The sequence below is a fragment of the Giraffa tippelskirchi genome, chromosome 6, assembly GCF_054371585.1.
Source record: "Giraffa tippelskirchi isolate mGirTip1 chromosome 6, T2T-mGirTip1v1.2.pri, whole genome shotgun sequence".
Taxonomy (NCBI): domain Eukaryota; kingdom Metazoa; phylum Chordata; class Mammalia; order Artiodactyla; family Giraffidae; genus Giraffa; species Giraffa tippelskirchi.
Window position 1 is genome coordinate 64258260 of NC_137280.1, and position 576716 is coordinate 64834975.

Consider the following 576716-nt stretch of genomic DNA (forward strand, 5'->3'; position numbering starts at 1 on the left):
AGAGGATATAATCTCATTACAAGCTCTAGTAGTCACCTAGATTACAATCTTAATTGCCAGTATAGGTAAAAGTGTAATAATATAAGTTTATCTTTTTTTTTTTTGTAACAGCATAATTAAAGAAGAAACTTTTTTCTGTAAGCAAGTCTTCTTGGCATCAAGTTATGCTGACTTTTCCCCACATTTAAATGTGAAATTTCTGTGGTATCAATTCTTGGGAAACTACACAGTATTTTAAGGATTCTCTTACATTTTAGCACAGTCATGAAGCAGATCACTCTCTCCGCTCCCAAATGCTCTCGTTCCTTCCTTCTCATCAAACACTGCCATGTAAACATTGACAGAAAATGAACTTGGGAAGCAGAAGGTCTGTGCTCATGGGTTGGAGTTTCATTGCTTTCTACTTCTGTTGACCTTGAGTCAGCAGAATGTTCAGAGACTCAGTTTTCTTCATCCATTATATGGGACTGTAAATGCCTACTATATATGTGGACCCAATGAGGAAAAAACATGTAAGTGTTCTTCTCAAATCGTACACTATTATACCACTCTAAAATGAGTTTTTTATCAAGGGCTGGCTACGAGTAATACATTGAGGTGATAGAGTTATCTACTTTTCACTCTTCTAATACAGATCTAGGAGTTTGAAGGGACCTTAAGGACTCTTCCTCTTATAGTTTCTTTTTTTCCTATGGGTTTTATTTTTAATTAATTTTTTAATTAATTTTTATTGGAGCATAGTTGCTTTACAATGTTAATTTCTACTGTACAGTACAGTGAATGGGCCATACAAATACATATATCACTTCCCTTTCAGACTTCTTTCCCATTCACAGTATATCCCACAGTATATTCAGTAGAGTTCCCTGTGCTATACAGTATGTTCTTATTAGTTATCTATTTTATGCATAATAGCAATAGTGTATGTGTGTCAATCCCAGTCTCCCAATTCCTCCCACCCCTTCCTCCCCGCCCTTGGTATCCATATATTTAAAGCCAATGTCAAGCTACTATAGCAGAAGCAATTTGAGAATGCAGCCTGAAATAGTAAGGCCAAAAATGGAACTCAACCTTAGAGTCTTGGGCAGGAAGGTATTAACAGGTATGAATAAAGTTCGGAAATGGAACATACATGAGCTAGTGATGGAAATCAGGTCAAGATGGAGGAATGAACATATGCTCAATACAGAGTATGAAGGTGATATCCAGGAGCTGGGAGTGGGTTAGAACCAGGGATCATGAGACAAGAGACACCGGGATCTGGATGGGAGAGGAAGATCCTCAGGACTTGGTAAAGTTTTGGAACACATCTGGGTTATTAAACTTTTGGATATTGAAGGCCCCCAGGTGAATCAGAACAAGTTCTCAAGTCATTAGTACTTTCTGTACACCCCTAGCTCAGGAAAGATCCAGGAGACTCAATTTGAATGACTGCATGAACTTTTAGTCATATAATTACAGATGACTTCAAATTTCTCTAACTGCTTTTCTTGCTCTTCCCTCTTTCTGACTCTAATACTGGTACTCAATGCATAGTCAGGATGGAGCACAGCCCCCAGCAAAAGATTAATAACTATAAACTTAAATATCTCATGTGCCATGCACTGAGCTTAGCAAGCAAAATATGAAACTGAAAAGACAGGCATGGCTCCTCTCTCACAGAATGCATGGCTGACCGTGGAGATAGGCACTTAGAAGCAATTCTTTTAAGTAATCTTTCACTACTGTTAGTAATCCACTGAGAGTGGAATGGGGTAGACACAAAGAGGAAGACAGTTCGCTGGGATGGGATTGATGGACACAGATGCAGCAGCTGGAGGATGTGCCTGGTTAGAGACCCCAGCCCTCAGAAGCATGGCAAGTACAGTCAAGCTCAATCCAGTCATTGGACCTAAGAAAGATTTTCACTGGGGATGAGCATGAGACTTCAGCTTATAGAGTGCATGTGTGCATGCTCAGTCACTCAGAGTCGTGTCAGACTCTTGTGGCCCTGTGAACTATAGCCCACCGGTCTCCTCTGTCCACGGAGTTTTCCAGGCAGGAATACTGGAGTGGGTTCCCATTTCCTCTTCCAGGGGATCTTCCTGACCCAGGGATCGAACCTGCAGCTCCTGCACTGCAAGCAGTTTCTTTACCATCTGAGTCACCTGGGAAGCCCCTTATAAAGGGTGAAGCAGAGCAAAGGTACCATGAATGGTCACATCAGGGAGCTCAGCTCCAAAGACCTCAATTCACAGCCTTGCAACCAAGAAGGCAGGGCAGCAGATGTTAGCCAAGGACCTAAGCAGTCCAGCCGAGAAAGGTTAGCTGTCCCTCCTCTCAGTTTGGGGATCAGTTAGGGCAGCTAAGTTAACCAAGGGGATTTTTCTAGGATAAGACATGGAGGGGAGAACAGAATTGAGCTACACCAAGGTTAAGCTGGCCTATATGGTTGGCAGTCATGTAGGAGAATCAACAATAACCTAACTAAGTTTTCCTGGACATCTACATGTCCTCAGCACTATCTTAAGATACACATATACCTTAAAATAAAACATATTCAACATGTATCTTAGATTAGATATTCGTGTGTGTGTGTGTGTGTGTGTTTAGGAGCATTCATTTAATCATCATAGCAAACCTATAAGACAGGTACTATATTATTGCCATTTGACAGATGAGAAAACTGAGACTCACAGAGGTCAGATAGCTGCCAAAGGTCAGATAGCTAGAAATGGGGCTGGGGCACAAACCAGGCAATTTAGTTCCAGAGCCCATGAGAACGAGAGCCTTGGGAAGCGAGAGACAGTTAATCACCAAGGACCTAAGCGGTCCAGCCGAGAAGGGTTAGCAGAAGTGTCCCTCCTCTCAGTTTGAGGATCAGCACATTTTGCTGTGCTTATGGGTCCTGGGGTATATAGCCATCCTCTCAGGAATAATGTGACAGAAACCTAATTCTGAACCCAATGGTTCATGAAACCAGGGCTGCTGATACCATGGCTTCTGTCAATCTAGAAAGCCCTGGAATAACCTACATCTCACTGGATGCTTCTGAGAAGCGACTGGAGTGAGGCCAGCTGACCGGTCTTGACAGGGGCCTCAGGCAGCATCAACACAAATAACAATTCTGAATTGGAGTTAATGTGCATCTAGCTTTGGTCAACTGTCCCAGAAATCGAATTCAGGTCCAAAACAACTAGCCTATATTAACCTTTTACATCTCCAAATTGTAGCCTTAATCTCTTTCCATCAGCTCACTTATAATTGCATCAGAGACCCCACAAACCTATCATTATTCCTCTCTGAGGCCCTGAGGCAAATCATTTGTGTGCTCTCTGATTGAGTGCCCTGCTAGTCAAGTGCAGAAAAGGGAAAAACCTTCCTCACCACAGTGCTGTGAGAATTCACAGGTTGCTTACATACTGTGCTTTGAAGGTATATTATTCCCTTCAAAGAAAACTTGCCCCTTGATTATCAGGCTGCATGGGGTGTAGGAGGAAAGGGAAAGCCAAGGTTTGTCACTGATTCTTGCTAACATAAACCTGTCATTTATTGATAATAATAATAATAATAATTCTTGCACTCTTATTATCTGTCAGATACTGTCCCAGATGCTAAGGAGACATCAGTGAGCAAATCTCATCTTCAAACAGCCCTGAAGCAGCTGATTGGCTACTCAGAGCAGTAGTTCTCCATCCTGGTTCCAAACTGCAATAGTCTTTTTAAAAATCCCATGCTCAGTGACCTCGCCTTAGGCCAATTAAGTCAGATCTATGAAAGTAGGACCCTGGCATTTGTATTTTTCAACCTTCCTAAATGAGTGTGTTCCCTAGAAAGGCTTGAGAACTACTGGTCTAGAACTAATGAATCATCCTTTCCCTCTGCCCTGGGCAGAGCATTTGTTCGAATACTTGATTTCAGTTGTAGGTGACCCTTGGCATCTGCGAGAAAGATCCCCTTGTCATTTTGTCTAAATAAGAGTCAAGTGGACATTTGTAGCTTCTTGAGGCATGGATTGGAATTCTGGAGTTGGAAGGCTGAGTGTAGAAATGAAGTCATCACCTAGTGACCCAGCCTGGGCAACTCTTGGGCATCCATGACTCTGAAGAAGGGATTCACATCAATTTTCACATTCTCTGTGCATTAGAGATCAATTAATACATAGGGGTGGGATGGACATGTTTTCCTTTGATTTACCTGGATTCTTTCTTGCAAGGATTCCTCTCTACCATTTGAAGAATTCCTCCTCCTCCCTCTTTATATATTCATGTGGTTTTTGATAGGGTTACCCTCAGCCTCTTGGCTCCAAAAGCTATAACCTGCCCCCAGGTCAGGCTAATGTGTGATGCTGTATATATACTCTGCCTATGACCTACACCAGGCCAGTTAATGTCCATTGTAAAGTTTTGCTAGAACAATCAGACATCATATTTGTCCCTGGTTACTCACCTGGCATATGGTAATAGAGTTGCTGGTTCTGGTGGACTTAGCCATCAACTGGGGAAATTCTAACTGAGAATAAAGTCAGAGCGTGTTCCTGATGATCTGATTTGAACACCTCGATCCAGATGGGCTTAAACATCTATTCTTGATCTTTTCATTTGAGTTGATAATTTTCCAGTTTTGGTATAGCTTATCTGAACTCGATTTCATCTCTTATAATCAAAAGAGTGCTCAGTATACAAGTGAATGAATTATCTGCTTCCTTACTCTTCAAGTTGTTGTTGTTTGATCACTAATTCGTGTCCAACTCTTGCGACCCCATGGACTATAGCCCACTAGGCTCCTCTGTCCATAAGACAATTCCATGTCCCATTCTTGTCCAGGCAAGAATTCTTGTCCAGGCAAGAATTCAATACTGGAGTGGGTTACCATTTCCTTCTCCAGTGGCTCTTCCTGACCTAGGGATCAAACCCATGTCTCCTGCATTGCAGGTGGATTCTTGACCACTGAGCTACCTGGGAAGCCCTACTCTTCAAGTAAGAAAACTGAAAGGAAACAAGCATGGCTTCCCCACTTGCCTTCAAAATTATTGAGGATATGGTGACAACTGAAAGCAGTCATCTGTTTGTTGAAAAAAACTTTTCCCAAAGTATGCTCCCCAGAATATTAAATTTTCCCATATTCAAACCAGTTTAGGGTAAAACTGTTAAAAGATATGTACAGGTCAGAATTTCTCAAAACTTAGTGTATCCATGAGAACCCTAAATCTGTCCCAAGAACTGGAATATGCTGCATTTTCCCAGTGTATTTAAGTACAGGGCTCTTTTCTGGTCCTGTGTCTCCTGGGACTAGAGCTTTGGAGGCAGGGTCACTCAAGCTGCAGCCTAAAGAATGTTCTTCCCTCTTCCCGAAACACTCTCTCCACATGCTCACTTCCAAGCCTGTCCAGTAACTACTCAGCCATCATGCCTCAGCTGAAATATTATTTTTTTCCAGAAAGTCTTTAACAGAACCGCTATTGTCACCACCCTCCAAATCCCAGGAGATGGTTATTTATACTTGTTTGTTCTCTTCAACTTAATACTTCCTCTTTTACAGTATTTAACACGGAGAGTTATTATTATTGAACCATTCCACACTTAGAATGCATGGAGTCCATTCTACACTATGGCCCCCAGTGTCCCTCAGCTACTTGTCTCCATGCCCTTCTATGGCACCTCTCATAATGAATCATGGTTGGCCCAATAAACTATGGCAGAAGTGAAGATATGTGACTCCCAAGGTTAGGGCATAAAAGGCATTGAGGTTTCTGCCTTAGGTTCTTGAATTGCTCCTTCCAGCAAAAGTCAGTCACCACGCTGTGAGGACACTCAGGCAACCTTGTGGAAAGGCACCAAAGTCCCTGGCCAAAAACCAGTACCACTTACCAGTCCTGTGAGAGAGCCAACTTGGACGGGGATCCCCTAGTAAAGACGTCAGAAGAATGAAGCTCCAGGCAACATCTGACTACAGTCCAGTAGGAGACCACTAAAAGATCTGTCTACCTGTGCTGGTGCTGGTGCTAAGTCGCTTCAGTCGTGTCCGACTCTGTGCAATCCCATAGACGGCAGCCCACCAGGCTCCGCCATCCCCGGGATTCTCCAGGCAAGATCACTGGAGTGGGTTGCCATTTCCTTCTCCAATGCATGAAAGTGAAAAGTGAAAGTGAAGTCGCTCAGTCATGTCTGACTCTTCGCAACCCCATGGACTGCAGCCTACCAGGCTCCTCCATCCATGGGATTTTCCAGGCAAGAGTACGGAGTGGGGTGCCATTGCCTTCTCCGCTGTCTAGCTGACTCTTTCCCAAATGTCTAACCTGCAGAAACTATGAGATTATAAATTCCTGAAAACTGAATTGCTTGCTATTGTACTACACTCTCCCCCACACCCAGGTGGCGCTAGTAGTAAAGAATCTGCCTGCCAATGCAGGAGACTCAAGAGACACGTGTTCGATCCCTGGGTCGGAAAGATCCCCTGGAGTAGGATGCGGCAACCCACTCCAGCATTTTTGCCTGGGAAATCCCATGGACAGTGGAGCCTGGCGGGCTGCAGCCCATGGGACTGCAAAGAGTTGGACACTACTGAAAGACTGAGCACACACACAGACACTCCACAACACACATGCATAGGGTGAGTGCACACACAATACAAGGATCCCGATTACAGCACTGGAAACATAGAAGGCACTCAACATTATAAACTGGATACGTAGCAACTAATGAACAAAATAAATTCTCTCTCTATATATATATAAATATATATATAGAGAGAGAATTTATTTTGTTACATATATACTATATATATATACAATTTATATATATATACATGCTGTGTGCTTAGTTGCTCAGTCATGTCTAACTCTCTGTGACCCCATGAACCATACAGTCCATGGAATTCTCCAGGCCAGAATACTGGAGAGGGTAGCCTTTCCCTTCTCCAGGGAATCTTCCCAACCCAGGGATCAAACCCAGGTCTCCCTCATTGCAGGTAGATTCTTTACCACAAGGGAAGCCCAAGAATACTGGAGTGGGTAGCCTATCCCTTCTCCAGTGGATCTTCCTGACCCAGGAATCGAACTGGGGTTTCCTGCATTGCAGGATGATCCTTTACCAACTGAGCTATCAGGAAAGCCTATATATATATATACATATATATATATCAATACACAAGTATATTGGCTTCCCAGGTGGCTCAGTGATAAGGAATCTGCTGGCCAAGCAGGAGGCATGGGTTTGCTCTCTGGGTCGGCAAGATCACCAAAGGAGGAACTGTCAAGACACTCCTTCTTGCCTGGGAAATCCCATGGACAGAGGAGCCTGGTGGGCCACAGTCCGTGGGGTCTCCAAAGAGTTGGCCATGACTTAGCAGCTAAACACATACACAAGTGTATACAGATGTAGTGGCTGACAGATAATTTGGATTACGAAGTAAGAGAGGAGAAACATTCCTTCTAAGTTATTCAATACTTAAATCCTTACAACACTCTCAAGTAAAAATTCAAATATCTCACTGTGACAATGCCCCAAACTAGGAAATCTGGGAGCCCTCATTTTGGCATCAGAGCTGCATGGTTCCAGGCAAGTATCATACCCTCCCTGGGTTCAGCCCCCTGTGATAGAAGCGAAGGAGTCAGACTAAGTTATCTTCAAAGGTCTTGTCAGCTCTAATATCCAATCATGCCAGCTCAGCGGAGGTCAGGCACAAATAGAGCCAGAGCAAGGTGGGAGCGGAGCTCAGCTTGACTTACACAGGGTCCTTTGTGACAGAAGGACAGAAGAATGGAAGGGAGACTACGTCACCTGCTAAAATCCCATCTGGGACTGGATTTCGGTCTTGGATTGGGCAGAACTGATAAATCCCCGGTCTGTAGGAAGCAGACAGACGCTGTCAGGACAATTGTCAGATCTCTGGAGCATGCCAGCCTCCCAGGCTTGTGTTGGTGGTGCTGGTGGCCTTGGGTCAAGGAGACGGTGGCCGTGTGGTCATCCACAGGCAGACTTTGGTGCCCTAAGTCTTGGGGTCAGTCCTCAGAATGGCTCCTGCCAACGGTCTCACACAGTCAGCTCTTAGCAGAAACAACAGCTGCTTTCTAAGAACACAGTGTAGCTTTTAGGCAGTCTGCCTAGAAATTCTTCTGCACCGAATTCCTGGAAGAGGCAGCCCGATTTTTTCCACACCCAAGGCTCAGAGGAGCCCAGCTGACCAGAGAGCCAAGAACTGCACCTGATGAAACGGCATCTGCACCACCCAGGCTGGCCTGGGGGTGGAGGGGGAGGTTCTGCAAAGATCTGGTGAATGTGACCCAGGGAAGCAGAGCCCACCATCTTCCTTCATGTTATATTGGGAGAGGACAGTGGGGACTAGAGTTGGGGGCATAATTTTTGCTGAGTACTTGCTTCATGTCGGGTCCATTACATTTGTATCTTGTTTAGTTCTTCTAAGAGTCCCAAAAGGTATACATATTTTTATTCATTTTGGGATTCACAGAATAGTGGATTGAGTACCCAGATGGTCTTGTCCCAGTTCGTGTCCTCTAAGCACCATTAGGCTATCTTGCTTCCTAAACAGAATCACTGAGGATGTGAGTGCATGTGTGGGTGTGTACATATGGCACAGAGAAAAGGGTAGAGAAACAGACACATTCTAGAGCAGAGGTTGGCAAACCATGGCCCGTGGGCCGATCCAGCAGGCCACTTGACTTCGTAAAGTTTTACTGGAATACTGCCATGCTGAGTAAAGTTACTGTCCTAGGGGTTTTCTCACACTGTGGCCTGAAGGAGTCAGTGGCATTTTAATTGAAAAGAGCTGCCACCCTAACCCATTCTGTGGGGTGATTGAACTACTCACTAGGGCAAGAAAAAATGTTGATGAAGCTGAATCAGTGGGAAGTGTCCCAATGCCCAGCCATCCTCCTTTCCACCGCTAGCCTGCAAGCCCAGAGCACAAAGCCCTCCAGCAGAATTCTTGAGATCAAAGTGCAAGGGAAGCGGGAATATCAGAGGTTGAAACCACAGAAGGACTCCAAAGATCAACATCTTTCAGCAGAAATAAAAGCTTTGAGAAGGCGAGCAACTGGCCCGAAGGCACATGGCCATGATGGGGCAAAAGCTGTCATCCACATTCCCAAAGCCCAGTGCAGAGCTTACTCCAAGTCTGAGCAGAGATGCTCAGAGGCAAACAAGAAACCTCTCAGCGGCACCTGATCTCTGCCCTAAAAGCACAATATGGGCCTGGGTCAGTGTTTCCCAACCTTCAGACATTTCTGAAACACCTTTACAATTTTGACAGATCTGTGACCTGCACATACCGGCACTGATTTCATATATTTGAGTCACTTTGGTCTTAATTTACTATATAAAAAAAAAAAACAAACCATTGCCATAAATGTAAAATCAGCAATAGTCACACTAAATAGAAAAGTCTATGTGAATACAGCAAAGCTATTCAATTCCAGGTGGATAACATGACTCGCTCTGCTCCTGAGACCTTTTCATTCCTCCTTTAGAAAGAATGGAGCAAATGTTGGAAAGGCTTTAGGAACAACACCAAACTGAGAATTTCTCCAGAAGGACAGAAAGAGAATTTTTAAAAGTATAACTTTCTCACAATCTCATACCATTAGTAGTCGTCTCCCCAGACATCTGGGAAACACTGAAACCAGACAGTCTGATTTCATGAGAATTACAAAGCCAGCCAAAGAGTTGGGAAGAGGGAGCAGAAAACAAGAAAGATTCCCTTCCTAAAATGGATTAAATCCCTCTAGCTTTCTTGTTGGAGCCTCATGCATAGCAGACACATGATCAATATTCGTTAACCCCAATGGAAATGACATTGTATACTAGGTGGAGTTTGGTCATCAGAGTCAGACCTAACTTTGGATCCTGATTACCATTTTTTGATTCCATGACTTTGGGTAGGCTATGTATCCTCTCTGAGTCTGTCTTCTCCCTTACTAAAAGAATGGGCAGATTTGTGGGGGAACGATGAGGGGAAGGGATATTAAGGAGTTTGGGATGGATGTGTATACACTACCAGGGAAGTGTTAGTCTCTCAATCATGTCCGACTTTTTGCAACCCGATGGACCATAGCCCACCAGGCTCCTCTGTCCATGGGCTTTCCCAGGCAAGAATACTGGAGTGGGTTGCTATTCCCTTCTCCGGGCGATCTTCCTAAACCAGGGACTGAACCCAGGTCTCTAGCATTGCAGGCAGATTCTTTACCATCTGAGCTACCAGAGAAGCCCAATGTATACACTGCTATACTTAAAATGGATAACCAACAAGAACCTACTGTATACCACATGGAACTCTGCTCAACATTATATGGCAGCCTGAATGAGAGGAGGATTTGAGGGAGAATGGATACATGTGTATCTATGGTTGAGTCCCCGAAACTATCACAACATTGCTTGTTAATTGGCTATACCCCAAGACAAAATTAACAGTTTAAAAAATTAAAAAAAAAAGAATAGGAGGTTTGTAGCCACATGGATGGACCTAGAGATGATCGTACTAAATGAAGTAGGCCAGAGAGAGGAAGACAAGCATCTTCCTTGTCCGATGTGTTTGATGCTACAGCCCTCTTCTTCTTGCTCTACCACAAAACAGCTGAATTTTATCTCCTTCACAGTCTCCGTTGTTGGGTCAGAGATCAAGCCCCTGCTTCCTGGCTAATGAGAATAATCGGTCCTCATCCCCTTCAGCACATCCTTGCATGTGTCTGCTACAGTCTGAACACCTCACCTGGCTCAGCCTTGTCTGTAGGCTCACAAGACTCATCTTTCTCAACCTCTGCACATAAATCCAACTCCCCAAACCTTTTATCACTCTCTACTGCTCTCCTTTGAACTGCTTCCAATCCCTCAGCATCTGCCAGGATGTCCAGGACCAATGGCAGTCTGCCAGAAGGTCCGGAACCCACACCAACACTGAGTAGAGTGCATTGTGAATTCAAGTCTGATTCCAGCGATGAGAGGACGCCAACCATGGTTCAAGGTGAAAAGGGAGAGCATGTGGAAAACCTTGAAAAGTGTTGCTCAACTAAGCAGTGGCAAGAAAGGTAGATGGTGGCTCAGTGATAAAGAACCTGTCTGCCAATGCAGGAGATGCTGATTCGATTCTCTGGGTCAGAAAGATCCCCTGGAGAAGGGAATGGCTACCCACTCTAGTATTCTTGCCTGGAGAATCCCAAGGACAGAGGAGCCCGGTGGGCTACACAGTCCATGGGGTTGCAAGAGAGTAGAGTATGACTTAGCAACTAAACAGCAACAAAGAGAGGTAGATAGAGGTAACCTGGCTTGTTCACAGGTGTGAACATGGAAGACAAACCCATGCAACAAAAGCACTGAATGCTAAGTAAGCAGAAGGCATGTCCTGGGTACAAAGATAAGTAGAATTGAGATACAAAGAAGAATAAAACACCTTTCCCTTCTATGAAGGAACTCACTGTCCAGCTCTCCACTGGCCAGCATGCCAAGTCACTTGCCACAGTTGGTTAGCAGAACCTAGAATAAGGCTGATTGAAATTGAGATGTGCTGTAAAGTGTGCACTCAGGTTTGAAGACTTAAGATGAAAAAGGTAGGTGAAATACCGCAGCAATAACCTTTACATTGATTACCAGTTGAACTAATTCATATTTTTAATATATTGGGTTAAATACATTATTAAAATTAATTTCCTCTGTTTGTTTTTACTGTTTTTTTAATATAAGGCTATTTGAAAATCTAAAATTAAAAAAAAAGAAAATCTGAAATTGCATGTATAGCCCACACTATATTCCTGTTAAACAGCACTGGTCGACTCAGCAAGGTCGGCATGGGGTCAACACACAAAACTAGTCAAATGATGACACATACGTAACTAGACACAATTCCCTATCGTGGGGGGAGGGCTGGCATTCCATGTGGGGAAAAGTACAGCATTCACTTATTTACATAATTCACAGCGTTTTCACAACTATTTCCTGCCAAGTTTTCTTTAACCCTTTTCTGATTATTTCCCTTATGTATGGTTAGATTAGTATTCTTGCCTGGAGAATCCCATAGACAGAGGAGCTTGGAGGGCTACAGTCCATAGGGTTGCAAAGAGTCAGACACAACTGATGCAACTTAGCATGTACGCACATGGCTAGATCAGAGAAAAAAACTGCACAAGATGGTATTGTCTTCATTTTCTAGTCACCCACCACCCAAAAGCTGCTACAATCCAAGGCACATAAGGAATGCCTGTAGAAGTGGATGAAGCCAATGCATGTTTATCTAGATCTTATTTCACATGAGCCAGTTTCTATGCAGACAAGTAACCATGTAGTAGAGAAAGACTATTGACTGGATGTAGACAGACTAGAGACCAGGAGTTTATCAAAGAGAGGAGCAGGGACATTTGCTGCTTATTATGCATTAGGCTCTTAGCTGGGTGCTTAGTGTATAATAGCTGACATGAGCTTTAAAATAGACCCTGTGAAAAAGCTAATCTCATCCTATTTTACAGATGAGAAAACTGAGACCTCAGAGGTTACACAACTGCCCTAAGAACAGTTAATAAGAGGGCAGTGCTGGGAAGAGATCTAGTCTACCTGACTTCAAAGCTCAGAAATTTTCCCTTGTGGGGCTCCCGACACAAGGATGTCAGCTTCTGCTTGGGATAATACTGCTGACTATTGTACAAGCAATTCATCTGAGTATTTGGGGAAAGGTGTATAAGCACCCACATCTTCTATAGGAGGAAAATGCAGAGGGATACAGGCAGGGTGACTCTGCTCTCTGCTGGGTCCAACTGCCAAAGAGTAGCCTTCCTTTGTGACTCCAAACTGTGCTTTATCCCACAGGTTCACAGGGTTTGGAACCCATAGCCCCAGACTTGAATACCAGCCAGTGGGAGGAGGGAGGAAAAGAATCTTTTCATAATTGCTACAAGAACTTTCCAAGAGCTATTCCTGGAGTTGGGGAGTGTTGACACCAGGCTGTCAGAGCGAGAACAGGGGAGGACTCTAATTTGGAAACATTTTACACTGTGTGCTTGACAATGCATGCTAGGTGTCAAAAAAAAAAAAACAGTGACAGAGACTCAGACTGGGTAACTGGATATGGGCTGGTTCATTGGTGGCCTGGTTAGTACAATAATCCCATCTAATGAAAAGTGAAGAGAGCCACTCTGTAATGACCTAAAGGGGTGAAATGGGTGGGGAACAAAGGAGGCTCAAGAAGAAGGGGATATATATATATATGACAGATTCTCACTGATGTACGGCAGAGACCACCACAACATTGTAAAGCAATTATCCTTCAATTAAAAAAAACATGATGTGGGGCATTGGTTAAAAAAAAAAGTGTTAGTCACTCAGTTGTGTCCAACTCTTTGCAACCCCATGGACTGTAGCTCACCAGGCTCCTCTGTCCTTGGGATTTCCCAGGCAAGAATACCGGAGTGGGTTGCCATTCTCTTCTCCAGGGGATTTTCCTTACCCAGGGATCAAACCCTGGTCTCCTGCATTGCAGGCAGATTCTTTACTGTCTGCACTATCAGGGAAGCCAAGGGTACTGGCTGATGGGGTTCAAATCCCAGTTTTGCTGCTTGCCATTCAGTTGATTTTGAATAAATCAAGCTCTGTATACCTAATTTCCTCATCTATAAAATGTGAACAATAATAATCTCTGTCTCATGGAGTTACTGCAAGATTTAAATCCATATATATATTGTACTTTCAACAGTGTAAGTGGTAGCTATTCTCCTTATCATCATTTTTAGTGGGTTATCCTAGCAGGTAGCTCCAGCATCTTCATCAGAGACAGATAAAACCAGGGTCACACTGTTCAAAACCATGCTCCTCGCAGTGATGGATGCAAATGGTGACATGGTCTTCTTGTATCTACACTTAGTAAGGAAAGAAGTAGAAAATGTTGGTTGACTATGAGAAAGACTGATGAAAACATAAAGGAATTAGAAACAAAAGAAAGGAATTATTAAGAATGTAAATTTTTTAAAAGGAATGTAAACTTTACATAAGATGGGCTCTTAAACTTTCTAGGTCAGTGTGATCACAATCTTTCCCCATCTCCATAACTCTTTTGGTTATTTTTCCCCTATACACCATGTTTTGAAATGATGGAACCTTATTAAGTAATAATTGCAAAGCTAAAAATACTATGTGTTATTTAGAGGTGGAACTGACTGCTCAAGAGAACTCCTGAAAAGACTGGAAGCACTAAGTTATCTTGAGTTGATAGAATTCTCTTGGAAGAATAGTGTGGTATCATGAACTGGACAAAATGCCCAGTGGATTCTTTAAGAATGTGAAGCCGATTAAATCCATCATGAACAGCAGGCTGAAATAGAATGTCAGGAACCACTGTATCTGGAGCTATTTCTCTTCCCCTGATTTATCAGAAAGAGCTCAGACACAAAGCTTTGAGTAATTGCAGAGCTGGACAACAATTTTCAGATTGATGGTGTTTGGACCCTAATCTGTAGCTATTTCACGAGCAATGTTTGCGTTGAACAGCTATTTTCTTATAAGGTAATTTTGTATTGCATCTCACTTGTTTTTAACACTGGAGAGAAAGATAAACGGGGGAGGGAACAAAAAGGAAATCACTCTCTCATGATTGCTCCCTCAAGTAGGTGTACACCTCTTCTGTGTGATTTGTGTTCAGTGGACAAATGGGACTTTCTTCAGTGAAATGCCATCACCACCACTCATCAAGGTGTGACCGTAAAACGTCCAGTTTCACCATATGTGAAATAAGGCTTAAAGCACTGAGTGTTAATATGAAATTTGAGGATCAGGTCTGCACCTTGAATCTATGTTTGTTCTTTCCCTCTCCAAGAGCTGCAACTAAACAAAAAAAGCAATCATGATTGAGATCATGGGATTTAAAATCAACTCTGAGGTCTGGATCCCAGCTCCATCATCTCATATCTGTCACCCTGGGGAAGTTTCCCTCTCTGAGTTTCCTCATCTCTAAGGTGGTATTCACACAGTTGTCATGAGGACTTCGAGAGGTGTTAAGTGATGGGCACGCTTTCTGACAAATAGTGAGCAGAAAATTCGTATCAGCTACACTCTCATTTTTAGTTGATGAATGAAGCTTTGAAAAGGTCAGCACGTCTTTCAAGGATGTCAGTAGAGACAATGAACCAAAGTATTTGAGGCATTGTGTGCTACAGCCCAAGGCAATGGTCCAGCAGGAGAAGTCCTTGATACAATTTCTTCTGCCTTTGAATGTCACAGGTCACCAGGCTACGTGACTGAAGCCCAGGCCAGCCAATATCTTGGCTTCTCTTGCTTGAACTTCCCCACTCAGGGGATGTTGAGGAAGAAAGTCACTTCCAGCTCTGTCAGAACTTTCAAATGTGTATGCTGGGAGGAGGGAGAGGTCCCATTTGTTCATCACTGTATCATTTCAGCCTCTTTCCAGAGGACCCTCCATCGCTGAGAACCTGACCTCTGATCATCCACACCCACTTTCCTACTGGAGGAGGTTGGCATAGACATTCTGTGTCATACGATAGGGCTCACACCAAAGAAGAAGCCTGAAGTAGGCTTGGGAGGCTGATTTTATTACCTAATTATGAAAGTGCTAGATACAAAGGAAGCTAGCACTGTAGAAGATACAAATGGATTCACCAAGTCAACAGTGAAAACAACTCAAAAGCCTCCCGCCTGACCCTGGGGAACCCGCATGCTTTGAGTCTACAGTCCAGAGTAATCTCCCGACCTCATGATCTCTAATCCCATGTGCAAACTCCCCTTTTCCATGTAAGGTTACATATCCACAGGTCACAGGGAGTAAGATGCTGACATCTTTGTGGGGGCATTTCTCTGCCTGCTAGTGATTGATGACAATCCAGGAGATAAATGAGATCATCTATCATTTATCATTTAGGGGATGTTTGCCTCTGAAAGAAGAGAACAGCTTAAGGGAGCATCTGAATGAAGGGTCAGCAGAGGAAGAAGAAAATGTTGAGGAAAGCTGGGAGAAGAGCTGGGTGGGTAGATTTCCTTTAAAGAGGGAATTTCCAAATTCTTGAGGCACAGAATCAAGTTCTCAGAATATAGGAGCTGGCAGAGGGCTTCCCACATGGTACTAGCGGTAAAGAATCTGCCTGTCTATGCAGGAGACATAAGAGACACGGGTCCAATCCCTGGATCGGGAAGATCCCCTGGAGGAAGGCATGGCAACCTACTCCAGTGTTCTTGTCTGGAGCATCCCATGGACAGAGAAGCCTGGCAGGCTACAGTCCATGGGGTCCCAGAGTCAGACACGACTGAAGTGACTTAGCATGCACATGTGGGCACCCACCAGTGACCTTAGTGTGAGGGAGGTTTGGGCAGGAGGTGGTGGCAAAATGTAAGCCACACTGCTGGTCAGGCTCAGCCCAAACCCTCTGCTCAAGGGAAGCCCCCCACCACTGCCTCTTACCTTGGACCATCCCTCCAGACTGTAAATACAGCTTATTGGGACACAAAGCATGCAGTTGTCATGCATGCCTGGGTGCTCAGTCACTTATTTGTGTCCCATTCTTTAAGACCCCATGGACTGTAGTCTACCAGGCTTCTCTGTCTATTGGGATTTTCCAAGCAAGAATACTGGAGTGGGTTGCCATTTCCTCCTCTAGGGGCTTTTCCCAACCAGGGAATTGAACCCATGTCTCCCGCAACTCTTGCATTGCAGGCAGATTCTTTACCGCTGAGCCACTGGGGAAGCCTGTAGCTGTCACCTGGATGTAATTTGAAAAGTCAGGAGTTAACCTTTGGAAAAGTTGCTTCAGACAGCAAGAATGTTTTAGCTCAGGGAGAAATATATTCATCTGATGAAAGGGGTGGGGACCGGGGATGGGAGGGAAGCAAGATCACCTCGGTACCTCCTGGAGCCTCTGCAGCCATTGTTTTATTTTATGTGGCATCACTGTCATCTTCTGAGACAAATGGCATGACTGTTCAATGCATATTTCATCGTGGAGGGGTTCTCTTCCCTGCTGTGCCTTCAGTCCCCTGGCTCAAGTCTTTCTAAAGTCAAAACTCCACTTATCAGACCCCAAAAGTGACAGCTTCTCCTCTCCACGCTGAGACTGTGGCACAGACTTCAGTTTGGGTTCTGAGCAACAGATGGCTGATTAGCAGCAAGGGACATTTTGCAAAGATACAATTGATGGAGGCCTAGATTATCCCCAGGGAAGACCATTAAACCCCAGAAGCCATTTGGCAGTCCTGTCGAGGCACCTGGACGCAGAGGTCGCTGCCAACAAACTTGTCTCGATTAGGTTCACGCAAAGCAATTTCTCCCTGCTGTCCTCATTGACCTGTTCGGAATGCCGAGGAAGAGCTCAAGGCACCCACTGAGTGATGGAGAGAGAAGCAAGTCTGATGAGATTACAGGGGAAATCTTTCCTCCACCTCCGCTTGGGCAGAAGAGAGGAATGCAACACCTCTTGCTTTAGGAAGGTGAGGAGGATCACTAACAATAGACAACTGGCATTACTCTAGTCCTTACTACACAGCATCCCATGACACACCCACCCCAGAGATGTTGGACTAGTTTTATTCCATTGTTAGGTAAGTGGAAATTCAGGCTTAGATAGGTTAGGCAAGTCTCTGAGTTCCCAAATATGATGAGTCACTGCATTAAGGTTCAAGGCTCAAACTTTCTCTATCTGATTCCAGGGTTGATATGAGTACACATCACAGTACATTGGTCCTTGTAGGGCCAGAATCTGAGGATGGAGCATGGGAAGGAGGTTCAAAAGTGAGGGGATATATGTATTCATATAGGTGGTCACCTGATGCAAAGAGCCAATTCATTGGAAAAGACCCTGATACTAGGGAAGATTAAAGGCAGGAGGAGAAGGGGATGACAGAGGATGAGATGGCTGGATGGCATCACCGACCCAGTGGACATGAGTTTGAGCAAACTCCTGGAGATGGTGAAGGGCAGGGAAGACTGGCATGTGCAGTCCATGGGGTAGCAAAGAGTCAGACATGGCTTGGCAACTGAACAACAACAAATAGCTGATTCACTTCATTGTACAGCAAAAACTAACACAATATTATAAAACGATTACACCCCAAGAAAAAATAAAAGTCCTTAAGCACAAGATCTCTGTCCTGTCTCATTTGTCATTTCACCTGACCAGCTCCCCACCCACCCACCCACCAGGCAAGCAGAGGACCAGGCCTGATGGGCAAGTTTCTTACCCACTCTGAGTCAGGATTTCTCCATCTGGAAAATGAAGGTAAAACACCCACCAGGTGATGCCCTAGATTCCAGTCCATCTTCATGCAAGATGACAAGGCTTGCATATCTATGCAACAAGCACTGAGTGAGCATAGCTGTGGGTGCTGGGCTGTGAGTGGTGCAGAGAGTTAGGAAGATGGCCATAATGAGAGGCTCAGCAGGAAGACATGAGCACTGTTGCTAAGCCCTGCCTTGTGCTTCTACTGCGCTTGTTGCTGTGCTAATCGCCTTGCATTGTTGTTGTTTTTCAGTCACTAAGTCCGGTCTCTTTGTGACCCCATGGACTACAGCACACCAGACTCCTCTGCCCTCCAGTGTCTCCTGGAGTTTGCTAAAATGCATGTTCATTGAGTCAGTGATGCTATCTAACCATCTCTTCCTCTGCCTTCTCCCTTTGCCTTCAATCTTTCCCAGTGTCAGGGTCTTTTCTAATGGGTCGGCTTGCATGCTTTATCTCATTTAATAGGGGTGTGCGTGTGTGTGTGTGTGTGTGTGTGTGTGTGTGTGTGTGTGTGTGTACATGTGCATGCCTGTTCAAGAGAAAGAGAGAGAGAGGACATTCCTGCTGGGTAAATAGGAGCAAAGTTTCCAAGGTAGGAACACGCAGTGCATGTAAAGAGGACTGAATAAGTTCAGAACATTCTTTCACTTCTTTGCTTAACAAATATTTACTGACATTGTCTATGTATCAGGCAGAATGAGGAAGGGCAAAGAATCAGATATGGTTCAGGAGGGAGATTGATAGCACTTTGATATCATCATAACTGTGATCAAATTACAAAGTTACTGGGTAAGAACACAAGATGGTGGAGAGGTAAGGGGTTCACCTTGTCTGGGAAGTTAGGGAAAGCTTCATTGACATGACAGTAAGTACGAAAATAGGGCTTTCCCCTCCTGGGTACAGGGTAAACGTTAATTTAGCAACAAGCTCCTGAGGGAGGTAAGTCTTGGAATCTGGCCATCCCAGCACTGGGGTGAAATGAAAAGCAGGAGCTAGCCTGCAGCTTCATCTGCAGTCAGAAGATATGGCATCAATCAAGTGAGACTCGAAGCAGGATTGGGGCTGCAGATCTCAGACCAGGGCCAAGAACACAGGCCTCCCAGGAGGGTGCCAGGCTCAGGGAAGAAGCACCGTGCATTTGAGTGGCTCCAGGACCTTTTCCAGACACTTTGACCCCGGATGTTTAACATGAATTATCTCATCTGAGCCTCATGACAGACAAAAGGATGTGAGAGTGACCAGAAGTGTCCTCACCTGACCCTGGGGAGCCCAGACAGGAGGGCTGCCTGGAGGCACTGCACTCCTAGGATTAGACATGGCCCTTTCGACCCTCAACCAAAACTCCAAGCGCAGACCCTGGTCATCAAGCTACTACTCAAACCCACGTGCTACTTTTGTTTTCTGTTAATAATAGCCACATAAACAACATTTGCTTCCTGTTTCACTTTTATTTTCCAAAGCACTCTCTTTTCCATTTTCTCACTGAAGCAGTCTCAACAATTCTGTTATAAAGGCTAAAAAACAACAACAAAACCCCACAAGGTTCAGACATGTAATTTGCCCAAAGCCACCCAGGTAAACCGAAAATGAAAAGAAAGTGAAAGTCACTCAGTCGTATCAGACTCTTTACAATCCCATGGACTATAACCAGCCTCCTCTATCCATGGAATCTCCAGGCAAGAACACTGAAGCGGGTTGCCATTTCCTCCTCCAGGGCATCTTCCCGACCCAGGGATAGAAACTGGTTCTCCTGCAGGGCAGGCAGATTCTTTACCGTCTGAGCCACCAGGGAAGCCCATGGTAAAGCAATGGAGAAAACAAATCGTGGATTCAGGCTCTTCCAGAGAACCCTTTGCTCTCTCTGATCCATCCCATCACACTGTCCATTTATTCCACAAACACTCATTGAAAAGCTCCTATGTGCCAATCGCTGTTCCAGGTACTGGAGATGCAATTCTTTTAAGAAATTCACAGGAGCAAACAACCTGACCCATTCCTGAACCACAAGGGTCAGGGTTATAACCAGGGTGGCAGCTAAGTGCTGAGGGTTGGGGTACTCCAAGGAAGCAGCAGCAAAGGCTGAGTGATGGGGGCACAGGGAAACCGGGAAGCTTCCGCAAAAGAGCAGGCACTGGGGCTGAGACATGATAGAGGAGGAGGAGGAGTGGTCCAGGCCAACCTAGCAGGGCAAATATTTGAGGCAGAAAGAACTAGGGCACCGTTGTGGGCAGGCTTGACGACGATTCCAGGGAACGTGGCTAAGAGTGGGAACAGGGGACTGGTGAGCTAAGAAGCCAGAAAGGAGGCAGCCGGACTTGATACCACAAGCAAAGGACAGCCACGGAAGTGTTTCCAGCAAGTAGCGACCACACTGGGCTCTGTGATTTGAGGAAATAGGCAGTGTGGAATTTGGAATAAACGGCCAGGAAAGAGCCTGGGAACTAAAAACTCGGGTAAATGATCAGGGAGCAGTACAGAAAGGGTATTGTACCTAAGAGAAACCTGGGACCGCACCGATCAAAACTTAGTGACCTGTTGGCTAAGGTTATGAGAGAGAAGTGGACACCAAGAGAAGTGACATCAAGCCTTCCATGAGAGGCTGGACAAGCAGCAGAGTCGCTGAGAAGACCTATTTCCTCAAACACATGCGCACAAGCACACAATACATAAATAAAAGGCAAATGGAAATACCTCCTCATGTTAGCTACACTTAGTCTTGAAAGACAAATATTTTCCAGAAATTTCCAAATGTTCTAAATTAACATGTGTTATAATCAGAAAAGATAACGTTATTTTTTAAATTTCTACCCAAAATAATAGCTACATTTTTTAACATCTTCTACATCCTCACATTTTTATGAGCTAAGAGCATTATCCCCATTTTTACAGAAGAAAATCTGAGACTCAGAGAAGCGAAGTAACCTTCCCGACCACATATACTTCTTAAGTGGCCAAGTCATGATTTGAGTCCACCATCTGTTTGACTCCAGAAGTTAGGGTCTGACAGAATACCCAGTGCTGCTGTATGAAGAACCTGAAAGTCATTTGCAAAAGGTTTGAAACAGCCCAGAGACAACTGGAGATGTCAGAGGAGCAGGTTAAATTTTGAACCTGGAGTTGGAGAGGAAATTCCTCGTTGGAAATGTGGACTTGGGAGTTATCTCCACAACAATGGGAAGAGAAAACCATCCAGGGATAATGGACAAGCAGAGAAGACTAAGAAACTGCCCCAAAGAGAAGAGAAGCAGCAGGACAGACATGGGAAGCTTGGAAGGGGAATTTTGGAGAGCTGAGAGTGTCACATGGAGTAGAGTGGTTTTTGGCTGGAGTCTCGCGATGAGCTTGACAGAGAACATCCTGTGGCATAAGCCAGACTGTACCAGGTCAAGGTGGGAAGGAGAGAAAGTCCATTCAAGAAAGCAATTTATTAGGGCTTCCTTGGTGGCTCAGTGATGAAGAATCTGGCTGCCAATGCAGGAGACACGGGTTCAATCCCTGGTCTGGGAAGGTCTCACATGACATGAAGCAACTAAGAGGAATACATTTCAAAGTCTCAGAAGTCGTTGTCTTTGAATAGTGTGATTTTAACTTCTATAACTTATCTATATATTTTGTTTGCAATTTACATATAATAAAGCCATTCTCAAAGCAGCTTAATCAGCCCTTGGACTTGACCTTTTTCAGGACAAGTCCAGGGGTGGCATCAGCTGGGTGGAAACAGAAACTAAACATCTGCCAGGCACGTACCAAGGATTGCATACTTGGCACCACCTTGTCTGAGAGATGAGATTCCCACACTGTGGGGTTGAATCAGACCTCATGCCAGGCAGAGGAACTGACATTGGCTGAGAAGGTCATGGAGATGCCACATCGCAGGGGGGGATGAGGAGACCCAAGGTGTCACTGAGCATCACGCCTCGGCATTGAGTGCACAGAACTGTGACCAAATGCCCCAGGTCAAAAATCTTGCCTGCCTTTCTTGATGTAACAAACTTGATGTTGGTTGAAGGTCCTTTCTACCTTCTGAAACTCCTCCAAGATGTTCATAAACCAACTCATACTTTAAACACAGTAAGTGCATCTTAGAACCACAATAGCCTCTCCCCTGAGATCACACCCCTAGCCTATAAAAATTTAAATTAGGGTTTTATTTGTGGAAAGGAAAATGTCATCATTTTAATGCAAGTTGAAATTTTTAAATAGCAGGTCTTGAATTTGCTTTCAAGGAAACATAAAATGTAGGTTCAAATCTAGCTAACCCTTATTGAGAACAGTATCTGGTACTGTGCCTGGTTGTTTGCCATAAATGTGTATTTCTGTCTTCCCAGTAATCACCCTACCTTCCTCTGTCAACCCAAAACCAGGCGGGGCCGGATAGTGTTGTCTGAATTCAGCGGCCAGGTTCACCCAGAATCTAGTTGCTCTTGGTTGCACAGTATATTGGGGTGAGGAGTCAGGAGACCAGCCTCCACTTAGATATTGTAACACAAGGAGAAAAGGCTGGGGAACTGGACCAGGCATCTCAAAGACCCTTCCAACCCTAAGTGTCTGTGCTTCTTCAAGTCACAGATACAAACCTGTCTCTTATTACATCATAGACGCCCTTCATCTGTCATCTGACAGCTACACACCCACAAATTACCCACCAGGAGACACACAAACACACCTTCACACACACACGCTGAACCACATCCCTGCAGCCAGCAGCCTCACCCAGGTTCACCCACCAGGAGAAACCACCAGCATCAGCAACCGACCCCAGCAGCTCCCAAGATGTTGCTCCTCTCAGTTCTTCCAGGTAGAGGAGACGTATTCCCCTCCCTGAAACTTCCTTCTCATAAGAAGAGGGTTGAAGCCCCCTCTACTCTCTGCCTCCTCCTTATCTGGAATTTAACCCTATTTATTTTAATTGCCTGTTTACCTACTTATATGTTTCACCAGACTGTGAAACCCACAAGGAAGAGCTGTGTGTCATTTTACTGAGTGTTTTGGCTCCAGTAACTGGCTTGGAGCTGGGTGTAGAGGAGTGCATGCTGGGTGTTGTCCTTACCTCTCCAGAGAGTGTTAATGGCTGTCAGGCATGTCCGACTCTTTATGACCCCATGGACTGTAGCCTGTCAGAGTCCTTTGTCCATGGAATTCTCTAGGCAAGAATACTGGAGTGGGTAGCCATGCCCTCCTCCAGGGGACCTTCCTAACCCAAGGATTGAACCTGGGTCTCCTGCATTGCAAACAGATTCTTTACCATTTAGGCCACCAGGGATGCCCCCATCACCTCTCAGGTCCACACTCCTTGTAGATGAAAGATGGCCCCGTGTTCTGAGACTTATCCCATCACGAGGTGGGGTCTCCGTCCTCTTCCCTTCAGTCTAGGCAGGCAGATGTCAGTCTTGTTATTCCTGGTCTGTAGACAGGAAACTGGGGCTCAGAGATGTGAAGCAACTTGCTCAGGGCCACTCAGCTATCAGGTGGTAGAGAGAGGATTTGAGCCAAGTCTGTCTAACTCCAAAGTTCAAGTCCTCTGTAACCACTCGGGTATCTCTCCTCCTAAACAAAGGTGCTGAGAGTGCATGTACATGTGACATCAAGGGAAATACAGAAAAAAATAAACACTTCCTACAGCAAGGGTTGACAAAGGACAGTCTCTAGGTCAAATCCAGCTCATGTTTATAGATAACATTTTATTGAGGTGCAGTCAAGCTCATTTCTTTACATACTGTCTGTGGCTATTTTCACATGGCCACAGTCAAGTTGAGTGGTTGCAACAGAGACCATGTGTTCTCAAAGTCCAAAGTATTCACTGTCTGGTCCTTTACTGAAGGTTTGCTGCTGCCTGTTCTCAAGGACCAGGGAAAAGCATCACTGACATCTCAGACTCGAGGGTACTACAGGCCTTGTTCACCAAAAGCCACCCTGTGCATGATTTGTTTTTAATTTTTATTTATTTGGCTGCGCTGGGTCATTGTTGCTTCACACTGGCTTTCTCAAAGGGGCTACTCTTTGTTTCGGTGAGGAGACTTCTCACTGCAGTGGCTTCTCTTGTTGCAGAACACAGGCCCTAGGGCTTGTTGGCTTCAGTAGCTGAGGTGCATGGGCTCAGTAGTTATGGCCCCCTGGCTCTAGAGCGCTGGCTCAGTAGTGCAGTACATGGGCTTGGTTACCCTGAAGCACACAGAATCTTCCCAGACCAGGGATCCAACCCATGGCCCCCACATTGGCAAGCGGATTCTTATCCACCACACCACTGGGGAAGTCTAGAGCATCATCTAGTGTATCTAGTGATCACCTTGTCCTAGTTTGCCTGGAACTTCCTTATTTTTCTTGGGGAACTCTCACCTCCAGCCCCATCCCAGGCAAACCAGGACAATTGGCCACACTCATTCTAGATCATGCAGCACAGACTCCAGGCAAGGGCACAACCCTGCCCCAGATGAAAATGCCCTACACGCTGCTTCCCTGCATGCTGATGGAGAATCCGTGCCCTGAGCCTAGGAAGGCATTTCCTCTTCTCCCCAAGTCCTGCCCCAGAGGTGACCCAAGGCAAGGCTGCATTGTTAATGAACTTAATTAGACTGTGCCAGCCGGGCCATGAGCTCATTGTCCCTGTCAATGCTTTGCCTTCAAGAGCCAAGAAAAATTCCTGGAGGAAGCAATGATGACACGCTGCCTGAGCCCTTCCTTCTCCCCTCCCTACCTGGCGCCTTCACGTAGCCCAGGACAATAGGACTGATTGTCACTGATGCAAACTTCTTAAGAAGTTGCATCTGAATAAACAACAAGGACCTACTGTATAGCACAGGGAGCTATATTCAATATCTTGTAAAAGTCTATAATGGAAAATAATCTGAAATATATATATGTATGTATAACTGAATCACTTAAGTTTAACTTAATACTAAAATAAAGTTTGGGGTTTTCCTTGTTTTTTAACTATGAAACTATTTTTTTAAGATTTTTTTTTATTTTAATGTGGACCGTTTTTAAAGTCTTTATTGAATTTGTTACAATATTGCTTCTGCTTTATGCTTTGGTTTTGGCCATGAAGCATGTGGAACTGAACCCGCACTCCCTGTATTGCATGATGAAGTTTTAACCACTGGACTGTCAGGGAAATCCCTTAACATGTGACTTTCGGGTTATTGGGGTATGTCTGATAGGATCAGAGTAGGTGGATGTGATTCTGAGTGATGTGTAGATGCGTTGTCTATGCAAATTTGTTTTCAGAAGCACAAATTCTGTAGGCTGAAAGCCTCGGGGACTGCTTACCTTTGAGATTTGCTTCTTAATGTGCAGGGATCGATATAAATGAAGTTGCGTAGACAAGCCACTGGTTAGTGTAATTGTCAGGACATGGCACTAACTAGCTGGGGGTGCCTGAGATTGGAGCAGCCCTGCCTGTGCTGTTAACTGAGGGAGTCAGAACTGTGTGACTAGGACCAAGAACAGTGCCTCTTGCCTCAAGTGCTAAGCAAGGGTGGAACTCTCAAAGGATGGGCTCAGCTTCTGCAGTCCCAGGGACAGAGCCCTGAGAAGGGAGAAAAACCTAGAACAGGGTTAACAGACCACAGACTGCAGGCCACATCTTGCCTGCCACCTGTTTTGGTACAGCCCACGAGCTAAGGCTATTTTTTTACACTTTTAAGTTCAAAAAAATTCAAGGAAGAATGTTCTGTAAAGTGTAAAAATTATAGGGAATTTGAATTTTATTCCCCACCAGTAAATTGTTATTGGAACACAGCCAAGTCCATTTGTCTTTGTTTCCCATTTTACAGAGGAAGAAACTGAGGCCCAGGGAAATGAAATAAATCAATTATTCCTAAATAATTTGAGCCTATATCTGCTTGTCAACAGAAACACTGTAACTCTGACAAGTCTTCTTCTTGAAAGAGTCAGAGAAGCTGGCTCTCAAATGAGTGGATGGGTGGGGAACGACCGACAAGAACACAGGCCTGAGATACAATTCAGCTTTAATGGCCATCTGAAGTGGTATGTTCAAACAGAAGAAAACCCAACAGACACAGAAAGAGACACTGAAAAATACTCCACACAAGCCCTTCATTTTATAGCTGGAGAAGGAAAACATGAGGGAATTTGCCCTAAAGCATCCAGGCAGTCAGAACAAGATGCAGAAACCACCTTATCATCAACTCCAAGAGGTGGGAGTTGGAAACCTGCTGCAGAAAAGGAGTCAGATAACAATCTACCAGCAGGCAAGTGCTCTGGCGGGCTGATTTCGTTTCCACAGGTGACCCTGGGCAAGGTAAGAGATAATCTGTGAGTCAGAGGCCGAACTGAAACAGAATCCACTAACCTTATTTTTCCAAGTTTCCAGAAGATAAAATAAATAATATTTGGAATAATACATGTGAAATAAATTGCATATGGGAAATGGTGATGTATTTGAAAAGGAAACGTCATGAGAAGGACCCCACTTCGGAGCCCACTATTTACACTTAGAAAGTGAGCGCCACTGACCAACTCCTCCCATGTGTGTGAATTGTATCATCTCCTTTTCCAGCTTGGACTAACCAGAGAATCAGAGGCTGGAGTGCAGAGAAGAAAGCCGTGTGCACAGGTCACCAACCCCAGGGCAGGCATCAGTTGTGCATTGGGTACCCTGGTGCAGTGTCATCGCTCATCCTGATTAGGATCCTGACGGGCAAGTGATTTCCATTTTAAAAGTGTTAGTTGCTCAGTCATGTCCGAATCTTCGCAACCCTGTTGATGATAGCCTGCCAGGCTCCGTTGTCCATAGAATTCTTCAGACAAGAATAGTGGTGTAGGTAGACATTCCCTTCTCCAGGGGATCTTCACAACCCAGGGGTCAAACTCCTGCATTGCAGGTGAATTCTTTACCATGGTGAACCACCAGGGAAGCCCCAATTTCCATTTTACTGACAGAGAAACTGAGGCTGAGAGTAGCTGTACTGCCACTAAAGTCATACAGGGAGAAAGAAGCAATGCCAGAAGCCTCCATACTGGGGGAGGGCTGTTGTTGATATTCAGTTGCTAAGTCACGTCAGACTCTTTGTGACCCCATAGACCATGCATGGATCCCTGCCTCATGGTGAAGGGGCTTGCGTAACTCAGTGAAGCTATGGGCCATGCTGTGCAGCGTCACCCAAGATGGGTGGGTCATAGTCAAAAGTTCGGACAGAATGTGGTCCATTGGAGAAGGAAATGGCAACCCACTCCAGAACTCCATGGGCATTATGGAAAGGCAAAAAATCAATCAATCAATAAATAAGACTCCATTCTCCCCTGTCAGCTGGAGTCCTCTTCACCTGGAGGACATTGCCAAATCTTGCCTCCTTGGCAGGATGTCCTCGGGATGTCTTCTGTCTAGAGCTGATGACTGAAACCAGGTTATTGGGGGGAGAGGTTGCAGCCCTGGAGAGTTTATGCTCAACGAAGGCAGATAAAAGCTCCATAATCACCATCAGATGACCCAGATTCCTCATCAAGGTCAAATGCCACCACAAATGTCTTTCTGATACAAGCTCAAGGAGCTGATAGTATAAACCTTAATAAACAGGGCAGGGCACTTTTCATCTCCCTGCAAGCAAGGACACATCCCAGGATGAAATGGGCCGCGGGGAAGGCTTTGCAACTCAACTCACAACTCCAAAGGTTCCGAAAGATAAGCTCTCGCCCTGTGCAAAGTTACGACAGGAAGCCCCACGGGGCCCTTGCGATAAGCGCTCCAAGCCCAAGACCGGGGACTGACATTTGTTTGACAAAGGGGTGGTGTTCACACTGCTTCAACTGTGACTTTGGACCAGAGAGTTGTAACAGACATGCGTGCCTTGCTCGGGCTGGTTAACAACGCCCTATCTGGGCTTAGGGCCTGGCTGAGATTGCTCCAAGAGGGAAATCGATGATGTGAAATCCCTACTTGCTGTGAGTGACAAGCTAGTGGCAGGTGACAGCCCTGGATGTGTGTCAGAGCAGTGAGGGGACACCCATTGAACTGACTGCAATTGGGTTCTGGGATGGGGAGTGGTGCCTCCACTTTGAGCTCTAGAACCAGGCTTTCCTATCCTATGTAACAAGTGACTCCCTGCTACTCCCAATATCCGGCATGTGTCTAATCTCCTCAGAAAACATCTGGGCATGCATTTGCCCAGAGAGCTTGTGGAATCCTGTTTTGCCCCCTTTGGGAGAGGAGTTACATTGGACACCAACTGCAGAGAAATGCTGAAGACCCTGGTATTGTAGATCATGGAAATCTGTCCAGCCCATTTTTCCAAGGCTGTCACAGCTGATCTCTTGGGTTTGGTTCTGTGCTTCAAGAGCACAAAATTTCTAGAAGCTCGCACACTTACACAGCATGCCCCAGGGCATTTACACAAGCTGCGCTTTCTGTCCGAAACTCTGTCTCCCTGCTAGTCCACTTGCCCATCCTCTCCTCCTTCACCATAACCTGGCCCATACATCTTCTCTAAACTGACCTTCTCCTGTACCTCCAGGATGAGCTGGTGGCCCTTCTCTGTGCTCTCCACCATGACCTCTGTCTCTCAGTACTTCTCCTCTGGAACTAAACTGCTTTTAGACCAGTCTTCACCACCAGACAAGCTTGCTGAGAGCATAGGCCTTGTGTTTACCATTCGCATAGCTGCACACGGGCACTTGGCCACAGGAGATGTTCAATAAATGCTTCCTTAATGAAACAAATGTGAAGAAATGAACTGAGATTACAGACCAGATCCAGAGTGATCCCTTTTAGAAATCATCTCATTCATTCATTCAGCAAATGTTTTTTGCACCCTTGAGGGGTATGCAGAGAGACAGCACCAGAACACAATGGTGGGCAAAGCAGGCCTGGTCCCTGCCCTCAGAGTGCTTCTGTGCAGGCAAACCACAGCACAGCTACTTCCTTCACTGGAGCTGTGATTCATGTAACCAAAGAGCCAGGCCATGATGAGAAACTAGAGGCACATTTGCTTGGGCTGCAATATTAAGGAGTTGTCAAGAAAAAAAAAAAAAGCTGCTTTAATGCAATATTTTAAAATCAAAATTGATACAGAAACATCCATACAGAACAAAATATCCAAAATGCAAACATAGACTAGCGTCACTGCAACCCTGACATGAAGTCCATGTAAGCAACAAATTAACTTTTTTCTTTGTTAAGCCACTGAGATTCCTAGGTTTCTATGCATCACCATAATGAGAAACCATATCTCCCTTTTGGAGCTGTGTGGTGACTGAAGGAGATGTTATTTGATGGTGATAACAGTATCACTGATCTATGAATATGTCCAAATTCTTCCAATTATATATCAATACATTAAATATGTACAGCTTATTCTGTTATAACCTACATGGGAAAAGGATCTGAAAAAGAATGGATATATATGTATAACTGAACCACTTTGCCGTACACTTGAAACTAACACAACATTGTAAACAACTACACTCCACTATCAACTAAAAATTAAATTTAAAAATATGTGCAGCTTTTTCAGCTATCAATTATATTGGCAATAAAGTTGCAAAAATAAATCTTTTGGAGAGTAAGTGATCAGAATAAAATTACAATTCATTAAAATTTTCATCTAAAAAAAATTTAAGCCAGTTATTGAAAGAGACACCACGTGCCTGGGAAAATATACCAAAGACAGCCAAGATAGTAACATGTTCTCATAGATCTACTGTTTTTCAAAAAAGAAAAGAAAAGAATTTGCGTACCCCCACCCAAAAAAGAGATGCTGCACTCAAACTGTTTAGCGCACAGTATGTGCCTGAAGACTGTTAGCCGTTATTAGTGATTATCACTTGTGGCAGGCGCTAGAGATGGAGAAATGGCTAATCTGCCCAGCTCTGCAGGGCTTCACAGTCTTGAGCAGAAGAAAGATGGAAACAGATGATGACAGAAGCACAGGAAGGGCTGTGTCTCAAACCGGTACAGGGGAGCTCACACCAGAATCCACCTGGGGATGGAATAAAATGCTTCAAGGTGGGAGTGAAGCTTGAGTTGACTTTTGAAGGATGAGCAGGTGCTCCTAGGCAGACAAAGAGGAGAGAAGCATTCCCAGCAGAGGGGCTGAGCATTTACAAAAAAGTAGGGCAACCATTCTCTGGGCTCCAGGGGTCCCTGGATGTATTCACATAAGGATTCACATTACCTGTTGTATCGGTGACCTCCAGAGTTTAGAGTCCCACCTGCCACCTGGCTGCATGGCCCAAGACAAACCATGAGACCTCTCAAACCTTGGGGTCTGCAGCGGTTGGGAGGGAATGATGGCATCTTGGGGTGAGAGTTTGATTTCAGGATCAGGCAGCACAATACTTAGTCACGGTAGATGTTGGATTCCTGTTAGCCCTTCCTCCTTCCTTCCATCCCCGCTCCATCCTACCCCAGGGCTTCCCTTCCAGAGAATCAGCTTCAGGAGCCCCTTGCAAGTGTGTGTGCTCAGTAAGTTCAGTCATGTTCTACTCTTTGCCACTCCATGGATTGTAGCCCACCAGGCTCCTCTGTCCATGGGATTCTCCAGGCAAGAATACTGGAATGGATTGCATTTCCTCCTCCAGGGGATCTTCCCTACCCAGGGATCAAACCCACATCTCTTGCGTCTCCTGCATTAGCAGGTGGATTCTTTACCATTGAGCCACCTGGGAAGCCTTCAGGAGCCCCTTGGCTGGGACCAAAAGTTTCATCTCCCAGCCTTCTTAAATGCACTGATTCCACCCAAACCAGAGCCTGAGCCACTTGCTATGGGTCAGGCACTCTCAACAGCTCTGTGACTATTCCTCTACAAGCTCCCGCTAGAAGTCCCTCTCCTTCTCCCCCTCCCCTCGACCTGCTCCATCCCTTAGAGAAGTTTGAGGAAGTATTGTGTATCTGATACAAAGTGAGTTCCAGTCCTCTGGTGGCCTGTCTCGCTTTTAGCAGTCCTCCAGCCTCTTGTGTGACTCTCCCATCGTCCTTGGCTGCCAGGTGTTATCAACAGCAACAGGGATGTGCCTGGATACAAGTCAGATATGCACTCTGAGTCCCTTTTACCTAAATATCTGTGGCTCCCAGCCAGCAAGTCCAACAGTCCAACCTTCTTTACGTGAACCTATTTCTTCTTCCCCATTCCCCAAACCCTTTCTTCCCCTATTTTTGGTTCACAGCCAGGAAGGATCATTTCCCTTTCCCCATAAACCAGCAGGGAGAAGCTCCCCTCTCCAAACACACGGAGACTGGAACAGGAGGGGTTGTGGGACTATATTGGGCATTTCAGCTCAGCTACTAAGAGAGAAACACACATACAAACATAAACACACACACACATGAGAGAAGGTTTAAGACTTTAAAAATTAAAATTTTGCTAAGAAACCACAATTTAGGGCTTGAGTCTTGTAAGTCACCTCGGCCCATCAAATTTGATGGCCATGGCTAAAAAGGGGAGCTGAGATCTGAGGCTTCTGAACCCCAAATGCAACAGCCAAGTGGTGCCCCTCAATACAGAGCATGTGAGGAAGCCCTGGCTGGGGAGTCAGTGCCAGATTTGGGTTCAAATTACTCAACCACTCTCTGAGCTTCAGTTTCCTCATCTGCAAAATGGGATTATGAGTGATGCCCTCCTTACAGTATTACTGTGGGCCTTTGATGAGGTAACGTGTGGAGGTTCTTCTCACTGCCCAGCTCACTATGAGCAAAGATAGCCAAACTGTTCATCAACAATGAACGGGTGAATGAACTGTGATCTATCCATACAATGGAATATTGTTCAGCCATAGCAAGAAATGAAGTATTGACATATACTGTCACTGGATGCGCCTTGAGAACAATAGGCTAAGTAAAAAGCATGAGTGCTTTTTACTTAGCCTATTGTTCTCAAGGCGCATCCAGTGCCAGTGATTCATGTCAATGTATGGCAAAAACTATTACAATATTGTAAAGTATTTAGCCCCCAACTAAAATAAATAAATTTATAAAAAAAAAAAAAAAAAGCATGAGTGCTTAGTCACTTCAGTTGTGACTAACTCTTTGCGACCCTATGGACGGTAGCCCACCAGGCTCTGCTGTCCATGGGACTCTCCAGGCAAGGATGCTGGAGTGGGTTGCCATTCCCTATTCCACAGGATCTTCTAGACCCTAGGATTGAACCTGTGTCTCCTGTGTTTCCTGCATTGCAGGTGGATTCTTGAACTGCTGACCTATACAGGAAGCCCAGGTTAAGTGAGAGGAGCCAGACATAAAAGGCTACATGTTGTTGTAAGATTCCATTAATTGGAACTATCCAGAATAGGTGAATCCATGAGACAGAACAAAGATCAGAGTTTACCAGGGATGGGGAAGTGGGGAATGAGGAGCAAACACTTAATAGGTACAGGGTTTGCTTTTAGGGTGATGAAAATGCTCTGGACAGAGGTGGTAGCTGATCAACACTGTGAATGTGTTCAATGCCATTGTATTGTTCATTTTAAAATGATTTATCTTATGTGAATTTTACCTCAGTTCAGTACAGGTGGTCAGTCATGTCCAACTCTTTGCGATCCCATGAACAGCAGCACGCCAGGCCTCCCTGTCTATCACCAACTCCTGGAGTCTACTCAAACTCATGTCCATTGAGTCGATGATGCCATCCAACCATCTCATCCTCTGTCATTCCCTTCTCCTCCTGCCCTCAATCTTTCCCAGCATCAGAGTTTTTTCAAATGAGTCAGCTCTTCGCATCAGGTAGCCAAAGTATTGGAGTTTCAGCTTCAACATCAGTCCTTCCAATGAACACCCAGGGCTGATCTCCTTTAGGATGGACTGGTTGGATCTCCTTGCAGTCCAAGGAGACTCTCAAGAGTCTTCTCCAACACCACAGTTCAAAAGCATCAATTCTTCGGTGCTCAGCTTTCTTTATAGTCCAACTCTCTCATCCATACATGACTACTGGAAAAACCATAGCTTTAACTAGATGGACCTTTGCTGGTAAAGTAATGTCTCTGCTGTTTAATATGCTGTCTAGATTGGTCATAACTTTCCTTCCAAGGAGTAAGCGTCTTTTAATTTCATGGCTGCAATCACCATCTGCAGTGATTCTGGAGCCCCAAAATTAAAGTCAGCCACTGTTTCCACTGTTCCCCCACCTACTTGCCATGAAGTGATGGGACTGGATGCCATGATCTTAGTTTTCTGAATGTTGAGCTTTAAGCCAACTTTTTCACTCTCCTCTTCCACTTTCATCAAGAGGCTCTTTAGTTCTTCTTCACTTTCTGCCATGAGGGTGGTGTCATCTGCATATCTGAGGTTATTGATATTTCTCCCAGCAATCTTGATTCCAGCTTGTGCTTTTTCCAGACCAGCATTTCTCATGATATACTCTGCATATAAGTTAAATATGAGTTAATAATTTTACCTCACTTTTTATTAAATCAGGCTTCACCTTTTCCTGGCCCTGTTTGGCTTGAAATTAGCCCTAGAAACCACAGTGCCAGGCCAGAGCCCTGGGCACCTATACGGCCTTTAGTTTCCAGCAGAAATGCAGAAGACCATCCCAACCCTGTGAAGTTCATAAACAGTCTCAATGCTGCCAAACTGTAGCTTCTTTGGATGTGCTCTGCTGTGTGCTTAGTCACTCAGCTGTGTCCGGCTCTTTGTGACCCCATGGACTGTAGCCCATCAGGCTCCTCTGTCCACAGGGATTCACCAGGCAATAATAGGTTGCCATGCCCTCCACCAGGGGCTCTTTCCAACATAAGGATCAAACCCAGGTCTCCTGCATTTCAGGCATATTCTTTACCACTGAGCCACCAAGGAGGACAATCCCGGATGACCTTCCCTTAATTAGTCCCGCAAAGATTCTTTTTCCAAATAAGGTTGCATTCACAGGTTCTTGGAATTACAACCTGAACCTATCTTTTGAGGGGCCACCATTCAACCCAGTATAGGGGATAATCCAGGTAAAGTTCTTTTGGAGTACTTGGTACATGTTAGATATTTCATCGTTGTCATCACTGTCATGGTTGTTATTATTATTATCAGCTAGGCCCTATCTCAATCCTCTCTAGGACAGTAGGACAGCAGCTGGTTGACATCTTCAGCTCACCAGAGCTCCTTTCAAGCTGCAAGCCTTCCACCTTCTTTGTGAGGTAGCTGCAGCTCTCCTGGTGTGCCCTTCCCACTCCACTCCCATTCCTAACTAGATTCTCACTGTACCTTTGCAACTTTTCTCCATCATTACCAACAACCAACTGAAGCCTTCCATTTCTGGGTCCCACCCACTATTGATGGAGTCATCCCAGACAGTGCTACTGGGTAGAGAATCAGCCTATCAATGCAGGAGACATAAGAGACTCAGGTTTGATCCCTGGGTCAGCAAGATCCCCTGGAGAAGGAAATGGCAATCAACTCCAATATTCTTGCCTGGAGAATCCCATGGACAGAGGAGTCTTGTGGATTGCCATCCATGGGGTCCCAAAGAGTCATAAGCAACTGAAGTGACCTAGCACACACGCAGGCACACACCCACTATTGAGATATTAGACCTGACATCCTGATCCTGGTTCATCCCTTGGACCCCACATCCTAGACCACCCTGATGCCCTTTCAGAGCTGACCATCTTCAGCCCCATAGCTTCCTCTGCCCCATTCCTTCCACCTGGGCTCTTGCTTTTCTCTTGGTTGCAGTTGAGGGACCAGCATGCCTCCAATTCTTAACAAGTTCAGTTCAGTTCTGTTCAGTCACTCAGTCATGTCCAACTCTTTGCAACCCCATGGACTGCAGCACACCAGGCCTCCTTGTCCATCACCAACTCCTGGAGTCCACCCAAACCCATGTCCATTGAGTCAGTGATGCCATACAACCATCTCATACTCTGTCATCCCTTTCTCCTCCTGCCCTCAATCTTTCCCAGCATTAGGGTCTTTTCAAATGAGTTAGCTCTTCGCATCAGGTGGCCAAAGTATTGGAGTTTCAGCTTCAACATCAGTCCTTCCAATGAATACTTAGGACTGATCTCCTTTAGGATGGAATGGTTGGATCTTCTTGCAGTCCAAGGGACTCTCAAGAGTCTTCTCAAGCACCACAGTTCAAAAACATCAATTCTTCTGTGCTCAGCTTTCTTTATAGTCCAACTCTCACATCCATACATGACTACTGGAAAAACCATAGCCTTTACTAGATGGATCTTTGTTGGCAAAGTAATGTCTCTGTTTTTTAATATGCTGTCTAGGTTGGTCATCACTTTCCTTCCAAGGAGTAAGTGTCTTTTAATTTCATGGCTGCAATCACCATCTGCAGTGATTTAGCTCATAAAAATCTAAGGTCCAGAATGGACACATGTATATGCATAGCTGAGTCCCTTTGCTGTTCACCTGAAACTATCACAACATTGCTAATCAGGTATACCCCAATACAAATGAAAAAGTTCAAATAAAAAAAAAAAGTCTAAGTTCTAGGCTGCATGCCCAAATCAATTACATCAGAATTTCTTAGGATAAACCATAGACATTCTACTCTAGGGCATAAGTACTCAGAATGGCATTGCCCCATCCCCAAGCACTTGAAATCCCCAAAAACTTCCATGGGGCTCAATCCATTTTGTAGATATTATACAGAAAGGCTGTGGTCACTGGATAATACTGGACCAGAAAGAGATACCATGAGAAAAGCTTGGGTTTTGATGACAGTCTTGGGATCAAATCTTGCCACCTACTCAGTTGTATAGTCTTGGCCATGACTCTTAACCTCTCTGCAGCTCTGGATTCTTGTGTTTAAAATGGAGATAATAATACTTATCTTAGAACTGGTGTGCCTAAGTAAAGGATATTAAAATCTAGCAAAATTTCTGGACCACAATAGAAGTGATCAAAATCTGTCTCCTTTCCTTTCTCCTGGAATTTGCAGTTTAAATCCAGTTGCAGATACCAAAGCTGTATCTTCTATGAATGGCTTTGTGGCCCTGGAAAGGGGTTAATTGTTTAGCTTAGATTCTTTAATACGTGTTCACTAGATTAGTTAATTCCAGAAATTGACTCCTGGGTGATTAAAATAGGGTGGGGGAACAGTGGAGCTGATTTGGCTATGGCTTCCAGCCACTTGGTGGTGATTTGACTAGGTCAACACAGGCTGCAGCACAGAGATCTGGCCCCATGACAGGCTACACAAGCTGCAGACGTTCTGAGTCTCAAACTCCTTGCCAAAACCCTTGTTTTCCTCCCAAAGCAGAGAAACAAGAGGCTCTGGTTCTCAGCTGCTTGGTCTTCCCAAGGAGCCCCAGAGTCCCTGCTCCTGACCATCCAGTGTTTTTTTCTGTTGTCCCTATGAATTGGGAGGCAAACTCCCCTGGGAAATCTGAAGCCACAATCCACTAGGAAGTGAAATCAGACTCTTCAAACGGTATCAGCGATGACAGTGCATTTTGCCCTCCCCATAAGCACCCTGTAGAATGCTGCTGTCAAAAAAAATAAATAAATAAAACACTCAAACCAAATGCCCTTTCCTCTGCACTTTCCACCTGTTCATTCTTCTTATAGGCAATTTGCAAATAATCTTACTACAGTCCCCCTATGAGATAATAAGGGCTTCTCAGGTGGCTCTAGTGGTAAAGAACCTGCCTGCAAAAGCAAGAGACATAAGAGACACGTGTTCAATCCCTGAGTTGGGAAGATCCCCTGAAAGAGGGCATGGCAACCCACTCCAGTATTCTTGCCTGGAGAATCCCATGAACAGAGGAGATCAGTGGGCTACAGTCCATGGGGTCACAATGAGTCGGATAAGACTAAAGTGACTTAGCACACACACACATGAGATAATAAAGACAGAGGCATCTTTATCTTTTCCCCGTTTCTTTCTCCCCCATCTCCTTTCCCTAATACCCAGTCGAATATAAGACACATTCAAACATTCATTTACTCAATAAGTATTGATGGAACACCTATTATGTGCCAGACACAGCCCTTTACCCCCTGTGCAGGCTTAGAAACTTACATACACAGAAGATGATCCAAGTAATCATTGAAGAGAACTAAACTTATTTAGCATCCAGTTACATGAATGAAGTGGTTGACATAATATGTTAGCAAAATGCCAATCGGCCATGACCTTCTCATATGTCTTGAGCAAAATGTGTGATCCCATAAGAAAGCTCACATTAGTACTTTCCATTTTCATTATGAAAGGAATCGGAGCACTCACTTTAGTCCATTGGATTCCAACTCTGGATCTCCTGGTGATTCCCAAGTACTACCAGGATTGAAAATCACTCATCATCTAGTCCAACCTCTCATCCATAAAGCATGTCCCTGATGAGGCTCCCCATGGCCCTTTTTATAAAGAACTCAGCTGCCTCACAAGTGTCTTACATGATCTTGCCCTTGTCTTGTTTCATCTCCAACTGCCCTGTCCCTCTGCTCACTAAGTCAACCACACTGGCCTCTCTTCCTGCTTGAGCCCATCAGTCTGGACTTTTGCCCTTGCTGGTCCTTCTGATCGTTCAGGACTTGCCTCACAGTTTATCTCCTCAGAGATACTTTATCTGACCATGCGCTGTAAAGTATGATTCACTCCACACACACAAGCACATACAACATACAGACACACAGAAACACACACACACTCATTCTCATACACCCTCTTCTTTTACTCTTTACACCCTCTCTTGTAACACCCATCTCCAGCTGCAACTATCTTCATATCTATTTATTCACTTCTTTCTTGACTGTCTCCACCATGAGAATGGAAACTGCATGAAAGCAAGGATCTTGTATGTCTTTTTCAGCATTTCATCCATGTATCAACCACACAGAAGATGCTTAAGAAGTACTAGTTAAATGAATGGATTGATCAACAAATCATTCCTTGAGCTGGAAAAGGGGGTTCCCTGGGCCTCTCCTTGCACACTTTCTTGCAGATTCTAGACAGAAGCTTCTCTCTCCCACCCAAGATAGTCTCCCTCCCTTGTGGACCAGTTGAGATTGTTAGAAAAGTTTTCCCAACACCAAGCTAACACGTGCCTCCCTCTCACCCCCAGCCACTGACCCGAATTTAACTCCCTATAGCTGGTCCCCCCACCACATGACAGTCCCTCAAATATTTGAAGACTGTTAACTGTCCTCCCAGACTTCTATTGTCCAGGTGAATGGCTTTCGGGAGATGTCGTCAAGAAATGCGGCCGTGTTTGCCCTCGATGACTGCACCTATAAAACACTTCAGTTTCCTGCATCGGTCAACGGCCTGAGATTTTATTTTTCAGAACAGCTGCCGATACACACCAGGGTGAGGCTGACACTTGCATTTTCTCATCTCAGAACTGTCACTAGTAAGGGTCCAGGTGTCCTCTTCAGAGGTCCCTGAGAAATATGCCTCTGGCTATGTCAATTTCTATGAGAGGTCTTGGGGACTTCTAACAGAAAAACAAAGAGAAGGGTGTGTAGGAGAGAAGCCCCTGAAGGAAGCCCCAGTACTGCGGGTGTAGTGAAAGGAGAGTAGGATATGTCTTCCTTCAACTTCTGTCTTGATCTTCTCCACCAGCCTTCCCATCTTCCTTCCCAAAACAGCACACACACCCCACCACTGCCGATCATCTATCAGCACTTTCCATTCAGCTCCAAAGCTTTGTTTTCTTTACAGCAAATGGCTCTGTTTACCTATTTGGTCTCTTGTTTACTGTTTGTTCCCTTAACTAGAACAGAAGCTCTATGAGCATAGGGACCTCACCTGTCTGGTGGAGCATGGTATTACCAGGCCTGGAATGGTGCCTGGTGCAGCATCAGTGCTTCATAAGCAAAGAGAGAATGAATGGAAGAATGCATAAGGGGTGGTGAGATCTTAGACACATCACTTACATTCTCTGAGCCTCAGTGTCCTCTTCTGCAGAATGGGGAGAAGGGACAGTAATTCCCTCCTCATTAAGCTCTTGTCAGGATCAACTCAGGTGATATCTGGAAGTCCATCACCAGCTAATAACTTCATCAAACGCTCATGGCTGTTGTGTCATATTGCTCACACAGGGCTGGTCCTCTAGTAGAGAAAGTCAGTGGTTGATTTTTGAATGTGATTTGAAGAGCCTGATTGCCCGGAAAAATTCGCCTTTCTAGTTTGACTGTCTGAAAACCCCACCATTAGACATTCTTTTCAGTAAAGGCAGCGTGTTTCCACTGAAACAGAAATTCTTCCCTCAGTTTGAAGATGGGAGGGTAGAGATAATGCAGGAGGACATAGCTTTCTTTCTCTTCATCTCTACTTCTACCTTTCAGCTCCCAAGTCTTGCTAATTTCTGCAGCACTTCAGAGTCAGGAGCCTGGATTACTTTCACTGCCAACTGTTCTTTAAATGGAGGGATCGCCCTAACTATCATCCACCTATCTTTCCAGCCTGGCTTACTTGGGAGGCTTTTTTCCATCTGGCTCTCAGTTCCCTCGCAACACACATTCCATGTGAGAGGAACCTCACCAGGCAAGTGTTTCCTGCTGCAGTTCTGCCAAAAGAAAACCGGACTCCAAAGATGGGACTGCAGGCAGAGCTCTGGCCCAGACAGGTCAGGCAGGATTATCACCGTCTGGAAGCAGAGGCGGGGTATCCCCCGTGCTTTCAGCAGTGGCAGGAAGAGGAAAACGTGGAAGAAGCATTAAACCAACTCCCCACGGGGACACCCACACCCCAGTCCACCCAGCTGCCTGCCCTTCTCACCGCCATGCTGCCTTCTCCTGCCTTCCAACCTCCTTGTAATCCAAGCATCCAAGGCCAGTCACTTATTTAACAAGCAGGGACTCAGCTCCTGCTCTGATCTGGGAGTGCCCAGGATGGTGTTCTCCAAAACCTCAGAGTCAAGTAAGAGGAGCAGAAGAAAACGGCAGGCAGAACGCAGGGCGATGCAGCTATTCCTGGGGCAGAGATGCTCAGAGGAAGAAAACTGAGGACGGTGAGCCAGGAGGGTCCCAGAAGGTCCTAAGATGCTTGTGACAAGAGGGATGAACTGAGTCTTAAAGAACAAGTGTGTGTTACATGTGCGCTGTGCTAAGTTGCTTCAGTCATGTCCGAGTCTGCAATCCCATGGACTGCAGCCCACCAGACTCCTCTGTCCATGGGATCCTCCAGGCAAGAATACTGGAGTGGGGTGCCATGCCCTCCTCCAGGGGATCTTCCCGACCCAGGGATTGAACCCATGTCTCCTGCGTCTCCTGCTTTGGGAAACGGGCTCTTTACCATTAGCGTCACCTGCGAAGCTCCAAATGTGCATCAACCCAGGACAAATGGGAAGAAGGGTGCTGCAGCCCCACAGAATAGAATGTGCAAAATGAAAGCAGGACATCTTCAGGGAAGTGAATGAGGCTGGTTTGGCTGAGAGAAGGGTGAGTGTGAGGTGACAGCCAAGAGGGGCTGGGAAAAGCTACTAAGGTCAGACGAAGAAAGCCTAGAAGAGTGTGCTGAGGGGTTTGGGCTTATGTCATAAAGCAAAGTGGTGTATCCTTTGGACCCTATAAAGGAAGTCACTGAAGGAATTTAAAATTGACCAGTGCTGCATTTAGACAAATTACCCAGCTGTAGTTTGGAGGATGGATTCTGAGGAAGGAGGTTTGATGAAAGAGTGGAAAAAAGGAAGGAGCTGTAATAAAAACACACCTGAATGATGGTGACAATTGGAATGAGGCAGTGGCCGCTGAGGGAAGGGGAGGATCTGAGCTAAGAGCATCTTTGGAGTCAGATGGACTAGGATCCTTTTCCCGGCAGTGCTTTACCTACTGGTGTGGCCCTGGGTGAGGCAACCAGTTTTCAACCCAGTCATTTTATCTGGAAAAAGAAGATGATAATGCCCATCTTGCCAGATTCTGAAGATATGAACTGCAAAGTGCCAAATGTCCAGAACAGTCAGCACACAAGAGGTCCTTGACACACAATAGCTCTTAGGTTTATCCCAACTGTTGAGGAATAGAAGACCACAATGCTGCATCGTTAATCATCTACTTTGGCAATGCCAAGTGCAGGGGTTATGGGCTACCCAACATTGTGTAAGTCTTGGAGCATCATCTGTCCTTATGAGGTGTGAGCAATTTATAAATAAAGGCATTGACTTAATAAGAGACTTGAACTACCAACAACTCACAGATATCCTGACTGCCTGGCCTGCCCTCAGAAACAACGGAGACCCAAAGAACACAACAAAGTGTTGGATGCAGCTGTTGACCTCAAGAAGTTTCCGGTCTGTTTGGGGAGATAAATCAGAAACCCATGAAACCACTGAAGAACAATATCTCTTTTCAGTCCTTATCATGGACTTCTTTATAGATTTTGTCCCTAGTGCCCTCGCCCTCCTTCCTGAAACTCACTTCACCCTTAATTTCCAGGGAACCACTCTTAATGCTGATGCATTTTTTCCCATCCTCTTTTCCTGGTTCTTCTTCCATCTGTTTTTAACAGTTGATATTCTCTGAGGTCCTTCGGCCCTCTTTTTTCATTGCACACAGCTTCCTACCCTATTCACAGCTACAAGTCCATGGGCAGCTACCTGGACCTCTGTACTGAGGTTAGAATGAAACTACTACCCCACCTTCTAGGCGATGATACTTGGGTACCCTACCCATATGCCAGACATACTTCCAAGGCTGACCCATGATTTTTCCCTCAAACCCATTCCTCCTTCATGCCAAACCTGGCTTCATGACTTTACTGTCCACTTAGCTGCCCAAGCTTTCTTAACCAAGTGGTAGAGATTACAAACTTGTGTTTAATTTGGTTAAAACACAAGTACTAGGACTAGACTATCTGGGTTTAGTTCCCAGCTCTCCTTTCCTGATTTCCTCTGTGATCTGTAAGTTAGTAAACATCTCTGTCTCAATTTTGTCACCTATAAAATGAACACTTTAGTAGAACCTATTTGGTAGAATTGTTGGGAGTACAAAATGAATTAACATGTATATAAAGTGCATTAAAAACTGTTTGGTACACAGAGAGTGATATATAAAGATTTACAATCATTATTATTATCATCAACATTATCTTAGATTCCCCTTACTCCTTCAAACCTCTACAGATGATTGGCTCTCACCCCCAGCAAATGCATCCTGTTTAGATTCATGCTTCTGCAGTCAAGGTGCTGCTGTCTGTGTTCAGGTCTTCTTTATCTACTGCGTGTGTGTGTGCTAAGTCACCTCAGTCATGTCCAACTCTTTGCAATCCTATGGACTATAGCCTGCCAGGCTCCCCTGTCTCTGGGATTCTCCAGGCAAGAATACTGGAGTGGGTTGCATCTCCTACTCCAGGGATCTTCTCAACCCAGGGATTGAACTCACATCTCTTAAGTCTCCTGCTCTTTGCCACTAGTGCCACCTGGGAAGCCCCACTTTACCTATTGTAGGAGTTCTCAAAGCAGCTGCCACTCATCCCACACCTACCCAGTGATGGGCCTCAGAGCTTGAGGCCCAGGTGTCATCTGGGTGATGCTCACGAAGCTATTGTCAAGACTTTCTAACTCTCAGGTTCTCTGGTTCTAGAGCCTGATGTCCGATCCAGGTAAGCATGTGTCAGTGTCAGATCAGAAAAGCCCCCTCCACTTTCCCCCAACGCCCCCACTTAAATCCACTCTCCTATAAGCGTTCTTCCTACTTTGCTTTTCTTCCTTCAGCCCTTTCTTTTTCCCTGGTCCTTTTCATTCTAAAGACCAGTGGGAAAAAGAAAGCAATCAGATCTTTTGACTCTGTCTTGCTCTCCCCAAGGCACCGCTCCTTCTGAGTTGATAAGGGTGAGAACATTCGAGCCACAGATAAGACTTCAGCTCCCCAGCTCCCTCCACTCCCTTGGCTCAGCTTTGAAGTTCCCCAAACCCTGCCTCTGTAACCTGATTGTGTTATCTTGGAAGCCAAGGTAAGAGAGCCAGAATGACTTTATGGCTTCCAGTAAGCAGTCTTCCCTGGAGCCATGATTTCTTATAAAGGGAGGGAAAGGAACTGGGGGCCAAGTACCAGGGCAGGGGAGACCAGCAGCTTCCTAGCAATTAGAGTACTGTCTGGCCTGGAGTAGGGCTTCCCTGGTGGCTCAGTCAGTAAAGAATCTGCCTGCATACTGGAGACCCCCTGCAGTGGAGACCCAGTTTCTGTCCCTGGATCTGGAAGATCTCCTGGTGAAGGAGATGGCTACCTACTCCAGTATTCTTGCCTAGGAAACCCCATGGCCATAGGAAATTGTCAGGCTGCAGTCCCTGGGGTCACTAGGGTCAGACACGACTTAGTGACTAAACCACCGCCGCCACCTGGCATGGAGTAGGGGCCTATAAGGGTTTAGAGAGTGGAAGAGAGGCAGGTAGCAGATACTCAATTGAGTTCAGAGCAGTGGTTTTCAACCAGGATGACTGCACTCCTCTGGGGAAATTTGGCAAAGTCTGAGACATCTCATCATTACAGCTTGGAGGATGCATGTCACTAGCATCTAGTGGGCAGAAGCCAGGGAATTCTTCTAAACATTCCACAAAGTATGGGACAGCATCCCTCATCAAATACTTCTCAGGCTCAGAATGGAATAGTGCTGAGTTTCAGAAGCCCTGCTTTAGAGAATGAAGGAAAAAGAAAAGGAAAGAGAGAAAGGAAACACATAGATCTCACTTTTACTGTACCCTCTTTAAAATTAGAGTGGGATTTGAGACCTCTTAAGAATGCATATACATGAAGATTAAAACATAGCAGAACAAAAATGCCAGGGTAACTTGCCTTTATATTAGTAGAAAGATCATCTGTGCTTACAGTCCATTGGTCAAAATTAGGCACCTGGCCACACCCAACTGCCCAAAGCCTAGGACAGGTAACCTAGCTGTGTGCTCCAAAGAAGGAGAAAATGTATTGCCAAGAGGCCATGGCAGGTTCTGTCACAAGGGCTTGGTGCTCTGTATGGGGTCCTTAACTTTCAGAGTGGCTCGGTGAGAGTCTGCCAAACAATCCTCGTGGTGTCAAGAGGAGGTCTGGCTGGCCCAGTCAGGATTCTGGCCAGTAGATAGAGGTCAAGGTCAGATTCCATAATACTGGAGCTGGGAGCCAGAGGAGCAAGCAAGCCAAAGGCTGCTAGGTAGGGGAAAGCTGAATTTCAGTCCTCCAAAGACCAGAGTCCAGAGGGAGGAATTAAAGTTGAGTGACAAAGCCAGAAAGTAAAAAAACAGGAAAAAGAAGAGGAACAAGAATGGGGAGGGTGAGGGGAGATGGAGAAGAAAAAGGGTAGAAATTGGGAGAAGAAATGAGAGCCATTCAGAAGGGAAAAGGGGGGAAGGATGCAAGCACAATGAGCCCCAACTCTAATGGAGGTTCCTGGGCCATATTTAGAGGCCAGTGGCTGTATAGTGTGGACACAGGTTGGATTGGCTCAAAAATCTAGGACCAAGAACTTTCTGGAAGAGTGAAGAGAGGAGAACATAGTTGACTATCATGGGCTGAATTGTATCTTCCTCCAAATTCATATACTGAGGTCCAGACCCCTAGTCCCTCAGACTGTGACCTTATTTGGATATAGGGTCATGCTATATGCATTAGTTAATTTAAAATGAGGTCATAGTGGAGCTGGTTGTACCACTAGTGCAATCTGACTGGTGTCCTTATAAAAAGGGGAAATTGAAACTCAGACACCCCTGCAGGAGGAATGTCATGTCAAGATCAAGGCAGAGATCAGGGTGAGACTTCTATAAGGCAAGGAATGCTAATGATAGCCAGCAAATCACAAGTCACTAAAAGCTAGGTTGTGAGGCATGGAACAGTCTCCCTCGCAACCCTCAGGAGGAGCCAAACCTGGCAACACCTTTATCTTGTACTTTTAGCCTCCAGACCTGTAAGAACATATTTTTTTTGTTGTTATTTCAGCCACCCAGCTTGCAGAAATTTTTTCCAGCAGTCCCGGCAAACAAATGCCTATGATGTTGCAGAGGGAGTGTCCAGGGAGTGCCGTGTATGTGTTAAGTCACTTCAGTTATGTTCCACTCTCGCGACCCCATGGACTGTAGCCTGCCAGGCTCCTCTGTCCCTGGGATTGTCCATGCAAGAATACTGGAGTGGGTTGCCATTTCCTTCTCCTGGAGATCTTCCCGACCCAGGGATCGAACCCATGTTTCTTAAGTCACTTGCGTTGGCACGTGGGTTCTTTACCACTAGCGCCACCTGGGAAGCCCCAGGGGAGTGCAGAGGAGGTGAACTCAGCCCAGGGTGGACACCATCTCTAGCCATCCTGGGACAGTAAGGGACAAAAGAGTGCTAGGGTGGAACCAAAGCAGGGCTACCTATTGCCACTGACTATGTTTGTTATACTCTGTTTTCTATCAATTCAGTTTCAGAATAGACTGTGCTCCCCGGCTGTGCCTGGCTCCAAGGATCTAAGGAAAGAACACAGCTGGTGCTGTGACATCATCTTCCCAGGTGCATCCCCACTGAAGGAAAACTGGCGTCTTCATAAAAGTTGTCATCTGAGCCTCTGAGTCAGCAGTGGTTAGCAGGAGGACAAGTACCAAATATAAAGCGGGGCTGAGTGAGTGGAAGGGAGATCAAAAGAGAGGGAACTGGCTGTGCCCAAGGCTGGAGGAAATGAGGACTGACCTGAGCCTTGAAGGTTGCGTTCATCAGGAAAGCAGAGAATAGAGACAGAAAATTCCGGGTGCTGTGGACCTCTCTGTAGTACTCTTGCCACACATGGTACCGCTTCCTCCTCCATCTCTGTTGTAACTATAACAACAGAGGATGCTGAACAAGCCGGCTTCATGGGGTGCAAGCAGAAAGTAACGTCATCATTCTCCTACTATCCGTTTAAAGTGTATCCAGGGACTTTCCTGGTGGTCCAGTGGCTAAGACTCCACACTCCCAATGCAACAGGTGGCCCAGGTTCAATCCTTGGTCAGGGACCTAAATCCCACAGGCCACAACTAAAACCTGGCCCAGGCAGATAAATATATAAATAAATAAATAAACTTAAAATGTATTCAGTTGGGGAAGGCAATCATGCTCTAGGAGGAAAACTTATACAACCCAATGAGTTTTCTGGTCACTCTTAGTTCATAAAAGTTGATGTCCCTTTACACCACCAGAGTCTGTATTCAGATATTGGAATGTCTTGTCGTACAACGATTTTTACTCCAAATTTGATTCCAAGTTAAATTGTGTCTCCTTCCCGAGGTAAGGTCTGTGCTAGACGAGAAGCTTAGACCTGGGGTTCTTGTTTTCTTCCATCAACTTGCTAAGAGGTTTCTGTCCCTCCAACCCCCACCACCCACCCAGAGTCAGAGGAAGGGGAGGAAGGGAGGTAAGAAGTGTATGAAAATTCTTGCTTGCCTGGTATTGCTGTAAGCTGGCTTCATGCTAACTGAGCCTAGCAGATATTTAACGCTGACTTGTTTTCCTTTTTTTTTTTTTTAATAAATTTATTTATTTTTGTTGGGGGTGTTTTCTTAAGGGATGCTTTAGTGAGTCCTTTGGTCCCAATTGCGGAGGAGCCCTGGCCCATCGTTCCCTTGATGCTGGACATGGAGTGCTTTACTTCCAGCTAAGGGGTTATTCCTTTCATGTGTCCCAGGAATATGCCCATAGTGCCAACTGAGGTCCTAGGCAGCCTTTGGGAACAGAATCAGCTACAATCTCACAACAGCTCTCTTGCACATGTACCCCAGTCTGGTCCATGAAAACAGTCATGAATCCTTATTGCTGACAACTCCCAGAAGACAGGCTGCCAAGTCAACAACCTGTCCTTTGCAAAGCCATCAGCAGCTGGCCAGCCCATCTCTAACCCCTCAGATGTCCCAGATGGGAGTCAGACTTGGGTCCAATGCAACCTTTAACTTCTAACCACTCTCCTGGTGGTCCTGCCTAAGCCCCCCTCCAAAGACATAAGGTGAGGCAAAGCACCTTGCCCCTATTGTTTCAGAGCATCACAGAGCTCAGCAAGCAAGCTGTTCCTGCTCCCTTCCCATTAAATCATCTCTTCTCACAACACTTTCATACCCTGATGTGGGTCAGGGGCTTAAGAGATAGCTAACTGACTCTTCACTACACACTTTTTACAAATTCTTTGGATGGTCCATTTCAGCACATCATGATGTATTGGAATCTATTACCTTAGGGTCTCAATCAAAACGTCCATGTTAATGTCCTCCTATAACTCTTCACTCTTCTGTAAATTCCTCACAAGCAAAGTCCCCATCTTTTCATCTTTGTAGCCCAGCCTCAGACACACAATTTGAGAGTCATTAGTTGAATGAATGAACTGATGGATATTGAAACGTTCTACAAAGCATGTTCCTCAAACATTAAGACAGCAACCTGGCTGGAGGAAAGAGTTTGTTTAGGAAGGATCAGGAGCTATGTTGAAAAGATTCAAAAATATTTGGAGCCTCGAAAACTATAGATTTGAGACTGAGGAGCAGAGCTGGAAAAGCATGGACTTCAGGAACAAATGAATGCAACAGGACAGAGCTCTGTTGCTGAGGTTAACTGTAGACCAAAGGCAAGTTACCTAACTTCTGTGACTCTCAGTATTCTTATTGCAAAATAAATACTACTGTTCCTATCTGGTAAGGTTGATATGAAGTTTCATGGAAACAGTGGGTACAAAGCACCTGCTGCAGGGCTTATCACAGTAAATGATTGACATGTGGTCATAATAACAATTTAAAAGCCATCTTTGAGTGCTTGCTATGGGTCAGAGACTGTGTCAAATGCTTTTCAGGCAGTATTTATTTAATCCTTATACAAAGCCCACAAGACAGGGAGCATGTTAGCCTGATTCAGCACCTTGCTCAAAGTCACCAAGCTAGTGAGAGTAAGACTTGGGATTCAGAGGCAGATCTCTCCTTCTGCAGAGCTGGCTGTCTGTCAGCCTGACATCCTCATGCATCTTTAACGAAGAATCACTGCATGTCTCCCATTTAGAGACTCGAGGAAACACATGAGAAACGGAGCCAGATCTCAAAGGAGCAGACATGCTTCAGCCCCCATGCTAAAAGCAATTATGAATTCTCTTTTCTTAATTAAGAACAGATCAGTGATGTTAGGACCAAAATATGTGTTGAAACTCTCTAAAGACATGGGACAATATTAGTGTGATTGAACCACACCCTGTGGATAGTGGCCCCTGGAGAGGGTCAGATGAGCAAAATGGGTTAAAATACTTGGAAATCTGTGAAGTGCTTTCAAAGAGGGAGGCAGAAGCTTTCCAGAAGATTTGGGAGAGCAAGATGACTCTCCTGCAGGCTAGAGTCCAACTCTCCCATCAAAATGTTTCTCCCACTGAAAGTAGAAGAAGTCAACACTAAGGGGAAAATGAAAGGCCAGGAGAGAGGAGAATATTGTGAGATTCCCTTTCCGTGCCTGCTATGCCCCAGTCACTGTTCTAGCTGTAGAGGATACAGCTATTATTAAAAAAGCAATCTCTGCCTCAGGGAATTTATAATATAGTAGCTGCAGATAGGTAGATAGGTAATAAATACTCATGTCAGGATCTGTTAACCTCTGCAGGGGGAAAAAAAAAAGCCATGAAAAGACACAGAGGAAACTTAAATGCATATTACTAAGTGAAAGAAGCCAGTCTGAAAAGATTACATACCATATGATTCCAACTATATGCCATTCTGGAAAAAGCAAAACTATACAGACAGTAAAGACATTACTAGTTGCCAGGGGGTGGGGGTAAAGGGAGGGATGAATAGATGGAGCACAGAGGATTCTTAGGACAATGAAACTACCCCGCATGATACTATGATGGTAGATACATGTCATTATTTATTTCTCTACATTCATAGAATGTATAGCATGTATAGTGAACTCTTATGAAAACTTGGACTTTGGGTTATAATGATATATCAATGTAGGCTATTTAGATGTAATAAATATACCACTCTGGTGAGCAATGTTGATAATGGGAGAGGCTGTGGGTGATGGGAAATCTCTGTACCTTCTTCTTAATTTTACCATGAATCTAAAACTTCTATAAAATAGATAGGTGAATAGATAGATAGATAATAGGTGGATAAATGGATGGATAGATAATAGATAGGTGGGTGGATAGATAGGTAGGTAGGTAGATAGTGCTGGAAAAGAGACTGAGCATGACAAAGAAAATAGAAAGTTCTTTCTTTTCAGGTGGGTGTTCATGGGAGGCCTGCCTGACAGAGTGACATTTGAACAGAGATGCATGAGACAGGATGCTCAGGGCCGGTACACTGGGATGACCCTGAGGGACGGGGTGGGGAGGGAGGTGGGAGGAGGGTTCAGGATGGGGAACACATGTACACCCATGGCTGATTCATGTCAGTGTATGGCAAATACCACCACAATATTGTAAAGTAATTAGCCTCCAATTAAAATTAATTAATTAATTTTAAAAAAAAAGATAAAAGTAAGCCACCCACATGGAAATCCAAGGGAAAAGTACTCCAAGCAGAAGGAACTGTAAATGCAAGGACCTAAGGAAAAGCAAGGAGACTGTGTGCAGAGTGAGAGCGGGACAGAACCATGAGTGATGAGATCAGAGGTGCAGCTGCAAGGGGTGTCCATCAACCCTGTAAACCACTAAAAATTTGGGATTTTTCTCTGAGTGAGATGAGATGTTCTTGGAGGATTTTGAACTAAGGAGTATGATAATTGAACATTTGTTTTTAAAATGTCATCCAGAGAATAGGCCACAAAGGAAGACAAATGGAAGCAGGGGGAGGAATAAAGAGGTCACTGTAATAGTTGAGGCAAGAGAGGAAGGTGGCTTAGACAGGGTGGTAACATAGAGGTGTGATAAATGGTCAGATTCTTTATGTATTTTAAAGACAGAACCACTAAAATTTACTAATGGATCCAATGTAAAGAGAAGAAAAGTCAAGGATGACTCTAAATCTCCAAACTGATCACTTGGAAGAAGGAGATAGTCATTTGCTAAAAAAGGAAGACTGGGGCAGGTATGGTCTTGGGAAAGATGGGGAGTTCAGTGTTGGACATACTAGGTTTGACACGACTATTAGGTCAGTAGTTGGATGTATAAAAGTCAGCAATCCAGAGGAGAGATTCAGGTTGGAGATAGCAATTCAGGGGTCATAAACATACAGATGACATTTTTAAATGTGCAACAAAGAGAAGAGAACAAAGACAAGGATTGAGCTCTCCTGAGGCCCTCTAACGCTTAAAGATTTGGAAGGCAGGGAGGACTTACCAAGCAAGACTGAGAGCAGCCTCGGAGGTGGAGGAGGACCAAAGGAGAGGGTGGTTCCAAGTGAAGAAAGGATTCCACAAACAGAAAAATCAACTGCCACTGATGGCCAAGTGAGGCCACTTTAAAGATGGAAGATAAAGCTGAGGCTGAGGGTGCTGAATCAATAAGTGGATTGAACAATGTGGAGGCCACTGGTGATGTTGATAGAAACTGCATTTAGTGGAATCATGTAACCAGGTTCTGCTTGGAATAAGTTCGGAGGGACTAGGAAGAGAGGAAATAGTGACAGTAAGTCTAGACAACTCTTTTGAGAATTTTTCCGCAAAGGTTTATAGAGAAATGTGGTGGTTGCTGGTGGGCATCCAAAGTCAAGGACAAATTTCAACGTCTTTTCATTCCATTTTCCGAAGACAATAATTGTAGAAAATAAACATTAATTTCTAAGGGTTAGAAATACTCTACTGATTGATCCATGCTGACTTTTTAATTATCTAGGGGTCTAGACTAATGAGACAGTTTCCTGGATGAGACACACTGGACTGCCCATATTTACAAAGACCGAAGAGGTCATATTGAAAGTGTCCCATGCTGAGGTGGGCACAACACCAATTATCTACAATATTCCTGAAGAGGAAGGCAGGAGCCCAGTTTTTGCTTTGTTTTTTGAATGGAGCGAATATATAGGACTAGGAACATATCAAGATCAAAATTCTGAAAATTTTATCAAATCATTGTTTAAAAAGAAACATTCTCCTCACCAATCTCCAGGCCTAAACTAGGCGAAGGAAGGACTCATTGAATCTAAAAACATCATTTAACATATATACACCATTATGTATAAAATAGATAACTACTGAGAACTTCCTGTATAGAAGTCTACTCAGTGATCTGTGGTGACCTAAATGGGAAGGAAATCCAAAAAAGAGGGGCTACGTGTATGAGTATAGTTGATTCACTTTGCTATACAGCAGAAACTAATGCAACATTGTAAAGCAACTATACTCCAATAAAAATTAAAATAAACAGGTAAATAAATGTCTTTTACATTTACATCTGTTAATGCATTAAAGCCACACAGCAGCCTGGTGATGTAGATTAACTGCTGCCCTGCATCTACTGCTGTGTAACAAACAAGCCCCAGTGTAGGGGTAAGATCACAGCTATTTTATTACACAAACAGAATCTGTGGGTCAGGACACACAGTTTGTAGTGTAGGATATGGCTTGCCTCTGCTCTTTATTGTCTGTAGCCTCAGGTGGGAAGATGCGTAGGGGCAACTCAAGGAGCTGGTGGCTGCACTCATCTGAGGCTTATTCATTTGCAATTCTGGCTGCTGGGCTGGGAGGACTTAAAGGCTGTGGACCAGAGGCCTCTTCAAACAGGCATTCTCATTGTTCTTAGTTTTCTTATATGCATCTCAGAGCTCCACAAACAAAAGTTCCACCAAATGAGACAGAAACTGCTTGACCTTTTAAATCCCATCTCAGAAATTATAGCCTCACTTCTTTTTTTTTTAAATTTATTTACTTTTTAACTGAAGGGTAATTGCTTTACAAAATTATGCTGTTTTCTGTCAAACATCAACCTGAATCAGCCATCACAGCCTCACTTCTGATGCACTGTGTTGGTCAAAGCTGTCATCCAATTCATCCAATTCAATTCCCCCAATTAAATTGAACTCTGCCCAAATTTAAAGGGAGGAGACAGACCTCTCAAAGAAGTTGCAGCCATGTTTTGAAATTACCACACTCTATTTTTGCAGAGGGAGGAGAATTAACACCAGGTGCTTAAGTAACTTCCCAAGGTCATAGAGCTGGGTTAAGTCTATCTGAACTACTCACCCTATTCCTTCCTGATCTTGTGCAAAACAGCAATCCCAGCCCCCTCCCCAAGATTTACCCTGCTTGCATCACTTTTTTTTTCTCCATAACACTAATCACCCTAGACATGACCTATGATCACAGGGACTTTGTCTCATTTATTCTTAACGTTTCTGTCTACCAAGACAGTGTCTGGCATGTCTGTTTTTTTTTTTTTTTAATTCTTTTGCTCTCATTTATTTTTTTCATGCTAGAGTTACTTGCTAATGGTGCTATTCTTTTTATTCTTTTTTTTTTTTTAATAAATGTATTTATTTTAGTTGGGGGCTAATTACTCTATAATATTGTAGTAGTTTTTGCCATACATTGACATGAATCAGCCATGGGTCTACATGTGTTCCCCTTCCTGGACCCCCCTCCCACCTCCCTCCCCATCCCATCCCTCTGGGTCATCCCATTGCCCCAGCCCTGAGCATTTGTCTCACCACTGCTGGGCATACACACCGAGGAAACCAGAATTGAAAGAGACACGTGTACCCCAATGTTCATCGCAGCACTGTTTACAATAGCCAGGACATGGAAGCAACCTAGATGTCCATCAGCAGACAAATGGATAAGGAAGCTGTGGTACATATACACAATGGAATATTACTCAGCCATTAAAAAAAAATTTGAATCGGTTCTATTGAGATGGATGAAACTGGAGCCCATAATACAGAGTGAAATAAGCCAGAAAGAAAAACACCAATACAGTATACTAATGCATATATATGGAATTTGAAAAATGGTAACGATAACCCTATATGTGAGACAGAATAAGAGACACAGATGCATAGAACAGTCTTATGGACTCTGAGGGAGAAGGTGAGGGTGGCATGTCTTTAAAAAATGATGCTTTTAAAAAAAATGGAAAAAAATCTTTTTATTTTACCAATACCAAATATTTAAAGAAACTCTAAAATTCCCAAGAAGGCAATCTTTCAAAATTAAGTTTTGCTCAACCACAAGCTTTAAAGATAGATATTATAAGCCTTTCAAACACTCTCAACTTTATAGACTCCTGGACTCATAACACTGAAAGGCTGCATATTTGTGGGACATACTTTTTTCTAGTGATAAAGAAAAATAGAAGCCACCAAAACAGAGACCAGTGTAGCTAGCCTTTGTAAGAGCCTGTGGTTCTACCTGCTAGATCATTTGCTGAGACCTTCTGATCTCTCATCCTCTCCCTGCATTCAGCATCAGTCCCTCATCTGTCCAACTCAGACCCAGTCATCCCCAAATCTTTGTAGTCCCCAGAGATATCATGTTTCACCTTTACCAGAATGTGTTTCCCTCCACTCTTCCTTGCTTTCCTGGCTCAAATGAATCATAGTCTTCCACGGTGGGCTGAGTGGTGCCCCTCAAAAATGTTAGTTCCTAATCCCTGGAGTCTGTGACTATTATCTTGTCTGATTAAAAAAAAAAAAAAATTTTGCAATTGCGTATGTGACTAAAGAGAAGATTCCCTTTTCATATCCATGAACGGATTACCCTAAATCATTCACGTGGGCTCTTCAATGCCATGATAAGTATGCTTATAAGAGAGAGACAGAGGGAGAACAGATACATAGAGGATGCAGCCATATGAGCCCAGAGGACAAATCAGAGTGATGTGTTGTAAGTAAAACAAACAAACAAACAAAATAGCAGCCGCTAGAAGCTAGAAGAGGCAAGGAGGGATCCACCCCTGGAACCTCTGAAAGGAGCCTGGCTGATGACACCTTGATTTCAGCTCAGTGCCCTTGATTTCCAACCTCTGGCTTCCCAAACTGTGAACTTCCAACCACAGCTCTGCCAGCCCCCAGCAGTTAGAGTTACCTTGACTCAGACTCCAGACACTAAGGAGTGAAGACCAGCCATCCCTTCTGTGTTCCTGTTCAGATTCCTGACCTGCAAAATCTCTGAGCCTAGTGAGATGGTTGCTTTATCCCCCTAGGTCTGGAGACAATCTGTAACTCTGTTTATAAGTCTCGAGAACATGCTGCTACTACGACTCAATGCCCTCTATTTTCCCCCAGTGACACGAGTGCCGAGATTAGCTGAATATTCTACTGTAAAAAATCCAGAGCTTTTCTTCTGATTTTTAAATTTTAGTAACTAGCCAAAACTTTTTATAAAATTCAGTGGACGGCGAAGAAATTCCATCTGCACTTCCCAATTGGCCCATGAGTCACTGATTTGCAAACTCTTAAACTGTAATTAAGTACTATCTGTCCTTCCCCCAGAGGTTTGTAAGCTCATGAATGTTTATCTTCATGTCCCTCACACTTTAAAGCCTGAAGATGAAGTTAACCAGGGACTTGACCTCCAAGCCCTGGATTAGGTCAGGAGACCTAACCAGCAGCCCAACCTAGGGCTTCCCTTCTCTTCCCTTAACTGACAAGTGGGGGCACAAGTATTGACCTTCACTGCTTCATGGGCTGCTGTGAGGTTAGTTATAAACAAGTGTGTGTGTAAAGAAGCAATTTGTAATGGATGATGTACTAAGTACTTTTAATGGGTGCATAGTGGATATGTGTCCTAATCCCCAGAATCAGTGACTGTGACCTCGCTTGGAGAAAAGGTTTTGCAGAGATCAACCAGGCCCTAAATCTAATTAGAACTTCTCATTATGAGAGACACAAAGGGAAACACACATGCGCACAGGAAAAGGCCCCATGAAGATGAAGGCAGAGATTAAACAGATGCAGCCACAAGCCAAGGAATGAGAGTGACCACCAGAAACTGGAAGAGACAAGGAATGAAACCTCGCCCTGGAGGTTCCAGAAGGATCACAACCCTGCCGATACCCTGATTTCAAATTTCTGGGCTCCCGAGCTGTGAAAGAATAAATTTCTATTGTTTTAAGTCACTTAGTTTGTGGTCATCATTACATCATCTTTTTAGAACATTAACCCAGAACATAGCAGAACAGTGGATTCCTTTGAGCGGTGCAACTTGTGGGCGCTTTGTAATCCATTGGTCATCTGTCTGACCACTCTAGCTTGAGGAGACTCCTCCCTGAAGTCCCCCATCTGGTCATTAATCAGTAATGCCTTGTGAAATCACATCCATTCTGGGAGGAATTACTCAAATCATGCATTGTTGTTCAGTATTGTATTTTCTCTCCTAGTGAGAAGCTCCTGGAGATGGTGAGTCATATAACATAGCAGACGTCCTGGAAAAGTGGTCCCCAAGCCACGCTCATCAGAATTGCCTGGAACAGGTCCTAGAAATGCTGAACCTCAGACCCTATCCTAGACTTAGTGAGTCAACTACCAGAGGTGGGTAGGATAAGAGGGGATTGAGAATCAGTAGTTTGAATAAGCTCCTTAAGTACTTGCTATGCTCAGTAAAATTTGAAAACCACTAACATAGGAAGGAGCTATCATGGCCTTTAGTCAGATAGCCTGGGACTGATTTCTAGCCCTGCTCCTCACTCTCCATAAAAGCTTAGGCTCTCAGGGACTTCTCTGGTGGTCCAGTGGTTAAGACTCCACGCTTCCAAAAAAGGGAGTCCAGGTTCAATCCCTGGTTGAAGAGTTAAGATCCCACCTACCTCATGGCCAAAAAAACGAAACTTAAAACAGAAGCAATATTGTAACAAACTCAACATAGACTTTAAAAATGGCCTACAACAACAACAACAACAAAAATCTTAAAAAATAAAAGTCTAAGGGTCAGTTTCCTCCTCTGTAAAATGGAGATACCCAGGATGGCCCATTGAAGGGTTGTGCTTGCATAAATCATGCGTGCAAATTTCCTAGTGTGGTTGCTTAATAAACTCCAGATATTGTTAGCCATGATGGGGGTGGCGATGATGACCCTGCCCCCGCTAAGCAAATAGTCTGAGGTCTCCCATATTTAATACCACGTGAGCCTCCTGAGTGGTCCCCCCTGTTCAAATCCACCATTTGCCATCATGAGTCATTCACTGCAAAGTTCTAATCTGATCCCATTTAACTGATGAAATCCGTATCACATTCTCCAAGAAAGAGGATGAATATAGCGATAATTCAAATCTCTCTCTTTTTAGATCTTCTAAGACTACTATAAGTCTTTGATATATGTTGCTGTGCTTAGTCGCCCCAACTCTTTGCGACCTCATGGACTGTATAGCCTGCCAGATTCCTCTGTCCATGGAGATTCTCCAGGCGAGGGTACTGGAGTGGGTTGGCATGCTCTCCTCCAGGGGATCTTCCCAACCCTCAGTATATGTTCTTAAGGGTAAAAGAAGAAAATCTTGACTTTGTCAATCTTTTGCTTAAAGTCATCTATCTGAGCATGGCACACAGTAGCCCATGTGACCCCTTCAAACCACTTTCCCTATCTCACCTCATTCTGCCTTCTTCCTTGAAACATTTGCAGTTTCTAAACAGCCTGGTACAATTTCAACCCCCTGTGCTTTTCTGCCTTCTCTCCTCTCTGCCTCCAATGCCCTCCTCCTTCCCAAGCCCTCTTCCATTCATCTGTAGCATTCGTATTCACTTTGCAGGGCTCAGCTAAACCATCACCTCCTCTCTGAAGCCTTTCCTGATTCCTTTATATTACTCCAATGATCCCCATAGCTGAGCTCTTCTTGCCTTCTCTGTTCCACCCTCTTCCCAGTACACACACTACATAGAACCTAGGGTCTAGGTACTATAGCATAGAACCTAGGGTCCCAGGCTAAAACCACAGACTACCTGTCTTTAAATCCTAGGACCATGACTTAGTAGTTAGTTGTGTGACCTAATCTTTCTGGGCCTCTGTTCCCTGATGCATACAATCTGAATTGTTGCAAACCTTCAATGAAGTGATTTTCGGTAATCATTGAACGTGGTGCCTGACACATAGTAAGTAACTAGAAATATTTATCACTCTGGCTATTATACTTTGGCATCATCTAAAAATGTAAGTAAAGTCACCTCTGTCTTTTGCTTTCCAGACACCCACAGAATAGTTTCAAAGACCATCAGTGATTCGATGTGTGCGTCATAGAAACCTGGGCTTGGAAGGAACCTCAGAGATCATTTGCTCCAACTCACTTTTAACCACAGTAGGTCAACGTCACTGTCACTCAGGGTAGAAGCCAGAGGGCTCTGTTTACGTGACTGACAGACCCAAGACAAAACAAAACACTGCAAGCTTCACCATCACAACTTCCTTGAGAAACAGGTGTGGAGCAAGGACTCAGAGCCCCAATTTCTAGATGAAGAAACAGAGTCACAGCGGTAAGGTGACCAGCAAAAGGTCACACAGTCAGCCAGGAGGGCCAGTTCCTAGAGGACTCCTCCACCTATCAGTTGACGATCTCAAGACCAGGAAGTTGTTTGGGTCACAAATAATGTTCTTGTGGGAAATGAATGTGAGGAGATAAACATGAGGTTATGAGAACCAGAGAATGAGGTAATGTTCAGGGTTTGGGTGCTGTTCTTTATTGAACTTTCATTTGCTTTCATTCCAGAAAAGCCTTGTAATGAGAATAGGCGATGAAGCATCTCGGGAAGCAGTATGGGCTCAGAGAAAATAGGGAAGAGTTATCATTAGACAGAGCTCTGCCTAAATCCCCACAATGTCTATCACTGGATGGATGGATTTGGCTCTATCCTGCAGGCTCTTAGAGCTTCATCTTCACCTGTAGGATGGCAGTAATGGTAATGCCTGCCTTATGGGGATGTTGGTAGAATCTTGGATGATGTATCTAGAACACTTGACACATAATAGGCGCTCTATAAATAGCTACTATTGCTGTGATTGGGGGTGTTAGGACACGTGTAAACTCTTTAGAAGGAGGTGGAAAGTGCTTGAAAAGACTGATGAGTGTTAGTGTTGGGGAGTTACTACCTCCAGGAAGTAAATATTTATGGAGCACCGGCTGTGTGCCAGGAGCTGTTCTAGAATCCTACAAGTGTGCCTTCATGTTTGTAACCTCCTCCCCAGGTACAGTGCCTAGGAAGCATTCAATAAATATTTGTTACTTATTGCATAATTTGAAGGTATGAATTGAATGAACCGTTCATTCATATAATCCCCACAGATCTACTAAATAAATATTATCATTTTCACCTTAAAAATTTAAAGAACAGAAGCCTGGAGCAGACAAGTCAGTTCTCCAAAGTCACATAGTAAGCAGAGGAATTGACCAGGTAAGGCCTCTTTCAAAAGTGTTTTTAACTAAAACCTCCGGTGGCTCAGACAGTAAAGAATCTGTGCGCAATGTGAGAGACCCAGGTTTGATCCCTGGGTCGGGAAGATCCCCTGGAGAAGGGAATGGCTACCCACTCTCATATTCTTGCCTGGACAATTCCATGGACAGAGGATCCTGACAGGCTATAATCCATGGGATCGCACAGTTGGACACAACTGATCGACTTTTACTTTCAGAAGATGAGATAGGTATAGCTAAGGCAAGAATACAAGGAAGAGAATTCTAGGTAGAGGAAACAGCCCATGTGAAGGCTGTGAGGTAGGCTGGAGACCAGCATGTTGGAGGAGCAAAGAGAATGCCAGTGTGTCCTAAGCATAAGGACTGTGGTCTAAGATGAGTTTGGAGGAATTCTCTCACGGCCCAGTGGTTAAAAATCTGCCTTGCAATGTAGGGGACACAGGTTCGATCCCTGGTGGCAGAACTAAAATCCCACAGGCCACAGGGCAACTAAGCCCATGAACCACAACTACTGAGCCCTTGTGCTGCAGTTACTGTAGCCCGAGCACCCTAGAGCCCAGGCTCCGCAACAAGAGAATAGCTCCCGCTCACTACAGCTAGAGAAAGCCACACACAGCAATGTAGAGCCCATGAGCCACTACAAAGACCCAGTGTAGCCAAAAATAAAAAAGAATAAGATGATTTGGGGGAGCAAGATGGGGGTCAGAGCAAGTAGGAGATTATGAGCTTCAGTTAAGACTTTTGGATTTCATTCCAGGCACAAGGGAAGCATTGTCTTTAAAGCAGAGAAGGGACATGATTCAAATCTCATTTTGGCATTGATTAGAGAATGGCCAGGAAGAGAGACAGGAATAGACTCCAACAGGTTGTCATAGCAGAAGCCCAGGCAAGCACTGCTGTGGCTGGTCCCAGGTTGAGGGGAGTAGAGATAAACTGGGCAGTCTGGAGGAAGCTTTGGTTAGTGTACCCAGTAGACCATGCTGATGGTTGGTGTGAATGGTTATGGGAAAGTGAAAAATGAAACACAATCCTCTGGCCTAAGCCATTTTTTGAGACTCTAAAGTCTAAATGAAAAGCAGATGGAGAGAAGATTAAAAGCCTCATTGGGGCGTGTTAGGTTGAAAGGCTTGTGAGACACCCAAGTGGAGGGCTAGCTGGAGACCTGCCTTAGAAAGTTCTTCACACAGGGATGATATTTAAAGCTATGGCAATTCAGGAAACCACCTGGGTTTGGAGTGGAGGACGGAGGAGTTCAATACAGCATAAGAAGTGGACCAAACCCTGGGGAGCTTTCCTGGTGGCCCAGATGGTAAAGAATCTGCCCACAATGCAGGAAACCCAGGTTCAATCACTGGGTTGGGAAGGTACCGTGGAGAAGGAAATAGCCACCCACTCCAGTATTCTTGCCTGGAGAATTTCATGGACAGAGAAGCCTGGCAGGCTACAGTCCATGGGGTCACAAACAGTCGGACATGACTGAGTAACTAACACTTTCACTTTCAAATCCCGAGGAACCCTAACAGGTAGAGGCTGGGAGGAGTGAGAAAAGGAAAATAAGAAGCAACTAATCACCAAGGAGGAAAACCAGGAGGGTCTGGGATGCTTCAGAAACCAGGATCAGTGAGAACGGCCATCATCAAAAAGCCTACAAATAAATACTGGAGAGGATGTGGAGAAAAGGGAACCCTCCTGCACTGTTGGTGGGAATGTCAACTGGTGTAGCCATTATGAAAAAGAATCTGGAAATTCCTTTTAAAAAATTAACAATAGAGTTACCAAATGATCCAGCAATCTCACCCCTGGGCATCTATTTGCAAAAGACAAAAACTGTAATTCAACTGTAATAAAAAGATACATGCATCCCAGTGTTCATAGTGGCAGCACTATTTACAATTGCCAAGACATGGAGGCAACCTAAATGTCCATCAACAGATGAAAGAGTAAAGAAGATGTGGCATGTATATACAATGGAATATTAGTCATAAAAAAGGGAAGTATTGCCATTTGCCACAATAAGGATGGACCTAGAAAATACTGTATTAAGTGAGGTAAGTCAGAGAAAAACAGGTGTTAGACGATATTACTTATTTATGGAATCTAAAAAAAATACAAATGAACTCATTTACAAAACAGAAACAGACTCACAGACATAGAAAACAAACTTATGATTACCAAAGGGGAAAGGGTAGAAGGATAAATTAGGAGTATGAGATTAACAAGGAAAAAAAAAAGAAAGAAACCAGGAGAAAAAACTGGCACTGACTCAAAGGACATAGAAGCCTAGAATTAGAAGGTCAGGTCAACTCGTTCAACTGCCTTGTTTTCATATGGGAATCTGCAGTACAGATAGGGGAAGTGGCTTGCCCAAGATCACACAATTAGATAACCTCAGAAGAACTTTCTAACAATGATAACTATCACCCTGTAGTGAAATAGACTCTCTCTCCTCAGGCAGTGGACCCTTTGCCACAAAGAGAAGCTGGCTGGGACCACTCAATGTGACAGAAGAGTCCTATGTGTTTTCAGGGTAAGGGGTGGTGGTGATTTCTCTCAATTTTAAGGTTGTAAAATAAGTGACTATCAAGTATAACTGGAAAGCTTTGGATCTCAGGATCCCAGAGGTTTCTTGCAATGAATGAAAACCTCAAGATCCATAAATGCAAATAAATGACCCTATTGATGAGCAATAGAATATTTGCCCAAATCTGTTTGCGAAAGCATACACCACAGAAGTTTCTGGCTGAGGCTCTCTAATGATGCCAGGAAAGAGACAAAAGGTATTAGCAGGCTTCCCTATGGTTATCATAGCAGAGATGGTTGGATGCCATCACCGATTCAATGGACATGAACTTGGGCAAACTCTGGGAGGTGGTGAGGGATAGGGAGGCCTGGTGTGCTGCAGCCTGTGGGGTCAAAAAGAGTCAGACCCGACTTGGCGACTGAACAGCAACCATAGGATTGTCCCCTCTGTTGGGGAATCTCTCTGTACCTGTGCTGTGACTGAAAAATATCAAGAGCTTAGAGATGGAAGATTGTGCATCTACAGTGTCCCATGAACTCCAGAGGGGAATCCCAGATCCCACCACTCCCGGGAGCCCAGTTGCACCCTCCCCACGAGGGTTCACGGGCTGGAGCTCTGCAGGCATCTAGGGAAGAGAGCACATTGCCTCTGTAAACGTTATCTTCTTAACTTCTTCGTGAGACAAGCCGGTGAAGCAATACACCCCCAACGTTTGGAGGGAAGCAGGTAAAGATAAGGCCACTGAAAGAACCCTCAGAAGTAAATCCCTCAAAAAACCCTCAGAACATTTTAGCTGAGGGGTTGGGGGGTGGAGAGGACCAAGCACCTCTCTCACTTTTCTTGCTTTTGTCATCACGTCTCCAACCTTCCTACGGGCTTTCTCTTTTACTCTGTCTCTTCTCTCTCCTCCTCTTCCCTTCCCTTCTCTTAGGACCCTGTGTGCATGTCATCTGGCCACTCTGTTTAGTCCCAGGTGCTAGGAGTAGTAGTTTCTGACATGACAAAGGTGATTTGGTCCCTGAAATTTAAAAGAAGGAGGCAAATGTGGGTGTGAATAAGACATATAAACACTATTGACACTACGTATAAAATAGGTAACTGATGAGAACCTATTGTATAGCTCAGGGAACTCTATTCAATGCTCTGTGGTAATCTAAATGAGAAGGAAATTTTTAAAAGAGGGGATATAAGTTTATGTACAGCTGATCTACTTGCTGTACAGTATAAAAGGACACAGCATTGTAAAGAAACTCTCCTCCAATAAAAATTAATTTTTAAAAAATTTTTAACCACGCAGGGGATGAAAGAACCAGAGAGAAACCACACTAGGGGCAGTGATTCTATTTTCTCACAAAGTAACGATACAGGGTGAGGAAGCTGAATGAAAGCTACAGAGGAGAATAGGAGTGAGAGCTGGCCAAGGGTCACCAAGAGGACTGTTAGAGGGCACTGGGCATCAGCTGAGTCATGATGCTGCGAGAGTGTGGTGGCACCAATCAGCCTAGTCACATGTTTTGCTCCAATAGTGCTCAGAAATCATGGTACAGGAGGCTGTACCCTAATTAGAAATGATCAGACTGGGGGTTTTGCTGAACAGTAGTGGCAGACAACCAAGGAAGCAAAGGTGTTATGCAGAGAATCCTTCTGATAATCAACCAGGTGGTCCAGGAGTGGGCAGGCAGTCAAGGTGGGAGCCACTGACTGACCAAGAGGAAAATGGAGGAGAAAACCTAAAGGCGCCGGACATTTGGAAGCCAGAGTCAGAGGAAGAGAGGGTGACGGTGAAGATTTCAGAGCTGGAGCCCTTTGGTGTTAACATGAGATGAAGTATGACTATGGGGTTGGGATGGAGCAGGTGTGAAGGCCACTGAGGTCAATAAGGTCAAGGAATGAGGAAGCAATGATGTTGAGGCACTGTTTCATTGCCACTGAGGTCAGTTGTGACGATGGAAAAAGTGAGATGAAAGGAAAGACACTGAGCCAGGACCAGTCTCCAGTGAATGGTGGGGAAGGGACAACAGCGGTTAAAGGATGGTGTGAGCCTCCAATGAGGAGGCAGCATGATAGGAGGAAGGAGCAACAGAAGTCTGAAAGTAATAGTGAGGGAGCTGGTCCACCTCTATGAACCCACCCAGGTGATGGATTCATGCCGGATCATTATGCTATTAGCCTCTCTGTTTTTGAATACATTGGAAGTCTTCCATAATAAAAAGTTGGTGGAAAATGGATTTTGATGGGATAAGACCAACAGGAAGATATTTTAATGGGCATACATAAATTCTATGTTTGAGCTCAGAATTGGGGAGGGAAACTAGGTTTCAAGAATTCCCATGACTATGGTCTGGAAATTATTTGGCCCCAAATCAATGGGTCAGTAAAGTGAGGCATCTGTTACAAAAGTCAATCCCCCTTTTGGCCAAGATCCCAACAGGATCCCCTGGGTCTAGGTTTGCTAAAGCATGTTTGGGGTAGTGTGCTCAATTCTGGACCCAGAACTTACAGGGGACATTGTCAAACTCAAAGCTACTTACTGCCAAGTTCAGCCTGGAGAAGAGAAGACTTGGTTAAGGACACATAAGGACACGGTGGTGGAGGGAGGCAGCTTTGGGCTACATAAAGGGATTTTTTTCCACATCAGGAAGTAGTCTGGGACATCACAGTGCTTCTTGACATTTTCCACTCTATCATCCCTAAGAATAGAGGAAGAGAATAAATATATCCCTGGAGGTAGCAGCACAGACTAGAAATGTCTCATAAATGTGTCTGGTCTTTAAAAACCATGTGGATTTGCATCCTATTCAATGATATCTTGAAATGGCAAAGATGGTGATCTAGAACCTTGCCTTCACCATGCAGCTTCCTCTGCCACTGGCTCATGATCCCATATTGGGATGTAAGTGGTGATTTACCCCAGGGTTAGATTCACAGAAGGGTAGACAGAGCTCCTGCCCCTTCCTATCTTTGTACTCTTGAGCACGTGAGTTAACCTCTTTGAATCTCCGTTTCACTCATCTGTAGATGAGATTCTTTATACAAACATTACTGGGTTTAATGAATGGATGAGAGATACCCTATGGAACAATTACTAGGGTTCTTCATTGAGCATTTACTGTGAACTCTATATAGTCAGTTCTGCTACAGCACTTTTTTGGAAACATGAATTTGTCTCAGCACAACTGATATATCAGAGAACCACTGGAGCATGGGGCAGAGTCTGTTTTCTTATGTGAGATTTCACCTGCAAGAAATGCTGGATACACCCCACTGAACCAGGCTACATCAGAGTGTGCAGAACACCTTTCAAACATCTGCCAGTGATCTCAGTTGTAAATACAGGGTGTGTGTAATGAGCCACACCTGTGCACATCTGGTATAACAACTTTCCTCTTGACTTCAAATAAGCCTCCTATCGCTACTCCACAATAACTCACAAACTGCAGGGCTTCTGACACCCCCTTAACCAAGTAAACTTTAGGTCTCTCTTAAGATAAGCATCCTACTTATTGGGGCTTCCCATGTTGCCCAGTGGTAGAGAATCTGCCTGCCAATACAGGAGACATGCAGGAGATGTGAGTTCGAAACCTGGGTCAGGAAGATCCCCTGGAGAAGGAAATGACAACCTGTTCTGTATTTTTGCTGGGATAATTCCATGGACAGTGGAGTCTGGCAGGCTACAGTCCACTGGGTCTCAGAGAGTCAGACATGACTGAGCACCCACACTGTATTTATTTTTTTTACAGTATTTAAGCAGTTCTTAGCCATTTAACGTGTAAAACTGTATTAACCGTTTTATTAGGTTTGTATATCTATCTCACTGGTGACGTTTTTGAGTGTTTTCCCTTAATCCTATTTTCCCACAAGCCCTGTGGTTTTCATTGTGTGATTTGTTGCATAGCACAGTGATTTTTAGGAATGCATATGTCGTGTTATAACAGAGCTGGCTGTACTAAGCAATTTGCATGCTTTCCATTTTCACTAACTCAATGAGATGGATGCTATTATTGTCTTCACATTGTAGGTACTCAGTAAATGACAGCTGCTGCTGTTACTAAGAATAACAGGAAGTACATCCAGGACTGTTAAAAAGCGCCCTTGCCAGCTGCTGTGGCATTTCCCCTTATTGATGGTCAAGCACTTGAATGATCAATGATGGATGATAATTTGGGTGTCTTGGGGTCTTCCATTTCTCAGTCTCCAGTTTTGGAGCTCTCTGATCAAGGAGCCCTAATCAGAGGCCTCGCTGAGCCAGCCCCTTGGCCGCCACTCACTCACCAGACAGGTCAGGCAAGTCCACAGCCGGGTGGCTCTCTCCTGTTCAGACCTGAGAGACGTCTTCCTAATCTATGTCTTCCTCTGTGACTCAGAACCTGAAAGATCAACTTGATCGATTTGTTGCAGGACCTTACTGCAACTCAGCCAAATACTTTCCATAAAATCTGCATGATTACTTGTGGCCCAGATGTCTGAAACATCTGTCACTTCCTGCCCTGTGTTCTCCGTTAAATGAAGACCCAAAGTGAGTCACTGGAAGATTCATGCAGTGGAGCAGGGTCTGCTCCAGAAGCCCGCCCAGGACCTGTAATTCCCAATGTCTATGTCTACCAGCCACCTTCTGGATGGCTTTGTTGGAATAAGTAACCTGTTGAAGTCAAAAGCTAAGAAGGTCGTTTGTTCATCAGTCAACACGTTTGATTGAGAGCCTCCTTCACGCCGGGCTCCATGCAGGGTCCTGGGAATGGAGCTGAAAGTAGCACAGCTGACACTGTCTACCCACCTGCAGCATACAGTCTAATGAGTTCATAGAAATAATTTATCACAGTCTACACATGTTAGGCATGTTTTCAATTTACACTGTGGGAAGGATGCCCACAACTCTTCTCTTCACTCAGATTTCTAAGGTAAAAAATTGCAAATTTAAAATCTCAGATTTGTTGTTTTCCAGATTTATCACCTTGAATAAATATTTGGGTTATTTCATCTAAGCCTCTGTTTTCTCATCTGTGAATGGGGACCATGCCTATAGTGAAGTGCTGCTGTTTCCATTACAAAGTATATGGTATACAAAGCATCCAGCAGGGCTTCCCCAGTGGTGAATCCACTTGCAATGCGGGAGAGCTAGGTTCGACCCCTGGGTCGGGAAGATTCCCTAGAGAAGGGAATGGCAGCCCACTCCAGTATTCTCACCTGGAGAATCCCATGGACAGAGGAACCTGGTGGACTCCATGGAATCACAGAGTATGACATGGCTGAGCGACTAAGCATGCAGGCACAAAGCATCCAGCACTGTATTAGATGAGATTGCAAACATGTTAGTTATCCTCCTCTTTCAACACAGTTGGCCCTCATCCTTTAGGGTAGCAGACAATTAGCGCAACGGCTCTAAGCCGAATTTCCTGAATGTTCATCATGAAGGAAGGCTTCTCTTAGGCTGGGAGCCTCAACCCAGCACTGGTTCTTGTGGACTGGGATTCAGAACACAAGGAAGTAGCCTCGGGCTACATTTGGGAAAAGCAATTCACCAAAACATCACGGCCTGAGATAGCCTCCCCACTCCACAGCCTCCCAAGCTGGGCCCTGGAAGAGCCTTCAGTGTTCTGGGTGTGATGAAAATCAACCAGTGGCTTGGACAGTAAACGAAGCAACAGAGGGACTTCCCAGGTAGTTGGAACTCTGTGCTTCCACTGCAAGGGGGTGCAGTTTCCATCCCCGGTCAGGGAACTAAGATCCCGCACAGCCACAAATAAAAAAAAAAAAAAGAATTTCACGATGGTGACAGCAGAACATTAAATCAAGTGTGGGGCTTCTTTTAAAAAAGAGTGAAAGAAAGAACAAATGAAAAGAAAGGAGCAACAGAAGCCATGGCTCTCCCCCTTCCCCATCTGCTTTTGTTCCTCTGAAACTGAGTTCTCTTCATCCCTCTTAAATGATCATTTTAATCTGTGAATCCACTTCTTAACTGTTTGCCACAGAAACATTTAGTTGCTGACTCATTTTTCGCCAGGGGCTAAAGAGGGAATGATTCTGATAGCCATCAAGTTCATCAAGTTCATCAAAAAATGAAAGTTTGTTTTTCCCTTTATGAAATAAATGATACCTTATTTTCCCAACATTGTCAGGAAATAAGTTGTGAGAAATTAACACCTGTTACTTACAAGCTGCAACTTTAGGTTTGGGTCTAGATCCGCCAACATGCGAGTAAATTCCAACGGCAGCATCATTCCACTTCAGTCACTTTTCCTGAGGACTTACCAGTTCTGCACTAGAAGATACTGAGTGCACTATGTTCTAGAAACTTTCAGTACCTTATCTGTAAGCTCTCCACAACCCTTGGGAATAACAATGATTATTTTCAGCTTACAAACAAGGAAATTGAAGTCCAGAGAGGTTGAGACCAAAAAAGAAATAAACGCTTACTGGCTCATTACTTGGGATGAGTCAAGAAAGAGATGGTGTTACTTGACTCTTTTGAGTCCCCAAAGAATTTGGGTCTAGCCCTCCCAACTATGTTCATATAATTAAACTCATCGAAATTGTGTTCAACAATCCATTTCATCTCTTCTTAAATGCCCATTTTCCTCCTGGTGAGCAAGTCTACATGGGTAAGGATGATGTTTGTTTTGCTCATTTGGTCAATAACTATGCGAGCCCCCTGGATGCCAAACTTTGGTCTCACTGCTGGAGACTCAGTGGTGACTATGGTGGGGTGACGTCCCTGAGACATTCCAGTCCAGCACTGAACACTGCAGCCCCAGCTCCCAGCCCAGAACCTGGAGCACAGTAGGCTTTCAGTAAATACTCTTCACTTCATAAATGCCTGGAAGTCAAGTTCCCTGCTTGAGTCCTCATGTGCACACACCTTCACCGACGTGCCTCTTGGTGTGTCCTTCAGTCTTTTGTGATCTGACTACTTCCTCCTGCTTCATTCCCACCCTTTACAGCCCAGTAGTGCCAAAGCAAACAAACCTTAATCAAATAAGTCTCTCTCATATCTCTCTGCCTTTGACCGTGCCATTGCCTCTGCATGGACTGCAAAGCCCATCTGATCAAAAGTCCACCTACGGGGCAATGGGATGACCCAGAGGGATGGGATGGGGAGGGAGGTGGGTGGGGGGTCCAGGAAGGGGAACACATGTAAACCCATGGCTGATTCATGTCAATGTATGGCAAAAACTATTACAATATTGTAAAGTAATTAGCCCCCAACTAAAATAAATAAATTTATAAAAAAAAAAAAAAAAGTCCACCTAAAGCCACCTCCTCTCTGAAGCCTTCCCTGACCTTATGTTGCAGACCAAGCTTACTCCCCTATGCCCTCCTGAAGCACCTGGTTTGCACCTGCATTCAGGTGTGTATCACATTGTGCTGGCATCAATTGCTTCCTTGCTACTTTTGCAAGGCTGTGAGTTCTTGGTGGATAGATGGGCTCCACATGTTCCTCACTTTTGCATCATCTTGCACGTATTAGAAATAGTTGTTCAGCTGTGTCCGACTTTGCAACCCATGGACTGTAGCCTGTCAGGATCCTCTGTCCGTGGAATTCTCCAGGCCAGAATACTGGAGTGGGTAGCCTTTCCCTTCTCCAGGGGATCTTCCCAACCCAGGGATCGAATGCAGGTCTCCTGCATTGCAGGCAGATTCCTTACTGTCTGAGCCACCATGGAAACCCTGCAAGTATTAGAGAGCTTCCAATCGTAATAGCCAATGCAACTAAGTGGCTAGAACAATAAAGACATTTCACAAAATAAGAAGCCTTACAATAAGAGACAGCTTAATTCAAACTCTCAATGAACCTTTTAGGATCTTCTCCAAAGACCTCTCTGTCCTCCCTGTCAGCAATAGATCTTCTTATCATTACAGGATGGTGGTCACAGCTTTGGCATCACACGTGGACACAGCAATGCCTGCAAAGGAAAATGTGGAGAATGTGGAAATACCACCTCCACACACCGATGTTTCTAAGACTGATAATTCTTTCTCAGTCATTCAAGAAGATTTCCCCTATTTACAGGCCATAAATATGTCATATATCCATATCCAAACCAGTCTCTGGCCAGAAGAATGAGACCACTCTGATGGCTGAAATAATTTTTTTCTCTCCTTTTGAAAGGTGAGTGAACGAGATTAGGGCTCTGCTAATAGGGAAGAAGGGATGAGAATGGATTAAGTTGACACACCAGTATGTGTCTGAAACACCCTTTATGACTTTTTACTACACAGATTCACTATTCTTTTAAATAACTCAGATATGCTGGCTACAATGAAACTCTTGCTTATGGTGGCATTGATTTAGCTGCTAAGTCGTGTCTGACTCTTTGTGACTCCATGGGCTGCAGCCCACCAGGCTCCTCTGTCCATTGAATTTCCCAGGCAAGAATACTGGAGTAGGTTGCCATTTCTTTCTCCAGGGGATCTTCCTGACCCAGGGATGGAGCCTGCATCTACTGCACTGGCAGGAAGATTCTTTATGGCTGAGCCATCAGGGAAGTCCTTTTGCCTATGGTAGACCCAGGTAAGAATTGGCTGGTTTATTGGAGAAAGTTACTCAGTCCCTTTTAGCTAGCCTCCACTATGCAGGCACAACTCCATCTAGGTCCTACGGCTTGCTCTGGATTTGTGCTGTGAACTTATTTGTTCGTTAAGCTGAACTGTGTTGAGTCCCATCCTTGCTCATGAACAAGGTGTTGGGGACTCAGGAAATAAAGTCACAGACTTCTCCTCAAGTAGCTCTGTCTATTGCTCAGTCTCATTTGGTTTTCCCTCCAAAATATGAGATAGGCAGTGGAGATATGACTTAGCAACTGAGCATGCAGGAGACAGGCAGGGAAGACACCCCTCCTTGTACAGACTAGCCTTGTGTGGAGTGTGCCACTCTCATGATAGAGGGAAAAGACAAGACAGCTCACAGAGGCACGTAGTGCTTCATAAGGTCTTCTGCTCAGACATGGCACACATCGCATCTACTCGCAATCTACTGATCAAATCTAAAGTCAGTCAAGAAGGCAGGGAGGTATCCTCTTTCCTCCTGTAGGAGTCGCTCATGGTCACATGGCATCGAGGAGGAGGGGTACATGCAATCCTTTTGTAGGTGAGGGGCAGGAAGTAATTGTGGATGACAACACAGTGACTTGGAGAAGAGAAGAACAGCAGTGTGTAGGGTTATAAGAATGGGCTCGGAAGCCAGATCGGCCTGAATTTGAGCTCAGCTCTGCCAGTGATTAGCAGGGTGATCTTGGGGGCATTAAATAAACTCTAATCCTCAGTCTTTTCATCTGTAAAATGGGAATAATGGTGTCTACCTCATCAGGTTCTGGCAAAGATTTAATGAGATAACTCTTCGATTCTTAGGACAATACCTGATATAGTCAAATCCACAGTGAATGGCACATATAATCATGTCAGAGTTTACTTTGCAAACTAAATCTCATGAGTGCTTATGATTCTTACCCCTCCTCACACCATTCTGACCTTCTTTGGCAAGTCTGCATCTCCTGGCCTAAAAGAGGCCACTGGGTCCTGGGCGAAGTGAAGGAAGAAAAACAAGGGAAAAGATAACAAGTGACAGATATGACAAGCTGTTTCTTTGGGAACTGCTTAATCATAGACAGATCAACCCTAGTGACATATGCAAATGACATGCCCAGGACAAGTAAATACACCTTGGCCTCCTGGTATCTAAATCTGGCTTTGGAAGGAGAAAAAAATTCTTTCAGGATTCAAAAAAAAAATGAGGAAGTAAAAGCTTGCAAGGGGAAGGTTAGTATGGAAGCCTCCATATTCTCTGCTACCAGGCTAGGTTATGGGGAGGACAGGCCATTCTCACCCTCTCTACTCAAGGAGGAAAAGCAGCCTTGTTCTCACAAGTTCTAATTGTTAGGGGCCCCGGCTGGGTGCGTCTCCTTCCTCTTTGATGAGGGGGGCTGGTTTCAGCAACATGAAGTCATGCACTCACAAACCACATCAAGGTCATTAGCAATGGAGGGGTTATGTCACCATGTTCAGTGATGACCCATTGAATCTTTGGGGTAAGAAACAATGTAAGAAGCATCTCAGGGAGCCCTGGGTCTCCTGTTCTCTCAGAGAGAGAGCAGGAGGTTCAGAGGAGCTGCTCTGCTTCTCTTGAGAGTGTCCACATGAGGTTCTGAGTGTCAGGAGTCTCACCCTGATGCCTCTGCAGAGCCATTTTTCTTTCTCTGTCCTGCTTCTAAGTGTGTGCTCAGTCGTGGCTGACACTTTGAGATCCCATAGACTGTAGCCCGCCAGGCTCTTCTGTCTAGGAGATTTTTCAGGCAAGAATACTGGAGTGGGTAGCCATTCCCTTCTTCAGGGGATCCTCCTGACCCAGGAATTGAACTCTTGCCCCCTGTGTCTCCTACATTGCAGGTGGATTCTTTATTCACTGAGCCATCAGGAAAGCCCCCTATCCTGCTTTTAATTCTGTTCAAATCCAGAAGACAAGTAATCTCTGCAACAGAGGCATTGCCTAAATGCTTACTGTGTGCAGAGCCCTGGGCTAAATCCTTCAAGTCTATTGTCTACCTGCAACCCCATGAGATGGCTGCTGCTATTGCTCCCATTTTCCAAATAAGGAGTTGAGGTTTCAAGAGTTGGAATAACTTGCTCTAGAATGTATGGGTAGCGAGTACCAAAGCTATGATTCAAAGCCAGCCCATTTGACTCTTGCCTGGTGACTCACACTGTAAAGAATCTGCCTGCAGTGTGGGAGACCCGGGTTCAATCCCTGGGTTGGGAAGATCCCCTGGAGAAGGAAATGCAACCCACTCCAGTATTCTTGCCTGGAGAATTCCTGGACAGAGGAGCCTGGCGGGCTACAGTCCCTGGGGTCACAAAGAGTTGGACACGACTGAGCAACTAACACACATACTTGTTGCACTATAAGGACTTGTGTTGTGGAGCCAAGGAGAGCACCAGCTGTGAAACCTGAGAGACTGCAGGAGCTGCTTCTCTTTCCAGGGACCAGATAAGTCCGGATCTGAATGTAGCCCGTCAGGTCACGTGGCTCATATGAAGAGACCCAAGTCACCAGCAAGAGGGACAGATGGAAGAGAAGCAGCATCTCCCAAGTCACCCTCATCCCTGCTCTATTTGTCATCTTCTGCAGTATCACCTCTGTCCCTTGACAGCAGCTACAGTTGATACCATAGCAGCAATAGCATCCATCAAGATCACTTAGGCAGGCCCCACCAGGACTGACCCAGATCATAAGAAACACAGAGTCTCAGGTTCTAGAAGGGGCAGAACAGGTGGAATCTAGACAAACAAACACAGAGATGCTCACAAGACAAAAGATAACCCTCTAGTTGCCATTCACCCCAATCTCTGTACTTAACATGAACTTTCATCTGTATGGGATGTTCTCGTCACCTCCCCTTTATTACACTATACCTCTTCCTACCCCACTGGACTGAGAAAATGAGTACTACAGGGAGTATGTTTTATTCATCTTCAGGTGCCTTGAACCCAACCCACTGTAGTACCCAGTGAGGGCTCTGTAACTATACAAATGAATACTATTGTTCAACGGAGTCCTGGAACTTCATATTTCCACAGCACTTTCCTGCTGCAAAATGCTTCATCTTTTTACTTCTCAATAACTCTGTGAGTCAAGCAAGGCAGGTTGTATTCCGCTTTTTCAGAGGAAAAATCAAGCCTCCAAGATGTCAAGTGACTTGGCCAAGATCACCAGTCAGCAAGGTGTACAGCTGAAAACCAGATCTTGTTAAACACACAGCAGGAGCATAATAAATACTTATTGGGGAGATAAGGAAGAGAAGAGGAAAAATCAACAGAAAGAGGAAACACAGGGGTGATTTGGATCCAACTCCAGTGCAATAGTCTGACCATCTGGCAATACCCACGTTGAGAGACTGAATCAATGATTGTTTTTATAGCCAGAGATAAGTGGACACATTTTCACTTTGATGGATTATCAAACGGCAATTTTAGTAATGTCGTTAGACTGCTGTAGAGATAGAATGCAATTTAGATATGCATATCCTCTTTCTAATCATCATTTATCCATCAGCTTTGGAGGTCAAGTTGAGTTTAATCTTCCTCAATGGCCGTACTTTCGGTTTCCATCTCCGCATAGTAACAGAACCTCCTGTAACTTCCATTCCAGCGCATAATGGGAAAGGCATGTGTCCAGAGTCTGAGAAGGTAGGGTGATTCGTCAAAAAAAAAAAAAGACAAGGAAGGTTTGTTTGTAACACTGATTTTCTTCAGATACCCAGCCTTGTCCACACCTCCATAGATAGATCCACTTGAATCTATCACTGTGTATTTTAGGAAACTCCTCATGGTTCTGCAAAAGGAGATGCCTGTTTGCATGGAGGTTTTCAGCAGCCTTGACAAGCATGATGTTGGAAACTTTGGAATCATCTATTTTTTATATGTAAATAAAAAGTGAGAGGAAAGGAGAGGCATCCATACAATTTTAATGAACAAGATTCTCATCGGTCATCAAAAGAAAACAAAAGACAGCTTAATGGGCACAAGGAAGCTATTTTTCTCGTAATTTTGTTGCTCAGCTCTCCTGGGATGAGGAGTGGCTTCTAAACTAAAAAGAAAAAAGAATGATGCTCTGAGTATATTTTTTTCTGTCATTTCATAGTCTTTGATCTTGCGTTTCCTAAGAAAGAAGCACTTAACCTCAAGTGTCAGATCAATGTCGGAAATGCATGCTTTATTTTAAGATCCTCTTCTAGTGCCTAGAGACTCTGTGAATTAGGTCAAATCTGTATCTTCACCTATGAGCTTAAACAAATTCAAACACTGGGTGGCATTCAAGCAACCAATATGCTTCAATCTATTGGCTGAATTCAAGCATATAACTGGATTTTTCATCCACTCAATGAATTATTTTTGAGATAGTAACTATCTTTCAATAGGCTGTATTTAACGAAATTTAACCAGTCAGAATGCTTTAAAACCAGTTCACATGTGAACACTAACCACGTGGACTCCCTCTTCACTGAAATAGCAGATTCTCCACCTATTTCTCCTGAAGGGAGGTGAAAGCCCCCTCCAGTTCCAGCAGTCTATCATGGATCTGTTTGAATTCCCTTTCCAAGTGAATGAAGTGTATTATGTTGCCAGAAGGATACTCCATCATCTATAATAAATATTCATCTGCATGTATCGTGCACTTGAGCTGCATGACTGATGAACTCCAGCTCCGGAAATGAATGGGAAACTCACTAAGACAAATGTCACCTTTCAGTAATGTTCTTACAGATAAATTGCAGTTAGATTTAAACAAAGTCAGTAATTTCATGCTTTCCAACTGGTACCTGATTCAGTTCAGGCAGCCCCTAACGCACTGTATAATGATGCTAACACCCAGTTTGATCAGTTGGGTCCTGACAAGCTCTCCAGGGAATGGTCAACAATTTCTGCTCAGTGGTCTTATTATTAAAATACAATTATGTTAAGTACACCTGTCCAGGTATTTATGCAATCTGGCTAGTCTAAAATTTGGGCAGTTTTCATTCATGGTTGGTAGGAGTATACAGATGTACAGCTCTCTTGGAAAGAAATTTGGTCACCATGCCATAAAATTACATTCACTCTATGACTCAGGAATCCCCCATGGGATTAAATCAAAGTGTTTCTAATGGAATCCACTTACCTCCTAGTCCTCTGGGTTCTTTTTATGGAAAGAAATTCTTACCCTAGAAGAATCAGCATCCTCTCCTTTCTTGTGCTCTTCTTCATGGAAGGAGAAGACTCAGCTGATGGGTGCATTTGGGAGAGTGGGTCCAACAAGACCCTCCTCACATGTCACACTCCCTTTCTCCAGGCTGCCTTTCAGGAGGTTTGATTCATTCTATGCTGAGCAAGAAGAGTTGTGAACTTCAACTCAGGGGAAAGTGTCTTAGGAAATCCACATGGCTGATGTGGATTTCTTCTCTATTCATCCAACTCTAGCATCTCTCTCTCCTTGTGTTGAATCTTATGAAAGGAAGAGAAAAGTTTCATATATTAGTTTTCATCAAACACCAACAAGCATTAAACTCAAAGACATCTGCTGTGGAGTTGTTTATTAACCAACAATGGGGAAAATGTAGGAGCATGACCCACTCCGTGTAATGCACAATGTTAAGCAGCCATTGCAAATAATGTAAATACAATGTTTAGAATTTGTTTTAAAATAATAAAGCAAAAGTGGAAGGATGGATAAAACAATACTGGCAAAACATCAGTAACTGTTAAAGCCATGTGATGAAAATGTTAGTGCTTATCCTACTCCCTTCCCTCTAAAAATAATCAGGATACAAATGAAACAAGCATCAAACTCATTTAATTTCTATGAAAACTATTTGAATATCTATTTTTAAATGAATTTTGGTTCATTTTTTATATACAATAATAAGTGGTTTTCTTTACCTGCAGAGAAAGTTTTATAACTTGTAGCAGGGCAGAATGGGCAAAGTTCACTAATGTGATTTAGTTCAAAACAGTGTGTACAGAATCATTTAGATGTGGAGAGTGCTATGGAGTGTACGTGCCAAGGTGTTCACTTTATTTACTGTTTCAAGGAAGTAGGAATTGATACCTTCCCCTCCAGGCACCTCCCATCCTGCCCCCATTGAAATGCTTCAGGTGTGATTGTCCTTGTGTAAGTTTGTAGAGAACTCTTAAAAATAATGTGTATCTCGATTTAAGTTAACGAATATAAAAGCAAAAACTTACACACAGTCTAACAGTTGTGTTCCTTGTTATCTACCCAAGTTAGTTAAAAACTTAATGCTCACAAAAGCCTGCTTGCAAATATTTATAAGCTTTATTCTTAATTATCAAAGCATGGAAGTAAACAAGATGTCCTTCAATAGCGAAGTCACATCTGACTCTTTGCGACCTTGGTAGGAGCAGCCTACCAAGCTCCTCCGTCCATGGGATTTTCCAGGCAAGAGTACTGGAGTGGGTTGCCATTTCCTTCTCCAGGGGATCTTCCCAACTTAGGGATCAAACCCGGGTCTCCCGCATTGCAGGCAGACGCTTTATCCTCTAAGCCACCAGGGAAGCCCTTTAATAGATGAGTGGGTAAATACACTGTGATACATTCAGACAGTGGAATATTATCCAGTGATAAAAATAACTGAGCTACCTACCTATGAAAAGACATAGATGAACCTTAAATATATATTGCAAAGTGAAAGAAGCCAATCTGAAAAGGTTATATGTTGTATTATTTCAACTATATGACATACTGGAAAAGGCAAAACTGTGGAGAAGTGAAAAATCAGTGGTGTGGCCAGGCGCTCAAAGGGAGAGAGGAAGGGATGATTACAGGACCACACAGGATTTTTCGGGCAGTGAAATTATCCTGTTTGATACTGTAATAGTGGGTACATGTCATCTGTTTGTCAAAACCTAGAATGTACAACACAAAGAGTGAACGCTAATGTAGACTGTGAACTTCAGTTCATAATAATATACCAATATCGGTTCATCAACAGTAACGAATATACCATACTAAAGCAAGAAGTTAATAATACACTGTGAGTGGGAGTGGGGAGAAATAAGGAACTCTCTACTGTCTTCTCAGTTCCATAGACCTAAAAATGTACTTGAAAACAGTCTAGTAATTTTTTAAAATGATAACTCTACCATGATGACGGTGATATCAACTCTGCAACCAAATACATAGAGGTGGCATCAGGTAGTTAAGAGGATGATGGAGTCAACCAGGGTGACTATCAGAGCATTGCTTCTCTGACACATTCTTTTCATGGCCAAGGCCAAAAGAAGTCCTCAGTGACATCTGAGCTTTTGCCTCCTTGGATTCTGCCAGCTCCTCCAGTTCCTTGAACTCTGGGGAAAACGTATACAGTTGGGAATAAGTCACAGTGCAAAACATTTGAAAGACATAAAGCCAGACAACTCAGATATTCAACAACAACATCTAATCAATGATACTAATATTATCTATTAAGACTAAGCAGTGACATCAAACTGCTTACATAGTACTGAATTCATAAAGAGAAACACAAGGACAGAAAATCTTGTGGGCATGAAAAAATGATGAGAGTGTGTTCTGAATTGAGTGTTACAATTAATATCTTATTCAGGACACCTGTGGTCCTAAAAAAATCATTATGTGTGCAATTTAATGGCAATTACAGTTAAAACTGCACTTGAAAATGTAACAGGGGAAAAAGGAAGACAGGAAAAAATTCAAAATGAGAGTTGTGACCTCAAGATGCTCGGCTGTGTGTGATGACAGCATGTCGAGACCTGGGCTCGATACCTGGGTTGGGAGGATCCCCTGGTGAAGGGGAAAGGCTACCCACTCCAGTATTCTGGCCTGGAGAATTCCATGACTGTATAGTCCATGGGGTCGCAAAGGGTTGAACATGAACTGAGTGACCTTCACTTTCGCTTTCATACAACTTGGACTGTTTAAGTGCATTTTGGGGGAAAGTTGATCATCAATCATTTGATTGTTAAACAATGCTTCTATATAGGCACTATGCATTCTTAAGAATTGAATCCTTGGGTATGGCAAACATCTTCTATGTTTCAGGCTCAAATATACAATGAGGAAATTAAGCCCAAAAGTTTGCTGAAGTCCTATTGTTTGTAGAACCAGTACTAAAATGTAAAGCTCAGTTCTTAATTCTTTTCTTGGGAAAACATTTTTAACACAGACTGTACCAGTCCTCGTTGAAACTCTTGTCTACAGACCCCACTAGATTTTTAGTCATGTTCTTCTGATTCATTTCTATGTCACTAGTTCTTAACATGGTCCCTGATATATAACAGTTGCCCAGTAAATGAACAAATGATTTCTATTCAGTAATACCCTGTCTTGTTTTTGAGTAGACGATTCCTCACCAAGAACTGTCAATTCTTTGACATCTGGAATGATCTCACCTTATATTTTTTAGCATCTTCCCAAACACACAATACAAGCCAAGTAAACTGTCAATGAATTGATTGGTGTTTGAAGAGAACTTTTAAAGCTGACCAACTTACCAATTCATTTGGACTCATTGTCAGTCACTGCCCTTGAACATTTTAAACTCAACAGAGTTTTAATAATGCTTCACACTACTATGCTCCAGACTGGGGCATTTTATGTACAATTTCTTAATCATCACAGTTCCATGCAGTAAGTATCACTCATGCCTCTATTTCCTAGTTGAGCAAAATGAGGCACAAAAGAGCTAAGTGTAAAGTTCACAGGAGCTAAGGTGTAAAAAAGCAATTCAAACACAGACTCCAGGGTCCAAGTTCATAGACATCCCTTTAGTCATACCTGTTCCTTACAAGTAAGATCTTGGGAAACACCCTGATGCTAGAAAAGATTGAAGACACAAGGAGAAGGGGACAGCAGAAGATGAGATGGTTAGATAGCGTCACCAACTAAATGGACATGAATTTGAGCAAACCCTGGGAGACAGTGGAGGACAGAGGAGCCTGGTGTGCTATGGTCCAGGAGGTCTTAAAGCGTCCAACTCTATTTAGCGATCAAATAACCACACCAAGATCTTTCCTCTTGTAGAATGTTCAGGACAGGAGTAAGAATTTTATCCACAAAAGATCCTGGTATGTTTCTGTGATTACCAGATAAATCTAACAGGCATTATAGTATATTTCATCCTGGTTTCCATACAGCATGAAATCTGCCAATGTGCTGCCATACTATTTGACTTAACATTGACACGGAGAGATGAGAAGTCAGATCACAGAGGTGACACTGTCTTGATTTCCAGACAGATGAAGTCTGGCAAACAATATATTTTTCCACTCAACACTGACGCCAACTCCAAAAATTTCTGAACCTGGCAGGAAAATGGCAAAACAAAATGTAAACATTGTCAGTGCGTTTAATAAATGATAGTTCATAAAACCTGAAAAGATTATAGCTCAGAAACTTAACCTCCTGTGTTTCCCATTATTTAATAATTTATTGTATGGAATCCATTGACCTTTCAGTGGGCTATTTTTTTTTTTAGAGGAAGCTGGAGCGTTAATTATGGTTTAGCTACTTTATCGAGCAACATTAGCATACAAATAGGACATCAATAACCAATTACAATCTCCATCTTGGCAAAGTAGGTCTCTTCCAGAGCCTCTGTGACTGCTAAGTCAGCCACTTAAAGGTCTCAGAGCTTAATGATGGTGGCATTCAGGGCTCTTCTCAATCGACCCCCAGGGACTATCTCCAACCTGATGTCTACAACATCCTGTTCCTCCCTCTGGCCAAGTGGGTCCACCTGCTACAACCAAGCAGAACCTGTGCTCACCGGACAGTTCCTTATCTCATGCTAACCCAGTTCATCCGATCTCTAACCCTTTGATTTTTTGGCTCCATGCACCTCCTCTCCCATTCTTCATTCATTCAACAGATGTTTATTGGATCCTGGCTAATACCAATCACTGGGTGACTTTGGGGAAACACCAGGAATGAAGTAGACATGAGCCCTCTCCCCACCCCAGGGCTACAGGTTCAGTGAAATTTCTCTCTAAAGAACTAGGTAGTGAATATTGCAGTCTCTACAAGGCCATACAGTGTCTACCCCAACTACTCAGTTACGCTGTTGCGGTGAGAAAGTGGCCATTGACAATACATAAATGAATGACTGCAGCTGTGTTCCAGTGAACTTTTAATTACAGACAACAGGTAGGATGCTGGACTTGGCCTGTAGGACAGTTTGCTAGTCTCCGCCATAGAGCCTGGACTCTGAAGTCAGAGAGAGCTGGGTTAGAAGTCCAGCCACACTGCCTACCACTGTGTGACCTTCTACAAGCTGTTCTGTTTCTCTGCACCTCAGTGTTCTCATCTGTGAAATGGGCATAATGAAACAATCCATCGCAAAGGCCTTGAGCAATGTTTTTCACCTATTTCTCTTAACCTGTTCATAACCAATCTCCCATCCTTGACTCTGTTTCTACCACGCTGATCTGCTTTCCCAGCCCAGGGCAACTCTAATGCAGTCCCCAGTGCCCAGGACTCTCTCCTTCCTACTTAGCACATGCTCAGCTCCCATCCACCAGAGTCCAATTCCCAGCACAGTTTCCTCTAAGGGGCCTAGGATGCCATCCCATCTAAAAGTTCCTCATTCACACAGGAAAATATGCCACGGGTCCTCTGCTGTCTCTGCCCCTCATTTCTCTCTTTTGGAGCACTTAATGCAACTTGTGTTTGTTTAATTCTTCATTTTATGTCCCCCCACTAAAGTATCAGTACCTTGAGCACAGAGGCTTCACCATTGTGTCTCCAGCATCTAACCCAGGGAATACCATGAATCATCAATCAAATAAATATTTGTGTTGATAATAAAGAAATCAATAAATATCAGTGGGTAAATGCATCTCAAGGAAGAGACCTGGTGTTTTTTCTTTCCCACTGTGACATCAAGCGTGGTAGACCACAACTCATCTTTCTTTAAAAACTCCTTTTCCATTAATGTTGATTCTACATTATTGCATGGCTATATTTTGATTTCTAGAATGATTAAATTACTGACTTGCAGCATTTGAGTGTGCCCTCAATGTCCCATGCTGAGCCACCTCTAGTGTTCCTAGGGCTATCTACTTATTTATTTCTGGTGAGATTCAAGGACCAGAAGGATCAAGGCAAGAAAAGTGGAGAGCCCTAGATTCTGGTACCAGCTCTCTCCAATTAGTTGCATGACCTTGGACAATTCAAGTAACCTCTCTGAGCTCAGCTTCTTCTACTCCAAAGGAAGACCATGAACAGTTTTACCAACAACAATCTAATATTCTCTGAAGCACCCCTGAGCTGTGGAGCCACTGGTGTGAGCAGATAAAAGTAAATAAGAAGAATGTTTGAACATCCCTGGTTCATAGGAACAAACCAATTCAAAACACTTATGCCAATGCTATCCACTCTTGTAGAGCTCTCAGGCAGAATGGACTTTCCGAGGCCAAGCCAGTCTCTGAAATGATTAATTATTGTAACAGCAGAAAGGTAGTTGAAGAAGCGACAGATGGCCTGTGTGAAATCATCTAGAATCACCTGCTATGAAATTAATTCCACATCTTGGAGGTTTGGGACTCAGAACACTGTGCAAAAAAATATGACTGTTGATAAATCGTGTGTGTTTGTGTGTCAGCCTCTCTGCAAACACCTAAATAATATATGTCATGTCATGTTTTCTTTCCCCCATCTCGTTTTAATACATTATCATTTATAGAAAACTGTGGGGAACTGTGGAACATCAATCAAGCCATTAATTCCTGAGATTATGCTAATGACATGCCTGGAGTGTTTGTTTCCGAGAATAGCTGCTCCCCTGGGGGAAGGGGAAGGATGCTCTCCTCGCTCCCCAGCTCAAGCCTCCCTGCTTAGATCAGGAGCCAGCGCCATGGTGTTCTTAAAAGGGCACCCAGCACGTCGGCGCTGGCATGGGAAGGGTTTACCCAGCCAGACAACAGAAGCCAACAGCTTCCCTGGCAAACTGAAGATGAAATGGGAACATTGGAAACACGAAGAGGAGAAAGATGTGAGAAACCAGCTAACGAGCTTAGGAAAGCCTCTGCCAGTTTGCTGGGGAGCAGAGTGGAGGAGGAAGACAAAAATGAAAGAAAGCCTCCCCAGAGAGATGCTCCGTCAGCTGGGATGGCAAGAGGAGACTACAACAGCCGTGAATTCTATCCATGCAGAAGAAGTGAGAGGGATGAGCCTGATGCCAAAGGAGAAAACCTCAATTATATTGATAGTAACTGCCACTCACTAGGCACTTACTGGTCGCTATGCCACAAGGCTGCACATCACAGCAAGTGTGTCACCCCTGCTTTTATCAATAGGGATTGCAGGGTGATACAAGGTTGCCCAGCTGTGAGGAGCTGTGCTGTTCCTCAAACTCAGGGATGCTGGAGTCCAGAGCTTATGCTCATTCTGCTTTATGTATCGTATACATATTACAGATGTAAGAGTTGGACCATAACAAAGGCTGAGCACCAAAGAATTGATGCTTTCGAATTGTGGTGCTGGAGAAGATTCTTGAAAGTCCCTTGGACAACAAGGAGATCAAGCCAGTCAATCCTAAAGGGAATCAACCCTAAGTATTCATTGGAAGGACTGGTGCTGAAGCTCCAATACTTTGGCCACCATGAAGAGCCAACTCATTGGAAAAGACCCTGATGCTGGGAAAGATTGAGGGCAAAAGGAGAAGTGGGTGACAGAGGATGATGGTTGGATGGCATCACTGACTCAATGGACATGAGTTTGAGTAAGCTCTGGGAGATAATGGAGGACAGAGGAGCCTGGTGTACTGCATGCAGTTCATGGGGTCACAAAGAGTTGGATACAGCTTAAAAACTGTTCAAGAACAAGAGAAACAGAAAATGGATTTAATGATCAACATATTTAAGATGCTTCAAAAGGAAAATCACAGACTAGCTAAGAGTAGCACAAGGGACCATTGTGGTGATGGGGCAGTTCTGTATCTTGACTGTGGTGGTGATGAATTAATGGAATCTGTATACATGATACAATTGCACAGAACTGCAGACACACACATATACACTCAGGAAGGCAAGTAAAATGGGTGAAGTCCAAACAAACTCTACAGATTGAACCAATGTCAACTTCCTGGCTTTGATATTGTATTTTAGTTGTGCAAGATATTACCATTGGGTGAAACTGGGTGTTGGGTATAGGAAATCTCATTCGTTACAGACTGAATGTTTATATTCCTCAAAATTCGTATGTTGAAGCCTTAAGCCCCAATTCGATAGCACTTGGAGGTGAGAACGTGGGGACGTGATTATGTTTCGATTAGGTCATGAGTGTGGGGCCCTTGTGATACAGTTGGTATCTTTATTAAAAGAGGAAGACACACCAGAGCTTCCTCTCTCTTTCTCCCTCCCCACTTCGTTCTTTCTCTCCCTGCCCCCCACACTTCTCACTGTGTGAAGACACAGTGAGAAGGCAGCCACCTATAAGCCAGGAACCAAATTTATCAGCCTCTTGATCTTGGGCTTCCAGAACTGTGAGAAATAAATGTCAAGTTTTCCTTTGCTTCAGCCTCCACTTATTCCTGTCCCCACTACTGCCTTTGCTGCCTTCTTCTTATCGGTACATAGATCAGCAGTAAGAATCACAAAAAATTTAAACTATAAAGGAAAAGATGGGAAATCTGACTCCATAAAATATATTTTTTTACACAGACACCATAACCTACATGAAAAAATAATGCATACACTAGAAGAAAAAGTTGCAGTACATATAAACAGAACAAATAATCCAGAGTGTATAATCATACATAGAAGACATGTGTATATCCAGAATATATGAGATACTCCTAGGCAATCAACAGGAAAATAGTACACAGCCCAATCAAAACTGAGCAAAGAATAAGAAAAGTCAATGGAAACACAACTGGTCAATAAACACAAATAAAGATGTTCACCCTGACTAACAGTCTGTGAAATATGATTTTTTTTTTATTCAACTATAGTTGATTTGCAATATTATATCAATTTCAGGTGTATAATATAATGATTCAATATTCTTATAGATTATATTCCATCTAAAGTTGTTACAAAACAAAGGCTGTATTTCCCTGTGCTATACAATATATCGTTCTAACTTATTTATTTTATACAGAGTAGCTTATAACTCTTAATTCCCTACTCCTATCTCATGCCTCCCTCCATCCTTCCCTCCAGTGGTAACTTCCCTCCAGTTTTTTGGTTATCGTGTCACTTCCCTGATAGCTCAGTTGGTAAAGAATCCGCTTGCAATGCAGGAGACTCCAGTTCGATCCCTGGGTTGGGAAGATCCCCTGGAGAAGGGAAAGGCTCCCCACTCCAGTATTCTGGCCTGGAGAACTCCATGGACTCTATAGTCTATGAGGTCGCAAAAAGGCAGACATGACTGAGCTACTTTCACTTCACTTCACAGTCAATTAACATAGGGACATCAGACAGAAAAATGCCAGGGGCAAAAGCATCCCACAATTGTTGGACTCAAACATGTGCAATGTTTCATTTGACCTTGACTGTAACCATAACCAGTGAAGGTCATCGTTAGACCCACTGTACAAGTAAGATAGCCAGAGGAACAGTCGCATGACAAGATACAGACCCATAAAAGGGAAGAGGTGGAACAGAAACTCAAGGCTACTGACTCCAAAACAAGATCCATTTCTTAAGCCTTATTATAGCAACTTCATTTCCAAAAGCACCTCTCTTTTCTGATCAATGATCTTTTCCACTTTTTACAGTTCAAACAGTTGATTCACTAATAAGTTTTAACTTTTCCCTGAACCCAAGCAATGACTTTTCCCCTTCTTGACAGCAGTGTTCAGCCTAGCCCCCCCAGCAAGCAAGATGCTTTTTTTCTCCAGATCGATAGCACAAACAAACCAGTTAGGAGGTAGGTACTGTAGAGTCCGGTCAGAGTTCACTTATTAATCTGCTGGATGGCTTACTTAGTTCTGCCTTAGTTTCATCATCTCCAAATGGGAACTCCAGCCCTTAACCATCTCATCAGGTTGTTGTGAAGACAAACTGAGATAACATATGTAAAGCATTTTGTAAACATTACAAGCACTATACAAATGTAGGCGTCATTATTACAAAGGCAATAAAAGGACTGATCTGATAAATAGTGAGCATGTTCTCGTGGCTGCGTAGTTTCCAAGAATGGCAGTAATTGCACTTGGCAGATAAATCCGTGGCAGTTAACCAAAGCCGAGAGTATTGGAGAAAGGCACAAGTTGGCCAAATCCAAATGATTTTAAAAGACTCTATAAAAATAAACACGTATTCCAATATAATTGATTCCAGTTCTGTCAATCCTGCCTGCTACTTGCAGCAATGTAGCTTGTTATGAAGCAATTATCCTCTGAATCCTTTTAATCCCTTCTGACCATTTTCAGCTTTAATTGTCTTGCTGGGTTTGAATGTTGTTATAGTTCAAATACAGCTGATTAGCACAGGCCTGGCCATCTCATGATGATTCTCGTGCAAAGAACACTCCTTGAAATCCCTGGAGGACTTTGCTCCAGATTTATCCGAGTAGCCAGAGTTTACACTCTCAGGTGCTGTTTGGGGGAGGAAGGGCCAGCACAGACAGAGAAAGCACAGACAGAGAAAGCACCAGAAGCAGCGGGCCACGTTCACTGAGGCTCAACAAAATTGCACAAAATTCCTATAAGGCTAGTGTCCCAGGGTATCTGGGCAGGATGCATGCCCTTGTCACTGGAGATGTTTAAGCAGATGACAGGGGAAGGATCTGAGCATCTAGTTGGGGGTATGGAGAAGCAGGAAGGTGACCCTAATGATCACAAAGATTTCTCCCTCCCCTTAGGATCTATGATCCAATGTGATCTGGTGAGACAACAAATACGGTGGAGAAAAATGGTGGAGAGCTTAAGAGTCTCAGTGTCAGATCTGCCATCTACTAACTGAAAGCATAAGATTCAGAGCAAGAGGGTACATCTCTTCAGGGCTTGTTCCATTATGATAGGAACAGTTGGTATTTAACCTCTCTGTGCCTCAATTTCCTCATCTGGAAAGTGATAATAGTAGTATTCACGTTGTAAAGTGGACCTTAATATTGAATGAGTGAGAACATGTAATACATTTAGCACAGTATCTAGCACCTAAGCGCCCAGTCCTGAAATCATCTCATCATCATCCACCTATTCTCTCTCTTTCAGTGGCATTATAATTGCTGTTTCTACTTCCTGCCCAGCCCCTGACCCCCTGCCCTCTGTCCTCCACATTGCTGCTGGATGCTCTCTCTAAGTACAACTCCAATCCTCTTCTTCATTTGAATAAAGCCCCTCTGTTGTTCCCCAGCACCTACAGGATAAAACCCATGTTCCTGCTGTCATTCATTCGCTAAGTAGTTGTCCGACTCTTCAAGAACCCATGGACTGCAGCATGCCAGGCTTCCCTGTCTTTTACTATTTCCAGGAATTTGCTCAAACTCATGTCCATTGAGTCAGTGATGCCATCCATGTTCCTGAGCCCAGTGAGTAATGCTCTTGAGTCAGTTCTGCCCCCTCTCTCATCATCATCATCATTCCTTCCCTCCTTCCTCCCACCTCCCTTGCAGCTTTTTTCCCAAACATTCACTGTTCTCCAAGTCTCCAGTACCTGCCACACAGTAAGCGCTTAACGCATGCTAGCTGTCTGGTTTTTAAGTCAATGATCTTGGCACATCATTGGGATACTTACAGAAGGAGTTTAAGTATTAGGAAAAGTATGAGTCCAAATCTCAGTTCTTCTGGGTGGCACTGGAAAAGTGTCTTAACCATTTTGAGCTTTCATTTCTTCATTAGGAAAAGATGGAAATGATAATTCCTTTGTCGTAGATTAATGATGAAGAATATATGGGATAACCTGTGTATTGGTTCTACTGTGATGCTTGGTGCACAGTGGGAGCTCTGGAACTGCTGGCTTTCCTCCTTTCATCCAAGTCTTCCCTGGAGCCAACGAGCAGAGCATCACCAGGAAAGACCTAAACACCCAGAGCAGCTTCACTTGGCAACAGATTTGGCTGTGAAATACTCAGTGGTCAATGACCAATACAGTCACTGACACATACAAGGAGCGTAGATGGGGCTCCCATTTTGGGGAAGTTTAGTTGCACTTGAAAGACCTCAAACCAGACCTGAAGTAGGTTATAGGGAAATGCTACTCACTGGCAGGCTCTCAGAGGGAGTGAGTTTGAAAATTTAATCCTTCTCCAAATTGGGGAGAATTACTCAAGCTTGCCATTTCCCTCATTAAAGGCCATTGAGAATGAGGGAATGGAGACTTGCCCAGTGGGCCAGTGGCTAAGACTCCTCACTCCCAGTGCAGGGGGTCTGTGTTCAATCCCGAGTTGGGGAACTAGATTCTACATGCTGTGCAGCTAAGACCTGGCACAGCCAAATAAATAAATATAAATAAACATTTTAAAAAAGAATGAGGGAATGATGGCAGTGACCCCTTCAGGGGCTTCCTGATGAGTGACATTGACAAAGGACATACTTTAAGACACCACCTTACATGCCACCCTCTCTAGCCATCTTACTCAAATCTGGAATAAACAGCAAGTTATAAAAAGACTAATGCTAAGTCATTTCAGTCGTGTCCAGCTCTTTGCAACCCTAGGGACTGTAGCCCGCCAGGCTCCTCTTTCCATGCAATTTTCCAGGGAAGAGCACTGGAGTGGGTTGCCCCAGTATTCTTGCCTGAGAAATCCCAAGGACAGAAGACCCTGGTGGGTCATAGTCTAGGGGGTCGAAAAGAATCGGACATGACTGAGGGACTAAAGCAACAACAGCAGCAATTCAAAAATCTATACTGCTGTTTCTGAAACACCAATATCCATACAAATACCTGACATCTTGATAAAATATAAGTTCTCATCCAGCCGATCTGGGGTAAGGCCTGAGATTCTGCATTTCTAATAAGCTTCTAGAGCTTGGATACTGAGCTGTGAGCCAAAATTTGAAAAGCAAAAGTCTACACAACTCATTATTATTTCAATTCAAAGATGCCCAGTAGACTTCCATTTCTGACCAGGGACCAGATTTACCTTCCAAATGTAAGTTAAAAGAAAATAGACAAAGCAATAATTTTCAAGATGTTGGCTAGCAGGCAGCAAAGGACAGTGATCCCTGGGAGGCAGAAAAACAAGATAAGCCCTTGTAATTGCCCCAGCTTATTGCCTGTAGAGAGCTTCCAGGTCCTAGTGCATGGAGGGACAAGCCAGGTGGAACCTGGTGCCCCTCCAGAGTTGAGGAGATGGAGCCGAGAATCCAGAGAGAACAGGGTGGCTAGACTTTGCAGGACTGAGGACCAGGGAGAAAAGATCTGCACAGAGTAAGAAACACAAAGAACTGTACAGGATTCCCTGCGAGTATTCAGCAAAATACAATTCAGCTCCTGTTTGAGGAGACTGCCCAAGTCCAGGGGAAGAACCACCTGCAAAGACGGGCGGGGACAGCCCACAGCACACAGCATTCTTACGGAATCAGAAAAAGTGCCTATTGGCACCAGCCAGACTAGAAAACTCCATAACTCACGGGACATTGCATGAAATACTCAGAAAGGTTTTGCTTCACTGGGGGAACATTAGCCTTTCACTAAATACAGCTCTAGTCCCACCAGAAAAATCTTAAAAGCTAGACCTGAAAGAACCAAGTTATCTCCAAGGACCTTAACTGCAACCCATGACCACACTCAAGAGTATTTATAGTAAAACAAAACTATCCAACACAGAACAAGGTAATACTACATTCACTATGTCTGGCATGCGATCAAATATTGTCAAAAATTACCAGTCAGACAAAGAAGCAGGAAAATATGACCTCTACTGAGGAGAGAGAGCATTAAGTCAAAGCAGACCCCAGGGACTTCTCTGATGGACCACCTACCAGCACAGGGAAAATGGGTTCAATCCCTGGTTGCAGAGGATCCCACATGCCGTGGAACAACTAACCCAGTTGTGCTCTGCAATTGCTGAAGCCTGACTGCCCTAGGGCCCGTGCTCCACAGCAAGAGAAGCTACCACAATGAGAATCCGCCAGTGAAACTAGAGAGTAGTTCCCCTTTACCACAACTAGAGAAAGTCTGCACACAACAACAAAGACTCAGCACAGACAAAAATAATTAATAAATAAAGAGTTTTTAAAAAGCAGACCCCAAACTGACACAGATACTAGAATTAGCAAACAAGAATAAAAGGATTTTAGTAACTGCACCCCCCTTTATATAAATTTTTAGAAAATGCAAACTAACACCGAGTAAAGCAGAGAGCGAAGAGAGGAGAGATTCCAAGGAGACACGATATCTGGGGGAGTGATGGATATGTTCATTATCATACTTGTGATGATGGCTTCATGGACCTGTACATAAGTGAAAATTTAACAAACGTATAATCTAACTGGGTCAATGTATTTTGTGTTATACCTCAATAGGGCTTATTGGAAAAGAAAAGATGCCTGATACACTGAAAACAGCGTCAGATGAGAAAAGAAACAAAAGCAAAGAGATACTTAAGATCATGTAGGGAGAAACCTGAGTCTTGGGTGCAGAATCCTTCTCCCCAAACCCTTTATCCTTTATTGCCAGAGTCAGACTTTGATCTGCCAGAATCAGCAGAGACAAAGCAGACTGAGAAAATGCTGAGAACAGATCAATGTGCTGCAGCCTCAGGTAAAATCCAACGTATACGGGCAGAGCCAGTCTCCTCAGAGACGTGTATGACCAAAAAATTTGGATGACTTATTTAGAAGAAGTACATACACACACCGTGTACACACACACACACACACACACACACAAGCTTAAAACAGTGCCAGCAACCAGTGTGAGAAGATGAGAATACATTTAAAACCAACGAATCCTTCTGTGCTTCTGTTCCTGCTGGTATGTCAGCCAGTGGCAGCTGGAAGATAGAAATGTGAGTTGAGAAACCAAAGAGGTCTCAGTGAGTCAAAGGGTTGGACCAGAAAGAGGACAGGAGAGGAGGCTGAGCAGGGGAACAGCAAGGGAAAGACCAAGCAGATGTATGTTCATTTCACTGCCCAGAGGCGCTGCTGAAACGATCAATGGATGATCATCAGAGGACTTCCCTGGCGGCCCAGCGGTTAAGGTTCTGCCCCCCCACTGCAGGTAGGGCAGGTTCAATCCCTGGTCAGGGAACAAAGATTCCTCATGCCTCCCAGCCAAACAAAACAGAAGAAGAAGGGTATAATTTGCAAAGCATTTTCACATCCATGGCGTCATTTGATACTCATCTTTTGCTGTGCTTAGTCATGTCCAATCTCTGTGACCCCGTGGACTGTAGCCTACCAGGCTCCTCTGTCCATGGGGATTCCCCAGAGAAGAATACTGCAGTCAGTTGCCATGCCCTCCTCCAGAGGATCTTCCCAACCAAGGTATCGAGCCCAGGTCTCCCACATTGCAGGCAGATTCTTTACCGTCTGAGCCACCAGGGAAGTTCAAGAAAACTGGGAGTAGGTAGCCTATCCCTTCTCCAGGGGATCTTCCTGACTCAGGAATCGAACTGAGGTCTCCTGCATTGCAGACAGATTCTTTACCAGCTGAGCTACCAGAGAGGCCCTTAATAAAATGGTAGAGAGCAAAGAAGAACTAAAGAGCCTCTTGATGAAAGTGAAAGAGGAGAGTGAAAAAGTTGGCTTAAACTCAACATTCAGAAAACCAAGATTATGGCATCCGGTCCCATCACTTCATGGCAGATAGATGGGGAAACAGTGACAGACTTTACTTTGGGGGGCTCCAAAATCACTGCAGATGGTGACTGCAACCATGAAATTAAAAGGCTCCTTGGAAGAAAAGCTATGACCAACCTAGACAGCATATTAAAAAGCAGAGACATTACTTTGCCAACAAAGGCCCTTCTAGTCCAAGCTATGGTTTTTCCAGTAGCCGTGTATGTATGTGAGAGTTGGACTATAAAGAAAGCTGAGTGCTGAAGAATTGATGCTTTTGAACTGTGGTGTTGGAGAAGACTCTTGAGAGTCCCTTGGATGAGATCCAACCCGTCCATCCTAAAGGAAATGAGTTCTGAATATTCATTGGAAGGACTGATGCTGAAGCTGAAACTCCAATACTTTGGCAACCTGTTGCGAAGAACTGACTCATTTGAAAAGATGACAGAGAATGAGATGGTTGGATGGCATTACTGACTCAATGGACATGAGTTTGAGCAAGCTCTGGGAGTTGGTGATGGACAGGGAAGCCTGGCGTGCTGTAGTCCATGGGGTCTCAAAGAGTCGGACATGACTGAGTGACTGAACTGAGAGAAAAAAACACAGTGTTCTGGAAAAATGAAGCATGACCTTCATCTTAACATGCTTCATTTTTCTCAGAACACTATGCTTTTTTTCTCTACCATTTTACTAAGGTATATATTTCACAGATAAGGAAAAAAGAGGCACCAAGAGCTTTTGAGGTGTCTTAATCCAGGTCACTGGAGAAGGAAACAGCAACCCAATCTAGAATTCTTGTTTGGGAAATCCCATGGACAGAGGAGCCTGGCGGGCTACAGTCCGTGGAGTCACAAAGTGTCAGACATGACTGAACAACTGAACAACAGCAAGCTCAGGTCGCATGCCTGGTTAGCCACAGACCCAGGACTTGTGCCCCAGTTTCCTGGGACAGCTCTTCCTTGCTTTCACTTATGTACGACCCTGTCTTTCTACCCACTGCCTTCACAGAAAGCTGAACTGCAGTTATTTGCCACTTCACTAAGGTTGGTTAGCAATTGCCCAACTTAAAATAATCCCTTTAATTTTTTCCACCCCCTCCCATCCAAACAGAGGGCTCCCATCAGCCATACTTGACAATATAATACCTTGCCGCTGCTGTGCTGAATTGAACCGGCTATGCGCTTCAGGCTCAAGCTGAGCTGATCAGATCTCTGCCTTAAGAATTTGGAATTACACTGAGAGAACATCTTTCCTCCGTGTGGCCAGAGCTGTCACATGTCTACTTGGAAGCTTCATCATAGGTAATAATAACGTGGAAATCATCACAGTGATGTTTGCCAAGTATTTCAAGCTCCCTGATTTTGGGGCAGGAGGAAGGATTGCATTTTCTAGGCCCCTTGTGATTGGGTGGGTCCTTGGGCCTCGTGCTGCCAAAGAGTCGTGAGTGGATCTGCCGCTTGTACTCCTGGGCAGGCTCATTTAATCGCAGCTTCATGACCTTCCAAAGTTCTCTCTCCCTCTCCCTCAGAGGCCAGAAATATTTGGCTGCCTTTTCAGCCTGGGTTTCAAAGCAAGGAATTATGGGGTGGAGCTCCCAGCCAACTCACAGTGGATATGCAGTGTGAGCAAGTACAAAACCCTTCTATGGATAGATCACTAAAGCTTTGGAGCTGTTTGTTAATGCAGCATAACCTAGCCTGTTCTGATGGATAATTATAGAAATAAGAGTAACCTTCATAAACCAATAAGCTTTGGGGATTAAAACTGCAGCATAACCTAGACTGAGGGTTGGCAAAGTATAGCTTGTGGGTTGTAGTTTTAGAAATAAAGTTTATTGCAACCCAGCCACGCTGATTTATTTACATATTGTCTATGGCTTCCTTCATGACATAAAAGAACTGAGGAATTGCAAAGTAGGCCTAACAGCATGGAAAGCCTAACAAATTTCCTATCTGGTTCTATCTAGAAAAAGTTGGCTGACCTTTGACCTAGACCATCCTGATCACAACAATTTGCGTGTGCTCAGTCATGTTCGACTCTTTGGGATCCCGTGGACTGTAACCTGCCAGGCTCCTCTGTCTATGAAATTTTCCAGGCAAGAATACAGGAGAGGTTTGCCGTTTCCTCTTCCAGAAGATCTTCCTGACCCAGGGCTCGAATCCGTGTCTCCTGTGTCTCTTGCATTGGCTTTTGTGCTGAGTCACTCAGTCATGTCCTAGTCTTTGCGACCCCATAAACTGTAGCCCACCAGGCTCCTCTGTCCATGGGATTTCCCAGGCAAGAATACTGGGGTGGGTTGCCATGCTCTCCTCCAGGGGATCTTCCCAACTCAGGGATCGAACCACGTTGCAGGCAGATTCTTTACAGTCTGAGTCACCAGGGAAGTCCCTACAACAACAGTAGGAAATACTTTATATCGTACTGTGACTATGACAGGTGCTATTGTATGCATCTGACATGAATTAACTCACTCCGTCCACACACTTACCCTGGCTTCCCTGCCCCCAGGCTTCCCTTCCTTGGCCTTCTAACATCCACTTATGGAAATCAAATCACATGGCTTTAAAATCACTCAAGATCACCACCTCCTACATGCTATTTAAAAAAAGAAATCCAAACTCCTTCCATTACATACAAGAGCCTCCATAATCTGAGCCTCTTTTCTCTCTCCAGCCTCATTTTTACCACTCGTGTCATGAATTTTACCCTCAATACTTTATGCCCCTTCTGTGGATTCTTCCTGGAGCATCTTTCCTTCCCCTCCTTCTTGGCATAATTAACTCCTCAAGTCTTGGATCAGATTCTACTTTCTCCAGCAATGATATCCTAAAATCTTCCACACTGACCCCTCCAAGACTGACCATGTGCCCATACTCCGTGTCCACGCTGTTCTGTTTATCTTCATCTTGAACACTTAAAACATTCTTTTTAAAAAATTAGTTCTTTACCTAGCAACCCCTTGGTGGACTGTGAGCCCCCTGAGGGCCAGTTGTGTCTTGTTCATATTTGTAACCTGAGATCAGGCACAGGTTCTAGCTGGGAGTAAGTACATGTTAAAGACTTACTGAAATAATATCGGTTTTCTTAGAATCCATTTTGATATTCATTTTTATGATTACTGACCTGAGGAGGAGAGGGAGACATTTCTTTTCCTAAGTTCAGAACCAATGGAGAAATAAGACATAGAAAACTCGGATGGAGATCAAACCATCTTCCAGATGGAGATGTGTTACTGATAAATCGAATAGGAGAATTAAGCTTTGGAGCTATAGCGTTACAAGCCAGTGTGTTGCTTTAGCACCCTGAGTTAGGCAGACTTACCACTTACCCTGGCTGAGTTGGAAAATTTGGGGTGTCCCTAGAGCAGGCAGAGCGTGCCCCATTGAGCTTACAGAGTGGAAGACAGAGAAGGTGGGTGACCTAGGCAGGCGGCCCCCAACAAGGCAGAAAGGTGCTAAGACAATGCTGCTCAGACCTTCTTCCAAACTGCCCTCCTTAGTGAGAGTGAGAGGGGTGCGTCCATGGAATTCCCTCGTCATGCAAACAGGAAGACTGGGAAATGGGGAACCCCAGTGTTATTATTTGCATCTACAGAGAAATTTGCAAGTAATGCAGTGCTATGAAATACACAGTCTTTTCTGCTCACAAATAGTATAAACTAGGGTGTGCCTGTAAGTGGATCCAACATAATTCTTCTTCCAACCATAGATGGGTTAGCTGAGGGGTGGCTGTGGCTCCTATGTGGCCTCCCGGCATGGATTTAGTAGACTTTTCCAAAGGTGGCAATGATGTTAGCTGACATTCTAGCCCTCAGCATGACCAGGGGCAGAGGGAGCAGGCAGGAGCTTTTGTAACCCTCCCCACTCCCCGCCACCATGAGATCTGGACAAGATCTTCAAAGGTTGAGGAGCTGAGGGGTGGGATTTGGGAACACAAGAGAACCAAGATTCAATCATGGCACTGCCTTTATTGGCTGTGTGTCCCTGGGCAATTGACATGCTCTCTCTGAGTCTGTTTTATTTTTAGCCAAACCATTTCACGGGCTACTGTGATTGTTTCAGGCAGGAATAGTGGGAGTCAGAACTAGGGTTATGATGGAGAAGAGGGAAGAAGTTCAAAAAATACTTCAAAGTAAATTCCACAAGATTTTGGTGGTAATGGTGAAGGTGAGAGAGGAGTCCAGACTTCAAATTGGGGGGATTGGATGATTGTGACTCTGTGCTTAATTAAGATTAGCAGACAAAATCAAACTGAGGTAGAAGGCACAATTTGTTGTTGTTCAGTCAATAAGTGTGTCCAAGTCTTTGTGACCTCATGGACTGCAGTACATCAGGCTCCTCTGTCCTCCACTGTCTCCCAGAGTTTGTGAAAACTCATGTCCATTGAGTCAGTGATGCTATTCAACCATCTCATCCTCTGTCACCCTCTTCTATGAAGATTATTAATTTGGTTTGGGGCGTGCGGAGTTTAAGGTGCCTGAAGACATCCAAGTAAAGGTGTCCAACAGACAGATGACCCTAAGGCTTAGGGAAAGAGGAGTAGGCTGGATATGGGTGTAGGCATCATCATCCCCCTGTGGGATTTACAACAATGAGTTAAATTCAATAAAATATGTTAATAGTAATATTTTAATACAGCCACCCCTCTCCTAGATCCCATTTTATTGTCTTCATATCATTTATTATCACTGATATACTATATATTTTATTTGAGTGATATTATTATTTGCCATCCTGCACTATGGAATATGACCTCCATTGGAACAAAGCTTTTTGCCCATATTGTTCACTGCTGTATCCCAGTGTCTAGAGAGTTACCTGGCACATAGTAGATGTTCAAGACTTTGGGATTTTTTAAGATTTTTTTTTTTTGATATGGATCATTTTTAAAGTCTTTATTCATATTGCTTTGGTTTTATGTTTTGGTTTTATGGCTCTGAGACATGTGGGGTCTTAGCTCCGCAACTAAGGACTAAACCTCCACCCCCTGCATTGGAAGGCAAAGTCTTCACCACTGGACCATAAGGGAAGTCTCTCAAAACTTTGTTGAATGAATATATAAATGATCCTACCACGGAAGTTCATCACTATACCAGTTCAGGAATGTAACAGTGCTAGCTGCTGTAGTAATTCTCAAAGTCTCAGTGATCCCATTGACATTTTTGTCCATATGCTATTTTAGTTGTGGGGTGTATAGCTGTATTCCTAGCCTCTGCATACTGGATGCCAGTAATATGTCCCATCTCCCATTTGTGACTCCAACAACATCTCCAGACATTGCCAAGTGACAGAGTTTATTTTTCAGTCACATCTCAATTCATTGTGTATGGTCCAGTAGACTCCAGGGTACCTATTTCAAGGACTAAGTCTTCTTCCATCCCTAGGCTCCACCATTCCCTAGGGCCTCACTCTTCCTTGTGGGATGCTCAACATTCAGCCAGAGAGGCAGAGAGGATTATGTGAGAGCCAAGCCTAGAAGTAGCACCCATCATTCCACCCACACGCCCCCACCTACCTGCAAAGAAGGCAGGGAAATGTGGTCTATCTCTGTCTATAATGGAAAGGAAATGAACTTGAATAAAGAACACTTGTACTTTGTTAGTGGAAATGTAAATTGGTACAGTAACTATGGAAAAGAGTATGGGGATTTCTCAAAAAATTAGCAATAAAATTACAATGTGATCTAAACATTCCACTTCTGTCTATTCATCCAAAGAATGCAAAAACACTAATTTAAAAATTATAGGGAGGGGGGTCCAGGAAGGGGAACACATGTAAACCCATGGCTGATTCATGTCAATGTATGGCAAAAGCTACTACAATATTGTAAAGTAATTAGCCCCCAACTAAAATAAATAAATTTATCAAAAAAAAAAATTATAGATGCACCCCTATGTTCACTGCAGCATTTTTTTACAATAGCCACAATATGGAACCAACTTAATCATCCATCACTGGATGACTGAATGAAGATGTGTTATATACATATACATACACACACATACACACACACACACACACTGGAATACTACTAAGCCATAAAAAAATGAAGTCTTGTCACTTGTGACAACATGGATGAACCTTGAAGATTTTATGCTAAATGAAATGTCAGACAAAAAAACAAATACCATATAATTTCACTCATTTCCCTCATGTGTGGAATATAAAAACAAACAATAAATGAATGAACCAAACAAAAGTAAAAACACAGATGTCAGAGACTCGAATAGTGGTTACCAGAGGAGATGGGCGAGTAGACACAATGGGTAAAAGGGGTCAATGGATGGTGATGGATGGAAACTAAAGTTTTGTGGTGGGCACACTGTAGAATATACAGAAGTAGAAACAGAATGTTCTTACACATGAAACCCCTATAATGTTATAAACCAGTGTTAGCTCAATCAATTAATCTATCTACCTATCTACAGTCCATGGAATCACAAGAGTCAGACACTATTTAGAGACCAAACCACCACCAACCACCTATCTATCCAGCTTTTAAATACTTGCTGAAGAACTTGGCAAACACAATGCAAAGGATTCCTGAAGCCAGCCACTGTGTAAGGCATGGAGACCTTTCTGTCCCTAGAAGTATTCATTCTCTCCCTAAGTCCACTGCAGGCTGTTTTTAAATTAAGGTGGATCATAAACATACGAGACCTACCTCAAAGTTCATTATTGGATTACCGCCCTTGGCATCAAGGGAGGAACCACACTAGTTAAAATGATCCGGTTTGCTCCACCTAAGAATCTCTGGGGTTTTATATTTGACCTCCAGCAATTTTCTTCTCAACCTTCCCAGAGGTACTATCTGACTTATCTTTAGAATCCTAGTGCTTCCTTCCCCAAATCCCTTTACATTTAACAAGTGAAAAAATACATACTGGCACAGCATGCCAGTACATACTAGGGGCTCAGTAAATATTTGTTAAATAAATGAATGTTTATTATTCTCATGCCTAATTCTGACTTCTGAAGACAGTGGTAGGTGTATCGCCTACTTCAGTCCATAAAGAAATATTGAACATCTCCATTTGCTTCCCTGATCACATGGATGCCATCAAGCAATTCCCTCTGAAGCCATTTCCACTGTTAGGATGCTATGAAAAAGGTTGTTCAGTTCACTATGTGGTAGCTGCCATGTAATTTTTAAGCAATGTATATTCTGAATTTCAAAGGAAACGTGTTATATAAAAAGGAACATTGTTTTGTGAATTTCCTCCAACATTATCTTATTTGCCTTTAAACTGGGCTTATGTGTTTAAACTTGTCTCTAGAGTCTTAGTCACTCAAAACACAAACACATACTTTGCAGAGAGAGTTTGCCGCCCATTAGATCCACAGGCATTTGATGATATTTTTTCTTTTTTTTTTTTTTACGTGCACTTTCCTTTTCTCTCACTCTGAGCTTAGCTTAGTTGTACCTATGCTCCCTTTTGAAATGCTATCTCCATGAATCTCATCTTGCTCATTCTTTCAAGCTGCTGTTTTTCAAGAAGCATTTCAAGGGAAATACACCCTGAACAGCCTCATCAGGCCTCAGTGATGTCTTCTGATTATGCATTTGATCAGTACGGACTCCATTTCTCTCTTCTGCTTTCCTCATCACAATAACTACAGTCTCTCCCAGATAACATCAACACACCAGCCTCATAGGGCCATAATGAGGAGCCCTTTCAGGAGATAGGACCAAGCATCTCTAGTTGGTCTGAATTTCATGACAAGAAGCAGAGGAGGGGAGAGAGGGTAGGAGGCTGAAAGCACCCAGGACTCCTTTGAACACCAGCCTGGGGCATCACTAGGAACAGAGACACGGTTGGCTAGAGAGCATGGGGTCCATTCCCAAAACACAGTCTCTGTTATTGTCACCTATAACCCATTTTGATGTGCTCATTCCCACAAAACAATAGAAACAGATGAAGCCTGGGGCTCAGAGGAACAGTAAGATAAGGGAAAGTCTAATTAGAAATGCACAGGCAGACAGGGAGGCCAGTGAAAGCTGGTGAACACAAGTCATCAGGCCACAGAGAGGAGCTAATATTATACAAGGCTCTGGAGTAGGGGGAGACAAAGTGAACAAGGATACCCAAGGGAACTTTGTGTTTTTGTAAAGATTTTTTCATGTGGACCATTTTTTTTTTTTTAAGTCTTCACTGAATTTGTTACAATATTGCTCTGTGTTTTATGTTTTGGTTATTTGACTGCAAAGCATGTGGGATCTTAGTTCCCAGACCAGAAATCAAACCAGCACCCCCTACATTGAAATGCAAAGTCTTAACCACTGGACCACCAGGGAAGTCCACCCCCTCCTAAATCATGCAGAAATGTATATTGTTGGCCTGGGACACTTACCATCCAGTTTTAGCCTTCTTAAAGAAAGTACCCCTATATAACAGGCATGAACAAGGATTCATTTACCAAACTGGGAGAGAGCAGCAGGTGCTTCACCTAGAGAGTCGGGAGGATGGGTCTTAGAATGAACATCCTGGTACGACTGGTAGAGAGATTAAGGACTCTTACCCATCCCGCTTCCCTGGTGTCTCAGAGGTTAAAGAGTCTGTCTGCAATGCAGGAGACCCTGGTTCGATCCCTGGGTCGGGAAGATCCCCTGGAGAAGGAAATGACAACCCACTCCATTTTTCTTGCCTGGAGAATCCCATGGAGGGAGGAGCCTGGTGGGCTACAGTCCACAGGGTCGTAAAGAGTTGGACATGACTGAGCTACCTCACTTTTTCACCCATCCGGATAACAGTACAGTGAAGGGGCATCAAGGGCTTCCTGTGGGCCTCCATGCAATAATTTCATTCAGACCTTGCAGACACCAGCTGAGGTAGGTGTCATTATCCCCACTTGATAGATAGGAAGACTGACACTCAGCCAGGTTAAGTGGCTGCTGGAAGACCACCTAGCTAGTGAGTGGTTGCCTGTTATCTCTTGCCCTATGTCCTCCTCGGCTGCCTGTGTTGCATGATGCATGAGAAAACATTTTGATGTGTGTTTCTTCTTCTTCAGTCCCTAAGTCATGTCTGACTCTCTGTAACCTCCTGGTCTGCAGCACGCCAGGTTTCCCTGTCCTTTACTATCTCCCAGAGCTTGCTCAAACTCATGTCCGTTGAGTCAGTGATGCCATCCAAACATCTCATCCTTTGTTGTCCCATTCTCCTCCTGCCCTCAATCTTTCCCAGCATCATTGATATTTATTTAATGCCTTGAAGATAGAAACAACGATCACTCTTCAGAACTCCAATGGCCAGAGGGGTCCACAGTGAAAAGTTGCCTCCAAAAGTTGTCTATTTGCCTGCCCCTCACTGACAGGTCACGATACGGAATATGACCTCCGGAGGTGGAGCAGGTACCTTCATAAACCCACCTCACTCTCGTGTTCCATCCAGAATGATTTGACTTCACCTGTAGTTCCTTGCTCCTCACCTCCCCCCACCATGCCAAGTCTCACGTATCTCTTCCTTCTCTCTTCTTAGCCCCTCCACTTTCAATCACTCTGCCTGGAGTCTCCCCACCCACTCCCACTCTGGGCAACCTCCACGTATCCTTCTGGACTCAGCTCAGAAGCCCAAAAACTCACTGTGGCTTCCACCGGTGGTGTCACGCCCCCTCTACTCCAAGGGTGTATTGGTGTTTCTCTCTCTCCCCCACTGGGCAGTGACTGGGGAAGCTGGGACTGCATCTCACAGGTGTATCCCCTAGTGTCCAGCACAGAGCCAGCCTTGTCAACACTGGCATGTTGATGCTACACTGAATGCACAATTACAGACAGAACTCAGGCAGTCCATGCTCGCTCTGGTGTCACTTCTCCTCTCTCAACTCCACAATTCTACACCCAGACTTATTAATAAAGATGATGTCAACAGCAAACTGCAGACCTCTTCTCCTCATCTGCCACTCTTCCAGAAAAGTTCACCCTCTGCAAAGTCCAACTTGCAGAGTGGTAGAAACAGGGAGATTCATGGCCAGTTCCTAGCTTTGGAAGGATCTGATGGAGCTTGAGGAGGCAGTTGGGTTCCTTTTTCTTCCTTAAATAGAATTTTTTTTTCTGAGGCCAGAGGTCTCCAGCTGGGCACTGGTTTGGTCAGGCATCTACCAGATTTCCTCTTGTCCCAGGGCCCCTGTGCCATTACATGTCCAGTCTGCATGTACAGTCCTGGAGATCTTCAGTCAAAATGAAGCCAGTTGGAGAGTCCTTCCAAGGTGGTGGTGGTTTAGTCACCAAGTAGTGTCCTATTCTTTGCGACCCCATGGACTGTAGCCCGCCACGCTCCTCTGTCCATGGGATTTCCCAAGCAAGAATATAGAAGTGGGTTGCCATTTCCTTCTCCAGGGGATCCTCCCTACCCAGGGATTGAATCTGGGTCTCCTGCATTGCAGGGGGATTCTTCACCAACTGAGCCACCAGAGAAGCCTGTCCTTCCAAGGAGCTTAGCCAAATAATTAGAAAGGTTGGTCTGGAAACACTTTGAACATTCTGACCTTTATGTTATTGGAACAAGCAAGAAGGATCCAGACTTCTAAACCTGGATAACCAGAGAAGGGCATTCCCGAAAGTCCACAAATGGAATATGAGCTATAGGTTCAGGATTCTACCTGGGAAAAAGAGACACGAGGAAAACCACAAGTGTATTCCACATTTGTAAAGTGAGGTAAGAAGGCACAGGCTGACTTTGGAAGGCAGAGAAGTAAGAAACTATCCTTTCCCTGGAGGAATCATAGTAATTTTGAAAGAGGAAAGTCAGAAGAATTACATAACTCAACATCCTAACTCTAGGCCCAGTAGACTTTCTCCAACTTACATACTTATCAGATGTTCATTCACCCAAGGCCTTTCAAATTTTTCACACTGTGGACCACTTCGTAAAGGGCAAAGATCATGAACCCCATCAACAGAGCTATAGGAGAAAAAATTACTAAGAGGTCTGGGATAAACTTACTTGCAATCCTAGTGAATGCTTTCTTCTTTCTATTAATGTTACAATTGAATTAATTGTTCATACTCAAAGCCAGTATGACAAGAGGCCAAGCCTGAGATCACCAAAAAGACTACAGTTGGAAAGCATTCATTTCTAGTTATCCTTCCAGACTCATGTGAGATTTCACTTCTTCCAGGAAGTCTTACTTGATTCCCTGCTTTATTCAACAGAATGAATTCCTCCTTACCCTTTGATCATGCTGCACCATCATTTCTCTTTGTTTATTTGTGTGTAAGTCCAGCCTTGAACTGTGAGCTAACTTCACAAGGGCAAGACTGAGTGTCTGCCCTTACCAAATCCCCAGGATTTATCACTCTGACTAATGGCATCCATGAGGCCTAGTAATGCTCTGTTGAATCAAACTGACATGTGTGTAGAAGAGAAACTCTGTTCACAGGTTGTGAGGTCTCACATATGAACCATTTGAATGCCTTACCCTCGTCCTCAGCACAAGTCAAGGTGCCTTGGAAAACCCATCAACCTGGAAAACATAGGCCAATTAGAGGGATATGTTGCCTTGCTGAGCCACCAGCTGAAATGCCAGCCAGCCTTCACCCCTCTGAAATTACCTACCTGCATGAAATTAAATTTTCCACTTCGTTGCTGTTGTTTAGTTGCTAAGTCGTGTCTGACTCTTATGTGACCCATAGACTGCGGCCCTCCAGGCTCCTCACTCCATGGGACTTCCCAGGCAAGAATACTGGAGTGGGTTGCCATTTCCTTCCCAATCCAAGGATCAAACCTGCATCTCCTACATTGGCAGGTGAATTCTTTACCACTGCGCCACGAGGGAAGGCCAAACTCTTCACAAAGACCATGGAAAAGTCCTCTGAGTCATTCTTGGCTGAAATGTGATTTCCAGTAACCTAAACTTCTTCCACAAAGAGGTGATCCATCACATACGCAGGCTCCTAATTCTCTCATAGGGAGTGTAAGAGATTGGCTATTGACCAGAGAAATCATCCAATTAACCCTCCCGCTCAGACCTGATTCATGCCCCATGACACCTGCCAGCGGGTCCCCTGACCTGGTTCCCAGGGGAGAACAGGGCAGCCTGAGAGAGTGAGGCAGGGAGGCAGGGTGGGGGCACCACTTGCCGGAGGGCAGGGAGGCTTCCTTGGAAGAGGGACATAAGCCTGGCTCCTGGCACACACCTGTGTACCTGGGAGCCTGACACTCCGTGTTGAAAGAGTTCCTCCACCAACAGATTGCAGCCTGCAGATTACTCAGCAGCGGCGTGGGGGAGCCTGAGGGGAAGCAACAGCCTTCACAAGGAAACCAGCCCACGCCCAGGTTGCACCTTTTACCCGGGGAACTCGCCCAGGGCCAGTTCCTATGCCTGCTGCCAACAGAGCAGGGTTGGCCTGTGCTTGGGGAGGCGGGGCTGGCTGGCAGAGCTTCTGCAGGTTGGGGATTTATGGCTCATCCCTTCTCCCTTCTTCCTCCACCAACTTTTCCTACGTATTCCTAGGGTCTCCCCTCCTGAGAGCCCAGGATGAACCAACGGAGACAAGAACGGAGGTCCCCACATGGAACTCTGCTCAATGCTATGTGGCGGCCTGGATGGGAGGGGAGGTGGGGGGAGAATGGATACATGTCTTTTGTTGTTGTTCAGTCACCAAGTCGGGTCTGACTCTTCTTGACCTCGTGGACTGCAGCATTCCAGTCTTCCCTGTCCCTCACCAACTCCCAGAGTTTGTGCAAATTCATGTCCATTGAATTGGTGATGATACATGTATAGGTATGACTGAATCCTTTTGCTACCCACCTAAAACTATCACAACACTGTTAATTGGCTCTGTTAACATTGTTATTACAAAATTAAAAGTTTCAAAACAGGAAAGTGAAAGTGAAAGTCGCTCAGTTGTATCCGACTCTGCCACCCCATGGACTGTACAGTCTGTGGAATTGTCTAGGCCAGAATACTGGAGTGGGTAGCCTTTCCCTTCTCCATGGGATCTTTCCAACCCAGAGATCAAACCCAGGTCTTCTGCACTGCAGGTGGATTCTTTACCAGCTGAGCCACAAGGGAAGCCCAAGAATACTGGAGTGGGTAGCCTATCCCTTCCCCAGGGGATCTTCCCAACCCAGAGATCGAACCCAGGTCTCCCACACTGCAGGCGGATTCTTTAAGAGCTGAGCCACAAGGGAAACCCAAGAATATTGGAGTGGGTAGCCTTGGGTAGCCTATCCCTTCTCCAGCAGATCTTCCTGACCCAGGAATTGGACTGGGGCCTCCTGCATTGCAGGCAGATTCTTTACCAACTGAGCTATCAGGGAAGCGCTCAAAACAGAAAGGTGGTCCCAAAGAAAGTTTTACCCAGGGAAGATCACAGCAGATGCTTGCCGCAGGCTTGACTGCGCTCCCCCTCAACTCCCATCTTGCATCATCCTCTCCATCTTCCTCGAAGCTCCAGAGTGAATGCTCTAGAAGGCTCATCAGAACCTCCCACTCATCGTCAAGGACAGCTTCAAAAGCTCCTTGTTTGCTCTCATCAGAACTCATTAGCAAGACAGACATGCTACAACCACCTCATCTGCTTTCAGTCTCCCCAGATTTGTCTCCAAGCTCAAAGGAAGCCCTGAGGAGCGAGAGGGAGCTGTGATCCCATCATCTCCATTAGTGGCACCCTATGCATGCTCGTTTGGTCTTTCTCTAATCCCACATAGAGGGCTGTGCCCACACAACTTCATGGTCCTCTCAGTTACCCCCCAAAGCCCCTCAAAAACAGAGAATTTGGACCCCTGAAATGGCTCATCGCATTTTAGGCTCCAGTTAACATGCACATGTGCTCAGTCACTCAGTCATGTCTGACTCTTTGCAACCCCATAGACTGTAATCCACCAGGCTCTTTTGTCCATGGGATTCTCCAGGCAAGAATACTGGAGTAGGTTGCCATTTCTTTCCCCCAGGGGATCTACCCAACCCAGGAATCAAACCTGCATTTTCTGTGTCTGTAGGCAGGCAGATTCTTTACTGCTGAGCCATCAGGAAAGCCCTTCAGGTTCAAGAGTATAAGCCAGTTTTCAGTTTCCCAAATACACCATGCTGGTTTTTAGCCATCAAATAGCAGTGTTTCTGGAGCCAGGCACTGGCAATACCATCAGGAACCACAAGCAGACTCAGTGTTCTCAGAGTCCCCAGAAGGGAAGATGACGCTGAACAAGCAACTACACCTTTGCCCAGTTGTTCCCTCTGGCTGGGGTGCCCTTTCTCCTCTGCTTCTTGGCCAGGTCGCAAACTCCCACTCCTTCTTCAAGAGAATCTAGAGACTTCCCTGGGGGTCCAATGGCTAAGGTTCTGAGTTCCCAATGCAGGGTTTGATCCCTGGTCAGGGAACTATTAATAGATCCCACATGCTACAACCAAGAGTTTGCATGCCGCAACTAAAGATCCTGAACGCTGCAACCAAGACTGAAGATCCTGCGTGCTTGCCATATTAAGACCAGGCACAGCCAAATAAAGGCTTCCCAGGTGTTGCTAGTGGTAAAGAACCCACCTGCCAATGCAGGGGATATAAGAGACATGGGTTTGATCCCTGGGTCAGTCCATGGGGTCGAAAAAGTCAGAAACCCTGGGTCAGTCCGTGGGCTCAATAAAGTCAGACACGCTTTACTGACTCAACACTCAGGCACACACAGCCAAATAAATAAATATTAAAAAAAAAGAAAGGAAGACTCAGCCTAAATGCCCTTCAATGTAGGTCATTCTTAGCCTTTTGCCTTCTCAGTTCTCATTCTATCTTGGTCCAATTTGCTGTGTGTCTCTTCCTGTTAAGAAGAATGCAACCTCCTTGGTGATAGAACCCACATGACCTCATTTCTGCCTTCTCATGATACCCAAAAAATACTGGTGGGTTGACAGAGCACCATATCATAGCCTTTTGGATCTCCTTCAAAATAAAGCCCCAATCTGACCAGCCCATCCCTCCACCCCTCCTGGTAGTATCCAAGGCCCCCTGGACCTCCTCAGCCACCCCCTCCTGGTGTCTCTGCTTCCGGTCTTGCTCCCTACAGATTCCCTATACAGAGGCCAATTTGACCCCTTGCAGCATAAATCCCATCACATGGTTCCCAGTTCAAACTCCCCCACACTTAGTCTTACCCTGGTTGCTGCCACCACCCACAAGACCCCATGTGAACGGGACCCCAGGTTATTCGGGTACCTCCCCTCATGTTGCCCCCACTTCCTGTATCTTGTGGCAGCCAGCCTGACCTGCTTCTGAAACCCCCCAAACCTGCCCCCACCTTCCTGCCTTTGCCCTGCCATCCCTACTGCCCAGACGTGTTTCCTTTGACACGCTCACACCCCGCTATTTCCTTTCCCCAGTTCTCTGCGGGCTTCCCTGGCTTTGTGTCTGAAGCATCATCCTGCGCCATCCCACCTCCCTGCCCCCTGCTTCACTGCTAATGTTCCTAGCATGTCTCCTCCTCATCGCTAGCACCAGCATTGTCATATGTGCTCATTGACTTGCTATTGGCTATTGCCCACATTCCGTGCCCCTGGGGGCGTGAGGTTGCCCCAGGTTATTTGTGCAGCAACACTCTGCTACACACAATCACTGGAAGCCCTCAGTCCCTCCCCGTGGGGGCAGACACTAGTGGATCTGAGGTGGGTAGACCACCTTTTCCTTCTCCCCTGTCCTGAAGCCATGATCATGGAGCAGCAGCAAGGCTGGAGGAGGCCACCCACGGCTTGCCGCCGACAAAAGGCCTGTTTGTGAACCCTCTCTCACCCCGCGGGCCCGCTCGGGACGGGGGGGTGTAACCCAGATACCATCGGGCTTTGGCAAAATCACACTCCTCAAACCATTTCCTGGCAGAATATGGGGCAACTTGAAAAGTGAGGACTAGACAGATTCACCAGTGTCTACACGGCAGCCAGGGCCGTAATCTGGTCAGTATCTTCCTCTGCTTGACAGCCCCAAAGAATCCCCGCTCTTTGCTTCTTTTCTGGGGCTTCCTGGAGCTGACGAGATTTTCTAGATATGGCTCCTGACTCCACACCCAGCTCTCTGCACACTCAGCAATTCTCCCCAGTCCTGACATTCACCCCTCCATACTGTTTACTCCAGTTCTAAGAACTGCGATTCCCTGAGGTTCCAAGCTCTCTCAAGCCTCCGCACCTCAGCTTAAGCTGGTCCTGCTGCCTGGATCACCCTTTCCTCTGTCTTTGGTGAATACGATCCATTCATCTTCCAAGCCTCAGCTCAAAGACCACCTCTATGAAGTGTGTCCTGACACCTCCTCTGAGTGTGCCCCAACCAGGCACAAATGCTGTTCTGGTGTCCTCCTGGAGCTCCAGGAGAGCAAGATCAGGCAAACAGATACTGTGCAACCAACAGTAGATTTTATTGGGACTTCCCTGGTGCTGGAGTGGTAAAGAATCTGCCTCCCAGTGCAGCTACGCAGGTTCAATTCCTGGTTGGGGAACTAAGATTCCACAGGGCAACTAGGTGCATGCACCACAGCTAAAGCGCCCTCATACCACAGCAAAGACCCAGCACAGCCAAAAAACAAAAACAAACAAAAAAAACAGTAGGCATCATTGGCGACTGCCCCACAGCTAAAGACTGAAATGCTGTGGGTTTTTTATAAGCAGATTCAATTTAGTTCAACAGGCATTTATTGTATAACTGTTTAAGGCAAACACATTCACAAATAACTACTGCATTATAACAGGTCCCTATACTTATTACCTGGATAACCAAAAATTGACTGTTTTTAAGGATCAAGACATTTAAAAAAAATATTCTTAGGCTCCTATCATCTTAGCCATGTCACTGGAGTCTCACTGTCAGAAGCATTTGATGGAAGGAAGGCTAACAGACTTTTCTGGAGTCAAAGCACAGATGAGCTAATTTATATCCTGCTTGAATATAGTTAGTGTTGGATGCAGGGCTGTAACTTTAAGCTTGTAAGAAGATGGAAAGAAATTAAGTGAGAATCCGCCCAATGCTGTGGTGGACACAGTCACTGACGCTTTATAAGTGTGGGTTTTCATAATTGAAGAAGACACAAGTATCCCATTGTTCACTGCAGCACTGTTTACAATAGCCAGGTCACGGAAGCAACCTGGATATCCATCAACAGATGGATGGATAAGGAAGCTGTGGTACATGTACACAATGGAATATTACTCAGCTATAAAAAGTAATGCGTTTGAGTCAATTCTAACCAGGTGACTGAGCCGAGAGCCTATTTACAGAGTTAAGTTAGTCAGTAAGAAAAAGACAAATATACATATATGGAATCTAGAAAGATGGTACTGATGATTCTAAATGTGGGGTGGCAAAGGAAACACAGACATGAAAAACAAACTTTTGGACACGGTAGGTGAGGAAGAGGGTGGGATGATTTGAGAGAATAGCATTGAAGCATACACATTACCAGAGGTAAACGAGATTGCCGGTGGGAGTTTGCTATATGACGCAGGGAACCCAAAGCTGGTGCTCTGTGACCACCTAGAGGGGTGGGAGGGGCAGGGAGGTGGGAGAGGGGTAACAGGGAGGAACATATGTATACCTATAGCTGTTTCATGCTGATGTATGCAAAAACCATCACAATATTTTAAAATAATTATCCTACAATTAAATTTTTTTAAAAGGTGGGTTTTGCCTGAGCTTACAGTGCACATTTGAGAAAGCATATGTTTATGGCCACCAACCTTCCAAGTAGAACAAAACCCAAGGAGGGAATTGACTTCTTCTGCATTGTTCACTGTACCATCTCCAGTAACAAAAATAGTGCTGGACGCATGCTAGATGCTCAAGAGATATTTGTTAAACCGTTGAATTCATGATGACACACTGGAAACCTGCTTAGGTCAAGTGAAAAATCCTCATTTTCCTGCAGGAAATACCTGCAGGCCCCTAGCTACTAGTATCAAAGCCCCGGTAAGGAACCTCTCACTTCATCATGAATAATCCAGTCCTTTCTCTTCTTATATGATGAGGGCCAGAGAGGGGGAGCGTATCATCTAACATAATGCAGCTCCCCAGCAGCAGAGCTGAGAGGGGAGGGAACCAGTCAGGAAGGCGTAGGCCTTCCACTAGTGCCTAGGCGTAATCTTCGGCGTACCACTTGTAAGCTTTCTGACTTCTAAATAACCAGCACAAATTTCTTAATCTTTCTGAGTAGCAGTTTTTTCATCAGTAAAAAGAGGATGGTATGGCTATTTCAACAAATTTAGGTGGTTACATAAAATAACGAGTAGAAAGAAGTTTGGCACATAGTATTCAATAGGAGCTCATCAAATCTCAGGAAACACTAAGAGACGCTCAGAAAAGACAACATGCTGACAATAATAACAGTCACATTTTGTTGAGGCTGACAATGTCCCAGGCACAATGGTGGGAGATTTCACCTGCAGTAGTTCACTTAATCCTTACAACACCCACTGAGGTTGGTACTGATTCTGTTCCACTTGACAGCTGAAGAAACTGAGGCTCAGAGTGGTTTCCTAGCTCACACAAGATCACAAACTTGATCTCCCATCGGTCTGACCCTGGACTCTGGGCTCCCAAACATGATGCCATACTGCTTGAAGAGCATGACCGATGTGTCCTTGCAGCTCTCTTTAATATCAAAGACTTGTGAAATAGAGAGGATGCAGGACCAGCCTAAAGGCATTTCCCAAGTCTGAGAATCGCTAACCCTCTGAAATTTCTGTGGAGATTTTTGAGCTGCATTAACCATATATTCCTGGACCTCCCAGTTCAAAAATAGGGAATAAAATTTGCTATCATTTGAACCCATCTTTTGGGCTTCCCAGGTGGCTCAGTGGTAAAGAATCCACCTGCCAATGCAGGAGACAAAGAGATGTGGGTTAGATCCCTCAGTTGGAAGGATCCCCTGGAGGAAGAAATGGCAACCCATTCCACTATTCTTGCCTAGAAAATTCCAAGAACAGAAGAACCTGGCAGGCTGCAGTCCATGGGGTCACAAAAGAGTCAGACATGACTTAGCAACTAAACAATTACCCTAGATGGGAAAATTTTCTTCAGAAAGTAAAGTCTCTGTCTGGTCTGTCTTTCCCTCTGTCTCTCTCACATACACACCTATACTCTTGTCTCTCCCTCACCTTAATTCACTAATCTCTGTAGCCCAGTAATTCTCAAAGTATAGTCCGTGGACCCATAGCATCAGCATCATCTGGGAATTCACGGACGCGTGGAATGTCAGACCTACGGAGTCAGGCGCCCTGGTCTCTTTGTTCCAATGAGCCCTCCAGAGGATCTTACACAACCTATAGTCTGAGCATTGCCACGTTCGCTGAGGAAAATCAAACCTCTCCATCCTCCCCGCCCCTCTTCTCCGAACGGAGCTGGAGAATAAATCACAGCTCTTCTTGGCCTTTAAATGTCAAGGATCCTGAGCTCAGAGAACAAGGACTCAAAAAGGCCAAACCAAAGCCCTGGTCTGGGAGGGCCCACTCCAGACTCACAGCTTCTCCAAAGGTGCCTCCCTCTCCCTGAGAAAGACAATCAAATCTGCAGTTGGAAGGACAACGGAAGAAAACGGACCTGGGAGGGAAGCAGCAGCTGGCTGCCGGGAGGGGAGGGCGGCTGAGATGAAGGGACCCCCGGGGCCTGGCGGCCTCACGAAGTCACCGGTAAACCTCCCTCCCCTCAGCCACCAAGATGGCCTCGTTCTGCGCCGCTCGCCCACTTCAGTCACATAAAGAGCGATAAAGGAAGACAAGGGCGGAATAACCTCTAAATAAAAGATGAGGTAATTTTGAAGGCACATTAGGGTTTTATGTGTATTATGGCTTGTGGTTTTTTATTCAAACGCGGGGAGGGCCGGCCACTCAACCCCGCGCAGGGCAGTCACCCTCATAAAGCACCAAGGCCAGGCCCGAAAATGGCCCAGAGCTGGGCTGTGCGGCTTGGATGGCTTGGGGAAGGATGGGGGGAAAGGCGGAGAAAGCATAGAAGGCATTTTTCATCCCTTTAGCCTGAGTGTTATTGCAGCAGGCAATGCTGCTGCTAGAATAAAATGAAAGCCTTCTGGGCTCTGCCCCTCCTCTCGGGTTTGTCTCCCAAAAGGAAGAGTCCTAGGGAACCCTCCGTAGTACAAGAGAGACCAATCCTGAAATGACTGGCTGGCTAACGGTGGCCTGGTGCAGCTTGCAAGTTCCAATGAAGGATAAAGAAAGGTACTACTTGACAATTCAGAGAGCACTGCATTTATAGAATCAAAATGTCCAAATGCCCAGAGGCCTGGAAGCGGACAAGAAACACCTTTTCCTCGGGGCCAAGAAGGTTCCCAGTAGGAAAGCTTGGGAGGGCAAGGTGGATGCCCTGATACAGGGTCTTTCATGCCTGCATGATTGCTAAGTCATTTCAGTTGTGTCTGACTCTTTGTGACCCCATGGACTGTAGCCTGCCAGTCTCCTCTGTCCATGGGCTTCTCCAGGCAAGAATACTGGAGTGGGTTGCCATGCCCTCCTCCAGGGGATCTTCCTGACCCTGGGATCGAACTCATATCCTTATGCCTCCAGCATTGGCAGGCAGGTTCTTCACCACCAGCACCAATGGGAAGCCCACAGGGTCATTAGCCATTTATTTTCAGGCTCCTCAATACAATTAGGCTATAGCCAGAGAACAGTAGCCCTAAAACTGTCCCTAAAACAGGGTTCTTTGTTCCCTGTTTAATCACATATGAAACTGGGACTGGGCCACAAACTCACAGCTTAATCATCATCTCCATGGGCCTCATCAAGACCAGGGGTGTTCCCCAAGCACTTCTATGTGTCTGCCCAAAACTAAGGGCCTTACAGGCATATCTTCAGCATCCCATAGAGTAGAAACTTTATCCCCACTTTACAGATGTAGAAACCAAGGCTTACAGAAATGCAGTAAATCAGCCAAGACACAGCAGAAGAGCTAGGACTCAAATCAGGGTCTCCTTGACTCCTAGTATATACAGCAAATGATTTGAGGATACTAACCCTATGTTAATAATACTAAGGATAGTTAACACTAGCAGAATACTTACCAGGTGCCAAGTACTCTTCTAAATTCTGCATGACCTCACTTAAACCTCATAACAGTAGGAATTGAGGCCCAGAGAGGCAGACTGAATAGTGACATTCTCCCAACAAAAAAGCAGAGCATCCCACCCATGAACCACAAAGGAATGTACACGAGAGTATGTTCATCATTTTTTACATTATTTATGTGTTTACAGCACCTTCTATAAACTGAGTGCCATGGTGGGTGCTTGGATGGGACAGAAGTCCACAAAGATGAGTAAGACCTGGTCCCTGCCTTCAGAGCAGCTTCTAATCTAGTGAAGGGGAAACAGAGACATGACAACAGGGAATGAAAGGGGCAGTTTCCACTCCCGTCTTCTGTGAACCTGAGGACTTCTGTTGACAGTGAGGTCTCCTACACCTGGCCTCCTAGAAGGCTTCACTGGATTTGTTCCCATAGATACATGCAGATACAAGCAAGCTTAGAAAGTCCCCAATGTCAGCCAGCCTAATTCCCTGAGTCAGCAACAGCAAAATACAGATGCTTCCTGAATCTTTTCAAGGACAAGTCAGCCCAGTGTTTTCCAAACCCAGGAGAGGGTATCCAGGTCTCCACCCCCACCCATAAGATGCAATAACTACTGCTTCAAGGTTGCCTTGGGCTTCCCTGGTGGCTCAGATGCTAAAGAATCTGCCTGCAATGCTGGAGACCTAGGTTCAATCCTGTGTCAGGAAGATCCCCTGGAGGAGGGCATGGCCACCCACTCCAGTATTCTTGCCTGGAGAATCCCATGGACAGAGGAGCCTGGGGGGCTACAGTCCATGGGGTCACAAAGAGTCGGACACGACTAATTGACTAACCCTTTCCCTTTCCCTCAGGAGACGTGAGTTCAATTCCTGATCAGGGAGATCCCACATGCGGTGGAGCAACTGAGCCTGTGTGCCACAATATTGAGCCTGTGCTCTGGAGCCCAGGAACCACAGCTACTGAGCTCATGCTCCCTAGATCCTGTGCTCCAAAACAAGAGAAGCCATGGCAATGAGCAGCCCAAGCTCTGCAACAAAGACTGGCTCCTGCTCTCCGCAACTAGAGAAAAGTCCACATAGTGATGAAGGACCAGCACAGCCAACAGTAAATGAAAAAATAAAACCTAAAAATAATAATCGTACTCCCTCATAGGGTGTGAGGAATAAATGAGTTAATGCACGGTTAGCTCTTAAAAGAGGGCCTACCATCTGGAAAGCACTCCAGAGGCATCGCTCATTGCTATTCAATTTACAAACATCTATTGAGGACCAGCTATGGTTAGGATGACTGCTGTGCACATGGTCCATACAAAGCACAATGCCACACACGTTCCAGGGATGCAGCAGTTCTGGGATGAAGAATCTCAGGATCTTCTCAGGGGAGAGTCTCAACATAAAGAGGCCAGAGCTTTCTCAGTGGAGCTCAGTGGTCCACGAGCCCCAGAGAGCCTAGGGTCACATCTTGATTCCTCACTTACCAGGTCTGAGACCTTGGATGACCTAGTTTTCTGTTTCTTCATCCATAAAGGGAGGGATAATGACAGTACTATCTCCTGGGGTATGTTTCACAGAAATAATCTATGAACAGTATATAGTACAGGACACTAAGCAAATGTTCAAAAATAGGAGCTATTATAATTATATTATTGTTATCTGACCCATCTTTTCCAAGCCAGCTTAAATGGTACCTCTTACAGGCAGCCTTCCAAACTTTCTCCTGTTAAAAGTTTTAATCCCTTCTGTCAATCTCCACCCCTCTCTAAGGGAACGTAAGACTTTTTATTTGATTTAAATTTATCTTTTCACTTTATCCACCCCACAGGACTATGGGCTTCTTTTTTTAAGATAATTGTTTTTAATTTTCTAAGTTTTCACTCATGCAACATAATAAAGGCAGATTTATGTGACTTGATATCACATTTTTTTAAAAAAAATGTTCCCCCAACATCTGGGCAGTAGTATATAAATATTTACAGTGAAAAAATGAGCAGCAAAAAGGCAATCTTCATTATTCAAGACAATTTCTTTCCAAAGCTTATCAGAATCCTAAAATAAAATACGTCATTAGCTTTCGAGGCATCCATAATTACACAGTGATTCAGGGAATGGTTCAAGAAATCTAGGCATAAGGATGCTTTGTTCTACATCATTCCTGCTCTTAGGACTATGGGCTTCTTGAAGGCAGAGACTTTGTTGATTTGTTACAATATACTCTGACTAGTTTTTGGCAAGTGTTTTTCAATCACTAAGTCACATCTGACTCTTTGCGACCCACAGACCACAGCCTGCCAGGTTCCTCTGTCCATGGGGTTCTACAGAAAGAATACTGGAATGGGTTGCCATTTCCTTCTCCATGGGGTCTTCCCAAACCAGGGATCAAACCTGTATCTTCTGCATTGGCAGGCGGAGTCTTTACCACTGAGCCACTGGGGAAGCCCTACCTCTCCTTCTAGGCATAGCCTAATCATCTGTCTCATTGAATTACTTCTTCATTCATTTGTTCAGCAAAACTTATTGGGTATCTGCTACTTGCCAGAAGGGCTTCCCTTGTGGTTCAGTGGTAAAGAGTCTGCCTGCCAATGCAGGAGACATGGGTTCGATCCCTGGTCCAGGAAGATCCTCTGGAGAGGAAAATGACAACTCAGTCCACTATTCTTGCCTGGAGAATACCATGGACAGAGGAGCTTGGAGAGCTACAGTCCATGGGGTTGCAAAGAGTCGGATGCAACTTAGTGACTGAACAACAACAGCAAAGAAGGAGAGGTAGAGTCATGGCAGGTGGGAACTGCAATAAGAGGAAAGGTTTGCAGACACATAGGACATGTGGGGAAAGGCCCCAAGGCAGATTTTTGTGTTTTGCTTTGAACTGGCACTTTGTGCCAGAAACTTGCCTAAGGTCTTTACCTGTATTAAGCCACTTACCCCTCTCAAAAACCTGATGAGCTGATTTCAGTCATCATCCTCATTTTGCAGATGAGGAAACTGAAGAAGAAAGAATAATTTACCATCGCTACACAGCCAGCAGGAGACAGAGATGGAATTTGAACCCAAGCATTTGGGCTATGGGTACCATTCAGGTTGAGTGTCATAAGACAAAACAGCCTGTGAAATAGGCTGCTCAACACCCCTCAGAGAGGGTGACAGCCCCTCACTGCAACTCTAGCTCCCTCCTTCTCTGGCTCCCGGGGACCCAGCCCTTCCTGTCTCCACCTCCATCTCCAGTGACAGAGTCAAGAGCCCTCATCAAAGGTCTCCCTGAGACAAGCCCCATCCAGGGCCAGCTGCTTAGCAGGTATAGCCCTGCAGCAAATTTAGCAAACCTGTCCCAGAGTGGAAAAAGTGAGGAAAGAGCCAGCTTGGGGTTGCCAGATGAGTGAGCGTGGCGGGAACACCATTTGTGGTGGCTGGGTTGAGCTCTGCACACCTGGTCGCTGACAGTTCCGGCACTTTTCATTGCAACAGCTGGAATCCTGGAAACGTGGCCTCCGTTCAGTTCAGGGCTTCCCAGGCGGCTCAGGGGTAAAGAATCTGCCTGCCAATTCAGGAGAGGCAAGAGACACAGGTTTGATCCTTGGGTCAGGAAGATTCCCTGGAGGAGGGCATGGCAACCCACTCCAGTACTCTTGCCTGGAAAATCTCATGGCCAGAGGAGCCTGGCGGGCTACAGTCCATGGGGTCACAAAGAGTTGGACATGAATGAGTGACTGAGTGACTGAGTCATGACAGTCCAGACAGAAAATCCTATTCCTTATTTGGTATCTCTACTTAGCTGTTGCAGACCTGCCTCTGGGTAGAGCAGAGGGATGGAGGGCAGGGCCAGGGCACAGCCACCACGCCTACCTGGGGAGCTTCTGGGAGAAGGGGCATTTCATTCCTTCCCCTGAGCCAGACCTTCCGGGTGGATGTCCCACTCAAGTACCTTCTCTCCATCCAGCCCCAAATCTGTGAGCCCCTCCCCAGCCTCTGCCTGTACCCCACTACTCACCCAGGAAGCCCAGGTTCTCATCAGAGGTTGTCCATTTCCTTGAACCTCAAGCCAATCAGCCAGCCAGCAAATGCGCAGTGGAGATTCCCACAAGCCAGGGCCTCTGCTAGACATTGAGGGCCAGCCCCCAACTTCTGGCCCAACAAGCATTAAACTAGTGTTCACAAATAATTAATTACTATGTGATGAGCATTGCAAGACACCAGACACAAAGGGAGAGTGGAGGGGGAAAGGCATTTGAAAGGGGAGGGCCGGCAGGGAATCATTAGCCAAAAGCTTCTAAGTTCTGGGAGGGACTGGTTTCCATCATTTTAAAAGGCTTGCCTGGTGGTGTGTGTGGAAAAAACACCCCCGTGTGACCCACGTGTTGTGGAAGGCAGAGGAGATAAGGCCTCTGCCCTCCAGGAACATAGCCTCTGACTACTCATTAACCAATACGAAGATGGTCAATGAAAGCTACCAGGAGGTTCATGTCCGCTTATCTGGGGGAGTTAAGTCAATATTCACCGAGTGCTTCTGGAAAGGAGCCAGGATGCTTCGGCTCCAGCAGCCCAGCACTTGGGAACAGAGGCATCCGGTACATGATTGACCAATAACTGAATAAGTACATGATTCAGAAGAAAGTGAGGACAGACGAAGAATCTGAATCCAATTAGGGAAAAGGATGGCTCGTGGGTAGGATGACTATACATCCCAGTCAGCCAGGGACAGTCCCAGCACATACCTGTCGTTCTAATGTCGTTATGAATCACACCCTTTTCACTCTCAAAGGGTCCCAGGTTACATGATCTAGTAGATGGTCACCCAGTTTAAAGTACACTTTGCAAAGAAATGCAGCTTTGTTCTTTTTTTCTTTTATTTATTTATTTTAGTTGAGGGCTAATTACTTTACAATATTGTAGTAGTTTTTGCCATACATTGACATGAATCAGCCATGGGTTTACATGCGTTCCCCCTCTTGGACCCCCCTCCCACCTCCCTCCCCATCTCATCCCTCTGGGTCATCCCATTGCCCCAGCCCTGAGCATTTATCTCATGCATCAAACATGGAATGGTGTTCTGTTTCACATATCTTTTTCTGACAGTAACTGTGGGTGCAAGTAAACGTTACCTACTACAGGTGAGCTGCAAAGAGAGGTCGGCCAATGGTGGCTCATACGGAGGGCCTGGGGATTGCACCACAATCTAATCTCCAGCAGTGAACTTTGAAAAACCCTAAGGAGGATGGAGACTTGGGTAAAAACAACCCACAAGAAGCAAATTCTAAATGGATGGACCCAAGAGTGAGGTCCAGTAATGTATCATCAACAATGGGCATTATGCCTCACAAAAAGCAAATCGTTCATTTATTTACTTTTCTTGAGCTTCAAGTTTGTGATCTTTAAAATGTGAGTGATACTATAGTAGCTGTCCCACCTCCTTGCAGAACTGTTGTGACTATCCAGTGAGTTAGCGCATATGTTTTCTAAAGTTTATAATGCTAAACCAGCAAAAGGTGTTATTAGTTATCATTAGTTAGATATCGGGAGAAGGCAATGGCAACCCACTCCAGTACTCTTGCCTGGAAAATCCCATGGACAGAGGAGCCTGGTAGGCTGCAGTCCATGGGGTCGCTAAGAGTTGGACACGACTGAATGACTTCACTTTCATGCATTGGAGAAGGAAATGGCAACCCACTCCAGTATTCTTGCCTGGAGAATCCCAGGGATGGGGGACCCTGGTGGGCGGCCGTCCATGGGGTCGCACAGAGTCGGACACGACTGAAGCAATTTAGCAGCAGTTAGATATCATTATTAAGGCTGAACTATTCAGTCACATCAGGGCCTCCCACCATGGCTCAACAGTAAAGAATCCACCTGCAGTATAGGAAATGTGGATCCAGTCCTGACATGGGTTTAATCCCTGGGTCGGGAAAATCCCCTGGAGGAGGAGCAGTCCCCTGGCAACCCACTCCAGTATTCTTGCCTGGAAAATCCCATGGACAGAGGAGCCTGGTAGGCTACAGTCCATAGGGTCGCACAGAGTCGACCATGACTCAAGTGACTTAGTACACACACATTCAATTACATTGGGCCATCGCTGATGGCTCAGTGGTAAAGAGTCCACCTTCAATGCAGGAGATGTAGGTTGGATCCCTGTGTCGGGAAGATCTCCTGGAGAATGAAATGGCAACCCACTCCAGTATTCTTGCCTAGGGAATCCATGGACAGAGAAGTCTGATGGACTAAAGTCCATGGGGTCACAAGAGTTGGACACAACTTAGTCACTAAACCACCAGCACCATATATATATATACATACACACACACACACACACACACACACTCATTTAATCCTCCCAATACACACACATATATAAGACAACACACTGAGGAAAGACTTTTATTTTACAGATAAGAAATATGATGCAGAGTTCTTATATCTGATATATCAGAGAAACATTCAACTGAACAATTTTCTCAACCACATTGCCCACAAATTCTTAAAAACTATGAAGAGACACATATATTTGAGAATGCATTAAAAAAAAATCTAAGAAATAATACTTTATGATGATTCTTACTTTTCTGTCCTACTTTTGTTTCTTATACATATGAGGGTGCAGGAGGTAGAAAGCAAAGGGATCTGGTGTTGTTTTCCTGCTTTCTCCTAAAACTGTGTTCTGACTCTGGCTTGAAAGTCCAGAAGCAGGATGGGAAGGTATCCACCCGGACATCACCCTGGGCAAATCATTTCTCTTTGTGTCTGATTTCCACACCTACAAAAGATGGATAAATAATACTTACCCCACAAGGAGTTTGGAGATTTAATTAACACTTGCAAAGCACTTTGAGATTGGAGATGAAAGGGTCGTTTTAAGAAACTGTTAGTGTCAGCACCTAGGAGCACTTGGTCTCCCAGGAAATATAATCAGGGTGAGGGACCACAGTGCAGGCAACTCTTGGGCTATGCTTTTCTCCGTAAGAAGCTACAGTGGGCTTTTCACTGTTTCATAAACCTGGCATTCTTGCCATCAGGTCACTGTCCACACCAGTTCCCTTTCCTCAGTTCTCTCCCTCCTGTTCACATATTGCAACTCTCCAGGAACACTTCATTCCCATCTGTTCTGATGTCTCCCCTAACCAGTCATTCATTCATTTATTCATTCATTCATTCAACAAGGTTTCACTGAGTGCCTACTGTGGCACTGGGAACCCTGTTAAAGATTCCTGTCCCTGTATAACAGAAGTGGAGACTGAGGCTCAGATAGGTTATACAATCCATCCAAGATTACACAGTAAGTTAGTGACTAAACCAGGATTGAAATTCACATTTCCCAGGCTCCAAATCCCATAGTATTTCTTTTACTTTATGCCACCTCCTACCACAAATTAAAGAACATGGTCCAAAAGGGAAAGAATTCTGACTCACCTAATTATAATTTGCAAGCTCAGTACAAACCAGGAGGCTAAATCTCACACATGGGCTGTCCTTGACATTCCTTTCATAACTAGGTCCCTTCCAATCATGTCACCAAGGGAGTGACTGGAGGTTAGACATAGAGGAAAGCAAAGTACCTCATTCTAAGAAAAACAAAAACTGCTCATTCTACATGCTCCACTTCACAAGTCCCCTGGCCAACGCTGCTTCCAATCAGATGGTCACAGCTGAGTTCCTCTCAAATGAAAACTCCAGAGACTTCATGTTCTCTCATTTTTGATGCCAGAAAGAAAATACAGGGGCGTAGGTAGTGATGAGGGCTTTGAACAGACCAATAAGAGGTTTCTGGCTTATCTCTTACTGACTGCAAGACATTGGGCAGATCAGTAAAATTCCTTAGGACTCAGTTTCCTCATCTGTCAAATGGGCACAATGATGAAGTTTGACACCCTCCCATGGCCACGCATCAAATATCTCAAAAAGTCATACAAAGGAGCCAGGCCTAGAGTCTAACTACAAGCGTTGTCCTGAAAAATACATGCAGGGCTTCCTGTCCAAAGTGTCAACTACTTTGCATCATACGACTTTGCTCTGACACTTCTGCCCTAAGAGTATTAGGCCACAGACAGCTTTGCCAAGGTGCTGTGGAATTGTGCACGTGGATTCATTCTGACTTCTCTTCCTCTCACTGGAGCTCAGTGGAGTTCAGGTGTTACCTGCCATCTTTTAGAAGACTGTTGAGACAGTTGATCATTGCACCAGTCACCTGGGACACAGGCTGTCCAGGAGGCAGAGGACAAAGGTTTGTGGTCAGCATGCAAGAGAAGCTAAATTTCCCCCAGACTCATAAAGAGCTCCTGAACAAGAGGCTGCTAGTGAAGGGCATTTGGCCACTAAGAAGTTTGGGTTGGTCACCTTTTGAAAATTAGATTTTACAATGAAAATTCAATTTCTGGCTTCTCTTGACACATTGGAAATATCTGGAAAATGTATTCTAGCATGGCAGCATTTAGTGGGGGCTGAGGAACCTTGGCTGTCTACTTCTCCCTGCTCCAACCTCAGGTAGAGCACACCACAATGGAAACCATCTGCCTCACTCATGTGTATTTCTTGGCTGTGGTTGTTTTTTCTTGTTTTTTTTTTTTTTTTTGGTTTTGCATTCTTTTTGTCATGCAAAGTCTTTCAAGCCTGGTATGCAATGTAATGTATGGGGCTGTGCCAGTGCTAAAAGAACCTGCCTCCCAATGCAGGAGACATAAGAGATGTGGATTCAATCTCTGGGTCAGGAAGATCCCCTGGAGGAGGACATGGTAACCCACTCCAGTATTCTTGTCTGGAAAATCCCATGAACAGAGAAGACTAGCAGGCTACAGTCCATAGGGTCGCAAAGAGTCGGACACAACTGAAGTGACTTAGCACACACAGCACATGCAATGAACACTTACAGAGCATCGGATTAGTTGCATTTCAAGTCCCTAGTAATTATCACACTGGGCCACAAGCCTCAGGAGTTCCCCATCTTCTCCCTTCCACCCACCCAGGCAGGAAGACCAGAAGATGGCCAAGTGATAATCCTGCTATTTTGGTGCTGAGAAGCAAAAATCAGGAGGATGTGAGACTCTGGGATGCTGGGAGTTGAAACCTCTCCAACTGCATCCTGCACGGCCTCCACCCCATGAGGGCACCCAGGACTCTGTGAGGCAATTCTGTAGATGGCACACAAGAAACCACCAAATCATGTATATTTCTCGCCTAGGCTTGGCAGGCATTTGTTTTCTGTGCCTAACTGAACAGTATCCGGGACTTAGAACATACTGTTGCTTCTGCCTGGAAGGCCTTTACCACCCCAACACTCTTTCTCAGCCACACTGACACCTACTTAGGACTCCTACTCACCCTTCAAGACAAACTCATTGATCACCTCCTCCAGGAAGCCTTTCCTGATGGCCACCTCCACCCTTCCCTGCTTGGGTTCCTGAGTGTTTCTGTTATCTACTGCTGCATAACTAATGCCTTGAAACAATAATAAACACTTATTATCGCCCAGTTTTAATAGGTCAGGAATTTGGGAGCAGCTTGCCTGGATGATTCCAGATCAGAACCAGGCTGCAATCATCTGAAGGCTTGACTGGAACAAGGCTTGCTTCCCAGATGACTCATTCATGTTAGGCAAATTGGTACTGGCTGTTGATTGGAGAAGTCAATTCCTCACCATGTGAACTATCTATAGGACTATTTACGTGAACTATCTATAGGACTATTTACATGTCCTCATGACCATGACGTGGCAGCTGGTTTTTACTAGAGAGAGTGATTCCAAAAACACGGCAAAAAACACAGAGTTTTTTTTCTGATCTTGCCTTATAAGTCATGTGCCATCATTTCTACAATATCATGTTTTGGTTTTTTTTGGTTGTACCACGTGGGATGCAGTATCTTAGTTCCCTGACCAGGGAGTGAACCTGCTCTCACTGCAATGAAAGAGTGGAGTCTTAACCACTGGACCACCAGAGAAGTCCCTATAATATCATTTATGCCTCTCGGGTCAGCCTTTTCACAGGAGAGGGGACCAGCTACATAAGGGCATCAAATATGAGGACCTCTCGGGGTTGTCATGCAGACTGGATACCACACTGAGATCCAGTTGGCTTTCTACCTCTGTCCTGGCACTTTTCATGTAGTATTAAAGTGTATTATTGCCTTATAGAGCTCTCCCAGGAAAACTATGACTTATTAAAGGATTATCTCTTTGAGCCTGATATTCCCTGTGCTGGTGAATAGTAACTACAAGCTCGCTGAGGAGAGAAGTCTTTGTCTCTCTTATTTCCTGATAAAGTTCTGTCACCCATAACACCATAGATGCTCAAAAAATAATCATTAATGTGAACAATGGATGAACCAATTTACTGGTACCCCCAAGTTTAGATGTCAGAAGATCTGCCATGCTATTTTAAATCAGAGATTAAGAAAATTCAAGATTCTATTTCAGTTTCCAGAGAATGTTCTGGAGATGCTCAGAGGTGGATCAACGCATAAGCATTTGTTCAGGACACAAAATGAGGTCATGGATCAGAAACCTAGGTCTGTGCTCAGCATGCAGGGGGTGTCCGCCCAGGCTAGTCTCCTTTCTGTCACCTGTCACCACCTGAATAGGGATGACCCTCCACCCAGCTGCAGGAATCCCCATCACTCCTACAGTGTGATGTTCAAGTTCATGAACTCACCGAGGATGACTGCGGGTCAATCCCCAACTCCCCTCCTGATGAGCTAAAGGAACTTCAGCAAATTATTGAGCCTCTCTGTATCTCGACTTTCTCGTCTGTAAAATGGGAATTGAAACTGGTACCTTCTCACACATTTGCAGTGAGGACTGAATGAGATCATATGATCATGTGTTTCCTTTAGCACCGTGCCTTGCACAATTAAAAGAAGTATTTAAGAAATGCTGAATATCATCTTTATTCAGCACTGACACAGCATGCGATGGATTATATTAAAAACATCAAAAAGATAGATTTAATAAACAAACAAGGTTTTTGATGTCCACATTAGTATGGATTAGAGGATTAAATCTATTCTAACTCTGCTGACTGGTTAATATGCCAGCTGTGCTTGTGTACCAAGTCACTTCAGTTGTGTCCGATTCTTTGTGACCCCAGAGACTGAAGCCTGCCAGGCTCCTCTGTCCATGAGATTCTCCAGGCAAGAAAACTGGAGCGGGTTGCTATTTCCTTTTCCAGGGGATCTTTCTGACCCGGGGATTTAACCCGTGTCTCCTGAGACTCCTATATTGGCAGGTGGATTCTTTACCACTAGCACCACCTGGGAAGCTCCAATATGCCAGCTAGGCATCCTCAAATATAAAATCACTTTATCTACCTTTCATTTAAAGGAGGGGGGAAAAAATCAATGAATTTTTGTTTTCCTCTCTTATCTTTTGCTTCCTCATATGCCAAAGAAGGTTATTGTGCAAAACACCGTGATGTGACCTCTAAATGATCACCAGCCCCTTTGTGTAGCCAATATCAGTGCAGAAAGGTTCTCAAAGGATTTCTTTTGTCCAGATCTTTTTCACTGTCCCAGATCTGACCCCAAACATAAATATTGGCAGCCTGGTTGGCTGACAAAAGGCCCGGTTGCCCCACTGACCCAGTTTACAGAGACAGCACCACCCAGAACCACTTTAGCACTGGCTACTGAGGAACCTCCTGGCCACACAAGCCTGAAGCTTCTCACTCATTCACTCTGATTAGTCCTGGAAAACCCACCATCCAAGGGCTCTAGACTTAGAGATGCTCACAAGCTGTGCCAACACCCAGCTCTGTCCAGGGCTGACTTGAGTCTTGTATGTTATGAACAAAGAGTAACAGAGGTGTCTCTGATGTTCCTAAGAGAAGTGGCTGATAGTACTGCTTCTAGATCCAATGAGAAAGCCCACCCGAGTCAGCGCCAAGATCCGTCTCTTCCCAGTAACAGAGGAGATCTTCTGTATGGAGCCGACATCCATCTTTCTTTCTGTTGCCCTTGTCTACTGTGCTATTCCTGCTGAGTAGAACAGAAAAGCAAAGAATCTCACCCAGCACAACTCATCCCCACAGGAACAGGAGGCTGAGATAACAGGCAATGTGGGCTGTGCTGCAAGGATCACCCTAGAAATAGCATCTCAGTCCTACCACCTCGTCTCATCTTCTGGAAGTTGACTGTCAGGTAATCCCAGCTTCTCTGTCTTGACTCTTGTTGGAACTCAGAGTCCCAGTGTGACTGAAGAAATCACAGCCAGTCTGACTTCTGACAGCTTCCAGCTGACAAAGAGCTATTCCATGTTGCTATGTCATTTGATCTCACTCAAGTATGTGTGTCAGTCCCAGTGTGCAGACGGACACACTGAGAACTTGTGAGGCAAAGTAGCTTGCCCAAGGCCATGTGGTTAACAAACAGCAAATTCATGAGGTCAAACCATGTTTATCCATCCTGGACCTTGTAGTATGACAGAAGGGTTATGTATGTGGCCCGTAGAGCTGGCTTACCTGGGATCAAATTTGAGCTCTTCTCTCAAGCCTCCTCATCTGTACGTCTCTTCATTTGGTTCTTGCTGAGTTGTATCTTTTATAATAAACCAGTAAACGCAAAAGAAAAAGAAACACTTATTTAATACATGAATGGAGGAAGGAAGAGAGAAAGGAGAAGAGGAACAAAAGAAGGAAGGAAAGAAAGAAAAGAGGGGGACATCATTGCTCAGGTAAGCACTAACATTATAAAATAACAATAGTCATGTGTTGAGAATCAACAACATTTCAGAACCTTTACATCCATTCTTTATCTCATTTAACCTTCACAGTGATCCTGGAAGATAAGAATTAGAAACCCCATTTGACAGATGAGCACCCCAGAGGCTAGGTGACAAGCTAGTCAGAGGCATTGCTTGGGTCCACACTTGGATCTTCCTGACTTTCTCCAAAGAGAGCTAGCAGCTACCCACTGGTATTGACCTGGGTGTTTGAAATCTGCATATCTTTACCTGAAAGAGTTCATAAAAGTTGGTTAAACCTGTTGAATATCTGAACAGTCTTCTTCCTAGTTGATCGTTAATTCCTTAAATATTTTCCCCACCTTAAAAGGATGACAGGTTCATTAAGCTGTGAGATAGTATCTGTTCATTAATGTGTGCTAAATTGCCACGCAATTTGTATTGAATTAAATTACATATTCAATAAATAAGCAAATAATTCATCAAGACTAATGTGACTTCTGTGAATGCCAAAGCAAGATTTGGGCCATTTACTTATCAAATGCTGATTTCTTAAAAAAACTCACAATGAAATAATAAATAATCAGCTCAAAAGTTTTATTTGGTATTCTGGTTCAGTCAGGAACATATGCATAGCACCAGGGACCCTCACTGGCTTCCAATTAAGGTGGTACTCAGAAATATGAGCCCATTCATTTTCATTCAGCTGTGTGATTACAGGCTAAGGCTGTACAGCTAAAACATACACACATAACTGAGCATAGCATCTAGGCTACTTCATGGGAACCATAGGCAAGGGCAGTGAAAAGTATTCAACAAATGTGGTATTTTATGGGATCTGTCTGACCTAAGCATCAGCAGATTGAGATGGGGAACAACAGGGTTGCCTCCCTGCTCTGGAGTTCTCCAAGTGTGGTCCCAAGATCAGCAGCAGCTGCATCAACTGGGAACTTAATAGAAACTCAAATCTCAGGTCCCACCCTAGACCTTCTGACTCATAAACTCTGGGGGTGGGGTGATTCCTCCAGGTGACTCTGATACAGCAAATGTTTGAACCACCAGCCAACCTGTAAAAAAATACCAGAAGAGCATGGGGTTTCCCCTTATGTAGATCTAGGTTTGAATCCTGATGGCTACATACCAGTTGCATAACCCTGGGCTGGCTATTTAGCTTTTCTGAGCTTTGTTTTTATCATTTTTTTTAAAGGTTAAAATACAAATGTGACCTCCTTTCTAACCTTGCTGGTGGGTCCATGGAGATGACACGGGCATTGGGAGCACTTGCCTTCTCCCTTGTGTTGGATGTCTTGCAAGATTCAGCATCATCTCTCTCCCTGCGAAGTTCACCTCCTGGCTGCATAAAGGGAGCTGGGCTCATTTCCCAGCTTTCCTTTCCTTGTGTGGTTCCCGGGGAGAGTTGGCCAGTGAGAGAACTGATCCTGGAAAGCACAGGGAAGGAGGGACTGTTTGCTTCGGAGGAGGGAATAGCAGCCAGGCTGTGAGATTCGCAGCAGCTTCCCAGAGGGTTCCTGAGAACACCCGGTGTAGCCCAGGAACTTCGGGCTGTCGCTTCCCAGACACACTTGGGAACGAGTACTCGTGAGAACCTTTTGGCTGCTTCAGGCTAAGACCAGCCGTGGTAGTTTTCCTCCTCTAGCTGTTCCAACAGTCTTACATGCCCCTAATTCCTTTTAGTAAAACCTTATTCCCTAGAATCTACAGAGTAGCTCTTGTTCTCCCAACCAAACCCTGATTTATTCACAGCTCTTGGGTTGGCCGGTAAGTTCGTTCGGGTCTTTCCGTAAGATGGTATGGAAAAAAATGAACAAATTTCTGGCCAATCCAACATTTACCTCCCTGAGAAAAATCTCCCCATGATGAGTGAAAGGATTTCACTTCCTTCAGAATTGGGAGGCTCTCCTAATTACCTAAGGGCACCCCCCCGACTCCCGCCAGAAGCATGCAGCCCCACGCCACACATGGAACATTCTTCCAAGAATCCAGTATGTTCACTGGCATGTTACACTCATATTTCTGGCCTTTTTTTTTTTTGGTATTTTAAATAACTGCTTAAAGATTTTCTACACTTCTGAGTGTAATTTCACATCATTGCAAGCCTCGTGCCCCCATGGAAACCAATCACCGTTCTTTATGCAAATCAATGGGGAAATATGATTCAATTAACAGAAACTGGCTTAACAGTCATCAGCAAGGGCTTGTTTTTTTATTTGACTTTTAATGTTTTTATAATGTCAGATAAGCCATTTTTCTCCCCTCTTCCAGAAAATGATTCTAAATATAAAAGGCAAAATAATAATGAAACCTCAAATAGGTGAAGCACTGACAGCACTTCAAAGCCCTGTGATCTTTTATCTCTGGTTGTCAGGTATTCTCAGCCTCACACAGAGGAAGACACTGAGGCACAGAGAAGGCGTGAGCACGACATTAGGTCACACAGCTTGAGAGAGGAAGAATGATAAGAGTACTTCAGTTCCCCGAATACCCCCAGCAAATCCCAGGTCCCTGTTGGTCGGAAATCAGTTTTTGATTAGATGCTAAATAAATAATTACTCCTTAGTAATAAATCCATGATTAGCAGAATTAGGCCAGAATGGCAGAAGTGGGGCTCTCTCTTTCCCCCTCCCTCTCTCTCTCTTTGGAATTTTACTCATGCAAATCTGAACATGGATTTGAGTTCTTTGGCTAAAAGATCTTTCCCAGAACATGGGCTGGTTTCCAGACTTCTGTTTTCTGGTGAATATGCCCACTGTTTTGGACTCCTTGGTTTTCCAAGGTCATGGCTACCCAATCTGGCTGTGGTAGGGACACTGATACACTAAATCAATGAAGTTCTGTAATGCAGAATGTTTTCCAAAATGAATTCATGGGGATGCTATCATTGAGAATATGGAGAAGGAGGGGATGTCCTAACTAAGGCATTGGTCACATTAATTTTCAAACTGGACACAGAAAATATATGGAGGTAAAAAAATGAAAGTCAGAATATTCTAAAATGAAGTCTTTAAACGAGATGCAAAAGATAATCAAAATAAGTGGCAAAAATCTGTAAGTAGCTTGTTTAAAACTCTGGTACAAAATTGAGTGTACCAAAAGGATCAATACCACTAGCTGAGCCACCAGGGAAGCCCAAGAATACTGGAGTGGGTAGCCTATCCCTTCTCCAGCAAATCTTCCCGACCCAGGAATTGAACCGGAGTCTCCTGCATTGCAGGTGGATTCTTGACCAGCTGACCTACCTGAAAAGCCCAAAAGCCCAAGAATACTGGAGTGGGTAGCCTATCCCTTCTCCAGGGGATTTTCCCAACCCTAGGATCAAACCCAGGTCTCCCGCACTGCAGGTGGATTCTTGACTAGTTAAGCTACCAGGAAAGTCCACCACCCAGAAAATGACAGCTTTTCTCCAGGTCACCCTTTTGATCAGGGCCTAAAATGACCCCACAGACAGTCTCTCCCTGGTCCGTAGGAAGTATAGAGATTGACAGAGGATCCCGGAAGATTTCTTTCAAGAGAGCTATTCCTCTACCCAACAGGAGGTTTAATTTGCTGTCTTAGCTATCATTTGCTAGAGGTTATACCATCCCACAGCTGAGGGCTCAAAATCACCATAATGGTTGGTAATCGCTCATGGTTCTGTGCATGAGGATTTAAGTTGGCTCTGGCTTGGGATCTCCTGTGGTTGCAGTCAAATGTCACCCAGGGCTGTACCATCCAAAGTCTCCACTCGACTGGGGCCAAAGGATCCACTCCAAGGTGCTCACTCACATGGCTGGCAAGTTGGTGCTAACTTCTGGCCAAATCGTTTCTGTAATCTCATCACCAAAGGGCACCTTGAGTGTTCTGACAGCATGGTAGCTGGCTTCCCCTGGAGAAAGAAAACCAAGAGATCAAAGACCTACCCTTGGATGTCACACTCACAGCTTCCACAGTATTCTCTTGGTCATACGAGTCAGTCCTAGTTCTGCACCAGAGAGTGTGAAAAACAAGAAGCTAGGATCCTTGAGCACCATCTTGAAGGCAGCCAGCACTCAGCACACGGCACATGACTTTTGCTGAGAAATCTAAAAGGGAAAAGGCTGATGAAGCAGTAGAGTCAGCAAGTGTGGGGTAGAGGATGTGGGTTTCCCATGGACCAGATGTGGACCTCTCTGTGAAAGCGCCCTGCTGAGGAGTCAGATTAGAAACGTGATGAAATATAACGGAGTTATATTCTTCAGGACAGGCTTCACACAGGGCTCTCAGAAGGGCCCCACACTTGGGTTTAATGCTCAGCTACTGTCATTTTGAAATTCTGAATACTTTTTTTTAACAAACAGCCTGATGCTTTCATTTTGCACTGGGCCCCACAAATTATGTAGCTGGTCCTGGGTAGAGGCTAAGGAAGAAGATAACCATCCATGGACATAAAGATGCCACTGCTCTGTCCTGGAAGTATGGGTGAGAGATCCCCAGTAATGGGGTTCCCTGAAGAACCCATGAAAGCACCTCCAAAAGAGTCAGTCCTAAACTGCTGAGAAATCTGAAAAGATATCTAATGGATAGATTTCTGTTTTAACCCTATGTTGTTGTTGTTCAGTCACCAAGTCATGTTTGACTCTGCAACCCCATGGACTGCAGCACACCAGGCTCCCTTGTCCTTCACTCTCTCCTGGAATTTGCTCAAATGCATGTCCATTGAGTTTTAGCCTGAGTACCTCCAAAAAGCAAAGACTAAGGCAATGGCTTGCAGGCAGGTCGTCCATTTGAGGAGCTGACCACTTGATACAGGTTTGGGAGTTCAGAAGGAGCACAGCATGGGGAGGAGAAAATTATGATCCATGGTTGCTTCATTGAGGTCACTTCTCTGGGTGACCAGGGCTCTGTCTCTCTAGGAACTGTCCCGGAGGTTTGTAGCGTGCCCTTCTGATCAACTTTCTGAGATGTGGGAAAGGGGAGCACTGGTCCGTCAGGAGCCACCCCCGCTGGTCAAGGGTTGCCCCACTGGGTTCTCATCCCTCATGCATACATCAGAAAGGCTGAGTGGATTCCTTTGGCATCTTGGACAGTAACAGCAAAGAAACTCTAGGACCAGAAGCAAGAATAAGCTTGTGTTTCCAAGTTGCTCCTACTTGCCACTGGTTGTTGAAGCAAAAGATGAAGTAAACTGTCAGGCTGAGGGGTTCACAGGGCAGCTCATTGGTCCCCATGCAGCGTCAGCAGAGTGAAAACCTTCCTGCCCCTCCTTGAATTCCGACACTAGAAGGCTCAGAAGACTTGACAGGAAGACAAGGACCAGAAAAGGATTGGAAAAGCCAATTCTCTATCCCTTTCCCAAATTCAGGCTTCCCTCTTGAGCTGGAGGAAAAGTAAAGTCTCAACTCTCATCAACTTAGAATTATATTGGGTGACTCCTACACTGTTGGTGGGAATGTAAATTGGTGCAGCCACTATGGAGAACAGTATGGAGGTTCCTTAGAAAACTAACATAGAGCTATCATGTGACCCTGCAATCTCACTCCTGGGCATATACCCAAGGAAAACATGATCCAAAAGGATACGTGCACCCCAATATTCATTGCAGCGCTGTTTACGATAACCAAAACATGGAAGCAACCTAAATGTCCATTGACAGAGGAATGGATAGAGAAAATGTGGTACATATATACAATGAAATATTACTCAGCCATTAAAAAGAATGAAATAATGCCACTTGCAGCAATATGGATGGACCTAGAGAATGTCATACTGAGTGAAGTAAGTCAGACAGAGAAGGAGAAATACCGTATGACATCCCTTACATGTGGAATCTAAAAAGAAATGATACAAATGAACTTACTTACAAAACAGAAAGAGACTCACAGACTTAGAAAAAAAAAACTTATGGTTGCCAGGGGAACGGGATAGTTAAGGAGTTTGGGATGGTGATGTACACACTGATATATTTAAAATGGATAACCAGACAAAGACTGACTGTATAGCACATGGAACTCTGCCCAGTGTTATGTAGCAGCCTGGATGGGAGAGAAGTTTGAGAGAGAATGCATACATGTATATATATGGCTCAGTCTCTTCACTGTTCACCTGAAACTATCACAACACTGTTAACTGGCTATATCCCCCATACAAAATAAAAAACTCAAAAGAAAAAAAAGTAAAAAGAGAAAAACAACAGCAGCAAAAAAAAATAAAAAGTCATATTGGGTGAGACATTTTAATTCTTCCATCAAAGTGCTGTTTGACGATAAAGTGAAGAGACACCAGGATAATCCTGGAGTCTGAGTTTTCTCCTAGGACCATGAGGATTAGCAGGCTCCCAGAGTGGACTTAAAGGGATGGAAGGCAAGCCAAATAAAGCTCCTTTGTGATCACCCCCAACGAGCCATGCTTGTTCAACCTAACAGAATATATTCAAAACATATTTGTGCTGATGGTACTTGGGCAGAGCAAGAAAATGAAGTTAACAGGGGAAATGTGTTGTTATAGGAATCTCCTTTATACCACTGAAATGGAAACCAGAACCCGTGTCCCTTTCACAGCTTCCTGTTTTTCCACAGGCTGTTATTCTGCCTAAAACCTCTCCTCCACCATCCTATTTACCTCCCCTCTACCAAGTGTCAGCTCAAGGGTCACTTTCTGATGGTGAGGGGGGGAGGTGTATTGTTATTTTTGCTTTTGTTATATTATCTTTTTCTGCCTAGAGCAAAAATATCCCAGGAAATCTTAAAACAAGGACAGAAATGACATAAATTAAAAGGTAATGAGAAGGAAAGATAGCAACTTAAGAAAAGACAGAAAATGACAACAGAATCTAGAATGAACTCCTGCAGCTCTATGTACGCCTTCAGTTACTGACAGGTGCTATGGGGCGAGCCAAAACTTTGGTTCAAATTTCATCAACAACAGATCTGTAAAGGGGCATCCAATCTCATCCCAATCAAGGCAAAACTGAATTATTTCTCAGGAAAGAGATTTGTTCTTGTTGCTGAGGCCAGTTGGTCATTTGCTCTCCCAGAGTTCTCCTGAAGAGGATGGACAATGTCTAAGTGTTCAATACCTCTCTCCACAACACCTTCTTGCCAATGATTTTTTATAAGGTCCCTCCACCTGGGACAAAAACATCACAAGCAGAAAAGAATCTCCAAGAGCCAGGTTGGTTGCCAGCACCTTCAGGCCACACTAACACCCCTTCAGAGTCCTTACGATTTCCTGTTGTAATCATTTCTACACCTATCTTTCTCTCTTTTAGTCTGTGAGTATCTTGAGCATTAAAAACCATGTCTCGCATATCCCTGTGCCACCACTGGCAAACATTTTGCTTCCTGTATATACAAGGAACTCATACATATTTTCTGCCTAAATGGGAAAATTACAGATTAGCACTGTTAGAGTATGTGGGGCAACATTCAAGGCAGGAAACAAATAGGTGTTGCTTAGTCTGGGGCTCTGGAGAAATTTGGCCTCTAAAATGTATGAAATCAGGTGGGAAGGAATAGTCTGAGTAAGGGAATCCGAATACAAAATGCAGAAATCACGGCTGCAAAATTTTTCAAAATTTGTGTCAACGTCCATGTTGGTTATTTATTTCTCCTGGCTATTTCCTCATAGGAATGAGTGGCAAAAATTCTTTTGAAATAAAAGTATCATTTTTGTTGGTCTTGAGACAACAGAGGAGGAAAAACTGCCCTGCGGTCTGCATCCCTCTTCATGTTGAGTGGATCTGTCTACCCAGCGTTTAGGATCGTGTGTTAACCAATGGTATTTGACCTCCATTCCCTCAACAGACATTAAGTGAACCCTATTCTTCTTAGTACAGAAGATAAAATGATAATGAAGACAAAGCCTTTGTCCCCAAGAGACCCTTGTGTATTTGAATCTTTTTACTGATGAATAAGCTTTCTTCAAATCCTAGTTTGGTCTTTCGTTTACAAAAAAGTATACAATTTACTGCACACCTAAGTCAAAACCCACACCAAGACCTGTCACACTGCGATCTTGTCAAAAAGACATGCTGGGGTGAAAACCAGAGATTACAGGAATCCTCAGAGGATTGTTAACCCTTGCTTTGTGATTTCCTGCTCAAATCTTGTATTTTCCCACAGCTCTATGAGATACGCTTTCAATGCCCCTCTTGGGTGATCATGTTCTGGAAGATTCTTGAGATAAGGAATGAAAGAACTAAGAATGAGTTATAACAGCTACCTCGTACTCAACTTTAATTGCAGAAAAAGCAAATCCCTTGCTCTCCTCACTCAGATGGGACGGAATTCTCTTCCGTGATGTCACATTATTACCTCCTTATACTCCTTATGAGTTCAAAGGTGATGTGCCATTTTCAGAAAGAAAGTTGGCCAACGTGCCCATCCCAACACAAATCTGTATTATTAAACAAACACTAAACAGAACCCAAAACCAAGTCTAAGTGTGCTAAAAAAAAAAAAAAAAAAAAAAGTGCTGGGCTGGTTTAAAATATTCTGAGAACCAAAGCAACTACTCTCTTCCAAAAGAACTGGGGAAAAGACTGTTACACAAAGTCTCATTGCTGGCCAGTGAATATCTGAACAACGTATCTCACTATGAACATAATTTGAGAAGAGTGGCTCCTGTCTAAACCCCTATTTTTGGTTCACTCAAAAAAGAAAAAAAAATTCTTTCAGCCTTAAATTTCTCTGTCTCACTCTCTAGTCTGAGGACCATATCCATTTGAAGACTTCAGCAATTTCTGTGGAGCCACGTTTAAATTGGGTGAGTGAAAAACTAACTCTCTTTAATAAAAGTGGCATTGTTTTGCAGTCAGGTAATTCCAAGTGGGCTCACTTTTTACTTTCCATGGGAATAGTCCTTGAAGAAGAAAGGGCCTTTGTTGAGTTTTGTTTTGTTTTGGGAACAGTCAATTGGTTCTTTCTACCCTTCCTTCTGGGGCACCAGTCTCTCCAAGAAAAACCACAAAGTTCAAGCAGAAGTAGTGAAAAAAGAAAGGAAAGAAAGAATCTGCACTGTATGTAAACCCAATTTGTCATTATCTGGGGTTGTTTTGTGTCATTATACCCACCCCCCACCTTTCCTAGCCCATACCTGGCAGAGAGTCAGAGGACCCTCCTCACCCAAAACTCTTTGCTTTGTCCCTATTTCTGTACATAAGGATGTGTGGAGGTGAAACTTTGCTATAAATGTCCTCTTTCTCAAGTAATCCTGCTTTCTGAGTGTCTGCATAAGTGACTTCTTACCTTCAAACTCACAGAAGTTCTTGTTTGGATTCAGATAAGTGGTTGAGATTTTTAATTGTTCTCAATTTGTCCATTTATCAGTACAACTGTTTCAGTTTCTTCAAGACAAATGATTAGGTCCTCCCGTCTTTATCAGTGTGTTGGAATGTGTTCTTCAGGTGCGGACTCAACTTTGCCCTCCACTTCCAGGAGCCATTTCCAATCCATAACTAGAGTATAGATAGTTTGAACACACACACACACACACACACACACACACACACACACACACACATTTGCTCCGGGTTATTTTGGAAAATTTATTATCTACCACTGACATCAAACCAACCACAAAAGACTCTGTTTTCTCAAAAAGGAAGCAATATTCTACATCTGAGTATGAATTGGAAATGGAGAAAAACAAAAGAAGTGAATAAAGCAGAGAGTGATAGGAAAAACTAGGCATTCTCAATAGCTGAGAAAGATAGAGAATAAAGTAGATGAAGTGCCTATAAGAGGTCAGGGGCTTCCCAGGTGATGCTAATGGTAAAGAACTTGGCTGCCAATGCAGAAGACTTAAAGATGTGGTTTGATCCCTGGGTGGGGAGGATCCCCTGGAGGAGAGAATGGCAACCTGCTCCAGTATTCCTGCCTAGAGAACCCCATGGACAGAGGAACCTGGAGGACTACAGTCCATGGGGTCACAAACAATCAGACACGACTGAAGCACCTTAGCATGCACATGCTCAGCTGCAGAAATTGAGGTTCAGAAAGATGATTAGTGGAAGGTACTATTAAAAGGGAGGGGACATGTGTGTACCTGTGACTGATTCATGTTGATATATGGCAGAAAAGAAAGAAAGAAAGATAGTGCTAAGTTGTGTCCAACTCTTGTGATCCCATGAACTATAGCCTGCCAGGCTCCTCTGTCCATGGGATTCTCCAGGCAAGAATACTGGAATGGGTTGCCATTTCTTTCTCCAGGGGATCTGCCCGACCCAGGAATTGAACCCAGGTCTCCCACATTGCAGGCAGATGCTTTGCCGACTGAGCTATGTGGGAAGCATATATGGCAGAAGCCATCACAACATTGTAAAGTAATTATCCTCCAATTAAAAATAAAATTAAGAAAAAAAAGATGAGTTGCTTGCTGAATGTTATGTAGGCAATAAGCGGTGGAACCTTGCAATAAGCCCAATCCTTTTCATTTAAAAAAATATATTTATTTATTTATTTATTTGGCAGCATCAGGTCTTAGTTGCATCATGCAGGATCTTTCACTGCATTATGTAGACTCTCTAGTTGTGGTACTGGAGCTCAATAGTTGTGGTACTTGGGTTTAGTTGCTCCCCAGCATGTGGGATTTTAGTTCCCCAACCAGGGATCAAACCTGAGTCCCCTGCATCACAAGGTGGATTCTTAACCACTGGACCACCAGGGAAGCCCCTAGTCATTCCTTTTCATTAACCAAGAGAGAAGTGGGACATAGTGGAAAGAATCTCAAGCTAGAAGTTCATGCATCTGTATTGTAGTCCCAGCTCTGCTCCAATAAGCCATCCCTCCAATGCCCCTCTTTCACAGTTTAACAACAGAATGAATTGGACAAGACATTCTGTGGCTCCAAGAGCAATTTGAGAGATTCTACTGTAGACACCACATGCACAATAAATATTTACTGAATTAGTTCTCGAATGACTGATTACTGAGGTGCATGGCAAGGTAACAACCTAATATCTGCAGCATGAGGATGTGGATATCAGAGAAGACCACAGTTACATACTTCACTTTAAATTATTTGATCAAAAATTATCTCTTTAAATGCTTGATCCCTTGTTGGGGAACTAAAATCCCACAAGCTGCGGAACAACTAAACCCAAGCACAGAAACTTCCCTCCTGGCAAGTTTCCTGAAAGTAGGGATTTTGACTGGTTCATGGCTGTGGTCCAAGACCAAGAAAAGTATCTGGCACATAGATAGTGCTCAGTAAAATGAACAAATTAGTGAATGAATACACTAAGACTTTACACAGTAAACCAGGGAAGGTTTATAAAGGCAGGAGCATTTGACCAGAATCGAGAAAGATTCTTGGAATTTCAAAAGTGAAATGAAAACTTTGTTTTAGCACTCACCATGTGTGAGCAATATTATTACAATGAATTGTTGACCAAAGGACTAAAGTCGGAAAACAGTCCAGGAAGTAGATTGGAAGAGTCAGATTTAGAGAGCCATGAATGGGACAAGGAAGTAATATATAACAGCTACCTACCGCTGCATACAAACCAGCCAAAATGTAGTGGTGGAGAAACCTGGAAAACACTCCTTTAACCAAGTGTCAAGGTTATCATCATCAGCATTGTCAAGTGGATCTCATGATAAGAACAATTCACTTCTGCAGTATTTCAAAAAATCCATAGCCCCAGTTTAATCGTGGGAAAAAAAATCAGACAATTCCAAACGAGATACCATCTACAAAACTCCCAACTAGTACCCCCTCTAAACCTCAAAGTCATGAAAACTAGGAAGACTGAAAAACTGTCACAGATTGGAGGCGACTAAGGAAATGCATTAACAAAACAAATTTTGGTGTCTTGTTTTGAACCCTAGAACAGAAAAGGGATATTAGTGGAAAAACTTGCAAGATCTAAATGATATCAACAGTTCTGTTCATAGTGATACGCCAGTGTTGGTGTCAGTTTTCGCAAATGTACCACAATAATATATAAGATGGTAATATTAGGGGAAATTGAAGCTAGGTGACAGCCATATTACCTTTTCAACTCTTTCAAAATTTTAAATTGTTTCAGAATAAAAAGGCCATTTCAAAAATGAAATGTTTTCAAACAACGACCATTCATTTAGTGCACAATTGTGTGGGTAGGCAGTTTAGGCTGGGCTCAGGTGAGTGGTTCTTCTAGTATTGGCTGGATTCAGTCATGCATACAGTCCACTGTAGCTAAAGAAGGCAGCTCTGCCTCTAGAGCTTCGCTGGCTTTGGGCAGAGGCATCTTGGTTCTGTTCCATCTAATCTCCCATCTTCCAGCACCATAGCCTGAGTTTGTCTTCATGGCATCTGGGCAGGTGTCCAAGACAGAATAAACAATAGTGCACAAAGCTTCTTGAGACCTAGAGTTAAAAGTGGCACGCCATCAACTCCATCTTGTTTTAATGACTAAAGCAGGTAATAGGGCCAGCCTAGATCCATGGGAGAAGAAATAGACATTATCTCTTGATTAGGAGCTGCACCAGCATAGTGCAAATGCATTAATTCCTGTCATTTCTACAACCCGTCTTACATGTGGTGTCATTTTATCTCATCCTTCTTGATCTTTAAAGCACTTATGTATGGTCAAGAAAAGTTCAGTGAAACAGTTTCTTGTCATTTGTTTGCAGCCATTGATAAGTAGAGTCTTGGAGTGGGGAGGTCCAGCATTAGCAATTCTCATTAGGACTTCTGGCATAAGCAGAAGAAAACAGACATTGGAGACACAAATCTGAATCCCAGCTCTTCCACCTATGACTCTGCCATCTTTGCCAAATTTTACCTCCCTGAAACTCGGTGTCCTCCTTTAAAATATGCAGATAAGAGTAAGAATGGTAAAGTGTTGTTATAAGGATAAAATTTATATAAGGCAGTGTCTGGCCCCACCCCCATCCCTCTTTTCAGCATGGACTTGACTGTAGGTGAGGAAAACATCAGATGCAATTCTCACTGAAGAATTTTCAAGCACAGACACATCACAGCTCTGCCAAAAAGGGCAACTCAGAGCAGCTTCTGATTCTGCCTGGTCTCTTGAAAAACCAGACCATCCTCTGTAGAGTCTGAATTGAACAATAGTTAACTAGACACCAGACCTCAGGTTAAGACACCCAGTTGAGAGGTGCTACCATTCTTGATTTATGGAGAATGAGGAATGGGGAGCTTGTCACATAGCTATGAAGTGAGAGAATAAGGCTTAGAACCAGGCTGTTGGACCCCAAGCCCAAGCTGGCATCTACAGTTACTGTCTCCACCCCTAGCTATGTGATCCTTCATCACCCAGCCCCCACTTAACTACAGGCTCTGTTCCAAACACAGTAGAGTCCTTGATGGAGACTGGGATGCCGCAGGGACAAACTCTGAGCAGCATTTGGTCATTTCAAGGTTCTACATTAAAAACTCCAAATACTCTTCACTTTCCCCAGTGGAACTATTACCATAATTGTTATTTCAACACCCCTTCCCCCAAGAACTACATTTTTTTAGAAGCAAACATTAGGGAGTAAGATAATGAGACTTTGAAATTACCAACATGATTCAAATCCAAAGCTCAAATGAAAACATTTGCAGCTTCCCATCCACCCCCATTAATGTCAGTGTCTCTCTGTCACCACTGAGGAACCAGGAGAGGTGCAAAGATGCAAAACCCTACACTTGCAGAGCTGAGAAAGGAGCTAGTCCACTGCATGGCTAGCCCAATGCTTTTATTGCAGAGATGCAAAAAAGTAAGCCCAAGGAGACCAAGGGACTTGTCCACAAGGCTAACTGGAAACATGAGAAATCCAACGTGTTTTTCTGCCCAGGATTGCCTGTGACAAGGACATTATGAGGCAATAAAACACAAAGTGTTATTTTGCGAAAGAGAGGCTGGGTTGGCAGATCAAGGGCTTGCGGAGGATCTGGGCAGAGCTGGGAATAAGACTGCTGATGCATCAAATAGATTCATTTGACTCCTGATCCATCAAATAGACAAGGCCATGTCTTGTCTTGACTTCGACTTGTAACTTGTTTGTCTTTAGGTAAACCAGGACTTCTCTGAACCTTAGTTTTCTTATCTGCCAAACAGGGATAAATATGATCACACCACAGAGCAACTGAAGGAATTAAAATGAAAGAATAGGGACACCCCTGGTGTTCCAGTGGTTAAGAATCTACCTGCCAATGCTGGGGACACGGGTTTGATCATTGGCCCCAGAAGATTCCACATGCTGTGAGGCAACTAAACCTATGTGCACAAATGCTGAAGTCCTAGAGCCTGTGTTTGGCAACAAGAAAAGCCACCACCAATGAGAAGCTCGGGCACTGCAACTAGAAAGTAGCTCCCACTTGCCACAGCTAGAGAAAGCTCACTCATAGCAACAAAGATCTAGAACAGCCATAAGTAAATAAATAAAAGAATGGTAATTGTGCTCCCTGATATTTACTCAAAGGAGCTGAAAACTTATGTGCATACGAAAACCTGCACACAGATGTTTATAGCAGCTTTGTTCATGATTGTCAAAACATGGAAGCAACCAAGATGTCATTATATAGGTGGATGTATAAATAGAGTGTGGGACCTCCAGATAATGGGTATTATTCAGTACTAAAGAGAAATGGGCCAAGAAGCCATGAAAAGATATGGCAGAAACTTAAACGCCTATTACTAAATGGAGGAAACTAACCTAAATGGGCTTCATACTGTAGGATTCCAACTATATGACATTCTGGATCAAGCAAAACAATGAAGATAGCAAAAATATCAGAGCTGTGGGGCAAAGGGTTGGGAGGGGGAGTGTGAATAGATGGAACACAGAGAATTTTTAGAGCTGTGAAAATATTCTGCATAATACCATAATGATGGATATATGTCATTACACATTCATCCAAACCACAGAAAGTACAACACCAAGAGTGAACCCCAAAGTAAAGTACAAACTTTGGGTTTGTATGCACCAGTGTACTATGCATCAATATAGATTAATCCTTGGTAGAAATGTACCATTCTGGGGAGTGTTGTTGATAATGAGGGAGGCCATGCATGAGTGGGGGCAGGGAGTGTATGGAAAGTGCATGCACCTTCCTTATAATTAGGCAATGAGCCTAAGACTGCTCTCAAAACTCTTTTTAACTAAAAAATAATAATAAAATGAAATAATGGTGCATTGAGCTATTGATGCAGAATTTAGCATGTGACACATGCTACATGAGTGACAGCTGCTTATATGATCATTTTAGTTCCAAACCTCAAATTTTTACAAAGTATTACTGAGTAATGGAATATGACTCAGTCATAAAAGAATGAATGAATACCGTAAAAAGAATGAAATAATGCCATTTGCAGCAACATGGATGGACCTATAGATTATCATACTAAGTGAAGCAAGCCAAAAACAGATATCATATGATATCACTTTCATGGGGAATTTAAAAAAAAAATAGAGAGCAATACAAATGAATTTATATACAAAACAGAAACAGATCCAAAGACACAGAAAACAAACTTATAGTTACCAAAGGGGGAAGGGTAGAGGATAAATTAGGAGTTAGGAATTAACATATATGCACTGTTATATATAAAATAGATAACCAACAAGGACCTACTGTATTGCACAGAGAACTATACTCAATATTTTGTAATTAAGCTATAAGGGGGAAAAAAGCTGAAAAACAATAGATAGATATATGTAAAACTGAATCACTTTGCTTTACACTTGAAACTAACACAACATTGCAAACTAATTATACTTCAACAAAAATAAATTTTTAAAAATATCATGCCTTATCTGGAGTTTTAAAAAGGTTTTGATGGGCTCTCTGGCCTCCATTCAATTCTTTTCCTCTTTCTTTTTCCACCAAAATGTTAATTTAAAGTGTCAGTTTCAAGACACTGAACTTTTGTTTGAGCTCTGATGTAATATCCAGATGATTTATTCACAGAAGGTAATCTGCTAACTCAGGCACCTTGTTTTATGGTCCAAACTCTTTCCATCTCATTCAACTCAGCTCTAGCCAGTTCCCCAGAGACAAAGTCTAAACACTGCTTTCTGACACAGAGATCCCTACTTTGATCCTGAGCAGCAGAAAAGCACTAGATTTTGTTTTGTATTGTCTTGTTTTGTTTTGTTGATCCTAGATGGCCTAAAGGAACACAATTCACAATCCATGTCGAAAGGCCTTACGTCTTGGGTGCATCCTGGTCTGTGTTCCCAGTGGACCTTAGGTCCACGCCCTTTCTCCTGATCTACCTTTACACATTAGACAAGTTCTGCAGTCCTATCTCTCAAAAATTCTCACCAATCAACACATTTCACAGCAAGAGGTTTTGTAGTTAAAACCTTTGACCTCAGAATTTTATCTTATTCCCTTTCTGGGTCATCCAAGACATTTCTACCATCCAAGACATTTCTAGAGTACAGGTGAGGCTAAGCAAATATTTGTTGAAAGAAAGAATGACTAAATATTAACAGCTAACATTTATTGAGTATTTATGATGTGCTAGGCAATAGAAGCACATTATATGCATAATCTGATTTATTTCTTCTAAGAATACTATAAGGTAGTTACTAATATAATCCTCATTTTAAAGACAAGAGGACCGAGGCTCAGAAATTTTTAGTTCAGATTTATAGAGCAGGGACAGCAAGATTTGAACCCAAGGGCTTCTTTTCTCTAACCACTCATGGTTAGAAACACTCTCTGCCCACTTAATGGATTATGAATATGAGAATAAACAAGTAAATGGATAATTGATAGGAATGTCCCAATTCTTTCTTCAGCCCTTGGCCCTCAAAAGCCTATGTGTGGGTTTATTGATCTTCCCTGATATCCTATTTCAACTGATTTAGTTGATATCTTTTAGGAAGCCAAGGTTGGCTCATCTGTTTTCAGTGAAAATTCAGCCTTTTTCTTTTAGTCAGGAAATCTACCACAAAAGAATGAATACACATATAGGTATTGCTGAGACCCTTTGCTGTTCACCTGAAACTATTATAGTATTGTTAATTGGCCCAATACAAAATAAAAAATTCAGAAGAAAAAAAATAAATAAGAAATCTACCACAATAGACTACATTTTCCCAGTGACTTAATAATGATTTTTGCTCTCCAATCTTTTTATAATATATATTGTATTTATTTATCTGGCTGCATTGATGCACCATGTGGGATCTTCATTGCTGTGTGCAGAGTCTTTAGTTACAGAATGCAAACACTTAGTTGCAGCCTGTGGGATCTAGTTCCCTGACCAAGAATGGAACCCAGTCCCCTTGTACAGAGTCTTAGCCACTGGACCCCCAGAGAAGTCTCTTTTGCTCTCCAATTTGAAAGTCTCCATTCTGCCCTCTTCACACTGCCTGAGTTTGAATCCCTGCTTCATTGCTTACTAACTGTTTGATCCCAAGCAGATGATTGAACCTCCTCATGCTGCAGTCACCTCTTCTGCAAGGTAGAAATAAGAATGATGATATGCATCCGATGGGACTGCTGTGAGGTCTAAGTGATGAGTACATGTCAGTGCTTGGAAGAAAATCTAAAGATGGAAATCTGCTCTCCACCCTTTCAATGTATTTCTGGAATTGCATTTATAACCTCATCTGGAGACAAGGGCCAAATATCTCTTTGTGAATGAGGGAGTGGACCAAATGGGCCTCCTGCTTCCTCCTCCCACTCCCCAACCTAGGTTCCCTGTTGAGATATCACAGAGAAATAAAATACTCCCCATGTGTGCATGCTAAGTTGCTTCATTTGTGTGCAACTCTTTGCAATTCTATGGACTGTAGCCCACCAGGCTCCTCTGTCCATGGGATTCTCCATGCAAGAATACTGGAGTTGGTCGCCAGGTCCTTCTCTAGCGAATCTTCCTGACCTAGGGATCAAACCCATATCTCATGTCTCCTGCATTGGCAGGTGGGTTTTTTACCACTAGCACCACCTAGGAAGCCCCCAAATATTCCCCAGGTAAATCAAACTAAAACAAAATGTTTGAAGACTCTTAACCTCCCAGAGTTTACTAAGGCTTCTCCAATTGCAGCATTTTCTATCTTAAGTCCCATCACACATGCCTTCAGAAGCTCTGACTGTCTACCTGCAGTGTGTGGATCTTTTCCTCTCACTGTCAAACGTAGCTGTCATTCACAAGGGAGTAGGCCTCTCTATTCTGATAAGGCATAAAAAAATAAGCTACATAAGTCCAGCCATATGTCCTTCTGCCTTATCTGCAAATCCATTTATCAGCTGTTTTATTGAGGCTGTTCAGGCCACTTGATTCTCCTATCCTCACCAGAAAATGACCTCATTCAGTCTTTCTTGGGCTCCTGCAGGAAAATGCACCAATTATGTAGTATCTGCTTTTTTTTAATTGGCATATCAATTAAGAAATGCTACCGTTGTTTGTATAATTATTAGATTTGTCCCCAAATCAAAGAAATGTTAATCAAAGAAATGTAATTCAGGCAAAGCTTTACTTAGAATGATAATACATCCAGTGCTGACACTGTTATATATATTGAGGGCAGTCTAAATCACTGCAACATCTTCTCTGGGCTAATACTTAAGCAATAGACATCAGGGGCCTTCAATGCCTCTGACTCAATAATTTCACTTCTGAGACTCTATGATAATGAAATAATCCTAAACACAGAAAAAAATTTTTGTCCCCCAAGATGTTCATGTCAGTATTATTTACCATAGCAAAAGCAATGAAACCATATAAACACTTTTTTAAAAAAAGGAAATGGTTATATGAGCTATTTTATAATGACTTCATAGAATACTTTGTAGCTATTTAGAATGATACTTTCAATTAAGTTGACAATTTTTGTAATATCACGTGAAATGGGAGAAAAGGCAGAATACAAATGTACATATATTGTTGTTCAGTCGCTAATTTGTGTCCAACTCTTTGTGACACCATGGACTTCAACACTCCAGACTTCCCTGTCCTTCACCATCTCCTGGAGCTTGCTCAAACTCATGTCCATGGAGTCGGTGATGCCATCCAACCATCTCATCCTCTGTCGTCCCCTTCTCCTACTGCCTTCCATCTTTCCCAGCATCAAGGTCTTTTCCTATGAGTCAGCTCTTTGCATCAGCTGGCCAAAGTACTGGCGCTTCAACTTCAGCATCAGTCCTTCCAATGAATATTCAGGACTGATTTCCTTTAGGATTGACTGGTGTGATCTTTTGCTTAAAAGAAAGATGAGAAAATACAAAGACATTAATGAATGAATGTTGTCACAGTAATGATTCAGAGTGCTGTGAGAGTGAATAAGTGTTCAGATTTAGACTGGAGGATCAGGGAAGCCTCTCAGAGAATCTAGAAGTTAGCCAGGGAAAAGGACTACTTAAGGTAGAGGAAACAGCATGTGCAGAGGTTCTGAGTCAGGAAAAACACAACAAATAGAAGTTTTTGAGGTGCTGGCTACTGGGTGCTAACAATGCATCAGAGTCTTTGTTTCAGATTTGCACTCCTGTCTAGAACTAGGAGCTAAAATTTCCTTGTATGTAATAAGGATTAATATCATCTGCTGAAAGTGAAAATCGCTCAGTCGTGTCTGACTCTTTGCGACCCTATGGACTGTATAGTCCATGGAATTCTCCAGGCCAGAATACTGGAGTGGGTAGCCTTTCCTTTCTCCAGGGGATCTTCCCAACCCCGGGGTCGAACCCAGGTCTCCCTCATTGCAGATGGGTTCTTTACCAGCTGAGCAATCAGGGAAGCCCATCTGCTGAAAAGACACTGGCAACTCAAAGTTTGAGCTTGGTATGTCATGGGGAAAAGTAGCAGTAACAGCACTTATCACCTGCAGTTGTCATGGGGCTGAGGATTCCTTCACTTAAGCCCTTAAAATAGGGCTGGCAAATGGCCAACAAGCACATGAAAAGATGCTCAATATTACTCGCCATCGGGGAAACGCAAATCAAAACCACAATGAGACACCATTTCACACCAACTAACATGACTATAATAAAAAAAGACAGATAACAACAAGGATTGGTGAGAATATGGAGAAATCAGAACCCTCATACACTGCCAGTGGGGCAGTGGCGGGGGTGGCAAGTTGTGTCCTACTCTTTGTGACCTCATGGACTGTAGCCCACCAGGCTCCTCTGTCCATGGGATTTCCCAGGCAAGAATACTGGAGTGGGTTGCCATATCCTAACCCAGCGATTAGACCGTGGTCTCCTGCATTGCAGGCAGATTCTTTACTGACTGAGCCATTGCAGTTCAGTACACTGCCAGTAGGAATAAAAAATGGTGCAGCCACTTTGGAAAGCAATTTGCAATTTCCTCAAATGGTTAACCATAGAGTTACCATATAATCCACCATTCCCACCCCCAAGAGAAATGAAAACCTATGTCTACACAAAAATGTGCAGAGGAATGTTCATAGCAACATTATTCACACTAGGAAGAAGTGGAAACAGCCCAAATGTCCATCAACAACCCAGTGGATGAAGAGATAACAGAGATGTGATATATCCATACCATAGAATATTATTCATTAATAAAAAGAAATTAATAAATAAATTAAATAGAAATGTAATTTCAATAAATGCTACAACATGAATCTTGAAAACATTATGCTAAATGAAAGAGGCTGTCACAGAGGACCACATATAGTCTGATACAATGAACATTAGAATGAACATGAAATGGAAAAATAAACAAACCCATGGAGATAGAAACAGTACTTGATGCTCAAGACTGAGGTGTTGATGGGAAATGAAGAGTAATTGCCAACAGGTACAGGGTTGCTTTTGAGGGTGATAAAAATGTTCTAAAGTTGATTGTGGTGATAGCTGCATAACTCTGAATATAAAAAAAAAACACTGAATCATGCACTTTTTTTTTGTTTTTTGGCTGCTATCTCACAGCTTGCAGGATCTTAGTTCCCTGACTAGGAACTGAACCTGCACCCTCGACAATGAAATCATGGGACTCTAACCACTGGATCACCAGCAAATTCCTTGAACCATGCACTTTAAATAGATGAATTGTATGGTATGTGAATTTTATCTCAATAAAGTTGTTATAAAAAATAGGGTCAGACGAATGGGTGCATAGTGTGTGCTTAATGTTGGCTAATATCATCAATATTCAATAAATATCTCTTTTCTCTGGATGAAACTTTTCCTTATAATGACAACTGTGAATCATCCAGGAAATTTTCTGAATCAGGGTCATAAATTCAAAGGCTTACAAAAACTACGCAGAAGCCAGGAAAAGGTCATAAAGTGAAGGTGCCTGGCATAAGGGAGTGGTGGAGACTGAGTCAAAATGGGAAGCTGACTGCTTCTCACCTCCATCCACATGGGAATCTAGGCCCAAAATTACCAGAGCTGACTTTTCAAGGGAAGGCAGGCTTTCAGATTTTTATGTGAAACCTATTGATTTCTAAGTACTAGCATGCATACCTACGTGCTTAGTTATGCGAATTCTTTATGACTCCATGGACTATAGCCCACAAGGCTGCTCTGTCCATGGGATTTCCCAAGCAAGAGTTCCAGAGAGGGTTGCCATTTCCTCCTCCAGGAGATCTTCTCCACTCGGGGATCGAACCCACATCTCCTGCAACTCCTTGCATTGGCAGGTGGATTCTTTACCACTGAGCCACCTGGGAAGCCCAAGTATCGGCACCTAATTTAAAATGTTATAAACACCAAGAAGGTCAAAACTTACACCTGAGCCAACATAGCAGCAGGCAAATTTCAGTTTTCAAGCTGATTTGTTGTCTCTGCTCAGAGTACTTTAGCATGATTCTCAAAATTGTCTGCTGTCCACTTCCCTCCTCCTAAACTCTGGTTTATCCATCACTGCCTCTGCCCAAACTTATCCATGCTAAAGAGACAGAAGAATTTATACATAAATAGTTTCTAAACATTCTGGTAGATGCCAAAGTTAGAGTACAGTAGCGTGGAGAGTGACTGGGGGCACAGGGTTTTTGATTCCTAATCCAATTAGAGAATCCTACAACAGAGTTTTTATTCAAAGACCAAATTTAATGTACAATCCTATATCTCCAGTAGGGTTTCCCTGGTGGCTCAGATGGTAAAGAATCTTTCTGCAGTGCAGGAGACCCAGGTTTGATCTCTGGGTCGGGAAGATCCCCAGGAGCAGGAAACCCACTCCAGTATTTTTGCCTGGAGAATCCCATGGACAGAGGAGTGGCGGGCTCCTATAGTCCATGGGATCACAGAGTCGGACACGACTGAGCCACTAACACTTGCATCTCCAGTGAAGACGGTTTTCATTAATATTCAGCACAACATTCAGATATACTGGCCAGAACTTCAATATGTTCTTATTTAGTGTTTAATCCTTTAGAGCATTACAGTTAATTATTTCAGTTTTATGGCACACTGGGGGCAACAAGCATCCAAGTGGGTGCCTTTTGCCTCTCCTCCCACCCAGTCAACCCAGGGAGGTGTCAATATAATTATTTAAGGAGTTGAAAGGCAAAGGGCAAGGAAGAGGAAGGGAATTGAGCCCGCAATTATGCACTAATGCTTCGACAGAGAAGCAGATGGCATTCCTTGCATAAATTATTATTTATCTACGGAATTCCCCTCTGCCTATTACCAATTCCACCCTTTTAAAAAATTCTTTGTTGGGCTTGTGAAGTCCCCTGGCCAGTGTCCAACGTCAACTCCCTCCCCCACATCCCTCCCGGTAGAGACACAGTAAGGGTGAGAATTCCAAGATGGCCGCAGGCGGGCCGCAAGGGTTTCCGAGGGCATTGATGCTGAGGTCACAGGGAGGAATCCGCTTTATTTTGTAGGCTGGAGGCAGGGTGCAGTGACTGCCTCGGTGTGCAAACAGAAAGTGACGAGCAGGGTCACCCAGCCTCTGCTTCACCCTCAATAATGAGACCTCCTGCGGGAGCTCCCTGGTGATCTAGCGGTTACAATTCAATGCTTTCACTGCTGTGACCCAGGTTCAATCCCTGGTCAGGAAAATGAGATTCCCCAAGCTGTGCAGCATGGCAATAATACTAATAATAATAAGACCTACTGCATATAGATACCGACCAAAATGCCAGCTCCAGCAACACAGCTTGGAACTTACTACACATGCCCCCATAGAACGGTTGCGTCAGCCCCCAAGGCAAGGGAGAGCACTTCATTGTGAAAAAAACAAATGAAGAAACCCCGAAGCTGTGAGATAAAGAATTCTGCTAATCCGAATGACAACAAAACACCTTTTTTAAAACACTATATAGCTGCATTTTTCTTCTTTTTTTTTAGCTTGTACAGAGTTACAAAAATCACCTTTACCTTTTCAACTATATATTTTTTTAATTCTTATTTTTTTCTGAAGAGAACAGGACTTTTAATCCAAGTAATTAAAAGCAAAAAAACAGTTTTTAATTCCAGAATACTAAAATGAAAACAAAATCCTCAAGACAGTGATGATACACAAAACAGCTATGGTTTTTTAAGACAACTGACATTCTCAGCTAACCTTTAAGACAACTCTGGGGGCAATACGCTCATTACCATTTCCTACAGATGGAGACACTGAGGCTAGGTTCATTGAAGTCAGTTCTCAAAGCCTCCAAACCCACAGTCAGTGTGATGTTTGAACCTGGACTTACAGGGATTCCCAGTACAGCCACAATGTAGTCTTTCCTCTGTATATCACCACTGCCCTCATCCTCTAACCAACACAAAAATCTACTTCCCAAGCACAAATATTAGCTGTCTCATGAAATTTTTCAGCAGAGAGAGAACCAAGCCCCTTGGAGGGCAAAGACTGTCCATTTCTCTGTGTCCACTGTCTTGACACTCATGCTATTCTTGCCTCCTTGGCAATTATACACCAGTGTATATATTAAAGGGTATACATATATAAGGGTAGCCGTGAGAAGCAAAGTGCTCAATCTGATCCTGCTAGCATCTCCCAGAGAAAACTGGCCCTAGTCAGCAGCAGCAGAGACATGGCAAGTGCTGGAAATCAGGGCTGACTGAGGCTTGTGGTGGAACAGATGAAGCCAAGACTGTGGCAGCAAAAGGATTTGGATGCTGAATTCCACCTCTACCACTCACTGTGTGAGTTTGAACAAGTCCCTCCAAGGAGTCAAGTTTCCCCATCTGTAAAATGGAATATTAATCTGCACCTCATAGGATTACTGTGGAGACATAATGAGATAATGCAGTGACTTTCTAACATTTTTAATACACAGTTAGAGATGTGGATGGTGACTGCAGCCATGAAATTAAAAGACACTTGATCCTTGGAAGAAAAGCTATGACACCTAGACAGCGTATTAAAAGGCAGAGACATCATTTTGCTGACAAACATCCATATAGTCAAATCTATGGTTTTTCCAGTAGTCATGTATGAATTTGAGAGTTGGACCATAAAGAAGGCTGAGTGTCGAAGAAATGATGCTTTCAAATTGTGGTGCTGGAAAGACTCTTGAGAGTCCCTTGGACAGCAAGGAGATCAAACCAGTCAATCCTTAAGGAAATCAACCCTGAATATTCATTAAAAGGACTGAAGCTGAAGTTCCAATACTTTGCAACCTGATGTGAAGAGCCAACTCATTACATCCTGATGCTATTATTTACTGATACTGGGACATATTGAAGGCAAAAGGAGAAGGGGGTGGCAGAAGATGAGATAGTTAGATAGCGTCACCAACTCAATGAACATAAACCTGAGCAAGCTCCAGGAGATAGTGAAGGACAGGGGAACCTAGCATGCTGGAGTCCATGGGGTCACAAAGCGTCAGACAAGTTAGTGACTGAACAACAACAAAAGAGATGCAGTGCATTTCATATTATAACCAAGTTCATACAGAGAGAGGGGGGATTCATAAAACCATACTTAGTAATATTCTTTGATAGCTTGGATACTTTCTATGCTAGTCCACTTTTGTGAACTACCACACCACTACCAGTTAAATTGAGTTCATACCCAGTAAAGGATCATAACTTTTCCCTGTGATAAGCCAGACACGATAAGCTTCTCCCTGCCCAACACCAATAACTGTATTCACACACCTCCTTTCTTCTGCTGGATTCTGGTAAGAATTTCCTCTGGGTTTGATTATAAAATTGTGAGGAAACGGACCTGCAGGGGGCGCTGTTTTAAGCGGTTGTGAATTTTGGTTTAGTTTTTATTTTACCCTTTTTGTTTTTTGGTCATTGAGTCCAGTTCTGCTTATCTGGGTGGCTTCTGTCTTCATCCTCCTCCTCAACCATCTCCAGGCTTCAAGTATCCTCAAAGAATGTGAACAAGACCCACCCATCGGTGGAACAGAAGCAAGGGAAAATTCTCAGATCTCTCTCTTTGGATTAAAACTGGGCTGGGCTGCATACGTCTTCCTCTTGGAAGCTCCCTCTGATAGCATTCATCCAATAAGCATTTACAGGACTTCCTCGATGGTCCAGGGGTTAAACTCCATGCTCCCAAATCCAAGGGGGCCAGGTTCAATTCCTGGCTGGGGAACTAGATCCCATATGCCTCAGCTAAGACTGGGTGCAGGCAAACAGAAAAAAATAATAACTTGTACATGAGTGTTCATAACAGCACTGTTAGTAACAGCCAAAAAAATGCACCAGGCAGTGTGCTAGGCCCTGGAGACCACAGACTCTGAGAATGGCAATGCGGAGGCTTTCTTGGTGGGTGCCAACGTGAATATGATGCAGTCCTGGGCCAGGAATCACAAAAATCCATAAAAGCAGTAAGCTATTAGATTTCTTATCACAAAAGCATGGACAGTTAAGACTCTCAAGGGGAACTTCCTTGGTGGCTCAGTGGTGAAGAATCTGCCTGCCAATGCAGGAGACATGAGTTCGATCCCTCGTCCGGGAGGATTTCACATGCCAAGGAGCCCACACACCACAACTAGAGAGTAGCTCCCACTGGACGCAACTAGAGAAAAGCCTATGCAGCAACGAAGACCCAGCATAACCAAAAAATAAATAAATAAAATAAAAAGACTTCCAGTGGAAGGGGAAATATTATCAGAAGAGGAACACTCTTTAGGTGGCTTATTAACATGTAAAAGCAGAGATCTCAGACAGGCAGACTGAGGGCTATATCTATCCCACAAACAGGTTTCGCTTCTATATATAATCTTCCTTGGTAGCTCAGCTGGTAAAGAATCCACCTGCAAGGCAGGGCACCCCAGTTTGATTCCTGGGTCAGGAGGATGCCCTGGAGGAGGGCAAGGGAACTCCAATATTCTTGCCTGGAGAATCCCCATGGACAGAGGAGCCTGGCAGGCCACAGTCCAGGGGGTTGCAAAGAGTCGGACGTGACTGAGCAACTAAGCACAGCACAGCATAATTTTTAAACTGAGTTGCCAGCATTTGATAGTCCACCTTCCCTGAAAAATTTGAAGTGTTGGCACCAATGGGACCACATTGAAGGACAACAACCCACAGATGCTGAGTGGCAACTGCCAGCTGCATACAGACAAATGTTCTCCCGTCTGTTACAGTCCTCACCACTCCCTTCAGACTTCCTCATCTACATTCCCTGTTGGGCCCCTGGAAGCATTCTAGTTTGCACCCCTTGATCTAAAACATGATGAAGGAAATGTGGATTCAAAGTTGGAAAGAGCTTTTCAATCAGGTTGTCAGTCTATGCTTTAAAGGAATAGTTTTTCCAATGTCCAGGTCAGTTCACCAGGGCAAGAAAATAAATACAGATTTCAACAGAAGCTTTATTCAGCCAGGAATTCACTCTGGGGTTGGCAGGACCACACTGACGGTCAGTTGCTAGACAGTATATGGATTCAGTCAAAGGAGGGTAATTCTAACAGAATGCCTGGATTTGTATTAAATAAGAACCATACATAATTCGACCTTGCAGATCTTCCAGAATTTTGCTCTTTCTGGATGAAGGGATCCATGAAATGGCTTAGGGTTGGAATAGTCAGTCAGTCTTACAGCAGATGGAGAGAGGCAAGGGGTGGGTTAGGAATTAGTCATCAAACATTATGGAATCCCTCTGGGAGAAGAGACACACCCTCTGGTTCTCATCTGTCTCATGTCACACGTGTACTCATCCACCATTTTTCAAGCTTGATGAAGTGACAGAGGAAAGAAATGTCATGGAACTCTCTGGGAAGCACCATGACATACTGATACATTAAACTTAAAATAACTCAATCCATAATTTTCTGCTAAAATTCTAACAATTGCTAGCATTTACTGACCATAGGCCAAGCATTAGTGTACGTGTGTTTGTGTTCAGTAGAGTCCGATTCTTTGTGACCCCATGGACTATAGCCTGCCAGGCTCTTCTGTCCATAGAAATTTCCAGGAAAAGATATTGGAGTGGGTTGCCATTTCCTACTCCAGGCCAAGCACCAGGTTCTGTATCAAATGCATTATCTCCTTTAATCTTTATAATGTCCTCAATAAGAAAGATGCTATCCTATGTACAATAGCCAGGACATGGAAGCAGCCTAGATGCCTATCAACAGATGAATGGATAAAGAAGTTATGGTACATATATACAATGAAATATTACTTAGCCATTAAAAGGAATGAAAATTTATTTAAAAAAATAAAAAAATAAAAAATAAACTATTCAGGAAATAAAAGGAATGAATTTGAGTCAAGTGTAGTGAGGTGGATGAACTGAGAGCTTGTTACAGACTGAAGTAAGTCAGAAAGAGAAAAACAAATACTGATACTAATGCATATATATATGGAATCTAAAAAAAAAATAGCTGATGAACTTATTTACAGAGAAGAAATGGAGACACAAATGTAGAGATGGACTTGTGGACACAGCGGGGGAAGGAGAGGTTAGGACAAATTGAGAAAGTAGCATTGACATACATACACTATCATGTGTAACACAGATAACTATTGGGAAGTTGCAATATAACACAGGGAGGCCAGCCTGGCCCTCTGTGACATCTAGAGGGGTGGAATGGGGAGGAGGCTCGAGAGGAAGGGGATATATATACAATTATGACTGATTCTCATTGATGTAAAGCAGAGACCACCACAATATTGCAAAGCAATTATCCTCCAATTAAAAAAAGAGAGAGAAAGACACTATGATGACAGTAGTCCCACTTTACAGATGAGAAAAGTAGTGAGATTCAGAGATCTCATGGGATTTGCTAGATTTAGCAATGAATGAATCAGTGCACAAGGTTAAATGGAAGAGGACACTCGGAACCATTTGGAATCCAGTGCAAGACAAGTCTAGGAGCGACCTGGAGTGGGTAGAGGAGAAAGAAGAGTCAACAGTGGAAACGGAAGAAGCAGCTGGATATGTTAATGTCAGGAGAAGGAGTCACACTGGGATTCTCACTCTGACATATCAGGGCTGGCTGACCTCGTTCTGTTGAGGGGCTGTCCTGGGCACTGTTGGGCATTTAGCAGCATCCCTGACCTCTACCCAGTGTATGCTAGGAGTAACCCTCCTTGGTAACAACCCCTGGATGTCTCTAGACATTTTCAAATGTCCCCTGAGGGCAAAATCACCTTCAGTCAAAAACCACTGATCTACCAAAGAAGCAATCATCTTCGAAAGCCAACAGTTTCCCTGGCAGCAGCGAAGTTAAGAAAATGGGAAAGGGCCAAGGTGATCCAAGGGCACTAGGTACTTTCAAGAAATTCTCTTCTGTCACAAAATCCATTTAAAAGTAGTCACAGAAGGAACAGAATTTAAAAATATGAGCAACCAAGGGTGAGCTGTTCACAGAAAGTCCAGAAGCCTTGGTTTGGGATCTCCACAAGCCTGTCCAAAGAATAGTCTCCCATCCCCCTGGCTTCCAGATGAAGGTCAAAGATTGAAAAGTAGAAGTTTCTACCCAGTGAGTCTCCACTTCAGTCATCTCCCCACCTCCAACCCAGCTAGGGTCCATCCTGGAGACAGATGTTGCCCAAAAGGACCATGGTGAAGACAGGCCAAGTGAGCCAAAGTGTGGAAACTTCTGAGATTGGCTTGGGTTTGGCACTTACGGAACAATAAACCGAGCCTTTGAAGAGGCTAAACAAAGGAACCATTTGTCTATTCTAGCAGCTACAAAGTGAGGCAAGATTACAGCGAAGGACTAAGGAGTAAAAGAAGAATGCCAAGCTGGAGAGGAGACTAGGGTTTACCGAGTCCAAGTTGGACCCTCCGCTGGGATCTAAGGTCCGTGGGTAAGACGGGCAACTGAACATACTTAATGAGACACAGGAAACGTAGACTCTAGAGCTTTATGTTAAAAACACTTGATTTTTTTTTTTCTTTCTCAGCTGCTTTAATGTGTGCAGTATGCTAGAAACAAGACTGGGGGGAGAGAAACAACATTCAAAAACATGCATTTTTAAAAAGGCACAAAGCTTTTCTTCACTGCTTTTTTTGGATATCATTCCTATGAATTAATGATGCTGGATTTTATTTGCTTGTCTGTTGGAGAGCTTTCCTGTACTCCTCTCATTGGGAACAAGGTTGGCATTAAAATGCTCGTCAGACTTTCCCTTCTTTTAACATTCCCTAGCTAGCTTGGTTTTAATCTAACATCCTTTCCAAATGGTCTTTCTGCTGGAGTTATGTATGTATTTATCATTCTCCCCAGACCCTTCCCTTGACAGTCCTCAATGACTTGAAGGGTTTTTCTTTCTTTTTTAAAATTTTTTTAAAGTCAGTTACTTATTGATTTTGGCCACACAGAGCAGCATGTGGGATCTTAGTTCCCCAAACCAGGGATTGAACCCAGGCCCCCTGGATTGGATACACAGAGTCCTAACCACTGGACTGCCAGGGAAGTCCCTAAAGGGTTTTGAAACAGCATCCCAATCACCCTCGAGGGGCTTTCTGTCTCATCTTCAGGTTGCAGCTAACTTTTTGATCACCCACGTCCAGTTTCTTTCCACTGCTTTTGTCTATCGAAGATCCATAGGAAAGTTTCTCAGGGTGGGCTGGAGGGGAAGAGAGAGATATTCAAAGAAGGGGTGGGAGTGGGGAGGAGACTAGTGTTACCTTATGCAAGTCACACATTCTGAAACTCACCATCCTGTGCCTGCAAAGAAAGGAGCAAGTGTGGTTAAATCGCTCATTCTTTCTGTACTTCATTTTTCCTAAGTATAAAAGTGACACATGACTGTCCTTGTAAGAATATGCAGAGATCGAATGCCTCCCAGTTATACCATCGTGGAGGGAAAAAAAAAAATGTTTCCTGCAGTGACACAATGTTCTCTTCCGTGAGGCAATCTTACTGGACCTGGAGTCCTAACCCTGTGGGTATAGCAGAGTTGCCGTTTGGGTGACCTGTCTCTTCTTAGAAACCCAGAAGTACCCCAGAAAGGAAGGAGACACACAGTCTGGGAGCATCCTTAGACCAGCAAACCAGAAATGTTCATTTAATAGACACTTTGCACTGACTTCCAAAAAGAAGGCTGTCCCTTAAAAACTTTTCTTAAAAGACAAACTTCATCAACTATCTCCGGGTGATCAGGATCAGAAACTCTTTACATTTTATTCTAAATTCTGTTATTTTTCTATTTATAACTTTTATTTTACAGTAACGTGCATCTCTTTGGTCATCTCAAATGATATTATTAGTTTTAAATTCCCTTGCCATTTCTCAACCGAGCAAATGTCTCTTCTAGGTCAAATGGCTCTTTAAAATTACTAAAAGAAAGATAGAGAAGTCCCTTAAGACAAGTCTTGCTGAGACATGGCTTTCCAGTTCCTCAGCTGTGAAATGGGATGGCCCCTACCTTATTTGGAAATACAAAACTCCAGGCTGCTACTTGAAAATAACACCACAGTTGATACTACTAGCCTGGGAGAGAAGGTTGAGTCCTGAACCCACCAACAGCATCTCTGCTTGGGGTTCACATTGCCTACACATGGCTGGCATGGTTTGGTAGTCAGACCTTAAGACAGGTATAACAGCCATCTTTAGCAACTTTCAGAAACTACCATCTGAGTTCAAACTAGACCTACTTTTATTGTTGTTGCTTGATTTATTGGTTTTGAGTTTTTGTGGGGGTTTTTTCCTTGCCACAGTAGAGAGCAGTCATTCAGCCTCCACGGAGTAATGCCAAAAGTACAAGATTCCTAGGAAACCAGCTGAAGAGACCTCTTCCAGGAAGGAGTTCCTGCTGTCACGTTTCCTGAGGATCTATCTAGGTGATCAGACACTGTCAAACGTCCTTCTGGTCACAGAGACCTATCTGAAATATTCACACTCATTAAGCATACTATGTAAATTTCCTGCACATTTACTTCTACCTTTATTGCTCAGTTGTTTTGATATGAAAGCTTTTTATTAAAATGATCCTTTACACTTTTTTCCCAGTGGAATCCCAAATGCCCCCCTTTATCATTATGAAACCATCTGGCTCTTCACCAATTTTTTTTTTCATTTGAATAAAACAGTAAACAAAACTAACTCCTCACCTTCCCCTTGCCTCCATTTCCCCAATAAATATAACATCTTTCTCTAAAACTTGGTCGCTAGAAGATGATTGGTTTCGACCGTGTGTGGTCTAAAGCACGTTTTGCTGCTATAGAATTTTGCTGGAATTTTTTTCGTGTGTATGCTTGTTAGTTATTTCACCGTTTTCCATAAGTGGAATCAGTTCTCTATAGGATGATGTTCGTTGTCTATAAGCGCCTGCGTGCTCAGTTGCTCAGTCATGTCCGACTCTGCGACTCCATGGATGATAACCTGCCAGATTCCTCTGTCCATGGGATTTCTTCAGGCAAGAATACTGGAACGGGTTGTCATTGCCTCCTTCAGGGGATCTTCCTGACTCAGGGATCGAACCTGCGTTTCCTGCATTGGCAGGCAGATTCTTCACCATTGAGCCTCCTAGGAAGCCTGACCTTAAGTAGCTGTGGGTTAATCTTCACCACTGCTTATGCAGTTGGACAGCCGCCTCTGAACCACTTTTCTCTCCAGTGATTCCTCTTCTTTCCACCTCTCTGCAGTTGGCCTGAAGGAGTCATAAAACGGCCACTGGAAACTCATTTTAAGGAACCGCCCCTTCCTCAGCCCGGTGGAAACCCTGCCCTCCCGGACGCCCCTGCCCCCACCCGACCCGCCCGCCCTCAGGTGGCATCGGAACACAGCGACCTAGGTTGCCAGTAGAGGGCACACTTACTTTAACTTTCGCAAACCTGGGGCCCGGGTGCAGCCCTGGGAGGGGGCAGGGAAAGACTCTTTGCAGCAAAACCCTGGCTAGGGATTGGTCACTTCGCATTTGCGGCAAAGACCTGGAGGCTGGAGCAATTTGCAGTCCTTAAAACCGACTTGTGCCTTGTACCTGATTTGAAGGAAGTTACTACTCTTCTAACAGTCGAACGCCGAGCAGCAAACTCAGCGGGTAATAATTTATCTGGAACACAAGGATGATATAGGCGAGCCCTCCCCATCCCGAATTTTTTTCACTTTTGGAAGGAGGGGGAAGGGGCGTGGAAAAGTTTACTTATAATGCCCTTGGATGAGGGACCGGGGCTAGGATAGATCGTGTCTGTATAATGCAGAATAGTAAATCCCGAGGGGATACGCATTATATGTTAAATATAGATTCATTGAGGGAGTGAACAAATTATGTGCCGTGTTGGGCAAAATTCTAGGTCGACGTGAACATGAAAGCTATACAGATGTACGTGGATTCTGTTATACATACACACTTCACTATGGTATTCAGAAAAAAATTTAAGAGTCAGTGAACTAGGAAATCAATGCCTGAAATTCGGCCAAATTTTAATTGGCTCAAGACACAGCCAGCAACACCCCCCCCCCAAAGACACGGAAGTAATACTTGGCTCCTCTCCTTAGATGAGAATCGATGCATTGTGTGTGTGTGTGTGTGATTTCGAGCCCAATGATAAAGAGGAAAGCAGACCCAGAAAGGAAGTCAACGTCCAGTTTGTCCGAGCAAGAAAGAGTTAACGGTTTTCCTCACAGGGTACTCTGCCGACTCCCCAGGCAGGATCCGCCGGCTCGCCCCCTTCCCTCTTCTGGGGAGTCTGGTCCCGCGGCTCGCGCCCCCCTCCCCAGTGCTGTATCCTCCCGTCTAGCGCCTTTGATTTTTCCCCAAACCTAGGAGCCCCAGAGTGGTGCAAACCGGCGCCACGGCGCGCAAAGAGGATTCGTCTCTTTTCTGAAATCTGGCTGCGGAATTGGGAACTCCGAGAGAGAGGCGCGGGGGTGGGATGGAGGTGTAGAGGGACGGGGGTGGTCCCCCGCGGCGCGCACCCTCAGGCGCGCTCCTCCCTTACTCCAGCTCCGGAACCCTCAGAAAGATCTCAGGGATTAGCGCTTACAGCCGAGGCGGGGGCGGGGTGGGGGGTGCGGACCCGGGGGAGGAACGCTGGCTCCCGCGGAGAGCGGTGTAGGTCTGTCCAGGCAGAGCCGGGGGTGGGGGGTCTTCTGCGTCTTTGGCACCAATCGGGGAATTCATTGTGGGTAGAAGGTGCCCATTTGAAAAAGCTGCGCAAACCCAGAATGCATAACACCCCCAACAAATGCAATGGGTTTGTTGCGCTCTCCAAGTATACGTGGCAGCGCGTTGCTGAATTATTTTAGTAATTCCAGGCACCATTTTTCTTCCCTATACCTCTGATCATGTATCCCATCGACACTTAACACAACTCCCGCCCCCCCCCCCCCCCCGCCACACACACACACTCAGAGCGCGCGCCCATCAATACCCCTTCTTTCCTCCTCTCTTCGTAGGAGTTATTTTCCAAAGGCTGCCCCTTCCCCGGCCTTAGGGAGGCGCCCGTCCACCCGGGACGTGCATGGCGCAGCCGTGGGTACACGGTGTATTCTCAGCGTCGAGGGATCAGCGGTTCTGCTCCGGATGATTTAAGCACACAGGACAAATATGCGGTTTGTCCAACACAGCGCTGATCCAGAGGAACCAGGCAGCACAGAGAGACGGTTTGAGCGGGAGCAAAAGAAAATGGTAGGCGCGCGCAGTTAATTCATGCGGCGCTCTGACCGTGTTTACATCGAGAGCTCGGCGCACTGGAGTGCCAGGCTCAAAGAGCTAAGTCTCCTCCCCTCCCGCCCTCCCTCCCCATCAGCGCCCCTGCCGGATTCCCAAAGCCGAGGGCGGGGGAGAGAGTAAAAAGATCCTCTCTGGTGGGGCCCCGCCCACCAGCCCTTTATAGGCGAGGGTCTCAGCCGCGGAGGACCCCCGGGCTGCGCATCTCGCGGCTACCGCTGCGGCTGGCTCGCCGCGGCCGCTGCCTGGAAGGGCAGGGCTACTCTGAGGCTTGGCGGGAAAAAGAACAGAGGGGAGGGGCCGTACCTTCTTGGTATAAAAGGTGGTGTTTTCTGGGCTTTATCTGACTCGCTGTAGTAATTTCAGCGAGAGGCAGAGGGAGCGTGCGGGCGGGCCCTCCAGGGTGGAAGAGCCGAGCCAGCCTAGCGAGTGGAGTCGCACTCCGGGCGCCCGGGGAAGGGAGATCCGGAGTGAAAGGGGGGCTTCTGCGCCTCCAGCCCGGCCGGCCCCCACCCGACCCTCCCCGCGGACCCCTGCTAGCGGCCCGCCACCCGCGCCGCATCCGCGAAACTTTGCCCACTGGAACTTACAACACCCGAGCGACACCAAGACTCCCCGGACGCAGAGAGGCTATTTGGGGAGACACTTTCCCCCGCCGCTGCCCACGACCCGCGCCTCTGAAAGGCGCTCCTCGCCGCTTTTTGGACGCTAGATTTCCTTCGGATAGTAGAAATACGGGTGAGCACCCGGACCTATTGGCCTTTTTTCATTTATTTTTGCTACCGCCTTAACGCCGCGATGAGCCGAACGCCCGAATCGAGTGTCTTTTCTCCCATTCCTGAGCTATTGACACTTTTCTCAGAGTAGTTGTGGCTGGTCAGGGTGGGGTGGAGAGGAACCAGAACTGGGTAGGGGTACAGTGACTTGTCAAGATGGGAAGAGAGAGGAAGGCAGAGGGAAACCGGGGGTGCGTTTTCTGAAAGTAGCCTTTAGAGGTTTTTGCTCGCGTTAGATGGACGCTGACCCCGGCCGGGTGGACATTCATGCTTTATTGCATTAATTGCTTTTTGTGCCTTTTGTGGGGGAGAAGGGTATGCTTCGCGGTTGGCAGAAAACCCTTTACATCCTGAGCTCCTTGGAGTAAGAATTACACATTGCGTGTCTGAGCGAAGAGAGCTCCCGCAGCCGCTGACTTTTCCCTGTCTGGAAAAGGGCATTTAAATTTCGGCTTACTGCATTTCTGACAGCCGGAGACAGACTGCGGCGCGTCCCGCCCGCCGATCCCCTCGGCGTCTCCAACGCTCCTGGCTCCTTTTAGAAGTTAGCCTTTGGCTTTTTTTAAAGGATAATAAAATTAAAGATTTTGGTCTACAGAGAGGTTAGGACTCGGTGCTGGGAAGGCGCGGGGACGGGGAAAGGGAAGCTGGGGCTAAGATGTGTCCGAGTCTCCTGGAATTATTGTCTCGGGGGGGAAATGAGGGCAAAATCTCTGCATCCAGCCTTGGCTCCCCGGCCGCCTCCGGGGTCCCCGCGCGGGTGTCCCTGCGCCCCCTGAGATGCGGAGGACGGCCAGGAGCGGGACTCCGGGATTTTCGAGAACAGCTGCTACCCTCGGCGGGTGAGGGGGAAGACGCCCGGCTCCGGGCGCGGAATCGTAGCAGGGTCTCTGGCGCAGTTTCGTCGCCGTATTGAGTGTTGAAGGGAGACGTCCCTGTTATTATTTAACACCCTCCTTTTATTTATGAGGGGGGGGGTGGTTGGAGAAGGGCTAAGGCTCGAAGCTGAGCTCGCCACCCCAGCCGGAGAGAGAAGGAAAGCCCGCAAAGGAAGGAAGGGGGGCGCGCTGGGGGTAGGGATGCGGGAGGCGGAGAAGGGAGGTTGGGAGGGGCGGTGGCGCCGGCAGGGGAAGCCGCGAGACAAGGGCGCGCGAGTGGGAACGGGCGCGGCGCTAGGGGCGCTGGAGCGGGAGGGGGCCAAGCGCAACCGCTCCCGCCGCGGCGCCTCTCGCCGCCTCCTTCAGGTGGCGCAAAACTTTGCGCCTCGGCGTTTGGCAGAGCCTATTCCCCACCGCCGCCGCCGCCGCCGCCGCCCCCTCCCCCGGCCTGTGAAGGAGGCCAAAGCTGATTTCGATTGCTCGGCGGTCGCGAGGCCGACTCCCGGGGTTCGCGCTCCAGGCTCCCTAGGGGGGAGCAGTAAAGCCCCGCGAAGCTGCGGAGCTGGTTCACTAAGTGTGTGTCTGAGATAGTAGAGAGTCACTGAGAGCGGGGTAAAAGGGTGCCTATTTAGTCCGTACCCCCCACCCCCCGCCATCGGCCCCATTTGGGGATCGCGCTGGAAGGGGAGTGGTTCTGGATTGTGGCGCGCGCTGCGCGCTGCGTGGGGTTTCGGCACCATCCAAGACCCCCTTAACTCAAGACTTGCTCCGTCTTTGTGTGCCCCCTCCGGCAGGCTGCAGCGATGCCCTACAACGCCAGCTTCGCCAGCAGGAACTACGACCTCGACTACGATTCGGTGCAGCCTTATTTCTACTGCGACGAGGAGGAGAACTTCTACCACCAGCAGCAGCAGAGCGAACTGCAGCCTCCGGCGCCCAGCGAGGATATCTGGAAGAAATTCGAGCTGCTGCCCACCCCGCCCCTGTCCCCGAGCCGCCGCTCCGGGCTCTGCTCGCCCTCGTACTTCGCGGTCGCCGCCTTCTCGCCCAAGGGAGACGACGGCGGCGGCGGCGGCAGCTTCTCCTCCGCGGACCGGCTGGAGATGGTGACCGAGCTGCTGGGAAGCGACATGGTGAACCAGAGCTTCATCTGCGACCCCGATGATGAGACCTTCATCAAAAACATCATCATCCAGGACTGTATGTGGAGCGGCTTCTCGGCTGCCGCCAAGCTCGTCTCGGAGAAGCTGGCCTCTTACCAGGCTGCGCGCAAAGACGGCGGCAGCCCGAGCCCCGCCCGCGGGCACGGCGGCTGCTCCACCTCCAGCTTGTACCTGCAGGACCTGAGCGCCGCCGCCTCCGAATGCATCGACCCCTCGGTGGTCTTCCCCTACCCGCTCAACGACAGCAGCTCTCCCAAGTCCTGCGACTCCCCGGACTCCACCTCCTTCTCCCCGTCCTCGGACTCTCTGTTCTCCTCTGCCGAGTCCTCCCCGCGGGCCAGTCCCGAGCCCCTGGCGCTCCACGAGGAGACCCCACCCACGACCAGCAGCGACTCTGGTAAGCTGGGACCCTCCAGGCGCGTCAGAGGGGTCGGCTGGCTGTCTTTCCTATTCTCATTGGCTGCCAATTCAAGGGGCCACTTCAGTTGCCCCCACTCCCCCCATGCCTTTTCCCCCTTACATTTGGGGAAAAAAAATGGCAGGTCTGGAAGGGTCTGGGAGCTCACCATCCCTGAAATACTGAGCTTTAGTGTTCTTCCCACTCCTTCCCCTAAGATCGCCCTAGTGGCCAGTGCTCTCCTTTCCCTTCCCTCCCCTTAGGAATGTTTTTTGGGGTTTTAAATCTTCTAGCTTATCTAGCAACTCAATCCTCTCCCTCTTACCCCTCTTAAGCATTTTAATTGCCCTGGAAGGGGGCGGGTCGGGTCGTCGTTGTGGAGTTCAGAGAGGATTGATCTCTCCAGGAGTGAATGAATTACCTCCCTCCTCCCTTCTGAGTTGTTGGATTTAATGGACTACAGATCAACAAAAATGAAGAGGGGTAGTGTACAGAGACCCGGCAGCCTCCCACCTGAGCGCCGGGAGCTAGTGAAAGTGCCTTAAAAGTGTATGGACTGAGCTGGGATCCTTGCACCTCTTTTGAACACTAAAAGCCAGTCCTTGCCAAAATTGGACTTCGTTTTTTCCTTCCCCCACCTTCTAGGACTTTTGGCAAAGCTGCAAGACTTTTTTTTTTTTCTTTTTGCACTACCAGTAAGATAGGGAGTTGCTAAAGTTATACCAAAGATTTGCAGCTATTATTTGCAACACCTGAAGGGTTCTTGGTAAAGATAAAGTCCCTTGCAAATAGGAGGTGCTTGGGAATGTGCTTTGTTTGGGTGTGTCCAGGGCCTCATTAAGTCTTAGGTAAGAATTGGCATCAATGCTTTATTCTGGTAAATTGTAATTTTCTTGTCTGTGCCATAAACCCAGCTGTCATTTTCCTCCCTGAGACTCTGTCTTCATGAGAAGAAAAGCAGAGATGATTGGCTACTTGTCTGGGAATAACTTTGTGCCAGGGTCCTTTTTTTTTTTTTTTTTCTTTTAGCCTCACCCGATGGCATGTGAGATTCTTAGTTCCCCAACCAGGGATCAAAACTTGCCCCCTGTGTTGGAAGCATGGAGCCTTAACCACTGGACTGACAAGGAAGTCCTCCGGGTCCTCTCTTACCTAATAATCCTTTGTATTGGCATAGTATTAGTTTCATCTGGTCATTGATTGCTTTAAGCAAACCGTTGTTAACTGGGTGATTTTTTTCTTTCTTTCTTAAAGAGGAAGAACAAGAGGATGAGGAAGAAATTGATGTTGTTTCTGTGGAAAAGAGGCAGCCCCCTGCCAAAAGGTCAGAATCGGGATCACCCTCTGCTGGCAGCCACAGCAAACCTCCTCACAGCCCGTTGGTCCTAAAGAGATGCCACGTGTCTACCCATCAGCACAATTACGCAGCGCCCCCCTCCACTAGGAAGGACTATCCCGCCGCCAAGAGGGCTAAGTTGGACAGTGGCAGGGTCCTGAAACAGATCAGCAACAACCGCAAATGTGCCAGCCCCAGGTCTTCCGACACGGAGGAGAATGACAAGAGGCGGACACACAACGTCTTGGAGCGCCAGAGGAGAAACGAGCTGAAACGCAGCTTTTTTGCTCTTCGTGACCAGATCCCAGAGTTGGAGAACAATGAAAAAGCCCCCAAGGTAGTTATCCTTAAAAAAGCCACAGCGTACATCCTGTCTGTCCAAGCAGAGGAGCAAAAGCTCATTTCAGAAAAAGACGTGTTGCGGAAGAGGCGAGAACAGTTGAAACTCAAACTTGAACAGATACGGAACTCTTGCGCCTAAATTGACCTATTGGAGGGAGGAACTGGACTCCCTCAGGAAATTCTCATTTGTTACTAAGGGAAAGTGAGGAAAAAGGTTCCTCTGTCAACTCCTTAATAGGAACGTCTTTCATATGCATGAACAACCTCACAACCTTGGCTGGATCTTTAAGACTGAAAGATTCAACCATACTATAAACTGCCTCAAATGAAACGTTGGGCATAAAAGAACATTTTTTTTATGCTTACCATTTTTTTTTTCCTTTAACAGATTTGTATTTAAGAATTGTTTTTAAAAACTCCTGAATTTCACCCAATTTTCCTTTGTAAATATAGCCATTAAATGTAAATAACTTTAATAAAATTTATAGTAGGTATACCTACTATATAGATATAATTTTTTTATTTAAGTACATTTTCCTTTTTAAAGTTGATTTTTTTCTATTGTTTTTAGAAAAAATAAAATACCTTCAAATATATAATTGAGCCAAATCTTAAGTTGTGTTCTGTTTCTTTCTTTTTTTCCCCTCATTCTCTTTTCATCGATTGCAAATTAACAGTATTTGGCCCTTAGGGGAATGAGCTTACAAGGATGGGAAAAGAAGTCATTTGAGAAAGGGTGAGGGCTTTTCTTTGTTCTGATGGGTCTGGGGACTTAAGGTCTTTAAGTTCTCAGGGTTATAAGATGCTTCCTGGAGATCTATGATAAGGGCCAGAGTTGATACTTCAAAGAATGAAAGGGCTGTAGGCTAGAGAGAGGGTTAGAGGTAGGTAAAAGGGATGCTAGAAGTTAAAGATAACAGTTAAGAATACAAAGGAGGGTGAGGACTGGGGATTCGGAAGAAGATGAAGGAAAAATTCTGTTTGGAGGTTCTATGCCATTCCTCAGCTCCATTGGAACCCAGGGGTTCTGCCCATTGAAACAGTCAATGGCAAAAGAGTAGGAACTGACTTTTGCTGCTAACCTGCAGTAGCAGGTGCTCTGGGAGGCAAGTTATTAACCCTATTTTACAAACAAGGGAATATAGAAACTCAGAGTGGTTATAGAACTTCGCAGCTACACAGTAAAAGGCTGAATCCAAGTCCCAAAGCACTCAACACTTGGCTATCATGCTTGAGCTCTTCCTGTGTCGGCAGTACTGAGATCAAGGATGCTTTGGGGTTGGGGCCTGATGGACTGACCCAAGGAGTAACCATATTTAGGTTTCAGGCATTTTTCTAAGCATTTTCCTTCTAGTAACTCCCCAGCAACCGTATGAAGGAGGTACCGTTGATTTCTCCATGATAGGGAAACTCATCCATGTGCCCAAGGTGCACTGATAATGAAGAACAGAACCATGATTCCAATGCAGGCTTAACCTATGCTAGACCACCTCTCAAACAAGCCAGTAGCAATAAACTGGCCAGTCTCAAGGACCTGAGGTTTCAGCACTCAGGCCTGATGGAACCCCAGTTATTCTTTTTTCCTTTTATTTTGTATTTGTATTTTGTTCCTTGCTTAATTTTTCCTTTCACAAAGAGAAACTCAAGGCTCATTCATGCCTATTGTTGTTCAGTCACTAAGTCGTGTCTGACTCTTTGTGACTCTATAAACTGCAGCAGGCCAGGCTTTCCTGTCCTTCACCATCTCCTGGAGTTTGCTCAAACTCATGTTCATTGAGCCAGTGATGCCATCCATTCACTCCTACCTTAGTCATTTGTTAAATGAGGCTCACCAGTTGCTCCTGCGAAGCAGCCAGTATGGAAATGCTACTGTCCAGATCATAAAACATACTTGCTGTTCGTCATGTGAGTCATTATTATTTTGGAAATGACAAAATCCCCTTCCTTCCAACCCCTTTCACACAGGGACATGCATGATACATGCTCATCACTAGAACATGAAAGGCATTTTTGAATGTAGATTTGGGGCTTCCCTGATGTCTCAGACGGTAAAGAATCTGCAATGAGAGAGACCCGGGTTCGATCCCTGAGTTCAATCCCTGAGTTGGGAAGATCCGCTGGAGGAGGGAATGGCAACCCACTCCAGTATTCTCGCCCGGAGAATTCCACGGACAGAGGAGCCTAGCGAGCCCCAATTAGTGACTAACATACACACACACACATTATTAATTATGAACCTTTGATAACCCCACAGTCCAAACCAGAAACTAGAACATTGATGACATAGGTGAATGGAAGTTACTATCACTGTTACAATTATCTCACTGTCTCAACCTCAGAGTAGATCTTCAGATCCCTGTACTTACTTGGGAATTTAAATCTACCCCAACCCATAAATCAATCAATAATTACCGTCTTTGGCTTTGACCACTAAAATAATTTATTCAAGTCCTTAATGTATTTTTTCTTGAGGATTTATTCTGGATCCTAAGTCCTACCCTAATAGCTTCAAGCTGTCGCACCCTACATCCTAAATTCAAAGGAAGATACTATCCACAGAGATGGAGTAGTTCAAAGCGTTACAGAAGCAGAGGCAAACTTACAGGATTCACTCTCTGCCCCTTTGTGGCTGGAGTACAGCCCTGGAGTGAGTCACTGGGGAACACCGAAGGTGTTAGTTTGAATCACTAAGTCTGGACAAGCCTGTGGAATAGGAGAGAGTGTTTCTCACTAGAAAAACAACTTCTTGTTCCAAATGATCGGGAAACACTTTCGGGATGCAGACCTTGGCTGTGGAGAAGAAAGGGAACCATTCCAAATACATATCAGCCTGCCCCCCCCCTTAAGCTTATGAAGCCAGGGAACATTCTGAAAACAGAATAGATGCCAACTTCTTTCCAGAAAATCAGGCTGACCTTGACCCCCTACACAAATTTGTCCTTCTAGCCAATCCAGGGCGTCCCCAGGGTTTATGCTGTTGTGTGATCTTATTTTGTAGATAACAATTGATCAAGAACTGGAGAAGGAGGGATGGAGCTTATGATTCTGTCAGGAATATAGAAGGAATAAGTTAATATTAACTATACCTTTAACCCAGGATGCTGTCCAGGAATTAATGCCTTCCCCAGGGGATTCCTGGAGTGGTTTTGCTTAGGGATGGAATGTATAAAGAGGAAGAAAGTGTTATTTTATGCTGCCATTTGGATAGAGATCCACATTATAAAAACAATCAATCAAACTTTTAAATGCAGTTTTCACAATCTCAGCCTCATAACTGGGTACTCACAGCTAGGATATGTAATTAGAGTTCTCTGCTGGTCTTTAAGACAAAGTTTGGTAAAGAGAACAAAATAATCATGTTAGGGTTTTTTTTTTTTTTTTGGTGTGGCTTGGTTGCAATAGCCCATGAGAATTTGTTAGTGTACATGTTGAGGGCCTCTGAAACATTTCTTCCTGACAATGCATAAACTTTAGGTGAGAAGAGGCTGAAAGATGTCCCCTGACACTATAAATGCATTTGTAGCTTTACAAAAGGATCCCCTTTTAAGATTATAAACCTTTTGTTGTTGTCCTTCGGTTGTTCAATCATGTCCAACTCTTTATGACCCCACAGACTGCAGAACACCAGGCTCCCCTGTCCTTTACTATCTCCTGGAGCTTGCTAAAACTTATGTCAACTGAGTTGGTGATGCCATCCAACCATCTCATTCTATGTTGCCCCCTTCTCCTTCTCCTCCTGCCTTCAATCTTTTCCAGCATTAGGGTCTTTTTCAATGAATCGTCTCTTCATATCAGGTGGCCAAAGTATTGGAGCTTCAGATTTAGCATCAGTCCTTCCAGTGAATATATATTACATGTCTGTTTCAACGAAGGAGGTAGACACAGCTAATAGAATGAGAACAGGGACCTGTTTTGGAAAAAAAAAAACAAACTAAAAATACTCTACCACCCACCACAAAAGCTGTAGCAATAATTTTTCTCTAGTCTAGATCCTTCCAGGGTGAAACTAGACTAATTCTATTTATTTATTTTTATTTTCATTACTCTAGAGATTAATTACAAATGTAGAAGAAATACCCAAGAATGCTCATTTTGCCAAACTGGTTTGAAGTGACTCAAAATGACTGTGAGTTGACTTCTCATTTTGTTTTAAATCTTATTTCTTTCAATATTAGTCTATGTTAAGTTCTTTAGGAAGACACAGTGGAGGGGAAGTGTTAATGGTGTGTAGATCTTCTGAGGCTAAAGAAATGTGCTTTGTTTTTACACAATGCCTGGGAGCAGCTCAACCACAATCCCCAACACTTTCTTCCTTTGTCACCCCATCAGCCCATCGAGGGAGGGATAAAACAGGCCAGTGCAGTCAGGGGTCTCTCTGGACTAGGGAATTGGAGAACTCAAGGAGAGAGGATTAACCTTCTTTACACACCTCCTATCTCCTTCCATCTCACGGGCCCCTCCCAGCAGCCCACCTAGAGAGTAATTTTTTAATGCGATGACACTGAAATTTAGACAAGTTCTCCCAAAGTCACATAAGCAGCTAACAATAAAAACAAAACCACAACAACAGTAGTCAGTCTACACTGTGAATTTTATATACAATTTTCTTAGTTCACCACCCCTCAAGCAACGCTTTAGAAGATAAATTCAATTGCTAATCCCTAATTTACATATAAAGAGATTGAAAACTTCTAGAGATTAAGTAATTTGCCTGCATTCACAGAGCTGGCAAAATGGTGAGAGCAAGATGAATTGTTGTTTGTCCATAAATATTTACTGAGCACCTACTAGGTGCCCATAGTGTGCTGGGGGTGTGAAGAGATGCTGAGATAAATGAGATAGATAAGGTCCTAGCCCTGAGTCACCTATGGACTAGTGGAGAACAAAGGAACCGAAGACAATTAGACTCTAAGTTATTTCACCAACACTTTCAGAGTGTGCTATGTGACAGGAAGGGGTTAAAGCTCTGGGAGCTGTTGAAGACCACCCCCACCCCCCCTAGGGTAAATGGAATCTGGGAAAGAACCCAGGAAATGCTGGAAGGGGAACCAAGGAGAAGACACTATTATTACTTAGGAGGGAGAAGGCTCTAGGAGGAGGCCCTTCCAACAGAAGTATCAGAGACAGCAAGAGGGGAAGCAGGATGTGCGGAGAATGGTTCCATGGGATTTAGCAACATGGAGGCATCTTCTTGACCACCCCTCCTCCCCAGTGGGACAGCAGCCTCATCCACCCAAGATCCTTCCTCTTCTTCATTCCTTTCATTCAGTCCATCACTTAAAACAGCAGCCTAATCATTCTTCCAGCATCCTCAGTTCAGTTCAGTTCACTCAGTTGAGTCCAGATCTTTGAGTCTGCACATGGACTGCAGCACACCAGGCTTCCCTGTCCATCACCAACACCCAGAGCTTGCTCAAACTCATGTCCATCAAGTTGGTGATGCCCGCCCAACCATCTTATCCTCTGTTGTCCCCTTCTCCTCCTGCCTTCCAATCTTTCCAGCATCCTGGCCTCCCATAATACCTTCTCCAAGAGTTCTCCAAGTGTGATTCCTAGACCATCATTACTAACACAGCCTGTGACTTTGTCACAAATTCGAACACATTGTCCCCTGAATTAGAATTTCAGGAAGTGGCTCCCAAGCTTGGGTTTTAATAAGCTGCTGCAGGGCTTGAAAAAGTTGAGACCAACTCACTGTTTTCTCCATCACTGCCACTCCCAGGATCTCTCTAAATCACAAATGTAATTATGCCCCTCCCTTGCCTTCCACATATGAAGTCCAAGGTCCTCCACACACTGGCTTCCGCTGACTCAAAGATCTCATCACTCTGGTTTTCTAATATTCTGTGAGCTTTTTCAGATATTTTGTCCCCTCTGCTTAAAAACTTCTGACCCACATTCTGTCTGTCCATCAACACAACACCCACAAGCCCGGCACACTCTTACTCATCTTTCACGTCTCACCTCCTAATAGTCTAAGGCCATGAGACAAGGATCCCTAGGAGACCAGGATTGTCTGCCTAAACACTCTCCACTCTTTCTAAAATCACTTGTCCTGCCTTGAGGAATGGAATCACATCAGTCCTATTCAGCAGTGAATCTCCATCAGTGACAACATAAATGCCTGACATTGAACAATGACTCAACAACTCCTTGGTAAATGGCTGAATGCAGTGCCGTTTTCCTGGTGGTGTGGGCTTTGACAGTGAGTAGAAAGCAAAGTACAAAGTACAACAACTTTTCAAGAAGCTAGCTCTGAAGATAACGAAAGAGATGGATTTATCAAAAGAAGACCAAGATTTGCATTTGGTTGATTTGCATTTGGTTGATTTTCCGTCTTAAAGGAGATCTGTCCTGAGTGTTCATTGGAAGGACTGATGTTGAAGCTGAAACTCCAATACTTTGGCCACCTGATGTGAAGAGCTGACTCATCTGAAAAGACCCTGATACTGGGAAAGGTTGAGGGCAGGAGGAGAAGGGGAGGACAGAGGATGAGATGGTCGGATAGCATCACCGACTCAATGGACATGGATTTGGGTGGACTCCAGGAGTTGGTGGTGGACAGGGAGGCCTGGTGTGCTGCGGTTCATGGGGTCACAAAGAGTCGGACATGACTGAGCAACTGAACTGAACTGATTTGCTTGATTGGATCTCAATTTTATCTTATTAAAGATAAGTGAAGTCGCTCAGTTGTGTCTGACTCTTTGTGACCCCATGGACTGTAGCCTACCAGGCTCCTCCATCCATGGGATTTTCCAGCAAGGGTACTGGAGTGGGGTTCCATTTCCTTCTCCAGGGGATCTTCCCAACCCAGGGATCGAACCTGGGTCTCCTGCATTGTAGGCAGACGCTTTACCGTCTGAGCCACCAAACTTTCTTATTAAAGATAAAGAGACTATTAGTTTGTAGGCCGATGGGATGAAGTTGAGAAGGGGAGAAGTGAAGATACAGGAGAAAAGGGGTAACGTATCTAAATGTTAAGTATCTCGAGGGCAGCTTTCATCTTTGTCTGCCCGGTGCCAAGCATGTTGCCTGAAACTCTAAAGGGGAAAATAAGGATTAGGTGGACTAGGTGAGAGGGGCATGCCTTCTTGAACATAGTCACTCCTTCAGAGTGACTCTTCCCAGTCACAACATCAAAGACCAGGCCAAGTCTCTTCTTCTAGGCTCACAGGATATGTTCATCTATATAGAAATAACCTGTTTAATTCTCTTTTTCCCTTGCTAGACTCTAAACTCCTTGTGGACATATATTATGACTTTTTCCATCACTGTACCCCATAGAGCAGACATAGTATCTAGCGTATAAGATTGTGCTGATTGAATGAATGAGTGTATTGACAAATGAAGAAATGAATGAACTTATTTGTCATATACTTTCAGTTTCTACACACTAGAGTTGCCCATCTTTTTTTACCCTGTTCAATCCAATGCTCTGTGCTCAGTTCATGCCAAAGCTATTCCCCATTGTGATGTCTACCTAATTCATTCCAAAGAGCAGAAGCCTCAGCAACAGCTTCTCTGAGTCTCAGTCAGAATCTGTAGATTGTAAGCAACAGAAACTCAACTTTAGCTGGTAGACATGGGCAGTGGGGGGAATGTATATAATTAGCTTTTGTAACTGAAAAAGCCCAAGGCTAACTGAATCTAGGGGCTCAAAAAGACAGTGGTATTGGGATTCTTTCCACACTTCCATCTCAGTCAGGATCTGCCCTCCTGGGTCAAATGGCCACAAGCAACTATAAGCTAACATAGGCTCATTAAGAAAGCATGTCCCTCTTTCCCTGATTGTTCTTCTGGGGTCACTTGCCCACTCTGAGGTTTGGCTTCCAATTCTCCTCCTTGGGTACAGTTGGAGCCACGAGTGTGACTGACAGTTCCCCATCCAGCAAGGGAAATGCAATTAATTCCTGAAATGCAAAGTTGGTCACACAAAAAGAAGAGCCATTCCCAAGACTGACTCACTGGGTAACAGTGATGCTAAGCTCCTCAGAGTTGCTTGGAAGAGGCCAGATGTTTTAAAAGCCTGACTCAATCTCAAAATCACCTGAAGATCTTTTTATAAAAGATCCACTTCAAAGCTACTAAACCAATGTCCAGAGTGTGGGGACAGGAATCTCGTTTTTTCTTTTCTTTTTTTTTTTAAAAAAGTGATGGGGATGAAGAAATGAGTTTGAGAACTAACAGTCATCATCAACATAGGCATCTGGCGGCAGGAGTCACACAGACTTTAGTTTCAGTCCGGTTGTGTCACCAGCTGGCCGTGTGATCCAGGGCAGAGGACATCACTACTCTGAGTCTGACTTTCCCAATTTGAGGGAGAAGAAAGTAGAGGGGAGGCTGGGGGTGTGTAGGAACCATATCTCTCTGCTAGGACTGTGGAGAAAATTAAATGGGATTGTATATGAGAAATGGCCCAGCAGGGCTGAGTAAATGAGCAGTCCCTCTCCCACTTCTCCCTCTCTCCCCCTCCATGTCTAACACATCAGCGAGTCCTTCAGATGCTCCCTCCTTACCTCCTCTCGGCTCTGTTCCCCGTCTCACTGACGGCAGCCGCTGCTATCTCTCTGTCCACCACCACTCTGAGCCTAAGTCTCCATGGTAGCATCTCCCTGACTCTAACATGGTCTCCTCAAAGCAACAGGAGTGGTCTTCTTCAAAAGGTGACTGATCTGGGACTTTCCTGGCCATCCAGTGGTTAAAAGATTTGTCTTGCAGTGCAAGGGAAGTGGGTTCCCTCCCTGGTCAGCGAGCTAAGATTCCACCTGCCGCAGAGCAACCAAGCCAACGTGCCACAGCTACGGAGCTGGAGCGTCACAACTAGAGCGCCCGTGCGCCATAAGGAAAGATCCCGCAACTAAGACCCAACACAGCCAAATTATTAATTTAAAAGAGATGACTGACCAGGTCCCTCCCTGATAGACGAGAACTTAGGAGCCTTCCTTACTCTGGCTATAAAAATATAAATATCTTTGTACCTCTTCCTAACCTGCCCCAGCTTACCTGTCCAGCCTGCTGCCGTATCACTCCTTACAACTTTACTGAGGCAATTTGCATTTTTCTTTCTCTGAACTGCCAGGCACATTCCCTCCTCTGGATATCAGTTCCTCGACCTGCCTGGTGTTCATCACACACTTCCATGTCTCATTTTGAATGTCACCTCTTCAGGGAAGCCCCTCTGATTGCTGCTTCCTCAGTTCTCTTTTCTACACCTTTGCAACTAATAAGAGCTAAGCACCATGACACCCTTCTCATTCAGCAGGTTGTTTGCCTGTCTTATGTCACAACATCCTCGTGAGACGAAAACCCTTACTTCCTCATCACACACTTCAGGGTCCTGAGTTTCAGAGTCATCGGGTGACCTTCTCAGGGTCATAGAGCTAGGCAGTGTCAAAGGAGCGATTCAGCCTAGGTCCCCTGATACCACATCACTAGGTTTCTCCACTTCCTTCTGTTTCCCACCTAAGAAACTCCCCTGAAATTGCCCAGGTGCTCCTCTGGCCTCCTCCATGGAGTTGGAGCTGCTTGCTGATGTGTCTTGGTATCTCCAGTGCTAAGCACTGACTGGGCACAAAGAAGGTACTCAGCTAATATTGCAAAACAAATGGAACCAATGAGCTTCATGGCCAGAAAAAGGCAATAGGTTGATGCTTAAAGGAATTTGTTCCTGCCATGCTCCTTGAGGGACATGTGACATAGAGCTGGAGGTAATGTAATCTTAGCCTTGGCTTTCTAGAAGAACCCACCAGAGAAGACATAATCTTCTCAAGAGCCTTCTACTCATTTTTGGCTGACTTGATTCAAGATCTCATATCTTTCAAAATAAAGGCTTTGTTTCCTTGCCTTATCTGAATCCAGGATAATCTTCTGAACTAGGGACATCTGGAGAAAGCAATGGCACCCCACTCCAGTACTCTTGCCTAGAAGATCCCATGGAAGGAGGACCCTGGTAGGCTGCAGTCCATGAGGTCGTTAAGAGTTGGACACGACTGAATGACTTCACTTTTACTTTTCACTTTCATGCATTGGAGATGGAAATGGCAACCCACTCCAGTGTTCTTGCCTGGAGAATCCCAAGGACGGGGGAGCCTGGTGGGCTGCCGTCTGTGGAGTCACACACAACTGATGCGACTTAGCAGCAGCAGGGACATCTTACCACTGGGATGGATCTTCCAAACTGGCTCAGTGCCAAGGCCATGCCAGGTCTGATCCCCACACCCAGACCGCCCCAGTCAACAAATACTTATTGTATTACCCCTACATACAAAGTAGGCACCAGTGTGGAAGAAATAGTTTAAACAATCTAGTGAAGATGCGTGATATTAAATAAATATTTACGCAAGTAATTAAATTCAAAGACCCAATGTAGTAGGGTGAGGAAGAACAGAGTGTTATGGGGGTGCCTGACAGCCTAGAGGTCCAGGGAAGGTATTCAGCTAAAATGTGGAAGATGGGTATGAGTTAGTCAAGTCAGATATTTCCAAGACTGTGCTATGGAATAGAGGAAGAGCCTAGAGGAACCACAAGAATGGAAGGAATGGGCAACACAAGGAGAAGAACATCCCTGGGTGGGGCTTAAGGTGTGGGCTCCAAGCCGGATCACCCAGGGGCCGCGTGAAGGGGCTTGGACTTTGTTTAAGGACAGACTCTGCACTGGGAGAGGTCACATCATTCCCACTACATTTCTCTGGATCCTCTGGTCATACTGGCATCATCCCTGGGGCCTTGGGTTATGGTCAAGTTGAAAGTCATGATGCTGAGTATCAGGACATGGGATTTTCCACATGGCTGTTGTCAGAACGAGTTGTATTCTGTACCTTTGTCTGTAATGAGGATCAGTAAGCCCAGACCAGGTAATCATAAATATGATATTCTTTCCAACTGGCACATAGCAATAAAAATCCTAATAATAATAATAGCAACATTAACATATATCAAGTGTTTTCTAAGGGGCTAGTACTGTGCAAAGCCATTCACATGCATTTTCTCCATTAATATACACAATAAGCACACAAATAAAAGATTGTGATTATGTCCATTTTACAGATGAGAAGAAAGATGCAAAGAAAACTTAAGAGGATGGAACAAGGTCTTTTAATGAAGAAGAAGACATAGGTTTCAAGTCCAGGTCTGCTCCATTCCCCAGGCTGACTTTCTTACCAGCCACATCATACAGCTGTCATCCTTTAGAAAGTCCTGTAGCCTCAAGCACCAAGATGATTTGTGCCAGTCTAACTACAAGAGCTTCCCAGGTGGCGCAGTGGTAAAGAATCCACTTGCCAATGCAGGAGCTGCAGGAGATGGGCTCGATCCCTGGGTCAGCAAGATCCCCCTGGAGTAGGCAGCCCACTCCAGTATTCTTGCCTGGAAAATCCCATGGACAGAGGAGCCCTATGGGCTACAGTCTGTGGGGTCGAAAAGAGTTGGACACGACTGAGCACGAGCGCAACCATTTTTAAGGCCATTTCAGGTTCTTTGAATTTTTGACGCAGTACCCCATGTGATGCTGGAAGGTCCTAGATGGAGCACTATAGAAGCATCCCATGAGGCCTGGCAGCCAAGGCAGGTAACCCCACAGTGTGAAGAATCTGGAGTCCTAACCGTCACCAGATTAATCCAGGCCAGACAGGCATCCTTGGGGCATTTTTTCCAGGAGACTGGCATGCCCTTCTCCTTTTCTTAACAAACTAAGCTGTCATTTCTCTCACCTCACAAATCTCCCTCCCAGGCACTGAGACCAGCTGCCTTTTCCACAATAAATTTGGAAACTTATCATGGAATGCCTCCCAGGCTGGCCTGGGGGATTTTGCCAGCAGGGCACTCACTGTTAATGGGCTCATCAGAAAGGAAGTCAGTACTGTGAGCTGGGGGTGGACCGATTAGACATAATGAAATAGGAGATCAGAGCAGTGGAAGCGGCCAGGGGGTGTAGAAACATTCTGCATGAGAAGCCCCTAATATCTGGTGAACGGACCATCTTTTGCAGAGGAGAAGGTTGTGGTGAGGCAGCAGAAGGGGTGTCTAGAGTATTCAGACTTCCAGGAGCAACCTGGGAGAGTGACTCTCGAGTTTCCTACACCCACTTTCAGGATCCCTTGGGATGCTGGGGCTGCAGGCATCCTCTGTCTTCTTCTGGTAAAGTACTCCCGTCCCTTTTTGGAATTTCCTCTTACCCAGTGTAGGTGGTCTGGGCAGGTTCAAGGGAGTGCCCTGGCCTCTTCCAGCCATGGACATGCCCAGGGGAAACTAGGCAGATTTTTTTTTTTTCCCCCAGTACTTTGAGTCTTGCCTGGAGTGAACCAAGAAGAGAGAGAGGTCTGAGTGCATTTTTTCTGGTCACTCACTGTCCCCAGGGAGACGGAGTTGTCTGGCTCTGTAGGTGCTTGGCATTGCTTCCCAGGTCTCCGTCAGTTCTGGGAACTCTCCAACATCCTACTAGAAAATTATATTTAGGACTCAATGACTCCGTAGGAATTTCTATTTCTTATACCTAACAAGCCCAGAATGACATGAAGCTTGCTTCAAGTTTGCCCCTACAATAGGATGCTGCCTTGTTCTGGGGACAACAATAACATTCAAAAAAAAAAAAAAAAGGCAAGAAGAGATAGAGGACTAAAAGCCATAACAAGGTTTAAGTACAATCAAATCCTGAGCCCTAATATCCTTTGAGTCGCATCTCATTGGCTGCATATTTTGTTCTCTGGTTATCTACACTTAGGGATAGTTTGCACCGCAGCCCAGGCTCACAGATACAATGACAGCAGGCCGCCTGGATGCTGTAGTGTCTCCACTCCGACTGTCCAGGAGTTCTTCCTCCATGCAAACCCAAATAAACTCTGAACAGCTTAAATGCAATCCTTTTTCTCATGTCCCATTTAAGAAATAATTGTTTTGTGACAGGTATTGCACTAAGGATTTTACATATATCATTTAATCATCTCAACAATTCAATGAATTATGTACTGTGATTAGCTCCATTGCGTGAAAGAAAAAAACCGGCCCTCTGAGATTGGGGAGAGGGATAATAAATGAATTGCCAAGGTCACAATGTGAATAGGTGGTAGACCTTAGATGTCAACTCAGTTTAGTCCAATTCTGGAGGCTTTGCTCTGAAGCCCTAAGCTGAATTGCCTGGGAATTTACCAGAGATGGTTCATTCAAGTGGTTCTCAGTCACGAAACCCCCTTGAGGTAGGAAACCTGATTACCAGAACTTCCAGGGAAATTGTTGTTTGAAAAGGATATGATATCACAATTTCATATTTGAAAAGTAGAAAATCAAAGCAATCCTATAGTTTTGCTTGTTTTTTATTTTACTTAATTATTTATCTGGCAGATCCACATGGCAAATGGGATCTTAGTTCCCAGACCAGGGACTGAACCCATGCTCCATGCAGTGGCATCTTAAACCACTAGACTGCAAGGGAAATCCTAGATATTTATTTAGTTTTATTTGTTTGGCTGCTCCAGGTCTCAGTTGCAGCATGCAGGAACCTCAGTTGAGGCATGCAAACTCACAGTTGCAGCATGAGGGATCGAACCCGGGCCCCTAGCATTGGGAGCACAGAGTTTCAACTGTTGGATCACCAGAGAAGTCCCTTCCCCCAGTTTTTTTCTGGTTTGACTGACTTTTAATACAAACCAGGGCACCACTGAGAGTGAAAGGGGCTGCTGTGAACAATCAAGTCTGGGTTCCCCCAGGAGTACCTCGATTTGTGAGGTATATACCTCACCATTTCACAGGTGAGGAAACCGAGCCTCAGGTAGAGGAGGATCTCACAGCAAATAAGTGATAGGGTCAGAGCTGAACCCTGAAAGGAGTAGAGGAGGCCCCCTACATTCCCCTAGATGACTTTTCTGAGAGCCTCTGCTCATCTTTTAAAACTCACTTATAGCAGAGAGAGGCTTCCCTGATAACGCAGTTGGTAAAGGATCCCTCTGCAATGCAGGAGACCCTGGTTCGATTCCTGGGTCAGGAAGTTCCCCTGGAGAAGGGAATGGCTACCCACCCCAGTATTCTGGCCTGGAGAATTCCATGGACTGTATAGAACATGGGGTCACAAAGAGTCGGACACGGCTGAGCAACTTTCACACACACACTTTCACTATAGCAGAAAGTCCTTCCTGATTCAACACAGTTGATTTTTTTAATAGCTTACCTTGTCCTGCTCTTCATTAATTTTCTCTTGATTATGAGCTATTTGTGCTTTCCCCGGGGGTGGTGGGAGGGGACGTGTATAGGCATGCTTGGTACGGTTCCATGTTAACTGAAACTGGGCCTCAGTTACCACAGAATCTGCAAGGTGAGGACACAGTTCTGATTTCGGTTGATACAGTACCTTGCAAAGTGAGGGGTGTCAGCATTCAGTTTTTCTCTTATAGCAATAAATCAGATTTTTGGGGCTGCCATGGCAAATCACCCCAAACTGGACGGCTGACAGAACAGAAATGTACTCTCACAGGTGTCAGCGAGGCCATGCTCCCTCTGAAGTCTCCCGTTGTTTAGTCGCTCAGTCGTGTCCGACTCTTTGTGACCGCATGGACTGTAGCCCACCAGGCTCCTCTGTCCATGGGATTCTCCAGGCCAGAATACTGGAGTGGGTCACTATTTCCTTCTCCAGGGGGCCTTCCCGACCCAGGGATGGAACCTGAGTTTTCTGCATTGCAGTCGGGTTCTTTACTGCTGAGCACCAGGGAGGCCCCTGAAGGCTCTAGTGGAGACCATTTTCTGACCTCTTCCTAGCTTCTGGTGGATTCCAGCAATCCTTGCCATGCCTTGGCTCGTAGCGGCATCATGCCAGTCTCTGCCTCTGTCATCACACGGCCTCTCCCCTGTACTTGTACTTATCTGTCCATCTCCCCTCTCCTTATTATAAGGGCACCAGTCATTAGATTGGGGCCAGCTCTAACCCAGTATGAGCTCATCTTAACTAACTACATCTGCAGAGATGCTATTTCCAAACATGCTGAGATTCCTGGTAGACATGAACTCTGGGACGGGGGAGAGGATAAACGTGATTTAGCTCGGTGCAGGTGGGTCAGCCTTGTGGCATCGATCAACTCCAGTCTCAGTGCCCAAACTGGGGAGCATGCCATAGGCCCTCCAGGAGCCTGGTTGGACCCATTGATGGTGCAGAGCTGAGGGAGGGCAGCCAGGAACCCGGTTCACTGGAGGCCAGTTTTCTCTCTACTCCAGCCCTGTGCACAGCAAACCACTCCCAAGCCCCCTTCCTTCCTTTTTCAATTTGGCTTTCTCTTTCTGCCTCCTACCCTCCCTTGCTTCCTTGATGCTTTCCTTCCTCCTCTTGGCTCCCCATGAGTGGCTGAACCCACAGCAGAATGTGTGTGTGGGTGTGTGCGCATGCGCTGGTGAGAGGCGAGAACTCCCTCTCTGTTTGGTGCCTCTGTCCTCGGCACTTCGAGTTCCCTCACCCACCCAAGCATTTCTTTACTCTGTGCTCTGAGGGAAAAGGCCATTCCTGCCCCTGCAGAAAGTCCAACTGAATTCTCACCCCTTAGTCAAATCGCCTCTCTCAGCCACATATGCTTCTGAAATTTTTTTTCTTAGAGAAAATGAAAAGTTTCCAAATGAAAAGTTTCCTCATGGTGAGTGCTGCCTGCGTATTCCTCTTTCTCTGGTTTCTGGACACCAGTTCATTTTTCTGATTAAAAATGAACAACATAAAAAAAAGAATAACATGTTGTCACTCCATGAATTTTTACTCTGTGCCAAACTATGACACACGTCACACTCATTACATACTCTGTTTTTTTCCTATGTTGATTTTTTTCTTTATTTTTTTATAGAGATACAGTTGATGTACAATTGCTTTTTATTTTTTTTGTCCACACCGTGTGGTTTGTAGGATCTTAGTTCCCCAATCAGAGGTTGAACCTGGGGCCTTAACAATGAAAGTGAAGAGTCCTAATCACTGGACTACCAAAGAATTCCCTGATATATTGATACAATATTATATGTTTCAGATGTATAATACAGCATAGTGATTCACAATGTTTAAAGGTGATAGTCCACTTGTAATTATTGTAAAATATTGTCTATATTCTCTATATTGTACAATATATCCTTGAAGCTTATTTATTTATTTATTTTATTAAATTATAGTTAATGTATAATATTACATTATATAAGTTTCGGGTGAGCATTATAGTGATTCACAATTTTTAAAAGTTATCCTTCATTCATAGTCATTATAAAATATTTGTTATATTCCTCGGGTTGTACAGTAAGTCTTTGTAGCTGATTTTATACATAAGAGCACGTACCTCTTCTTCTCCCACCCCAAGCATCATTTATTCTTGACATGATTGTCAGCAGACAGATGAGATGAGGTCTTAAGCAACTGTGTAGTTCACCCCGGGTCAGGCAGCCAGCTCAAGGTAGGGTCAGAATTTGAACCTACATCCATCAGATTCCCCAGCACTTTCTCTTCCCCACCCTGGGGTTATGAAAGGAATTCTTGGAAATTGTCTTCCTTCACATTACTTACCAGTAAAGCTTCTGGAAAACATATGAGACAGTTGAATGTGATCTGTTGCTTTCTTTAAAGGGTTGGACAGACTCTTTCCATTTCCCATCTCTTCTGTAATTATTGTGGGGTGGAGTTGCTGTAAAATGCTGTTAAAAGGGAAGCCTGCAGACAAAGTGACAGCCTGCAGATCTTTATTAAAGGTTCTCTTAGAATCCATTTTTCTCAGAGCAGCGACTTTGGGCTTCTGGCTGCAATAACTTAAACCCTAAAATGCAAACTTCTCACACTTTCAAAAAGCTTATTGGCAGTTTTCCACTGAACTTGATTCAGCATGTTCTGCAAGCTGGGGACACCCAGCCAGTGTCTCCTCAAATCAGTCAACTGACAGCCTCACATACCCAACACCTCCACCTTGGCAAATTTTTTGCAGTTTCACAAGCAAATCAGTTCACTCTTGTTTCTTTGTACCTGTTGGTCCCTCTGCTGAACACTTCCCACTGAATACAACTTGCTGGGGAGTTTGCCCTTCAAGGCACCAGAGCACCAAGGAAGACATTTCCCCACTGTACTTAACCTTAACCCTGGTATAGGAAATGGCAACCCACTCCAGTATCCTTGTCTGGAAAACCCCATGGACAGAGAAGCCTGGTGGTTATAGTGGGTTATACCAGAGGATCGCAAAAAGTCGGACACGGATTAGCGAATGAGCACACACACAGTGCACCTTAAGGAATTCTTTACTACTGAGCCACCAGGGAAGCCACAACTGATTGCAATTTTCTCTTCTATGTTGTGAGCTCCTGGAAATGGGAACTGGATTTGCTCATCTTTGCATCCCTGTCCTGGGGTAAAAGTCAACTATTGCATTCTTCATTCTTGCCAGAAGGAACTGATTTAGATTTGAAATCTAAATCCTTTCCAATCCTTTAAGATCAAAAAAGAGGTAATAGGATTATGTGTGTGTATATGCTCAGTAAAGTCCAACTCTTTATGATCCCATGGACTGTAGCTTGCCAGGGATTTTCCTTGCAAGAACACTGGAATGAGTTGCTATTTCCTACTCCAGAATAGGATTGACTGGATGGCAAAGAATGTGTTGTTGTTCAGTCACTAAGTCATGTTCGACTCTTTGTAACCCCATGGACTGCAGCACGCCAGGCTCCTCTGTTCTCCACTGTCTCCTGGAGTTTGCTCCAGTTCATGTCCATTGAGTTAATGATACTATCTAACCATCTCATCTTCCGGAAGAAGAAATGGTAACCCACTCCAATATTCTTGCCTAGAGAATCCCATGAACAGTAGGAAAAGGCAAACAACAACTAGAAGGCTAAGTAAGCCTGAGACACTGCCCAAAATGAGAAAGTGAAAGTCAAAGTTGCTCAGTCGTGTTGGACTATTTGCAACCCCATGGACTGTATGGTCCATGGAATTCTCCAGGCCAGAATACTGGAGTGGGTAGCCTTTCCCTTCTCCAGGGGATCTTCCCAACCCAGGGATCGAACCACATTGCAGGAGGATTCAACAAACAGAGGACCCTGTCATTTGATCTGTTGAGATCAGGAGATGTGAACTCTACTCTGGCTGACTCTTGGTACCCCAGAGACTGTCTTCTTTGAGCTTGTGGCCCTTTTCAGTCTGTAGAGTCCTTGTGGATAAAGATTGTGTCCTTCTTGTTGCTCCCCATTGTATCTTCAGAACCTGCTTAGTGCCTGGTAGATAGAAGACTATAAAAACTGTACTAACTGCCCTGGTTGTCTAGTGGATAAGACTCCATGCCCCCAGTCCAGGGAGCCCAGGGTTCGATCCCTAATCAGAGAACTAGAACCCCATGCATGCTGCAACTAAGAGTCGCATGCCACAGCTAAGAAGCCTGCATGCCACAGTAAAGATCCTGAGAGCTGCAACCAAGACCCAGCACAGCCTAAATAAATAAGTAAATTTTTTTAAAATAAATAAACTTAAAAACTATGGGTTGAATGAATAAATAAAGGAGTAATTGTTAAATATGTTCTCATGAGAAAAGTATAGCATATCTTCCCAGTTATTTACCTATTTGTACAGTCTCCTGCAGCTCTAATATTTCCATGTAAAATGCTTTTGTGGGAGGCAATTGGGTTGGAAAGGATGACCTGAAGTTGTCTGAGAAGAACATTTTACAGAAGCTGGAAGAATAATAACATAAAACTGGGGGACACTGAAGATTGTCAAGGAGAAGATTCTATGTCCAGCCTCATCCCAAGCTCCACGAGGTACTTAAACTCCATTTTCTTGACTGTCAGATTCTGGGGTTGATGCAGTGACCTCACCAGATCTCATGTATTCCAGCTCATTACTCAGAATATTGGTTCTGCTTGGGACAAGATGCCAACGAGAGTATCATAAGCTAATGACAGGGAGGCAGGCAAGCAGGAAGTCAACAGAAATTAAACTTTTCTTGGTACACAGCAGCCAAGGCTAGAGCACACAGAAAAGATAAAGGCAGAAGCTGCTAGGAGCTGAGTACTGAGGAGGGCATGGAGACACAGAACTTCAGAAAGCAGTAAGGGTCCCATCTTTGTAAAGAATATCCTGATTGGATGGAGCAAAAACCAGGCCAATGGGAAAAAAGAAAAAAAGGGGTGGAAAGATTAGTAGAAAGATCAGTAGAAAGATTAGATGATGTGTTAAGTTCTTTCCAGCCCAGAGATTCTTGATAGAATGACAAGCGCCTCCAATAGCATGTACCCAGTAGCTTGCCAATTCCTTTGCATCAACAAAGAGAGTCATCATCTTCTAATATATCAAAGAGCCTACACGGGGTCAAAGGAGGGGAAAGGAAAAGAGAGAGAGAACAAGCAAACTTAGAGAGTGTTTACAATCACCAGGCCAGATGTGTTCATGTATATTGTTGTTTAGTTTCCAAGTTATGTTCAACTCTCTTGCGACCCCATGGACTGTAGCCTGCCAGGCTCCTCTGTCCATGGGATTTTTCAGGCAAGAAAACTGGAGTGGGTTGCCATTCCCTCCTCCAGGGAATCTTCCTGACCTGGGATCAAACCCATATCTCCTGTATCTCCTGCATTGGCAGGTGGATTCTTTACCATTGAGCCACCAGGGAAGCATTCATATGTGTGAAAGAATATTAAACTATATCCCCCAGGGAGGTACATCCTCTTATAGGTGCCTTCTTGTACATGAGGAAGCTTAGGTGGGTTGAATTGTCCGCACAAGGTCACCCAATCAGTGGATGGTAGAATTGGGATTTGCTGGCAATCCCATTGTGGAAAGCAGCCTCTAAACGGCCCCCAGTTCCTCACCTCCTGGTATTCTCATCCGTGTGTACCTTCTCTCCCCAGGCGTGGGCTGGACCTAGTAACCCACTATAACAGACATACTATGGTAAAGGTGATGGGATGTCACTTCTGAGGTTAGATCATGGACTGTGGCTCCATCTTATGTTCTTTGTTGTTCTTCCTCAGATGACTCACTCTGTGGAGACCCAGCTGCCATACCATTAGGCTGCACTATGGAGGCACTTACTTGGTAAGGAGCTAATATCTCCAGTCACCAAGAAGGACCTAAGGTCTTTTGAAAGCCGCAAGAGCAACCATGGAAGGGAATTCATTCCTAGTCTAGCCTTGAAGTGACTGAAACCCTGACTAGTCCCTTGAGAGCAGCCTCAAGAGAAACCTTGAACAAGAGTCACCAACTAACTGAGCCTGGATTCCTGCCCCAGCAAAACTGTGAGTTAGTAAACATCTGTTGCTTTCACTCATTGATTTTGGGGGTCATCTGTTACACAGCAGTAGATGGCTAATACACCTATTTAAAAAAAAAAAATTACTCCATAGGAATAGTCATTAATTCTGTTCACCAAATAGTTCACCAGTTCTTCCTCCTTCTGGGAAGATTACAGGATTACTTTTCCTATCCTTTGAGTCGGGTGTGGCCAAATGATCTGCTTTGACCAACAAATTGTGAGTGGAAGTGACACATGCCATCTCTGGACAAACCTTTTATGAAACAATATATGCAAGTCACTAGTTTGCTTTTTTCCTGTGCAGTAATCCTAGAAATACATGATAGGACCTCCCCATCTGGTCTCCTGGCTGACACAGAGCAGAACCACCCAGTATCCCAGGATTAAGTCCTTTGAGTAAGGAAAAACCCTTGTTGTGGCAGACCTCTGAGATTTTGGAGTTATTTGTCACTGTGGCATTACCTAACCTACTTTGACTGGACACTTTATCACCTTGAGAATTATAACTTAATTCAACCTTCAGTTCATCAGCAAACCATATTATTGCTTTGCTTACCTGAATTGTTAACAATATTTTCATCTAAATAAAAATTTACCTGTGGTCACATGCTATCACAAAGTAGGCATGTCAGTAAGGATTGATATAGTCACTATATTCACCTTTATCAGAATCCATATGAAAATTCTCTTATCTGTCTCAGGGCCAAGATACTGCTTCTTTTTGGAGACAGAGATTACAATCAATTTTTCATGTGTTTATTTTATTTTAAACTCTGAAGGCATTAGGGAAAAAATAATAGATGCTATTTCCTGCTTTGCCTTGATTGCTGGGAAGCTCTGAGTGGAATCAGTGTCCATCTGTAGCAAGCATATGATACTTTAAAGCATTTATTTTCAGTTCTAACCTTGTTCTTAGCTTTATTTTTCTTATCATTGTTTTCCTTACCCTGATTTCTCTACTTAGTCTTTCTCTTGGTATAATATATATCCATAAAGTATATCATATCCATTTTGAAATGAAGGAAAAAGTAAAAATAGAAAGAGCATCACTTGGGAACATGAGTGATGGAACAAGCTTATACACTGATATTAGAAAAAAAGCAATCAGGGTTTCCATCCTAGTTTGACCACGTTAGTAGCTGTATGGACTTATAAGAATTATTGTGCCTGAGTTTCTTCTTTTTCAGAAAAGCTTGGGGTAGAGGAAATGCTAATAATATCTCCCTTGAATCTTTGTGTTGAGGATTATGTTGGGGAAAGTGCCTGGCCCTTAGTAAGTGCTCTCCCCAAATTTTAGTTCCTTCCTTCTTCGACTCAAAACCCCTTGAACAGCTATTTGTTCTTGAACTTGCTCAATCATGTTCCTGGGTGACCTCGTGAGCTCAGAAATATCCATTGCTGAGGAAATAGATTTTAGCTGCGTCAGGAGAACCTTAGGTCAGAAGGAAGTGGGGAGAAATGGCTGGATTAAGAGGAAATCACGGCTGTCCAGTGCTTGCTAAGGAAATCAACATATACAAGCTCATAGGGTCGCAGTGGGAAAGAGAGCAGAAATTCACGGCCGGGAAATGCTGCAGTGTGTCCTAAGAACAGCTAAGGGGCTGCTTCTAAGGGGCTTCCTGAAAAAGAACCTCTTTAGTGTGGCCCTGCTGGAGAGCAGGGGATGGTTATACCAGTGAACATTTAAAAAATATTTTCTGCTCCTAATCTCCTGATTCATTTCCCCTCCCCTTCCCCCTACTGCGCCACCCTACTGGATCCACGTGTCATTTCTCTACATCTGTGTTTCATTCCTGCTCTGGAAATAGGCTCACCTATATCTTTTTTACAGATTCCATATATGGGCGTTAATATATAATATTTGTTTAATAGAAACTAACACAATATTGTAAAGCAATTATACTCCAATTAAAAAAGTATTCTCCTTATGTATAATTTTGTATGACAGAGTATAGAGCCCCATTGACATTTTGAGTTTGAATGGTTCTCTGTTTCAGGGGTGGGGGGCTGTCCTGGATATTGTAGAATGCTTACAGGATCTCTGGCTTCTACCCACTAGATGCCAGGATCCTCCCTCACCCCAGATCATGACAACTAAAAATGCCCCTAGAGATGGCCAAACATCCCTTGGTTGGATGAGGGGCGGGAGAAGACAAAATCGCTCCCTTGCCTCCTCTGAGAGCCACCCATGTTGGGTAAGGAAGTATCTGACATCGTTTAGCTTCTACTAAGCAAAGCATCTGGGGAGATAAGAATGCTTACAATATGATCTCTGTTCTCAGGCAACTTGGAACTCACGCTCCGGTTGGGGAGATGGACAAGCCGACATATAATCGCCATTAAGTCCGGCCAGCACATCAGCAGAGCAATAAACTGGGAATGCAATACACACTAGGCTCAAAGTGACAGAGGCCAGCTCTTTGGAGGGTGGAGAGGAAGCTTTTCTAAGAGTGGAGTCTTGCCCTGGAACCACTGACCCACTTCGCCAAGCTGGCCTCCTCCCACCTTTGTGATACTTTCTTTCAGTACTCCCTATGTTTCCTTCATGGCAATGAAGGAAATTTGTAACATCGCAATTTGTAACTCACATTTTTTTGTTTCTTTGTGATTTCATTTGTTTACCTCCTTCCCCAGACTATAAATTCCATGAAAATAAGGATCTTCTGTCTTGTCTACTCTAGATATCCTGGCCCCTGGCACAAGGTAGGGCCCCAAACGGGGACTTAGCAACTATTTACAGAGGAAGCGCAGTAGAAAGGAAGGAAAAGAAGGAGGAAGGAAGGAAAGAAAAGAAAAAAGGAAAGAAAATCTTGGGATTCCTTGGGGCGCAGGAGGTGGGACAAGCATTCCAGGCAAAGAATAGTGTATGCGAAGGCATGGAGAAATCAACAAGCCGGGCTGCATGATTTGTTGGGTTAAGGTTAGGGTTAGTTGGTGCAAAATGAAAGTGCAGGACTCCCTTTCCAAATGTTATTACGACTTTCAAGGCAGTAGTAACAGAGCCTCAGAACAAATGTGGGCCCCTCGGCGTGCAGGGCCCCAGGTGACTGCCCAGCCCATCTGTCCATGGAGATACACGTCCTGGGTCACTATTGTCTGTGAGGTTCGTCTCTCAGTCCACACACTGGTCCCGCGGGATCATCAACGTCACCTCCAGCCACCACACCACACATGTTCTTTCTAGCAGCCAAGGTCACTCTCCCAGAAGAGAACAGAGCCCGCTAAGTGTGTTCTTCCAAATTTGATGTTGATATTGAGAAACACTGCAGGACTGGGGGAGCTAGAGACAGGTTCTACAAAGTGCTGCTTGGTGGAAAGCTCGAGAAACCCTCGGCGAGAACCAAACAAAGCTGCAGTATATGGAGCTCTGGATCCAAGCCTGGGAGCTGCAGGAGGAAAGTGGACTGAGTTTCTACTTAACCAGGCTCAGTCAGAGTCTAGTCAAGTCTTCCTGGACTCTGAGCCTGGAGAACACAATTGGTTATCAGCCCCCAGTGTGAGCTGTGGATAAACACCCTCTAATCCGGTCTTTGGTAAAACTAAAATTTGCAGGCTATCTGAAGGGATAACTTTAATTAGGGTATACATGTTGTGTTTTCCTTCCAGTTGTGGTTATCTAAGTCATTTGCTCAAATCTGTCTAGATTTAAGGGCTGGGTGGTAATGGGGTCAGTGACTACTTCGTGTGTGGTGTGAGTAGGTGTTCATGAATATACACATGCCCTCTCTCAAGATTTGCACATACAGGAATATGAAAAGGAATGATGACTATACATACCTTTTCTCTTGTAAGCCTAGAAAAAGTTGGTAATCCAAGAACTCTTAGAAATGAGCTTTTATCAGGTCATATAGAGTATAACCTGATTATTAAGATCTCCTTCTGGAATGGAGGCTTCCCTGGTAAAGAATTCATCTGCAATGCAGGAGACTCTGGTTCAATTCCTGGGTCAGGAAGATCCCCTGGGGAAGAGATAGGTACCCTCTCCCGTATTGTTGGGCTTCCCTGGTGGCTCATCTGGTAAAGAATCCGCCTGCAATGTGGGAGACCTGGGTTCGATCCTTGGGTTGGGAAGATCCCCTGGAGAAGGGAACGGCTACTCACTCCAGTATTCTGGCCTGGACAATTCCATGAACTATACAGTCCATGGGGTTGCAAAGAGTCAGACACAACTGAGCAACTGTCATTTTCACTTTCTAGAATGGAAAGGAGAAGGAAAGAAAATCTCCTTTCCTGAGCATTTACCTGCCACGGGTCAGGCTCTTTCGTGAACATAATTTCAGGAACTTTCACAAGAACCCATTTTACAGACGAGAAAACAAAAACTCAGGGTTTTGGTGATACTCCCAGCTCCAGCACCACATTAGGATTATCACCCAGGACTTTAAAACTCATATTCTTGCCATGAAACCACATTGTCTCTCAAAGAGGGTGAAAAGGTGATAGAAGAGAAGAGGAGAGGTCATTTCTTTTCCTTGAGGATTGAAAAAAAGCACACAACATGGCCCCATGACTTATGCATTATTAGTCCAGACCCAACACCCCGCCTCACTGGTATTGAACGTCCTCTCTTGCTCTACTTGTTCAGCTCCAGAGAGGCAGTGGGCAATCAGTTAGGCTGCTTATAATCGATGGTCATGGAAAAATCCAAAAGCATAATAATCTGGTAATGTATGATTTCAGAAGACATTTTTCACTGCTCTTCAACGTTGGAATTCTGGTCATTCCCAACATATTCAGTGATTCATTGATTCCACACTGTTCTCTCATTCTTGAGACTCTAGTAGCTCTGTCTGCTCCTACTCTTTGACTTTCAAGTTACAAGAGAAAAGGCCAGGTCCCTCCCTGCCCACTCTCAGAGGAGGGACAAGGACGCAAGGGTCTGGCTTGAGAAAGGGGGGATCATCTGCTCTTCTTGTGGGTAACCTGAATCCTGCCCAGACTTCTGTTAGAACAGAGGGAGCAATGAGACCCCAAGTCCTAAATGTGGGTTGGAGGACCAACTCTGCCCTGTACCAGCTGTGTGATTTAGGGGAAATCACTTACCTTCTCTAGATCTCAATTTTCTGGTCTTTAAAATGAAGATATTAATATACAAGATCCACATATTGTGGTGGTGATGGTTTAGTTGCTAAGTTGTGTCCGACTCTTGCGACCCTACAGACTGTAGTCTGCCAGTCACCTCTGTCCATGGGATTCCCCAGGCAAGAATACTGGAGTGGGTGGCTCTTTCCTTCTCCAACATATTGTGGATGAAGGAATTTTAAATTGTATATATTTTGGCCCAACAATTCCACTTATAGAAATGTATACAAAGGAAATATTCAGGCAAATACACAAAATGATACACGTACAGAGATGTTCTCTGGGACACTGTTTACAATATTGAAAGATTTTAAGCAATCTGATGCCTGTCCATATGGAATGTGTTAAGTAATTATGATATATCCATGTGTTGCAATACATGTGGGCATTTAAAATGATGTGGTAGTTCTCTATTGGCTGAATTAAGAATTTATAGGTGATACTATTACATGTGCAAAGAATATTTCTGGGGTTATATAGGGTGGGAGAGTGAGAAGTATGAACTAGTTGGGTGTAAGATAGGCTATAAAGATTTATTGTACAACATGAGGAAGATAGTCAATATTTTGTGATAAGTGTAAATGGTGTGTAATCTTTAAAAACTGTATAAAAAATAGTGAAAAAAAAATATCCCTGGTAGACTATTCAAAAGCCTGAATATATTGGCTGATTCAAAGAGTAGAAATGGGGATTTGTAAGAGAACATTCTTTCACTGACTATCTTTTGTTATTTTTTGAAGTTTATACCTTGTGTATGATCTGCGTGATAACTGCTTAATTAATTAAAGTATTTAAGAATTTTAATGTAGTTTGACTGTATATGAAAACTTATAGGGACATTTGTATTATCAGTAGTTGTCATGCATTGTAGATCACATGGAATATTTTTCCCCTTAATTATGCTTTTCTGGATTTTCCAAATTGTTTGCAATAAGCAGTCATAATCTATAATAATGAAATACAAGAAAACAATGAAATACTTTCTGTTTTAGAAAAGCAAAAGCCACCTACTAGCTCTAAACCCTTTTACTTATGGAAAGCTTGAAGTAATTACATTATTATATTAGTTATATTGCTGTATAACAGGTTATCCGCAAACTTAGCATCTTAAAGCAATAAAAAACACTCATGATCTCTAAAAGTGTTGTGGGACAAATTTTAGTTTAGCTGAGCATTTTTGGCTCAGGATATTTCTTTTAAAAAGAGAGAGCTCCTTCAGGAGCTCAGAGTTGTATTAATATTACTCTGTACACCAAGGGCTTGGCGCAGCACTGTCTCAGCAGCTGCTAAATAGTTGCTTGCAGATTTAAAGGAACATAAGGAATCCATAATCTGAAAGGCAAGTCTGCAAAAAAGTAAATGCAAGCAACGGCAAAATGATTATTTGACCTCATCAAATCTCATCTCCAATGTTCTGCCTGCTCTCATGCTCTCTGATCTTCCTTCCATCTTGCCTCCGTCTATTGCTCATCTGCCCTTAATTCCCCATCTTCATCTCCTCGGGTCTGATCCCTGGCCCAGTTACCCATTAGCTATTTGATTTTGTGCAAGTTTCTTACTGTCTCTGAGTCTCAATTCCCTGATCTGTAAAACACGAATAATACTTCCACAAAGAGTAATTTTTAAGCTGGAATTAAAGAAAAGTACATAGAGTGCCAGGAACTTACGGGAAGTTATATAAATATGATTTCCCTCTCGCTTTTTATGTTGTCACGAACTATGTGCACATTTCATTTTGTGGTTGACTTGTGTCACTTAATATGATCTTGCAATCATTTTTATAAGCTGTTACCTGATGTTCACAGTTATATTTTTTTACTAACTGTGTAAGATTTTATCAATCATTTCCAGTTATGAGACATTTAAAGTCTTTCAAAATTTTTGTTGTTACCCACGACACGTCCTATTGGAATTTTTTTTTTTCCATAGGATAACTTCCCAGCTTTGATATTTTCTGTCTCTCAGTTTGAACTTATTAATGTACTAAGTTTAGGTGTCATTTCCCCAAGTAGGATTTATACCCCTCGACAGCAGGGGTTATATCTCATTTTCTTTAGTATTATTGTTCTCCAGTTAGTGGGTCACCCACCCGGCAGTTATGAAATTTGGTTTTATCACGATTGTGCCTCTCCTACCATCTCACTGCAGCTTCTTCTTTGTCTTTGGATGTAGAGTATCTTTATTTGGTGGGTTCCAGTGTCTTCCAGTTGATGGTTGTTCAACAGCTAGTTGCGATTTTGCTGCTCTCAGAGGAGGAGAGGAGCACAAGTCCTTCTACTCCGGAAGCCCCCCCCCTGCTTTTTTTTTCTGGTCCTAATACCCATATTGAGGAGGGCATGGTAACCCACTCCAGTATTCTTCCCTGGAGAATCCCATGGACAGAGGAGCCTGGCGGGCTATAGCTCAGGCAGGCTATAGCTCATAGGGTCGCAAAGAGTTGGATATGACTGAAGCGACTTTGCACACATGCAATATATATATTTTATTGAAGTACAGATGACTTACAACGTTTCAGGTACACAGCAAGATGAGTCAGTTATATAAATACACATATATTATTTTTCAGATTATTTTCCATTATACATTATTACAAGGTATTGACTGTAGTTCCCTGTGTTATACAGTAAATCTTTGTTGCTTGTTGCATATTTATCTTTTTTTAAGTAGAAATCTAGCATTCCATTCATACTAAATCAAACAAGTGGAGTGAAAATGCCATAAACTTTTGAGTTAGGCAAAAATTAATAAGTTTTCTAAGATATATATTATACATACTATTTATATATATGTATACAAAAGCTTTTATATTACTCTTGATAAAGGCTTGAGAAAGAAGATCTAAAACGTATTTCCAAAGGACAGTCACGTGTGTTGTGTAGGGCCACAGGATTCAGAACCAGACAGAATTTGGATTCTGGCTTTGCCACTCGCCAAAACTCAGCATTCCCAGTTGTAAAATAAAGATACTACACACTGGTATTAGTACCAGTTATGTATTGCTGCATTACAAAACACCCAAAAGTCAAATGCTTTAAAGCAGCCTCATTTACCTGGTTCCTGTATCTGCAATTGGGAAGCACCCAGCAGGGACATCTCATCTCTCCCCCGTGCAGTGTGAGTTGAGACAGCTTGAGGGATCCCCTTTCAAGATGGCCCATGACTGCCAAGGAGCTGAAAACTCAATGGAGGCTGTGGTTTGGGGTTCTTGGTTCTCCTCCATAGGGATTTTATCACAGATCTCTTGTATTTTCTCTCAATATAGTGGCTCATTTCCAAGAGTGAGTCTTCCAGGAGCTCAGGTCATAAAAAGTCTGGCCTTTTTATGTCTATACTCCAGAAGTCATACTGTGTCACTTCCATTATAATCACAACCCCATCTATATTCAAACAGAGAGGATACTGACCATACCTCCTGATGGAAGGGAAGCCAAATTGTACTGTAAGAAGTGAGCTGATGGGATGGGACAGTTTGCTGAGGTTATTTTTGGAAAGTAAGTTCAGGGATTTAAAAATTAAACGAGGACTTTCCTGGTGGTACAGTGACTAAGACTTTGCACTTCTAATGCAAGGGGTCCAGGTTGGATCCCTGGTCACGGAACTAGATCCCACATGCCACAGCTAAGACCTGGTACAGCCAAATACATATTTTTTTAAATTAAATGAATAATATATATTTAAATGCCTAGAAGAGTACCCAGGTTCATAGTAGGCCCTCAATTCATGGTGGATAGTTGACATGTGAACAGGGAACCAAGGGTAGCAGAGACTCAGGGTAGAGCTCCAATAGGTCTTCGGGGTTGAGTGATTTTTAGATTATCTATATTGCCATTATGAGGATCACCTTTCTTCACCTCACAAGAATAATGAAAAGTTTGTTTGTCCTGATGTTTTGCTTACCCAAATGTTTTTCTCAGTTAAGATCATGGCATCTGGTCCCATCACTTAATGGGAAATAGATGGGGAAACAGTGGAAACAGTGTCAGACTTTATTTTTTTGGGCTCCAAAATCACTGCTGATGGTGATTGCAGCCATGAAATTAAAAGACGCTTACTCCTTGGAAGGAAGGTTATGGCCAACCTAGATAGAATATTTAAAAGCAGAGACATTACTTTGCCAACAAAAGTCCATCTAGTCAAGGCTATGGTTTTTCCAAGTGGTCATGTATGGATGTGAGAGTTGAACAGTGAAGAAAGCTGAGCTCCGAAGAATTGATGCTTTTGAACTGTGGTGTTGGAGAAGACTCTTGAGAGTCCCTTGGACTGCAAGGAGATCCAACCAGTCCATCCTAAAAGAAATCAATCCTGGGTGTTCATTGGAAGGTCTGATGTTGAAGCTGAAACTCCAATACTTTGGCCACTTCATGCGAAGAGTTGACTCATTGGAAAAGACCCTAATGCTGGGTAGGATTGGGGGTAGGAGGAGAAGGGGACGACAGAGGATGAGATGGTTGGATGGCATCACTGACTCGATGAACGTGGGTTTGGGTAGACTCTGGGAGTTGGTGATGGACAGAGAGGCCTGGCGTGCTGCAATTCATGGGGTCACAAAAAGTCGGACACGACTGAGCAACTGAACTGAACTGAACCCGCTTTATTGGTTAGTCGTGAAAATCACTAGAAATACGCAACACTGTGTCGCATTGTTTAGCCGCAGCCCATTTGTGTTGTGGTTGGGTCTTTCCAAACTGTCCTGTATGGCTTGGCCTTAAAATAGTTTGTCTACAATGTGTGAAAGAGGATGTTAGTGATAACACAGGATGTGGACCTGACCTACTGTCAGTCAGACAGGAGGTTTTGGCTCGGACTGTTCCTGAGTCACTTGGTCTCAGCAGCAAAGATGCCAGTTGTCAAGCAGAACTTGACACCAGCTGGGTTGAGTGGGAACGGAAAGAATCATTGAAAGGGGCCTGGAGACAAGATGACATTTGCCCAAAGTCATAGAGCAAATTGATGTCAGAGTCACTGATTGGAGCAGTGTTTCTCAGTCTCAGCACTATTGATATTTCAAACTAGACGATTTTTTGTTATGAGGGGCTGTCCCGTGATTTGCAGGATGTTTAGAAGCATCCTTGGCTTCCACCTATCAGATGCGAATAGCATCCCTCCTCCCCATTTGTGACAACCAGAAATGCCTCTACACTTTACCAAATGTCTCCTGGGGCCACTACCGTCCCCAGTAACAAACTTCTGGACTAGAATGCAGGTCTTCTGGTTACCTGTAAATCTAGCCAACTAAAATGCTATTTCCATAGATGCCAGGTTGATTTACAAAGACTAAATTCAGGGCTTTTGAACAAATCTTTGTGAACTAGTAAAACTTGTTGGGGAAAGAAGTTCCCTCTCCCTCCCCAAAAGGCAATATAGGACATTCTATGAAATAATTGCCCTGATTGCTTCAAGATGTCAAGGTCATGAAAGAAATGAGGTGAAGATGACTATTAAAGATATAAAAAGACTCATTACCTTGTCCTTGATTAGATCTGGTTAAAGACACACACAGTGCTATGAAAGATATTTGAGGAAAAATAGGGGAAGTTTGAATATTCAACTATTGTCTAATTGTTTAGATGGATGTGGTATTGTGATTAAGAGAATGTCCTTGTTTGGCGGAGATACTTGCTGAAATATTTAGGAGTGAAAAAAGTTATATCTGTAACACTGTGAAATGGATCAACCATTAAAAGTAGGGAAATAGGTCAAAATGTTAATCATTGATGAATCAACATGATAGGGCTATACTACTCTTTTTTACTTTTCTGCTATTAGAAACTTTTTCTGACTTAAAGTGTTGGGAAAATAAGTACATACAAAGGTAAAAAGAAAAGCAAAAAAATTGAAAAGTTTATGATAAAAACCCTCATATACATGCACAAAGATATTCACTGCAGCATTGTGTATAATATGAAAAGATCAGAAGCAACCTCCCTAAGCAATAGATAAACTGTGACAGTCTACATGAAGTAGAATACCATGCAGCAGTTACCAAGAGCAAGACACAAACCTGAATTTGCTCACAGAAGTGAAAATATTCTGACCTGGTAACAACCGTCAGGGGTTCCCCTCCTCCTGGGATACCAGTTCTCATAACTCACTGACCCTCATCCTCAAGCTGGTCACCAGCAGCAAAGGGCAGCCGCCACACTGACGCTGAGCAGCACAGATGAGACCCTGCAGCGTGGACATGCGGGTCTCGGTCCAGTAATAACCCACCAGGCAAGAAATGAAGCTTTCATTTTTCTAAAATACACTTTGCATTTTAAGCTGGCATTCCACTGAGATGGTGAGAGTTTCCCTTTGAGTCATTTAGCATTCCCATTTTCTCTGGAAGTGGTTGGGGGTTGAACCATCTGAAGTGGCTAGTATTTCTACTATTAAAAATGTCAGTTTTGTGCAGTACAACAGGAAGCACAAGACCATCTTTATTTGATTAGAATTAGGAAAGGGACTAGGGAGAGGGAAGAATGAGGTTGATCTATTAATAGATGCCTATTAGGGATGACTTTTCGAGATATATTGCTGTGTGTTATATATACTTATATTTAGTGAAAATAGATAGGTTGCAGATCAGAGAGTAAAATAAGGGCATATATTTTCCTGAGTGTTTGGGTGTATGTGTGTATTTGTTTCTCTCCTTAATCTGACTACGTCTTATCATCTCCCCCTGCACCCTCCCCGGTCCAAGCTAAGATGTCTGTGTTACTGCTTCCACCTTTGACTTCAGACAGCCATTCTTGTAGCAGGCAGAGGGAACCTTTTAAAAACTGTCATAGTCACTCCTCATAACAATGAGATATCACCTCACACCAGTCAAAATGGTCACTGTGAAAAAAAACCTCACAAACAACAAATGCTGGAGATGATGGGCAGAGAACCATCCTTACTATTGGTGGGAATGTAAATTGGTATAGCCACTATGGAGAACAGGATGGTGGTTCTTTAAAAAACTAAAAATATAGCTACTGTATGAGGCTGCAATCCCACTCCTGGGCATATATCCAGAAAAAAACATGGTCTGAAAGGATACATCCACCCTAATGTTCATTGCAGCACTGTTTACAATAGTCAAGACATGGAAACAGAATAAATGTCTGAAAACAGATGAATGGATAAAAAGATGTGGTATGTATATACAATGGAATATTACTTAGCCATTGAAAATAATAAAATATTGCCATTTGCAGCAAAGTGGCTGGACCTAGAGATTGTCATACTGAGTGAAATAAGTCAGATAGAGAAAGAGAAGTATTATATGATACAGCTTATATACAGAACCTAAAATGAAATTATACAGATGAACTTATTTACAAAAAAGAAATAAACTCACAGACTTAGAGAATGAATCTATGGTTACCAGGCAGGGAGGGTGAGGAGGAGAAGGGATAGTTAAGGAGTTTGGGATTGACATGTACAGACTGCTATATTTTAAATGGATAACCAACAAGGACGTAATGTATAACACAGAGAATGCCACTCATTATTATGTAACAACCTAAAAAAAGAATTTGAAAAAGGCTACATATATATAATTGTATTCAGTATAACTGAATTACTTTGCTGTACTCCTGAAACTATCAAAAAATTATTAATCAACTATACTTCATTATAAAATAAAAAGTAAAAAAAAAAATGTATTTGCTGAATGAATACAAGGAAAGAAAGAAGAGTCAATTTCTCATCTCTCTCTTTACAGTTTTTGACACATTGCTGAGGCTCAATGCTAAATAAATCCAAATGCTCACAGGCTATTACAGCTTTAAAGATCCCTAGTGATCATCCTGTATAGTTCTTCCATTTTACTGATGAGAATCTGAGACCCAGAGGTAGCAAGTGTCTAATCCAATAACATCAATAGGAGCAGAACGGTCTCTTTCCTGGCCTTTTAACGACAACCACTGTCTTTATTATATGTAATTTTCCCAGTAGCCAGGAAATTCCATGATGACAATTTAAAAGCAATCAGCTTCTTTGCGTTTGACCAATGACAGTTGGGCACATGGTTCTGTTTGCCCTAGATAAACTGAGATGATCAAAACATCAAAGACAGCATACCTGATGGTCCAGTCCAACCAGCCTATGATACTTGGGGATGATGTCAATCCATTACAAATGGTGATAAGCCAACACCATTAATCTTGGCCATTTATAAGGAAATGCTTCTGTTTAAGAGAACTTGTGCTTCTGGTTCTGGAGAGAGAATTGCTCAATCAGGACCTTACAGTAGGGCAAAAACTCACAGGATCTTCTACCTGGCTTGTATTACCTGGGATGTTGGAGGAAAGGAAACATCAGTTTCAGAGGTGGAACACCTGGCATAATGTCTGGCACTAAGTAGGCCCTCCAAAGATATTAGCTGAATCTAAGTTTAAAAAAAAAAAAGCAAGCTAAAATGTTCTAAAATGTTTTTGCCTCTTTCTTCAAAATCTAGTGATTATAATTATGGACTCTAGATGCAGTTGAATAATCTTGAACAAACCCACTGAAGCTTTGGGTGCCTTGGTTTCCTCTTCTATAAAATGGGAATAATAATGTTAATAGTTTTGACCTCATAGGTTGTTGGGGCTTCCCTGGTAGCCCAGTTGGTAAAACCGGGCTCAGTTAGCTCAGTTGGTAAAAAAATCCACCTGCATTGCAGGAGACCCCGGTTTGATCACAGGGTTGGGAAGATCCTTTGGAGAAGGGATAGGCTACTCATTCCAGTGTTCATGGGCTTCCCTAGTCAGATGGTAAAAAAGCTGTCTGCAATGTGGGAGACCTGGGTTCTATCCCTGGGTTGGGAAGATCCCCTGGATGATGGCATGGCAACTTACTCCAATATTCTTGCCTGGAGAATCCCCATGAACAGAGGAGCCTGGCGGGCTGCCCTGGGGTCACAAAGTGTCGGACAGGACCGAGCGACTAAGCACAGAACAGCACAGCATAGGTTGTTTTAAGGCTTCAATGTGATAACTCACAAAAATCACTGAGAACAGTGTCCGGCACCTAGTAAGCTCTACATAAGTTTTGCTATAGCTTGTCCCTTGGCTCACCCATACATTTATCCAACCATGTATTAACATGCAAGAAGGACCTGTTTTGGGTTCTAAGCTCCATTCTGGGCACTTAGAAAACAAAAGTGCAAAAACATGATCCCTGCACCCCTGCAGCCCACAGCCCATGGCAGATATTATTCACTGAGAATCCACAGGCCCATGAAACTGAGGGCACAAGTATATGATTCCAAGGTGGAGGACTCTGTCTTCATTATTGCTCAAAGAGATGCATGACAACCTCCAAATTAGAACTTTAAAAACTGGCCAAGAATCTTCATTGTTTGTAAAAGAAAACAGAGAACTTAATGCACAATCCTAATGCAACTTGGGAGCTGAAATCTGCATGACACAGAAAGGAACCCAGAGGCCAAAGCCTCCCTTTAGGTACCTGGTCTGGCTTCATGTAGGAGGCCGTCATCCTAAGCATATGATGGCACCTTGGTGCCTTTTTTGAGGAATGGAGAACCTCAGAAACACATGGGAAGGTAGGAGAAATGAGAGTGAGAATGTAACAGTGCTCAAACGTATGTTTCCTCTGGTTTCTGGAAAAAGATGCAAACTCACAACACAGTGAATAAGTCTTTTTGCGATCTGACTCTTTTAAGAGAGGGGCAAGTTGGAAACAGCTTCCCTGGTGGTTCAGATGGTAAAGAATCCACCTGCAGTGCAGGAGATCTGGGTTCGATCTCCTAGAGAAGGGAATGGCAACCCACTCCGGTATACTTGCCTGGAGAATTCCATGGACAGAGGAGCCTAGCAGGCTACAGTCCATGGGGTTGCAGAGTCAGACATGACTGAGTGACTAACTCTTTCACTTCACTTTCACCCTGCTCTTATACTCTGCTGTGAGAACACTTTATCCCATATATGAGCTCGTCCATCAGTTCAGATCCAAGTAGGCAACATTGAACCAATTTGAACACAGAACTGCACATCAACGATAAAGTGAATTGTCAGCCACTGAAACTTGGGGTATATTTGTTGCTAAGCAAAAGCTGACTAGTATACTGACCCATAATTCCTGCTCAATAACTAGTCTCTTCCCCTTTTTGCTTACCAAAAGCAAAGCAGAGAACTTGCGGTGAACTGCATAAAGATATTGAGGCTCTAACACATGAGCTGTTTGAAGAAATAGCGGTTTGCTAGAATTGATTGGAATGTGTTCCAGAGTCTACCAGTTGTACAGCAAGCAAATCCATCTCCTCTTTTGGGGGGCACACAGTATGTCACTGAGTTCTGGTAAAAGAAATGTGGATGGATGTGATGGGAACAACTTGTGGTCTGGCCCAGGCTCACTCCTGCCTCGGGAAAACCAGAATGGTGACCCCCAGGACAACTTGGAAGTTGCGCATTAAAGATGCAGAGTTATTATCAGCCTAGAGCCCCAGTGACTGCCTGGCAACGCTGCCTCTCCACCTGGCTGTCTGTTGCGGACTATTACGGGCTTCCCTAGTGGCTCAGTGGTAAGGATCCTGCCCGCCAATGCAGGAGATGTAGGTTTGATCCATGGGCTGGGAAGATCTCCTAGAGAAGGGAATGTCAACCCACTACAATATTCTTGCCTGGGAAATCCCTTGGACAGAGGAGCCTGGCAGGCTACGGTCCATGCGGTCACAAAAGAGATGAACACAACTTCATGACTAAACATCAATTGCTGTCAAAGACAAACACAGGCAGACATTGGTTAAAGCGGTAAAAACAGGTATTATGCAATAACTGCTGACAGGTGGGGAAGAACTGAGCTCCATTCCAACTCGTACGCAGGTGATGAAGTATTTTAAAGGGAGAAGGAGGCAGTAGAGAAGTGAGTGGGGACTCAGTAGAACCAGGAAAATAAAAAATTACAAAAATCAAAAAGTGGAAGGGGTGGTGGTCCATGTGAAACCCATCTGGGTTTGCTAACTGGTGCTTACTGAAATTGGGGTCCTGCTCTCCCAGCAGAGGCTGGGAAACAGGGGTATATCTTCAGGTATTGTCTGAAACGAGCAGTCCCTTCTTTGGCAGCCTTGAATATTCTCAGACTGGTATTTTCGCCAGGTTAGGTTCTTTCTAGGGGTGCCGTGTCGAGCTTGTAGAAACTATGTTTGTGTTTCTTTAAGCCTTTACAGTCCAAGGTTAAGGTCCAGTAGAGAAGAGAGCTCAGTTGAGCCTGTCTAGAGTTTAGTCAAGGACAAAATCTTTGCTATTTTCTCTGCTGAGTTTGTTCCATTCATTTAAAATGAAACCTAAGAGATACTGACGCAAATAGGTACAGGTCAAAGGTTTAAGTACTGATAATTCTTAACAATATTTATTAAAAGTTTACTATGTGCCAAACGCTGTACCACAACCTACTCCCACAAAGTCTCTTTTAGTCCCATCGTATGAGTCTGTGAAATACATGTTATTATTCAATATATAGATATAAACAGACATAATACACATACAGGTTGAATATCTGTGTGGTCAATGACGTTTTTTATCATGTGTCTGGAGACTGGCAGAAGCAGGTTGGAATCAGGACATTTTGGCTCCAAATTCAGTATCATGACCACACACAGCATTGATTGCCTGTGTTCTACACTTTTGGAAAAACATGTAGATGCCAGGTAACCCATTCTGACCTGAGACCCAAGTACAAAGACCTAGGATGTTGAAAGGAAGATTCTGCTTCTCCAGGGACCCTTGAACCTGAAAGACCACTGAGTTTGGATATTGGATAAAGTGCAGAGAAGTTAAGAATGACAGAAAGATGGTGACTGAAGAATCAGGACTGAACCAGTACCCAAAGAAACATGGTGGGAAGGGAGAACACTTGCCTACAATGGACTGGCTAATGGAGGGCAGGAGGAGAAGGGGTTTGACAGAGGATGAGATGGTTGGATGGCATCATTGACTCAATGGACATGAGGTTGAGCAAGCTCCAGGAGATAGTGAAGGACAAGGAAGCCTGGCGCGCTGCAGTCCATGGGGTCTCAAAGAGTCGGACACAACTGAGTGACTGAACAGCAACAAAATGTTTAATTATGAATCAAGCCATAAGAGTCACATGAGAACATTCATATAACTTCCTTTGACTATGTACATTGGAGTACTCCAATTTCTCCCCAATCACAGAAATGATACCTACTCATTCAAATGGTTTGGAGACCATTCATTCATCTGACTTCCCTTGTGTGGATTGGAGTGGCCCTAATTCCTCTCGAACAAGAGAAATGATATTTATGCATTCAAATGGGTTAAAACCCAGTGGACAGATAAAACACAGAGGCACATCCAATGAAACAGTACCCCAGAGACATATATACAGCAGAGGAAAGGGATGTTGAGAGAAGCTTAGCTATAATCCTGTTTTGGCCTGTAACTAGCTCTGTGACTGTGGACAGGTCAGTTTCACCTCTCAGAGCTCAAGCACACACAGGAGATTGGGTTGGGAATTTTCCAAGGTCTCTTGAAGGCATGCCGATCTGGTCATTGGCAGCTGTTCATCTAGGTCAGTTTCCATGGGAGCATAGATCTATGTTAGGTGTTCTCTCTCCTCTGGCAGGACAAGTAAGATGAAACGTGTCGTCTTTCTTTCTTTATGTATGTTGGCTGCACAACATGGCCTGAGGAATCTTAGTTCCCTGACCAGGGATTGAACTCATGTCCCCTGCAGTGAGAACGTGGAGTCTTAACTACTGGAGCACCAGGAAGATCCCTCCTTGTGTGTGCTCTTATATATAGAGGCCGCAACTCATTCAGAATCACAAAATTGTACCCTGCAGAAGAGCTAGAATTGATCATCTCCTTGGGCCCTTTCATTATATGGATAAAGGAATAGAACAGAAGCAGAGAGGGGAAATCATTTATTTAAGTCACGCAGGTCTACACTAGCAAGCTTGTAAGTTGGACCCTGCTTTTTGATGTTGAGCATGGCATTTATTTCAAAACAGCCTACTACATTGGTACTGGAGGAAGAATAGAAGGGAATGACCATTTGCTAAGCACTTACTATGTGTGAGACTTCACCCTAGGGTCTGTACACAGTCTACAAATACTGAGCTAGTTTTATTGAGTACTTGTTATGCATTAGGCCCTGGGGACACAGAGATAAACAGACAAAGTCTCTCCTTGAAGCTCACATTCCTGTGATGGGGGGATGAAGAATACCAAGAAACCATAAAAAGAAAATATCAAATAGTGATAGCAAAAGTATACCCAGATGTGATACCTAGAAAATAAAAGTGCTGTATACAGGCTAGGAAGCTATATTACATGAGGGAACAGACCCCACTTCCCAGAGTTTATCTTATCTCCACAAACATGCTAAAGAGTAGATATTATTATTTTCATTGTTCTGATAAGGAACTGAGATTCACACTTCCTCCAAGTTAGGTAGATAGTTGGTCAAAGTTCACTGCAGATCCCATTGCAAATCTTCTCTGGTCCAAAGACCATGCCTTGAGACTTCCCTGGTGGTACAGTGGCTAGACCCCACTCTCCCAAGGCAGGGGACCCAGGTTCAATCCCTGGTCAGGGAACTAGGTCCCACATGTATCAAGCAAGAGTTCACATGCTGATCCCACATGCTACAATGAAGATTGAAGATCCCTAGTGCTGCAACTAAGACCTGATGCAGTCAAATAAATAAAAATAAATATCATGCTTTGCTTCACTGTATCTTATATTGAGTTTTTTTAATAAATGAAAATATGTATGCCAATATATACATATTGGTACATATCATTGATGATTGAGATTAGATGTTTGGTAAATGGTAGCTGATTTTTTCCCCTTTCAGTTCTTGTCTGCTGGAATCATTTTCAATGTCTCAAACCCAGTGTCTCTTTTAAAGACCTCACTCAGTATGGAAGGCACCTGACACTCTCTGTGGGTAGAGGCTACTGAAAAAGAAAAAAGAAAAAAAGAAACAAAATTTCTCTGTGCTTGGAATTAACTAACTTGGAAGCTAGGGAATGGACTCTACAACTTAAATAAGACTCAGGATCATTGACTGTAACCTAGGATGCTTAATCACCCAGTACAAGATGAAATTCAACAGCAGATCTCCCTGTTGTCCTGACCTTGCAGGTAAGATGGAAGACATGGCTTTTTCACACACCTCTGAACTTCAGCATTCAGACTGTTTGCAGGATTCTCTGTGACAATGTGCAATTTTATATTTCAAGTTACTAATGGGGTTCCTATTTTCTCCTGCAAGGAAAAGTTTCAGAATTCTATACCATAAGAAAGCTCAATTTAAGACAGATTTAAAAGTTAAGAAGTTAAATAGAAAACTATTAAAGCAACTAAAAAGAAAAAAAAAAAAATTCAGGTCTTCTTACTTAAGATTCTCTCCAAACAACAGAAACCTCAACTGAAACCGATGAGGCAGACACCTTGTCCTTTTTTTTTTAAATATTCGTTTGTTTTTATTATTTTAATTTTTGGCTGTGGTGGGTCTTTGTTGCTGCAAGTGGCTGGTGGGGGCTACTCTCCAGTTGTGGTGTGAGGGCTTCTCATTGTGCTGGCTACTCTTGTTTGGGAGCACAAACTCTGGGATATGTGGGTTTCAGTAATCGCAGCACATTGGTTCAGTAGTGGCAGCTCCTGGGCTCCAGAGCGCAGGTTCTTTAGTTGTTGGCACCTGGGCTCCATTGCCCTGAGGCATGTGGGATCTTCCTGGACTGGGGATTGTACCAGTGTCCCTTGCATTGCAAGGTGGATTCTTAACCACTGGACCACCAGGGAAGCTCCACACCCTGTTCTTAATCCCTTCCCACATGGCTCCTTTTGCTGCAGAGGTTGGAAAAACCAAGTACTTGCTATTGTATCTTCACTTGCAACTAGCAGAGGCCATGTGACAGTTCCAGCCAATGAGACTGGATGTCTACCAACAGCTGGTGGGAAGACTTACTTTTTTTCTGGTAAAAGGGTCAGACTTGGCTGACTCTGCTCATTTCACTTTGTTCTCCTTTAACCACAAACGTGATGCCCAAGGCTGCTAGAGCCACCTGATAGCTACAAATGAGACAATGTACTAATACCAAGTAGGCTCCAGACTACTGGTTAGTGCAAAACGCAAATCCTTGTTTGTTTAAACTCCTTTCTATTCCCTGCAGCCAAAAGCACTGCTAAGGGTAACCACTGTCTTAAACAACAAAGAAATGTATTTTTTTTTTAATCTAAGAAGAGGAAAAGCTACCTTCTTTCATCTCTTTCCCAGGCTTAAGTTTTCACAGCAATTCCCTAGTAGCCTTCTTCTCACATTCTGTTGTCCAGAATTGGATCAGCCAGTCCATGCTTGAATTGATCACTACCAAGGGAGACAGAATGACATTCTAGATTTACACTGATTGTTGAGTGGAATAGACATTTATTTAGACGTCAGCCAAAACATGCTCGAAAGTGGATAAATGTGATCACGGGTTAGGTAGGGACTTTCTGAACATAATAGGAACATAACAGGAACACAAGGCACATTCAAAGACTGGTAGATGTGAGCTTATCGAAATTAAAGAGCCTTCATAAGTGACCCATTACAAACAAAAAGAAAAAGCAAATGAGAGACCAGGGAGAAACACTTGCAATTTATATGGCAAATGAAGTGTTAATACCTCATAAATCACTTATGAGAATTTACGCTAAGGAAATCATTAAGGACATATGCAAAGATTTAGTCACAAGGATGTTTGTAGCAGTACTGTGTTTAAAAATCAAAATTTGCAAGTGAGATGAACTTCTAGCAATAAGGTACTAGTTAAGTAAAATATGATACAAACTTACAATGGAATGCTTTAGGACTATTAAAAAGTAATGTTGTAGAAATATATGAACAGCCATGGAAAGACCATTGCAATGTATTATTAAGTGACAAAAATAGAATACAAATTATGTGTATCTGTGATTCTATTTTCCTGAGGAAAGAAGTAAGGGTGTCTGTGTGTACACAATATCTAGGATATATACCCCAAAGCTAACAATAGCTTTTTCTGGTGGGTGATACATTTGTTGATTTGTGTTTTATAATGAGCTATTTCTCTCTCTCTCTTTTTTTTTAAAAATAAAAGGGGATAAAAAGGAATTTAATTTGGAGAACAAATACCAAGAAGTAAAAGAACACCTCCACAGAAAAATGGGCAGTGGGTCTGAGCAAAATATGTTCATGAAAAAATTACAATGAGCCAAAAACACATATGGGAGTTTTCATTCTTGTTAATAATCCAACATGCAAGGAAAATGAAACTGACATGCAATTTTTTCTTTTCCTCCCTTCCTTTTTTTTTCTTTCTTTCCAGCCCTTTGAACTGGAGTGTTTCTCCCACAAGAAATGAGAATTCCATGGCTGGGATGAAATGAAACACGCAAGCTCATAGGTAAAACTTTTCTATGAACAATTTGTCAATAGACAGGGTTTCAAAAATCTTCATTCACAGGGACCCCACAAGTCCATTTCACAACACAGTCTATGGAAGGGGTTAGAGTTTCCCAGTAAGGTTTATGCCCAGAATTTCCGTGCCAGTTTTCTACATCATGAAGAATGACTGATTGGAAATTGTCTAATTTGTTCAGGGAGAGAGAAAGGGCTAAATCTCTTATTCTGGATGCATATGCTACATTATTAAGCAAGTGTTTGAAAGCATGTTGAATTGCAGATGTTTAATGCTATAGAGAAATATGAAGATGAGCTAAAGCAAAGCAGGTTATAAAGAAGGGTATGTGATATACTGATTTCGAAGAAAAGACATAATACTATATTCATGTGCTCCTATTCAGTATACCTTTAAGAAAGACTGAAATATTATGAGTCAAATGTTAATAATAGATATCTCAGGTAGTGAGATTATAAACAATTCTGGTGTTCTTTACATTTCTGTACTCTCAAATTTTGCATAAGAAACATTACTCTGTACATAACTAACCAAAAAAAGTCCAAAAAGACTATAAAGCTATCCAATGAGCCCTATGTGACAAGCCTTGTTGAAATTCATAAGCACTAATATCTTCTAGGTACCTATAAAATGCCAGGAACTGTGCTATATGTGAATTGTTTCAGTTCATTCTCACAACCATTCTGTGATACAAGTACCTTTTGGGAACTGATTTTATACATAAGGAAATTGAGGCACAAACAGCTGAAGAGATTTGCCCAAAGTCACTCAGCAAATGGATTCAAGCTCAGGTTTGCCTGACTTCAGAGCCCATATTCTGCTGTTGTTTTTTTTCAAATATTTATTTATTTGGCTGTGCAGTGTCTTAGTTGCATCACATGGAATCTTCAACCTCTGTTGCAGCATGTGGGATCTAGTTCCCTGACCAGAGATCGAACTCAGGCCCCCTGCATTGGGAGCACAGAATCTTAGCCACTGGACCACCAGGGAAGTCCCCAGAGCCCATATTCTGAACCGACTTAGAAAGACACTGCTTCTCTAGAAGGAAAGTAATAAGTACACATTTTTTGCTCCTTACCTTTGTTGATTAGCTATTATCTCAAGACACAGGTCAAGAATCTTCAATTGTGATATAAACAAGTCCTCTGTGAAAATTTAGTAAAGAGGAGGGGTTTTTTCTTTTTCCCGGAGTCACTTTTTAAAAAAATTGAGGTATAATTGATACAGAATGTTTTCTAAGTTCAAGGTGTACAATGTGCTGATTTATTATTTATTGTGATATGCTTACCCCCTAGTGTTGTCTAACACCTGTATCATGTCACATTATCATCATCTCTTTTTTGTGGTTAGAACATTTAAGATCTATCTCTTAGCAACTTTCAAACACACAATGCAGTATTGTTAACTATAGTTACCATACTGTGAGTAGATCTCCAGAACTAATTCATCTTTTAAATGCTGAGTTTTTATCCCTTGACAAAATCTTCCCAATTCCCCCATCTCTCAGCCCCTAGTAAGTACCATTCGACCATCAGATTCTATAAGTTCATATTTTTAGATTCCATGAATGTAACAACAGTTGCCTTTCTCTGACTCACCTCACTTAGCATAATACCTCTAGGGTCCATGCATGTTGCTGCAAATAGCAGAGTTTCCTTCTTTCTTGTGACTGAATAATATTCCTTTGGGTGTGTCTACATCTTTATCCATTCGTTCTTTGATGGACACAAGTTGTTTCCATATTTTGGCTATTGTGAACAATGCTGCTATGAACATGAGAGTGCAGATATCTTTTCAACATCCTGTTTTCATTTCCTTTGGATGTATACCCAGAAGTGGGATTTCTGGATTATACAGAATTTCCATTTATAATTTTTTTGGAGGAAACTCTATACTATTTTTCATAATAGCCAAGCTAATTTACATTTTCGATAACAGTCCATTCAGTTCAGTTCAGTCGCTCAGTCATGTCCAGTTCTTTGCGACCCCATGGACTGCAGTGCACCAGGCTTCCCTGTCCATCACTAACTTCCAGAGCTTGCTTAAGTCTTAGCATTACAGTGCATAAGGATTTTGTTTTCTGCACATCCTTTCCAGCATTTGTTATCACTGACCTTTTTTTTCTTAACTTTTTTATGATAGTCATTCTGACAGATGTGAGGTGATAGCTCATTGTGATTTTGATTTGCATTTCCCTGATAAGAAGGGTTTTAAAGTACTGACTTAAATGCAACTAAATGATCAGTTTTGATCAAAGTTCATAAGATTCTCAAAAAGTAGCTGAACTTAGCATACCAGGCAATGCAGAAATCAATGTTGGAGAGACATAATCTTAAACTATAATAGCTCATTTAATTACATACAACCTGTGAAATAAGTATGCCCCTTTTTTACTGATGAAAGTATTAATGCTAAGACTTAATCATTAGAAAAACATCAGACAAACTCCATGTGAAGGATATTTTATATAATGTTGTTGATGTTTAGCCAATAAGCCGTGTCCAACTCTTCTGTGACCTCTTGGACTGCAGCCCGTCAGTCTCTTCTATCTGTGAGATTTCCCAGGCAAGAATACAATATCTGACCAATTATCAAAACTGGCAAATTCATGAATAACAAGGAAGGTCTAAGAATCAGACCAGAAAAGACTAAGGAGACATATTGACTAAATATAATGTTGTATTGTAGATGGAATCCTTGAATGAGAAAAGGATATTAATGAAAAAACTGGTGAAACCCACATAAAGCCTGGCATTTAGTTTTTAGTAATGTGTCAATGTTGGTTTCTTAGTTTTGACAAGTGTACCATGGTAATGTAAGATGTTAGCAATGATGGGGCTGGGGAATTCCCTGGCAGTCCAGTGGTTAGGACTCTGTGTTTTCACTGCCAAGAACAGGGGACTAAATGTGGCCAAACAAAAATGAGACTTGGGTGACAGATATAAGCAAAATTCTATACTATCTTTCAACTTTTCTGAAAATCTAAAGTTATTCCAAAATAAAAAGCTTATTTAAAACATCTGAACCGGCGACTTCCCTGATTGTCTAGTGGCAAAGACTCTGCACTCCCGATGCAGGAGGCCTAGGCTCAATCCTTGGTCAGGAAACTAGATCCCACATGCTGCAGCTAAGAGTGCTCATGCCACAACTAAAGATCCCACATGGGGCAACGAAGATCAAAAAGCCTGCGTGCCACAGCTAAGACCCGGTGCAGCCAAATAAATAATTTAAAACAACAACAAAAAACAAAAACAAAAACCATCTGAACCATCTGGTGAGTCCTAAAACATTTAAAACTAGAGTTGCAATATGATATAGCAATGCACTTCTGGGTGTATCCCCAAAATAATTGAAGGCAGGATCTTGAAGAACTATTTATACACTCATGTTCATGCAGCATTATTCACAATTGTCAAATGGTGGAAGCAAGCCAAGTGTCCATAGACTGATGAATGGTTTGACAAAGTGTGGCATATACAGAGAATGGAATATAATTCAGCCTAAGAAAGGAAGGACATTCTGAATCATGCTGCAACATAGATGAACCTTGGGGACATCATGCTAATTTGAAATAAACCAGTCACAAAGGGATAAACACTGCATAAGTGAAAGTCACTCAGTCTGACTCTTTGTAACCCAATGGACTGTACAGTCTATGGAATTCTCCAGGTCAGAATACTGGAGTGGGCAGCCTTTCCCTTCTCCAGGGGATCTTCCCACCCCAGGGATGAAACCCAGGTCTCCCGCATTGCAGTGAAGTGAAGTCGCTCAGTTGTGTCCAACTCTTGTGACCCCATGGACTATAGTCTACCAGGCTGCTCTGTCCATGGGATTTTCCAGGCAAGAATACTGGAGTAGGTTGCCATTTTCTTCTCCAGGGGATCTTCCCGACCCAGGGATCAAACCCGGGTCTCCAACATTGTAGGCAGAGGCTTTTACTGCCTGAGCCACCAGGGAAGTCCGGATTCTTTACCAGCTGAGCCACAAGGGAAGCCCAAAAATACTGGAGTAGGTAGCCTATCCCTTCTCCAGGGGATCTTTCCAACCCAGGAGTTGAACTGGTGTCTCCTGCATTGCAGGCAGATTCTTGACCAGCTGAGCTATCAGGGAAGCCCAAAATGCTGCATGATTCCACTTATTTGAGATGCTCAGTACAGTCAAATCTGCAGAGACAAGAAGTAGAATGGTGGTTGCTGGGGATAGAACTGGGATTGGGGGGACCAGTAGGTCATTGTTTAATGGCTACAGAGTTCCAGTTTCTCAAGAGGAAAAGAATTCCAGAGTTGGTGAGGGTGTCACAACAATGTAAATTGTACATTTTTAAAATGGTTAAAATGATACTTTAATGTCATGTTTGGTGGTGATTCAGTTGCGAAGTCGTGTCTGACTATTGAGACCTCACGGACTGTAACCTGCCAGACTCCTCTGTCCATGGCATTTCCCAGGAAAGAATACTACAGTAGGTTGCCTTTTCCTTCTCCAGGGGATCTTTCCAACCCAAGGATCAAACCCTGGTCTACTGCACTGCAGGCATGTTATGTTTGCTGCTGCTGCTGCTAAGTCTCTTCAGTCATGTCCGACTCTGTGCGACCCCATAGACGGCAGCCCACCAGGCTCTGCCATCCCTGGGATTCTCCAGGCAAGAATACTGGAGTGGGTTGCCATTTCCTTCTCCAATGCATGAAAGTGAAGTCGCTCAGTCGTGTCCAACTCTTAGCGACCCATGGACTGGAGCCCACCAGGCTCCTCTGTCCATGGGGTTTTCCAGGCAAGAGTACTGGAGTGGGGTGCCATTGCCTTCTCTGATGTTATGTTTACTTCACCACAATTAAAATAATCAATCTTTTCAAATCTGAGACTTTGATGAAATAACACACTAAGAGTCACCTGATAGCTTTTGGATTCAAACTCAAATCTTCTTGACATCAATGTTTTTCCAGTGCCCCCGGTGGGATGGTGACAGGCTGGGGATGATCAGTATGGTTCCGAAGTGTCCATGCACTGAGAGCCCACTTTCTCTTTTCTTTGCGCCTGAAATACAACCTGACCCAGTTTCATTTCACCTGGAGGCAGATGAGCTGTTGGCTACCTAGGCCAGTTGACTTGGTGTCTGGTCCTGGCTCAGCCACAAGCTTGTTACCTGACCTTGGTCAAGACCAGTGAGCTCTCTGGGTGTCAGCTTGCCTGACTGACTCGATGAATGAGAGTTGTGGCAAAGTCTCCGCCTGAGGGCTAGTCAGAGGCTGAAGAGGGAGGCGAGGTTGACTCAGTCACTCCTAGAGACTGCCAAGCAGGGCTGGTGAGAACGTGACCATGAGTCCGACCAGGAGAAGAAGGTGTAGCCTAGGGTATTCTCTGAATTGCTCATGGAAGAGGAGATGCTGGGACCAATCCACGAAAAAGCACAGGTGACCCCTAAGGAAAGCTATTCTAGGAGAAAGAAAAAGCGAAGGAGATGAGACAGTTAGAGAATAGGTGACTGGTGGGGGGTAGCAGGCTGGGGACAGCAGAGGGGAGAAATTTGCTCCTTCTTAAGGTAAACCTGCAGAAACTACTTTTTTTTTTTTTTTGGCTGCACCGCGAGGCTTGCAGAATCTTAGTTCCTTGACCAAGGATTGAACCCAGGCTCTCAGCAATAAGAACACAGAGCCCTGATCACTGGACTGCCTGGGTATTCCCCGGAGAGACTACTTAGAGGCTATCAGAGCAGAGCAATTAGAAGGCAGAGGGACCCGCTAGGTTGCAGAATCCAGGAGGGAGAGATAGAAGCCTCTTCCGTATCCACGACTGTGAGCATCAGGAAAGATGGGCGGGTGAACCTATAGGCTATAATCACCTGATAAACCTTGGGAAGAGGAGAAGATGGAGGTTCCGTACCCCAGCAAGTGATGGGGCCTATTCTCATTGCTATTCAAGCCTGTGAGTTCAGGCAGAAAGCAGAGGACCATAGGTTTACAGAGAACATTCTGAATACAAGCAGCTTCCTTCTCTTTCTGGGGTTTCCCAGGTGGCTCAACCGTAAAGAGCAAAAGGTGCAGGAAACTGAGATTCAAACCCTGAGTTGGGAAGATCCCCTGGAGAAGGAAATGGCAACCCTCTCCCATATTCTTGGCCGGAAAATGCTATGGACAGAAGAGCCTGGCGGGCTATAGTCCATAGCAAAGAGTCAGACACGACAGAACAACTGAGCACCCGCACCTCCTCTTTCTGCCCCATAAATGATCGTTCCTCTGAGTTTGACCCCTGGCCTCTCCCTTAACATACACTTCCTGCCTGGGCTCAGTCCTGCTCTGGGCATCCACCACCCATGAATATGGGGCACTGGGAGCCACCTGCCTCCCGGGCTTCACCTGGAAGGACCAAAGGTTTGTGAAACCCTCGCAGTCCACAATGGAGGCATCCCTTCCCCCACCCAGGCCTGCATCTTCCAATGAGTTCCCACCCAAACAGTGACATCCTTCTCCCCAATTTCTGAAATCCCAAATCTGTCACTTACCCTTGAGTGTTCCCCTGCTCTCCCCCAGATTTACTTGGTGAATGTGTTTTCCTAAGCATTTACCTCTTTCTCCTCCATCCCAAGGCACCCTTACTCTGGTCCAAGCTCTCACTGTTTCTCACCCAGGTCCTAAGTGGCATCTTCCTTTCTTTAAGCCAAAGGTGAGATTACTTGGAGTTCAAGGTCTCTCAGAATCTGATCTACCTTCCTCTGACCCAGTTACCCTTTCTTCACTTTTCCAACAGTGATTTCATACTCCAGCGATACCAGACCACTCAGAGTTTGTCAGACTCCACAAGGATGCATGTTCCTTTTGCTCAAACATCCCCACTCTCCTGTCTGTCCAACCTATTTTTCAAGTTGCAGTCTCCACTTCCCCTAGGGATTCTTCTCGGCCTGTGCCAAATGGATGCCTCTCTTTGTGTTTCTACCACACCTGGCACTTTGCCACCTTCATTCTGCTGCCACAGGATCCAGGGTGTCCATTCAATCATTCACTCATTGGTTCTACATGTATTCACCTAATTGGTGCTGGGGTGAAGACACGTGATTCCTGCCCCAATAGAAAATGATGTCTGCAAGTGTTTGCCTGTCTGACTCCATATGCCTTTGTGGAATGATTGATGATCTTGTTTTCACGTGCCTCGGGGCTTGACCCTTGTGGTTCCCTTGGCCTGAAACACCTTCCCATCTGTCTGCATGACTGGCTTCTTCTTGCTGAGACTGTCTGGAGTCAGTTCCTCGCCTGCCCCCAACCTCTGTAACTCTTCACCCAGATTTACCCATCTTGGTAGCATTTATCGCTGTTGAAATTCCCTTTACTGTTGGCTTATTTGCCTGGCCTTTCTCACTAGAATGAAAGGTGCTCAAGAACAGGGTCCTTGTCTGTCTTATTGCCATAGAGTCTAGGGGACTAGTTCGTGCCTGGTACTCAACTGGGGCTCGAAATGTGTGATAAGTGAATGGGTGGATTTTGCAGATAAGGAAGCAGATGTGGTAAAAGGAAGGACTGGGACTTTCCTGGCAGGCCAGTAGTTAAGACTGCATCCCTCTAATGCTGGGGGCTCGGGTTCAATCCCTGGTTGGGAAACTTAAGATCCTGCATGCCGAGAGATGCGGCCAAAAAAACAATAAGTAAATAAATAAATTTTTAAAGAAAGAAGGAAAAGGGAAGGACTGATCATGAGCATGAAACTATGTAATTATAGACCCAGTATTAAATGACCATGGGAATTTCAGTTATGGAATGGAGGGTGGCATTTAAAAACATTAAGAAAATTAAGAGATAAAAGAGGTGAAGTAAGGGCAGGTGGGAGCAAGGAATTGCCTGCTCTCTAAGAGAAATTTATAATCAACATATTTTAATATGTCTGTTGGCCATTTGTATGTCATCTTTGGAGAAATACCTACTCATAAATAATTAGATGGAGAGACCTACAAAGAAAACACCATGACTTCACTCTCCTTTTGTTCATCTGACCACTTGCCAAATTATTTAGGAAGCGATATCTCTCGCGTGGTAAGGAAAGATTTAGTTTAACGATTCCTTCACCTTCATGTTGGCTTCCTTGTCTTCTATTCAAAGAAAATGAAATGCCTTAAATTTAAAAATAGCAACTGCACAGTATTAAGATTTCAAAATCAATATATTTTTCCTGTCTGTCAATCCTGCATCTATCTATCTATCTACCTGGATACATAAATAAGTATGCCTAAAAAGATGTCTTAGATTTATAGAATATTTATGGAAAGTATTTCTGGCTGATAAAATTTTTATTTCCTTTTATTTTCTATACTTTCTTGCGCAGTTTTAATTTTTTACAATGTACTTGTCCTGTATCCCTTATGCAAGAAGAAAACAATTTTTAAAAAACAACTGGAAGCAGGTATACCAAAATGTCATTTTAGTTAATTTTGGATAGTAGGAATAGTAAGATATTTTCTTTGCAATTTTTCTGAAAAAAATTTTTTATTTTAAAGAGGAATTTTAAAAAATGGAAAAATGTGAATTTAAGATGAATGTTTCAGGGATCCAAAGAGAGCAAGCAAAGTCAAGGTCAACGTTTAGCGAGTCCTGGGTCAAGTTGTCTTTTCAGCCTAGAGAGGCCCCAGGCAGACAGCCAACGGGAAGGATACAGTAGCCAAGCTAGAGTCTCAGAGAATGGAATTGTCATTGGAAGCCCGGCCTCACCTGGCTGGCAGATACCCACCAGGAGCATGCCAGCTTCCCCCGGGATGACAGAGGTCGGTTCCAGGGAGAACTTTAAAGCAGCCACCCGGCTGTTCTCACAGTTCCTACGGTGCCTTATGCAGATGCTGAGGTTTGACCATCAGAACTCGGAGACCTGTCCAGCCCATCACAGGAAGCCATGCACAAAACAAGCGTTCAGTGATTATAAATGAATCTGTGTTTCAGATGGTACAAGGAGCATCACCTGAAGTTTTGCTTTTTTTTTTTTTTCCAAGAGAGGGGACCCAGTCAAGTCAGAAAGAAGCGCTTGGGATAGGAGAAAGTGAATAGAACAGAGCGGGAAGGATGGGCCGAAGGCTGCTGGGTGGGCTGGAATGAGAGGGAGGGTAGCGCACTGGATCAGGGAGAGAGGGACAGTCTTCGCTTCCATAATTCTGAAATCACGCACATGCGTGTCCATCTTTTCACCGAACTGTGACCTCCTTCTATGGTTTGTATCCAACTCGTCTTTCAGTCGCTCCTCCCAATCGCCTAGCAGGGCGCCTGGTTCCCCTAAGGGCTCATGAGATGATGGAGTGAACGGAGGCAGCTCCTCGCTCCGCTTCGGTCCAGTCCCGGGCTTTTGTAGAGAAAGCAAGATAAGTGCTTTCCCTGCAGGAGGCCAGCGTTCTCTCTTTCCTTCGGGTGGGGAGGGGGCGGGGAACTGGACATTCACAGGGGGTGGTAGTTTAATACACCCGAGGGGAAGCAGCTGTGTAGACAGCCGCCCTCTGCACGGATTTGCCAACCTCAGCCCTCGGGGGCAGCTGGAGACGTCGAAGGAGGTGAGAAGGTGTGTGCGCCCCTGTTACCAGGCCTGCGGATGCTGGTGGTACCCAAGAAGGCGCTCGGATCTCTAGAGATAGAGCTAAGCCAGGGTCTGCTGTGCGGAGAGCTCCCATCTCAGAGCATCTCGGTCGATCTTATTTCCCTAAACTCGCTTTCCACATCTGGCAAGTGGGAAGACTCCAGGACGCCGGCGGTGGTGGTGATGTGTGGAGGTGGGGGGAGGAGGGCAGCTGAAAGCACCACGCACGAGTGAATGGGCACCATCACCGAGTTCTAGCTGACTCTCCCCGGGCCGCTGTGCGAACGCAGCCAGGACTCCCCAGCTCGGTGCGGAGCGCGCTCTCCCTCCCCCACGCCATCGGGGCCCCCGGCGGCCCAGGCCTTCCCCGCCTCCGCGCGCAGCCCTCCGCGGCTGGATGCCCAGAGCTGCTCCGGCCGCGGGCGGAGGGGCTCGCTGGGCGGCTAGCAGGGCGGCTGGGAGCCGGGGGCACGGGCCGAGCCGGGGCAGAGGACGCACGCGGCCAGCCGGGCGGCGCGCGCTTTCCCCTCCCCCGCGGCCCGGAGCGCGAGCCGCCGTGACGTCAGGGGCCGCCCGCCACCCCGCGCTCCAGCGGGCAGAGCGCGTGCGGCCGCCGAGCACATGGGCCGGGCGGACTCGGGGCGGCGGGGCCCGGGGGAAGGGCGAGGGGCCGCGAGCGAGGATGAGCCCCGGCATGCCCCCGAGCAGACCCCCTCGAGTGGATTTCCACGCGGAAAGGATGTTGGCGGTCCCGGTGACCTGCGGAGACACGGTTGGAGCCACCTTTCAGTAAGTTACAATTTTGTCCTCCGCCTTTCTGGAGAGTCGGCAGCCTTGGCCTTGAGGGGAGGGATGCGCGGTGGGCAGCTGGACCGACGGAAAGAGCTTTCAGATCGCAACGTGTTTGTTAACCGTGCACTTTCCTCATCTCCAGACTCTAGACTGGCAGCGAGTTTGGGGCGTTTTGGGGCGGGGGAGGGGAAGGGAAGAGGGTGACATCAAATAGCCCTTGCAAAGAGAGAATTCCGGATTTGTGGTCTTGATGAAAAGTATTTATTATCTAACCTCCAAATATAGACCCCCTCCTATCAGTACTGATTGGGATTCGCAGACAAGGTCGGGAGGCCCCCTTTGCTGACTGAGAAGCCTGTGAACCATATGATACACCCTCAATCCTTTGCCCATCTCCACCCCCCCACCCCCCCACCCTGCCCCCAACTCCCCAACAAGGTGATTTCCGAAAACTCAGCAACTCTGGTTTTGGAAACTTTCTCTTCTTGTGCATTGCATTTACTGATTTTCCGGGTGCCCCTACACCCTCATCCTGGTAATTCTATTTGGATGGATTGTTGGTTTATTTAGGTTTACCCTCTAGAAGCTAATGTGCTTTTATTTATGCCAGCGTTTGTGGTCCAAGCAAGCGTAGACTTTCGGGAAGGGCAACCATGGGGGTGCATGTGTTCGGTGTGCAGATATTTTCCTGAGAGCTGGCAGGCATGGAATATTCTTCTGTTCACTCGAGCCTCTGACTTCAGGCCCTTCTGTAAGATAAGAGAAGAGAGGAAATCCCTAAGTGAGGGGTTTTGGGGAGAAGAGGGTGAGGTCTAGGTGTTTCTTTTCCATCTTCTGTTTTCTAAAGGAAGGCTGGCGGCCCCTCTCACATCTCCCCCTCCCCCACCACTTTGCGCTTTGCGTCCTGGCCTCCTGGAGCTGCTTAGTTGTTGGATGAAAGTGGGCAGAAACGTGTGTTTGTGTGTGGTGGGTGGGCGGAGGCTCTGAGGAGGTAGGGACTGTGTCTGCTGCGCTGTTTGTTATAGGATGTTGCAGCCCTCTTTTGCATACTGGCAGTGACAAGTTCAGGCTTGTTCATCTGACACAGTCCTGTGGTCACAGCGAATCTGTCTGAAGCTTTAACCAATGGAGAAGGGTGTTGCATGGATCATCTGAACACAGTGGGACTTCCTGAAAGATTTATTAGGAGAAAAACCTTCCTGGAAGCAGCAGCAGAACAAGCCCAGAGTGGCTGGGCTGGGCAAGAGCCTCCTGGCCTGATCACCACTGTTTGGGAGCAATTACATCCTGGAGGTGAGAAGAGGAGTACCTCGTGGTCTGAGGCCTTGGTACGGGGCCGACTGGGATTCCATGGATGGGTCTGGTGTTGGCAAGGCTGAGAGGGTCCGGGGCGGACCGTAATGCTGTCCCCAGCAAATTCCCGAGGCGGGGGATTTGTTCTGTGGTCATTTTTGTTTTGCCTGGTGAAGGGTGACTTGTTATTGTTGTTGTTGCTTTACTGACTCTGAGTGCACAATTTTGCATCATCCAGGCTTCTCTTGAAAAGGAGAAGAAATCAGTTTCTTTTTCTGATTGATTCCCTCCCACCCCCGGCGCATGCTGTCTGGGCTTGCCCTTTCTGTCCGGCCTAGAGCTTTTCTGGGCTGAAAAGACAGAGTTCTCGATTCTGAAATATCAGACAGACCCTAGTCCCCCGAAACTGATTTGTGTGTTTACTGACCTAAAAACTGGGTAAATTCTCACCGGCCACATTCAGCTGATCTCTTGTGCTTTAGCTTTTTCTTTTCCTCCTAAATGGCAGGCAATCAGGCAGGCTGGGTTTCAGAGCCTGTGTCCCAGGGCTTTCTGCCTGCCTGGGAGGGACATTTTTCTCAGTTCAACTAAAGAGCCTCCTGGATGATATTTATTCCTCTTTGTGTGAGTTTCCCTGAAAGTGGTGATACTGATGGCAGGTGGTTGAGCCTCCCCTGTGGGAACAAGGACCTTGGATGGTTGCTGGTCCATGTTCCTCGGCGAGGTAGCCTTGGGCCTGCTAATGGCTGCGCTTCTCTCTGTGTTTTAGATGTCAGATGGCCTCTGGATGCTCAAGCTTTTTCTTTAGTATTTCCTGTCCTCATCGGCTGTGGACATGGCGTTCTCCCCACCTGCCCCCTTTAAAAAAAAGAAAAAAACACAACTCTGGATGCAGGTTTGTGATCTCTTTAAGAAACCAGGATTGTTCCTGTACCTACCTTGTGTCAGTGGGGGGAATCCTGACGCCAAATGGAATAATTTTGACTGTGGATGAGCCCCGTTGATGGTCATTTCTACCTTTTCCCTAGAAAATGTCAGGAGTTTGAGGCCTTACAGGAGGCACTGCCAAGATGGGTCCTTTGATAGACTCTGCCTCTATCTCTTCTATTTTTCTGGTCCCAACTAATCTAAGACTCTAATAACAGTAATAGTAAATGATCATAATGATAGTGTAGCAGTTTCTCCGCCCACCCCCCCGCCCGCCGCTTTTTTTTGGCCACGCCACGTGGCATGCAGGGTCTTAGTTCCTCCACCAGGGATGGAATCCACACCCCCTACAGTGGAAGCATGGAGTCTGAACCACTGTACTGCCGGGGAATTCCCAATAATAGTAGTAGTTTCTGTAATAACACTGAAATCGTATATCAGGCCAAGCTTGTTCTTCCCATTTTATGCTCCTTATAGCCTCACCAAGGCAGTTACAATAAAGTGTCCAGCAGTGATGGAGTTCTTATTGTGGACCAGCCTCGAAACGCTTTATATTTGTTATTTCATATACTTTCCCAGCTATTGTGCTGTTGTTTAATTGCCAAGTTGTGTCTGACTCTGTGACCCCGTGGACTCTAGCCCGTCAGGCTCCTCTGTCTATGGGATTTCAAAGGCAAGAATACTGGAGTGGGTTGCCATTTCCTTCTTCAGGGAATCTTCCCGACCCAGGGATTGAACCCCAGTCTCCGGCATTGGCCACCTGGCAAGCTAGCTGGGAAGATAGAATTATTGTTATTATCACTGTTGTGCAGATGGGAAGCCCACAGGTCAGATTAAGGATCCCCCCCATCTCCCACCCTCAGGTCACACAGCCACAGAGTGGCAGAGACACCCGGATTTGCACTGGCCATCTGCCTCCCCAGACCCACTCATAGAAGTCAGAGGTCAGTGAAACTAAAGACAGACAAAGACTGCTGCTCTGTCTGGAGCAGGAGGATCAAGCTCCTTCTCCAGTCGTCCCTCCTTGCCCAGGCACAAAGAGAAACCCACACCTCGTGTGAAGACACCGCGGGCCGGACTGCTGGCCTGGGTGGGGTCAAGGAGCCATGAGAGTGGGGCTTCAGTGCTCAGAAAATTCTAAACTGGAGAGTCTGGGGACCTCCGGGGCCAGGGGACAGCCTCCGTCTTGGTGTGGAATCCATGGGCTTTTGCAGAAAGCTGTATCCAGGTGTCCTGCCTGGCTCTGTGACCAGTATTTATTACTAACAACATTCACAGCAGATGGGAGATAGAGCTCTTTCTGCAAATGATCACAGACCCTCTACCTCCACGACCTGCCCGCCCCTCAACGATCCCGAGTACCTTCCTTTCTGCTGGGTGTGTTTTGGTCCTGTAGCTACCCTAATAATACAAAGATTGTATTGTCCCAACCTCGTCCAAACAAAAACAATGCCAGCCCGTAAACACAAGATTCACAGTCACGAGGCCCAAATGATCTCAGTTATTTTTTTAATTTCAGAGTTCTGAATTTTCTTTTATTTTCTCTTCCTCTTTTTTTTTTTTTTTTCTTGTTTTGAAGAGGGGAGGCAAGGGGTAGGGGTGGTGTTGTTTAGTTGGTGCCTGGTGGGTAATCAGAGCCCCTGTTATATCTGTTTATCTGTTTCTTTTCCGTGTTGGACCACGAACTTCTTGGGAGCAACAAAGGAGTAGGGATGGGCTGGGGGGGTGGTCGCTGTTTCATCCGGTGGCTCACACAGCCCTGAGACTGGCTCACAGGTGGCTATTGAAGAACTACTTTATTTTTAAGTAAACAAGCCATGCCAGTCCTTCAAGTCATTGTCTTCTTTAGATGTGGAGCAGCCCATCAGGATGGGAGGCGGAGGGTTTGCCCCCCGAGGGAGGAGACTCTGAAGAAAGGAAGGAAGCCAGAAAGCAGTGGAAGGCAGCTGGGATGGCTGAGGGGTAGTGCAGACCTGGGTTACTGGGGGGAAGGTTACGTCACTTCTGTGAGCCCGTTTTCTCACCTGTAAGATGGGGACGGTAAAGCACCACCTTCTGCCCTGTGAGAGGAGGAAACAGAGGATGCCCAGCAGGCAGGTGTTCAGCAGGGTGCCTGGGCTCCTGCTTAGCCCTCAGCAAAAGGTAGCTAATATTACTGTGACAATTACTGGGTTTTATTACTTCCTGTGGCTGCTGGGAGCTGGTGGTTTCTGAATACATTTTAATGTGTAAAAGTAACATTCTGATTACATAGATCATGAAGTGGCAGTGACTTTACTAGTGTTCTTTGCAAGCCTCTGAACGGAACACTGGCTAATAGAATAAAGATAAGAAATCAGGAGAGGTCTCAGAAAGGACAGAAATCAGAAGATACCCCTCAGCTGGCAGCCTGCTTTTGCAGGTTATTTCAGCTCTCAGCTGCTACACGGGGAGGAGAATAGTGTCTCCCTCTCAGGCATGATGCAAAAAAAAAAAAAAATTGCACTTAGCACAGAGGAAGTAAGCTCTTGACGAAGACAGAAAAACAGTTGTTTTTATTGGTTATTCTTTAGGGCTGCCTTTCCCTGGCTGTTGTTGTTTAGTTGCTAAGTCATCTCTGATGCTTTGCCACCCCATATACTATATTGCTTGCCAGTAGCCAGCTGGGCTCCTCTGTTCATGGGATTTGCCAGGTAAGAATACTGGAGTGGATTTGCCTTTTCCTTCTCCAGGGGATTTTCCTGATTCAGAGATCGAGCCTGTGTCTCCTGTATTGGCAGGCGGATTCTTTTACCACTGAGCACCAGGGAAGTCCTCCTTTCATCGGTACATTGGCCCTTAACATTTGCTACTCTGTTTAATATGGACTGACTGAGCTGTTCACTTACTTGGCAGTTGCTGTGTAGCAGGCACTGTTCTAGCTCCTGGAGGTCCAGCAGAGAAGCAAAGAGACAAATACCCTTGCTCTCCTGGTGTTTTCATTCTATCCAAGTCACACAGTAGGGACAGAGTGGTCCCCACAAGGAGGCAGAGAACAGATGGATGCAATACAGGCTAATACTACAGCGACTCCTGACACCACTTTGTTAATAGATGTGAGGTGCTTAGCACAGAGCTGCATGTGGTAGAGACTATGTAAGTGGTGGTTGCTATATTTGTTATTGTTTTTCTTTGGTGGCCTGCCTCATAAAATAGCAACCTCCCCTCCTCACATTTCCATGCTTGAGTCTTACTATTGTCTATGGTACTTGTTGTGGACTGAACGTCTTTCTGCAAAATACATATGTTGAAATACTAACTCCCAGTGTGATGGTATTTGGAGGTGGAGCCTTGGGAGGTAATTATGGATCAGTTCAGTTCAGTTGCTCAGTCGTGTCCGACTTTGCAACCCCATGGACTGCAGCACGCCAGGCTTCCCTGTCCGTCACCAACTCCTGGAGCTTGCTCAAACTCATATCCGTCAAGTCGGTGATGCCATCCAACCATTTCAGTCCTCTGTCATCCCCTTCTCCTCCTTTTATTGATTGTGGATAGATGAGGTCATTAGGGTGGGGTCTTTATGTGGTGATTAGTGCCGTTGTCAGAAGACTACCAGAGAGCTTGTGTCCTCTCTCTGGCTCTGTGAAGACCTAGCAAGAAAGTAGCTGTTTACAACCCAGAAAGAGACCTCTCCTCAAAATCAGATTGGCCACAACCTTGGTCTTGAACTTCTTAGCCTCAAGAACTATGAGAAATACGTTTCGATCATTTAAGCTACCTGGTCTGTAGTATTTTGTTACGGCAGCCTGAGCAAACCGGGACAGCACTGATCATTACCTGGTATACTGTGTATCTGTCTTCTCTCTAGAAATTGTCAACTTGGTAGGGCTCATGGTTTCATTTATTCATTTCTTAAAAAATTCCTCTGTACTACACGGCATGTAGGGTCTTAGTTCCCCAAACAGTGATCGAACCTGTGACCCCTGCATTGAAAACTTGGAATCTTAACCATTGGACCAGGGGAGGTTGAAGCCAGGGAAGTCCCTGTTCATTTTCATTAATTCAACACATTGCATAGCCACTCTGTGCCAAGCAGAGTTCTCAGTGTTGGGAATGAAGGGAAGGAGCAAAAAGATGTTGCATGAATGGTGCTTGCATTATAGCTAGAATAGACATCAGAGCAGCAGACACAATAAACTGAGGATATTTACAGTGTATTCAAGGGGAATGTGTCCTGTGGGAACACATGGAGCAGGATCAGGGTCTGAAGTGTTAAGGTCAGTGTTAAGGTGGCTTCAGGGCAGGCTCCGCTGAGAAGCTGATATTGGAGCAGCCTGAAAGGAGGTGAAGGGGTTCGTCTTAAAGGATGGTGTTTGAGCCCAGGGAAGAGCCAGGTTAGAGGCTGAGGGCAGGGCTGGACTGTGAGATGGGGGAGCGAGATGAAGAATGAGTTGGAGTGGTGTGAGCAAGGCGGACAGAGGTAGAAGGGGGAGCCTCTCTTTGGTGGTGCTGCTTGTAATGTCTCCAGATCTTTCTAAAAGATCCTGTCTTGTACACAGTGAAATGGGGAGCCACGGAAGGGTTTTAAACAGAAAGCTGATTGGGCTGATTTAGCTTTTCCTTTAAAGAAAAAAAAATAATTTTGGCTGTGCTGGGTCTTCCTTGCTGTGCCAGGGCTTTTTCTCTAGGTGTGGTGCAAGGGCTTCTCAATGCTTGTGGAGAGCAGCTTTCATGACCAGGTAGAAGTGATTTGAATGGGTCCTGCCGACCCTGGGATTGTAGCTGAGGACTAACTTCCCAAATTTACATTTAGAAAGATAACAAACTCTATAGAGGGTGGATCTTAGAAAGGAGGTGCCTGAAATGGCCCTGGGTGAACAGAACTGTAATTAGGGAAATTGGAATTATCTTTTTTACAGATTAAAAAAACAAAAAAAGCCTATCTCAAAACATCTGAGGGGACAAGTTTATAAAGATAGGTATTATTTCTTGAGTCAAATACAATCACTGTTTTGTATTTACTGTGGTTTTTTAAAAAAACAGTTATAATTATGGTATGTATGTTTATGTCTGAACTTTTAAGTTGTAAGCATTCCTGAACATTATTACATATGCTTTTGTCCATGTGATTTTTGGGAGGGGTGTGAAGGTGTCATGTGGGATTTAGGATCTTAGTTCCCTGACCAGGGACTGGACCTGTGCCTCCTGCAGTGGAAGCTCAGAGTCCTAACCACTGGGCCACTGGGGAATTCCCTGTCCATGGCATTTTTATATAATATATTATAAAATAATATATTATAATATAGTATAGAATTAATATAAAATGTTATTATAAAATAATATAAAATAAATTAAAAATATAATATATATTTATAAATACATTTTATAATTTATTATTCTATAATACATTATTAAATAATATATATAATATATACACTATAATAACATAAAATATATAATAATATATAATATATAATAATATATATTTAGTAATATATATTATTTAATAATACATTATAAAATAAATTATAAAATGTAATATATATATTTATAAATATACATATTTATATTTTTCATTTAATTTTTTGGGATAAATCCCCAGTCCTAGGACTATTGCATCATAGTATAGTATAGTGTTAGTCACTCAGTCATGTCTGACCCTTTGCAACCCCCATGGACTGAAGCCCACTAGGCTTTTCTGTCTGTGGAATTCTCCAAGCGAGAATACTGGAGTGAGTTGTCATTCCCTTCTCCAGGGCTGGTCTCTTGCATTGCAGCAGGTTCTTCACCATCTGAGCCACCAGGGAAGTGCATTGCACCATAGCATCTCAGTATTTTAAAAGTTTGAGGTAAACTTTGCAACTCATGAGATTTGTACCAAAGCCAAACTTGCTCTTATCTGTTGAGACATATGGTGTCTGTTGCTATCCATGATGCGCTGGGTCATGAGCAGTTATATATAGTGTGCATTGTGTATATATGTGCATATGCATCATATGCACCTGTATTAGCTTTTTCTTTACTTCCATTTATTTAGCAGATATGTGTGGGATGCCTGTTGTGTACCAGACACTGCTCAAGGTTTTGGATCTTCAACAGTGATCACAACAGATATGGTACCAGTTCTAAAGGAGCTTATTACTTAGTGGGGAGACAAGCCAACATACACCAAAGTGTAAGGAATATGAAAAAATATGAAATAGAATAATACGGAAGAGAGTTTGTATGAGGTGAAGGGATTCACATTGAAATGCTACATTTGAGCGAAGGATGAAGATTTTGGGGACATTAACCAAAGAAGGAGAAAAGCACAAAGGAAAAGGAAAAGGTTAACAAAGATGAAAATAGTAAAGAAAAAAGGAATATCTAAGTTAAAAAAAAGCTTTAATAATAAAGAAGAATTCCCCAAAGTCAATAGCAAACCAAACAGCCTCATAGCAAAGTGAGAGAAAGATATGAATAAACGGTTCTCAAAAGGAAAAAGCAGAATGGACGATACATGTGAAAAGATTCCGAATCTCCCTAAAATAGCTGCATGTGTTGAGGTGTGATCTGTTGATAGTAGAATCTACTTTTTTTTAGTAGGTAGTGGTAGGCAGTTCAATACATGCACACAGCTCTGTAACATAGTCTTGGAATTATCACCATCACCCCCCAAACATCCCTCCTGCTTTGCAGTCAGTCTCCTCTCTGGTTCTCGGCTTCTAACAACCACGAATTTGTTTCCTGACCCCACCGTTTTGTCTTTTGCTTATAAGTGGGATCATCCAGAATGTAGCTCTTTGAGTCTGGTTTCCCTCATGCACGTGAGATCTTCCATGTTGTATGTATCAGTTGTTTGGTGGATTAAATTGCAGACTACTGTCCTGTTCTCTGGATATGCCACTGTTTCTTTACCCATCTTCCACCAGGAGGGCACTTGAGTTGTTTCTGGGGCACGTTTCTTCCTGTATTTCAAAATGTGCCCAAAATAGGAGGTCTGACTCAAGTCTTGGAAAGGCTGTGTGTGGCCTGGGGTCACCTGACTCAGCTAGTGAATGGGAGGTTACTTGAAAGACCAACTGGCAGCTTGCAATGAAATCGAAAACACATGTGCAGCCCCATACCTTGGTACATTTGAGAATTCACAGCTCATGTTCTGTGTTATTGAAGGATACTTAGAGGTGGGTGTGAATGTCTAAAAAAAATGGAAGGGTCTAGATCCACCTCACTCTCATCCTCCCGGGAGGGAGGAGAGGATGAGGCAGGTGGTGTGCTTTGTAGAGGGAGACTATAAACACATGCATCACTTAGGCATTTTGAAACTATATAGTAAGGTAAGCAGCCTGACTGCATCCATGACCATGTGTTCATGGCTGTAAATTCAAGCTTCATTATTGTTGTTGTTGTTAAGTCACTAAGTCATGTCCGACTCTAGAGACCCCATGGACTGTAGCCTGTCAGACTCCTCTATCCATGGAATTCTCCAGGCAAGGATACTGGAGTGGGTTGCCATTTCCTCCTCCAGGGGATCTTCCTCACCCAGGATTCAAACCCCTGTCTCCTGTGTGTCCTGCATTGCAGGCTCTTCTTTACCGCTGAGCCACCAGGGCTAGATATTACCCCATAGTCCACTTAGGTCATAATTCATTCAGTGGGGGCCAGGGCAGCCTTGGGATCAGTCAGCCAATCATCTCTAGAGATTTTGAGGCGCAATCACTCCTGTCCTTGTAGTGTATTGCTTCTTACAAAACAGACAATGGATTGCATTTGGTCCAAGAAACAAACCTGTGAGGTGAAGGCCAGACTGACCTGGCCGGGCTGACACTCAGAAGACACCTCCGGTGGGGATGGCATCCTGCTCATCAGCCTTGCAGGGCTGCCTTCCCCTCAGAACACGGCGGGGGGTGGGGGTGGGGTCAGTAGAGAGAGATGGCCTCCCAGAAAGGGCTCTCCAAGTAGGAGCTCTGCCCCCTGGCCTTTGCTCGAGCCTCCACTGTCTTCTCCCCCTCCCTCAAGGGTGGCCCTCAGGCAGGATCTCTTCCTTGTCATTTGCCTGGACAATCCATTCGTGCTTTCTCGATTGCCGACATTCCCCACATACTTAGGGATGCCAAAGGATGGGGGTGATCACTTTATCAGTCCTTGTAACGTGTGGAGGTGGTCTTGGCAGCCACACCTTAGACAGCATCCTACGATCTCTGCGTTTTATACCTGAGAGCAGGTGCTGACACCTTTGACCTGTGACTATGCACTCTTTCCACTTTGGTCCAGCAGTTCGACCTGACATCACTGGCTCCAGAACACTGCCCCCTCCCACCCCCCATAAAGCATCTGCTACCGGCCTCCAGCTGTCTCCCTGCTTCCCCGCCTGCCTTCCTCTTGGGTTTCAAAAGGGCAGACTAGACCCTGAGACTCAATGACTTAAAAGCTTTTAATGGCTTCTCATTATGAGTTCGAGTACCTGCTGTATAATAGACCCTCTATAGACTGAATTGCTGAGGCATGTGGACCCGTGGATCTGGGCTAAGGACCCCGCCCTCCCCAACCCTCCAGGCTGAGTGCTTCCTGCCAGATGGTTGCCTCTGCTTGGAGCAGAGGAAGGCTTGTCTGATCAGAGGCAGCTGGGGAATGTGGGGTCTGCCTGAGGAAGGTTTGGAATGATGTGATTCTTTGAGGGGACCTGTGCCTGCAGATTCACTTCTGACATCTGTGTCTCATCCAGCTGGGGAAACAGGACAGGTTTCAGTTCTTTCCCCACTTCGTCTCCAAACTAACTCCTACTGATGCTTTCTGACTCAGCTTAGGGGTCACTTCCTGCAAGAAGCCTTCCTTCATCCTCTCCCCGCACCCTGAGTTATGACAGCTCACATCCCACTGTTTTGGGTTGCGGCCATGGGTTTCCACCAGGGCTTGCAGACTCAGCTGCTTAGGAAGATGAGTAGATGATATAAATGCATCGTGTGGACCCGAAGGAGCTCAGTAGGACGTGTGCGGACTAGCCCACAACTGGTCCCCTCTCCAAACCCGGCAGCTGCTTTTTGAGTCCAGCTCCTTCTTCCCACCTCCCTGTTTTCCCCAGGCCACAGAGGAAATTCAGTGTTGCCAGACCTTCTACTTGTGAAAGAGAAGCCAGGGATTTTTTTTTTTTTAAGGAAAGTTCTAATTTTCAAATGTTTCAATTTAGATTTTTGAAGACCCCTCACAGGTCAACGGAGAAGGCAATGGCACCCCACTCCAGTACTCTTGCCTGGAAAATCCCATGGATGGAGAAGCCTGGTTGGCTACAGTCCATGGGGTCGCTAAGAGTTGGACACGACTGAGCGACTTAGCTTTCACTTTTCCCTTTCATGCACTGGAGAAGGAAATGGCAACCCACTCCAGTATTCTTGCCTGGAGAATCCCAGGGATGGGGGAGCCTGGTGGGCTGCCGTCTATGGGGTTGCACAGAGTCGGACACGACTAAAGTGACTTAGCAGCACAGGTCAAACAAAACACGTGCGGGCCAGCTGTGGCCCCCAGGCCAGCAGTTTGCAACCTCTGCTTATGGCTCTCCCCATCCCGTTGCACAGGTTCCACCAGACCCAACAGGCTCCAGTGCCTTGCAGGCAGCAAGCTCAGCTCGGTGGGCTTAAACCTTTATCGACTTAAGTACTGCAGCAGAGCGCCTCCCGTGTACATATGATTCACTTTCTTCCCCTTAGAGCTGTTTGCACATGATGCCATTCTGGGTTGCTTCTTCAGTCCCTTGATTGCTTTTGTAATAGGCTGTGTGTCCTGGAAAAGTAATAATTTCCTAGATGTCGACTGCTCTCTTCCTTTTTCCCTTCCCTCTCCGCCGCCTCAACATATGTTGGCCTTTTTTTTTCTTTTCTTTTTTTTTTCCGTGGAGGAAGCCAGACCTTTTGTATCCTGCTGGGCTCCAAAGTGTTGGTCTGCTGTTATTAGGCAGTGGTGGTTTCCGGCCAGCTCACTGATGTTTGCCCTCGAAGTTGGTGAGCCTTTGCTGATTTCCATCAGGGGAAAATACATGCTTTTCAGATTTCTCTTCATTTAGGTGAGCCATCACGGCCAAGTTACTTAAAGAAGCAAACCTATCCAGGAGGAAATAAAGCCCTCCCCCCATCTTGTGCAGCATTTCCGTCTTGTCATCTTCCTTCACATTATGGAGGCAAAATTCATTAAGGATATGACTGGGAGCTCTAAGCTTCCCCAGTGGATCAGCAGTAAAGAATCTGTCGGCCAGTACAGGAGATTCAGGAGACGCAGGTTCGATCCCTGAGTCGGGAAGATCCCCAGGAGGAGGAAATGACTACCCATGCCAGTATTCTTGCCTGAAATATCCCATGGACAGAGGAGCCTGGTGGGCTACAGTTCAAAGAGTTGCAAAGAGTCAGACACGACTGAGTGACTGAGCACGCACATCTGGAAACTCTAGGAGCTAAATATGTTCCTGGAACTGGTCAAGGCTCTTGGGGAATAAAAAAGAACCATGGGTTTGATAGTTTTGTAGATGCATCCTTGCTTTTAGAGATGCAGAGGGTGAGAGCAAAGCCACCGACAGTGATGATTCAGTGTTAGTGCGGTTACGGTGCAGCATCACAGTCCTTATTCAACATTATCAGGAGCTACAGTAAAATGACTTCATAGAGTTGTTAAGCCCTGACTCCGTGCTGTTGTTAAGAACTTGTCCATATTAATCCATGTAATAACTCTGAACTAATTACACAGAAAAATCACAGTGGAACAGTGCCATTCAGTCACCCAGCATTTACTGCGTGTCACTTGCTGGCACTGTGCTGGACTTGTAGCTACATTTGGGGATTCCTCTAAGAACCCCCACCTCCCAGTCCAGTGCAGGAAAACAGACGTATGCTTTTTTCACATGGCGACCACACCAGGGTGAAGTCTGGTTCTCAGAGGTGGACGGAGTGATGCTGGTGCTTAGGGGTTGAAGTAGTTGAGGACCAGGTTTGGCTTCAGGTGGCAGATGCCTTAGATGGGTCCACGAGGACAGGATGACTGAGGTCCAGCTTGTCTGGGAGATCTCTTCTAGAGGAGGTGAGCCCAGCAATGGGATTGGTGAATGGCAGAAGGAGATGGGTATGCCTGTTGTAGAAGAGCTGTAGTCTCTGTTTCTTATTTCTGAATGGGAACACTATCTCCTGCCACTGGTAGGTTGTGAGGATTTGTAGTAAAAATAATAGTATGGTTGATAACAACAGCTGGCATCCTGAGAACCTGATGTGTGATGGGTACAATGCCGAGGGCTTTCCTTCCATTAATCCATGTATGTTCAGCAACTCCTTATGGAATAGGAACCATCATCAACCCCATTTTTCAGATGGGACAAAATGAGGCTCAGAGACATCACTTGACTTGCCCAGGTTCACACAGCTGTTAGTTAAAAGGTAGGTTGGAACCCAGGTCAGCATGCAAAGACTGGATTTGGAACCAATCCATTAACCAATCTCTTATCTATTAATTCTATACCCAGAAAGTATAAATATGAATTCTTTTCCCTAGAGGAAGTTGTCTTTATTTCCAGCCCCACTTTCCCATTCCCTATTTCTTCATACCTCAAAAGGGTAGGCAGTTTTGACTGCAAACTTTAGCTGTGATAACTCCACATGTCTGCTGCTAAATTAGACAATCTCTGGATAGAGGTTCAGAGAGAAAAGGGGAAAGTGAAGCTAGCAGTTGTCCTAGGTGATGTGAGTTACAGTAAAAGGGCTTCCAGGTTTTATTGGCCTATTTTTTCTGTGCCGTACACCCATTTTAACTATACCTAGAAATTGGTGGTGTTGAGCAAGAGTGGGGGTAGGGAGGATGGTGAATAGATTGACAAAGAAGCTCCGATGGGGAGGAAAACTGTTAGGTACCCAGACCAGCACTCTCTTCTCTTGCTCTGGTCATTATAATAATATAAGCTTCAGACAGCATGGGTGATTCTGTCTCCTCAAACTCTGACTGCAGACTATCTGGTTGGAACCTCAGCTCAGTCACTAGATAGCTGCATAGCCTTCAAATCTCTGTGCCTCAGTTTCTTTTTCTGTCAAATGGGAATAATAGCCTTGCTGTTCTGGGATGGTTAAGAGGATTAAATAAATGAGTGAATACACAGAGAGCCCCTGACTTTGCCCAGTTTTTTTTTTTTTTTTTTTTTTTTACCTTCCAGTGTCAATCTGTGCTTTCTTGGGGAGATCATATCATTATAAGTGATCATTGGTGTGACTCTCCGTGGTTCCTTAAGTTCTTTTAGCAGCAGAATCGTCTTGGTGAAATCTAGGTCAGATCATGTAAGTCCTGTTCAGAACCCTCCCCTAAGCCTTGGACTCCCTTCGGATGAGCCCATGCCTGCACTGTGACCTGGTCCTGCTCTGGGACCTACAGCAGTCTGCCACCCCTGACCCTCCACTGTCACTTTCCCTGTGGCTTCTCCACCTTCAGTGTCACTCATCCATCCAACACGTCGTGGTCCTCTGAGCTGTTTTGTTTCCCTGTTCATTACCTGCCACGGTGTAAAGTCCAGTCTGAGTTATCTGTCTTGCCTGCTGTCTGTAGCCCCCAGTAGAAAATAAGCCTCAAGGGATTTTTGTTCATTTTATTGTCTTCCATTTTCACCCAATGTCCAGCCCAAGGATCATTGGCTGAGTGAATGAAAGAAATAATCTTTGCATTTTAGTCTGACAATAGACCTGTGAGTTGGGGATTATAGCTATATGTTAGATAGATAGGAAACTGAATACTGTTTCTATAGTAGCTGCATCCTTTTATATCCCCACCAGGTGTGAGCCAGGGTTCCCAAAGCTCCACATCCTTGCTAAGACGTGGAGATGTTCTGTTTTTTTTTTTTTTTCTTTAATTTATAATAACCATTCTAAAATATATAAGTAGTATCTCATAGTGGTGGTGATTTGCATTTCCTTAGTGACTAGTGATGCTGAGCATCTTTTATATGCTTATTGGCCTGTTGTATATCTTCTTTGGAGAAATGTATTTTTTGGTTGTTGTTGAGCTCTTCCTATTTTCTGGATGTGAATCCGTTTTTAGATGATTTGCAAATATTTTCTCTTGTTCAACGGGTTGTCTTTTCATTCTTTTGAAGATGTCCTTTGACGTAGAGGGGTTTTAAATTTTGGTGAACTCCAATTTATTTATTTTTTCTTTTTTTGCTTGTGCTTTTGGTGTGAGGTGCAAACAATTGCTTTTGGATTTTCCTGGGATCGTAGACTTTCAAAATCAGAAGGGATGTCTTTGGCCACGGACTGTTGACCCTCATCATGATCTAAAAAGATCTAAATGATTTAAAAAGAAATGCTATTGGTGTGATGGTGAGGATCGTGGTTCCTGGAACGGAATGGCCGCAGGTTCACTCTCGCCTTGTCCTCATTCTGTTACTTAGTTCATCGTGCAGTGAACTTAACTTCCCTCTGCCTGATTCCTCAGCTGGGAACTGAGTTGCAAAGATCCACATTAGTTTAAAGTTTAAATGAGATGGTACACACAACCTGAGGAACTCATCTGGGCTGGAGTGATAACACCCCCTGCTGTTAGCATTGTTCCTTGTGGGCGGTTCAGGATCACTTACACCTGCCCCAGGCTGATGCTGGGGTAGAAACTGATACCCAGTAGGGTCCTGAAACAACCCTTGGTTCAGATTAGTTCCCATCCAGGTGGACCCAGGACTCCAGCCAAGTTCCAGGTCCAGCTGGGTCCCTGCTCTCCCTCAGGTGATCTTGACCTCCCCAGGTGGGATTTCCTCCTCTTTCCATCCATACTTCCCAAGCTCTTCTGCATGGAATGTAGGAATGTCAGGCACCTCCTCCAGTGTTTACAATAGCCCTCAGCTTAGATACCTCCAGCCAGGATAAGCCTTTCTGAAACAGATAAACTGACTGATAAACCGACAGCAGCGGAAGAAAATAGGCTCCCCAGAGAGGCTTCTCCTGGCATGGAAGCCTCCAGGAGGAAAACACAACCACATCATCCCTCCGTGGCTGCCTGCCTTGTCCAGCCTAAATCATGGGAGCAGGGCAGGCAAATCCCTCTTCCAGGAGAGGGACTCGCTTCATCAGCAAGATTTATTCATTCATTTGTGGCTGAGACCTGGAGCCTGAGCTTTTTACAACTGGGGACCTCTGCCTGGCATTTTGAATCATTCTGATACTCCAAAGCAGAGGCCACCCAAAGCCACAAATAATCGCTCACCTGCCTGAGAAGCATAGAAAAACAGCTTAATGGTTAAGAGCACAGTATTCTCTTTTGCAGAGAGCATCGGCCTGAGATATGTCTGCTTTCAAAAGTCTCAGATCTCCCCATCTTGAGTCTTAGGTTCCTCATCTGTAAAATGAAGCAGTTAGTATACCAACTAGATACTTTATTGTGAGCACTGAATAAGATTTTGTACATTAGCGGCTTCCTCCAACACCATGTGTATTAGGTGCTTGGTAAGATCTGATTATTGACAAAGTAATGTCTCTGCTTTTTTTTTTTTTTAAGACAGCATATTAAAAAGCAGAGACATTACTTTGTCAACAAAAGTCTGTCTAGTCAAGGCTATGGTTTTTCCAGTAGTCATTTATGGATGTAAGAGTTGCACTATAAAGAAAGCTGAGCACCAAAGAATTGATGCTTTTGAACTGTGGTGTTGGAGAAGACTCTTAAGAGCCCTTGGACTGCAAGGAGATCAACCAGTCCATCCTAAAGGAGATCAGTCCTGGGTGTTCACTGGAAGGACTGATGTTGAAGCTGAAACTCCAATACTTTGGCCACCTGATGCGAAGAGCTGACTCATTTGAAAAGACCCTCATGCTGGGAAAGATTGAGGGCAGGAGGAGAAGGGGACGACAGAGGATGAGATGGTTGGATGGCAACACTGACTCAATGAACATGGGTTTGGGTGGACTCTGGCAGTTGGTGGTGGACAGGGAGGCCCGGCGTGCTGCGGTTCATGGGGTCGCAAAGAGTTGGACACGACTGAGCAACTGAACTGAACTGCACTGAAGATCTGATTATCTATCCAGTTGGCCTGTGAGCCCTGAATAGGCACAAGAGTGCTGGGTCTCTGGCCTCCAGGGGTTGGTTCATGAAATGTGGGCCGAGTGATTGAAGGTGTTGCATACTTTCCAGTTTGAAAAGCCCACTGATACGTGTTGCTTTGCTTCTTAAATTTCTAGCTTTGAAGTCCAGTCCATGACATTCATCACTTCCTTCCTTCGTTCCCTGATCTGCACACTCTTGTCGGCTCTCAAGTAAATAGCTCTGCCCATGGGCCTGCCTCAGAGAGCACTCTGCCTCTATATCTGATCTATGTATTTAATCCTTACAACAGTGTATGCTGTCAGTATTAATCTCCCCATTTTACAGATGGGAAAACTGAGACAGAAAGGGAAGTGGTTCTCCAAGGGAATAGCCACTAAGTTGCAGGACCAGAACCAGGATTTGAAGCCAGGCAACCTGCTTTCAGGATCTGAAGGGTCTAACTGGTTTGCTATCCTGCCTGTTGAGTTCATCTCTCCCTTAGGGCTCCAGGACATGGATTGCGAAATGAGGAAGAGCTTGGGGGCCCTGAGAGAAGTTTACTAATGGGTCCTACTGCCTGGCCCTCAGGATCACAGAGTGGTGGAGGGAAGCCCCCCAAGCTAAGCTGAAGTGGCAGAGATGGGAGCAGATGACAGATGGCCCTTAGGTCATCTTCCATCTTTGCTCTGTGCTTGGGATTTAACCAGCACGAGAGGATTACTGGCAGGCTCATTCCATTTACTGTAGTAGGTCAGGCGACCCAGGCAAACACTCTGCCTCGCAGCCAAGAAACTGATAGCTGTAAAGTGACACCCCACCCAGCAGACAGTCTGGTTTTCATTGCTAGGGTGATGAATTATGCTTCTCAAGGATGAGTGTGTCTTCCAGTTGTTAACGTGTTTTAGATTTTTAGGTGTTCCTCTGCCAAGGAAGCAGAGAAGGGTGCATGATGGGGTCTCTTTAAAAGCTGTCACACAGAGACATGGATGGACCTAGAAACTGTCATACAGAGTGAAGTAGATCAGAAAGAGAAAAACAAATAGCGTGTAGTATCGCTTATATGTAGAATCTAGAAACATGATACAGATGAACTTATTTGCAAAGCAGAAATAGAGACACATATGTAGAGAACAAATGTTTGGATAACGAGGGTGGGGTGGGGAAGGGGTTGTTGTTGTTCAGTTGCTGAGTCGTGGGCTGTAGCACACCAGGTTCCTCTGCCCTCCACTATCTCCTGGAGTTTGCTAAAATTTATTCCGTTGCGTCAGTGATGCTATCTAACCATCCCATCCTCTGCTGTCCACTTCTCCTCCTGCCCTCAATCTTGCCCAGCATCAGGGTCTTGTCCAATGAGTCGGCTCTTCGCATCAAGTGACCAGCGTGTTGGAGCTTCAGCTTTAGCAACAGACCTTTCAATGAATAATCAGAGTTAATTTCCTTTAGGATTGACTGGTTTGATCTCCTTGCAGGAAGTGGGGGGAAGGGAGGGGATGAATTGGGAGATTGGGATTGACATATGTACACTATTGATACTATGTATAAAATAGATAACTGATGAGAACCTACTGTATAGCACAGGGAACTCTGTGCTCTTTGGTGACCTAAATGATTTGGGAAGAAATCCAACAAAGAGGGGATATATGTATATGTACAGCTGATTCACTTTGCTCTACAGTGGAAATTAACACAGCATTGTAAAGCAACTATACTCTGATAAAAATTAATAAAGTGTTGCTGCACAGAATGGCTCAATAAATTTCAACGACTTGCCTGTGATTCCCCAGGGGAGGGAAGGAAGAAGGGATCCATTTGCTAGTGTGGTAATAGTAAGTGAAGGTAAAGTGAACTGAATTTGTGGGCAGGAGGCCTGAGTTCTGGGTCGTGCTGGCTGTGTGACTTTTAGCTGAGCAGACAACCACTCTGAGCATCTGGTTTCTGAAGCACGTTTTAGGTACTAAAGGAAGCACTGTTGTCTGGTACCATCTGAAAGGGGCTGTGTATATGTTAACTCTTACAGTCAATGAAAGGTTGTTGAACTGTATTTGATGATGAAAGAAAACAGATTAACTCCATCCTTGTTTTTAACATAGGACTGTAGTGGCCAGAGAGGTTGGGCTTGTTCAAGTTATGGGTAGACCTGTGCTAGCCAGTATGATAGCCAGTATGTGGTTGCTGAGCACTTGAAAGGTGGAGAAGTCTGCTTTGAAATGTACTGTGAGGGTCAAATCTGCACCAGATTTCCAAGTCTTAGTACAACACAGAGAATGTACAATATCTTTAATAAGTGTTCCTTTTGATGACGTGTTGAAACGGTAAGATTTAGATATATTGTGTGTGAAAGTCGCTTAGTCATGTCCAACTCTTTGTGACCCTGTGGAATAGTCCATGGAATTCTCTAGGCCAGAATACTGGAGTGGGTTGCCGTTCCCTTCTCCAGGGGATCTTCCCAACCCAGGGATCGAACCCACGTCTCCTGCGTTGCAGGTGGATTCTTTATGAGCTGAGGCACCAGGGAAGCCCAGGAATTCTAGAGTGGGCAGCCTATCCCTTCTTCAGTGGATTTTCCCGACCCAGGAATCAAACCGGGGTCTCCTGCATTGCAGGTGGATTCCTTACCAGTGAGGTTAAGTAAAAATACCTGATTAAAAGTAATTTCACCTCTTTCTTTTGGTGATTTGTTTATTTATTATTCATGCTACTGTAAAATTTTAAATTACCTACATGTCTTGCATTGTTTCTATCGGACCGCACCGAACTAAACTATGACACAGACGGCAGGCTGCCATATATACACCCAGAATTCAGACTTATGTGCTTTATCTGCAGGATTCATTCTGAGAGTTGCAATGCTGGTGAACAGTGTGCGCTCACACCTCTAAATGGCCTTCCTGGTACATCCAAGTGTTGGGTGATCATGTGTTCTGGCTGGACCACTGTCTTTTTTGGGATTTCAGATTGCTTCTCCTTCTTGAACCACTTGGCTTTATCCTGAGAGTAGCTGCTTTTTGAACTCTCCGTGGGCTTCCTCACACCCCCACCCTAGTTTCTCAGGCAGCTCCCTTGGGCTCTTCCCAGCCCCCTGCACCCCAGGGTTCTGGTTACTGTGGACCTGCCTTGAGGTAGACAGTTCCTGGACCACCCTTCTCTGTTCTCCACGGCTCTTATGAGCTTGAGACACGTTTTACTGGATTCGCCCATCAGTCTCTATGCTGGCTCCCTTATTTTGCAGGATCTTGTCCTTCCTTAGGAGCATACTCTGAAAAGGAAAGCAAGTTCTTTCTCCGTCTTAAATTACACCTATTTCTCATTGTATCCAAGAGCGTGGGCCATCGTTTTATTCAAATAATGCTTATTTTTCTTTTCTCAAATAACACTTATTTTTATAGGAATGCTATGTCTGAAAGAAAACTGGGGAAATGTTAAAAGTATAAAGAAGAAAACAACGTTAACACGTTTAGCTGCACTTCCTTTCTTTTTTTTCTGTGTGTTTTTCTTTTAAATGTGAGAGCTCTTCATGTTGACACTTTCATTGGGTTTTTCTCTTAATGTAATAGAAGTATTTCCACATGGTGTTAAAAGCAGGCTTTTAAGTATCACTTTGCAGGCAACATAACGCTGTAACCTCCCCGTTGCAAGGGTATTTTGTCATTTTCCCAATTTTACCTGTAATTTTGAGGATTAAGAATATTTCCCGTGATTTTCCCTCACAGCTAGTGCTGAGATGCATGTTCGTGTATGTGTATGTAGGCATGCACCTGTGCGAATGAAGCTATTGCCATCTTTCGGATTTCTTTAGAATAGATTTCTGGAAGTAGAATGATGAAGTCAAAGATTCTAGGAGTTTTTAAGGCTCTTGATGCTAATCTAAGTCGCTTTCCTGTTTGGTTTTGCCAAACTGCAGCTACGAAATGATGTCAAATTGCAGCTTTAAAACAATGTCAGATGGTTGCCCCTTGAAGGAGCTGCCTTCTCATTTAGTTGGGTCTCTGAGCCAGATGTGGGTCTTCTTGGGGCTGGGGGTGGGGATGGCTCTTTAGTGCTTGTCGTTGCTTCTCATTCCAATTTTGGATTTTCCTTAAAAACCACCCTTTGTTGCTTGAGAGATGGGAGCAGCTTTTGTCAGCCTGCCATGAAGGTTATGCCCTGAGGTTTGCTGTGGCTGAGTGAAAGACTTCTGGCCTGAGTCTTAGGTGAGACTGTTGTCAGTCTCACCTAAGAGAACTTAGGAAGGTCCCTCAGCTTCCATCAGCCTTGATTTCTCATCAGCTAAGGATAGATTATGACACCTACATTGAAGGGTTGCTGGAGGGTAAAACTAGCTAATGTAAATCTGACTGCTGGGAAGGGCCCTGCTTTCTCAGGCTGCTTTTAAAGCAGTTTTCTGGCTGCTTTAGCGATACTCAAAAGCATGGGGCTTGGATGCAAAGCCAAAGGGTTTAGGTCCTGCCTTTTACACATTTGGCTGGTTGCGTGTTCCTTGCAGTCAGTCAGCTCTGCTGAAGATAAATACCTATGTCACATGGCCTGCAGCTCTCCTTCTCCCCACAATGTGTGTGTTCCCCCAAATGATGAAAAGCAGAGAAGGGCATTTGCATCCTAGTTACCTACCATTTGGGCTTCCCCGGTGGCTCAGTGGTAAAGAATCTGCCTGCTGATGCAGGAGGCACCGGAAACTGGGGTTCGATCCCCGGGTCAGAAAAATCCCTTGGAGAAGGCAATGGCAACCCACTCCAGTATTAGAGGAGCCTGGTGGGCTACCCTCCTTAGGGTTGCAAAAGAGTCAGACACGACTTAATGACTAAACAACAACTACCTACCATTTACCAGCTATGTGACCTTGGACAAGCTGCTTTGCTTCTTGGACTTTAGGTTTTTTTTTTTTAAATCCTATAAGATGGGGATACTAATGCCAGTCCTTACCTCCTGAGGTGTTTGTGAAGGTTGGATGAGATGGTGCCTGTGACTTGCTTGGCCCAGCACCTGGCCCTGGGGAATGCTCAGTAAAGGTTAGTTTACTAGTTAATTAGTTACTAGTGCACTCCAGCAGACCTGAAAGTTCCCAAGAATTGAGTCAAACCAACCTGCTGGTTAGCTTCTCCAGCTGGTGTCCCATGACTTGTGGCAGGTGGGTTCATAGTTTAGACTCTTCCAAGTCAAGAGGGAACCATCCACATTTGTCATTTGATGGGTGAAAGAGTCAGGCTCTAGATGGTGAGTTGTTCTTGGGATTTCCTCCCTGTTACCATTTATGTGTAAGAGGGAGATCTCTCCTTCTCTCGCTCATACACACAAGGACTAGGTCAGGAAGGATGCACCTGGAAATGGTACTAGTGGCTGCTTCTGAGGAGGCTTACAGGGGCAGGAGGGAAGCTTAGCATTGATCCTGTGATTCTTTTCATCTTGTTGGAGGTTTTTACCAGCTGCATGTCTTAGTTCTTCACTCAATAAGAAACAAGTTCTAAAAAGTCCACTGGGTAGTAAAAGATCTTTGAATGCCATCCTGCTTGCTAATGCATTAATAAGAAGCCGTGTGTGTGTGTGCGCGCCCTCAGTCCCTCGGTCACGTCCAACTCTTTGCGACCCCATGGACTGCAGCCCACCAGGCTCCTCTGTCCCTGGGATTTTCCAGGCAAGAATACTGAAGTCGGTTGCCATTTCCTCCAACAGGGGATCTTCCCGACCTAGGGATGGAACTCAATCGCCTGTGTCTCCTGCATTGGCAGGCAGGTTCTTTTACTATCGAGCCACTTAAGAAAAAAAAAAAAATCTGTTTTCGAAAATCTGTCTGTTTTACAGCTGTCTGTCTAAACCCACATTCCCTGCACCGCAGACCAGGGGGCTTTTCTCCACTCACACAGACTGTCTGCCTCCCCCTTGCTGGCCTCCCTTTCTCCCTTCTAGGATCTGCCAACCTGAGTCCAAGATACCCTCGGCCCCCAAGCAGCTGACCACTCCTTTATCCCACCCTCTGGGGTGGCCTGTGTGGGCAGCCCCAGGCCTGACCGAGCTGGCCTGAGGTTGGAGGCCTTGGCTTGCCTCTCCCAGCCCCATCCTGGCCCCCGGGCCTCCCAGCGCGGAAGAAGGAGTCTGTGCAGCCTGTTCCCTACCCTCCTTTGCCTCCTTTGAACCGAGTCTTGTTCCAAGAATTTGGGGCCGCTCTGGCTGCACGGCAGGGTTGAGCTGCTCCCTCAGGCCCCGTGCATGGAGCTGGCAGCTCCCTGGGAAAGTTTCCTTTCTCTTTTCTTTCTGGCACACAGAGTGGGTTCCCCGCCCTGCCCTGGACCGTGCATCCTAGAGGTTATTTGAGTTGAATCCCAAAGGAGCATCTTGTTCTGCCGCATTAGTGGGGCAGGGGAAGAAAGCTGAAAACCCCTATCTTCCTCCCTCCCCAAAGCCTTTGATCACCACCCCCCCCCCCCACTGCCCCACCCGGCCCGGGCCCAAAGCCCCCTCCCTCATTCCCCCAGCCTTGTTTTCACATCTGTTGAACCAAGTCACTAGCCTCCTTACTGTCTTTGGAGGTCATCTAGTTCAGTGGTGAGCCAGTTTTTCCTACCCGATGACCAATTCAGGAAACATGAAGGCATTTATGGGCTCCCTTTTTGTTTTTCCATCTATGTTGAAAATTACTCTGTTAGATCCAGGATCAGGCCAGTGGTGTATCTTCTCACTGCTTGGATTATCCACTTCCTAGGAGCGAAGACCCTTATTAAGAAGAGCCAGTGCTCTTTGGCCATTCATACCTGGACGCATTTCAGCAGCGTGGGGCAGGGCCAGCCTTTCCCTCTCTTCCTTCTCAGAATAGACCTCAGGCCACGGGCTTCTTACTCTAATTCCTTGCTGGACAGATGAGGGACACTGAGGTCCAGAGTGGATGTGGCATTCCCGAGGGAGAGACTCTTGTAAGATTCCGGGTAAGACATTATTATTATTGATAACAACATGTGTGCTCAGTTGCTCAGTCATGTCTGACTCTTTTGTGTCCTCATGGACTGCAGCCTGCCAGGCTCCTCTGTCCATGGGATTCTCCAGGCAAGAATACTGGAGTGGGTTGCTATGCCTTCCTCCAGGGGATCTTCCCGACCCAGGGATCAAACTCAGGCCTTCTGCATTGGCAGGCGGATTCTTTACCACTGAGCCACCTGGGGAGCCTGGTAACAATGACAGTAATAACACTAAGGAGTAGCAGTAGCCTCTGCAAAGCGCAAGGCTTGTGCTTTTCAGCTGGGACAGTGAAGTCTCTGGCTTCTCCTCCCTTGTGTGCGGCAGCCCAAGCCTTGCGGTGTTTGTGTTCCTCCTCAGCCAGGGATGTACTTTGCAATTTAAATGATAAAGCAAACAAGCCCTGTTTTCATAGAAGCTTTAGAAAACTCGCATGAAGCCTCTCACCATGGTTTTGGGAGCCCAGATAGGCCAATAGGCCAAGTTTCCCTTGAAACGTGGGGCAAGAGGGACATTGAGGACAGTCGGTCCGTGGAGCGTGAATGACCGCATTCATCTGGAGGAAGCTCCGAGCATTAGCACAGGGACGATGCGCGCGCGGCCCACCCAGCCCACCCTTTCATGTATGTGCTTGTGGCCAGTTTGTCTCCACTCGAAATGGAAAGCTGACAAGATGGGCTATTTTTTTTCCAGTTAAAAATAATTACACGCCAGATGCTGTTCCAAGTTCTGTGCTTCAACCAGTTAAAGATTTTTGGAGCTTTTGCCCAGAAACCCTGTTCAGAAGGTAAGCTTGTTAGCATCTAAGCCAAATAAAATAATAATGGTTCAGGTTAGGGGCTACAGAAGACTCTGGGATGAGCAGAAAAATAATTATTGCATATTGCATATTATGAAACCTTTTAAATATTTGTGTATACATGCATACACATATCATATATATATACAAGATGGGATGGCTCCAGTGACAAATGTATGTTACAACATCAGAATTAAGCCTCTTTCTGCCTTTGTTTGTTTTAATTTTTGTTGTTATTTTTTAATGTTGGGTTGCAGTGGATCTTTGTTGCTGTGCGGGCTTTTCTCTAGTTGCAGTGCATGGGCTTCTCATCCCAGTGACTTTTCTTGTTGCAGAGCAGGGACTGCTTCCAGGCTCTAGAGCACAGGCTCAGTAGTCGTGGTGCATGGGCTTAGTTATCCTGGTGTAACTTTATGTGGGATCTTCCTGAGCCAGGGATCGAATCCGTGTCTCCTGTATTAGCAGGTGGATTCTTTACCATTGAGCCACCAGGAAGCCCCCTTTGTTCTCAGAAGCAGTTCCTCGCTCCCTGGTACCCAGAGCTTCCCAGAAACCCTTTCTGATAGAAAGAGCTGTGCAAGGCCTTTAAGGAAGCAGGACGTTCCTTCAGGTGTTGCTTCACAGGCCTCTTTTTTTTTTTTTTGCACCCATTCTCTAAAAAGAGGGTGCCTGCTCTGCCCAGTGTCAAACACTGGTTTTCTGGAGTCAGACTTGGGTTGGAGCTTAGCTCTGCCACTCACTGGCTGTGTGAACTTGAACCAAAGGTCCTCTGCTTCCCAGCTGGAGAGTGAGATCCCTGCCTGTGCAGGGTTGGGGCAGGAACTGGAGACAATATTTATAAGGTGCTCCATTGGTTTCCCAGGGCTGCCTTAATGCTGGACCACAAACTGGGTGGTTTACATCAACAGATATTCTGTCAGTTCTGGAGGCCAGAGGCTGCAAATCAAGGAATGAGCAGGGCTGTGCTCTCTCCGATGGCTCTAGGGGAGAATCTTCCTGTCTCTTGTAGCTTTAAGTGATTGCTGGAGACGCTTGGAGTTCCTTGGTTTGTAACTGCATCGCTCCAACCGCCACTCTCATCTTCTCAGCGTCTCCTCCCGGTGTGTGTCTCTGTGTCCTTTGCTCTTCTTATAAGGACACCATTCACTGGATTTAGTGCCCACCCTAATCCAATATGGGCTTCCCAGATGACACTAGTGGTAAAGAACCCGCCTGTCAATTCAGGAGACATAGGTTCAGTCCATGGGTCAGGAAGATCCCCTGGAGGAGGGCATGGCAACCCACTCCAGTATTCTTGCCAGGAGAATCCCATGGACAGAGGAAGGAGCCTGGCGGGTTGCAGACCATAAGTGCTGCAAAGAGTCGGACACGACTGAGTGACTTAGCAAGCATGCAAGCACTAATTCAATATGACCTCACATTAACAAATTACTCTGCAAAGACCCTTTCCAAATAAGGTCACCTTCTGAGGTTCTGGGGACACATGAATTTTGGGGGGACATTATTTAATCTGGTAGAGATGGCTTGCTCATTATGGCAGATAACTTGCCACATGACAGCATTGGGTATTCTTAGGATTATTCCTTATCAGAGGTCTGGATACATGTGTGCTAAGTCTCTTCAGTCATATCTGACTCTTTGCAACCCTATGGACTGTAGCCTGCCAGGTTCTTCTGTCCATGTGCTTCTCTAGGCAAGAATGCTGGAGTGGGTGGCCATTTCCTCCTCCAGGGCATCTTCCCAACCCAGGGATCGAACCCATGTCTTCTGTGGCTCCTGCATTGCAGGCGAATTCTTTACTGCTGAGCCACCGGGGAAGCCCAGAGGTTTGGATAGATATTTCTCAAATAAGATGGGAGCCAGCCTGGTTATTTGGGGAACAGAAGGACTGCCAGACAGCAAGGCTGATGAAGGGAGGGAGGTTGGATTGGTAGTTAGAGAGGAGACAGGACGGCATGAAGCAGCTGGCTGGTTCTGTGGACGGGGTGGCCCTGGAGCTGGGGAAACCATATTTGCTTCATTCCAGGTGAGAGCGATGGTGGCCTGGTCGGGGTGGTGGCCAAGCAAGTGGAGAGAGAAGACAGTGCATTCTGGATTCTGTGATTCCTTCATTGGTTCTCTTGGCCACTCTGGGCTCTGGAATCTGCCTTGCTGTGTTATCTTGGATGATGAGCATGGAATGCTTTAGAGTCTACGAGGGCAAGTCTGACCTCAAGGGCCCTTGAAGGGAATTGCTTTTTATGGCCTCTGTGCCTGTGTCCTAGCTCTGTTACCTGCTAGTTGCTCATTGTCCCCTGGGCCCTGCCGAGCCCTAGGGAGTAGGTGGTCAAGGGCAGTAAGTGGGCAAGGGCTACAAGGGTTGCTGAGGGATTCGGCCAGATTCCATAGGCCACTTCTGGACAACCAGCAGGCATCCTATCGTCCTTTGTACCCCAGGACGGTGCTCCCCAGGACTCTGAGACATTGTCCGCATTCTTCTCAGGGCACTGGAATGTGGCCACCATGACGGCAGCTCCAGGGCAGTTGGAACCTTTTCAGGTCCACCGGTCCTCTGCTTTGCTGCCGCTGATCGAGTCATGCCGGTTCTGCTTGCTTGGCCCAGTCCCTCCCACTTCCTCCAGCTGGCCCCAGCTGGGGTAGGTAGACATCAACCCCATGGACAGTTAGTTTCCAGAAACCAACCTCAAGGATCTCGGTATCTTGTTGTTGGGGCTTGGAGTTTGTCTGGTCCTAAGGGCAAAGAATGTTCCCCCCTGGGGACACTCCTGCATGTTTGTTAAAGTCATCAGTCTTTCTGTCCAGTGCTTCTCAAGCACTTGAGTGGACGTCAGAACCGCCTGGAGGGCTTGTTACAACCCAGGTGGTGGGACCCCACACCCAGGGCTCTAGGGTGAGGCCTGAACATCAGAATTCTTACAAGCTCACAGGTAGCGTCAGAGTTAAGGATCTCATCTCCCATTTTGAGTAGCAGAGTCTAGACCATTCTCCCTGCTCAGACCGCTGGGTCTCATAGGCCCCTTCCCCAAACCTCTGTTATTCTGAATCACCAGGTGCTCTTGATGTTCTTCGTGACACCAATCACCATAGTCAAACAATCTTCATTGATTTATTTTGCTTCTTGTTTTTGATACGTCTCCTCCACGAGAGGATGAAGCCGTGACTGTGTCCTTCTTATTCTCCATGTTCAGTGCTTCAGTTCAGTTCAGTTCAGTCGCTCAGTCGTGTCTGACTCTTTGTGACCCCATGAATCGCAGCATGCCAGGCCTCCCTGTCCATCACCAACTCCCGGAGTTTACCCAAACCCATGTCCATAGAGTCGGTGATGCTTAGTGAGGAGTTAATAAATATTCTTGAATGAATGAATGAAAAATGAATGAATGCAGACTGTAGAGAATCAGGTGGAGGCTAAACCATGTTGTCTGACTTTCAAGGGACTGTAGTGAAAGCCCTTCATTTTGGAAGGAGATGGTATGTCTCCATTGGAGATGACCAGAACTAGGCAGTTCCAGAGGCTAGGTGTGGTAGGAAAATGCTAATTGCTAATCATAAAATAAGAACTTGGTGCTTGCAGGCTTCCCTGGTGGCTCAGTGGGAAGGAATTCGCCTGCAATGCAAGAGACGCGAGTTTGATCCCTGAGTCAGGAAGATCCCCTTGGGAAGAAAATGACAACCTACTCAAGTATTCTTGCTTGGGCAATCCCATGGACAGAGGAGCCTGGTGGGCTGCAATCTATGGGGTTGCAAAAGAGTTGGACACAACTGAGCAACTAAACAACAACAACTGAGTGCTTGCACTGTGTCAGGCACTGCTTTTTGTATATTAAATTTCCATTAAGAAACTTGTTTCCCAGACAGTAAGCAGGGGAGCCTGGCTTCAAATCCGAGTGCCACAGCTGCAGGGTTGACATACCACATCTAAGGAGGCTGTGATGAGGAAGGGGAGAGAGAGGAGATGGTCCACTCACTTGCTCCCTTTTTACAAAGCTTCCATGACAGGTGTTGCAGTGAAGTCCTCTAGGTGGAGGGTAGGTGGACATGGCTGGTTCTGGTTACAGTTAGCTTTCACTAGCCTGTGTCTCACTGGAGAATATGGACTCATGTTCATGGGGCCGGAAGCCAGGGCTTCCAAGGCTGAGTTATTATTTTCCTGGCAAATGCCAGAGCTCTTTGGAGTCTTGTTCCATTTCATGACTGACAAATGCCCCCTTCCCCAGGGCAGCTGGAATTACTACCTGGTGCCCACAGGAAAGCCATGGATGACCTGACTAAGGAGATGGTGTTTGGCCACCAGGTGGGGGAGAAGAGGCTGTGGCCTCACCCTCCATGTGGTCCAGGGCTTGTTGGCGAAGGACTGTGGGCTTCCAGCGATACTTTTAACCTAGAAAAAAATCAAAAACGGTTCAGGGTGGACCCCTCAGCTGCTGCCGCTGACTTCTTATCACTTAAGCACATATTTTTCTGAATAGCAGAAATTAAGAGGAAATTTAGAAACTCCATTCTGAAGTTCATGAACCGTTGCTTGTGGAAGATGGACTTCTGAAAAATTCCCCTGATGGCTTGTAGGAGGCTGTGGATAACTTAATATTAATCCTGAAAAATTTCCTGAGTTTTCCATGTCAAATATTTCGTTTTATTACAGAGGGATAGAGAACTAAGATTGATTGAGCCCATCTTCTGTGCTGGGCACAACGGTCCTTTCTTTCACTTTGGTTTTGTCTTTTGCAGAGTTATCCTGGGAGGCAGTGAGATGAGTAGCCCTGCTTTACAGATGAGGGTGGCCCGCCTGGGGAGGGACTTGCTCATAGCCAGAATTCACACTGGGTCCCAGCTTTTGTAAGTGTGGGGCTGCCAGCGGTGATAAGTTCATGTATTGCTCTCTTGATTTTGTTTTGGGTGGGATTGTGGATATCAGATAAAATAATATATGCCTATGTATCATATCTGTCTCTATGTAATATATTAACAAGACTGGATTTTGAAGCTGAAGCCCCAATACTTTGACCACCAATGCAAAGAGCCAACTCATTGGAAAAGATCCTGATGCTAGGAAAGATTGAGGACAGGAGGAGAAGGGGGTGACAGAGGATGAGATGGTTGGATGGCATCACCTACTCAACGGACATGAGTTTGAGCAAACTCCACAAGATAGTGAAGGACAGGGGAGCCTGGCATGCTGTAGTCCATGGGGTTGCAAAGAGTTGGACACGACTGAGTGACTGAACAACAAAATGCACATATCATGTGTATACAATTATATACTGTATCACAGTTTGCATGGAAACTGAAAGTGGTCCTTTACAAAGCAGTTGTCTTGAGGGGCTGTAGGCAGATGTCAGCAGTGGGTCTATACTCAGAAAGTACTGGGAACACGTAGTTTGAAGGTTTGTCATTTGGAGGACTGTTGAGAAATTAAAGCAAGTGACTCAGTCCAAAGCGTATGGGATCAAAACAAGATCTGACTCCAGTGATAATAGTACTAATAATAGCTTTTATTTATAGCATGTTTACCACATGTCAGGTGCAAAGTCCTTTTGTTAAAAATATTCTTTTGATGTGGACCATTTGCAAAGTCTTTATTTAATTTGTTACAATATTGCTTCTGTTTTATGTTTTGGTTTTTTGGCTGCCAGGCATGTGGGATCTTAGCGTCCTGGCCAGGGATCAAACCCACACCCCCCGGAAGGCAAAGTCTTAACCACTGGACCGCCGTGGAAGTTCTGTCAGGTGCAATTCTAAGTGCTTTCTGTCAGGTAACTCGTTTCATTCTCATAGCAATCCTATGTTCTAAGTACCGTTATCACCACCCCCATCTTAGATATGAAGAAGCTGAGGCACAGAGAGGTTGATTAAGTTGGTCCAAGGTCACTCAGGTAATAAAAGGCAGAACTGGGATTTGAACCTAGGCACTGCAGGCTGGGAGGCCCCAGAGACTGAGAGGTTAACTGGTGGGTTAATATACCAGCGATGGGCCTGCCTTTCTTATGGGTCTCATGAACAGGCTCTGAAGGTTAAGCACAAAGAAGCTTTTGTTCGTTTGTTGAAGGGACTTTTCTGAGTGGCTTGACAGGTTGTCAGGCACTGTACTAGGTGAGCCAGGTTAGAAAGAGACATAAGCAAGGATTCCTGGCTTAGACGGTATCCCGGCTCAGGGTCACTGTATCACTGCTCCCCTTTCGATGGGTGGGGATACATCCCTCCTCCTAGAAGTGAGGCTTGGTCATGTGACATGCTCTGGCCAATCAGATGTGTGCAGAAAGATGTGCCTTCCTGATGGAGGCTTTGAGAGTCCCGTAATGCTTTTTCTCTCTGCTGCGGCAGGTGGAGGGCTTCCAGATGCCAGTTTGCAGAGGGCACAGGAGACCCCCAGACCAGGCACGAGGAGCTTGGATGAGTCAGGGTCCCAGTGGGCTCAGCCGAGGAGGGTTTAATGAAGGGCGGTGGACAGAGGCAGGGCAGGGTTAGGAACCCACATGGGGCACCCTGCAGGCCCAGCCCTGGCAAGAGGGGCGGGGGAGGGACCACTCGGCAGGGCTGTAGTGTGGGGGGACCCAGGCTCTGCCGTGTGGAGCGGGGCCTGGAATTTCTACCCTGAACGCTTCCTCCTTCCACCCTCGAACCTCCTGCTGGTGCTTCCCACTGGCTGAACTCAGCTGACAGCCGGTGCATCCGGGGTGGTGGATGGAGCCCTTGGTTTGCCAGGTGAAGAGTGGGGTGGAGAAGAGTAAGCCCTGGGTTGGAGTTGGGGGAAGGGGGCAACAGGAAAATAAGCCAGAGAGTGAGGAAGGTTCACACTGGGGAGAGGGATGAGCTGGTGAGGGAGGGATTAGGGGGGAATCAGGGAGGATGGGGGTCCGTGCCATTGGCAGCCTTCGGGCTTTATTGGGAGAGATGTGCGAAGCCAGTGGATTGGAGCAGATGTGCTTAAATTTCAACACAACTCTCAGGGTAACGTCTCTGTGGTGGGCATGGACAAAAGCCCCCTAGCATGAGGGCTGGGACCCCAGAGAAATAGGTCCTCCTGCAAACCGCCCGCCTGAGGCATTTGCCCGGTCTACGTGCTGTGTGCCCGCCAGCCCATAAAGGACAGGAAAGAGAAAGGAGCAGAGTGGCTCGAGAGAGGATATTCTGGAACTCTTGATAATCAGGTCCCATTGTAAAGTCATGCTTTGAGTTACAGCACTGAATATCTTTGTGCCAGTGGAAAACTTTTACAGACTGTCCCCGGCGAGCTCAGAATCCTGTTTGGATCTCAGAAGGTCTTAAAATAGTACCAGATGCTGGTAGACAGGCTCCGAAGGGGCAGAGGTCATGGACTCACTGTGCCGGCCACACCTGGGTGGGACAGCCCCGGCTACTCCCGCGCCCAGAGCTGGGCGCATGGAGGCTTTCTCGTCTGGTCGAGTTCCCCGAAGCGGCCCTGCCCATGTGGGAGGTGGGTCCAGCCTGGCCAGGCACGAAGTGTTGCTTGCGTCTTCTCAGGCCAAACGGCAGCCAAGTCTCTCTTGGTCAGCTAGTTCTGACAGGATGCCTGGGGGTGGGAGGGCACACTCGTGGGTTTTGGGTCCATGTCAAGTGGGATTACGAGTGAGGAGGGAGGGCTGGGGTCAAACAGCTTCCTGTTCTACCGCTGTGGCCAGGAAGACTGGGAACCGTTTGCTGACCGGAATCTTTCTTTATTCCCTAGAGCTTGCCCTGGGGACAGACGGTTTGGGGCCAAGTGCTTCAAGGTCCTTGAGTCTCAGTCTACATCCCGGTAAAACGGGGATGATACACCTCTAGGGATGTTGGGACGGAGGCAAGGTGTCTGGCACAAACTTGTGCTCAGTGAATTTCCTTTCAACTCAGAATCAGATCTTTCTCTGTCTCTCAAAGGCCAGGAGGAAGGGGCGGCAGGTTCTGCTGGCCCTGTTTGATAGGCAGTCAGAAGAGAAGGCAAGAGGCTGGGCACCTGCCTGAAGTGAGATCCATGTAGAATCCAGGTTTGACCCAAGAGCCTGTGTGCTCCTCATCACAGCAATATTTTTGTAATCCCGTCATCTGACCAAGGAGATGTACACCTGGATTTTTATTTACGAAGGCAATTTACTGCATTTTTGTGTTGTCTGAAAATAATTTATTTTGTTTTCTCTTATTATTTTTTCATTTTTTTTAATTTTTCAAGTTGTATGGTTTATGTTTACATCACTGGAATTTTATGTCTCTCCTATATCACCATTTATCCATTTTGTATTTTTAAGATAAAAACTGGAAAACTGTTTTGCCCTTTGATGGACTTCATGCTGGATTTGTTGATACCCCAGTTCCGGGAGGCAATTCCGGACTCTTCTTGAAAAGGCCATGTCTCTGTGTCACATTGTTCTGCTCCCAGGCCCAGCTCCTTGAAAGGTCATCTGTCTCTTCCTTCCTGAGAGGGCCCAACGGGACCCCTCGTAACTGGTGTGCATGAGCCCTCCCTCTTCTTCAGAAAAGACCTGGTTCACCTCCCAGATAATTAATCAACCTTAGAGCATCAGCATCTTGACCCAGCTCGGTCACCAGTCCTTTAACGGGTACCAAGGGGAGTTGGATTAAGTGGCTTTCCAGGGGTCTGCCCAGCTCCAGACATCCTAGGATTCACCAGTGGACAGCAGGTAGGGCTCAAGGGCCAGGTCAGAATCCTGTCTCTGGAACCTTCTGTCATATCATCCAGTGAGTCCTCAGGTGAGAGCTGCAGCTTCCTGGTCTGCAGAGGCCAGAGGCAGGACCCTGCTACCGCTCAGGTGGCTGTGGGGGTGAAAACAAGGGATGTGGTTGGAAGAGGTTTGTAATGGGCCAGGAGTCCATCAATCAAATACTTCGTGAAGGTTGCTCACTTTTGTGTACTAGGTCGGAATCATCTTCTTGGGCAGACTTAGAGGTCCTCCGGCGGAACTTGGGATGAATTCCTTGGGAGAAGCTCTTTCTTTCCGGAGTGCGGCCTCAAGGGCCATGCTTTCTGAAGCTGCTAAATCCCGGACGGGGGATTCTTGATAGTCTTCATGGTTCCTTTGGGGGAGCCTCTGGGCTTCTGAATTACTGATGCATGTCTATATTAAAAGGCTCTATTTGCATTTGTTAGCTGAATTTGGAGCCCCTGTGAATAAGAAAGCTGCCTGGGGAAGCCAGTCCTGATTGCAGCCTCACAACTGGTCTGAATAAGTGTGGACCAGTCTGGGCTCTTTGGTGTTTCCACTCCAGCTGTACACACAGCTTGTTTCTATCCTCTCCCTTACCCACCAGGCTTTTGGAACTCCACTCTTCTCCATCCATGCTTCTGTAAGCCACACAACCCTCCTGCAACCTGCAGTTCTCTTTGCTTCTTAAAGGTGCAACTCAGATGCCACCTCCCCCAGGAAGTTCTCCCTGACTTCTAGACTTAGGATAGACTTAAGATAGCCACCTGCATAAACCGTGAACAGAGACCGTCTCATCCCCTTGCATCAGAACGTTTGTTTCATATACTAGACTGAACTTTGTGGGGGTGAGCCTGTGTTTTATGTGCATCTCATTGCCTGGGAGTGGTACCTTACACCTAGCAGGCGCTCTTCATGGTGTGTTGATTGCAGTGGTGGGGAAAGATTCCTTCAAGAAGGTAGGATTGAATTTGAGCCCTTCCTATAGTCTTAAGCTGCATTGAGACGTGAACTTCATTTGGCTGTGTGTTATTCACTTAGTCGGGTCCAACTCTTTGAGACCCCATGGAATACTGGAGTAGGTAGCCATTCCTTTCTCCAGGGGATCTTCCCGAACCAGGGATTGAACCTGGGTCTTCTATGTTGCAGGTGGATTATTCCCTGGTAGCTCAGCTGGTAAAGAATCTGTCTGCAGTACAGGAGACCCTAGTTTGATTTCTGGGTTGGGAAGATCCGCTGGAGAAGGGATAGGTTACCCACTCCAGTATTCTTGGACTTCCCTTGTGGCTCAGCTGGTAAAGAATCTGCCTGCAATGCGGGAGACCTGGGTTAGATCCCAGGGTTGGAAAGATCCCCTGGAGAAGGGAACAGCTACCCACTCCAGTATTCTGGCCTGGAGGATTCCATGGACTGTATAATCCTTGGGGTCGCAGAGAGTCATACACAACTGAACGACTTTCACTATAGTCTTAAGCATTGATTGGTCCCCAACCTTTTTGGTGCCAGGGGCCGGTTTTGTAGAACACAATTTTTTCACGGACTGGGAGGGAGGGATGGTTTTGGGATGATCCAAGTACATTACATTTACTGTGAACTTTATATCTAGTCTAATGCTGCTGCTGTTCTGACAGGAGGCACTGTCCATACCCAGGGGTTGGGACCCTGGGTCTAAAGAGTATGCAGAGGGGTTGTGGGGAGGGCAGGTGATGCTGAAGGACAGAAGCAGAGGCTCCCTTGTATGTGCTGAGATGACTCCTTTCTCTGGAGCTTGTGGTCTGAATAGGGCTGGTTGGGATGAGCTTGGAGAGAGTGAAAGGCTGACTTACTGATGCATTAACAGCCTGAGTGAAGAGTGTGGTCTTGAGTCTAGCCGGGAGGAGGAGAGGGTGAAGATAAGCAAGAGAAGCGATCTAGATGCATTTGACAGCCCAGTATCCTGGGACGGAGAAGAAATAAGGGGACAGAGATATTATCTGAGTCTGGAAATTGAAGAGCACTCACCCTTGACCCTGAGCACACATCTAGCTGACTCAACCTTGCCATTCCTCCATCTGCAAGAGGAGGTTATGAAAGTGACATGACCCTGCCCACTCTGGGAGCTGGCAGGAGCATAAATAATACATCCAATATGCAGATGAATGGCCCAGGGTGTCTCTAGTCTGGGGAGAATTCTTAATAGACCTGAGATATTTGCGAAACTGAATGTTCTGTTTCCCATCCACAGCCTCAAGGCATGGCCCTTATTACTGCGTGCGAGAGAGATTTCCGACATGGACATCTCCTCCACACCAGCGACTGTCTCTCCTGAACAGAACTTGAGAAAAGGTCATTACTGTTTGTCAGACCATCACCTTCCCATGTACCTTGTGCTTCTGAAAAATCCTGTTGTCCCTGGGGACCCGTGTCGGGCTGTCCCGGTGCTTGTCAACCTTGGGGCCAGAGGTGGTCCTTTATCAGAGGTGTCCACCCTCCTGGGAGCCTTTGCCAAGTATGCACCCCGGACCCCACTGAAGGCTGGAAGAGGTACTTTTAAAGGCCTTCGGGTAATTGAAGCTTGAAAGCCACTGAACTAACCAGTTATAAAAAAGTCATAAAAATGAATACAATCACTAGGCCCTCAAAATAGCAATAGAATGTGAAGAAAGGATGTTTGCGTTCCTCTACACTTGTACTATGAGACCCAATTCTGTGGCTTGATTGGGGTAACTTCAAGGCCTTGGCTAGCAGCTGTGCTGCCTTTGGTCTTTCTCTCTCTCTAAACAGACCCCAGACACTTAATATAACATCAGAAAGCAACTATCATTATTCAGTAGCTGAGTTGTGTCCGACTTTTTGCGACCCCAGGGAATGCAGCATGCCAGGCCTCCCTGTCCTTCACCATCTCCTTGAGTTTGCTCAAACTCATGTCCATTGAGTCGGTGATACCATCCAACCATCTCATCCTCTGTTGATCTGTTGTCTCCTTTTCCTCCTGCCTTCAGTCTTTCCTAGCATCAGAGTCTTTTCCAATGAGTCCAATAAAAATTAATTTTAAAAAATGGAGACACAGACGTGGAGAACAGATGTATAGATACCAAGGGGGGGAAACGGGGGTGGGATGAATTGGGAGATTGGGAATGACGTGTATACACTATTGATATTATGTATAAAATAGATAACTGATGAGAACCTACTGCATAGCACAGAGAACTCAGTGCTCTGTGGTCACCTAAATGAAAAGGAAATCCAATAAAGACAGGATATATATATACACATAGCTGATTCACTTTGCTGTACAGCAAAAACTAACACAACGTTGTAAAGCAACTAGACTCCAATAAAAATAATTTTAAAAACAATAAACTAATCAGACCCCAGAGTCTGCTGTGTCTTCAGGTCTCCCTGGTGCCTTTATCCTAGCCAGGTCCTTTCCTGTCTGCCTGTCTCTCCCAGGAACAGAAGAAACTTGGATGCGGTGGCCACGTACCACCTTCTAGATGTGAAACCTTCCCTCGTGACTCTAGCCACAGCTGAGCTTTTCCTTTCCGGAATGGTCCTGATTCTTAGCCTCGCAGTCTCGCTGCAGGCTTCCTTAGGCTGTGTGCCATAGGTGAGCCTGTATGACATATAACACCCACGGAGCCTGGCCTGTGGCCACGGGGCCGCCCTGGATCTGAAGACAGTTCATAGAAGGGCATCTCCATTGGCACGTAAACGTAAGATCGTCTACCCAGTCATAAAAAGGGAAATGGCAATGAAAAATGCCTCCTTTTCCTGTGAAGATCACACAGTGCACTAGGTAGTTGTGTCCTGGATAGCTGACAGAGCTGCTGAGAAGCAACTCTGAGCATCCATTGCTGGGGTGTGTGGAGGGGAGTTGCATTGGTCCAGCCATGGGGTGAGCACTGTGGCTCTTCCTAACCAGACTGCATGTGTGGGTGCCTTTTGACCCAGCAACCTCATGTGGGGATATTTTCCCCAGAGATGTACCTGCAGATGTTTGTGCAAAATGAACGATGCACACGATTATTCACAGTATGTGATAGGAGTGGGGTCCCCAGGTGACTCAGTGGTAAAGAACCTACCTGCCAACGTAGGAGACATAAAAAGACCTGGGTTCGATCCCTGGGTCTGCAAGATCCCCTGGAGAAGGGAATGGCAACCCACTCCAATATTCTTGCCTGGAGAATCCCATGGACAGAGGATGCTGGCAGGCTGCAGTCCATGGGGTCACAAAAGATCGGACACGACTGAGTGACTAACACTCACAGTAATATTAAGATGATAGCAGGGATGGAGATATATGGTAATATAATTTGCTGTGGAGTGTATGAACTCTCTGTACTATATTCAGATTTTCAGATTTTTCTATAAAATCTAGAACCGTTCTAAAAAACTTAAGATTATTTAAAAAGAAGCAGAAGGACTTCCCTGGTCCAGTGGCTGTCAGATTTCCATTTGGAAAGCTTGGGGGCATATGGTTATTGAGCATCCACCGGGGGCAAGACCCTGTGTTGCCAGAGCCTAGAAGCACACAGTGGGAACAGAGCGGGTCTTGGGGGGAATCTGGGCTCCAGGAGAGGGGGGCAGATGGAATCTCCTAAAGAACTAGCTGCTGTGGAAATGCAGAGCATGCGTGAGAGTGAGTAGGTGAGTCGTCCCAGTGGGAGGCCAGGAAAGGAAAGGGAAGGGCTGGCTTTGAGGATCTCTGGCAGGCTGCCTGGAAGAGGTGACCTGGGATTGACCTAGAATTTTGAGTGAGGGGGAATGGAGAGTGGGGGCTTCTGCTGGTAGAGGCTCAAGTTTACAAAGAGGCTGCAGGGGATGATGCCCCAGGGTGAGTAGCAGAGGCTTTCTGTAGGGGAAATGCTTGTGACCAGACTGTCTGAAAAGGGATGGGAGGTGGGGGGGCGAGGGGAGGGAGAGAACCCAGGAGAGGGAGGGGGCGAAAGAGAACGATTCAGGGAGGGAAGGAGTGAAGGGCAGGATGCTAGTTATGCGTCTGAACCGCTGGTGGCCACTGTCCCCTGGTGCGTGTGCTGTCGCTCCCTCCTCTGTTCTGCAAGCCTGTCCTTTCTCTCCCTGGGTCCTCACTCCCGGGCCCCAGAAACCAGTGAGTGGGCATCCTGGCCATTTCCAGTCCCATGGGCTGCCCACCCTCCTCTCATCCCCGTCACCCTGTGCAAGCATGACCTCACTCTTGCCTGTTTACCCTGGCGCAGCGACAGGACGATTGGGTCACATGGGGGCCCCTGGCATGCCAGCCGCGTGAGTCGCTGGCTGTGGGCACAGGCAGGCAGGCTGGGGGGGGGGGAGTCGGTGAACAAGGGAGCATTCCTCGGGGCTGACTCTCCCGGCCCGCCTGGCAGGGGCCCCCCGCTTCTGGATGCAGCTCTAGGGTGCTGGGCCAGCCCAACTCTGCACCGGAGTGCTGAGTCATGGCCCGCAGTGCGGCCTCTGAGTCACCCTGCAGTCCTGTCCCCCACAGACTTTGTGAGAGTCCTTTGTGGAAGTCTCCCGGGCCCGAGGGGGACCTCTGTGCCGCTGGCCACCCTCCAGAGGTCTCTTGCCCACCCTCTCACCCACTCCATCACCTTACAGGCCCGGCCCATGTCTGCCTTGTAGGATCAGTTACGTCCTTTTGAGTCCAGAGCCCAGGAGTTTGACTCCAGCCGGCAGTTGGATTATGGGAAAGAAGCATGGGCAAGTTAGCAAGTCAGGGCGGGAGCCAACCAGGCAGAATCTGGAGGTGGGGAGGGCCGAGGGATCTGTCCCATCAGAGTCACAGGAAGAGCACACAAACTGCCTGTGTCTTGCGTCTTTTGTGAGTATCTTGAAATGACCTTGAAAACCCACTCTGGGAGGGAGCACTGCATCAGTAACATAAGAACCAAGAGGGCTGTGTGCAGTTAAGTCCTGTCCAAAGATGTCAGGCCCTGTCCTTATACCCATTTCCTGGTGGCAGAAACTGAGGGTTTAGTAGAAGACACTTGCCTGGGGTCTGTGAGCTAGAAAGTGGCGTGTCTGGAGCTTGAGCCCAGTCCTCTGCTCTATAATTAGACTCCCCGAGTCAAGTTCATTTGTTGTGCTCATTTCATCCTCTCCTTTTTCTTCTTCTCTCCTTTGCCACTTGGCTGCTGGAGTCCTTCCCACGGAAGGCAGCTGTCAGCAGTGTTAAGGGGGAGCTGCTGTTAAGGGGAAACCAAAGTGGTGTTTGGAGTCCTGTTGTCAGTGTGGGTTCAGCCTGCAAGCTGAGCCCTGGGGGCAAACTGGGCATTGACTCCATCCACTGGGATGGAGAGAGAAGCCGGACGCCTTGACAGTGAGGACCCCCAGGGGTCTGTGTCTGGGAGGTGTGGAGGGGGCGCGGCCCAGTGCAAGGAGATGGGGATAGCTCCTTGACTCTGGGGGGAAACCTGTGTTGAGGCTGGGGAACCCCCCTGGGGTTCAGGTACTCGATGTACCCCCCTGTTTGTCAGGAGGCTTTGGGAGGGTCGTTTTCTTTCTGCTATTCTCAGTTATCTTTTACACAGAGGAAGCTGGGCTAGATGAGGGAGTCTAAAGCATAGCCCCCCGACTCACTTTTACCCCCTGGGGCCGGGGGAAGGGGAGTGGGGCCTCTGCAAGAGGGTAAGGGGATTGGGGTCTGCATTCGTAACAAGCTCCCAGGTTAGGGAACCCTCTTCAGGTCAGCCCCGGAGATGCAGGTAGGACCTCTCTGTCTTCCTCCCCTTGGTGGTCTCAGCCAGCAAGGATGCTCAGGGCTGACCGGCTGCATGGAGAGGGTGTTGTAGAGTCTGTGTTTGAAATCTCTCACTACAACAGTCCATCTATTTCATATAAAAACTGGGATTTCTGACTTCACTCGGGGTGGGTGGGTGGGGTCCTGTGTTCCCTCTGCTGGAGCTGCCTGTAAAGGCCCTGGGATTCTGAATTCAGATGTCGTCATAGTGTAAAACGCCAGGAGACTCAGGTCAGCAAGGTGGTTGTGAGGGCACTATGAACCTGAGGTCCTCGCCTGGAGCAGGTGTGAGTGAGATGGGGAGCAGCGTTGAAGTGGATGCTGCTGGAAGACAGATGTATTGGCAGAAAGGCCAGATGTTGACGTGGGGTTTCTGGTCTTGACTGAAAGTGTCAGGGTGGTCTTTTTTTTTTCAAACATTTTTTCTTGGCTGGGCTGGGTCTCAGTTGCAGCACACGGATCTTCTATCTTCCTTGTGACATGTGAAATCTTTAGTTGAGACATGTGGGATCTAGTTCCCTGATCAGAGTTCGAACCGGAGTCCCCTGCATTGGTTAGCCACAGGACTACCAGGGAAGTACCCCAGGGCCATCTTCTGTAAGGGAATGGTGGTGATAACGAGCTTCTAGAACTGTGGCTGGCCCATACGAGGTGGCCAATGTCGTATGAATTTGAGTGAAATCTGATGTAGAGCATTTCTGTGACCTTGGACCATCACAGTTTTCCCCAACCCACTCCTACCTCTTTCTCCTCTTGCTACACCTGAAGACTCGTTTTTAATGGCACTTTTAAATGAGAGGAAAACTGAGTATTTATTTCCTCCCAGTGTTATCATGCTTGTTGGCAGTTGACTGCCTTATTTTGGACAGTTTCAGGTGACGGCTTAGCTGTCCAACTACTTAACTGTATTCTTGCCTTCTCAGCATATACAGAACAACTAAGTGTGGACTCTTACCCTATTAGGAAGTGGAAAGAGAAATAAGAACCAACATTTCCTGGATGGCCAACCCATGCACGTATGGTGATACAGGTTATTTACTGAGGACTGACTTGTAGGTTGAACAGCTTGGTCATGGTCAGGCAGAGTTAAAGTCAAAATCTGAGCATCTCTGTCTCTTGAGCTTGCTTTCTTCCCACTACCCTGGACTAGTTCTTCTCCTAAATAACTACATGGCCGATCCAGTACAGGCCGTGGTACATAAGAAGCCCCGAGGCTGGGACAGAAATGTCCATAGCTCACCTGTGGATGGTTCTGATTCCTCGCTGGATCTTGTTTGGTATCTTTGTGCTTTCTCTCCGGATGGAGTAGACACATGATGCTGAACTTGGAGGCACTGGTGCAAAGTCAGATCCAGGCTGGAGTGTCATCTGAAGTTGATCTTTTTTTTTTTTTTTTTAATATTTATTCATTTGGCTGTGCCAGGTCTTAGTTGCAGTACTTAGTTGCAGATATTTAGTTCCATGTGGGGTCTAGTTCCCTGACCAGAGATTGAACCTTGATCGCCCCTTGTAATGGGAGCTTAGAGTCTTAGCCACTGGACCACCAGGGAAGTCCCTTTGGGTCTGGTATTTATTGAACCTGCATTAGCCTCAGTTTCCTTATCTGTGCAATGGATGTGATAGCACCTAGGTCAAGGTGGCTAGGATGAGCCTCTCCGGGATGAGGTAACTGGTACATGGCAGGCTCTCAGTCATCATTTCTTCGTCCCTGCAAGTAATAAGGCTGAGTCACAGGTCCCTGAGGGGAGATGGGTTTCTCTCCCCTCCTTCAGTGTGTCATCTCCCTCTCCTTAAGCTTGTATTATCTGGGTGTGGTGAGCCCTGGGACTAAAGCCACCCTGCCAGCCGATCAGTGACATAAAACCCATGAGCACCTCCTTTCACGTGGGGCCCCGTGACTGGCTGGCAGCTGCCAGCGGTGACGGGAACTAGTGGGGCCTCAGGGGCTGTGGGTATTGGTGTGTGGGAATATGGGCAGGGCTGCTGGGTGGAGAGAGGAGGCTCAGGGTTTGGCAGTGGAGGTGGTACTGCAGGAAGCAGGCTCCTCCTGGCACAACGGGTTCCCAGTTGTAGGCGCTGGGGTGCGGTATTGGACCGGGAACCGGCTGTTCCCCAAAGGCAACTTTGGAGGCACAGAGAGGGCTGGGCACCCCTGCTGGGGTGTTTAGGGAACAGATTTCTGGGGGCTTAGGAGTGGGAAAGGGCGTACCCAGGAAGGCTCACTGGGATGGTCGCCTGCTGTGTGGTCTTAGAAAGAAGAGGAGTTGATAACCTCCCTGTACTAGCGCGTGAGTTCTTACTCTCCTGCCAAGTTCATCACTTGGCTGTATGGTGGTGTCTCTCTCTCCTACTATATGACCTTCCCAGGAGCAGGCAAACTCCTTGCAGAGCGCCCTTCCCATTGAAACATTCGATGGCTAGTGACGATCACAGACAGGACGTGAACTTTGGGATGCCCCTGGAGATTTGTGTCCTCGCTGCCTCTGTCTGCTGGCATCTTAGGAACGTCTTCATCTCTTTCTGATGGTTTCACTTCCCTCTCTCTTTTCTTCTATGCTTCCTTCTGACCTTCCATCCTCTTTTTTTCTTCCAACCCTCCTTGATGGCTCAGACGGTAAAGAATCTACTGGCCATGCAGGAGACCCAGGTTTGATCCCTGGGTTGGGAAGATTCCCTGGAGAAGGAAATAGCTACCCACTCCAGTATTCTTGCCTGGAAAGAGCCTGGAGGACTACAGTCTACGGGGTCTCAAGAGTTGGACATGACCTGGCTTGAAGTCACGGATGGACTCGGTCCAGAGGCCCACCTGTAAATGTTGGTTAGATCTTTGTTGCCCAACACACAGTATGATCTTGGTAGCCATTAGTCATTTCTTTTGCTAAGGACTTCCTTGTGGTCCTTTCCAGAAGTGAGTTCCTTTTTCATCCATGCCCTTGTCCAGTTGCTGGCCTGGTGAGATAGCAGCTGCTGTGAGAAGCACATGCCCTAGTGGGCTGAGGTGGGCCATGTCCTGGTGGAATAGCCCTGAATCTCCCCCTTCAAGCCCACCCTCACTTAAGCCCCGCTCATAGAATCGGGGGTGGGGTAGGGGGATGAACAGGCAAGCAAACCTTTTTTTTTTTTCTTTTTGCCCCCACCAAACTTGCTTAGTGGCCAATCCTTTGGCCACCTGATGCGAATAACTGACTCATTGGAAAAGACCCTGCTGCTGGGAAGATTGAAGGCGGGAGGAGAAGGGGATGACAGAGGATGAGATGGTTGGATGGCATCATGGACTCAATGGACATGAGTTTGAGCAAGCTCCAGGAGTTGGTGATGGACAGGGAAGCCTGGCATGCTGCAGTCCATGGGGTCACTAAGAGTTGGACATGACTGAGTGTGACTGACTGAACTGAACTGAAGCTTGCTTTTTTGTAGAAATGTTGGAAAATACAGATGTCTTGTAATCCTGACCCTCTGGAATAACTACACTTCCCTTCCGGCCCGCTTGTCCTGCTTACGATAGGTTTATATCTCTACTCTGCTCACTTAACATTACATCCTGACCATTCTCCAGTGTCATTCAGTTTTAAAAGCTTGTTTTAAGTACCTTTCCCATGTTTCATCACGAACCTGAGTGAGAAAGGTGCTCTGTCACTTGTTCTTCCTGCTGTAAAAACGAGGAGAATCACAGCCCTCTCTCCATGGGGCTGATGTGAGAGAGAGATGAGGAAGATTCGTCCGGGTGCCCCGTCTCGGATGGCACAGAGCACATGCTGCCAATATGGCCGTCCTGGTCAGCTCAGCCAAGTTAGGATATCCAGGCATTCAGATCTTCTGCTTTGCCTGCTATAATGCATAGACCTTTCCACATATCTCTGGTGGTTTTCCTGGCAGAGCCCCCAAAAAGGTCTAAGGAGTTTTATAGCATTTGGATAGAATCTGTCCTAACTCTCCAGGTATAGTTCACCAGTCATCCGTCCACACTTGGTGCTAGGCGTTACTGGGGCAACTCCTGATGTGTGAGCATCTTAATTCAGGCAGCAAACTCCTTAGCGGGCATGGAGCTCTGTGATCCGCAAACACCCAAAACAAAATTATGTTCCTGTTGCTTTTCTTTGACGACTGCTGTAATTGACCAGCTTGTCACGTGTCTCACCTACTTGTGTTTTCTCAACCGGTCATTTCCTTTGTCATGTTTAGCAGATTTTCTTTTTTTTTTTTTTTTCTGCCCATGAATAGGTAAGGTCTGTCTGGACTAACTTGTGGATTTTACAGATGAGGGACCTAGGGGAGTCCCACTGGACTCTTTGTTAGGCATAAGGTTCCAGGAAATGACACCTCCTCCGTTTCTGTGGGGTATGGAATCTGCATCTGATTGTGGGAGTGAAATCATGCTTTACAAATGAATGCAGGGGCGCCTGTCTCCTTAACCTGGGCTGTTGCCAATTTTAAATATTCCTCCCTAAGTGGTATTTGCTGGGAGCTTCTCCCTTTTTTCTTCCTTCCTTTCCTCATAAGCAAAATAAAAAATCCTGCTAACTCTCAGGTGTCATTGTGAATGTCAGCTCTTCAGAGCCCTCCACCTGGAACCCCCAGATTAACTGCTGGTGGTGGGGGGGTTGGGCTGGCAACTCCTTCACAACTTTGGTTTGTAGGAGCATTTGTTGGGTGCTTTTCCTGTAGACTCCAGGCATGGACCTTGTCTCTTACTGCATCGTATGTGTTCCCTCAGCCCCTCTTGCGGGGCTTGAAGTGGATGCCCAGAGTGGTAAAATGCCTTGTGTGGATGTGGCTGACCCAGAACTTGACCGGGCATGTGAGCCCACCTTTGAGCTGGGTCCCCCGGGACCCTTTGTATCTGTGGCCAGCCGGAGCTTGTCTTTGGTGTCTGGGTGAGAGGAGCAAAGTTCTGCTGGCGTGGCAGGGCTTTGTCCCTGTGCCCTGCTGGTATCAGTCACTCCGGGTTACTTTGGCTCAGTGAGGCCAGAGCGAGATCCAGGGGAAAGGTTGGGACTGGCCTCCCGGAGGGTGCCCAGTGACAGCCAACTGTGCCCTCTGCTTGGCTGAACCCAAGCCCTGCACCTGGCAAGGCTCCCTGGGGCCTGCTGTGGAAGGAAAAGAAGCTTCTCTGTCACAAGCCCAGGCTTGAAACCAACCGAGAACTCCGAGAACTCCGGTTCCACCACACCGGGACCTGTCCTGCTGGCGGGAGGAGCCAGGTGTGGGGTGCGGATTGGCACTGGGGGAGGGGGAGAAGGAGGGAGAGGAAACTTCCTTGCGGGCTGGAATGCTGGGTTCTCCAGTGGGGAGGGCTAGGGGAGGCCTGATGGAGGGCAGAGAGCGCCTGCCCAACTGGAATCCTGGTGCTGCCAACCCTCTGTGGGCGTAGAACCCACCCCTGGCAGCCCCACGCTCCCCTCGGGAGAGTGGAACTAACTAGGCTTGTGGGCAGATGCAGTGACCGGGTGCCTCTTCCTGGCACTTCGCAAGCACCTGGTGGATGCTGCCTTTACACTTGCTCTGCCCACCCACCTCCCGTCACCGTAATGGACACACGTTGACTTTGGCAGAAAATTGCTCACCTTGGGGAATTGTCAGCGGAGTCAGTGAGAACTCACATTGCAGGTTCTTGGGCCATCAGAGCACCCAGTGAGGGTGGCGAGGCTGCTTCGGTGCTGGGAGGCACCCCGCCAGGAGGCTGAACTTGCAAGACTGGCACCAGTCTGGGTCCTTGGGGTTGGTGCGGGGTCTCAGAGAGTGGGCAGGCTGGAGCCCCATGTTGCAATCCCAGGCCTGCTGCTTGAAGCTGAGTGACCCTGGGTGGGTGTCTTGTTATTCTTCCCTCATCATGAAGTAGGCAGAGGAGGGTCCCTACACCACTTGTTGGAGGGAGACCCTCGGGATGGGGAGGGGGTTGAAACCATCCGGGAGATGCTGGGATCAGGGCTGGCCAGGCTTTTTCATGGAGGGGGTGGTAGGCAGCAAACTGGGGGGCTTCTTCCTGAGCAGCTTCTTTTCTGGAAGCCTTGCAGACACACAGCAGCTCGAGGCCTGGCATAGATACGGATGTAGTTGGCAAGATAATCCAATAATTACCTCTGCTCCCCCGATATGTTCATACTCTCGCCCCTGGAACCCGTGAATATTCCATGTGATGTAGCCAACGGGGTATTAAGATTGCAGGTGGAAGGAAGGATGACCTTAACAAAGGGAGGTTATCTGGGATTTTCCTGTGGGTGTGGTATCATCACAAGGGTCCTTAGAAATGGAGAGGGGAGGCAGAAGAGGAGGTCAGAGTGGTGCGATGTGAGAAGTTACATCACTGCTTTGAAGATGCTGGATGAGCTATCAGGCAGGGAATCCCCCTTGGAGCCTCCAGAAAGGAATGTCGCCCCGCTGACAACCCTTTAGACAGCCTCGTGAGACCCCTTTTCACCCCCAGAACTGTTTTAGTTAATTTGTGTGCATTTAAGGCACAGAGCTTGTGGTCTTTTGTTCTGACAGCCCTAGGTGTCTAATGTGATGGAGGAAGCATTTGATGACCACACTTTGTTTCCTGCACTGTGAGGGGTGGGAGCTGGGGACCGGCAAAGGGGAATGTCCTTTGGGGATTGGCACTGGCGACAGAAGACGAGATAGTTGGATGGTATCACCAAATCAATGGACATGAGTTTCAGCAGACTCCAGGAGATAGTGAAGGACAGGGAAGCCTGGCATGCTGCAGTCCATGGGGTTGCAAAGAGTTGGACACGACTGAGCAACTGAACAACAACAGCCCTGTGTTTGGGTGTGATCCCCGGTGACTGGGTCCACAGCGGCCTGCCTGGTGACCTGGCTCGGGTAAGCAGGTGTGCTGAGATCCTGTATAAAGGCCTTGTGTAAATGCTGCATGCCCATCAGCTCTCAGACAGCCCAGCCTTCAGCTCTGGTAGCTTGGGGATAGCAGTGTAATGGTGCATTAGGTGCTGGGAAGCACCCCTTCCCGTCTTGCCCTACTGTTTTAATTGTCAATCTGTTGGAGGTATTTCTTCAAACATCTTGGGAGCGCTTGGCAGGTGCACACGAGCCTCAAGCGATGGCTTGTCTGTCCTGCACACTGGCTGCTCCTGGCCTCAGGGCCCGGCACTTTCTCAGTCTTTACTGACAGGCCCCCCTGAGCTGCTGTGCAGGGTGGGAGGCCAGCACACGCCCCCCACTCTCGCTCTCATCTCCTGTCCACTTTACTGCAGGAATGGGTTGTCAGGCAGCGGTGGGGGCTGGATGGAGGTGACCTCGACCTCATTGTCCCACTCTTGGAATGCAGGCCCTGGTCCTTGTCTCATTGTGGCCATTTTAGAAGAAGGCATGCTGTATCTGCGAGGGCTGTTGCACTAATACTGTATGTGTGTGTGTGTGTGTGTGTGTCACGTTGGGTTCCATGTATAGGATGACATGGGCTTCCCTGGTGGCTCTGACAGTAAAGAATCTGTCTGCCGATGCAGGAGACACAGGTTCGATCCCTGGGTCGGGAAGATGCCCTGAGGTAGGGAATAGCAACCCACTCCAGTATCCTTCCCTGGAAAATCCCATAGACAAGGAGCCTGGTGGGCTACAGCCCTTAGGGTTGCAGAGTCAAACACCACTTAGCCACTGAACAACTACATAGGATGACATTTAAATGCCTCCTTAAAGCCAAACCAGGACAGTTCCCTGTCATCATCACCTGAACCTGGCAGGTATCAGGGCAGAGTGTGGGATGCTCACCTGGACCGCGAGGCTCTCCCGAGTGAGTGGCTTTCACCCAGGGCCGGCTCGGCTGCTCTCAGGTACCCTCGTCCGGCTCCAGAGCTGCCTGCAGCTTCCTGGGGCTCAGTCACCCAGAACAGGAGGAAAGGCTGGGGATGCTACCAGGCTTGGGTTTGGCCCCCGCCAAAGTCAAGTTGAGAGTCCCTTGGTTTCCTAAAGGAAACCAGTCCTGAATATTCATTGGAAGGACTGATGCTGAAGCCGAAACTCCAATACTTTGGCCATCTGATGCGAAAAAGTGACTCATTGGAAAAGACGCTGATGCTGGGAAAGATTTTAGGCAGGAGGAGAAGGGGACGACAGAGGATGAAGTGGTTGAATGGCATCACCGACTCAATGGACATGGGTTTGGGTAAACTCCGGGAGTCGGCGATGGACAGGGAGGCCTGGCATGCTGCAGTCCATGGGGTCTCAAAGAATTGGACACGACTGAGCGACTGAACTGAACTGAACTGAAAGTCAAGTTGTCAGGGAAGATGAAGCAGGAGAAGCTTCCTTGCGGAGAGGGAGAAGGAGGGGCCAAGACTGCCAGCTGGCAGCTCTTTTATATGCAAACCCGATCCATCAGCTCCTCTGCCCTGAGGGCTCCCATCCTCTCCTCCCCCAGTTAGAGGGGTGGGAGGTGAAGAATTTCATGGGGGGCATTATCTCTGATCTTGGTGCTACCTTCCCCTGCTGCATCCTGCATCCTGGGGTTAGCGGATGAGGGCAGACACCTGGCTGGAATGACAATGAGCCATCCTGGAGGATGCTCCTTGAGGAGGGCTCCGCTGAGCCAGCGTTCACTTCTCTGCCTCTCTAGCCCGCGCTCCTCTCCTCTGACAAAGGCCAGGCCATCGGGATGGTGATGCCCTCTGGGCTGGCCTTGGCTCCAGGTGAGACATGAACCTGGAGATCCGTCCTTGAGGCTGTCCAGTCTCATTTTTTTACGCAGATGTGTTGGGGTGGGAGGAGGATTGGTGTGCGTGGGGAGAGTGGAGACAGACGGGTGGGAGGTCCTGAGATGGTCCGAGCTGTCAGCCCTCGTGGGGCATCTCCTTTGATGTCAATGTCCCAGGTCACCCACCCTCCGCCCTGTGAGAAAATGACCTTGTGCTGCTTTGCGGTGGATCTGAACTATGCCTTCATTGAGGGTGGGAAGTCCCCCGGAAAGCCTCATGAAAAGAAAACATAAGCAAAGAGCGACAACAGAGTCCAGGCGGTATTATATTTGGGCTTCTGTGATGCTGTCTTCACCCACCGATAGTTTTTTCCCTGACTTTTAAAATAATAGTGTGTTTGCCTTATTATAAAATAATTCTTTGTTTTGTTTGACAAAGAATTCTGTAGCACTTCTTATGAACTAGCCAACCTTTCTAAGCCCTTGGCAAATATCAATATGAACTTATTTAATTTAACCCCATGGCAGCCCTAGGAGGTGGTGCTGGGCAAGAAACCGAGGTTAGGTGATGCTGCTGAGGGCACACAGCCGCTCCTGGGGGAAGACCAGGAGTACTGCCCCAGGGTCTCTGGCCTTCTCTCTGAAACGCAGAAAATTAAAAATGTTAGTTCTGCCACCCAGAAATAAATGCTCCGAGTACTTCCAGAATTAGGGGCATAGTATAGCTGTATCCTAGTTTATTTAACCATATTGCATGTCCAACTCTTTGCAACCCCATGGATTGCAACCCACTAGACTCCTCTGTCCTTGGGATTTCCCAGGCAAAAATACTGGAGCTGGTTGCCTTTTGCTTCTCCAGGGGATCTTCCCCACCCAGGGATCAAACCCTCATCTCTTGTGTCTCCTGCATTGGCAAGTGGGTTCTTTAACAGTTGAGCCACCGGGGAGGATTTATTTCCTATCATTTGAATTGGTCACTTAAAAAAATAGTTCTTGCATATATACGCGTGTATCCTGGTCTGTTTTCTTCACTTTTTTTTTAGTGCCATCTCTTTACTTATGAAAAGTTTGTTAGACTTTAAGAATAGCTTAAAATTCCCCCAAACACGCCCACAGGCACTCCTCGATGCAGTGTATTCAGCACATACTCCACTATTAAGGAGTTGCTTCTGGTGGACAGTGGTTGGCAGCTTAGGGCAGGGTTGACGGCCGCGATGAGAGTGACCAGAGGTCTAGGGGCCAGGAAGTTCAGTGATTGAGTTAACAAACTTTCAGTTTGCATATTACATCTTGCAATTAATTATTTAAGCAGTCATTAGTAAATCATGAAGCTGACATTATTATTCTTTATTATTAAATAACAGAATGTTGCTAACGCTATCAAGTATTAATTATTTAAGTCTCATTACTGAGTGTTACGCTTTGTAGTGTTTGACTAACATCGGAAGTCCGAGGAACAAAGCCGGTGTGAAGCAATGGCCGCTGTTTTCCATTAGAGGATTTTCTCCCTCTTGGTTTCCTGAGAGCTTGAGGGCCTGGTTTTATCTTACCGTATCTTGTAACTCCATTACCCGAAACTTCAAGAATGTTCGTCAAATTTTTGTTTCTAATGAAAGTCAGCGTAGACAGCCATACTGGGGTTGAGTAACGTTCTCCCCAGGTTATGTCTGTTGGGACCTCAGAATGGTGTCGTTGCAGCGTAGGGTCTTTGCAGAGGTCATTAGCTCAGATGAGATCTTACAGAATTAGATGGGTCCTAAATCCAATGATTGGTATCCCTGGAGGAGGTGAGAGGACTGAGATGGAGTAACATGGAACAGAACACTCTGGAGAGACACAGGGAAAGGCCTTGTGACAGCTCAGGTAGAGATGGGAGAGGGGCAGCTACAGGCCCTGGGAGACCCAACATTACATGGAGCCTCTGGAAGCAACGAAGAGGCAAGGGAGGATTCCTAAGATGCCACCAACACAGAACCAGCCTCCCTTTGCAAAGGGCAAGGTGGCTGGGAGGACTAACAGCTCTCCCTCTCTTAGGTAAGCGTGCAGCGTGCTCAGGTGCTCAGTCATGTCTGACTCTGTAAAATCCCATGAATTGTAATCCGCCAAGCTCCTCTGTCCATGGGATCTCCCAGGCAGGAATACTGGAGTGGGTTGCCATCTCCTCCTCCAGGGCATCTTCCCGAACCCAGGGATCGCCTGTGTATTCTACTTGGCAGGTGGGTTCATTATCACTGGGCCACTTGAGAAGCCCCTCTTAGGTATAGGCAGTCGGTAAATGTTTGCCAAATGAAAGAAAGAGAATTCGGTGAAGCTGGTGGTTTCATTCTTCATGCCCTGGCCATGGCTCTGGGGGCTCTTGAATCTTCCAGACAAATATCCTCTTTTTGGATAGCTAAAGGAACCTCGTCTTCCCACTTAGTAGTTGTGGGATCTTGAAAAAGTGGCTTAGCACCCTCAGATCATGGTGACCTTACTAGTAAAAAGGACGAACGTATCCTGGGTCATGGTGCTGATTGTATGTGATGATGCTCGTAGAGCCTGGGGGCATGGTTATTACCCTGAGAGCATTAGCATTTATTACCGTTGTTGGCAAAGAAATGAGCAGTGTCGCTGTGTACGCCCCTTTCCCTGGTAAGCCTGAAACCACCAGAGTCACATCTCCTTCCTGACTTTCTCCTCCTGTTATTCCACCTCCCCCCCTTCCTCCTCTGTCCTGGGACAAGGGAAGGCAGGAAGCCCCCAGGGTGAGTTTCTCTCCTCTTAGACTGTCTTCCACATCACCTTGTTACTGGGTTGAGCAGCCATGTCCTGTCTACATCCTTCACAAGGAAAAGCATGATAGAGCAGAGCAGAAGTAAGCAGTGAAGAGGAATGGTTATTGCTAGATGGGGGAGGGGCTCCTTCAGGCCCACCCCGAGGGAAGTGGGGGGTTGGGAACGGACAGTGCATAGCAGATGCTGCCCGTGTGCACTGTGACCCATGTTACCGCAGACAACTGTCCTGCCGCTGCTTGGATCCCGGGAGTTGCTCCCAGGTGGTGGCGACCTCAGGCTAAATTGGGGGGGGGGCAGTGGATATGAAAATGTTCATAATCAAATAAACGTTGAGGAGCAGAGGGAAATTCTCCCACCCAGTGTCTCATCACACCTCCTTGGGGTGGAAGAGTTTTAGGGAAGTACTGAAATTTTAGCTCCTGCCATTCCCGGCAACAATCCTGTCTTATAGGTTAGGAAATGTGGTCTCAGGTTATTTTGGTTTCGTGGCCTTTTCCCAGAGCTGCGGAGGAGCCCACACGCCCCCTCGTCCCTTGTTCCTCCCAGTCCTGGCTCGTGAGATCAGGGTCTGATGGCCTGGCCCTGCAGGTTCGGATGAGCCCTGCCCTGTCTGCCTGCTGCTTCACACTGTAGGTTTGTGTGATGTCTGCCAAGCTGACTGTGGACTCTGATTTCAGCTTTGTTGCTGGGAGGGGGGCAGGATGTGCTAGACTCCTGGTGCCTGGGACCCCAGGCTTTCTTTTTCCCGAGGCCGGAGTCCCTCAGATCAGGTGAGGGGTGTGACTGTCTCTCAGCATGGGTGGGACATCTGTCATGCAAAGAAATGGATGCACTTCTTTGATGCCTTTGGACCTATACAGCCAGGAACTGTTCTGGCTCCCAAAGAGTATCTGCAGATTCTAACGCCAGATATGGATTCGAAACAAAACCAAGAAAACGTAATTTTTTTTAAACTGCTTGTGTCAATATATGCTTGTTGAAAAAAGACATCCACAGACTACAGAGATATAACAAGGAGGAAATGACCTTTCCATGTAATGTCACCCCTGTCCTTTGGCAGAGGACGTTTATGGAAGGGGTCAGAAAATCTTGGCTTGGAATCCTACCTTGACCATTTCAGTTTTTAAAGGTCTCACATGAGGGAAAAGTCCTACAGGAGATGTTTGATGCAGTTTTGTCCAAGGCTGTCATTCGTCCTTTGTGGGTACAATGCATGTTCTTTGTCCCCATCCCTGCTCCTTGCTTTTGATCTTTTAGGAACCCAGACACCTGAGAGCATCCATTCTCTGATCTCCTCCCCTCTCCAGCCCTGCCCACTTGCTTGCTGGGTTGGCCAGTTCTGGCTTTCCCACTCCAGTCAGGCAGGGCGTCTGGTCTGGATTGGCTATGCTGTCATGAGACCTGGGCCTGCCTCCAGCTCCAGGCATGTCCTCCTGAGGGTTTAAGAGGGGGTCCGGGCAGATTCAGATCAAATGCACACTCCTCTCGAAGGGTCCCATGACCTGTATGTGCTTGGTACACCTTGAATTACCTGAAGGACAACACTTTCTCATTCTTAGCTAATTTGGAAAATGAATGGAAGGGAAATCCCTTTGACTTTCTGGAAGTGTGAGCAACATGTCCGTTGTTCAGGTGTGTTCTTGGCTGCTGAGAAATCATTTTGGTTAACTTGCAGTTACTGAGATGCTGGAGGTGGTAGTAACAGCTAATATTTATTGGGTGCTTTCTGTGTGTGAGAGACCTGGCATGGGCTTTGCTTGGATCATCACATTTTATCCTCCCAGCAGCCTTATTAAGTAAGTGAAGAAAGAGTTAGTTGCTCAGTCGTGTCCGACTCTTTGCGACCCCATAGGCTATAGCCCACCAGGCTCCTCTGTCTATGGAATTCTCCAGATAGTAATACTGGAGTGGGTTGCCTTTCTCTTCTTCAGGGGATTTTCTGACCCAGGGATCGAACCTGGGTCTTTTGCATTGCAGGCAGATTCTTTACTAACTGAGCCACCAGGGCTTTATTAAGTAAGGGCAGGTGTTAATTTCTGAAGGGGAAGCTTCAAATTGCTAAAGGAGCTGCCTGGTGTACACAGTAAGCAAAGAGGCATGATATGGGAGCGCTGGTGTGATTCCAGAGCCTGGGTCTCCAAGGGGAATTTCCCTGCCAGAATCTCTGTGCATCTCTCTACTTCACTCCTTCTGTTAATTGGTGATTCAGCGTCATTCACTTTTACTTTAGAGTCTTTCAGCCTTCTCTCCACTAGAAGCAATTTCCATTATTCTGGCCGAGCACAGTGACCACAGTAGGTTTGCAGTAAATGTCCAGTGGATGAGTAGCCAGTGAGGATGTTAATTGAGCGCCTACTAGCTGACAGGCAGCAGTCAGGATGGGTTCTGAAAAAGAAGGAATTTAGGGATAACATAGTTGCTCTCCTCAACCTGTTCACAGCTTTGTTGTGGAGAAAGCTCAGGTGCAAATGACGAATGCTCCAGGTGGGACTCGGGCCTTGGTGAAAATAAGGCCTGTGTGCTTTTAGAGCATCCCAGATCTCCATGTTGGGTCACTGTGCCAAGAGTGAGCGGGCCACAGATGACAGGCTTGGGATTTGAATCAGAAACGGTGTCTATGTTTATGCTGTGAGAGCACTGGGGAGGGGGCAGCAGCAGATTTAGTTGTGAGTCACAGGGGGATGATGAGAAGATTGGAGAAGGCTGCATAGTGACAGAAAAGGCTTTGCAGGATGAATAGAAGTTCACCAAGAAGACTGAGCAGTTGGAGGGACGGCAGGAGCAGAGGGCCAGGAGAGAGTCAGAGAGTGACATGTCCAATGTGCCCAGACGCAGGGTGGCTGTAGCTGAAGCTGCAAATTTAAGAGCTTGGACCCTGGGACGTCAATCCAAGTTCAGCTGATTTTTACCTGTGTTACGGATTTTGTGGTTTTCTCAATACACCAATCTGAGGTGTGTGCTGCCTCTGACCTAGAAGACAGTCCATAAATATTAGCCATGGGCATTCCCTTCAGCCCAACTGTGAAGCAGTGAACTATAATCCTGCAGATTTGAGACTGAGAAGCGATGAGATGTATCACGTGACCCTGTTCATGCTCCAAAGGAAGGTGCTCGCCCTCCTCAAGGCTCATGTCACTGCGCCAGTGTGCACCAATGTGCACATTTCTTTGAGTGTGAAACGTTGGAGGCCTGTGTGTACGAGGCAGCAGCAAGTGATGAGATGTGTTGTGAGCTGTGTCGAATGTGACTCCCCTAGGTGACTAGGGGAGAAATCAGGGTGTTTTAGTCACCTCCTCCCTGTGACTGTGGAAGTAGCACCTCATCCCCTCCTGCACCGTCTGAGACCCGTTTCTCCTCCCGTCGTTATGGTTTGTGGGAGCGGGGGGCCCCACAAGCCACATGCTCCCTGGAGCCCGTCTGAAGGATTAGCAGGGCTGGCCAGGAGGGGAAGGAAAAAGTGCTCAAGCTCCTGTTCTCCTTTTCCTTTTTCCTCTTCCAGATCCTTTCTCTTCTCTAAGCCACTTCAGGATTTAGAGTGTACTCTTCCTTTTTATCTTTTCCCTCTGAGACAAGAGAAAGTTTCCAGTTCTGCTAATTTCTAGTTAGGTGACTGCGGGCAAGCCACCCTGGTGAGCGTTAGCTCCTCATCTGTAAGAGGCATCAGTAACTGCTTCCGAGGGGTGGGCGGGCAGGAAGCGAAACCCTGAGCATTAGGAGCTCAGCTTGGGGCTGGCCCAGAAGGGTGCTTGGTAAGGGCAGCCCCCTCACTCCCTTCCCAGCAGCAACCACTTATACTCTCATCACTTTATCTCAAAGGCCTCACACTGAAGAGAGAGCAGTCAGCCCCCAGGAACAGGGGTTTTCCAGTGAGTCCTGTGGCATCCTGGCATCACCATGGCCCCACATCACTGTATCACCCTACATCACTGCATCACCCTGCATCATTGCATCACCCTACATCTCTGTATCACCCTGCATCACTGCATCACCCTGAATCTCTATCACCCTGCAACACTGCATCACCCTGCATCACTGCATCACCCTGCATCTCTGCATCACCCTGCATCACTGTGTCACCCTGCATCTCTGCATCACCCTGCATCACTGCATCACCCTGCATCTCTTCATCACCCTGCATCACTGTGTCACCCTGCATCTCTGCATCACCCTGCATCACTGCATCACCCTGCACCTCTGCATCACCCTGCATCACTGCATCACCCTGCATCTCTGCATCACCCTGCATCTCTGCATCACCCTGCATCACTGCATCACCCTGCATCTCTGCATCACCCTGCATCACTGCATCACCCTGCATCTCTGCATCGCTCTGCAGCACTGTATCACTCTGCAACACTGCATCACCCTCCGTCACTGTATCATCCTTTATCACCACGGCCCTGCATCATTGCATGACTCTGCATCACCATGACCCTGCCTCACTATCACCTTGCATGTCTGCCACCCAAGGGACCTGTAGAGTAGACCCTACCCCGGCCCTACTGGACGGAATTGCTGTGGTGGACTTTGGGGGTCTGTACTGTGATAAGATCCTGGGTGATTCTTAGGCCCATTCAGGTGTCTCCACCGGCCCAGAGAAATCTTTTGTGAGCCTAGTACTGAAATTCACACTGTGAAGGCATTTGGTAAATGTGGAGGAATTCACATACACCATCCCCAACAGCAGTGTGTGTGATGTGTGTGTTGTGCTGTGTGTGATGTGTGTTGTGTGTGTGATATGTGTGTTGTGTGATATTGTGTGTAATGTGTGTTGTGTGTGTGATGTGTATCTGTTGTGTGTGTATTGTGTTGTGTGTGTGTGATGTCTGTGTTGTGTGTGATGTATATATGTTGTGTATGTGTGATGTGTGGTGTGTGTGTGATGTGTGGGGTATGTGTGTGATTGTGTGTGTAGTGTGTGTGTGATGTCCTACTTGACTTGCCATGAATGCTGTGATACCATTCAGTTCCCACAGAGCTCTGGAGACTGAAGTTCCCCAAGTCAGAGTTTTTATCTGGATTGTGATTCTGATGTGTTTTTAATGCGTTTGAATTTCTGCTGCTTATTTTTCCTCCTTTTCTACCTTCCTTGCTTTCTTCTCCTCAATCATGTTCATGTTCCCCAGGCACTCTGTCTCCTGGCCCCGGATGCTGGGGTGTAAGTGGGGTTTGCCTGCAGCATTCAGGGGGAGGCGGAGGAGGGTTCTAGGCTGCTCTGCCTCGCTGGATGTTGTAAGCCCCTTCCCTCCTCTGCAGAGCACTGGTGCATGCAGGTGATCACTTCCTGCGCCTTCCTCCCTGTCTGGATTCTTGTTCTGTCATCTCTTCCTCCTGTCCCAGCGCCTCCACTTTGGACTTTCCCGGTGCCCTCTGGGCAGGCAGCTCGCTGCCCGGGTTTACTTAGTGACATGTGCCCCTGTGACTTGAAGGAAAGACCTTTTCTTTGAAAGTCAGAAGTGCATTCCGGAGTCATGAGCGTGACCTCTCCGGAAGCCCAGCTAATCCAAGTGTTAAGAGGAATTGGAACAAAGGTGATGATTGAGGGATGTGTACAGTAGGATGTGGGGGAGGGCGAGTGCAGCAGGGCTGCTGGGTTGAAAGCTCTGTCTTAAGGAAGGGAGTCCCCAGCCCTGAGAGTCCAGGACCCAAGTCCTAAAGCAAGGCCAGGTTTTGCTGTGATGATGGATCTGGGGGAGGCTTGTAGTCCAGTGGTTTCGAGTTCAGTTCCACCCCTCGATAGCTGAATAACATCAGGCAAGATGCCTACCTGTTTGTTGCTCGGTTGCCAAGTTGTGTCCTACTCTTCGCCACCCCATGGACTGGAGCACACCAGGCTTCCCTGTCCCTCACCACATCCCGGAGTTTGCCCAAGTTCATGTCCGTTGAGTTGGTGAGACCATACTGATGTTTCTATAATTTGGGGATTTGAGACCTGTCTCTGGGGATGTGAACATTAGTGGGGATTAAATGGGAGAATTAGAAAGGCGATCAATAAGTACCAGTCTCGTCTTCCTCCTTAATGGAGTGTCACTCCTCCCCCTACTCTGAATATCTTTTTTGCTTCTTCCCAACTCACTCACCTCTCAGGCTGCACGTGATCCATCCATGAAAGCAGCTCCAATCCGGCATGGAGCTCCCCAAGGTCCTGGAACACGTCCGCTGCAACTGGTGGGCTCCGTCCTTCAGTGGCCTGTTTATTTCTCATAGCCCCATTGCTTTAATGAGATTTGAAGCTCTTTGCAGACAGGGTCCCATGTGAGATCTTGAGTCTTCTTCAAAGTTACTTTCTTAGAGAACACATGCCCCCTGCTGCTGCTGCTGCTAAGTCGCTTCAGTCGTGTCCGACTCTGTGCGACCCCATAGACGGCAGCCCACCAGGCTCCGTCGTCCCCGGGATTCTCCAGGCAAGAATACTGGAGTGGGTTGCCATTTCCTTCTCCAGTGCATGAAAGGGAAAAGTGAAAGTGAAGTCTCTCAGTCGTGTCCGACTCTTAGCGACCCCATGGACTGTAGCCTACCAGGCTCCTCCATCCATGGGATTTTCCAGGCAAGAGTACTGGAGTGGGGTGCCATTGCCTTCTCCCTAGATCTTCTCTATTTGTAGTTTTTAAGGGTGGATCCCACTGTCCTGTAGAGAACTCTCTCTTTAGTCACTATTGGGTGATTCAGTTCCATGGCACTTTGCCCCCTTTGTTCATGGGATTTGATTGACAGTTGGGTCTTTGCTGACCTTTCCCTGAGGTTCTTTGTGGGCAAAAGCAAACAAAAGAAACTTTTAAAAGAACTTTGAAGGTTTGTCATTTGTACAAGGAAAGTGTTCCTGACTTTCTCGGCTCATTTCAATATCTTAATCACCTTCAGGCTATAAAGGAGCATGGAGGTGGGCTGATTAAATGAAAGGTTTTCTTTTATTGAAAGAAAACCTACTACGTGTAAGGGCTTGAGTAGATTAATTCTAATTCTTCCCCTAATTGTGCAAGGCAGGACCCGTTTTGCAGGGAGGCATGTAGATTCAGAGAACTGAAGTTCACGGTTTCATAACTGTTTGGTAAGCACTGGAGCCCGCCAGGCTCCTCTATCCATGGGATTTCCCAGGCAAGAATACTGGAGTGGGTTGCCATTTCTTCCTCCAGGGGATCTTCCATAATTTGGATTGAACCCAAGTCTCCTACATTGACAGGTGGATTCTTTACCGCTGAGCCACCAGGGAAGCCCCTGATCTGGTCTAGCTAATGAAAAAGAAGGCTGTTGTGAAGTAATCCCGGAGATGTGTAATCTGGACACCTCTATCCCCAAAGCTGGTGGCTGTGTTGTAGGACAGCCTGTGACAAGTGTTCACATTCCACCTGGGTGAGCACTGCCCCTGGTTTTTCCGGGATCATCCGTGTTCTCACCTGCAGGTGGGGAGAAGCAGTCAGGGGTCAGTGGTTTTGGGGGAGACCCACCTCCCCATTCCCACCCTGTCGTCCCTGAGCCTGGTGGGACAGACGTCCAGCTCTGATGAGGAGCCTCCTGGAGAATTGTGTCATGGACAACACAAGAGACCCGTACCTTGGGAAAAGAGTGAGACCCACTGACAGGTCATTGGGTGGGGGCATTCTGGTCAATAGATATTGATGCCTCCGAAGTCTCCTTTGCCTTTTCTAGTGATCAAACTCCCACCCTCCGCTACTTTGTGTTCCAGAATCTGTCACCCTGTACCCAGTCTTTCCCACCATATAAGCCTTCTACGGCAGGGCCGCCTCGTGGTTAGGCAAAAAGGCCGTAGGGGCTGAGTGCCTAGTCTCCCATCTCAGGGTCTCTGACTCCCCACGTGACTTTGGGTGAGTGACTTGCCGTGTGCCAGCGTCCTCGCTTGGAAATGAGTTCCTCCCTCACGGCACTGTTGACTTTATGCCACATAACACAACCAGCACTCTTGGAGTGAGCATGCAGGAGATCGGGTTATTACCTGCGCTTTGGGCCTCCGGTCACGTGGCCCTCTGACCGTGGCTGTGCACCTCGCAACTTCAGGAGCAGCTCCTCCTGTGCCCAGCGCCCCCCCTCTCAGTTAAGACTTGCTTCTTACTCTGCATCCCACAGGTTTTAGCTGGACACCTTGGGCAAGTCACTTGACCTCTCTGGGCCTTGGTTCTCAGCTGTTCAGTGAGGAACCAGATTATTCCCAAGGTTTCGTGAGCTCAGACATACTGGAGCCTCTCCCATTCACTGGTCCAGCCTCTCCTTCTCTGCCCAGCACTCACGACTACCCTGCCAAGGGAACTCGAACGTCACCCATGTACCCAATTACGGCCATGCACCGTCTTTGCCTGTTCACATCTCTGGATCCCTTGGTGTGTAGCTTGGAAGCTCCCTGAAGGCAGGAATTCTGTCTTTCTTTGTTGATATGATTTCCAGCTCCTAGAACCATGCCTGACATCGTGAGCATTCAGTGTACGGTTATAATTAGTCACTTACTATTCTAGCAACGTTTACTGAGCCTCTGCTGAGTTCTCCAGGGCTGTGCAGGTCTCTGTGAACCTGGCCAAACCCAGTGTCAGAATTTTTAAAGAATGGCTGTAATCAACATAAGTGGAAGTATTAATGTGTGCGTGCTAAGTCTCTTCAGTTGTGTCCGACTCTTTGTGACCCTATGGACTGTAGCCCTCCAGGCTCCTCTGTCCATGGGATTCTCCAGGCAAGAATACTGGAGTGGGTTGCCATGTCCTCCTCCAGGGGATCTTCCCAACCCAGGGATTGAGTCTGCATCTCTTAACGTCTTCTGTATTGGCAGGCGGGTTCTTTACCACTAGTGCCACCTGGGAAGCCCAAGAAGTATTAACACTTGGCCTTAGAAAGTGTGATGCAGAGGAACGTAAGACCTTCCCTCACTTTAGTGAGTGGGTTGGGGTGCAGTTTGCACTTCCCAAGCAACCATACTAGTTGATCAAGGCTGTTGAGGGTGATGCTGGCCTTCTGCTGAATAGGGAGCCCCCGTGGGCAGGTCTGGCCACTAAGCATTTTATATACAGTCTCTCCTCCACGTATGAAGTCCAGAAGACATGCTTTTCAATTCCTCGTTTTTATTCAACAGATGAGGAAGCACTTCCAAAGAGCCTAAGGGCTGTGCCCGTGGCCATTGAATGGCTGACCACACTGGGACTCACACTCTGGTTTACCTGGGCCCTGAGCCCCCATCCCCTGAATGAGGAATAAGGTGAATGAATGCCAGGGGGTGGAGGCGGGCAGGGGGTCGCGTGCTAGAAGGCTTGGGAATTCCAAGGCAGCTGATCCGTGTCACCCCGGCACACGCTGGAGAGGAACCGAAATGAAGCAGAGATAGAGTCTGTCAGCAGTGGGACAGCTGCCATTTGCCCTGGGAACAAAGCTCCTTGGTTTATCTGCCCAGGCTTGGGCAGGCTCCAGCTCTCAGGATATCACTGAGAAATGATGCGGACATGGCTGGAGAAATTGCCACCTCTCCCTTCCTCAGAGAAAGATGAGGCAGACGCCTGCTTGGTGGCATTGGTGTTGAGGAATGCTGAGGGAGAGGAATGGAGGCCAGCTAAGAGAGTGGGAGCTTCCCTGGCTGGCTCCTCTCCTGGGGACCTGGTCCCTCCTCCCCACAGCTGCCCCCTCTGCCTCCGCTGACTCTTGGTCTTACTAAAATCAAGCCTGTGACTGATCGTTGCTGCAAGAGGGGAAGAACACACACACAGAGGTGCAGAAGCAGAGAGAGGGCATGATGCCCAGCCAGACATGCACCAGGAGATGCTCGCTCTGGCTCCCACCATGGACTGTGCTTCTCTCTGGTTGCTAGAGCCAAGGGCTGCCTGACCCAGCTTTGCACATTCCCGTCTCTGCCAACCCTGATTCCTGAAGTCTTCTCATTCCCAGAGCACCCCTCTGCACACTCCATATTTCAGGGATGATGCTTTTTTAGTTTTATTTTTTATTTTACTGATTTATTATTATTTTTTTAAACTTTTTATTTTGTATTGAAAAGTGAAAGTGTTAGTTGCTCAGTCATGCCCGACTCTTTGCGACCCCGTGGGCTGTAGCCCACCAGTCTCCTCTGTCCATGGGATTCTCCAGACAAGAATACCGGAGTGGGTTGCCATTCCCTTCTCCAGGGGATCTTCCTGACCCAGGGATTGAACCCAGGTCTCCCGCATTGCAGGCAGATTCTTCACCATCTGAGCCACCAAGGAAGCCCATTTTTGTATTGGGGGATAGCTGATTAACCATGCTGTGATAGTTTCAGGTGAACAGAGAAGGGATATACTTGTATCTATTCTCCTCCAACTCCCCTCCCATCCAGGCTGCCATGTAACAACACTGAGCAGAGTTCTACGTGAGGCTGGTATTTTAGAAAGATGTTCTCTTGGTCTTGGGTAGGACACAGAGGTGGCAACCCACTCCAGTACTCTTGCCTGGCAAATCCCATGGACAGAGGAACCTGGTAGGCCACGGTCCATGGGGTCACGAAGAGTCGGGCACGACTGAGGGACTTTACTTTCACTTTTCACTTTCATGCACTGGACACGACTGAAGTGACTTAGCAGTAGCAGCATCAGGACATAGAGGCAGGCTGTTTCTCAGTTTTCTTCAGCATGTTCACTACCAAGTGGGTTGGCTGTTGGAAATACCTAGTGGGGAGGGGTTGTCAAGAACCAAATGACCTATTTGGGCCTGATGGAGTCAGAGGCCAAGAGGAGAGACTCAGGTGACAAGAGAATTGGGCCGGGGGCTGTGTTTTCTTGTGGGGGCAATTCCGTGTCACCTGCCCAGGGGTGCTTATTTGTGAAGTGTTCCCCTGAGCGCCCTCCCCGGGGCAGGGTCAGCTAAAAGGCAGCAAGGCATGAAAAGACACGGCAGGGAAAGCTGGAAGGGTCCGTTCCCAGGCCTGAGGGGCTGGTTCCATGTCTTCAGTATTCGAGCAAACGTGCTTTCACAGGAAGCATTAAAAAAGGTGTTAGTTAACTTTTTAAAAACTTATTTATTTTTCTGCACCAGTTCTTAGCTGTGGCATGTGGGGTCTAGGTCCCTGACCAGGGATGGAACCTGGGCCCCTTGCATCAGGAGCTCAGAGTCTTAGCCACTGGACCATCAGGGAAGTCCGCTAGTAAACTTTTTATTGAGGCTGCGTGCATTAAAAAGCACACGTATCATGAGTATATGAAACAGCTTGATAAGACATGCAGTGTAGCTGCCAGTGGGCGCTACTGAGAAGCCCCCTCCTGACCACTTCCCGTCACTGATGGTCCCTTCCCCCCTCACTCAGATAAACCTTGTCCTGACTTCTAGTAGCGCCGATTAGGTTGACATGTTTATGTTTTTAATATAAATAACATCACAATGCATTCGCTTGTGTCTGGATTCTTTCACTCAAAATTACATTTGTGAGATGTACCTACAGGCTGTGTGTGGTTGTAGATCATTCTCATGGCTCTGTAATATTCCTCTGTGTGTGCGCATGCACGTGTGTGTGTGTGTGCATGTGTGTGTGTGTGCGAACGTGTATTTAGAATCCATTCGCCCAGTGGCAGGCATCTGGGTAGTTTCCAGTGTGAGTGGCTGTTATGAGTGGTACTGCCATGAACATCTGACGGCTTATCTTTTGGTGAACACATACACGTTTCTGTGAGTTTATGCCTAAGCGTGAAATATATAAAGCATATACTCAGCTCTAGTGGATTACGCAAGACAGCTTCCCAAAGTGGTTGTTTGTCTTTCTTTAGAATGTCTGTGCACCAGCTTGTATGAAAATTTCACTTCCCCATTGAAGCCAATCCTGGGTATTGCCTGTCTCTTTTATTTTGGCCGGTCTGTTGCAAAAAGGACTCACCTTGAAGAGAAATGCAAATGCTCCCCGGGAGAGGAGGGTTGCTGTGTGTGATGGTTCTAGAAGCTGGGGTGCTCAGCGCCCCGCATCCTGCATTCTTGCCCGTGGAGACCATGGTGGGGCTGTCTTCTCGAGAGAACATCAGCGCTGCTCCTGCCCTGAGTCAGGGACCACCTCTCGGCTGCAGTAATACCCAGCAGACCATGAATAATAACTCTTTCCCAGGTGACAGAGCTCTAATGCACCTCACCCCAACAAAACAAACTTGGCTTCAGATTTGCCTGTGGGCCTCAGTAAATATTTAACAGACTGTGTTCCCCCCTTTTCTTCCCTGCCATTAACTGGGGCTGGTGCCATAAATCCCTGCTTCCCTTCCTGCCGTAAGCAGCCCCTTAGCTGACAAGACTCCAGTCCTGACTTCCTGGTGCGATGCCACTCCTGGGCTGGCAGCTCTTGGTAGTTTTGCTGTGGAAGCCGAGGAGGAAAGATGGGTGAGTGGGAGGGGTCCTGCGACAGACCGGCCTTGGCTTGACGGCGGCCACCTCCCTTTGATGCATGATATAAGGGCTGACCTTGAGCTCTTCGTGTGTGCCCGCAAACATGCTGCTTTGTGTTGATTCTTTCACGTCAGCATCACAAAATTTTCATGAAGTGAGTAGTTGTGGTTTATTTCCATTTTACAGAGGAGGAAACAAAAGGTTAAAAATTATTTCCCCGGAATAACACAGCTAATAAATTTGGTAACTTGACCTCAAACTCTAATGTTTAAACCACTCTCCTGTACTTTTGTCATGTGCTGCGTGTATGTGCTCAGTTGCTAAGTCATGTCCCTCTGTGCGACCCCATGAAATGTAGCCCACCAGGCTCTTCTGTCCGTGGATTGCCCAGGCAAGGATACTGTAGCAGGTTGCCATTTCCTCCTCCAGGGGATCTTCCTGACCTAAGGATTGAACCCACATCTCTTGCATTGGCAGACGGATTCTTTACCACTGAGCCACCTGGGAAGCCACATAAGTTTTGTCGTAGGGACTGATATTTAGACATGTAAGCTTCCTTTTGAATCCATCTTTCTCTTGGGTCTAAAAGCTATGTCAGGTAGGTTTACATGGAACACAAGGAGCTCACTCTGTGACCCCTGGCCACTGAGGACTGCTTAAGGCTGAGGATGGATGCCCTTTGTCATCGTTGTGACGATAGATGGAAAAATAACCCTCAAAGATGCCCATGACCTAGTCTCCAGAACCTGTGACTATGTTACTTATATTTTGCAGATAAGATTAGGGCTCATGGGCCTGAGACAGATTATCTTGGATCATCTGAAAGGGCCTAGTGTAATCTCCTTAAAAATGGAGGAGGGAGGCAGAAGAGTCAGAGGAGATGAGATGATGGAAACAGGGTCCGAGAGATGCCGTTGATGGAGGAAGATGGAGGAAGGGGCCACTAGCTGAGGAATGTGGGCATCCTTTAGAAGCTGGAAAAGACAAGGAAACGGATTCTTCTTAGAACCTTCAGAAAGGAACACAGGCTGTCAACACCTTGATTTTTATCTTAGTGAGACCTGTGTTGGGCTTCTGGCCTCCAGAACTGTTAGCTCATGGATTGTTTTGTCTTACACCACTAAGTATTGGAAAGTCTGTAATTACAGCAGTGGTTGCTGTTGGTCATAATTGGTGTAATGGTCAAACTCATGGGCTTTGGATTCAGGTTGCCTGATTTCAGATCCTTGTTCTGTTTTTTCTAGCTGTGTGACCTTGGACAAGTGGCTTAAGCTGTGTGGGCTTCAGGGTTCTCATCTTTAAAGTCAGACAAGAGTATTCTATACCACATGGTGTGATGGTGAGGATTAAATGGGGATTCTATGCATATGAAGAGCTTCCCTGGTGGCTCAGTGGTGTAGAACCCGCCTGCCAGTGCAAGAGATGTGAGTGGATCCCTGGGTCAGCAAGATCCCCTGGAGAAGGAAATGGCAACCCATTCCAGTATTCTTGCTGGGCGAATCCCACAGATGGAGAAGCCTGGCGGGCTCCAGTCTGTGGGGATGTGAAAGAGTCGGACATGACTTAGTGACTCAATGACAACAACAGCAATGCATGTGAATTGCCTGGAAGTAGGTTTTCCCCATGGATCAGGGTGCAGACCAGGGAGACAGATTACCTGGCCTCAGATTCAGGTTCTACTCTTACTAGGTGTTTATGACCCTATTTCCTCATCTGGAAAATAAAGTCAGAGTCCCAGGGAGGTTGAGGATTGTATTAGATGGGGGCCAGAGCTTGAAGCAGGGTGAATAACTGCACTTCCACAAGGGCAGTTATTGTTATCATCGGTGGGCTGCTGGCTTTCGGGCCCCAAACACTAAGCATTGTAGATCTGTCTGTTTATCAGTTATCTTTAGAGTAATTCAAGTACGCTGGGCTGAAGTCCTCTTGGTCTCCCCTTATAGCTAGAACAGTACTGGGTACCTAGCAGGTGCTCAGTAGTTGCTGAATGAATGAATAAAAAAGGAAAAGGCCCCAAGCTCTGCCCTGAAGAGGTGCACAGTGCAGGACAAGGCCTGGAGGGATGCCAGGCTTTGTGGTTATCTTTAAAAAGAAACAAAACAGAGAACTACTTCCTACCAGCTGACCCCACACCCCCTCAGCTGGGACCTCTGGGCACTGCAGGGGAGCCCAGGGCTATGTGCCAGGCCTGCCTGTGCTGGTAAGTCCCCAAGCCGGCTACCTAACCCTTCTGGTACTTACTGTCCTCCTCTTTATAATGGGTGTACCTCAGCCCCCCTGCTATCTTTGGGTAGTTCCTAAGGAGGAACCCTAAGCAGTGAAACCCTGTTCCCTTTGCCAGAGGGCTTTGGTGCCGGTGGGAGGTGACTCTCTCCGCCCTCACCCATATTTAAGTGTCAGAGCTGCACAGCATTATTTTTAGTGAGTTTCCCTCTCCGTGCATGTGTGTGTTAGTTGCTCAGTCGTGTCTGACCCTTTGTGACCCAGTGGGCTGTAGCTCGCCAGGCTCCTCTGTCCATGGGATTCTCCAGGCAAGAATATCACAGTGGATTGCCATTCCCTTCGTCACGGGATCTTCCCAACCCAGGGATGGAACCCTGCAGGCAGATTCTTTACTGGCTGAGCCACCAAGGAAGCCCCTCCTCTTGGTCCATTAGGTCAAACAAGGAAGGAAGAACAATTTGCTGCTCTGGGTCCATGATTGTAATGGGATTGGTTTTTCTCCTTCTCATCCCCAGGCCTGATCTTCTGACCAGAAAGGAATTAAAAAGAAGGTCCTTCATGATGGCTGTGCCTGTCAGCTGCAAGGAGCTTCCTTTAAGGATCTTCTGAGTCTTGTGGATGTACAGTGATTCTCAGCCTCCTGGATGGAGACTGATGCTGGTGGAAGCAGGCTCTCCAGGGACACAGACCCACCACATTTCTGGATGCTCATGGTGGTTTTAGGAGGGCCCTGGCTGAGCACCTCATGGATTCCTGCAGCCTGGATGAAGATGGGGGACAGAGGACTGAAGCTTCCTACCTTTCTCACTGACGGGAATGTTTGGTTGGAGCTCTGCCAGCTCCCCCGGGGGCTGCCCCTGAAACGTAAGACCCACCTCCTCCTTGCACAGGTATCTCCCGCATGTTCGGTCCAGCACCCGCCTGGGCTTCTGGTGCCGCTGCCCTGGCTGGTGGGAGAGGTCACCATCACGTAACTGGCTCTATTCTCACAGCCAGGAACTAAGAATTGCGATCCACCCAGTAACTCGGGGACAAAATGACTGCTGGGTTCCTTGCTCCCCTCTTGTCCGTGGGGTGACTTGTCATTGTCCTTCGTAGGATCGGTGTTGAGGATCCCAGACCAGTTGTGTGTGTGCGGCCAGCCAGCATCATGCCCAGCACACAGCTGATGCCCAGCACACGATGGGAGTGTTACTCGTGGTTGGTGGGAGATTGTTGCTCAGGCCTTGGAAATCTTTCTGAGCATAGCCGGGGGCGGGGGTGGGGGTGGGGGCGCCGCACTGGCCTTTGAACTAGGCGCTGATGGTTGGCGTGGACAGTTGATCAAAGGTCCCAGTCCCCAGAGCCTGTGGGAGGGCTGAGTGCCCGGCTGGCAGTAGGCGAGGGAAGGGAGCCTTGCGTCCATGTGAGGGAGGTGGACCAGGTGACAGGGTTCTGGTGGTTCTGCAGCTGTTAGGCTGTCCGGACCCAGCAGCTGTGACGTTGCTGACTCCGAGGGATGTTGCCTTAGCGTTGGGCTGCCCAGAGGAGAGTGGCAGCTCTAACAGCCAGTGTCCCGTGTGCTCAGGTCACCTGAGGCTGCCTGGCACTTGCCTGCTAAGAAGGCATGTAGGGCAGGGCCTGGGGTTCCGTTTTGGTTGGGTTCCCAGTTCTGCTCATGCCCCGCGGCACTTCTCAGCTTTCCCTGACCTTCTCATGGAAAGGGATGTCCCTCTGGTTACTGCCCACTGTCCCGGCCCACAGCTCCTCCCTGTGTCGAAATATTATATGCATCTATGCAAGGTGTTTGATTTCTTGTCCTTCTCCCATCCTAGGAAGTCGTCTGAGGTCGAGAGACATGTGTGCCTTGCTCACAGCTAAACACAGAGAGGGCCCCTTGTTCACTGCATCGGTGTTGATCAGATCAGATGTGACTCGGTGCTTTTCCTTCAGCTTCTGTGAAAAGGACAGATGGAAGGGAGACACGGTTTTTGAGCATCTGTAGAACTTAACCAGCCCAACAGTTTCACTGGGTGGGAAGTGGTGTGCTCAGTTCATAGCTGAGAGCTTGGCCCAAGGTTGTTTATCCAAGAGAAGGCAGAGGAGGAGGGTGTGTGTGTATGTGTGTGTGTGGCACTGCCTGCGATGGAATACTCTTAGGGTCCCTAGGCCCTCTTTGTCATCTGGAGAGACAGACTATAAGTATGAACTCTATGCCCCCCCAGGGAGGAGGCTCCTGGTCCCCTGGGACTAGGTGTGATGGGAACTCAGTGCAGCCCCAAAGGGCTGCTGGGCAGAATTGACAACGCAGCCTGACAGGTGCTCTGCTCACTGCTGTTCATGGCCAAGCAGGGCGGGTGGAGGAGTCACCCTGGGAGGGGGCTCTTGAGGGCCTGGGGAGACTTGGAGGCTTGAGAGGCTTGGCTAGGCTTGCAGTGGCCGTCAGAGCTGCCTTGGGGATGCGAGGCAAGTGTGGACACCAAGGCACAACCCTGGCCCTTCCGCTTCCACCCTCACACCCCCCCGGCGTCTCTCCTGCCATCTCCCCCCACCGTCCCTCTGCAGAACTGCGCCCTCGCTTATCACATGGCCCGCAGCCCTGCTTTTTTCTCCTTTTATCAATGACTCCCTAGAACAACCCCATTGTGGTGGTCTGGGGTTATCTCAGGCTCCTCCCAGGAGAGGGTGGCTGGGCTCGGGCACCCGAAGGTGCAGAACGGTCGCAGCGAGAAGTAAGGTGCCTGCTTCCCCTCCCCTCTGGCTGCTCCGAGCAGATGCCCCGTGTCTGCAGGGTTGCTGCACCCCGTGGGCATGGATGTCCAAGTAATCGCCATTTGTTAAGCCATGTCCTGTGCAAGGCACGTGGTGGACCTTACTCCATTCCAGCCCCAGACCAGACCCATGGGGTCGGCACCGCAGCAGTCATTTTTGGTGCCAGAGTAGCTGGGGGCCCAGACTGGCGAAGCAGGTTTCCCCAGGGTCCACAGGTGGCACCGGAACACAGTTGTCACTGATTGCAGAGCCTCAGGGACCATCTGCCTGGGACTGAGCGACACAGCTCCCGCTCCCTTTTTGCCCCCCCCCCCCGGCGACCCTGTGACCTCGGGCAGATCCCCTCTCTTCTCTGGGCCTTGCTGCCCTCATGGGTAGGGAAATGTCTGATTTCTCTTCTAGCCTGAGCACAAAGACAGCAGCATTTAGTCTGGGATGACAGGTGTCAGCCAGGAGGCTGCTGGGCGGGCCAGCCCCTGTGAGCCCTGGATCGTCAGGCACACGGTGGAGGTGCTGGAGGTGCCGCTTGTCCTGGTGGGCCTGGCTGTGGTAGTGATGCTGATGCTGCTACCAGAGCTGCCGTTTCCTGGTCCACATCGACTCCTCCAGTTTTTCCTTTGCAATCGAGTGGCTGCTTCGCATTTCTGCTTGGCCTGATCAAGATCCCCTGGAGGAGGGCATGGCAACTCACTCCCGTATTCTTTCCTGGAGAATCCCATGGACAGAGGAGCCTGGCAAGCTATGGTCCATAGGGTCGCAAAGAGTCGGACACAACCGAAGCGACTTAGCTTGCATGCACACAGTCTCCTCATAGCACAAGTCTGTCTTTAGCTGCTTGGAAGAACCCATTTCTCTTTGAGCCCTCTTATCCTAGGCTGCTGCTAGAGCAGGTGTGACCTTTTTTTTTCAAATTTAATTAACTGATAGGTCCCTGTGAGGATTAGAGTTGAGGGAGAGGGTCTGGGGGATACGGCACTGCCCCCCACATCCACAGACATCCCAGCCGGCATTCCTGGACATGGCTTAGCGACCTGCACCTGTTCCCCCATAGCGGGGCTGGCCTGGGCCCCTGGGGTCTGCACAGGCTGAGTATAGACCGAGATCCCAGTGAACAGCCATGGGATTGCTTAGTGTTTATCAGCACCTGATCAGTCTTCCAACCCGGGGAAGTGGGTGGCACCTCACCTTTACATGTGAAGAAACTGAGGTTCAGAGAGACCCAGAGAACTGCCAAGCTTGTCTCAGGAGAGCGGAGAAGCTGGTGTGTACTCTCTGATATGTCAGCTTTCAGCCTCCCTGCTTCTGCTTGGCGTTGTTCTCATGCATGCAGTGAAGTGTACAAAATGCCTCTAGCTTATATGGGGGGCAGACTTTTAAAAAAAACGTTTTATGTTTATTTTCACTTGAATTAGAAGAGCATGCCTGTGATTTTTCAGATATTACTGCTTAAGACGTATTAATAGTTACGGAAGTTGGAAAAAGGTCGATGTGGCAAAAATGTTAAGGTGGCAACACCTGGACGCAGCCCTCCTGCAGGGGGCTCAATTCGGAGCACACGTCCTCGCTTCCACTGGTGGCACTTGCGCTGTGGCTCCGGCCACATCACGGGAGACAAGGGGTCCCCCAGACTGTGACGGAGTGGCTCTGTGTCCCACCTCATGCCAGGTGTGATGTTCAGTCCACCGTGATCCTCCTTAAATCCAGAAGATTCATGATGAAGCGACTGCATAGCTCAGTCTGAAGCTAGACTGAAAACAAAAGGAATCTTGAATGATAGTGCTATAGAATCCTGTAATTCTGCTTGAATTGACAGTGACTGCTGATCTCGGCTCTGCCAACTGTATTCTATTTATTGAGCACCACAGTTTTCAGATCAGCTCCCGTATTACTCTCTGGGATTGGATTATGAAATAGTAAATATTGCTACATGCAAATCAGTCGATGACTCATTCATTCATTTTTTTCTGCTTTCATTTTTCCTCAGTAAATAGGGGATAGTGTTACCTACCCTGTGGTTTTATTGTGAGAATTAAATAAGAGACTATATTGAAGGGATTACTTCAGTGCCTGATCAGCACTCAGGGATTCTTAGTTATTTTTAAACCAAGTGTTAAAATGGAATAGAAGATCAAAACATACAGACCTATGGAAATAAAGACCATTGAGGATGCATGAGTTACTAACACTGAACATTAAATTTAGTTCTGACTTCCTGGTTAGTGCAAAATACTGAGTCTAAATCAAGGTTTGGCAAATCTTTTGTTCCAAGGGCTGGGTAGAAAATATTTTAGGCTTTGCGGGCCTTATGGTTCTGTCATTCCTAGTCAGTTCTGCCTTCGTGTCTGGAAAGCAGCCGTAGTATGTAAATGAAAGGGTATGGCTGTGTTCCCATGATACTTTACTTATAAGAACTGGCAATGCACCTACAGGCTATAGTTTGCCCCTTGGTCTCAACGAAAGAAACCTGTTTGTTTTTGAAAACAGGAGACTCCTCCTGGATCATAAACACTGAGGAAACCTTGTTACAAGATGTAGTCTTTGTAGAGGCTTGTTAAGCAGCATATGGATGATAGGGTTTTCACTGGGGTTGTAGGGAAGATGCAAAAGACCTTCACATTCTGGGTTCTTTTCCCATGTGGATAGCAGACGTTTGTTGAGGGCTTACGGTGTCGCAGCCTCTGAGGCTGACCCATAATAAAACCCACAGACACGTGCATTTTGGCAGGGGGTGCTGTGTTAGCAAGGGGCCATCTTGGTGGCTGTTTCAGGTGTCTTTTTCTTTTTTTTTTTTGTGAGCTCCTTAATGTTTTATTCTGGAAAACAAAACTGTACAAAAGTCAAGTATCATGAATAGGGTGTCATTTCAGAGGAGTGTTTTCAGTGTTGAATGCCCCGTCCAATCCTGGAATTACACACAGACCTCCATGCTAATTTGAATGGCAGCCCTGGACCCCAGGATCCTACCTCTTAGGGTGGCAGGAAGCAGGTGGGACATTCTTGCCCTCTTTTGGCTAAACACCGCGGTTTTTGAAAGACTGTGGTTTTGGAGCAAAACACTGCCAGGTTGTAAAGCTTTGCCCTTTCACAGCTGTGCGACCTTGCTGTGGTTTCTAAACCTCTCTGAGCCTTGCTTTCATCATCCGCAAAGTCAGAAGCATCACACCTCAGAATCTTTAATTCTTACCAGAGTTTTTGCTCTTCCAGTGTCAGCTCCTCCCTGTGGGAGGACAGACGCTGCTGGCCTTATTCCTTTCTCTTCCCAGGAAACCCGGTCCTGGCTTTTTCAGCTGGAGCCTGGGGTGTGAGAATGGCCGTGCCCTCCTTCTGGGTGAGTCTTTAGTGTAAAAAGCCTTGAGAAAACACTGGCCTGCGGAATTCCGAAGTTAATGAAGGGGGCAGATTCCAGGAGGGTCTCTGTTTGACCTCTCACCCTTTCCCCAACACCCTGTTATCCCTGAGCGCGTTCAGAGGCAATGGAAGGTTTATAGCCGTTGCACAAAAGAACTCTCACACAGTGGGGCAGGACCGTGGCCTTGGCCCCTGGAAGCCAGGGTCAGGGCATGTGAGTTTGAGCCTCTTCCCTGGTTAACCTGGTTAATGAGAAAGGCTTTGGGAGTAACCCAACAGGGCAAGGAAGGCCATGGTGAGGGGGAAGAGGGGCAGATTTGAAAAAGTTGGGGAATGATATTCAATTTCTCCAAAGGAGGGCCTTAAAATAAAACCGGACCTTTTTTTTTCATTATTCTGACATTAGAACCCATACAGTCTATTCAGTTAGGACTGCTGGGGTAGGATAAAGAGAACAGTTGTTTTTTTTTTAATAAAATTTTTTTTTAAATTTTATGTTGGTGTATAGATAATTAACAATGTTGTGATAGTTTCCAGTGGACAGCAAAGGGCCCCAGCCATACATATACATGTATCCATTCTCCCCCAACCACTGCCCGCCCTGCCCAACTATCCCTTCCCCTTTAGCAAGAGAACAGGCTTCTATGGGTGGTTGCAGTTTCAGGAGCTGTTCTCTACTTCTGCTTTTGAGAACTTTCTGAGAGAAGGCTTCAGAGGCCAGAGCTGGGCAGTGTTGTGCCAGAGCTTAGGTGTTGGAGGCCAGAGCCCCCGCTCTGTCCACATCTGCAGCACCGGGACTTGGGTGACTGTGGTGGGCCTGCGAGGAGCTTCAGGGTCTTGGCTGTGTGCTTGTTTTCCCATCTGCCGCCCGTATCCTCTCTTCCCGCCTGTCGCCTTGCTGGCACTCATGGTGGTAGGCGAAAGCTTGGTCTCCCTTCTTGGTCTTGTAAAAGTATCAGCCATGCTAATAGCTGGTTGTGCAGGGCAGTTGCTGGCAGTGGGTTTTTCCCTCCCATCTACCTGTCTGCTACTCTCTATGACTCCGCATGGGCTCGGGGTTTCTGGGGAGAGGGGCTCGGCTCCACCTAATTACCAGGAACGGCCCTGACCCTCCCCTCCTGCCCCTGTGGAGGCTTATCTGGCTCCAGCCCAGAGCAGCTGCTCCCGGTGAGGTCTCTGAGTCACTCTGAGTTTCAAGACTGGGTTTAGCAGGTAGTCGAGGACATAAACAAATAAACATTAGCCAGGACAAGCTTCCAGCCCTCTGCTCACCCAGGGGCCCTGGAAGCTCCTTGTTGCGCGTTCGTGGAATATGAGAATGGCCCTGATGGAGAAATGCTCCAGGAGGGTGATGGGGGCATGTTAGAGAACCTGGTGTTTGCTGGCTGTGTGGCCTTGGGTAGGATGCTCAGCCTCTCTGGGCCTTCCTCGCCTCCTCTGGGAAGCTCCTCTGGTTATCGTGAAAATCAGATGACCTGAGTTGTAAAACCCAGCTGGGGGTTAGTCCCCCCCCACCTCCCCCGACCTCGGATCCCGACACAGAGAAAATCCTGGACATAACGACAGTTTTGCGAGGCAGATTGCTTTTGAGACTGCCCTGCTTTCCATGCCATTCTTGGGACTTCTCTGAGGCACCAGCTCCTCATCTTTCAACGAGGGGGTATTCTTTGCCTTGTGCCCCTCACACGCTTGTTGAGAGGACCCAGTGAGTCACCTCTGGGAAGGTGCCTGGCCGTGTCTGGTTGTGCTTTTCATGCCGGTTCTGCCGGGAGGGAGTGTGGCGGGGGCAGAGGTGACTGGGTCCAGCACATTCCTTAGGGCTAAGGCCAGGCGGCAGTGGACCACCTTGTGCTCAGGACGCAGGCAGCCCTGCCTCCCTTTAAAGTAGCGGAGCCCTGGGGGTCCTGTGGGTGCGCCCAGTTCCCGCTCTCCTCTGTCCTTCTCAGTGACTCGCTGGACTTTAGAATCTGGTGAGTTTGGGGGTTTCTTTGTATCAGGTGAATCATCCAGGTCTGAAACACAAAACGAGAAGTCACAAAGGACCGCTCCACTGCGGCCCTGTTCCCACCCTCAGGATTAACCAGTGGTAAACGACGAGGCATGTTTGGTTTGAATCCTTGCTTTTGTAGATATTAAAGAAAACTAGAGATAAAGTGGATGTTGGTGGGAACTCTTCCGTTCTGTTTCCTTCCCTTCACAGAAGTACTGCTCTTCTGAATTTGGGCTATAATAGGTCACCTTCTTACGCATGCATGCATGCTCAGTCACCTAAGTTGTATCTAACTCTTTGGGACCCCATGGACTGTAGCCCACCAGGCTTCTCTGTCCATGGGCTTCTCCAGGCAAGAATATTGGAGTGGGTTGCCATGCCCTCCTCCATCACCTTCTTATACTTGGATTACAGATCTATTTGGAGGGTATTTGGAGGCACGCTTTGTTATATTTGAAATTCTCGTGGAAGTGGCATAAAAGTAGGGGTGTGATGGCTGCATTTTGCTTCACCCCACTCCTTGTGTTATGTTGGGTGATGCCATTGCTGTGTATGTTCCTTCCTGCCCCTCGTGATGGATTTTGGGTTGTTTGGAGGTTTGCGGGGCAGCCCTGGGGTGAGCTTCCTTGCACACATCTCTGGGTGCACACATGGGGGTCCCCAGGAGGATAGGGCATGGCGAAGGCACACTTTCAGCCTTGCCAGAGGTTGCCATGCTGCTTAATTGTCGGAACTGTTTGCCGGGTGTCTCCCCGGGAGCCTGTGAACCCCCTTGGGGGTGGGATTTGTGTGATGTCCTATATCTCTATGCTAAGTTACATTGTTCCTGAAAGAGCCTTGAGAGCTGCAGGAAGACAGGAAAAAGAATGCCCAGCTGATGCTTGTGGAGTTCATGGAGCCACCCTTGAGTCTTCCATTGCTTCCTAGTACTCCGTCCACATGGCTTTGAGGTTTCAAGTTGACATTGCGTTTGGATTCAGATAGCACTGGCATTTTGCATCCTCCTGAGGATGATACATACTTTGATAGAAAAAATACAGTAATGGTGAAAAGAAAATTAGGGGTGATTCAGGCTCAGGCTGAGCAGACTTTGGTATGATGAGGGGGTGAGAGAGGATTATGGACACAACTGGGTCTGGTGGTCTGTGCTCCCAGGTGTCGGGATGAGAGAGTCACGAAGGGGAGCACTCTTTTCTTGCTGCCTGGAGAAGATGAAGTTTTCCTGATGCTCCTGTGGTTCAGTGTCTAGAGGTCTTGTTCCCAAACAGTTCTGTCAAGTGGTCAGGTCTGGCATGGTGGGCATAGCGGGTGTCCGTGTGTAGACATTGATGGAACAGTGCTTGCTTGTTTGTTACCCTTTATTGCTACCATGTGCCAAGATTGAAATAATCCTCCCAGCCACCCGGCAGGTAGAAATGCTTTCTTAGTCTCACGTTACAGGTGTGAAGGCGGAGGCGTGTTCAGACACCCAGCGAGTAAGGCTGCAGCTGGGATTCTGAGCTTTCCTGGGATCCTGTTCCCTAGGCTGCCTGCCTGCCCCAGAAATGTCAGATTGCATTGCTGGAAAAGTCAGGACTCGGGTCCCAGATGGACAGAGGAGGCCCTGAGGGAAGCCTGGCTCTCTGTGCCTGATGGAAGTGACACTTGCCTGCTCTATTTGCAGCCCCTGGTTCTCCCACCGTGTCTCCGGAAGTCACAACCCACTGGCCGGCACTCGGCACTCGGCACTCGGGGAGGACAGCACAGGAAGCTGTACCCAGCTCTGCTGGCCTGCCTGCTGGGTGCCTGTCAGCCCGGCTGCCGCAAGGGAGGGGGGCGGAGTGGGCAGGATGGGTGGGGAGGGGAAAAAAAATAGAAAAAACCTACAGCAAGCAAACAATTTAGGTCGTGTAGTGGACAGACCCCTGGATTGTTGTGAGATGACTCAATGACCAGACTGGGGTCAGGAAGCCTGGGCTGCAGAAAGATAATGTGAAATCTTTGTTGATTTTTTCCGGGAGTTCTTGCCCTTTTAAAGGATTTTGTTTTCTGCGTTATCACCCTGGGGATCCTGGCTTTGGGGTTTTCTAAGGCAGGGGTTTATGGAGAACATGAGGAGGCAGGATAGGGCAGGGGAGGGTTACCGGCCGAAGAAGGGGAAGAGGAAGATGGGGCCGGAATGGTCACATTCCCCATCCAGCTTCTTCCGGATTCGGTTTCTCTCCCAGAAACAAGGGGCCGATTCACGTGGCTCCAGTGGCCTCACTGGCCTGGAGTTGAGCCCATCCTTCCAGTGACTAAGGAGGAAATGCCATTCCACTTATCCCTTAGGCCCTGTGTCCCCAGGCCATTCTCTATCTTGGCTTTGTGACTGCCTCATCTTTTTGGCATTTGCCTCTTTGCTTTCTTTTTCTGGGTAATACGCTGAGGTTATGTGGGCTATGATTCCACAAAGCCCCACCAGATTTCCGTCTTCCACACACAGTTGCTTTCGGGTGACCTGGGCTTCTTGTGTTGAAGACGGTCGGCACCTCTCCCCGCCCGCACTGGTCGTGGCTCTTCACCCGGCTTTGGGGTCTGCAAGGCCTCCTGGCTTCCCTGGCAGAGCCAGGGGACTCTGTCCTTTGTGGTGCGAGCTCTGCGCTCTCTTCTCCGGTGTGCTTCTGCCACGTGGGTCCCTCTCTGCTGGGAGCATTGCTGGTGGGAGGATGAGGCCTTGGCTCACCTTGTATTCAAAACCCTCCATGTGGGGCCAATTCATGTTTGCTGATGAATGCCAACCTCTCCAGACCCAGCTGTGACTTTTTCAAATTAAAGGGGATGGGATCCTGCAGGCCACATTTCCCTATGTGCCCCCGGCAGATAATCATTGGTTAGAAGTGAGTACCTGCTGTGTTCTCAGGGTCAGTCCTAGAAAGACATGCCTCCCCTTCACTAAATCAGAGGAAACAACAGGAAAACAGTGTGTGTGTGTGTGTGCGTGTGCGCACGCGCGCGCGCTCAGTTGTGTTCGACTCTTTGTGATCCCATGAACTGTAGCCTGCTAGGGTCCTCTGTCCATGGGATTTCCCAAGCAAGAATACTGGAGTGGGTTGCCATATCCTACTCCAGGGGATCTTCCTGACCCAGGGATAGAACCCAGGTCTCTTGTGTCTCCTGCATTGGCAGGGAGATTCTTTACCACTTGAGCCACCTGGGAAGCCCGTTGAAAATAGTATAAAAGGTGTTTAATAAAATGATGTGACTTAGAGTGAGGAGGCCTGCATTGTTACTTTTGAGTAGGTGACCCTAGCCTGAGCATTTCTCTGAGCCTCAGTTTCCCCATCTGCAAAATGGGAGCAGTACTAGAGCTACCCACCCCCTCCCAACACACACACACACACACACACACACACACACACACACACACACTTGGAGGATGGCTTCCTGAGCTGGCACATGCATGTTTAGTACAAGGAGGGAGCTCTCTGGGGGGTGACCCGTGGACACTTTTTTCATATATAAGCTTCAATGGGCGGGATGGACCTTTCAGAACCACCAGGGCTCTGCTAGGGGCCTGGTGTGCTGGGCAGGTATAGGGGCCTGGGAGTGAGGAGGTCTGCATATTGGAAAGCTGGGCAGTGGGTAGCCCCTGCAGAGACACGGGGGCTGCCCTCCAGAGGCAGTGACCAGCTGCGTGGAGTGGAGTATTGTGGGGAGCTGTTTGGCCAGAGGATTTTGGAAGCAGACAGCAGCAGGGCCCTCCACACTCTTTTTCTTGTCGGATTGCTGGCACATCAGACCTGCAGGGGCCATGGTGATCCCCAAGGGTGGGATTCACTGTGTGCCTGCAGTGCAAGAATGGGGGGGAGTCTTTCTCATTGGAGGGAGGGCGGGGAGGTGCAGGGGGGCTCAGCCCCAAGGGCTCCACACATGTCCAGCTTTAGGTCAGCTCTGCTCCGTTAGGGTTGGAGGAATAGGTATGGGTGTCCTGGCCATGTGGAGGGGTGACGGGGTGGGGAGAAGGATTGGGGTGATGGGTGCCGGCAGGGGGTGGGTGAATGGTGTGGAGTGATGAGGACGTGCTTGGCAGGGCGACGCTTTGGAAAGCTTGTTTGTTTCTTAGCACATTTCCTGCTCTGTTGCCTGGGCCCCTTTGAGTGTCCTGATCTGCAGACTGAGGGCAGGGACCTCCGTTTTGTGGATAAGTGGGAAATTCTGACCTGAAATGGAACGTAGGAAACCAGTTGATCCCTCCCTCTTTTCTTAACTCTTCTCTGTTGCTTGACACCCCATGAAGCCTGTACCAGGCAGATCAGCAAAAGTGAATGATTTCCTGATCAGAGCTGACGTTCATCTAGTGTTTGTGAAGTCCTGGGCAATGTGAAGCAGACCTCATCTGTTATATGATTTAATTCCTGCCGTCATCCTAGGATTATAGTGCCGTAAGTGGCCCCATTGTACAGATGAGTAAAACTGAGGCTCAGAGAGGTTGAGTGCAGTGTCTGAAGCCACACAGCTAAAAAGTGGCTGCATTGGTATCCCACCCTCAGCAGTCTGGTTCCAGAGCTTGTGCTAGTAACCACTGTACTAGCCTGCCAGGAGGAGAGAGAAACTCTGTGGGGGGTGTGTGCGTGCGTGCGTGCGTGCGTGTGTGTGTGTGTGTGTGTGTGTGTGTGTGGTGGAGGGCACACACATACACAGGTATTCCTGTGTTAAGATATTAGTGGGCCAGGCTTGCTTGCAGAATCTCAGACAAATACACCACAGAAGATGGTTCTGGAAGGGCTGGGGATGTGGGCTTTACCTGGTAGTTTGTCAGTCCCAGGACCTGCGCTGGGAGAGTCTAGGGGAGGCCAGGCCTATGGACACCCACTTGCTTCTCTATCTGCTCTTCACATGAGATGCAGAGGAGGCCTGAACCACCTGACCTCCCTCCCTGGTCTCCACTTCTTCCCAGCTCCTCTTGGGAACTTCTTCTGGTTGACAGCCGGGGTCCTTTGTTCCGGACATTACTTTTTCAGATCTGTGTTAGTTGAGTGGATCCAAGTACACCTGTAATTGGGGACACCCCCCTCTCCCAGGAATGCTGTCTCCTGCCAGAGTGCCCCGGACCCCCACAGCAGAGCACTGTTGTCATGCTCCCGGCTCCCAGGTCTAGCCCGCTGGCTCCACAGAGCCCAGCCCTGGGGTCGTGGACCATGAACATGGTTACCTGGGCGCTGCTTCGGGTGAGCCGGGCACTAATTTGTTGTTGCCATTGTTCAGTCGCTCAGTCGTGTCCGACTCTTTGTGACCCCAAGGACTGCAGCACACCAGGCCTCCCTGTCCATCACCAACTCCCAGAGCTTACTCAAACTCATGTCCATTGAGTCGGTGATGCCACCCAACCATCTCACCCTCTGTCGCCCTCTTCTCCTCTTGCCCTCAGTGTTTCCCAGCATCAGGGTCTTTTCCCAGTGAGTCGTCTCTTTGCATCAGTTGACCAAAGTATTGTATATAAAAGTAAATACAATATGTAAGTATATATAAGGGCACTACCTGGGACTCCTTATTTCTTGTCATCCCTACAACCCCTGAATATTCTCTGTTTTACAGACGAGAGACTGAGGCCCACCCAGGGAGGTTAAGGAACTTGCCCAAAGGTACAGCCCCAGAGCCGAGGCCAGCCCCTCTGTATCTGCAGCTCGTCCTGCTCGTCCTGGTCTGGGAAATCGAGTGTGTCTGATGTGACGGGGGGTCAGGGCTGCAGGGGACGTCCTGGCTCCTTCCAGGTCTCAGATTCCTCTTATCTCAGGCGAAGACAGAAAGTGTGGCTTTGCTTCCTATAAACTGTTTTAACTGAACCTCACCGCAGGTCCTGGGCGGTGCTGGTTTCAGGATGGATAAGGAATGGGTGCGGCTCAGTGCGGGATGTTGGCCGATGGGGGTGGGCAGGGGTGCGACCGGCCTTTGGCAGAGACTTGGATTTGAGCGCCCCCGGTTGGGTGAGCCATGGGCCCTGGGCCATCTCTTTATTGCCTTGAAGGGAGAGTCCGTTTTTCAATTCTGTGATCCTGCAGTTGGAGTACTTGGAGCTGGGACTCAGCTTACTGTTCAGAAATCTGTACTAAACACATAGGCAGACAGTTTAGGAAGAAGGATTGTCTCACTGAAGGCTGTGATCATAGAGCTAAATTTTTTAGCACTTCCCAGGCATCTTTACATGGATCAATTCATGAAACACACTGCAATGAACTGCTCTGCAAGATCGACATTATTATCACCATTCCCATTTTACAGATGAAAATACCAAGGTTCAAGGGAGTTAGGTAACCTGCTCCAGAGATCCCTCAGTCAGGAGGCGGCCGAGTAGGGATTTGAACCCAGGGAGAGGCTGCAGAGTTATGCAGGCGATACTCTCTTGGCTTATAGAGCTGCACTCGGGGAGGGTCCAGCCTTCTGGAGCTGCCTTTGCCCCACATTACCAGAGAAGCTGGTTTATGCCCATTTTGAGAGATGAGGAAAAAGATGGCTATGAGTAGTTAAGGAATTTGCCAGTATTCAACAGGTTGTAAATAGCAGTATTAAGATTGAACCCAGGTCCACTGACTCCAAATATAGGGTCACTCTTTTTAATTAATTAATTTATTTGATCTTAGTTGGAGCAAGTGGGATCTTCGATCTTTGTTGAGGCAAGTGGGATTTATTTTTTTAGTTGTGGCACGCTGGATCTTTAGTTGTGGCATGTGAACTCTTAGTTGCAGCATGTGGGATCTAGTTCCCTGACCAGGGATCGAACCTGGGCCCCCTGCATTGGGAGTGCGGAGTCTTAGCCACTGGACCACCAGGGAAATCCCTAGGATCTCTCTTACATCATTTCCTCCCTTTCTTGCTAACTTGGAGGCTCATCTCGTGTCCCTTTGTTTAGCTGGCCTTTCTGTGAGGTGCCTGTTCTTTGCTGGTTTGGAGCAGGAGTTTTCTCCAGTGGCCTCCATGTCGGTCCCTTGAGGTCAAGCACAGTGTCTGCTTTGCTTTTGCTCCCCCAGCACCTCACAGGCAAGCCAGGGCTCACTCTGCACGTAGGATGATCAGAAAACATGGTCCACTCAGCTGAGCCCAATGTGTGCGCTTTGGTACCTAGAAGCCACGCAGTGTTGAGATGAATGCTGGGCCATGTGTGACCGTGGCCACTTCCACCTCTTTGGTGACTGTTTGCATGGGGCCTGGTGACTTGAGAGACTGCGTCAGGAGGGCATGGCTGCTTGAGTGGGTCCTGTCTCCCCCGTGGGTGGTCTTTGCTCTGTGCCAGGTGTCAGCAGATTCTGCCCGTTTAGGGGCCTCGCAGAGCTCTGCAGCCCGGAAGCATTTCCCTTCTGCTCGGCCTAACCTGCTCCCTGCTGTGCACATTTCCTTCTCTGCTGTGGAAATGGGAACCAGCTGGCCATGATTCCTTGAAATCACCTCTTCAGCCTCTCCAAGTAGAATAAGCCCTGAAACGGATTAAGCCACTCCCAGGCTTCCCTCTCTTGTCCTTCTCTAATACTTCCTCCCAGGTCCTGCTCCCCAGGCCATTTTAGCCATGTCTCTGCTCTCCTGGGGCCTTCTCCAGAGTCTCAAGCAGCTGCGTCCTCCCCCAGCCCCTGCCTGTCTGGGGGGCCCATCCCCACCAAATCTCTAGTTCTGGGGCAGCTTAGGAGTTGGCTTCTCCTTTGCTCAAAGACAACAGAAGACTCAACCACAAAGATTAACAACCCAAGTTAAAAATGAGCAAAGGATTTGAATAGGTAGTTCTCTGGAGAAGATTTGCAGATGACCAGCAAGCACAGGAAATGAGAGAAATGCAAACCAAAGCCTTCTTAATACCTACTAGGATGGCTTTGATAAACAACAAGAGCAACAAACAAGTGTTGGCGAGGACATGGAGAAATTGGAACCCTTGTGTGTTGCTGGTTTGGATGTAAAATTGTGTAGCCATTGTGGAAGACAGTTAAGTGAAACATGGAATTACCATGGGGCCCAGCAATTCCATTCTTAGGTATTACCCTGGGGAGTTGAAAACATGTGCCTACGCAAAAAACTGCACCCGAATGTTTATAGCAGCACTGTTCACAGCAGAAGGTGGAAGCAACCCAAATGTCCATCAGTGGATGAAATGAATGTATAAACAGAGTGTGATATGTGTGTGCATGTATATATCTATACATACATGCACACACAATGGAATATATATATATATTATACATAAACATGCACACACACAACGGAATACATATATGTATGTGTGTGTGTGCATATACATAGTGGAATATATAGTCCATTATCTATCTATACACATGCACATGTACACACAATTAAATCTAATTCAGCCGTAAGGAGTGAGGTACTAACATGTGCTGCAACATGGGTGAACTTGGAAAACATTATGCTAGGTAAAAGAAGCCAGACCCAGAGGGTCATATATTATATGATTCCACTTATATGAAATACCCAGAATAGGTAAGTCCATAAAAACAGAATGCAGATGTTGATTACTGGGGGTAGGAGGCAATGAGGAGTAACTTAGTGGGTGTGAGGTTTTATTTTGGAGCAATGAAAATGTTTTGGAACTAAAGGTGACGATTGTACGAGATTGTAAAATGTACTAAACACCCCTGAATTATATACTTTAAAACAATTAATATCACTTTATGTGGGTTTCACCTCAGTTCAGACAAACAAACCTGGTAGCATTGCAGGTACTCTTAGGTCGTAAAAAGAGGAAATGTGGGACTCTTGATTCATGCCAGATCAGGTGTGTCTGACACCTGATTCACTGAGTTCTATGAAATTAAAAGACGCTTACTCCTTGGAAGGAAGGTTATGGCCAACCTAGATAGAATATTTAAAAGCAGAGACATTACTTTGCCAACAAGAGTCCGTCTAGTCAAGGCTATGGTTTTTCCAGTGGTCAGGTATGGATGTGAGAGTTGGACGGTGAAGAAAGCTGAGCACCGCAGAATTGATGCTTTTGAACTGTGGTGTTGGAGAAGACTCTTGGGAGTCCCTTGGACTGCAAGGAGATCCAATCAATCCATCCTAAAAGAGACCAATCCTGGATGTTCATTGGAAGGACAGATGTTGAAGCTGAAACTCCAATACTTTGGCCACCTCATGCGAAGAGTTGACTCATTGGAAAAGACCCTAATGCTGGGTAGGATTGGGGGCAGGAGGAGAAGGGGATGACAGAGGATGAGATGGTTGGATGGCATCACTGACTTGATGGACATGGGTTTGGGTAGACTCTGGGAGTTGGTGATGGACAGAGAGGCCTGGCGTGCTGCAATTCATGGGGTTGCAAAGAGTCAGATACGACTGAGCAACTGAACTGAACTGATAGCGAAGGGATGGGCCCTTGTATTCCCATTTTGCAGATAAGAAAGTAGAGGCTTGTCTAGGGCACTCAGTTTATAGTGGCCCAGACACAAGTGAACCCAGAGCTTGTCTGACTCTGACCTGTCTCTGATCACTCGTCTATACTCCTTCCTGCAACACAGAGAGACTTTTGTTTCGTGTTGTTTGTTTTAGATACTAAGCCCTGTGGATGAGCTGTGCTGACCCTGAGGAAATCAATTCTAGGTCCATTTGTGAGATGCTTGTTCTTTTCTTCCTATGGGTCCTTTGAGGTCCAGCCCACTCTAGACACTCACCTACAGCGATCTTTTTCTAACATGGACTCCTCACATGCCTTACAGGAAGGCAAAGATTTGTAGCCGGAGGAGGCAGAATATGGGGGTTTGAGTCATGGTTCTGCTGTGTGATCATGGTTTTGTCTCTCAAACTCCCAGGACCTCAGTTTCCCTAAACATGTGATGGGAGATCGTAAGAACACCCACCTCATCTTTCCTGGGTCATCCATGCAGGGTAAGTGCTCTGAGCATGGAAAACACCATATGGACACGAGTGATGGGAATGATCACTCTGAGTCAAGTTCAAGCTTCTTGCATATTCAGCAGAGATCAGACCTAAACTCCAAACTGTAGCACAGTTGACTGTAGCATGGCTGGCACTCAGCAAAGATTTGTTGAACGAATAATTCAATGAATGAGCAGCATAGGCAGTCAGGGATCTCAACTGTGGGCCTGGTCCAGGGGTTAGACTTGTGATTTGTCCTTTGTCTGTGCTCTGCCTGGGACAGAAAGGTCACTTTCTGGCTATAGGTCGTCAGAAAGTAGTTGTGAATGGGTCTGTCTGTATAGGCGTGCCTCGTTCCATTGCACTTTGTAGGTGTTGCATCTTTTGCAAATAGAAGGTTTGAGGCAACCTGTGTTGAGCAAGTCTGTTGGTGCCATTTTTCTGACAGCATTTTCTCACTTTGTGTCTTTGTGTCACATTTTGGTAGTTCTTGAAATATTTCAAACTTTTTCATTGCTATTGTATTCGTTACGATGAACTGTGATCTTTGATGGTTACTGTTGTAATTGTTTGGTTTTATATTTTTAAATTAAGGTATGTACATTAGAAATAATGCTGTTGCATGCCTTAACAGGCTACATATACCACAGTGTAAATGTAACTTTTTAAAAAGATTTCTTTAAATTTATTTTTTAACTAGAGGATGATTGCTTTACAATGTTGTATTAGTTTCTACTGTTCAACGACGTGAATCAGCTCTAAGTATACACGTATCCTCTTCCGCTTGCGTCTCGCTCTCACCCCCCATCCCACCCTCTAGGTCATCACAGAGCACCGAGCTGAGCTCCCCACGCCATACCGCAGCATCCCACCAGCTATCTATTTTACACATGGTACTGTATATATGTCAATCCTAATCTTAAGTTTTGTCCCACCCTCTCCTTCCCCACCAGTGTCCACAAGTTTGGTCTCTACGTCTGCATCTCTGTTGCTGCCCTGTAGATAGGTTCATCGGTGCCGTTTTTCTAGGTTCCATAAATATGCCCTAATACACAGTGTAACTTTTATGTGCACTGAGAAACCAAAAAAATTCACGTTACCCGCTTTGTTGCCATGCTGCTTTATTTCCGTGATCTGGATCCGAATTTGCAATATCTCTGAGGTGTGCTGGAGGTGGACAGCTCCCTCCTGGTCCCTGGATCTGGGCTCCTTTTCCTTTCAAAGCAGGAGAGATGGGATGGAGGGAGATCTGAGGACTCTGCTACTATCCCCCCTCACCTCGAAGAGGGCAGAAGCAGGACTGGCATTCCTGGTGGGCCGTTGTCAGACTGTCACCTCAAGCTGATGTTGTGAGGGCAGGAGACCTGCATTTCTTCTGCCCAGATTCTATCAGGCTTTTAGGAGCAGGGAGCCTGACTTGGTGGAGGCAGTGGCGGTGTCTCTCCACGCACAAGTCAGGGGAGCGTGAGTCTCATCCTGGCTCTGCCAGCAGGATGCCTGGCTGTCTCTCCTTGCTGACTGAGGCTGCCCAGAGGCCCTGGGTATTCCTGTGCATTCACTCAGCCTCGGCCACGTGACCTTGGCAAGGTCGCACGTGTTGTTGGAGTCTTAGTTTTCATGTCTGCCACATGAGGAGTGGGCATGAGCCTCAGAACATCTCTCAGGTCCCTTCTGGCCCCAGAGTTTATGATGCTCTCAGGCCTCAGTGGGCGCGTCCCGTGGACCTCTCCTCTGTCTTGCCCTTTGCTGCCCGTACCCCTATCCTTCCCTCTGCTTATCTTCCCACCCACCCCCTTTTACTCAGCAGCCCCTCTGGACCTGGCCTTATGCCAAGTCCTGAAGATACAGAGATTCAAACAGGCTCCCTGGCCTGACACGCTCACAGTCACGAATGGGCCAGAGATGTGTAAAGAAAAGAGGACTGTCAAATGGAGTGAGTGCTGTGGTCCAGAGAGGGGAGACTGGTAGCCACAAAGGAGGCCGGCAGCCACTTCTTAAGATCCTTGAACGGGGACTCAGTCCTCCTCCTGTGGCAGCTCCCGGACGGGCTTCTCCTGCTGTTGGGAGGTGGGCACAGTGTCGGTGATGACCTCAAGTGGCCCCTTTCGGCCACAGGAATCTTTGATGTGGAATGCTCAATGGCTGCCTTTGCTGGAGAAGAGGGAGAGAAAGAAAGAAGGGAGAAAGAGGGGCTGGCCGGCTCCCCTGTGCATTTCTGTTCGTGGGACTGGACCTCTGTTTCCTGGGGCTGCAGGCTGTGTGTGTGGGAGGCGTGGTGGCTTGGCTGGCCTCTGGGGACGGCCGTCTGTCCCCGAGGACAGCACCCGCCCCACGCAGCGGTGACCGCCGGCCCGGACAGACCTCCTCTCTGGGCCCTGTGTCAGTACGTGGCCGAAGGCAGAGTGGAGCCTGAGTTTCTGACAGTCTGGCCGCCCTGCAGAGTGATTCTCAGGATGCAGTGATTCTGAGGGTGACGCCGGCATTTGCCCCTCAACCCCATCCCCCACAAGGGAGGTTGTGGACAAGACAGCTTTTTTAATAAGCAGCCTCTCCTTGCCCAGTAGGAGATGAAAGACTGTGTGTGAAAGTGGGTAATTTGGGGTTTTCCTGATGAAAGCAGCTGACATTTGTTCGGACCTCTGCACGCTGCAGCCTTTGCCTTTCATCTCTGCTATCAAAGCCCAGCTCGTATTGGCCTGCATCCGGGGCGGGCAGTGCCACCGGAATTGAGTTGGGCAGAGACGTTACTTTGCCAACAAAGGTCCGTCTAGTCAAGGCTATGGTTTTTTCAGTAGTCATATACGAATGTGAGAGTTGGACTATAAAGAAAGCTGAGTGCTGAAGAATTGATGCTTTTGAACTGTGGTGTTGGAGAAGACTCTTGAGAGTCCCTTGGACTGCAAGGAGATCCAACCAGTCCATCCTAAAGGAGATCTGTCCTGGGTGTTCATTGGAAGGACTGATGTTGAAGCTGAAACTCCAGTACTTTGGCCACCTAATGCGAAGAGCTGACTCATTTGAAAAGACCCTGATGCTGGGAAAGATTGAGGGTGGGAGGAGAAGGGGACAACAGAGGATGAGATGGTTGGATGGCATCACCGACTCAATGGAGATGAGTTTTAGTAACCTCCGCGAGTTGGTGATGGACAGGGAGGCCTGGCGTGCTGCAGTCCATGGGGTCGGGAAGTGTCAGACACGACTGAGCGACTGAACTGAACTGAACTGAATGGTAAAATATAAAGGAAACAGTAAAGTGACCCTTGCTGACGATGGATGGTTTAGTGGCGGCCTCGGGGCGAGTTCTGACTCTCCTGGTTGGAGGTAGGGTGTTTCCCCATTGGTAGCAGGTTGTGTATGACTGTCCCTGGTGGGGCCCTTTGAAAAGAGCATGCCTTTGGGAGTTGGATAGGACTGGCTGGGTTTGAATGCTGGATTCTCTACTTACTCTCAGAGTAAAGTAGGAAGTTTACCCTCTCTGATCTGTGTCAGGAGGAATAATATGATCACCGACTATAGTGGTCTTCACAGCTCATCCTATGTACCATCTGAAGCCCATGAGACTCTCGGAAGTGTTCATTAGCTTCCACCCTAATTGATGAACTTGATGCATGCCATAGGCATTAGAGGACTGGATCTTGGACTCACATTATTCACTGCCTTGTCCATACACTGCCTGCCATGTAGTCAGGCCTCTGTGAGTGAATGGTAGATGGCTCCATGAAGAAAGAAGTCTTTGCTATGCCACCCATACAGCTGTTCTGGCTTTGCAGTGTATGGAGCAGGGAAAGAAGGAGGGGGAGAGAGAGAAAGAGGGAGTGTGTGTGTGTGTGTGTGTGTGTGTGTGTGAACCAACCAAGAGTTAGGCCATGTTACTTGAGTCTCTGAAATATGCTAGGTCATATACCTTACCCATGTGTATTCCTGATGTAGGGAGCAAATGCTTAAGATGATGCGTTTACAGAACCCCTGCTGCACTCATGTCTAACCACCTCTGAGATAAGTTGAATCCTCGGTTGTAGCAGCTTGGCTTCTGGCCTGTCCCATCAGCCCTTGAATCCCTCCCCTGATGGGGTGATCACTGCCCCTGAAAGATGGTGTTGACAGTTCTACTGGTCCTCCTTCCTGAGGCTTGTGTGCTCTGTCCTAGCTCTCTGGGTTCTGATCCTTGGGACCCTCCAGTGCAACAGGCACCCTCTCACAGAGAACTTTCAAGTTGATGAAGGCAAATGCCACGTCCTTTCTGGGTCTTCTCCATTGGGTTGACTGCCTACTTAGCTGGGTGGCATGGCTCATGTGGTGTGGCTTATGCCCCTTGACCTTGTGTCTCTGATTCCCCAGCCCTTGAGCACTATTTAAGGCCAAAGCTAAGTGACACATCACCCACATCCAGCTCACAGGATATACTGGGGACACCCGTTCAGCCAGCCAAGGAGCTGAAGGTCCCCGAGTTGCTATTTGATGTAGATGATTTCAAGAAATACAGAGAGGTGACTTCTACCACACGGAAGGGAATCAGGTGGCAAAGTCTCTTCACCTTCTTAACTCTCTGGCCTGGAAAGTGACTTATTTAGTGACACTAAGTCAGTCTGTCTGGGTTTCAGGAGGTGGCCCTTGGAGACTGAGCTCTTCTCCTTCCTTTTGTGACCTTGTCTGCGGTGGGCCTTCTGCTGACCACTCAGGCTCAGTTGGAGACTGTGGCCCAGGGCAGTGGAAAGGACATGAAACTGAGAGACTGGGGACTGGGTGCCTCATCTCTGCTCCACCTGGAAGAGCCTCCATGCTGGGTTTTCATTCTCTAAAAGGCCTTACCTGTTTAAGGTGTGGACGGTCAGCCTTTCCAAGCCCAGCAGTGTGGGTGTCCTGGAGGTCCCTGAGAAGGTCAGAAAGTGGAATGAAAGCCCCCAGGGCCTCACCTATAAGCTCCCCATCCCATTTTCATATTTCTCTCCTCTCTCCTCCTGCACTGCCTGCATGCCAGCAGTTGTAGGGGGGTGCGTCTCTGATTCTCAGGCCATCTGCTAGGCGCTTCTGCCGGCTGGGAGCACTCTCTGACCAGTCTCTCTAGACAGGGTTGGATCCAAACCCCTTGGCCTGCCACGTCTGCCATTAACTCTGAACCCAGCCTCCCCTCTTGCCCCTCTCCTCCCGCTAACAGTTCCCACTCCAGCCACACAGAAATTGAGGGGTCCCCCCTATCTGTGTTCCTGCAGACAGATTGCACTGGGAAGCAGAAGTCATCATAACACAAAACTATGCACTCATAAACTCCCTGCTCATGTCCAGCCCACCCACATCTGAAGATAATCAGTCATTTACTGATTGCCAGACGTTGTAAACATCTGTCAGTCCAGGGCGAGGATAGAAGAAACCCTTAAGTGACCTCCGTTTGGCTTCCTCACTGCCCATTCCCTCTGCACTGCAAACCGAGCGAGGCCTCAGGCCCACTGAAAGCTCAGAAGCCCAATTTTCCCAATTCAGAGTTGTCCTGCCCCACCAGCTGTGTGACCCCCGGCGAGTTAAATAACCTCTCTGTGCTTGTATGCTTTATCTGTAAAATCAGACTAATACTAGTACCTACCTGCCAAGGTGACTATGGCATTAAATGAGTTAATACATGGGAAGGCTTAGAACAGTCTTTCTTGGCACAGGGTAAACAGCGTTAAATGTTAGCTATTGATACTGGTGTGCCCGCAAAGCTTTTTACTGCCCCTTGACTCATGTACTGGCCAAAAGCGAGTTGTGTTGGTAATTATGTATTATATAAACTGATGAGAATGGAGCTGTTGCATGAAAAACGAGGTTGAGCACTTTGGAAGGCACGGATAACGTTGATTTGCTAAAAACTTGTCACCGAATCATTGAGAGGCAGAACAGCTGTAAAAAAATAGGAAGAAAAAATGGTAAAACTCGAAGGAAGCTGTATTCCATATGTTTGGCTGATGACTCAACTTTTGCACTGCTTTAAAGAAAGGGAAATCAGAAATTGTACAATCATGTGGATGTGTTTCGGAAGAAAGACCATCTGCATCTCTGGTCCATGGGCCAAAGAAAGACGCTGTTTTTTGACTGGCTCGTTAATGTGCAGCTATAGTAAAATATCTACGCGTCGGTCCTGTTTACAGTTGCCCACTTGTTCAGTGGCATGGCGCTGGGAGAGATGGGTGACTGGACTAGTTCTGTCCAAGGCAGACCTACGACCAGTAATTGCACGTCTTGCCCAAACTGCAGGGTTTCCCCATGCAGACAAAGGTGCTATGGGCAGACCGCTTGAATTACCTGCACTTGCCCTGAGCCTCCTCTAAGCCAGGCACTGATCCAGAGTCTGATAATACCAGAGGTGACCATGTGGAGTGGCCAACAAAGTGGACACAAGTCCCTGCCCTCCTGGGACCTCACGGTGTGTGGGGGTGGGGGGAAACTGTAGACGGAAGTAAAGGGTAAATATTGGGTACTTACTCCAGCTGCTTGCTCTAAACCAGGGGTTTCCAGCCTCTGGGATCTAATGCCTGATGATCTGTAGTGGAGCTAAGGTAATAATAATAATAGAAATAAAGTGCACAGTAAATGTGATGCACTTGAATCATCCCAAAAACATCCCCACTCCCCACCTCCCCCGTTTTTCCGCAGAGAACTGTCTTCCACGAAATCCACCCTTGGTGCCAAAAAGGTTGAAGACTACTGTTCTCAGGGGAAGACAAGCAGGAAGAGACTTGAGTCCTGCTCTGGGGAAGTTCTCAGGGACCCAGGCAGAATCAGGCCAGCTAACCGTGAAGAAGAGATTTAAAAATGATGGTGACCCTCTAGGTAAATTACAAGAAAGTGACTGAAAAATCCAAAAACTTAAAGAGGTCTTGGGAACATGAGTGAAGTCTTGAAAGGTCTTTTGCAGACGATCCTTTTAATCCTGAGGAGTGAAGAAGTTTGTGTTTTGTGAGAAAACTTGCTACAACAGGCTCAGTGTAAGATTCATTCATTCTTTTTTTTTAAATGGAAGTATAGTCGATTTGATTCATTGTTTTGGGAGACCTTACACTCAGAGCAAACTTTCAAATGACAGCTTCAGGTTTAAGTATAAGACTCAGTTTATATTTAGAATTTGTTATCAGTGATATAGTATACACTTACAATGTGTAAAAGATGAATGATTAATTTATGAATGTAGAATATTTTGTATTTATAACTGTTTCCTTTTTCAAGATCGCCTAAACAGGCTGTGAGACAAGTGGCAGGAGTGGCCCAGGATCGCAGTCAGAGGGAGAGACAGGAATCCGAAGCAGATGGTGGCAGTTTGCGTTTTCAAGATAAAGTTCCTCCCTCCCCAAGACACACACATGCCTTAAATGTCTGGCCCTTATTTTCAGTGGCTTCACTTCAAGTGGCTTTTTTCTGGGCCCTCTTCTCCACGAATTCCCAGGTCCCCAGGTCTTTGCTTTTCCCACTTCTCTGCTTGATCTGCACCTCTCAGCTTCCTTCTTCCCCCATCACTGTTTATCAGATATCCCCCAGCAACGGCTCACGTGCAGGGGAGAAGTCCTTTACACCCGTGTTCCCCCAGCTCAGCACTGCCACCAGAGGGACAGGGTGGCAAGCTGGCCCTCCCTCTGCCTTGACTGCCGGACAGACCTGGGGAAAACAGGATGGGTGGGGATCCCCAGAATGAATGGCCAAGGCGGGTTAAAGGTTCTGGTGGAGCCGTTCCCCGGTGTAACAGGCAATGTGATCTCCGAGTATCAGCCACTCTCCCAAATGTCCAGGCCCCAGAGGGCCGAGGGGTCCCGGAGCTGGGAAACATTCATGGCTGCCTACCCACCCTGCAATTTCCCAGCAACGCTGAGAGCGCCTGACGTGTGTTTTGGGCAGTGTTTGGTACTCCACAAGGAACATTTCCTCCCTCTGTCTGGTTGTGCTCATATGCTGATTAGCCATTGCAGAAGGCTGGGACAGTGACCGGAATTGCCAGAGGTCACAGCCAGGTGAGGGCTGAGCCAGGAATCGGAAGCAGGTGGTGGTGGTCGCCCTCCTCAATACAGCGATGATGCCTTAAAGCAGCGGTTCCCAACCTTTTTGGCACCAGGGACCGGTTTCATGGAAGACAGTTTTTTCCATGGCCTGGGGCGGGGGGTGGGAGGGATGGTTTGGGGACGATTCAAGTACATTACATTTATTGTGCACCTTATTTCTATTATTGCATCGGTTCATCTCAGATCATCAGGCATTAGGTCCCAAAAGTTGGGGAGCCCTGCCATAAAGGATCATCTTATTAAAGCTCAGAAGTAACTCTGGGAAGCAGATGGGGCTTTCTGGCATCTTTCGCAGTGGGAATAACTGAGATGCATCAGGTTGGAATGAATGTGAGGCCCGGGAATTGCATCTGAACATTCACCTTTGTTGCCCGGTGTTCAGGTTGGGGCTGCCTGACATCAGGTATCAGACAAGCACAAGGGGGATGACCTTGGGGAGGCCTCAGAAGGCGTTCCTGGTCTCTATGTGCATCTTGCTGTTCTGGCCTGGAGCCCCCCACCCTTTCTGTGTGGTGGGGTCTATGGAAGGCAGACCTTGACCCTGCAGCACCCCACTTTCACTGAAACTGCTTTCTCCCAGTTAGAGTCATGTGCCCTGTGGCTTTTGGAGGAAAGGACTATTTTGTCTTATTCTGCGGGTGCTGGGGAAGAGGAGACTAAACACTGGAGACCCCTCCCAACCTGCGGGCACTTTGAGGAGGAGGCAGGGGCGGCCGGCTGGGCTGGAAGGTGAGGCTGGACTCCTGGTAAGTGTCAGGCTTCCCGGCGCAGGGCTTCCCTGTGTTGTATAATCAGCTGTCACTTCAGCATTTCCCTGCACCGTGCTTCGCAAGTACAGATCGAACATTAAACAAACAGTGACTGCTTTATAAATATTTAACTCCCACTGTTTAGGAATTGCTCGGGGCAGGAGACAAAATAAGAGTTCCTGGCGGGCTGCCGCGTGGCCCCTCTTTAGTGGCTTTGGACTGTGAGGATCAGGGTGTTTTGGAGGTGGAAGGGCAGCCGTATTCTGAAAGCCTTTTGTCCAAAGGCTATCCACCGGTGGCGTCTCCTCTCTCTTTTGGGTGGGAGAGTGTGGTTTGGGGACTTGTTCAGGCCTAGCACGCTGTATTCCAGATGCCACCAGCTAACATTTCGTTCTTTCCTTTTTAATGTTTATTTATTTATTCAGCTGTGCCGGCTCTTAATTGTGGCCTTAGTTGCGACATGTGGGATCTAGTTCCCTGACCAGGGATCGAACCGGGGCCCCCTGCATTGGGTACACAAAGCCTTAGCCACTGGACCACCAGGGAAGTCCCCTAACTAACATTTCTTTACAGTGAATGGAACCATCATTGATGGTGTTATTGTCACTCCTTCCTATGACAGCAGAACTTTTTTTTAAGTAACAGCTTTACTGACATACCCTATAAGTCACCCATTTAAAGTGTACAGTAAGAGGTTTTAGCATATTAGTGGAACTATGCTACTATCACTGCCGTCCGTTTTAGAATATTTTATCACCCCCAAAAGATTGTTTTCATTAGCAGTCACTCCCCAAGCCTCCCCCCACCCCACCTCTCAGTCCTAGGAAACCACCAATCTACCTTCTGTCTCTATGGATTTGTCTATTCTGGACATTTCATACACATGGACGGATACTAGCTTGTTTCCTTGAGCACAGTGTTTCCAAGATTCATCCTTGGAAGTTGTAGCATATATCAATACTCAGTTCTTTTCATGGCTGAATAATATTCCATTGTGTGGAGAGGGCTCATTTTGTTTATTCTCATTTGTTGCTGCACATGTGGAGACAACAGATTCTTCACCTGAAAAAAATCAGGATGTGGCTGATTGAGAACCATTCAACGACAGCAAAACTCATGCATGAATGAGGCTCTCCACCTCATTTCCTCCTCTCTGGGAAAAGTTGAGGACGTAGTCATTAAGCCTGAGGTGGAGGTTACAGTCTGTACAGCTGAAAAACCACTCAGCTTTTATTTAGCTCTAGCTGTATGCCAGGCTTACAGGCATAAACCCATCTGGTAATTCGTTGGAAATATCTGATCATGTAATCTCTTGCGCAAATCTACACGCTTATCATAGACCATCCTGCGAGGTTTTTTTAGGTGGGAGAGCTAAGTCCGTGTTGTCAGCCTGTTTCCTTTGACTTCACATGCTGGCCCTCTCTGGGAGGGAGGAGCAGAGAAGAGAGATGATCTCCAACCGGCCTTTGTGTCTCATGCCCTGCAGACGCGTGTCTCCGTCCGGCCGTCTTCCCCCAGCGCTGTGCTCACCCTCGGTGTCTGTCATGTTCCCAGATGTTTCCATGCTCACTTGGGAGGCAGATTCAGCCCCGACCCAGGCTCTGGCTTAGGCAGCCCGACTGCAGGAAATGTTAAAAAACGGGGCCTGTTGTCCTTCCTGGTTATCTCCATTATGACTGATCGTAATAGATGCTGTTGATGTCCCACCCGGGCCCCCTTTACCGGACCAGCACACTCACCCCCTAGCTGTTCAAGTTCACGGTCTGGCATCCGCTTCTCCGGAGATCTGCTGCCTCATCCAGGAAGTTGCTCACCCCCCACCGCCCTCAGTCCCTGCTGACTCAGGGGTGCAAAAGGCCAGCCCCCCTGCTTCGAAGCAGGAGTGAGCCGCTTGGTACCATTTACTACTAGAGCTGCTGGTGAGCTCAGGCTCAGGCTGGAGGCCAGGCCACCCCCAGCCTGTGGGTCCTGCATCCCTCACTCCCTTTCTCCCAAGCACATTCCCCTATGAGCTCACACACAGGAATCCTCATCTCTGTTTCTGGGGAGCGCAGCCTGAGACTTGACCTCGGAACAAAGTCCCTTCCAGAGTCGCTTCTGATGACGTTTGGTCTTGGAGATTCTCTGCCCGAACTTCCTGGCTTGGCTCCCTGAGTGTTTGGTTTTGTTGGTTCGGGTTTCAAAGTCTTTTCAGGCTAATCGGACCCTCGGAAAGATCTGCACTGAATCACAGTCTGGCATGTTTTCCCTCCTTCCTCCCCTCCCTCTGCATTTCCTTTCTTTTTCTTTCTCCTTTCATTCCCCACGAGCATCCTCTCCTGTGTCCACAGTGACCTCAGCAGAAGGAAAAAAAAACAATACAAAACAAAAAACTTGAGAAGGCATGTGGATAGCTCACTAGCTTTGGTACCCAATGGCTCTGGGTCCGGTGTAAGCCCTGCCTCTCTGTAACCAGGCAGTCAGTAGTGGAGACTCCTCTAATTCTTGGTAATCTCTATTTCTCAGCATTGTTGCGAGGATCAGGATGACCCAGAGGGGTGGTACAGTGCAGTGACTGGCGGAGTCCAAGTTCAGCACGCAGGACTAGGAAAGCGTCCCAAAGGACTCCTGGATGCCTTGGATACTCTGGGCTTCACCCTTGGCAACCAGTTATTATCTGTCTATTTGGGCTTTTGTTCACATTGTACTTTCTTCCTGGGCCCCTTTTCCTTTTTTCTCTGAGCCCCATTGAGGGCAGCATTCAAATGCCACCTCCTCCCTGAAGCCCTCAGGTACCTGGCATGTGGGATCAATACTTTCCAGCAAAGCACTACTTGACTTCCTGAACAAGGGGTGTGTGTGGAGGGTAATGACGAAATAGCAGAGTGTGTTCTGGAGTCAGACAGGTAGGCATTGGAATTCTAACCCTGTCTCTCACTAGCTGGGTGACTTTGGGCTGGTCAGCTGTACCCACCACCCACTCAGACCCTGTGCACCTTATAGATGCTGTGTCAGCAGTGATTTCTCCATACCTGTCACCTCTGAATCAGCTTGCAGTTAGTGGGACGAGTAAACAAAGAACAGACAAGCAGTGTGTTAGTTGTCCAATCGTGTCTGACTCTTTGCAGCCCTATGGACCATAGTCCGCCAGGCTCCTCTGTCCATGGGATTCTCCAGGCAAGGATCCTGGAGTGGGTTGCCATTCCCTTCTCCAGGGGATCTTCCCGTCCCAGAGGTTGAACCCAGGTCTCCTGCATTGCAGATGGATTCTTTGCCGTCTTAGCAAGCAGTGGGATTAAGTAAACGCAGAGTTGTGTGAGTTTAACACCAAACTAAGGGTTAAACATTTTCAAAAGGTTTTGTATGTCACTAGTGGGTGAAGATGGTCCCTCTGGTCACCTTATAAGGGGGCCTAGGGGGTCGTTTCCTGCTGCCTGCGCTCTGTCTGCTGCTCCAACACTCAGGCCCAGAGAGCTGAGCTAAGAGGGGGACAAAAAGGACCATCATGTCCCTGGAAATTGGAAACGAGGCTAGATTCTGAGACGTGGTCATTGCTTTCAGAAGTCGGCCATGGAGGAGTTCACTGTCTTAACCACCTGCCCCCAAGGTTGCCCCCATGAAACGGGAGGGCGGCGAGTCACTTCTCATCTCCCCTCTCTCTCTGACCCCGCCTCTGTCTTGGGCGCTCCTCGCCTTCCTTTGAAAGGAACCCAGTGCTGCTCACGGCCCACTGCGGTGGCTGCGGAGAGGGGCCTCGAATGAGCTCGTGTTGGCGGCAGTCCTTCAAATACAGCAGGGCTGGGCTGACCTTTAAATAGACAGGCTCTGGGCCACTCAGTTCCTGGAAGTTTGAAGAAAGTCAGCCTTTCAAGTGATGCGACTTGCAACCTCAGGAAAGGTCCCTGTGTTTGCGAAAGCCATAATTGACTGTTGCTTTTGCACTTCATTATATGTGGCCATGCAGCCGCTGGGAGTCAGCATGCCAGGGCGAGGAGGGGAGAATCCTCAAGTATTTTAATATCCCCCTTCTTAGAAGCAAGATAAACATATGTATTGTACTTTGCAACAGAGGTGGGGGCTCGGAAAGGGAGCAACCTGGCACAGTCTGAAAGATCTTTTTAAGGTTTTAAGAGAGGTTTCTCTCTTTTTTTTCTCTCTCTTTCTTTTTTATTTGTAAGCAAAGCTGGCATGAGTGAATGATGCCAGCATCTCCTTGGCTGTATGGAAACCATTGTCCCTCTCCAGACTGCAGACCGTCCATCCCTTCCTGAGTCATAGACTACCTTCCACTATTTTCCCCCTGACTGGTGAAAAATGATGGGGTGAAGGTTGTCATCAGGATCACAGTCAACTTGGAGGATTTACTTTCATCCAGGAAATCTTCCCTCCAACTCTTGCTTTGAAATTATGCAAAAAAAAAAAAAAAAGTTAATGAAGATACAAACCATGAATATAATCAGGGAAACATCAGATAAACCTAAGTAGAGGGACATAGTTATTGTTCAGTCACTCAGTCATGTCCGACTCTTTGCGACCCCATGGACTGCAGCGTGCCAGGCTTCCCTAACCTTCACCATCTCCTGGAGTTTGTACAAACTCATGTCCATTGAGTCAGTGATGCCATCCATGTGGGGAACATGCTTCAAACTAAAGAAATGCCTTATCTGTCGAGTATCAAGGTCATGAGAGTCAGGGAAAGACTGAGAAAGAGTTCCAGATTGAAGGAGACTGAAGAGATGTGACAACTAGATGTAACACTTGATTGGAGACAGTTGGTGACATTTGAATCGGGTATGAGAACTGGATGTTAGTTATGTATCAGTGTCAGCTTCCCGATTTTGCTGGTGGAACATGGTTCTGGGGAGAATGTCCTGGCTTTAGGAAATACACACCGAAGTGTTCTGGGGTGATAGGGTGTGAGACAGTCACTTGCTCTCTGTGTAAAGAACAAGGATCCGCACTCTACTCCCAACCTTTCTCTAAGTTTGCGGGTATTTATTTTGGCTGCACTGGATCTTTGTTGCTGCACACGTGCTTTGTCTAATTGCGGTGGGCGGGGTCTACTCTCTAGTTGCAGTGCACAGGCTTCTCATTGCGGTGGCTTCTCTTGTTTCAGAGCATGGGCGCTAGGCACACGGGCTTCGGTAGTTTTGACACGTAGGCTCAGTATTTGTGGCACACGAGCTTAGTTGCCCCGCTACATGTGGAATCTTCCTGAACCAGGGATTGAGCCCATATCCCCTGCCTTGGCAGACAGATTCTTCACCACTAGACCACCAGGGAAGAAGTCCGGTGATTATTTGTAAGAATACTAGTATTATGTGTGCCAGCAGATTCTGGCTAGACATATTTTGATCATTTTCACAATATTTGCACCTAGCAAATCATTACTTGAAGCTGATATAATTTTGACTAATATATGTCATTTATGTCTCAATAAAAAAGGAACTCTAAACAAAATAATAGCAATAATAATAACGATTTAACCAATCAGCAGAGGAGTAAAAAAATCTCTTTAGTGGAGAATAAAACAAACCTGGATTTGAATTCTGAACCTTTAAGCTTAACTTAAACTCCATGTGCCTTGATTTCCTCATCTTTCAAAATGGTGTTGTGTATGTGTGTGTGTGCGTGCGCTCATGGATGTGTATACGTGTGTGAGATAGTATCTCCCTGAAGGGGTGGTGGTGAGTAGGAAATGGAACAGTGAATGTACCCAAATGGCATTGTGGGTTTCTCCATTCTCCAGGACGTGTACCGTGTACATACCAAGAAGTGGGTGGATTTACAGGCTCCCTAGAGAACTGACTCCCTTTGGGCATCTTCTGTCCGCCTCAATCATGGCATCATGACCATGACCAGCTGCCAGTTGAATTGGAGTGAATTTTAAGATTTTGTTAAATGCACCTCTCATCTTCCGATGACTCCAACAAGAACTTAGTGTTTATTTCTGTGCCTCCCTCCTCTGCTGGCTGCTTCAGAAAGGTCCTTGACCATTTTCTTTTCCAAGGTGCCCAAGGGAAGTGACCCTTCTCCTTCTCCATGTGCAGTCACTAGACCCTGTCCAGTCTGCCACAGACCCCAAAACCTTACATTTTACTTTGTGTTTTGTTATCTGTCTTCAGAGGTGGGGGCTGCCTGACCTTTATTGCTGGAACCCCATTCGGAACATCATCAAAAGCTTGTTTTGTGCGATGCATCATTCTGAGCACTGAGTGCATTTGATCCCAGTTGAGCCTCAGCAGCCCTGGGATTCAGGTGCAAGGATTTCCCTGTTCCAGGCAACTGAGGCACAGAGCAGTTGAGCAACTGTCCAAATGACCTCGCTGGTAGGTGGTGGAGGAGGAGACTGGCAGCTTGGGCCCCTGAGCTCAGACTTACCCACTGGGTCTTCATGGGCGCTCGGCGGATCTGAACTGTCAGAACGAGGCTGTTGAGACTGAGTCAGTTTCACTTCTAGCACCGAGCCAAGCAGGACTCCGGTCCAGACCTCTCTCAGCCACCCTAATAAAGCCAGTGTTTACACAGGGTAGAGGTGCTCATCAAATGCTTTTGCCAATCCCCAAATACGGCCATGGCCAGAATGCAAGGGGAGGGGAGGGATTGCCTGTTATGTAAGGCCCTCAGCCGGTCCCCAGACAATGCCACTTCCTCGCTTGGCGATGTGTAACTGCCTAACAACGGGTTACTCATTTCCTCTGGAAAACTTGGCAAGGCCACTGTGCCCTGTTTCCTCCTCCTGCCACATCCCAGGGCTTCCTCTGTTGAATGGGCCCCAGATTCCCGAGAACACCCCCACGGAGGGACTGTGCTGTGGATGGGAGGGGGCGTGAGGAGCAGAGCCTGCATCATTGCTGGGGTTGGCGTATACTCACAGCCCACCTCCTGAAATTCTAGCGTTGGCAGCAATTGGGGGTCCAGCCACTCAGGTACAGAGACTTCAGGCTGTGGGGCGGGGGTTCAGGTGAACAGCTCAGGCCAGGTGTCAGCTCCTCTCATCCCTGACAGGTGTGCACTGAATCAAGTATCCTTCTCCTTCTCGGCCCCTCTCCTGGCCAAGGGATGGATGAAGGGATGACAGAGGAGCAGTTCAAGATGGATTTTCTCAGGTGGTCATGAACAGTGGGTCTTCCTGTATAGCTCAGTCGGTAAAGAATCTGCCTGCACTGCAGGAGACCTGGGTTCGATTCCTGAGTTGGGGAGATCTCCTGGAGAAAGAAACAGCAACCCACTCCAGTATTCTTGCCTGGAGAATCCCATGGACAGAGGAGCCTGGCAGGCTACAGTCCATGGGGTCACAAGAGTCAGACATGACTTAGCTCTGTCTTTCTTTCACGAACAGTATATGGCATGTAAAAACATTTTTGTTGTGTGAGTTTTCTTTCCATCCCATTTTCACGACTTCAAAGGTGAGTCCTGAAGACAGTCAGCCCTGTTCACTCCTCTCCTAGCAGCAGCTTCACCAAACTCCCACAGAAGTGGTGGAGTCCTAGCCTTCTGCAGGCAGGTCAGTGGGTTCCTATTAACTTCATGCAGATGCACTGTTTGGGCTCAGTTTCCCTGGTGAGTAGGAAGTACAGCTTCGCTGGCTGCATCTTAGCCACTTCTCCCATTAATCAGTTAAAAATAACCACATACGCACAATTCTGTCTTGATAAGGATGTATGTACATGCACATATATACTACACACATGCACACACAAACACACATATATATATGTTTGTTTACCCCTCATGCATGTGAGGGTATTGTGCTAAGTTATTGCCATACTTAATTTTACTGTGGTGTTGGAGAAGACTCTTGAGAATCCCTTGGACTGCAAAGAGATCAAACCAGTCCACTCTAAAGGAAATCAGTCCTGAATATTCATTGGAAGGACTGATGATGAAGCTGAAACGCCAATACTTTGGCCACCTGATGTGAAGAACTGACTCATCTGAAAAGACCTTGATGCTGGGCAAGATTGAAGACAGGAGGAGAAGGGGACGACAGAGGATGAGATGGTTGGATGGCATCACCGACTCAATGGACATGAGTTTGAGTAAACTCCGGGAGTTGGTGATAGACAGGGAGGCCTGGTGTGCTGCAGTCCATGGGGTCACAAAGAGTTGGACACTACTGAGTGACTGAACTGAACTGAACTGAATTTTTCTTTGTGTTGACCAACAAGAAAGGTTGTCAGGAATTAAGGATGTGTTTATGATACAAACCAGGACCCTAGTTAAAAGTTCTTTTCCTGGGTTATTTTATCTTTTCATCAGCCTTGGAGGGACTTGATCCTTCATGTGACTCAGTGTCACTGGTTTTTCTTAAGTGCCTCTTGTGTGCTGGGCACTCGTAGGTCCTGGGCTTAGAAAAAGGACTCAGCCCTGCCCCCTGCTTTCCCAGGAGAGACACCAGCTCTGTGACCACAGTCTTGTGCAGGGAGCTCTCTAGCAGGGCCGGGGGCTCTGTGTGTGGCAGTGAGTAGGACACGGGAGACATGAGCTGATGCTGTCAGGCTAAGTGGAACAGAAAGAGTTCTTCCTGGGCTTGGCGGGGGGCAGACCCTTGTGACCCCTGCCCAGTGTGTGGTCACCTTGAGCCTGCTGGGGCTCTCTTTTCACTTGCTTTCTGCTTCCTCTGGATCTGACTGTGCTTCCCAGAGCCGAGTAAGAGACAGGCAGGGCCTGGTGTGAATGCTGCCTCCTCTGCTCTCTAGACGAGTGACTTAGCCACCCTCGCCTGGTCTCTCCAAGTCCAGGCCAAGCTCGGGCTCTGTTAGCCACAGTGCCCTGGAGCTGCTTGTTTTCCTCAAGTCAGCATTTGAAGTCACCAGACTAAGATTCCTCCGCTATGGGGCATGACATGCATTTCATGGTGTTTTGGCGGGTCTCCTTTGCTCAGTTTTGGCTGTCTCCTGAATGCAACTGGGAATGCATCCTTCATATTTGCCAAGGGATGGAGCAGCCCTCATCTCATGGAGGCATTTCCCTGGGTAGGAGTGAAGAATATGAAAGTGAATTAGTCGCTCAGTTGTGTCCGACTCTTTGTGACCCCATGGACCGTAGCCCGCCAGGTTCCTCTGTCCATGGAATTCTTCAGGTAAGGATACTGGAGTGGGTTGTCATTCCTTTCTTCAGGAGTTCTTCCCCACCCAGGGATCAAACCTAGGTTTCCTGCATTGCAGGCAGATTCTTTACCAACTGGATAGCTTTTAGGGGCCAGGATCTTGTTTATTCAATTATTTAACAGAAATTTATTGGAGACTTGCTTTTCCCAGGTACCCGTCTTGGCAAAGGGCAGTAACTAGGACAGCCCCATCTTCATCTGCATCAAGCCACCCAGCTTGGGTGCATGAGGTGGGGGTGCCCTGGGCCACTTGACCCCTTGCCTCTGTGTCTCCTACTCTCCAGGAAGGTCTGGGCTCTGGATGGATCCTGACGGCCTCCTTCATGCAGCTCAGCCTCCCTTATCTCTGCAGTGTGTTTGCAGGTCCCCTTTATAGCTTTCAAACAGGGCTAGGACTTCATTCTTCAGGGTATATAGATCCACCTCAAGGTGCTGGGGAGGTTGAGAAGCTCCTTCCAGATGTTTCCTTGTCAGCAGTTTATCAGAGAACCTGGCCCTGGGGTCGGATTGCTCATTGTTTAGGCATTCTCCACTTTGGTTGCCTTGGGTTTGGGTGGGGTTGGGTAAAAATAACACTGGATAGTTTTGGGTTTTGTTTTATCTTGATTGATGCACCTGGATGCTCGAATATGCAATCCAACCACGTCTTCCTGAATTTTCTCTTCTCTTTTGGCCTCTCTTCTCTTGGGAAGGAAGAAAATGGCATAATCAGTGTGCTAACTGGCTCCCCAGGCATCGGGTGTCTTCGGGTGTCTGTGGGCTGCTATTCCTTTCTGAGGGGCCTCCCAGGTGATGCAGTGGTAATGAAGCCATCCGCCTGCCAATGCAGGAGATGCAGGAGGTGCTGTTTCAGTCCTTGGGTAGGGAAGATCCCTGAGGGTAAGAAATGGCAACCTACTCTGGTATTCTCGCCTGGGAAATTCCATGGCCAGAGGAGCTTGGCGGGCTACAGACCATGGGGTTGCAAAGAATCGGAAATGACTGAGCATGCACGCACGATTCCTTTCTGAAGTTTAACTCGTTTGCCTTTTTTGAGAGGTCAGCTCAGTCTGCTTGCCTGTCCATCCATCTGTCTGTGTGTATGTCTGTCTCTCCTCTCGCATGCACACTCACTGAAGAGTTGCCGTTTTTAGCGTCTGCCGGGTGCTGTGGGGGTCTTCATTCACCAGCGCTGAGGCAGCCAGGGTGCGACGCAGGTGCTGTGATGATCTCCTGTTTCAGAGGAGGAAGGGCCGCTTCAGAGAGAGGTGGAGGGTATTGTCCGAGATCTCACAGTGTTGGAGTCTCCCTTAACCCAGGGGTCTGGTGCACAGAGCAGGGGAAGGTCACGTGGGCACAGCCCAGTGGTGTGCACTTTGGGTGCATGGCCGGGGCAGGTTCCTGAACCTCGAAGAACCTCAGTGTTCTTCCCTGTAAATTGGGAGAGTATAGCACTTGCCCCAAAGAGTCATTGTGAGCATTCACTGAGGTCAGGTTGTCCACAGGGAGTACTGGACAGTGCCCAGCAGGCGGTGTGTGCTCCGACAACCTCAGCTCTTGCGATCACGCTGGTTCAGGTGAATTTGACAAGAGCTGTGATGACTGCCTGGGACCAGATGATTCTGAAAGGTGTCAGTGGGAACAGTGGACCCAGGAAGCAGGGTTTTATCAGGGGAGGCCAGATGGCTAAGGGAAGGCAGTGGGGGAGGGGTCCGAGGGAGCAGCGGTCTTGGAATGAGCACGGGGAAGACACAGCCCTCTTCCGCAGGACCGAAGACCTGCCCGGCCCAGGCGAGCGCGCTCCTCTGTGGCTCGGAGCTCCCCACCCTGCCAGCGCTTTTGTTCTGCTTTGATGTCTTTCTCAGAAAGGAGGAAGGCTGGGCCACTGGGTGTGGCCTCTGACTTCCTATGGCTGCCCTGATGCTGGCCGCACTCTGAATTTGGTGTGCCGTTCGTTGCTTCAGTGCCTCGTCCCGGCCTTTGGCACAGGCCAGGTCCCCAGGCTGTGGTCCTGGTGGCATTACTGCCCTCCTCCATGGGTATCCATCCTCAAAACCACACAAGGGAGTGAGGTGAGCGCTGTTTGCTTGCCTGCAGTCTGCAGGGCAAGGCTGCCTCTTCTCCAGCTTCTGGGTGAGTAGGTGGCTTGAGGCCTTTCCAGGAGGACCTCACCCTGAAGGGAGCCAGAGCGGGTCTTCGCACCACAGCCTTGCCTGGGAACATACCCTTCTTTGTGACCTGGCTTAGCTTCCACCCCTGCAGGCCACCTGCCCCATCAAAGAGCCTCTTCCTTCTTAAATACCTTGGTTACCTTTGCTTGGATTCTCCAGATGAGCAGGACCAGCTAAGCCTTACCCTGTGTGCATTCATGCATGCCCCTTGGGCAGGTTTTGCACAAAAAAAATAATTTGGAGGTGACCGCCATTGTCCTACTCCCCATCCCCGCCTTCAAGTCCAAACTGAAGTCGCTGACCTGCGTGGGACTGGCGTCGGCATCATTGGCCAGGTGGTAATCTTCAGTTACCCCATTCAGTTGCTTTGTTACAGGCACCCACTTGTCTTCTCCAAGTAAACTGTGAGCATAGTGACAGCAGGGACAAGGCAGCTGACATGTCTCAAGTGCAGGTCTTGAGACGCTCAGCCACATCATCTCATGTAGTCTTTCTGAGCATCAGACCAGGTTGTTGTTGTTAACTAGGGTTCCAACCTTGAAGGTCAGAGAAGTAAGACACTTCTGGTGTTACTCATTGGGAAAGTGACGGAGCTAGGGTTTGAACACAGGCATTTCTGTCACCCCAAACCATGACCTTTCCCCCGTTCCATCTGGTTCCTAGCCCATTTGGAGATGGATGATAAAGAACCCGTCTCTCTTGGTTCTTCCATTCTTGGCTCTTGTCCTGCATCTTCCACGCTTTCACTCTAGGCTGAGGTCCCTGGAAATCCCTGGCTTTGTAACCAACTCAAGGAACCTCACTGGGACATTGACCAGAGAAGAGCCAATCAGAGGAGGAGTGTGCCTCTGCACAGGGCTGGTGGAGGGGTGGTGGTGATGTTCTCTTTGGCGTTCTGGAGTGATGTAGTCACCTCACTCCAGAAATGGCATCACCCTTGGTTTACCAGCTGCGGCTGAGAGGAGAGGGCAGTGATCAGATATGAGCAAAGTTGAAAACCTTGGTGCCTTCCGGGGGAGGGGGGGGGGAAGTGACTGTGCATGCCTTCAAGCCCCCCCGAGGAGTTCCCATCCTGGAGAGAAGATGCCTGAATCGCATTGTATTTCTTCTTGGCCAGAGATTAGCCTTCTTCATTTCAAATGTCTGTATCTCTTGCCTGCTCCTCAAGGGCAGCTGTTCAAGATGAAAATGAGAGATGCCCCCAGAGTTTTGAGAGACTTGTGATGGGAAGGAAAGGTCTTACCCTGTGGTTCCATCCTGTGGCTCCAAAAAGGTATATATTTGAAAGCTCCCAGAGATATAGATTACACAGAGGTTAAATGTATGATTCCTTTGGGGTTCTGATATTTCTTAAAATATGTTTAAATAAAAAAATGACACCTTTAAAAAGCAAACCCATTTGTTCTCAGGGCTGCAAAACTGAGAAAGATGGAAGCCTCCCTGGAAATGGATGAAAATTGCAGGCTGTTTGTGCAAATGGGCAACATCTTGGGTTGATTGCACTTTTGTGACTTTGTCTTGGGGTCTGCATTCAGCAGGTATGTGGTCTCTGTTAGAGGATGCTGTCATCATGTGGTAGGACACACCTGACAGTTCACAAAAAATATTCCTATATGAATCTCTCTGGAGCAGCCCCTCCTCACTGGTGAGGTGCACAGGGCAGACATCATGCCCATTTGATAGATGAGCAAACTGAGGCCAGGTGGGATTGAGTGATTTGGGGCTACATGTTATCTTAGAAGCCCCTTCCTTCTCTTTTCTGGCGTGTGATTCCTCTCCTGGTGAGGTTAGATTGGACTCTAGAGACCAGAGGGTCTTCTTGTTTCATCTTTGTGCCAAAGCTTTGTGCTTATTGAGAAGGAAAGAGGTGGATGTGTTCCAGCTGCTCAGAGGTTCTTCTCTCCCACCTTCCTTCTCTTTAACCAACATGTGTTAGGAGTCCCCTACTGCAGAGGCTGGGCTGGAGCCCAGCCCTCCACCTCTGTAACTCTGAATTCTGAGCTTGGAATGGAGATGAACCATAGTTCATGGACAGAGGAGATGGAAGAAGGGTCACAGGTAGACAAGGATGCTTGCGGCTGAGCCAAGTAAGGGGGGTTCTTCCAAAGCCCCGAATCCCTGGGTGTGCTGCTCTGTGAAGCTTGCTTTTGTTTCTGCAGTTACCCCGCTTCCCAAAGCCGTGTCCTGAGGTGCCCGTGTGTCCTTGGCACATACCATCCATCATGGTGGTTCTTATCGGGCAGGGGTTGAATCCATAGCATCTCCACTTTGAACTGCACAGCAGGTGGCCCTCTTGGGGTCTGCATTTTGCCATGGAGGACACTGAGATTCGGAGAAGTGAAATGGCATCTCCGAGGCCACATGCTCATAGGCGATGATAGAGTCAGGCTCAGGGCCAAATCAAAGGGTCTGTGGGTTTTCCTCATACTTCTCAGACCCTCTGAGGCCCTGAAGAACAGAAATTTTTCCTTCCTTTCAGGAAGGAGGCCACCTCTCTGCTGGAACCAGTGTTTTTTACCTTTCTCTCAGGCTCTCTGGGGGTGATGTTCAAAATATTCAGGTCTTTGCAATCAGGATGCACAGTGCCAGGGTCCGGGACTCTCCCAGCTGTGCCAGGCCTGAACCCTGCACTTTTTGGAGGGCTAGGGGTGGTGGGGAGGCTTCCCAGGTGGCTCAGTGGTAAAGAATCTATCTGCCAATGCAGGAGATGCAGGAAATGCAAGTTCGATCCCTGGTTCAGAAAGATGCCTGGAGGAGGAAGTGGCAACCTACCCCATTATTCTTGCCTGGAAATTTCCATGGACAGAGGAGCCTGGCAGGCTATAGTCCATGAGGTTGCAAAGAGTCAGACATGGCTGAGTGACTGAGTACGCATGCCGGGCTAGGGGGATGTGGCCCAGGAGACAGGTCCAGCTGGTAGGACAAGAGTTGTCCTCTTGGGAAGCTGCTTTTTATCCACTGCTGTGAACACTTCTCCGTTATTTTAACTTGACTGCATGATGGGTGATTTCCTGAAGGACACTGGGCCTGGTCTCCCTGGGCACATTTTATTACCATCTTCCAGGCAGAGGCAAGACAGTATCTTCCCTTTCATTTTCCTGAGGCAAGTTGCAATTGTACTACTTTGTATTAGTGTTCTTTTTCTCAATTTCAACCTTTTAAAGTAATAACTATATATTTAAAAAAAAACAAAAACAAAAACAGACTTCAGATAAGAGTAAGTCCAAAATGCATTTGCTCTCTGGGAACTTGATTTGGAATCATTCTCCCGTGAGACTGTAGAGTAGGGTCGAGGAGGCCAGAGGTCTCTGGAGCCTGTCTGCCACTCTCGGGTCCTGGCTCTCCACTTGCTGGCTGTGTGGCCCGAGGCACTGTGATTCATCTGCTCATCTGCATTCATGGCTCTGAATGCATTTTATTAGTTTTCTATGGCTGCCATAACAAATGCAACACAGACATATTACCATGCATTCAGTATAGGTCAGAAGTCTCACTGGGCTGAGATTAAGGTGTCTGCAGGTTGTGTTCCTTTCTGGAGGCTGTAGTGGTAGTTTAGTCGCTCAGTCATGTCTGACTCTTGTGACCCCATGGACAGTAGCCTGCCAGGCTCCTCTGTCCATGGGATTCAAGAGGGTGCATTTCCTTACTCTTGTTGGCTGTGGCAGAATTCAGTTCCTTGTGGTTGTAGGACTGAGATAGCCCCCGTTATCTTGTTGGCTGTCAGCTGAACATTGTATCCAGTTTTTAGAGGCTGCCCATGCTCCTTGGCTGGTGACCTCCTCCGCGATGGTGAGACCTAGCAATGGTGAGTCCAGCCCCTTTCACACTTCCAGTCTACTCTTCTTATTGTTCCTTCTCATCTCTCTGATCCCAGCACGGGAAGTTTCTTCGATCTTAGGGACTGTTATGATTAGATTAGTTCCCTGCCCTCCTAATAATCTGGAATAATCCTTACCTCAAGGCACAAGGCACTTGACCCGAATCATATCTGTAAAGTTCCCTTTATCATGGGAGGTAATGTCCATATTTTGTTATTGTTCAGTCGATATGTCATGTCTGACTCTTTGGGACCTCATGGGCTGCAGCACTTCAGGCTTCCCTGTTCTAGGCTTCCCTGTCCTTCACCATCTCCTGAAGTTTACTCAGATTCATGTCCATTGAATCGGTGTTGCTATATAACCCATCTCATCCTCTGCTGCTCCCTTCTCCTTTTGCCTTCAGTCTTTGCCTGCATCAGGGTCTTTTCCAGTTAGTCAGCTCTTCACATCAGTTGGCCAAAGTATTGGAGCTTCAGCTTTAGCATCAATCCTTCCAATGAGTATTTAGGGTTGATTTACTTTTGGATTGACAGGTTTGATCTCCTTGCTGTCCAAGGGACTCTCAAGAGTCTTCTCTAGCACCACAATTTGAAAGCATCAATTCTTTGGCACTCAGCCTTCTTTATGGTCCAACTGTCACATCTGTACTATGACTACTGGGAAAACCATAGCTTTGACTGTATGGATCTTTGTCAGCAAAATGATGTCTCTGCTTTTTAATTCCAGACAATAGCCTACCGTGGTGTGAATTATTGTTTACACCATTCCAGGAGGCAGGAATAGTGGAGCCCTGGCAGCGAGACTCTTCCAACAGAGCCTTAACGTCCAGATGGCTGTGAACCTTCACACCACGGTAGGCTGTTGTCACAGCTTTTCTTCCAAGGAGCAAGAGTCTTTTAGTTTCATGGCTGCGGTCACTGTCCTCAGCCCCGAGAATGAGAACCTCTCTGTTTTTGGAAGGCAGGGGCAATTATTCTGCCCACCATACTTCAGAAAAGTTGCTGTGAGAATTAAGTTAATTGATACATGAAAAGTGCTCAAAGTATTATGTTAAATCCTATGAAATTGCTCCATTTCAACTGCTCCCTACAAGAAGTCAATCTAATTATATCTGTCACTATTCTAGTGGTGGAAATGTCATGCTTTATTTAACCAGTTTGCTGCTGTTCTGGTTTCCTATGGTCATGCATTCCTTTCTCAAGTGAGTTGTTATTATTTTGGTACGGTAATGTCGATGTGAGCATCCTGACACATCTCCATTATCATGTCTTTCACAAATTAGGGACAGCTCATCTGGGGAGTGCCTGTTTCCTCTTTGCCATCCTTCTTTCCCACCCCACACTCTGCTCACAGCCCTTCTCCCGCTTCTGCTGACCTGGAAGAATCCTCTTTTTCTTGCCTGGCTTCTTGTCCAGCACTGGCCTGGCTCTGGAGTGTGGACGTGGGCCAGGACCCTCCTGTGGGAGGGTTCATCCTCTTGTTCTTCTAGGGTCCGAACCCCTTCCCTTCCTCTGGGCCTTTTGCTTTCTGAACCAAGCATGGAGTTGCCACTGTTATGTGTCCATGTTCAGGCATCAGTAACACGCTGACTCTTTGCACGGGCTGCCTGAGTCCCAGGCACCCACCCCGACAGACTTTTGGCCGCCTGGGAGTGTGGATGTTTCCCCGGTTCTGTAATGCCCTATGTGTAGTTCATGGACGTATTGAGGGTGGACCCTGGCACCTGATGGCTCCTAGTGGTTGCAAGGTCTTGCCTGTTACGGATTCAGCGGATCTCTGAGAATCTGTGCCACTTGCCTAGAGAGGTCGAGCCGGCTTCTGCACCCAGGTTATATGCCTGTGACCAAGAGGATTCAGACGCGGTTCTTTTTCACTGTCCTGTAGCTGCCTCTCGTTAATCCTCCCTCTTCCACGTGTGACCCCTCAGCCAGTGGAGGGAAAGTGCCTGAACTCTGGCTCTGTGGCCCAAAGCTGGTGACACCACCTTCTCAGCCCATCACAGCCCCCGTGGGGGTGTGCTCCCCAATTCTGCAGGTGGAACTGTGGCCCTGAGAGTGTACAGGGCTGCTCTGAGGTCATACCAAGTCCTAGTGACCTGGAGCCACATAGAAGGCCTAGTTCTCACCTATGCCTGTCATTCCTGGTTCAAGCACATCCAAATGCCAGTGTTGAGGAGGGAACCTTCAGTTCCTGGGGGAGGAGGAGATCTGCATGCATCCTCCTTGATGTGTGTCTCTGTCACAGCTGTCCTGTGGTTTTTATGGGGACCCTAGCGAGTTCCATTCTGGTGGATCAGGCTTCCAGAGGAAGAATGGCCCCCAAATGGAGACAAAGGCAGCCAACTTGTCTCCTGCACTGCCGGTGCCCAGGAGGAAGATGCCAGCTGCGGGAATCGTGGCCATATGGCCGGCGGGGTGCCTGTTTGGGAGCAGTCAGCCCGGCCCCTTTGAAGCGATTTTAAGACCAATTTTGTAACTTGATTTGGAAAGGGGTATCAGTGACTTCAGGGCATGGGCTCATTAGCTGTCTTCTGGGCCCTGCAAATTGGGTTAAGTGGAATGAAATCAGCTTTTCCCCTCTCTGGGCTCGTGGCTGAGGTCCAAGCCCCATTGTAACGGGAACCTCTCCTGGGGAAAGGACACTGGAAAGCTTTCCGGGGAGCCTGGCGCTCTGTTTTCACATGTGAATCCTGCTTTCCCCTGGAGGGCAGGGCAGTAGGCTGATAAGACGTAAAAATGAACCTGGAGGGGGCTGGTGAGCGTGTAGGGGGGTCAGCTGTGAAGAGGATGCAGGCTGACTAGTTAAGGAGCGCTCCTCAAGCACTGGCTGTCCTTCTGCTGTTCAGAGATGCTGTGTGTGATGCCTTTTCTTTTTCCTCCCTTGCTGTGTGTGCCGGGACCCTCCTTGAGTTCCCTGGGGCACATGTGAGCGCACCTAGGGTTTATACCCAGAGCTGACACTGCTGCCTGTGGGATGCTCTCCGTGTTACAGATGGTACTGAATTGCTTTCGAGAACAACCTCTCCAATTTACATTCCCACCCGCTGTGCCCCAGAGCCCTGTTTTCCCTACTTTGTCACCCACCTTTGCTATGTTAGATTTTTACCATCGTGCCAGTCCTATCAGTGAGCCGCAGTTTCTGGTTGTTTCCTTGATGACCAGGAGGCTGACTGCCTGTCGTTGCTCACTGACCCTGTGAGGAAGGGCTCCAAAGGCAGCCTGCATCCTTCTAGCCCACCTGCCCACCCCACCCCCTGACTCCCAGGAAGATGGGCGGGGCTCATTCATTGCTTATCTGAAACGGTTCCCCTTCCCAGTTCAGTTTTGTTGCCAACAAGCATCTGTTTTGGACCCGCTGCTAAGCAGTTTTCTCTACCGTTTAGGTGCAGAGAGGGCTGGAGCCGTGTGTGTGTGTGTGTGTGTGTGTGTGTATCTTTCTCTCTCTCTTTTCTCCCCTCCCTTTTTGGGTCCCAGTTCCTCCCTCACTGTTAACCCCCATCAACCTCCTCTCCCTATTTATTCTGCCCCCCCTCATCCCTGGTCTTAATTGACTTTGGCTCCTGTCCCAGATCGCAGCCTGGCACGCAGACCTGCCATGCTATCGTAGCACCTCAGATGGTTAAACAAACAGAGGGTGGCATTTATTGAATGCCACGCACCCGTGAGTCTGTCCTCTCCTCACCAGCTCCGTCCTCATCCTTCTCACCATTTGCAGTGTTGAGGGCTGTGGAGTTTCAGACTCTTTTACGAAGCATCGCTCATTGCTGGCCGCTGAGTGTTGGGCCCCAGGGACCCGGAGGCCGGCACTGGCTCTGGAGTTCCCCGGGCCTTACGGTAAAAACGCATCATCCTGAACGCGGGCCAGCCGAGGCATCGGCCCAACTCCGCCCTGCCTGCCGAGCAGCTGGATCCTGCCCCCGAGCCTTAGTCACTGGCCGGAGAGACTCTCCCTGTTCAGGCTGAGTCCAGCCCCTCCTCCCACAGCCCGGGTTCCTGGAAAAACTTCATCCATGGGACGTGGACTTCTCCGCCTTCTTGAATCATTAGAGCTCTCATTTGTTGAACACTTATTAAGTGTCAGAGACTACGCTAAGCCCTTTACGAGCATCTGCTCATTTAACCCTCTTAATAATCTCCCGTGGCAGGTGTGCCTTTAATCTCCTTTTCACTGATGGGAATACCAGCTCAGCCAGGTGAATACTAACAATAGAACGTGTCTCACCTTTATTAGGTGCTACTGTGTGCCAGGTACCTGGCTTAACTCCCAGGAACCCTGCAAAGGCATGCTGTTGCTATTAATATTATGCCCATTTCACAGACGGGGACACTGAGACATGCGGGTGTCTGGGTCCCCTGGCTCATGTGTGCGGTCTGCCTGTTGATCGCTCAGCTGCAGGGCTGTGCTATAACGAGAGAAAACGGAAACAGTCTCCCAAGTGAACAGGCCTGGCTGGTGCCCCGACTCCAGAGCCTGGACTCTCGCTTCCGCTCCACGCTGCCTCCAGGGGATGGACCTGGGGCTGGGCGGAGTTTCCCGCTTTCCCAGATGGGCATCAGGGAGAGGGCTGTGTGGTTGCCCAGCACACTCAGCAGGTTTGCTCGAGGGACTCTTGGGAGAAGAGCAGGCCAGAGGTTGAGGATGTGGCGGGGAGCCACTTAGGGGAGAGACTACTACAGATTGACCAGGGGAGGACTGACCTTCCATTCAAGGGGGCTTGGACACCCCACTTCCTGCTCTCTTTGCATCCACCCCAGGTTCGGGCTGCAGCTGTGGGACCAGGTCTGGTCCGTGGACTCCTTGCAGCCCACACTCTCTCCCTCCCACCTCACTTCCCCGGTGACCGAGAGAAGCATCCTCCCGCGGGGAGATGGGGCGGGAGGATGGCTGACACAGCCCTCGCCCGCTCAGCACTTTTCCAGTTTATGAAGCATTTCACAGATGTGATCTCATCCCATTCAGCAGTCACATGGGGATTCAAGCCCCCGTCTACCAGAGGGGGGCCCCGCGGCTTCTGCAGAGAGAGCTCCTGCTTTTTCCACCCCGTGGGGCTGCTCAGTCATCCCAAAGCAAGGGTTTCCCTGCATGGACTTCCCAGGTTGGTGCAGGGATAAAGAACCCGCCTGCCAATGCAGCAGACACGAGAGACACAGGATCAATCTCTGGGTCAGGATGATCTGGAGGAGGAAATGGCAACCCACTCCAGTATTCTTGCCTGAAGAATCCCATGGACAGAGGACTCTGGTGGGCTACAGTCCATGGGGTCTCAAAGAGTCAGACACGATTGCGCGACTGTGCACTGCGCTGTCCAGAGCTGTGGTCATCATTCTACCTGAGCCCCAGCAGTGGCCTCTGGAGCAGGAAGCTCAGGCAAGGCCATTGGGTGGAGTTGATGCAGTCTTAGTGTGAGCAGAAGGAAGATCGCCTCACCGTGTGGGGCTGACGTCTCAGGAACCTCCAGAAGCCACAGAGTGGTCTTGAAACTAGAGCTGAACGAAGACTTCCAGGAGGAGAAATGAAAAGGCGTGGAGCAGAGCGGTGCGATAGCAACAGCGCCATCGCTGGGCGGCTGCGTGCCTGGACTCCCCTCGCTGCGCGGGTCCTCCACATAGCCCCCTGAAAGGGGAAGGCTATTTGCCCCATTTTGCAGACTGGGAATCACATCCAGGATTAACCTCGGGGGGCTGACCCCAAACCTCCCTTCTTCCCTCCCTGCTCTGCTCTTTAGAAAAACAAAAACAGAATTTCTTTCATGTCGCTCTAGTAAATTCAGTTTTTAAGAAATTAATTTCCTTCTCTGATGCCAGGCTCGTGACAGATCGTAGATCAGAAGGCAGATCTTGGGTCTTTGCCACTCAGACAGGCTCAGAAAGGCGCCCCCCCGCCCCCTGCCCCGCCATGTCAGGGGAGGCTGGGGAGCTGGCAGTTTCACTGTTTCAGCAGAGATGGAGGAACCTGTTAACCTGCCTTAGAAGCTAATAAAAAAAAAAAAAAGATCCCAGTGAGATCATGTCTGTTAAAGCCCTTTGAGCCCTTGAGCTCAGAGGCTGTATTAATGCATGCTGCTTTTATTGCTTACTCAGCGAAAATGTCCCCAGGCTGCAAAGCCCATTCCCTCCTTCCAGCCCCTTTGCTTCCTTACGCATTTTCTTTGATGCTTCCTTTGCATCTTGAAGACCTGCCAATTTCCTGGTTCACCTGCTATACTAGAAGCATATTGTGGGTGCTAATTTCATGCTGAACCTTTTTTTATTCATTGACTCCTTTGACCCATACAACCATCCTACAAAGCTCTGTGTATTCCCATTTTCAGGCGAGGCAAACAAGGTTCAAATTGGGGAGGTCAGCAAGGTCCCACGGCCTAGAAAGACAGACAGGGTCCCCTTCCAGGTTGTGTATTTTTCAGCTCCTGCCTTGCCAAAGTCATGCCTGCACTGCTTTCCTTAACTGGAGGAGAGAAGGACCCTCTTGGAATTGGGCCCTGAGATGATGCTTATGGTATGTGAGTCATTTTTGCTGCTAAGGGTAGGCTGGACCATGTCTGTCCTTTTTGTTCTAGAGAATCTTGGCCCTGATTTGATAGGGGATCACCCCACTGCACGCCCCTCCCCTCCCACCCTGGTGCAGGAATGCCTTTGCTTGACTCTCTGCATGAGATGGACAGACAGGTGGACCTTGAGGTTGGAGACACCAGGCTGTGACTTGCCCTGGGAACCTGATCCGGCCCCACCACTGCTGTCTCCATGGGCAAAGATCAGGCTGTTTGTAATAAATACCTTTATCAGAGGTTGGCTATGGAGATGAGAGGAGGAGTAGTTAACAATAACTAACATTGGTCAAGTGTTCAGTATAAGACAACCAGTCTTCCAGACGCTGCCCTTGTATTTGGTTTGCCAGGAACAGCCCTGGTCACACTCTTCCCATCTTACCGTTGGTTTAGCAGGTCATTTGCTCCCATTTTACAGGTAAGGAAGCTGAGGTCAGAGCTCAGAGCTGCAAAACTGGGGCTGCAACGCAGATTGCCTGATTTCAGGGTTGAAACATTCCCCTAGAGTCATGTTGTGAGACCCTTTCTGTGTGGATTTTCTAGACAGCTGGAACTCTCTCTCTCTCCCTACCTTCCTCTCTGTTTTTGGACAATAGCCCAGATAGGTGGTCAGAAGCTGTCTGGCGCACTCTTTCTCCTTCCTGGTGGAATTTTATCTACAAAAGATGCATAGATAAAGACAAAACTTGGCTAAGGAAACTGGCTTCCGGGCTTTGGAGAAAACACCCACCAAATTTCAAATAGTAAAGATCTTGAATAACTCTTAGTTACTGACAAAGAGACCACAAACTTGTGCAAATATGGAAGCAGAATCATGGGCTTTTGTCCTTATTTTGGCAAGGACCCAAGAGAAGGCTTGCCAGGGAGGTCAAGCTGACCCTTTGTCACTCTTAGCCTTCCCTTTGGCCTCAGAATATTCTTAAAGAATCATTATTAGAGGCAGGAGAGGCCTGGCAATGCCTGTAGAGATGTTTTTTTGATGAGCTTGTATCTAGTTGTGGTGGTGTGTTCGTTATGACTTAGACTCAGCGTGCAGCCACTTGTACGGGTGTTGTGTCCTCAGGCCCCACAGAGCCCTCCCCAGGGGACAGTGTGGCATGCATGGCCTGGACCAGAGTACCTCCTGCAGTGTGGCATGCATGGCCTGGACCAGAGTACCTCCTGGAGCACAATCCCTCAGATGTAGTTTTCAGAGTTCTCCATTTCTCATTCACATCGTGCAGGTTGGACGATATGTCTGAATTTGTGATGGTTTGAGATTTGAGAAGAGCACCACAGGCATTTATCATATGCTCTATGGGCTGAACTGTGTCCCACCACCATTATCTGTTGAAGCTGTATACCCCAATAACCCAGAATGTGACCGTATTTGAAGTTAGGGCATTTTTCTTTAAATTAGGGGCTAAGATGGTTAGATAGTGTCACCGACTCAATAGGAGATAGTGAAGGACGGGGGAGCCTGGTGTGCTACCGTCCATGGGATCGCAAAGAGTTAGACACAACTTAGCGACTGAACAGCAACAGCAAAGTTGAAATGAGGCCATTAGGATGGGCCCTGATCCAATCTGTTTGTGTCCTTATGAGAAAATTTGGACATGCAGAGAGACAACAGTGACGTGCACACACAGGAACGACCGTGGGAGGAGACAGTGAGGAGGTGGCCGTCTAAAAGCTACGGAGAGAGACCTCGGGAGAACCCAGCCCTGCCTACACTTGATTTTGGACTTCTAACCTCCAGGACTATGAAGAGTTAATTTCTATTGTGAAACCCCGCCCCAGTCTATGGTATCTGATATACTGTGTATCTGAAGCCATGCCATCAACCAAGCTAAGTATGCTATAGTTATACATATTCATTTTCATATTAAGTGAAAAAAATAAAATCTGTAAGTTGCCTCATGTTAGTTCAGTGTTCAAAACTCAAACGATCAAATGTGGACCTTGAGAGCGTCTTAGATCTGGGAATTGTGCGCGAGGCTGTATTAGTCATAGTTACTGTTTTGCAGATGAAGGTCCAAGCTTGCAGAGGCTTAATAACTTGCCCAAGACATCGCCTTAGTGTGAGAGCTGGATTTGAACCTAGGTAGAATGGAGAAGGCAATGGCAACCCACTCCAGTACGCTTGCCTGGAAAATCCCATGGACGGAGGAGCCTGGTAGGCTGCAGTCCATGGGGTCGCAAAGAGTCGGACATGACTGAGCGACTTCACTTTCACTTTTCAGTTTCATGCATTGGAGAAGGAAATGGCAACCCACTCCGGTGTTCTTGCCTGGAGAATCCCAGGGACAGTGGAGCCTGGTGGGCTGCCATCTATGGGATCGCACAGAGTCGGACACTACTGAAGCGACTTAGCAGCAGCAGCAGTTGGGCTCCAGAGCTGTCAATTTACACACAGCACTCGACCACCTCTTGACAGAGATTGCTTGGGACAGTGGCTTAGAGGAGCTTCCGGTGTAGACAAGTGAGTCAGCAATTGCGGTATAGTTAAAATGGAATATGAGAAGGGTGTCTGGGACTCATGTTCAAGTGGGGAGAGCCCCGGCTTTGGCCCCAGCACTCAGCTGCTCCAGGCTGAGCCCTAAGACTTGTGCCCCAGGGAGGACCGTGCTGAGCCAGGCTGGTGGGGCTGGGGTGGGAGCCTGGCCGCAAATGAACCACTGCTCCCCTGTCTAGCGCCATCAAAGGCTGTTTCTTGGCTGGTGTGGCCAGAGCAGCAGCCCACTGTGTTTGCTCTGGACAGGCCTGCTCTGTCTTTCCAGACTGTGTGGTGACAGGCAGGGAGCTATGGCAGGGGAAAGCCCAGCCATGTCTTTGCCATCTTCTCTGCGAGAAGGAAGACACGGCCTTTCAGTTTAGATTTGTTTTCATTAAGTCCTATGTGTCTCTGCAAAAGAATGAAGACAGAGTCTGCTTTGAACCTAGGCTAGAACCCACTTCTTTCTGTAGAGGCTCTTCCTTGTGTATCTGGTTGTTTTTTTAAAACAATAGTCATTTGAATTCTAATCCAAAAAGATACTTGCCTTCCAGTGTTCATAGCAGCACTATTTACAACAGCCAAGACATGGAAACAGTCCAAGTGCCCATGATGATTGGTTTAAGAAGATGTGGTATATATATATGGAATGTAATATTCAGTTCAGTTCAGTCGCTCAGTCGTGTCCGACTCTCTGTGACCCCATGAATTGCAGCATGCCAGGCCTCTCTGTCCGTCACCAACTCCCGGAGTCTACCCAAACCCATGTTCATCGAGTCGGTGATGCCATCCAACCATCTCATCCTCTGTCATCCCCTTCTCCTCCCGCCCCCAATCCTACCCAGCATTAGGGTCTTTTCCAATGAGTCAACCCTTCGCATGAGGTGGCCAAAGTATTGGAGCTTCAGCTTCAACATCAGACCTTCCAATGAACACCCAGGATTGATCTCTTTTAGGATGGATTGATTGGATCTCCTTGCAGTCCAAGAAACTCTCAAGAGTCTTCTCCAACACCACAGTTCAAAAGCATCAATTCTGCGGCGCTCAGCTTTCTTCACCGTCCAACTCTCACATCCATACATGACCACTGGAAAAACCATAGTCTTGACTAGACGGACTTTTGTTGGCAAAGTGATGTCTCTGCTTTTAAACATGCTATCTAGGTTGGCCATAACCTTCCTTCCAAGGAGTAAGCGTCTTTTAATTTCATGGCTGCAGTCACCATCAGCAGTGATTCTCGAGCCCAAAAAAGTAAAGTCTGACACTGTTTCCACTGTTTCCCCATCTATTTCCCATGGAGTGATGGGACCAGATGCCATGATCTTAGTTTTCTGAACGTTGAGCCTTAAGCCAACTTTTTCACTCTCCTCCTTCACCTTCATCAAGAGACTCTTACTCAGCTATAAAAAGGAATGAAATATTGTCATTTGCAGCCTCAAGGATGGACCTAGAAATTATCATACTAAATAACACTGGTGGAGACAGATAAATACTATATGATATCACTTATATAAGGAATGTAAACAAGTAATACAAGTGAATTTATTTATAAGAGAGAAACAGACCCACAGACAAGAAAAACAAACTTATGGTTACCAAAGAGGAAAAGGTGCAGGGAAAGGGAAAGATGCCGAGCTTGAGATTAACAGATGCATACTACTGTATATATAATATAGATAAGCAACAGAATTTGCTGTGGAGCACAAAGAACTATATTCAACATCTTGTAATAATCTAGAATGGAAAAGAATATGAAATATATATACATATATACGTATATAACTGAATCACTGCTGGATCTTGAAACTAACAAAACGTTGTAAATCAACTATACTTCAATGGAAAAAAAAATAGTTTTGACTTTCTTAAAAGAGCTTTCATTTCTTAGACTTCACTTTTATAATGGGCACTGCTGTTACTATTGTCATCACCATCATTATTATTTTTTTTCCTTTCTGTAGAAATTAGCCAGCAATACCGGCCTGGTTGCTTGTGTCTTTTTTTTTTTTTCCTGGTTGTGCCTTGAAGCTTGTGGGATCTTAGTTCCCTGACTAGGGATTGAACCCAGGCCCTGGCAGGGAAAGCACATCTAGACCGCCAGGCAATTCTCTTGCATGGTGGGGTTTTTTTGTTTTTTAATTTATTTGTATATTTTAATTGAAGATAATTACTTTACAATATTGTGATTGTTTTTGCCATATATCAGAATGAGTCAGCCATATGTCTCCTCCATCCTGAACCAACCCCTGCTTCCCACCTCCCTCCCCACCAATGCTTTTCAAAGAGCATTTGCAGCCTTCCCCCTCCTGACCTGTCAGGGGAGAGCATGCCTCAAACTCAGTTCCCACTCTCAGTCTTCTGGGTGCTTCGGGCCAGGTGTCCAGCCTCCCTGAGCTGGGTCTTTAAGACAGGGATAACCATGTGCTGTCATATTTATAGGGGTAACGGTGACTACAGCGCATGTCTGGCAATCCACATTCTCTTCCAGGCCTCCTTCCTCCCTTCTGCTCTGCCGGGCGTCTCAGCTGCTTCTCTCCAGGACCCAGCACAGCTCCCCTTCCAGAGCTTGGGTGAGGATGCCCTGAGGAGAGCAAACCCAGATGCTTTTTGTCTTCCACATTTTACCACCTTTTGCTCTAAAGTATTTGCGTAGCTCACCAGCCACAGCCACAGGGCAGCCACCTTCCTGGATGCCAGCCTTGTCCAGAAATGAGCCAGTTTTCACAGTAGCCCTCGGAGGAAGGTGCTATTTAGCATCTCCATTTTATAGCTAAAGGAGACAGAGGCCCAGAGAGGCCGACGCATTTGTTCAAGGACACACAGCATCTACGCAGCAGCAGGCGGAATCAGCCCCAGGCGGCCTGGCTTCATTGCTGCTGAGGCAGCCTGCAGTTGGGCCAGAGTTCATCTTGTTCCGGGGTGTTGTGCAGCTGATCTGCTGTGATGACCAGCGTGGTTCACAGACAGAGAGTGTTTCCTGCAGGACTGGGACAGAGGGTGCAGGGTGTCGTTCCCAGGTTCCCTGCAGCTTGTTGTCCCGTCGGGTAAGGCCGGGAGGTGGGAGCAGTGGTGCGATCTGAGGGCTCAGCCTGTTCTCACATCTTGGCTGCGGTTTCCAATTCCCTGGCACCAAAAGCCCAACTGAGTGATCAAAGCAGACTGCACCTAAAAGAAAGGGTGCAGGGACAAATGGGGATGACTCAGGTTGGGGGGCGGTGATGGGCAAGCAATCAAACAGGAACGGACAGAGTGATTGGTTGGACGAGTGATCTAAGCATGGGTGAGGTTGTAATTCATTCATTTAAGTAAATATAGTTACTTAACACCTTCGGTACCCACCTTAGAAAGCTTTATGCTTTCTGTTTTATTCGACCCTCCCTTTGGGGAAGACAGAGAAGGTTTATAGATCTGTTTTCCAGATGAGGAAGGAAACTAAGGTCCAGAGGGGGAAAATAATATCCCAGAGTCTTTAGGAGAAAAGGCAGGATTTGAACCAAGGATTTATGATCCAAGTTCAAAGTTGAAGTGTGTCTTGACCTCTGAGATCTAGACTTAGGAGATGTGTGCCTTCTATCTCAGTGACTCTCAAACTATGCCTGCCTACCACCTCACTGAATAGCAACAGAAAGCATCATAATTACGTAGCCACCGGCATGGATATCATTGTGCCAGGCTCAGTTCTGAGCACCTTACATGTATTGACTCATGGGGTCCTCATGTGAAGCTGGCCCTATCGAAATGGGGACATCGAGGCTCAGAAAATTGTCCCTGGTTGCACAGCTTGGCATCAGCAGCATCAAGAATGGAGCCCAGCCATCGGCTTGGGTCCTTACGCTCTTGCCGCCGCCCTGCAGTGGCTCTGAGGCTGAGTGTTCAGTGGAGTGGGGCAGGGGCACCTCCGAGTCTGTATAGGAGGAAGGGCAGGAAGGGGTGGGGGTGTCTGCTGAGCGCTCAGCCACTGAGCACATTTGACACCATTCCTCAGGTGGCTTCCTGTCTATGTTTTCATCTTTTTCATGCTTTTACTGAGCATGTATTAAGCAACGGGTGGCGCAGCGGTAAAGAATCCACCTGCCAGTGGAGGAGATGCTGGAGATGCAGATTTGATCCCTGGAGTAGGAAATGGCCACCCACTCCAGTATTCTTGCGTGGAAAATCCCATGAACAGAGGAGCCTGGTGGGCTACTGTCCATGGGGTTGCAAAGAGTCAGACAGGACTGAACACACGCATACACGTTAAGCAACTGCCGTCTTCCAAGTATTGCTAGATTCTGAAGCTGCAGAAGGTATAAGACTCAGTTTCTGCACTCAAAGGAGCTCTTCCTCCTTAAGGAGAGGAGGCAGGAAGCCGACATCGGTTCTGTGTCAGGTGCTGCATTAGGACATTACAGACATTCTCCCTTATAGTGCTCAGCATCTGAGAATAAGCCAGGTGGGAAATGGCAGGGGGGGTTAGGACCCAGGTCAGCGGGCCCCTCAGGAGCCTGTGTTCCTGCTTCTCTACCAGCCCTTCCTCGCCGCCCCAAGACCAGGATACAGAAGCCCCAGTGGAATTCTTACTGGGTTGAACTCAGTTTCTGGGAGTTGGCATTCATGTAACTGTCCTTAAATGGAGGCTTTCTCTGGAGCATCCGTACTTGCCCTGGTCTTTCCTAGATGCAGCAGATGATTCTTTTTTGGACATTTCTGCACACAGGGATGCTGTCATCTGAGGCAACCCAGGATAATGGAATTCCTGGAAAAATTCCTGATTTCTTTCTGCCATAACAGTTCTCCTCTTCTGCTGGGAGGAATTGACAGGCAGTCATGATGTCAGTTCCACCTGTCCAGCCTGGCCCCCTGAAATGATGATTATTATTGCAGGTTCCAAGTGGGAGGGCCCTTGGTCACACCCCCTTCCTTATCCAAAGGAGAAAACGGGATCACGAGCCCCCGAGAGATGGGCTGATCCAGGTCACACAGCTGGAGAAGCAGCCTGCAGCAGGAAGCAGGATCAGGCCTCAGCGCGGCTCCCTACCATTTGCTCCCTGGTCTCTTGCCTCCTGGAGGTATGTAGATAAGAGACACCCTTCCTGGAAGGACAACAGTTTCGGGACTTGGCAGATAAGGCCAAGTGGGTGTGCCTGGCAGGCCCAGAATAAAAGGATTACCGAGAGAAGTTAGGAATGGACCTTCCTTGAGGTTGGTCTTCCAGATAAGGATGCTTTTGAAGTTCGGTTGGCAGGAGGTGGGATCTGTGTGGCAGAGCCTGTCACCCGTGAGCCTTGTGGATGGATGCACCCCGATAGGGAAATCAGCAAGCTCACGATAGGCAGAGAACTCTTATCAAGGGAGGCGTCTGCAGGGTTTGCTTTGAGGTACTTCCTTCCTGCCCACCGGCTTCTGGAATCTGTCTCTACTTTGCAAATGCAAAAACTGAGGCATAGATAATCCTTCTCTGTTTTTTTTTTCTTTTTTAAATCCTGATGGAGATGTCACTGTTTCAAATCCTGGGACTCCTCAGAATGTTTAATGCTTCTCATTAGCCAACAATTTAATTGAGTGTATACTACAGGCCCCGGGTGTGCTGCCTTCTCGAAACATGGAAATATATAGGACCCTCTCTTTTCCTCTAGGGAACTTTCGTTCTCCTGACAGGGGAGTTTTGTTTATTTATTTAAACTATTTATTTTATATTTGCGTATAGCCGATTAACAGCGTTGTGATGGTCTCAGGCAAACAGCGAAGGTGCTTAGCCATACATATACATGTATCCATTCTCCTCTAAACCTGGCAGGGTGGCTTTAGTTAAGAAATCAGATAATCACAGCAGAAGGTTCAAGGGCAATGCTGGGGATATTGGTTGCCCTAAGCACACAGAGTTTCTCACAGTGTGGACTTGGAGTGGTCAGGAAAGGAAGAAGGTAGCCCAGAGGGGAGACGGGCAGGAGTTCTTCAGTTTAGAGGGGAGAGAAGAGGGATTTGGCAAGCAGAGATCCGACCCTGGAAAGGAAAGTTCATTTTTCCTTTGTGCCGAGGGCAGTGGAGAGGAGACGGCTACCTGAGGTTTAAATGCTGGAGTAAGAGGATGAAGCTGGCATTTCAGAAAGCTCATTACCCTGACTGATCAGTAAGATGGGATCAGAGTAGGGGCTGAAACTAGCGGTGAGTGCTGATGGAGGCATGCCCTGTTGAGACGGGAGTGGATGGGAAAGACCCAAGAAAGACAAAACCCCCTGAAGGTGGTGTGTGATGAGCTTGGGGGTTTATGGGAGACAGAATTAAGTGTGTTGCCACCTGTCTGGCTTAAGCATCTGCATGAATTTGATGCTACACACTGCATTGGGACATGCTGATGTGTGTGTGTGTGTGTGAGGGGGGGGTGTTGAGATGAGCTGGTGGATCTGGGAGGCCCCCACAATACAGTGGTGGGAGAGCTGCTGAGGGCTGGTGAGACCCTTGCCCAGGGCCCAGGTCACAAGCCAAGGCTAGGTTCTTCCCAGCAGTTGCATTGAAACCTCCTGAGACAAGACCTGCCACTTTGTTGGTGCCACCTGAGGGGAGCCTTGGGCCTCTCCCCCAGCATACACTTCTCTTCCCCCAAACCATTGAGTAGCATGAAGGAGTGTTTTGCAAAACAGGAAAGCAAAACCCCTTCCCTTTGCCTGCCGTGTTTCTCTTTAGCTTTCTTGTCTAGTCTTTGTAGGAGGGAATGATGGGGCTCCAGTGTCCCCCTGCTTGGGCCTGACTCCTGGCTTTGGTGGTGACTAACAGTATAACTTCACGTTCTAGTCTGTGAAATGGGTATGATCATAGCAGCTTTGTGTCTTACAGTTTGGTTGTATGGCCGGGGGACTCCTAGCGTAGCGCCTGCCATGCCTTTAGGAGGTTGTCCCTCACCACATACCCCGCGATACATTGCTTTCCAGCTTGATGGATTTTTAACACTTCCTTTCCTTCTTCATCCTTAACCCAGTGCTTTGAGATGGGTGTCTTTAACTCATTGATTTTTTTGTTTGTTTGTTTGTTTTTAAACTTCCGCTGCATCCCTAAAGCTCCTCCAGTTCTGCTCTGACCTTTCCTTGTCAATATGAGCGCTGAGGATCAAAGCCTCTCTTAGGAGCTCAGACTTGTGCACGCGTGCTCAGTCTCTTCAGTCCTGTCCGACTCTTTGTGATCCCATGGGCGGTAGCCCGCCAGGCTCCTCTATCCATGGGATTTCCCAGGCAAGAATACTGGAGTGGGTTGCCATTTCCTTCTCCAAGGGATCTTCCCAACCCAGGGATCGAAACTGTGTCTCCTGCATCACAGGCGGATTCCTTACCACCAAGCCACCAAGGAAGCCCAGGGGCTCAGACCTGCATCTCCTCTGTTCCAGTTGGATTTTTTTCCCTGTGTTCTGAGAGTTCTTCTCTGTTTTAGTGTCCCACTTCGGCAGAGGAACGGGTTGAGACTGACAGCTGGATGACTGGCATCAGATCCCCTCTGGGGGAGTCAGGGGAGAGTATGGACCTTCACCCTGTGAGATCTAGGTCTGACCCAGGTCCTTGTTCCTTTCTGTCTCTTTCGAAATTGAGATTTCACCTGGCCTGGAAGCTCCTTCTTCTTCATGGAGGTGTCTTTCAAGTTTTAAGATCCGTCACCACCTCCAGGCCTCCAGGCAGCCTTCTCCTCCCTCTGCGCCAGGCTCCCCTTCTCTGTTGTCCTGGGGTCTGGGACTCCCCTCCATCATTCAGTGTCCCTTTGGTAACTGTCTGCTCTTTCCTTCAGCTGTGCATTCTGTGCCAGCAGCTGGGCATTTGCAGTCTTTAGGCCCCTCGGGTCTCTCTCGGTCTCGGGCCTTAGTGAGACATGGTGACTGCATGGTCAATAAGTGAAAGCAGTGATTTTCATTAGTTGTTACTGGACAGCGTTCAGTCCTCCTCTCACCCTTTCCTGCCTTCTCGGAGGAAAGCATGGCACAGCAGTTCCCAGAAGTATGAACCCAAAGGGAGTTAGTGCCCTTAGTTTTTATTTTTATTTTCCCACTCAGAAATCTGTCCCCGTTTTTTGAGCAGCATTTCCAATATTAAGGCCAGTTTTTCATACCTTTTCCCACTCTTTCCCGGTTCTGGGTTCATTTAACAAATGCTCATTCAACAGATACATTCCATGCACTTACCATGTGCCAGAACTTCTTAGTACTTGGGACACTTCAGGGAGCGATCTGTTGAGCAGGAGGCTGATGCTGCAAGAAGTCCGGTTGGCCAGAAGCAGAGGCGGCGAGGCCTGGAGTCTGGGCATCCTGGGACCCCGTCCTGGCCAATCCCTCCACTTCTCTGGCCCTTGGTTTGCACGTATGTGGAGTGAGCGGTTAGATTAAATTATCTTCAGAGTCTCTTTCCAGTTCTGGAATTATTGATTCATCCAGCAACGCTTGTCGAGGGCTGGGGCCAGTGCGGAGTGGAGGCATCTCCACCATCAGGGAGTTCTTGGCCAGTGGAGGGGAAACCCAGCCAGAGGCAGGGAAGGAGAGCACAGGTGTAGGGGACAGTGGGGTGGGACCAGCTGGGCTACAGGACTGCAGTCAGTGTGAGGAAGCAGGGTGGAGAAAGGTGTGCTTACGCCAGGTCCAAGGACAGCAGCTCCTGCCAGGAGCCCTTTTCTCTGATTATCCTTCCAGACTCAGGGGCCTTGTCCCTGCTGTGGGCCTGCTTCTCAAGGTGAGGGTGGAGGGCAGCAGTTAGTTCATCCAGAAGTGGTCATACCTCTCCTGCCTCATTCTCAGCTCTGGGTACAGCCGCCAACCACCCAAGGCAGTGATGGGTCTGGAATCAGATGACAGAGGTTCTCGGGATGCTCTCGACCCCTTTGGGCTTCAGACCTCCATACCGAGTCATTCCTGCTTTCTTCTTGTGCTGGAGGCAAAAGGTCCCATATAAATTTTCTGTGGCTGCCCAAATGACTGTAAACTCAATGGTCTAAAAGCATAGAAGTGTATTCTTATAGTTCTGGAGGTCAGAACTTTGAAATCAAGGTGTTGGCAAGGTTGTGCACTCTCCAAAGGCTCTAGGGAAGCAACTCTGTCTCTTCTAGTGGCTGCAGGCATTCCTTGGCTTGTGGCCGCATCATTGCTCCACTGTCCACTCTGTCTTACAGCTGGTTAAGGACCGGCTGGCAATTCTGAGCGCTTGCAGGTGGAGCTTGGGCAGTACCTGCTCATCATGCCTTTCTGAGCTCTGGGTTCTGGTTCTGGTGGGACGTGAAAGTCAAGTTCAGGCCATAGTGGGGTATAGGAAGGACTTCTGTGGAAACCCCTTGTCTTTTGGATTTGACCTTGTTTCTTCTACCTTCATAGCAGGTGGACCCTGCACGTGGGGACACCAGAGTGTTGTTCCTGTCCCTCAGATGTGCTCAAGCTCCTTTCCCTCCATCACGTGGTTCCCTGAGCCATGGCAGGTGTGTAGTCACCTGAGCCAGCAAGTCCCAGACCCCCTTATCCCCTAGAAGGGAACCCTGCCCCCCCGCCATCGGTAAGCTGATGATGCTGCCCCGGAAGGCTAATTGGAGGGTGGAGCACCTGACAGTTCCTTGGGTAATGAGTGTTTGTTTCTGGAGGCTCCTAGGACATCACCCCAGCTGATTGTAGGCTGTGTGCTTTTCAGGATGGGTATCCACCCACCGTGACGGAGGCAGAGGTCACAAGGAGGGCAGGGCCTTTCCTCCAATGGAAAACCAGATCTGAGGCCTCCCATGGGAGATTAGGAATGAACTGGACATGAATCGAGAGGCAGGGAGTTCAGCATCCAGTGGGCTTGGAGGAGGGGTCAAGGGAGGAGAGGACCCAGGCATTAGTCCGTGATGCTTGGGTTTCTGTCTCCTCACCTCTCCCCCCATCTCCCAAGCCTAGGGTCACGAAGTAGGCTGGAAACACTCTATTGGTGGAAGGGAGAGACTCACGTGTGGGCCACCCCGACAAAGAGGGATGGTCACCATTAGGTGTGTGTTCTGGACCAAACCGCAGGGTCTGCACCTGGCCCTGCCCAGCCCCCACCAGGTGGCTGGATCTGGCTGGGTCTAGAGCGTGCTCCGTGGTCTGAGAACAAGGCCGCGTTGGGGAAGGTTCACATTGGCTTTTCCCTGCCTCCATTGAGACGTTTTCTGAACGTTGAGCTTTAAGCCAACTTTTTCACTCTCCTCTTTCACTTTCATCAAGAGGCTCTTTAGTTCTTCTTCACTTTCTGCCATAAGGGTGGTGTCATCTGCATATCTGAGGTTATTGCTATTTCTCCGGGCAGTCTTGATTCCAGCTTGTGTTTCTTCCATCCCAGCATTTCTCATGATGATGTACTCTGCATATAAGTTAAATAAGCAGGGTGACAATATACAGCCTTGACCTACTCCTTTTCCTATTTTGAACCAGTCTGTTGTTCCATGTCCAGTTCTAACTGTTGCTTCCTGACCTGCATACAGGTTTCTCAAGACACAGGTCAGATGGTCTGGTATTCCCATCTCTTTCAGAATTTTCCACAGTTTATTGTGAGCCACACAGTCAAAGGCTTTGGCATAGTCAATGAAGCAGAAATAGATGTTTTTCTGGAACTCTCTTGCTTTTTCGATGATCCAGCAGATATTGGCAATTCGATCTCTGGTTCCTCTGCCTTTTCTAAAACCAGCTTGAACATCTGGAAGTTCACGGTTCACGTATTGCTGAAGCCTGGCTTGGAGAATTTTGAGCATTACTTTACTAGCATGTGAGATGAATGCAATTGTGCGGTAGTTTGAGCATTCTTTGGCATTGCCTTTCTTTGGGATTGGAATGAAAACTGACTTTTTCCAGTCCTGTGGCCACTGCTGAGTTTTCCAGATTTGCTGGCATATCGAGTGCAGCACTTTCACAGCATCATCTTTGAGGATTTGAAATAGCTCAACTGGAATTCTATCACCTCCACTAGCTTTGTTCGTAGTGATGCTTTCTAAGGCCCACTTGACTTCACATTCCAGAATGTCTGGCTCTAGGTGAGTAATCACACCATCGTGATTATCTGGGTCATGAAGATCTTTTTTGTACAGTTCTTCTGTGTATTCTTGCCACCTCTTCTTAATATGTTCTGCTTCTGTTAGGTCCATACCATTTCTGTCCTTGATCGAGCCCATCTTTGCATGAAATGTTCCCTTGGTATCTCTAATTTTCTTGAAGAGATCTCTAGTCTTTCCCATTCTATTGTTTTCCTCTATTTCTTTGCATTGATCGCTGAGGAAGGCTTTCTTATCTCTCCGTGCTATTCTTTGGAACTCTGCATTGAGATGGGAATATCTTTCCTTTTCTCCTTTGCTTTTCACTTCTCTTCCTTTCCCAGCTATTTGTAAGGCCTCCTCAGACAGCCATTTTGCTTTTTTGCATTTCTTTTCCATTGGGATGCTCTTGATCCCTGTCTCCTGTACAATGTCACGAACTTCCGTCCACAGTTCATCAACAACTCTGTCTATCAGATCTAGTCCCTTAAATCTATTTGTCGCAAAGAGTCGGACACGACTGAGCGACTGAACTATTGAGACGTCTCCTAAGGAAGGGACAGCTTCTGCGGTCACTACCGCCCCTTCTATAACGACAAAAAGGAAGAGTGCCACATGCTTCAGGACCCCTCTCAATCTCGGGTTCACACATCTGGGCGAGGAGAGGGGCTCGCACACGGGGATTCTGAACTCACTCAGCAGGGTGGTTGGGAGGTCTGCGAGCACACGCAGCCCCCGTTTATGGACTAGAAAAGTCTGCGTGCTCAATTTACCACAGCTAACACTTACTGATGCCCATGGCTATGCTCAGGTGCCTCCTTGAGAGGGGCTTCGCAGGCCTTAGAGCACCCAGTCCTTCTCCGTGCCCTCCTCTGTTCACGTCTCTGCCCAGCCAGCAGTCACATAGGAGAGTGGGGCTTGAGAAACGTTTGTGGAAGGACTGCCTGGCTGATTGGACCAGCGGATTTCACGTTTCTCCAGATGGCAGCTGGGGAGAAGCTGGGGGTCTTTCAGAGCCGGGCAGAGCCTCTTGCAGACACCTAGGAGCACATACACCTTTCCAGGGATTCCTGCCCGCCTGGCCTCTGAGGGAACAGGCTCCATGCTCAGCTGTTCCTTCCAACAGGTACAGAGATCTGGGGACCTCTGTGGTTCTGGATCTGGGTGTCTCTTAAGTGCAGAGCTCTGGACCCCTTGTAGAGTGGGGTGGGGGTGGCCCCCTTTCAAAAATACCATTAGGAAGAGGAAAATGGGTCTGGGGACAGAATGGGTAGCGGTCTTCACTGAAGACTCTTTTAGTCTCTTCTGTGTCGTCTTTTGAATGACTTAGCTCTTCAGAAACATTTGTGTGTTGCTGTGAATACAGCAGCTCGGAGTTCTGGAGCAGAGCACCAGGCTGGCAAGTGTGGCCCCTGTGGTCTTACAAACATACTGTGCATCTTTGCTTCATCAGGATTCATTCTGTGTTAGGGTCTCTGCGTGTTCCCATTAACTGAAGACACTGGGAGGTCACAACTAACCCGGGCGATGGTTTTAGTGAAAGCAGACCAGGGGAGGATGTGAATGAGAGGATGTGGTAAAGGGGTATATTGGGTGGGATGTGTACCCTGCAAAGACGTTTTCAAATCCTAACCCTCAGTATCTGTGAATGTGACCTTATTCGGAAGTAGGGTCTTTGCAGATGTCACTGAGTTAAGATGAGGTCATACTGGAGTAGGGTGAGCCCTAAGTCCAATCCATGGTGCTTTTGAAGAGAAAGGATGGGGACGGACACACACACACACACACACACACACACACACACACACACACACACAGGGACAAAGGCCAAGTGAGGACGGAAGCAGATTAGACCTCGCGTCTACTAGCCAAGCGGCACCAAGAATTGCCAGCAAACCAGAAGCTGGAAGAGGCCAGCAAGGATGCTGCTCTAGCACCTACTGAGAGAGCATGGCCCTGCTGACACTGATTTTGGGCTTCCACCCTCCGGAACTGTGAGAGAATTGAGTTTGTTGTTTTAAGCCACCTGGTTTGTGGTCGTTTCTTACGGAAGCTCTAGGAGCCTAGCATAGGAGGGAATCCCATCCTGTCCCCTGGCGAGGGCTTTCCCAGACCCCATTTAGAGCCTGCAGTTGTAAGTTAGTAAGTGCACTTTCCTACGTGCCTCTGCTGTTAGATTTGGCATTCCCTCACTCATTGACTCATTATCGTTGGGCAGTTAGAATGTCATGGGATCTGTCGTGAATCTGCTGAACGCTCTTCTTCCCTGTCCTACTCTCCAAATCTCAATCTATCATTTGCTTCAACCAGGTGGCGGCCCCATCCTCTGGCTCTCTTCTGATTCATGCCTTCCTCCTTGGCTTCTCTGACCTACCTGAAACCTCCCCATCCATCTCAGGGCAGGCCCCTCCCAAGATACCTTCTGGGACCTCTCAAGGGCTCCCCACCCCCTCTCTGAAGCCCAGCAGTCCTCTGAGTTGGACCACCTGTGGCTCTGGTCCTCAGACTGGCATTGGTCTTGTAGACGTGTCTCCTGGCTGACAGTGAGCACCCTGCAGACCCTTTCTCATTTACTCCTTGCAGCAGCTCTGGAAGGGGGGTCCTGTTATCAGCCCTGCCCTGCAGAGTAGGGCCAGAGAGGGGTCAGCCGGGGTCATAGCATGTATGCAAGCAGATGGCTTTCATACCCAGGTCTGGACCCCACAGGCTGCTCCCTGAAGCCCATTCCTATGGCCCTCACCCTGTGCCCAGCTCCTGCGGGAAGTGGCCCTGGTCCTCACGGCTTAGAGAGGTTTTCATGGGTGCTTGATCTGTCTAGGGTTGTTTATGAGGGATTTAGGAATATCTGATAGGTGAGCTCTTGAGGGGGCGGGTTGTATCTTTACTTGTGGAGAGTCGCTGGCCCACCGCCCTGGGCTGGCAAAGAGCAGGAGCCCAGTGATGCAGGCGACCGAAGGGAAGACTCGGAGGAGGAGCAGCCATGGTGTCGCACAAAAAAGCCTGGCTCCTGGAACCCCTGAGACTCCAAGATCCGGCTCTTTCACATGACTTTGGGCAGAGTAGCTTCCCCTTCGTGCCTCACCTTCCTCATCTGTAAAATGGGGACAAGAATAGCATCAACCCCCAAAGTCTGCTGTGAGGGTTCCGGGCATTACTGGGGGGAAGTGCACAGGAGGTTCTTAGCTAGTGGTCAGTGTGATGGAAACGGAGGCTCTTGGATGGAAGCTCGGGCAACATCTGTTGAGGCTGCTTTAGGAATGGAGATGGAAGAGCAGCTTCCTGGCCTTTGAACAGCCAAGCAGTGAGACCTCTGGGCACGTCAGAGTGTGGCAGTCTACAAATGTCTCTTTTTTTCAGGCACGGCCAGGCCGAGTGCCCTGGTGCAGCTCCCTGCCCTGGAAAGGGAGGGAGGGAGGGCATTCTGGTCCTGGGCTGTCCTGCAGACTCATTGGCATCTCTTACTGCGCCGCCGGGGCTGAGGTGGAGGCTGCAAGGCCTGGAAGCCTGCATGCTGGGGGAGGAACGTTCATGTTTCACACAGGAAGAAAGGTCACAATATCTCCCTTCAGTGGCATTTCACACCAACCGCAGCTCCTGCCACATTGATAGAGAGCCTGGCCCGGAGCACTCTCCCAGGCCCTCTGTGGGGAAGGCTGTGCCCATTTTTCAGATGAGGGTCTGGTGTGGTCCCCCTGCACAAGACACCTGCCCCCTCCAGAGATGCTTGGCTCACCCCCTCTGAAGTCAGTGCCCCTCCTGGGGGCCTGACTGCTGTCCCTGCATCAGGGAGGCACAGCGAGTCTTCCAACGTGGGGAAGGAGGCCGTGGGTGGCCGGGGGATTTGTAACCACTCCCGGCCCATCATTGTCTCTGTCTGCAATGGTCAGGTGCTTCCTAGTGGCCACTGTAGGGCGGATGCTCAGCTGGTCCACTCCACTGCCTTGCAGGAAATCACCAGGTTGAGCAGGAGAGCAGAAAAGGCAGGGGGGACCCCTTGCCATCTGCCCATCCCTCAGAAAGTGCTTGATTCTCTGAAAGGAGCTGCCGAACTATGGCCTGAGTCAATGAAGAAAGACTCCTGCCTCCTGCTCTCTCAGGCTCAGGGCTCTGGAGGGGAAATCACTGGTCACTCCTGCCCAAATTAGATGTGCCCCAGGCCAGTGGCATGGTGGATTCAGCTTTACAAAACAGCTGTGCCAAGGGCCCCGCCCACAAGGAATCTGATGTAATTGTACTGGAAGGAACTAGGGCATCTGTGCTTTTTGAAGCAACCAGGTGATTCGAATGTCAGCCCAGGTTGAGGTGCATGGGGTCACTTACAAGTGTGCCCTTCCTCACCACATAGGTGCATGTGGTTCGTGAAGACCTCCCTTCAAATCTGCTAGACAGGAGACTCCAGAAGAAGACTGATGGTGAAAGCAAGGGGTAAGTGAGTGCCCGCAGGCACCAGGCACTGTGCTGAGTGCATGTACTGCTCTCAGTCTTCATCATGCCTGTCTGAGGAAGGCTCTGAAAAATCCCCATTTTATGGATGCAGAAACTGAGGTCATGAGGGTGAAATACATATCCAAAGGTACAGGGCTGGTAGGGTTGGAGTTGGGCTTGTCCAACTGTGACTTCACAGTGCAGACCGCTGACTTGACTGCCCCTGCCAGGACTGGGAGCTGCGGGAACAGCTGTTCACTGAGATTGCTGTGTGCTCTGGAAATCCCACCTGGGTCCAACCCTATAGAAAATGTAAGTTCCATGTGACCTCGAGCCCCACGTGTAGAAACTGGTCTAGGTTGCCTTTTTGAGAAATACCTCATTGAGGAAATTTCAGTATTTAAATGATATCTAGGTTTCTGAGTAGTGTTTTATGTTTTAGGAAGGTAGATATTTACATACACACAGATCCAGGGGTTTCTATTCCTGTTTGAGTGCCGTGGGCGTGACAGAGAGGAGGAAGACTGACTTTCAGAAAGCTCAGATGATCAGATACTGCCGGATGCTCTCTGAGCTGGAAGGTGACGTTGCTGATACGTGGCCTTGTGGCCGCCTGTATTTTCCATGCTCTGCTTAGAGATCACAGTTTCTTTGTGTTGATCTTCAAATGCCTCTGGGCTTGATCATTTCTCATACCTTGAGTGCTGTTTCTAATGCCCCGGAGCTCTACTCACTCCTTTTCCATATATTAGTGAAGTTTTACCAGTGAAAATCATCATTATTGTTGTCATTTGTGGCACAGATAATGTTGTGATTGCAAAGAACAGAAATGGATTAGAAAAGGAAATCACTAACCACTCTCCCCTTAACCAATCAGATTGTTTTCAGACATCTGATCTGTCTGTCCATATATTAACAATCTGTTGTTGTTGTTTAGTCGCTAAGTCATGTCCGACTCTTTCGGGACCCCATGGACTTGCAAGGCTCCTCTGTTCATGGGATTTTCCAGGCAAGAATACTGAGGTTGCTATTTCCTTCTCCAGGGGATCTTCCCAACCCAGAGATCAAACCCACGTCTCCTGCATTGCAGGTGGATTCTTTACCATGAGCCACCTGGGATATAAGCATAGGTGCCTATATAGTGCCTTGATATAGACGTAGGTATAGGGAATATTCTGTAATCTGACACTATATCCTAAGCATTTTGTTCAAGCACCTTACTAATGATCATTTTTTAAAAAGTTCATCATGTTCTAAACCAGTGCTGTGTTGTTAAAAATGAAGGTTCCTAGGAGTTTGCTGTAATACTTAAGGGTGCTCTGAGATGCTTTGTGCATATAACTCTTCTCTTCTTGGAAAATCCTTTGGACACATTCTCAGCAGAAGGAGAATTGAGTCAAAAGGCACAGTTTTATGAGTTTGATGAACACTGCCAAATTACTCTCAAATAAGGTTTTTTGACACTCTTCCCATCAATGTGTGGACCTGCTGATTCACCACAGCCTCATCAACACCGGGTATTATTAGCTGGAAAAAATTATAATTTAATTGATGCAGAACAGTTCTCTCATTACATTTATACTTTTTTATCCTTAATGAGGCCAATTATTTTTTCATCTGCTTGTTTACCAACTCTCTTGGGGCATGCTGATGTTGGCTCCTCATGTAGCCAAATTCATGACTTTCCATGTGAATGCCTTCAAGTTGAGCCAGTTGCAACTCAGTCTTTATTGAAAATGAGTGAGCTTTGAAATTGAGCCTTTGTGTGAACTGCTGATCAGCACATGGGCTTCTGGGTTTGGATGCTGGGGTTGAAACCCCCTGTTCCTCCCTTGTGTCATGGAGTTCCGCTTGCAATCTGAACTTGCCCCTGTAGTCTTCATGACTTCAGACATCAGACTTGTTCCCCTAGATTTGTCTTTGGAACAAAGCAAGATTTGTCTTCGGAAAGCTTTGCAACATAGTCTTTCAACTATTTTTGGGCTTCCTAGCTTTAAAAAAAAAAAATGAAGAAAAGTCCTCTGTTTCCTGTTAAGTTGCTGTATTTGTGGTGCTGTTTGCGTTTCTAGATAGCTTTCTCTGATTTTCTTACTTCTTCACCTCGCCACATCCTGTGGGGCTGGGAGGCTCCTCCAAGCCCTGTTTACCTCTGCCTGTCTGTCATTGGTGCCTGGCATCCTCACCTGGCTCCCCAGCTGGAACCTTCCTCCCTGGGATGGCTGAGGCCAGTTGGGAGATGCCAGGATGGATATTAAAGAGCCTTGTTGTCCCTAATGAAGAGCAAGGCCTACATTGGTAGGAGAGCCTGCATTCAACTTAGGGGGAATAATTGGATGGGAATTGGAATTTCTAAGTTTAGACTTAGAGCATCTTAGGGTGAAAAGAAACCTCCTATCCTTCTCTGGAGCAGGACTCCCACATGGGAGGTGGGTTCTCCTTAGCCCAGGTTGTGCAGAAAGGAAGTGGTAGAGCCCAGATCACTGAACAGGATGGGCCATCTGCCTGAACTTGAGCTTTACTGCCTCCCTGTGACCTGTACCTTCACCCTGACACTCAGCATTCCCCTGGAGGTCTGTCTCCTCTGCCTTCCACCTGTGATTGCCCCAACATTGAGCTCCCAATTCAGGGATGAGCCATAGGCCAAAGTCATCTGTGTTTTCTAGAATATACTGTACTGCTTAACAGATAGCTTCTGTGACATCACTCATTTCATAATTTTCCCAAGTAAACTTTACCCCTTCCCCAATGTTCTCATCACTTACTCTTGTTTGCACAAACACCAGGCTCCCATTTATTCCATTTCCCTTGGCACTGTGATCTGTTTCCCCAAGCATCATCCTCAGAAAGGAGGACTCTCGCTGGATGAGGTGGGTGCCTGGGTGAAGATGACCCCCAGGATCTGTATATTTCCTAGGAGGACTGAGTCAGGCATCTGGGGTTCTCCCATGTTGATTCTGCCCCAGAGGCCGTTTTCTCAGAATGGAGCCTCTCCCAGGTCCCTATCTCCTTAGGGAGCACAAAAGACTAGGTATCCTGAGCAACTGCCTACAACCTGAACGATGGATGACTTAAGAGACCTAGCATCAGTTCTGAAGCTTTGATTGCAAACACTTCCATTTCATGACCTTGATGGCTTCCTAGGGCTATAGGATTAAGTCTCCAAACTGCAGTGTACAGGACCTTCCATCAGTGTTACTCCCCCTGGTAATGGGAAGTCACAGCCCACATTCATGCTGGTGGATGCTATGCTTATGGAGGACTTCCCCTGCTTTATGTCCTGGGCTGTCCCAGCAGCCTGGGTGAGAGAATGGTTGTATACTGGGTATCTGATGAACAGTCAGATCCCAACTGGCTGATGTTAGTGGCTCATTTCTTTTGTTTCATATGCTGTCTTGAATCTCTCACTTCTTTAAAGCTGTTGATCACAGGTCACCTTCTCTAGGGAATTCTCTGTGAGTGGCTTACTTGTCATCTTCACTGTGAATGTTTCTCAAGGACCATGATAAATGCTTACACAGATTACATAATTTAACCTATTCCAAGTCATTACCTTTCATTTGTTGTCTAGCTGCTGAAGTGTGACTGCCTTGTTCAACCCAATATATCTGTTTATATATCCATTGATCCATTCCGCCATCATTGAATCAGTCAGCAGAGCTCTTTTCCTGTTTTAGGTGCTAGGGAACATAGAGGAAGAGTATGTCTCTTCCTTAAGGATCTGGGACTCATAACACATTAAAACAACTACAGATGTTTGCTAATTCACAGCTCTCCTTTGTCAGTCATAGCCCTGAGCCTGGCCTTGTCATCTTTGTCAATAAGCACTCTAAGGAAGCTGTTCCCCACCAGGGATGGTCTGTTCACTTGCCTGATCCTGAAGCCTTCATCCTGGTGGCACAGGGCCTGATCATTCATGAGAACCTTCTTGCTGTAGTTGGGTTTCCTGGGAAGCGGATGCCAAGGTTGTTCTTGTTGTTGTTCATTCGCTAAATCGTGTCTGACTCTTTGCGACCCCTTGGACTGCAGCACGCCAGGCTTCCCTGTCCTTCACTATCTCCCAGAGTTTGCTGAGATTCATGTCCATTGAGTAGGTGATGCTATCTAACCATCTCATCTTCTGAGATGGGAGGTTTATTACGGGGTACCTTTGGGATCAACAACTGTGAAACTGAGGGAGAAGAAATCAAGATGGAGCAGAGGGAGAAGCTGAGCAGGGAGAATGACTAACCAAGACCCCAGGCAACCCCCTAGGAGCCCTGCTGCTAGAAGGGCCTTTCAGAATTGTCCAGAATCGAGATGAGGATTGGTCAGTCATTATTTGAGGGTGCCCTTGGAAGGGGGTGCCACCTTGAGCAAGGCAGTGTCTTTGGCCAAGACGGTCTCCAAAGAGGGCCAAGAGCTGAGGCCATCTTTTGCCAGCATGTTCAGCAGTTGCTTTGGTGATGGCTGGATGAATCGATGTCTGCTTTGTTCATCATTTTATTCCTCGTACCTAGCAGTGACAGAATTTATTTTCCTGGGCTCCAAAATCATTGTGGATGGTGACTGCAGCCATGAAACTAAAAGACGCTTGCTCCTCAGAAGGAAAGCTATAACAAACCTAGACAGCATATTAAAAAGTAAAGACATCACTTTGCCGACACAGGTCCATATAGTCAAAGCTATAGTTTTTCCAGTAGTCATGTATGGATGTGAGAGTTGGGCCATAAAGAAGGCTGAGTACTGAAGAATTGATGCTTTTGAACTGTGGTGCTGGAGAAGACTCTTGAGAGTCCCTTGGACAGCAAGGAGATCAAACCAGTCAATCCTACAGGAAATCAACCCTGAATATTCATTAGAAAGAATGAGGCTAAAGCTGAAGCTCCAATACTTTGGCAACTTGATGTGAAGAGCCAACTCATTAGAAAAGACCCTGATGCTGGGAAAGATTGAAGGTCAAAGGAGAATAGGGTAACAGAGGATGAGATGGTTAGATAGCATTACCGACTCAATAGACATGAATTTGAGTGAAGTCCGGGAGATAGTAATGGGAGCTGGCGTGCTACAGTTCATGGGGTCACAAGCAGTCGGACACAACTGATGGACAGAACAACAGCAACAGCAACAACCCAGCACACAACTGGCACCCAGTATTTTGGGGGTTGGAATTACTCAAACTTTATATAAAGCATGATTAACTCATCCAGAAAGTATTGACTATTTTAGCAATAATTTTTGAGCATCTGTTGTATACCAGGCACTATTATCTTGCTTTTGGAGTTTATAATCTAGGGGGTTTGGGATGGGTGTTGGTTCAACTGGGCTTCCTGGAAGAGGTGACATTCATTCTAGGGGTGTGACTTCCTGGAAGGTGGGCCCTGGCCCAGTGTTGGACCCAGTGTTTCCTTGGCTCCCTAGGAGATGACTTTTTGAGATGGAGAGTGAATGGGTAAGGGATGTTTTTCTCAGGGAAGGAGGGGACTCTCCATCCAGCCCACCTGTCGGGGCACTTGTCCGCCATGGGAAATTCCCTGCTTGTCTTGTGTCCACTGGCGTTTGAACTCCCAGTAGCCTGGAACTTCCCCAGGGGTCCCATTGGCCCAGTGACTTTTGAGTAATTGGAGAGCGGAGGGACCACTCTTTTAAGCTGAGTGGAAACATATTTTCTTCTTTGTGAGTCACCAAAAACTACAGCCCTGGGTAGTTGCTTTTCTTTTCTTGTATGTAAATCAGCTGTCATTACAGTTCAGGAAGTTGAGACTGTGAGCAAGGAGGGCGAGATGGAATCAGTGAATTTTAGATCTGAAAGCGACCTAGAGGTTGTGCGGTCCAACACCTTCCTTTGCAAGAGGCCCCAAGTGGGAAAGGGACTTCCAAGGTCACCTAATGGTCTGGAGAGAGGGGCAAGGTGTTTGACTCCCTGTAAAGCACTGGCTGGTATATTTGGTCGTTTCTTCCCAGTCCACTCACTGCTCCACGGGGCACCAAGATGCACTCCACAGCCTGGCCCACAGCAGGTTGTTTTTATCTGCACGTGTCGTCACCAAGTGATATGAGAGGCTGTTACCGAAAGCTATAGCTTTGATGTTCTGGGTGACAAGACCGAAGTACCGTGGCAGGAAGAGAGGTTTTGGGGGTTTGGAGAATCAAAAACTATTTACCTTGGGGTTGATTTAATAATTTTATATCTTTGGGGTGGGAGAGGTGGTGAGAGAAAGTTGAATGCAAGTGCAGCTATGAAAAAGCGAGTTTGGAGTGGAGGGTTAGGAAGTAACATGCTGCCAGGCTCCAGGGAAAGCAGCCCAGTAAAGGGTGACCCTCTAGAAGGCTCTTCCTCCCCTGGCCACCACCACACCCTCTGTTTTGTTGGGAGGATTTGCACGGTACTTTACAGTTTACAAAGCATTTTCACAGATACCTGCTTCCATCGACACACGGGGCGGTGCTTTCCAATTCTGTCTGCCCCCACTTTTGCACCATTTGCGGGGAGCTTGCCTGGGAACCCAGGCATCTCTGACTCCAGTTCCTTTCTTCTTGGGACAGGGACAGGGTAGGTCCTCACTCTCCTTCCTGGGGGAAGCATAGGGCTTAGGAGTTGTTTCTGTGCTCCCCACCAGCCTCTCCCTTGCAGAGGTCTTGAGCATGGTTTTCAAGCACCCTGTGCCTTTGTTTCTTGAGCTGTAAAATGGGCAACCTAAGAGTCACCTCCTGGCTGAGGGCTCTGCCTGGTTCCTGGCATTGGAGTTAGAGAACCTGGAGGGGATTAATTCAGGTGATGTTCCCACCTTGCTCTCACAGCAGCTCTGCAGTTCCAGGAACCTACGGGCTGGTCTCTTGGCGACCAGATCTCAGCATCCTCAAATATACTGGATGCTGCTGCTCCTTCTGGGTCTTCAATCATTCTGGTCCCTGCACCTCTGAAAACAGGAGGATGTGTGGTGAGTGACAACTGTGTATGGGGCCACAGCATTGTCAAGCAAGTGCAGAAGGGTTGATCCTCAGAGCAGACTCTCACCGGAACTGGGTTGATTTCTTTTTCTCCCTGTATATTAAAAACAACATCAAGCAAACCTTTTTGATGAGATAAGTCATTCACAGGACAAAACACAGAAGGGATAAAAGTGTTTTTGATGAGGACTCCTACCCGTTCTGTCCCCAGACCCTTTTTTCTCCTCACTGATGACACTGATGTCCCCAGCTGGCTGGGTCCCCCAGAGATCATCTGGGCATTGCTGAAACTCCTTGAAAAGGAAGATGTGTTTCTATGACCACGTCTCCAAACAGGGGTTGGGCATCAAGTGTATATAGTGCAGAGAAGCCCTGGTGGGAGAACACAGGGCAGGGAGCCTGGATCTCAGGCCCCTTGTAGCTGCATTGGGACCGCAACCTCATGGGTGGGTACCTCGGCTTCAGGGGCAGGATGGGCTTGGTGCTGGCTGCTCCTTGGCCTGGAGTGCCAGCCTCCCTCCTGCCTGCACAAGTCCCATGGATGCAACCTGGGCTCATCCCAGCTCATTCATGCTCCAGATTAAAACCTGGACAGGAGCCTGCCTCCAACCTCATTTTCCCCACAGTGTGGAAGGAGAATGTTGCTGTTGTTGTTCAAGTCTCTCACTCAGTCGTGTCTGACTCTTTGCGACCCCATGGACTGCAGCATGCCAGGCTTCCCAGTCCTTCACTATCTCCCAGGGTTTGCTCAAACTCATGTCCATTGAGTCAACAATGCCATCTAACCATCTCATCCTTTTTCGTCCCCTTCTCCTCCTGTCCTCAGTCTTTCCCAGCATCAGGGTCTTTTCCAATGAGTCGGCTCTTCACATCAGGTGGCCAGATTATTGGAGCTTCAGCATCAGTCCTTCCAATGAGTATTCAGGACTGGTTTCCTTTAGGATTGATTGATTTGATCTCCCTGCTGTCCAAGGGACTCTCAATATTCTTCCCCAGCACCACAGTTCAAAAGCATCGCTTCTTCGGCACTCAGCCTTCTTTATGGTCCAGTTCTCACATCCATATATGACTCCTGGAAAGGGAATAACAGTAGAATTTGCCTGAAGGGTTCTTATGGGGATCAGATGACTCAAGATGCAGACAACTCTCACAACGCTGCCTGGCACATAGCAAAAGTCAGCTTTGGCTGAACTGGTCCCTGTTGCCGCTGCCTTCCTCCAGCTCCTCACCCCCCAGCCCCCCAAAACCCACCGTCCTGGCTCTCTGCTGGATGGCAAGGATGTGGATCCTCCAAGCCTGGCCTTGGGGCATGGCAGTAAAAGTAGCCACCCATCTGTCTTTCTTTTTCTTGGTGAGAATGGTGGTCGTTCCTTTGTAGTACCCTGGTGGCTCAGATGGTAAAGAGCCTGCCTGCAATGCAGGAGATGTGGGTTCCATCCTGGGGTTGGGAAGATCCCCTGGAGAAGAGAATGGCAACCCACTCCAGTGTTCTTGCCTGGAGAATCCCATGGAAAGAGGAGCCTGCTGGGCTACAGCCCAGGGGATCACAAAGAATCAGACACAACTGAGCAACTAAACCACCATACGGTGAATCATAACACTTTTACATCTGGTTTTGGTGGAAAAGCCTTGTATTTGGGCCTGCACGGATGGTCTGTACTAGACCTTTAGGCCTGTTCCCGCCTTCCTGCTCCTCAGCTCTTGGTCATCTTTTACTCGAGTGTGATTTCAGAATGGCAGGAAAAATTGCAAGGATGATTTCCAGGTCAGGAGTTCCCATACAGCTGCTCACTTCATGGCCGTCTCACTGTCTCCTACCAAGAAGCCCAGGGCCCTGCCTGTGGGATGGCTGGTCCCAGCTGCCATCAGTATGCCCAGGTGGCACTGGGGCCGGATGCCTGGTGACAAGGTGGCCTTGCTCACAGCGGAGCTAGTGATTAATTATCCAGCGCTGTACGTCACACTCTGTGTCCCTTGCCTTCTTTTGGAGAAAGGACGATGGTATGATTCCTTTTTTCAGGTGATGGATAGGAGTAGACACTCTGGAGCTGTGATGCAGAGCAAGGGAGGTCCCCCTTGAGGGGCTGGGGTCTGGGCCCTCATCTGTGTCTTGCTTCCTCAGGACCTTGGCGGATAGTGGGTCTGCTAGTCACGGGCACTCAGGCTCTTCATTCATCAGGGCCCAGCGCTGGGCCCAGCAGTGATGTCCCTCCATCCCGAGTGACATCAAGGCAGTATTGTCGGCCTCCCCATGGAAACCCGTGGTCCCCTGGTTCAGGCTCAAGCGCAAAGCATCTCCATGAGCCACAGTGGAGGTGAGCTGTCTGTCCTCCAGACAGAGTGTCAGGCAGGAAGGTCTGAGAGCAGCAGCCCCCTCACCCTTCAGATCCAGGCTTCTGGCCTCTCCCCACCCCAGCCCACCGCCCCGTCTTCTGCTGAGCTTGCCAGATCCCTGGGAGAAGTGGAGGTGCACACGCTGTCACCCTGGGTCAGGCCAGTCCCCTCTCCTCCCGGCTTGTCTCTCTGTGGCTGCCCTGCCTGCTGGCTCTGGGTGCTGAGGTTGTGACCCGCCCACTCTGGCCCCCGGCCACTCAGGCCGCCCTCCCACCATGCTCTGGCTGGGCTGAGTCTTGGGGAGAAAGTTAGATATTTTAGTTCCTTAATTTCCACAGAACATCACTCCGTGTGTGTGGTTTAAAACATTAATTAAAAACATTAATCAAAAAAAAAAACATTAATCAGTCTGGCTGCCTTGGAAAGAGGTTCTTTTTCTGCAGGAGCTGATGTTCTTATTCTCGCAGGTTCCTTTTGAGGACAGGGTAGGGGGAGCGCACAGAACCGACACTTGAGCCACAGATCTGCTTGTTGGTGTCGGGCAGCCTCCCTAGCTGAGCTTTAGTTTCCACATCTGTAAAGTGGGGATGACGGTTGTACCTGTGGCCAGACCTCCTGGGGTCCTGGTAGGTGCTCAGTGAGGTCTGGAGGAATATTCCTTAGCAAAGGGTCCCATACCAAGTGTGCTTATAAATGGCACTGTTATGATGAATTACATGAATTGCATCCTTAATACTTGTGGTTTCCCAGAGCCCCTTTTCATGAACTCTTGTTTAATCCTGGCAGCATAATGGGGAGATGGGGTAAGTGTCATAATCCATTCCATTTCACAGATGAAGAAACTTGAGACCTGAGAGTCACAGCCAGGTCTGGAGATGAGTGGCTTTGACTCAAACTTCAGCTTTTCGCATTGTTTGCCTTGGCTTCAGTTATTCCCTTAGCCCCGTGTCCTGAGCCCCTACACTGAGCAAGTCATGGTAGTGAGATAGGAAGAGAGGAGTCCTTATTTTCCCCTCTTATTGGGAGGGGACTGAGAAGTTAGGGCCCAGGCATTGGCTTCAGTTTGGTACTAATGATAACTGATGTTTCTCGGGTTCATAGCATGCATAACGTGCCAGGCCAAGTGCTGAGTTCTACAAAGATTCTCACTCAACACGAAGAACAAACCTCGAGGATGAGAAACTGAGGCTCAGAGAAGTGGTCACTCGCTCAGGCTCCTCACAGGACTTTTTCAGGCGTAGAAGTGGGATGCCAACCCAGGCACACTGACAAGAGCCCACAGTCAGTCAGGAAGCCGGGCTGCTGCCTTTTGTGGATAATGAAGCGAATGCACTTTGACAATGAGGCAAAAAGTGCTTTCCTGGTCAAAATGCCGGAGCAGCGTGGGAGGCTGCCCACAGCTCAGCATGGATGTGCTGAGGAGGGCATCTTTCTGGGTGCATGGCTAGTCAAGGGGGCCTCTCTGAGGGAGGGGGGGATTCACCCTCTCCTGCTGGGAACTGGGACTCAGATGAATTAAACTGGCACTCGATGGGAGGAGATAGGAACTCTCTGGGGCTTGCAGAGGTGTTGTAGGTTGATCCGTGATGCTAACACATCCGGAGGAGGCGTGTGACAAACAGCGGGCCTCAGAGAGGCAACCTGGGTTCAAGGTTTTGTGGAGGAGAGAGAGGGACTTGATGGTGGGGTGTCCAAGCTGCCTGGCCTCCTCTCTCAGCTGGGACAGCAGCGTCCTGAGCTGCTCCGGCTTTCCAGATTCCAGGGCGAATTCCCCTTTAGAACTTGTCAGCCTTCTTTCTCCTGAGTGTGGGGTCACTGAGCCCCATCTCCTTGATGATCTGGCTGCCAGGATGCTGGGAGTTTTTGTGGAGGCAGGACAGGAAGGAGGTCTGGAAGGGGAAAGGATCACCCCGTTGTCAATGTGACAGTGGTGCCACACCACCCTTTAAAGGAGAGGACAAGGTCCATGTCTGTGCCCACCTCCCCCCAGCTGGGCATTCAGCCCTGATTCCAGGGAACTTAGGAGGTCCTCCCAGAGCTGGTAAACCAGGGACAGCCCCTGGTTGTGAGTTGTCCCTCACCCTGCCCCACGCTTTTGGCCTCTTCTTCTAAGCCACCTCCATCAGCAGTTAGGATAAGAATCTCTGGCCAGGCTGCAGTTTTGGTTCCCTGAGTAATGCACAATGTCCACTGATCACATGTTACTACATGACAGTGTTGGGCGCAGATAAAGCTGCAGCCAAGTTAATCTGATGTAGTTCCGTGGTTCACAAACTCCCCACCATCTGTGGAATGGGTTGGGCTTCCAGGGACTGGCCATTCTCAGAATGAAGTTGTTGGGTATGTTTCTCCTTCCCTTCTTCCCAGAATCCCTGGAATCAGATGAATGAAAAAGCTTAAGCAGGGAAGGAATGGGACTGCGATCGATAGATGGAGGCTTGGGAGTCAGGAAAACCTAACCTGACTGTGAGCTGGGTGCTTGTATGACTTCTGAAACTGCCACTACCAAGACCAATTTCATAGGATCAAATGGCTTAATGCATTCAAATGTCCAACACAGTGCTTGGCACATAATTGTTGTTGTTTTAATCACTAAGTTGTGTCTGACTTTTTGCAACCCCATGTAGCTCTCCAGGCTCCTCCGTCCACAGGATTCTCCAGGCAAGGATACTGGAGTGGGTTGCCATTTCCTCCTCCAGGGGATCTTCCTGACCCAGGGACTAAACCTGCATCTCCTGCTTTGCCACTGAGCCACCAAGGACACCTGGGCACATAGTAGCTAGTCAATAAATGCCTGCTCTTCTGATGTGTCTCATTTAGCACATAGTAAAGATGCACTTATTTCTTTCAATGAATGAGATGTTTCATTATCAAATTCATTCGTGTGAGCATTGACACTAATAGTTCCCTTTTCTTGTTTATTTCTAGAATCTTGTTACACCTGGGATTTTGGTGCCTTTAATCTGAGAAAAAGTACATATCCATTCAATAATCCAAAAGGACTTGAAAACTTTTCTTCTCTGAACTGAAGCTGGAATGTCATGGGATTTAAAGAATCAAGGTAAGAAATTTTCTTCTCCTGAGCCTTTTGAAACCAATGATGGCCATTGGAACTGGTGGTCCCTTGCAACACAACTTGAAGGGTCGTTTCTGACTGCTTCCTGTAAGCCCACCCTGGTACACAAGACCCAGTTCTCAGGGTTTGTTCGCCTGGATCTCGTGCCTGGGAGCAATCCCTCTGTTCCCAACTGAGGAAGGTGTTCACAGTCTCCTGGTGGATACCCCACACTTTTCCTTCTGGTGAAAGGTGAGGATGCTCGGGCCATCCTGCTGAGGTGCGTGGAGCCAACACCAGGGAGAGACTGGGTAGGTTTGGTGGGATTACGTGATCAGGTCAGCAGATCTTTGTGGGTATCCAGACATAATCTCTTCCTCTCTCCCCGCCTCCTTGAACTGCCTGGGCCAGCTTCCAAGTCTCAGGCTGCCTGCGGGGCAAGGGTAAGAGGTTAAAACTGATGCTTTCAGGCAAACCTCAGTTTTCCTCCTCACCTCGCTCAGCCTCCCCAAGCCTTGATTTCCTCATTTATAAAATCAGCATCCTATTAGTGCCCCAGGAGGATGTAGGTGCTGAGTGATATGGGGAGATAAAGTTTACCCTGTTGCCTTTCATGGAGGAGGAAATGCTCCGAAACGGAAGAAGGTTCTTTCTTGGGTTTGTTTTCAATTCATTAATGATACCATTTCAAGGCCCTGCCAGGCAGCAGGCTGTTTCCAAGTCCTTGGTCTGCGACTCTCTCTGCCTTTCACCTGCCACCAAATCTGCCTGGGAAAGGGCTTGTGAATCACCTCTGGTCGCGCGTGCATAGCCCCTTGCCCCGAGCAAAGTCGATTTCTCCCTCCACTGGACTGGAGCCGCAGTTGAAGGCATGTCTTTAGGATGCCATGTGATTTCTCCACCCTTCCCTGTCCCCCTTGGAGTCCCTGCAGTCACTGGCGAGCTTGAACTGCCTTTCACATCCTGACGCCCCAGGCTTGAGCCTCCCATGGTGGACGCTGACAGAACAAATGAATGAATTATTGAGGAGGAGGGTTTGGAGAGGAAACGCCAGAGTGGGAACCAGAAGGAGAAAGCTTTTAAAGATTTAGAGCGAAGAGTAAGATCCATTGTCATTTTTTTCTTCAACGAGGCACTGTAAGGAATAAATAGCATGACGGAAAAGGAAAAATGAGTCTCACCACACATGGCGAAGCTCTGCAAGGGTGGAGAGTTGGGTAACAAAGTGTGGACTAGGGAGGAACCGGTTAGGGCAGTGCTGATGGACTCCTCTTGTTATCTTTCCTCCTGTGTCTCACGTCTCTTCAAAGTCCGTTTGTATCTCTGACCTCCTGTGGTGTTGAGGAGCCTGTGACCCTCAGTAGGGGTAAAGGCACGAGGCTTTGCCCTTCGGTCAAGGTGGGAGCCCTGACACACAAAGGCATTGCCCTGGCACAGTGGTAAGGACCCACCTGCCAGTGCAGGAGACACAAGAGACGTGGGTTTGATCTCTGGGTTGAGAAGATCCCCTGGAGGAGGAAATGGCAACCTACTCCAGTATTCTTGCCTAGAGAATCCCATGGACAGAGGAGCCTGGCAGGCTATAGTCCATGGGGTCTCAAAGAGTCGGACCCAACTGGGTGTCTGAGCATGCATGCACTGCAGATTCACAGACCTCTGGGAGGCCTGGGAAGGGGCTTTTTTTCATTCCGAGAGGCTTGCTGCCTCTTGAGACTCTCGGATGATGCGTGTGAATAATAGCTACCTGGAGCTGAGCTGATGAGTGCTAGCAGAGCCTTTCCACCTCCAGGTGCTCCGCAGTCCGGTGCACTCACGTCCCCCATCCGCTTTTTTAAAACTGTATTTGGCTGCGCTGAGTCTTGGTTGTGGCACATGGGATCTCCGTCGCAGCGTGTGGGATCTATTAATAATTCCCTGACCCGGGCTCGAACCCAGGGCCCCTGCATTTGGGAGGATAGAGTCTTAGCCACTGGACCACCAGGGAAGCCCTCCCCCAGTTCACTTTTATTTCATGATCTAATTGCTCATTCTGGTGTCAGAAGGCCACTGTGGAAGGTATAGCTCTCAGGCCTTCCTGTGAAAGTACTGCACGCCTCTTCTGGGCCCTCGAGCACACAACCCGTCCTGAAGCTTTGTTTCAGAAGCCCACGCTCCTGGTCCAGGCTGTCAGCTTGGGGAGCAGGAGTGTCCGCGGACACGCAGCCTCCTCGCCCAGCATCCTCCCTCCACCATGTAGCACCTGCAGGGCCGGGGCGCGCTGTTTCCGTGTCCAGGGAAATGGCCGATGGGAGTTCAGGCACTGGGGTGGATGATCTGAAAGCTGAAAGAACTGTTCTATTGATGGAGGAAAGTCTTGGCAGGTCTGTCTGGGGGTAATGGGAGAGGAATTTCCCTAGAATTCAGCTGCTGGAAGCAGACAGAGCAGGAGTGGTTGCTGAGAATCTGAGACTCATGGTCCTGACGGCGTCCCCGGGTAGGGCTGCTCTGTTCTCAGGGCTCCAAGAAGAGCCCAAGCTTTGTGCTTGAGCCTGTGGTCCTAGGTGTTTTGAAGATGCTGCTCTCCTCGGGGGAACCTGTCTGCCTGCCTCCCTGCCTAGAAGTCAGCTCACCTGGGCTGCACGCCAGCTAGGGCATCCATCCACACCCTTGCCATCCATGGGGCTCTTTGCACTGTTCCTGCCATGGAACAGAAGTACCAATAACCTGGATTCCACCCCAGTTCCGCTTCCCACCGCAGCTGTGACCCTGGACAAGTCCTTTACAGCTCTCCATACTCCTCTGCCTCTGCTGCTGAATCTGGCGGGAGGAAAGCATCAGTGAGGAGTTGTCCTTGCTGTTTGCTTCTCCCCCACCTCCCTAACCTGTTTGGCTCCCAGCCATGTTATTCTGTCTCACCCCAGCCCCTCCTCGCACCTGTGCGTGGGGTTGCTTTCTTCCCTCCGACCATGCTTTTAAGGACTCCTCTCCCACCCCCGCCTCCCTCTGGAAACATCTCTTGGCTCCTGATGGATCCTCCCAAACCAGCCCTCTCTGGCCATGGGTGAGAAGGTGTTCAAGGGCACCTACCTGCCTGTCCTTGGATGCGAGCCAGCCCTGGTCTTTAGCCGTAGGGTACATGTGTCAAGATTGCTTCCTTTATTCAATGTCCATGGTATCAAAAGACCTCCTGACCCACTCGGAACTCTCCCCTTGAAACAGAATCTCAAAATACCTCTGCCGCTGGCCCGTTTTACTATTGCTGTTTCTTGTGGTTTCATAGTGAGTTTTTGGCTCATTGCATTTGACCTGGTGTTTATTTTTAGTTGTGAAGACAGAGTTCAATTAATGTCAAAACGTGAGGGCAAATGCAGAGGAGGGATTTGTAAGTCTAGGGGAAAATGTGCCTAATTTTGTTTCTTCTGATAACATCTGTCACCCCAGCAGACGCTGAGCTTCCTCAGCGCTGCCTGTGATGGGCTTTGCAAAGGCAGCAAGTCCAAGCCACCCCCCAAAACGAAAGCGTTTCTGGGTCTCTTTCACTCTGGTTTATCCAGCAGCTGGCTGCAGAGCTGAGTACTGACCGCAGTTATCATTATGAGTGATAATTATTGTAATTAATATTTGAGTAAAGGCCAGCCTTTGGAACCTTCAGTTCTTTTTTTATAAGATTTTTTTTTTTTTTAATGTGGACCACTTTTAAAGTCTTTATCTAATTTACTATACAGTGTTGCTTCTATTTTCGATTTTGGTTTTTTTGGCATGTGAGATCTTAGCTCCCCAAAAAAGTGTTAGTTGCTCAGTTGCTCTTTGTGACCCTGTGGACTGTAGCCCACCAGTCTCCTCTGTTCATGGAACTCTCCAGGCAAGAATACCAGAGTGGGTTGCCATGCCCTTCTCCAGGGGATCTTCCTGACCAAGGGGTCAAACCTGGGTCTCCCACGTTACAGGCAGATTCTTTACCATCTGAACCACCAGGAAAGCCCACTTAGCTCCCCAACCAGCGATCAAACCCTTACCCCCCACCTGCATTAGAAGGTGGAGTCTTAACCCCTGGTCTGCCAGGGAGGTCTTATCATCTCCCCTTGGATTTGGTTTCCTTCTGTCTCCAGAAGCAGCATCCAATTTCCTTGAACATCAGCTCGTCTCCCCGGATCATGAGTGTTTTGAGAACAGACTCCAGGTCTTGCTCCCTCTTTGGCTGCAGCTCTTGGCACCGTGACAGGCATCTAGGACATGCTCGGGGAATGTCCTCTTAGATTGCCCGCATCTTTGGGCACTGAGTTGGGGTTCGAGTGTCAGATATCAGGCACAGAGTGCTCTTCCTTCAAGGGCTCCCCAGTCTGCTCTGGGATCTGGGAGGAACTAAGGTCCGCTTGCTTAGGACTTTACAGTTGATAGAAGTTTTTTCTTTCTTCGATTCCATAACTGTTCTCTGAGAACCTGCAGTGCGCCGCTGTGCAGAGTGGCTGCAATAAAGGATGAGAATCACCATTCTTGCTCTGAAGGAAATCCGGAGACGGAGGCTGGCTTTATGGATTTCCATTGTTCTCGACTGTGTGTTCGTGTCCATCCTGTCCAATTCAGATGTCAAACCCTAATCCCCAGTGTGATGGTGTCAGGAGGTGGGGCTTTGGGTAAGTGGCTGGGTCCTAAGGGTGGAGCCCTTACCATGAGATTAATGCTCTTATAAGAAGAGACATGGGAGAGTCGGGTCTCTCTCTGCTCTCCGAGCTAGGCGGACGCAGCCAGAAGACAGTCTTCCGCCAACCAGGAGCTGAACGGGCTGCACCTTGGTCTTGGACTTCCAGCCTCCAGAACTGTGAGGAATCAATTTCCATTGTTTTCAGCCACCCCGACTATGATCTCTTGGTATAGCAACCTGAGCAGACGAGCCACCTGTATTTCACAGATGAGTGAATTGGAGACTCAGAGCAAGCATGCTGCTGGGAGAGCCCTGCTAGTTGATGGTGGGTCCCACGGAAGAGCATGGATCTTCTGAATCCAAGCCCCTGAAGCTGCCCCCCTCCCACCACTGTCCCCCACCTCTCACCCCCTCCTCTGTCACCCATGTATCTGGGCTTTCTCTTTGGTGCTTCCTGCTGCTCCGTCTGTCTTTTCATCCTCTTTCCTCTCCTCCCCTCCCCTCCTTTTCTCTGCTGTCTCCCTTTTCCCTTCTTCCAGCTCTTTTCCTTCTGAAGAGGAGGATCTTTCGCTCTGTATTACCTTTTTTGGGGGAAGGGACCTGATGATAACATGGCTGTGTTTGTGCTCTGCCTGGGGTGGTGTCTGTCTTGGTGAATCCACCTCCCCAGCACCTACTGTGGTTACTGGCACGATGTAGCAACGTTCTCCTTCCCTCCTGCCCTCCTCCACTTTCCTGCTGTGAGCTAGGCTTTGCGCTCATCTATGGGAGACAGCAGAGGAGGTAAAAAATGTCCTGGGGAGACACAGCGTATTCAAACCCCTGTTTGCACAGCCTTGTGGACTGGATGTTTAGGTACCCTCCAGACCCCCAGATTCATAGACTGAAGCCCTAACCTTGAGTGCAGCTGTACTGGAATTAAGGTTAAATAAGGTCATAAGGGTGGGGCCCTGTTCTGATAGGATTAGTGTCTTTATAAAAACAGACACCAAAGACCTCCTCTCCCTCTCTGTCATGTGAAGACATGGCAGGAAGGCCACTGTTTGCAAGCCAGCATGAGAGTGCTCACCAGACACCAAATCAGCCGGAGCCTTGATCTTGGACTTCTCCAGGACTGTTATGCGAGCCACAAAGCCTCTGGTGTTTTGTTATGGCAGTCTGGGCTGACCAAGCCACATGGTGGATACATATCTCGGGTCACAGGCTGCAGGCTGGTTTGATTGCCTTGACTCCACAGTCCCTGGGGTTGAGATGAGGCTGTTGCCTTTGAACCTTCCCAGCTCCTAGTGTTTAAAACTAGGAAGCCCAAACCGAGTTCTCGTCCTGCTCTGTCTGTATCCTGATATTCAAGGTTTCCCTTAGCTGGGCTGAATTCTTTGTTTTCTCCCTTCCTCCTTGCTCAGACATAATCAGGTATATATACTGAACTTTCCTGTGGTCATAGCACCAGGTTCCTAGAAGCAGAGGCAGCTCTGGATGCCTGGTCTTGCTTTTTGTGATCCACTGGGCTGCCTCCCTTTTAAGATGCTCTCCCCATATTATAAAAGTTTGTTCATTTCATTAGTCATTTGTGCATTCAATCAATTTGCCTCCAAAGTGCTAAGTAGTAGTTATTCTAACAGCACCTATTAGGCACCACTAATAAGGTCCTGTCCTGACAGGAGTGAGAGTAGTGTGATGCTACTAATACTACCAATAATAATAGTAAAAGTGATAATAGCTCAAATGTGTTATTCACAATGTTCCCAGCACTTTACTCTTGTTATCTTATCCGCTCTTCAGAGGATACAAGGAAATGGGGATAAACTAACATGCCAAAGATGGTAAATGAGAGCATCTCCCCATGGAATGGATACAAAGCACACACCAGCATATTCATGCTATATGCTTTTGCACAATCTCAAGCTCTTTTCCTTTTTAAACTTGAGGCTAATGTTTAGAAGCTTTTGCTAATGAGCAGACCGTCAGCTAAACTGATGTAAGTGCCACACATCACCAGTAACTCCATCCCGGTATGTCCCTTCATGCCTCTGACTGTGTCCCCGGACACCACTTGTTCCCTCAGGGGACCTCCCTGCTTGGGCTCCAGGTTTTCTCCAGGACTCACCCATCATTTTCTGCTCCCGTGGGACCCAGGGATACCTGGCAGAACTGGACAGAGTCTGAGGTCCAGCAGGTTTTATCCTTGGTTTGTAATGGAGTGAATGACAGAGCCCCACAAGGTACACAACTGTCTGGCTCCCTGACTGGTTCTGGGGTGCAGGTGGCTTTCAGAAACCCTGAGCTGCCAAGGCTCTGGGCCCTTGTTGTTGCTCTTGGTATTATTGCCTGATCTGCTAGAAATTCACATTCTTTGGCCCCTAGCCATTTTCTCCCCAGTCTTATCCCTCTTCTTCAGCTAGTTGTAATGGGTGCCTTTATGAAGTGGGTACCACTGTTGGATGCAGGGCATCCAGTGGATATTTTTTTTTCCCCTCCAAAGATGGCAACCATAAGACTAAGGGATCCACCTGTCCCAGCATCATACAGTGTTTGGCTGCAAGGACTCAGAGGGGCATTTTCCTGCTGTTGAAAAACAGAGACACCTGGCTTCATTTCTGTAGGAAATCAAAAGTGCTTAGTCGCTCAGTCATGTCCAACTCTTTGCAACCCCAACGACTGTAGCCCACCAGGCTCCTCTGTCCATGGGATTCTCCAGGCAAGAATACTGGGGTGGGTTGCCATGACCTCCTCCAGGGGATCGAACCCAGGTCTCCCACATTGCAAGCAGATTCTTTACCATCTGAGCCACCAGGGAAGCGCAGGAAATCAGAAGGAGGATTTTTTTAAAATGTTGGGTTAAGGAAAAGTTTCATGAAAATAGAAATAAGAGGGAAAAAAGGAAAACCAATCTAAGTGTCAGCCTCTCTGAGCTGGCTTCTTCACTGAGTATCAGCCCTACCCATGCTGGAGATTGAGGGAATTGGGAAAGTGACTGGCCATAGTGGGGATGGGGTGGAGGCGAGGTACTGCACAGACAGCAGAAAAGAGTTGGGAGCCCAGGTCTCAGCTTTGCCACTTGCCAGCCCTGGGCTGGGATGAAGGCTTTAGGCGCTTCTGAGCCTCGGTTTCCTGTTCTGAGGACCAAATGACATGATCGTCTGTGACTCGTCTAAGTCACTGAAGATGCTCCACCCACAGGCACTGTGCTGAGGAATTCATTGGCCATTTGCTTTGGGTCTTTGAACTTCATTTTCCTCACCATTAATTGAAAGCAGAGGACTGGACGGCTGCCCCAGCCAGTCGGTCCCTCCCAGCTTACACATTTCACTTTCACGTCAATTCCCTTTTCAGACTGGTAAATTCTTTTCAACTACAGTCTATACATGAGTTTGAGTAGGCTCCGGGAGTTGGTGATGGTCAGGGAGGCCTGGCGTACTGCAGTCCACGGGGTTGCAAAGAGTCAGACATGACTGACTGAACTGAACTGACCTGACAGTCTATACAGACCATACCTTTGTTTAGGTATCATTAATTTTTACCTGAAGTCCTTTTTCTGTTCCAGCATCCCATCCAGGATCCTATATTACATTTAGTTATTGTTTCCTTGGGCTTCCCAGGTGGTGCTGGGAAAGTAGTAAAGAACCCGCCTTGCCAATGCAAGAGACATGAGATGCAGTTTCGATCCCTGGTTTGGGAAGATCCCTTGGAGGAGGGCATGGCATCCCACTCCAGTATTCTTGCCTGGAGAATCCCATGGACAGAGGAGCCTGGCAGGTCACAGTCCATAGCATTGCACAGAGTCAAACATGACTGAAGCAACTTAGCATGAACGCATCCATTATGGTTTTTCAAACTTTTCTTGTTTTTGTTGACCTTGATAGTTTTGGGGAGTACAGGTCAGGTATTTTACAGATTGTCTCTCTTAGGATCTGTGTGATGTTTTTCTCATTATTAGTCTGAGATGATGGGTTTGGGGAGGAAGACCACAGGGGTAAAGTAATCTTGATCACCTGGCTATGGCACTGTTTGTTAGATTTCTCCACCATAAAATCACGCACCCCCGCCCCAATTCCTCACCATGCTCAGAAGTATGTCACACCTCTGGAATGGGACATTTTGCTTCACCTCAGTGGTGGAGTATTTACAAAAATTGTCTGGAATTCTCCGTGGGAGATTTTTCTCTTCTCCCCTGTTTATTTATATCCATATGGACTGGTGGTTTGTTTTTGCTTGGTTTTTTTTTTTAATAGATTTTGGATTCTAATTCAATACAACTTTATGTTGTTACTCAGTGTTTATCAGCTTTGGCCCTTGGTAATTTCTTCAGCAAGCTCCTGGGTCCTTTGATATACCCCCATCATTGTAAGCGGATTTGTTTTTGGCTTTTTGTTTTTTTGTGCATTTCCTTACTTTCTGGCACTACAAGATGCTCCAGGTTCTTCTTGTATATTTCCTGCCCCAGGCCTAGGATCAGCCATTTCCCTAAGGAGCCTTGGTTTGCTTTACTGGGACACGGTATTGTTGTTGTTGTTGTTGTTCAGTCGCCCAGTCGTGTCGGACTCTTGGCAACCCCATGGACTGCAGCACACAGAGTCGGGCACGACTGGGCAAGTGAACAACAGCAACCTGATTTGCTTTATTGGAGCATGGTATTAGAAATCAGCAAATGGGTTCGAGATGTGCTCATTGCTGCTGGGGTGTCACTGCTTCTAGGTCCTCTTAGCCAACGGAGCAATGGGATATGTGTGAATGTCCTAACCCATGTGTATTCACACATGCGTAAATATTTCCATAGATAGCTGTTGTATCCATGTTAAGCTAACCATGAATTCATCCTGATGTTCCAACTTGAATCCATAACCACTCCATACACTTTTGGACAAACTCATTTTTGCCTGCATTGGCTGGCAAGAGGCAGTACTGAAGAGTGAATTCTGCAAGTCCTCCTGGGCACAGGGCAGTGCCCTGAGAACTCTGGACTTTTCCTTTTGGGGCAGCGTGGTCTCATGAACAGAAGTCAAGAGTTAGATGCACCTTCACAGAGACTCAGAAACACGTCCTGCCCAGAATGCGCACACACCAGGCCACTGTGTGCCCTTCCTGGTCTCTGGGCTTTCTGTCCTCCTGGGAAGCCTTCACTCTTCTCTCTCCCCTCCCATATTTCCCCCACTACATGCCTTCACCCCCCACACACGCCTAGAGCACCCAGGGCTTACCCCATCAGAAATGGACCCACTTACAAAACTCTCTACCTGTCCACTGCTCCCAAGTAGACCACATCCTTTAGGGCAGCATATGTCTCCTAGGCAGTCCCTTGCACAATCCCCCCAAACCAAAGCAGAGTTCAGTTTTGAAGTTGGCTGGGGGAATACAGCGGTGGACGAGACACACATCCTCGCCTCGTGGAAAGTGTGGTTGTTGTTGTTGAGTCCCTAAGTCATGTCCGACTCCCTGTGACCCCATAGACTGCAGCATGCTAGGCTCTTCTGTCCTCTGTCTTCCGGAGTTTGCTCAAATTCGTGTCCATTGAGTCGGTGATGCTATCTAACCATCGGATCCTCTGTTGCCCCCTTCTCCTCCTGCCCTTAACCTTTCCCAGCATCAGAGTCTTTTCCCGTGAGTCGGCTGCTCACATCAGGTGGCCAAAGTCGTGTGGCCATGATAGCCACCAAATGGGAATGAAGGAATCCTCATACAATACAGAACCCCCTACCTCATTTACTTTTTGGCTGGGGTCAGGGTCTCAAACAGCTGTCTACAGGGGCCGGGCAGGAGATATAAATAATGATGTGGGCCTGGTGGGCAGTCAACAGGAATTGGAGGGCAACTGGAAGATGTACGTGGCTGATGAAGAGCCAGGACGTGTATTGTGACACACTGGCTTGGCTACTCGCCTCTGCTCAGCATCCTGCCTAGTGGACTGCAGTCTGTGCCTAACGAATCGTTCCTAAGTTTTTCGACCATCATCCCTATGCCTGCCCAGCGTAAACGGGTTGGTGCCTAGTCCATGGCTGCTGATCGTGGTCCTGGAGAACCGCTGGCCCAGTGTGGCCAGATCTGACTATTCCAGGGAGACTGGAAGCGGGGGAGGTGGGAGAGTCTTGCCCCCTTCTGTTCACTTCTGTTTGTTCCTGATTTTCACTGTAGCAACACTTCTTCCCCTGGGAGCGGCACTGGGTCCCAATAGCAATAGTTGCTTCAGTTTACAGGGATTTTTTTTTTTTTCTGTCCCCCACTCCCGGAACCAGCCTCACTGACTGCTCTAGAGATGACACCTCCAGCTGGGGCTCCCCCAGACTCCCCAGGCTTCTCAGTTCTGATAACTCTACCCCACGCCCCATCCCTAAAAAGGTGTGCTTGCTCTCTGCAGCCCCTACATCTCAGATACTTCGGAGTCTCTGTCTTGTCTTTTCAGTAAACAGTCCAGCCTTTACCTGAAATTCAGCGGGTGTGTTTCCTTTTCCCCTGTTGAGCATTGATGAATACACAAGGTGGATTTCTGTATTTCCGAGCCTGTCGCTTTGAGGCCCAGACTGCCGCCACCCCCACCGCCCACCCCCCGCCCACCTGCAGCCCTGTGCCCGGAAGCCCTGTGTCTGACGCTCACTGCTTGCCCACAACCACGGCCACTCCCGGGGGGCTTGCCAGTGCCCCCTTTCCACAGCCTGCTGCGCCTGGGGGTGATGCTTTGGGTTTTCCATGATGAGCGCCGGCCGGCCCCCAGGGTGCGCTGGGCTTCTCTGTGTCTCCAGGGGCGTGAGCCTGTGCTCAATGGAAACAGCCTCGTCAAAATAAGCCGGGGCTGTGCCGACAGGGGGGAAGTGAGGCTGGCCTGAGGGGAATACGTGGGCTGGGTGATTCTTGGGGGGTTTCCTCTGTGCCAGTGCCCTGCGCAAGGCTGCCTCTGCCATGCTTGCTGGACTCCTGACTCCCCCACGACCCTGGCAGACCCAAGAATCTCTTGCTCCTTCCCCGCGTTAGAGCCACTCACTCAACAGTGTGCCTTCAAACCAGCTTTTCTGCACAATCTTCCCCTTGGCTCTGAACTCACCATCCTGACCTGACACATCGATGGTCCTTTTGTCACCCTGACGCTGAAACTTTATGTTTTTCAGGGTGCACTGTGATTGATTATAAATCATGCTAGTCCTCACGAGCTCTCAGTTGATCACGATCATTGTGATGCTCAACTGTATCCAATGGTGGCTTTTGTGAGCTAGGAGGACTCACTGGGGTGTGTATTAGTTTGCTTGGGCTGCGGTAACAAAACAGCACACATTAGCTGGCTCAAAACAACAGAAAGATATGCTCTCCTGGTTCTCCAGGCTAGAGGCCTGACATCACGGGGTAGCAGGTGTGATGACGAACCTCTCCCGTCCAAAGGTTCTAAGGAAGAATCTTTCCTTTCCTCTCTCCTTGTTGTTCAGTTGTCAAGTCATGTCTGACTCTTTGCGACCCCATGGACTACAGCACGCCAGGCTTCCCTGTCCTTCACTGTCTCCCGGAGTTTGTTCAAACTCATGTCCATTGAGTTGGTGATGCCACCTAACCATCTCATCCTCTGTTGCCCCCTTCTCCTCCTGCCTTCACTCTTTCCCTGGTGATTGTTGGCAGTCCTCGACTTTCCTTAGCTGGTAGTTGCATCACTGCAGGTTCTGCTTCCATCCTCACCTAGATTCCTCTCCCACGCATCTGATTTGGATCACCCTTTTCTTTTGAGTTAGGTCCACCCTAATCTGACCTCATCTTAACTTGATGACTTTTGCCAAGATCCTATTTCCAAATAACGTCACACTCACCAGTCTGGAACTTAGAACATCAGCCTAACTTTGGAGGGTGGGGTGGAGAACACAGTTCACCCTGCATCGAGAACGGGAAGAAAATGTTACAACTATTTTTGTTTCTTTCCTATAAAATGTTATACATTTTATAATAATATAGGCATTTCTGTGTGTAAGTTATAAATACTTCTGCAGATATTGGGCTTTCCAGGTAGTGCTCGTGGTCAAGAATCCACCTGCCAATGCAAGAGATGCAAGAGATGTGCGTTCGATTCCTGTGTCAGGAAGATCCCCTGGAGGAGGAAATGACAACCCATTCCAATATTCTTGCCTGGAGAATCCCATGGACAGAGGAGCCTGGCAGGCTACAGCCCATGGGGTCACAAAAAGTTGGACATGACTGAGCACACACACACACACACACACACACACACACACATGCAGATGCTGGGGGTTATGCTCAGTGAGTGATGAGGACATACTTTAAAAACAAACCAATCAGGCCACTGGTCTGGTTCATGGAGGGCTCGGGTCTTTATCAACCTGAGATGCCATAACACAAAACCATACATTGGATGCCTTCAACAACAGAAAATTTATTTTCTCACAGTTCCGGAAGCTGGGAAGTCCAAGATCAAGGTGCAGCAGATTCAGTTTCTGGTGAGAGCTCTCTTCCTGGTTTGCAGACAGCTACTTTCCTGCTATATCTTCACAGGAGGGGGTGGGGAGGGGAGGCACTAGCTTTCTGGTGTCTCTTCTTATAAATACACTAATTCTGTGGATCAAGGCTCCATTCTTATGACCTCGTTCAACCTCAATCACCTCCATAAAGGAGGCTGCTCCGACTTCTGCTGACTCCTGCCGTTCCTGCTGCACCTGCCCAGGTGCTAACACAGACCCGACTGGCCTCCTTTGCTCCCATGTTAGGCATTCTGGCAGCTTGCAGTGATGAATGTTGTTGGCAAAGGAAAATGGGTCTTCTTAGGCACTGCTGGGTGGTGATGAGTGGGACCAGCCTCATTGAAGGGGGATCTGGCAGCAACTCTCAAAGTTGTTGTTTTTAATTATAAAGCAGAGACATCGATTTGCCGACAAAGGTTCATATAGTCAAAGCTGTGGTTTTTCCAGTAGTCATGTATGGATGTGAGAGTTGGATGCTAAAGGAGGCTGAGCGCCAAAAAATCAATGCTTTCAAATTGTGGTGTTGGAGAAGACTCTTGAGAGTTCCTTGAACTACAAGATCAAACCAGTCAATCCTAAAGGAAATCAACCCTGATTATTCATTGGAAGGACTATTGCTGAAGCTCCAAAACTTTGGCCACCTAAGGTGAAGAGCCAACTCACTGGAAAAGACTCTGATGCTAGGAAAGACTGAAGGCAAAAGGAGAAGCGGGTGGCAGAGGATGAAATGGTTTGATAACATCACCTATTCAATGGATGTGAATTTGAGCAAACTCTGGGAGATAATGAAGGACAAGGAAGCCTGGCGTGCTGCAGTCCATGGGGGTCAAAAAGAGTTGGACACGACTTAGCAACTGAACAACAATAGCAGCAACAACTCAAAGTTTAGAGTGTGTGCCCCCTTTGACCCGGAAGCCCCCCCTCCGCCGCCCATGAATCTGTCCTCTAGAGATAGTAAAGCACATTTCAGGAGATGTTTGTGTCACAGCATTGATAAAGCAGCAGAGGCTGGAGGACAGCTTCCCTGAGTACAGTGTCATACTCCTTAGTCACAGAGAAGGAGGTCTTGTGACCTTCTCTAGGGTAGATCTGGAGGTCCTTGGTGCTGGCTTGTCCCAGGACTGATGATGTTTACCTTGATCTCTTGATGAAAGTCATGTCTGCCAGATTTTTCCACCATCAAGTTACTGTTTCTCCCTTTGTAATCAGTAAGTATCTTATCAAGAGATACTTTGATTAGTATATAAATATCATGTTTCTCAGCATACTTTTGCTTAACTAATTTTAGCCTCCATTGATAATTCTTGCTTGAAACTATTATTACTGGTATTGCCAAACAGCATCTGTTTCCATCATCACTTCCACATTATCAGTTGGAATTCTAATGTAAGGAAGAACTTTCCTTTCTCTACAAATATTCTATTGTAAAGAATCCGCCTGCAATGCAGGAGACCCCAGAGAGACTCAAGTTCAATCCCTGGGTTGGGAAGATTCCTTGGAAGAGGTAATGGCAACCCACTCCAGTATTCTTGCCTGGAAAATCCCATGGACCGAGGAGCCTGACGGGCTATAGTCCATGGGGTTGTGAAGAGTCAGATATGACTGAGAACACAGGCACGCAAGATGCATGAACTCATAAATTCTTAATTGGTTACAATGCACCATTACATTTTTTTCCCTCAAGTTTTCCCAGATTTGACCACTGGGATGCCCTTCAGTTTGGGTTCTAGGTCCTTTTGACATTTCTAGATCATTTTTTGAGCTCTGCTTTACTTTCTAGCGCCAGATGTTCCAGGCTCATGCCATGCTCTCTCTGCCCCAGCCCTGGGGTCAGTCATTGCTTCTGTGCTGTTCTCGCCAGAAGTGCATAACCTGGATTTAATCATGAGGAAACACCAAACAAACCCAAACTGGTGGACATTCTGCAAGGGACATTACCGTGGGACATTACCGAGGGACATTCTGCAAGTCACTGGTCAGTACTTTTAAAAATGAAAGACAAAGCAAGGCTGAGGAATGATGTCAGATTCAAGAAAACTAAGGGACATGATGACTAAAGGCAGTGTGTGAACCCTGGGTTGGCTTCTGGGTTGGAAAAAGACATTACTGGTAAAATTTGAATCATGTCTCTGGGTTAAACGATAGGAGTAGTTTAGCGTTAATTTCCTGATACAACGATCATTATAATGTGGTTATATAAGATATCAATATGAGGATTTGCAAGGCTGTGGACGTTCATTCTGTTTTTAAACTCTTGTCAGTGTGAAATTATTTCAAAGTGAAAGTAAAAACAATTTAAATAGATGCATTTATATATACTAGTATGGAAAGGTATTCATAATCAGTTATTTGAATAAGAAAAGTTGTAGTCTTTTTGGTGTAAAATTAGCCCATCTTTGTCAAAACAAGACAGAGCAAAATAGTACACATGCATGTTTGCACATGAGAAAAATTCTGAGAAGGGTATGAGCTTCCTGTTGACAGACATTTCCGGGAAATGTAATTGGAAGGTGTGAGAAACTGGGAACTTTTACTTTGTGAATTTTGTTTTTTTTTCAAACAAAGAGCATACTTTAATACTGTAATGGGAAAGTGATAAGCATGTGGTTTGTGGGGAGTGAGGTGCGTTTTTGCACGTGAATGTCTGGTTTGATGTCTTCCATCCAACTCAATTTCTATTACATTTTCTTCCACATACTGTGAACGCCCTGCAACAAGTCTTACCTCAAGGACACTCACCCATGTTTTGCCTCATGATCTGCTTTCTCACATCTGATCCTCAGCAAAGTCTGCTGGTTGTGGACACACAGGGAGGCTGCCAACCACACTGCTTGATAGTAATGACAGCTAACTTGTCTTTTTCCTGTGAAGCTGGCAATTGTTCACTCTTGAACATTTTAGAGAGAACTTTATTCCTAAGTGAGTATCCTTCCGGTCTTCCCAGAGGCGTGTAAATTAGAAATCTGCCAAGTGACAGTCCTAATATTTGCTCCTCTAAGGAGCAAGGATTTGTTAAGTGATGCTGGATGTCTATAAATCTGATTAATTAGTGTACCGCCATCAGTTTCTCCCAGGAATTTTTAATGATCAGTAGGCTTTTGTAATTCATGTAAAATTTCACTTAGGTTTATTTGTATGTATAGGTTTGTTTTCCCATCTCAGAGCAGATGCTCCTTGATTCAAGAAGGGAGAAGCAACGACAAAAATAACACGTCTTGAGAGCCTACTATGTGTTGTGAGCTGTTACCAATGTTGACTGATACAACCTCCTCTCTACAGTCCAACCTCTGTATTCTTGGGCTCTGCATCTGTGGAATCAACCAACCACAGACTGCAAATATTTGCAAAAAAATTCCAGAAAGTTCCAAAAAGCAAAACTTGAATTTGCTGCATGCTGGCTACTATTTACATAGTATTTCCATCATATCAGGTATTATATGCAATCTAAAGGTGATTTAAAGTGTACAGGGGATGTGTGTAGGTTATATGCAAATGCTACACCATTTTTAAAAAATAAGAATGACTCATTCTGAAATGAGCCCTTTTTGTGTATTTTAGATGAATCAATCAGTAGGAGGCTGGACTGGGTGGTCTGCAGAAGGTTTTTCCATTTTTTTTTTCTTTTGTGGGGGAAGGGGTGTGCTGTGCGGCTTGTGAAATCTTAGTTCCCCACCAGGGATTGAACCCACACCTTCTGCAGTGGAAGCATAGAGTCTTAACCACTGGATCACCAGGGTTAAGCGGTGGCCACTATACCATTTTATACCAGGAACTTGGGCATCTTCACATACTAGTATATGTGGAGGGCCTGGAACCATTCCCCCGTGGATATAAAGGGAGAACTGTAGTAGGAAACATCCTTTGAATTTATCAGTGACAAAACTGACCCCAAAAAGGTGTGCCTGCAGCTTAGAGCTCGGGGCCTGGTGTAGAAGGCATTCTGTCCATAATGGATGGATAAGGATTTCCTGATTTCAGCTCAGCGGTCATCCCCTCTGTAATAAAAGCTAATCAAAGGGCAGGGCTGTGCTTCCTTCCTGCTATCACCTCTTTGACTTCTTTGTGAACTTCCTCTTCCCGTTTGTGGCCCAGTCTTTCTTAGGATCCAGAGACCTCTTTCTTACATGTCGACAGTGAACCTCTTTGTGTCTTAAGGGCGGGTAACGCTTATCTGTTTCCTTGGCATAGACAACCAGTGCTTGGTAGACATTGTGCACACCCGGTCAGTGTCTGAGTAAGATTTGCTTTTGCTTAGCAAGAGAACCTTCTGGGGGGATGTGCTATGGACTGAATCGTGTTCCCCCCAAATTCATTTGTGGAAGTGCTAATCCCCAAGGGGGTAGTGTTTGGAGATGGGGCCTTTGGGGCTGATTAGGGTTAGGTGAGGTGATGAGAGTGGTGCCCCTGTGATGGGATTAGTGCCCTAAATAATAAGAAGTGGCGAGATCTTAATCTCTCTCTCTTTCGCCACAATATGTGGACACAGTGAGAAAGTGGCCATGGTGCAACCCAAAGAGAGGCCTTGGAAGATACTGGACCTGCCTCCACCTTGACCTTGGACTTCGGTTTCCACACTTCTGAGAAAGAAATTCTGCTTAAGCCACCCAGTCTGTGATATTTTATTATGGCAGCCTAAGCCAGCTGAGACACGGGGTCTAGGGCTGCCTTAGCATGGCATAGACAAGACCAGAGGGACGTTGAGTGATGGAGGTGGACTTCCATGATGGTTGTCTCCAAATAATGAAAGGCTGAGAGGAATGCAATAGGTCAGACTTGTCTTTTATGGCCCCAAAGATCAGAACTAAGATGGGAAAGAGGATAGGACAAGCAGACAGGTAGCAAGCAAATAAAAGGAAACGGAGCTTTGTGGATGAATGGGTTGTCTCAGACAGTGGTCAGGGCATCATAGCTGGAGGTGTCCACTTAGAGACCACACTGGGACTGAGAGGGATCCAACATCATACTGTGTATGATCCTCTAAGGTCCCCATTGGCCCTAAGGTTCCATAAGCCCATAATTAATCATTACAAGCAAGAACCATCTCCTCTCATTTGTAGAACATGTTACAACTTCCAAAGCAGTTCATATGTACTATCTAATTTGATCCATAGAATGACATGATGGTTGATGCCCAGTCCAAGTTTGCTGAGTGGGAGGATGAGTAAGGGGTCCACTGCCATACTATGGATGACAGAAGAGGCAGAGTGATTTTTTGACTCAAAAGTAAAGGCTAAGTCTGGCTTGAACCCCGATCTCTCCTCAACTTCCTCCAAGTTGGCAATAATAACACTTTCTTTCAGAGTGGTACTTTTCTGCTTTTGTTTTTCATCTTAGTAAATTCTTCAGCATCCATATCACCTTTAACCCTCATGGTAGCCCTCTAAAATAGGTATGATTATTCTTACTTTGCAGATGAGAAAATAGATGCTCAGAGAGTAAGGGGACTTTTGCCAGGTCTCCAGCTCCTATGGGGCAGAGCCTTAGGATTGGGGGCCATGGGCATTCTCTCCAAGCAAATGCAAGCCCATCATCTTGGCATTAGTGGGCATGCATGAAGTTCTTGGCCACAAGCCGAGATGATGCAGTGTTTCAGGGTATAGCTGTAGGTGAATTGAGTAACTAGTCTAGGGAAACAGTAGTCCAGCAGTGAAGTCATTTTTTTCTTGTACTCACGCCTGATTCTCAGTGATCAGTCTGTAGTTCCCCCTGCCAGGGCCCTGCTCTGTGCTCCTGGGAAGGCAGCGGAGTTTCTCAGCCCTGGATGCATACCATAGTCACCTGGGAGCTTGCAGAGAACATTAGCACCTGATTCCTTTCACCAGCCCTCCTAGCACATGCATGCTGCACGCTCAGTCGTGTCTGACTCTTTGCAACCCCAAGGGACTGTAGCCTGCTGGGCTCCTCCATGGGATTTTCCAGACAAGGATACTGGAGTGGTTTGCCATTCCCTTCTTCAGGGGATCTTCCTGGGGATCAAACCCAGGTCTCCTGCACTACAGGCAGATTTTTTACCTACTGATCTACCAGGGAAGCCCTGGCACTGCACTACCTGGGGTTTAATTGGCCTATGGAGGGATCTGGGCCTCAGAGCTTGTAAAAAAAATTTCTTCAGGTGGTTGAGAATCACCAAATTGGTATTTGTGGGCAGATCTGTGCATGCAGGTTGTTGTGATGAGGTGTGAAGGCCATGGTCTGCTTTGTTCCCAGGTTCTGTCTAGTTCTGTGCTGGATGCTTTTTTGCTGTGCACAAGTGATTTCATTTCTCCTTCCCTCCAGCTCTCCTGATTTGAGGTCATGCTCTCGCAGGATACCATGAAGTCACACCATAGCTCTTGTCCTTGCTAGCTGTGTGACCTTGGGAAACCAGCTTCACTTCTCTGTGCTTCTGCCTCCATCTCCTCCTCTGAAACATGAGAAGAATACTGCCGATTTCCTCATGAGGCTGTTGTGAGCTTTACCTCTGGGGACCACGCCCAGTGAACAGCTAGGGCTCCATAAGGATGGGTTGTGGTTATCATTGCGGTAACCGCATGTTATGTGTGTTTATATAATATCCTTTATGTTTTCTTCATGGCAGAGTCAGCCGCTGCTTCTCGTGTGTAGGCTTATCAACACTGTCGGTAGATAGACAGATATTTAGATCCATTATGGAATTGGAATGTGCCTTTGTGACTCTAACTTGGAATATCCATTCCAAAAATGTTCATGAGCACTGCTGAGTACTGGGGAATGGACAGGAGAGGAGCTGTCTCTACTCCTACGGGAATTTCATCTTTGAAGGGGACAGATGATGAGCAAGAGGTTTTAATAGTTTGCAGTGAATGCTGACCTGATGCTAGAAAAGACTGAAGGCCAAAGGAGGAGAGGGTGGCAGAGAATGAGATGGTCGGATGGCATCACCGACTCAATGGACATGAATTTGAGCAAACTCTGGGAAATAGTGAAGGACAGGGAACCCTGGCTTGCTGCAGTCCATGAGGTCACAAAGAGTCAGACACAATTTAGCGACTAAACAACAACAAAGCGAATGCTCTGCGGGGGCAGGTCAGGAAGCCATAGAACTGCTAACCAATGGTCCTAATTTGTGCCTAGTTACCATGGGGAGGGGTTTCTCTGATGGCTCAGTGGTAAGAAATCCACCTGCAATGTAAGAGGCACAGGTTCAATCCCTGGGTCAGGAAGATCCCACGGAGTAGGAAGTGGTGACCCACTCCAATATTCTTGCCTAGAGAATCCCTTGGACAGAGAAGCCTGGTGGGGTACAGTCCATAGGGTCACAAAAAGTTGGATACTACTGAGCACGTGGCACACACACACCGTGGGGTGACTCCTCCTACCAGAACCGACAACTTCTCCTGCCTTGTTTCTTTACGTGTCTGATGTTCTTGGATTTACTGTAATTATTTACCTATGCATCCTCAATAGTAATCTATTCTCATTGCCTTGGGCTTCAGAAATGTGTTTTTGTTCTTTTTTATACTCCCAGCGTGTTTCACTCATTCATTCGACTCAGTTCAGCCCACACCACACCTTGTGAGGATCTGTGTTAAATGCTGGGGTCACACAGATGAACTTCACAGAAATCGTCACACTCTTCTGGGGAAGACAGACGTGTAAAAGTGCACATAGGTTTGGACCATCATGGCTGCTATGATTGCTGTTGGTTCAGTGAAGAATGGGAACCCAAAAGTAGTGGGCCCTTGAAAATATGTGGACCTGAAGCAAACGTGTCTGTGTCTCTCATTAAGCCCTGGGTTTTCAAGGTGAGGAATCGTGTTTCCCATGGGTTTTGGTCTCAGCCTGACACGTACGTAATAGGTGCACATCGAATGCATGGAGAGTCGCTGGACAGACTAAATATCTTTTCTCTGGGAGTTTGTCCTCATCTCTAAACTGAAGGTCAGCTAATGTTGTGAAGCTCTCCATCAGCGTTCACATTTGAGAGTCCTCTGGTGCAGACTGAAATGATCTTTCCTCACTGGAGTGACCGAGAAGGTCACTATTGGGCGACAGCCTCAGATTCTCATCATTGCTAGAAGCTGACTAATCATGAGCGGGGAAGTGAGGGCCTTGAAATGCCCCTGTCTGCACATCTGGCCTCACTGTCAGATCCAGTCCTCATTTCTGATAACTTCTTTGGCTTCTCTGAAGCCGCCTGGCCATGGCTGGCTGTGGGCGGTGCTCACAGTGAACCCGTCACGAGGACAGGCTGGGGGTTGGGGAGGTGTGGCCCCACTAGGTGGAGAAGATGGCTTTGTTAGCCCATTTCAAAGTAACGAAAAGGCTTTGAGAACGGCTGGTGATGTCTGCTACCACGTTTGCTTTCTCTGCTTCCATTGAAAATGAAGTTTTGGATGGAGTGAACTTGACCAGAAAAAGAGAAGGTGGACAGGAAAGCTGATGATAAATGAGACTTGGTTATTTCTAGAGTGCCTTGTACTTTTTAGAGTATTTCCTCCTGAACTCTTTTTCATCCAAACTCTCAGAACACTTAAAAACCTCTTAGCACGTCAGTAGCTGGGTGTTATAGAAAGAGCACTGGGGACTTCCCTGGTGGTCCAGTGGTTAAGACTCTGCATTTTCACCGCTGAGGCATAGGTTCAATCCCTGATCTGTCAAGGAACTAAGATCCTGCATGCGGCAAGGCACTGCAAAGGGCCGGGGGGTGGGTAGGTGGGTGGGAATAAAAGCATTATCATTATAAACTTTTCATGGAACTCAAGAAAATCAACACTTTTCTAGTTGTGTAATCTTGTCAAGTTTAATTTACCACTTTGAGCCTCAGTTTCCTCACCCAAGGGGAAAAAAAAGATGAGAATGTTTCATTTGAGTAACTCTAGATGCTGTAGCAAATAAGCCTCAACATCTTAGTAGCTCAGCACAAAAGATGCCTGTTTTTCACTCTAAAAATAGCCCAAGGAGGATGTTCCTCCTCAGTGGGTAGTGTTTCTTCAGACACTGATTAGAAGATTCAGGTCTCTTCCAGGTTGTTGGTCCACCATCCTTCAAGGACTTTGATATCCATCAAGCTGGCAGAGGGGAAAGGGGAAGGTAGAGATGCTCAGACACCTTGTCCTGAAAGTGGCACACACTTTTTTTGCAAGAAGCAGAGTCTACTTGGTGGACCTCAGCTGGGACCTCAGTGATAGGTGACTCAGTTTTTTTGGTTTTTCTGTGCCTCTTGGGAATATTGGTGAATGACTGTGAAAGTGCTGAGACTTTGGGGCTACAGATAAATTTTAGTGAGTGGATGAATGGCAATCCACTCCAGTATTCTTGCCAGGATCATCCCATGGACAGAGGAGCCTGGGGAGCTGCAGTTCAAAGGGTCACAGAAAATCGGACACAAGTGAGTGTAAATCGGACACAAGTGAGTGACTGAGCATGAATTCACAAATATAGAATCTACAAATAGCGAGGACTGACTAAATATATCATAATCAAATGTGAGACTTAGGACCCCAGTGAGCTCGAATTCTGGAGTAGGTTTCAAGAATTTTTTCTGGAAAGATTTCCAGAAAGCCAGGGTTGGAAGACTTTCTGTGCAGAGGGTAAGGGAGTAAATATTTTAGGATGGGCACACCACACCATCTCTGTGTCACTAGTGTAACACAAAAGCAACTGTGGACAATATAGAACAAATAGGCATGGATGTGCTCAGTAAAGCTTTATTTTTGTACACTGAAGTGAATTTCACATAATTTTCATGTCACAAAACTCTATTCTTCTGATTTTTACCCCAATCATTTAAAAATGTAAAAACCATTCTTAGCTGAAAAAAGCAGATGGTAGCCAGATTTGGCCTGAAGGCCAAAGTTTGCCAGCTCTTGCCTTAGACACTGCTAGAAAGGGATACTTACTAACTATGAAAAAAGTGAAATAATTCAGAACAGGACAAAGGATAAAGTTTAAAAATTGACCTAAAATCCCAAGACCCAGGGATTTCCATCCATGGCACACATGGTTGACCAGAACCCTTCCTGTGGGCCTGTAATGAATTATGCCTGGAGAATATGTTGTGGGCATCTTTCTGTGTTAGTAAGGCTAGATCTCCATCGTAAGGCTAACTGTCATCTTCCGCAGCTGGATCATGATTTATGTTAACTCGTTCTTTGCTGGTGTCTTTTAGATTATTTTTTTAAATTTGCTATTACAAAGGATACAGCATGAATTCTCATACCCACTCACCACTCAGCTAGGATCATAAGGGAGGCAGAGGTGAGTCACACACATATTCTGCCCTCAGGACACTTACAATTCCACAAGCTACTCAGGTGACACGGGGTAGTTACCCTGCACAGACAGTGGTGGTTCTCCAAATCAGAGCTCCAGTGCTATGGAGGTTGGACGTGCACACGATCCTGGTCTAAGTGAGGACACCTGGCTCCTGCCTTTCCGGGGTCAGCAGCTGCCTGCTCTCGGGTTGCCGAGGCTCATAGAGCATCAGATAAAGGATCTCAGACGTCATCTCAGACCCATCCACCAAAGATGGAGAAATAGAGACTCAGAGAGGTTGAAGGACTTAAGAAGGGTGAGTGCAAACCCAGCTGGCCTCAAGTCCAGGTGTCCAGGTGAGTTGGGCTTCCTGACCTTGTATCAAGCTCCCTGAATGCTGTTCTTCTGAACGCTGTGTATGAACCTCTCCTGGACCATGTCCAAGGGACCCTCTCAGTGCGTTTCAGAGCAGTGATAGGATAGCTGACAGTGGGTAGGTTTGTGACACCCCGAAACTCCTGTTGTCCAGTTCATGATCCAGTACGAAGTGTGTTAGCTACCTCCTCCTGGGCACCCACACCCTCATTTACATTGGCAGCCATCCTCAGTCAGTCGCCTGTCACCTGTAGATAGGAGCTTGGTCTCTGTCCTCTCATTTCCCAGTGTCAACGTTGACGTGACATGCACTGAGTTGCTGGTATTCTGGGAGTTGGCAGTAATCAAAAACTGGTAGGTTTGTTTCAGAGTAACTTTTCAGCATCTGGTTGTGCTTGTGCACAAAGATGTTGGCTGTAGCGGTATTCGTAGCAGTGAAAAATGAAAATAAGAGCTTCAGTGTCATGGAATATGGGAGTGGTTGAGGGAACTGGAGCATGTGCAGAGATTTCATTATTGGCCCACTTAGACATGGTGATAATGATTAATAATAATGGCTACGTGATGGAGAAGAAGGACAGGCTGCAAGTTGTTCACATGCACAATGATATGATAAGGGAAGACAAAGATGCTGTGAGAGGTCAGAGAAGATCACCCTCTGATCAGCAGTCATGTCATAATCAAATGCAGTGTGCCAGGCATCCGGGCTGGGAGCTCAGCGGAGGCTCTCCAGGAAATGAGCAGCCGTCTGCCTGTGCCTCAGTTTCCCCCACTAGGCTGCCCCTGGCAGTGTGGCTCTGAGCTGACCCCCATCACAGCTGCCATCATGGCTGTGTGTCACGGCATGTTCACCACTGCATGTGATGGCACTCGGTGTGTTCACTGCACTGAGAAGTCACAGAGGAAGTGAATCATCAGAGCGATGCCAGGGGAAAGATTCCACTGAAACATTCCCAGTGGAAAAGTCTCTGGTCCAGGTGGTGACAGCTGTGAAATCAGGGTAAACCAGGGAGTGTCTGCCTGGAGGAGCCTGTTAGTCTACAGCTGGGTCTCCATCCAGCCCCCCAGGTGGGAGCCTGCCTTCTCCCGTCTAAGATCCGTGGGGTCCAGTGAGTATGTTGCTGAGGCCGTGATAAACGAGAAAGCTTTACACCCACTGGGCTAGTCGTTGGTGGTGGTGGTGGGGGTCTGCTCTCTGCGGCTCAGGGACCTCCCCACCGCCTTCACTTCTCTGGGTCTGGCAGCAGGAGGGGAGGGGCTGGTCGGGGAGCAGAGCTGGAGGGCCCTTGAGAAGCTTTCTTGTTCCTTGATTATCCGAGTCTGATTCATGATGATTGTAGCAGATGAGGCCTGGGGCTGAGATTGCAGTTGGTGAAGACTTTTCCCTGGGAGGCATGCCCAGCCTCTCCAGAGGACCTGGGGAGGACCCCAGCCTTCTGGGCTGCCCAATTCCCAGCAGTGCGGTCAGTGGCGAGGAGCACCCCGTTATCACTAGGTGGTGCTTCCCATTTGCCTGGACCAGCTGGAAGCAGACGCGGTGTTCGGGATGCCGAAGCTGCATCCCAGGCAGAGAGCCTTGAAAAGGGGGTTTAGCTCGCTGCAGTTTGTTTTGCGTTCATTATTTTTAATATCCGGGAAAGTAATTTTAAAAAATTAATAATTGCTTTAATTGCTCTACTTTTTAAAAGTAATAATATAAGGAAGGGAATGTAACCAACACCACCATGAAACCTATCCCACCTCTTCCTGAGATAATCCCTGTTATCAATTTGGTGATTTATTCAAACCCAGTGGTGCACCGTTTGACCTCTCAGGAAGGAATAAAAACCGTGAATTGTAGGTTTGTTGATTTCTGTGGGAAAATCCCTCTATGGCCATTTTCAGGCTACCAAAGGTTTAAAAACCACTTTGCAAAAATTGTGAATGGTTGACAATTGACTTCCCCAAGGTCCTGCATACTCACAAGTGATCACTTTCTTCTTTCCTTTAGGAAATTGGAAATTTGTCTTGCACACTGATCTGCATATCATTTGTATTTCCGGTATCTCAGACCTCTGTCCAGAGCAGCACCTGCAGTGCAGACTTACTTAAATCCTTTCCTTCATGGAGTGGCATTTCCATGAAGGTGCACTGTGTTACTTCTGGAAGGTTCTTAGAAAGGCAGAGTCTCCTGACCAGGAGTGGGGAGAGGGACAGCATCTCTTAGCCTGCAGGGGGGCTGGCTCCTGTGACACCGTCCACATCTCCAACCCAGGGTGTTTCCTTGGAGTCTAGCTTCTGGCCTCTTGTAAACATGGTATTCTAATGATCCGTAGGCTAATCAAGTCTGGGGGTGACACTTCCCTTCGCTCCTGTTCATCCATAGATTCCATTAGGTAATCTCATTTTTCTTCTGGGAAGCCTTTCCTGTTGTTTAGTTGCTCGGTCACACCCGACTCTTTTGTGACCCCATGGACTGTAGCCCGCCAGGCCACTCTGTCCGTGGGATTTCCTAGGCAGAACTACTGGAGTGGGTTGCCATTTTCTTCTCCAGGAGCTCTTCCTGACCCAGAGATCGAGCTCGAGTCTCCTGCATTGGCAGGTAGATTCTTTACCACTGAGCCACTGGAGAAGCCCAGCATGTCCTGATATTCCCCTACTTCTTAATCTTCAAGGTGGCAAAGTGCCTCTTCCCCAGGATTCCTTAGAACCCAGCGCCATCTTCTGTGATCATGCTCACCATACCTTATAGTTTATTGTATGATGTTTACCAGTATCCTATTGAGAAGCAAAGAAGCCTGGTAGGCAGAAGAGCTCCATATTCTAACCGCTGGTGTTATGCCTATGAGTGTGGTACTTCACATGGCACAAGGGACTTTGCAGATGTAATTAATGTTAGTAATCAGTGGGCCAGTACAGCGGGGTTATCCTGGACTGTGCAGAGAATCATCTCTGAGTGGGATTGCAGAGATACCTCCAAAGAAGAGTCAGAGAGATTCCAAGTGTGAGAAGGGTTTGGTGGGCTGCTGCTGACTTATAAGTGGAGTACATGCATGCCAAGTCATGTCTGACTTTTTGTGACCCCGTGGACTGTAGCCTGCCAGGTTCCTCAGTCAATGGGATTCTCCAAGCAAGAATGCTGGAGTGAGTTGCCATTTCCTTCTCGGATACCCACTGATGGAACCTGCATCTTTTACGTGTCCTACATTAGCAGGCTTTTTCTTTACCACTAGTGGCACCTGGAAAGCACTAGAGTGGGGTCCTACCTGCAAAGAGAGTGGTGGCCTCCAGTTGCTAGGAGTAGCCTGCAGTCAACTTCCAGCAAAGTAATGGGGCCTCAGCCCTGCAAACTGAATTTGATCAAAAACTTTATTTTATGGAAGTATAGTTGACTTGCAACATAATATTAGTATCAGGTGTTGTCATGGTAATTCAATATTTTTATAGATCATACACCATATAAAGTTGTTATGAAATAAAAGTTATATTCCCTGTGCTGTACATCACATCCTCTATCTTATTTTTTTTATACCTAGTAGTGTGTACCTCTTAATCCCCTTCCCCTGTCTTGTTCCCCCCCTAATCCTTTCCCCACTGATAAACAGTAGTTTGTTCTCTGTATTGTGAGTCTGTTTCTGTTTTGTTACATTGTTTTATTTTTTTAGGTTCCACATGTAAGTGAAAACATACAGTATTTGTCTTTCTCTTTTCTGATCTATTTCACTAAGCATAATGCCTTCTGGGTTCATCCATGTTGTTGCAAATGTCTAAATTTCATTCTTTTCAGGGCTGAGTAATATTCCAGTGTGTGTGTGTGTGTGTGTGTGTGTGTGTCTGTCTGTCTGTCTGTCTGTGTGTATCACATCTTTATCCACTCATCGTTGATGGACACATAGGTTGCTCCCAAATCTTATTTTAAACTGCTGAGTTTGTGCTGATTCACTCAGGCAGCTGTAGGAAACTAATACAGAATCACAGTGGTTGGGAACACAAGTTTTAGGCTCCTCTTTTCTGACTTCTAGAATGTCTGCTCCTCTTCAGGAGACCCTCACTCAGGTCCTAGTGTCTCCCTTGCACCGTGTCCCAGCCCGGCTTCCAGCTCTCCTGAATCAGGCGCTGCCTTCAGTTTATCTCTCCCGCCATCCACTTGTCACCCCTCAGTGGACTTTACCGTCACAACGTGGGGGTCAGCTCCCGATGTCAGACCCCCTGAAATGCTGCAGTAGCCCCCAACTCCAGGCCTGGCCTCTTCCCAGCCACCCTCTGCAATGCCCATGGCATCTTCCGGAAGCCCAGCTTGGCTTGCGTCTGTTCCTTCCCAGTGAAGGCATGTGTGGTTTGCCTGTTCTTGTTGACTCCGAGGTCTAGAATTCACAGTCCTTAGGACAGAAGCATACCTCTGCGGCCTGGCCTCCCAGGTCCTGCTCTGTGCATCTGCAGCCTGCTCTTACCCCTAGCAAGCCCAATCATTCCCAGCCCCATGTCCCATGGGTCCACCAGCCCTCTCCCTGCTCCCATGCCATCTTAGCCTTGCTCCCCTTGTGGAATCCCCAGAGGTACAGCCACTTAGATGCATGAGGCACCAGGTACATCTCCCCTTAGATAGTACGTGCTTTCAAAGGACCTTTCTCCTCTGTCCTCCCCCAGCACCTCCTCCAGTGCTGGAGACATAATGACACCCATCACCCTTGCTTACTACCTGGTCAAGAGGGTTCCAGATTGACAGAGGAAACCAACAGAACACTGAGGGTCTGTCTCCCCTGTTAGGCCTGCAGTTGCTCATTAAAATACCCCTTAAATGAGTATTCCATGGATTCATTTTATATCATCTTAAAATGGATGCCTCTAAGATCTTGAAACATGAAGCATTTGTATCTCTCTCTCCTGGCAACAACTACTCTGTTTGTAGGAGCAGCTGCTACTGAGTTCAAAAATGGCCTGAACATTGATGAGTAATATTTTACTATGTGTGACTGTCACCAATTTTATAATAATCACTAACACATATTGACCATGTATTGATCATCATTAATCCTCAGGTCATTAAATCTTTACACAGTGCACTGAGGTTGGACTATTAGTATCTCCATTTTATGGATGAGGAAAATAGGGCACAGAGAGGTTGAGTGACTTACCCAAGGTCACACAGCAGTAGAGCACAATTTCCCGCCTAGATAGTTTGTCTTGAGAACTTTGCAGCCGCATCATGCCATGTACTTCCCCCTACAGCCACTGGTTTGTCCCACTTATCAGAAAGGAATGGCAACTCATTCCAGTATTCTTGCCTGGAGAATTACATGGACAGTGGAGCCTCGTGGGCTACAGTCCACGGGGCCGCAAAGAGTCGGACACGACTGAGCAACTAACACACACACACTCAGAGGGAGAAACGATTCTGTGTCCCTTGGATAAACATCATTAACGTTGTTCCTGTAGTTGGTTGTTTGTTGCTATTTTTAGCCCTTCACAGGGATGTGAGGCTGGTGCAAGCAGAAAAATGATTCCCACTTCATAGATGTGTCCCACGTGAAATGCTCAAGTCAAGGTCGCAATCCCACTGAACCCCACTGGGTACCAAGGACTTATGCCCCAGGACTCCTTGACCCCAGGCTGGAATCTCTTCTTCCACAGGGAGGACCCCTGACCTGACCCCGCACCCCCACTCTAAACGCTACTGTTCCTACACCAGGCAGACCATAGTAGCACCCATGACAAGTATCCGCACCAGCCTGAATTGGAAACGATGATGTTTTCTTTAGAATTGCATTCTTGGTCTGTGGATTTTCCATTTGTGAATTCTTATCCTCTGTTGGGATAGGGAGGTCCATATTTTTTTTCTTTTCTTTCTTCTCTTTTTTCCCAAGCTGAGGAAACATGAAGTAAGGAGGCGCAATATCTTTCCATATTCCATCCTAGGGAAGCCTGCCAAAGAGCCCGTCCTGCCGGCTGCTGCCTTGAAGCCGGTCCCTGTCCTCAGAAGCCGAGTCCGCTCCTGGAGCTTTAGCCGGCGCCTGGCCCCAGGGACCTCCACGGGGCCCCGCGCATCGACTGCTGCAGGCAGCCCGACCCTGTCTTGGAATGTGCCCTCCAGAGCACAGCATCTTCTTGGCTCCAGAACACCCCCTCTGCTGGGAAGCCGAAGACTTCCTATTCCCAGTCCTGCCCCGCCCTGTTCATTACTTTTAATAACTACGCAGGAAGTTTCTCTCCCTCCAGGAAAGATGGTGATCACATTTTTCAGCATACGTCTCTACGTTTTCATCAAATCCCCCAGCCCCTCGACACGGGTGCATGAATCACATTTTAGAGGAGCCGAGAGCTCTGGATCTAGATCAGATGAGCTGCTGCTGCTAAGTTGCTTCAGTCGTGTCCGACTCTGTGTGACCCCATAGACTGCAGCCCCCAGGCTCCTCCGTCCCTGGGATTCTCCAGGCAAGAATACTGGAGTGGGTTGCCATTTCCTTCTCCAGTGCATGAAAGGGATAAGTGAAAGTGAAGTCGCTCAGTCGTGTCCGACTCTTAGCGACCCCATGGACTGTAGCCTACCAGGCTCCTCCATCCATGGGATTTTCCAGGCAAGAGTACTGAAGTGGGGTGCCATTGCCTTCTCCGAGATCAGATGAGCCTAAAGTTCAAATATGGGACTGGACCTTGGTCTGGCTGTGTGGCCCTGGGCAAGTTGTTTAACCTCTCTGAGGCTCCTTCAGTTCCATGTTTGCCAAAGCGGAGATTTTGGTCCCAGCAAGTCTATTGATAAAGTTGTGTTCCTCGCCTGGGTGCACACACAGTGGGCCCAGGGGTAATCAACTTCCTCATGGCACCCCCTCTTTGGATGATGACTCCCTAGAAAGGGTGGAGGAAGCCGGTGTGAGGAGGTGGGCAGAACATGACTCGTAATGTGATGAAGCCGTTTCCCACTGAAAAAGTATTACAGAAGGTAGTTCATGACCGCAGTTTTGCTCTGGGGTCAGACCTGGCCCTGCTGACTCCACGTTTACAGCTTAGGGCCTTTGGACGCTTGAACTTGTCTTTGTCTTATTTTTCTCACCTGAAAAATGGCGCTAAAAATAGCCCCACCTCACAGAGTTATTGCGAGGCTTAGATGTGATAATGTGAGCCCAGGTTTAAAATGCCGCTTGCCGTGTGAAGTGTGTATGCTTGCTAGCACTGTTATCACAGCTTTCCCTCTTTCTGTGTGCACCTGGGAGGGTGTGTGTTTGCGCACATGCTCACACATGGGTTTATTTATGTCTGTTTCCCAATAGAATGTGAATGCTTTAGAGCTTGGAGCACATAACCATCTCAGTGAGGCATGGAGTGATTGGACAGCTGCATTTCTTCGCCCATCATGGGGAGAAGGGGGTCAAAATGTGAGCTGAAGAATCCCTGTACTGGATTTGATGGAAAAATACTGTCTCCTGGGCCCCAACCCACTGGATCACGTGCTGGGCATCAGCTGGGCATCCCTGTCTGCCCTTTTTTTCTAGTCTCAACCCAGCAGAGGTAGGAGAGCTGCAGACCCCTCGCAAAGGGTTCGCTGCCCCTTTTCTCATCGCCAGTAAAACCAGGGCGTGGTGGGGTGGAGACGGGAGGAGGTGGATCAAGGAACATGGAGCCTTTGCTTGTCCTTGATCCTAGATTTATGGAGCTTGGAAATGCAGGGAAGATTGCATTCCTTTCTGTGGAACTGCTTCCTTCTTACCCACATGCTCAAGCAGGGCTGCTGGTTGATTCCAGCTATTTGACTCACAGCTATTTGCTCTCATCCGGTATTGGGTGAAGGAAAACATTCAGTGGCCAGAACTTATGTGTGTTCTCAGCCTGCAAGTCCCTTCTCGGGAGGGTTCCCAGTTGTCACTACCTCTCCTCTTTGCCTGTGCTCTAGTGGCAGTGGCATAGGACTTAGCACTGGGTTCCAATCCTGATGGGACTGCTGAGCTCAGTTGTTTACTTGCTTAGTCATGTCTGACTCTTTTTGCAACCCTATGGACTATAGCCCACCAGGCTCCTCTGTCCATGGGGTCCTCCAGGCAAGAATACTGGAATGGGTTGCTATTTTCTCCTCCAAGATATCTTCTCAGCTCAGGGATAGGACCCACATCTCCTACATTGGTAGGTGGATTCTTTACTACTTAGCCACCAGGGACTCCCCTTTAGCTTAGTAACTTTATTAATTATATGCACCCTGCCTTTTCTCTCTAATAAGCAAGGCGGTGAGCTGACTTCATGAATGGTCCAACTCACAACCCAGTCCCTGTATTTCTGATGCTGGACTCCATCGTGGGACTTGTTTTGTCCAGTGAAGTGTTAACAGGTACACTGCAAGGAGAGCTTTGAAAAAGCGTTTGGACCTCTTGAAAAGCTGTTGGACCTCTGTCATCACCACAGGAAGGACATTTCCAGACTGGCCTTCTGGTTCCAGGAGAAGGATGAAAGACACATATAGAACATAACCAAGGTTCTTTCATCATCCTAATTAAGACCAGCCTAGACCAGCTGACAACCAGTCAACTCCCAAACCCCTGAGTGAGCCCAGCTAGGATGGTCAGAGCTGCCTGCATGACCACCCAGGAGCATGGACAGTTAGTGCTTATGCCTCTGAGGTTGTGTTGTTATGCGGTAATCTTTGGTGATAGACAGAATGGGAAGTCCTTAATGACTGTTAGATGAGTTGAATTCTGTAAGGGCAGGGGTTGTCCAGTACCATATGCACTAACTGATACATCTGATGTATGATTGACTGATTGACAGATCTGATGAGGATAAATCAGGTATCCCCTCTGTGAACATGACAAGCACTTGCTGTTCCCTCTACACAGAGCATCTCTAATGGACTGGGATCACTGCCATTTCCCTATTCACTTGGCTTCCTATAGGAGCAGAGGTGCCATTAGTGGATATACATAGAGTAAGGGGAGAGAGAAAGAGGGAGTGTGTGTGTATGTGTGTGCTGGGAAATAGGATAGCCATGGTCTTAGTTTGCAAAAGCTGAAGGGTAAGCCTCGGCTGATCTGCTGGGTCCTTTGGGCCCCAGACCCCAGGCAATTCCTGTTTTATTCCTCAGGGGAACATGATTTGACACAGATATTAGTTTAAGAACCTACCATGGATGAGTTAGAGAAATGGCCATCCCCATATTTGGGGCACTTGCTCCCCAGCAGGCCCTTTCTAGCCATTCTGGTTTGATTTTCACAAGACTCTGCAGGGAGGAATTGCCTTTCCTATTTTAAGATGAAGAAACTCAGAGACATCAAATGAATGACCAGGGGCACACAGCTAAGAAGGTGGCAGTGTAAGCTTTGACACAAGTTCAGGGAGATAGTGAAGGACAGGAAAGCCTGGTGTGCTGCAGTCCATGGGGTCCGCAAAGAGTCAGACACATTGAGCGCCTGAACAACAAGGGCTGCCTGACTGCACAACAGCCTCTTTTAAACCCCATTCCTTTCTTCAGGGACCTTAGCCTTCATCCAGGCCGGTCCCTTCATCACCTGGAACAGGAAACCTCACCTGGAGAGGGTGCGTGGCTTGCCCAAGGTTCTACATTCTGATCAGGTTACCTGACAACCCTTCTAGGGCGCTCAGGGTTGAGATCGCATTGGTCAGTGGTTATCATGGAAGTGCCTTGGTAAGTTTCCCATGAAGGCATTGTTATTTTTCTGCACTTCACATCAGCACCTTTAAATGCACAGTTTAGAACAGTATGGGCTTCCCTGGTGCCTCATAAGGTAAAGAAGCCTCCTGCAGTGCACAGCTTGATACCTGGGTTAGAAAGATCCCCTGGAGGAGGGCATGGCAACCCACTCCAATATTCCTGCCTGGAGAATCCCATGGACAGAGGAGCCTGGCGGGCTATAGTCCATGGGGTCACACAGAGTCGCACACAACTGAGCACCTAAGCACAGGGTGTAGAACAGTATAGAACGCTGTGTGTGTGCTGTTTCCACCCCACCAAGGGGCTGCCCCGAGGAGCCCCCCATCCAGGCACTGGCTCGTCCATCCTCCCGCCTGCCAGTTCAGAGAGAGAGAGTGGGGCAGGCGCCAGGGAGGTCATGGGCCTTGGCTCAGGCTGGTGCTGGCTGGGCGGGAGGCGGAGGGAACAGTGGGCATAGGCCCTGCTTGGCCAGCCGCCCCGGGCACCTGCCATCCTTGTGTGTTTGCTCAGCGGGTCGGGAGAGGAAGCAGGATGCTTTCCGTTGGGCCCTGGGCGTTCCGGGCCCCGGGGGCCAGCTGCTGGGGCTGGCACCTTCTCTGAAGAGCTGTCTCTTGCCCTCTCTGTACCTCCCTCTCTCAACTACCTGACAAGCAGGTGATAATCTGACCAGCACCTAACGTCACCCTGGGGAAATGGCAGGAGACCTGGGTAGCGTGCACAGAAGGAGCACTGGCAAGGTGCCTGGGAGCTCGACATTAGGCCCGTTCAGCCCCAGAGGAAGAGAGGTCCCCCTCTGGCAGGGCAGCACCCCAGGCCCCTCCAAATGCCCACTCAGTGCCATTCCCAGCCTGTTTTGTGCCACATCAGTGAGTGTTTGTTGGAGTTCTGGCAAGAACCTGCGCTGACACACTGCCGGCCTTGGATTAGATGTCAGGAGCAATTTCAGTTCATCCAGAGTCTCAGTACAACTCCCTTCCTGGTAGAACCACAAGTGAGGTTGGTTCCGAGGCCACTTCTAACAAGAGGGTTTCTGCCTTGATAAGCACTTTCTCATACTTGACCTGACCTCGATTCTTCCACACCCTATGAATGAAGGATTCTTAAGAGCCCCATTTTACAGGTGAGGTAACTGAGGCCAAAAAGGCTTAGACAACTTACTCAGTGCCTTACAGGTAGGAGAAACAACACCGCAGCAGAGACTGGGAGCCAGGTCTTGCCCTAAAAATCCAGCCTTCTAATTCATTCTTTAGTATTAGGGGACATTAAAGAAGACATGGGTTTTCTATCCAGGGGGGTTGCACCCCAGTAAAGTTAAGCAGAGAGAAAGGAATGAACATTTCCCTGAGTTGCTTTTTGTTTAGGCTCTACCACATGTGGTATCAGTGTTTCCCCAGTGGCTCAGCGGTAAAGAATCTGCCTGCAATGCAGGTTTGATCCCTGAGTCGGGAAGATCCCCTGGAGAAGGAAATGGCAACCCCCTCCAGTATTCTTGCCAGGGAAATCCCATAGACAGAGAAGCCTGGTGGACTACAGTCCATGGGGTCACAAGAGTCAGACTCGACTGAGCGACTAAACAACAACAATTCGTGGTGTCCCATTTAGTCTCTGGAGGCAGGTATTTACCTTCATGTTACCCCCAAGAAGCCAGGGCCCCCAGAGGCGATATGTCTTTCCCCAGGTGCTGACTACTGTGGACATGGGGGCAGAAACTGGGCCCAGGTCTCAGCCTCCAGTGCCTCACCCTTCCTCTCCACGTGCCCCATGCCTGTCTGCTGATACCGATGTGCCAGGGCCAGCCAGTGGGGCGAGAACGCTAGTGTACCTCCTGGCGGGGCTGGGTCTGCACCCAGAGCTGCTGATGCTCTGCTGGTCCTTCCACAGGAAAAGCTGTGGCACCAGCCTTCTCTTTATAGCCCCCCTGCCACCCTCTGGTCCAGCCTCATGAATCTGTGATGTGGAAAAACCTTGTAGGTCCCCTGCTCCAGGCCCCTCACTTACCAACCAAGAAGACACTCTGGGGGCGGCGGGGATGGGAGTGCCCGCATCCCATGGAAGGGATGGCAGAGCTTGGGGTGGAATCCGAGACCCCTCTGCCTCCTGGGCCTGTGTGTGCTCTGAGAGCCTTTCTCCTCCTGCCTCTTCCTGGTCTCTCCGTCTCTGCTTCCTCTGATCCGTTGTGCTCTCCTGAAGGTCACCTGTTGGGACCCTTAACCACACGCTGATGTGTGTGGTACCTCCAGTTCCATTTATGCTTGGTCATCAGCTCCAGGAAGAACACCAGGACCTCAGAGGCAGGGGCCAGGTGTGACTGTATCTCTGGAAACACTGGGGCTGTGAGTCAGAGGTTCCTGCTCAGCCTGTGTGCCCGAGGGCCAGCCTGTGTGCCCAAGGGCAAGCTGCCTGTTGTCTCTGTAGTGACTGCCCCCCCTCCCCATTGTATTCTCCTGCAACAATGACTACAGCTTCCCACGATTGGTTGGGTTCTTAGAATGTGCCAGGCTGTCTAGGCCCCCATGGCGGTGGTTTCCTGGGAGCTGGCAAAATGCAGCTAGAGGAGTGTTTTGTTGGGGAGAGGAATCCTACATTGAGGGCTTACTCCCACCTTCCAATGTGCTGATGTACTCCCAGCCTGGGACATTTATTGAGCACATATTGTGTGCCCGGTACTAAGGCTTGGGGGTCAGTTACTTGTCCAAGATCACAGCTGGTGATGGAGTCAGGAGGGGAGCCCAGATATCTGTCTCTAGGTCCCATGTCAGGTCCCAAACTTCTGTGGCTTCTGCCCTGTCTTCACCCTGGAGAGACCCTGAGATCGTACCTGCGCAAACCAGCTAAGGCAGGGCTCCTGTTGTTCTGGGTCACGGCTGGCGTTGAGCAACACAAGACTGTCTGGCTCCTGGTGGCTGGGTGGGCACATTGGCCTAGAGGAGAGACGAGTGAATTCTCTGCAAGGCATAGCCCCCAAGTCCTACAGATACCTGACAGACGCAGCATGTGGCCCTGATGCTGGCCGCCACCACCTGCCAAGGTGCCTTTCCTGGGTCCAGGCTCCCGCAGCGCAGGAGCCATGCCTGGACTTTCCTGCCTACCGCCCAGGGCCACCTGCACCTTGGGGCCTCTGGTTCCCGCCCTCCTTCCCGCCAGGGCTCCCGCCAAACCAGCCCACAACGGCCTCCTTTTGTTCTCCCGTCTCGGTTTCGGGCAGACCCGGCCAGCCCGGCCCCCCGGCTCGCTTCACCCACCCCTTTGAAGCCTTGACGGGCAGCCAACGAAGCTGGCCGAGCGCACACAGCCCGGGGCTGGAGCCAGGGCCCTGGCAGCCCGTTCCCGCCTAGCTGGCTCCCTGGCGCTGGCCGGGCCGAGGCCCCTGCGCACCGGGAACAAGAAATGCCCGGATGTTCGCCTGCACCTTCATCCGGGGCGGCCGGATGGGCTTTTCCCAGAGCCCAGAGTCCAGTTCCCAGGCCCCCTCCGTAGTGAGACTCTCAACCCCACCCCCGGCCCCCCCGGTTCCCTCAGAGGAACAGGGCCAGCCTGGCCGGGTTCCGAGCTTAGAGAGCTCGGAAAGGCAGGATGGGGTAGGGGGCGGACAACGGGCCTTGGCCCCGGACCTGCGTTGAGCGCCTCTCTCTGCTGTCCCCAGCCGTGGGGCTCACCTGCTTTGTGGGTTAGTCTCCCCTCTGTAAGCGGGAAGAACAGAACATCCTAGTTCACAGATATCCAGGGAGGAGGAAAGCTGTCATGTCATTAGGTTAGCCTGTCGTGAATGTCTGCCTGCTAGTTGCTGGAGCACATTGTTACCCGGTGGTGATGGTCACTGTGGCGGATGCGAGTGTCCCAGCCCAGGAAGAGTGGGAGACCGTGGGCGAGTCCAGCCTGGCCTCCGGGGACCTGGCCTTACCCCTGCACTCCCAGGCTCCCTCCTCTGTTATTCCTGTTAAACACCCATGGGACAATGAGGGGTCCTGTGCTCTTACTTTGTAATTTTGAAAGCATCTCCCAGCACCTGCTGCAAGGTGGGCCTCTGTTGGCGGTCACTGAGGGAATGAACAAAGCCCACTTCCTCTGTGGCCCCATTTCTCGCGTTTAAGATGTCTTTCCACGTGGCCGCCCTCACTGGCTTGTCTACTTCTCAGGCCAGGGCCGTGTCATTCGTTCCGTGGGAATGTCAATAAGCAGACATTTCCCTCTGCCCATGTCCAAGGCCAGGCCTGGAGCAGGTGCTCAGTAAATCAACACTGGGTTGCAGAAGCAAAGGTCTCTCCACTGTGGATTTGAGGCAGCGCCCTCGCCACAAACCTATTCTGGCCTCTTTCATCATGGGCGGCGGTCAGGTTCCCCAGGCCTATTGAATTGCCAGCGATCTTCCTACCATCACTGGTCCAGAGGCAGCTTGGATCTCAGCCCCTGCCCAGCCCACCTGGGCTTGGCACACCTGGACTGGTTTGGAACAGAGCTCGCGGCTGAGGGTGAAGTCACACCTGGAACGGTTGTGAGACCCAGTGCCTCCTCTTGTGACTCTCCCGGGCTGCGTGGCGGGTGGTGGGTAGCTGGCAGGGGAGACGCCGTGGCACTGCCGCGCTCTTGTGCCTGTGGCCAGCGGGGCCTTTGATGCCCTCCAGGGCTGCCTGCCCGGCCGAGTGCATTGTGGAAGACAAAAGCTGCAAAAAAAAGCAGCACAAATAACTTGAAAACGACCCAGACACTGCCAGGGAGCTTATCAGCCTGTTTCCCAGGTTTTGTTGTTGGCGTGGGGAGGCCAGGGGAGTGATTCTGGCCTTCATTCTGGCCTGCACCTTGCACAGGCATGATGCGGCGTTAACCTCAAAGCTAGCGACCCCTCCTCTGCCCTGTGCTCCGGCTCTCTCATGTGTCAGATGGGTTTAATAAGACCAAACTCTGTTCTTGTGAGGATTAGAGGCTGGGAGGAAAGAAGCTGCAGGGCAGAAAAGCAGTACCCTATTCTTCCCAGGGGTGCGGAGAGACACCAATATCCCTCAAATTTCCCTCTGGGCCAGGGTCCCCCCACACCCCCCGCCGCCCCCCCCGCCCCCCACCCCCCCCCCCATCTAGGATGGAACATAGCAGAGGATTCCTCTTGTAACTCTGGGAACCTTGGGAAGAGGAGCTTCTGAAACGTCCGTGTCTTGGGGGAATGAGACCCTTCAGCCATTGACTGACCACAGCACGCAGACTGGGGCCTCGCCGGTTACATTTCCAGCCTGGAGGATGGAAATTCAGTCAGCGCTCTGACTTCAAAAATGGCCTCTAAGCAAGTAGATCCTCCTTGTAGGGTTGGAGCTCTTTCTCCTCCTGTCCTGCCCTGCTTCACCCAGGGCGGAGCCCCAAGGAATAAAAAATGCCAAATTCAGTCTCTGTCCTCCAACCCAGAGGCTGATCCCTAAGAACACTGTTCTCTGCTCACTCTCCTTAGGCCCCTGTCCATGCTTGAGACTGCTGTCCCAGGCCAAGAAGACACGACTGAGGGTGATGGCTGGGTGGCTGGATTTGGAAGGCTGCGCAGTCATCTGCTTTGCAGGCCCACTTCCCCACCACTGCTGAGCTGTGAGCTTCACGGTGGTATCGTCTGCACCTCTTTTGCCCCCACTTTGGCCTGATAAAAGCAAAGTGCAGAGCCTTGAATGGGGGAGATAGAAACCAGAGACACCCCCTCTCTCCCCTCCCTGCCTCCTCTCTGCAGCTACTCTGTGCCAAACATCAACCCAGGTATTTATTTACTTTTTCAAGTGAACTAGAGGTTTATAAGGAGGAAGCTCTTTCCCCTGCCAGAAGGAGCCTTCTCTTCCTCCCAGAAAAACTCCTACTCATCCTACTATACCCGGCTGCAGAGCCCCCTTCTCCATGAGGCTTTCCTGTCCTCTGGCTAGAGTTGCTGCCTCTCCGCTTAGGTCTATCAGACCTCTAGGGCTCTGTTCTAGTCCAGGTGGTACTTCTTACCCTGTTCTGATTTGTCTTTGTGTGTGTCCCCCTGGCCCTTTGAAAGCAGCAATGGTAACTCCTTTATTTAACTCAGCATCCCCAGTGCCACAGCGCCTAGCACACATGGAGTAGACTTGTGTGTCCAGAGTGGGACTGTGTGAGCAGGGACGCCCTCACCTGGTTCAGCCAGGGCTGGGGCTTCAGATCACTCAGCTCTGGAGTGGAGGCTAGAATGACCGACTGTCACACCCAGCACCATCTACAGACAACGCCTGTGACTCCGTGCTTGCAGTTTGACCCTCATTCTTGGCAGATTTGTGTTGGAGTGTAAAGAGCTCAGCTTTAGAACTTGATAGACTCCTTCTTTCTGCTTATCTCAGCTGGTGATTTGGAGTAAGTTACTTCTGCCCTGTGCCTCCATTTCTCCACCTGTAAGATGGATGTAGAAATGTTTGTTTTGCCCGATTTGTTGAATAGAATAGAGATTATGTTTGCATTGCCCTGGTGTGAGCAGTAACTATCATTGTGGTGTCTTTTCTCTGAAAAGAAGCCATTCTTAGTATCCCTTGGGGGTGAGAAGAGGGACAACAAAAGCATTTGTGGCAAGGAGACAGTATTTGAGGCTTCTCTGGGTTTGTTTTGGGCTTCCCAGGTGGCGCTAACAGTAAATAACCCACCTGCCAATGCAGGAGGTAGAAGAAATGCAGGTGTGATCCCTGGATCAGGCAGATCCCCTGGAGAAGGGCAGGACAACCCACTCCAGTATTCTTGCCTGGAGAATCCCGTGGACAGAGGAGCCTGGTGGGCTGCAGTCTATAGTGTCTCAAAGAGTTGGACACTACTGAGCATGCACGCATGCCCTGAGTTTGTTTCTTGCAGAAAAAGTGCCTTCATGAGCATACAGCAATAAACCTGCTGGCTACTCCAGCCCTGCCTGGGTTCCCAGGAAGTGGGCAGGATAAGAGCCACCTGTTGCTTGCTGGCCTGCTGTGGGAACACACGGAGACAGGGGAACAAATGTTACCCATCCGGGACTTCCTTCTTCCAACAAGATGCCAACACCTTACACTTTGTTCCTCGTAGATGCTGTTCCTCATAGATGTGGCTCTCCTAGTGGAACTTTCTCCTGCTTGCACTTGGGACTCAGGGATGATGTAGGGTCAGTAGGATTGTGTTCCTTCCCTGGACGCTCCCTTTTTCTTCCCAGCCTTCCCTCCATCTGCATTTACTGGGCGCTCAGTGTATGGCAGGCACCATGCTGTGTGCTGGGAACATGATGATGAGTGACACACGCTGCAGGAGAAAGACAAGTCCACTCACCTGGTTGGTTCAGTAACAGCCCCCCAAAGTTATCCACATCCTAGAGCTCCCTCCCAGATGATTGTCACCTTCCATGGCCAAGGAGACTTGGCAGTGTGGTTAAGGATCTTGAGATGGCAAGACTGTCTTGGATTGTCTGGGTGGACCCATTGTCCTCACAAGCATCTTTGTGAGAGGGGGATTTGACAACACGAAAGGATTGTGTATTGTGACCATGGAAGCAGGTATTGGAGTGATGCTGCCAGGAGCTGAGGAATGCCCACAGCCTCTAGACGTGGAAGAAGTAGGGAATGTGTTTTGCCTTGGGGTCTCCAGGAGCTCAGTTGGTAAAGAATCTGCCTGCAATGCAGGAGACCCTGGTTTGATTCCTGGGTTGGGAAGATCCGCTGGAGAAAGGGATAGGCTACCCACTCCAGTATTCTTGGGCTTCCCTTGTGGCTCAGCTGGTAAAGAATCTGCCTGCAATGCGGGAGACCTGGGTTCAATCCCTGGGTCAGGAAGATCCCCTGGAGAAGGCAAAGGCTACCCACCTCCAGTATTCTGGCCTGAAGAATTCCATGGACTGTATAGTCCATGGGGTTGCAAAGAGTCGGACACAACTGAGCAACCTTCACTTTCACTTTCTCCAGGAAGAACCAGCTCTGCTGACACCTTGATTTTAGCACTTGAAGACTTCTTCTGGACTTCTGACCTTCAGAGCTGTAAGAGTCTAGAACGTAAAGCGTTTGTCCAAACATTTACCCAACTAAACAGTAGTGGGGCCAGGATTCCAGTGGGGTCCCCCTGCCCCATCCTCCCCCTTTCTGCACTCTGCCACCTCCTGGGAGTAGCTTGCTGGGGTTACAAGAGGCAGTTCAGATGCTTAGAGGAAAACAGAAGGAATGTGAGGTACAGGGGACCTTGCCTATTTACACTAATTAAATGAGGAAACAATTTAAACATTGGCATCCTTTGCTGTGATGAGGCCGGAGAAGAGCAGGTACACGTTTGTGCTGCCGTGGCAGTTGGTAGAATGCCGGAGTGGGTTTTCTTAGCAGTGTGCACAAATGGCCTTGATGGTGTCTGTGTATTTTCATTCCATTACCTCATTTCTTAGTTTTATCCTAAGGGGATAATCCAAAGAAAGAAAAAAAAAAAGCACTCGTTTGTGAAAACGTCCATTAAATCATGATTTTTTTTTTCCTGTGGATTATAGAAAATTTCAGACACCCAGGAAAGTAGAGAGAATAGTATAATGAACACCCATTTACCTATTTAACAATTATCAACATTTGTTTTATTTACTTCATTTTTTTCTAACATATTTTCAAGTAAATTATAGACATCATGATATCTCACTTCCATATATCTCAGGTAACTTCAGTTTAGGGTAATAAAAAGTTGAAACCAAACGATTAAATGGAGAATGGTTAAATCCGCTATGATTATCTACCTAACATAATATTATGAGATCTTTAAAATGATCATTTTTGAAGTTCCCATTACAAGCTGTCTTAGGACTCTATCAGAGAAGGCAGTGGCACCCCACTCCAGTACTCTTGCCTGGAAAATCCCATGGACAGAGGAGCCTGGTAGGCTGCAGTCCATGGGGTTGCAAAGAATCGGACACGACTGAGCGACTTCATTTTCACTTTTCACTTTCATGCATTGGAGAAGGAAATGGCAACCCACTCCAGTGTTCTTGCCTGGAGAATCCCAGGGACGGGGGAGCCTGGTGGGCTGCCGTCTATGGGGTCGCACAGAGTCTCACACAACTGAAGCGACTTAGCAGCAGCAGCAGTAGGACTCTATACTTTCCCTTTATATGACTTACCATGCTTTGTAATCATTTAATTACCTGATTAATGAATTAATGTCTGTTTTCCCAACTCATTTGATGGGGACAGTGCCCATTTTGCTCACCACTTTTTTCTTGACTGCCCGGCAGGGTGCCTGGCTTATAGCAGGTGCAAAATAAAGTTGGTTGACTAAATGCCACATGAGCATTTTTAGATCCTTGAAATAACATGCTGAGTGATGCAAGCAAAGCACATCATCTCGTATAAGCACGATGTGAAAATGAAAATGCGCTTGCATCCTGATGACTTCCAGAAGGCAGCACTGGGAATTTCACGTGTTTCTGCCTGCACATTGGGAGAGGTGGGTGAGATTTGTTCCTCCTGCTTTATTTTCCTCTGTGTGGCATTCCTGCCATCTCTGTCATCAGGGAGGCACCCGCCAGCCTGTGTCCCGTGTGCTTGGTGCAGTCCAGGAGAAGAGGTTCATTCACATGGAGTAGGAAGACTTGGTTTTGAAGCTGACACTCTCCTTTACCCCCTGCAGGACACTGAGCAATCTCTGAACCTCTCCGAGCTTAGTTCCTTCAAGTTGAATAGGTGATCATGGTGCCTGCCCCTCTGTCTTTCTCTAATTAGATGAAATAAGGATGGTTCATGGAGGGGAGAGTACCCCGAACTGTGTTCCAGAGCTAGCTTCACGCCATCCTCTTCCACCATGACATCTCAGGCGCTGGCACTCAGAGGAGCCCCGCCACTGCCCTCATGCCCTCTGGATGGAGAAGGAATGAGTGGCTGCCCAGAGGTGCACAGTGCAGTCAAGGTTCTTCGGTGTGCATCTGAAAATCCCTGCTGACCATAAATGGGAAGGTGACAGCTAATTAACTTGGAGTGTTTTCACCATGCTCAGTCATCTCGCTAATTGATGGGTCCATCAGTCATCCTACGATGTTTACTGAGTGCTTACTCCATACGGATTGCATATTCATTAACTTGCAGTGACTGCTGACTGCATCCAGACTCTGGCACTAGAATCTCTGGTGGGGGTTTCCCAGGTAGCTCAGTGGTATATAAAGAATCCACCTGCCAATGCAGGAGATGCAGGAAATGTGGATTCGACCCCTGGGCCAGGAAGATCCCTTGGAGGAGGGCACGGCAACCCACTCCAGTATTCCTGCCTGGAGGATCCCACAGACAGAGAAGCCTGGCGGGCTACAGTTCATGGGGTCACAAAGAGTCAGACATGACTTCGCACGCACCGTGGAAGAAGTTTCTTTTGAGCTCCAGGGTTCTCCAGGAGTCTCCTTCCTGTCTTCTCCCCATGCAGCCTTGAGCAGCGTTATTGTTCAATACTTACTTATTCAACACTTTCCACACACGCTGTGCTCCTCTGGGCACGAAGATGCCACAGGGAGGGCCTGTGATCATGTGGAACATGCCAATGATAAACAGAAGGCTGGGAAAGAAATCAGAGAATTACCAGTGGTGGTACCTGCAAAGAGGGGGTGCAACCCAATTCATGGGCTCAAGGGTGGTGATCTCTGGAATTATAGGACCCTGTTAGTAATCAAGACACCCTCTCACCAGCCCTGCCCTCCTGCTCAGTCCTGGTTGAGCCCCATTTAAGATCATTCCGTGTATTCATGAACAGTTCCCATCAGTGGCCTTGTTGGGGGCAAACTCCTTTATTGTTTAGAAGAACAAGCTCTGGAGCAGGCCGTGTCCCACTCACTGAAAGTCTCCCTGGGCACAGTCGGGGGAGGCCCCACAAGGACCTGGAACCTGGCCTAGCTGATGAAACACCTGCAGTATCTAGGCAGGTCCTCAGAGGTCCACCCAAGTTCTAGAATGGCAGTTGCTCTCTCCCTCCCCCAGAGTCTTCAGACAAGGGGTCAGAGGGAGAGGGACTCAGGAGGGTGGGGAGGGAGAACGAGCTCCCTGGCCCTGCTGCCCACTTGGCATCATGCCCTGCCCCTGCTCTGGCCCATTGGGAGGCTTTCTTCCTCCTGGCCATGGACAGATACCACATCTTCTTTTTGTCTTTGTTCTCTGGCTTCCTCCGGCCATGGCTTTGGATGTGTGAAACAGTAGCCGCTTCACAGCATGCTCTTAGAAGATGCCGCACACCTGCATGAGTTCTCACCCCCCCCACCTCTTCTTACCTGGCCACCACCTAATTCTTCTTTTACAACATGATTTAGAGAATAATCCATACCAGCTGCCTTAGGAAGTCTTTCAAAGATGCACACTCCAGCCTGCATCCGCCTCTATTTTAGTTAATATCCTTCGGCTCCCCGGGCAGCCTCCCAATATGGTCCTCAGGTTAATGCCCTAATGTCTTCATGGTCGTTACTTGGCTTCTAAGGCCCTGGTGGGTGCTGGCTGGGCTTCAGGAAATGACCTATAGGGTACTGAAAGTTCGGCAGGCCCCCACCCTCGCCCTGGGGAGAAATGTGGTCCAGCCACAAAGATCAGGAAAGACTCAAAGATGAAATAGTTCTGAGGGGGTCATAGAAGGGATATTGGCTCTTGCTCTATCACGATAGGGCCGTTGGAGGCTTCAGAGCAGATCTAATCAGTTGACGGCCCCAAGGGAAAAAGACTGAAAACCTCCAAGGAAGTGGGGATTCGGCCTCCAGACAGCCTTCCGACTTGAGCTGCAGCATCTCCTCTTCCCTGGGTCTCCATCCTGCTGGCCCACCCTGCAGATTTTGAATTTGCCAGCCTCCACAATGAATGTTTAAGCCAATTCCTTAAAATGTCTAAAGGAGATCCAACCAGTCCATCCTAAAGGAGATCAATCCTGAGTATTCACTGGAAGGACTGATGCTGAAGCTGAAACTCTTAATACTCTGGCCACCTGATGTGAAGAACTGACTCATTTGAAAAGACCCTGACGCTGGGAAAGATTGAGGGCAGGAGGAGAAGGGGACGACAGAGGATGAGATGGTTGGATGGCATCACTGACTCAATGGACATGAGTTTGAGTAAGCTCTGGGAGTTGTTGATGGACAAGGAGGCCTGGCATGCTGCAGTCCCTGGGGTCGCAAAGAGTCAGACACGACGGAGTGACTGAACTGAAATCTTTCAGTTCTCTCCTGTTATTTCTTTGTCTGTTTCTCTGGAGAAAAGGGAATAAAGGGATCCATATTTAGGTACCTATTTGGGAGTCATGTTGTTTAAGCCTTGAGATGGGACATGAGCACCAAGAGGGTACATATGGACAAAGAGAATTGGTCTACTGGTCTCTCCATCCGAAGTTGAGAGATTCAGAAACCGCATGTGTGTGTATGTGTGTGTGTGTGTGTGATATTTATGGAGCCCTTAGCATGTGCTGGGCATCCCCCATCGCTGGATGCTGCCTCTTCTTAAAACCAGACCCATCTGTCTCCTTGTTTGTTCTGGAAGGTTGGGAAATGACTCCAATGGAGCCACTTATTTATCTGACTGATGTTTTGCAATTCCTGTGTCTCACCTCCTCTGGGCAGCAGAATGGAATCGGCTGTTCCTTCCCTGCATCAGGAACAGATTATCCCAGACTCATCTTCCTGCCAGGCCACCTTCAGTTCCCTAAACCTCCAGCCTCTTGAAGCCATGTAGTGTCTCTTGACAGCCAGTAATAGCATTTATTAAAACCCATGAAGCCTCCTTTCTAGCAAGTGCTGGTAAAAATAGTTCTGCAACCCCAAGGAACAGGGTCATTTGAACTTGGTGACTCGAAAAACCTTCGGGATGAATAATGAAAAGTACACAGGACTGTGGTGATGAGTTTTTCCCTCCCTCTTTGTTCTTTGTTGTTCCTTGTTGTTGTTTTTTTAGTGTGTATGAGGCAGAATGCTTAACCCATATTTTCCAAGAACTGTGTAGGTGGGTTGCTGGGGACAATTGATTTTTAGGGAAGTACTGGTCTTCTGGATGTGGAAACCACGAAGCAAAGAATAACATTGCGCAAGAGGTGTTCCGATGACCAGGTCTGGGCTAATTATGGTGCTGTGTGCTTGGGCCCCTGTGTCGTCTGAGGCGTCACTTCTGCCTGAGTTGGATTTTGCTCTGGACTCAGGGTGATCCCAGGAGCCTTGTTCTAGCCAGCTGTCACATGGATCATCTACTTTCTAAGGCTGTGACTGGTTCTGAATGAGACGAAGTGTAGCCTGGCAGGTAGAAGGGACACAGGCCTTTATGTAAGGAATGCTGAGTTTTGGTTCCCATCCTGCCACTAGTTTGCTGTGTGACCTCGGGCAAGTTTTCTCACCTCTCTGAGCAGTGATGCCTTCATCTATGTTGAGTTTGGGCTTGGTTGTCTCTGAGGGATAGGACTCCAACCATCCCAGGAGGGTTGTTGTTCAGTCACTAAGTCATGTCCAACTCTTTGCGGCCCCAGAAACTGCAGTCTGCCAGGCTCCTCTGTCCTCCACTGTCTACCAGAGTTTGCTCAAATACATGTCCACTGAGTCAGTGATGCTATCTAACCATCTTATCCTCTGGGAGGGTACATACCTTAAATAAAGGACCACCCCACCCTCAGCATTGTGCAGGGTGTTATATTGTGTGGGACCACTGCTGCCAAATGCAGTTTTGGACTTTTTAAGGAAATTTCCTGGATTTGTAGATGTAAGCAGTGAATTCAGAAGTATTTTAAACATCCTATGGGTGAAACTTGTAACCAGAAAGAGCCTATAGTTCTTCAGTTTGTAACTGTACAAATCCACTGTTCTTCATGGGTTATCACAGTCTGGGGGCTGGAAACTGAGGAATACTCATTTGATTTTTTTTTTTGTCTTGAAAGCAGTACAAGTATTTTCAAGGTACTGTGGAAACAAAGTCAGACTGGAAACCAGGTCATAAGATGGATGCTGCCTGGAGGCCTAGAGGGAAAGCGTGACCTTCCTTTTCTCGTGGGTGTGAGTGTATGCGAGGCAGTGAACTCAGTCAGCTGATCTCCTTAGGACTTGACCCCAGGTCCAGCCACCAGCCTTGTCCCTGATTCCATGGACTCTGTGGCATTCAGAGCTGGAGGAGATCAAATATTTCAGTGTATTCAGTATTTACTCAGCAATATATCTTGTAGCTCTTTTCTCTGTGTGTACATACCTTATTCATTTTTAACTGCTGTGTAGTATTCCATGTTTCCCACCAGCCCCCACCCCCAACTCTTCCATACTAATGGATGGGCTTCCCAGGTGGCACTAGTGATAAAGAACCCACTTGCTAACTCAGGAGACACAAGAGAGGCAGGTTCGATCAGGAAGATCCCCTGGAGGAGGAAATGGCAACCCACTCCAGTATTCTTGCCTGGAGAATCCCATGGACAGAGGAGCCTGGTGGGCTATAGTCCATAGGGTCACAGAGTCAGACACAGCTGAACCAACTTAGTATGCACGCATATTAATGGTAATACTTTGCTTTTATCTGTTTTCCGCTTTTATTCCTTCCTCCGCTGATGTCATGTCATAGATTTTTTTTTTCTCACCCTCCTGCACACCTTCTTCCTTCCTTCCATCTCTCCCTTTCCCTTTCCTTCTTCCCTTGCACCCATCCATCTCTGGATCCATTGGTCAGGTACATTCTCTCTACAGATGCGAGATGTGTGGGGCAAAACCCTGAAGCTTTGCCTCCAGGAGCTCCAGTTCACTGGGAAATCAGAGAAAAAGCACATTGTGGAGACTTGCTGGAAGCAAATTCTTTGACATTCTTTACAAAGGAGGCTTTTGGAGTACGCGTCTCTGAGGCAGGTGCCTGTTTTTCAAAGGAGGAGTCAACTTTCGGGCCTGCTGTGTTACCTTGTCTGCTTCCGGGGACCTTACAGGACCATCACAGGCTGCCCAGCCTTCCCTTCTTCCCATGCTGGAGGCTGCAGCTTGAGCAGAAAAGCATCAGCGTTGGCTCTGGAATGATGGCCCTGAGAAGGGCCCAAGCTGTCCTGGCTTTTTCCTTTGGTGTGGGAGCCAGGAGGACCTTGAGCAAAATTGCAAATCAGAAGTCAGCCTGAAATGGACGCGGAAACTCGGGTCTTCTTCCTTTAGAGGAAATTAAGAGAATAAAAAGGGAGTGAAGGTGGAGCATCTCAGAGACAGACAGGGCCAAGAGCCTACAGTCTCCACCCCTTTATTTTACTGATGGGTTTCAAATGTGTGTTTTGTGCCCTAAGTCGTTCTGTGCTTCCCTCTCCTTTCATCCTCTGCCTTTTTTGCTTCTTTTCTTATGAGCCTCCTGACAGTGATCACAGTAACAATCCACGGAGCCTCACTCACTGGCAAACGGGGTTCTAGGAATGGGATAATTAATGTGTGCGGTTCAGAGGCCCACAGCCTACTCTGCTTTTCCTCACCTCGGTCATCTGAACAAGTCATTTAAGCAATCTGTGTCTCAGTTTTGTCCTGTGTAAAGTGGGGAAGCTATCACTGTCTTCTTTCTAGGGATGTCAGCAAGATACATGAGTTATTGTACATGAAAAACCTAACCTAAGCCTGGATTGGCTACCTGGAGTATGGTAAATGCTGACTTAATATCACATATGTGCACATGCACACAAATGTCTCCTTACCTGAGAGATGTTTCTGGCCACTCTTGTATAAACAGTACCCACCTCACCCCCATCTCTCTCTGCTTTCCTTCCTCTGTTGATCTCTATTAATCTGACCCTCTATGTAGTTAGTTATTTGACTGTCTTCCCTAACCCTACCCCCTCTCGAACCCTGCAAATACTGACTGAGATCTCTGTTACTTGTATTGTTTAATTCTTTTTATAATTTATTTTTTAAAAGTATTTATTGAACTTGTTACATTATTGCCTCCATTTTTATGTTTTGGTTTTTTGGCCATGAGCCGTGTGGGATCTTAGTTCCCTGACCAGGGATTAAGCCTGCACCCCCTGCATTGGAAGGCGAAGGAAGGCCACTGGACCACCAGGGAAGTACCTGTTAGTCCCTGGAATGTATTTAAATAGTAATAAATATGGGCTAAATGGAAGAGTATCAATTTTATTTTTAAATTTTTGGCCGCATTGCACAATATGCAGGATCTTAGTTCCTTAACCTGGGATCACACCTGCGCCCCCTGTAGTACAGAGTCTTACCCACTGGACCACCAAGGAAGTCCCCCAGGAGTGTATATTTTAGAGATGACCCACAGGCCCAGACTCAGGCACAGAGAGGTAAAGTGACTGGCTCAAGGTTGAGCAAGTTGAGGAATCTGGAGTCATTTAAGTCTGATGCTTTAAATTCTGATTTAAACCATGAATGCCTTCCTGCTGGTAAAAAAGAAAAAAACAAAACAAAAAAACAGAAAAACTAAGCGTAGTGACTGCAACAAAGTCAGGATTCAGTAAATGTTAACTGAAGGTCATAGTGATCATCGTTCCTGCCGCAGCTGCCCCAGGACAGCCCTGTTTGGTTGTACCCCAGCTTTCTGAGCAGAACTTGGGCATCGGTGGCTGCCATCCTGGGAGGGTTAAGGAGGTGGTGCCCAGGTAGGTGGGCAGGTGTGGCACCAGGGTTGAAGCAAGCTCCTGCCCTTCTTTAAGGGCTGCCTTGTCGGAGGGAGGGAACCAGCGCTCTGTGGAAGACACCACGTTTCCCATGTGGTGTCTGTTTCCAGACCCGGTGGGAGCTCTTAAAATGTGCCAGTGAGTCTCCTGATTGTGCTTTCATTTGCTGGTTTCCTTCCCCCGAGACCTGTTGGGGGGCATTTTGCAGGGATTTTAAAGGTCAGGAAATTGTCTCTGTGTCCTGGATCTTGTCCCAGTTTTCTCAGATGGGTTTTATTGCTCCCATTTTTAGGATGAGGAAACTGAGGTTCAGGGAAGTGTAAATACTGAAGCCAGGATTCAACCCCAAGCCTGCTACTTCCCAAATACCTCCCACCTCCACTCCACTGCTCAGATGCTGTGAGAGTTGGATCCTGGCTTCTCAGCATGTATTGACTGATGAGCCCAGGCTGGGTGCCAAGCCTCATTTTTTTTTTTTCTTGTTTGCTTGTTATGGCTTTTAAACTGTTTTGTTGAAGTGAGGAGGACAGTGCTTGTAGGAGGTTCACGGGGAAAGGTCCTCTGTCTCATTCTCATGTGATTCTCTGAATTACAGCAGTGAGCCACAGGGAAGGAACTCAAGTGTCGGAGCACTGCTGCCCTGAATTCAGATACAAGCCCAGCCTCCGAGTTGCTGCATGATCTGTGTCGAATCATCAGCCTCTCTAAGCCTCAGTTTCCATATTTGTAAAATGGAACATGGACTCTGACTTGGAGAGGACACCGAGGATTTGAGATGTTAAATATAAAAATGTCAAGCATGTCTCCTGGTGCAGAGTTGGCCATCAATATTATTATTGTTGTTGTATTTTAGCACATAGTATTATACTTAAATGTTGCTTCTTTCTTTGCCTTATTTATCTTTGTGGTTCCTAAGGGTGCAGATCGAACTTTATTCACCTCGGCATCCCCACCATCTAACACAGTTCTTGGTATGTGGTTGATATGCACCAAGGTTGGTAAGGCACATGAGCGAATGGATGAATGAATAAAGAAAGCAGCCCACGGGTTGTCAGAGCTGCTCTGACCAGCTGTCGGAGAACTGTTTCCTGGAGTCTTATCCCCTCTTGTCAGATTCAGGCTAGGACAACGGTGTTGTGGTTCCATTGTCCCTAGATAGCACTTCCTATCTTAACGTCTCGGCCGGGGCAGCCCTGGGCCACACCCTGCCCCGCTGGCCTATCACCCACCCCACTTGGACCCCGGCAGGCTCCCTCCCACCCTGCCCGGATGAAAACTTTCATGAAATACTTGCAGCCCCTCAGTCACAACTGTTGTCAAAGGGGCCATTTCTCCCTCTAGAATCTTTCACATTCCAGGGAAGATCTGGAAAATGCTCAGTCAAAATGTTCTGCATGGGAACTTCTCTGATGGTCCAGTGGTTAAGAGTCTGCCTTCCAATGCAGGGGAATGCAGGTTCGATCCCTGGTTGGAAAACTAAGATCCCACATCCCGCATGCTGCAGCTAAAGTCCAAACACTGCAACAAAGAACCACGTGCTGCAACAAAGACCTAGAGCAGTCAGAATGTCAAACATTTTTTTTTCAAATGCTTTGCATGAGCCTGATTCTTCATAGCTCAACCTGTATCTTCCTGTCTTGCCCTCCCATTCTTCCCTTGCCTGAATGGTAGGTCAGGTCAATATAGTATCCGGTTATCCCTAGTCAACCACTGAAGAAACAACCTCAAAAAGGTGGGACCGCTAGTAACACAGCTGGTTAGTGAGAGGACTTAAGATCATTACTAACTCTCTGCATCTCACCAGTGCTTTCAGCACTAGTTCCCTTCCTGGTTTCATCACTGGGGTGTGGTACCCTCCTCTGTCCCCAGAAGAGCTTTGAGGGGTGTGTCACAGTGTTAGTGACCCAGGCTCTCTCAGTCTGTTAGCCTAGGGTCGCCTCCCACCGCCCTGTGAAGTATATGGGGTCCAGGCAACATCACACCCACCCTTTGGGGGAGAAAACAGAAGCCCAGAGGGCTGAGTGCCTTTTGGAGGTGACACAGCTCCAAGGGTGGCACTTTCTCTTCTGCCAGGTTTCCCTTTCCTGCTGAATTTGACTCATAGGTCATGGGTGTGTGGTAGTCACTCAGTTGTGTCTGACTCTTGGCTACTCCATGGACTATAGCCCTCCAGGCTCCTCTGTCCATGAGATTCTCCAGGGAAGAATACTGGAATGGGTTGCCATTCCTTTCTCCAGGGCATCTTCCCAACCCAGGGATTGAACCTGGGTCTCCTGCATCGCAGGCAGATTCTTTATTATTTGAGCCATGAGGGAAGCTCATAGGTCAATTGTTCTCAAACAGGGTTTCCCTTGGAATTAACTGAGGAATTTAAAAACCTTGTTGCCAGGACCCAACCCTCAAAGATCCTGACTTAGGTACAGAGCCCAGGGAATCAGCATTCTAACATCTCCCCTGTGATTCTATGGTGCAGCGGCATCGAGAACCACTGTCTTAGGTCATCCTCTTACAGGGATGTAGGGAGATCTGAAAAGATGCTGGCAAATTCCCAAACTCTATTTCAGACTGGGGTTCCAGCCCTCCTAAAGCAAATCATGTTTGTTTTGCTCAGATTCATGGCCACTTGTATTTCAAATGAACCGTCAGTGCTAAAAGAGGATTGTAGGGGAACACAGGAGATGGAGTGGTCCCAAAGCTGTCATGTCTTGTGCCCTTATTGTATCCTGAGCCCTGTGCTAAGCACCTTATGTATATGAATTCATCTGACTCACAATCCAGGTACTAGCACTAAGAGGGCACTGCTGATACTACCTCATTTCACAGATGAGAAGACTGTACATGGAGTAGATAAGTAACTTGATCAAGCTGGTAGGGGCAGAGCTGAGATTTGAAGACAGAGGGCTGGCTCCAGAGGCCACTGTTGTAGCCACTTTGTCTGTTGTTCTGAAGGATGGTTTACTGGTTCCCACATGGCTGAGAATTTTCACTCACCAGCTGATTCTTCACGTTGATGCTGAGACCTAGATCTGATCTGTCACTCTGTTGCTCAGGAGCCTCTGTGAGTCTCCATAGCATCTGGGCATCTGAGGGGGGCGGGCAGCAAACTCTTAGCACAGCCCATGAGGGATCCCCTTTACAGCCTGACTACTGGCAGACCGTTCTTTCAGACTCCATGTTGCATGTGCTGTTAAGACCATTTGAAAGTTTCCCCACTTTTCCCTGCCTGGTGAATTTCTGCTCTTCAATACCTAGCTCAAATATCCTCTTCTCTCATCTATGCAGGACGAGTCAGTGATGCCTTCCTCTGTTCCCAAAGCTCTTGGTCCCTCCATCCAGGACCACATGGCCCACGGCATTTCCCTCAGTGCCCTCAGAGCTCCAGAGGAACGCAGCTCTGTCTTGGGCTCTACTCAGGTTGCTGCCCTTCCCTCAGCATCTACCAGGGGATGGCCAGCCTCCCACATGTAGGATGACCTCCTTTACCTTAGCTTCCACTTTATTTCGGCCATGAAGACATATTCTCTTTGCCTTCTGGATATTAGATTTTTCTGTTTGTAACAGATGCTTTCCTTCAGGGTGCCTCGGTTCCATGTTGCATAACTGACACTGATTTACTGTGTTTTCTTAGGCTGAGCAGTGATTTCAGAAGTGTTCTGAGGTCCCGTGGAAGATCTGCCTCTCTCCAGCCTTGGGTTCTCTGCATTCTTGAGCATCTCAGGGTCCAAAAGAAAAAGAAGAAAGCCTACCAGTTCTGGGAGCAGTTTGGATGAAGAGAGGTAGGTGTCTTGTTTTGTGTTCAGCTTGATTCCTGAACTCAACCACCACTAGCCAGTTAAGGCAGAGGCAGAAGAAATGGTGTCTTGGCGACCCAAGAGACACATATTTGTTTACTCATGTGCTGTTGTGAGAATGGCAGCAGTTGCTCAACAAGGAGTAGGAAGGTGCTTTTAGGGGAGCCCCTGCCGGTCTCTGAACAGGGCAGGTGCACCAGGAGCCATCAGCTGTCAAGGCAAAGGGTGAGACTTTCTTATGCCTACTGTGAAGGGGGCAGGAAAAGTCAGGCTTAAAGGTGCTGGCTGAATTCTTAGAACTTATTCTGCACAAACACATGCATAGGTGCAGGTGATGTGAATAGCATCTTCATCTCAACGTTGCTTTAAATAGCAAACAGTGGGGCTGCTTTTATTATTTATTTATTTATTGACATGCAATGCTTAGTTTTTATTTTTAAAATCAAAGTGTAGTTGATTATAATACTATTAGTTTCAGGTTTACAACATAGTGATTCGAAATTTTTATAGATTATACTCCATTTATAGTAATTATAAAATGTTAGCTATGTTCCCTATAGGCTTGTTGATTATTTTATAATTAGTAGTTTATACCTCTTAATCTCCTAACCCTGTCTTCAATGTCTGGTTTGTAATCAGATTACTGGCTATGTGAAGAAACAAAAGACTATGACCCAAATTTAGGGGAAAAAAAATTGTCAATAGAAAACAGATGAAACTGAGATTTTTGAGCTAAACTTATACTTGCCTGATCAATTGATTTTATTATTATTATCATTATTATTATTATTAGGTTCACAGAAAAGTTGAGTAGAAAGTATAGAGTTCCCGTACATCCTCTGTCCCCGCATACAACCTCCTTACCAGCAACATCCTGCACCAGAATGGTATATTTATTACAGTTGATAAATCTACATTCACTGACATCATTATCACCCAAATTCATAGTTGTATTAGGATTTACTCTTGGGGTTGAACATTTTTTAACAACTGTGTAATGCCGTGTATCCACCATGGTAGTATGATATGGCATATTTTCACTTCCCTAACAGTCCCCTGTGCTTCACCCATTCATCTCCCACAACGAGACACAGTTTACCTGCTCCTTAGCTGGGTATTGCTTGATTACATCACAATACCTCCAGTATTCTTGCCTGGGAAATCCCATGGATGGAGGAGACTGGCACAAAGAGTCGGACGGGGCTGAGCGACTTCACTTTCACTTTCATACAGCTGTTAAAAGGAATGGGTGGCTTTATGTAGTGATATGGAACAGTCTTGAAGTTGTATTAACTGCTGTTGGCCTTAACAATGTTGATTTTTTTAAATTTACTTTTTATCTTGTTTTTAACTGTTTTGCTTTTATATTGGAGTATAGCCAATTAACAATGTTGTGTTAGTTTCAGGTGCACAGCAAAGCAGACTCAGCCACACATATATATGCATCCATTCTCTCTCCTCCAAACTCCCCTCACATCCAGTTAACAAAGTTGACTTTAAAAAATGAAAAAAGGAAGGCATGGCACAGTGTGCAGACTATGCTGACGGCTCCGATGGTACACATCCACCACTCCCAAATCAGCTGCCTAGACTTCTTGCGTCTGCATTTACAATCTGTGGTTCCCAACTCTGCTGATCTGTGAGTCCCAGAAGACAGACCCCTCCTTGAGGGCAGGATCTGTTCATTTGCGATGATAATTATTGCCTGGACCAAGCCCAGATCCAGGCATACAGTAGCCTTTCCCTTAGTATCTGTGAATACCTGAATGATGAACGCAGGGGGAGTTTTCTTTCCACAGTGCTCTCTACCTCCTACTCCTCAAATACACCAGCAGAAGTGGAAGCACTGGGTGTCCCTCCTCTCTCTCCTGGGTACCATCCCTGGCCTCCCCTCCCCTGCCTTGAGTTTTGATGCTCTGCCAGGCTCCTTTATTCCCCAGGTTACAGAGACTCGAAGGAAATGGGAGAGAACCTTGAAATGGACCTTCCAGATGATACTGTGTAGCTGACACTGTCCATCGGGCTGATGTGACTTAATTCATTAATTTAGTTGTAATAGCCGAGCGACCCAGCAGCTGATATGAGAACAGGCTGGTGAGTCAGACCGGATGGGTCTGATTCCGTGAGCTGGCATGGCTGCCTGTGTGACCTTGGCCATGTTGCTTAACCTTGCTGAATCTCAATTTCCTGATCTGTAAATGAAGGCTAAAAATGCTTCCCTTGAGGTTGTCTTGAGGATTAAATGTGATCACTTAAGTGAAAGTGCCCTTTGAGGAAAGAAGGTGGTGAAGGCGCCTACTGAGTCAGGAGAGAAGTGAGGCTGGCCTGCTGGTGTCCTCTGGGGCCTCATCCTTCCGGAGAAAAAAATCCCGACTCCCCAGGTCAGATAGATTCTAATTTGGCTCTTAGTCTCTTATTCAGTGTACTTCTCTCTGCTGCCTGGGGCTTTCAGCTTAAGCAAATAAATGATCCTGCTCCAGCGGGCTCTGTGTTCTGTGGCCAGCCATGTGTTTGAGCTTGATAGAGATTCTTATCCGGCCGGGTAATATTACACAGCAAGGGATGACATTTCTTATCAGGGGCCCTGTGGAATCAGAGATAGGAGCCCTTTCTTTTTACTGGCAGCCAGGCCTTCGTGTGCAGGGCTGGCAGGGAGGGTCCTGGGGCGGGCCAGGTCCTGGGGCGGGCCAGGGCCCGGGAGTGGGCAGCTTGGCTGGCAGTGGCATCAGCTGGCCCTGCTCTCTCGAGACAGCTGTTCCAATGGCCTGCCTTGACTAAAGAAGGCCACATGAGATTTCTGCACATGATAGAAGCAGGGCAGGGCCCCGGAGTGGGAATGAGGAAGGAGGAAGGAGAGGGATGATGCTGCTGGACCAGCTTGGGGTGGAGGCATGTGTGGCATCCTGCCCTTGTACAGAGAGGCAGGTGGCCTCCTGCTGCGGAGTCTTAGCTGTGGGAGTGACGAGGTCCTGGGTAACCTCCGTGTCCCCACCTGAAGGCCTACCTGTGTGGATGCAATAGGCGGAGTGCTGCATGGGGCTCCTGTGCCCTCGGGCTCCGGTTGCAAAGACACTGGCAGGCCCGATGGTAGGAAGGGAGCGAGATCAGAGTGTTTATTCCTTCGCTTCTCCCCTGCTGGGTCCCTGAGTGGTACAGGCAGGGTGTACACAGAAGGGCCTGTGTTAGCATCCTGACTCTGGGACACATTCGCTGTGTATTGGGCGAGTTGTTGATCCCGCTGCGCCTCAGTTTCTTCATCCATTTTTCTTGCCATTTCTCATCACTTGCCTTCGGGTTCCATTGATCTCTGTGCCTGGATTTGGGCCTGAGATACCAGGGGCAGGGGCACCACTGGGTCACCCAGGGCCTGAGGCCAGAGCTCCCGATGGACGGAGCTCCAGCGTGGACGCAGGTGGTCCAAGCAACCACATGATTTGGGTACTGCAGCCTCTGTAGGGGACATGTGCCCAGGGTTCTTCCTCTCCTATTTTTTTTTGGGGGGTGCGGAGCCCTGTTCTCAAGGCATAATCTTATCCTCATCAGAAAGGGAAGGAGAAGTGGTTTTTCCCTCTCCCTGGACCCCTCTCCAGCCAGCAGTCCTGCTTCTGCTTCCCTCCTGTTGGCCCCACTTCCTGTTTCCTTCAGTCGGCCTGCACCCCCGCCTTGCCTTCCACCCTGGGTCTCATGTCAGCTGTGCTGTTTTCCCTGCTCCTCCCCATGGCCAAGTCCAAATTCTGAAAGCGTAGCTCTGACCCTGTCCGTCTCCACTTTTAAAAATAGCCTGACCTCTCAGCGTGATGGTTAAGGCCTACCTGATTGTCACCCCAGCCCTGTCATCCTTGTGTGGGGCATCAGTCACGGCGAGCAAGATCTCATCCCTTCGAACTTGCCAGTGTCTTTCTTTGACTTTTATGACTTGTTTGCGGCCTTTCTTCTTTGGAAGCCTGAGGGGTTCATGGGCTCCAGCCAGTGAGAGGGCTGGGTTCAATCCCAGCTTTACCAGAGGCTGGCTCTGGGGCTGTGAGCAAGTCATTTCACCACCCTGAGCCTCAGCGTCCGCAGCTGTGACATGGGCATCACATTCCTGTGCCAGGACTCTCGTGAGAAGAACCTGTCTGAAGGCATCTGCTGGGGTTTGGCTCTTGGCAGGTCCTCAGTAAGTGGGGACTCCCCTCTCTCTAATAGCCTGTCCCTGTATATCCTGACCCACCTGAGTTCAAGTTCCATTCCATCTCTAGCCTTCTTTGTGGGCTCTTCCACCCGGGAGTCATCTTCCTCTGTTGGAAGGTCTCTGACTTCCTCCTGTCTGGAGAGCAGGAACAGACCTCTTCTCTTTCTGCCTGTGTCTGACTTCTTGGCATGATGTGGACTCCTTTAAGGCATTGACTGGTGGTTATGGTTTTGGCTTGGCCTCAGGAACCATTGATTTCAAGTGATTGAGAAGTTGACACCAAGGGAATGGAAGAGAACCATATGTTCTCTCATTGGACGTAGTTCGATTGGTATATGGTATATGTTGTTGTTCAGTCACTCAGCTGTGTCTGACTCTTTGTGACCCCATGGACTTGCAGCATGCCATGCTTTCCTGTCCTTCACTATCTCGTGGAGGTTGCTCAAATTCATGTCCATTGAGTCGATGATGCCATCCAACCATCTCATCCTCTCGCCCCCTTCTCCTCTTGCCCTCAATCTTTCCCAGCATCAGGGTCTTTTCCAATGACTCTTTGCATCACATGGCCAAAGTATTTAAGCTTCAGCTTCAACATCAATCCTTCCAATGAATATTCAGTGTTGATTTCCTTTAGGATTGACTGGTTTGATCTCCTTGCAGTCCAAGTGACTCTCAAGAGTCTTCTCCAGCACCACAGTTCAAAAGCATCAGTTCTTTGGCATTCAGCCTTCTTAATGGTCCAACTCTCATATCCATACATGACTACTGGAAAACCATAGTTTTGACTCTACAGCCCTTTGTGGGTAATGTGATGTCTCTGCTTTTTAATTCACTGGCTTAAAACAACACAGATTTATTATCTTACAGTTCTATAAGTTAGAATCCAAGGTGGGTCTCTGGGCTAAAATCAGGGAACACAGTGCTGGTTCTTTCTGCAGGCTCATCCAGCTTCTAAAGGCTGCCTGCATCCCTAGGCTTGTGGCCCCTTCCTCCATCTTTGAAGCCAGCTGCATGTCCTCTTTTCATGCCTTTCTTCCTTTCTCACATCTTTCTCTTCTGCCTCCCTCTTCCATTTTTAAGGACACTGCCAATTATACTGGGCCCACAGAAACAATCTAAGATGATCTCACTGTCTTAAGGTGAGCACTTTAGCCATTTATTTCCATCTGCATCCTGAATTCCCCTTTGCCATGTAACCCAATACAGTCACAGATATCAGGGATTCAGGCATGGGCATCTTCGGGGGACCACTATTCTGCCTATCAGAGCACGTCTGAAAATAGAGAATAGAGTCTTACATGCACTATATACTTATATACACATTGGTATTGATCAACCTTAACTTTCTCAGCTGTGAGATGAGTAGACGTCCCATCTGATGTAGACACAGATCCTCAGAAAATCTTTTGTTTTCCAGGACACATTGCCTCCAGGAGACACATTTCATCCCACAGTCTTGGATGGACTGAGGCCGTGAGTTTATAGGAAAGGGGTGAGGTCAGTTTCCTAGCTGGCTTTGGAACAGACCAAAGGTTCTTTAGCATGATGACGGCGCTTCTGATTAATTATCGTAACAACTCTCCTTTTGTTCTCACTATCAGACAGAGGAACCCCCTAGCACAGGGGACTGACCAACCGGCCAGCAGGGCTGGGATGGGCCAATCCAGAGGGGCCAGCCGGTATCTCCACGTGACCAGCTGGTTCCGTCCTTCATTTGACAGATCCCTCTGATCTTGCTGCATACAACAGATTGCAGGGAAAAAGAAACTTCCTGGCCCGATTGATACCAATGTCAAGGAAGCAGCTGCCTTTGGTGGGGGCAAGGTAACAAAATCCAGTGACATTGATAACTTCTCACCAGCCTGCATTAATTGAGGAACTGCTGAGTGACTGTAAGACACGTCCAGTAGTGTGGGAGGGTGTGAATTCCTACAAAGGTGAGTTAGAATCCAGCATGGGAGCAGAGCGGTATTAACTAGTAGGAGGGAAAGAGCCTGGGTTTGGGAGTTCCTGGGGTTTGGAGGTTTCATCAGTGACTTACTGTGTTACTATAAGGTCACCCTCTGTCCCCTCGTTTGCTTACAGTGGTAAAGTGGAGTTTGCTGGATTTCTCCCCCCAAGTCAAAAGTAAATGCTATGGCAATCACCAGTGCTTAAGATGAAGCTAAAGAGAATCATGAGAAGAGCTTGATAGTTCTTTGGACATCACCTGGGGAAATGAGGCCAGAGAGGTGAAGAGTGGTCTGAGATCACACAGTCCGTAGCGAGTAAAGCCAGGCCCTGGAACCAACCATGGTTTCCTCCCTCGTTTTAAGCGGACATTCCATGCTGCCATCTTTGTTACTATTACCTGTTGACTGCAGCAGATGGTCCATTTCAGCCATCCCTGCTGACCTTATATTCTAGTCTTATTTGCCAGCCAGTGGCTTTGGTGGAGCTGGTACCTTCTTGCTTTAGGCACCCCATGGTTTAATTTGACGGGCTCTAACTGCCAGTGTCATTCTTTTTGCTGACTGTGAGATTCATGATGGTAAACATGACTGGGCTAGGAAAGTTGGGTTCGGGTTTGCAGGGCAAACTGATACGGAGTGGGGAAAATGCAATTTGAGCTTTACTTTTCTGAATCAGCTTGGCTAGGCTATGGTGTGTATGGGTACACAGGCAGGAGACATTGACTCCAGCTCTCAATGGAGAAACAACTTGTAAGTACAGAAATGAGAGGAATTCAGGGCAGACGTCAGTGGTCACAGTCTCCACCCAGGTACAAGTTGCCTGTTTCAATCTCTCCTCTGCTTAGCCTCTTGGGTTATCTGCCCTAATGTAGTGAGGATGCACAGGAACTCTGGAGTCAGTCTGCCTTGTTTCAAATTCCGCCTCTACCACTGACTGGTCTTGTAATCTTAGGCAAGTTTCATATCCTCTCCATGCCTCAGACTCTTCATCAGGAAAATGGGCTATTAGTGCTAGAGTAGAGATGTTTGAACTGTGGTGTTGGAGAAGACTCTTGAGAGTCCCCTGGACTGCAAGGAGATCCAACCAGTCCATCCTAAAGGAGATCAGTCCTGAGTGTTCATTGGAAGGACTGATGTTGAAGCTGAAACTCCAATACTTTGGCTACCTGATGCGAAGAACTGACTCATTTGAAAAAAGGCTCATGCTGAGAAAGATTGAGGGCAGGAGGAGAAGGGGATGTCAGAGGATGAGATGGTTGGATGGCATCACTGACTCAATGGACATGAGTTTGAGTAGACTCCGGGAGTTGGTGATGGACAGGGATGACTGGCGTGCTGCAGTCCCTGGGGTCATAAAGAGTTGGACAGAACTGAGTGACTGAACTGAACTGAACTGAACTGAACTGAGAGATGTTTGAGGATCAACTGAAATACTAATCCTCAAACACATAATGTATGTGTGCCTATACCTGTGTATGCATGCATGTATGTATACACATGTGTGTATACACTTGCACATGTATAGAAATGTGAATGTGTGTATACAAGTTTGTATGTATGTATGTGTATACACACATGACTTTATACATGTACACATATATATGTACACACGTATGTGGTTTTATGCATGTATACATGCAGGTGCTGTGCTAAGTTGCTTCAGGCCTATCTGACTCTTTTTGACCCTATGGACGGTAGCCCACCAGGCTCCTCTGTCCATGGGATTCTCCAGGCAAGAATACTGGAGTGGGTTGTCATGCCCTCCTCCAGGGGATTTTCCCAACCTAGGGACTGAAGTCACATCTCTTATGTCTTCTACATTGGCAGGCAGGTTCTTTACCACTAGTGCCACCTGGGAAGCTCATTTACATGTATAGGTACATAGATAATGTGGTTTTATGCATGTATACATGTATATGTATATATGAAAGCATATTGTGTGTAGGTATATGTATATATATGGTTATGTGTATATATATATAAAACCATATATACACATATATATACATATACACACATATATATATAACAGTGCAGAGTTCATATGACTATTTCTCTGTTTATGTTTGTAGCCTGCAGAGATGTCCCAGCCTGCCTTGCCCTGGGTCCAGTCCCAGAATTTTAAAATTGGTCCTGAGAGCTGGTGCCCAGCTGGGTCTTGAACCAAGGCCTTCTGAGGCCAACACCTGGCCCTTCCCTACTGCGGGAGCAGTTCCCAAGCCTGCCCTTGGAAAGTGTCAGAAGTATCCATGGGGCCTGATAAAATACGGATTATTCATAGACTACACTCCAGGCCTCCAGAGACCAAGAAGTAGACCAGCCTGGGAATATTTAACCAGTCACCCTTGGTGACTTTGATGGAAACCCACTGCGTGCACTCTGCTCCCGGCTGGACTCCTAGCTGCCCCGTGCCACCTCCGATGGAGCCATCTTCACTCTCCAGTGAAGACGTGTCCCTTCCCCTCATCCGAGAAAAGCCTAGTGCATTCTGCTCATGCACAGCCGGGCTCTCAGGGGGGCGCAGAGCATGGGCCAGCCTCAAATTTGGATTTGTAGTCTAATTTAGCTTTCCCACATCACTGACAGAGACACGCTATCCTGGCCTCACCTTTCCCAGGCTGAGCTGAGGTCAGCCTTAGCTCTGGGTGGCCAGACCACCCTGGGCCTCTTTCCCTTTCATGATGAGCTGATTTCCTCCAAGATACAGCTTCTGGGTGATGAGACCCCATTGCTTTCTGAGTCTCCCCCCAAACTAAAAAGCAACTGCCATTTATTGAGCATCTATGCTATCTAAATGCATTGCTCTAAATAATTACCCTGCAGGAAAGATATTATTATCCTGAAGCTAGGAGATGATAAATAATCTAAAAAATGGCACAGAGCCCACATTCAAAACCCTGTTCACCTAACTGGAAAGGCCTTTTTTTCCACTATCCCAGAGGTGAGTTACAGAAGATTTATTTTCAAGGCAGTAGGTCCTAAATACTTCCCTTTAACATGTGAACAAAACCTTGCAGATAATTTTTTTTTTTTTTCCTAATTTAACATGCACAGACTGTCCTGGGATTCCAAACACATTCCAAAAGTCAGGCGCTGCCCGAGTTGGAAGGCACAGTAGGCGTGAGCTGGCTGGGGCCGCTGACTTGGAATCAGGCTGCTCACTGCCTTGCTCTGTTCGGTCTTTCAGTCATAAACTTGTTTTCTTCCCCACACGTTGGCATCCATCATTATTTAAATTCTAGGTTGTCAGTCCTCATAGGGAGGGGTTCAGATCTTGGCATTAAGCCCCCTCCATCATGTGTACAGGGCTGTGTTATTGTGGAGCCCTTAGCTGACCTTTGTGGCCACCTGGAGAGGTCACCCACTTTGCAGATGAGGAAAACAGAGGCCCACATGGTAGAGACATCAGGCTAGTTTTAAGTCCAAATGCTAGTCTTATCACAGCTATTGGGACTCTTTCGGTGTACTAGATCTTTAGGGCTGAGTTTGTGAGGTGTAATTGAGTCTGCATTCAAAGTATGGGAAAAGATCATTCCCGTTTTCATAAGCTGCAAATACCATAGAACATATGACCACTGACTGCACTGATGTGTTTACCTAACTAGCTTCCTCATGAAACAGGAGCTCTGTCTGCCTCATCTCCCTCCATCTCCCAGTGCATAACCCAGGCTCGTGGTGGACTCTTCCTAAGGATGCACCAGATAAATTAAATGAAGAGTGATTCTTACCAATCAAACCACTTTGGGAGAATTGCACTCCTGTCTGAGCACCAGCTGTCCTTCGTTTCTTTCCCACTAGACCTGCCTGTTCTTGTTCATCATTCATGCTCATCTTTAAACATAGTATGATTTATTTTATATGAATTTTTGGAGCACACAAAGTTAATCAGTAGTGCTAGAAATCAGTGCCATAGTTGCCTCTGGAAACAGGGCAGAGGGTGTTTTCTGAGTGAGGGAAATGTTTTGTGTCTTGGTGGTTTAGTGTGTTTGGTATGTGCATTTGTCAGAACTTATCAAACTGTTGCTTTCAGATCTGGACATTTCACTGAGTGTTAATTATGCCTAAATTGAAAAAAAAAAAAAAAAACCCTAAAAATGGGGGGAAAAAACCCAACTAGGTAGAGGGGGGAAAAGAAAAATAATACACAAATTATCTCATGACCTGACTTATCTTACCTACCTTCTCCTGGACAGAGGGCCTGTGCCTGGCAGGCAAGGCCAAGTGTAAAGGGCTCTTAATGGATGTGATTAACTATGTCTCAATAGGGAGCCTCGTTAACATCAGCAAGAGGGGGCGGGATGGGAGGTTATTTTTCACTCTCCCAACTAGGGGAAGGCAGGAAGTGAGGGGGGGGAGTGGCGTTTGGAGGGCTATTCCCTGCAGTGGGCGAAGGGGGCAGCGAGAGAGCCTGACTCAAGCCCTTCTGCATAATACAGCTGCAATTCCCCTTTGGTGTTAAGATTCTTTTATTTTTTTGGATCATTTTCGTGGTTGCTGCAAAAACCTATGCTCCATTTCCATCCGCAGGGAGGAAGAAACCAACCTGATTTTCTGGGTTTGTTTTTTTTTTTTGGTATGTTTTCTAAGGCTGCATCATTCAGCAGAACAAAGGATTTAGACAGAACACTCTTTAATCCTTCCTAAATGCATTTGTGGCTGATGAACAGGCAACAGGAAACAAACAACCGAGAAGTGAAAGGTTTTATCTCTCTGCCTTAGAATCTGCAAAGGAATATGGATTGACATAAATGCACAGAAGATTAGGATTGGATAGGCATCACTAATTACCCATTGAAAAAAATCAGCATTATAACATTGTTGATAAAATTGTAAAAAATCGTATCATTTTATTTGTAGGCTAGAAAAAAAATATGTATTTGATGGAAAGAAAAAACTAGAAGTATAAACAAACACCACTGTTATTTGGGGGGAGAGATGTGATTACTTGCTTTTTTTTTATTGCTTATCTGTTAATTATTTTTCCCAATGATCATGTATTGTTTGTAAACTAAATTGTTAAGGAATTACTTTTAGTTATCCCACTGACTAGAGAGATCAGTTTCCTCTCTCTGGAATAGATCCTCTTTTTCTCTCTCCACCATGTTTACAGCTTAAGAATTTTAAGGCAGCACTGCATAAGGCATTGAGCGTGAACTCTGGGGTTAGCCAGGTCAGAGTTCAGTCTTACAGGGTGGTGGGTAAGTCACAGATCTTTTCTGTGTCTTGGTTTTCCTCATCACGAGAATGGAACTGATAATACTCTCCCCGGTCAATTGATGTGAAACATACATGGGAAAATCCCAACATAGTACTTGGTCCTTCCTATCTGTTCACTCTTTTGCCTACCCTTGATACCCTAGCATCTTCCTGATACCTTGGAAGTTAGCATTCAGCATTATAATCCAGATGACCTCTGACAACTGGGCTACATCTCTAATTACTGCAGAAACTTGCAGACACCTGCAAATAACGTTTAGGGTGTGTATATGTTCATGGATGGGTTTCCCTGATGGTTCAGTGGTAGAGAATCCGCCTGCCAATACAGGATACACGGGTTTGATCCTTGGGTTGGAAAGATCGACCCTGGAGAAGAACACAACAACCCGTTCTAGTATTCTTGCTTAGAAAATCCCATGGACAGAGGAGCCTGGCAGGCTGCATAGTTCATGGGTCACAAAAGAGTCAGACATGACTTAGCAACTAAATAACAACAACATGTTCATGCACACATGCAAGCACGTATGTAAAAACTGGTGCATATGGCTTGACATTAAACAAAACCTCCCTCTCCATGGATGAGTTAAGACCGCTCGCTGCTGGAGCTAGTATCTGTCACCAATCAAAGGTAGCACCAATTGCAGCAAACATCTGGGTGACAGCACTATTTATATATCCTTCTGTAGTACCAGTCCCCGGTAGTGGTGGTTTCGGTCTTCAAGTCTTGCACTCCGTATGTTGGAACCGTTCTCTTCCCGCAAATCACAAAAGCGGATGTAGACCCAGGCCATGTGAGTGTGAATATCCCCCTCAGGGAGGAGGTCGGCACCGGGTGAGTCAGGGTTTTGCAAAGTGTGTTTACATGCAGGACGCACGTGGGCAGAAGCAGTGTGCACACATGCAAAGCAGGAGCCGCTGTGCTGTCATCTCTGTTTCATCTCTCCTTCTTCGGTCCCCTTTATAACCCTGGTTCATCTTCCAGAATTGCCTACCCTAGGTACTTTTCTCGGCTGCTTTTTATGGCAGTGGTTTTCAAACTTCAGTTTGCAACTGATCACCTGAGAATCTTGCTAAAATGCAGATTCCTAAGCTCCTCCACCTGATTTTCTGATTCAGTGGCTGGTAGGGGGAGGAGGGAGGTAATGCCCAAAAACGGGCATTTTCACCAAACACCTCAGATAGGTCCTTTTGACTAGGAAGGCTCTACCAGAAGAGTGCATGGGACCTCTCAGTATTCTGGAGTCCCACAAGCAAATTAGAAAAGTTATATGTTGATACAATGACTAGTCTCAAAATATGAAAACGTAACTGCAAAACTGAAATAACATTACCTGTTTATATGTAACTTTATAACAGCTTATCAAGTTCTACTCAGCTTTTGCAGTTACATGGGAATTTTCTTTTCAAGGGTATCTGGGTAGGTTTAATATATTTGACATACTGTGTGCTAGGCATGCAAAAGCCATGAAAAAGCTCTAGCCCCATGGACCTCACTCTGAAGTGTAACCCTAGGTGATTTCTTATTCTTAGCATTTTCATTCTTGAAGGACCCTTAGAAATGTTCGTCTTCGCTGGTCAGGTTTTATCACCAGGGAGATTGAAGGCTAGAGGAAAAACCACTCAGCCATGGTCACATAGCAAGTTTCTTGAATCATTCAAACTAGAGCCAGCCTTCACAACTCATGTGCATGTGCACAAGTGTGCATGAACTTGTGACATCTCGGGGGGGGGGTGGTCTCTTCCTCATGCCTCTTTCACTGTGGCCTCTCTTCCCTTCATTCTTGTCCTCAGGCCAGTCTGATGCCCAGTCCGGAGCCCTGAAGGGAGGGAAGGAAGGAAGCGAGGGTCTCAAGGTTGAAACTGCTAACAATAGACATTGCACCTGGCAAGGTCAGTCTTCAGCATAATCCCCACAGAGGAAGAAGGGCTTCATCACTCCCTGAAGCTGAGGCATGAGGAAGAGCTGGCAGACTTCCCTGAAACCCCATGAGCGACTCTGTGCTGGGTATCCTATGAAGCAGGGGCAGCTGTATAAACCTGACTCAGCCCCAGCCTTCAGGGACTTCCGTTTATACCTTCGTCCATTCATTCCCCAGATAACCTGCTGACCACCCTGCTCGGTGCCCCACACTCTGAACAAAGCAGATGTGGAGCTTCGATCCTAGTTGGAAAGACAGGCAGTTAGCAAGGTGACAGATCCACCTACATGCCAAACATTTCAGCAAGACATTTTCTTTTAGGAAGATAATAAAAGAAGCTAATGAGAAGCGGGTGACAGGTCAGATCTCTGCCTCGCATCTCCTGTCGCTCTGGATGGATCGGTAAGGGGCTGCCAGGAGACTCAATTGGCAGAAAATTCTGCGGTCCCACCTGGGGTCACAGCGACAGTGTGCTGTGATAGGTGGTGACGGTGGCCGTGCTGGCAGATGGGAAGGGAAGGTCAGGATCCCCGTGTCTCAGTCCCTGCTGTGACTTTGGCAGGGGTTACTCTAAATAACTGGGTTCTTTCTCTTGTCCTCCCTGAGGGCTATCCCAGACCTGTCTCTCCAGAAACTTTTCTCATCAGCTACATGGCGATTCATGGTCCTCACCTGCTCCTTCCCAGCACTGATTCCTCTGCCTGGCTTTCAAGGTCCTCAAAATTCTGGCCCCAACACACCTCCCAGGACTCCCTGATCTTTTCTTTCTGTTCCAGCCTGCACGGGCTCTTCACCGACTCCTAATATGCAGCGCCCTACCCCCATCCAGCCCTTCCCCCACTCCCCTACCCCTATGACCATCCTTCCTATCCTGGTTCTCAGAGGACTTCCCTTTGCAGCCCCCAGGGACCTGCCTTCTTGTACCCAAACCATACGGTACCCACATGCCATCCATCTTCCACTGTCTTGTCTTGTTATCTCTCACTCCCTTCCTCCATGGTTATCTGACATTCCTCATGTCAAAGCTTTGACTCTACCTAGGTTCAACACTCAAAGAATGGCTTTGGTGTTGCAGTTCCTCATCCCAGTGTCTTGGCGATAACAAGCACTTGAGAAATCAGTGGTTGAAGAACTGGTTGGATTGGTGGTGCAGGGGTCAGGAGTAGAAGGGGAGAAGCCAGAGCAAGACCACCTAAGGACCTCTCCCTCTGTCCTCACTCTCCCCTTTCCCAGACCAGACTCTCCTGCCGTGGATGGCACAGTCCTTGTGTTTCTGTCCACTCCCTGAAATGCTAAGCTTCTAATTGAAAGGTCATTGTCAAAGCAGTCCAGCTCAAGCCATTGCTGTTACAGACTCTGGGACCAGAGAAGCCCAGAATGTCTGGGCAGGGTGGGAACAGGCAGCGAATCAGCCCTCAGAGGCAGGGGGATGCTTCCCAGGGGAACTGATGATGAAGCTGGGCCAGGGAGGAAGTGTGGGAATTAGCCTGATCCGAGGGCAGAGGAGCGCTCCACAGACTTCCCGGTCTGCAGAGAAGCCTGCGTGCTGAGGAGATGGAGTCAGGGGTGAGCAGGAGCCACCAGGGAGGTTTAAAAAATTCTAAAGAATGCCCAGAACCCCAGAATCCACAGCACTCCAGCTCTTAGGGTCACTCCTGCAAGTTCCCTCCATCCCTCCAGTGTGTGCAGACATTTTATGATGGAGGCACATTCTCAGTGGATGTAGGACTTTTATTTTTTAAGATTTTTTAAAATGTGGACCATTTCTAAAATCTGTATTGAATTTGCCACAATACTGCTTATTTTTTAATGTTTTTTTTTTCTTTTGTTTTTTTTTAGCCAGGATGCATGTGGGATCTTAACTCCCCAACCAGGGATCAAACCCACACCCCCTGCCTTGGAGGGTGAAGTCTCAACCACTGGACCGCCATGGAAATCCCAGATGTAGGGCTTTTTAAAGTGCAGTTTTTCATGCAAATATTTCCATTTGTATCCCTCTGTTTCTTCTTCTTTCCTGGGTGACCTTGGGCTGCTGCTCCTGTGCCCCAACTTTCACACCATCCCCTCAGCCCACCCGAGTGAGGGTGGTCCCTTTATGTGGAGACAGATCTCCTAAGGCAGACAGACCTCATAAAAGGAAATACAGAGCATCAGTGAAGCCAGGAGGGAAAGTAAGGCTCACCAGAACAGTGTGACTGTGGAGACCCATTACCTGTAAGTCACTGTTCAATCAGTTAGTTCAGTCGCTCAGTCGTGTCCAACTCTTTGTGACCCCATGAACTGCAGCACACCAGGCCTCCCTTGTCCATGCCAACTCCTAGAGTTTACTCAAACTCATGTCCATTGAGTCAGTGATGCCATCCAACCATCTCATCCTCTGTCGTCCTCTTATCCTCCCGCCTTCAATCTTTCCCAGCATCAGGGTCTTTTCAAATGAGTCAGCTCTTCCCATCAGGTGGCCAAAGTATTGGAGTTTCCGCTTCAGCATCAGTCCTTCCAATCAATATTCAGGACTGATTTCCTTTAGGATTAGCTTGTTGGATCTCCTTGCAGTCCAAGGGACTCTCAAGAGTCTTCTCCAACACCACAGTTCAAAAGTAAGTCACCAAGAGTTAGACTAATAGGATTTAAAATTTATTTTAAGAATTTTTGAGGAATGTGGCATGCACCTCCGTGGCTTGCAGCAGCTTATATTGTTCTTTGGGGAAAATCAGTTGCCAGGAGTTATCAAAGCATCCCTTCGACCTTTTGTCCCAGTTTGGGGAATGTATTTCAAAGACATGTTCCAGGAGGAGAGAAGGCGGTGGTGTACAGGAAGGGATTTTTTACAGCCAGACTCACTTAGGGGCAGAACTGGAAACGAAATGGTGCTGTTGGGGGACACATGGTATTTCTGGGCCACCAGATCTTTCCCAGAAGTCTGAGGGATCGCAGTGGAGAAGAGGGGACCACCTTAAGGACAGCCACGGCAGTCTGAGATATGTCAATCACATACAGCATCATCTCTTTCCCGGGATTGGGGAAGTTACAGAGAGAGACCAGCTCTTCCCTAGGAGATTCTCAGACTCGCGCTCCTCCCAGTGTTTGCTGTGTGCCCCACATGGTACCTCCTGTTCTGTTCTGATCAGGTATCTGTTTCTCATTTTGACAAACAGGATTCTGTTATAGATCTCCCTCTGTTTTCCTTTTGACTCAGAGCAGTCTTCTTTTTTTAGCTCCTCTCCTGCTGGCCTGTGCATGGTGAGCTCACGTGAGGGGCTGTGTCCACCCTCCCCTGACTGCAGGCCCTGCCTTGTTTACTTTCTTCATCCCTGCTGACACACTTCAGGGAGAAGCTCAGCCAAGTTCTGTCCCCGCGTGGCCTGTGGGAGAGTCTCTGATACGGATCCAGGGCTAGGGGGGGAGAGTGGGGGTGAGTCACTGCACCACTCAAGCTTCATTTCACAAGTACCGCCAGATTGTTTTCCAGAATGACTACCTGTTTGTGCTTCCACCGCTGGTGCTCAGGGGTTTCTGTTTCCCCACGTTCCCCCCCTGCTCCCGCGCCTACCTGCCCCCAGCACCTGGTGTGGTTAGGTGTGTCAAAAAGGAGGCATTTGATAGCTCGGGCTCATCAGGGCACTGGGCTCGCTTCTCTGAGCCGCCCTTTTCTGCTGCAGTCAGCACCTGATCATGACAGCATCCAGAGCAGGAAGCATGGCAGGCAAGAAGAGGGGGGTCTTCTTAGGGCAACTATCTGTTTTCTGTTAGAGGAAAAAAATATTCCCCAGAAATCCGCAGTCTACTTCCCCTTGTGTCTTACTGGCCAGCTGGGGCCAGTTTGTCCTCCTAAGCCAGCCTCTGACAGAGGTAAGAGGATGGCCCCTTGCGTGGCTGTTGCTGCCTGCCCAGGACCCGAACAGAATGGAGCGTGTCTGCCCGAGGATGGAGAGAGCAGCGGACAGTCACCCCGCTCTGCCACACCAGGGCTCTAATTGCACCAGTTTTTTGAGATCACTCTGCCTCTTCTGTATGAGGGATCTTCCTGCCACGCCCCCCCCCAACCCCTCAAATCTGTGTGATTAACCATTTGTGGAGAATCTCAGAAGCACATATCTGTTGCTTTTCGGTTAGAACTGTTGGTTCTGGAATCTGATGGTTCTTCCCTCCAGGTGAACCTCGGACCTGGTCCCCTCCCCAGGCTGCCCCTACGTAGATCTCCATGTGAGCTCTCCACGGGAGAGGTCAGCGCAGAGATTCAAGGGCATAGTGCCCCTGTTCCTGCCTGTGCCGAGACTCCAAGGCAGAATGCCAGCTGGGGACAGGTGGGGAGGACACCTGTCCAGGAATAGTACCACAGCAGGCAGCAGCTCCCCCGCCCGCCGCCATCAACCACGTGCCTGCTATAGTAGTCCTGTGTTTTTGCCTAACCAAAGAAATTAACTTCTAATCATTAACTTCTGTAACCTACTGAGCCCTTACTCTGTGCCAGGCAGCCCAGTAAGCATGTTATTTTTTATGATCTCATACCACCGCCTCTGACAACCTCGTGAGAGCATTGGTGTGTGATGATTAAAACACATGCTCCCGTCAGACCGCCTTTGGAATCCCAGGGCTGACATTTAATAGCTGTGTGAACTTGGGCAGATTACTTAACCTTTCTGTGCCTCAGCTTTCTCCTGTGTACGCCAAGAACAATAATGGTATGTTACGAGCACTCAGTGAGTTGGTAAAGTGCTTAGAATAATGCTGGCTCAGAGTACACATGGGAGTAACAGGGACGCAACCCAAGAGTTCGTGATGTGAGAGCTGGCCACTTATCCGATCGACTAGACATCATCAGTAGTAGCCAGGTGCCTCAAGGGAACAACACCATCCTTGCTGTCCTTATCAGTAGAATAAATGCTCAGCTGAAGACTCAGTAATACTTTTTATGAAGAAATAACTTCCAGCCACCAACCATAAAGACATAGTGTCATGTGTCCAGCACCAGGAGATGTGTGGATCTTTTCTGAAGGCGGCTGGGACGCTGGGACATGAAAGGAAGGGTGTGCCCGGGGACAGCAAAGGTCCAGCATTTAATTCCCGATCTCGCCACTGACCTCGCTGGGCCTCAGTCCTCATCTTTAGCTTCAGGTTTCTATTGTTGCTCCCATTAAGGATTTAGGAAGCACCTTATAAGCTGAGCACGGCCAGTACTGCTTATTCTGCAATTAGGATTTTCCACGTTACCTTACATTTTGTTTCTTATCTCAGTTCACACTTACACATTCACACAAAGTATACGCGCTGTGTCCCCCGACTCCACTTGAGTCCCTGGAAATCTCTGGAAACCAGGACTTAAGCATCTTCTGGGAGAGATCTTACCTTGCCTCACTGAGCTAAGTGGGCTGGAGTCAGGACCCTCTGGCATTTCTAGAGAGGAGGGTGTCTCTACTATCTGTGAGCTTGGGGACAAATAAACAAGGTAGTGCTCTGCCACATGGGACATTCCCTGATTGAATTTCTCCAGATTTCTGAGCACTTTCAGAAACAGGTATGCTGGGACCAAGTGCTCAGCCTAAACGAAGGATCATAGGCTAAGTGATGTGACTTTAAGCAAAAAAAAAAAAAAATGGCTTAGTGGCCTGAATTTTCCTGGGAGGACTTTTAAACTTAACCCTGTATAACAAGTGACTCAATTATCTTTTATTTATTTATTTTTTTAAATTGAACGTCCCTTCCTCCCTTTTCTTTCCTTTTTTATCCTTCTCTCTTCCCTTCCCTCCCTTCCTTGGAATACATTCACACCGATGAAAATTCAGATGGTCCAGAAAGACATGCAATGAAAGTAAAGCGTCCACCACGAGTTCCACTTCTCCAGGTAACAGATCTTCCTCCCGGGAGGCAGTCACTCTCAGAAGATTCTCATCTGTCATTCTGGAGATGGTCTGTGCACGTATAAGCACGATCGGAGGATGTATAGGTCTTCTTTCTTGACTGGATGCGGCCGTGTCTTATAATAGAGGCCCCATGATCTGTGGTTCATTCTGCCCTCCCAAGGCCTCCACTCCCATTTGCTTGTTACTAGCTGTATTCATCTTCCTTTCCACGCTCAAGGTCTATTTCCAGGCGTGTGTGATGACTCGATGACACAGCTCTGGACCCTGGAGTGGCCCAGCCAGGCTGATGGAGATTGCCTTGGTTTCAGGAGGGCCTGGGATCTGCCCTGATTTCCCCCCTGCAGACAGGAAGCAGGAAGGCTGGATGGCAATCCAGGACAGGATCTAGAAATGGGCCTCTGAGGAACCCACTTGTCCCCCTTAAAGGGCACTCAGGTCATCTAGTGCAGAATCACACACCTGAGAGGTGGCTGAGGCCATTGTTTCTCCAATGTGAGCCATGCATAAACTTCTAGGAGCCCTTATTAAATGCAGATGCTGTGTCACTTAAGCCAAGTGGAGCTGATATTCTGCACCAGTGATGAACTCCCAGGTAATGGTGATGCTGCTGGACCACAGCTGACCTATTCTGAGTAGCAAGGAAACACCGGATGCTCCTTCCCACCTTTCTTCGCACTGCGTAAGAGCATAATCCTTTTTTTTTTTTTTTGCTTTTTAGATGAGAAAACTGCTCCTCAGAGATGTTAAACAACTTGGTAGAGGTCACACACTAGTAAGTGACAAAGACAAAAGTTCAAGGGTGAAGGTCGTTCCCAGTCACTGCAGTCCCCCATGAGCCCATAGATGAATGTGGTCCTCCTAGAATGGGACAGTCTGCACTTAATGAACAGGTTTGGATGGTGAGTGTCAGTTTCTTTTGTCTCCCCTTCTTTATCTCTGAGATTTTGATTCTGGCTTCTTGAGACTAGGAGACACTTCACACGGTGGGTGGTCCCCACAGTAACACTGACCCAGAGAGAAGTGAATCCTTTTGCCTGGTGACTAGAAGACACGTGAAACTGGAAAAAGGAGCCTAGAATATTACCACATTTAACGCACGTAGGAGAGCACACCTTCCCTTTCATCCTCTCTTCCAAAACACCTAATAGCTTTTACTGGCCATGTGGTCATTGCTGTGCATGCGTGCTTAGTCACTCAGTTGTGTCTGACTCTTTGTGACCCCATGGACTGTAGCCCCCCAAGCTCAGTCCATGGGATTCTCCAGGCAAGAATACTGGAGTGGATTGCCATTTCCTTCTCCAGGGGATCATCCTGACCCAGGGATTGAACCCCTGTCTCCTGCACTGGCAGATGGATCCTTTATCATCTGAACCACTTGGGAAGCCCATGGTCACTGCTGAACTATCCTCATTTAACATGCTTTTGACAGAATAGTTGGTCTGGAAATTTTCTTTCCAATTAAACTTCCTTGCTGAACTGCCTTGGTTTTGAAAGGATTCCATAAGGATGACTAATTATATAGCAGTTGCTACAGGAGATATTTGCACTCAATTTCAGCTCTTAGGTGATTCAGATCAAATGCTTTCTCTTTTCCTCCCTGGAGCTATGTGCGACCATCTTCCTCTCACACAGCAGGCTTCTCATGAGTTATTTTTGGAGTTTCAAATCAAAACAGCAATTCTGGCGAATGGGAGAGCGAAGCAATGCTCTAGCCAAGCAGAGTAAACCATATGCACTGATAAAGACAGCCAAAGACTCAGTGCCTTTAAAAGGCTTCCAAGCCATCTTCCTCCTTGAAGATTAAATTTGGGGGGAACTGCAAACTATCCTTGGTACTGTCATATTCCTTTATGAATTCAGTTGAGGGACTTCCCCAGTGATCCAGTGATTAAGACTCTGCCTTCCATTGCAGAGGGTGAAGGTTTGGTCCCTAGCCAGGGACTAAGATCCCACATCCCATGGGGTGTGGTCAAAAAGTGAAAAAGACAGCTGAAATTCCTTTAAAATTACCAAAGCCTTGTCCATTTGTCCATTTGCTGTCCTGATTGTTTTGTTTTAAGATGGCAGGTCTTGGCAAAATTTACTTGAGGACTTTGCTTCAGCTGCTGTATCTGCCTTGAAACATGGAAATCAGTATTTTCCCACTCTGCTCTGTTTCCTTCTTTCACCAGAGCACGTAGAACATCCCTGAATATGTATACCAAGCAGGCGGACCTCCCCCTTCGCCCATTACAGTATAAGCGCCTCGTGGGCAGGGGCTGTGATTTTCATTTTGTTCTGTTCCTGGCACAGAGTTGCCGTTCAGAGAATTGAGTGAACAGATGATGTGCTGATTCACTTCAGTTGCATCCGACTCTTTTTGACCCTTATGGACTATAGTCTTTCAGGCTCCTCTGTCCATGGCATTCTCCAGGCAAGAATACTGGAGTGGATTGCCATGCCCTCCTCCAGGGGATCTCACTGACCCAGGAATCGAATCCAGGTCTCCTGCAGCTTCTACATTGGCAGGCAGATTCTTTACCACTGAGCCATTGGGGAAGCCGGAACAGATGATAGATGAGTGAATACTATTCTATTTCCATTTTTCTCTTTTTTTTTCTTTCTTCAAATCAATCACTTATTACATAAATAGTAACTAAATGTTTTTTAGCTTGGGGAAAAAAAGGCTGTCCAGATAAGGCTAATGTCTTTTCTTGATCACAGCCCCCAGATCTTGTTTCTGCCTTCTCTCTGCTTAGGTTATCGGTTTGTAACACATCCTTGCAGAGCTTACACACACATGCACACACAGACATGCACACACACAACACACAAACACATGCACAGAGTACTGTTTTTGATAAACAGATTTTTTTTCTCAGCTTGCTTTCTCCTACTCAGCCATGTATCAAGGAGTGCTGTCCCTGTCAACTACCTTATTCTTGGCACTTGCTCCATAGTTTTATTACATTTGTGTGGATATAATACCTTTTATTTGGACCAAGAGAATACACTCATTATCTGCTTTCATGCTGATTGCTGTTCAGGGTCCCTTCTCCTGTACACATTGACAGACTAACCATGTTCACTCCTGTCTCTTGGTAGCTACAACACATTTCAAGAGAATCAGCCACCTGCCTCCGAGATTATGCCGGACCTGTGGACATAATCGTGGGATGGTAAGGACTGCCAGAGGAAACTGAACGTCTGTGTCCGTAGAAGCTCGGGAAGTGCATTTGGCCCTCAGAATTCCACAGCACTAGATAGGGGGTGATGTTAGAGCCGGTGTCGCCTCTGCCCTGAGCTGCTTGAGTTCCCTTGGGCAGGTCATTTCCTCTCACTGTACCTTACTTTTCTCATCTGTATTGTGGGCTCAATGAGTGTCTTTCAGCTCTTAGAGTCTGAATAACAAGGTTTAGATAGTGCCACCACATTGACATAAAGAATATATTAGCTTACATGCTGTTTTGTGTCAGAGTGGAAAAGGAGATATTTAAAACTATATTTAAATGTTCGTTTTAATTAACTAAATATATTTTATTGCATTTTAACTTTAAGATATTATAAAATTTTAAAATAGAGATTTGTCCCAGAGCTCTTAAATGTCACAAACAGTCTGTGATTGTCCAGGAATGTATCGCCTTTGGGTCTTACTCTTCTTTCTTGTTACTTTATTATCCAATTAAAATGTATATATTTGTTCCCTTTGCTTTATGTGGTCTTTTCATTCTAAACAAGGCAGGGTGGTGTTGGGGAAGGGGACTATGGACCCCTGAGTTCTACCTCCAGGTTTGTCTTAGTTACAGCTGTGTGTCCTTGGACAAGTCCCTCACCTTCTCTGAGTTTCCATCTATTGATAGTATGAGTGCAACTTAGCCAAGTATCCACTTTACAAAAAGTTGAAAACCACACCAATTTGTGAATGTCTCACCTGACATTTCTGAGCCCTATCACCTGCAGATAGATCATCTTGCGAACTGATGAGACATCCTAAGAGATCACCAAAACTCATGCAGTGGTCTCATTTCACATGAGAACCGTGCAGCTTCCCAGGCCCCTGGTGACACACACCATCTTTCAGTGGGTTCCCAGGGAGGCCCCGAGAAGCTTCTGAGCTGCCATGATTCATGGGTAGAGTTTCCCCCCTGAGCCCCAAGGCTAGGTTGATTGTGTGCATTCCCCTACTTAGAGATGCTACAGCAGTCACAGGGGCTGAATCACCCTCGGGCATGCTTCCCTGAGGGTCCCAGTAAGGTTTCTCATGTGGGGCCAGAGCTCTGACCTCTTGTGTTGGCATTACACGTCGATCTGGAGAGAACAGGGCTTCTGCAGGTGAAAGGTCGAGTGAATGGGTGTGAAAGCTGCGTGGGAGTTGAGCCCACAAGGCCTCTGGGGGATTGGTTTTCCTGTTCCCAGCATGGTTTTGCACCCCTTCTGTGAGCTTCTGTTTCTGAACACCCCTCGGGCTAAGCACTCCCTGATTGAGTCTGTGTAGGAGAGAGGCCAGTCTGATGCTCTTCTCCTGAGAGCCCCCGGGGTCGGTGACTTCACCTGTACGCCTCTGCTTCCTGCTCTGCTGGGTCTTCTCTGAGAAGACTTCACTCAGGTACTCAACCCTTGTTACCTTTTCCCTTTCTTAAACTGAAGAGCGTGGACTTTATAGGCTCTGAATTTGTCACCGAGCTTCCAAAAGCCTACCATAAACATTTTCCACATGAACGAAAATAAAAGGAAGAGCACAATGAATGGAAAGAACATCATTAACATGGTACATATCTTAAATCAGTTTAAAAAAAGAAGAGGAAGAAGAAGCAAAAAGAATAGTGGCTCATTTCCATTTACCAAAGCACACTGCAAATTTTTCAATAGCTGCCCACCATGCCATACTCCCTAACTGCTTCCATCCCCCGCCACTCTGTTTTGATGAAATAGGAGTGAATCTACTTTACAGTGTTGCAGAGAAATGCAGAGCAAGTTATAGTGTCTCTGCCTAATTTGATCCTCCTTTAACCTATCGATAGTGTTGCAAATTCACAACCTGGAAACTTGAAGAAATGAGTCAGCCTGACATATGATTCACATATCCTCGATCTGAAATGCTTGATGTTGTGTGGGGCCAGGGTGGGAGGTAGAACCAGAAATGAATTTCCTGACCCCTAAATTCAGCTTCACTGAAGTCGCATGGGGGTGTGGTGGGGGACAGTTATCATCTTGTGGTTTGTGGGGATTCTTCCTGCCTTCCAGAATCTGCAATGTATTGGGATGGGGGGGGGAACTCAAGGTGACCACATGCCCAGGACTGCTAGAAGAGTTCCAGTTTATGCCTCCTAGTCTGGCTTTTTTTTTGGCCGGATAACCTGTCTTTCTACTCCCCAGAATGTAAGATTCTGGGGAGACTAGGTTAGGAGTTCTCAAAGGTCAGAGGTTTCATCTTATTCATAAGTACATCCCCAGTAAATAAAGGCTTGCTGAGTTGGGTGAGTGAGTAAATTCTTCACCGCCTCTCTTGATCTCTGAATTTCTGTTTCTCATCTATCTTTGTATGCCTAGGGTAACCACTGATTCTTGTTCTCAATAATATCTTTTGACTAAGCCTGAGCTTCAGATGGCAATTGATTTGGTTCCATGTACACAACCTGCCCATGCAGCTCTGTGACTTTCAGTGAGTTATCCAGATGAGTTACAATGTATCAGAAGTACCAAGAACAGTGGCTTCCAGAGGCAGTAAACTCCTAAGAAATGGCAGTGGAGGTGGAGATGGTGCTATTGTTATTAGGTGTCTGGCATTGCCACCTGTTTTTGTCATCTTTTCCTAATTAGAAGATTCATAGACCTTTTTAAAAGAAAATAGTATCAAAATCTCATAAGAAATTGGGCAAAGACTAAAAAACCTACCTATACCATCATGATCTTCGGTAGCACAGTAGCAATTATCATTATCAACGTACTATAAGCCATCCGTGGTGTTTTACACCAAGTTTTTCCATAGTGCTTATCTTTAGGAGCATTCCATTTTTTTTTTTTCCATTTGCCTTTTTCTGCAAGCATTGTTCATGTTATTTCAGGATCTTTTCTGCTACAACTTTCTAATTTGCTTTTATCCATGTGGTTATTGGTAGCTATAGATTGCTTCCATTTTCCCTTCTGTGAATGAAGTTTCCCTTCTGCTATGCCCTACATTTCAAGAGACTCTCAGAAGTGAAATTGCTGAATCAAAAGATACAAATGTTGTCAAAACCTATCTATATCTATATTTTAAAAAATAGACTGTTAGAGAAATTTTAGGTTTACAAGAAGCTACAGTGAGCTCCCATTTACTAGTCCCCCCACAATTCAGCATATTCTTAACATTTTGTATTAGTGTGGCACATTTGTTGTAATTTATGAACCAATATTGGTATATTATGATGGACTAAAGACTATGGTTTACATATAGGGTTCACTCTTTGTATTGCATAGTTCTGGGTTTTTGACAAACGCATAATTTTATTTATCCACCATTACAGTTTCACATAGAATATTTTCACTGCTCTAAAAATGCCCTGTACTTCACCTATTAATCTCTCTTCCCATCCTCCCAAACCCATGGCTACCACTGATCTTTTACTTTCTTCGCAGTTTTGTTTTATCCAGAACATCACATAGTTAGAATTATACAACATGCAGCCTCTTTTGTTTGACTTCTTTCACTTAGTAATATGTGTTTAAGACTCCTTCATGTCTTTTCGTGGCTTGATAGCTCATTTCTTTTTAGTACTGAATAATTCCTATTGTCTGGCTGTAGCATAGTTTAATTATCAGTTCACCTACTGAAGGATATCTTTGTTGTTTCCAAGTTTGGGCAATTTTAAATAAAGCTGCTATAAACATTTGTGTGCAAGTTTTTGAATGGACATAAATTTTTAACTCATTTGGGTAAATCTCACGAAGCAAGATTGCTGGATCACATGGTAAGACTATTTTTGCTTTGTAAGAAATTGTCAAAGCTTTATATTTTGAACATTTATTAAGAAATTTTATTTATAATACCACTAACACGGTTAATAGTCAAAATAACTTCTGGGTTGGAAGCTAAAGTTTTGACGACCTTTAAACCTCTTAGCTTCTGGAGAGCAAAATTTGCCTCTGGTGTCACCTCCAAGGCCTCCATGGCATAGTGCATGCAATAGGTGTTCAATTAATGTTCATTACACACCAAAAAACCACCTCACTGCACAAATAAAAACATGAAGATCCAAAAAAGGAAAGCAAAGTGCTTCTGGCCAAATATCATTTTACTCACAGCAGAGACAATGCTAGGAGATAACTCACGCTTTGTCAATTTTCAGACCAACATTTTGAGCGACCAGACTCTCGATCACTGTGTGTGCTAAGTCACTTCAGTCATGTCTAACTCTTTGCAACCCTATGGGCTGTAGCCCACCAGGCACCTCTGTCCATGGGATTCTCCAGACAAGAACACTGGAGTGGGTTGCCATGCCCTCCTCCAGGGGATCTTCTTGACCTAGGGATGGAGCCCGCATCTCTAATGTCTCCTGCATTGGCAGGCAGGTTCTTTACCACTAGCGCCACCTGGGAAGCCCCTCTGGGTAACTAAATTCAAGCAAATCAAGCTTCAGGATTCAGGAATCCATACTTACTGTTGTAATAAACACCCTCTTCTCACTTTCAATCCCACCCACTACCATGTCTCCCAGAGATGCCCAAAGTGGTGTGTTCAAGTGGATAGAGTACATTGTGGCTACAAAGTCTCATAGCAAGCAAAAGTAAGAACAACGGCAATAATGGTGACAACAATAAAAAAAAAAGTCAAGAATTATTGATTGCCTAAGTGTTGTCAGGCTCTTTACATGTATTATTTCATTTCAACATCACAGCTACTCTCTGGTTAGGCACAATTAAATTAGTGACAATTTATTGAAATGCTGTAGTCCATGGGGTCCCAAAGAGTCAGATATGACTGAGAGACTGAACTGAACTGAACTATTGAAATGTGATTAATAAAACACACAGTGGGTTGCCATGCCCTCCTCCAGGGGATCTTCCTGACCCAAGGATCAAACCCACATCACCTGCAGCTCCTGCATTCTTTCCGCTGAGCCACTGGGGAGTTCCCAAATGAACAAAAATTTAGAGGTGAGAAGATTGAGCCTCGAGGAGGTTGAATAGCTTGCTCAAGGCTCCACAACTCTTAGTGGAAAGCCCAGTGCCCATCCAGTCTTGAGTCCACTCAACAATCTACTACCGTACAATAAGAACATGAGATGTGAAGTCAGATGGACCTGGATTAGTATTCTGGGGCTAAACATTTTGCCAGCCATGTGACCTTGACTTTGTGATTTCTAATTGCAATGAATCTCCATCTGTAAAATGGGGATAGTAATAATTATCTGTGGCAAATGCTTTCTGCTTTCTCCTCAGTAACCATTGCCGCTGCACTGCACATAAACTTTATAGGCTCAGGTCTCCTCAGAAGGAGGTCCCGGATTTCAAGGAAGAAAAGCCCCAATCCCAGCCTCCTGAGATGAATCAAGATTGGTTTAAACCAGATATATATGGTAATGGCAGGTATGTTACCTAGTTTTGTTAGGGGAAGCATGCTAGGGAGACGAAGCACATCCCCTCCCCCCAACTGGGAGGGGTCATTCTTATCTTTTTTTCTGCGTGGATCTTGGACACAATACCTGGAGGTGCAGCAGCCATCTAGCAACCATAAGGTGACAAGCCAACAGACAGAAACGGGGGAGCAGAAAAGAAAGAGTCTGGATCTTTTATTGCCTTGTCAAGTGGTTCCACCAGCCTAAGACAGAAGACTACATTCAGACTTATTAAAACAATTCTTACTGGTTTACGCCTCTGTAAGGGCTTCCCTGGTGGCTCAGACAGTGAAGAATCCTCCTGCAATGCAGGAGATCTGGGTTCGATCCCTGGGTCAAGAAGATCCCCTGGAGAAAGGAATGGCTACCCATTCCAGTACTCTTGCCTGAAGAATCACATGCAAAGGAGCCTTGCAGGCTACAGTCTAGGGGGTTGCAAGGAGTTAGACACAACTGAGCGACTAAGCACGCGTGCGCACACACACACACACACACACACACACACATACACACATACATGCCACTCTAAGCAGAGTTGTCTTTTATTTGCAACTGAAAGCATTTCTAATGGATATACAGATTTCCACCAGAGCACAGGGTTAGGGAGTTTCATATGGTGCTCAAAAACCCAAATACTAGGCAGAGCCAGAGTTTCTGGGTTTTGATCTCAGCTCTGCCACTAACAACCTGAATGACCTGACAAGTCACCCAGCTTCTCTGTGACTTGCTGTCCTTGTCTATAAAATCCTTACTAAAAGTGTGTTGAGTATTGTATGAAGCACAATACCAGTGTACACCTTGTACTATTGATAGGAGCATTAAATGACTAAATGTTTTATAAAATGGTTAGAATATTGCCTGACACATAGTAAGTGGCTATACACATGTTTGTCAAGAAAAGAAAAATTGAGAGAAAAATAACCACTATCAAAGTCTTGATCTGACCATCAGGCCTCTTGTGATATTTAAGCAGAACATTGACCATGTTGCCACTAAAACTCACGGAGCATGAAAATGCCCCTAAGTCAGTCTCAAACCAGCAGCAGTAGTGGTTTATTTTTGACAGAAAATGCTCCTCAGAGAACACTGACTTGTAAAGAAGGAGGGGCTGTGACTACCAAGTCATGTCATGAAGTGAAAGACCAAAATGCTCAGACTCGCCCATGCAAATGGGAGTGGGTCTCCCCCGGCGGCCCTTTTAGAAGACTCTAGACATTTTTTAACTTGTTTTTGAAAGGGTATTTCCAGCCAGTGGCTTATTCTTTTGCGTCTCCTCACATCTTTCTTGCCAGTGGCTGGGAGGGTGAGGATGGGGAGGGGTGATGTCAGCAGTCCAGGCCCTTCTGTCCCAGGAGGGACGATCCCCCTGGCCAGCATGGAAGGGGGCAGGTTTCACCTGGCTCTTTCCCACTTTCTATGACCCACATAGCTACCCTCCGTAGAGATCAGATTTGAATTTGGTCAATGACTAAGCGCTTTTGGAAACCTTGCTTGTTCGTGAGGGTTAAGAATCAATCAGGAGGTGTGTCCATTTATCAAATCCTGTGGAATCTGCCTTCAGACTACATACTCATCCCAGGCCTCTACTTTCTACCGATGACAGTCCAGACCAAGCCACCACTACGTTCTGCTTGGATTCCTGCAGAAGCCTGTGTCCTACTTGCCTTTCTGTTTCTACCCTACCTACCCCGCCTTTTCCCTCAACAGCCGAGGGGATTCTTTTGAAAAGGTAAACCAGATTTCCCTGGTGGTCCAATGGTTAAGACTTCACCTTCCAGGGGCTGTGGGTTCGATCCTTAGTAGAGGAACTGAGATCCCACATGCCGCAGGCATGCAGGCAAAAAAAAAAAAAAAGATAACTATAAAAAAATAAAATAAAAGGGTAAACCAAATCATGGCACTCACCTGCTCAAATTTTCCAGTGGAATCCCATCTCACTTAGAATGAAATCTGAGGTTCTTAGTATGACTCACAACACCCTCTCTGCCACTTTCCCCATTGCTGACCCTACTCTGCACACTGGCCTTCTTGCCACAGGCCAAACATACCTGAGTGCAGGTTGGCCTCAGGGCCTTTGCATGGTATGGTTCCCTTCTCTGGAACTCTGTTCCTTGTATTTCCTGCCCAGCTCTTTTCCTCATTTCATGCAGGTGTCTGCTCAGATGTCAACTCTCACAGAGGCCTTCTCTGACCATCCCTTGGAACTTAGCTTCCTTCACTTCTCATTTTCTGTTACTAGCCATAATTCTTAGGACTCGTTGATATTATTACAGATTTGGTGACTTTTTATTTATTTATTTTTTATTAACTATTTATTTTTGGCCACACCAAGTGGCATGCGGGATCTTAGTTCCCTGAACAGGGATCGAACCCAGCACCCCTGAAATGGAAGCACGGAATCTTAACCACTGGACCACTGGGGAAGTCCCTTGGTGACTTTTTACATCCCCATCAGAATATCAGCCCTGTAAGGAAAGAGACATTGTTTTGTCCATTCAGGTGTCCACAGAACCCAGAACACTGTGTAACTGATGCTCAATAAATACTAAGTTAGATAACATAATGTGTGTCTAGTTAGTGATAAATGCTGTCTGACAGAGTTTTAAGCCTAATGTCTCTTGTGGCCCTGCTAAGTTGGCCCTGATTCTACTTCCCAGAAAACTCAGGATACATTCTGAACAACAAAAGCAGCACTGGACCAGTGTTTTAAAATATCCAAAGAGAATACTTTGAAAGTGAACATATAGGTGACTGGATTTTTCCTCCTGCATTTGTTTTAAAATCATCTACATCACATTTAGTTCTTTTTCTCCCTTCCTTTGAACCTGGATACCAGACAAACAGTCCCACACAGGGTGTCTTTGCATCACTCAGATCAAGGCTCTCATCTGTAATAGTTTAAAAACAAAACAGCCCCATTCCTTGACATTCTCCCTATTGAAAGATGGGATTTATATCATTTACTCAAGTCTTGGTGATTGTTCAAGCAGCAGTGGTCATGCAGCATCCTCAGGTTTCCGTAGACACTCAGTCTGGGGAGTCTCAGAGACTGCCTTGCTGAAGAAGCTGCATGGAGGTGCTCTGGTCTGTGGTCTCAGCTGAGCTCCCAGCCAGCACCCCAGGGTTGGCTGATAGCCATGCAAGCTGTCATTTTGGATGTTTAGACCATCTGTATTTTCAAATGACCACAGTCTGATATCTGACTACAAGGGCATGGGAAACCCCAGTGAGAACCACCCAGCCTAGCCCTTCCCAGATTCCCCATCAAAAATGCATGAGTAACATAAAGTGATTGTTGTTTTACAAGGCTAAGTTTTGCAGTCATTTGCACTCAGCAATAGGAACTAGAAGTCCACGCTCTTTCTCCCTCATACGAGGCACTCATAAGTAAGATTTTCCTAAATATTCTGGGCATCAGATATCATATGTAAGTGAGGAGTGACAATATGTTTATGTGGTGGTTGCTTAGAGGAAAAGCAAGTTTTGTTTTAAACCTCACATGATTCCCAGCACATACTCTTGCCTCAAATCTAAGATGCTATCAATTGTACAACTCATGAGTAATTTGTGTGCTACAAGAGACATGTGTGCATGCTCAGTCGTATCTGACTCTGCGACCCCGTGGACTATAGCCCACTAGGCTCCTATGTCCATGGGATTTCCTAGGCGAGAACACTGGAGTGTAGTGCCATTTCCTTTTCCAGGGGATCTACCCAACCCAGGGATTGAATCCTCATCTCCTGCATTGGCAGGTGGATTCTTTTACCACTCAGCCACCAGGGAAGCCCAAATAGACTTCTAGATGCCATTGATTGTAGGGCATATACCATTTTGGGAGATGTTGAAATTTGAAAAGATGTATATCTTAGGACCTTTGATTTAAGGAGTGAATAACATAAACACCTAGTTAAGCCTGGACACAGAACAAGACCCAGCCCCTTCTCCTCACCCTGCCAAATTTGAAGTTTTGAAGACCAAGAGGAGAACTTATAGCAAATGCACCTTTGTATGAAAGTCTCTAATTAGCCATGCCATTCTATGTACTATAAACAAAGATTAACAGAGATAACCTGTGGTCCAGGCAGAAAGTGCCTTCCTTGGGCAGCTGTCAAATGGTTACAATTCAGGTAACATTGCATCACAGTTATTTAGCAGAAGTGTATTTTGCAAGAGGGATGAAGTCAGATCCCCAAACCTGGCTGTGAGTTGGCAAGTTCTTTTCAGTGGAAACTCTTCTCTAGTAATGGTAATAGATCACGCCCCATTTCTCTTTGATTTGGGGGTCTCTTCTTTTTTAGGACTTGATGTAGTTCTTTCTTAAGAGATGTCAGCCAAGGAACAGAAGGAGTCTGAGCAGAAAGACAGAGGCAACTCAGGCCATGTCAACTAGAGCAGAAATGCAAAGAAGCATCAGAGTGCTAGCAGGCACCAAGAGGGAGTCAGTACAGCTGCCCAGAGTTAGTGTGTTGGCCCTCATTTGAAAGGTGAGCCCCCCTCAGGACAAGAGAGGTTAAGTCTCTTACTCAGAGTCACACAGCCTCATTACGTCCACTTAGTTCATCAGACACAGAGCCTGTGCTCTTACCCACAGTGCTTTGCTGGTCAGAGTGTTTGCAGAAACATGGAAATGAATTCAGAGGAGACTCCAGAAAGCCTATGTCTGTCAGCCCAGCTGTCTTTACAGCCTTACCTAAACAGGGAATTCATTTTAACACCTACCTTGCCTGTGCCAGTGTGAGTTTTCCACCTATGAGGCTTTTCTTGTCTCCTCGTCTTCCTATGAAAATCAAAGCATCTTTCAAGGCCAAGCTCTAATGGGGCAACTGAACCCTTGTTCCTACAGGGAGATTCCTGGCTGACCTTGGATCCGAGTTCATTGTCCCTGGGACAAGCTTGGCAGCCCTCCTGGTGTTGGTGGCTTTTATTGGTCACTGCTATCAGACTGGAAGTTTCTTGAGGCTCTGGGATTAGACTGAATTTGAATCCTACCTCTGTGATTTATGACGGGTGTCTTTGGGCATGTTTCTTAGCCTTCCTGGGCTTTAATGTTGTGAAATCTTTGAAATGGGAATAGCCTGAATATCCACTTTCCAGGACTGTCCTGAAAATGAAGTGTGTTTGGTTAGGTCGCATGGTAAGGGCTTGGTATTGCTTTTCATTATATAGAGAAACTTGGAAAGTATCTTTAGGGATCCACTCACTTAGTTCTCACAACAAGCCTAGCAGGTGCTTTTACCACCAGCCCCATTTTACAGATGAGGAAACTGGAGTGAAGTAATTTGCTCACAGCCTTACAGCTGGAATAAGACAGAACTTTATTCTTATCTTTTTGAACTCCTCTCTCAATGGAATCCTACTGGAAATCTTCCATGGAATGAATTCTGAGGAGGTTTTATCATGTATCAACCTCTGCAGTTCAGTTCAGTTCAGTCATTCGGTCGTGTCCAACTCTTTGCAACCCCATGGACTGCAGCACGCCAGGCCTCCCTGTTTATCACCAACTCCTGGAATGTGCTCAAATTCATGTCCATCCAGTCAGTGATGCCATCCAACCATCTCATCCTCTGCCATCCCCTTCTCCTCCCACCTTCAATCTTTCCCAGCATCAGGGTCTTTTCAAATGAGTCAGTTCTTCGAATCAGGTGGCCAAAGTATTGGAGTTTCAGCTTCAGCATCAGTCCTTCCAATGAATATTCAGAACTGGTTTCCTATAGGATGGACTGGTGGGATCACCTTGCAGTCCAAGGGACTCTCAAGAGTCTTCTCCAACACCACAGTTCAAAAGCATCAATTCTTTGGCGCTCAGCTTTCTTTATAGCCAAATCTCATATCCATACACGGCTACTGGAAAACCCGTAGCTTTGACTAGATGGACCTTTGTTGTCAAAGTAATGTCTCTGCTTTTTAATATGTTGTCTAGGTTGGTCATAACTTTTCTTCCAAGGAGCAAGCGTCTTTTAATTTCATGGCTGCAGTCACCATCTACAGTGATTTTGGAGCCCCCTAAATAACGTCTGTCACTGTTTCCACTGTTCCCCATCAATTTGCCATGAAGTGATGGGAGCGGATGCCATGATGTTAGTTTTCTCAATGTTGAGCTTTAAGCCAACTTTTCCACTCTCCTCTTTCACTTTTATCAAGAGGCTCTTTAGTTCTTCTTCACTTTCTGCCATAAGATGGGTGTCATCTGTGTATCTGAAGTTATTGATATTTCTCCCGGCAATCTTGATTCCAGCTTGTGCTTCCTCCAGCCCAGTGTTTCGCATGATGTACTCTGCCCAAAAGTTAAATAAGCAGGGTGACAATATACAGCCTTGACCTACTCCTTTCCCAATTTGGAACCAGTCTGTTGTTTCATGTCCAGTTTTAACTATTGCCTCTTGACCTGCATACAGATTTCTCAGACCCGCATACTTTTTCGTGCATACATCTCTTGGCCTGCATACTTCTTCCTCAAGAAATGTTAATTAAACTCCCTCAACAAAATGAATCAGATTCTGTTTGCCAGAGAACATTCTGAGTAAATAGAGTAAAAGCCATTGCCAAGTCAAGCTCTTACCCCACACCTGGGCAGACCCTTGAGAAGCTTGGGGTCCCTAAGAGTGGAGAGTGGGGAGGGACCCCACTTTGGCAGCATGGTGACATCCTGTCTCATTGTGCACTTGGTGAAAGTCGAGGGGCTCAGAGGGGGCCCCAAATAAACACATTGCCCTAGCTCACTGCACAGATGGGGCAGTGAGTGCCGTGATGGGGTGCAGCTGTGTCCTTGGCTGGCAGTCGACCTTCACTCTAGCAGCTACAGAGGATCATAGCCATGTTGGAGAAAGACACTGGGGTGGAAATGCTTGAGGACCTACTCTGTGTCCAGAACTAAGAGAGTTCTTCCAAACAGTTGGGGATTTTCTCCATATCTACTCTTGCTAACTTGTATCTTTTTCCCATTGTCCTCAGAAATGTTCTGCATGATTTTAGTCCTTTGAAATGTATCAAGACTTATTTTATGGCTCAGCATATGGTTGACCTTAAGGAATGTTGCCTATGCACTTGAAGGCATACGCTCCGGGTTTGGGGTAGGGTTGTACCCTGGATGGTAACTGTGCAAGGCCCGGTTGTCTGGCTGATGGAGAAAAGTCATCACACTGCGTGCTGCCCAGGGGAGGGGAATGAAGGACTGACTGTCCACGTGGGTGAGAGCACATGGCCAGGCCCTGACTCCAGGAGGCAGATCTTATGCCAACTTGTCGTCCATGTAGCCCAAGTGAGAAGAAAAGGCCACAATTCTAGACAGACCTCAGAGGTGAAGAGAAAACGTCTAGGAATTTGCTGGAGGGAAGGGAAATTTCCCCACAACCCTCGCTCTTGCTCTCCCCGCCTGCTCTCTTGTGCATTCAGCAAACACTTATCGGAGACTTGCTCTTCCTAGTTGCAGATCTAGGTGCTGATATGTAAGATTCAGCCTGGCCCCCAGAGGAATACGTACAATGATACCTAGCAGGACAAGGGGCATCATGGGAAAAAGATGTACACATCGGAATAGAGTCATTCTTGCTTTGTTTGTCTCTCCTCTTGGTTATGCACATCCACAGGCAAAGCAGGAGGGTTTCCACCGGGAAGCTGAAAGGTGGGGCAACATGCTGCTATCTGGAAACCTATTAGAAACCTTCAGGGAATTATTTCTTGAAGCACAAGGGACTCATGCATTCCTAAGGTCTGGTCCTTCCAGGTTCAGAGAGTTTTGGAATTTTTTTTTTTGTACCTTGGACCCTGTTGATTTTTCAGAATAATGCTTTCAAAATGCATATTAAAATGCATATTATAGAACACTCAGGATTACAAAGGAAAGCAATTATGTTGAAACACAGTTCTATGCATGGACCTCCCTTCCCCCCCCAGGAGAGGGGGCCCTGGCTTTTAGGAAGGGGTGGCAGGATTCTTGGTTGACAAGGAACATAGTGTCTCCTGAGGTTGGTAATTCTGTTTTTATGGAACTGATTACCTCTGAGGCAGGCAGGATGGGAGGTTTTGCTTTCAAATAGGTTTGGGGAATACTGGAGTGGGTAGCTGTTCCCTTCTCCAGGGGATCTTCCCAACTCAGGGATCGAACCCAGGTCTCCTGCATTCCAGGCAGATTCTTTACCAGCTGAGCCACCAGGGAAGCTCAAGAATACTGGAGTGGGTAACCTATCCCTTCTCTAACGGATCTTCCTGACCCAGGAATTGAACCGGGGTTTTTCGCATTACAGGTAGATTCTTTACTGACTGAGCTATCAGGGAAGCCTTACAGAAGACTGTCTTCACCTGCCTTTGGTGAATTCAAGGTTTCTATTTCTTTGCACTCCAGACTGAGTGTCTTAACTTCTAGAAATAAGCCAGATTGCCTCAGTTGAATTTTCTACCTTTTAAATTTCCTTGGTTATTCCCTGAGTGGAGGGAAGGTAATGAACTGGCAAGAGAATGAATGGGTGGGGTTAAAGGCTGACTGTGCTGGGATGGAGGAAGGCCTGGGGCTGGGTGATCAGAGAATGTGTTTTGGGGGTAGCCTTTGGGGTCACCTGATGCAACTCTAGCTGGAGTTCACTAAACAGAGAGTGCAGCCCAGGAGAGTGGAGTGACTCTTTATTATTTATTTCATTTTGGGGGAGGGGTGACTCCTGATGTGAGCTGAAGAGAAGCCTGAGGTTCAGAGAAGACCCATGCTGTACTCTGGTAGGTGACAGAGGCGGTGTACCTCATGAGAACCAGACACCATTTAGGAAGGAACTATTCGCAGCCACTTTGCTTGTATACCTCATTCTCACCACTACCCTAGAACCCAGGAATCTGCATTTTATCCGTTAATTAACAGACACTGAGCATAGTTAATCCAAGGTCACCCAGCTTCAGCTAGAAGTGGTAGAGCTAAGATCAGATTCCACACAGTCCCAGAATCTGGGATCTTTGTTTCCATGACCCTGTGCCCAGCTGTCCCTCTTTAGCACAGAGGCCATGGGTGTACCTCCTGGGATCAGGTTGCCTGGGGTCAAATTCCAGCTCCACTGTGGAATAGCTCAAGGATCCATGGCAAATTCTTGACCCTCATCTGTGAAATGGGATGATTTTAGTACTTTCTTTATGGACTTTTCTTTTTATACTCTTTTTTTTTTTTTTGCCATGCTGCACTGCATGTGGGATTTTAGTTCCCAGACCAAGGATCCAATCCCTGCCCCCCTGCTGTAGAAGTGCAGAGTCATAACCACTGGACTGCCAGGGAAGTCCCAAGGACTTCTCTTGATGATTTAAGAGATAATGCATGTACAGCTTCAGAGACCTCCCATGTCCAACATGCACGTGCTCCATAAATGCTGGCATGTGATGATTATCAGCTCAGCAGGACAGGGAGGCTGTTAGGGGGTCCCTGGTGTGTGATTCGTCCTGTTTACTCCTCTGAATGTCCTAACTGGCAGGCGTTTGTAAGCTTGTTTTTCTGGTACGAAGGTTGCCCTGGTGTTCTGGAGTGACCCGGCAGGGCTGAGATGATTATACAACTCTATGTGCCAGGCCAAGTTCAGCACTCGCCTTGGCAGCCTGCTAAGCCAGTGCCGCTTGGATAGAGCCACTACCCTTCAGCCTGCTCTCTTGCTCTGGAAAGCTTGACCTTTACTCAGAATCGCTTTCCAATCCCCACGTCACCCAGCAGGCTCCTTCACCCACTCCTCCCCTGCACACACGTGGTCTTCTTCTCATCCGGGGAGACAACAGGGACTCCGCTGTCCCCCAGGCTCATGTTCTTCCTTCATCTCTTTCTCTCTTCTACTGACTGTCCCCTGGGGTGTGTCTTGCACACTAGAGGAGTATCATAAAGATGTGAAAAGGTTTTGAAGGACAAAGGTTGTAGCATCCAACAGCCTGGATTTAATCCTAGCTGTGGATTCAGCATGGTATGGAACAACTGCTCTACATTTAAGGTTCTTTGGTGGCATATCATGTAATATTACATACATATATAATATATATAATAACTTCTCATCAGGTTATAAAGATTAAATAGTTAAATAGGATAGCCTGTGAAAACATACCGCCAGCGCTCAATGCTAACCATTATTTGTTATTCGTTGTTCGGTCACTCTTGTGTGATTCTTTGCGACCCCATGAATGGCAGCACACCAGGCTTCCCTGTCCTTCACTCTCTCTGGAGTTTGCTCTAACTCATATACGTTGAGTCAGTGATGCCATCCAGCCATCTCATCTTCTGTAGGCCCCTTCTCCTGTTGCCTTCGGTCTTTCCCAGCATCAGGGTCTTTTCCAATGAGTCAGTTCTTTGTATCAGGTGGCCAAAGTATTGGAGTTTCAGCAGCAGTCTTTCCGGTGAATATTCAGGGCTGATTTCCTTTAAGATTGACTGGTTTGATCTCCAAATGCGATCATTATTCACAGTCATAGGGAAAACTTAGGATGTATCTTCAATCAAGACTTTGTGACCTCAGGTTTTCAGTTTCACAACCTCAAGCAGGACTGCTGATGGCCGCCCTGGTGTGAGTATTAGGATATAAAAGGGAGTGAAGAATCTGGGCTTTCCCAGGGTCAAGAATTGGATAGAGCTCTGCTCCTCTCTGTGCACCAGGTACCTGAGCTTAAACCTGGAAGAGCCATCTACCTCCATTTTCACCACTTCACCTGTTAAGGTAGGAAGGTGGGCTCAGCAAACCCTCCCAGTACCATGGGGGCTGCAAACTCTCTGGCTGAGAATGTCCAGCTGGTTGTCAGCCCCTCTCCTGTGTGGAATTTTCTCCCCTACCCCCTTTCAACACCCCCTTCTAACACCTTCTGAAACCAGTTGCACTCCTAAACTAAGGCACTTGGCCCCCAGGAATTTCCAGCTCCCTGAAGCTCATCCCCTCCCCCAGGCAGGAGTCTCAGGTTTTCCTCTGGCCAGCCTGGCCCACCTCCCCAGGGTCTTTTGTAACTTTTGCATAGCCTAGTAAATCCCTTGCTCTTTATACAAACTTCCATTCCCTCTCTGGGACCTTGTTCTTTCTGCTCCTTGTTGCCCAGGGCGTTCCATCCCTGATGGTTGAAATCCATCCTCCACTGAGCTTTTCCCATTGGCTCCAGCTGGAACGATGTATGTATTTTTAAACTTTCAAATCTCTCTCTCTCTTTTATTCTTCTAATTTTGCGTATTTCAGTTACGCTTTAGCACCTTAAGGAAAACATCTCACCCCCACAATGACTAAGCAGCTGAGAAAATGGAAAGAACACGGCTTCTCTCTATACCTCTGTGCTCTCATCTGGAAAATGGAGATAAATGTGGTAAATAACCAACTGTCTTAAGAATTGTTTTAAGGCTTAAAAGGGGCTCTTGACATGAATACTTTCCACCTCTTGGATCTTCACATTTTAAAGGATCAATGAATGAATGAACTAGTGAAAGCCTTTACTGTTTTACCTGCAATTGTCAAAGACAGATAAGCTTTTGCTAAAACCCTGGGAATTCTACACCAGTAATCTGCAAACTTAGGGCTTCCCTGGTGACTCAGTGGTAAAGAATCATCTGCCAGGCAGGAGACTAGGGTTCCATCTCTGGGTCAGAAAGATGCCATGGAGAAGGAAATGGCAACTCACTCCAGTATTCTTGCCTGGGAAATCCCATGGGCAGAGCAGCCTGGCAGGTTACAGTCCACGGGGTCGAAAAAGAGTTGGATACGACTTAGAGACTGAACAAAAACAACTTGCAAGCTTAGGTTCTGGGCTAGACTCTTACACCAATGTGATTAAGGCATAAGCCAAATATTCCTGCATAGCAGTGACATCATCCAGGACAGAGGTCAGCAAACTATGACCTCTGAGCAACATCCAATCCATTACACTTTTATATGAAGCCCACAAACTAAGAATGGGCTTGCATTTTAAATGATTTTTTTTACCTTTAAAATGTTATGTCTCTGAATGTACATTTTAAAAGCAAATTAAGTTAAATGGAAACGTAAACATCTTTACATCTTTAGAATTAAAAAAATCAAAAGAAGACTATCTCATAACATGTGGAAATTAGAGGAAATTCAGACTTTGGTGTCTATAAATTAAGTTTTATTGATAAACAGCCATGCTTATCCATGTATGTACTGTCTACACAGTAACAGACAACCTGTGAAGAGCTTTCACATGATAATGGCACAGTTGAGTAGCTGTGAGAGAGGCTGTGTGGCTCACAAAATCAAAAATATTTACTACCTGGGCCTTTACGAAAAAAGTCTACTGATCCCTGGTCTATGAAATGAGAGCAGCGGTGTGTACCCAGCCCCTTGTCTGGGGATGGAATGTCTCTTAAAGAACGAACATCAAGTGGAAGCTCAAGAAAAGTCCATTCTTCCACTCTCTTTCCCTTCCTGTCTTAATTCCTTTCCACAGAGAACTCTTTTATTTGGAGATCCAAGCCACACAAAACCAAAAAAAGAGGATGGCCGGCCTGCGGGGGCACAGGGCCCTGCACAGAGGCCTTCAGACAGCAAGGCTGTGTTTCCTCCTCCTGCTCTGGGCCCTCCCCAAGGCCAAGGTCTGTGGGACCCTGTGGGAGAGGCTGGACAGCGGGGAGGAGGATGTCTGTGTCCCAGACATAGATGAGGCTGCGGCTCTGGATTTCTTAGAGGTCGGTGGTTTCCACTGCATCCTTTCTTGCCTTAGGTATTGAAATGGAGGCTCACACTGCACTGAACTTTCCCGCAGCTGCAGTTTAGCTCAGCGCAGGGTTGACGGCTTGGAAGAGTGAGACCCGGGGCTGGCATGGAAGGTGGATCAAGGGTCTTGATTCAATGTGAGGGATGGCATGAAGTGGTACCAAGAACTGAGATATGGGATCTAGCCTAGCATCCTAGCTCTGCTCCTCACGGGCTCTAGGATGTTTCCTCTCTGAACCTCTTTTCTGCATCTGGAAAGCACGGGTGATGGTTTCTCCTGGGGAGGGGTGGAGCCAGGGTTCCCTGTCAGTTAAGCTTGGGGAGCTGCATTTTGTCTTTTACCGCACTGAAGTCCCCTGCCTAGAACAGTGCCTGGCCTGTGGTAAGCATACAGCAAACGTCTATTTGTGGAAGGAGATACAGTTGTGTCTGGTTTTATTATGCTTTGCAGATATTGCATTTTTTACAAATTGAAGATTTGTGGCAACTTTGCATTTTCTGGTTTGGCAATTTTTTAGCAATAAAGTTTTTTTAATTGTGGTAAAAGTCACATAATGTAAAACATGCTATTTTAACCATATTTAACTGTGCAGTTCAGAGTACTAAGTACAGTCACATTGTTGTACAACTCTCATCATCCATAGCAGTAAAGTGTGTTTTAATCAAGTCATGTACATTTCTTTATATAATTTTGTTTCTTTATTTTTGGCTGTAGTGGATCTTAATTGCTGTACGAGCTTTCTCTAGCTGCAGAGAGCAAGGCTACTCTTTCTTTGTTGAGGTGCGTGGGCTTCTCATTGTGGTGGCTTCTCTTGTTGCTGAGCACAGGCTCTAGGTGAGTAGTCTTCAGCAGTTGCAGTTCACAGACTTAGCTGTTCCAAGGCAAGTGGAATCTTCCTGGACCAGGGGTCGAACACGATCCCCTGCATTAGCAGGTGGATTCTTATTCATTGTGCCACCAGGGAAGTCCTGTGCCTTGTTTTTTAAACATACTGCTATTGCACAGTTAATATACTACAGCACACTGCAAATGCAACTTTTATGTGCACTGGGAAAACGAAAACTTCATGTGACTGACTTTATTGTGATATTTGCCATTTTGCTGTGGTCTGGCACTGAACCCACAATATCATTGAGGTGCACCTATAAAATATGAGGAGTGCCTACCATACTATCAATTCTCATTAAATAGTCTTATCATTGTGTCTGTTCTAAGCCAGGAATCAGCAAACTATGGCCCACACACCAAGACTGGCCCATTGCTTGATTTTGTTAATAAAGTTTTATCTGAACACAGCTTTGCCTGTTCATTTATATATTTTCTGGGGCTGCTTTTCTGCCACAGGGATGGAGTTGAGTAGTTGTGAGAGAAATGTATGACCTGCAAAGCCTCAAATATATACTATCGGACTCTTAACAACAAATCTTTGTGGCTCCTGCTCTGAATGTCAAGGGCACCCTGTCTGTAGGTGACCACAGATTTCATTTTCCCCTGATTGCAAGTCTCTGGGCAGTTACCAACTGAAAACAAGCAGCTAGTTTGTGTTCTCAATGCCCTCTCTAAGATACTTAGTTTTTCCTTTGATGCTCTAATTCTACCACATTATTCCGGCATGGGCAGAACTGACTTTTCTGTGCCTTCCTGCTCTCCTATTTCAGATGGTGTTACTTTCATTTCTGTGTAAAAAGAAACTCAAGCCACTAGTGAGTTGCTGGCAGATTCATTAGGGATTGGTCTTGTGTCCTGCACCAAGTCCAGGCTTAGGGAACCACACAGGAGATGAGTCAAGATAAAAAGGGATGACCCACTAGATACAGCTGACTACATGGTACCCATGGATAGGATATTGACAGGGAGCAGGAGGGATCCACTCTATCCAGGGCACAAAGTATCTAGGTTTCTGATTCACTCTCCCATTGTTATGACTGGAATGACCTAGGACACTGTAGTTAGCCTCGCTTAGCCTCAATATTCCAGCCTGTAATGTGGCAACAGTGATACTTGGGTGGCTGTGGATATTAAATGAGCTAGTGTATCAGGTACCCGAAACATTGTAACTGGCCAGCTATTTTTATAACACAGTAAGTCATGTATTTGCTGGTTTGGGAGAGAGATCTTCAAAGATCTGTGTTATATGTTGTCTTTCCTCTTGAGAGTCAAGACCCACAGTTAGAAACCTCTCAGGATCTTGATTTTACAATGTGGTGATGGGGATCTTTCTGGATTGAGTGGCATTTGTCGAGCATTCTGCAGTCTTTACTTGAAAGGATTCCTGCCCATTGTGCCAGCTGAGCGATGCGGGCTGCTCCCTTGTTTTGCTACCATTTCATACTCAGCAGATCTTTTTCTTCCTTTTTCCTCCAGAAGGTCAAGACAACAGACTCCCAGATTCCTAACCCCAAAGAGAGGACAAGGGTGGAGATGGTGAGGTGTGGCTGACTCTGGTCCTGAGCCTTCGACCCTCTGTAGCCCCAGGGCTGTGGCTGAGACCCTCCCATCCTGGGGAGAGAGAGAGAAGCCCTGGGGTTTAGAACCTCACAAAGAAGAGCGCAGGAAGCTTCGAAAACTGGGGAACTGTGCACTTTCAAAGCTGATGGTGGGATGGTGCCTCTGAGATCAACAGGGTCGATGCAGGGCACAGGTGAGAATGGAAAAACAGCTGCTGAGGGAAACAGAGAGCTTCTCAAATCACCCCTGTCCCCTCTTTACCGCACCATCAGTCTTTCGACAAAACCCACCCTTCCGGTGGTGGCTCCTCCACTCCGGTTGGAGACTGATCGCTGTGAACAGAGTGAAAGCAGAGAGGCCATTTTCTGGTTGTGTGACCCGAACACTCTGCACCTCGCTTTCCTCTTTTTTCAAATGGTGGTGATGGTAACTACCTGGTGCATACTAAGTCACTTCAGTCTTGTCCGACTCTTTGCGACCCTATGGACTGTAGTTTGCCAGAGTCCTCTGTCTATGGGATTCTCCAGGCAAGAATACTGGAGAGGGTTGCCATGCCCTCCTCCAGAGGATCTTCCTGACTCAGGGATTGAACCTACATCTCTTATGTCTCCGGCATTGGCAGGCAGATTCTTCACCACTAGCACCACCTGGGAAGCCAACTCCTGTTACGGTCTTATATTAGAGAGAATCCGGTTCCTGGCACACAGTAGGTGCTCAGTATGAAAATGTTTTCTGCAAGGCTTCTCTTCATCCACCGACCCCTTCTCTGGAGAGGTTTCATTTCTGACCAGCAAGCTGGCAGCACCTAATTTCCTGGGCACATTCTTATGGGTATTCCTTCTAAGGTCATCTGCCCAGACCTCTCGAGGTCAGAGGTCAGGACAGGCAGGGACTGTAACATACCTTCCTCCTTGGTTATCTGACAGGAGTATGCTGCTGCACCTCCTGGTGAATTTCTGTAGGATAATTACTTGCTAGCATGTGTGGACACTTATTGCCTAGAAAGCAACTGTTTCTACCCTTTTCTCACTCATTTCACAGAACTTATCCCACTTTGCCCCTGTAAGAGCCCCGTGAGAGAGCCATTGTGTCATTTTACAGATTAGGTACCGGAAGCTCTGAGATTAAGTGACTTTCCAGGGTCAGCCAGCTAATCGGTGGGGAGCTGGTCACCCACCAGAGCCACTTCACTCCTTTCCCTCTCTCCACGTCACTGCGTAGGGTGCCACCCGGTTCACTTGCTCCTGCTTCCCGAGTGATACAAAATCATGAGCTTTTCAAGGAAAGATTGCTATCAAGACACTTTGGATTTGAAGGTGTGTAGGAGGGCTCTAGGTCAAGGTCGGACCAGAGAGGCCTCTCAAGGGCCCAGCCAACATGCCGCACTTCTGCTTTAAGGCCTGAAGAGGCAGAGCGCTGGGGAGGGGTCAGGCACCACTGCCCAGTGTCACTGTGAACAAATGACAGCAGGAAATGTCCTCCCTTCCTGCCTGAACCACTTCAGTTCATGCCTTCCCTTCCTTCTAGAAGCCACTCCTGACCACCATTGGCCTATCCTTCCTATGGGAATCACAGTGGACCTTTGCAGCTTCCTGTGGACTTACATGTGTGTTTGCAGTAACTTGTTTTATAAAAAGTAACTTTGACTACATTTTTCTTGTTCCAAAAAATAAAAAATAAACAATAAATAATAAAGATAATCACTAAAATTAAATCAGCAGCAATAACCAAATTAATACAAATACCTCATTCGAATATAATCAGTTGACACTTAGGTGTATAATCATCCAGTGCATTTTTCTTTGTCTATGTGTGTATATACACACATAGAAAGCATGCTGCTTTCTAATTTGCTTTTAGTTAAAAATGTGTCATAAGTATCGTTCCCAATAATTAATATGCTTCTACAAAAAACTTTGCTAATGGCTTCTTTATGTTTTTCACGTCCACTGTCCTGTTATGTGTGTGCTAGTTTTGCTTCCTCAATTACATTGTAAGCTCTTTAATTATCCATATTCCTCAGCTTGGTGCCAGCCTCAGGATGGTTTTTTCATTGACTGATGGCAAAGCAGGGCATGGGAATTAAGTGGGATTTGAGGTAGACAGACCTGGATTTCAGTTCTGCAAAATCCTCAGATTTTGTTTCCTTCCTTCCTCTCTTTCCCCTTCCCTCCCATCCTCTCTTCCTCTCTCTGTCTTTTCTTTAACACATGCATTGTTAAATGTTTTAGATATTTATGCAAACACACATTTATTTCAATATCCTGTGACTGCCTCCAGCACTTAGCCCTTAGCATATAGTATTATATATATTTATAGACCAGATCCCTGCTCCCCTGGAGTGTGCCGACCCAAATTAAACCAATAAAGGGAAAGGAAATAGATCACTAAAGCAGTTTAAATACACCAGGAGTAAACACTGGGCTAAGAAAGATGAAAAAGGGGGACACACTTGAGATGAGCTGGGGGCCCCGTGAAGCCCTCTCTGCAGAGGTGAGCTTGAAGCCAAGACCTGAAGGAGCAGCTACAGGGAATGGGGAAGATGTTCAGATGAAGGTCCTGAGATGGGAGACACTTTGGCAGTGTTGAGAGACTGAAGATGGTGTGGCCTCGGGTAACAAGGAGGGAGCAAGATGCCCATGGGGAGGCGGGGGGCGGGGAGGTAGGCAAGAGCCAGGCGATGCTGGGCTTGAAGGTCCTAGTATGGAGACTGACTTTACACTAAGAGCAGTGGATCATCAGCAAGGGATTTTTTTTGGGTAATTTGCTTTTTAAGGTCACTCTAGCTGCTGTGTGAAAATTGATCTTTGATTGGAGAGGGAACAAATGAAGCCTCTGGGACTTGGGAAATAACAAGAAGACAAACTTTATTTTGGAGCGTTGAAGGAGCTACAAGCCAAGGACCCTGGAAAATGGGGCAGCGGAAAATAATATGGAGGGCTGGGGATTCCAGGAAGAACTCACAGGTGTGTTCCTCTTGTTCCCACCTTCTGTGGAGGACAGAGGAGCCTGGCATGCTGCAGTCAATGGGGTCGCAAAGAGTTAAACACAACTTAGCAACTGAACAACAACTGCCGTGGTTGTAACGCAGAATCACACAGAGCTGAAACTGAAATTTCAGAGCCGACTGGAAGCCCAGGAGTGATTCGATTCAGTCTTGTCATTTTCAGCTTTAGAGACGGAGCCTCAACAAAGAGGGGTGGCCTGCCCAAGGTCACCTCGCTGACAAGTGGAGGACCAGAACTTGAAACAAGGCAGCTCCCCAGGGTCAGAGCTCCTTGCGTCTTCTTTCCAGCCTGTTCTCACCCTGGGCTCTCCTAGTAGGATGCTGTGTTCAACCTCAGCTGTTAGGTGTATGCTCTGCAGTTTCTGTGAGGAGTTGTCAGCTGCCCCAGGGGTGCTTTCATAGCGATTCTCCAGCGGCCCCGACAGCCTCCTATGAAGCTCGAGGAGGCATGACTTCCAGGCCCTCCACAGCTGATGCTCCAGCCGACCCCCCACTGGGCCTGCAGAGGTCCAGCAGGGCCGCCTTCTGATGGTTGGCACCTAGACACACTTAAGGAGGCAGGCAGATCTCCCGGGGGAGATGGTCAGAACTGGAGGGGGCTTCCCTCCGCCTCCCTCATCATCTCTTCCTTCTTCTGCGTCCAGGCTGGTGATGTGGCTCATTGACCCCAGGACAGGTCCCATCACATCTTATCTCTGGGACAGGAGAAGCTGGTTATACATGTCCCCCCCACCCCCAACACACACTCTTTTGTACCCCCTGCCCCAAATAGCACCTCTGGGTGTCTGCACAGATCATTCTTCTAGCTTTTGATTTTGTATTGGAATATAGACGATTAGATTAACAATGCTGTGATAGTTTCAGGTGAACAGCAAAGGAACTCAGTCATACATATACATGTATCCATTTTCCCACAAACCCCTTCCCGTCCAGGCTGGCACATAACATTAAGCAGAGTTCCATGTGCTATATAATAGGTCTTTGTTGGTTATCCATTTTAAATATAGCAGTGTGTACATGACCTTCCCAAAGTCCCTAACTATTCCATCCCCCATCCTGCTCTCTCCCTGACAACCATAAGTTCGTTCCCTAAGTCTTGCACATACCATTTTTATTCTGCCATTTCCTCTTTCCTGCCACTGGATCCCAGTGAGGACCTCTGGAGGTGGCATGTCCCATTTGCAGACGTAATTCTCACTTTGTTGATCTAGACTAGTGGTTTCTAGCCCACTCCCTAGGATGTTATGTAGAGAGGCCCCTGGGAAGGTTGGTTGGGCTGCTGTGCCATAGACTGCTGGTTGCAGCATTCTACTGGGAGAACTCATGGAAGAGTACCCAGAAGGGTTACACTTTCCTTTCACATTAATATTAGAATCTCTGTCTTTTAGCTGGGCACTTGGTTGCCCAGAATAAAAGCTAAATTTCCCAGCCTCCCTTGCTGCTCGGTGTGGTCACATGACTAGTTTCTTATCAATAGGATAGAAACACAAGTATCCTGAAGGTGTGTTTTGAAGATTTCCTAGTGAGAAGGAAGGAGGGAGCACCCCTTCTTTTTTTCCAGCTAGTTAGAATGTAGAAGTGATTGTTGGCACTTAAGCAGCTATATTGAACCATGAGGTAGAATGTAATATAACAGTATTAAAGAATCTCCAAAACTAGGAAGTCCTTTGCTAGTCTTGAACTCCCTCCCTCTTGACTTCATGTATATTAAGAGAAAATACATTCCATCTTGTTTGATAGTCAAACCTTGTTTTAAGGAATTCAGCCAATCACATCGTTGTATGTTGGAAATCAAAAGCCCTCTTGTCCTTTTATTCAATAATCATTGTTTTATGATCATGGGAGCCATGATTTGTGTTAGGTGTAAGAGATGCAAAGATGAAAAATAATTTCTTATTTTTCAGTTGGATTAGTTTGCTAGGGATGATATAATAAAATGCCGCAGACTGAGAGGCTTAAAGAGAAATTTATTTTCTCACTGTTCTGGAGCCTAGAAGTCTAAGATAGGTGTCAGAGGACTTGGTTTCTTCTGAGGCCTCTCTCCTTGGCTTGCAGGTAGCCACTTTCTAACTGTGTCCTCACATGGCCTTTTCTCTGTGTGAATCTCCAATGTCTCTCTTATGGATTATGGTCTCACCCTAAGTGGCTTCATTTTAACTTACTCTTAAAGACCTTGTTTTCAAAGATAGGGGCTTCCCTGGTGGCTCAGTGGTAAAGAACCCACCTGCCAATGAAGGAGACTTGGGTTCGATCCCTGGGTTTGGAAGATCCCCTGGAGAAGGAAATGGCAACCCACTCCAGTATTCTTGCCTGGGAAACACCAAGGACAGAGGAGCCTGGCGGGCCACAGTCTATGGGGTCACAAAGAGTTGGATATGGCTTAGTGACTGAGCACACGTGCAATTTCCAAATAAAGTCATATTCAGAGATACTGGAAGTGGGGACTTTAACATGTGAATCCAAAGGGACACAATGCAGCCTATAACACCAGGAGTGTTATTATATTAGGAGTGAATGGACTTCTGGTGGGAAGGATTGACAGAAACTAAGATTGTACTCAGACTTAAGATAACCTAGTTATTATTGTGTCTGGAGCAAGAAGTAAGAACAGAAAATCCATGTGTGTCAGGAGAACTCTTGTCCTCATTTCCAAAATCTAAGTGTACTCTCCAGCGTTTGTTCCCAGTCTTGTTTTGACTCGACTGTCAACCGTTTTTGACGCAGTTAGTAAACCCTCCTTGAAACGGCTCCCTCGTCTGCCTTCCTGGATTGCCTCCTCTCCCCCAGCTGCTCCCCTCAGGCCCCTTTGCCTGTTTTTCCTTCTTTTCCTGAACCTACATTTTAGAGAATCACAACTGTTGCCTTGAGGCCTTGATTCTTAGTTGCCTTTCTTTTCTATTTTATCTCTGTTTTCTAAAATATATTCTACTTTGTATTCCATAACATCCTATGGAAAAATCCAAACAAATTTTTGGCCAACTAATATCTATGCACAAGTCCTTGGGGAGCTCCGCTGGTCTTAGGGATATCTTGTCCTCCTTACTCAGACACCTTCCAAATGCTCCTTCCTACTCCAGCCTGGGGGCTTTCAGCTGCCTCCCCCACGTCTCCATCCGGGTGTCTAACCATCATCACAAACTTCCTATCTTCCTCCCAGCTCCTCATGTGTGGTCCTCTCCATCGTCAATAATGGCAATGCCATCTTTCAGCTGCTCAGGCTACATACAGCCCTGGTGTCGGTCAACCTTGGACTCCTCTTGCTCACCCATCATATCCAGGTGGTCAGTAACGTATACCTGGACTATTACCTTCTCCCACTCCCCACCGCCCCTGCCTTGGTGCTGGCATTGTATTTCTTGCCTGCATTATTATGACGGCTCTATGTTCCTTCCTGCCTCTCCCTTTGCTCCTCTACAATCTCCTCTCAAAACAGCCTGGGTGACTCTTTGAAATGGAAGCCAGAGCACCAAACCTCTCTGCTTCAACCCCCCCCCCGCCACAGGTTCCCATCCTATTCAGAGCAGCCTTACAACGGTCTGTGAAATCCATGAGATCCAGCTCTGCTGTCCCTATCATGTTCTAGTTCTTTCCATTGAACTCATCCCACCCTGCCTTCCTGCTCTGTCATCCCACAGACTCCCTGGGAGCTCTGCCTTGGGATTCTGCACCTGCCATCTCCTGCAGGCCCCCACCGCCCACTCCCTCACCTCCTCCGCATCTTTTCTCTGACATCTCCATCAGCGAGGCCAGCATGGCCACTGTATTTAACACCCAAACTCAACCACACTCCAGGCTGCCCATTCTTTCCTTTCCTGGCTGGATGTTCCCCTGTGGCCCATGGCACCTTTTAATGTGCTTTACGATAGTTTCAGGTGACCCATTAGTTTCCCCGATCCCGCTAGAAAGTCAGCTCCAAGAGGGAAGGGAGTTTTCATCTCAGCCCCTGCCTGGAATAGCGTCTATGATGTGGCAGGCACTCAGTAAATACTTGTGGAATAAATACCAAAGACAGCCTGAACAGAACATAAACTTCTATTTCAAGCATAAACCTTTTGGTCTACATGATATATATATATATATAAAGGGATAAGATATATGTGTTTTACATATTAATATATGCTTGAAACTTTCAATATTGCTATATACATATAGCATATCTATCAAGATATACATTATATATATATATATATATATTATATATATATATATATCTCAAAGACCAAAATACATTTGTTATATATAGCCAAGGGACCATAATTTTTGCAAAGGAAGACACTTTCTGGTTTCCCCGGCTGCCTGTCAGCGTGCACTCAGGCAGCAACTGTGCGGTAAAGGGGACAATTTTAGCCTCTGGTTTTCCAGAGCAGAGAACACACCCCTGCCAGGAGGCTTCTGCCTCACATCCGCTTCTCCAGAGCGGCAGGCTGGGCGCAGGTGCGGTGCATCCGACTATGAAAACACCAGTGGCCGCAACTCCCTGCCTGCCATGCGTCAGTCTCTTTCAGGTCCGCTTTGGCGTGAGCTGGAAAAGACGTGCCTTTCTCAGAGAGTGCTGAATCTGCCTCTAGAGTCTCTCTGTCCCCCAGGACTGTGGAATCTGGCGCTTTCCACTTTCCCTCCCCTCACTGTGCTCTAGGCACGCTGGCTTCTTCACGTCCCCAGAGGCGCCATCTCCCACCCTTCCAGCTCTAGCTCAGGGCTTGGGCAGATGCTCATGTAGCTGTGTTGCTCTCTGTACTCCGTAGAATGGGTCCCCCATCCACACACACACACACACACACGACAGGTTCAGGTCCTAGCCTGTAGCACCTTATTTGGAAACAGAGTCTTTGCAGATGTGATCCGGTTCAGATGAGGTCGGACAGGGATTGGGGTGGCCCCTAACCAATAACCGGGAGTCCTTATAAGAAAGGCACAGACACAGAGGGGAGAAGGCCACGTGAAGAGGGAGGCAGAGATTGCAGTGACGCTGCTAAAAGCCACAGAATGCCAAGGATTGCTGGCAGGACCACTAGAGGCTGGAAGAGGCAAGGAAGGATCTTCTTGTTGTTTAATCCCTAAGTCGTGTCCAACTCTTTGTGACCCCATGGACTGTAGCCCGCCAGGCTCCTCTGTCCGTGGAATTCTCCAGGCAAGAATATTGCAGTGGGTTGCCATTTCCTTCCCCAGGGGATCTTCCTGACCCAGGGATCGAACCCGCGTCTCCTGCATTATAGGTGGATTCTTTACCGCTGAGCCACCAGGGAAGTCCTAGGAAGGATCTTACCCTACAGGTTTTAGAGTGAGTGTGGCCCCGTTGTGCCCTTGATTTTAGACTTCTCACCTTCAAAACTGTGAGAGAGTGTATTTCTGTTGTTTTAAGCCACCCAGTGTGTTGTACTTTGTGACAACAGCTCTGGGAAGCTCACCCACAGCCCTTTCATCCTTTGCTTCTTGCCTTAAATATTACCTCTGGAAGACTTTGCCTCAACTCCCAGCCCCAGCTCTACTTACATACTTGTAACACATTTTATTTTTTCTCTACCTGGTGCTTATGACTCTGTGCCATTCTCTTTTAGATGCTCCCTCTGATAATGTCTATGCTCTGGGGCATCCCTGTTGTTCACTGCCTGTTCCCAGTCTTTGCATCCAGGGAGAGTCTTCCTCACTTACAGATATAGATTTTATTTAAATTCATCTGTGTCATAAGATCCCCAGTCAGAAAGTTGCCCTTGGTGTTTCCCCTGGAAATCCTCAGTGTACAATTATTCAAATAGAGTCACTCAACCCATGTCACCCCTCGGTTGCAGGAGACACAAGAGAGATGTTAAAACCTTTAAGAACTTTCCAAGCCAGGGTCCATTCTTACTGTTTAGCCTGAAAGTGTTTTCCTGCTAAGAGCATGAATCAGAAATGAGTTTTACCAAAGGGTTAGCAAAACCTTAAATAGAAAAGAAATTCCAAAACTGTCAGTTCTCTCGCACTGCTCTCCCCCATCAAACTTCCCCTCCCCACCTCCCATCCACCAGGACCTCCCAGGCTTGGATCTTGGGTCATGATGAATGGTGGACTTCTCCAAATTCTGCTGTTTTCCCTCCTGGGGTTTGCAGATAGAGATGTCTGGTAGATGCTTTTAAGTCCTTTTATTTATTCATTCATTTTTCCCCAGGGCTTATAAAAGTTTTTCTCACAGTATACTGTAGTCTACCAAGTGTGCAAAAGTATCCTTTGCCTCCAAAATGCACAGATCTTAATTCAAAAACATCTCACTGGACTTCCCTGGTGGTCTAGTGGTTAAGAATCCGCCTGCCAATGCAGGGAAATGGGTTCGATCCCTGGTCTGGGATGATCCCCCATGCTGCGGAGCAGCTAAGCCCGTGTGCCACAACTACTGAGGCAGTGCTCTAGAGCCCTTGAGCCATAGCTACTGAAGCTTGTGTGCCTAGAGCCCGTGCTCCACAACAAGAGAGGCCACAGCAGTGAGAAGGCTGCATGCAGCAGTGAAGAGTAGCCCCGGCTCTCCGTGACTAGAAAAAACCCACTTGTCACAATGAAGACCCATCAGAGCCAATAAATAAATAAATACATAAATAAATCTTAAAAAAAACTCACTGCCAAAAAATGAAATGCCCAAACAACTACAATAAAAGCATCAAAGATCATTGATCACAGATCACCATAACAAATACGATAATAATGAAGTTTGAAATATTGCAAGAATTATGAATACCAAAATGTGACACAGAGACAAGAAGTGAGCAAATGCTGTTGGAAAAAAAATGGCTCCCATAGACGTTTTAGTCCTTTTAGAATTGACATCTCCCCTGAGACTTGTCTGTCACGTGGTATGTAGGTTTGGCCTCTGATGGATTCAGGATGGCCTTTATTGAGTACCTAATATGTGCCAGCTTTCACACTAGGCAGGTTTACATTCTGTAGGTGTTTTTTTCATTGAATCTGTTCCAGAAATTCATGTTTGCTACAAAATGATTTCCTTTCGGAGACATATTACTGATGAGAGCACTGAAACTCAGAGAGGTTAAGTAATTTGCCTAAGGTCACACAGCCACTAAGTGGTAGAGCCCTTTTCAAATCTAGTCTGTCTGACTTCAAACGTAGTGAGGGTTTTTAAGCTAAATTTTACAACTGATCAAAGCAACCCTAACTAGAAATTACCTATTTAGTAGCAAAGGGATTTATTCTATAAGAATTTCGCTGTGTCAGTGGTTATCAAGCAGTAGCCTCTTGGGAGCAGTTTTGACTGTCGGGTTTATGAACCCAGGACACTTGGTATGAGCTAAGGACACTCTACAGACCTGGCAAATACTGGCTGGAAGTCATCTGCTCCTGGGACTGTGGTTTCTGACTCTGGGACATCAGGCTAGCTGCATCTCTTTTCCAGCCTCACTGTCCCCAGTTGTAAAATCAGGACTCAGATTCAATGATCTTTACACTGTTCTCCTGTCCTGATGATCTAGGATTTTAGCATTCTGAGACTACAATACCCTGTTCTTCCATACCTCTCAAGCTCAAACCTTTCAATTATATGTAGAGCTCACAGCTCACACCAAAACTTTCAAGGCACCTGGGCAAGTCCCTTCTGCCAGATGCCCCACTCTCACCATCTCTCCTCATTCCTTTAGCTCACCTTCTCTCTTCCCCTGGACTTAATCCTGCTGGGGCCCTAGGGTAAGTGTCTTTACATCTCTGAGCTTCTGTGTCCGCTCTGAATTGATCTCTAATGAGTATAAAACCCCACCTCATTGGCTCATTGTGAGGATTACATGAAATGGAATAGTAACCACTGTCACTTTCCAGGGGCCTTGAACTATGCAGTCTTGACCTAGACTCTGGGGCTCTGCAGATGTGTTCAAACCTTGGCTGCAACTCTTACAGCCAAGATTTACCTGCTTACCAGCTGTGTGGGTTCGGGCAAGTTGCTTTACTTCTCTGTGCCTCAGTTTCGTCTTTTGTAAAGTAGAAATGGTACCAACCTACCCATCAGCTTTTTATGAGGGTTAAGTAAGTTCCTATCTGTAGAGCACATAAAATAGTGTGCTATATAAGAGCTAGGAATTCTTATTAGGTCATCTAATTCTCAAATCAGCCAAATGTAGGGTGTCCTGTTATGATCCTTACTTTTTAAAAGGGGAAAATCACACCTCTCCCTTCATGCTGGCTGTCAGGGTCTTAATCTTAAGCTATAATGGCTGGCAGAGATGAGGGAGGTCCACTCTTGGGGTTTAAAGGTCTGCCATAGCCATCTGGGACTTCCCAAGGGGCGCTAGTGGTAAAGAACCCGCTTGCCAATGCAGGAGACATAAGAGATGTGGGTTCAATCCCTGGGTTGGGGAGATCCCCTGAAGGAGGGCATGGCAACCCACTCCAGTATTCTAACCTGGAGAATACCATGGACAGAGGAGTCTGGCAGGCTACGATCCATGGGATCATGAAGAGTCAGACATGACTGAGCATCTGAGCAGCACATAGCCATCTTGAAATTCTTAATAATTTTATCTTTGAATTTATGCTTCGTAAGTGAAGTCCTGTCCTGGTTACCTTCTCACTTCCCCAGATGGGTTCCTGGCTGCCTCATCCCCTGCCCTCGCCACACCCAGTAGCTGCCCTCTGCTTCTGGTGGGGACCTGGGCTCAGGGAGAGGCCAGGTCATTGGGCAAAGCTGAGAGCATCTGTGAGCAGCTGCTCCCAGCCTTCAAGTAGCCCCAGCTGGAGGGCACACGACATGAACCAGCAAATTAAAACTCCATCGCCAATTAAAACAAAGAGCGCAGAATAAAGAGCTGTCCTTTTCCTCTTTCAACAAGAGGCTTTACATTTTCATTTTGCACTGGGTGGGCCTTGCTAGTTATGCAGGTGGTCCTGGGTACATAGCAAGTTATGGGCAGAAATGAAATGGTAGCTCCTTTCTCCTTCAAAACAGCAACAGCAAATGCACATGCCAGATTCAATCATTCAGGGCAGTTTGTTCTTACTTCTGATCCACAGGTAGAGACAAAGTCTTCTGATAAAGGCCTCGAAAGTGGGGCATGCTTGCCGCCTCCCACGACGATGGCTTCCCTGAAGCTCCCTAAGTCCTTATGTGATTTGCATCTTCAATACGTGCTGTTTACCAGCCAGCAGCCCTGTTTGGTAGTGGAAGATGGAGAAATCTTGTTTTTTTTTACCTCCTTCTGTGGCTATAATCCCCAATGAAGAGTGTTCTCTTTCAAAGATGCTGTGGGCGACTACTTTATGCAAATATGGGCCTCTCTGTGGCTCGCCAGGCTGGAGCCAGGCCTCCGAGGTCTGGAAGGTGGACTGCATGGGCTGGGCAGGGAGGCCCAGCTGTCGGTCTCGCAGCTCTCGATGCCACCCTCAGGGCTCCTGGGAGACAACTCAGGCCACAGTGCTAGAAGAGGGAGGGATCTCAGAGTGATGGGGAGGGAGAGCTCCTGGTCTGTCTCCTGTCTGAAATGAGGACCACTGGGGGCTGAGCCGACAGCAAGTCCCAGAGATTGCAGGGCCACTGTAGACAGGCGTCCAGTGAGAGGCCTCAGATAAGAGTACGACGGCTGATGCGCTCTCGTGGGAGTGGTGTCTCCTTGCCTGGGTGCAGGCCGCCGCATCCACGACATCGTGAGGATGGAGAGTCCAGAGAGAGTGAGGGATACAGGAAGATCCTGCCAGGGGAGACCAGTCAGGGGGACAGTTGGCCTGGGATTGCATGGAAGTTTGGGGGACAGCTGGGCCTCGGCCAGTTTCTTTACTGTGGACTCCATCCTGTCTTCAGGAGCCTGCTGCCTAAGCAGCTGGGCCAGTCTCGTTTTCAAGTTGGCATCTTGGAACCCCGGATATAGCAGTGTGGGCCGTGGGCCCACTGAGGCATCTGCACATCTTTGTTGTTAGTAAGTCTGTTTCCAGCCTTCCCCCAAAGGTACCCTTTCCATCCACCCTGCTGCTCCTAAGAACAGCATCTTCAGCCAGCAAAGCATTCCCCTTCTGCTTCTCTGTCCATAGCAGGAAGGGTAGGAAGAGTGGGGAGATGGACACAAAAGACTTAGTGCTTTTTGGTGAGTTTTGCCACATCTCAGACAGGGTTCTAAGGTCACAATCCAGATTAGCACGTTGAATTCCCAACATGTTGAATAATTGATATGCTTCTTACTTTTTTTTTTTTTTTACTGTTTTCTAATAGTCGTTGACCTTTACTGAGTTCTGTCTATCACCTTGGCCCCCTTGCTGAGCTTTCAACATCCACGGTCCCTTTCTAACCTTTTGTATTGAGATTTAATTTACATACAGCGAAGTGCAAAAACATGAAGTCCAGATTTGGGTGAGTTTTTATAGATGTATACACCCATGCGCCCATCATGCCGGTACAGGAATATAGGACATTTCTACCACCCCAGAATTTTCCTGTCCCTGTTTCCATTCACCCTCCCACCACCCCCACACAAAGGCAACTACCGCAATGACTTCTGTCACCACACATTGTTTCTCTCTTCTCGAACTTTCGGACGGAAGTTCTGCTTTTCCATGTCTCTTTTCTTTTTTAATTATTATTTTCTTAAATTTATTTAGTTTTAATTGAAGGATAATTGCTTTACAGCGTTGTGTTGATTTCTAGCAACACCAACATGAATCAGCCATAGGTTTACCCAAGTCTCCCATGTCTCCCTTCTTTTACTCCGTGTAATGTTTACGGCATTCATCTGTGTATATCCATGACTGTTTCTTTTTATTGCTATCTAATATTCTACTGTCTGGATATATTCCACACTCTGTTTATCCTTTGATCCACTGACAGACATTCATTTCAGCTTTTTTGGTCATTATGAATGTCTCCTATGTGTTTTCACGTACAAGCCTTTTTATAGACGTGTGTCTTGGGGAAATACCTAGGAGTGGAATCGTTGGGTCATATGTTAAGTGTATTTTTAACTTTAGAAGCAACCGCCAAACTGTTTTTCCAAGTGGTCATATCAGTTTTTCACTCCCACCATGAGTGTATAAGAGTTCCAATTGCTTCTCATCTTCACCAGCACTTGATATTGACAATCTTTTTTATTTTGGCCACTCTAGTGGGTGAGAAATGGTGTCTTGTCACTGTGATTTGCATTTCACTGATGACTAGAGACCTTCACATCTTTTCATGTATTTATCATATATATCTTCTGTTTAAATCTTACCCACATTGGAGGAAGGGGCTTGTTTGTCTTATTGCATTGCAAGAGTTGTTAACAGATTCTAGATACAAGTCCTTTGTCAGATATATGTGCTGCAAATCTCTTCTATCTGTGTCTACGCTATCCCTTTTAATCCTTACAGGAACCCTAGGAAGTGGATATCATCTCCACTTTGTTTTAGAGAGGCAGAAACTGAAGCACAGAGAGGCTAAGAAAATGCCCAAAGTCACACAGCTACTCGCAGAGTGGGAATGCAGACCCACTGGTGTGTGACTCAGAGCTTTGACATCCAGAAAATTCCAGGGAGAATCTCTCCATACACGAAGCCTTGTATCTCCCTGGCAGCCTGGCTACACTAGTGCCCAGGCTGGGTTATTTCAGTTCACACTCACTTCCTCTGCCTTGCAAATACCAGACCATCCTGGGAAGTAGCCGGCTCCTAGAACCCAGTCGGGAGCACCGTCTTTTCGGGAGAATGCCGTGAGGCTTTGAGCTGCTCCAATGAAAGACAAACTGTGGTTATTTTTATGGGCCTCTGAGGGTGCTGGCAGGATTACCTCGTGCCAGGAATAACAATGAGAGGCCCAGGCAAGCTTGCCACCAGCCCTGCTCTGGGAGGCATCTCTGGAGGAGGCCAGACAGGCAGTGGGAAGGGAAGGCGGCCTGGGAGTGGGAGGTTGGAGCTCGGATATTCGTCCACAACTGGCTCCAAGAAGGGCTGCTGGGTGCCCAGAGGGACTCTGAGCAGGAGAAGGGGCCCCCAAGGTAGTCAGAGTAAAAGGCTGGGAGGTTTGTGAGAGTGGGAAACCACAGCCACGCCAACCATCAACATGCTAGTCAGAATAAGAAGCCTTAATTGAGAATCCCTGTGTGCCAGGCACTGTGCCTGGATTTGGCATCCCCATTAGATGCTACATATGGTGTGGGTGGTTTGTACTTACTAGCTTAATGCTCATAGGACCCCCATGAGATCAATACTAGTAAAATGCCCACAGGAGGAAACTGAGGTTCAGAGAGGTTAAGTAATTTGCCTAACGTCACATCGTTTGTAAGTGGTTAAGGTTTGAATAGAGGTTTAGCTAATTCTAAAGCCCAGTCACTTAAATGCTCTGCTGCCTTTCTGTTCACAAACTTGTGTCAAATTCTTATTTGTGTCAAGCACTGCATGAAGTGCCTAGACTAGGGGAATATAATGTTGAATAAGACTCATCCCTGTCTTTGGGCCATGTGGTGGGGTGAATGGTGACCTCCCCTTTGAAAGATATGTTCACATCCCAGAACTTAGGAATGTGAGCTTGTTTGACAAGAGGGCTCTTGAGATCATCCTGGTTTACTTGTGGATGTGTACTCAGTCATTTCTGACTCTTTGTGACCCTGTGGATTGTGGCCCACCAGGCTCCTCTGTCCGTGGGATTCTCCAGGCAAGAAAACTGGAGTGGGTTTCCATTTCCTTCTCCAGGAGTTCCTCCCAATCAGGGATCAAACTTGTGTCTCCTGAGTCTCCTGCGTTGCAGGTGGATTCTTTACCACTTGAGCCAACAGGGAAGCCCCTGGGTTACCTGGGTGGCCCTAAATCCAATGACAACTGTCCTTGCAAAAGACAGAAGGGAAGACAGAAGAGGAGAAGGCCATGTGAGGATAGAGGCAGAGACTGGATTTGTGTAGCCACAAGCCAAGGGATGCCTGGAGCCCCCAGACACTGCAAGAGGCAAACAGTTCTCCTCTCGAGCCTTGAAAGGAGCATCACTCCTGTGCATTCTGTTCATCAGACCTGACTCACTATGTCCAGCCCAGACCCTGGAGGGATTATTCAAGGGCTTGGATAATGGAAGGCGGGGTCATGGGGGCCATGGTAGAGGCTGCCCCTACAGTGCCTGAAGACGGGACTGCCAACTCCTATTTCTCTGACTCTCCCAAGTCATCTGGCTCTGGATTGCATGTGGAATATGTGGGATCCTGAGCCAGACTCTTTATACACATCACACCATGTTGTAACATTTACCCCTCACCTGAACTCAGCAAGGGGAGGTGTTCTCACCCTCATTTGACAGAGGGGGTTACTGAGTCTTAAAAGATGAAGGCCACATGGCAGCATATTAGAATAAACCAGTGGTTCTTGACTTTGGTTGCATCAAAAATTCCCCAAAGAGAATTTCTAGGCCCCATGTGCAGAATTTTTGATTCAATAGGTCTAGTGTGGGGCTGGAGAATTTGCATTTCCAAGAAGTTCTCAGGTGAAGTTGATGCTGCAGGTCTGTGGACCTTACTTTTAGAACCACTGGAGAATCAATGTTGCAGGGACAGTAGAAGCCTGAAATGTTAGTGGATTAACAGTGTGCATGTGTGCTAAGTCACTTCAGTCATGTTCGACTCTTTGTGACCCTGTGGACTGTAGCCTGTCCAGCTCCATTGTCCATAGGATTTTCCAGGCAAGAATACTGGAGTGGGTGGCTGTGCCCTTCTCCAGGGGATCACTCAATCTAGGGATTGAACCCAGATCTCCTCCATTGCAGGCAGGTTCTTTATCATCTGAGCCACACTGGGAAGGCCTGTGGATTAACAAATCAAATATATTTCATACTCAAGTCTCAGTCTTGATGGTTTTGGTTGACTATTTGGAGTGTGTGTTTCCCCAGAGTCACTGTGGAAGAAAAAAGAGCTCAAGAGGGTCTTGTGGAGTGTTTTAGAGGGCAAGGTCTGGAAGTGGCTTTCCTGCCTTTTGCTCACACTTCATTGCAAAACTCAGTCACGTGGCACCAAGCAACTACAAGGGAGGCTGGGAAATGTAGTCTTCTTCAGGAAGAGGCTATGCTGTGATGAGCATGCAGCTGATCAGAGCCAGGCTAGGACTTGACCTCAGGTGTTTTCCCCCTTCATCTTTTTGCTTTTTCCTGGTTCAAGTGCTTTCAGTGGGCTTTCTCATATTAGCCAGAGTCAAGGGGCTTTTTTTTCCCTGTAAAAATTGAAAAAAGAGAAGAGGAAAAAACAATTTCTTGGGTCTTTCAGAGCATTCTCTTGCCAACAGCATCTTCTGAGGGGCCCAGGTGCTCAGCTTAACAGCTGCCAAGCACATTGAAAGCCTGTAGGGGTTTCTTGCATGAATTTCATTTCCACCATCTTAATTAAGCAACACAGGGCCAGCCCCTCCAACATTGGAGGAGATCCCTGGCTATGCTTCTTCACGGCCTAAAGCCTGGACTCAGGGTCCACAGACAAGCTCCAGGTGGAAAGCCTACAGCTCCTGCCTCCCCTGAACCCCCTCTCCAGACTGTTCCAAAGGCAGCTGCCTCCAGTGTCTGCTGTTTCTAGCTTTCAAGCCTTTGTTCCGTTCAGTTTAGTTGCTCAGTCATGTCCAACACTTTGTGACCTCATGGACTGCAGCACACCAGGCCTCCCTGTCCATCACCAACTCCCAGGTTTACCCAAACTCATGTCCATTGAGTCGGTGATGCCATCCAACCATCTCATCCTCTGTCATCCCCTCATCCTCCCGCCTTCAATCTTTCCCAGCACAGGGTCTTTTCCAATGTGTCAGTTCTTCGCATTAGGTGGCCGAAGTATTGGAGTTTCAGCTTCAGCATTAGTCCTTCCAATGAATATTCAGGACTGATCTCCTTTAGAATGGACTGGTTGAATCTCCTTGCAGTCCAAGGGACTCTCAAGGGTCTTCTCCAACACCACAATTCAAAAGCATCAATTCTTCGGCACTCAGCTTTCTTTATAGTCCAACTCTCACATCCATACATGACTACTGGAAAAACCATAGCTTTGACTAGACGGACCTTTGTTGTCAAAGTAATGTCTTTGCTTTTTAATATGCTGTCTAGGTTGGTCATAACTTTTCTTCCAAGGAGCAAGCGTCTTTTAATTTCATGGCCGCAGTCACAGCCTTTGTATACACTGTGATATCTGCCTGAATGCCCTCTCTTCCTTCCAGACTCAAGTGACACCAGCTCCCTGAAGCCTTCTTCACTTAGTCAAATGAACATTCAAAATGCCCACACTTTGGAGCAGAGGCAGAGACAGGTCTCTTTTTCTCTGCTTGTGGTCCAGTACTTGTCATGGCCTGTGTAGACTCTAAAGGCTCCTGCCCATGCCTGTTTCTTGCAGAACAAGAGATGTTTAAGAGGAAGGACCGCATGGCCTCCTTTACTGGCTTCTTCATTACCTGCAGCACTAAGGTCCGAAGACTTGTGAGTGTTTCACAGAACACTCCTGTAAAATACAAAACCCTCCCCAGAGGTGAAGAGTGAAGACTCTGGCATGGGTTGGAGTCCCAGCTCTGCTACTTGTGCAAGTTTGGGGAAATTCTTTGCTTTGCTAGACTGCAGTTTTCCCATCTGTACAGATGGGCTATTCATGTTGTGTGAATTCAATGAAATAATGTGCCTGAAGCCCTCTGAACAGTGCCAGGGGCATGGGAAACAGTCAAGAAATGCCAACCATCTCTCTGTTATCATCACTACTCTTGTTACTACCTCTCAACCTTGGCACACACTGACCACACCAACTTACTTCCTTGCTGACAAGTTTTGGTGATTTTGCATGTCCCTGTGCTTGCTTTTGCACTTGGTGTTGGAGGTCCCTACTCTCACCCATTCATTTGTTCACTTAACAAAGTTTCTGCTGAGCTCCCAACTACTCACACTGGAGACTCATCTCAGTCAGCCCTTCCTGGCCAGCCCCACTGGATTCACCACTCCTGTTTTGCAGTCTATTTTCTTTTTTCTGTATCTCTTGGACTAACTTGAGAGCAGAAAAAAATGACTTGTCCTCACTGGATTTAACTGCTCTGAATCCAGTTCCTAATGAGGAAGATCCCCTGGAGAAGGAAACAGCAACCCACTCCAGTATTATTGCCTGGAAAATCCCATGGACAGAGGAGCCTGGCAGGTACAGTCCATGGGGTCACAAAGAGTGGGACACGACTTAGTAACTAAACCAATATCATACATGACATGTAGTAGGAGCTTAATAAATATTTGTTGAACAAATGCACAAATGTTACTCATCTCCAAATCTGGCCTCAATGCCTAGGATGTTGTAGGTGCTCACCCAGGTTCTCTTTCTCTTGCAGGAAACCAAATCACTCTGTATTCATATCACCAAAAATTCCCAGTGGAGGAGAGTCACTTTTAGTCATCATAACTGGAATTTGCCCTTTTATTCTGCTCCAGAAATCTTTCCCTGGAACTGCTTGACCAAGTTTAAAATGATCGGTGGGGCTCTCCTCTGAAAAGTGCAAGAGGATGTCATTTGCACTTGTGCTTCTTGGACCATCACCAGACTCATGAGACACTTCTCAACTACCATGTTTGCCGACCCACATCAGAGTGTTTGCCTCATGGTCTTCTAGAACCCAGGGCCTAGATCAGTACCTGGAAATCAAGAAGGGAGAGAGAGAGAGAAAGAGGAAGGAGGGAAGGAATGATGGAAGGAAGGAGGAGTGCCTTCCCCACTGGCCACATCTTAGAGATGAGATTTGGAGGCAAAATGATAGCATCTCTAGTCTAGAGGTGTGGGTAGCAACATTCTGCCCAAACAGTCCTTCAGGCCCTTCTTTCATGAATTTTATTTTTTTGGCAGCTGAGGTCCAGTCTTGCTTTGCAAGGCTGCTCTAGAACTCAGTCTGCCTCCTTTCTATCTTACCCTCTGTAATTGCTTGGTTCATTGGCCTCTTGGGGTAGCAGGATGGGAGGCTGGCTCCCCAGGGTGGTCCAGGATAGAACTTCTTGTACTGGTGATGGGGCTTGGGGACTGGAAGGGCCGAGTCTGGCTTCCATCCCATGCGGTCCCTTCACAGGGACGCTTGAGCTGCTGCCTGTTTATGTCATGGAGGAATTGTATATGATTTTATGGACAGTTTTCTTTTGTCTCTAATACTATTTATGGAAGGTTGTTTTGATGACACAACTTTTACTTCTTCCTAACAATTGTCCTTCCTAAAGCCATGGATATTTTCTGGGTAGTCACTTTTCTTTCCCTCTATGAAGCAAACATAATATTAAGATTTTAGTATGTGTCAGAGACTGTCTTTGGTATTTTCACACCTGTTGCCTCATTTATTCTTCACGATAATCCTGCAACATAGATATTATCTCCGGGTTACAGGTGGGGGGATTGTGGCTCAGAGATTTTAATTTCACAGAGCCGGCAAGTGTCTTTTCATTACACATATAATCTGTCTGCCCCTTTATCGTCCTGCCTTATATCTACTTGCAGGTTCCTTTTCAGGCTATTTGGGCCTTTGGTTTCTTTGATATCACACATGATGTGCCTAGACTGCTGTGTTTTTGTTTCATGGTCCCTTATAATAAATGCTTCCAAACACTGGGCTTGGACACTAATTTGTTTGTAGTTATTATATCCCAGAAGGAAAGGAAAATGTCCACTTAGGTTTGTTTTTTTATCTTTCCAGACCCTGAAGGGCTGATTCTTCATGGCTCTTTTGGAGCAGATGTAACCAAGAAATTAATAAAGCCATTCGGTTAAATCTTGGCAACCATACTGTTGCCATGCATCTCCTTCCCCTGTCCGCTGATGTTGACAGAGATTCAGAGCTGGGAGGAGGGGTGGTACTTAAAAGAAGGAACGAGGGCCTCTGAAGTGAACAGGAGAATTAAAACCCCATGGAGCCTCACTTTGCAGACGGGAAATTGCAGGTGGCTGCCTCCGGCATAATTAGGTCCTCCTTCAGAGAAGGCAATAGCTTGACATTAGGCGTGGCAGGGGGATTTTGCACCGGGAGGTCCTTCAGGAAGATGAAATCAGCCACCATGGAAGAGCAGCCTGAGCTGGGATCTCTCTACCTTGAGTACTAGGGGCTCAATATCTGCAGAGGTGGGGTGGGAGTGGGCAGGTCCCATGTGATGTTCTGCTTCTGGTGGATCTGAGCTTTTAAAATGGTGATTAATATTATTATCAATAACATTTCATAATGCAAGGAGAGAGGGCATCCTTTATGAGCACAGGGCTTGCTTCAGAATATGTTTGAATGGTGAATGTTGGTCCAGTCTGGTTAGTTGATAGCTGGTTAATTGATAGAGCACATCTGGTTAGCTGATAGCTATGTACTGAGTGCCTTCTGGGGGTCAGGTGCTGCTCTGAGTGCAGAGGATGAGGGTGGGAGTTCTGCAGCAAACAAAATCCAGGAGACTCCTACCTCAGGGGAGCTCACTGCCTAGTGGGGACTAGGAATTGAGCCATTAGTTTGAATTTTCTCTCTCTTACAGAGTTGGCCAGAATTTTCCTCTTCTGCAATAGAGCAGCAGTTTTCAACTAGGGGGTGATTTTGCTCCCAGAAAACATTTGACAATGTCTGGAGATAGCTTTGTTTGCCATGAGCTGGGTATGTGTGTGTTACTAGCATGTAGGAGGTAGAAGCCAAGGATGTTACCTGACATCTTACTGTGCACAGGACAGCCCCACCATAAAGACTCACCCAGCCTGCAATGCCAACAGTGCTGAGGTGGACACAGAAGGGGCTTCTCAGACAGTGACTGCATTTCCCAGCTTTCTGTGCAGCTGGGTGTGGTCATGTGACTGGTTCTTGCCAATGGAGTGTGAACAGGAGTGCAGTGCCCACACCCAGGTGCAAGGCTTTTAATAAGTGCATATACCTCTTTCTGCTTCCGTAGGTTGGAGGAAGAGAACAAGGTCCCAGGTGACAACAGAGCCACCTGGGGCCCTAAATCACACATGGGGAGAGCTGTCTACCCATCAAAGATGCTCTCCTTAGACTGTCATGGGAATAAGAAATGAACTGTAGTTTTAAAAATTTTATATATTCCTTAATTGGAAGATTATTGCTTCACAATGTTGTGTTGGTTTCTGCCACACATCAACATGAATCAGCCGTAGGTATACATATGTCCCCTCCCTCTTGAACCTCCCTCCCACTTGCCACCCAACTGCAGCGTTTTAATCCTATGCATTTTTGGGTCCCTCAGGGGATAGCCATTTAGTCTACCCTAACTACTGTTGTCTTGTCCATGGTTCTTCAATGATAAGAACAGCCAACCTTTATTGAGCATACACTATGAAGCAGACACTAAGCTCTTTAAATGTCAGATCCCATTTTATCATCACATCAGCCCTATGAAATAGGTACTATTATTATCCTTGTTTTACAGATAAAGAAACCAATGTCCAAGGAAGTAAACAGTGTATGTAAATACCATATGGGAGTTTTATGCCAGATTCCAGTTTCAACCCCTGGGAACCAGTTCCCTTCTCCATCCTTAATACCTCTTCACTTGAGCATCATCATTTCCTCTCAGGGTCACTGTTACTGTTCTCTCTTTGGTCCCTCTGCCTCCATTCTTTCCATTCTGGACACTGCAGATAGACTGACTTTTGAAAAACCAAATCTGAACCTGCTTCTTTCCTGCCCAGCCTCCTTCCCTGACTCCTCACTGCCCCCAGGATAAGTGCACCCTCCATGCCAGGGCAGAACTGTTCCCCTGTGGCCTCCCCCAGCTTCCTCTCCTCCCTTCATCATCTCTTGCTCTTTCTCCATTAAGCCATGCTCCCTGAGCTTCAGCCGCACTGCAAGAGGAAAGGATTATTCTTTTCCCAAAATTATTCTTGCTCTGCAGAGAGAATCACAGTGAAAGTAACAAGCTTCCCCTGTGTATTCTCAAGAGTTCAAGCAAGGATTGTTTGACCATCTCCCGGGAACACGGTTGAAAGGATTCTTATATTGGGTGGGAAGCTCATTCCAACCAGCCATTGCTATGGTTCTTCAAAACACAGCTAATTGCATAATGTAAAATGAACCCAGTTTTTCAACTACGTTCAGCTCTCAGATTCTATTTGTTCTATTAAAGACCATATTGACTTTGGAGAGTAATTTGGCAGTCTTACACTAGAGCAACTTTACTCCTAATTATACTCCCCGGAGAACTCTCATGTGTGAAGGAGAAATGGAGTATTTGTAATGCAAAAAAAAAAAAAAAGAAACTACTAAGCTAAATGTCCATCTGCAGGAGGATGGACAAAATAAACTCGTACAAAGATTATGATGGAGGAGTGAAAATAAATGAACTAGAGCTCCATGTGGCAAATACAGATGAAGCTCAAAAACATAATGCTCAGCATAAAAAGCCCTTTGAAGAGGGTAGGGTAGAGTATGATGTCATAAATAATGTTATATGTTGTGCCAGTCAGGGTCCCAGCAGAAAACAGAAGGCACGCTTGGAATTCTAAAGAGCAGGAAAGGGAAGCTGTTCACAGGGGTGGCAGGTGTGATAGATTGCTTCGTGGCCACAGATTCCTCCCATCCCATTAGGTATTCTCCCTTTGTTGCTCCTTTCTTCCAGATGCAGAATTATTTTTCCTCCCCTTTTCATCGGCGCTGATTTTGTGCCTTGTTTGAATGAGTAGATTGTGGTGAAAGTGACTTGGAGTAAATTCCAGAGGCCTTGACATTTCTGCCTTCACCCTTTTGGAATGCTTCTGATATGTAGAGAGGCCTGCTGGAAGTCTCATGGAAAGAAAGACCCAACCACTAGCCAATACCAACCACCAGATACGAGGGTGAGGCCATCTGGGACCAGCTGGCCTCTAACTGACCACAAATTGGTTATAAATGTATAGTGAGTGAGTCCAGCCATGGCCACTTTGAGCAGAAGAACTTCCTAGCTGAGCCCTGCTCAAATTACCAACCCACAGAATTATGAATTTTATAAAAACTGGTTAATGTTTCAAGCCATTAAACCTTAGAGTTGTTTCTTTTTTAAACTTTTTTTTGAAAAATCATTTATTTATTTATTTTTGGCTGCGCTGGGTCTTCACTGCTGCGATGTAGGCTTTTCTCTAGTTGTGACGAGCAGGGGCTATTTTTCATTGTGGTGAGCAGGCTTCTCATTGCAGTGGATTCTCTTGTGGTGGAGCACAGGCTCTAGAGCATGGGCTCAGTAGTTGTGGCACACGGGCTTAGCTGTCCCACAGCATGTGGGATCTTCCTGGACCAGGGATTGAATCCCTGTGTCCTGTGTTGGTAGGAAGAGTCTTCACCACTGGACCACCAGGGGAGCCCCTAGGGTGGTTTCTTATGAGTATACAATTAACTTAAAAGAGTTGAAGAACCAAGAAGTATGGAGGCCTCCAGGAACTAGCAAGGTGGGAGTTCCTGAAGCAGAGCAGCAGTGTTGTTACAGGAATCCAGTGGGCTGGAGCCTCAGAGGGGGCTGCCCCAGAACCCCCAAACCACAGAACTGCAACTGAGACAGAGTAGTGGGGAGAAGGAAGTCCTCCAATCTCTCTCTCTTCTTCCCTCCAGTCTCCTTCCAGGCCTTCTTATTGGCTGAGCCCAGCCAGAAACCAGGAGGCAAGGGAGACCAGGAGATGTCATTTTGGAGAAGGGGGGTGGGGGTCAGCCTCCTTGGGCACAGAGAATCTGGGTGGGTCTGATGCAAACGGAGAATAACTAGGACATGTGTTGTTTCTGAACAGCAGACTGTAAGAACATTTAAGGGAAGGAGAACCTGCTCATCAGCATAGATTCTCTAGGGAAGGGGGTTTTCTAGCTTAAAGAAGGTAGAACATATTTCACAAATATGTTTCCATATATCCTGCATGTGGGAAGAAAGAAAAGGCGTTTTGGGGCAGTCTCACTGCTCCTGACCCTCTACCACATTCTTTCACAGAAAGAAAAAGTGAAAATGTTAGTCACTTATTTGTGTCTGACCCTTTGCAACCCCATGGATTGTGGCCTGCCAGGCTCCTCTGTCCACAGGATTCTCTAGGCAAGGATACTGGAGTGGGTTGCCATTCCCTTCCCCAGGGGATCTTTCCCAACCCAGGGATCAAACCCAGGTCTCCTGCATTGCAGGTGGATTCTTTACCATCTGAGCCACCAGGGAAACCCCAGCCATGTATAAACTAAGTAGAGAGTCCCCTCTATGAGAGCTTAGGAGTCGATTACCTCTTCTTCCCAGATAAGAGAGTCAGAGGTTGAGGAGTGGCCTCAGGCCCTGTTGCTTGGCACTATTGAGTTTCAGATTCAAGTCTGTCCACCTCCAGCACCTTTGGATGAAAGACTTCCTGGTGTCATGGCAAGTACATGCGTTTTGCCCGCATCTCTCTGTTAGTTCGTTCCCTCTGTTTCTCCCTTCTTTTTCTTTGCAGTTGAAGATGGAAGAAGTGATAAAATGATCCCAGAATATTATTTGTCTAAAAGAAAAGTTTAAGATAAAATAGGGTGTGAGAGGCCTGCCATTTTAAAAATAGGCCCCATAGCACCTGCTGGAGGTGGGAGCCGGCATTGGGGTGATGGATAGGAATGTTTTCCAAATTCAGCTGTCAAAGCCAGGCAATCATCTCTGTCTCCTGGGTGGAAAGTGATTTACAATTTTCCTCTTTAGTGGCATCTTAAGACAAACAGGCACTTTTGTTTCCATGGAGAAACCACTCTTTGCTGGAAGGTAAATTGCCTGCCTTTCCTCCCTCCTATCTCTTTCTCTCTCTCCTCTTTCTCCTTCATCGACTCCTCAGATTCCTCTGCCTTCTCCTCCTTCCACCGAGCTTCCCGCCAGCAGCGAGGAGCCTTTGCTCTCCCAGGGGGAGGGCAGTGAGTGTCTGCCCCTGATGCCCCTGGGGAGGGGTCCTCAGAAGCCTCTGTGGGGAGGTGCAGGGGTGCTGACAAGTTTCACCCTAGATCTTTGGCCTGTTGTCTTCCTACGAGCTGGTCTGGCAAAGAGCTCAGAGCAGGAGAGCATGGCCAGCCCCAAGGCCCGGGTAGCTGTTGCCGGTCTCGGTTCCAGTTCCGGTTCCGGGTCTCGTAGCTGCGTGGTCCCGGGCATCTCACTTCATCTCTCAGTTTCTTCACTTGCAGAGTGAGGATCAGTCTCTGCAGAGGCGTGATGAAAAAACGCTGGTGAGAGCGGTAGAGAGATTCCTTCCCGCTGGTCACCCAAGTCACTCAGCTGACCCCTCTGCCTTTCGGCCCTGGAGCGTATTAACAGCCGTCGAAGAGGGGTGGGGGCTTCCTTCAGAGTGGAGCCGTAAGAGGCCTACCGAGAAACGTGGGCTCGGGCAGGTGGAGCGGGTGGGGCCCTGCGGCGCTGTCTGTACCATTTCTGGCTGGGGAGTTTTCAGAAATGCCAATACCCATCGAGAGCGGTGCCTGGGTGCTTAAACCGAAGGGGAAGCTAAAGCTAGTCTCAGGCTGTGTTATCTGTCGCCTGTGAGGAGCTCTAAATGGGTGCCTCTGAGTGTGTTTGTATAATAAGAAGGTGGGTCTGTGTACACGCATGAGCACACGAACATGCTCATGTGTCTCTGTGTCTGTGAAAGGATAGTACGAAGATGAGTCTGCGTATACACATGAGAGTCTGTGTGCACGTACATGTATATGTCTGTGTATACACATGAGAGTCTGTGTGCATGTACATGTATATAGTAGGTAGGTCTGTGTACACATAAGCACGCCTACATGTGCACATGGCAATGGTGTGTGTGTGTATGTGTGTGGGTATGTGCACCTTCCCCCTGGGTGGGTGGCAGGCAGTTTGAACAACAGCCACCACTTATTTTGCATCCAGCTAGAGGGTCCAGTTACAGAATATGAATCCTTACCATATGGTCAGAATGTTCAGATGTTCAGCTGAGTGGATGAGGCTGGTCTGGGCAGCTTGGTACCCTGAACAGAAGCCCTTCTATCCACACACTGCTGGTGTGAGGGTGAGGTCTTTGCCTGAGAGCAGCTTTGTGTCCCTGTTGGCCTCGTTGTGCTCTGAGGTGGGACCTGGTGGCTGCAAACTCAAACTCAGGTGATCATGCATTTCCAGAATCTGTCTGATTTTAATCAGGGTTTCGTTGTGTGTAACTGTGTGTGTGTGCTTGGCTCCAGTTAAGTTTGTGCTGATGCTTCTTTCCTTTTATCCCTCTTCTTCCCCTCCTTCCCTCCATCCCTCTCACACATACTGTGCATCTTCTCTTTGCCAGGCCCTGTTCCATGGGCTAAGGATGCAAAGATGATTCAGAAATAGTCCCCATCAGTGAGAAACAGCCAGTGTATTTTGGGGAAAAGATAAAGCAAGCTGCAGTAACTGAACACAGCGGTGGAGGTGACACAGGGCATTCTTGGGGCAAAGAGGGGAGCCCCTAGTCTCAGGGACCCCATGAAAGGCTTCCAGGATATAGTGATACTTGAACTGAGTCTTAAAAGTCGAGAAATTCATCAGCTTTGTCAAGATAGCGGCTACCTTTTTTTTTTTTTTTTTTTAGGAGATGGTACTTTGCGGCATAGGACAGTCATCTACTCATGTTTGGAGGATTCTAAGAGGTCATAGGGTCTTTATTAAAAGTGACTGGTCTGAGGCTTCCCTGGTGGCTCAGTGGTAAAGAGTCTGTCTGCCAATGTAGGAGACACGGTTTGATTACTGGTCTGGGAAGATCCCACATGCCGCAGACCACCTGAGCTTGTGCGCTACAAGTACTGAGCCTGTGCTCTAGAGCCCATGAGCCACTATTACTGAAGCCAACAAGCCCTAGAGCCTGTGCTTCACAATGAGAGAAGCCACCGCAATGAGAAGCCCACACACTGCAACTAGAGAGTAGCCCCTTCTCACTGCAGCTAGAGAAAAGCCCACATAGCAACAAAGACACAGCACGGCCAAAAAATAAATAAATAAGATTATATTTAAAAAATCCAGCTTTGTACTCGAAAGATGATGAAGTGAGGTGGTGAGCAGGGCAGGGCCAGCAAGGATTAGCAAGAACTGCCTCCTCTATCTGCCTATTTGGACTCCCCAGGGAGGAAGGAGTGAGTGTGGAGGATGGGATGAGCACTAACTGAGCACCTACTGTGTGTCTGGAACCTGTTGCCTCATTTTGTCCTCACCGACAGCTCCGTAGGTGGGAGGATGGTTAACCCCATTGTATAGCTGGGAACATTAAGTCTCAGGTCTCAGCCCAGGCAAAGGACAGGACTTTGAATCCCAGTCCAGATGGCTCAGTTCGCCAACCTGTGCCTCTTTCCAGCCAACCCCACTACCTTAAAGAATCTTCTATAGAGAACATAGCCTTGGGGCCAATAGACTTCTTATCAGGGATCATAAACTTGGAATTCAATATAAAGTCACTACTAATTCCCCCCACTCCCCCGCCTAAGAATAAAAACCCAGATGCCTGCCCGTTTTGAAAAAATAGCATGCCTTGCTGGGACAGACTATTAATAAGCATCCTCATGACATCAGTATTGCCGGCTCTTTCTCTTGAGGAGCCAGGATGTTGCTGATTTGCATACTGCTTTGCATTCATTTGCATCCACTCTCCATATGCAAAATCAAATGCAGCTAATTAGTGCAACTTTGTTACAATGAGAAGAAGGCCCAGCCTTCTGTGCCAGGGCATATGGAGCCCAGAACAGGGACCCACACCACCCAAAGTCAGTCACATCTTTGGTCAGACACATTGGAGAGTTGAAAGGGAGGTTCACACACTGAATGAAAAATAGGGTGGCTGAGTATCATTATTTTTCAAATATTTTCCCTTTGAAGTAACTATGGCAGAGAGAGAGGGTGAGAAGGGAGAGAGAGAGAGGGAGAGAGAGAGAGAGATCAAGAACTCTGCTTCAGGCAGGATTTCCTTGGAGAAAGAGCATGGAATTTGGAGCCCAAAGACCTCAGATGAAGTTAGCATTGGAGTTTGGCTTTGCCGCTTACAAGTCATGGGACCTTGCACTTCATGCACTTGTAAGGATTAAATGGGGGAAAAAAATGGATAAGAATGACCTTTGCAAATATCAAGGCACAATATAGATTTTCAGGGCTCCGGGCCAAGCTGTATTGTGACAGAAGGCATCACCAGGGCCAGGTTGGGACTGAGGCTCACAGTCTTGCAGGGTCCAGATCTCAGATCCTGGGGGAAATATATCTATATCTACATCTAAATTTATGTTTGTATCTCTGTCTCTATCTGTCTCTAGAAGTTAGCATTTAATGAGCACATAATATGGACCAGGCACTGTGTTAAGTACATCACAATCAATATTTCAGTTAACGAACACTCGGAGAGGTCTGAATTATTATGACCCCATCTTACAGATTTCACCCAGGCGAAATCATACTTGTCAAGCATATCAAGATATTCTTGTCAAATGATTAGCACTCTGTCTTCTGAGTGATGATGGTGACATTCACGGTTTACACTGCCCCACCCAGCCCTCCCCACCCTCCCAACTTTTTCAGCTCCATGTAGACTATGGTCTTTGTACTAAACTACTTCTTCTTTTAGATTTGGCTCTTTGGGATTATTTTGATTTGATCTTGGCTTTTATTCTATGCTATCTGAGGACTCTTTTTTTCTCACCTGGTCATTTTGATTAGACTTGAGTATTTCAGCTCCATAGTTACATGTCATTGCTTAGGATAGTCTCTGCAGAGAACAGCTTCCATAGACCAAGGCAGACTGCATGATGATTCACAGTCACTGCATCTCATGGAAGTGGGATGATGCTGCCTGAATGTTTAGCCCAGCCTTGTAGTTTTTCTCTGGCCAATGACATGTAAGTGGAAGCAATACCTGTTGCCACCAGACAGACATGTGGTTTGTCATGTGTTTCTTTCACTTCTGACCTGCGTGCTTGCGTTTTCAGTTGTGTCCGACTCTTTTGTGACCCCATGGACTGTAGCCTGCCAGGCTCCTCTGTCCATGGGATTTTTTCTGGCAAGAATACTGTAATGAGTTGCCTTTTCCTTCTCTGGGGATCTTCTCAACTCAGGGATCGAACTCTTGTCTCCTGCAGCTCTTGCATTGGCAGGCAGATTCTTTTACCCCTCAGCCAGCAAGGAAGCCCCCTTCTGATCAGATGCTGAAGTATATTCTAGATAAAATCTGCTCCCACAACTGAGTCCTGGAACTTCTGGTGTGCAAGCCATGTGAATAAGAAAAAAATCTCTATTGTTGCAAGCCTCCAGGCCTTGGAGGATTATTCAGTACAGGAGACAACAGTCTATCCTGGTGGAAACATTCTTTCTATTGAATATTATAGGATTAGTGCTCCTATGAGCAGACTAGTTATACTGTAGATAGCTGGCCACTTATCCTAATGATATTGTCATTACTCAAAATATTTTGTAAAGCTTCCATTTTATGAACTGCTTTAAAATGATAAAATTACTACTTCTCTTGATAAAAGCTAATGCTTTACAAGCATTATATTATTTAATCTTGACAACAGCCCCATGAGGTATGTTTTCTTAATTTCCGTTTTCCAGACCAGAGAAACACAATCTCAGAAATGCTCGATAATGATTCAGGATCACACAGCTAAGAGGATGGTCAAGATTTAAATCTGCATTCTTTAGAGGCACAAACCCTAATGCCATTATTTTCTACTCATACTTTCCCCCACCAAAATGGATATTTACAAGCTGAGTCATACACCTGACTCATCAGAGATGACTACAGACATTTTGGCTGCTTAAGAAAAATCAAAATAATTATTAAGTAATGAAAGTTACATTGGATTTGATATTAGGAGCTGTGGGGTCAGTCTGCAGCTGTTTCTTACAAACAACCTTATTGTGTGACCCTGGGATACATTTTTTCCCCCCACTCTGTTCCTTGCTATTTTCATCTGTAAAATGGAGCACTTTGCCTCAGACCACATGGCTCATGGATCTGAGGGATGGGATCCTCATTTCCCTGAAGTGTATGCCAAACATTGTATGTGTATTTTTTTTCCCCCTGGGTAGAGGATCCATACTATTCACGAGGTCCTGGAAAAGTTCTGTGACACCCTAGAGAGAAGGAACTTGAACTCTGTTGGTTGGGTATGACTTACCCCTTTCACCAGAAGAAGTGGGTGTAGAGGCAAGGAGATTTATTTCAGTCTGACTAAATCGCAGTTGAGTTGCATAAGTTGAGTGTCAGTTTTATCAAAGGATAACTGGAAGGCAAGCTGTATCATTTTATTAAAAATAATCATTAAAAATGTTTCTGTCTCACATTCCTGTGGCTCCTCGCTGCTTACGCTGCACAGAAGCCGTTCTTTTGTCTTCCTGGCCAGGGACTGTGTCATTAGTTGTGGCTATTGGTCACTTCCTGTCTCACTCAGCCAAATAATCATGTTATTTTGACTGGGATGAGAATGGGTTCAGAGCTGTGAACTTAGCCTTACAATCACTGGCAGATGCCTTTCCTGGAATGTGGGAGGAGAGGAAAACAGAGCAGGAAAATAGCATTCATGGAGCCTCTACATGAACCAGGCTCTGCCGGCAATTCATTCATTGTGACATAGTCATGCACGTCTCTTTCTAACCAATACTTATTGGATACATATCCTCCCTTGGTTCTGGGGATAGAAAAGTGAACAATCAGACAAAAGAGTCCCCACATTTTTGGTATTTATGTCCTGGTAGGAGAGATAAAAAATATTAGTAAAAAAATTAGTCAAATATATATGTTTCACATGGCCTACTTCAGGGCAGGATTGCAAGATGTCCTGCATGGTATAACCTCAGTATTACAGATGAGGAAACTACAGATTGGAGATGTGAACTGATTCAACCCAGGGTCATATAACAGGTAACAAGGAAGACCTGAGCTTTCAAAGGTAGATTTTTCTGACTCCCAGATTACTTTCCCCACAGATAGCTGTGTGTGTGTGTGTTAGTTGCTCAGTCGTGTCTGACTCTTTGCAACCCCTTGGACTGTACCTACCCAGGCTCCTCTGTACATGGAATTCTCCAGGCAAGAACACAGGAGTGGATAGCCATTTCCTTCTCCAGGGGATCTTCCAGACCCAGCAATTGAATCTGACTCTTCCCATTGCAGGCAGATTCTTTACCATCTGAGCCACCAGGGAAGCCTCAGAAAACAGTGGTCACAACTTAAAAGCCTGTCCTTTAGTTGTGAGCCTTTGAGACAAACATTCTCGAGGCTAATTCCATCCTGATGGAGATCTGAGTTTATATTGAGAAAGCTGACTCCACTACTGTCTTTGCATCCTGTTTGAAAAGCTTGAGGCCATTATATATTCAAACCGTTTTCTGCGTCCTTCTATCTTTACTTCTCCTTGGATTCTAATTACACACGTTAGATGGTGCTTGACTTTGTCTCTCAGGTCTCAGTGCTTCTACTTATTTTCCCTCCGTATTTTTAAATCTCTTCTGTTTGGGTTGGATAGTTTCTAATGATCTGTCTTCTATTACATATTTATGGTTTTTTTTTCATTCTTTATCTGCTCCTTCATTAATATCTTATTTTAAACTTTCGTCTGATAATTACTACATCCTTTCCTATGCAATGACATTTTCTATTGCCTGACCTTTTCCTGAGTATGCATTCCTCTTTTCTGTTTCTTTGCATGTATAGTAATTTTTGGTTGAAAACTGGATGTTGCAAATAATACATAAGAGTATATCTGTATTCTGTTGTGTTCTGAGGATTATTGGATTTGGGTTATAGTACGCACTCAACTTGCCTGGATTCAAAGGTACATAGCACCTGATAGTTTTGCTCTATTCTTATATGGCTTCCCACTACTGCTCCTTTAGCCTGGCTCTCTGGGGTCTCCCAGGTGCCTGTTAACAAAATTAGCAAAAATTTGGGCAGTAATGGGACTCACATTTTCAGTAGTTATTTTCTTCTAGGATTTCCCTCCTATTTTCCAGTTTGTCTGCTAACCTCAGGTTCTATCTACTGACATGTCAAGCCCATAAAGCTAGTTTTCTGCTACCCAAGCTGTGCACAATTGAGCATACACAGAGTTAAAGATGATCATATTCTCAAAGCAGGAATAGAGACGCAGATGTAGAGAACAAATATATGGATACCAAGGGGGAAAGGGGATGGGTGGGAGGAATTGGGAGATTGGAATTGACATATATATACTATTGATTGCTATTGTTGAGTCACTCAATCGTGTCCAACTCTTTGCGACCCCATGGACTGTAGCATGCCAGGCTTCTCTGTCTTTCACTATCTCCTAGAGGTTGCCCAAAGTCATGTCCATTGAATCTGTGTATAAAATGGATAACTAAAGAGAACAAATTGCACAGCACAAGGAACTCTACTTGCTGCTCTGTGGTGATCTGAATGAGAAGAAAGTCCAAAAGGGAGAGGACATATGTATATTTATGGCTGATTCATTTTGCTGTACAGTAGGAACTAACACAGGGGTTCCCAAGTAGAATGGTAAAGAACCCACCAGCCAGTGCAGGAGACATGAGTTCAATCCCTGGGTCTGGAAGATCCCCTGGAGAAGGAAATGACAACCGACTCTAGTATTCTTGCTTGGGAGATCCCATGGACAAAGAAGCCTGGCAGGCTACACAGGCCACAGAGTTGCAAAAGAGTCAACATGACTTATCAACTAAACAACAACAACAACAACAAAGTAACACAACATTGTAAAGAAACTATACTCCAATAAAAATTAATTTTAAAAAAGAAAACAACAAAACAAAACCACCCAGAAAACCCACAGATTTCACCCTTTGCAGCTCTACCTTTGAAGAGTAGGCTTCTTTCTGATTTCTCCATGCTTTTTTCTGGTCCCTGAGCATCTCTTTTAAACGTGTATCCTTTAGTGTCAGCCAGGGATTTGGGCAGAGATTACACTCAGCACTTGCATCTCACTACTTCTGTCATTCTTTTGTTGCCAGGAATTCCTCTTTAAATTTTCACCTGCTTTCATAGCCCTATATTCTGATTTCTGGCACCTTGGGTCACAGAGGATTTGGGTTTTCACAGTTGCAGCCCTGGGGGTTGTGGAGCAGTTTTGGGTCAGAAAGCCACAAATTCCCAATTCTTTTCCTTACAGTTGTGTGTGTGTTTTGTTTTGTTTTTTTTTTTAAATTAAACTCGTCTCTGGCTTCTGCTTTTGGATGCTTTCCAAAGCCTTTAAGGAATTTTTGTTTTTATAATAGTCATCTGCAGGAGGAATCATGTGACTATTCCATTCCTGCACTGTTGCTCCTACTTGGATTTGACTCTGAGAAAAAGGTAAGGTGTGCAGGGTGGGGTGAAGTGTCTGTCTACTTCAGACATCTTGCTGAGCTGAGTCCCTTCTTTGACCTTTGGTCTCATTTCATTTCTTTTAGTCTTCTGTGTAAGTTATAGAGGCTGTCCAGAAGTAATGTGTAAGGAGGTTAGAGCTCTATGTGCAATTGAGCTGGAGTAGACAGAGAGGCAATAGGGCTCAGAATCCTTGCCTATAAGGAGAAGTCAGTCTCGCTGGGGTGACGAGTGGATGAACCTGCAGGAACTTTCATAGTTTAATGCTGAGTAACGTGCTGCCAGCCATTGTGCTACAGCTCAGGTGCCATTTGCTTTGCAATACATTGACTTAGAGATGGAAGGCTGGACGTCCTGGAAAACACCTGTCTGCTTTCTTTTGCAAACTCAAGTTTATTCAACCCTGTCACTCTCCTCTTTTGAATCTATGATCAGCATGTATTGTTTTTGCCTGCCAAATACCTACCCTACCTTCTGGTCCAACATCCCAATTTTTCCTTGGGGAACCATTTTGAAATCAACCGCATAAGCTGTGACTGAGTGGGGATGGGCCTGTGTTCAGGCTAATTAGACTATCCCCTCCTCTGACTACAATCATTAGTTAAAGAACGAGATGTGATCCAAGTTGGTCCACTGAGATTCATTCCCCAGACTTTTGTTAGAAACTTAGGGAAAAAGGAGTCCTTCATTTGGAACTGATGAGAAGATGGGATATAATCTTTGCTATCTTTACAGTAGGGCTTCCCTGTTGGCTCAGATGGTAAAGAATCATCTGCCTGTTATGCAGGAGATGAGGGTTTGATCCCTGGGTCAGGAAGATCCCCTAGAGAAGGGCATGGCAACTCAATCCAGTATTCTTGCCTGGAGAATCCTAAGGACAGAGGAGGCTGGCAAGCTACAATCCATGGGGTCGCAAAGAGTCAAACACAACTGAGTGACTAACATACATATACAACACTATAGTACCAATAACTGCAGATTAAAAAAAAAATGTAGAGCTGGCCCTTTGTCCTTTCAATCCTGTTTCTGGAACTATGGAAGCTGCCTTGACATCTCTTGGCAAGAGTCTGTTTCAGAGAAACCAACACAAGAGAAATTAGACTCGAGAGATGAGATAAGGCATTCATTTGGGCTTCTGAAAGCAGATACACCTGGCATTTTTATAGCTAAATTTATACCTAGACTTTTTAGTTACCTAGGCCCTTAAATTTCTTTTATGTTTATGCCAATTTGAGTTGCATCTCTGTCACTTATAACCCAAGGAGCCCTGCCTGAATAATAGCAATTCATTGTCTCTTCAGCCCCTACAGGATGAGATTAGAACTTATGGGCTTCACCATTGTTGTAGTGGGTTGAATAGTGTCCCTTTAAGATTCATGTCAGCCTGGAACCTCAGAATGTGATCTTATTTTGAAATAGGGTCTTTGCAATAATTAGTTGGGGGCCCAAAATCCAATATGGCTGCTATCCTTACAAGAAGACGTGAGAACATACAGAGACACAGCATAGATGAAGATGGAAGCAGAGATCAGAGGGAGGCACCTATAAAGCCAAGGAAGTGAAGAATAGCCGGGAGCCAGCAGAATTTGGAAGAGGCAAGGATGGATCCTTTGCTAGACCCTTCAAAGGAGCAGGACACTGCCAGCACCTCAATTTCAGTCTTCTGGCCTCCAGACTATGATGGTATAAATTTCTGTTATTTTATACCGCTCAGTGTGTGGTAATTTGTTATGTCAGACCTAGGAAATTAATGCAATGATCTAACTCCTACTTATTTTTCCAGCCTCTTTGTAGAGACAACAATTCATCGTGGATAATAGTGCAGACCTTGAAACTGGGCTTTCTGGATTCAATTTTGGCTTTTTCACACTAACCTTTCCGAGACTCAGCTGTCTAAGGGAGCTAATGATGCACTTCTTAAGGCTGTTGTGAGAATAAAACGAGTCTATGTTTAAAGGCATCTAAAGCAGTTTTTGGCACAAATAATGCATTCAGTAAATGATGGCTATTGTTATTATTATTGTTGTTATTATGTATTTACATAACCTTCACCACTATCTCCTGCTACATTCACAAAAGTGCTGCCTATTCCAACAAGAGGAAACTGTTTGTACTTCCTCATAAGAAGCTTAGGCCAGGGAGAGTTCAAGGAACTTCCAGCTCATGCTCGACCAGCTCCTGTGTGTCAGATTTGGAATTCAAATCCTGGTTGGCCTGCGTCCATGTCAGGCATGTGTGCGTGTGTGAGCGTGCTCAGTGGCTTCAGTCGTGGCTGACTCTTTTCAACCCCATGGACTCTAGCCTGCCAGGCTCCTCTGTCTATGGAATTCTCCAGGAGAAAATACTGGAGTGGGTTGCCATGCCCTTCTCCAGGGGATCGTCCTGACCCAGAGATGGAACCCATGTCTCCTGCTTGGCAGGTGGACTCTATCTGCTGAGCCATGTGGGAAGCCCAACCATGTCAGGTACTATGGACCATTCAGAGCAAAAGTAGTGAGTGGCATCAAAGGATCCCCTCAATCTCCCTCTCCTTCCCTTTATTCCAAGCCCTCTCCTCCAGCTCTGTCAAGTCTTTGGATACTGTTCAGTTATCACACTGTGGCCTCAGGTGATGGGGCACCTTCTGAGAGGGGCTGTGACTTTTTCTGAGGCCGGCAGGAATTTTCTTCCTCAGGGTAATAGGCCCCTCTTCCTGTCTCTAAAACCATTGAATATCTTTGTTTTGGGGGTGGGGGTGGGGACTTAGAAATCTCATTACTCCTATTTGTGATATTTGCAATCAGTAAAGACATCCCCTAAAAGCACTTTTTATGTGCTCAGAAAGAGACAGACTGGGAAGGAAGCCTTGTAAACCTGAAGCAGATACTCCTGATAAAAGCCTGCAGGAAACATGCTCTTATTTACTTCGATGTTCTGCAAACTTTGCTATCGAAACCTTGTATTGATTTTGTCTCGGTCTCTGTCAACATGGTTACCCCTTGGGTCAATACATCCTGATTATCTGTCTCAGGACAGTTTGGAATGAAGAAATGGCTTTCTGAAGTTTTCTTTGTGTTAAGGTAATTTTTTTGATACTCTACCAAAGCCCCAGAGAGGCTACCAGCATCTCTCTCTCTCTCTTTATATTATATATATATATATATATATATATACATACACACACGTATACACATACACACACACACGCGCACACACACAGACCACACAGACACACATATGTATGATCTATCAATGATGATATCTACATTTATCAATCCATAGATAAATCTCAGCATGTTAATAGATACATATATGCACACATGTGGCAAATATGTAAATTAAAAAATAGAAATTATAAAAATAAATAGAAATATTTCTAGACTGATGTACCTAAAATATTTAAATATTTAAGTATAATACATATATATGTGTGTGTGTGTGTATTATATATAAAGCCTCTCATCTCTCTCATCATAGGTGTTTTCCTTCATGCCTTCCTTCTGCCTGGCTCTCATCTCTGTCTTTATTTCTCTTCATGTGTCTCCATGGCTCCTTTAGTCCCTTCAGTTCACCCATTTCTCTTGTCTTCATTTTTCCAATTCTGTTTCTGTCCTGTATCTCCGAATAAAACTACCACTGGGGCTTCCCAGGTGGCTCAGTGGTAAAGAATCTACCTGCCAAGCAGGAGGCATGGGTTTGATCCCTGGGTCAGGAAGATTTCCTGGAGAAGGGAACGGCCACCCACTCTAGTATTCTTGCCTGGGAAATCCCATGGACAGAGGAGTCTGGCGGGCTACAGTCCAAGGGATTGCAAAAGAGTTGGACACAACTTAGTGACAAACAACAACAGAACTGCCATTGACTGTCAGGAAAATTTTTTTTTTTTTCCCCTAAGCCTAAGGGGAAAATTCCCTGGGAAAATTCACTAAGCCTAAGGGAGAATTCTCCATCTCATTAGCTTTCTCTCCTGCCTAAGTTGTTGTGTGTGTATCAGGAAGTCATTTTTATATTAATATTTTCTCTCCTTTTTCCCAGGGACCATCCTGTGACATCAAGTTTTACCCCGTGAGATTCTAGAGCAGGGGTAGCACGCATGGCCTATAAAGGACCAGATGATGCTTATTTTAGACATCGCCAGTCATATGGCCTCTGTGGCTGTTACTGGTCCTCTCCCTGTTACGTACAAGACAATGTGTAAACAGATAGTGTGTCTGTGTTCCAATACAGCTTTATTTACAAAGATAAAGTAGTTTGCTGCCCCTGTCCTAGAACCCTCCCTCAGGAGATGGGGCACCTCTCAGTGTGTTTCTGCCTTTCCTCCTTGCTCTCACCCTTTTGGTGTGGTTGTCCATGATCTCACACGAAGAACAGAGCCAGGATTTGGACCAACTGCCTGAACCCTAGCTTAGGCTTGTTTCTGCTTTGTCACAATTTCCTGAAGAATGTACTTATGATCTGCTAAGGTGGGGGGTGAAGGCACCCTCTTTTGTCAAAAACATTTAATGATTCTCCATTACCCACTCGAGAGGGAGTTGTTCTCTAAGCCTGGCAACCTAACCCACAGAAGCAGGACTCCTTCTCCCCCTCCCCCCTTTTTTCCTCTTGAACTTTTTATTTTATATTGGGGTGTAGCCGATTAACAATGTTGTGATGGTTTCAGGTGAACAGTGAAGAAACTCAGCCATACATATACATGAATCCATTCTCCCGCAAAACCCTCTACCATCCAGGCTGCTACCTGATATTTAGCAGAGTTTCATGTGCTGTACAATAGGTTGTTGTTGATTATCCATTTTAAATATAGAGTGTCCATGTCCTTCCCACACTCCCTAACTCTCTCTTCCCCCAGCATCTTCCCCTTTTGAGTGTCTGGGCCACTGCTGCATCCATCTATACTTGCTCACTCACTCTCCTCTAAGCTTTCTCAAGATGCATTTCCATCACTTTTCTCAGCTCTACATGGCTTCCCTCAATGGAACTCCTTTTTATTTTCCTACCCACTTATATGTCTTTCCCGATGTCTGCATATCAATCCAGGAAAAGTTACTAATGGTCCCCACTGAGTCACAGAACCCTTCCTGGGCAAGTTGTAATTGCAGGGGGACTGGTTTTTGTGATGGGGCTCCTTGCATCCATTCCTGAGCCTGGGGGTTGGGGTGGGCAACTCTGATTGAAGTTCTTTTAGGACCATTTGCAAGAGGAGGGGGAAGTTCCTTCAAGGTGCAGAGGTCTTGGGCAGACAAAAGCAGATATATCCACTGCACAGATGCCTGTGAATGTTCTTAAGACACGGTTTTGATTGTGCCACTTACCTGCTGCAGGGAACTGAAGGGATCAATGCTTCAGTGTGGCGATTGAGATCTGAGGTCATGAGACTCCAACTCTGTGGCTCTAGGACATCCCTGGAAGAGTTGGCTGGGCCACAGAGTACTGGAAGTCAAGTTCCTTCTTCTCCTGAGCACTGTCTTTAGACAACTGTCAAACTGGACTTTCCAAAAAAGCACCAGTCATGTTCCATCTTCCTTCCTATTCGTTTCTGATATTTTCTGTTCCTGGAATGATTTCTTCTTCTTACTCCATCTGAACATGCTTGGAAGAAGTGCTTTACTTAAAATGCATCCTGATCACCTTCTAAAATCCTGAATCCCTCTCCTTGAATCTTCATAGCCTCTGATTTACATAGATCATGAATTTTTGTGCACTTGTATCCTCTCCTGTAGGATAACATGTTGGGTATCAGGGCTTCCTTTTTCTGATATATTTTTGTATTCCCCTTGTTCATAGAGTGTTTCTTTCATACAAAAGACACAATATTTGCTGGATTGAATTTAATTGAACTGATTAGAACATGTCACTCTAACTTTGACAATCTGTGCCATTCATTTAGCATTTATATTTGTCAATTTTTGTTGTTAATTATTTAGGCATATTTTCTAAGTTGTATCACCTTTGCCTAGGTCATCAAAAGATGTTTTTTTCAATGGGATAAATGTTGATTGTGTGCGTGCTACATGCTAGGCATTGTGTTAATTACTATGACCATAACAGAGAACACGGCAGACCTGGTTGCTGTCTTTGTAGAGCTTATAGTACATAAAATATGTATCTATGGAAACAAGTACTAAGGGCTAAGATGGGAGAGGGATGAAGAAGCTGAAAGAGAATATGAGTAGGCTGGGGGAAGAAGGGTCACGTAATCCATGTGTGTAAGATGAATGACTTAGCATTGTAACAGGTGAAAAATAGTCATTTCCTTTCTTGGTTAGATCTGTGTCCCTTCTCCAGCTTACTCTGAACTGCCACACAGGGCTAAACCTCACTTCTATTATTCTGGGTTTCCATGGTTCTCTCCTTTCTTCTTAGTGCATTTAACACAATATATTGAAATCTTCTCTTTAAAGTCTGGCTTACAGAAAAGCAGATTGCATCTTGCTCAACGGGTCTGTCTCTGAGTGTCTAGCATGATGCTTGGCTCGTGGTGCCTAAGAAGTGTCTGTTGACTGCAAAAATGAGCTAACCAAGGTGAGCCAGGGTTGGGTTGGGAGAAACCAGAGGCTTATCTGAAAGGTGCACAGCCAGGGGTTGCCTTGTGGCCTGGATCAGGCACTCGGAGTGTTCATAATAGCCCCTTGTTACAGAGTGAGGGAAGAAGGCGCCAGGGTTGCAAGGACAAAGGCTAGTGTTCTGATACTGTTTGAAGCGGGATAATCTCCCAGCTTCAATAGGGAAGCACATGACCCTTGCACTAGACCAGAGGACTAGAGACCTTGACTTGGAAGCGCTGGTTGAGTGATGCCATTATTATCTTCCACCAAGAGGTTACTGGAAAGTACACCTCCCTCCCAATTCCTAAAAGCCAGGGCCATGACCTTGTCTGGGGCTTTGTCTTGTTTTGAAGAAAGTCTGTACTTTGGCACGTGCAACTGTTTTCCTCCTTTAGAAACAAAAATAGCCTCTGTCCTTGGGTCCACTGTATTCTCTGGTGGGTGGAGGGGTGCTGAAGTGGCATTAGAAGTCAAAGACAGACACCAAACCAGTTCCTGGAGACTTTTCATTCAGTAAGATTCATGTCTTAATAAACAAAAAAACAAAGCAAAAGAAAGAAAGAAACACTATGACAAGTTGAGAGAGATACTGTGGCAAAAAGGAAAAGGGTTACATTTTAGTACTTTTCATGGCACTTTCCCTCCCTGCATTTCCAACATGGGACCAACTTTCATTATATCAGCAGCCCCGGTTTCTTATGAGCAAGAGCTCAGAGAGGGTGGCACCTTGCCCTACAACAAAGAAATGACAATCACCAAGGTGCCCACATCTGAGCTTGCTCTAGGTGGGTGGGCAGGGCTGTGAGGAAGCACTGAGCATATGTGTGGTGGCATTTCTCTACCAAGAACCAGCCTGTGTGGACCTGCTCAGCCGGTGGTAGGGAGACAGGAAGTAGGCAGTGTTGAACTCCCCTGGCTTCTCCAGTGTCTGTCTGTATGCAAACGTATCTCTAGACCAACTTGAAGAATAGTGAAGACTGGCTGAAGAAACTTAGAAAAATATGCAACTTTAAGTTAATGTGTGTGTGTGTGCTTAGTCGCTCTTAAAAGTGTCTTACTTTAAGTTAATAGGTGTGGGTTAAAGTTGCTACTCCATCCCTTTTAATTGTGAGACGTTGGATGTCTGCTAAAGTACCTCTCAGTTGGAATATTTTCCATCTGATTCTTCACCTTCTAATTTGCCCAGACTGATCCCCTCAAATATGCCCCCTTCCTGAATCCTTACCTGATCCTACTTGAGAAAACTGAGTATAGAGAATTTAGGTATATGCATGTGTGTTCAGTCACTCAGCTGTCGGACTCTTTGTGACCTTATGGACTGTAACCCACCAGACTTCTCTGTTGGTGGGATTCTCCAGGCAAAAATATTGGAGTGGGTTGCCATTTCCTCCTTCAGAAGATTTTCCCGACACAGGGATCTAACCCACATCTTCTGCATTGGCAGGTGAATTCTTTACCACTGAGCCACCTGGGAAGCCCATTTAGGTACAGTTTTCAGCTTAATCTTGGATTCACATGTACCCATTAGGCTCTATTACAGTTACAGTTTCTCAAACATGCCATTGTTTCTGCTGCCTCAGGTCCTTTGCACATGCTGTGACTTAGACAAACTTCACTGCACACTTAAGGTGGTCTCACAAGGCTGCTTCCTCCTGATTCTTCAATCCTCAACTTCATTGCCTGAAGGAGGAGTACTTCCTTGAGGAAGTACTTCCTCAAGAGTACTCACTTTGCTCTCTTTCCTTCATGGTGCTGGGCACAACTCTTCCTTCTACAGCAATTCCTTCACTTGTTGTTTAATGTCTTCTTCCCTCTATAAACTCTAACATGAACAGGGACAACAACAGTTTCATAACTAGACCTAAACCATTACCTGACCTGTGTCAGGTATATAGTAAGTGCACAACAAATCTTTTTTTTTTGGGGGGGGGCTCTAGGATTAAACAAATTAAAGAGAAGTTGTGAATAAAGGGAGAGAAGGAAGAAAAAGCTGGAGAATGTAGAAATACTTATTCTCCCTGTGGAATTTGGTGATGGAGACACATGTGGCTGAATTGGAGAGACTCTGGGAGCAAGATACCTGGGCATTCTGTGAGGCTGTTGTGTGCTGCATGCTGCCAGGGCTGGTAAGGGGGTCTCGGGTGAACACAGCCCTCCCTACAGTGTGCAGCTGCCATGGAGGCCCAGACCCAGCTGGGTCTTGTCAGAGGTCTGGCAGGTGGAGCTGCCTGCAGTGTTTTTCTTGCCTGGGCACTGACAGCATTCCAACTTCAAAGCTGGAACACACTGACCAGGAACACTGTGACCTTTGGCACAATTCCTTCCCTTCCCCTCCCTTGCTCCTGTGCAGGGAGGAGGGAGACTTGCTCCCTTGCGTGGGCTCTCGCCAGGCTGGAGAGCGGGTTTTCCTTAGATCCAGAGACTGGGGGAAAGGAGAGGCAAGGAAGAGACAGAGGGGCAGCTGCTCTTTGAGCATCAGGGGAGTCAGACTGAATTCCACTGTATTTGGAATGTGGTATGTTGATAAATTATGCATCAGCTTGAGAGGCTTTCTCTCTCTAGGCCCCAGCTCTGAGTGGGAGCTACTCATACTTGCCTAGATTCTAGAAAAAAAATTAAAGAGTGGAGCCACCACCTCCCAGATACTTCCCATCAGGTCATCTTGATGAATGGAATTGGATGTGATTTAGTTGATAGTTATTAGAGGGCTCATTGAACCTCAGTCTTCTCATCTTTGAAATGGAGATAATAATAGAAATTTCCTAGGGCCATTATGAAGATGGAAGCTAACGTGCATAAAATGCCTAGCATAGTGTCTGGCACAAGGCAGCAGGCAGTCGTTAATAACAGTCACTCTTACCACCATCAGAGTCATCATAGTTATCCTAGGCTACCTTGTCACTCTGGGAAATATGAAATCTTATTGACATAGCCCAGCTTCCCTGGTGGCTCAGTGGTAAAGAATTTGCCTGACAATGCAGTAGGCAGAAGAGACGCAGGTTCAATTCCTGGGTCAGGAAGATTCCCTGGAGGAGAAAATGGCAACCCATTCTAGTATTGTTGCCTGGGAAATCCCATGGACAGAGAAGCCTGGTGGGCTACAGTCCACGGGGTCATAAAGAATTGGACACAACTTAGCAGATGTGCATGCGTTAACATAACTACTTCTCAGCTGAGAACAAGGAGACTGGGAGGCTGTCAAATGATTTTCTCACGATCACACTGCTAATACACGTTGAAAAAGGGCCCATATATCCAGGTCTGTCCCTCTCTATTCAGGGGCTTTCTCTCTCTCTTCTTCTTCTTCTTTCTCCTTCTTTGACCATGGCTTACTTCCTTGAACAACAGAATATGGTTTATGTTGTTAACAGCTGCAGAAGGCATATTATCTTTACTATCAGAAACAAAGAAAATGAGTTGCCAATGTTTGTAGAGGATTTGATAGTTTATAGGATTCCTTTACCTCCATTGTCTTTTTTTGGAATCCATGATTCTGCTTTTGTATATGGTAAAAATCTAGAAAGTATTGAGACAGTGACTTCATGAGATACTTTCCTCTGAGCTAAGGCCTCATTTACACATGCTATAGGAGTGATTAGCTAATTCCTGGGAAGTGTACTTATGTGGCCTGCTTAATCTCCACTCTGCCGTTTATGGGCCACCTGACCTTGACCATTCTGTGTGTGTTTCTTCATCTATAAAATGGGGATCATTAAAATAGTATAAGACAATGTATATAAACCACTATCACAGAAGCTGGTGCACGTGAGAACTTGATAAATAGTAGACACTATTGTTAGGCTGAGAAATACCCAAATTCTTTTCTTAGACTTCTGTTTTTGCAGCAGCTGGGCAAAATCAGACTTAAAAATATTATGTTGGAGAATACCAAGGAAACCTGTGAGCACTGGGGGAATTGGGCAGAAACTCCCGGTGTTCTAGGATAAACAAAAATAGCAGTCAGCGAGGGGGTGGCTTTGGTTCAGGACCAAGGACAGCTCCAACTTGTTCCCTGCCCCCTCAGTGGGGACACTCTTTGTCTGTAGAGTCTGTGGAAGGTTTCTACCTCAGGGCTTCCCTGTTCAGTACTTGCCACAATCTCCCCATCTCTCTGTGTTTGCCCATGCCATTCCTCCCATCTGAAGTGCTTCTCCTTCTTCTCTTACCATGAAATATTTCTAACATAACAAGAAGCATGGCGAATAGAATAATCATCACCTTTGCACCTAGCAGTCCAATTTTACACATGTTGGCATTTTGCCACAATTTGTCACTGATGTTTTGGTTTGCTTTTTAAATTTTATTTTATTTATTTATTTATTTTGCCATGTCACACAGCATGTGGGATCTTAGTTCTCACACCAGGGATCAAACCCACACCCCCCACAGTGGAAGCTGAAGTCCTAACCACTGGACTACCAGCAAATTCCCTTTTTTAAAAAAAAAACAAGGCCACTGAAGCTCCCTCTGTGGCCCTCTCCCCATCACATGCCTCTCCTTCCTGCCCAGAGGTGCCCCTGTTCTGCGGCTGGTGTTCAGTCTTCCATATCTTTCTCCTTTTACCACCACCAGCTTTCCTCTACTCATCCAAGTCTTCTGCATTTTTAAGAGCCAGGCAAAACCCTTTACCTCTCCAGTGACCTTTCTTGCAGAGCATTGTTGCATTCAGTTTTGTAGGGTTTTCAAGGATTTCTCTTTTCTCATTTTAATCATCCATCAAACATGTGCTGAGCAGGCCCTCATTGGAGGCAGCACTCTTCTACTTGCTGGAGTTACAAAAAATGAGTTACACATAGCCCCTGCCTCCGAGAGCTCAGAGAACATGTTGTGTAGCTTCATATCATCTGTTGGTGAGAAAGGAAGCCTGCTGGGAGAAGGGCCCACCTTCAGAAGTCTACCACAGCTCTCACACAGGAATCAGACCTCACATAAACCCTGGAGGCCTTGAGACCAGAAGACTGGAAGCAGTAGGAGGATAGGAAGCAAGGTAGAAATCTTGTGACATGTCAGGCCATGTGTGGGACAATTTAAATATATCATCTCATTTAATGTTCCACAAACCAGGGAAATTAGTTACTCTCTTCCTTTATTCCATGTAAAGTCAAGGCTTGGAGAGCCACCAGACCTGATTACAAGTACAGTTCATATTTGAGTTGGGGCTTTCTAAGGTCCATATCAGTATTTTTCCGGCTCTGTCTTTAGACTATGAATAGCTTGAGACAGAGATGGAACCAAATTCAACTCTGGTTCCCAAGGACCAGCGTGGTCTCTTAGCAGGTACTTGATTCATGATAATTTATACTGTGATTGATCTCTGGGGCACAAAGGGAACAAGGATGCATAGGTCCTGCCCTCAAGGAGTTTACCATCTAGACAAGAAGCCAGGCTTTGGTAACAATGCAGGAAAGCAGGATACAATGCAGATCACACAGATAAGATTTCTGCTCTCAATGAGAGATGGGATGTTATTTTCTTTGTTGGTCTTGCCCTTTAAAAACATCAGACTAAAGCACTTGGAGGACACAGAATTCCCTGGGAACTCCTACACTGCACAGTCAGGCCAGCTGTTTTCTCCCCAGGTCTGACTCACCTGGTCCCATCCCTGGCTTCTCCATCTGCCTTTGCTCTGTCACCCTTCTGACTCTGGGCTCAAACTTGCCACGCGGGTTCTCTGCTCCCTTGTTTCACTTTGGCATCTCTTGCTATCTTGATGAGAATCTTTTGCTCCAACCTGTGATATACCTAATCAGCTGAACCAAACCCCACCCCCTGGTCCTCCTTACCCCTGCTGTTCACTACCTCCAAAGTCAGAAGGATGTGGCTTCAGATGTAAGTTATGACCTAATGCCCCTTCCAGAACCCATATCTTCTCCAAAACAGAATCTGGGGCAGGGGATCTTAACATCTGGGTGGCATGAACCACTTGGCAGATTGGTAAAGTCTATGACCCCTCCTTAAAGGAAACAAGTTATACTGAGAGATAGTTATCAATCTATGGATAGTTGATAGATGATAGATACATAGACAGATGATAGATAACTGTATTTGTTATCTTTCACTGAGAATCAAATACATACTAAAACAACAGACATCTCTTTTCTCATGGTTCCTGCGGGTCCGGAGTCTGGGCATGGTTAGCTGAGTCTTCTGGTTCAGGATCTCTCACAAGGCTGCAGTCCAGGTGCTGGGCAGGATGGCAGTCACCTTCAGATCGACTGGGGGTGGATCTGCTTCCCAAGCTCATTCATGTGGATGATGGCAGGATTTGGTTTCTCATGGGAAGTCAGACTGAAAGCTTTAGTTCCCCAATGACAGTTGACCTGAGATGGTTCTTAGTTCTTTCCTGTAGAGCAGCTCACAACACGGTGGCTGCTTCATGAGAGTAAGTAAGTGAGAGGGATAGGGACTAAGATGGAAATCACCATCTTTTATAACCTCATCTTGTAAGTTGCATCCTCTCACGCTTACCATACTCTGTTCATTAGAAGCAAGTCATTAGGTTCAACTCATAATCATGAGAGAGGATTATCCAGGGCATGAATAGCTGATGAGTGGGGTTGGGGAGGATCCTAAAGGACCATCTTAGAGCCTGGCTACAAAAGCACCTGCGTGTCTCCTAAGTTGCTTCAGTCATGTGTGACTCTTTGCAACCCCATGGACAATAGACCACCAGGCTCCTCTGTCCATGGGATTCTCCAGGAAAGAATACTGGAGTAGGCTGCCATGCCCTCCTCCAGGGAATCTTTCTGACCCAGGAACCGAACCCATATCTCTTATGTCTCCTGCATTGGCAAGTGGGTTCTTTACCACTCATGCCACCTGGGAAGCCCAGCTACACAAGCACAATATGCACTTATTTATGAAGGCATTAAATAAGATCTAAGAGATTCAATAGCTCAGGTGACTTTGAAGTAGACTTGAGTACAGGCACACCTCAGAGATACTGCAGGTTTGGTTCCAGACACCTGCAATAAAACAAATATCACAATAAAGTGAGTCACATAAATTTTTGGTTTCCCAGTGCATATAAAAGCTATGTTTATACCATACTTACTGTAGTCTATTAAGTGTACAATAGTATTATGTCTTTAAAAAAAGTATAGACCATAATTAAAAATTATTGCTTAAAACAAAAAAAGCTAACCATCATCTGACAACTCAGGGTTGTCACAAAACTTGAATCTGTAAAAAGAAAAAATGCAGTATCTGTGAAGTGCAATAAAGTGAAGTGCAATGAAATGAGGTCTACCTGTACCAACAACATCACGACATATGATAGGAGATTATCTGTCATTTTTGTGGATGACAAAAATCACAGATATTGTTTATACACTGGGATTTTTTGTCTCTATTCACAAATAATGAAAATGCTAAATTTCAGTTAGATGTGAGTGAAAATAAAGCTGTATTTTTTTCTCATCCAAACTCACAGATCTCCATAGAACTATGTCCCCTGATCCTTGTCGAATCCATGCACGCAAATGAGGAACCCCTGGTCAAGAGATGGGAGGCAGACAGAAGTAGCTTGTTGCTTGATCACAGATGATGTAGATCACTCACTCTAGGTAATTCAGCTGGTTTGGAGCTAAAAGTTTTCCCAAGAAGGTTCACAATGTGGCCAGAAATTAGTGGGGTCAATGCCATCCAAGTTCTGGTTCTCTGCCTTGAATATTTGTAAATTAAATTTTGGGGTGTATATCTTAAGGTGATAAGGAATTAAGATTAGATTTAAATCAACCAGATAAAAGACTGATGTATAATATATTTTACTCAATCTGCAATGTATTTAATCATCCATTTAATCTTTCATTCTTTCAGCACACATTGTTAAGCACACATTTACTGACCACTACTGTTTTCCAGGCACAGAGATAAATGCTAGGGCCAGTGGTATGCAAGTAATGGTTAAAGACATAATCCATGACCTCCAGGGGCTCCTGGTTGCTCATGGTGGTTCTTAACTTCCCTTTTCACCCAGACACATGCATGACCATGACATTAACTGAACAGAATACTGTTCTCTTTTCCAACCATCCCTGTGTTAGTCCACTTCCACATTGAAACTTCTACAATTTCAGAGAACTTGGAGAGGAAGCTGCTACCCTGGCTTGCTTCTTTCCATGAAATAATGACTTTTTTTGCTGGTAAGCCTGGTACCCCCCTTTATAGATCACAGACTTGTCTTGGTGAAGGGGCTTGCGTAACTCAGTGAAACTATGACTCATGCCATGCAGGACCACCCAAGATGGACTGGTCATAGTGGAGAGTTCTGACAAAATGTGGCCCGCTGGAGGAGGGAATGGCAACCACTCCAATATTTTTGCGGCAAGAACCCCACCCATGAACAGTATGAAAAGGCAAAAATATATGACACTAGAAGATGAGCCCCCCAGGTCAGAAGGTGTCCGATATATTACTGGGGAAGAGCTCATTTCGCGTTCTAGTAAAACTATGCTCAAAATCCTTCAAGCTAGGCTTCAGCAGTATGTGAACTGAGAAATTCCAGATGTCCGAGCTAGGTTTAGAAAAGTCAGAGAAACCAGAGATCAAATTGCCAACACTCATTGGATCATAGATAAAGCAAGGGAATTCCAGTAAAATATCTGCCTCTGCTTCATTGACTACACTAAAACCTTTGTGTGTATCACAACACACTGTGGAAAATTCTTAAAGAGATGGGAATACCAGCCCCTTACCTATCTCCTGAGAAACCTGTATGCAGGTCAAGAAGCAACAATTAGAATCTTACATGGAACAAAACTGACTGGTTCAAAATTAGGAAAGGAGTACCACAAGGCAGTATATTGTCACCCTGCTTATTTAACTTATATGCAGAGTATATCATGTGAAATGCCAGGCTGGATGAAGCTCAGGCTGGAATCAAGATTGCCGGGAGAAATATCAACAACTTCAGATATGAAGATGATACCACTTTAATGGCTAAAGCGAAGAGGAACTGAAGAGCCTCTTGATGAAAGCAAAAGAGGAGAGTGAAAAAGCTGGGTCAAAACTCAACATTCAAAAGACTAAGATATCTTCACGGCATCCAGCCCCATCACTTCATGGCAAATAAAAGGGGAAAAAGTAGAAACAGTGATAGATTTTTTTTTCCCCTTGGGCTCCAAAATCACTGTGGATGGTGACTGCAGCCATGAAATTAAAAGACACTTGCTCCTTGGAAGGAAAGCTATGACAAACTTAGACAGCATATTAAAAAGCAAAGATGTCACTTTGCCAACAAAAGTCCATATAGTCAAAGTTGTGGTTTTTACAGTAGTCATGTATGGATGTGAGAGTTGGGCTGTTAAGAAGCCTGAGGACTAAATAATTGATGCTTTCAAATTGAGGTGTTGGAGAAGACTCTTGAGGGTCCCTTGGACTGCAAGGAGATCAAACCAGTCAATCCTAAAGGAAATCAACCCTAAATATTCACTGGAAGAACTAACGCTGAATCTGAAGCTCCAATACTTTGGCCACCTGATGCGAAGAGCTGATTCATTGGAAAAGACCTTGATGCTGGAAAAGATTGAGGGCAGCAGAAGAGGGCAGAAGAAGATGAGATGGTTAGATGGCATCACTGACTCAATGGACATGAGTTTGGGCAAACTCTGGGAGATAGTGAAGGACAGGGAAGCCTGGCGTGCTGCAGTCCATGGGGTCACAAAGAGTCAGACATGACTGAGCGACTGAATAACAACAACAACTAGAAGGCTGAGATCAGGACCCTGACTGCCACTAACCTGCTATTCATTGTTTCTCTCTCTTCGAAGTCACATGTGTTCTCTTGGTTTCTGCCTTTGCCATAAGGTCAGCCCATGGGAGCAGGCTGCACCCTGAGTCTGGGTGATGGAAGGATGAGATGGGTAAGGAAGAGAGGGAGGGGAGGAGGGAGGAAGCCCTGAAGTTCTGTAGCTGCAACTGGGTGAGGGAGCCCATGAGAAGAAGAAGCCATGTTCTCCCATCCATGTTTACACCAAAAGGCAAACAGTCTGTTCCTACCTAACTCCCAGGTCTGCGGCTCAGTCAAAGGGGAGAGGGGTGTAATTATCACCAAACATTTTACATCCTCCCACGGCCATACCCAGGCTGGCACATAATTCATGCCCTAGCCACAACTCATATTTGTTTCTCTCATGCAAGAATGCTACTCTTAAGGCCACAGTTCATTTCTATGGGTCTAAGAGAGGATATATGTATATGAATAGCTGATTCACTTTGCTGCACAGCAGAAATGAACACAACACTGTAAAGCAACTATACTCCAATAAAAAATTAAAATAAACCCAAAAACCTTATTATGAGCCAAGCAATGGGCAAGATGCTGGGGATTGAGGCAAGAATAAGTCAGAGGAATTCTTACTCTCATGAAGCTTACATTTTGGAGGATAGAGATATATAACAAACAAACAAACCAAGGTATGGAGATAAATGCTGGACGTGTTTTACAAGAAACAGACAGTGAATCAGAGTGAGAACTACCAGGATATCCATGATATTTGACACGGTGGTCAGGGAAAGACTTGCTCTGTGAAGGAGGCGTTGGAATGAGAGCTGCCAGACAAGGATCTGGGTGGACGGAGGTTGGCTGGAGGAGACTGAAGGCAGAGACAATTGCATGGGCACTGAGGCTTGGTGTGTCTGAAGAAAGAAGTTTATGTACTTTGACTTAACCATGTTCAAAGAAAAATAGCATGTAATATAATGCCTTCAGTATACAAGTGGTATAAATGAACACATTGTCTGCGTGCTAAGTGGCTACAGTTGCGGCTCCTTTGTGGATGAGATACTCCAGGCAAAAATACTAGAGTGGATTGCCATGCCGTCCTCTAGGGGATCTTCCTGACCCAGGGATTGGACCCGCATCGCTTATGTCTCCTGCATTGGCAGGTGGGTTCTTTACCACTAGCACCACCTGGAAGCCCCAGTGAATTCATGCATGCTAAGTCATTTCAGTCGTGTCTGACTCTTTGTGACCCTATATTCTGTAGCCCCCCAGGCTCCTCTACATTACCAGTAAAATAAGATGCTTTTTTTCCCCTCTGTATAGGCCTTAGTTGTGCTCACCACGCTTTAATGAAAATGAGTCACTGATTTTAGACTCATGCTAGAGAATGGAGAATAATTCTAGAGACTTGAATTGCTACCAGCCACAACACCTGTCTTTCTAGAACAAGGCTGGGTAACTTCCATCTTGGCCTTTCATTCTAGACTCCCCAGACACTGTCTCCATGTTGATCCATTTCATGTTTGGTGGATATACTTAGACTTTTAAGCAATCTGCTCATGTGGCTATGTGTGTGTTAGTTGCTCAGTCACGTACAACTCTTTGTGACTCCATGGACCATAGCCTGCCAGGTTCTCCTGTCCATGGAATTCTCCAGGCAAGAATACTGGAGTGGGTTGCCATTTCCTTCTCCGGGGGATCTTCCTGACCCAGGGATCGAACCCAGGTCTCCTGCATTACAAGCAGATTCTTTACCTGTAAAGAATATGCTATTACTTCCTATGAACACAATCAAAGAGATTTCTAGACTTCTGGGAAGCTCCGGCCTTTCTTTTTGTCCTTGCTGAGATCCTTAACCTTTGAGGATCTCTGCCATATTATGAATACTCACTCTTCTTTATTAGCATTCTTTTTTCTGGCTGTTTGTAAGTTTCCGCCCTGGGGGGTCCAGCTGTGTTGGAATTTCCTTCTCTCTCTGCCTGCCTCTTGCAGCTGCTTCATCAGACCACATTCCACCCAGCTGGCAGAGCTCTCTGCCTCCCTCTCCTCCAGGTTCCCTTTGGCCTCAAACGCTCATTGAGGAGCTCAGAAAGAGGACGTAAAAAAGGGGGCTTCCTGGTGGGCATCCGTGAGTCACTGTGCAGACAGGCTGTGGCAGGTCCTTCTCACCATCTGATGAGTCATGAGTGTGGCCAAACAGATGGTCATCAAGACAGATAATGTGTCAGTATCTCTGTCAACTCTGCTCGGCCCCCGACCAAAAGAGCCTGCATCTGGGATCATTGGAGGGATGTGATCCAACTGTATAAGAAATTTCAGCCAGCAAAGAGGGTGGTACAGCCTTACTTTCTAGAAGGTTAAATATTGTTACAGAGATACTCAAGATAAGTTTGCCATCTGGCCAGCAACCATCCGAGGGATGTCTTGCTGACGCAAGTCCATTCTCTCCACAAACATAAATACTCTATTTTTCATCTGAATGTGTTCTCATCATTTGTCAGGAAACAACGCAGAGCAAATGAGGGCTGCTTCCTACAAGGCAGAGAATAATGACAGCTTCTCTGCATTAGGCACCTCCTCTCTCAGGCACTTGGCTGCCGCTGTGACCTCACTTCCTTTATGCCTTCTAACACAGTACGACTCACCTTGGGACATAAATGACAAGACTGAGGCTCAGAGAGTTTCAACAATCTCCCCAGGTTCTCATAGGTAGGAATGGTAAAGTCTATTTTTTGAGAATTATTACAGTTTTTTTGGTTTTTTTTTAATAAAGGATACAAACCAGGACTAGCCAAATGAAGATATGCATAGAACAAGTTCTGGCAGGGTCCTGAATACAGAGTTGCCATGCCCTTTCCTTACAGAATCAGGGTGCATCACTCTTCCAGCATATCATCAACCAGGAAGCTCCCCCAAACTTTGATGTTCAGAGCTTTTTTTTGTTTTGTTGTGCTAAAAGTCACATAATATAAAACATACTGTTTTAACTATATTTAACTGTACTTGGAGAAAACCATAATTCCAAGGACACACACACCATGATGTTCATTACAGCACTATTTACAATAGCCAGACCATGGAAGCAACCTAAATATCCATCAACAGAGGCATGGATAAAGAAGATACGGTACGTATGTACTATGAGTAAAGCTGATTTTAGAATAAAGTGACCATACAATTTATCAACCAAGCCAGGGCACTTTTGAGGGTCAAAGGGGGCACTCTTAGGAATTTCACCAGGCAACAGATGTGAAAGCAGAATGTTTCGGTGGGTCAGAATATACAGATGCTTCTGTTTCGAACCAATATTTTCAGCTCCAAAATGCAGGTTTTCCCACTCATCCTATGGAGTCCCGGGAAGGTAACAGCAGAAATTTGAACTCAGCTTCCACTTCCTTTTGTAACATTTTTGCCTGCTGATTTCTTCCCATCTCAGGATACTGCTGTGCTTTTAAGAAGTCCTGTGGGTTATTGTGCTGTGCTGCTGGGTATGGGAACTTCGGCATCTAACGCTATAGTGTCTGAGGACAGAAAGTCACTCTTATTCTTTGTATCTTAGCAGCTGATACAGAGGCATTCAGTATCTGCTTAATAGATGTTTGTTCAATGAATGAGTGAAATTATATCGGAGGCAATCAGGTATGAGTGGCGTACCTGGAGGTATAAATTTTGGGGGGTATAAATTAGTGGGAGATGTCCAGCACACAAAGAAAAACAAGACAGAGATAAACAGGATAAGCTTCAGTTTCATCCTTAAAGCAGAGCCACCAAAGGCTCTGAGTAGGAAAGCCACTCGGTTTGGTTTGCATTTTGGAAGCAACACTCCCCATGGTCGTGTTCCAGGTGAAGCCCGCAAGCAACTGGACACTGGAGGCATTTAAAACATGTTTTCAAAAGGGCCACTGAGTGCCCAGCATAATATAACCTTTGACATATTTGAGAAATCTCCAAGCTGGGGCAAGCACCAGCCAGGATCAGCATCAGCCTCTGGACACATCCTCTGAGCAGTGATGGGTCACCTTGGTGGGACACCCCAGAGCCACTTTTTCAGGGGAATCGGTCCCCACTGGTTGTTCACTGGCTTCTCCCACTGTATCAGCAGTTCTGACCTGTGGGAGGCTGGGTGGGAGGGAGGCACCCCCCCAGATTCAGGAAGCTGAGGAGTGGTTTCTTTGGCCAGAGCAGATCCCTTCAAGGAGAATTGTCCTCTTTCACCTCCGTGCCATTGGAGGGCCTGGGCTCAGGCTTGCGGCTGGGGACAGGGTCCGTGAGGGGCTTTCAGGCCTGGCAGTTCTCTCCACCCCCCACCCCGAGTGGGGCTGTGGTTACTGCTGCTCTTCCAGGGCAGCCCAGGGAATCTTGCTGTTTGCAGCCCTCTCCCCTCAGGCTACCCGCAAAGCTTTACCCTGTCTGGCCAGCAGGCCACCAGGCAGCGTAGATGAAAGGCACTCTTCACACTTACAGCGACTGGAATGCTCTGTCTGTAAACCAGGCGATGTGGAGACCAGCTCATAAGCACCTCACAGTCTGTTGGTGGATGGTGGGTCCCTGGTATCGACCCTTTCATTGGCTTCCCTCCAGGCACAGGCTTCTTCTGACACAGTCCTGGGACAGCCTGGGTGGGAGTGTCCAGGCCCAGTGCTCAAAGATGCCTGAACACAGGTTCTTCCCTTTCTGGTCAAAGCCTGCATCCTGCACCCACCCTCATCCTATCCTCTCTTCTAGAACCATCCACCACCTGGGAACCTCCTAGTACTACCTCAGTCCTCACCTCATCCCTCTGACTGAATTCTGAGTCATGCACAGCTTGTACCCTTCTACCTTCATCCCTCAAGCACTCATGCACTATTTGTCAAGACTCTCCCTAAACCTTTGCAAGAATTTGATTATGTAAATCTCAAGCTCTGTCAGAACTTAGTGGCTGACTTTGACTTGTATCTCTGGGGCCAGAAGGAATCACACACACTCCTAGCTGCAAGGAGAGCTAGGAACTTTGAGACTCGGCTTCCCAGTTTCCATATGGGAAATGGCAGTGGGATGGGAGGGGAAGAAGGTGGGGAAGGCTTTAAAGTAGTCTATCAACTGTTTGCTCCACTGTTAGCCCTGTCATCCCCATTTGGCAGATTCAAAAACTGAGTCACATGGAAGAGAAGTAACTTTCTCCAGATCACCCAGCTAGAGAGTGATGGAAACATGATTAGAATTCCAGACTGGCAGCTCCTGAGTCTGTTCTTGTATCCACCAGTCTTTCTGTGGGGCCCCTCATAGTGAGGGAGAAGAAGGGGGATTCATGATATATACTAGGAGGTGGAATGGTTCCAGTAGAGGTCTGTTCTCTTGGGGAGGGAGTGGAGTCAAGGACAACTTTGGGATTCTGCCTGAAATGGGGCATGTTGGAAATGTAAATAATACTGTCAAATTTTTGAAGGACTTCCATGGACCACTCTCTTCAATGTCTTGGTGGTAATTCTGATAACAAGTGGGCATACCTGCCTTTACAAGATGAAAGAAATCGCCGCTCACTGAGGTTACGTGATTTGTCCGAAGTCACGAGGATAGTAAATAAACGTGACAGCTAGATGTGACCTGGGTCTGCGTGGCTTCGAAGTCAAGTTGATGACCACGTTTCTCCATGCTGCCTTCTTACGAGGAGAAACGGGAACAGGAGGCCCTGGCCAGCTTCTGTGAATCGCGAGTTGTTGGGATTCCTGTCCTTCTTCGACCCAGATTTGTAAACAGAGGCTTTGCAAGCCAAGATACACATGGGCAGACGTAAAGGAGCAGAGCCAGCAGGAGAGAGTCGCATGTGTCCCTGTGGTGTGAAGCCTGTGTCCACCTGGGCCCCTGCTGTCTCCAGGGCCGAGCTGCCCGGGGCCTGGCAGTCTGCAGATGGCCACAGAGTGGCTGTGGGCTTGTCTGGCAGCAGCCTGGGCGGTCCAGTGGGAAGAGATGCTGAAGGGGCAGCGTGGCCGGCTGACAGAGCTTCCTCTGCTTCCAGGCTCCTTGCTGAGTCCTTTTAAAAGGAAGAAGGAAAATTAAAACTAGACAGTTGTCACGGGAACCTGAAAGCCCCACTCAAACAGCAGCTGTCACTTACTTATTTATGCCAAACTATTGAAGGAACCCCTGCCATGAGACAGGGTCTGTCCTAACTACTGCGGACACAGCAGGAGTTCAAACAGAATCCTTGCTCTCAGGGAGCTTGCGGTTTATTGGATGGAGACGGACGATTAGAAAGGTGCAAATGGATGTACAATGTGTGCTGCAACAGAAGCCGTGGGACTTCCCTGGAGGTCTGGTGGTTAAGACTCCGCGCTTCCCATATAGGGGGCTTGGGTTCAATCCCTGGTTGGGGACCTAAGGTCCCACATGCCACGCAGTGCTGCCAAAAAGCATAAGGCAGTAACCCAGTAACCCACGTTGAAGGGAGAAGGACTAGAGAGACTGGACATGCTCTTTATAGCAGGGAGCATTGGGAAAACCACTTCAAAGAAGCACCATTTAGGCAGAGACCCGAACAAAGCAAAAGAGTAGGTAGGTGGGGCAGATAACTGGGGCCAGACTGGTCTCTGGCAAAGGGAGCAGCAAGTTCCCAAGAAAGGAGGGGACCCTGGGCTTTCTGGGGTGAGCAGAGAGCATGATGATGGAGGAGGATCTGGAGGGGATGGAAACCGGTGAAGGAGCAGGTGTGGAGGGCAGGAAAGAGGAGACCTACAGTTCACAGAAAGGCTTTGCATTTAGAAGAGAGGTAGAATGTTTTTTCTGGGTTGTATCAGAAGTTGGGATGAAAGACCAGCTGGTGAAAATCACTGGAGGCTGATTTCAGCTCCATGAAAGGTTGAATAATGCCCAAATCGCCAACTCTGGATATAAGGGACAAATATGAATGCATCCATCTATATAGTTATTGAGAAGCTACTATGTGCTCAGCAAACATGCGTGTGCAATTCAGTTTTTTGTTTGAATCATTATTTAAATGAAATCCATCCACTGCAATTGGTTGATGTGTCTCTTTTGTTGTTGGTTTAAGTTGTGTCCAATCTTTGTGACTTCATGGGCTGCAGTGAGCCAGGCCTCCCTGTCCTTCACTGTCTCCCAGAGTTTGCTCAAACTCATGTCCACTGAATCAGTGGTCTCTTAGGTTTCTTTCAATCATAGATTCCCCTCTCCTGTGTTAGTTAGCCAGGGCTGCCATAACAAAGTATCATTGGTTGATGGGTTAGGGGAGGGGGCTTAAACAGCAGAAGGTTCATCTCTCACAGTTCTGGAGACCAGAAGCCCAAGGGGAAGGTGTTGGGAGTTTGGTTTCTTGTGAGGCCTCTCACCTTGTCTTGTAGATGGCGATCTTCTCCCATCCTCACATTGTCTTCTCTTTGTATATGTACATCTTACTGTTTCCTAAGGACACTAGCCATAGTGGATTAGGGCTCATCCTAATGACCTCATTTTAACTCTTTAAAAACTTCTATTTCCTTCCTTTTTTTCAAGCTTTATTTATTTAAATTTTTGGCCATACTCTGTGGCATGTGGGATCTTAGTTCACCAACCAGGGTTTGAACCCACACCCCTTGCCTTAGAAGATGGAGTCTTAACCACTGGACCACTGGGGAAACCCACCTCATTTTATTTTAATTACCTCCTTGAAGACTCTACCTCCAATGGTAGTAATAATCAGAGGTACTTGGAGTTGGGACTTCAACATATGATTTTATAGGGGACACAGTTCAGCTCACAGCCTCTCCCTTCTTTCACCTGATTTTCGGGTCGCATCCTGTGGCTTACTCCATTTTCTGTAAATGGTACTTAGGCACCTGACTGGATTCAGGTTTGATTTTCAGGCAAGAATCCTACGTTAGTGGTGGTGTGTACTTCCAACAGGAGTCAGATGATGCTTGGTTATCTCTCTTTCTGACATGTACCATATGGCTTCCAAAAGAAATTTAGATAAGTAAGAACCATGACGTTCCTTGATTATTTTCCTAAGTGCTGATTGTCTGAATGGCCTTGAGACACTGAAAAATGCTGAGGTGCTTTTGAATCAAACCAAGATTCAATTATACCCAACATCATTTTAGCAGTGAGTATTTTATGGGGCTTTCCTTTTGCAGATATCATTAAATTTGCATATGAGATGAAACTGCAGTCTGGACCAGAATGTCCTGCTGATCTGTACTGTAATGGGACAGAAATTTCATGGAATTTCTACATGAGGGGAAATCTACAGCTACATGAGGGGAAATCTACAGCTACATGAGGGGAAAATGAAAATCTTCCAAGACACTCAGATTTGGGTCTGGATCCTAGTGCATTCTAAGGGATTGAATTGGTTATTTGTTGCTACAGAACAGATCACCCCAATACTCAGTGATTTCACATCACAACTACTTTTCTTACTCAGATATCTGGGGGGTTGGCTGATTTAGTCTAAACTTGTCTGAAGGAAAGAGGTAGGGAAGTACACTCCATCTCTAGAGAGAAGAACTACAAAGACATCTGAAAAGGGTCTTGGATAAGGGCAAAAAAAAAAATGGCGTAGAGAATTGGGACCAATAATTCAATCAGTAACTTGGATTAAATGAAATAACGTATGCAAAGTGCTCAGGGATTTCTGGGCTTATATTCTGTGCCTTGTGGATGCTGGCTATTGCTACTACTATTATTAATCACTAATCTTTATTTTGCAACAAATCATGGCTGAAAAGTGAATGCCATGGACCTTTCTTTGAGCAGGCCCTGACAGACATCCTCAATGTTGGGTGTCACTTAACTTTAGTACCATGACAACAGGTGTAGGGGTCATCTGTGTTAGGGGCCTGCCGGTTGACACAGCAGCTTCTCCATGCTGGGCAGCTGTCTATTCATAGAGGAGGTCCTGGGACTGACTTGTCTCTTTACTATCAGGTGCTGTTCAAAACCAGGGAAATCATGAGAGCTCACATTCAGTGGGAAAGGAAGAACACAAGCTCTTGTTTGAAAGAAGAAATGAATTGCTTGAATGGAGCTCAAACACCTGGACATTCTTGAGAGTGTGTTTTTGGCACGTGTTAGGGGGAAGAGGCAAATGAAGAGAAAGCAAATTGGTCTTAGAGATGTATTTTAAAAAGCAGCGGTTTACTTGCCGTGTCTATCCTGGGCTCAGCACAGCTTTCACTGGAACTCCACCACTAGCGGTTCCCACGTGCTCTCTTCTCTGCAGACCATTTGCACCAGAATCCCCTCAGGCATTAGTAACTCATCCACATTCTGATTTGGGAGGCTGAGGGGGTGACACTCGGATTTTAGAAAGCTTTCTGAGGTATGAGATAAGCAGTTGGATAAAGGGGGGCATTGGTCTCCCTGTTTGGGCGTTCATATCTGGTTGCACTATTGCACAGAAACTAGATTCCCGCTCACAGCTGATCAGAACCAGAGAGCTCTGGAGTCTGTGCTCTTAAGGAAAAAAGATCGTGTCTTTTTCATCCTTGCATCCTGGGGCAAGGTGCCCTGGAGGGCTGTGATGTTGAGTCCAGCATTTACGGGGCCTTCATTGTGCAGGACAGGAAACAGAGGCCCAGACGGGCTAAGTGACTCACCCAGGGGTGTTCTGCCAAGGCATTCCCCACTTGGTCTCCCCTGCCCCTGGGGTCCGGCCCTTCCAAACTTCTTCTTGGGGAGGGATCTCCCAGGTGTAAAACACCTCTGACATGTTAAGCCTTGTGCTAAGTGATTCAGACATGTTATTTCGCTTTCTTCTTTTATTAACAAATAACACTTAGTAAATTAGCACTCTTGGCTCCACTTTATAGATGAGAAAAATGTACTGAAAATCACACTGCTACTGGGGAGGAAGAGGGAATCCAGTTGAGGTTTGCTGGGTGGATGCAGTGATTGAAAAGAAGCAGGAGGAGCCTTCCTGGGGTCGTGATGATGTTCTGGTTCTTGATCTGAATGCGGGTCACTTGTGAAAGGAGGTTCACGGTGTGAACTGTATGGTTAAGCTTTGTATACACCCTTTCATGTCCTTTCTCTTCAATGACAAGACAGAAGAGACAATCCAGGTGTGTCTCTTTTGCAAACTCCTGGTCTTCTGTTATCCTTGCTGCCTCCCACTGTGAGAGCTTGGCTCTTGCCCCATCAACTCATGACAGCATTTCCGTGTGAAGACACTCAGTGTGGAAAAGGAGGGTCTGAGCTAGAAACCAGGTCTTTTTTTTTTTTTTTTCTTGAGCAGTATTCTATATCAGCCAACTCTGGGGAGGTCCCAGCAGATGTCTGAATGTGACTTTTCCTGGGATTACTGAATCATAGGGCAGGTGTGTCTCAGACCTCATTTTATGCAAGATTGAGGAGCTTTCGTTATTACTGACATCTACATCTCTGTTTTCTTTCATTCTTTATTTTTTTTAAAACTCAACTTTATCCATGTATAATTGACATGTGCAAAGTGTATAGTCTGTTTTGAAACATGTATCTACACCCATATAAACTTCTCTACAACCAAGATAATGCTGATAATGAGCGTATCAATCACCCTACAGTTTTCCTGTGTCCCTTGATAATCCCCTCCTCCAGCTCCTCCCTATGTGCCCTCTCCACCCTCATCTATCCCTAAGGGAACCAAAGACTTACTTTCTGCTGCTGTTCGTTAGTTTTCATCTCTTAGAATTTCATATAAATAGTTTATCATTACAATCTTCTGTGCGTGTGGCTTCTTTCGACCAGCACAATTATTTTGATGCATATATCCATCATCTGTTGCGTATATCAATCATTCGTTCTTTTCATTGCTATGTGGTATCCATTGTAGGGAAGGATGTATCACAGTATGTGTATCCATTTGCCTGTCGATGGACACACAGGCTGTTGCCCATGTTTGGGTCTCTCAGACAAAGCTGCCATGAACATTCTGGTACAAGTCTTTGTTGGACATGTGCTTTCATTTCTCTTGTGAAAATAGAATGGCTGGGTCACGTGACAGGTATATGTATAATGTTTTAAAGAGCTGTGAAACACTTTGTTTTCCAAAGTGTTTGTACTATTTACATTTCCATCAGTATGGAGGAGAGTTCCAAGTACCTCTGCATCCTTCCCACTCCTTGCTATGGTCAATCTTTTTCATTTTAACCATTCAATTATATGTATAGTGTAGACTTCTTTTTTTATTGGCGTGTAATTGCTTTACAATATTGCTAGTTTCTACTGTATGGCAAAGTGAACCAACTCTAAGTATACATATATCCTTTCCCTCTTGAGTCTCCCTCTCAGCCCCACCCCATCCCAACCCCTAGGTCATCACCGAGCACAGAGCTGAGCTCCCTGTGCTATACAGCAGCTTCCCAGTAGCTATCTGTTTTACACGTGGTAGTGTGTATATGTCAACCCTACTCTCTGAATTCATCCAACCCACTCCTACCTTTGTGTGTCCTGAAGCTGTTTTTTTGTACAGCTCTCTCCTGTCTTGTTCTGGGTTCTAAGAGCTCTAGCTACGCTGTTCTATTGAACTTCTAACTTCATCTCAACTCATTATGTGTGCTAGGCTCTGACAGAGTTCTTCCTCCCCATGCTGAGGTCTGGAAACTTTCTCAAGTCAGAAAGGTAGGGTGATTACAGGGCTCAGTTGAGCTAGAAACCAGATTTTTTGCCTTTTTGCCCAATATTCTTTATTTCCACACCATCTTTAAGGTATCATGCCCATTTTCTGATGCCCTTTGTTTTGCAAATCATTGTTTCATCTTTGCTTTTTTTTTTGCTTATTTCAGTTGTAAAAGCAAATTCTATCACTGTTACTTCTATTTGGCTGAAAGTAGAAACATCTTTTCTAGGGCCTTGAATTCTCTCTGGCCCTCTAAAAAGTGACTCCAGTTTCTCTTTCACATAGAAGTATCAGTGACTCAAAGTTGCTTAAAGTATTACTGTTTAAGGGCACTTTTTATGTAAGGGAGAGTTCAAATTTTTACATCAAGTGATGATAATCTAAGGATGAAATTTAGGCAGCTATCGGTATGAGATAATTATATTCTCTCAAGAATACCACCCCAAACATGGTTACAAACAAAACAAGAACAATGAAGAATAAACAAAAGTCAAGAAGCAACTCATGAATTTAATAAAGTCAATTGACCTTGATGACTCAATAAAACTTTAGTGGGTACCACTTTTTGCCAGGAGCTTTAACAGGCAGTCGGGATCTTAATATGCCTGTCCTGAGTTTATACTCTACTGGGTAAAGACATTCATGAACAACTAATTATATATATATATTTTTTATAAATTTATTTATTTTAGTTGGGGGCTAATTATAATCATTTTAAGAAGTATAGGATTTGAGTAAGTGTCAAGGTGGTTCCCAGGACTGACAGCTGGGAAATTTGCCCCATGGAGTCATTCAGAGACTCTGAGTCAACATCCATCTACATACCATCTTCATCCCATGGCTTCCAAGATCACACTGATCACTATCCCAGTCACCTGGAAGTGAAAGGAGTGTGGAGGAGAGCATCCAAGGAAGGTTCTTAGGGGCCAGACCAGGAAGTAGTGTGAATCATATTTTCTCAGTTCCTATTGGCTACAGCCTGGTCACATGACCAAAACCAACCACAGGGAAGATTGGGATATGTAGTCCTATGTGCCCAGGAAGAAGAGATAACAGGTTTTGGTAAACTGCTATGAGAGTCTGTCATAGTAAGGATTTCTCTAAAATAAGTTTATAAAATATATACTTTTTTTTGCTCTTTAAAACAATGCTCTTATTTAAAGATACTTGGTGCAGTGACTCTTCCTCAGCATTTGCTAAGGGACTGAGGCTGTCACGTGCGTTTTAAATTGACTTATGGCCTTTCTGCAATAAAAGGCAGGTGGAAAGGAACAAGTGGAGTAAGGAGTGGTGTCCAGCTGGGCTGCAGAGGTATGCACCTGGGTACATCTGCTTCTCATCTCTTATAACTATCTGTAATTAGCAGGTTGTGACAAAGAAACAAAAGGCCTCCTCGGTGAGGTGGCCCCAAAGCCACATCAGGAAAAAGTAGTGACAAAAGCAGACCCCAGAGAGATCGCTGTCCCACAATAAGCTGCAGCCTTCAGCATGACGTGGGAACAATGTCCATTTAGTTACTCTGAACCCTGACTTTAGGTCGCTGTCAGATCTTGTCCAACTGGCCATGTTACAGAATGATTTTGCATCAGATAGTCCCAGGTTGAATCCCCGCTCCTCAACTGCTAAACTTGTGATATTAGGTGAATTACTTACCCTCCCTTGAGATCCTTATCTGTAAAGCAGGGCTAACAAAATACCTGCTCATCATATTGTAGCCACAGTTAAATAAGTTTATACTTATAAAATGGGTATATAAGCCATCTGGTATCTACCTCTCAGATGGCTCTGTGGTAAAGAATCTGCCTACTCTTGAAGGAGATGCAGATGTGGGTTCGATCCCTGGGTTGAGAAGATCTCCTGGATCCCCACTGCAAACCCACTGGAAACTCACTCCAGTATTCTTGCCTGGAGAATCCCACAGACAGAGGAACTTGGAACTTGGTGGGCTATAGTCCGTGGGGTCACAAAGAGTCAGACATGACAGAGTGACTGAGCACACATGCACGCATACTTATAAAACACTTGGTACAGTACCTGACACAATAAAAGAGTTCAGAGTAGGTCCTTGACTGTTTATCTGTTTATATACAGCAGTGTGTATACGTTAATCCCAAACTTCAAATTTATCTCCCACCCCCACCCCAGGGGCATATGGGTCAGAGGTTGAGAGGCAGAGAAGAGGTCAGGAGCACTTCCAATGGAGATCATTTCAATAGTAAAGACTGGAAGCTGGATGGAGGTCCTTGTATCAGTGCCCTTTAGGAAAGCTTGGTTGCAAATAATTTGCATCTTAGAAAGTGGTTTGAAATAACGCTGGAGATGGAAGCGGGAAACCAAGATGTAGTCCCTTTGGGTCCTAGGGTTGTCAGATAGCCCTGTCACTGTTCCTTTCCCATCTGGGGCTGCTGTTAATTAAGGCTTCCTCTTTGACCTGGAAGTTGCCATGCTGATTCACACCCCAGTCACAGGCAGTCTGGATTCCCCTCCGCAGGACTATTCTGGAAACCCCACTCCCCCAAGTCAGACATTTCAGCTGTCATTAGATGCTTATTAAGGCGAGTGAGTCAGGGTGGTGGCTTAAGACACAATTTCCACTCTGCTCCACATCCCTTTCCTCTCCCCTCCATGCCATGCTATTTCGAGCATACAAACTCACAAGCCTTTGTGGGGAGGGGAAGGGACATGGGTTCTGAGCTTCTAGATCTCTCAGAAAAATCTCCGTTTGCAGTTTACTTCCTTGAACAGAGAGCTAATCCGCTCTGGGCTTCAGTTTCCTCAACTCAGTGCAGGGGTGTTAAAAGGATTGAATAGGTTTAAGCATAAAGGTCTCTGCATAGGATTTGGGGTAGGGTAGGTCTGCAGGAGGTGCCACGGGTGCCTGTGGTCTGACATGTGTGTCCCCAGATTTGCTCCACTTCAGGATGTAGTCCACAGGGCCATTTTGATGTGGGTCTCGAGCAGGATCCTGGGAAACCATCCCCTCCTTCTTTTCCCCATAGATGTTTGTGGATCATCTTTGCAAAATTCCTTTCTGTGGTTCTCTGGGGGTGGGAACGACACAGCTCAACCGCTCCCCAAACAGGAACATTTCACAGCTTCCTGGTCAGGTGCCAGACCCCAGGGCTGGCAGGGCCACGTGAGTTGGTTTCTGCTTTGTGGATTTCACCCAGTTGTCCAGACACAGAACCTCAGGTCTTTCTTCACCTCAACTCTTTGGTGACATAAACAGGCACCAGAGCAGGCACCCTTTACCTGGAGGCCCCTCCTCAAAACGGTGTGGCTGTCTATGGAGTTTGCTCTTGCTTCTGAATTCTAGATGGGCTTTAAGACTCTGCTGAAGGGCTTATCCGTCCAGCAGCCCCTAACTCTTTCTTTTTTTGGACCACAGAATTCATATACTAGAAAATTCTTCAGGACAAATGACTCAGGTTTTTTTGAACAAATAGATTGCAAGAGAAAAGAAAAATAAATGAAGAAAAGACTTGTGAATTTGTAGATTAAAAGATACTTTAGAGATACCTTAATTAGCGACCTATAGCAGCTTAATTGAATCATGACTCACAGCAGATTTTTTCAACTTTTTATTTTATATTGGAGTATGAAGTGAAAATGAAAGTTTTAGTCATTCAGTCATGTCTGTAGCCTGCCAGGCTCCTCTGTCCTTGGAATTCTCCAGGCAAGAATGCTGGAGTGGGTTGCCATGCCCTCCTCCAGGGGATCTTCCCTGAGCCAGGGATCAAGCTCAGGTCTCCTGCATTGCAGGTGGAATCTTTACCGTTTGAGCCACCAGGGAAGAAGCCCATCGTGGAGTGTAGCTGATTAACAATGTTGTGATAGCTTCAGGTGGACAACAAAAGGACTCAGCCACAGCAGCGCTTGACTCTTCTGTGGAGTTCCTGCCCTTCTCTTCTCTCCCTGTTTCTCACCCAAACACCACCCTGTTGGGCAGACACACAGGCCAGCATCTTCTTGCCTCTGGGACACCCAGCTGGTCCCCAGCCTGGGCACACATGGACAGCCTGTTTCCTTCTTGTCAAATCCCCTGCCCATGGCATTCCAAATCATCCTGTTTTGTGCCCCATCCACCCAGGCATCTTTTACTAGCCTTGACTTCCCCCATTGTTAGGAGACAATGGGCACACAGACGATATCCACAGGCGGAAAGAATCACTCTCACTTTCCAAAAAATAGAGCTCCAAGGGAGGGAGCCAAGGCCATGAAATGAGAGTCATAAAACTCGCATTCCCAGCCCCACTACTCACTGGTTTTGTAATCCTGGGCAAATCATTTAACCTCTCTGAGCCACCAGCAGTCCTCTTTGAAAGGGTGGGGCCAATGCTAATTGCCCTGTTCCCTCCTCCCCCGCCCAACTCCCCATTTACTGTGAGAATCAAATGAGATAATGTCTGTGAAAGTGCTCGGTAAACCAGAGCTGTTATTATATGGAGGCGACCCATTATTATTAAGAACTGGTTTTCCTAATTCTTCCAACTCCCCTTCCCCCTCCATCCCCTGCACTGGCTTGAGGCTGAGGCTCCCTGGAGGTGGACCTTTGGGGCCAGAAATGAGAAGAATCCTGCTCTGCTTACCAAGGAGAGTCTTCTGAATCGCTGTGATTTAGGCATGTGGAACCAAAGAAGGAGAAAGAAGTCCTGACACCCAGATAATTCTTGGTTTGGCTTTTGAACATCCTGGTGGAAACTACCCTGTTAAGCTCCACACAGAATTCAGAGAAACAGCCTGTTCACCTGGGTGCTGTGGAGTGGAGCTGTCTCTAAAACCTCTGCTTCCAGGCCTGCCCACCTTGGTCCACTCGTGTACCCTGATGAACTCTCTGAATGCCAGTCTCTTCATACTACTTCTTGGCTTGAACCCCACACTATGGGTCCCCATTGGCCTCAAGGTGAAGTCTTAATGCTTACAGGGGCTCTTGCTGAGCTTCCCAGCCTTCCCATGACCACTCACCCCTTCATGCTTTACCCTTTAGTAAGTCAACTCTCACCCAGTATTTCATTCTCTGTTACCCTGCCTCTTCCTGTACAGATCAGCCTAGATATGACGCATTGATAAGGCTTACCCTCACTTGCCTTGATAAAGTGGGGTGCCTGCAATGTGCTCCCATAGCATCTTGGTTTTTCCCTATAGTAGCCTCTCCACTCTTGACTACGGTCACATGTTAGGATCTGTCTTTTCTAGGAAGCCAAAAGCTCCATTAGGTCAGGTTCTAGCACTGTCTTGGTCATCCATTGTAGTCATGGCACTAGTTCACAGTCGAGCAGTGAATGAATGAATGAATGATGTGTATGAATATGTTATGGATTTGTGTCTGGAAGCTGGGGAGCTCAAAAATGTTAATAAATAATACAGATGTGCTCATTTTAGAAAAGAATTAATATATTACTGAATAAAGTATGCAAACTTTAGTATTAAGTGAAAGAATATTCTTGAGTCCAAGTCTGTTTTCCTCTAAAAGCCATTCTTTTAATCACTATACCTGACTGCAAGGTTTTTTTTTTTAAGGAAGGAAATTCTTTTTGCTTAAAATATTTACTTATTTACGAATGTTTATTTGTGTGGGCTGGGTCCTAGTTGTGGCACATGGGCTCTTCGATCTTCATTGCTGCATGAGGGTATCTTTAACTGCAGCATGTGAACTCTTAGTTGCATCATGGTGGGATCTAGTTCCCTGACCAGGAATCGAACTGGACCCCTTGTGTTGGGAGTGCAGAGTCAGCCTCTGGATCACCAGGGAAGTCCCTGCAAGGGTTTGAGTATTAGAAAAATCTAGGTTTGAATCCCTGGGACTTACCAGTTGTGTTCACTGAAGTAAGTTAGTTCATCCCTTGCACTCCATCCCTTATTAGAGCACTCTGTGAATTAAATAGGATGATGTTTGTAACGTGCTTGGCTTTTAGTAGGTTCCCTCCGTTAATTGTAAGTTAGTAAGTCAGAGACAGAGTTTAGATTTTCAAAATTTGGGAAATCCTAAAATGAAGACATTATTTTCTTCTATAACATCCTTGAAGAATGGGGGAGATCAGCATGAAATTGAGCTTCTTATGTCTTGGGGGAACTTGTCATTTCTTGAGGTAGGTTAATTGATATGTCCTGTGACAGTTGAGTTTGTGGAGAGTGCTTTTGCAGTTAGCAGAATTCTGCTGTCCCGTGGTCCTACTTGCTCAAGATTATTAGAGAAAGTCTAGTCATGGTGCCAAACACACCTCCCCAGTCATCTGAGGACAGTTGTCCTATTCCCATTCTTGCCTCTGCAGTCTTATTTCTCTAGGTAGAATGATACTAGTCAGTCCCTCCAACTGTTCTCAGGGAACAAGGCATTATCCACCAGTTCTATACAACCTTAACAATAATAGCTAAAAGTAAGACTTAGCAACAAGGATACTTACTAAAGCATTGATTACATTTGTGAAAAACTTAACATAACCACTTAAATACACATGATGGGGAACTGGTTGAATAGGTTACAGCATGTCCACAGTTCATATGAACAAATAGCAAGAAGCCATCAAGAATGATTAGAGGAATAAATGTTTGTTGACTTGGAAATATGCTTGCAGTATGTATTGGTAAATGTAAAAAAAAAAAAAGCCAATTATAAAATAGAATGTCATGGATGATCCCCAACTTTGAGCCATAATATTTATGAATTTATGGAAGAAAATCTAAAAGTATTTAAAAGGGTGAAAGTGTTTCTCTCTTGGAGCATGAGATTATGGGGATTTTCTTTTTGTTCTAAATTTTCTATTGGAGGAGGAAGTATAGCTTAGTGGTTATGAAAATGGACTTCAGAGTCAGGTAGACCTGGTTTTAGTCATTTTCTGTCACTTCAGAGCTTTGACACCTTAGTTTCCTAATCAGTAAACTACAGAGACTAATAGTGCCTCCTCTTAGTGTGGATGAGAGAATGATGAAGCTGGCTTTATTTCTGGAGGGAATCAGTGTGTGCCCTGCTAAGCAATTTACTCACATGCTTTTATTATGAGCTCCATTCCATAAATGAAGAAACTGAGGCTCAGTGAGGCTGGAACTTGCCGTTATGAAGGGGCTTAATTACTTTCTCCACTGTGCTTCAGTCCTTTCAAGGTTGTTCAAGTTCAAATTCGTTCTCCTGTCATCCACATCTCCCTGCTGACTCATTCTGGACCAATTTTGACTAAAACCCCCCCAAACATTTTCATACTGGTCATGTCTCCTCTATCTTTTTGTTGTGTTTTATCTTTTTTTGTGTGACCATGAATGAACTTATTATGGAGCAGACAGGTGGATGAGAAACCTGGGCATTCAAATCATACCATGAACGATGAGGAAGTCCGAGAATAAGCCCTGTAATTTGGTAGTGAGAAGTTGCTGATCACATCAACTTCACACCCTGGAGCCCCAGGGGTTCAGTTCAGTTCAGTCGCTCAGTCGTGTCCGACTCTTTGCGACCCCATGAACTGCAGCACGCCAGGCCTCTCTGTCCATCACCAGCTCCCGGAGTCCACCTAAACCCATGTCCATCGAGTCGGTGATGCCATCCAACCATCTCATCCTCTGTCGTCCCCTTCTCCTCCCGCCCCCAATCCCACCCAGCAGTAGGGTCTTTTCCAATGAGTCAACTCTTTGCATGAGGTGGCCAAAGTATTGGAGTTTCAGCTTCAACATCAGTCCTTCCAATGAACACCCAGAACTGATCTCTTTTAGGATGGATTGATTGGATCTCCTTTCAGTCCAAGGGACTCTCAAGAGTCTTCTCCAACACCACAGTTCAAAAGCATCAATTCTGCGGTGCTCAGCTTTCTTCACCGTCCAACTCTCACATCCATACATGACCACTGGAAAAACCATAGCCTTGACTAGATGGACTTTTGTTGGCAAAGTAATGTCTCTGCTTTTAAATATTCTATCTAGGTTGGCCATAACCTTCCTTCCAAGGAGTAAGCGTCTTTTAATTTCATGGCTGCAATCACCATTAGCCCCAGGGGTAGTATTAATAAAATGCATGAGCTTTGCATTTTCCTTCTCAACTCATCTGGAAAGATGTGAGAGTGGGTGAGTGGAGAGGTCGCGACTGGTCAAGGGAGGATGTCTTTGGCCTGCCAGGGCTCCTAGGAGAAGCTGAGGGACAGCAGTCAATAGAACTGAGCAAGGAGCACGAGGCCACTGCAGAAATTGGGATGCCTGGCGGCTCTAATTCCTGCTGTGTCATTGTGTGGCCTGACCATATTACCGAAGTCTCTGAACTTCATCCTCAAAACGCAGCCAGTGGTACATCGGTTCTGGAGGTCTGAGACCAAAATGAGATCATGAAAGACTCAACTTTTTGCTGGGACCAATTTTAGCCAGCATCTTCTCTTCCTCCTGAGTCCCCCACTCCCACCTGAGTGATCTGGTAAACGTTGAAACACAAGACAATCTGTGTACCCACAGCCTCCATGCCTAGAATGGGGAAACCATACAGAATAGAAACTCAGAGCTGCCAGGGAGAAAGGCAGTCATTGAGGTCAAACTGGCCCAAATGGATCCTTTACCCTCATTTTAACAACTTCATTAATTTTAAAAAATTTCAAAATCAATATGTTTTTGTGGTAAAAAAAAAAAAAAATCAAACCAGTCAGGAGCATCTGGAATAAATAACAAAAATTCCTCTTGGTCACTCTTCAATCCCATTCGTGTCTCCAGAGAAGCACAGTGGCCAGTGTGCTTGTGTGCTTTTCTAGGCATTTTGCTGGGAATTTGAAGTGTGTGTATGCAGGCATATATACTTCCTCACCAACACCATGAATGTTCCGTGACCCAAATGCTTCACAAAGCTTTCACAGAGAGAATGAAATGCTGGCAAAGGGAAGAAAAGTTTTCCCAGGCTCAGAAGTTTCCCCACGACTTTTCTATGTGGTGTGGATGCCCCCCTAATGCAGAAATGACTGGAAGCGGACATTCTACCTTCTCCGCAAGGCCACCACTTCACTCTCTGGTCCTTGGGCTTCTGCTTTGGAGGTTGTCACCTTAGATCACATCTGTCTCTCAAGGGACTTGGGCCCTTTGGATAGAATGATCCTTCCCCATCCAAGGGGAAATGGGAGAGGCCCAGGAGGAAATAAGTGTCTGAATGACAAATTGTATGAGTCAAAGGGACTTGTGAAAATGACCAACATTATTTTAAAACATATACTGTCTGCAGAGGAGGAAGGCAGTTGCTTCTGCTTTGACTCTTCTTTTGAGAGTGGGTATAAGCCCTTCAGAGGCGATGTTGGATCCTGTACTTTTTTTTTTTTAACTGGTGGAAAATTGTTTTACAATGTTCTGTTGTTAGTTTCTGTAGTGTGCTCAGTCGCTCAGTCGTGCCCAAATCTTTGTGGCCCCATGGACTGTAGTCCACCAGGTTCCTCTGCCCATGGAATTTTCCAGGCAAGAATACTAGAGGGGGTTGCCATTTCCTTCTCCAGGGAATCTTCCCAACCCCGGAATCAAACCCACATTTCCTATGTCTCCTGCATTGGCAGGCAGATTCTTTATCACTAGTGCCACCTGGGAAGTCCAATGCAAATCAACCATAATTATATATAAACATATATATCCCCTCTCTTTTGAGCCTCCCTCTCTTCCCCCCATCCCACCCCTTTAAGTCATCACAGAGTGCCAGGCTGGGCTCCCTGTGTTATAGAGCAACTTCCCACTAACTATCTATTTTACACATGATAGTATATGTATGTCAATGCTACTTTCTCAATTTGTCCCACCCTCACCTTCCCCTGCTGCGTCCACAAGTCTGTTCATTCTCTACAAGTTCATCATTACCATTTTCCCGGATTCCATATACATGTGTTAATACATGATACTTGTTTTTCTCTTTCTGACTTACTTCACTCTGTAAAAGAGGCTCTAGGTTCATCTACTTCACTACAACAGACTCAAATGTGTTCCTTTTATGGCTGAGTAATATTCCACTGTAGATATGTACCGTGTCTTTTTTATCCATTCATCTGCTGATGGTCATCTAGAGAGCTTCTATGTCCTGCCTATTGTAAATATTGCTTCAGTGAACATCGTGGTAACTGTGTCCTTTAGAATTGTGTTTTTCTCAGGGTATATGCCCAGTAGCGGGCTTGCTGGGAGCTCTTACTTTAACATGGTTAATATTTAAATGGTGATATTAGTGTTAATGTACCTTTTGGGTATACAGTTTTGGAGGAAGTTATTAATTGGGCTCAATCCGAATAGTCTGAGTGTTGAGGGTACAGCAAAAGCTCCAAGGAGTTTCATTTTGCAGATTTCCCCACCTACCTCCCTCAGGACGTTTAGTGTGGAATCTGATTCTAACTAAAGTAGTTTCCTAATTGCTGTAGATTGACATACTTCAATTGTCTGTATTCTTGTTGACCATCTATTTATTCATTTGCTTATTAATCAAAATGTTTTGAGGTGGTTTGATTTGCCAGGCACTGTGCTATGTGCTGTGTATTGATATGGACACAAAAGAGGAAGCCATTGGAAGCCTTAGAGCTGCAGCAGGAGCAGACTTTCAACCGAGGGGATACTTGAGAAAGGTTTCAAAGTAGGAATAGGAGTTTGACCCCCCCTCCCCAAAAAAAGAAGGTAGGGGAAGAACATTTCATGAGGGGAAGTTCCATTAACCAATGTTGGAAATACAGGATGAGAGGGTAAGATTTGGGGTGATGAAAGAAAGTCATGGCCTGGACTGATTGACTCAAGTTGTTTCTTATGGACAAAATCCCAAATATTGATTAGAGAAAGATTTCTTTTTGCTCTATCTAATTGAGTTCCATTGAGCCACTGATTTCATGCAAAGATAGGCTCGATAAAGGACAGAAATGGTATGGACCTAACAGAAGCAGAAGATATTAAGAAGAGGTGGCAAGAATACACAGAAGAACTGTACAAAAAAGATCTTCACGACCCAGATAATCACGATGGTGTGATCACTCACCTAGAGCCAGACATCTTGGAATGTGAAGTCAAGTGGGCCTTAGAAAGCATCACTACAAACAAAGCTAGTGGAGGTGATGGAATTCCAGTTGAGCTATTTCAAATCCTCAAAGGTGATGCTGCGAAAGTGCTGCACTTGATATGCCAGCAAATTTGGAAAACTCAGCAGTGGCCACAGGACTGGAAAAGGTCAGTTTTTGTTCCAATCCCAAAGAAAGGCAATGCCAAAGAATGCTCAAACTACCACACAATTGCACTCATCTCACACGCTAGTAAAGTAATGCTCAAAATTCTCCAAGCCAGGCATCAGCAATACGAGAACCGTGAACTTCCAGATGTTCAAGCTGGTTTTAGAAAAGGCAGAGGAACCAGAGATCGAATTGCCAATATCTGCTGGATCATCGAAAAAGCAAGAGAGTTCCAGAAAAACATCTATTTCTGCTTTATTGACTATGCCAAAGCCTTTGACGGTGTGGCTCACAATAAACTGTAGAAAATTCTGAAAGAGATGGGAATACCAGACCATCGGACCTGTCTCTTGAGAAACCTGTATGCAGGTCAGGAAGCAACAGTTAGAACTGGACATGGAACAACAGACTGGTTCCAAATAGGAAAAGGACTAGGTCAAGGCTGTATATTGTCACCCTGCTTATTTAACTTCTATGCAGAGTACATCATGAGAAACGCTGGGCTGGAAGAAACACAAGCTGGAATCAAGATTGCCGGGAGAAATATCAATAACCTCAGATATGCGAATGACACCAACCTTATGGCAGAGAGTGAAGAAGAACTAAAGAGCCTCTTGATGAAGGTGAAGGAGGAGAGTGAAAAAGTTGGCTTAAAGCTCAACGTTCAGAAAACTAAGATCATGGCATCTGGTCCCATCACTCCATGGGAAATAGATGGGAAAACAGTGGAAACAGTGTCAGACTTTATTTTTTTGGGCTCCAGAATCACTGCTGATGGTGACTGCAGCCATGAAATTAAAAGATGCTTACTCCTTGGAAGGAAGGTTATGGCCAACCTAGATAGCATATTTAAAAGCAGAGACATTACTTTGCCAACAAAAGTCCATCTAGTCAAGGCTATGGTTTTTCCAGTGGTCATGTATGGATGTGAGAGTTGGACGGTGAAGAAAGCTGAGCTCCGCAGAATTGATGCTTTTGAACTGTGGTGTTGGAGAAGACTCTTGAGAGTCCCTTGGACTGAAAGGAGATCCAATCAATCCATCCTAAAAGAGATCAATCCTGGGTGTTCATTGGAAGGTCTGATGTTGAAGCTGAAACTCCAATACTTTGGCCACCTCATGCGAAGAGTTGACTCATTGGAAAAGACTCTAATGCTGGGTGGGATTGGGGGCGGGAGGAGAAGGGGACGACAGAGGATGAGATGGTTGGATGGCATCACCGACTCGATGGACATGGGTTTGGGTAGACTCCGGGAGCTGGTGATGGACAGAGAGGCCTGGCGTGCTGCAATTCATCGGTCGCAAAGAGTCGGACACGACTGAGCGACTGAACTGAACTGAGCCACTGATTTACTCAAGAAAGATTTACTCAGCAACTACTACATTCTTTGCATTGTGGTGGTGCTAGGAATATGATGTTGATCACTTCCTTTTGGCCATTTCCCCAAAGGCTCAGTAAATAGTATTAAAGTTTAACTTGGCAGTGATCACCCTTCTCTTCCGCCCATGACAAAGCATCTTTCTATTTAAGGGGCATCTATTGTGAGAATGGCATGAGCTTTTATGTTCTGGACAAGGTAAGGGAGAATTTCAAACATTTTTATTGCCTTCTCAAAATACAAATTTAGATGTCAGTGTAACTCATTGTTATATCTATTGACAATACATCGATATGATCAAACCGGATCTTGTGATAGACAACTCATAAATACCTTAATAGAGTTTATAACCATGCCTCTGAATGCCATCACTTTGTTCAGCACCCCCATTTTTTTCCCCACGAGGGAGAAATGACTTGGTTACACAATGAGTTTTATAGAGTGGCAGGAGAAACATGGTGGCTGGTACCTAGGCTGCTGCATTCTGATGCCTTCACAAATAAAACGCTCACGTCACACAGTCAGTCCATAACCAAAACAACAGTGGGGTCTGTCCTGAGGTCAGCGTTATTGCAATCCAACTTCCTAACCCCTTCTACCTCCACCACCTCCTCCCCACCTCCAGAGGTTAAAGGGCAACTAGCTCAATTCTTGACATCCTGCTTTTGGTCTCACTTAGCTTGGTTTCCTGGTGTCTTCCCACCTGTCAGTCTTCCAAGAAGAGATGCTTCACCTCCTTTTAAAAATCTTCTTCGAACAGCCCTTTCACTCGCTACTCCAAGTGTCTCTTTGGTTGACAAAACCACAAACCCAGATGAGTAATTAGGGATAGAGGGCATCAGTGGTTTGGGATTTCTTTCAGCTAACTGCTGTCCTATGTGAAAGATTGCATCAGCTGTGACAGCTGGCCTGAATAATCATCCCTCTTTAGCAGTAAGTTTTCACCTTCTGTGTAGTGGGGGACTTCCAAGGCTATTTTGACCGGTGATAAATCTGAAAAGGTATTATAGATACCTCATTGGGTTGTTGTGAAAATTAAATAGGAGACAGCCATCAAGTTTTTGCCATCTGCCTCTTTACAGTAAGCATTTGATTTTGGTTAGATATTTTTATTTTCTAGAATCTGTGTATCCTTGACCCTCACACCCTGCACTCAACTCTGTTACTCTCTGATGCTTATGGCACCTGGCCTGTGATGGCTTCCTTTTTTTCTGTACTGCTTTTAAAGGTAGAAAGGAGGATGCTGTGATGTGTATATAGTTATTCAGAAGGCTCTGCCAAGCATTAGTTCTTTGTCGGCTGGGGCAATGAGCTCTGGAACACGCTGTAAGGTCTAAATGGGCTTTTTTTTGGGTACAATGTGTTGTGTTCTCATTTATACCAGTGTAACAAGGATTGCTACCTTGACTATTTAAACTGAGGTGGGAGGGGTGCACGGGCTGGGAGCAGAATGGGGAATTAGATGTTCTTATATGTTGCTCTTGGAGTTCTTTGGAAATAAGGAATTGTAGCAGGAATTTTTTTTTTTTTCCTCCGGGCTCATATGGCCAAGTACAAACCTGGAGAAGGAGGAAGTTAGTTCATATTCTTGCTATCTTCTCAGGGCAAACAGATCCACTAACCTGCTCCCAAGGGCTCATTTTCCATCTCTGTTGGGCTCATCAGAGTGGACGGTGAGTCTACAAAGGCCGATGGGGAGGAATGCTGCTGAGAGCTTACCTTTCGGGTCCCTGCCTTTTTCTATGGAACATGTCCTGGGCTCTGCATCTGGTCCCCTGACCAGTGTGTTTATAGTGGAGGCGGCCTGCTGGGCCATACAAGGGAACTGTGGGGGGTGTCCAAGTTCACATGTCCCACATTCCAGGCGAATGTTTTTGACATTGAGCAATAGCATAGCTCTGCCAGGTTTGGGTCTGTCAGATTGGAATGTAACCTAGAAGGAAAGTCCCGGAGTGATTCAAATGTTCACCTCCCCGCAACCTTTTTTCTTTTTTTTAAAAAAATTCCTTTTAATTCTCCGATGACAAACTCAACCCAGCACTCTTACCGGCCCTTGTTGGTGCTGATAAGTCCAACTTCCCAGGAGATAGGAATGCAAATCGAATATTTTGTTGAGTCATGTGTACTCTGCGGCTCTTTCCCAAATATTGCATCAGACCCGTCACTGGCAGCTCCCAGAACTCTGCTGGATGACATTGGAGGTCCAGGAAAAGCTCTGTTCATTTCTCGAAAAAAAAGGCCTCTCACTCTCTCCATCTAACGGGTTGTAACATCCTGTTCTTAAGAAAGCCGAACCCCTGGAGGGAGCAGAGGCGCAACCGGTTTTGTAGATAAGTTTGAAAAATAGGGCTCTTGGCTTTTCCCACCCACTCCCGTCTCTTAGCAACAGGACAGCTGATGATATCCACCCAGGGGGAAAAAAAAACAACACAGAACATGTGGGGGAGCCTGTCTGCATTCTTGACTGCAGTCTGATTTATTTAAACCTTCCTGCATTCTTGGGTGTGGAGACCCAGGAGTCACGTCATGAAAGCATTCCCCTGCCCTTCTTGTGACCCTTGCAAATGAGCGGATAGAGGACAATCTCAGAACAAGATGGATATTCTTCCACGGCTAGAATCAGCTTTATCTGGAGGCGGGCACTTCCTTTGATTTGGGGGAGTCACTGTTTGAAAACTTGAGCACATTTATAGAGGGAGGTAGACTGGGGTGTGTCTTTGGAGAGAGCCCTAGACTGGTGGGATGGGAGTCTGGTGCCCCCAGCTCTCCCTAACTTGGGACCCCTGGCAGGAAAGCTCTGATGCTCTGCCTGTTGGCTTTCTCAACTGCAGAGTAAGGGCATTGAATGGATGTTCTCTCAGGTAACTTCTAGCACTGAATCTATGGTTTGAGTGTACACATGTGTGAGTGTACATTTACATAAACTTTCTGGTGTATCATGCACCCATCTGACTTTGTCTTTCTTTTGAGCTTTAGTGTTATTAAGTGTTAAGTGATAGATCAAGAATGTGAAACCAGGTCAAGCCAAGCCTGAAACCCATATTTTTAATCACAACCCTATACTTAGGTTATGCACACAGAGGTGCCATGCAGTTGGTATGTTATGTAATATCTTGTGATCTTTCTGTCTATATCTATGAATCCAAGGGAACAGAACTGGGATGTTGCAGAGGATTTAAGCTTTCATGGTCAGAGGGATCTGGGTTCATACTCCTGCTCCATCTCTTAATAGTTTTGTGGCCTCGGGATTCTTGACTGTGACATGAGAGTAACAAATCCTGTGTGACCAGGTTGCTCTGAGGATCAGGTAAAATGATGTCTTTAAAACACTTGGCCCAGTGCCTGCTATGTGGAAAGTGCTCAGTGGAAAGTTCTCAGTGAAAAGGGGATTGAGGTTGAAATACTGATTGATTATAGGTTTCTTGATGGTAGGAACTTACTTTAATTATTATATAACCCCAATATATTTTGTGGCACACAGGAGACAATTATGTTTACTGAGCGAAAGAGATCTCTCTGTCTCTTTCTATCACACACACACACACACCCAAAAATGATGAATTTTATGACTTCATGTTGCTGGAACTTTTTGGTAGGGTTCTGCATTTTAGAGTACTAAATCATAGCTAAGATAACCAATATGATCTAGTTGCAGTTGGCTGTTTATCACACAACTTGAATGTTCTTCAATCATTTTCAAATATGAACAGTTGCTTTTTGAAGTACTTTTTAAAAAGTCAGATATTGTCAGGGTGTCTCTCTCTCTCTTTCTGTCTCTCTCTTGGTCTCTGTGTCTCTCTCTTTCTTTTCTATTGAGCTCTTCCTATGTAGCAGGCACTGTGCCAGTTGTTTTACATTCATTATTTCAACTATACTTGTAATGACTCTGCCAAATAGGTTTTGTTATTCCCATTTCACAGCTGAGGATCTTGAAGCTCAGAAAATGTGAGGCATCCACGACTACTGTCAAGACCACAACTCTCAAGTGGCAGAGAAAAAATTTGAAGAGAGATCCCTCTGACTTTTAAAATGGGGAGGAGAGAAATCAATTAATATTTTGTCTTAGTTATGAAGTCCACTCCCTTGGGAAAAAAGCCATCTATTCCCTTATTAATACTAGGGAACTCCGAGCACTCACTGTACCTGGTTGTGCTAACTCCATTATATTATCTTATTTAATGCTATCACAATCCTGAAAGGCTAATCCTTTGTTATTAGACCTAAATATCAGAGGAGGTCATTAGTGAACTGCAGATAGATTCAGTCAGTTCAGTTCAGTCACTCAGTCATGTCTGACTCTTCGCGACCCCATGGACTGCAACATGCCAGGCTTCACTGTCCGTCTCCAACTCCTGGAGCCTGTTCAAACTCATGTCCATCAAGTCAGTGATGCCATCCAACCATCTCATTCTATGTCGTCCCCTTCTCCTCCTGCCCTCAATCTTTCCCAGCATCAGGGTCTTTTCCAATGAGTCAGTTCTTTGCATCAGGTGGCCAAAGTATTGGAGTTTCAGCTTCAGCATCAGTCCTTCCAATGAATATTCAGGGTTGATTTCCTTTAGGATTGACTGGCTTGATTTCCTTGCAGCCCAAGGGACTCTCAAGAGTCTTCTCCTAAGCCCAAGTAACCCAGGCTACACTTGGCATACCTGGGAATTTAACTTAGGTAGTCTGACTCTAGAGTAAACTCTTCTTACAGGCTCATCTACTGGTTTTGTTAGTGTCCATGAGGGCAAGTGGTCTCCATTACTCTTGGGAGCATTATTATAGCTTCTCTAGAACTTAACTTCTGTTCTTTTAGGTGATCCTCATCACCAACCTCTCCTTATCCCTGAGAATAAATAGTGGATATTGAGGGAATGGAAACTTTAGAATGATAGATTCGTAGATTTACAATACTGAAAGATTTCTTTAAGAGGTCACCAAACTCAATGGCTTCTAACCATTGGGCATGAGCTGTTTGGCGGTGGTCTAGAGGATCTTCCTGACCAAGGGATTGAAACCAGGTCTTCTGCATTGCAGGCAGGTTCTTTGCTGGCTGAGCCACCAGGTAATTCATGATCAATATTTACAAAGTGAAATGAATAGAATGGAAAATATAGAATGTATTGCACTGAGGGTGAAATAATGTTGAGAAACAATTGATTTACTGATCTGTGTGAACCTGTGTTCTGGGTCATTGTGTAAAATACATTACTTATTGAGGGTCATGCTTGTCAGACTTTGAAAACACTGGTTTCATCCAGTGGGTTTTGAATTTTGTTTCAAGGAGCCCTCAGATACCTTAATGGAGATGAGAGAAGTTGAGTAGGAAGAGCTTCAAGAATATCACTCTTACAGCTAAAGTAGTCCCATATTTATCTGTTTTTCATGTTGAATTTTCATATAATAATTTATCTTTTTAAAAAAGGACTCTGAAAAAAACAATTGAAGAGCCACTGATTAACCATTGGAACTGCATTGTATTGAATGTTGATTCATCCTTGTGTGACTTCATGTGGTTACCAAGTACCATGTGCGCAGCCAATGAGATGGCTGCCACTGAAATATACAGCAAGATTAGAAAATATAATCTTCCCTGTCTTGAACTTGTTGTAAGAACCAATTGTCTTAACAACTATTTCTTACACCAGATATGGTAAAGGAGTACATGATAATGATGTTCAGAATTTGGTGGGTTCTTTGAGGTGGCTCAGATGGTAAAGAATATGCCTGCAATGCAGGAGACTCGGGTTCAATCTCTGGGTCAGGAAGATCCCTGGGAGAAGGGAATGGAAATGAATCCAGTATTCTTGCCAGGAGAATTCCATGGATAGAGGAACCTGGTGGGCTACAGTCCATGGCTCGCAAAGAGTCGGATATAACTGAGTGACTAACATTTTCACTTTTTGAAAAGTTATACAAAGGATTGTTACAAGAATGGTTATGGAAGGATGGAAGCTGGCTAAAGCAATGGAGATGAAATAGAAAAAAAACAAAAACGATTATATTTTAGTTCAGATCATCAGCGTGAATACAACTGTAATATGAATTTACTTGATAACAGTTTATAACTCAAAGTCTGAACTTGTTAACTGACATTTAACTCTGTAAGTCAGTACAGTAGTGCCACGTGGACCAAAACCTAAGGTCAGTTTGGCTACATATCATGTGTTCATGGACATATGGTATAGAGGACCCCTGTAAAGAGAAATTGCTTACCCATGGCCAAAGTACTTTGTAGCTTTCCCCATGTTAGATAAAGTCTGTTTCCCTTCTTCTTGATTTTGGTGGATCCTATGATTTGCTTTGGCCAATAGAATGTGGCCAAAGTGATGTGCCGTCTGGAACCTACTCCTCATGCATGCTGCCTACACAATCTGGAACACCTGGAGCTCTGATACAGGCATGTGAATAATTCTTGATTACCCTTCTGGAGGAAGGCAATGTAAGAGAGACCTCAGGTGTCCTAACCAAGATCATCCCGGACCAACCAACCTCTAACCCATCTCCAGCTGATGGCAGACACATAAGTGAGCCCAGATACGTTCAACCACATTCAGTCCAGACTGGAAGAATTGCCTAGCTGACCACAGCAAGAATGAGCTATTAGTAGTTTTTGAAGTGTTTTGTTAAGCAACAAATTCTTGCAGATGCATCCACTCTCCTGCTCTGGCAAATCCATGCTGGGAGACGCAGCATGGCCACATCTGATCACCATCAATATTAGCTAGAGATGTTAACACACTAGAATTTGCACAGGTTGGAGCAAGGAGAGGGTTTCTGAGGACATACCAAATAAGGAGTGAGGAAGCTTAATCTGGAAAGTAAGGGTATTTGTAGAAACATATGCTCTACCTTCTGAGATTTGACATTAGTGGGAGAAGTGGGATGAATTCTTTTTAACGTCTGTGGTTGTGATTTTTATCCCACTGCATCTATTCTTGCAGTCGCCTTATGGTGGGCAGAGTGTATGTTCTCTTGAGCACTATCTTTGAGCTTGGGTTTGGATGTGTAACTTGTTTTGGCCAATGAAATGGAGGCAGAAGTTACAGTGTGCCTCTGGAGGACTCAGTCTTCTGTACTTCTGTTATTACCACCAGAACAGAATGCTGCTGGCCCACTGGTCCCAGAGGAGGATGAAAGTCATGTGAAACAGAGCCACCCTGAAGCCTGCAATACAGTCTTTCTGGGCGACCGATATATTCATAAATGAAAGATGACTGCTTACTCATAGGCTGCTACGGTTTCCTATTGATTTTTACCCAGCCATAGGTGACCAGAAAGACTTCCGAGATTAAAATTAGAATCAAGGAATGGCTGCATTGGGGAAGCAGTCTTCCACTGCATTTAAATATGGGTATCTTTGCTGAGGAAAATGAACCGTTCCAAAGTGAAACACATGGTTATATTAGGAGTCTCCTATACATGGGCTCTTTGAACATCAGGAAACTGTACACAGTCTTCTTAGTTGGAATGGGGATTGGACTTTCTTTCAGAGTGATAAGATGCTAAGCAGTTTGGGAAATGATTAGCTAGTCATTTCATCTATGTTTCAGCAGAGAGGGAGAACAAGCAGGAGGGTAAGCATGTGTATGTGTGTGTGTGTGTGGAGAGAGTGTAGGTTAGGAGCAGCAGTTGGTGTGGGAAGCTGCAAATGCCCCACCAAGGTGTTGACCTTTGATTCAAACCGGGAGCTTGAAGGCCTTGTTTTTCAACTGGGAGCCCCTCCTACTTACATCCAAAGACCCAGTTTAAGTCTAGTTTTCTCTCTGGGAAATTTTCCTGACCTTCCTAATCTTCAGAGACCAACTTATCTCTGAGCTCTTCACCTTGACGTAGTTCATATGCTGTCTTAGCCTTTTCCTTGACTTCTTCAGGCTAAGACGGTGGATTTCCATGTGCTTACTAGAGTTTCCTCAAGTTAAAAACTTGCTACTCTGTGCTATGGTCTTGTATCTTTCTTTAAAGCCATGTGTTGGTTGAAGTCAAGGAATCTGGCTTGTCCATTCTGGTACTCCCTCTATGTACCATGGTGCCTGGCACACTCTAGGGCCTCAGTAAATACTTCTTGGATGAATGGATGTAGATTCCTTTCATCTTTTTGACAAACTGAACTCCTGAAAGGCAGTTGGTATTTACATTTCCATAGTGCTTCAAGGTCTGTGCATTTATTCATTCAACAAATATTTGATGAATGAGCCTTATCCTGGCTTACAAAACCTTGTGCCATCTGGCTCCTATCCATCTCTTTGACATTATTTTGTGTGGCTCTATCCCTCATTCCTTCACCTGTTCAAGCCATACTAGGCTTTTCTTCTGTTCTTTGTATTCTTAAAGCTCCTTCCTATCTCACAACTTTTGCAGTCTCTTTGGCTGCAGTCTCTTTCCCTTGCTCTTCTATGACCTCCTCCTTCTTGTCATTCAGTTCTAGCTTAAAGGTCTCCTCCTTCAGGAATCCTGTCCTGAGTGTCCAATCAATGATACCACCTGCCTCTCTATCACATTCTTCAGTCCCAGTTCCCTACATGACATTCATCTCTTTCTGATAAATAATTTCATCCCTTCTTTTCTTCCTTCCTTATTTGCTTGATTGATTGTCTCTCTTCCAAAATATAAGCTTCATAATAATAGGTAACTTTTTAAAAATTTTACTTCTCTATTCTTAGTGTCTGATAACTATGTCTTGAATGGATGAATGAATGAATATGGGTTCAGCACTGAACTGTGTTGCAAATTTAATGGAAAGAGGACTGATAATTTTACAGTTTTGCTGAATGAATGATCAAAGTACACATGGTACAGCAGAAAAACCAAAACCAAACCAATGAACACTAAACACAAAACAAAACACTCGAGTGCGTGCAGCCCACTGATACACCGATGCCTCAGCTTCCTCTGTGAGATGAGGATAATAACACCTGCTTCGTCACAAGCCTTAAGTGAGAGAAGGAAGGGATAGCACCCAGCATCATACCTGGCATGCAGCAGGCGCCCCATGAATGGTATTCTCTACCCTCCCCCTCTGACGTGGCAAATAAAATGCATTGAAAAACTTATATTGGTCTACCTAGGTGATCCACTCCAGAGAACTGAACTTCGATCCCAAACATGGCTCCTAGGCTTAAATTCAATTATGAAAATGTTTCTGGTGTTCCAGTGTCGACAGCCGAGGTGGAACTGATTATCATTCATTTGTGAACCACCTACTTTGAGTCTTTGAAAGCCTTGGTGAACCCGGGAGGTCTCATTAGTTGCTGTTCTAGGGCAGCGTGATGTGGAACTATGTGATAATTGGCCGTAAGCCACTGAAAAAGCCCAAAGAGCCAGGAAATGATGTAGACAGGGCTGATCATCAGCAGAGGTGCTATTGATAACTGCTGCTGTTGCCTGACACGCCATCCTTGGAGAGTTAGTCCTTTAGCTTAAATCGTTGCCCGATTAAAAACAATAATTTCAGCAGTCACTTGCATGTTCATAAGAGTTTGCTGAATAGCACCATTCCATTCTATTAATAGGCTTTTATATAGATCTCATTAAATTCTCACATCCAAAACAATGGTGGTGTTGAGTGACCAGGGTTAAGGCAGGTTGAGTCTGCGTCTTGGGGTAGTTCTTTCTGGAGGCTGGGTGGCTGAGTGTCTGGGGTGTCAGGTCCCATCGAAACCCTGGAGAAGGGGCAAGTTTGGCCAGTGCAGGGGCAAGGGCAAGGACGATTACACAACAGAGCTCCCAAAGTGAACTCATATTTGTTTCCAATCTGTTTCTCCTCTCCCCGCTCCACCTACACAGATGTGCTCTTTAAATATTTATTTGCCCACCTTTGCTGTGTGTGGTAGACTTGATCCCTTTAAAGGTGTTTACTAATTAGATCAGGCTGGGAAGTTGGGCAACTTCAGATGTATTTGTCCTGTGTAAGGTAGTCCCTGGGCACAAGACCCCTGAATATCTCCAGGGAGGTCAGCTGCTCGCTGACCCCCCCCTACCCACCACCCCTACCCCCTGCCTACTTTCTTTATTGGAGGAAGTCCTAATGATTGCTCAATTGAGCTAAATGACACTGGCTCTTTTTCTGCCATTAGCTCCTGACACAATTCTGAGACAGACATCAGAGAGCCTGGAGCCGGAAGGCTAAATGCTCTTAGTGAACACGATTATGGATCAGTTGCATGCTGGGCTCAATTTGACACCGTCCACATGCAGTTCTTACTCAGTGACACAGCATTCAGGCCACACATATTGACTTGCATCTGATCTCGGCTTGAAAGGAAAATTGCTGCTGCAGGAATTCAAGCTCTACAGACCCGCAGGTCACTGGCCTGAAATATTTAAAAATATTTGTTTCAGGAGGATCTGTGCTCATGCATGAGTGGATGTGTTTGAGGGGATGTGAGCAGGGCACATGTGTATGTTTGGGCATATATATCCAGTTGAAAGAGCTTTTAGAAGAGATGATGCATGTGGTGAGTGGGACAAGTCTATTGTACTGGGTCTAAAGGCAGCCTTGGTCTGTGGTTCAGGTTTATTTGATGCCTTTCAGCCACTTCAGCTATTGTCACTGTTCTGATAGTCAGAGAGAGGTGAACAGCTGATGATGACCATGTGGGATGTCCGTCTGTGATCTCAGGGGATCCCCTAAGAGATTCTTGCCTCAAACGTCTTCGCTTGTTTCAACGGTAGGACCAAAGCACTTCCCACTTTCAGATCAGTGGCAAGAAGCCTGAAAATATGCTGGGATCGATGCCTGCCAACCTGTGACAAAGATGTAGGTGTCCCTGGGCTTTGCTTGCCCTGGCCCTCCTCTCTGCTCTGCAGACTCTTGCTCACATGTCTGCCACAGTCCAGAATCCGGTCTCTTGGTGTGTTCACCAGGAGGCTGGGAGCACCTTAGACTTGTAACCTCAGCACCTCACTCTATTCCTGGGTCAACGATGTGTATCAGATGAACCAAATAGACACATCTCATAGGGAGATGTAGGCTTCCTCCTGATGTAACTAAAGAATAAAATGGAGAGCAGAGCCCCCAAAATGAGCACTGGAGGGAGAATCTTGGGTGGGCAGGGTGGTGCAGGGCAGGCCAATGTCCACCTGTCCCTGTGAGATTTGACTTTACATTTGGGGGTGGGGTGGCTTCCCTTTTAATCCTTGTGCTACCCCCAGGTTGTATGCATGCTAAGTTGCTTCAGTTGTGTCTAACTCTTTCCAGCTTTATGCACTGTAGCCCACCAGGCACCTCTGTCCATGGGATTCTCCAGGCAAGAATACTGGAGTGGGTTGCCATGTATCTCTCCAGGGGATCTTCCTGACCCAGGGATCAAACCCATATCTCTAATGTCTCCTGCATTGGCAGGTGAGTTCTTTTCCATTAGTGCCACCTGGGGAGCCCATAAGAATAGCTGACTCATTGGAAAAGACCCCAATGCTGGGAAAGATCGAAGGCAAAAGGAGAAGGGGGCAGCAGAGGAGGAGATGATTAGATAGCATCGTTCACTCAATGGGCATGAATGTGAACAAACTCCAAGAGAGAGTGAAGAACAGGGAAACCTAGCTCTAGTTCATGGGGTCACAAAGAGTCAGATGGGACTTAGTGACTGAACAGGAACAACACCATCAAGCTGACCTCCAGTTCATTCTGTTTCTTGATTCAACACTTTGGTTTGAATAGAGATAAACCTCCTTCTCATGATTGTGTCCTTTGGGACTAGAGCTTAGTATTTAGAGCTTCTAGGGCCATACTACCTGAATGTGAATCCCATCCCCACCGTGAACACGCTGTGTGACCTTGTGACCTTACTTGTCTCTCCGTAGCCCTACATCAGTTTCCTCAGGGGTGAAGTGGAGGGAACACCATTCTTTCTTTTTCTTTTCCTTTTGGTTGTGCCCCATGGCTTGTGGGATCTTAGTTCCCAAGCAAGGACTGAACCTGAGCCTATTCAGTGAGAGCACGTCCTCCTAACAAGTGGACTCCGAGGAATTCCCGATACTGTTATTTCTAAAGGTTCTTACAAGGATCACAAGAGACTCTAAGTGGAGGTCTTAGGAGACTATCTGGCTTCATGTAAATGCTCAGGTGGTTTAGTCGCTAAGTCATGTCCGACTCTTGCGACACCGTGGACTGTAGCCCGCCTGGCTCCTCTGTCCAAGGGATTTTCCAGGCAAGAATACTGGAGTGGGTTGTCATTTCCTTCTCCAAATGCTCAGGAATGGTAGCTATTCCTTCCTGTGACACAGGGATACTCCCTCCCATCTCACCTGTAGCTGTGGGGAGCACTGGGTACTAGACACAAAGCACCTGGCCCTGTAAATGTAGTGATTACTATTGCTAATATTGATTCCCCAGAATACATCAAAAATAGAAAAGAGCTTACAACCTCCCTAGGGATTGCACAGAGAAAATTCAGCACTGGGAACACCTGGACATTCTTCTTCCTTAACTAGTTCACTCTCTAGGGTTACGAGTCTTAAAAACTTTTGAGGACTGTGTCTCAGAGACAAAAGACCCAAGGAGGAAATCTCTCCTTTTAATGCTCGATTTCCAAGAGATGCCCTTTTTTTCCCTCTGGAAAATGGACAGCAGGCAGGAAGATACCCACTTCAAAAAAACAAAGAAACAAACAAAAAAACCCTCTCTCTTCTGTTCAGGAGCTTTAGAGTTATGTAACTTTAGATATACCAAATTTTAGGGCAGTGCCATTACTGTGGGCACCAGGCTATCCCAGTATCATCATGCCACAGTTTTTTGTTTTTTTTACTATATTCATAATATATGCACTTAGGAATATATGACTATTTCAATGTGCTGTATTTTTTAATAAAAATGCAATACAACTCTAACTATTATTTTGAAATCTTTTTTCTCCACTTAAAAATATATCATAAACTTCCTGCCAGATCAGCGAAAAGACTTTTATACCATTTTGAATGAACCCTGAATTATTATATAGTATGAATACACCACAATGTTATTATGAGGCTCAGTGGTAAAGAATCCGCCTGCAATGCAAGTGACACAGGAGACATGGGTTTGATCCCTGGGTCAGGAAGATCCCCTGGAGAAGGAAATGGTAACCCACTCCAGTATTCTTGCCTGGAGAATCCCATGGACAGAGGAGCCTGGTGGGCTACAATCCACAGGGTTGCAAAGAGCTGGACACAACTTAGCACATGAATATACCACAATGTGTTTAACAAATCCCTGTTTATAGATATATGAGTTGTTTCTCAGGGACCCTCATTAAAAATGACTCTGAAATGAACATCCTTATCCTTTAAAATTTTTGCATCTAATTTTTAGTGTAGAATAAATCACTAGTAGTGGCATGTCTGGTTTAAGGGGCATGTACTTTATCAAACTTTTGATAAATACTGCCTAGTTGTCCTTTAAAAAAAGGCTTTACCAAGTTCTTCACCAAATAATAGGGCTTCCTTGGTGGCTCAGTGGTAAAGAATCTGCCTCCGAATGCAGGAAAGGCGGGTTTGATCCCTAGGAAGATCCCCTGGAAAAGGAAATGGCAACCCACTCCAGAAATGGACAGAGAGGCCTGGTGGGCTACAGTCTATGGGGTCACAAAAAGGGTCAGACACGACTTGGTGACTGAACAACAACAACCAGCTGTTTGTGGTGTTAAATTCAAGCACGTTTTTCAGATTAGTTTCTAAGTCATTGGTGGAGGCTCACTCAGAATCATTTCCTGTTCGTCGGCAGAACCTGGTGAGTCTGAATGAATCATGACAAGGCCTCCCAAGACCTAGCAGACACAGAAAGGAATTTGAACAACCTTTCTATTGAAACTTTATTAGAGAAGTGATGGCAACAACTGGTCTTTGTGAAGGCGACTGCGGCTGACAGCCTTTGTAATTCACCGTGTCTCATAAAGCTTTTATGAAATCTCTGTCATCCCCTTGGTAAGGAGGATGTTGATCACAAGGAATACACCATCTATGACTTCACCCAGGTTTCTGATCCTTCCACAGAGGGAAAGTTAACGTTTTGAGGGCTCTTCCCAAGAAACCAAATTGCTGAAGTTATGGGACTTGTTCCCAGTGGTCAGATCTTGTTTGATGAGAATGACTGTGGCTTTATGTCATTCTGGGGCTTATGAGCTTGGGTGAGAACTCCCTGGCATCTGTTGCAATTTGATGACTGAATGGTACAGAGAGGAGAAATGGAGAAGGTGGGTGTTTATTGACTCAACACAGACTTGTTAAAAAAATATCAGCTACATATATAAAGTCTCTTTGCATTAAAAAAAAATCAAAATTACTAACTCTCAGGAGAGAAAATGATTATCAGTCACTGCTATTTCTCCTAGGTAAGCAGATGATTATACATACCTATGTCAAAGAGAAAAGTTCAGCATAGGCTCAAATACAGGTCCCTGCATGGTACAGCCTACCATGTATTTTCTGACACCTACCACTGAGACTTGCTAGGATTTCATCTTTCTCTCTATTTTTCTCTTCACCTACTCTCTTCTTTTTCCATATGGAAAAATAAAAACAAACAAACAAACAACCAGGATTTAGAATCAGTTTTCCTGGAATCAAGTCCCCAAGCCTCCGTTTCCCCATCAGCAAAGTGGGCATAATAAGATCACAGGTAAATTGAATATCAGCTACCCAGTTAACAAAAAGGTGAAACATGAGCTCTAAAGCTTAGCATATGTTCATTTTCATATATTTTACTTTCACTTTTAGAAATTCTGCCTTTCCTTTCCTTATTCTGACTCAGTCTCTGATCTTCCAGAGACATGTATAAGCATATTTAGCTCTGCTGGTAGAATTATGGGTTCTTGAATTTTGAGGTTATTTGAAGACTCCCTGCCCTTCTCTTCTTGGTGTGAACTACTGCTCAGGAAATAATGCTAGAATCAGAATAAACCTCTTTTCCTTTTATGATGTCTTTTTCACTGCTTCCAAACTTTCCATATAGCTTTTCTATTTCTACCTTTATCTTGTAGACTGCTATTGTTATAGGATCGCAAGTGGTGTTTTTGGTTTTTTTTCTCTTTCTTTCTTTGTCAGCACATCCTATACATGGTATTCATTCATTCCTTCACTTAGGAAACATGTATCAAATATATGGTTCTGAGCACTATAGTTGGTGCTGAACTTGTCCCTGACTAGTTCAAATGTCTCCTTCAGATTCCCTTCGCTTTTACTATAAATGCAAAGCTCCTTTACCTCGGATTCAAAATCGCTTATATACTTATTGCAGTGTCTTTTTAAAATCATCTCACTCCATAATATTATCACCTCTCAGCTCTGGCTGGAACAAGCTCTCTCTCTGCTTTTGCATTTAGCATTATCTCTTCTAGGGATGCCGTCCTATCTCTCTTTCACTTGTTGAAGTCTAACCTTCAGTGGAGAGCTCAGATGTTAATTATTTGGTGAAACCCTCCTGAGTATCTTTCCTGGGGACCCTTGTCACTTCATATCTGAACCAGGATAAGTCAAATTACTAGTGACCTTTCTAAGCATATAGGAAGACAATGAGATTTCAAGGTGTTTGCATGAAAACAGAGAAACATCCTGGCTGACACCTTCTTGCATCCTCTATAGGATCTAATAATACAGTGTCTTGGGACATTCTTGGAGGTCCAGTGGTTTAGACTTTGTCTTCCCGTGCAGGGGGTGCAGGTCCAATCCCTGGTTGGGGAGTTAAGATCCCACATGCCTTATGGCCAAAAAACCAAAATGTAAAAGAGAAGCAGTATTGTAACACATTCAATAAAGAATTTAAAATACTAAAAAAAAAAACCCTTAAACCAGTGTACTGCTCAACACACGCTTGTCTATTTATTGTTTGAATCATGTAATAAAACACACATACCAGAAATAATGCACTGTTGGAATTACCCCAAGAGTTTATTACTTTCACCTCATTTTGGGGGATGATGTCAGATGTTAAGTTGATTCAGACTCCTATCAAAAGTGTCTTCTGCAGCTTGGTTGCCACAGCTTCTTCATTCCTCTTCCATCAAAGACCTCTTGCTTTGGAAATTCATGTTACCTAGTCTTGCCGGGACATCTTGGTATTAAGAAGTAGAAAGAGCTGTAGTTTTGCATAGATGTCTAGATCTGGGTTGTAATTCTAACTGTAAACTGTGTAGTCTTGGAAAAGTTGTCTTACCTCTCTGAATCTCAGGTCCCTCTTCTACAAAATAAAATGAATAAGAACCATTGTAGGCCTGTTTTGAAAATCAAATGTGATAATATGTGTATATAGAACTTACTACCTTACTCAGTTCATACTAGGGGCTTATTAAATTATAGATATTACTGATATGGACCATGAATGTTAGAGTGCTCCACATCTTCTAAGACATTTTGGAAGAACCATTGGATTTATAAGGTTGCATACCAACCTCACATGTGGTGGGCTTTCTTGAACTTTCTTTTAGGGAGCTGTCCAGCATCCAATCTCCTTCTCTGTTGGAAGAGCATCTTTTCTGTAGTCTTGTTGCAGAGTAGGGACCTCTACCTACCACAGATCTCAGAGAGTATACACTCAATCCTCATCCTTAAGCCACCAGAGCTGAGTAAACATCCAGGGCTTGGTCCATTAGATACTTCTGAGACCTGACTTCTCAGATTTGGGATCCCAGCTGTATGACTCTTGCTTCTGAGATTTCAAAGCTAAATGGTCCCTTAGAATTCATCGACAACTAGGTCAGCTTTGATGGTTGTGTTCAACTGCATTCTTCCTTTATCCTCTAAGATCATTGTTGTACTTTCTTTCCCTTAATTATCCAGACTACTATGATCTTGTTCTCTAAGTCTCTTGTTTTTGTGAGTCTCTGACAAACTTCCAGTAAAACCTGTCCCCTCTCCTCCATTTTTCTTCTATATGCTACTTGAAACCCATCACTGAAAATGACATAACTATTTCAGGCACATCATTCGGTGACAAAGAATCCATGGGGCATCAGCCTGATCTTTGATCCCGTCCCTATGATGGCCTGGTGAGCTCTTCTGCTGCCATTGTCTTTGCAGCTGGGCTTCCGCTGTTTACTTCCTGGGAATTCTGAAAATAGAAAGGATGTTGGGTTACTCTCTAGCTTAGCCACTGGCTTTCAAATCACCTCTCTTCTGTCTTTATGGGGTGGCACTTCTTGTCTTGAACTGTCATCATGTTCCAGTCTTTCTCCCCTGCCTTTAGAAGAGTGGCTCAGCCAATGAACTGTGATGCCTTTTCTTTCAACACTTGAATTTGTCTAGAAAAATTGTTCTGAAAAATGTATTTACAGGGTAGCAACAGAGAAACAGACATAGAGAATAGACTTATGGACATGGGGAGAGGGGAGGAGAGGGTGAGATGTATGGAAAGAGTAACATGGAAACTTACATTACCATATGTAAAATAGATAGCCAGCAAATATAGCTCAGGAAACTCAAACAGGGGCTCTGTATCAACCTAGAGGGGAGGGATGGGGAGGGAGATGGGAGGGGAGAGGTTCAAAAGGGAGGGGATATATGTATATCTATGGCTGATTCATGTTGAGGTTTGTCAGAAAACAACAAGTTCTGTAAAGCAATTATCCTTCAATAAAAAAATAAATTAAAAAAATTTTTAAATAAAGAAGACGTGGGTTGATAATCTTTATGTAAGCCAGTTCATCTCCTTGTTCTTCAGTCTTCCCACCTATAAACTAGGCTAAGTAGCCATGAGGGTCAATTTGAGGAGGAAATAAAATGACTGTCATGCTGGGATCTTTGCAAAGCAAGACTGATGTGGTGATATGAATATTTTTCACAGTAACAGTGACAATAAAATCAATGGTGAGAATATTAGGAAGGATTGGGTGGGTTTTGGGTTTTGGCTATTAACTGCTGAGAACTGCTCGTTAAATAGCAGTGGGGGGCTGAGGGTTGGGGTCAGGCTATTGTTTTTCTTAATCAAGTAGTGACCTCTTCTGGGGAGAGAAAGAGGTAAGCAGGGTCTTAACACCAGGGGACTTTTTAAAAACATCTGCACCAAGAAAAGCAATGATAGAGTAGATGGTCCCCAGGGGGAGAATCTTTCAGGGTAGATGTTTGCTCTGTGCAAGACAAGTGAGGACAGTACTGAATGAACTGAAGCGGAACAACATGTGCCCAGTAGCCTCATCTGGAAGGACTCTCACAGAGCTAGTGAAACCTAATGAATCCATTGGATGCATTATGGTGAGACAGCTGGTCACGCAAGCTGCCCAGATCCAGGAAGCCAACCCTAGCCTTTGGGGAGAATGGTTCAAAAAAGGTTCAGACGAGAAATGTAATTTTTTTTTTTTGAATTTCTATCTAGATAAAAAGAGAAGCACTAGTTCTGATGTAGGAAATAAGGTTCAGAGGATAGCGAGGTCTAGAAGAGCAATGAATTTTGCCCAGTGGTCCTTCTTTGGGGGCAGGAAAGAAGCAAGTTCTTACTGAAGACTTGTCAGCTGAATTGAGCATAAGGAAACCAGGAAAAGATTTCTTTTTTTTTTTTTTCCTCCAGCAAATATCACCATATTCATTTGTTACTTCAGGCTCTTGGAAGGAGGAAGGAGGAAAACCTCCAGGAAGCCATCTTAGCAACTCCAGTCCCCGCTGTTTTCCTCTTTACTGTGTACTTTAAAGGACTTAGGCTGCACTGGATGATGGAGCATTTGGTGAGCCAGTCTGTACTGGGCAGGGTGCTGCGTGGCACATTCCTGAGGACACAGGTCATGGCTTCTACTTAGACTTCTGGGTGGCAAAGTGCAGGGTTGATGGAAATCATATTGTTGTACCCCTTCTTAAATAGAATTGGAAGAACTGACTCAGAGAGGGGAGGGAACTCATCCAAGTACAGAAATACAGGGACAGGGCTCCCATTCGAACTATGTCTTCTGATCATTTTTTCCTTCTCATTAGCAGTCACTGCTCTTCTCCTTCTCTCCAACACCCCACTTCATACTAAATCAACAAGTACAGTTAAGAATACCCACATACTAGATGGCATCACCGACTCAATGGACATGAGTTTGAGTAAACTCTGGGAGTTCGTGCTGGACAGAGAGGCCTGGCATGCTACAGTCCATGGGGTTGCAAAGAGTTGGACATGAATGAGTGACTGAACTGAATTGAACTGAACTGAACTAGATGGACTGAACTTCTCTGGTGGCTCAGTGGTAAAGAACCCGAGACCTGGGTTAGGTAGATCCCCTGGAGAAGGTAATGGCAACCCACTCCAGTATTCTTGCCTGGGAAATCCCATGGACAGAGGAGCTTGATGGGCTACAGTCCATGGGGTTGCAAAGAGTCGGACATGACTTAGTGACTGAGCATGCATTAAATGGATTAATAATATGGTGTGTTTAGTTGCTTAATCATGTCCGACTCTTACAACCCCATGGGCTGTAGACCACCAGGCTCCTCTGTCCATGGGATTCTCCAGGCAAGAAGGCTGGAGAGGGTTGCCATTTCTTTCTCCAAATAATATGGTAGCTAAAATTTACTAAACAGCTACTACATGGTAGCCTATGTTCATTCATTTATTCAGCAAATATTTGTTGACTACAACGTGTTAGACACTGGGGACACAGTATTAAGTCTTCACCCACTGTAAAAATCTCAACCGCAAAGATAAAACTAAAATGATGCAATCCCTGAAGGTCAGGGATCTGATGCTGTAAGAGAAGGCGGGGCTATTAGTCCAGGAGAGCTCCTCAGTAAGTGGCCATTCTACTCATTTAGCTGCTCAGACCTAATAGCTTTGGACATCTTGTCTCCTCTCACTTTCTTACACTCTACATCCTATCCACCAGCCAATCTGGTTGGCTCTGCATCTGCAACATTCCAGAATCTATTTGTCTGACCATCTCCGCTACCATCTCCCTTCTTTCAGATGTCCCCCGCCTTTTGTCTCTATCGTTGAGATGTGGTTTCTCAGCTTCCACTCTTGCCTCCTCGTGGTCAAATCTATTCAGACAATTCCGGGTCATGCATGTGTTTAAGTCGCGTATAGCAGGACTTCTTGGAGGCTGTCATATGCTAATCAACATGGTAAAACGCAGAGGGGGGACATAGTACATACAGCCAAGTCCAGACATATTTGGCCCCAGAAAAATCTTTCTTAAAGAGCCTCTCACACAGCTGCAGGTCCATGGAAACCATTCTGGATAACCCAGGAAAAGTCAAGACAGATACATTATGTGTAGTATTATTATTATCCCATGTGACACGATGGGAAATGGAGCCACTCACAACCATTTGGCTGAACTGAGTCAGGTTGGCTGGGTTTTAGCCATGGTTAGCTTTTTCTGAGCGGTGTCAACTTGGGCAAGTCATTTACTTTCTCTGAGCTTGGGTTCCTCATCTGTGAAATGCATGTAATAATTCCTGTCCTGTCTGCTTTGCCAGGCTGTTGAGAGAATCAAATGAGATAATGAATGTTAAAGAAAAGCTATCCTTACCCCCAGCTCCTGACTAAACTAAACCAAAACAAAACCCAGTACCACTACTGTGCTACTGTGGATGCCTAAAAAAACATTATTTCCTGTTATATCAGCTCTGCACATAATCGTAATCAATGAACAACAAATTAACTTTTAGTTTATTTATTTGAGTGACCAGGAATAAAACCCAGGGAGTTGCTGGCTGTTGGCTAGAAGTCAAACAAAACAAAGAATTAGTTAAAGTTAAGGCTGTGGGGAGTGCCAGTCTGTAACATGCAAGGAAGCAGTCAAGAAAAGCCAGTTGCCTGGACTGCATAGTCGAAAGAATGAAAAGAGCGGGGATTGTTATAAAAGGCTTGGGAGATAAGAAAGCCTGAATGAACAACACTGTAGAGAGACTATAAAACTACAGTGATGCTGATAAAGAATGAATGATCACCTCAGCTAGTGGTGGTGGCATGGTTCCCCGCAGAGTCACTGGAAGGCCCTGGGTGTGGTCACTCAGTGAGGGTCAGTGAGGTAGTGTGGCGACGCGAAGCTGGTGAAGTTCTGTAGGTCGTTGTGAAGTGCCTATTCAGAGGGCCTGGTTCATTCCAAGTCAGCAAGCTCTGATGATGTCCCCTTCCAGATCCTGCATACTGCCAGCTTCTCTTTTTCTCCAGGGCTCTTGGCAGTGATTGACCAGTGACCTTGGTCTCAGGACTCTGATCCCCCAAATTAATTCATCACATCAAGATGCATTTGTTGAGTCCAACCCCATGACGACAATGATGATGATAGTGTTAATGACAACAATAAAAAGTACAGCATCCATCTGGCAGCTTAGAAAGGCGATATCAAACCCCTTTGCTGTCAGCAGAAAATGAAAATGCCCATCTTGAGATGCCTAGAAGGGAATAGAAATCACCCCCAGGTGGTATGTGCAGAAGGAGGGGTGTGTGTCAAAGGTAGGAAGGGGCTGCCCCTTTAACAAAAGAGGGCTGAGAGATTTGAGTGAAGGTGTTCATTGTTAGCTCTGGGTATTTCTTAATGTTAGCCAGTAGAGCTAATTCTCTGATATTGTCATCTCCTATACTTCCATCTCAATACATATGCACATCTCCTTGAGTCTCTACACAGATAGCTGACCCTGCACAAAAGAAACTACCTTAAGAGCATATGGTAAAACCTCAGTGCTTTATATTTTCATGTGTGTGCTAAATCACTCAGTTATGTTTGACTCTTTGCAGCCCTAGGGACTATAGCCTTCTGGACTCTTCTGTCCATGAGGTTCTCCAGGCAAGAATACTGGAGTGGGTTGCCATGCCCTCCTCCAGGGTATCTTTCCAACCCAGAATCAAACCTGCATCTTTTACATCTCCTGCATTTGCAGGCAAGGTTCTTTATCACTATTGCCACCTGATAGTTTCATGCATAAAAGAATCATTAGAGAGTGCATCTATCAGTTTTGCTGCATAACAAAGAACTCCCTACTCTCCAGACATCAGTGATTATAATAACTAAAATTTATTTTCCTTTCATTTTACATGGTGCCTACAGTCATCATGGGCTTCCCTTGTGGCTCAGCTGGTAAAGAATACACTTTCAATACGGGAGACCTGAGTTCGATCTCTGGGTTGGGAAGATCCCCTGGAGAAGGGAAAGGCTACCCATTTCAGTATTCTGGCCTGGAGAATTCCATGGACTGTATAGTCCATGGAGTTGCAAAGAGTCAGACACGACTGAGCGAATTTCACTCAGTCATCATGGCCTCTGCCTGGGACTGTAGGTTGACTGTGAGTGAGTTTCATAGGCTTTTTTTGGATCTGTGACTGCATTGGAAGAATAGCCCCAAGGTACAATGGGCTGGTTGGGCAGAAGGCAAGAATCTAAGAAAGCAACCTCAGGTATGCAGTCATGTTAGACTTTTGCTGGGTGTGCCTCACAGTCCACTGGCCAAACAAATTCACTGGGCCAAATCTAACAATAGAATTGGGAAATTCACTTGCCCTGCAGGGAAGTTTTGTAAGGGTGTAGATGCACAAACCTTTTACAGAAGGATGAAGTGTAATATAGACCATCACGGGAATATTCTAAGCATGCAAATTCCAGGGCCCTTCTCCAGCTATTTTAATTTATTGATAATAGGCCTGATTAAGTAATAACAGTAGTAGTAATAATAAAAATGATGGCTAACATTATCTGTTTGCCTGTTATGAGCCTGAGACTGTGTTAAGTACTTAAATGCCTGATGCAGCTTAGTTTAATCCTACAATCTCTCTGTGAGATAAGAATAAGGATGATCTCTGTTTTCCTGGAGAAGAAACAGAAGCTCAGAGAGATTCAGAAACTTCCCCAGGTCACACAGCTCATAAATGGTGGGGTGGGCATATGAATCTGTGGAGTGAAACTTCCGAGCCCCAAGTCTTTTTCAGTTCCCCAAATATGCCCATCTGTCTCCAGCCTCAGGACCTTTGCACTTCCTTTCACCTCAGCCTGTGTAACATTTACTCCCATTCATTCACTTCAGTTCTCAAGTTTCAAGTGGAAAGGTCACTTCCTAAGAGAGGCTCCCTGACCTCTGCCCCTGACTGGCTCACTCTGTGGGTCTCCTAGGTTTTCTGAGCCTCTTCTGACCCTCTGTACTAAGGCAACTCTCTAGATGGACAGCACCACCTCCTGAGTATCACCTGGCCTCCTAATACCTCAGGTTGTCTCAGCTTTCCTCAGGGAAGGCAGGAGATGAGAAGGAGCCAGCAGACGAGTCTCTCTCCCTTCCTTCTCCTGGATGACTCTCCATGTTTCCCCTGATGGCCCATCATCTGAGCCATTGGCTACATTTTCCCCTAGACTGTTGCCAGCTTAGGTAACATCACCTTGCATCTGCTTTCCCTCTTTCTTGTCTTGCTCTCCCTTGCTTTTCTCTTGTGGCCCTAGTCTGCACCTCCCCAAAAAGCCTTCACAGGTAAGCTTTAATCCAAAGAACAGAGGAACTGGCAGGCTACTGTCCATTGGGTGACAGAAGAGTCAGACATGACTCAGTGACTAAACAACAACAACAAAGGAAGCTTTACCGAAGACTCTGCTGTCTTTTGAATCCAGCCTAAGGGACTTCCTCTTCCTACCTACTCTTGACGCCTCTTTTTCTTTCTCTAATACCCTATGCTTTTCTCTCACATTTTTTCTCACATAACTGGTAATCATATATAATATATACATTAATATGATTATCTATATCAGAGCACTTTCTCTCCATCCCCTATAAGTTCCAAGAGGCAAAAATTATGCAGGGTGTTTTGTTTGTTTGTTTGTTTTTGGCCCTGTGACTTGCAGGATCTTAATTCCCCAACCAGGGCTCGAACCCAGGTCCTAGCAGTGACAGCGCCAACTCCTAACCACTGAATGGCCAGGGAAGTCTCAATGCAATGATGCAGTGGCTTTCCTGCTTTGTTCTCTGCACTTGCCGCCTGCTCGGCATATAGCAGTTGATCAACAGCTATTAATAAATGAATATACATGTCTAGGCTTGAGTCCTTGCTTTGTCTGTGTTGCTTTTTGATAGGCTACTAAGGCTCAGTGGTGAAGAATCCACTTGCAATGCCGGAGACTTGCAGGAGACATGGGTTCAATCCCTGGGCTGGGAAGATCCCCTGGGGAAGGACATGGCAAGCCACTCCAATATTCTTGTCTGGAAATCCTCATGGACAGGGAAGCCTGGCGGGGTACAGTCCATGGGGTCACAGAGAGTCGGACACGACTGACTCAACAATAGCAACAACAGTTCTCTATGCTTCATTTTCTTTCCTTTTTGGAAAAATGAGACTGGGTACCTACTTCCGAGGTACTGAGACCTAAATGTACAGATGTTCAATAACTGATTGTCACTGCTGATACTGTTATACTAGACCCACAGTCAGCAATCTTTCTCTGTAAAGGGCCAGAGAGTAAAGATTTTAGGCTTTACAAGACAAATGACCTGTGTCACCAAGACTCAACCCATGGCATGAAAAGAGCCATAGACAATATCTAAACAAATAGGCTTGGCTCTGGTCCAGTAAATGCGTATTTCCAAAAACAGGTGACGGCCAGACTGGCCGTCGTGTTGTAGCTGGCCAATCTCTGCAATAAATAGTCTGAGCAGTGTGAAGCTACAAGTTTGTAGTAAGAACATCAACAGCTTGCAAATACTTGTGAACTTTCTAGGCAAAGCTTGTCTCTTCATTTCTTTCCAGTGTTAAACACGTGCAGTCTTTTCCTGGCAGTGACAGTGTGCTTTCAGGGAAATCTGTGTTCTCAGAGTTTATGTTTGTTGATAATATTTCTTTAACACATACGAGTGATAAGAGTCTTCCCACATATTTCCCCTCTGACCCCCTTTTCCCTGGTAACAGTGTACCTTCTTTGCCTACCTCCAGAACTAGTTTGTGGTGAGAAAACTTCGGATTTGGGAGACTGGAGCTTTACTTGTCTGCTTAATAGAAACTTTAGTTATGTGGTAAATCTATTTAGAATTAGTGGTTTCCTCGAAAGATATGAAATAGATGATTCACTTAAAAAAAAAACTTAGCCAAGTCTTGGGTAGAGGGCAAATTTTTATATATATTAAGTATACAAAATGGGGTTAGGAGAAGGCGAGTCTCCTTTAAAGAGACCATTACTAGTTTTTTTTTAGGACTTACTATGTATCAGGTATGTGGGAAGGAACCCAGACCCCATGATTGCTGATTTATCCAGAACTGAGTGGACTGTAGTTACTTATAATAAAATTGAGGTGCTATTAGAAGAAGGGGGAAGGGATGTTAGAGGTTAAAAACTGTAGCCGATGTGGGTGAGTAGGCCATGGCTCCCCACCTTAATCCTGTGAATATCAGTTGTGCTGAAGAAAAAAGTTATTGTGAAAAGCGCCTTGTCCATCACCTGGTACAAAATAGAACTGGAATAAAGGGATGCTACATGCTTTCATGTTTCTCTATTGTAATTATGCATAAAACATGGTGCTCTGCATATCCTAAGAAGGATTAAACCCATCTGAGCTGATGATATACTTGCTAGACACTGACGCATGTCACATTTTGATACAACTGTGGACCCATGCTCTGTACGTCTTTCTGTTCTTCCATCCTTAGAGTTTTGGCAATGACTCTCCTCATGGTTTGCAACATGGCTGCCTCAGCTTCAAGCATCATGTCTTCTTAAGACATCATCTCAGATGAGCAGGTGCAAAAAGGGCTCCTTTCATGTATTAGGGAGGGAAAGTTTTCAAGAAGGTCTCTTCTAAAATTCCTTATGTGCCACTAACCAGAAGTATGTCACATGTCCAGCCCCAGACCAACCTCTGGCCAGGGGAGTGCAGTGACCATGATGAGCTGTGAAGAACTGTGATTCATCAGCCAGGGCTGGAACAGGAACAGGGCGTGGCCATGAGACAGGTGGTACTTCCTTTGCATCTCTTTGCTTTTCATGGCTAGAGAGCATGTCTGTTTTGTTCAAAATTCTTTTTTTTTTTTGTTCAAAATTCTTAAGCTCGATATAAACAGACACTCAATGAATATATTTGTTGTGGAATTAATAAATGAATGAATGAATACATTATGACCAGATTATCCTATTTTTTTCATTTATTCTTCTTGTTTCCTCATTTCTCAGAGTCTGGCAGTCCTGGAGGTATTCTTTCTGACTGAAGGTGAGCCTTCCTAATTTGGTAACATGGTAAGAGATGAATCTTTGGCTCAGGTTGATCACTGTGGTCAAGGAGAAGACAGGGAGGTTGAAGCCACTAGTGCATTCAAGGACTACATGCCCAGGCATGACCAAGACCATTCTCAGCAAAATGGGAAATCAAGATACAGTGTTCCCTTTCATCTTCTCTCTGGGCAGTTTCTTATGGCTTTTCAAGTTCCTTTATTACAATGTGAACAAAATCACAGAGATCTGCAGAAAATATTAAAGAGAAATGGTTTGAAATCTCCAAGCACCTTGCAGACATTCGTTATCAAGCATTTAATGAAATAATTATAAACCTCTTCCATTGAGCTCATAGCTCAAAATGTCTAAACACCCTTTCTAGGTATCACTTTGTTCATCCAGCTTGAATAAAACCATAGAAAATAATTTTCTTTTAAATAGGCAATTCTCCTGGATTCTTCATAATTTCAGTCTTGTTTACTTCCGCAAAGCTTTTATGCTTGATTCTGGAGTATCCTTGGGATGGAGATAGAATGACAGTTCAGTTCAGTTCAGTCTCTCAGTTTTGTCTGACTCTTTGCAATCCCATGGACTGCAGCATGCCGGGCTTCCCAGTCCATCACCAACTCCCAGAGCTTGCTCAAACTCACATCCATTGAGTTGGTGATGCCATCCAGCTATCTCATCCTCTGTCGTCCCCTTCTCCTCCTGCCTTCAATCTTTCCCAGCATCAGGGCTTTTCCAATGAGTTAGTTCTTCTCATCAGGTGGCCAAAGTATTGGAGTTTCAGCTTCAGCATCAGTCCTTGCACTGAATATTTCCTTTATTTTTCATTTATTTTGTATTTTTTTAATAAATTTATTTATTTTAGTTGGGGGCTAATTACTTTACAATATTGTAGTGGTTTTTGCTATACATTGACATGAATCAGCCATGGGTTTACATGTGTTCCCCATCCTGAACCCCCCTCCCATCTCCCTCCCCATCCCATTCCTCTGGGTCATCCCATTGCCCCAGCCCTGAGCATTTGTCTCATGCATCGAACCTGGAATGGTGTTCTGTTTCACATATGATAATATACATGTTTCAATGCTATTCTCCCAGAACGTCCCACCCTCACCTTCTCCCTCAGAGTCCATAAGACTGTTCTATGCATCTGTGTCTCTTATTCTGTCTCGCACATAGGGTTATCGTTACCATCTTTCAAATTCCATATATATGCATTAGTATACTGTATTGGTGTTTTTCTTTCTGGCTTACTTCACTCTGTATAATGGGCTCCAGTTTCATTCATCTCAATAGAACCGATTCAAATGTATTTTTTTAATGGCTGAGTAATATTCCATTGTGTATATGTACCACAGCTTCCTTATCCATTTGTCTGCTGATGGACATCTAGGTTGCTTCCATGTCCTGGCTATTGTAAACAGTGCTGCGATGAACATTGGGGTACACACGTCTCTTTCAATTCTGGTTTCCTCGGTGTGTATGCCCAGCAGTGGGATTGCTGGGTCATATGGCAGTTCAGTTCCCAGTTTTTTAAGGAATCTCCACACTGTTCTCCATAGTGGCTGTACTAGTTTGCATTCCCACCAGCAGTGTAAGAGGGTTCCCTTTTCTCCACACCCTCTCCAGCATTTATTGCTTGTAGACTTTTGGATAGCAGCCATTCTGACTGGTGTGAAATGGTACCTCATTGTGGTTTTGATTTGCATTTCTCTAATAATGAATGATGTTGAGCATTTTTTCATGTGTTTGTTAGCCATCTGTATGTCTTCTTTGGAGAAATGTCTGTTTAGTTCTTTGGCCCATTTTTTGATTGGGTCGTTTATTTTTCTGGAATTCAGCTGCAGGAGTTGCTTGTATGTTTTTGAGATTAATTGTTTGTCTGTTGCTTCGTTTGCTATTATTTTCTCCCATTCTGAAGGCTGTCTTTTCACCTTGCTTATAGTTTCCTTTGTTGTGTAAAAGCTTTTAATTTTAATTAGGTCCCATTTGTTTATTTTTGCTTTTATTTCCAATATTCTGGGAGGTGGGTCATGGAGGATCCTGCTGTGATTTATGTCAGAGAGTGTTTTGCCTATGTTTTCCTCTAAGAGTTTTATAGCTTCTGGTCTTACATTTAGATCTTTAATCCATTTTGAGTTTATTGTTGTGTATGGTGTTAGAAAGTGTTCTAGTTTCATTCTTTTACAAGTGGTTGATCAGTTTTCCCAGCACCACTTGTTAAAGAGATTGTCTTTTCTCCATTGTATATTCTTGCCTCCTTTGTCGAAGATAAGGTGTCCATAGATGCGTGGGCTTATCTCTGGGCTTTCTATTTTGTTCCATTGATCTATATTTCTATCTTTGTGCCAGTACCATACTGTCTTGATGACTGTGGCTTTGTAGTAGAGCCTGAAGTCAGGCAGGTTGATTCCTCCAGTTCCATTCTTCTTTCTCAAGATTGCTTTGGCTATTCGAGGTTTCTTATATTTCCATACAAATTGTGAAATGATTTGTTCTAGTTCTGTGAAAAATACCATTGGTAGCTTGATAGGTATTGCATTGAATCTATAGATTGCTTTGGGTAGTATACTCATTTTCACTATATTAATTCTTCCAATCCATGAACACGGTATATTTCTCCATCTGTTTGTGTCCTCTTTGATTTCTTTCATCAGTGTTTTATAGTTTTCTATATATAAGTCTTTTGTTTCTTTTCCTTTAGGATTGACTGGTTTGATCTCCTTGCTGTCCAAGAGACTCTCAAGAGTCTTCTCCAACACCACAGTTCAAAAGCAGCAACTCTTTGTTGTTCAACGTTCTTTATAGTCCAACTCTCACATCCATATGTGACTACTGGAAAAACCATAGCTTTGATTAGACGGAACTTTGTTGTCAAAGTAATGTCTCTGCTTTTTAATATGCTGTCTAGGTTGGTCATAGCTTTTCTTCCAAGGAGCAAGTGTCTTTAAATTTCATGGCTGCAGTCACCATCTGCAGTGATTTTGAAGCCCAAGAAAAGAAAGTCTGTCACTGTTTCCATCGTTTCCCCATCTATTTGCCATGAAGTGATGCGATCAGATGCCATGATCTTATTTGTTTGAATGCTGAGTTTTAAGCCAGCCTTTTCACTCTCCTCTTTCACTTTCCTCAAGAGACTCTTAGTTCTTCTTCACTTCTTCATGTCATCAAGAGGCTCTTTATTTCTTCTTTGCTAGAATGATAGAGTATTATCTAATCTGAGTTGAATCTGACCTCTATCATTTATTAACTGTGACACACTAGGTAAGTTGCTTAATCTCCAAGCCTCAATTTTCTCATTTGCAAAATGGGGGCAATAAGCGAGGGTAGTTCTGGCACACTGTTTGCAACAAAGCAAGAGCATGATAAACGCAAACTGTAATTGCTTTTGCCAGCATGTTAGGGTCTTCAGTCTGCCATTGACATGAGTGCCTTTCACAAAGGCAGCCATCCATTTGTCATATCTGAAAAATAGATTGGAAACCCCAGTGTCCATCCAATAACAGCAAGGCAAAGAATAAAGTGCATTCTGGGCATGGTCCTGGGCATTATATTCAGAACATGACAGGGCCTTTCAAGTTGCTGAAAATGACTCTGACCATGCAACTAAGGGTGGTTAAAAAATACCCATGGAGTTGATGTCTATTTGTTTTGCAGAAATGAATTTCCTTGGGTTGAGTTGGCTTATCATTTCAATCAAAATGGCCACTTCATGTTGACTGAGTTGACTATGTCTTGCAGTTGGATATGAAAGATGTAATTATGTAATGTGGCAGCATGGAGGATGTAGGAGACCAAGGACTGGATGATGTTGGTCTTCACCATGCTATCCATTAACAGATGGTCACTTCAGCAAGTCACCTCATCATTCTAGGACCTCTGACTTCTAAAGGGATAATTTAATTTCCACCTATACAACTTATCTGGTTATTGCAGAGTAAAGATGAGAAGATTTTGTTGTGGTATCTATTATTATGGTTATGGGCTTCCCAGGTAGCTCAGAGGTAAAGAATCTGCCTGCAGTGCAGGAGACACAAGTTCGACCCCTGGGTTGGAAAGATTCCCTGGAGAAGGGAATGAATATCCACTCCAGTATCCTTGCCTAGAGAATTCCATAGACAGAGGAGCCTGATGGGCTACAGTCCATGGGGTCACAAAGAGTTGGACATGACTGAGCAACTAACATTATCATTTTTATTATTGTGGTTATTTAGTGGGGTTTGAGAGGAGAATTTCCTCAGATGCTGGAAATTCCTTGGGTCAAGGACTATGAGAAAACTTGCCCTCCTTTTTTCAAAAAAAAATTCTATTTATTTGTTTGTTATTTTTGGCTGTGTTGGGCCTGTGTTGCTGCATGAACTTTTCTCTAGTTGACGAGAGTGGGGGCTACTTTCTAGTTGCAGTGTGCAGGCTTCTCAATGCAGTGGCTTCTCTTGATTTGGAGCAGGGGCTCTAGGGCTCAGGGGCTTCTGTAGTTGCAGCTCCGGGGCTCTAGAGCACAAGGTCAATAGTTATGGTGCATGGGCTTTGTTGCTCCGTGACATGTGGGATCCTCCCAGGTCAGGGATTGAACCTGTGTCTTCTGTATTGGCTGGCAGATTTTTTATCACTGGGCCACCGGGGGAGCCCAACATTTGACCCTGTATGATCAGTTCTTTCCAACTTTCTGGATAAAACCCACATCAAATGTAAAGAGGAGCTATTAAAAAATGTCTCTGACTTGATCACCTGGACATCAGAATGGATCAGTGTGGAAGTCTGGGTTCTGAGAGGCTCATATGAAGACAGGGAGCAATACCCAAGAGATTTGATGGAGGAAACACCTGTGGAGAAAGAGAAGGAGGAAGTAGAAGGAGGCAGGGAGAGCTTTCAGACCCTGAAGAGGGTCTCGCACCTGTGAAAGGAGAGGAAGAAGGAAGAATTGTAGAGGAAGAATCTCATGCTGGAGTGCATTTCTAAAATCTAGTATTTGGCTGGCCAGTGGGAGTTCTTGAGCCCAAACTGTTCAGGACAGCAGTTCCCTGTCCTGCAGAAATGGGCTCCCCTTGCCATCCTCAATCGTTTGCAGAAAGCCTCTGAGGGTATAGTCTTGGCATGAATGCAGTAGTGGACCCAGCAGTGAAGCAGTCAGTCAACGATGCGTCCTATTGGAGGAAATCTGAGTAGTACGTTTTCATGGCTACCTACCAAATTGTCAAGGGTTTTCTCTTTGAAACAGAGATCTTAAGGAGTTTGAAAAACAAACCCAAATGTTTGTGGTAGTGTAAGCTTTGCACCCCGAATCAACGTTCCATCCTGTCCTAGGACTTTCACTTCCCACTTCGTTTCAGCCAGATGAAGCATGTTGTAAACCCACCCAGGTTTGTAGAGTTCCTCATTTGACAATTAAAAAAATCTGTATGTGAACAAATCACATGAACTACCTTTGTTTTACCTTCTCAATGAATAAGGATTTACGGTCTTGAGTTTCATATGTTTTCTGCTTCTTTACACATTCATCACTCTTTCATGTGGGAAAGGTTCACTGAGGTCACTTTGCTCTTCTGCCTTCAAGTCTGACCAGACAGACCCAAAGAGTTTGGTCAAGAAGCGCGAGTGTGCATGCTTAGTCACTCAGTCAAGTACGACTCTGTGCGACTCTATGGACTGCAGCCCACCAGGCTCCTCTGTCCATGGGGATTCTCCAGGCAAGAATACTGGAGTGAGTTGCCATGCTCTTTTCCAGGGGATCTTCCCAACCCAGGGATCGAACCTAGGTCTCTCACATTGCAGCATATTCTTTACTGTCTGAGCCACCAAGGAAGCCAACCATTGAAAAAGATGTACGATACAAAGGGAGAATTCTAAGGAGATAATTCACAGATGATGATGATGATGATGATGATGATGATGATGATGATGTGTGTGTGTGTGTGTGTGTGTGTGTGTTAGTCACTCAGTCATGTCCAACTCTTTGTGACTCCACAGACTGTAGCCCACCAGACTCCTCTGTCTATGAAATTCTCCAGGCAAGAATACGGGAATGGGTTGCCATTCCCTTCTCCGGGAGATCTTCCCGACCTAGGGATTGAACCTGAGTCTCCTGGATTGCAGACAGATTCTTTACCATCTGAGCCACCAGGGAAGCCCCAAAGATGATGAGAGGGAGGCATTGGAAGTGTCTGTAAGGTCTGCCAAGCATACAGCTTTCTTGAAATATGTCAGCATCATGGCATACTGCTTGGGTGATCTCTGAAGGACTGCACAAGGATTTGGTATTCTAGAGTCATAGAAAATGGTTGTGTGTTAAATGTTTCAACAGGGGTTGCCTTCTTTCAACAGAAAATCAGTTATTTTTCCCATTGAAAAATTGTATTGATGGGGATTGTGGCAGAGACTAGCCAGACACTCCTCAAACCTCTTCTTCTTCCTTCTGAGCATATCATTAGATGAAATTTCTTCTTCCTTATAGTTATATGTGATTGTGTAATGAAGTTACAACCAATAGTAAATGAGCAGAAATGGCGACTGTCACTTTCAGATCCGTCATCCCTGGCAGCAACTTCTCATGTTCTCTCCCACTCTTTGCCTGCTGTCTGGATGCAGAGGGTACAGTGGAAACTCCAAGGTCCTAGTAAATGGCAGAGCCACCGAATGAAGGAACCAGGGTCTCTAAATAACTCCAAATAGAAGAAGATGCTGCTGACCCTCATTGGACTGGAAACTGAGTGAGAAATAAGTACTTATTGAGTGAAGTGGCTGAATTTTTGAGTAAGTCAAAGCAGTTGTCTTATCCAGATAAAATAGAGTGTGTGGGAAATTTTTGATGAAGAATCATGCCAAGAGAAGGGAGACCTGGTGGAAGGTCAGTGAGCTCAATTTGACAAGCACTATTTGAAGGATATCTTTAATTTTATTTTCAATCAGTGCATGTGGGCATGCATGCTAAGTCACTTCAGTCATGTCTGAATCTTTGTGACCCTATAGACTGTAGCCCGCCAGCCTCCTCTGTGCTCCAGGCAAGAATACTGGAGTGGGTTGCATGCCCTTCTCCAAGGGATCTTCTCAACCCAGGGATCAAACTTGAGTCTTCTGAGACTCCTGCATTGGAGGCAGATTCTTTACTGCTGAGCCACTGGGGAAGCCCTTCAATCAGTGCAGGGAATCTCTAATAATAGACCATTGGGAACTAGCATTATTCTTTTCCCTGTGGGGAGAGGTTTTGATCCCTGTCCTAAATGATCTTAATTCAGTAGAGGGAAAAAGTCACAGTCACCTATTTTTTTTAAAGTTTTTATTTTGTATTGGAGTATAGCTGATTAACAATGTAGTGATAGTCTTAGGTGGACAGCAAGGGGACTCAGCCATACATATACATGTATCCATTCTCCCCCAAACTCCCCTCCCATCCATGCTGCCACATAATAATGAGCAGAGCTCCCTGTGTTCTGGAGTAAGTCCTTATTGGTTACTTATTTCAAATACATCGTTGTGGACATGTTGATTGCCAACTCCCTAACATGCTCACCTATTAAGTCATACTCATTCAATCGACTCACACTTTTGAGTTCCCATCATGTCAGCATTATGCTAATAGCAGGGGTGTAAGAATAAAGGCACATCACCTGTTCTCAACAGGTTTCACATTCTCCTGGGAGAGGAACAGTGACTGCAGTGGGTGGCTAAGGGCCAACAAGAATGGAACCACCAGTGATATGGAAATTCAGTAAGAGAAAACAGGTCATAGAGGCTGGAGTAATGGAGAAATACTTCCCAGGAGCCAAGGACTTAAACTTAAGACTCATTCAGTGGGTTTTGAATGATGGCTTTGAGGAGCAATATAGATTACTAGGAAGACAGAATGGACAGAATGAACCTTTGGTGTCTGGCTAGCTGGGTGGTGTGGGTTCTCAGCCCACTTCCTGTATAATAGTTAACCCTTTGTGTATAAAGAGCTAATACAAATTACTCTCTGTACCCTAGTTTCCTCACCTGTAAAATGTTGAAATAGAGGGGACTCACCTGTATGGCTGTGAAAATCATAGAGCAGCTGGTGTCAGTCAGTCTTTTCTGAAAGGATCAGATAGTAAATGCATTAGGTTTGCAGGTCATGAGGTCTCTGCTGTAACTACTGAACTCTGGCACTTCACTGTATTATTCCTGCAGATGTGTGTCCCTCCTGCATTAATATGTTGAAACCCTAAATACCCAATGTGATGGCGTCTGGAGATGGGGCCTTTGGGAGGTAATTAGGTTTAGATGAGGCATGATGGAATTAGTGCCCCTATAAGAAGACAAAGAATAGAATTCTCTCTGCTTTTCACCATGTGAGGAAGACAGTAAGAAGACAGCTATATATGAGCCCAGAAGTAGGTTCTTATCAGACACCGAATCTATTCGCATGTTAATCTTAGGCTTTTTTGTCTCCTGAATCATGAGAAATAAATTTCTATTGTTTAAGCCACCAGTCTATGGTATTTTGTCATAGCAGCCTGAACTAAGACAATATGGCAATATTCTAGACAATAGGTAAATGAATAGTTATAGCTGTATACTAATGAAATTTTATTTATGGACACAAAACTTAATTTCACATTATTTCCATGCCACAAAACATCATTATCATTTTGATTTTTTTCCCGCAATCATTTAAATTGTAAAAATCACTCTTAGCTCTTGGCTAAACAAAAACAGACAGAGGATGAGAAGGTTGGATGGCATCACCAACTCGACAGACATGAGTTTGAACAAGCTCTGGGAGTTGGTGATAAACAGGGAAGCCTGGCGTGCTGTAGTCCATGGGGTTGCAAAGAGTCAGACATGACTGAGCCACTGAACTGAACTGAACTGAAACCAAAACAAGGTGCTTGCTGGACTTGACGATTTTGTCTACAGATTGCAGTTGTTGTGTCATAGCATAATGCATTCCCAAGGTGGACTATTATCATTGTTAACCCCACTTACCAGGTAGGAAAATGGACTTGAGCGTATTCACAGCAGACCTGCACAAGAATGTCTGCTGTGTGGCTCTTCATCAAGTGTTCTGCCCAGTCAAGAGGGAGGAAGGCCACAATTCAAGGTACCCACCCTGAGTTCCTTCCTCACCTCAGATTTGTCTCTACTTATCAGCTCTCTTTACATATTATTTTTAAAATTCTCAAAATGGCAGCCCCTGAATGCAGAATATCCAAAACAGAAGAAAAAAGGAACTAAGATGAAGGGAAACACCTTTTTCAGTGAATACTAATTATTTAATTTGAGTTCAGGTATGCATCCCAGGACAGAAATGAATCAAAATTTACCCAATGATATGTGAGCATGAAGAGTTAATATGATTATTTTTACTTTGAAAAACATTTTTGACTTTAATCATCTATATCTTGCCCCTCTCCCTTGGCTCAGCCAGCTTCTGTAGTAACGCTTGTCCTCCTCATTTTCTGGGGAACAATGTATGTTTCAAATAAAAATAGGTGTAAATCACTGTGTAAGTAAAATGAATAAATATGATGTGCCTGGAAACAGTGCTTAATTTGAAGTTACTTTCTTCCCTTAGCCTGAGGAAATGCATTTGTGTGTTGCCTTGGTTTTTTGAAGGTTTCTCTGTACATTTAGCTCATTTGTATTTTGCAGGTTTTTTAATTGTAAAAAAAGGTGTTTGCATGCTCTCCAAATTTACCATTTCTCCTTCTTCCATCACAGAATAAATCAAAAGAATTCTATAGTCGATGAATTGTAATGAACTTTCCCTTAGCCGATCTCCCTGCCTATTTCTAGCTTTTATTCAAGCCACATTCAGGTAATCTTTCAGAGACACACACATTTAACATCCTTAATGGCCATGGGATAAAATTCCAGTCCCCTCACATGGCATGTGAATGACTCTACTATCTGAAACTTTCTTCACTTTCCAGTTACATCTCTTCTCCCATTGTGAACTCTGCATTCAGGTCACTCCACAGTTTACAGTAGAGTCCATGCTTCCTCACATATTTATGTTTTTGCTCATAGTTTCCTTGAAATTGAAGAATTTCCACCCAAGAATCAGCCTACCTTGAGCACAGACCAGAAAGAACAAAGGATGAAATTTGAGGAAGTTCTAAAGTACCAAATCTCTCAGTTTTTCCTCACTCTCTTCAAATACCGTTTCCTCTATTATTTTGAAGAATGAAAAATTCTAGAATGAGAATACTACTCCGTGTCCATTGTCAAATGTGCTGAGCATCCTCTGTGTAGTGGGTGCTGGGAATACAGCCATGATCATCCTTCAGCGAACCTGCAGCTAGAAGGGAAGATAAGGCTAGGCCACAAATTCCCAGAATACCAGGCAGGAAGTTATAAGAAGACTATGTATAAATAGACGGTTCCATATAAAGATCAGAGGATGGAAAATCTATATTAAGCTGAAGCGATCAGAAAAGACATTTTGGAGCATCGGCTGTGTGATTTGGACCTTGAAAATGAGAAAGATTTCAAGAAGTGAACATGGTTCAGGAAGTGGAAGAGTGTTGGTGTCAGAGTTCATTCTGAGCAAAGGGAAGGAGGCGAAAGAGAGCTGGGCTTTCAGAGACAACAAAGAGACCCAGCTTAGCAAGTGCAAGGAGGGGCAGAAGGAATCAAAGAGGAAAGATAGATCAGGGCCCAGTAATGGAGGGGGCAAAGGTGTTTGCTGATAACTCACCTGCACATCCCCAGGCAACGAGCCAGCAGTAAACTCATGAAGCTTCTCTTCTGATTCAAGTTAACAGAAAAGCTTGCCTGGCAGGGATACTCCAGAACTTGATCAGAAAGCTACTCATCAGCTTTCAGATGATCAGCATGGTAGTGCCAATGCCTTAGAGTTATATTAAAGTACTTTTGTTCATTTTGGACTTCTACTGAATTTACCAGAAACATGTACCCTGAAATGAGAGTTAGGGACCACTTGCTGATAAGGCCTCAATATTGAACAGAAAAAGCCAGAGAAATGTCCAGTATGTATGTGTATTCACCTTCTTGCAGAGAGATTATAGAGCTTTACTAACATCATCTCTTGAAGCTTCCGTGCTCCCAGATGGCTTTTAAAGGTGGGAATTATATATGGGCAGGAAAAAAAAATTCTACACGGGAATGAAGATAATCAAAGAATTACCTTTATTTGGACATTTTCTATGTAAGAGAGTACTACATTGGCCAGAGATGAACCTTGACTCTGGGCTGATCAAACTCTAATTATATAGATCCTGAGTCCAACCAGTTGTCACAGCTTTTCTTAAATGGTAAGTGGATAACTTCTTATTTCTTATCAACAAATATTTTCTAGGCCTCAACTAGGCTTCTAGGACTGTGGTATGTGCTAACATAGGTAGAACCATGAAATGAAATGAAAATAGTCCTACTTCTTGAGGTCCTTGCAGTCTATTGGGGTAAACACAGATGCAGAGATCTTTACAAAGCAATGTATCCGATAGTAGTAAGCACAGGGTGACATGGAGACCCTGAGGAGGAACATCTCTTTAGCCTGTACTAAAGATTTTGAGAAGAGTCAGGGAGGACTGACTAAAGGAACTGACACATCAGTACAATTAGAATCATCTCTCCTGTTGGTCCAACTTTAAAATCACAGCATCTCAAAGCTGGTTATCCTCGAAGTTAGAGCGCCTATCAAGTTTAATTGTCATCCCTTGCTTAACTGTCTTAGCTACGGTAAACTTCAAAAGGCTTCTACTGCTTCTATTTTGTGCATAACTTGTCTCCACCTCGTAACGTATCTGACACCTCATAGGTTCCTATAAATATAGGTTGTGTGTTAAGGAAGAAAATATTCACATGGGAATTTTCACCCTCCCTCTCCAAGCTCTAAGGGGAATTCTGCTGTAACATTGAATGCATTCCTAATTCTGAGCCAAGTCTAGAAGGAAACAACAAAAGAAAGAAAGGCATGTTAGGATACTGGACCAAAAGGAACTTGGAAATTGGCTGATGCTATGCCTCATTTCTGCAGACAGAAAATTGAAATTCAGAGAAGTTATATTGTAACTGTTAGTGCAAGGTCACCCAGTTAATTAGTAGCAGGGTGAGTTGAAACATCAGGTATGGTGATGTGCAGCTCTCACTTCTTTCCTGTGAGTCATATGTATTTTTCTGTCAGTTACAGATTGGTAGCAAGGGAAGCACAAAGGATTCTGAAAAGGGCTTATTTCTTTTGCCAGTGTATAGAATACTCGGATTCTAAAGGAGCCTCATATTGCAAGGAAAGCTTTGTTTAACAGAACATTTTATGTGATAGGATGATGTTCTACAAAACCCCCAAATTTTAAAGGATGCTTTGTTCCGTGCTAAGCAATTGCTTCTGGCAGGAGCATCCTCTACTTTATAAAAAAGACCTCTTCTCCTGCTTTCATCTGATATCTCAGGAAGGGCCTGGAGGGAAATGTTGAGAACTCATGCTTGTTTGAGCTGTAATATTCCCTTGAAAAGTGAAGCTTGAAATCCTTTAGGGATCCCGGTGTTCTTTCAAAACTGATTTTGACACTGTAGAACTACATCCTAACTAACTTCTGTGCCAAAGTATATTGTGGCTAGTGGTTGGAGAGTTGAAAGAATATTTAAAAAACAAGTTTTCATATCAAGAGCATAAAAATAAGTGATTCATATGCTGTGACCTGGGGATTGTCCTTAAAAATCATTTTCTAAACTGGTTATTGGAAGAAATCATGAGAGTAAAAGAAGAGGCTTTAATTGAAGGCTATGGGATACTGTCCTAATAAAAAGATTAAATGATCAAAAAAGACACCAGGGAAAAACAAAATAGGAAAACTTTTTATTGTGTGGTCAACAATAAAAATCCATGATTTCTAACATCTGTTAAGCACTCACTATGTGTTGCGCAGTGCTCTTTAAGCCCTTACAGGAATTAATGCATGTAATCTTTCCAACAACCCCATGAACAGGGTACAATTAATATCCTCATTTTAAAAAGAGTGAGATGAGGCAAGGAAAATGAATGTAACATGTTGGAGGTTACAGTCTAGGAAGAGGTGGAGTTCATATTCAGACATAGGGAGTCTGGCTCCAGAGTCCATGTTTCCTTTTATCTTTTAAGCTAAAAATTTTAATACTAAGCTAACATTTGGCTTAAAAGTTGGCTTAAAGCTCAACGTTCAGAAAACTAAGATCATGGCATCTGGTCCCATCACTCCATGGGAAATAGATGGGGAAACAGTGGAAACAGTGTCAGACTTTATTTTTTTGGGCTCCAGAATCACTGCTGATGGTGACTGCAGCCATGAAATTAAAAGACGCTTACTCCTTGGAAGGAAGGTTATGGCCAACCTAGATAGCATATTTAAAAGCAGAGACATTACTTTGCCAACAAAAGTCCTTCTAGTCAAGGCTATGGTTTTTCCAGTGGTCATGTATGGATGTGAGAGTTGGACGGTGAAGAAAGCTGAGCACCGCAGAATTGATGCTTTTGAACTGTGGTGTTGGAGAAGACTCTTGAGAGTCCCTTAAACTGAAAGGAGATCCAATCAATCCATCCTAAAAGAGATCAGTCCTGGGTGTTCATTGGAAGGTCTGATGTTGAAGCTGAAACTCCAATACTTTGGCCACCTCATGCGAAGGGTTGACTCATTGGAAAAGACCCTAATGCTGGGTAGGATTGGGGGCAGGAGGAGAAGGGGACGACAGAGGATGAGATGGTTGGATGGCATCACCAACTCGATGGACATGGGTTTGGGTAGACTCCGGGAGTTGGTGATGAACAGAGAGCCCTGGCGTGCTGCAATTCATGGGGTCGCAAAGAGTCTGACACGACTGAGAGACTGAACTGAACTGAACTGAAGCTAACATCTGTCCTTAGGCATCCGTCATGATCCCAAATTCCACTTAACATGAATTGACAGGTACACACACAAATATTTATGTATAAGGATGTTCAGCAAACCATTACTTCCAATAATGGAAGTTGGAAACAAACCAAATACTGAGTAATTAGGGATGTATTAAGTGCTCAATTGAATAATGGAAAAAAGAAAACAAAGCACAAAGAAGAAAATGAAATCCCTCATAATCCCTATGCTCTGAAACAACCAGGAAGAAATCTCTGAGTTTCTCTTTCCAGCCTTTTTCTGATATAAAATTGGTATCATACTGGATATATTGCTTTATAATTTGACATTTTTATGCAGATAGAATTATAAATCCCTTTCAAACTATTACTTATTCTTCTACCACTTATTTTAATGGATTAAATAAGTTCCTTTATTTATACGTGTCATGATTTATTTACACCTTTTATTGTTGGATCTGTACTCTTTTAATCATTATTCTGTGATGCCTCAATGGATGGTAACTCATTGATCACTAAAAGTAGTCCAGGCTCTCTAACTTGGAGTTCAAGACCTTGCATGATTTGCCCTAACTATTCTAATTTAATTTTCCTGTGTATTATAATTCACTAACCCTGAATTATAGAATCATTTGTTTTAGAAGTGTAACTCAGCATCTCTTATATCACTTGAGCAGTTCCTCTTATAGCATGAATATATCTACCTAATGATCTAGCTATATGAGACAGAGAACTTCTTGCCCACAGAATTTCTACCTGAATCCACTTGTTAATCCCACATGGGAGAATTGTGTCTTACACTTAGTAGATGCTCAATAAGTGTTTATGGAATAAATGAAGGCCTTATGTATTTCTTTTTAACAGTGTTAGATAGTACAAATTAAATATCTAATGATATGCATTTCTCTAATAATGAGTGATGTTGAGCATCTTTTCATGTGTTTGTTAGCCATCTGTATGTCTTCTTTGGAGAAATGTCTGTTTAGTCCTTTGGTCCATTTTTTGATTGGGTCGTTTATTTTTCTGGAATTGAGCTGCAGGTTTCACGCCAGTCAGAATGGTTGCTATCCAAAAGTCTATAAGCAATAAATGCTGGAGAGGGTGTGGAGAAAAGGGAACCCTCTTACACTGTTGGTGGGAATGCAAACTAGTACAGCCACTATGGAGAACAGTGTGGAGATTCCTTAAAAAACTGGGAACTGAACTGCCATATGACCCAGCAATCCCACTGCTGGGCATACACACCGAGGAAACCAGAATTGAAAGAGACACTGGTACCCCAGTGTTCATTGCAGCGCTGTTTATAATAGCCAGGACATGGAAGCAACCTAGATGTCCATCAGCAGACAAATGGATAAGGAAGCGGTGGTACATATACACAATGGAATATTACTCAGCTATTAAAAAGAATACATTTGAATCAGTTCTATTGAGATGGATGAAACTGGAGCCCATTATACAGAGTGAAGTAAGCCAGAAAGAAAAACACCAATAGCGTATACTAATGCATATATATATGGAATTTGAAAGATGGTAACGATAACCCTATATGCAAGACAGAATAAGAGACACAGATGCACAGAACAGTCTTATGGACTCTGAGGGAGAAGGTAAGGGTGGGACATTCTTAGAGAGTAGCATTGAAACATGTATATTATCATATGTGAAACAGAACACCATTCCAGGTTTGATGCATGAGACAAATGCTCAGGGCTGGGGCAATGGAATGACCCAGAGGGATGGGATGGGGAGAGAGTTGGGAGGGGGGTTCAGGATGAGGAACACATGTAAACCCATGGCTGATTCATGTCAATGTATGGCAAAAACCACTACAATATTGTAAAGTAATTAGCCCCCAACTACAATAAATAAATTAAAAAAATAAATACATATCTAATGATAGGGGGCAAGCTGAGTTTAAAGAATTTTGAACAATTAAAAGGAAAACCATAACAAAAGAGAAAATGTCTGAAAAGAAGCAGAAATATAAATTCTGAAAAACCAGATCTCTTCCTGCCTCCTCCATCTCTCTGTTCAGTATTCCTCCACATTAGTCTAAATTCTTTGAATGGTTCGCTGCTCATAAGCCTACGCTTCTCAGCCTCCCTCTCTGAGAGTTTCTGCATTTCTTTGTATTACAGTACATATCAGATTAGCCAGAGCACAGCTGGGGCTCAAGGAATGGTTAGTGAATGAATGGTAAATGGAGAGACATGGGTAGACTGCAAGACTTAGGTCCTTGGTCTTGACATTAGCATTATTATTCTCCTATTAACAGATTTTCTTAAAGTGTTCTCCCTGAACCCCCAGGAATACACACACACACACACACACATTGTGGTGATTATAATAGAAAAACTATATTTATCCTTATTAGTAATGCACAGGCTCAGCAAAATGTCAAGTTTTTCTAATTTTGCAACAAAGAAATCAATTTAGTGGAGCAACACAACCTCATGCTAATTAGAAGCTCTAACTGGCATCTTAAGAAAACTGAAACATTAAAATCACTTAAAATAGTATTTGAAAAAAATGGGTACATGATTCTTCAAAAACTTTCAGCCTGTTGGGACAAAAATGATTAGTATAAAAATGAAAGCTGCTTAAAAAATTGGGATTTGGTTTTAATGTTTGTAAAATGAAGATTGATCTCCTAGGTAAATCTCAGATATTTATATCATAGGTACAGATTAAAATTACCTCAGTTCCTATCTTTGTCCACTGTTATACCATCAGAAGGTCCAGGTCTCATCTCTTGGTGTATTCCCAATTCCTAAATCAGGAGTTGGGTTATACTCGCCACTAAACAAATACTTGTTGACTAGATAATTGAACAAGCTTTGAACACTTTCTGAAAAGGAATTATATCCCAGGATATAAGTGAATCATTTAGGGAATAATGATGAGTTAAACCATATTGACTTTTGCAGAAGGGAATGGTGAGGCCATGGAAAGTCCACGACTGAGTGACTTTCACTTTCGCTATATAAAAGACACCTTACATAATGGATAAAGACATAATGGAAGGAGAGTGGATGATAGATTAAGGGGATTAAATAAGATTATTAAGTAAAGTACCTTAATCTAGTAGGAATCGATCAATATCAAGTCTTCTTTTCATTCATTAGGATCAAACAGACCTCTATTTGAATACAAGTGTACCAATTACTAACCATATAACTCTTGGCAAGTTGCTTAACCTCTCTGAGCTCAGATTTATTACCTATAAAGGGAAAGGAATACCTAGTCCACAGTACTATTGTGAAGATTTCATGAAATATTAAATACAAAAGTAATTTGTTGGACTTCCCTTGGGGTCTAGTGGTTAAGAATCCACCTGCTAATGCAGGGGACACAGGCTCCATCTTTGGGCTGGGAAGATTCCACATTCTTCAGGGCAACTAATTCTGTGTGCCACAACTACTGAGCTTAGGCTCTAGAGCCTACATGCTGGAAATACTGAAACGTGTGTGTTCTAGAATCTGTTTTCGGCAACAAGAGATGCCACTGCAATGAGAAGCCCATGAACCACAACTAGAGAGTAACTCCCACTCGCCGCGGGTAGAGATAGCCTGCAAGCAGCAGTGAAGACCCAGTGCAGCCAAAAATAAATAAAACTTAAAAAGAAGTAATTTGTTAACTGCCACACAAATATGAGATTTCAAAGATTATCTATTCATATCACTCAACAAGTAGATAAGATGTGTACAAACAACCATGAAGAGTAAGCAGTGGATATTCGTGTAAGAGTAGGAAGGAGAGCCACGTGGTAAAAGCTGAGTAGTTGAGATGAAGTAAGAGACCTAAAGGCTTCCCTGGTGGCTCAGATGGTAAAGAATCCACCTGCAATTCTGGAGACCTGATTTCGATCCCTGGGTTGGAAAAAACCCCTGGGGAAGGGAAAGGTTACCCACACCTGTATACTTACCTGGAGAATCAATGGACAGGGGACCTGGTGAGGTACCGTCCATGGGGTCACAAAGAGTCAGACATGACTGAGCGCATAACACACACACACAAGAGAACTAATGGGGACCATTTGTTTCCTTCCCGCCATTCCTTCCACCTCTGCCCTACCTTGACAGCTCAATGATAACTCACAGGATAGAACCATCCTTCATATCTTAGGTCCCTGTACTTTGCTGGTTTATTGTTTTGCCTCTACTCAGTGCAATGACTGCCACACCTTGTTGAGATTTTGATCCAAGCCACAGAAGAAAACAATGAAACTGACTGATGCAGGAAGTAAACTCATGACCTTCGATTGAGGAAACTTGTGCACCAACCAACTTTCAGAGATGGAATATTCTGCACAAGCATCAACAGAGTATAAATCAACATCTCTGCTTTCAACAAAACCCCCTATTATAAACGCAAGTTCATTTACTCTGTATATTCTGGGGGACAAATGCTTGGTGTGTTTAGATAGGTTATCAGAGAACCAGGAAAATTGCTTTTTGCCTTCAAGTAGTGCAGGCTTCAGTGGGGGAAATCAGGCTTATTCATGAGAAACCATATCATATATTTAGGAGAAAAGAAAAGGACCCTGGAAGGATGGAGGGATTGCTGAGAAATGAAGTACTCTCATTTGAACATCACATTCTAGAATACATGTCATGTCCCCTGCAAAAATCATCATTAATTCCTCATAACAATGATCAACAGATTCATGATTCTCCAGAGAATACACTTATTTTATTATAAGGTTTATTTTATTTTTGCAAAACTAATATTAATGTACCTTCTTTGTAATATTAATGTACCTTCTTTATAAAAATTAAAAAGAAAATAAACAACCATAAAAACACAGAAAGTTTCATGACCAGAGATGACTGTGAAATTACGTTTTGGGTATTTTTTTTCTATGTATTTACTTACTTTACAAAAATGAGATCACACTGTGCTTCTTTGTAGCCTTTTCCCCACTTGATAATAGAGCTGAAGAGTCTTCATAAGCATTTGCCTACAACCTCATTTGAATATCTATTATCAATGCCATGGCTCTATTATGATGGTGATGTGGGCTAGGGGATTGTTTCGTTTTATTTTTCCTCATCATCCAGGACAATAATGGATAACAGGATGTTCTTACAATCACAGAACATTAGAGAGCTCAAAGCTCCCTCAGGCATTGTCTAGTTAATTTCCTACTTTGCAGATGGAAAGTTGGGACTCAACATGTAAAACGGATTGCAGTTCAGGTGGTCAGAAAGTTGTAGAACCAGAATCAGAACCAAGTGCTTGGACTGCAAGCACAGAGTCCTTTCATTACAAAGTCCAGACTGAAGGCAAACCCATCATCTGTGAAACAGACATGCAGTGAAAGAAGAAGGTATACTTGGGCAGGAGAAGTTTGGGCAGAAAAAGTTTGGGGAGGAGAGATCTCTCATGGTTCTTTTGGAACTTTCAGTTTTACTTCAAACCCTGAGACCCCAGAGGTTCATAGAGGGGTGAAGTTGCAACATGAGGTATGAAGAGGAGGCTGCTTGAGGAAAGAAACTTATGAGGTCAGGTTTGCAAAACCCACAGTTGTACAATAGCTCAGCTCCAGCCAACACCCTGGAGGATGCAGAAAAACCCTAGGCGAGTGTATGGCCACCCTAATCCTTCAGCACTGGGCTCTAGGAGACCAAAAAACATTTCAGCTTTGCTCATGATTGGGAATGATTTTTCAGTTTTCATTTTGACAACCCCAAATGTTCCTGACTTCTGGAATCACTCTCTAAGCCTCCTGGCTATGGAGGGAGGAAAGAGGTAGAAAGCTTCAGACCCACCTTCAACAATGAGTGAAAAAGAGCAAGCGATGCTGGGAGTTCTAGACCTGCTGTTGAAATGACACCATTGTGCCAATTCCTCTTCATATTTCCACTGGTGTGATTGACCTGAAATGTGCATGGGCTGTGCCACTCCTTGCTTAAAACCTTCCATGGCCTCAGGTAAAAGTTAATGTCCCTTTGTGAAGCATGCAAGATCCTCTACAACTTGACATCTGCCCACCTCTGTCTCATCTCTGCCATTCTGTCTTTGGCAACATCAAACTTCCTATGGGTTCCTGTACAGAATCATCCTAGTTTTTCATCCAATTTCTACGTTCCTGAATGCCCTGCCTCTTATCTCGTCTGTGGTTAATCTCACTTAGCTAGATTTTGTATCCTCTGTGTCTACTTGTTTGTGGGTGTGTTAGTCACTCAGCTGTGTCCAACTCTTTGCGACCCCATGGACTGTAGCCCACCAGGCTCCTCTGTCCATGGAATTCTCCAGGCAAGAGTACTGGAGTGGGTTTCCCTTCCCTTCTCCAGGGGATCTTCCTGACACAGGGATCGAACCTGAGTCTCCTGCATTGCAGGTAGATTCTTTACTGTCTGAGCCACCAGGGAAGCCCTCTGTCTACTTCAGTAACCCTAAAATTCTGTAATCTGTGATAATGTCTGGAGTATTCTTGGTGATTTTCAGTCAAATGATTGAACTTTTATCTTAAATCTTATACTCTCATCTAGGATCAATGTTATATCACCCAGTGACATGGTCTAGGTGAGATCAAGAGCATTCAGCATGGTTTGGCCATAGACTAATGGCATATTCCAAATCATAGGACACCTGCTAAACACACAACATTAATAAATCAAGGAGCATCAATTTGCCAGACTTGAATCTAAAGAGGATCCCATTGCTTATTTTTCCCAGCTGCAAATTATCTGAATGGCATACACAGTTTTCTCTAGCAGTGCACTTAGAATATTTACTTAAATACTGGCAGTGATAAAATGGTGGGAAAGAAATTGCACATTCATCAAAAGTAGGCGGCCTGATAGAAGTGCATAAACATGGTACTCATCTCAAAATTAAATTACCATGTGTACATGGTTTGGCTTGTCATTTATGTAC

At 46.1% G+C, this 576716-nt stretch overlaps 1 protein-coding gene, 5 long non-coding RNA genes and 1 other non-coding gene across 7 annotated transcripts; 5 read left to right on the forward strand and 2 right to left on the reverse strand.

Moving 5' to 3' along the window:
• The first annotated feature begins 22842 nt into the window (after window positions 1-22842).
• Window positions 22843-46057, forward strand: LOC145508605 (uncharacterized). Its single transcript, XR_014055466.1, has 3 exons — window positions 22843-22994; window positions 38242-38397; window positions 45416-46057. It is a non-coding gene; the product is annotated as an uncharacterized LOC145508605 (long non-coding RNA).
• A 111749-nt stretch (window positions 46058-157806) lies between these two features.
• Window positions 157807-162962, forward strand: MYC (MYC proto-oncogene, bHLH transcription factor). Its single transcript, XM_081505327.1, has 3 exons — window positions 157807-158199; window positions 159910-160675; window positions 161930-162962. The coding sequence occupies exons 2-3, from the start codon at window positions 159919-159921 to the stop codon at window positions 162490-162492; spliced, it is 1320 nt and encodes a 439-aa protein (XP_081361453.1). The 5' UTR covers window positions 157807-158199; window positions 159910-159918; the 3' UTR covers window positions 162493-162962.
• A 51213-nt stretch (window positions 162963-214175) lies between these two features.
• LOC145508920 (uncharacterized) lies at window positions 214176-435514 on the forward strand. Its single transcript, XR_014055691.1, has 7 exons — window positions 214176-214367; window positions 239187-239280; window positions 281145-281493; window positions 358984-359116; window positions 412546-412693; window positions 432547-432727; window positions 434913-435514. It is a non-coding gene; the product is annotated as an uncharacterized LOC145508920 (long non-coding RNA).
• On the forward strand, window positions 215454-218916 carry LOC145508921 (uncharacterized). Its single transcript, XR_014055692.1, has 3 exons — window positions 215454-215663; window positions 216433-216558; window positions 217454-218916. It is a non-coding gene; the product is annotated as an uncharacterized LOC145508921 (long non-coding RNA).
• TRNAG-CCC (transfer RNA glycine (anticodon CCC)) lies at window positions 295437-295509 on the reverse strand. The gene has a single exon. It is a non-coding gene; the product is annotated as a tRNA-Gly (tRNA).
• Window positions 299654-309091, reverse strand: LOC145508922 (uncharacterized). Its single transcript, XR_014055693.1, has 2 exons — window positions 308160-309091; window positions 299654-300700 (listed from the first exon to the last, which is right to left on the reverse strand). It is a non-coding gene; the product is annotated as an uncharacterized LOC145508922 (long non-coding RNA).
• LOC145508923 (uncharacterized) lies at window positions 350957-356453 on the forward strand. Its single transcript, XR_014055694.1, has 2 exons — window positions 350957-351469; window positions 354772-356453. It is a non-coding gene; the product is annotated as an uncharacterized LOC145508923 (long non-coding RNA).
• Window positions 435515-576716: the final 141202 nt, after the last annotated feature.

Bases quoted from the DNA above. Each gene is read 5' to 3' on its own strand.
- MYC (XM_081505327.1), top strand. From the start codon at position 159,919: ATGCCCTACAACGCCAGCTTCGCCAGCAGGAACTACGACCTCGACTAC. The intron at 160,676-161,929 runs GTAAGCTGGGAC...TCTTTCTTAAAG, and splicing joins CACGACCAGCAGCGACTCTG to AGGAAGAACAAGAGGATGAG.